At 40.1% G+C, this 576,716-nt stretch overlaps 2 protein-coding genes across 2 annotated transcripts; one reads left to right on the top strand and one right to left on the bottom strand.

Annotated features, from left to right (window-relative positions):
* The first annotated feature begins 4,278 nt into the window (after window positions 1-4,278).
* On the top strand, window positions 4,279-457,223 carry Rab3GAP1 (RAB3 GTPase activating protein subunit 1). The gene is made up of 15 exons (XM_067151789.2): window positions 4,279-4,543; window positions 21,948-22,269; window positions 37,391-37,527; window positions 52,727-52,934; window positions 58,222-58,454; window positions 73,804-73,982; window positions 79,559-79,618; window positions 86,346-86,518; window positions 389,879-390,018; window positions 399,687-399,871; window positions 413,946-414,083; window positions 432,008-432,107; window positions 442,495-442,820; window positions 445,199-445,411; window positions 456,720-457,223. Exons 1-15 carry the CDS (start codon window positions 4,345-4,347, stop codon window positions 456,948-456,950), a joined length of 2,844 nt encoding a protein of 947 aa, XP_067007890.2. The 5' UTR covers window positions 4,279-4,344; the 3' UTR covers window positions 456,951-457,223.
* Window positions 100,102-142,048, bottom strand: haf (leucine-rich repeat and fibronectin type-III domain-containing protein hattifattener). Its single transcript, XM_068228577.1, has 7 exons — window positions 141,905-142,048; window positions 129,166-130,056; window positions 126,682-126,997; window positions 119,866-120,524; window positions 114,260-114,701; window positions 105,884-106,063; window positions 100,102-100,394 (listed from the first exon to the last, which is right to left on the bottom strand). Exons 1-7 carry the CDS (start codon window positions 142,046-142,048, stop codon window positions 100,102-100,104), a joined length of 2,925 nt encoding a protein of 974 aa, XP_068084678.1.
* Window positions 457,224-576,716: the final 119,493 nt, after the last annotated feature.

Raw genomic sequence — 576,716 nt, forward strand, 5'->3', positions numbered from 1 at the left:
AAAATTAAAAACAGAATTGGAAAAGCCACATGACAATAGGCAATTTCAACATTTCAGGAGGATGGGAGAAAATAACATTTTAAAGCTAAGAAATGAATTAATACACATCAATTTTGAAAACATTATACTAAACTCTAATAATGCCTCGGAAGCAACTGAAAATTTTTATACAGTTACAAGGTTATTGTGCGGAAGGGTGCTGCCCTAGAACTACAAATGTAATTAACGGATCAGGTAAACTCAAAGGGAAGCATAAAAGGGAAATGGTCCACTCCTCGCCTTGCAACTATCAGGAACTTAATGAAATGAAATGGCGTATGGCTTTTAGTGTCGGGAGTTTCCGAGGACATGTTCGACTCGCCAAATGCAGGTCTTTTGATTTGACCCCCGTAGGCGACCTGCGCGTCGTGATGAGGATGAAATGATGATGAAGAGGACACATACACACAGCCCCCGTGCCGGCGAAATTAAACAATTCTGGTTAAAATTGCCGACTCTGCCGGGAATCGAAGCCGGGACCGCTGTGGCCAAAGGCCAGCACGCTAACCATTTAGCCATGGAGCCTGACAGGAACTTAATGATGATCTATTACAATAAATCAACACAAGGAAAACAAACAGATAAAGAAAATTATTCCCTCATTGAAAAATTCTACCGTAAGGAAATTCAACTGGCAAAACCACAAGCTTATGATCATTTTATTAATAACTCTAAAAATAAATGTAAGGCGGCCTGGTCCATCATAAATGATGACATTGGGAGGGCAAAGAGGGAGAATTCTGTGCCAATAGAACCGAACGTACTTAATGAATACTTTATAAACAGTGCCAAACATATGAATATAAGTAACACCTCGGGGGACAATGAAACTGTATACAACAATCTACTAAAAATAGTGTGTAACTCCTGAAAATAACAGACCCTCCTTTAGATGGAAAGTTATAAACTCCAAGAAAGTCTGCAAAATAGTCACAGAACTAAATTCTTCAAACTGTGAAGACTGCTATGCCATAAGTAATTTTATTCTAAAACAAATTATTGACATAATAATAATAATTCCTTTAACTCGCCTCATCAACTGGATACTGGCTGAGGGGACTTTCTCAGACTATCTAAAAATTATAGTTACAATTCTTGTGTTTAAGAATGGAGATGTTATGGATCCAGGCAATTATCGGCCCATTTAAATTGTTCCAAACATATCTAAGATAACAGAACATTGTATAGAGGAACAGATATCTGTATATTTTGAAAAGTATAATTTATTAAATGCTGCACAGTTTGGGTTCAGAACAAACAAATCCACCATTAAATCCTTAGAAGCTGTTGTGACTGAAGTAATTCAAGGCTTTGAGTCTCACCACATTGCAAATGCTACGCTGTTAGACCCCAGCAAAGCTTTTGATTCAGTACTGCACAATATATTAGTAAGTAAGCTACTATGGCGCGAAAGATTTAGAGTTATTATTAATTACATCCTACCTCAATGACAGGTATCAAATTGTACTCGTAGAAGATCAACGATCTAGGGCTCTCAAAGTAAAAGCAGGGGTGGTTCAGGGTTCAGTTATAGGAACTTTCCTCTTCCTTGTGTATATAAATGATATTGTTAGTAATTTACTCTGTAGGTCCGTGCCCTATGCAGATGATATTACTATCATAACAAGCAATAGAGACTTAAAATATGTTGAGGAGGAAAGGATAGAAAAAAAGCAAAGCAAAGTCATCTTCGTACAGGCCATGAAGGCCCTGGGATTGGTGGAAGGCTTCCACTATTCGTAACCTCGGCACTTGGTGGGGTAGAGTGCTTAGCTCTACGCCCGGCCGCCTTTGCCCCCAGGAATTAACCTGGCACTCATTTTTGGTGTAGGCTGAGTGAACCTCAGGGCCATATGCACCTCCGGAAGTTTAGAACTCATTTCTTAAATTGACTTCCTGACGGGGATTCGAACCCACGTCCTTCCGGGTGAACCGAGTACGCCTTTACCGCCTCGAACAGACAGCCCCCTAGAAAGGATAGAAATGCTACACAAATCATCCTCTTGGTTGCTGGCAAATAAACTTATCCTAAATAATAACAAGACAGAAGTGATTTACTTCCATTTAATTCAGATCTTGGTAATAATGATCAAAATTCTGTCAAATTATTGGGATTGTATCTGGATTGTAAGTTAACCTGGAACACACACACACACACACACACACACACACACACACACACACACACACACACACACACACACACACACACACACACACACACACACACACACACACACACACACACACACACACACACACGCAAAAGTTAAGTACAAAACTGGCTAGAGTGATATTTTTGCTTCGCAGACTCAAGGGATTAGTTAGTAGTAGTCAGATGATGAATGCAAACTATGCCTTCTTTCACTCACACTTATCATATGGTAGCATGTTATGGGGTAAATTAACAGGGGCTCAAGATGTGTTCAAGTGGCAAAACAAGGCAATAAGATGTACCACGGTATTAAAGGTAAGGCCACAATGGAGTCATGATTGTAGACCTACGTTCCAAGACCTTGCAATTATGACTCTTCCCTCATTATACATTTATCATAGTATACTCAATACTAAAGAAAATCTCATCGACCTAATAACTCGCAGAAATGTACACTTATATGGCACAATATATAGGAACGATTTAGATTTACCACATGTTTTTTTGCTATTTTGCTTTACGTCGCACCGACACAGATAGGTTTTATGGCGACGATGGGATAGAAAAGGCCTAGGAATGGGAAGGAAGCGGCCGTGGCCTTAATTAAGGTACAGCCCCAGCAACCACGGAAAACCATCTTCAGGGCTGCCAACAGTGGGGTTCGAACCCACTATCTCCCGATTACTGGGTACTGGCCGCACTTAAGCGACTGCAGCTATCGAGCTCGGTTTACCACATGTTAGGCTGAGGAAAACACAAGAAAACTATAGGTATAATGGCATGAAATTATTCAACAAACTACCTGCCCATGTAAAATATATGCCCCTATGTAACTTTAAAAGGACCGGAACCCTTAAAAATTGGTTGACGTCCAATAGCTTCTACTCAGTATCCGATTTGGAAGGAAAAATAACACTGTTTCAAGGTGGGTAAGAAAGGCCAACGCCATCCTAACACGCTGGTAAATTAGTAATTATTTCTCTCTCTTTTGGACGAATAGTGTTATGTTTATTTTAACTCTTGTGTATATAGTTGTATTTATTTACTATGCTTAATGAGATACTTATAATATTTTGTAACTATGCACCTATGACTCTGTCAATTGCAATTGCCAGTTGCCTAACGACAATAAAATTCTATTCTATTCATATGGATGAAATGAAATGAAATGGTGATATGGCTTTTAGTGCCGGCAGTGTCCGAGGACATGTTCGACTCGCCAGATGCAGGTCTTTCGATTTGACATCCGTAGGCGACCTGCGCGTCATGATGAGGATGAAATGATGATGAAGACAACACATACGGTACAGCCAGTCCCCGTGCCGGCGAAATTAACCAATGATGGTTAAAATTCCCGACCCTGTCGGGACCCCTGTGACCAAAGGCCAGCACGCTAACAATTTAGCCATGGAGCCGGACGTCATATGGATAACCTTCGATCAGTAGCAAAATTGCGTACAATGTTCTGTAACAATAATCATATTTCAGAGTATCATTTCGTGCAATTTCCTGTTTATGCCAGTTTAAAGTCAATGTTTCAAGATATGACCTAGCGAAGCGAAGAATACAATTTTATCATACTCCTTAAAATAATGTTTATGGAGAAATGTCCGGCTCCATGGCCTTTGGTCACAGGGGTCCCGGGTTCGATTCCCGGTAGTGTCGGGAATTTTAACCATACCTAATTGGTTAATTTCTCTGGTACGGGGACTGTGTGTGTGTGTCATCTTCATCGCGACGCGCAGGTCGCCAACGGGTGTCAAATAAATAGACCTGCACCTGACGAGCCGAACATGTCCTCGGCACTATAGAGAAATAGTTATCAGTTAATTTCACGGATGTGTTTCAAAATGTTCTTTGATATTTGCTATCTGTAGTCAGGAGATAACAGATCACACACCTAAATCTTAATTATATTGCTCAGTATACTTTGCTAGTACAATTTCAATCTTGTTCAGTATCAGGCTATCATTAATTACATTTCCTTTGAAAAAGTCTGGAGTGAAATTATGTGAACATGGATTGGCTAAGCTGGCGTTTGAAAACATTCGAGTAGCGAAATTGAACATATGTTTCTTGTTGACATCTGATGTCAAACCAACAGTAAGCAGCGAGAGCTGGCGTGTGTTAGTGGTGTTGGTGTAGCTGAAATGTCTGAGGAAAATGAAGATGATTCTCGTCATGTTGATTTCACATTGGCATCTAACTGGGAAATATTTATAGAGAATTTAGAGAAAGTAATATTTGAGTGGAAGCTGCCTCAAGTAAAGAGAGGGCCACCTCTCAAGAAAGGTGAACTTTCAAGTGCTGCGTGGGATAAAACAAGAAAGGAAAAAATTCCATTTTCGGGTACGTTCATAATTAACATTTCTGAATAAATCGTCAATCAAACCTGGCGGTGTGTTCAACAAATGTAGAGTAGATCAGTTATTGATTGTGGTTATCCAAATAATGGATTTCATAAATATACAACAGACCTGGTCAATGTTTAGTGGCTTAATCTGTTATAACGCTGTTCTTAGAGGAGAACGAGATGATTTGGCATTTCATATCATCAGCTTTTCTTCAATGTACCAGTAGGGGTGAAGGGGTTATTTTCTTTTTGCTTGCTGCCTCACTTGTTCAGTGATATAACTTAGTGTCATGGTCCCAAGTTCCCTGATTCGATCCCAGCTGAAGTAGTCTGTTTTTGAAGGGCAGTCTAACATTAGTCATTGTTGACATATGAAGATCTCTTGTGGTACACTCATTATCATGCGACAACATTAAATTAAGTCGGCCATCGGGACCGATGAGTACAATTCCACTTTTGTTGCAAGTCAGAACAATCAGAATGTCAAAAATGGTATGCAGCCGCTAAGATAGCAACACTTGAGGTGGTCTGCACCTCTGTAACTGAGATCATACAGTTATTACCTAACATTATTATTATTATTATTATTATTATATGACAGAGTACGGAGGGATTAAGGGTTGATTATTACAGTAAATCAAAGGCATTTATGATGACAATTGGGCTGCAATAAGAATTGATGGTAGAATGAGTTTTTGGTTCAAGGTACTTTCAGGGGTTGGACAAGGCTGTAATCTTTCACCTTTGTCGTTCATAGTTTACATGAATCATCTGCTGAAATGTATAAAGTGGCAGGGAGGGATTCAATTAGGTAAAAGTGTAGTAAGCAGTCTGGCCTATGTTGACAACTTGGTCTTAATGGCAGATTGTGCTGAAAGCCTTGAAAATAGGTGCAATGAGTATAGTATAAAAATTAGCCTTTTGAAGACAATTAATGTCGGTAGGTAAGAAATCCAAGAGAATTTAATGTCAGATTGGGGATACAAAGCTGGAATTTCATGTATTTAGGATGTGTGTTCTCCTGGGATGGTAGTATACAGTAGTATGTGAGAGTGAATCAAGGTGAATAAAGCTAATGCACTGAGCTTGCAATTAATAGTATTCTATAAAAAGAAAGTCGGCTTACGCACAAAACTATCTTTACTTCGGTCTGTTTTCAGACCAACTTTGCTTTACGGGAGTGAAAGCTGGGTGGACTCAGGATATCTTATTGATGTCTTATGGACATGAAAGCTGCAAGAATTATTGCTGGTACAAACAGGTGGCAGGAGGGTACTCGGACTGAGGAAATGAAGGCTAAGTTAGGGATGAACTTGATGGGTGAAGCTGTACGCATAAACAAGCTTCGGTGGTTTGGTCATGTGAGGCGAATGGAGGAGGATAGGTTATGTAGGAGATTAACGACGATGGTTAGACTCGGTTTCTAATGATTTAAAGATGAGAGATATAGAACTATTGAGGCCACAGAACTAGTTTCAAATAGAGGATTGAGGCTTGCAGACTGAATGCTAAAAGGCATTTTAACAGTCTGTAATGAAGATGTACTGTATGTATGTTATTATTATTATTTTTTGTTTTGTTTTTCAAATTGAGCCTATATGGACTGCGTGTTAACAAACAATCTCATTTTCAATGTCTGTTTCTTGTTCATCTGCAGGCTTTGTGATCCTGTCAGTATCTCTTGAGTAGAAACTCCTCTGGTAAAGGGTAAAGAGCCTCTCTGTCTTGTGCGTTCTGTCTCCTTTATAAAACCCTGATAGCTTTTCAGCATCCTTCTGAAACTAACCCTGTCATTGATTTCATCCTGCGTAATGCCCACCTCTCTCAGATCTTTCTCACACTCTTGGAACCATCTCAACTTAGATGACTTTGGTTTTAGAAAATTCCAGATTTTCTTTGTGAGTCGGTCATTATTCATGTTCTTCCGGGATGGTAGTATACAGTCTTCCAACCTCCCTTTGTCAACTCTTGTTCTTTTCTGACCCCAACGGTATTCTTCTCTTTCTGATTACTTTTGTTAACGGTTCCATCTTGCTCTATACTTCTTTATTGGATTTCAGTCGAACAAGCCCGTCAACCCATCTGTTGCCAAAGATCTTCCTTAGTAGCCTGCGTTCTCTTTTAAGTAGTTGATTGACTAGGCCTTTTCAATTCATACACAGGATCTCTGAAGCATATAAGCCTTCTGGTCTAACAACAGTGCTGTATTGTCTTAATTTGACTCCGAAACTCAGCATCTTCTTATTATAGATGTTTTTAGTCAATTGGAACGCTTGCTCTAATTTCTGGATGCGGATATTAGTCTCTTCTTATTCTAGCCCATTCTCTTGGATTACTTCATCAAGGTCTGTTAACATCCTGCCTGGACCATCACTGATGTCCGAGAAAGGTGTAAAACCACCTGCTCTCCTAATAATAAATTCTGGCCTCGCGTTTCTTTCTTCCTCTTGTAATCTCACATTTCGGAAGGTAGGCATTTCCACTGTCAGCAATATCACGTGCTTTGATACCCCATTTGGTGGGTTTCCCTATGAGGTACTGTTTCAAGATAAATCTTCCCTTGAAAACTATCCTAGCTTCATCTACTGCGAGTTCCCGGCCAGGTGCATACAAAATTCCGAATTTTTCATTAAGTTGCAGAGCTGGTCTTGCTTTGTACAGAATATCGTAATGTTCATCTTGTGTTGTTGGCCTGTTTACTTTTTTAGTGTCAATGCCTGCCTTACTAACGGGCACACACACGCAGAAGTCTCCTAGAAAGTAATCATCTATTTCAGGTCAAACAACCAATCCCATATAAATTAGAACTCCTACATATAACCTTATTTCACCAGCATTAGTGTCTTGCCAGGTAGTATCGACAGTGCCAGTTTTTATTTGTAAATATTCAGCATGAATATTCTTTTGCTCTACTACTAGCTCGTAAAATTCTGATCCAACAAACAATTCAAAAAATCTTTTTCTGAACTCCCGGAAGGTAAATCGTGATTTGGACCGGCACTGTTTTCCCATATTTTCAGTTCATCAAAAGTAATATTGTGACTCCAGATATCACTGGTAATATTTCTTTGTAGCCTTGTCCCTCGATCTTCACACAATATTTGTTTACACTCATGATTCTTGGAATCATTATCACTACTACATTCATCAGAATACAATTCTGAACCACAACTAGAAATCTCACTATCTCCACTAACTTCTAACATTCTAACATAACATATTTTGCATTCTTTCATACCTTTCAACACAACTATGCAATTAGACGACATGGTGTGAACTAGAACAAGAATAATCTCTAACTGAAAGATGATGTTTATAAAGTAGGTCTCTTTGGGAAATACACACAGGAAATGCTGTCAACAAGTTCCTTACAGGTTGCTGAGTAAAGGGAATACAGTGTGGTTTCACAAGACCCTTCAATATATCTCTCAACACACTTCTAATGAATGCGAAGTGTGACGAACGCTTTGGAGCATTTAGGACAGCAGGCGGGTGATAATATTTGAGTGCTGTAGAATGTTGGGGATGACAAAGAGTTAAGGTGGACCTCAACTTACAGGGAGGAGCCCCACACACTATGATTTCAGAGCCTTTCACTGTGGCACATGTAGTACGAGACAAGCCCGCCTGGTGGCCATGATTGTTAAGGCGCTGAGGTCTAAACGGTCTGACACAGAGGTTAGCCGGTTCGAGTCCCGTTGGTCGAAAAAATTTTCACCATCAGAATGTTGGCCGGCAGGGGAGGAGAGGTGGTAGTATACAATTTCTAATCATTAGATTGCGTGCCAAAAGCCTAAATTAAATTCCAAACCTCTTCACAGTGCTCATATGGAGTGAGGGCAGATGGTGCTGTTGATGGTGATTCGTCCGTCGGATGGGGACGTTAAGCCTTGAGCAGACCCCTTGGTGCTATTTGACAGGAGTAGGCTATGTGCCGGCACCGGGTTTCACCTTCTCCCTACTATCATATATCACATCATTCATTTCATCTCATTAACTCCTCTGATGAGGTTGACGTCAGGAAGGGCATCTGGTCATAAAAAACCACCACGACAGATTCATCTCACCTCATACCCGACCCCGTAGGGAAACAGGACAAGGGTTGGACAAACAACAACATGTAGTACTAGACAGGCAGTCCTCTGGAGAGAGGGTGTCCCAGTATTTTAAAATTGGCAGGAATTGGGCTACCTGTTGGTCCATGGATCCAATGATCATCCCTATAGGGAAGCCCTTATTTGCCACCCAGGGACGTGCTCTGAAGGGGGCATTTTCCCTTGTTTGCTCATTGGGAGTTAACCACAGCCACATTGGTTGAGGTTATTTGCAGAGTTGTTGGATATAATTCAACAAATAAGCTGGCATTTGAAAGAACATCACTGGTATTAGTAGAAATATAGAAGAAAGAAAGTAGTATTTTTTGAGTCAGCAAGGGAGAGGGAATTAGACAGTGTTAAAATTAGGGTAGACACTGAAGAATTGGTAATCAGACAGTGGTAGAATACATGCAGTAAATAAACTGATCGATGAAAATGTAATGAAAAAGACTGGCCATAGACATAAAGGGCACACAAATAGATTAAAACAACATGAAAAGAGATTATTAAATTGTATTTGTACATGACAGGAAGAATAAGCTAAAGTTAATGCCAATGACTGGTAATTTGAGAGTATGAATAGAATATTAATCTGTAGGTGAGAAATTGCTATTTGAAATGCCATATTTTATGTCATCCTTATTTGTGACTTGTGACTTTGCTCCTGCCTATGTGAGTCCCAGAGCACACTGATCCAGTGTGTAACATCTGGTAAGGGTCCCAGCTTAGGGTTACGAGTGAAGACCTCAACGACTTCTACAGTGGAGAAGGTGGACTTCGGTACGGTGGAGATGGCAAAAGAGGCAGCCCTGTATTCAGGGATTAATATGAGTACAACCTGCTGCCTTGTAGGTTGAGGTGACTGGACACCAAAGGCTAAGGGAGAAAACCATGAAAGAAAATCTCTGTCTGTGTTAGGCTCAGCAGGTCAACAGAGGGATTACTGAAGAAGTTGTTTTCAAGAATAATACGAGCCTCAGATGTAGGAATTCACGACGATGACATCAGTTTGGTGTGAATGACAGTTTACAGCCCAATGTTACACCAAACCAAACAAAGAAAAAGTATCAGAGTGGGAACATTAAATATCCTGACATTGAGAAACAAAACTGAAGAGCTGGTCGACTGCATGGAAAGGAAGAAACTTCTGATCATGGGCCTGAGTGAAACAAAGTGGAAGAAAACTGGGAAAATGAATATCAGATTGGACTATAGTCTCTACTGGTCTGGAAATGAAGTAGAGTCTAAGACTGGAGTAGGATTTTTAATACATAAAGACATAGATGCTTGTAGTAAAGTTTAGTTTGTTAGTGAAAGGATAATTAAGTTATCTGTGAACTTAGGAGGGAAAAAGTACAATGTGATCCAAGTCTATGCTTCACAAGTAGGATGCTCAAAAGAGGAAAAGGCTAACTTCCTTAATAACTTGGAAGAACACACTGAGTGTGACAATCTAATTGTAATGGGTGATTTTAATTCACAAGTTGGCTCACAACGAACAGGATATGAATCCATACTGGGCACTCATGGAATGGGAAACAGAAATGAAGAGGAGGGAGAATATATGCTAGATCTCTGCATGAGAAACAACCTGATAGTGAGTAACACTTGGTTCAAGAAAAGGGACTCCCATAAAATAACAAGATATAGCTGGGATGATAAAATAGATACACTAATATATAATATTCTGATAGATCACAATGTATGAAAAAAATGTCGATGATGTTAAGATCATTCCAAGTGAAGACCTTGGTGGAGACCATAGACTGTTGGTTGCAGTTATTGCAGAGGAAAGATCTCCCAAAGTCTGTAACAAAAGAGTCCCAAAAATAAAAACTTGGTGACTAACCGAGCCAAGTGTAAAGGAAGAATTCAGGGAAGGTGTCTGCAGATTGTTGCCAAGAGAAGAACTGAAATTGGTAGATGAAGAATGGGATACTCTAAAGAAGGTTGGTACAGCAGAAAAAGTATGTGGACGACAGAGTCAAGTAAGAAAACCTAAAGAAACTGCCTGGTGGAATGATGATATTAAAAAGGCTATCAATGACAGAAACCATGCAAGAAGATCCTTATATCAAGCAAGAACGCAGGGAGATCAACATGAAATAGAGGAGAAGCTGTCACTTTACAGAAAGAAAAAATTACAGGTCAAACAGTTGGTTGTAGCTGAAAAGCAGAAATGCAAGGAATATCTGGCTACCAAAATAACGCAGGATGGAAATTAAAAACTGTTATACAGTATTGTTAAGAATAGAAGAACTCAAAATGAATCTATCCAATCTGTAGAACTTCCTAATGGTGAGGTGACTAGGGATAAGACCAAAATATTACAGGAGTTCCAAAGGCACTTTGAAACTTTGCTGAACTGTTATGAAAATGTCACCCCATTAGACGACGAATCTTATGATTTTGGCAGCACAAATACCACTAATCTGACATGGTTGGAAGTAGAGACAGCAATATCTAAGCTGAAAAACAACATATCAACTGGATCAGATGAATTAAGTGTTGAGATGATCAAAGCATTAGGAGAGGTAGGACAACAGTGGATGTACAGGGTACTAAATAGAATCTGGAAAGAGAATGTAATACCCAATGACTGGAAGCTAGGAGTCATCATCCCATTGTTGAAAAAAGGTGATAGAAAGAAATGTACCAACTACAGAGGTATAACTCTGCTGTCACATGGCCCCAAAATCTATGAATCCATCCTTGAGAGCAGGATTAGAAAATATGTTGAACCTACACTTGAGGAGGAAAAACATGGATTTAGACCTCATAGATCAACTCTAGACCTCATTTTTGCCACCAGAATGCTCTATGAGAAGTATTGGGAGAAAGGTAAAACACTTATAACCATTTTTCTGGACATCAAGAAAGCATATGACCATGTACCACGCAGGCATATATGGGAATGTTTGAGACATAAGAAAGTGCCTGATGACATCATAGCACGAGTACAATGATTATATGATGAAACCAAGTGTTGTGTATAGGTCCAGGATGGAAGGTCAGGTTGGTTTGAAACGAAGAGTGGAGCCCAGCAAGGAAGTTGTCTTTCACCACTTCTCTTCATAATCATAATGGATGAAGTTTTAAAAGCGGTTAAGAGAAAGGATCCAACAACTAATGCCCTGGTTTTTGCTGATGATGTAATGGTATGGGGTGAGAGAGAAGTGGAAGTACAAACTAGACTAGATCTCTGGCATGAAGCTTTTACAACCTTAGGTCTCAAAATTAGGAAAACAAAGACAGTTGGCTTGGTGATGAGTAGAAACTCTCCAACTGTTCATCTAAGAAATGGAGATGAGGAGATGGATATTGTAGACAACTTCCAGTATTTAGGTAGTGTTCTGTCATCAGACAATACCATACATCAAGAGATTAGCAACAGAATACAGAAAGCTTCCAAATTCTATCACGCTGTACGTCAAATACTTTGGGATGAAACATTTCCATTAGTTTCCAAGATCAGCTTGTACAAAATATATCTAGTACCTATATTGACGTATGGCCTAGAAGCAGCAACACTTACTGGACCAACAAAGAGTCATCTTCAGGCAACAGAAATGAAGTTTCTCCGTTCTTGTCTACAAAAATGGATAAAATAAGGAATGTGGATATCAGACAACAGCTTGGATTGGAAAGAAGCTTGCTGGAGACTCTAGAAGTGAAGAGATTGCAATGGTATGGTCACGTGAAAAGAATGAACCCTCACAGGACTCCTCGAATATACTTTGACCTTGTGATGTTTGGGAAAAACAGATAATGAAGGACCTTGAAATTAGAGATGTGAACTGGTGTCACATTTATGAGCAGCATCTGTGGATGGATGGATGGATGGATAGAACAACTGGAGGAGGCTCGTACACAACCACACCCGGCTTGCTGGAGCGAAGAAATGCTGATGATGATGATGATATCTCTGTATTTCTTACATTTCTACTAGGTTTGTTAAGAAGGCTAATGTAACATGAAAACTTTTCAGTCTGTCAAACGCACAAAAATTTAAAATAACTTGTAGCACTATAAACATGCATGTAAAAAAATACACACTTGAGTATGGACTGAAGCTCAACCTCAGTAAGTCCAAACTCATGGCGATTGATAGAGTAGCAAAGGTCGTCTGAAAGAGTTGGATGTTGTGCATGACTTCGTGTACCTTGGGTCAAGAATCAGTGATATGGGAAGTTCAGAGAAAGAGATAAGGAGAAGGATTTTGCTAGGACAAGTCTCTATGATGAAATTAACTAAGACCTTTAAGAACTGGGGAATTACGAATAATACAAATATGTATATAGCAATTGAGGCTTTCATAGCCAGCGCTACAAATCATGTCAGTGTTTTCCGGGCTTATAGGCCGTGGTCCAGGAGCAAGTGATGGTCCTGTCGTTTCACCGAAGACTGGGTTGGGAAAATGACCAACAGAATAGGGAGGCTGCTGGAGTCCCATGGAGAAAAAAACATTTATAGGCCAATGAAGAAAATCCAGGAACTACTGAGGTCTATTAAAGACAAGCGCCCTCCTCTCTCCACAGGAGGTGTCTACAAGATCCCGTGCAGTTGCGACCAAGTTTACATAGGCACCACAAAACGCAGCATCGCCACATGACCGAAGGAGCATAACAGACATAGCCAGCTGGGACGAGCAGATAGATCATCAGTCGCTGAACACTCGCTGCTAGCAGGCTATGACATATAGTACAGTGACACCAAAGTATTGTCAACTACTGTGTCTTATCACTTATTATTTATAAGTTTTATTAACACAAGTTACATTGAACGTACAGGCAGAAACTTCACCATCCGCTATAATGAACATATAAATGCAGTAAAACATAACCGTTTCTCATCAATAGGCCAACATGTAGAAGAATCTAAACATAGTTTCACAGACATCAATAACGATATGACGATACTAAACATAAACTCTAAGGGCCTCCTGCTCAACATAACCGAAGATTTCTATATTTCTTTGGACCAATACGCTAATCCCAATCATAACATTAACGATATTACAGAGAAAACCAGCATCATTTTTTATAAAGCCATTCCGGGATTAAAGAATGATTACCTCAAAATAGTAAACACACGCTCTAACAAACCAACGAATCACAAGCCCGACCCTGCCCCTACTTCCCCAATAGTCACTCCTTCTTCCCCTCCACCTACATTCCCCTCCACAGCTAATATGAGCCCCAGATGCACTCGTAGTAGGACACAGCAAACCTTCAGACATATTGGTACAAGACCTCCACAACAACAATAGTAAGTACTCTTTCCATATACTCACCAGGTATTCCTTCATACACACACTATACTTATCTTTACAGACTACAACCACGAACATAGACGAGAGAGGTGTTGCCACCAACAGCTTCTAAATTCAAACTCAAGACCTGCAGTTTATTATATTAAAATTTACTGGAGTACATCACAGTCGAATTATATAACACAAAAATTTTTTCATGACAAAGGTCCATACCAATATGACACATATCAACCTCAGAACATTCTCGAAGATTACCTCACACAACTAAACCAACATGACATAGAAGCAAAGGAACCACATGGAAGATAGAAGAATGGAATCCAAGCAACATGAACTCAAATTTTAACAAGTGTCTAACCTATACATATCAAAAATTTTAATGTGTTAAAACGTTTTAAGTGTTTTATATTGTGGCCCATATGTTTTAGCGTGTTCTGTATACTCATGTTCTAACTTATTGTAACTTTTTACTTTCGACCACAGATATTTTAACTTCATGCTATTGTATTTTGCATTCCATCCCCCATTAGACATCCGGATGTCTAACATAATAACAACTTGTGATTTTGTCTAATGGCTGGAAACTAATCATGTACTAGCTGATGATGGCCGTTAAGGGCCGAAACCGGTACTAGTGTAGTCTGTTTACAATAAATTGTGTATTGATTGGTGGAAAAACACATTTCTTGTCATACATACACATTGTGTCTTATCACGCCTGGCTACAAAGTGAAGCCATTGAAATCCTGAAGCACACCAACAGCTTCAACCGTAAGGAGGAATCTGAATGAGTAAACAAAGCCTGGTTTCCAGTCTGAAGGCTTCAAATCCTGAAAGGCACGACGGCCGCAGCAGAACAGAAAAAGCAACGGGTGATCAGTTGCCTGTCTCCGTCAAGGCAGGTCGATGTACATCGGGCTCCGTAATGTGTCAACCATTGGCCAAAGAATGGCCAATTAGGACCCCCCACCCCCACTCTCTCCAGCACGGCGGATGAGTAGGCGAACAGCGTACCGTAGCCTGCACAATATAATGAGGTTGAATTACACCACTTCATTACACTGAGAGCTTCGCTGCTATTGACGTCGGTCGGAACCCTTGTTAATGCCGAATGCAGTCTTCTGTGAAATGTTGGGACAATCGCTTGCTCCTGGGCCACGGCCTGCAAGCCCAGAAAACACCGACACAATACAAAGATTTGTCTTATTGAAACCCTTGTATTCTTTGTTTTCTCAAATGGCTGTGATACATGGCTTTGGACAGAAAAGGCATCAGTGTCTTTGAAATGTGGTGCTGACGTAGAAAGCTATGTGTGCCTTGGACCGCAAAAATAACCAGCGTATCCATTCCTCAGGAGCTGGAGATTTTAAAACGCCTTTCTTCTCGTATCAATGCATTTCTTTGGACACATTGTGAGACGACCTGGAGAAAATCTAGAGACGTTGATTATGAAAGGGAAGGTTGAGGGCAGTTGACCACGGGGAAGGACTGCAACCAAATGGATGGGGGCAAGTGAAGACTATTACCAGTTTAACTTTCCAATGTTCCTCGAGGAAAACCGAGGATCTTCCAGAATGGCGATGCTACAGCAAAGATGTGACCAGCAAAGACAAAGCCAGTGGGGTCACAACACTCGGAATTTATTAATTTGATTAATGATGATGATGATGATGATTGCACACAGTTCTTAAACCATTTTCTGTTGTTCTGATGACGAACACTTGTTGATGCAGTTGTTACTTATTTAGCGTATGGCATAAAATCTAAATATATTCAATTGAATATATTACAATTACACGAAAACAGTTTCATATTAGGATGTCCAGCCCTTCCATCCACTCTAACACTGTCTCTAATGGAATCAAGAAATTAGCCCAGCTACCCGAATAGGCACGTAGTTTGCAGCTGCCAACGGTACGAGCGATGGTTTGCTTGCGGCACCGCAGTCGCATTCTGTGACATGCAGTTCCACTTGTAGAGTGAGTCCCTGCATCTTCCATGGCTTGTCTGAACTCTGTTAAGAGTGACCCACTGCCTGTATGGTAGATGAAATCCGCTAATCATTTGCGCACCGGAAAACATGTTGTGAAGGGACAAGTCTGTTGAAGATTCCCAGTGATTTTTCCAAATTTTCACAGCGTTAAAGTTGTTGCGGGTCATGTCAGCAGCATCACGCAAAGGTGGATGGTGTGACTTCAACGTTTGAAGATTGAATGCAGTATGCAGTGACTACATGGACAGGAGAGCACCGCAATTTTGGTATGTGTCACCACTGCAGCTCTTTACCTGTCATTGTTTTGGCTCCATCTGTACAAACATCGGTACTCTTTTCCCGGCTGCTTTGATGTTCGGACATATAACTATTAATGGCATTAAAAGTTTCTTCTCATGTAGTACAATGTTGAAGAGATTTTCAGAGTAGCAGATCTTCCTTAATTTTGTTTTTGAAAATGTTCCAGACAAATACAAATAATGCTGTTTAACAGGCCATGTCTGTTGTTTTCAAGTTGATAGGTCCACAATACAATATTTGATGATATTGTTAGACAGCTGTACTGTTTCAAATTTCTTTTTGTGCTGTTCTTCCAATAAACACATTACCATGCCAATTGCACATATAATGAAGGTTTCTGCAATAGTATGAACTTCTCCTGCAAGTGCTGTATGGTAAATCACCCAGTATAGCATTTTTGTTATCAGTTTGTGCTTTTTTCACAACATTTCCTGACACTTTGTTAACCCTTGAAGTTTAGGTTGGAAAAAAAGAATTGTGTTCTGGACCTTACATTTGGTGTGGTTTGTTTCCAAATGTCTATGCAGTTTTGCCAGCAATAAAGAAAAGATATTTAACACTTTATTACATGGCACACAAAGGGAGACCAGAGCAGTTTCATTACTCATTAATAGAACCTGGATTTCCATGCACTAACATATGGCAAAACATGCACATTAAACTGGAAAATATGCACTATCAAAATTCAGTTCCTTTTCAAACATTGTTCAAAAACTAATTTCTCCAAATAGTCTTGATTTTAGCTCCTCCGTTTATCTGTCAGCACATCCTTAAGCACAGAAAAGGACCTTTCTACGTCAATCACAATAAGTGACAGGTGCATACTTTAATAAAGACATTTGGGACAAATTGTCAACTTGTATGTCTTTTACATTTTCACCACAATATGTCTTTTATAAGCTTTATGAATTCAAAATCGGGAATTAAATGGTTCACTTTGTTCAACTTATCTCTAGTTGCTGCAGCTACTCTCCGTGCGATGATTGCAGATGATGATATCTTCAATAACTGCTAAAGATTGAAGCTGCGATAACAAAGACGAGTGACAGTTCCGGGTAGGAAATTCCAGGTTAATGATGGAAAGTTCAGTCCGAAACTAAGGTTTGTAAGCTGCTATCTCAGTAATGTGGCATCACAAAAATGACTTAATGATTCCATATAACCGTAAAATCATAAAACGAATATTTGCAAAGTTTGTGAAGTGTCACCAGCTTATTTAAAAACATGCATTTGCATGCAAATCCGGGCTCTACTTATTAATAAGAGATTTCAGCTAATAGCCATTGATCCAAAATAATTACAGTGAAAATGAAAAGCTTATTCACTACATAAGTCATTAACAGACCCTTGTCTCCTGTTACACCACTCCACCTGATGTCGTTCACATTTCTTTCCTCATAGTTCACAGATGCAGCCTAAGGCTGGCTGTTCGAAGGCTTTGGTTGTAAACACTTGAAAGTGGAAGCCATGCACTCAGAAACAAGTTACTGTATGTTGGAGATCATAGTCGGCAGCTTTCTGGTCTGTTCAGTTCATTATTCATTATTGTCGAATTATTTGTCTTTAAATTAGCAGCACTGGGGTCATGACGAGCTGATATTCAATCAAATCAATCAGTCACTTCTGATCTACATTTAGCGCAGTCGCCCAGTTGGCAGATTCCCTATCTGTTGTTTTCCTAGCCTTTTCTTAAATGATTGCAAAGAAATTGGAACATTTCCCTTGGTAAGTTATTGCAATCCCTAACTCCCCTTCCTATAAACAAATATTTGCCCCAATTTGTCCTCTTGAATTCCAACCTTATCTTCATATTCTGATCTTTCCTACTTTTAAAGACACCACTCAAACTTATTCGTCTACTGATGTCCTCCCACGCCATCTCTCCACTGAGAGCTCGGAACATGCCACTTACAAGTTACAAGTTTATATTGGTTTATATTGGTTAAAAAGGTCCCAAACCTTGACCTAAAGGTTGTATACAGGCTGAAGATGCCCAAAATAATGGGTGAAACATGTACCTGACCTAAATAAGTCTACATAAAATCATGTAGATAATAACCACATTAAACGTGGAAAGTATTGAATAGGTGGTTTTTTATTAAATTATCCTTGATATCTATGCCTAACATGCCACTTAATCGAGCAGCTTGTCTCCTTTCTCCCAAGTCTTCCCAGCCCAAACTTTGCAACATATTTGTAACACTACTCTATTGTCGGAAATCACCCAGAACAAATCGAGCTGCTTTTCTTTGGATTTTTTCCAGTTCTTGAATCAAGTAATCCTGGTGAGGGTCCCGTACACTGGAACCATACTCTAGTTGGGGTCTTACCAGAGACTTATATGCCCTCTCCTATACATCCTTGCTACAACCCCTAAATACCCTCATAACCATGTGCAGAGATCTGTACCCTTTATTAACAATCATATTTATGTGATAACCCCAATTGAAGGTCTTTTCTTATATTAACACCTAGGTACTTACAATGATCCTCAAAAGGAACTTTCACCCCATCAACACAGTAATTAAAACTGAGAGGACTTTTCCTATTTGTGAAACTCACAACCTGACTTTTAACCCCATTTATCATCATACCATTGCCCACCGTCCATCTCACTACACTATCGAGGTCACCCTCTGTTTCTGATGTATAATGATGTTTACATTAAGTTATTCTAGTAAAATGTGATTAATAAAATGAAAGTAAATCTTCATTCTATAATATGTTCTTTCATTTCAATAAGGAGATTCTTTAAAAACAAAATGAATTTTTCAGTTCGGATTAACTGGACTTTCGGATTAACGAGGTTTGGATTAATGGGACTCTAGTGTATTTATTGTTGATTAGAAATCATTATCAGCTGATTTCAAGTCTCTGAACTTATTTATTACTCTGTACAAAATAACATCATCTGCAAACAGCCTTATCTCTGATTCCACTTCTTTACACATATCATTGATATATATAAGAAAATGTAAAGGTCCAATAATACTGCCTTGAGAAATTCCTCTCTTAATTATTACAGGGTCAGATAAAGCTTCGCCTACTCTAATTTTCTGAATTCTATTTTCTAGAAATATATCCACCCATTCAGTCACTCTTTTTTCTAGTCCAATAGCACTCATTTTTGCCAGTAGTCTTCCATGATCTAGTTCCTGAATTTGTAGAATTACACCTTTATTGTTTTATTAGCCACCAATAAAATTAAAATTATTTGTAATATTAAATTAACATTATTACCAGTATTATTATTTTTGGAGCTGAATGTTGTTACTGACACATTTTAAAACTGATACCTGACATAAGTATACCCATGCTAAATTAATTTTAAAAACTGACTTCTGAATCAAAGTAGCAGAAGTAGAATATGTGTACAACAGTGGAGGAATTTAAATTTTAATAAAACACATTGCAAACCTAAGAGAGATATGGTAGACTCTCGTTAATCCGAACCAATTGGGACCGGGGACTGTTCGGATTACGAAATTTTCGGATTAACCGGAAAATATTTTCTAATAATAATGTTATTGTTTTTACATCCTGCTATCTACTTTTACGGTTTCCGGAGACGGCAAGGTGCCGGGATTTTCTCTCACAGGAGTTCGTTTATGTGCCAGTAAATCTACTTACACGAGGCTGGCGTATTTGAGCACCTTCAAATACCACCTGACTGAGCCAGGATGGAACCTGCCAAGTTGGGGTCAGAAGGCCAGTGCCTCAATGGTCTGAGGAAAATAGTTTCTACAATACATACTGTAATTTGAAGTTACATTAATAAAATACTGTTTGAAATTACAGTAGGGTAGTTAAGAACCCACAGAATAGGAAACGACTAAAACTAGGTTAAAACTTGTCTCCTAAAACTGCTAAAATACGGTAACGGGTTACACTTTTGCATTATGCCCAGGATGCGAAGAGCTGCTTGTGATGTTTATTTAATAGTTCTGCTCTTCGAGTAGGTTCCAATCACTATGGCAGAAGAAACTAACTGACTTTGTAAGATAAACGACCAGTGATTGATTGTTTCTGATGTGTAATGATGTTTACATTAAGTTATTCTAGTAAAATGTGATTAATAAAATGAAAGTAAATCTTCATTCTATAATATGTTCTTTCATTTCAATAAGGAGATTCTTTAAAAACAAAATGAATTTTTCAGTTCGGATTAACTGGACTTTCGGATTAACGAGGTTCGGATTAACGAGGTTCGGATTAACGGGACTCTAGTGTATTTATTGTTGATTAGAAATCATTATCAGCTGATTTCAAGTCTCTGAACTTACACTGTTGGTCGTGAGAGAATTTCCTTTACAACATATACAATCAATCAATCAATCAATCAATACTGATCTGCATTTACGGCAGTGGCCAGGTGGCAGATTCGCTATCTGTTGTTTACCTAGCTTTTTTAAAAATGATTTCAAAGAAATTGGTAATTTATTGAACATCTCCCTTGGTAAGTTGTTCTAATCCCTCACTCCCCTTCCTATAAACGAATATTTGCCCCAGTTTGTTCTCTTGAATTCCAGTCTTCATATTGTGATCTTTCCTACTTTTAAAAACACCACTTGTACTTTTTACCACTCATACTTATTCATCTACTTATGTCATTCCACGCTGTCTCATTACTGACAGCTTGGATTATACCACTTAGTTGAGCAGCTCGTCTCCTTTCTCCCCAGCCTTCCCAACCCATACTTTGCAATATTTTCATAACGCTACTCACTTGTCGGAAATCACCCAGAACAGATCGAGCTGCTTTTCTTTGGATTTTTCCCAGTTCTTGAATCAAGTAATCCTGGTGAGGGTCCCATTCACTGGAATCTTACTGTAGTTAGGGTCTTACGAGAGACTTACATGTCCTCTCCTTTACATCCTTACTACAACATACACCAAGCAGCTATACTCAGTCAGGCATCACTGTCATCCCTCACCAGAAAAGAATTTACAATAGAGCTGACTCGTATAACTGTAGAAAAGAAAGTTGTACTTTTCTAAAACAGCTTGAAGGCCAACTCGTGCAAGGGTGCGATCTGCTCATCCACCGTTGATGATATACTAGCTTTCTGCAGTATAGTCACATACGATATTGTACAGTTGCATCACAGAAAACTGAAATAAACTTATATTGAAGGAATATATGGCCAACCCAGGGATCCACAGTTAACTGTTGGCAGATCCTTAGCAATCCACACACTTTGGAAATCACTCTCCTAAGGGATTCTTTCACTTTCCTGCAAGTGTTCTGAAAAGGATTCCTGTATTTTTTTGGATGCATCAGTAGCGTAGCTAGGGAGGGAAGGGTGAGTGTCATAGTTACAAAATGATGAAAGAACACAGTGAATGTGTGTGTGGTGTGCACATGCTTGGCTTGTCATTATAACGACAGTGATACAAGTGAATTATGTTGATATTGAGATTGGAGTACACTACAAGAACAATATAATCAAGGTCAACAGTTTTAAAGTGAATGGTATCTTCAGTTTACCATCTAATGTCCAACTTTTGAGGCTTCGTAGAAAATAGATTAAACAGAACTTTTGGTTCTACAATATTATGCCTCTGAACGTTTAATTTATTATTTATTTTCAGTTTTTTTGTTGTAAATTTCCATGGTGGGTGGTTCTAACCCCCAGTAACCTTCCCTTGGCTACGCCCTTGGGTTACATCATGTATTTTAAAAGAATGTTCTGTGATTCTGTTTCTGTGAGGAATATATATATATATTTTTTTTACAGATGTGGATTTCACTGTGACTCGATATCATTTAAAGCTCACTCCAGTGGCGGATGTGGTTAGTCCTATAGAAGAGGATTCTGCTGATGATGGGCGGATTCAGGTTCTCGATGATATCATGTGCTTTGAAAATGATTTTCCTCCTCAGAAAGTATGGGATCTCCGAGACAATAATTTAATCCCGCACCCTCACCCATTGGCAGCTTGGTATGGACTCCGTGATTTTGTGATTCTCGCACCGTTTCCAGGGATAGAGATTACCTCTGAGACAAGAATTAAACTTCTTCTTAGCTCTATTTATATCGCAGTCAACAATACTAATTGGTGAGTTCTTATCAACACTTGTCACTTTAGTAAAATCTGACTTGGGATCAATGCTGCCATAATATTGAAAGTCTGTATATGATATCTGTGAAGTATGGTTGCACATAACATCACAGCGCCTGTTTCCAGCTAGTCTCAAGGTGGAAGCAGGCTAGTTAACAATTAAGATTACTCAGAGGATCTCACATATCATTACATACCAAAATTGTGGTGTAATGCACCTTTCTTCTTTTAGGCTATCATTATTTTAAAACATTTTCATGCAGTTGTTTATTTTCTGTTTGAAACACAGTTTGTTTTTGCATTTTGACCTCTTCTCTGCTTCAAGACCAACAGACAAATGCGTATCTTCAGTGCCTAATGTTTCCTTTCCCACTCTGTTTCATTTCACTCTGACTACTGATTGGACAGCTGTTCATGATGCAGCCTGCACAGAAGCCTTGTTTTCTCGCTGCCTATGTCTGATGAAACTTCTGTATTAATGTTATTGGTTTTATGTCCTACTATTTACTTCTATCGCTTTTGGAGGGGCTGACATGACAAAAGTTTTCTCCTGCATATTTGAACAGCTTCCAGTACCACTAAACCGAGTTAAGATTGAACGTAGGATCAATCCAGGATTCTAGAAACCCTACTACACCCTTCCCCTAGTCCAAGTAAAGGATTAGTATATGTTCCCATCAGCTCCTCATGGTAAAATATTAACACCGTCCTTAAAACATAATAATATTATCGCAGGTTCCATTGAGTAAGAGCATGTGCATTAAAATATTATTCAACCCCCAAACTCTACTAATGCATTTCATCATTCGTTATATCACATCAATAATTCCTGTCATTAATAGTTATATTACCATATAACCTTACAGCTACATATTATTATCTATATTTCAGAATAAAAACTCAGAAATAATCCTTACTCTAATTTATTAGCATGCTAACTTTGGATAAAAGAAAATAAAATTGAAATATCTCTTATAGAGAAAAGAAAATGGGTATATGACAATTAACCATCTTATATACATTGATTCTTTCTGTCAACATAGTTGAAATTGAGGTCTTCTGTATTCTTACATTCATTATTTGCCATATATTGCTTCACAGAAGTAATTAAATCCATCATTTCACATAAAAATTGTTCATGGGGTTATTTTTTAAAAGGTCACATTCTTTATTTTTGTTGGAATATGGGGGATTCTTCATATTTGGGGCTTCATATTCACCTTACGAGATATGAGATAATTAACAAGTTTCCTCATTGTGGCTTTAAATTGTTACCAAACTCTAAAATACTATTATAATTAGAAATACTAACTAGGCATTGTTATATCATTTCATTCATGACAATGAAAATCATATGTATAATCAATAAGTGCCTCTCACAAAATAATCTATTGATATTAACTGTGAAATTGTGCCACTCATTTATATACGTGCTACTAGTAATGATGAATAATCTCATTTCATCTACCGCTGTGCCAATACTTCGACGTAATTTAATTCCTCAATCTACAGTTTATTTGGGAGTCATTCACGTTCTGTAGGGCGATAATTCTTAATGTCCATACATCTACACCAATAAGTATCTGAAACTCTATAACCATGCATAATCTTTCACATTATACCACCAATCGACATTAAATCAGCTGGTCTGTAACTCTATGTTCACATCAACATGACCTAACCTTATTGCCTTCATTTTATTTATCATACATTGCCGATATCTATCACATGAATCCATAACAACAACTTCCTTCATTTAACCTTACGACGAAACAAACATTACATCTCAATACTCTCATTACTACATATTTCTCATATACCTCTTCTTATTAATCCATCTGAATATATATTTTCTCATTTCGCTTCCTCTAAATATCATCTTTGTTACGGTTTGATACTCCCTCGACGATATATTCTTCTTAATAAACACGTGTTCCCAATATAATCTCTCTCTTCATATAATAAAGTCATTACAGCCATGTCTGTCGATTTGGTTTACTCAATAACTAGATTATACTCTGCAATTCATGTCTACTCTTCTCAATCTCTCCCAGTTTGTAGTTAAATAAACTTTCTGTGTAGATTGGTATGTTAAAATCGATATACACACTTCACGTATGTTGATGATAACCTATAATTTCATTTTGAGTATATCTGCTACTTAAATTGGCACATACTCGCGGTTAAATGCTTACGATCTATCACTGACATTCACAATTTGGCACATATAATTCGTTTATAGGTAATACTCCACTGCTTTTAATTTAATACGACAATTACTATTAAATTTTAATATATATCGGAAACTTATCTCTTATCTCGTGTCATCTGCGTCAGCTGCTGGCTCCTGCTCGTACGCTATGCCATCTCTGTGTACTTAGATTCAACCTCCGGACACGTCACAGCTAGTTACTGGGCATTGCAGTATTTGGTCTTCGTCATGGTGGCCTGGGCAGTCTTCCTCCATCAGTTTAGGCATTTCTCATCATATTGCAGGTGTCCATGCAAGAAGAAAACAATATTATATGGGCAGAATAAATATCTAATTCTTTCATTTTAATCCTTTAAACAGATATGAATAAATGCTAGTGTTTTTTCTTATATCTCGAAATTACGCTCTTATATGAATTCAAATGTGGCTAATTCTCATAAAATATATCTTTTTCTTCATGTTGACTAGTGCTTCTAGTTATTATTTCCATTATTCTTGATTATATTCAGCCACTTATAGTGCTAGAATTCGCCCTTTCTCTTCAATCTTGCACTGGTCCGTACATTCCTTTTCTCCAATATTTTAAATTGAAATATATACGTTTCTCCACATCTTGACTTAATTTTTAGCTGTGAATGATTGAATTCTTCACCAATATTTATATTTCACATTTCTCTTCTTGTTCGTAAATCAACCTCTTCTTGGTTTCAAGTGGATTACTTTTTTTTTTTTAAAGCGATTTTCTTTCTCAAGGTAGTAAGAATTAATTGAATTCAATTATTTTTCAAGACAATAGTTGTTCCAACTTGAAACTCCTTTTCGATGGTCTTTTATAAGTCTGCGCCTTCTAACTGTAATTAACTTGCATCTTGGTGATACTTCATATGTGTTTGTGCTGCATGAAGCCGGCGCGTGCCATTTTGTCCACTACATTTCTGTGCGTACGATCGCCTCAACTGTAATGGTACACTACTGAGTGAGTTGCTATGCAGTATGAGTTGTGTGGGTTCAAACTTCAATATTAGCAGCTATGAAAATATTTCTTTATGGTTTCCCACTATCACAAGAGGCAAATACTGGGGCTGTAACTTAATTAATTAAGCCCATGGTCCTAGCCTTTTCTCATCCCATTGTTGCTGAAAACTTATAAATCTAATTTTTTATCCCATATTGCTTTCAGTAACTAAGGTCAAAGGACTTTTCCCACCTTCCAATACTTATTCTATTTTTATAGTTTTTATGCATGTACAAACATGTGTCAGCTTAAATTCTAGCTAAACATTCCAAGAACATGTTTCATTCCATTTTGGAACATCTTCAGTTTAAACAATGTATATTACCGAGCTCGATAGCTGCAGTCACTTAAGTGCGGCCAGTGTCCAGTATTCGGGAGATAGTAGGTTCGAATCCCACTGTCGGCAGCCCTGAAAATGGTTTTCCATGGTTTCCCATTTTCACACCAGGCAAATGCTGGGGCTGTACCTTAATTAAGGCCACGGCCGCTTCCTTCCCACTCCTAGCCCTTCCCTGTCCCATCGTCGCCATAAGACCTATCTGTGTCGGTGCGACGTAAAGCAACTAGCAAAAAAAACAATGTATATTAAGTACAAATATTGGCAATGCTGTTCCGTAGAGAATTAAAACACTGAACACGTCATTGCTCGTATTGATAATATACTTCATTGTGGCATTAGTCTTTAAAGGGAAGAGGTTCTTGTTGTTGATATTATACCGTACAATGTACATTCCATTAACTTGTAATATGTACTGAGTTTTGAATTTTAAACTACGGTATAACAACCGGAGGAAACTCTTTAAGATCAGTATCTTAGTTGATTAATTATAATTCCTAGTTAAAAACATAGGGATGTTGGCGAGAGTCTATAATGAAAGGAAATAAAAAGTGTTAGAAGGGAGTTAAAAACCTAGTGAAAAACAATCAAATGCTTACCTCCCAGCTGGCTCCCTTTAATTCTCTGTTGAAGAGCATTTTAACTTCCTTATTACTTTTAATGTTCTCATTATTTTATATGTGCCAATATTTGTACTTAATATACTTTTTTTAAAGCTGAAGATGTTCCAAAATGGAGTGAAATATGTACTTGTAATGTTTAGTTAGAATTTAAGCTGACACATGTTTGTATATATACATGCATAAAAACTGTCTACAAAAATAAAATAAAGATTGGAAGGTAGGCAAAGTCCTTTGACCTTAGCATTTAGGGCAGTTGCCCAGGTGGCAGTTACCCTATGAATTGTTTACCTAGTCTTTTCTTAAATGTTTTCAAAGAACTTGGAATGATTACCATGAATTTAGTTTTCTGAATGTTTATTTTAAGGCCAAATTCCTTGCTTGCTTTGTTGATACTGATCAGGAGAAATTGAAGATCTTTTAAATTGTAGGCAAGTATCACAGTGCAATAAGCATAGCGGATGGATGATGTTCATTTGCTTCCTGTTGATCTAGATTCCTTTATCAATTTCATCAAGGCCAATTTGAAAAATGGCTTCAGAATATGTTAAAAAGGCTTGAAAAGAGGATACAACTTGTCTCACACCTTGTTATATTGTGATCTCTTCTGTAATGTAGTCTCCAGTTTTGACGTGTGCCGTTTGATTCTGATACAGCTTCTAGATGATGTTCGCATCTTTACAGTCATTGCAAGTGACTAATCTCATGTTTTAATCCGTATTGAAATCTGTTGATATACAATAATAAAGTTTTATTATGAATCCACCTGTTCAATACATTATAATGTTGTTACATTTGAAATAACTTCATTAGTTAAAAAGTTATATATGGGACATGTTTCGCTCCCTTACAGAGCATCATCAGCCAAATCTGAATCTCAAATAATTGTTATTTACGTAAATAAAGACTTAAGAACTATTAGAACATTTTTGACAAACTTAAAACTTATTCTATTAGAAAAATCATAAAATATAAAATCTTTGAATACATGGCTTAATTACATGTGCTTAATCGGAGGATACATTAAAATTATGGAAGAGAGAGTACTAAAATATAAAATAAATAATATATATATTATGTCCAAAATCCTAGAAAGACGTGAAAATCAATCTTAGGAGCTAAATTTGAGGATTTTCTTGGCAATGAGATCTGGTAAAAAAGTTATTTATCCCTTGTGGATAAGAGTCTATAAAGATTCAAATTTATCGTCAATTTGATGATTGAACTTCATTTATCCTGTTATAAGTTCAATCATCAAATTGACGATAAATTTGAATCTTTATAGACTCTTATCCACAAGGGATAAATAACTTTTTTACCAGATCTCATTGCCAAGAAAATCCTCAAATTTAGCTCCTAAGATTGATTTTCACGTCTTTCTAGGATTTTGGACATAATATATATATTATTTATTTTATATTTTAGTACTCTCTCTTCCATAATTTTAATGTATCTTCCTATTAAGCACATGTAATTAAGGCATGTATACAAAGATTTTATATTTTATGATTTTTCTAATAGAATAAGTTTTAAGTTTGTCAAAAATGTTCTAATAGTTCTTAAGTCTTTATTTACGTAAATAACAATTATTTGAGATTCAGATTTGGCTGATGATGCTCTGTAAGGGAGCGAAACATGTCCCATATATAACTTTTTAACTAATGAAGTTATTTTAAATGTAACAACATTATAATGTATTGAACAGGTGGATTCATAATAAAACTTTATTATTGTATATCTTTACAGTCAAACCGAACCGGTCATGAAAGCCAGGCATTTCAACTGAGGATGTGGCACTCCTATATCTGTAGGCAATCTGGCTGGACAGCAATCATCGTGCGAGTTGGCCACATGATACAGACTGCGTAACTGCAGGTTTGCATTTGGTAGATGTGAGATGGTGGGTTTGAATCCCACCATTAACAGACTGAAGATGACTTTCTGTGGTTTCCCATTTGTGCATCAGGCAACTGCTGAGGCTGTACCTTAATTAAGGCCACAGACTCTTCCTCTTTGCTTTCATCATTCCTCTCCGACCTACATTTATCAACTTGATATCTTGATATTAGGTTTGCAAGGCCTAGGAAGTGTTTTATTTCACACATTTAGTGGCCTTTCCCTTTTTTTTTTGCAGATATCTTAATTCTTCGAAGTGTCTGATCTCTTATTTTTTCCATCTGATTAGTGTTAATGGAGGATGATTGTCTAGTTCTAATTCCTCAAATCAGCACCTTCACCATCCTACTTGTTTCCTAAATCCCTCTTGCCATATACCTCTCTGTGTTCAACATTAAACCACTAGAAAAAAAGAAAGGCAGTTGTCTTGTCAGGCCATATTCCTCAATGCACTGTATGTATTATTTTTTTGTTTTGTTTATATCGTGCTCTCATTTTATGAGGAAACTTCAGATCACTTTACAAATGAAAATATTTATAAAATCCTCCTTATCAATACAAATCAAGTCATCTGTTAGATGAAGCAAAGTCTATACATGTTTCAGCCTAATCTAAAGGCCATCTTCAGTAGCAAAACAGTAATTACATAATACACAAACAAACATACAAACACAAACAAACAAGATTTATAACTTAATGAAACTTCAGATTATTCTGCACCGAGCTCGATAGCTGCAGTTGCTTAAGTGCGGCCAGTATCCAGTAATCGGGAGATAGTGGGTTCGAGCCCCACTGTCGGCAGCCCTGAAGATGGTTTTCCGTGGTTTCCCATTTTCACACCAGGCAAATGCCGGGGCTGTACCTTAATTAAGGCCACGGCCGCTTCCTTCCACTTCCTAGGCCTTTCCTATCCCATCGTCGCCAAAGACCTATCTGTGTCGGTGCGACGTAAAACAATTAGCAAAAAAAAAATTATTCTGTAGCTGATCAACTTCTGGCTCTCAACTACGACGTGAGGTGACAGATGACTGACTAAACAAAGAAACTAGGTTACAACAGAACCCGGCTCACACATTTCCATAGGGAGCTTGTTCTGTTACTTCTGGCAAAGCAAGACATTTAGCATTTACAAAATAAAGTAACCCCATGAATTTAAGTACTATTATTAAAAATACTGTATATGTACACAGGTTTACTTGAAACTTACTTGAAATTTATATCAGATCCTATTGAAAATGACCTGCTGCAGTAAGACATGCCTCAAGTTGTTGAAATAATTTATTGGCTACTTTCTGTAATAATAATAATAATAATAATAATAATAATAATAATAATAATAATAATAATAATAATAATAATAATAATAATAACAGTAATAATTTATTTATTTATTTATTTATTTATCGTATGATGAATCTATGTACACACATGTATATAATGTAGGTAAATGTGCATAGTCACAAGTCCGTACAATACTATAACTCAAGATCTAGCATTTTGACCCAATCAACTGCTTCATCCGATGTGCGGTGAATGTCCATAAGTGTTCCTTTGAAAGCTCGAATTGGGCAGTCAGCAACAATATGGTGGATTGGCTGAGAAGAGACACCACAATCACAATCTGCAGAGCTAGTCCAACCCCATTTGCACAACAGATAACCACATCTTCCTTGTCCAGTTCTTATCCGATTGATGATTCTCCACTGTCGTCTTGGAAGATCAAATCCTTGTACTCGTTTAGAAGGATTCTCAACCAGATGTTTGTTCACTGCTGAAGACTGATCCCACTTGGCTTTCCATGAACTGTTAACATGAAAAGAGGTTCTTTCAAGATCCATTGCTGTACGCCAGGGTGGTTTCCTTGATTTCAGTCGTTGATGTTCAGTGTGGGTAATATCTTGATGGATGGGTAGTTGGGGGTTCTGATGAATGTTCTTCCAAACCTTTAGGAGAGCTTCTGATCATCTTAGGGTTGGAGGTGGAATATTGTTGAGAACAGGAAGCCATAGTGTGTTCGTGCTCCGAATGCAACCCGTGATTATGCGCATTGCCTGATTGAGTTGTACATCGATCTTCTTTGTGTGAACACTATTGATCCAAGAGGGGCAGCAGTATTCAGCAACAGAATATGATAATGCTAATGCTGTTGATCATAGAACATGAGTATTGGCTCCCCATGATGTACCAGCAAGTTTCTGAAGAATATTATTTCTGGTTTTTACTTTAGCAGCTACATTTGAGAGATGTTGCTTGAAAGTCAAAGTTCTATCAAGTGTTATTCCCAAGTATTTTGGTATACTGCAGAACGGCAACACTTCACCTCGGAATCTGACTGTTGGTTTGTAATTAGACTGTCTGTTGCGTAAGTGGAATGTAGATATAACTGTTTTTTGAGGATTTAGGTGAAGGCACCATTTCTTGAAGTATACATCCAAGGCTTCCAGATCAGTGGCTAAAGTAGTTTCAGCATCATAAAAGTTGGAGCACTGAGTCACCAAACAAATGTCATCAGCATAAATGAATTTTCTTGATGATGTGTCTGGGAGGTTGTATATGTACAGACTGAAAAGAAGGGGGGCAAGGACTGATCCTTGAGGTAAACCATCATTTAATTTAAACACTCTACTTCTGTCATTATCAGCGTAGATCTGGAAGTACCTATTACTGAGCGTATTGCTAAGTAAGGCCGTAAATTTACGACATGGGAGCACACTCAAAAACTTTAGAAGGTTGGGATGTCTTTACCTGTTGTTCGATCACATCCTAAACCAAGGTGGAACTTCAAGAAAGCCAATTGGACTGAATTTGCAAAGCAAACAGACTCCAATATAAGATGGATCAAACCAACATACAACAACTACAGCAGATTTGTAGGGGTCATAAAAGGTGCAGCAAGACGATGCATCCCTAGAGGATATTGTAAGGAGTATATCCCTGGCTGGAGTTCAGAGAGTGAGGAATTACTACAAGAATATGAAGAACATCCTAATTCCGACAATGCAGCTGGTCTCCTCCAATCCTTGGATGAGAGTCGAAGAAGGATCTGGCATGAAACAGTGGAATTCTTAGATTACACCCATTCTAGCAGAAAGGCCTGGTCTATAATTAGGAAACTGGATTCTTCAAACCCTGCAACTAAGAGATCAAAAACAGCCATCAATATGAATGATTTTGCTAATCATCTAATATCGGTTTCCAAAAACACAAGAGACAAGTGATCCAAAAAGGATATCAAATTAAAGTTGTTCATCAAGAAAAGAGCAGCACCGCAGTTTTCTGAATTCTCTACTCCATTCAAAGAAGGGGAAACTAAAGCCGCAATAAAAAGTATGAAACTTGGAAAAGCTGCAGGATTTGATGGAATTTATCCTGAATTTTTGGCTCATTGTGGACCAGCCACAATAAAATGGTTAACCAACTTCTTCACGAATATTCTGCAAACTGGAAACATACCACCTCTGATGAAGAAAACAAAGATAATAGCCATACTGAAACTAAATAAAGATCCATCTAAAGTGGAAAGCTACCGTCCAATAGCACTTCTAAGTGTTACATATAAACTCCTTGAGCGACTGATCTACAATAGAATTTATGAAACAATCAACAGCTACATTCCTATAGAGCAAGCAGGATTTAGACCTGAAAGAAGTTGTAATGATCAAATACTGTCTCTCACCACGTATATCGAAAATAATAACAATAATAATAGGTATGGCCTCTGGGGAGGCCTGGTGCAGGTCTTTCAATTTGACGCTGTATAGGCGACCTGCACGCCTATGATGAAGACGGCACACATACCCAGCCCCGAGGCATCGAAATTAACCAATGAAGGTTAAAATCCCCGGCCCGGCCGGGAATGAAACCCGGGACCTTCTGGACCAAAGGCCAGCACTAACCATTTAGCCATGGAGCTGGACACTTTCTGTAATTTCACTTTGGTAATAGACTGTATTGCATGTGTTATTTTGGTCTTCAGTTAATAGTACAGAGATTATTTCAGTAAATTTTGCCCTTTAGTGTTCCCTAAATATAATAATCACAGTAAGTTAGATTGGCTGATCTAGGGGGCTGTAAACTTGTACTAATTATCCACAGTCTGTTTCTAGTCATTTGACCGGGTTAGGAATGGAATGAATGAAGCCCCTATGTAGCGGCGAGGATAGGAATTGTGCAAGCTGCCAAAGCCTGTCGCACTCCTCTGGGGCAATGATTAATGACTGACAGATGAAATGAAATGAAGTGGTACTGGAGAGTGTTGCTGGAATGAAAGATGACAGGGAAAACTAGAGTACCCGGAGAAAAACCTGTCCCACCTCTGCTTTGTCCAGCACAAATCTCATGTGGAATGACTGGGATTTGAACCACAGAACCTAGCAGTGAGATGCCATGGAGGGTTACTGTACGAATTATCCGATCATCAAAACTTGGACGTAAAGTGTCTATAGAATCAAGAGTGGTATGGGTTGTGGCACCATCCTGTTGAAAATATTCATAATTCTTTTCTTTTTGTGTCAGTTCATTAAAAAATGGATGCAAAGTTGTTCTCGCATACACATCTGAATTCACATGGTCATCGAAAAATATAGGCCCAGTTGTCTGTTGCAAGCTTACTGCATGCCGTATCTCCATTTTAATAGGATGCAGTAGCACTTCCCATAAAATATATGGGTTCTCAGTACTTCACAGTTCACATTTTGAGAATTTATATGACCGTGAAGATGGAACCATGCCTCGCCAGACATAAATATTAGCTGTGGATCCAAATTTCCACTGTAAACACTTTGATGAAACCACATACAGAACCTTATTTTTGTGACAGAATCTATCTGGTGAAGTTTCTGCACAAACCTTATTGTATATGGTTGAAATTTCAGCAGTCTGGTCGCTTTGTGGACTGACTCTGTGCATAAGTTGGTTTCCTGTGGCTATTGAGTGATTTTCTAGGACTTGGTTCTAATTGCCCGAATATCGTCAAGTTTATCTTCACTTCAAGCATGTCTTTTTTGTTTCCTCTGTACATTACAAACTGAACCTTTTGAGTGCTACTGTTTCTTCAACCTCAAAATGCAACATTTTGTAGGAATGCTAGAGTCAGGAAATTTACAAGAAAATGTCTGAACACCTCTCCTATAGCTACTTTTTGTGTGTGTGTAACATTCAACCATATAAATTTGCTGTTCATTTACCAATTGATTACTTGATACATGAGCAATATGCACAAAAATACACAAGCAACAGGTGCACACATGTTGCAGTACATTTCTTAGAAGCAACTAACTGCTGGGATGTTTTATCACCTGTGACTGCAGTTGAGAGAGCAGAGAATGATACACAGTTTCCTCGTAAAAGGAGGGCACTGTATCTTGGGGTTCAGGTAAGTGATTTAAGGTGTAAAATTTACTTGTTCACTTGTGTTACTGTGAAATTTGTAGTATTGTGAATATTCATTTGGCTGAAAGATAAGAAATGAACCACAAGAATGTGAATATAATTCCAGTATCAGCTAGGAGTAAGTATCATAACCTGGAGACCGTGCGTGTAGAGGCGCGCAGCTGTGAGCTTGCATCCGGGAGATAGTAGGTTCGAATCCCACTATCGGCAGCCCTGAAAATGGTTTTCCGTGGTTTCCCATTTTCACACCAGGCAAATGCTGGGGCTGTACCTTAATTAAGGCCACGGCCGCTTCCTTCCAGCTCCTAGGCCTTTCCTATCCTATCGTCGCCATAAGACCTATCTGTGTCGGTGCGACGTAAAGCCCCTAGCAAAAAAAAAAAAATAACCTGGAGAGGAATTATACTCAGATTGACCCTTATCAGTATTGAGTTTGAAGCTTCTGTTCTTTGCATAGTATTACTCTCGAATCTGCTTTTCATCTGTCAATCACTTGATCGATTGATCAATTAATCAGTCGATCAATCAGTCAGTCACCACTGATCTGCATTTAGGGCAGTCGCTCAGGTGGCAGATTTCCTAACTGTGTTTTACCTAGTCTTTTCTTAAATAATTGCAAAGAATTTAGAAATTTATAGAATAATCTCCCTTGGTAAATTATTTCAATCCATAACTCCCCTTCCTATAAACAAATATTTGCCCCAATTTGTCATCTTGAATTCGTACTTTATCTTCATATTGTGATCTTTCCTACTTTTAGAAACATCACTCAAATTTATTCGTCTACTAATGTCATTCCACACCATCTCTCCACTGACAGCTTGGAACATATCACTTAGCACTTAGTTGAGCATGTTGTCTCCTTTCTCCCAAGTTCTCGAATCAAGTAATCCTGGTGAGGGTCCCATACACTGGAACCATACTCTAGTTGGGGTCTTACCAGAGACTTATATGCCTTCTCCTTTACATCCTTACTACAACCCCTAAATACCCTCATAACCAGGTGCGGAGATTTGTACCCTTTATTTACAATACCATTTATGTGATTACCTCAGTGAAGATCTTTCCTTATATTAACACCCAGTGATCTCCATAAGGAACTTTCACCCCATCAACACAGTAATTAAGCCTGAGAGGACCTTTACTATTAGTGAAACTCACAACTTGCCATGAGAGCTGCAGCAGAGTCTCAAACAATGTCCTTGTTACTGGTATTTAATTTTAAACTCTATTTCAAAAAAATATATTATAATAATTTGTGGTACTGGTAAGTAGTACCCGTACTAAGCATATACAGAGTGTTTGGGGACAAGTACAAATATTTTTCTGCTCATTATTAGTAGGGTCCTGAATACATATGATGTTAAAATAATGCCCTATTAAAAAAAAAAAGTAGTTAAATATGTGATGTTTGTAGGTCAGGTTTAATGATGGACGACGTAGTAGGGATTTGCTGACATACGTTATAATATTTTCCAGTGTGGAAACGTTTGCTTCTTGTATATAAAACATTTTTCATACAACTTATGCATGCATCTACCTGAAGCTCCAATGCAGTGTTAGAATTGTTTCTTGCACATTACGCATGCATACGCCCTGAAGCCGCAGTGAAGCGGTGTACAGGGTCTCCCTTTAAACCCAGACCGAACGCATGGTATTTGTACTCTGCACTGCGGCAGCTGCCTCAGGCTAACTTATGTCACTCGCAGCCGCCCTGCTTTAAGCGTGAAATGAAATCTTACCTTATAAAAGATGCTGGAAGTGTCGTCCTTCCTGGGTACAGGCTTTGTAACTAGTAACCACGTTCTGGCTGACACGAGTGAGTTCTGCCACTGTAATGTTTCTGAGTCATTCGTATGGTTTTTTTTCAGTTTCTCCAATGTGTGAGGATTTGTTCGATATACTTTTTCTTTCGGTTTACCCCACGAGTAAAAATCACAGTGTCGGATCTGGAGAACGAAGGAAAAAAATAGACCAGCACTGATCACTCTGTCTGCAAACACTTCCATAATTGTTTGAAGGGAATCTTATGCTGTATGAGCAGGGGCTGAATCTTGTTGATTTTTCTTCTTCCGTTAACTGATGGTAGAATGGAATCAAAATGTCTTCTTGGTACCTTTCTGCATTTACTGTCATCTTGATAAAAATATGCCCAATTATTCATCTTGCACTAACAGCACACCAAACACCAATCTTCCTGTCATAATGAGGGACTTCATAAATACAATTAGAATTTTCTGCACACCAATAGCGAGAGTTATGCCTTTTCACACGACCATTAAGATGAAACCAGAACTTTTACATATGAAAATACGTTGTTACAATGATAACTGTCTCACCATGTTAACAGCTGAGATTCAGACGTGCGACTCATGCTTGCCAGGTGGGACATGTGCAGGCTGTTTGCAAGGTCAAGAACTATGCGCACGCCTCCCGTACTGCAAATACCCTGTACTTTGAATTGCTTCTCACACATTATGCATGCATACCGTCTGAAGCATGCTATGGTGCGTGGTATAAGCCAAGAGGTAAATGAAGCTATTATGGACCTCACAAACTTTGCACTATACTTCAAATTCCTCCCTCGGACAAACCATTCGCTAAATTTTAAAAACAATAATATTTTACTAACTACGGACATTGATTTTTGATTTTTACTTATCTCCCAAATACCCTGTGTATTATGCAATGGATCCTACATGTGAAACAAAATATTGATAACTTAAGAAAGAATTGTAGCAATCACAATAACCAAACGCAAACATAAAATACTGTAATATCTGTTATTGAGCACAAAAGTAAAACTATTGCCTTGAGACATATGTACTGTATAGACTTGGTTGGAATAAGATGATATAATAAGCTCCCAATAAAAATTGAAGATATGATCCCATCAGCCCATTCACCACAGTATTAAGGAAACTCCTACTCACTGACTACTTCTACAGAGCTGAAGAATACTTGAGAAATGCTGATAATGTTGCTGTTATTAATTTTTAAATGCTCTTAATAGCTTTAAAATATATGTTGTTGTTTCATTGGCTTTTAACTTATTTTACTACCTCATTTGTTTTAGAGCCTCTGTGGCTCAGGTGGCAGCATACCTGCCTCTCACTGCTGGGTTCTGATGTTCAAATTCCAGCCACTCCATGTGAGATTTGTGCAGGACAAAGCGGAGGTGGGACAGTTTTCTCCGGGCACTTCGGTTTTCCCTGTTATCTTTCATTCCAGCGACACCCTCCAACATAATTTTGTTTCATCTGTCAGTCATTAATCATTGCACCTGAGGAGTGTGACTGGCTTTGGCAGCTGGCACAGTTCCTATACTCACCGCTAGATGGGGGCTTCATTTATTCAATTCCTGACCCAGTCGAATGACTGGAAACAGGCAGAAAATTTTCACCACCTCATTTGTTTCAGATTTTTTATGTTAAATATTTGTTTATTTAGGAAGTGTTTTTTATTGTTCATAGAATGTTGAAATTTAGATCATTGGTCTTAAGAAGTCACTTCACAGTTCCTATACTGCCTGCACATTAGTCCTGATATGTAATTGTACATTTGGTGAAAGCTAAATAAATGAATAAGAAAATAAATAAGTTTTATATTTTAATTTGTTTTTTAAAAATGAGATATTAAATTTGCAGCCCTGTTCCAATATTTGTACAAGTCCACAAGCCATCAGATCATTTTTATCTTGGGGTCTGTGATGGCAAGGAGGTTCGTGTCGAGTTTGAGATGGTACATTTGAAACGCACACCACCATACTGCAGATATCTGAGTGGTAAGATTAATTTTATGATATAAAGAGTAGTTGCTTGAAAGAACAAATAATTTGTATTCATTATTTCTTTACATTAGTATTTTAAAATTTTTTTTTTTTTTAATCTTCAAACTAGTCTTAGGGATAACATAATTCTCTGTTTAAGTACACTGGCAGAAAAAAATATCCAAACACTAGGAAGGGATTGTGCTAGATTAATGAATATTGGTAGGCGTGTTTATACATCTGAGAGGTGACATTATTTCCTGCAAATCACATTAGCGTAGTGCATCAGGTTTGCTTTAAATACGAGCTGTACTGTGTGAGAGCATTAGTTACCTGTGAGATTGGTCGGAGTGACTGTGAGTGGGTCAAAAATGCCTTTACGATGACGAAGAGGCCAATATCAGCAGCTTACTGCGGTTGAACGAGGCTGTATAATAAGGCTACATGAAGGTGGATTTTCCTTCTGCGCTATTGCAGAGTGACTTGGCAGGAAAGTCTCCACTGTGCATGCGTGCTGGTAGCAGTGGTCACGAGAAGGTACGCTTGCAAGAAGCCCGTGCTCCAGACATCCCCGTGGCACCACCGAGAGGGAGGACCTCTGTAATTGGCGTATGGCTGTGGTGCAGTGTACTGTGTCTGTAGCAGCAGTTCGAGCAGCAGGTGCCACCACAGGAACGCTATGAACTGTTCAAAATCGGTTACTTGAAGGATAGCTCTGAGCCAGACGTCGTGTGGCGTGCATTCCACTTACCCCAAACCACCACTGCCTGCGACTTCAGTTGTGTCAAGCGAGTGCTCATTGTAGGATGGAGTGGAGGTCCATTGTGTTTTCCATGAAAGCCAGTTCTGCCTTGGTGCTAGTGATGGCCGCGTTTTGGTTAGAAAGAGGCCAGGTGAGCACCTGCATTGCACCTGTCCGCGGTGTTGACATGCTGGGCCTACACCAAGAGTTCTGGTCTGGGGAGCAATTTCCTATGACAGCGGGAGCACTCTCGTGCTTATCCCACGCACTCTGACTGCAGACGTGTACGTCCGTGTAGTGATTCGACCTGTTGTGCTGCCATTCATGAACAGCATTCCCGGGGGGTGTTTTCCAACAGGATAATGCATGCCCCCATGCCGCTGTTGTAAGCCAATGTGCTCTACAGAATGTTGACATGTTGCCTTGGCCTGATCGATCCCCGATCGTCCCCAATCAAGCATGTATGGTACATCATTGGATGACAAGTCTAGCGTCATCCACAACCGGCATTAACTGTCCCTCCATTGATCGACCAAGTGCAACAGGCATGAAACTCTATCCCACAAGCTGACATCCGGTAGCTGTACGACACAATGCATGCACGTTTGCACGCCTGCATTCAACAGTCAAGCGATTACACCGGTTATTAATGGACCAGCATGGTACATTTGTGATGGCTTTTCTTGCGCGGATATTAACCTGTAGTCTTGTACCTGTAATCAATTAAATATGTTACTTCGACAAATATATTACCAAAATTTCCGTATTCTACATTCCTTATTTCATGATGTTTGGATGTTTTTTTCCACCAGTGTAATTGGGAGGACCATACAAGTGATAGAACAGATAATTTTGTTTTTTGTTGTGTTTGTTTTTTTGTTTGTTCCTTTCCATTACTTATATTGTCCTTTGAGTTCTTTTTTTTTCCTTTTGTGTTTGTCCTGTGTTCCTAGTTTTTTACAGCCTGAATTGCTTATCCTTTTGTCTCGTACGTTTTCGTGTTTTTAATTTAGCTTTCTTCTTATCGTCCACTTCCCACATCAATACTAAAGATGTGTCAAGATGGCCCCTCAATGAGTGTTGATACCTGCCCTCCTGATGAAGCTGAAATGAGGGCTGAGAAGAAGTAATGGATGCGGAAGAATTGGGACTGGCGATGAGAGAGTCATCTATTTGAAGACAGCTGTGTATGAATATTCGGATATTGTCCTTGTTTCCTCTTTCTCTTGCTCCCTCTTCTCCCTATAATCTGTCTGTTATGTTGGTCCTAATGTGTGTTCCTTTTCTTGTTTCTTTCTCTCCCAATATGACACAGTTAAGTCGAAGTATTGGGAAGGAATAAACAGTTGTCAATTCACCTCCTGTAATGCAAACTATTAGGATTATTCGTCTGGATATTAAGACATATTTTATTGAAAACTTGCAGTGCTGGTTTAAGGAAAGAAGCATATAAATATAGTAGGGGAAGAGCTAGTATCAAAAATGAAAATCATATGAGTTGTTAGTGATTTTAAATAATTCTTAATACTGTATATTGTACTAGATATAAACATATTTACCCTGGAGTTAGTTGTCAGAGTAGTTAACTTTTATAACAGGTCGCATCCAACATTTGGTTTCAAAACTGGACAAGTCCAGATTGTTTCCATGTAAATCATCATTTTCCATGTCTGGCTCCATGGCTAAATGGTTAGCACGCTGGTCTTTGGTCCAGAGGGTCCCGGGTTTGATTCCCGGCCGGGTCGGGGATTTTAACCTTAATTGGTTAATTCCAGTGGCTCGGGGACGGGTGTGTGTGATGCAACATTACAAATCATCCTAGGTAGGGCCCTCATCTTCACAGACATGCAGATCGCCTAATCTACGAGAAAAAGACCTGCACCAGGCCTTTCCGGAGGCCATACACCTTTATTATCATTTTCCATATCAAAAGGTTAGATTACAACCCTAAAATAATAATGATAATAAACCCCAATACAGCATTGCGATGTAAATTTTGTATGTTATGTATCCCTAACAGATTGTTTGCAATTTCTTCTAATCTGTTTAGATGGGATGGTTCATGTTTGTGGGTTACTGTAGTCACGTCCTAGTTCGTGAGCCATGGGCAACGGCTGAGTGGCCTAGTAAGTGGTCCTGAGAGTCGGGATACCATTTGCTATGGAATAGGAGTGGGCATCTCGGACATATTCTGAGTCATGGTCCTCCTTGTGCTCAGGCGGCTAGGACTATAAAATTCACCGGTGGTCCATAACCCGTTAGAGGAGAGATCCTCACTTGGATTATGTGCAAGTAGGGTAGCATCCTGCTTCATGAATTTACCGAACTCATAACATTTTAAGCAAGCCTCGGACCTGTGGGAGTAATGGAGTCCCACTCCCATTTGACAGGCGAGGGACTCCTTGGAAACAACTTGGCAAACGAAATGGAATTCGATGGGGAGCTATCAATATTAATGGGGCTTATGGAAGAAAGAAGGTAGAACTGGCTGAGTCAGCAAAGAGGATGCATCTGGATGTGCTAGGAGTAAGTGATATTCAGGTAAGGGGAGATAATGAGGAGGAGATAGGAGATTATAAAGTGTACTTGACAGGTGTTAGAAAGGAAAGGGCAGAGTCTGGGGTAGGGCTCTTTATCAGGAATACCATTGCACGCAACATAGTTTCTGTTAGGCATATAAATGAGCGAATGATGTGGGTAGATTTGTCAGTTGGAGGAATTAGGACAAGAATTGTGTCCGTGTATTCACCATGTGAGGGTGCAGATGAGGATGAAATTGACAAGTTTTATGAAGCATTGAGTGACATCGTAGTCAGAGTCAACAGCAAGGATAGAACAGTGCTAATGGGCAATTTCAATGCTAGAGTTGGGAATAGAACTGAAGGATACGAAAGGGTGATTGGTAAATGTGGGGAAGATATGGAAGCTAATGGGAATGGGAAGCGTTTGCTGGACTTCTGTGCTAGTATGGGTTTAGCTGTTACTAATACATTCTTCAAGCATAAGGCTATTCACCGCTACACATGGGAGGCTAGGGGTACCAGATCCATAATAGACTATATCTTAACAGACTTTGAATTCAGGAAATCTGTTTCCGTCTAGGCTCTCTTTGGTTTTTAAATTTGTTCCTTCATTATGGTTTTTTTTGGCATTTTTTAACTTGTGTACATTATTTCAACCCCCCCCCCCTCATTTTTCACTGAAGATGGCTCAAACGAGCCGAAACATGTTTGAATTTGTTTACTCCGTCTAATGATGGAATACATGATGTATTGAATAGGAGGATACACTCATTTCTTCACGTTTGTAAAGTACTCAGGTGTTAATATAACGAAAGATATTTGTTGGGGTAATCGTGTTAATGGGCTTGTAAATAAAGGTTACAGATCTCTTCACATGGTTATCAGGGTTTTATTTATTTATTTATTTATTTATTTATTTATTTATTTATTTATTTATTTATTTATTTATTTATTTATTTATTTATTTATTTATTTATTTATTTATTTATTTATCTACTAGCTGATGTACCCGTGCTTCGCTACGTAATTCTACATTGTATACAGCATTTAGGTTAGGTAGTGTACACTTTATGAGCAAGCTTGTATTAAATTGCATAGCTCTTAACGTTACCCTAGAAACGCGACAGAGAAGTCACCAAACATATTTTCTCATATGAAGACTGGGTTAGGCCTGTCAATACTAATACTGATACTGATCTGCATTTAGGGCAGTCGCCCAGGTGGCAGATTCCCTATCTGTTGCTTTCCTAGCCTTTTCCGAAATGATTTCAAAGAAATTGGAAATTTATTGAACATCTCCCTTGGTAAGTTATTCCAGTCCCTAACTCCCCTTCCTATAAATGAATATTTGCCCCAGTTTGTCCTCTTGAATTCTAACTTTATCTTCATATTGTGATCTTTCCTACTTTTATAGACTCCATTCAAACCTATTCGCGTACTAATGTCAATCCACGCCATGTCTCCGCTGACAGCTCGGAACATACCACTTAGTCGAGCAGCTCTTCTTCTTTCTCTCAATTCTTCCCAACCCAAACATTGCAACATTTTAGTAACGCTACTCTTTTGTCGGAAATCACCCAGAACAAATCGAGCTGCTTTTCTTTGGATTTTTTCCAGTTCTTGAATCAGGTAATCCTGGTGAGGGTCCCATACACTGGAACCATACTCTAGTTGGGGTCTTACCAGAGACTTATATGCACTCTCCTTTACATCCTTACTACAACCCCTAAACACCCTCATAACCATGTGCAGAGATCGGTACCCTTTATTTACAATCCCATTTATGTGATTACCCCAATGAAGATCTTTCCTTATATTAACACCTAGATACTTACAATGATCCCCAAAAGGAACTTTCACCCCATCAACGCAGTAATTAAAACTGAGAGGACTTTTCCTATTTGTGAAACTCACAACCTGACTTTTAGCCCCGTTTATCAACATACCATTGCCTGCTGTCCATCTCACAATATTTTCGAGGTCACGTTGCAGTTGCTCACAATCTTGTAACTTATTTATCACTCTATAGAGAATAACATCATCCGCAAAAAGCCTTACCTCCGATTCCACTCCTTTACTCAAATCATTTATATATATAAGAAAACATAAAAGTCCGATAACACTGCCGTGAGGAACTCCCCTCTCAACTATTACAGGGTCTGCCTACCATCAGTCACAGTCAGGTTGGGGATTTTTCATTATAATGGCAGACACTCACTCTCCACCTTTTTAGATCCTCAGAAAGACTCTCTTAGTGGTTTTCCCAACTAAAATGAACATACGTCATTACAATGACGTCATTTGGAATGGCACGATTAAAAGCAATGTTTTCATATGAAATACACGATCAAATGAAAAACTACACATTTTCTCACTTTTAGTAAGTGAGTAAGTAAGTAAGTAAGTAAGTAAGTCATTTGTCTTTATTCGTGGCAAAGTTAGGGCTCGAGGCCCTCTTTTACACTTAACCACAACATTTAAAATAATTAACATACATATATTTTTAAATAAAACAAATCATTTAAAAAATAATATTGTACTAGTAGCATATATGGAGAGAGTAATAGAAGAAATAATTATACAATGTACAACATGACAATATAAATGAAACATGATAATTTTAAAACTAACACTAGTAATAATAAAAGAAGGAAAACACAGTAAAGAAAACCTATAACTAGCAAATACATTTCTAATTTTTATGAAAATAAGCTCATTCACGCACTCACATCGAACAAGTCAGCTAGAGGTATTCAGCAAGTGATTTCGGCAATCCATCATAAATCTCCTATGAGAACGTAAATCCCTAATGGTAGCAGGGAGGGTATTCCACAGTCTAGCGGCAGTGACTACAAAGGAGCGGTTGTAAGTCCTGGAGTGACTGAGAGATATTGTTAAACAGGAGCCAGATCGTGTATCGTGGTTACGATAGGAGGAGAGGTAATTAAAGTTTGATGAGAGATAATTCGGTACACCTGAGTTTAGAACTCCATGCAGAAGGGACAACATGTGGAGACTGCGACGCTCATGAACACGAAGCCATGACAACTTCCTATAATAAGGTGAAATGTGAGAACCATATCGCAGCTTAAATATAAATCGAATACAGGTGTTTAAACCCCGTTCGAGCATCTTGTTACTGTCTTGAGTTATGTCTATAAGTACAGTGTCGCAGTAGTCTAGAATTGGCAAGATTAGGGATTTTACCAGTTGTATTTTAAGATGTTTTGGAAATATGGAAGAGTAGCGTTTGAGAGATTTCTGCACTTTACGGCATGTATTTGTCACTTGTTCAGTCCAGTTTAGTGTCTCGGTCATTATAACACCTAAGTTTCTTACTGACGTACAATAGGTCACGACAGTATTATTTAAAATAATTGGGGGTACATGTCTACTTTTTAACAAGTTAAGGTTTCTTTTGGTACCAAATATAATAGTCTGAGTTTTGTTATGATTTATTAACAAGCTGTTATTTTTGGCATAGTCATTCAGTCATCGTAAGTCAAAATTTACCCTGTCAATGGCTACACCTATGTCTTGTGGATATGAGTGATAATAAATCTGGAGATCATCTGCATAGATATGGTACTTGCTGTATTTCAATGCGTCCCCTATGTTGTTCATACTAATAACAAATAAAAGTGGGCCCAAAACCGACCCCTGCGGGACACCTATTGACTTGTTATGCCAACCTGAGTACATTGTTCCCACTGATACTCATTGCCGAAGGTCAGTAAGGTAGGAGCTAAAAAATTTAAGACATGTCTCATTAAAGTTGAGATTACGGAGTTTAGTAGTAGTAACCCAGGGCTAACTGTGTCACTGCTTACGTCTAGTAGTGTAGCTACAGTCACATATCGTTGGTCTATTGCATGTCTGATATCGTCCGTAACCCGCAGTAATGCTGTCGCGGTACTATGTCCTTTTTTAAAGCCAGATTGAAAAGGGTCAAGGAGGGAATTCTGGGTCAGGTATACAGTGATTTGTGCATGAATCAGACGTTCGAGTGCTTTTACGAGGGGTGGTAGGATGGACACAGGGCGGTAATCTGATGGAGAACCTAAGGTAGAGTTTTTCGGGATTGGCCTTATTAGTGTATCTTTCCAAACCTTAGGGAATACTCCATTGGTCAGGCAGTAGTTGAATATGAGAGTCAGTATTGGCAGTACGGCCCCGATGATGTTTTTAATTAATTTTAGCGAGATACCGTCATTACCTGTCACATCGGAAGTGATAGAGGACAACACACGTTTAACATCATTTGCACTAGCTGTGTGGAAAGAGAGCTGGTCGCGCTTGGAACGGCATGTTGAGTTTGTGGGATTAGCCGGTAATGGAACTGGTCCAACTTTAGGCTGAGAAAAGTAATCATTTAATGTATCTAGAGATATGATGGGAATGTGCTCTTCTACGGCTTTGCCTATGCCCAAAGATTGTAGCTTCTTCCATGTTTGGTTTCAATTATTATTTCCCGCTAACTGTTGAAAGTAGTGGCATTTGCTGTTTCTAATTAGTTGTTTAACTTTGTTTCTCAGTTTCCTGTATTGTTCAAAGTCATCTTTGTCACGCGTTTGTCTGAATTTTCTGTACCAATGGTCACAGCTGGCCATAGCAGATCTTATCTCGGTCATCAACCAAGGAGTAGGGGGGCGGGTAAATCTTACTTGCCTCTCCGGAGCATGTTTGTCATACAAGTTCAGCACTAAAGAGTTGAATCTGTTAACTTTTGAGTCAGTGTCATGAAGATTACGTATGTCCGTGCTTAATGACTTTCTGGGGTTGATTTGCAATTATAAGGTCAATTAATGTGTGAGTCGAGTGATCAGGGTAGTAGACATGGTTCGTAGCATTAAGTGGTAGGATTTCCATGTTCACAGCATGGAATATATGACGCAACTTATCCGATTCACTGGTTTGTTTTAACAAGTCAGTATTAAAGTCGCCCATGACTATGACATCTTCGTAGACCGAGATAAGATCTGTTAAAGGTGCTTCGAAGTTCTCCATTTATCTAATATTAGGTGGCTTATATACAATTCCTATTAATATTTTCTTATTGCAGTCGAGTTCAACAAACATATACCCAGGACGCAGGGTGGGTCTGAGGTGCAGCACAAGACGGCAAATCTCCATGTAACCAGCTTTCTGATATGCCAATACAATGCACCTTATTATTTTCGAAAATAATCTGTAGTTCTTCCAGGTGAGCTGCAATGGATAGTGAATTTAGGTGGCAACAGGTTAGAGCTCTTGGGTGATTCATCAGCTGTCGCCTCAGAATGGATCCCGTTGCCTCAGGGTATGGGAGGGGTGAGGGTTGAGTTAAGAGAGGAAACGAGGAATGTGTGTCGTTGACATAAGTGACAGATTCGTCTAATTGTATTGATAGGAGGATTTTATAAATATTTTCTTTTGTAAACATGCTTCTTACCTCTGAATCTCCTCTGATACGGCGCTGACTTTTCATGCACTCAATCACATTCACACTCAATAATAACACACTATAATACAAACTTAAACTAATCCACATTGTCGTTACTTCACTACACTCTTTCACCACCTAGCTGCTTGAATAACATTGTTAAGATCAGCTCGTGTGGTCACTTGTAATTTTTTCCCATCAGAGCTTAGAAAAATGATTCGTCCATCCTTAGTCCATACAGATTTCTGACCGAAGTGGTCACGCGCGGCGTTTAGTATGTCCTTTCTCGTAGCTGTTAGCGATTCTGTTATCAGCATACCCGATCCCTTGAGCAATTTCTTTGCACGCCAAATACGGTCACGTTCGTGATATCGCGTGAACTTTATAATGATGGGCCTTTTCCCTCCCGTCACTACCTCAGCTGTTGTTCTCCTTGGATTCCCAATCCTGTGACAGCGATCTAAATTGTCCAATGTCAAGTCTATCCCTAGGTGGGATTTCACAACACCGAACACCTTGTCATAGACGTCCTCGTTCGGAGCTTCTGCCACCTCGTGGAGTAATAGACAGTTTCTCCTGCTGTACCGCTCTGCTTCGTCGATCAGGTTGTCCTGTTTGGTGATCTGGTTATGCATTTCAGTAAGTTTGGACTTCACCTCCTTGAGTTCCTCGGTGACAGCAGCTCGGAAGGACTGGAACTCAAGGGCAAGTGCGTCTAGAGAAACATTGCCGCTGTTGGCAGCGCGCATTGCTTTCTCGAAGCGAGCTTGGATGTCGTTTAGCTTTTCTTCGAATGAAGAAATCCGCTTGTTCAAAGACTTTAGAGACATAGTGAATGAATGTATCTAATCCCTGAGTATTATTGAGCAATGTAACTTGATCTACTACACACAAATTGTTGTTTAACTTGCTGATTTGCTAGGTGGTTTATGGAGCTTCTCACACGCACTTCCTCACTGCCGCCATAACTAAAGAAACAGTACTACGCTGCCGATCTAACAGTCCAGATTTCCAGAGCTGGAATGATCATGCCGCAGACATCCGTGAACACACTTCGTTTTTTATCGGTGGGGGGGTTTGAATAGTGGAGAGTCCCAGGGCAAAAACTATGCCCGTTTACTTATCTGTTTCCTAGGAGTACCCGATGAGTCAGAAAATCTCAATTCACTACACTGGCGGGGGAAAAAAACGGTCTGACTTGGAGGCAAATTTTTCCTCCAAGCCAGAGTAGAAACCCCATCTTTGCTGCTAATTTGGAATAAAATGAATGTAGATTTAATGAAAGTGAAGAGGAAGAAGCTTTTCTTAAGAAACAGCTCTTTTCAGGGTTGAATTTTGAGTTATTTAGTGAATTGTGATGCTATAACTTATAATATGCCTTAAATTGTAATTCTAGACCAGTTCATACTACTACTAAAAGAGCCTCTGCCTTAAGTGTGCACACTGCTCATTCAAAACAGCGCATCAGAGTAGAAATGGAATAGCTGGGATACTATGATGAAACAATGTGTTATGTACCAGCAGTATCAGAAAAGGTATGAACCAAAGGAATGGCATGCTAAAGAAGAAAGTTATCGAACTCCGCAGCTATTTCCTGCCAGTATTCAATCAGGCTGTTATACTCGGTATGCAGCAGTAATCCCATCTATCGAAGTTGAGTGTCAGCATAAGAGACAAAGAACATCACAACAAACAATGTTCAATGTAATGTTATTGTTGATCAATGTTATGCGCTTTCGATGTTGTAGGCCGTCACATTTAATTTTCTTCCAACCGTGAAATACCACTCTTATCATAGTCGGTGCGGTAAAACTGAATAAAACATAAATGATCGGATATTTTATTCTCTACAACTTTTGTTATGTAGTATTTTTCGATAGGACCAATAACATAGGTACAGTATTCAAAAATTAAATTTTAGCCACCTTCCTCTAAACTACCATTTTATCTAGGGTGATTAAAATTGTTTATAGCCTAAACTGTAGTTTCTTATTCCCTGACCCTATATACCAATTTTCATTAAATTCTGTTTACCCATTTTCACGTGGCTCGTCCTTGATATGGACTTGGCAACAAAAATACAAATCCATTAATATCTGTGTTATTATACCCGGTATGGTAAAAATATATAAGACATAAATGATCGGAAATTTTATTCTATGTAACTTAGTTATGTAGTATTTATCAATATGACCACTAATAATGTTAATATTTGAGAATTAAAATTTAGGTCTTCCCCTAAACTACCATTTCACTCAGCGTGAATAAAATGATTTATAGCCTAGATTGTAGTGGCTCATCCCCTGACTTTACACACCGATTTTCATTAAATTTTCTTCATCTCTTTTCTCGTGATGCTTGTACATACGTAGATACAGACAGATAGACAGACAGACAGACAGACATTACGGAAAAGTAAAAAGTGCATTTCCTTGTTACTGTGGACATGACCGATACATAAATATCATTCTTTTCAAATTCTGAGCAATGTACAGAAAAAGACTCTTATTTTATATATATATATATGTAACATATGGCTTTTTGTGCCAGAAGTGTCTGAGGACATGTTTGGCTTGCCTGCTCATGGGCGATCTACATGTCTGGGTGTAAGACGATGATGATGACGACATTGAGGTAGGGAGAGGGTGAAATGAGGTGTCAGCACATAGCCTACTCCTGCTGAATAACACCAAGGGGTCTACTCGCAGTTCAACATCTCCATCCGACGGACGAATCGCCATCAACAGCATCATATGTCCTCACTCCATACTGCTCCCATTTTTCCCAAGCTAAGCCCAGCCATCGAGCGATAGATCCCAAGGTGGACCGTTCGATCGTTGGCTATCACTTTCTAGAGGCATTTAAGGGTTGTTAGGGATTGATGACCAAGCAGGATAAAAAGAAATGTTAAAACAACACTCTGACATTTATTCACATAAGCAAACAAACAAATAAAATATTCTTGCTGATATTTTTTTCTTTAACAGAGAACTTTCATAATATTGCATTTCTTCCTCGATTTAGAGTGACACGTGTTCTTAATCTCCAGCCTTACTGTGCTGTAATGAAACCAAAGAAAAATTAGGCCTCTTGCCTTTTCAAATCAAAATATTTGACTGAAAGAATTAAATAAATTAACATAGAACTTCATAAAAACATAAACAGCTGTCTTGCTAACGAGGGTTTTACAATAAATGTGTTCGAAGCTTTACCAATTCAAAGTAGTCTCAACACGTGGTTTTAAGATGTATTCAACTGAATTCGTCATTTACAGTATTTAATAATCGTCAATGACACCAACATGAACTTTAGTAGAAAATGAAAATTGATTTCAAAATTCTCAAAATTAATTAATTATTATTCTGATTATGATTATTATTATTAATTTCTCATCATTTAATTAGCCCATGTTTCATTCTCACACGATCGTGTTCTTATTAATTTTCCACTGCATTATTTACCTAATGATCGTCATTAGCATTTCAAAACAATTATTTTGAATTAATTATTAATGACTTATTTTCACCATAACTCCAATTAATTATGCGGCTAACAAATTTCTACCTCTGATCTTTGTATTTCATTTCTATTCAAATTAATCTTAAAATATTTCAAATTTTAGAATTTTGCATTACCAACGTGTGAGCTAGTTAAATAAATTTTATTTACAAATCGAGTGCCTTCATAAAGTAACGAGATGATCTTTCCTTTTAAATCTCGCTAATTAAGAAAATAAATTCTTCCTAGTCTTCCTCGACTTAACTTAATCAAACTTTCCCTTAAGGGCATGAAAATTATTTCTTAAGGCAACACACAATGATGAGTATAATCCGCGTCACAGCGAGTGCGTGACCAGATCAAAATTAACTGAAACCAACATGACACAAGAGAAATATACATATTTACATACACACACACATTCACACTAGGGAAACACATTTTATGTACATTATTTATATCGAATCCTGTTTTGGCAAGTTTATTTATGATTTTTATTGGTGGTTGGGATGCGTAATGTCTAGCAGAAATAATCCGTGTACTGAAATTATCCTTCGTCTATAGTGGCTAGTGATCGAAGTCATGGGTATCACTTGGTAGAAACACATTTCACATATCAATGTAAGTTCATCTAACTCATGAAATTATAATGGAAGATTCTAGTAAAATCCATAAGCACTACCATCATCTGGGCTACAGGTTGAAATTACCGCAAGCGTGAGCCTTGCTCGTATTACTTTTATTTCCTACCTGTGAAATACACTCACAACACGTGCTCCAATAATTATAATCTATCTTGCGCTCCCAATACACAAGAATAAGTCAAATATCATCATTAATTCATCAACTGCACAATTATACAACAAGTATCCCTCAGGATTGGTCATATTCCAGACCCTTCATGAACAGAGCACATTCAATCTCACATATTAGGACTCTACAGTAGTTTTATGGCTCACGAGCGTTTACTTCTGTTTTACCCGATCTTTAGTTAATATTATTTTTATTTAAGTGATTATTACATCTACTGATCCTCATGGAATATCGTAAAATTAGATGACTTCATCATAAATACAACAAGTGATCTTGAAAGACACTAGGTTCGACCCTATTCACTCAAAATGTACACGTAAATTTCCATCCAGTAACTTCAACATTACAAGGAAAGTAGATTTATCGTGTGGTCAGTGATTATTAAATATAAAGCTCCTTAAGCATGGGAAATCATTCAAAGACAACCTACATGTCTACTCTAATAGATTCCAAAATTTCATTCACACGTACCTAGTCTACCACGACACCTTAAGAAGTGGAAAAATGAAATATTTCTAACTACAACAAACTAATAGATCTACGACTTAAGAAGAAAGACCTCTAGTTGTACAAAAGGTAAGACGGATAAATTAAATTAAAAAGGTACTCAAGTTTTTGATGGGGTTCGATTCTCGTCGACAGTCAGTTATTCCAGCATACTCCTCCGGTCAGTCTCCTTCCAATTACCAGATACGCCTCACATTTTACAGCTCCATGGAGGCTCTGCAACAGGTGTCCCTCGATGAAATGATGTTGTCGGTGGTTGCGGAATTATCCATCTTGAGATGTTCAATTCTACGACGACTTCCGTAGAGTGCCGGTCACAAGCTGTAACTGAGATGACAAAATTAAGTATTTAGCACAAGCACACATCGAATATAAATAGCTCGTCTACACTGTCACACTTAACTTGGCTCCTAGGCGTCTTTATTCCATAGAATTCACTAATGGTTTCTCTAAATTCTAGCAGAACGGCGTCGACTTGAACAGAAATTGCTTCTCCACGTGGTCTGAGAACGACGAAGGATATTCAGAGTAAGAGCTTCAGAACTTCGGAGTAAGAGTTTCAAGAACATTAAGAGCATTAAGAGAGCGATTTACTCGAAACAAGGCCTTTTATCTAATTAGCCTGAGGGGTGTGATCTTCAGCGAGGACGGTAATTGGCTGATGGTCTCGTTTAATTGGCGCAGACTATTCCAGAAACAAGCTGGGTTGCGCGCGTGCGAAGGCAGTCACGTGGTCTGCTCTGACCTTGGCACAGTCTTGCCGGTGTGTTACCCCTCTGAACGACGAAAAAAAACTCGTTCTCAGCTTGCCACAACTCCCCAAATGATATACTGCAGTTACAGGCAGACAATAAAATTTTCACTTTCCACTTGTTAAAATATTCGTACTATCGCCAATTTTAACGGGGACAATACGAACACTGTGTGGAGAGATTTGGAATTGATTCCAGGCTTTTGACATGTTATGTAGTGATTAGAGATTGTATACCACCACTTCTCCTATCTTGCTGACCAATATTCTGATGGTGAAAACTTTTTCGACCAGCAGGATCAGTATCAAAGGGTAGGAAGGGTCCACCTATTCAATACCATTAGAATGTATATTTTTTTTATAAAACTGGGACTAGTTTCGACCCCATATATGTTGGGTCATCTTCAGCCACGCTCCAATTGGAAGGCATAAGCACACATATAACCAATAATAATATAAACACTCTGGTATGCCACAATTTACAGTCTTAATTTAAAACATTGATGAGGTCCGAACTGCATATCCAAACTTGAAACTAAATGACACATTAAAACTGCTGTGGTTGATGCCGAACTACTTCGTCGTTCCTACAGCAGCCAATGTTCTTGAGTTGATCTGGGAGTTGGTATCCTTATCTGTGTAGACGAGCAACTTGATTGATAATTTATGTTTGTTCATTAGTAATATGGGTAATGACTTATGTACCTTTAAGGGGAACATTTGTAATTTGAATAGGTATTCCTTTTCATCAGATGTAATGATCTATTGTTTAATTTGTTTTAAAGTGAATGCCCCTATGTTCTTCGTAAGTTGCGTGCACTTGGTATGGATACCAACACCAGACCAGGATCAGGGTACACTTATTCTAATTTAAAATATTTAGTTTGTGTATTTAGTCTACTGCTATACTTTAATGTATGGGTGTAAATGTAATCTATAATTGATCTTGTTTATTGCAGGTCTTCTTGATGTCTTTAAGTCAAAAGTTGCGAGTCGTTTACTTTTAGACCCTGTGATTGTTTCTGTTCAATTCACTTATGTTTTGAGAGATTGGAGGAGTAGTACATGGACACAACAACCACCAGATTTTGATTTCCTTCAGGGTGAAACTTATGGAGTTACAGACATGGGAAAATTACCCTTTGGAGCAACATGTGAACCTGTCAGGTATAGCTTGTATATAAACAAAGTGTTGATTGACTAAATGATGTTAATTTTTAACTTTATTGATATCCTAGTATGCATCAAATTCTTTTCAGGATGTCTTTCAAATTATTATGTATTGTCTGTTGTCACGGTTCGGATTTTTTAACTGGTAACACAGGGAAGGAAAATGCATGTGATCATTCACAAACTTTTTTTTTTGTATAGTAATAGATACATTAAAAAGTTCACTTCCTGTGGAACTGAGCAGACTCTAGTATGGACAAATCAGCGTTTAACTTATTTAGTTTACCTTGTCCCATGTTATGATTTTTTGTAATAAAATACAGTGAGTTTTCCTTCATCGGTTGGCCATTAGGCACGCCCATCTTATCTGCTTCCCATTGACCCATCACTTCCCGTTACACAGCGTGGCGACAGCACGGGAATGCCCGCACTTTGCAGTCAGGTCTGTGCCTGGAATGTGTATTAAGTCTTGATCTGTGTCGCTCCAGCTGTTCTCAAATTGTAAAGTGTTACTTTGCGGTATAATTCTCATAATATTTCCACATGTGTACACAGTAGAGGAAAGGGTATTTATGTATGATAATTATGTGAAAACAGAGTCTTGCAGGGAAGTTGTTAGATGATTTGATTTGTAACACAATTTCCAGGTGTACGCTCTCCACATAGAGAGACCATGCGGAAACTCATAAACAAATTGAGAGGAACTGGTTCTTTACTCGAAAAGAAGTGAAGTGTTAAAAGATGTGTACTTAACAAGAAATAATGAGCGAAATCACAGAAAGATTAGAATATACACCTATGAAACCCCTAAGACAACTTGGATAAAAACCTGGGTTTCGAAAAGCTCAGTGTGGCAGGCTGCGAAAATGTAAAGTGTAAAAATTGAAACTACACACTAAACTTACGTGAGGAAATTTTTGAAGACCATGTTATTAATATGGTCTTATGGCTGTCACAGTCCCCAGATTTAACTGTTTGTGACTTATTTATGGGGGAGCTAAAAAATAAAGTGTATGCAAGAAACCCTCACACATTGAACGAACTGAAAAAATGTATCCTGAGAGAAATAGCCTCAATTACGGAAGGCGAACTTATGCGTCTGAATCGGAGTTTCTTAAGACAATGCCAGAAATGTTAAATGTAGGAAGGGAATATTTTCAACATCTCCTGTTATAAGGTATGAGCATATTTTCTTAATTCTTAATTACTAATTTTCTTAATTTTAATTGTTATCTCATGTCATGCTGTTCTTGTTGCTATGCCATGGAGCGGGGAGTGATGAGTCAGTCGGCCAACTGATGGGAGAAACTCACTGGTTCAGGATGCGCAGCTGTGAGCTTGTGTTCAGGAGGTAGTGGATTTGAATCCCACTGTTGGTAGCCCTGAAGATGGTTTTCCTTGACTTCTCATTTTCATACCAGGGAAATACTGGGGCTGCACCTTAATTAAAGTGACTGTTGCTTCCTTTTGCCTTAAGACCTGTCTGTGTTGATGCAATGTAATAATAATAATAATAATAATAATAATAATAATAATAATAATAATAATAATAATAATTTTTTTTTTTCCGAGGGAGTGTGGAAAATCTTTCATAAGACGCTTGTGAGGGTCCGCACTCAACAAGTGTGTGGAGATTCTTACCCACTAAAAACCACACTCCCTTTTTCCCACGACGTTTATCTCTGCCCCGGAAACCGCTCTCGCATTACTTCAGGGCGGATGTCGTGCTTAATGCATCTTGTGCTTCATCTTCCTTCTTCTGCTTTACTGTCTGTCGTAATCGTCCAGGTCCTTCTTCTTCTGACGCAGAATATTTTCTACGTAGACTGCCACCTGGTCCCAAGATTCTCGACTTCGTAGTATTACTGACACGATCCCTTCTGGCGTCAATTTTCCGTGCATAACTTCTAAGCATCTTCTTTGTGGCAGCCAATGAACACACACAAAGAAAGTATGTGATACGTCATCGATATCACCGCAGTATATGCACACCGGACTAGTTGCTAGCCCTAGCCTATGAAGAAATTTTCGGAAGTATCCATGACCTGTCAAGAACTGTGTGAGATAGTAGTTCACTTCATCATGATTTTGGGCAACCCATACGCCCAGAGAAGGTATCAGTCTTTTCGTCTATTTCCCTCTAGAATCATCTTCCCATCTTGTTTGCCATCGTTGCATTCTGCGACTATGAGCCAAAGCCTTTGCCCTTTTCCTTCCTAGCTCTTCTTGTGTGAGCCAAATTTCTTGTCTTTCGAAGGCCAACAAGTCAATGGGACTATTGCTGCTACTACTAGAATCGCAGGTTCTGATACTGTGCGATATGCGCAAGCAATTCCTAAAGCTGCTCTCCGTTGTACAGCCGCAATTCTTGTCCGATATTTAACAATTTTTAACGATTCAGCCTAAATTTCCGAACCGTATAGCAGTATCGATTGAACAATCAACATGAGAAGCCGCCTTTTACTAGATATCGGTCCCTTGATATTTCCCATGAGTCTGCTCAGTGCAGTCATGGTTTTCGCTGTCTTATCTGTTACCCGTTGGATGTGATCCCAATATGTAAGCTTAGTATCAAGCGTTACACCAAGATATTTTGTGCTCCTAGTTGTTTCGATGGCTATCTGTCTGATCTGCATCGGTACAACAGTATTAATCCTTTTCCTCGTCAGGAGGACAATTTCCTTTTTATGATCTGCGAGTTCTAACTTGTGATTTATCATCCATTCTTTGACACGTCGCATCACCTGAATCAATTTAAATTGAGCCAGCTCTAGGTTACGGGTTACTATCACAGCAGCCACATCATCAGCATAACCCACAAGTTTTACATCTTCTGGCATCTCCAGCCGTAACAAACCATCATACATGATATTCCAAAGGTGTGGTCCGAGAATTGAGCCTTGCGCTGCACCAGCTGTGAGCCGTTTTCTTCTCTGACCGTCTTCCGTGTCGTATAACAATGTACGGTCTTTCAAATAGTCTCGCAGTGTATACATGAGATATTCTGGTAGCTTCAAAGTTTCTTATAGAGCTTCCAAAATATCACTCCATCTTGCCGAGTTGAAAGCATTTTTAACATCTATAGTCACAAGAAGCGTCAGTTTCCTAGAATAATGATTACCCGTTTGAGCTCGTTCTGCTGTCTTCACCACTTCCTTCACAGCATCTAGCGTCCAGTGACCTCTGCGAAATCCATGTTGTTGGTCAGATAGGTCACCAGCTAATTGGACTGCTGCTAGTATTCTTGGTTGTAGGAGCTTCTCTAAACCTTTCCCGGCAGTGTCCAGCATACATAGAGGTCTGTAACCCCCAGTTTTCCCTTTACTGATCAGAACCAATCTAGCTATCTTCCAGCGAAAGCTAAAAATTCCCGCTTTCAAGCAATGATTATACATTCTCAACAGCAGTTGAGGACATAATTCGACTGCCACCTTTAGTACTTCTGCTGGAATACCATCTGGTCCAGGGGCTTTCTTATTTCTAAGGGAATTAATTGCTGTTATCAATTCTTCAGTTGTAAAAGGTGGTAGTTCTTTCTCGGCCTCATCATCAATCCTCTCTGCATGATCAGGGAATAGTATGTGTACTATTTCTTCCATGGTGCGTGGATCCATGATAGGGCTTGGTAGCATCCCGAATTTCTTCATGACAATTTTATACCCTAATCCCCATGGATTTTCATCCACTTCCTTAGACATTTCCCACCACTTGTCGGCTTTACTCTTTTTAATTGTATTTCGTAGTCTTTTCTTCATAGTCTTATACTCTACTGAGAGAGCTTCATCGTTATGTCGTGCTCTTTGTGTCCTTCATCTGAATCGCAGGCATTGTTTCCTCAGCTCAGCAATTTCTTCATTCCACCAATATGCTGGACGCTTGCCTCTCCGTTGTTTGATTCTGGTCATTGATGCGTCGCATGCTTGCTGAAGCAGTCTCATGGTGTGTTCCACGCATTTATTAGCAATTATGCTTCTTTTGCCTCCGTGACATGTATCCCTCATACAATCCATTCCATTCTGTATTACTTCATGAAATTTTTCTCTATCCATAATGGCTATGTTCCATCTTTCTGGCTTGGGCGTGGTAATCCTTAGATTTGGAGTCTCTTGAATTACACGAAAAGTGGTATACTGATGATCGCTTCCAGTATATTCTTCAATTACTCGCCATTCAGTTATCCTAGACGCAATGTCTTCAGAAGCAAAGGTTACATCTGGTATAGTTTCCTGACACCCTGGTCGCCGAAAGGTTGTCACATTACCAACGTTTATAACCATTAATCCCAATCTCGCGACCATCTCCATTGTACGCCGCCCTCTAGAATCTGTTTGAGGCATGTTCCATATCCTGAATAAATCCTTAAAATGAGTGACTTGTGATGTTACTTTATGTAACATAAAATTTAATTTTTAATGCTGTTAACAACGAACATCCTGCAGTTGAATGGTCATTGTAAAGTTGAAAGACTGCAACAGTAATCTTGTTATTAAGACGTCCCGAATTATTGCTGGCCTTGGAGTGGTCTCACTGCCTTTGATATGGCGTCTCGTTAAGTAATGGTGCAAACTTGTCGGGGCCTGCTCGCTTCCAAAGCTATCTTCCCTTTCTTTTCATGCAAATGTTGTTTCCTTGGTGGATGTATTTTGAAGGACAACATCTGGAGACTTTCCAAACATATGAACGCCACTGAGAGATGCAACGACACAAAATGATAGTGGGTCACCTTCCCCTCTTTTTCTTGTAAATATGCGCAATCCACCACTGGAAGTTAAACAAACAAACCCTATCGCCCCCACCCTCTCCTCAGCTCATTATATCATTACCTTAATAAAATATAGTTTTTAAGTTTTTATCCATAATTTTAGACAATCTTAGAAAAGTTATGACTTAGTAATAGGAATATGTTAGGACGTGGTTGGACAGGTGAGAGACTTCTATGAGTCTAAATAAGTGTTTGGATAATTGTGACAACATGATTGGAAACTCAAATATTCATTTACAGTGGAAGTTTTATCAACTAAACGTTATGTGAGTGTATATTGGCCTTTGTATCTTCACTTTCCAGACATAGCTCATATTTGGGGACTTAGAAATTATCAGTAACTTGTTGTGTTGAGATGTGTACATTATAAACCACGTGAAAACATATTTGAGTTTCTTTTTCAATTATGGTAATGTTCCTTTAAAGATAAGTTGACTTGTTTTTCATGTGAATGAAATATAATAAAAATGACTGGAGATTTCCATTAAACTGATTGATTTTTTATAAAATTTCTTCTTCTAGTGAACTGCATCTCTTTGCTACGTGGCCTAAATTAGTGGAGACTGCTGTTGTGGATAGTGAGAGCTATTCTGATTTTGAACCCACCCAGGCTCCTGAGTGGTCAGTAGCAGTTAAGATGGCTGATCAACCAGCTTGTCTCTTGAGCGAGTATCTCAGTGAATTTATTCTTCTCTGTGTCAGCAAAAAGTCTATGCATGAATTGCTGGGCGATATGGTCAACTATAATACAGCAGGTACATTTAATAGATTTATACATAAAACAAATTCTGTTGACTTTAATAATCTATATATTAAACACACTAGGCTGATTATTGTTACATCACTTTTGTGAGAACGGCTGAACTGGTGGATGTCATAAAGCATTCTGACGAAAGCTCTTGGCCTGCAGATTTGCAGGGTGTCTTTAAAAGCATAAACATTTCTTGTCTTATGTTTTTAAATTGTTAAAGAAAATGTGGCATTCTGATTGGTTAATGTGCTCACCTACTGGCGAGTTCAACCCTGCCTGAACCATGAGAGCACTGAACAGCAGGCACGATAGGGGAGTTAGAAGGGGAGTAGGCACGCATGCGCAATCAGTGTCATACTGATCGGCTGGTACTTCTTGGACAGGCAAAACCACTGTTTTGCTGCCCAGCTGTTGAACAGTGCACATTACATTCAACATTCCTCTAAATTTAGATGAGAATTCAGTATGTGGTTAAAAATTGAAAGCAGCTGGTGATATTCGATTAGCACGGCTCAATATGGGATAAAGCCCCTATGGCAAATAGTCATTCATTAATGTGCGTGAATCATCTTCTAAAATGTCGCCTCTGTAGCGTAACAGTTGGTGTTATTAGCTGCCGTCCTCAGGGGCCCGGGTTCGATTCCCGGTGCTGCCAGGAATTTAAAATTGGCAGGAGGGCTGGTATATGGTTGAAATGGTACATGCAGCTCACCTCCAGTGGGGGTGTGCCTGAAAAGAGCTGCACTACCTCAGGATGAGCGCACGAGTTTACTTACTTTTATCTTCTAAAATACAATACATCATAGGTAATGACATTCCATTCATTCTGGTGGGAACATTATTGTTCTTGGGAAGCTGCCTCTGTGGATCAGTGATAGAGTGTCGGCCTCTGGATCCCAAAATAGCGGGTTCAAACCTGGCAGAGATAGTCGGATTTTTGAAGGGCGGAAAAAAAGTCCATTTGTCACTCCAAGTCGTACGATGTCAGCATGTAAAAGATCACTGGGTGGCATATTTGGTATTTACCCAACAATATTCATTAAAACATCTCAGCCATAGATGCCCAAGAGAGTTTCGGTTTACACGGTCTGCCATCTAGTGGGCGAGTAAAACGGAACATGAAAATTGAAGAGCAGACAGCCAGATGGCGTCAAATTGAAATGTCTGCACACGGTAGCTGAGGCAATACAATTATTATTATTATTATTATTATTATTATTATTATTATTATTATTATTATTATTATTATTATTATTATTATTATTATTATTATTATTATTATTATTATTATTATTATTATTATTATTATTATTATTATTATTATTATTATTATTATTATTATTATTATTATTATTATTATTATTTCCCAACGGCTCCAATATTGAACCTGATTAGGCTCTAATTGTAAGAAGATTGTATAAAAATTATTTACATTTGGAAACAATAAGTGAAAATAAAGCTGGACGGCGAACTCTGATCCCTCGAATTGACTTAACAATATCCGTAAAACATTTGCACTTTCTTTCTGGAGCCATCAGTTTCCAGTTTGCTTGCCATTTTGTATCATGATCAATAAATCTGAAGGAATATGAAGGTCTCTGTTTACTTCAGCCAGTTAAATGTTGCAATGTCAGGAGAGTGATATTTTAAAGTTGCAATAATGTCGAAAGGTACAAGGAATGCTATCAGCTTACATTTGGGAAATAGTAGGGTCGAACCCCACTGTCGGCAGCCCGGAAGATGGTTTTCCCTGGCTTCCTATTTTCACACCAGGCAAATGCTGGTGCTAGAGCTAATTAAGGCCGCGGTCACTTCCTTCCTGCTCCTAGCCATGTCCTATCCCATCGTTGCCGTAAGACTTATATGTGTTTGTGTGATGTAAAGAAAACTGGGGTTAGGCTGAGTGGCTCAAACAGTTGAGGTGCTGGCCTTCTGTCCCCAACTTGGCAGGTCAATCCTGGCTCAGTCCGGTGGTATTTGAAGGTGCTCAAATATGTCAGCCTTGTGACGGTAGATTTACTGGCACATAGAAGAACTCCTGTGGGACTAAATTCTGGTACCTTGGCGTCTCCAAAAACCGTCAAAGTAAGTTGGTGGGACATAAAGACAATAATATTATTTGTTATTATTATTGTACAAGGAATGTCGTATGTAAGGAAATACTTCAATAAATACTTACCCCATTGACCATCGTGTCTTGACGTTTTTTAGCTAGTAATTATAATTAAAACAACTTTTATGGTTTTTTGAGATGCCAAGGTGCCAGAATTTTGTCCTGTGGGAGATCATTTATGCGCTGGTAAATCTACTGACATGGGTCTGATGTATATGAGCACTTTCGAATACCACCGGATGAAGCCAGGATTAGACCTGCAACTTGGTCTCAGAAAACCAGTGCCTTAACCATCTGAGCCACTCAGCCCGGCTGTTGACTTTACTCCTCCTCCTTAACCACTCTTCCACTGGGTCTTTTGAGAAATATCTCTTTAATGTCTCCTATCTCCTCTCATTCTTCCAATTTAAGGAAGACTGTTATCTTATCATAACGCATTCGACTTTCACTCCTTCGGCCAGTTAAATAGACTATAGGCAGCTGAACAGCCACTTAAGAGGGCTGTTGTCTTATCAAAACATATCAGCTTTGTTTTTTCTTATCCTCTAACAGGAGTATTCAAGGAGGCACATTTCTGTTTCATTATAAAGACTGAGCTGTTTATTGCTCTATCCCAAACAAGTTTTTCAATACTCCGGAAAGTATAATCGTGTGAACTTTTGACATGCAGCTTGATACTGCAATTTTAGCCAAGGCATTCTAATAATTTATATGTTTGGATAGACACCTACAATGATATCCTCTTTTTATGACTTGTAAGAGCAATCAGGATCCTGATTTTTCACCATACAGGTTTGAGTTTGAGGCTGATGATGCCCTTAATATGGGCAAAACATGTCCCTTAACATTTTATAATAATATTTAATTTCTAAAAAGATCTCTTTGTATTGAATAGAGATATAAAAAAATAATAACACTTGTAACATACTTTGTATTCACAGTAGCCTGTTGAGCACCCAATATAGTTCTGTGGAGGCGACGTGATGTCCTTTCGTTAAACACTGTGGTCTTCCCGTGCAGCAGTTTATGTGGGTGGTAACATCCTCTCTGCAATATTGAAGATCCACCCTCAACTCTGTTGACCTTGAAAACCCGAATTCAGGTATAATCTCTGCAATTCTATGAGCCATGTGCTGTGCACCAATGATTATCCCCCGTTCAAAGTCTGTTAACTCACGACGTGTTGCCATCTTCATGACACTGGCATCTGCGACAGACTGGTCAGCTATGCCGCAGGTGGCCGCAGTACTCAGGGGTCATACACGGCACATTTTCTAATGGGACACCCCTTCCCGTGGCTTTTGGCCACTCAGTGTATAACAGCAACACAACAACAATGGTACTAATAATTAGTACATGGAGTACATGCCAGAGAGATATTAAGTACAAATTTGGTCAAGTGGAGACAGGTGGACACTGAACCCACAACCTTCTGATTTCACATTGGGTCCTCTCGCAATTTAGCTACCTGCAAGCAGAAGAAGAATGATCAAGCCCACCTCAGCTATTTTGTGACTCAGTTTAGATGAAGTGAACTTTTGTGATCCATACAGCTACTCAATTCTTAATTCAATGCACGTGGTGCAAGTTTAAAGTCTCCTTTGATCTGACAATGGACACTTTACGAAATGTAGCTCGTAACTCACTCAGATCATCTTCCTTATCAGAGGCAGATGCTTTTCACACCACCCAAAGGTAAACATTCCATCGTTCTCTTGTGGACAATGTTTTCCATGAACAGCTAGTATTCTGCATGTGAACTAGACGTTGTGTGGTGCTTTCAGCAATATCAGCACCAATGTACCATATTTACGCAAATAATCCCCACTGCCAAATAATCCCTGCACCCTAATTTCAGGAAGTTTTTTTTTTTTTTTTTTTGAAAAATGAAATGAACTAAAATTCGTTCTATCAAAAGAGTAACGTAGGCATAAACAAACATTTCACATCACTCCACGAGATTTAGTAATGCTCCAGGGTGCCGAACCTGCTTTACCCAGTTTGCTACTAGGCTATTACCATCCACCCTTTCGGTTGCAGTTTTACAATAACACCTTTCATGTTTAATTTTGGAATTGTTTTCCATTTCAAATATGACATATAATGGCTGTTTTCTTCCATCTGCAATTACACAAAGCATAACTGTACACCTTTACTTCTCATTTCTGCCAGTTATGACCACGACGTTGGATGCACCCTTTTTGTTTACAGTATAATCAACCGTCATTTTGAAGATAATTGGTATTTGGTTCGCATTGCTTATTTGTGAAAGTATATAAGAGCTTTTCTTGAATAAATTGATCGCATATTTTTGAAAATTCACAATTTTAACTTGATAATCTGTTGGAAGATGCTGCCCGATGATAGTTTTTCTTTCAAAACTACAGCCATAACAAACATAAAATCGTGAAAGCCATCCACGTCAAGCTTTGAATCTCATAATACCTAGTTTTTTGCTATCGATAGTGTTTTAAGTTATCACATTTCACTCGTAATGTCACATCTGAATTGTCTCTTTTCTTCAATACACACATAATCTTGCTTCATTCTCAGGAAACTTTGCCCGGCAATTACTACTAGTTTGCTGAAGCCGTAATTTATTTTTTCGCCAGTCATGAATACAGCTTTCGTCCATGTTGTATTTTATTCCTGCTGCACAGTTTCCAATTTCTTCTGCGTCTTCTATAACATTACATACATACATTATCATTATAGACTGTTATGCCTTTCAGCGTTCAGTCTGCAAGCCTCTGTAAATTTACTAAACGTCGCCACAATCCTCGATTTGCAACTAGTGTTGTGGCCTCATTTAGTTCCATACCTCTTATCTTTAAATCGTTAGAAACCGAGTCTAACCATTGTTGCCTTGGTCTACCTCTACTTCTCTTACCCTCCATAGCAGAGTCCATTATTCTTCTAGGTAACCTATCTTCCTCCATTCACCTCACATGACCCCACCACCGAAGCCGGTTTATGTGTACAGCTTCATCCATCGAGTTTATTCCTAAATTAGCCTTTACCTCCTCATTCCGAGTACCCTCCTGCCATTGTTCCCACCTGTTAGTACCACCAATCATTCTTGCTATTTTCATGTCTGTTACTTCTAACTTATGAACAAGATATCCTGAGTCCACCCAGCTTTCATTCCCGTAAAGCAAAGTTGGTCTGAAAACAGACCGATGTAAAGAGAGTTTCGTCTGGGAGCTCACTTCCTTCTTACAGAATACTGTTGATCGCAACTGCGAGCTCACTGCATTAGCTTTACCACACCTTGATTCAATCTCGCTTACTATATTACCATCCTGGGAGAACACACAACCTAAATACTTGAAATTATCGACCTGTTCTAGCTTTGTATCACCAATCTGACATTCAATTCTGTTGAATTTCTTACCTACTGACATCAATTTAGTCTTTGAGAGGCTAATTTTCATACCATACTCATTGCACCTATTTTCAAGTTCCAAGATATTAGACTGCAGGCTTTCGGCACAATCTGCCATTAAGACCAAATCATCAGCATAGGCCAGACTGAATCTACAGCTTTTCTTCGGCTGTATATCTTTAGTTGCCATCTCAAACACATGATTCAGTTCAACTAATGTGCACAGAACAGTGACACCACGGCCCACACAGAGTTGTCAACTGTGTTTAGCACAGTCCCATTAGATGGATCTTATAAATCCAATCCTGCTAGAATTTCAAACTACTATTCTTCTTCATCTACCACTTTTCCGACATGTGTGGGGTCACGGGTGCGAGCTGTGCGGCACATATGCATCTGGCCCTGTTTTACGGCCGGATGCCCTTCCTGACGCCAACCCTTTATGAAGGGATGTAATCACTAGTGCGTGTTTCTGTGGCAGTTGTTAGTGTAATGTGTTGTCTGAATATGAAGAGGAAAGTGTTGGGGGCAAACACAAACACCTAGTCCCCGGGTCAGAAGAATTAATCAGATGCGATTAAAATCCCCTACCCGGCCGGGAATTGAACCTGGGATCCTCTGAACTGAAGGCCTCAACGTTGACCATTCAGCCAACAATAAAATTAAATAATTGAAAAAGAGGTTCAACCTATTCAATACATAAAAGAAAGAAATGTAGTGATTACATTCTTATTTAATAGTAACTATAAATGGGACCGGTTTCGACCTTAGTCCAGGTCATCGTCAGCCGTAAAAACATGTAAAACAATGCATATGAAAAAGAAAAAGATTAAGTGAACTCTGGATCGGTATAAGATGAAACATACATTAACGATGGGGGTAGAAATTGTGAGTCACTTAAAAGAAAACAGTACGTAATATTAAGAATGGTAGTATGGCACACGCAATGATAGGCGAAGTCTCACAATGTTTATGAATATTGGAGAACGGTCAAATGGGTCAGTTTCCACACTCTGTCAGGCACAAAGTCACAACACTATCAAATAATATATGAAGATCATAAATAACTTGAAGTCGCAGACGAATAGATTTGTAGAAGCAAACCGCCAGCTCCCGGTGATCAGCGCAGCACATTCAAGGTCATGCGTTGCGGTCTCGAACGCCAAAGTAGAATGGAATTCTTGCTTCTACAAATCTATTCGTCTGCGACTTCAAGTTATTTATGATCTTCATATATTATTTGATAGTGTTGTGACTTTGTGCCTGACAGAGTGTGGAAACTGACCCATTTGACCATTCTCCAATATTCATAAACATTGTGAGACTTCGCCTATCATTGCGTGTGCCATACTACCATTCTTAATATTACGTACTGTTTTCTTTTAAGTGACTCACAATTTCTACCCCCATCGTTTATTTATGTTTCATCTTATACCGATCCAGAGTTCACTTAATCTTTTTCTTTTTCATATGCATTGTTTTACATGTTTTTACGGCTGACGATGACCTGGACTAAGGTCGAAACTGGTCCCATTTATAGTTACTATTAAATAAGAATGTAATCACTACATTTCTTTCTTTTATGTATTGAATAGGTTGAACCTCTTTTTCAGTTATTTAATTTTTAACGTTAATACTTTCAATACGGAACAATGAAATTTTTATCTTTAAATTCAGCCAACGAGTCGGACAGAATTTCAAACTACTATATTTATTGGAAAAAGTGCATGGTTGAACATACACGATCACATATTGAATGACGTGATGACCAATATATCGTAGTTTACAATAATTTCCAAATTATACAACATGCAAAATAGGTGCATTCTACCATATCCAGATGCTTTGACATTCTAGATGGCATGACCTGGAGGGTAAGGGCCGGCTGGTGGAATACGTGATGGGAAGTGCTGTCATCATCTGTCGACAGGTCACTAAGGCCGGGACCATGTAGAATGCTTCTGAGTGAGACACAGCATCTCCGATGTCATCTGGAGTATTGTAGAGCTGTAAAAAGCGAGACAGGTGATTACACCAGAAAGACTCCAGTTTCTTAATTTCTTGTTTTCAGCAAAATAAGAACTAAAGTCATGATGCATCATTATGCAGACTTTTTATTTTCATCAGCCTAAAAATATAAAGTCTCGCATGCTAATACATATTTAGGGTTGCCATTATTATACTGATTAATAAGATCAAATTTAATAGCAATGACATTTCCAGCTATATTCCAGCTATTCATTAGTTAGAACCCGCCAGACATCCTGCTGGCTGCTGTAGTTAATTTTCACTGGCTAATTTAACATTAAAAGCTTCCAGATCTAGCGGGAAGACTGCTGAATTGGCAGCACTGGGCCCACGCAAAGCAACCCTGTTGAGATTGGTGAATATTCGTAATAGTTTGTATATTTACCTCCTTTCATTTGCCGGGCATTTGTTATCTCCTTGCTAGCAGCGAACTAATGGCAACATTGAAAACTAGGTGACCCAAGAGCGTGTTTCCAACCTTGATGCAATTAACCCCTCAGCATCGCAGCAATTTAAAGAGCTTCCTACCCCACGGCCGGATGAGATTTCAATTACGCGCGAATGAAATACATTGATTCACTCAGAGGGTTACTACAAGTACAAGGGTAGCCCGATATTCACGAAATTTTTAATTCCTTATGAAAGAACTATGTACATGCAGATAATTACATATTTGTTTCACATTTCCATAGTAATTTAGTTTCGTGTGATAAGAGTTCAAAGCACTCTTCGAGACAGAGACCCAAGTCACACTCCTGGCAGCAGTACACCGACGTCTTGTTTTCGCCGTCTTTTGAACACACGATACAGAGTCTCTGAGGTTTAGATTTCTCACTCTTGGGTGCTAATTTCCTGATAAAATGTCTTTCCTGCAACCTTGGAACTCTATTATCTGATGCGCGCCGGCCTTGAATATTTCGCTCCCCGCCCGCCCAAGCGAGCATATTTTGTAAACAAACCTTCCATCAGCTGAACCCGATAAGATATCTGCTCAGTGTTTGTCCCTGTGACTTGTTTGAATTACTAGAGAATTTAGGAATCCGAATTCACTGTTTAAAACTCCTGTTTGACCTGTATAATTACTGTATCTGTAGTCTCCTACACAAAATTTCCAAGTAATGGTTCCTCCTCATCGTCACTCTCATCATTTACCGTTGCATGCGCCACAGCCACATCATCTATTTCATTAACACTGCTACTCATACTGCCACTACTACTTCCGACTAAACTTTCATCTGAAAAAAGCAGCAGGACGAAACTGAATGAGGGGAATAACAAACCAACTCGATACATATTTCAGATGAAAGGTCAAGACATCGTCTTTCAAATGAGATATATACAATGAACAACTGGTTTTCGTATCGAATGATAGAAAGCAGCACTAACTGACGCCTACACAGAGCGCTCATGGAGAGTTACAAAAATATTACAAGCTGAGAAATAAAAACAAATACAATAAATAAACCGCACTCTTAATGTAAAATTAGAGCAAAGAACATCACGCGAAAATACACACTTCTCAGATCATCATTTCTTTATTTTATTCCGTGGGAAAGAATTAAGCAGACAGACTTTTAATAAAAGCAGAGATTAGTGCTCAGACTTACTTGACAAGTACTTATCCTTGTAAAACCAACTACATTTTAACGATTATCAGTTCTTATTTACAACACTGATAACCCGAAAATGTCTTCTTGAAAACAAAACAATTTGCATATCCATAACTTCAAAACTCTTAGTGCTATAGCCATAAATGTGAAACCATGTATGGGTCTATACCACGTATAGAGGTTGGCGGCTACAGAAGAAAAGAGGGTCTATACCGCGTATAGAGTTCAGCGCTGAGGGGTTAAAACCCGCACCCCAATTTCTTACTCAAAATTTTAAAAAGAAATACGAAGGGATTTTTCACATAAATACTGTATTTTTCCTGACCGCAAAGTAGGATAAGTTCTTCATAAGTCCCTTAATTGAACAATATTTATATAATTCAGCATCTAAGAATGGAAACCTTCCAAGTCAGATATTTTCTGAAATCGAAATATTTGAATGAGAGATTGAGAATCTCATACATCAAGCTGCTCATTGATGAAAATTAGAATACTGAAATTTACTATCCCTCCAGCAACCAGTTACTAAATCGTGTATATCTGAGTAGGCAGAATTTAGTGTAAAATACTTGTTGGCTGTTGATTATGATAAATATTTTAGATTTAGTTTCCTGTAGAGATGCTTATTTGTCCAAATAAAACAATTATAATCAATATAAAATATCAAAGCCATTTCTTATTAACAGTGCTGATGTACTTATTTTATTATTATTATTATTATTATTATTATTATTATTATTATTATTATTATTATTATTATTATTATTAATTTTATACAGTCATATCAGCACACACTTTATTCAAACATAACCGGTTTTCGGATACTAAGGTCCATCATCAGTGTTTAAAATGTAGCCCTGTTGACATCAACTGTAAAAATGAGAGAGAGAAAAAAAAAAAAAAAAAAAAAAAAAAAAAAAAAAAAAAAAAAAAAGTGTAAAAGTATGAAAATAATACATATAAACTTACAATGTTATTGTAAAATGTATGGACATACTATAGGAAGGGCTTGCTTTTCCTCATGCTCAGGCTGTTGGTCGAGTACTGACAAATGTTCAGCTTTAAGTACGGAACCGCGCTGCACGCACATGATGTTACGCCACCTCAAGGTTTCGTTGGAAGCACCTGATATTATGTCAACTCTGTGACTGTTTCATTTAAAATTTTATCTGGATCCCTTGTCTGTGCCAAAAATATCTCACTGTTTTCACGTGTATTTAATTCAAATCCATAATTACCCTTAAAAATTAAATTCATGTCCTTTTTGATCCCGAAAAAGCTGTGGTTATTGTTGTAAATGTGTTCCGCAAAAGCTGAATATCTGTTGTACTTTATTGCCTTAAAATGTTCTTGATATCTTTGATTTAAGGTTCGCCCAGTTCTTCCTATATAAAACATTTTACAGTCGTCATAAGTGAGCCTGTATACTCCTGAATTGGTATATATATTATTTTTATTGACACTATGTGCATTATATATATGTTCTTATATTTTATTTCTGGTTCGAAAAGCTGTTTTAAGTTGAAATTTCTTAAATATATTTGTGATTTTAAAAACTTGACTTCCAAAATATGTAAATGTTACAAATTGATTACGTTCATGGATTTTCTTTCTTTTCTCATGGTTTTTCTTTTTTTCTCCATTTTCCTTCTTACGTATAATATTGTCTATCATTTCTGGGTTGTAGCCATTTGCTTTAGCAGTTTGTTTTATTATTCTAATTTCTTTCAGTTTGTTTTCATTACTCAGGGTAAGTTTTAATAATCTATTAATATAGCTGTTGTAAGCTGCTTGTTTGTGAGTTCCTGGGTGGCTGGAGTTTTTATTGATGGTGGTGATGGCCTGTGTGGGTTTCCTAAAAATATCGAAATCTATCCTATTGTTGGTTTTTGATAAGTCCAAGAAATTCAACTTTTTATCCATTTCTTTTTTTTTTTGCTAGGGGCTTTACGTCGCACCGACACAGATAGGTCTTATGGCGACGATGGGATAGGAAAGGCCTAGGAGTTGGAAGGAAGCGGCCGTGGCCTTAATTAAGGTACAGCGCCAGAATTTGCCTGGTGTGAAAATGGGAAACCACGGAAAACCATCTTCAGGGCTGCCGATAGTGGGATTCGAACCAACTATCTCCCAGATGCAAGCTCACAGCCCCGCGCCTCTACGCGCACGGCCAACTCGCCCGGTATCGATTTCTTTCTCCATAGTGAATTTAATGTTGCTGTCAAGCAAATTCAAACAACCCAGAAATGTTTCGGGAGTAATGAGGTCTCTATTTAAAAATACTACCATGTCGTCAACAAAATGGACCCATAATTTTATTTGTTTCTGATATGTGTTCAAGATTATTTAAATAAATAAATAGATAAATCGATAATCCTCTGGAGTACAGACGCTACAAGTTTGAATCTTTCGCCACTGATGCCGTTGGGGTCTTCACTAGAGATGGGCGGTATTTAACATAACAGTTAAGATAACTGTTCCAGGCTGGTAACATGTTACCAGAATAACATGTTACTCAGTTAACCCTGTTATATTTGTAACAGGTAGCTGTTCTTCCTCAACCCTTCATTATTTCATTAGTCATTCCGTCATTCTACATTACTTGATAATTACTGAAGTTATTTTAGTTCATTACAACTTAGCATGGTTCTTGATTGAATCCCGTGAACTTGGAACACTGTTCCACCGTAACAAGTTTTCTGCTGAGGTAAAAACCGAAGCGCACGTCCTAATATGTTTCGTTGTTATTCTATGGAACATTGTTCCATTGCAATGAGAGTTCTGTTCAGGTAACAGTCTGAGCTCTGTGGAACACTGTTCCATTGCAATGAATGTTCTCTCGAGGTAACAGCCTAAGCTCTATGGAACACTGTTCCATCGCAATGAATGTTCTGTCAAGGCAACAGCCTAAGCTCTGTGGAACACTGTTCCACCACAACCGAGTATTACGTCCAGGTAACAGCCACAGTATTATAATTTCTGAAGCGTATCATTATTCTGTAAAGTCGTAACGTTTCAAAAGAACTCGGCTGAGGTTTATTATGAATAAAAGGTCGAACACTGGTTAGCGTACATAAAGGCATATTTCTCAGTGAGGGGCAATGTCAATATGATATACGTGATCAAGGCTGTTTTAAGTCTGCCGGGCTGAGTGGCTCGGACAATTGAGGCGCTAACTTGGCAGGTTCGATCCTGGCAGTCCGGTGGTATTTGAAGGTGCTCAAATACGTCAGCCTTGTGTCGACAGATTTACTGGCAGGTAACAGAACTCCTGCGGGACTAAATTCCGGCACCTTGGCGTCTCCAAAAACCGTGAAATTAGTTAGTGGGGCATAAAGCTAATAACATTATTGTATTTAAGTCTACAGTCACTTGTTTCAAAATTCCCAATCTAAATCTGGGAGCCCATTCAAACTCAGCCTCTTCAATTTCTACTGGTACTTACAATGTAACGAAGATGACTCTGCATCAGTTAGGGCCTGCTATTCCGTCAGTTTTTAATGGAAATGTTGGAACAGTCATTGGCATTATACCCACAGCATTCACAGGCGAAACCCCCAGTCATCTCAATCACCACCAAAACCTGTCACAGGGAAACAGACATCCGTTATTTTTAAAACATTCATCCTAATAAATTTGTTCCTAAAACGGGTGGTCTTGTTCCAGTGTGTGATATTTTGTATTGCCTTCTTCTTGATTTACTGATCGCCAAATGTGATCTTAACTCTTTCGCTGCGCAAGTCGACTTTTGTCGACTTACATCCCTATAGCATTCACTGCGGTAATCGACTTTTGTCGACTTGGTACTTTCCTGCTATAATTTCCGCGCGCTTCTTCACTAAAGGCCCATTTAATAATACAAATATCTATAGTCATGTATTCACTATGTACTAAGCATTGTTTGAAAACTTTGCCGCCAATACTGGACCTATGTTTATTTGTTATCCTTCACCTGCCCGCCCGCCAACATCCCTGTCATCTGTCTGGCCGATAGCAGGCTTCACTCAGTAGCTATGAGCGCGCGAAACAACATTAGTAATGGAAGTGATGAAATCTTCTATCTTTTAGTTGCCGATTCTGATTCAGACTGTTCGGTAAATTTGGACAATGAAACAAGTGATGATGTGCATAGTGATTGTTCGGAAGAAAGTGCCAACGAGGAAGATCTTCATTTTGTTTCGGACTAGTGGGATATTTGTGATAACATTGAAACTGCACTAATGAAAGAATATTGTACAAATGCTTTAAAAGAGGGCAATTAATGCTCCTGACTTCAGAAATTCCGCCATAATGGGACTTCTACGAGAGTATCAGCGAAGTCCGCCGGCGAAACGAGGAAGAACTTACGATTACATACCTCAAGCGCGCCTGACGGAGAGGCATTTTCTTGGGGAGCAACAGGACAAGAGTCACAAACATAATTGCGTTGCTTGTTCCATATTACCAGAAAAATGTTCAAAGAAAAGAAAGGGACTGTGCAAGAGAAAACAGACAGTATTTTTTGTAAGAAATGCCCAGGACAGCATGCAATGTGTCCAGTTCCATGTTTGGAGATATATCACAGTAATGTGTGTTTCAAGGTCAAATGTCACTGCTAGTTTGCCAAAGTTGAGTTAAAAATGGTGCAATGGTGATGAATGTCATTGACCTTGAAAAAAATAAAGTTTTAGTTCATTTGGAAAATACGAAAAAAATTACATTTTTCTGTAAGTGTTCTGTTGAAAAATAGCGCAGCGAAAGAGTTAAAGTATGATTGTCAATTGAAGAATTTGATTACGCATATTGTGCGGTTTGTTAATTGTTTCAACTTATTTTTGTGTGCTATTTCGAGACCTGATTTTCACAATAAAAGGCATTTATAACCATTTCTAATCTATGCCATATTCACTTTATGTTCACTGATTTTACGTGTGATTATTGCTTTTTTAAACGGGCTTTATGTTGCACCGACGCAGATAAGTATTTTGGCGAAGATCAGAGAGGAAAGGGCTAGGAGTGGGAAGGAATTGGCCGTGGCCTTAAATAAGGTACAGGCCAAGCATTTGCCTGGCGTGAAAATGGGAAACCACGGAAAGCCATATTCAGGGCTGCCGATCGACTATCCAGTATCCACTACCCACTATCTCCCGGATGCAAGCTCAAAGCCACACGCACGCCTAACCGCACGGCCAACTCTCCCGATGGTCTAGTGAAAAGGGCGAGCCAAGTGTACAAATAAAATGCTTCCTAGATTCAGTTTTGTCCTATTTCTGTATCATATATTTTTATCGGCAGCAATCAATTGAAACCGTCATGTCGCGGCTATCAGTGGAGGCGTTTCCAGTCATTTTCACACCCAATTCATACAGCTGTTGGTTTAGTATACTATGCTACACGTGGCTGTGTGGTCAGAGACTGCCCCTTCCACTGACAGCGCTGTATCACTCACCCATCAAGATATCTGGCGCCTACTAGTAACAACTTCGTTAAGTAACATTATGCTTTGCTAGTTTTGGAACATGTTATTTCTATAACTTGTTTCTGGAACATGTTATCTCAGTGAAACTGGAATGTTGGAACATGTTATTGGAAAATAACAGTTTAGCCCACCTCTGTTCTTCACCCATACCCTGGGCTTGGGCCCTCCATATTTGTGAGCCCTGGAGAGAATATTTATTCTTTACCGATCCGTATTGGTAGAATTAATATCTTCTGGGCCACATGTCTCTCAGTAACATCCACAGATGTTCCCCTCAACTCAGTGTCAGAAGTTTGTCAAGTACATCGTTTGTCGTAAGGCTAAACAAGATTAAGAATATAGTTTACAACATTGTGCTATTCAATGCTTTTCTGCCATACTACATTATGAGACGAATGAACTTGGTGTCGTCAAGTCTTTTATCACAGACTCATTTTAATGTGTTCTCTTCATTTTTAGATGTTTGTGTGTATTTTAGTATTGTGCCTATTTTTAAATATGTATAGCTGATGATAGCCCAAGTGGCTGAAATAATATAATAATAATAATAATAATAATAATAATAATAATAATAATAATAATAATAATAATAATAATAATAATAATAATAATAATAATATAACTGACTATTATGAGGAATAGTCACATTAGCATTAGCCTTGTATTGAATAGGTGGATCCATTTCACTCTATATGAATGTAGATTTAACAAAAAAACGATTTTGGTCTAAATCTTAAAATCTGCGTTGATATTTTTCAGGTGGCACTGATCTTGCCCGTCCTCTGGATTTACTCACGGAGACCCGAGTTCCAACATTTTCAAAAGTCTTCAAAAGAACTAAAACACATTCCAGAGCTGTAAATAAAGATGGAGTCATTGCAGATGACACTCTCATGGCAATATTGTACTTCCTGTTCCCAGATGCCGCAGATAATGCAGTGAGTAGAAATTACCCTTGAGAATTCGTTTACTAAACTAGTGATATGTTAAACATCATCATCAGTTTTCCACTCCAGTTGCCCGGGTGTGGTTTATGAGCTCTCTCCACTTCTGTCTGTCCATGTACCACTCTTCTCTCAAGACGACATCCCAGCTGACTTCTCTTGTTCCTATGTCCTCCTTCACTTGGTCCAGCCATCTCTTCCTAGGTCTTCCTACCGGTCGTTTTCCGGCCACGACTGTGTGTAGCCATTGTTTTGCTGTCCTACTATCGTCCATTCGTTTGACATGGCCAAACCATTTCAAACAGGCCTTTGTCACTTTTTCATTCAGGGATGGGTACACACCAGCTTCCTCCCTTATTCTTTCATTCCTTACCCTGTCCCTTTTTATCTTCTGTACCACAGTTCGTAGGAACATTTCTGCGGCTTGTAGTTTGCTATCCACTTGTTGGGTTGTTGTGCAGGTTTCTAGGCCATATGTTATTATGGGGGTGAAGTATGATTGGAATAGAATCTTAAGGGAACTTGTTCGTTCCAGAGGAGGTTCCGAACTTGATGGTAAAACTGAGCTGATTTTTGAATGTGGTTGTTAATCTCATGCTGTATTGTGTTATCACTTGAAATGATGCACCCAAGATATTTATATTGGTCTACTATTTCCAGCTGTGTACCTTCCAGCATTATTTTCCTTTCTTCTTCTGTCTATTGACAGACATAGTAACAGTTTTCAATTTATTTATTGTTAATCCGTGTGCTTTCAAATGTTCATTCCAGGTGTTCAGCCTCTCTTGGACTTCCTTCTCTGTATTTCCCCAAATTACTACATCATATGCAAATGCATTGATGTCCATATTGTTCTTCTGCTTAATTTCTTTCATGACTTCATCCAGGACAGTGATAAAAAGTAAGGGTGTTGCACTGCTTTGGTGGTTTGGAACCAATCAGAATTACCGTTTCCTATCTGTACGCAACTGCAGCAGTCTTCGTAAAGCATTTTAACTTTATGGATAAGCCCTTTGGGTACATTTTTCTTTCTTAAGCATTCCCATATAGTCTTCCTTGGAACACTATCAAATGCTTTTTCAAGATCCAAAAACACTAGTGTTAAGTCTTTGCCCTTCTCCCATTGCTTTTCTAACAGTATTCTAAGTGCAAATATGAGATCGGTAGTTGATCGGTGTTCTCTGAATCCATATTGTTCTTCCTGTAGTTGTGGTTATATTATTTTCCTTAGCCTTTTTTCAAGTATTTTCTCAAATATTTTCAAACCATGAGACAATAAAGTGATCCCTCTATAATTGCTACATTTCTTCTGGCTTCCTTTTTTGAAGAGAGATATTATTATTCCCTTTTTCCAATCATCTGGGACTTTCCTATCCTTCCATATTGCATTAATTACTCTATGAAGCCACTGTATTCCTATTGCACCAGTTGTTTTGATCATATTTGCACTGACTTCATCAAATCCTGTTGATCTTTCTTTGGGCATACTATTAAGGGCCGTCTCTACTTCCTTCCGTGTTGGCGGGCTCTCTTGGTCAGGCTCATCATTGCAGCTTAAACTGACCTGCGTGGTTACATCATTGGAGTCTTTCCCAGTACTGTTGTATAAATTATCAAAATAGGATTTCATGATCTTCCTTATTTCTATCTCTTCCCTAACTATGTTACCATCTTGTTCCTCTATTGCTGTTATGTATTCATTGTCTCTTCTTATATTTCGTATTGTTCGGTAAAGTAGTTTAGAATTAGCTTTGCTGTCTTGCTCTAGTTTGTCTGTGAAATCAGACCAAGCTTTCTGTTTTTCTTCGGCCACAATTTTCTTTACTCGTAGCTTCTGATCTCTGTATTTCTGCTGCAGTTTGTTTACTCTAGATTCATTCCTTTGACTTCCTTTTTTCATTTCTTTGTTTCTGGCTTTCCTGGATTCATTTTTCGCTTTCACAGCAATCTTCACCCGATTGTTCCACCAAGGAGTTTCTTTTGCCTTCATTTTGCTATTAGTTTTACCACAAACAAACTTCTACTGCAGCTCGACAATGCTTTCTTTGAATCTAGTCCACTCGATGTTGCCTTCTTGTAATGCATCTGATGGTAATTTATTGGTCAATTTTTTTGTGTATTCAACTTGTTTCTCTGCCTTCTTTAACTCCCATGTCTTGATTTTTGGTTTCCTGTATTTCTGAGGTCTATAAATTTCATTGTGCTTTATTGTTGTGAGGAGAAGTTTGTGGTCACTGTCCAGGCTTTCACTTGATATTTTCCTTTTTTTTCTATAGCTTCTTCTAAATCAGTTTGGAATTTTTCGTTTTCCTCTTCGTTACAGCCAATCTGTGGGGCATACACCTGGACTGCTGTCAGCACACTCTTGTTAAGAGAGATGCTCAACTTAATAATTCTTTCATTAACATATATTACCTCACTGATGACATCAATGTCCTCTCTTAATATAAAACCTACACCATTGTTGGCTTCTGTTTTATTTCCATTCCAATGTAGTTTGTATCCATTTCTTAGCTTTCTTGTTCTTCTTCCCTTCCACTTTGCCTCACTCAGGCCAAGAATACAGAGGTTCCTCCTTTCCATCATATCTATCAGCTCCTCGCTTCTGCCAGTCAGGGTCAGGATATTTAATGTTCCAATTCTGTGTTTAGGACTCTTTCTTTTGGGCTTCTTCTCAGAACATCGTACTTGGACATCAGCCTTACGGTCATCATACGTTGCAGATGTTTGAGAAGATGTGTCTATCTGGTATTTTTGCGTTCCGAGGCTGGACTGTAATGGGATGTAATTGATGATATTCTAAGGTTTGATAAACATCTCAGGAAGTTGTAGAAAAAGAAGATTAATTTTGTGTCTGTGTTTCTAAGGGCCAGTTTTTAAAATAGTTGTTTCTGGAGACGTAAAGCCACTAGGAAAAAAGATATAGGAATCAGAAAGATGTTTTTGAAGATTTTCATCTGGAGGGTGGCATTGTATGGAAGTGAAACATGGATGATAACTAGCTCAGAAAGAAAGAGAATAGAAGATTTTAGAATGTGGTGTTACAGAAGAATGTTGAAGGTGAGATGGGTATACCGGGCGAGTTGGCCATGCAGTTAGCGGCGTGCAACTGTGACCTTGCATCCGGGAGATAGTGGGTTTGAATCCCACTGTCGACAGCCCTGAAGATGGTTTTCCGTGGTTTCCCATTTTTGCACCAGGCAAATGCTGGGGCTGTACCCTAATTAATGCCATGCCCGCTTCCTTCCAACTCCTAGCCCTTTCCTGTCTCATCATCGCCATAAGACCTATCTGTGTCGGTGCGATGTAAAGCCACTAGCGAAAAAAGAAAGAGATGGGTAGATAGAATCATGAATGAAGAGATACTGAATCAAATTGGTGAGGGATCGGTTTATCTAAATTTGACCAGAAGAAGAGATAGTATGATAGGGCACATCATAAGACACCCAGGACTTGTACAGTTGGTTTTTGAGGGAAGTGTAGGTGGTAAGAACGGAAGGGGTAGACCAATATACGAATATGTCAAGCAGATTAGAGCAGGTGTAGGATGTATTAGTTACATAGAAATGAAAAGGTTAGCACAAGATAGGGTGGTATGGAGAGCTGCATCAAACCAGTCTATGGACTGATGACTCAAACAACAACAAACAGGTCCTTTATATCTGGATCACATTCTATGTACATCAGACATATCTTCAGAAATGTCATGCAGTAGACCCAGCAACTGATGGTTTATGAGATATGTTTACTGTACTGTGACAAGCTGATGAAAGATAGCACACTACCGAGCTCGATAGCTGCAGTCGCTTAAGTGCGGGCAGTATCCAGTATTCGGGAGATAGTAGGTTCGAACCCCACTGTCGGCAGCCCTGAAAATGGTTTTCTGTGGTTTCCCATTTTCACACCAGGCAAATGCTGGGGCTGTACCTTAATTAAGGCCACAGCCGCTTCCTTCCCACTCCTAGCCCTTTCCTGTCCCATCGTCGCCATAAGACCTATCTGTGTCGGTGCGACGTAAAGCAAGTAGCAAAAAAAAAAAAAAAAAAGATAGCACTACTGGAGATGTAGCGGAAATAATGCTCGTACAATTCATAATATATCAGAGTTCCATTTTTTAGTTTTTGAACAGTACCATTGTTGATAGGATTATGAGCAGACGATTATATCTCAACGAGAGATATATGTTAAAATACATTTTATTATGATAATTAATACAGCGGTCAAAATGACCGCTCTGGCGGTAGTAGGTATACCCATTACTAACACTCCATCCATTGATGCAAAATTAATTATATTTAATATGGATTTTCCTGACCACTAATCAGGAAAATTCACTGCAGCTCGATATCCTACAGTAAAAACTGTAGTCAGAATTGAGTTTGGAAGATGTATAGTGGTCATTTTGACCGCTCCAGTGGTTCTAGTGTTAATATTAAGTTCTGCTGGATCCTTCTCTACCTGCTGGATCCACAGCGATCCAGTGGCTTTACCCTTGCTGATTACTTTGAAGATCTTATAGGACAGCCTGTGGGAATCCATTCTATACAGGTGTCCGTAGAAAGCAAGCCATTTTCTTCTGATGGCATCTTTGAGGGTTTCTTGGTGTTGGTAGAGTTCACAGTTTGGTTAGTACCATCACCTTCCATCTGATAGGATCCTTTGTCCTACTATCTTTCTCAGGAACTTTCTTTCTTGTACTTCGAGGGCTCTTTGTGGGGTCTCAGATAGGCGCTCGCTGCGTAGAGGACTGATGGTCTGACTTTGACATTCATTTATAGGTGTTTTGAGGCGTACAGTTTTCTGCAGGCAGGGTATGCCTTGTCTAGTTTGATTCTCCTCTGCTCAAGACCAACCATTTAACTAAGGTCTTCTGAAATCCACTCTCTAAGGTAGTTTACAGTTTTGGCTCTCTAGATGTGCTTGGTGTCACTGACTCCCATTGTTTCAGGGGGGTCTTTTATATTGGTAATGAACTCGGTCTTAACCGATGTTGATCAGGAGACCTGTTTTAGCCACTATTGAATGTAATATTTGGAGTTGCATAGTAGCTTTTTGCACGTTGTTTGCTAGTAAGGTCTGGTCATCAGCAAAGACCAGACATGGGATCCTTAGGTCGTCTGCTTTGACCCCCATTCTTAATCCGGTGTTCACTGGAAGGGTTCTGGTCCATTCCATGATGATGTTTTCCAGGGCGCAGTTAAATAATATGCATGAGATCCCATCTCCTTGCCTCGCCCCTGTTTTGATTGGGAGGCTCTCCAAGAGGACGGCTTGCACTAACCTGTTTATTTTGTCGCTGAAACCTAGTTCCCTTAGGGTTTCGAAGAGAGTTGTTTCATCCATGGAGTCATATGCTTTCTGGAAGTCAACGAAGGTAACTACCCACTGTCTGGCTCGCTTTTTGGTATATTGGAGAATGATCTTGTGATTTTGTATCTGTATTTATTTATTTATTTATTTATTTATTTACTTATTTATTTATTTATTTATTTATTTATTTATTTATTTATTTATTTATTTATTTATTTATTTATTTATTTATTTATTTATTTATTTTTTATTTATTTCAGAAGAAACCATATGCTGATAGCAATGAGAATCAAGCTGCAGGCGAGAACAGACTGGGTGAAGTAAGTACATTTCATGTTGTACTGACGTAGGTTTCCATGGCAGGCATGGAATAGATTATTATTATTTTATGTGCTGCTCTGCCATGGTTGCAATGTTTGGGAGTGGCTATGTGGTGGAACCTGTGACCTAAACACTTGATGAAAAGGTGGAGCCTTGATATAAACACTCTGTGAAAAGTGTATTGATAAGTGTTCTTATTTATATGTTCTTTGAAAATAAATAATTAAAGTAATCACGTAAGAAGAACACGGGGTCTCTGTTGTGCTCTCTCTTTCACGTCTACATGACAGGCTGTGTTTTATCTATGATACACAAGCCAGGACAGTGGTCATGTAAGAAGAGTCAACACAGGTAGACCTTCAGATTATCTTGAGATGATTTACCATGAGACTAGGGTCTGTCTAACAGTCTGAAGTATAATTATTTTCACATTTTATACTTTTTTAAAATTGAAACAGTACTTGAATGATCACTTGATTCTTCTGTGGCTTTGACATATGTCTTTCACTGCTGCACCTCAAGTTGAATTCTTAATGTCTGTGAAGGTTGTACAGAGTTCAGATAAGTTTACTCTGGGATCTCCATTTTTCTCTTCTACCTTTATTCCTACAGTTTAAAAAAAAAAGGAAACTTTCATCAGCTTATCCCAGGTATTCCTGGGGTCACTGGAGCCACCCAGGTTAATTTTGGTTTTGGTTGGGGGTTTAAGACCAGATGTTCTCCCTGACACCACATGTTTCGTCCCAGAATCGAACAGGATTCAAACCTCAGCTTTTTTTTTTTTTTTTTGCAAGCTGCTTTACGTCGCACCGACACAGACAGGTCTTATGGCGACGATGGGATAGGAAATGGCTAGGAGTGGGAAGGAAGCGCCCGTGGCCTTAATTAAGGTACAGCCCCGGCATTTGCCTGGTGTGAAAATGGGAAACCACGGAAAACCATCTTCAGGGCTGCCCGACAGTGGGGTTCGAACCCACTATCTCCCGAATATTGGATACTGGCTGCACTTAAGCGACTGGAGCTATCGAGCTCGGTCCTCAGCCTTCTTGGTAGGAAGCCAGCAGCTAAACCACTGAGCTAACCATGCCCTCTTTTATTCCTGATGATTAGGAAAGTGTGTGTGTCAATGTGGTGAAGGCTAGTTTTGTGTGTGATATGTGAGCTGGAGTAATATTGCGTGCATGCACACATGCACACACGCACACACACGCACACTCTCTCTCTCTCTCTCTCTCTCTCTCACATATATGCTGAAAATACCGTAGTAATTTGATAACAGCCTCTTCCAGTAGGGTATTGGCCTCCAGATCCCCACAGACTGTAACTTGGCAAAGATAGTTGGAACTTTGATGTGAAGCAAAAAGTCCTTTCTGCACTTTGTTGTACGGTTTTAGTATGTGAAAAATCCCTGGTAACATATATAGTGTTTATGTGATGATATTAGTTAAAAATCAGTAATGAAGTCATCCAGTAAGGCGTGGTTGAGGTAGTGAAGGGCTCTTTTACCTGTTTAACTGATGTTTGAACCAAGGTGTTTTCCTAGATGAACGGAAACAGTATTCATCAGGGCAATATTAAAAAATGATGATAAATGATGATAAAACTGACATAAAACAGTTACAATTTCATCTCATTTTCCCAAAATGTTTGGCTCAATATTCTTCATAAAATCACACTTCTCATTAGAAATCTCATCATTGATGAGCAACATGAATTTTTTGGGGGCGATCAACTTCTTGCAGTTTTTTTTTTTTTTTTGTTCTACCAATTTCTCTTGGGTGCAGTGGAGAAACATTATCAGGTTGACTGCATTTATACAGACATCACAAAAGCTTGCAACACTTTTGACTATGATATCTTGCTAAAAGAACTGGCAGGTTATGTAATTAATAGTCCTCTCCTCTCCTGGGTTGCATTGTATCTCAAAAATTGCAAACAGTAATCATTTTTCTGATTCTATGACTGCTATGAGTGGAGTTCCTCAAGGATCTCACCTTGCTCCCTTACTTTTTACTTTACATAAATTACATCAAAATAAACTTAAGAATTCACATTTGCTTTTGTTTTCCAATGATACATAATATTTTCTGAAAGTTAATCGTCCACTTGATTGTTTGAAACTCCAAGAATATTTACAACATCTGGAAAAGTATTGTTCACAAAATGGTTTGAAACTTAATCATGCGCTCATAGTGTCTTCAAAATCAGTATCAGAAAGAAGTTTTCTGATATCTGGAGTTTTGTATGCTGTATACCATCTTTGATTTTGGCATTACTGATGCCTGGAAATCAGTGACACACATACTGGAATCATTCACCTTCATTGTTTATAGCCTTAATGAATTGCTTCATTGCTAGTTTGATATGAAGTGCAGGTAACAGTATGTTGGACTTGTCAACAAGACTTTCTTGTTTAGTTTTTTAAGCCAACAATCCAATGTCTTTGTAGTGCCCATTCATTTTGAATCCAGTGTTGTGACCTTGCTCAACTACCCCACTCACACAGAAAACGGGGATATTTTGTTGAACCTGCTTGTAGACCTGTTAGGGTACCTATCCCCTTATATTCACCACATATTTGCTTTTTGTGTTCCTGATACTTTACTTTTCCCATCATCTCAAGATTTGCGTATGTTTCTCGCATAATGACTGAATGAGCAATGGTAACTGATGCAAGTTCATTTTCAATATGAAGAACAACACACTTCAAACTATGCTTGGATGCATCCGTAAAATATCTCCAGTGAGTGGGGTCATAACGTGGTACTCCTAGTTTCAGCAAACCTTTGAAACATTGCTGAGTAAACCAAAGCTTCCTCTCAGAAAAGAAGGGTAGAAATTCTTTTTTGCGTTATCTGTATCAATAGTATGTTGTTCCTGGTGCCAATATGTTTCTTTCGTGTAGCAGATTTCCTTTTTAAGACCAAAATCTTGAACTAAGTCATTTAATGCACTTTGCTCAAAAAGTTTGGGTTCATTCCCAGCAACTTCTGGTGAGAAATCACAGTTAAAGGTAGTACTGGCCATTTCTGCCTCATCTTCAGAAGAGGAGCCATCATTTAATTGTTCCAGGCACTGCAGTACTGGTACCTCAGCGCCAAGAGGAGCAGGTAGAATTGCGGATGAAATATTGCTTGGACACACACTCTTACTTTGTTTCTGCTGTTAAAACCCTTCACATTCACTGAACAGAAGTAGCAGTGAGAACTGTGATCTGTAGGTTGACGCCACATCACTGTTATTCTGAATGACAGTGTTGTTAGCTCACCGTTCACCCACTGTTGCAACTGCTCTACACAGGTCCTACAAACTCTCTCTCTGTTTGTTTACAATAATACACACAGACTCCAATCACTCGCATACAGACTCACTCATTCACACAGTCCTCTCGTTGCTACTGTCACAGCCCACAATTCAGAGCCCACGCATGACAGACTCACCACTCAGGATAATGTTCGCTGTCCACTCTCCGATAGAACTTGGTTCACAACTCCATGCCGACATTCCAGTATTTTCTTCCAGAGCTGCACCAGAACACGCATGATGCTCTCCTCCATCAGCTGGCCCCAAAAGACAGGACTCACGTTGGCATGCGTCAGGTCCACAGTTCGACAAAAGAACATTCCACAGACTGCCCCACTCAACTCAACTCCAGGCTGTCACGTACTATCGGCTACTAGCTGGCTACTCCACTAACTGACGGTGTTCACACTGAGCTCACCGGTGACTGTAGCACCGTTCATTCTTCTTCGCTCACACTGAGTCCACACACACTGACTGAACTGCCCGTGGTTGTCCGTCGCCTTATATAAGGGGCTGACTGTTCGGGATACATCGGCCTCTGGAAGCTCATGGAAGCCTCCAGATATGCGGCCTAGTTATCTCTTCACAACTTGAGGTCTTAGCAATTAGCGGCCAATGTCGGGACTTTCAGTGGTGTCTGACCAACGGGCGCTGGCCTTCCCCCATTAGTTTGGCTCTGCAGCAGGAGGCACAACCCGGGCACGTTGACATCACACGGGGCGGGGACACAATGCATCACTCCCCCTCCAGCCCTGCTCCGCAAAATAGTGAACGTTCCACAGTATTAGTAAATAAATTCAGAAAACTTAATGAAGACAACACTTCTAGCATAGGTGTCTGTGCATAAAAGAGGAAATGTTGGATTTTTAAAGCAGTGCGATGTGATGCTAGAAAAATAATACTGGATCCTGTTTTAGGACGCAAAAGACATCCTGAAAGCAATACAGGATGACAGCATTGCAACCATTCCAAGGCAGTTTAATGCACTGAATGATCCAATTGAGGGTTTTAGTTGTAACATGTCTTACTACAGAAGTGATAGTAATAGGTCTCCATGGACTATTAGTAAGGTACCTTCTAATTGGACAAAAACAGTAATTGCACCTGTCTTTAAGCAAGGGAACAGGAAGGTTTGCAACAACTGTTGAGGTATTTCATTGATTGGAATTCCAGGCAAGGTGTTCTCTAGCATATTGAAAGGGAGGGTGCAGTCACTAGTTGAGAGTAAGTTGGACGAAAACCAGAGTGGTTTGAGACCACAGGTTCAGATTGAATCGAGGTGCAGTGAAGCTTATCCAGTGAATTCACTGTTGCGATAAGCAGTATTTTTTAACCAGTTGACGCCGACCTCCATACTTTGAATAGACCTGCTTTCCTTCACGCGCTGCCGACCTCTATGCGTGGTATAGACCCCTGTAGGCCTGACTTCATTTTGTTCTAGCTTGTAAAATTTTTAAAGTTGTTGAGATGGAATTGGTATATCTTTGAAGATGAAGATCTCTGCCTTCCTTGTGCAGTATGTATGAATCAGTTCAAATTGGTGCTTCTTTTTTCTTTTCTAAAGTGTTTGAAATAGTTTTACTTATTTCCAGTTGAGAGCATCTACGTTTAAATTTCTGCTGCAATCCAACGGATATATATGTTTCATTACAGGATGTTTCCCTCTGTAGATTGATAATATAAATTGCCATCTCTTCACTGATGTGTTGACATCATCTGGTGAGAATTCCTATAATTCTTTCTATCCCTTGAAACCTCTTATGAATCGTATTTACTTAACTTGCTGTCACTTTGAAATATGATATTCTGTGGTGCAGAAGGATGGCACGGTGCAGTTTGAATGAAAGAGAAGTAATTTAATTTAATAAATCAGATGATAACAGCTCTACACGTGACTGAACCAAGCAAAGCCCGAGTGAAGGCAGAATATAAGGAATGGGAGGGCGTGACCAACTAATGGACAACAAACACACTAAAGTATATGCCCTCATTCTCATGAACTAATCGTCACATTAACCTGGGATTTGTGCTAAATGAATCTTTTAACTATTGTTTCCCTTACTTCTGCTCAAAGTTCCCGACTCAACGATTACCCTAGTTTTCTTTGCGTTGTGAATCAACTCACCCAAATACAAGAACGTCACTTTCATTCTGTACAAAACATGGACAGTCTGTTCTCCACTACTACACTATAAGGTAAATATAAAGTTAATGAATGTAAACTACATTCTTTTGAGTCTCTCCTGTAAACATTTGAAATTAATCTGAGCTAAACTGTTGTAAAAGTGAATTTTTAAAGAGATCGCGTCATTCTTTTAGTGCTCACACCTGAATAACTTCCGTGCGCTGGGTAAAGCGGCCCTCAAATGTTCCTCATCGCTGAGGGGTTAAGAAGGAAGTCAGCTCCTTGTCGAAACTATATTTACACCGGTCTGTTTTCAGACCAACTTTGCTTTACAGGAGTGAAAGTTGAGTGGATTTAGGATATCTTATTCAAAGTTAGAATCAACAGACATGAAAGTAGTGAGAGTGATTGCTGGTACAAACAAGTGGGAACAGTGGCAGGAGGGAACTTGGAATGAACTGTATGGATGAAGCTTTACCCATAAACCGGCTTCGTTGGTGGGGTAATGTGAGGTGAATGGAGGACGATAGGTTACCTAGCATAACAGTGAACTTTTGTTATGGAGGGTAGGATAAGTAGATAGGGATCGACTATGGTTAGACTCAGTTTCTAATGATTTAAAGATAAGAGGTATAGAGCTAAATGAGGCCACACAGCTAGTTACAAAGATAGAGTTGTGGTAGTGTATAATAAATTCACAGAGGCTTGCAGACTGAACAGTGAAAGGCATAAGTCTTTAATGAAGATGTATGTACAGTATGCTGTATAAATCCCCTTTATGAATTCAAATGGTTCTTGATTTTTTCTGCAGTGAAGTCCATAATAGCCTTCATGAGAACTTTATCAGGTCCTGGGCTAGTAGCAATTGCAATTCCCCCCCACCAAATAGACCATACTGTGAGTGATCTCTGTGCAAGTTCCAGGTTCATCTGTCATAGGATTCATATGATTCTCTCATATATAGAATTTCCATTTCAAAAATAGTGCTAAAATAATCTTCTACTTTATCATTACTTACATTTAAAAGTATCTTGTGATTTTTTATAATATTTGCATTGCTCTATGGCATTGGTAGAAATATTCATATTGAGCATGCGGATAGTTGGATCTTTCCTTACATCATATTCATTCATTTTTTGAGGATTCAAATGGATTGTTACATTTTTTATACTTGCAGTTGCTATTCATTAAATTGATTTATACTATTTGCTGAACTTGTGTATAGCATCATGTGTTCAATTAGATGTTTAGTAATTGTTATAGCCTAATATTTCCTGTTGAATTAAATGGTGATCTAGGAACAGCTGGCAGGCATGAAGACTGTTCCAGTAGATAGCTTAGTGTGGCGTCTGGCAGTTGTTATGTCTCATGTGATGTGCAACCTGGGGGGAGTCAAGGAAGCTGCTCATTTGTGGTATGAATTTTGTGAAGAAATGGTGTACCGGTGGGAAAACAGCATCATCATTCCAGGGTAAGTAGTCTTGTTTTATTTATCAGTTCTTTGCTCCACTTTGTCGCTTGTTTTGTTTATATGCTGAATGTACTATCTTCAGCTGATTGAGCATGCATATTGCTTGTTAGTTGTGGATGTCGAACTTTATTATGACATATTTTCTTCTTCACTCTTCATAGTTAGTGCCAAAGAATATGCAGTGTGAGTTGGATATCCCTTTGTATATCGTATACAGTATAAGTCCACTATAACGAGTACGGCATATAAAGGGAACCCAGTTATAACGACAGTTTTTGTCTGTCTGTTCAAAATTCCTATATTAAACTGTGTATTATCCTTCAGTTACAGCGAGAGACCTATCACTGATGCATTCGTTATTACAAGCAATTAAGCGTGCACGATTTTTTTCCATTAACAACATTTATGAACCCAGCGATTACATTGCATGCGATCGATCATCTTCGGTATCATTTCCTCGTTATGTCCACTGGCGAGCTCTCTCGTCAACATTCAAAGGCAATCATAGGTAATAAAATAATTTTGTATTATTCCATATTGAAGAGCAATATAATGTGAATCAAAAGCTAAAAGTTTCCACCTATTCAATACTAATTATTGTAACCTTAAAAAAGTTACATATATTTGATGAAACTAGTTTCGGTCTTGCTAGAGACCATCATCAATCAAAATCAATAAACTTAAGGCAAGACATGAATTATAGATAAAACTTATGAGGCAAGCATGTGTTGTGGAAATTCGGTGCGAGACACGTAAAGATTTGGATGTTAAACACTCATCACTAGAGCCCGTATTTCCATGCACTATCAAATCTCAAAACCTGCATGTAATCATGCCCTATCAAGTGATGGAACATGCACAATAAACTGGAAAATATGGACTATCAAAATTCAGTTCAACATTGTTATATTTTCACTTCCTTTTGAAACATTATACAACTAATTTCTCCAAATTTTCTTCATTTAAGTTCATTCATTTATCTGACAGAACATTCCTGAACACAGAAAATGATCTTTCTACATCACAAGAAGTGACAGGTTCATACTTAAATGAAGAAATTTAGGATGAAGTATACCTGAAGTTATCCCTTTTCGAAAATTAATTTAGAAATTCCTTACCTCAATCCATTTAGACACGAGGTCTCTTCATAGACTTTGTCCGGCTCCGTGGCTAAATGGCTAGCATGTTGGCTTTTGGTCACAGGGGTCCCGGGTTCGATTCCCGGCAGGGTTGGGAATTTTAACCATAACTGGTTAATTCCCCTGGCATGGGGAGTGGGTGTATGTGTCGTCTCCATCATCATTTCATCCTCATCACAACGTGCAGGTCACCTACAGGCTTCAAATCAAAAGACCTGCACCTGGCGAGCCAAAGTCCTCGGACACATCCCGGCACTAAAAGCCATACGCCATTTCATTTCATAGACTTTTGAGAGGTGGCATGACACCAACACTTCACAGCACAGTCCAACACTAAATTACAATCTGAATCATGTAAGCGTGCTGCTTTCCAACTCCCTCCTTTTCTCAATTATTTTGGTCTGAGACGTGTGAACAGTGAAAGTTCGGAGTAGGAAATTCCAGGAAAACAAAACAGGATTCAGTGCATAACCAAAGTTTTTAAGCTGTTATCTCAAAAAAAAAAAAAAAAAAAAAAAGAGAGAGAGAGAGAGAGAAAGAAAGAACATTTAGTAATGCAAAATTTAGCATTAGTTTTTACTAGGACACCTTATTTCTAAGGATTAGAGCAGTCGACACGGGGTCTTCCCGCCTATGTCAATGTTTACTCAAGCAAGAGATAAGAAAGTGCTTGGCTAACTGGATTATAGGACCTCTATGCATCTAACTTGGGTTTTCAAATAGTATCCCAGGAATACACTTCTTTCTCTCTCAATGATAGACATAGACATGGACGTACAGTCCCAAGTTCTGCAAACCCAGGTTCAAAAAAGGCACTATCATGCTAGTTAACATAATATATGCATCAAAGTCAGAAGAAAAGTCATATAATCCAATATAAATGTCCAATTATTTGCTATTAAAACCAAAATTTTCAAAATATGCATTATGCATGAATTTTCTCCCAAAAAGGCCAAAACATGCAAACATGCACGGAAAAAATACGGTTGTTTAGAATTGATTAGTCATAAAATGAATATTTTTAAAGTTTCAGAAGTGTAACTAGCTTATTTAGGAACATGCATTTGCATGGAAATCCAGGCTTTACTCATCACAATCATGTCTTGTGTAAGTTCTCAGTTTCTTCCTTCTTCTTTTCCTACCGCTTTTCTCACACGTGTGGGATTGCGGGTACAAACTGTATTACAAGTTGTCCATTTCGTGACCGTATCGATGTTTAATCAAGAAGTAAGTATAAATAACCACCTAATCGATACTTTATTAATGCCTCAGGCAAAATTGAATAAAATTAAAACTTACAGGACATGTTTCGACCACTTAGTGGTCCTCTTCAGCTGTATAAATAAAGAACTGAAATTTATTCATAGGTTCTTAACTCATAACTACGTATTTTATACCAAATCTTCGATAAAAAAACTCCAAAGAGTTCTGCATTGCTATTAAAGATTTCAAGTTAACTTCATCTCATGTAACAAGTTCCTTCGACATCAAGGACATGTACACGAACATACCTATTAAGAACACCATTGAGATTATAAAGACGAATTTATTAATTCACAAACGTATCAGTATACCTGAAATAGAAAACTTCATTACTATCTTGGAATTCGTTTTGAACCACAATTTCTTCTCTTTTAATAATAAAATATATCAGCAAGATGGACTTCCAATGGGAGCGCCGGCTTCTGGAATTTTAGCTAACATTTACCTCGACTTTTTGGAACACACTCAGATGGTAGGTCACATTAAAGGACTCGATCTCTGGCTTCGATATGTTGATGATACCTATACCATAATTAACAAGGAAATAAATGATAGTCACAATATCCTTAATACTTTGAATAATTTAGACCCAAACATAAAATTTACAGCTGAAGAAGAAGAGAAAGGCATACTCAATTTTCTGGATATCCAAACAATTCGTAAAGACAACCATTTCCAATTTAAAATATACAGGAAACCCACTTTTACCCCGACTACAATCAAAAGTGATTCTTTACATCCCATCTCGCAAAAGAAATCAGCTTATTATAGTTTCGTCAACAGAGCCTTTGAAATTCCGCTAACAGAAACAGACAGAAAAAAGGAACTTTCTTTCATTCGTCAACAGGCTCTACATAATGGTTTCAGTTTGAAATTCATCAATAAAATCATCACTAAATGCAAATACCAACAACAAATTAAACTTAAACAGCATTCAGAAAATTCTGACGACCTCCATTTTTATCAAAGGAGTCTCCAAAGAACTTTTATTTGTGCTTATTGTCAATGTTTTTCTTTTCAGTTCTTTATTTATACAGCTGAAGAGGACCACTAAGTGGTCGAAACATGTCCTGTAAGTTTTAATTTTATTCAATTTTGCCTGAGGCATTAATAAAGTATCGATTAGGTGGTTATTTATACTTACTTCTTGGTACAAACTGTGTCGAACATGTGGATTTGGTCCTGTTTTACGGCCGGATGCCCTTCCTGTCGCCAACCCAATATAGAGGGATGTAATGACTATTGCGTGTTTCTGTGGTGGTTGGTAGTGTAGTGTGTTGTGTGAATATGGAGAGGAGAGTGTTGGGACGGACACAAACACCCAGTCCCCAAGCCAGAAGAATTAATCAGAAGTGATTAAAATTCCTGACCCGGCCGGGAATCGAACCCGGGATCCTCTAAACCAAAGGCCAGTACGCTGACTATTCAGCCAACGAGTCAGACTCTCAATTTTCTTCCAATTTGAAGAATACACTTCACAGAAGACCAGGTGAAACACTTTAAAAACTAGAACTTCAAGAATCTTCTAGACTTCAGTTCAGCTGAAACAAGTGTGAACAGAATGATGTAGATGGGAAAGTGTTGAGATGTTCATTTGCTTCCAATATGGATAATTTAAAAAGTTGAAAGAGCAAAAACAAAGAAATAGAACAGAATGATGTTGATGGGAAAGTGTTGAGATGTTCATTTGCTTCCAGTATGGATAATTGAAAAAGTTGAAAGAGCAAAAGCAAAGAAATAGAATAGAGCTGAGTTGTAGATGGGAGGTATAGTGTAGCCTAAGATGGGGCCAAGGGATGTCACGTGGTATGGTGGCTGATTGCTCGAGAAAAATAAAGGAGAGGGTTTAGAGTACTTCATTTCCTTTTATTGAAAATAGGAATTAATTGATCAAATGAAGGGTTTGGTTTTTCTGATATCTCATTAAGGTTGAAATTGGGATTAAAGGATTGATCCAGGTGGTTGAAACAATTTTCAAAGATATTGAGCAGAGAGCCCTTAAGCCTGCATGGTGGTTGTGATCATTAAGGCGCAGAAGCCTAAAACGGTCTGACACCATGGTTAGCCAGTTTGAGTCCCGTTGGTCGAAATAAATTTCACCATCAGAATGTTGGCTGATAGGGTAGGGGAGGTGGTGGTATACAATTTCTAATCACTAGATTGCGTGCCAAAAGCCTGGATTAAATTCTAAACCTCTCCGCAGTGCTCATATGGAGTGAGGGCATATGACGCTGTTGATTGTGATTCGTTCATCGGATGGGGACGTTAAGCCTTGAGCAGACGCCTTGGTACTATTCGAGAGGAGTAGGCTATGCGCCTATTCACACAACACACTACACTGCCAACCACCACAGAAACACGCAATAGTCATTACATCCCTCTATATAGGGTTGGCGTCAGAAAGGACATCCGGTCGTAAAAGCCCACCACGTCAGATTCATCCCACCTCATATCCGACCCCATAGAGAAATGAGACAAGGGTTGGACAAACGACAAAAACAACATTTATTAACAATTTTTAAGATTTTTAGATCTTGATCAATATTCATGAATTTATGGTTTGAGTCTGTCATATGTTTTCCCATAGCTGAAAATCTATTATATTTACATTAATTTATATGTTCTAAGTACCTCGTTTCAACATTTCTACCTGTTTGACCCATATAGGCGGACGTACAGCTTCTACATTTAAGCATATAAACACCTGATGTATAGAATTTATTATTATTATTATTAATTGAGTTTGTGTTGTGTAGAATTGATGTTTTAAAATATATTTTTATATCAGGTTTTTTGAAAATGTTAGAAATCTGGTGTATCTGTGGATTATTAAAAGTGAAAATGGAAAATAAGGTTTTATTAGTTTTCCTATTTCAGTGAGGTTAGTGGAAAGTTGTTGTCTGACTTTATTTATTACTCCTTCAATGAAATGTTTATTATATCCGTTGGCCTTGGCTATGTTTCTGATGGTGTTTAATTCATGTATAAGATATTTTTTTAACATTGGGATATTGATTTCATGATGAACCATGCTGTAGTATGCAGCACGTTTGTGGACTTGTAGATGTAAAGGGTCTTGATGATTGGTGTTTATGGTTTGTATAGGTTTTCTGTAAATTTTGTAGCTAAGGGAATTATGGTGTCTTGAGATAGCTAAGTCTAAAAAATTGATTTTATGTTCAGTTTCTGATTCTAGAGTGAATTCAATATACAGATCAAGCATGTTAAAGTTTGAAAGGATGGTGGTAGTGTTGACTAAGTTCTCATCCATTATAACTATAGTATCTGGCCCAAAATTGAATGTTATTGAAAATATTACTGTTAAAAATTCTGGTATGTTCTAATTTATCAAGGTAGATTTCATCTAAGATTCCTGAGGCCGGTGACCCCATCGCTAGACCATTTTGTTGGTATATAATGTTGTTAAAACTGAAATAATTGTTATTTAAAACAAATTTTAAAATATAAGTAAATTCAAGAATTTCAGGAATTTCATGTTTATTTAATTTACTGTATTTTGTCAGATTCTGTTGTATAATGGAACAAACTTCAGATATGGGGTATGCTTGGATACATGTTAATGATACTGAATGGATAGAGTGATTTGGTTTAATTTTAAAAAGGTTGATTTTGTCAACTAATTCTTTAGTGTTTCTGATAGATTTGTTGGCTAGAAAATGATAATTTCTTTTTAAGAATTTCTGAATGAATTGCGATATTGTATATAAAGGACTGGGTCTGTAATTTACTATCGGTCTAATGGATTTTTGGAAGTGCTCTGGCTGTGGGTAGGTGAGGATTCATGTTGATGAGAGAATTACATTCATATTCTGTTAATATAAGATGAATTTTTTTAGTATTTGTTTGAGTTGAGATTGGAGTTTGGCAGTGTGATTTTTCTTAATTGGGGAAAATGAACCATTAGAAAAGAATTGTTCTGTTTATCATATATTGATCTTGGTTGATAATGACAGTAGAATTACCTTTATCTGCCTTAGTTATGATGAGGTTATGACCAGTAATTTTCTTTCTGAGATTGTGAATTTGTTTATGTGTGAAATTATTATCTTTATTAATGTGGTTATTATTAGGATTAATGGGAATATCATTATGTAATGATTTAAGGAGGTTTTCTAATTTATTTTCGGCTTTGTCTTTGATACTGATATTGATGGCTATTTCAGTTTCTACCGTAGTGGTTATTATGTTGTCAATTATGTTAGGTTTAGGTCAATTCTGTTTTGGACCTCTGCTCATCATAGAAGTTTCAATATAGTCATTAGTTAAGTTAGTGATCGGAGGATGGAAATTGGTAAGATTGTTAGTGGTAGATTGATGTGCTGTGTTAGAGTAAGAAGCAGGGTTAGAGCTTTTCAGATTGAGTAACTTTTTCTGTAAAACTTGTTTACGGGATAAAGTGAGTTGCAGTTTATATTCAGTGTGTGATTGAAAAAGATCCCATTGGGATTGAGATAGTAACTTGGTAGATAAACTGGCTTTAAAGCTGAGCAAAGTAAAGCACTAGATTTTCCATCCAGAAGGGTGGTGGTTTAATGGAAATGTGATTTATGACTGGTTGCTCTTCGGATGACATGAGTTTATGGGTAATAACTCAAAAAATATGATTAAAATGAAGATTGTGAGTAAATAATGTAGTGTTTGCAATAAATATGTGTCTTAACACTATCTTCTGTTCTTTTTGGGGTTCAATTCATGTCAAAAGTGCCAGACGATGCCTTGAGTGCATAATTAAGTAGCTAGTCATTGATCACAACAACAAATAATAGACAACAAACACCACAGATAAAATACGAAAGTATGGCAGAGCATAGTTCTGGAAAGTTAATTTTCGATAGCTGCTACTAGACAGCACCTGATGTGTTACTGGGGCATGCATCTCAAATTATTAGTGTATTTTAAATTATACAAGGTATTTTACTGTGATCGTGTGGCGAGAAGTCACGTGGATGTGGGGTAAGGGGTGCCAGTCTCAAGGCCTGAGAATAAACATCTGTTCCGTCCGCGGTGACTCTTTCAAATTGTGGTGCTTTTGTGAAATTTGAAAGTGGTAGTGATTGTGCTTTAGTTAGGCACTTACTGTAAGTATTGCATAATGGACAGTTCAGTAATTTCAGAGAGCTCGCACTGTCTATCACGGCTAATGTTTGTAGCTTAGTGTAGTATCAGGTACTCGTGGCTGTACCTACAAGCTGCCGCGACTTCTCGTGAGATGCAGATAGTATATTCTCTCTCTTTAGGCTGCATAAGACACTTTTTTCTTGCGGAAACAATTTGTTCTATGCGAAATGCTTGTTACATACCTCAGTTCTTGCAATGATTTTTCTTGTTTCCTGTTGTTGTTCTAAGCAAGAGAATGAATTTCTTTATTTTTACATACTTTCTGAAGCTGAAAAAAATGCTAGAAATGCATGGGAAAGATATAAAATGTTACGTAGAGGAAAGAAATTGAGTAGACTTCATAAACAAACTATGGGAGGTCTTTCAGAATAATAGAGGATTGTCAGGTCTGGTTGCTGAGATAATTTTTTGTAGTACTGAACAGTCTATAATGTATCAGGGAGTTATTCTTTTGACCTCACTCTTAAAAGCTGTAAAAATTAAATTAAATATTTATTCACTTTTTATTATATGAAATATTGTTTATTAACTTTCATCAACTTTACATATGTTACGATAAAAATCAGTCATGCAGAACTCTCACTCATTCAACTGTACATTCTCAGTCAATCCATGTTGTTAAATAGCTTGGTTTTCTGTATTTCTTTTATTATATTAAGTCACTTCCCAGAATGCCTAGTTAATCTAGTGCAAAATGTATAATCAGTAATTTATTTGCAATACCACATCTTTAGCCTTGCAGTATTAGATTCCTTTTTGCAAAACTGTTGTGTTGTTTAGTATTCGGGGACATCACTTTAATTTGTTCTTAAAGTATACCAGTAATTTGTTTTATTCTTTGTGGGTAACACTCAACATTGAGGTGACACTGAGTTAGTAATTACAATTTTTATTAATATTTCATTAATAAAAATACCACAATAGGATGTAAATGGATCAGACAAGTAAGAGAGGATCTGAAAGAAATAGGCCTTACAACAGAAGACACCACAAATAAGATAAAATTGAATACAAAACTCAAGAATACAAACCTCTGCTTTACCCTTACACAAAACAAACCAACAACATGCATATTTTCAACTGAGGAAAGGGCATGGAGATCGGAGCGTCTGAAGAAGTACTGGGAAGACCGCAAAGCCCGAACAATCCCTTCAAAGAGACCTGAACGATGGACTGACTAAAGTGATCCTATGTGGTCATAGAAGAAGCAGACCGGGCGAGTTGGCCGTTCGCGTAGAGGCGCGCGGCTGTGAGCTTGCATCCGGGAGATAGTAGGTTCGAATCCCACTATCGGCAGCCCTGAAAATGGTTTTCCGTGGTTTCCCATTTTCACACCAGGCAAATGCTGGGGCTGTACCTTAATTAAGGCCACGGCCGCTTCCTTCCAACTCCTAGGCCATTCCTACCCCCATCGTCGCCATAAGACCTATCTGTGTCGACGTAAAGCCCCTAGCAAAAAAAAAAGTAGTAGTAGTAGTAGTAGTAGTAGTAGTAGTAGTAGTAGTAGTAGTAGTAGTAGTAGTAGTAGTAGTAGTAGTAGTAGTAGTAGTAGTAGTAGTAGTAGTAGTAGTAGTAGTAGTAGTAGTAGTAGTAGTAGTAGTAGTAGTAGTAGTAGTAGTAGTAGTAGTAGTAGTAGTAGTAGTAGTAGTAGTAGTAGTAGTAGTAGTAGTAGTAGTAGTAGTAGTAGTAGTAGTAGTAGTAGTAGTAGTAGTAGTAGTAGTAGTAGTAGTAGTAGTAGTAGTAGTAGTAGTAGTAGTAGTAGTAGTAGTAGTAGTAGTAGTAGTAGTAGTAGTAGTAGTAGTAGTAGTAGTAGTAGTAGTAGTAGTAGTAGTAGTAGTAGTAGTAGTAGTAGTAGTAGTAGTAGTAGTAGTAGTAGTAGTAGTAGTAGTAGTAGTAGTAGTAGTAGTAGTAGTAGTAGTAGTAGTATTTTGCTTGTGGGTGTGACATAAGTACTGTTATTAGTAACATGCTTTTGGCCAAGTTGAGAACTGACACTGAGTCAGGCGTCTCTCATATGCAGTTACTTTCAGTGCAAGACTGTTTGTAGGGTCCCGTATATTCCCGCAATATTGGAAAAGTTTATTTTGCCTCCGAGAAGAACGTTCAGTTAAAAATCTGATCAAATAATATTACCTATTTCCGTGGAGAGGAAGATCAATATTTATGTTGAATGTGGCAAAGAAACTAGAAATCCCGATTATTTATTAGCAAAGGGAATGAATCTTTTTCTGGCCCTCTTCCCACTTAGCTGGGGTCTGTACTAATGTGGATTAAGCCTAGTTTTGTAGCTGGATGCCCTTCCTGACAGCCACCTTACTTGGAGTGATGTGTTCACTGTTGCGTGTTACTGTGGTGGTTAGTAGTGTTTTATGTTGTGTGTAAATGAAAATGTGTATTAACATGATCACAAATACTCAGCCCTTGAACTGGTTAAAATCCATGGCCCGACTGGAAATCAAACCCAGGGCTATCTGGTTTGAAGGATACTACACTGACCATTCAGCCAAGGAGCTGGACTAAAGGGAATTGACAATGATGACAGTAATTGTTTCAACCAATACTGTAGGAGTGTGTATGAAAGTCAGCTCCTTTCCCTGAAAAATGAACTTTAAATTTTAAATGGTCTGAAAATATAGACAGTATCAAGAACATCTACAAATAATTCAGTTTTTCCTTTTAGATCTGTTTTCAGTGTATAGCCTATATAGAATTTTTAAAAAAAGTCAGTTGCATTAGTTAAAGGAGAAGAGCCATCTTCATGTATAATTTCTGAAGAGTAGGCCAGCACTTCTCCTGTCTGAGTCACTCTGCCTGGCAAACTACTAATAGGCAGAAGAAATTAAATTCTTTTTGTCCTTTCTTGTCATACTCTAAACATTTCTCTACCATAGAATCTGTGTAAGAGAAGTAGAGTACAAATTCTACAGTTTTGGTCATTCATAGGGGCTGCCTGGCCATTAAGGCATGCCTGATTCACCCAGAATGACGTGCGTTCGATTCACTGTCAAGAAGTCGAAAAATTTAAGAAACAAGGTTTCCACTTCCGGAGGTACACTTGGCCCTGAGATTCACTCAGCCTGCTGCAAAAATGAGTACCAGGTTAATATTTGGGGGCAAAGGTGGCCGGGTGTTGAGCTAACCACTCTACCCCACCAAGTGCCGAGGTTACGGATAGTGGAAGCCTTTACCTTCAACACCTTCCGGGGCCTTCATGGATTGTACAGAGATGACTTGATCATTTGTGTTATACTAGCCGTTACCTGTGCCTTTGTATACTTGTAATATGATTTTATACCCATGCATAGAATTGAGGACTACTAAACACTTATCCGAGTTGGAGAATTCATGTGATAGAACTGGCTGATTGTGATTGATTGTGAACACTGGAAATTATAACAAAATTTGTTCATAATTTTTTATAAACAGTGGAACATGCAGACAAACTCTGCATTTACTGGCCAGAAAGTGTGATCCAAGGGGATATTAATTTCAACCAGTAGTAGCTCATATGAACATCAGTGAAGCTTGCGTACATGAGCCAAGGTTGAAGAGTAGTATATAATTTTCCTAAACACTTATGAATTTATTCTACTGATAAAAAATACTCATTGCTAAAACATTATGGATCATTATTAAATTCTCTCGTTTATGGTGTGGTTCATTTGCATTATGATCTTGATCCGTACACTTTGGTATGTGAATAATGGTAAAAAGCATGAAAGTGCTTATTGAGAGTAATCTATTGAAGATAAGCATATGCTGTCATAGACTCTCTGCAAATGTTACCCATGTAACTTGATGAATCAGTAATAGTTTAGGTAGCACATTCATTCACTTTTAACAGTTCCAGATTGTAATTTTTTCAGCTTGCTTCACTTTTGTTTATGCTGTTTACTTTCTAAATAAATGAGCACAATCATATATAGCCTATAATTTGCAAGAAATAAGCTTTCTCATGGGAAAATAATGAAATCAGGTGAGTGGTTTCTGAAATTGCCCGCCTGGTGGCCATGATCGTTAAGGCGCTGAAGTCTCAACGGTCTGACACCGAGGTTAGCCGGTTCGAGTCCCGTTGATTGAAAAAATTTTCATCATCAGAATGTTGGCCGGCAGGGGAGGAGGGGTGGTGGTATACAATTTCTAATCACTAGATTGCGTGCCAAAAGCCTGGATTAAATTCTAAACCTCTCCGCAGTGCTCATATGGAGTGAGGGCGTATGACGCTGTTGATGGTGATTCGTCCATCGGATGGAGACATTAAGCCTTGAGCAAGACCCCTTGGTGCTATTTGACAGGAGTAGGCTATGTGCCAACACCGGGTTTCACCCTGTCCCTACTATCATATATTACGTCATTCATTTCATCTCATTCCTCTGATGAGGTTGACGTCGGGAAGGGCATCCGGTCATAAAAATCTGTCACGGCAGATTCATCCCGCCTCATACCCGACCCTGTAGGGAAACGGGACAAGGGTTGGACAAACAGTGGTTTCTGAAATTACCCTCTGTATCAAACGTGCATACTATCTCTCGTTATAATCATATTAGTAATTAATATAATCGTCCAAACCGTGACCTGAATCTTATGTTCTTAACAGTGAATGGAGATTTTATTTTTATATCTTTTTGATATATACAGTGGTCTTCACTTCACTGGCATTATGACTGCCTTCTTTTAGTATATTTACTTATTCAATTTGTTAATATTAAAACAATGCATAATATTTAAAAAGAAATATACAGACTAGTGAATGCAACTAATATTTTTCAATAATATATTGATCAACTTTGAGGTCTTAAAAATTGGGATATTTAGTCTTTGCAAACTTTTCTGAGATTCCAGAACAACCAGTTCAAAACTGAAATGTCTGGCTTCCTTAGATTATATTCTCATTTATTTTTCAGTATAAAATGTTACATTACATATTATATTGTTACATGTTTGTTTCTGCTAGGCATGAGGGAACTGTTTATACATCAGACCTTGCTGAAAGGAATACTCATTAGGAGAGGGCCAGAAAGCACAAGTAATTGGCAGGAGTGAAGTTTCTTCCCTTGTTTTGATTGTTGACAGGGGAAAGTTTGCCTCTGTTGTGCTTCCTTGTCCTGTCCTGACCTGTCCTGTTGTTTCATCTTTGTCATGAACTCTTTGGTGACTTATTAATAATGGTTAACTAATATCAAGTGTGTTATATATTTACAGTTACATCTTCTCTGTGTTTTAATATTACAAACCTAAAAATGGCTCACTCACACTTTTTATTCTTACATCTACTTATTTATACAAAGCAAAGTTGATTGAACAAATTCAAGTTTCTAATTCAAATCAATTGAGCATTGTTGTTTCATATTCGAGTATCTTTTTGTTGGTGATTGTTTTTCCTCTAATGTGTCTTAGATGCCCATGGCAGTAAACTGTAATACTGGCTTAATTTACACTTTTCCTTCTTGTTTGAATGTTTACACTGTAGCTCAGGAAACTAAAATTAATATATTTTTAGGGAGGGAATCTTGCAGCTGGAGCCAAAATGAGAAAGAACTAAAATGAGTCATTTGGACACATCACCTCCAGATTAATAAAAAAAGTTAAGGAAATCAACCATCATCCTAGAGTATGCTATACATTCACTTATGTGTGATTTGTAACTCATCACGTGTTATAAGTGGCTTACAATTTAGTTTTGCCTTTATAACATCCATTTTTACCTTATTTATATCAGTATCTTGCATTAGGAGAACAGAAGCTGATGGTTCGGTTCTGTTCCTTCTAGAATTAATGTTGACTATTTTATTGGTGATAGTTTCCTCTGGCAATGAGAGTCCACAAAAGAATTCTTCTTCTGTTTTTGTGATTTGCCAGAATTCTTCATCAATGTAGTAATAAATAACATGTTAGTGTTCTTCTTGCTGTATTTGTTTCCTCTTCTGGAATTCTGGTAATCAAACCTGCTCGTTATTTCTGTAAGCCACGCTTTGTTTCTGGCAGGCTACATTCATATGCACCTTTTCTTGATTAGGTAATTGAACACATTGATTGTTATCACTAAAGAGGGACGAGACCTCCTCTAGTTGTCGGGTTACGAGCCATGTAGATATCCATGTCGTGGTCAGTCCAGTTGTCAGACGTGTCACAGTAGTTGTTCAGAGTATGTGTGGAGCCTGCCGTGCTGTATCGACTACCTGGCCTCGTGTGGTCCCGAGATCGGGATCGTGGTCGTTGGCGTCTCGATGAAGATGTAACAGATGGCTGGTGGAGATGTTGGTGGCTGACGGGATAGCTTACACGAGATAAGTGTTCAGATGCTGCAGCAAGTGACTGCCGTGACTGACGTAGATCTGTGAACAAATTTAAATAGGTAAATAGAAGCAAACATCATAAACACAAATTATATAAATTGTATAAATGCATAGTTAGTTTCAACAGCAATTTTTAGTAATTGGTAGTTTGAAAATTAGAATTTAGGTTTATAACTCAATGTTCATATTAAGTATTGTGTGTATTAAGTTGGCAGTTCTTAATCTAAAAGGCATGGAATTACTCTCTTTCGGTCATGATAGTTCTGTAACACTATTGCTTACTTCTCACCAACATAGCCAGCCGGTCTTGGTACCTCTGGTGGTATTGGGTACTAAAGATGCATTGATAGCTTGGATGTAGCAGCATTTCATGAATTTTGGCAGCGTACATGAGGATTAACTGCTGCCTCCTTATTTGTAAAGATGGAACTCCCACTTCAGCGAGTAGGCTGGGAAGTATCCCTTTGTCAGCCTAACTCCGCTATGGTGAACACTGTCTAAAAGGCTCAGCATAGATCTTGATGCTGAACCATAAGCTGTACTACCATAGTCCATTTGGGGGAGGACTGTTGCCATGTAGAAACGTAGCAGCACCGCACGCTCAGCCCTCCACGAAGTGCCACTGAGAAACTTAAGCATTTTAAGTCTCTCCATGCAGGCAACCTTCAGCTGACTGATTGCGGATGAAGCTGTAAAGGAAGCGGTACTTGTACCTCCAAGGTCTATGAATGTACCTGCTAAAGATATTTGATCTCAGCTACGTCAGACCATTTTGGCATCCTGGGAATCAGAGTGGCTAGAAATCCAAACTCCCAACAAGCTGAGAGCAATTAAGAAGACAACTACCGTGTGGTGGTCTTCTTTCTGGCCTTCGTGGAGAGAGGCCATAGTACTGTGTAGGCTGAGGATAAGTCACGGATGATCTACGCACTCTTATCTACTAAAGAGGAAAGACCCCCGCCAGTGTGTTCTTGTGGTACCGACTTCACCATGGTCCATATCCTGGCCTAAGAAGGAGCGTTGGCCTGCAGGAGACACTCGAACACATAGTAGCCAATGACGCGACTACTGCTGATCTCGTCATCTGCTTTATGTGTGACAGTGAATTAATCAAGGGTATGTAAAGTGCAAGTGTTCTGTTACTCAGGGAACTCGCATTCCCTTTTGATTTGTTAGTGACCTTTTCGGCTAATACAATACTATTTTATTTTGTACTTCATTTCAAAATTCCTTTGTTGAATAAATAATTTTGTTTTATTTTAAATTTCTTTTCCACTTAATTTGTTTAGAGAGGATGATTACCTAATTGTACTTCCTCTTAAAACAAAAATCACCATTAACATAGCTGAGGTGTAAGATTTATGAAATACCGAGCAAGTGGCCAAGTTGTTAGGGTCGCGTAGCTGTGAGCTTGCATTCGGATATAGTGGTTTCAAACCCCACTGTCGGCAACCCTGAAGATGGTTTTCCATGGTTTCCCATTTTCATACCAGGCAATGCTTGAGCTGTACCTTAATTAAGGCCACAATCACTTCCTTCTCACTCCTAGCCCTCTCCTATTCCATCGTCATGATAAGACCTGTGTCGGTGCGATGATAAACACATTGTAAAAAGAAAAAGTTATGAAATGGGAAGTCACATCTTGATGGTGTGGATTTCACATAAAGTAGTAGGTTATATAGATTAAAGTCACAAGATTAAGTCACAAAAATTTATGCTTGTCTAATACCATCCTACTCCTTTCCTGCGGTTTGTGTTCAGAAAGCAAGATATTTTATTATGTCTATAATGAGTGGAGTTTCCTATTTTTCATGTATGAAATGTAATTGTATAGTTATTTGGAACTAAGTCGTAGGAAACAGAAAATGTCCTAGCTACATCATTTTAGATTATTCGTTTAGTGTTCTGTCTGTGAATTTACTGTGCACTTCTAGAATCCTCTGTTTGCATCTGGGTCTCTGGGCTTATTTACTTCTACACTTCTTATCTTTAAATCATTAAAAACTGGGACTAACCATTGTTGTCATGTAATCATTAAAAATTGGGACTAACCATTGTTGTCATGGTCTCCCTCTATTTCTCTTATCCCCCATGATCAAGTCCATTATTCTCCTATGTAGCCTACCCTCCTTCATCCATCTCATATGATCCCTAAGCTGGTTTAGATGCACAATTTAACCCTAGAATACTAATGCAACTTAGGAGTTACGCAAATACTGATCACTCGTAAAATTTACAATAATTAAAAATTTAAACTTTATGATGCTACAAATCAAAAACTCTCATACCTTAAAGTAATGTAAGCAGTCTCAAGAATTACGAAGTTAAAATTGGACAACAGTAGGTCTGATTTGATTGTTCATGTGTCACACAAAACACAGCACATTGCACGATGTTGGGCACATGCAGCGTGGTGCCAGTGTCCACAGAAATTTGTGGGCACACTTTGGGAAGCACTTGGAGTTGGTTTACCACAGTTTTCAAGAAGATTCTATTCTATTTGTGATTCTACATGAAAGTGAAGCAAACTTCATTTCAATCGCAAACAACAAAAAATTGCAGTTATACTAACGTGTCGTAAATAAATACTAATAAATAATAATACTACTAATAATACTGATAAAATACTACTTTCAAAACTACCAGGGTTACAGGTAAACATGTCCAACAATCCAGCTTCCTTCCAGTTGAAGGTAGCTAGACGTTCAGTGCACAGGAACTTCCGGTTCTATATTGGCAAACTGCCGTGCAAGAATAATGACATGTTAGTATTCGAGGGTTAATCCATTGAGTTCATTCCTAACTTAAGCTTAAAACGTCTTTCATAAGATAAATTTGAGGTAAGATAGGAACTGCACCTTGTATAGATTTAAACTTTTATCTTCATAAGATGCAATATTGACACTCTTCTTCTTCTTCTTATTCTTCTTAGCATTTATGTCTGCTGTTGTGCACTTTCTTTTCCACTCGATGAGGTCTTGTGCATCTTTAAGAGAGACTGTCACCACACACATGTCCTCCCACAGTGTTGAGCCAGCGCTTCTTTGGTCGCCCTCGTGTTCTGTGGTCCTCAGAACTTACAGTGTAATGCCCTTCTCGCAACTGAAGAACCGGTTCTGCGTAGCACGTGGCCATACCATCCCAGATGATGTTCTCCCATTTTCTCAGCGATTGGTGCCACACCAAATGCCATGCAAACATCCTCATTTCTGATGTGATCCAGTCTAGTGAGTTCCATTGGCCAGCAAAGTATCTTCATCTCCATAACATGCAGCTGTTGTTCATGTCTCCTTGTAACTGGCCAACACTCAATTCCATGCAATGCCACTGGTCTAATGATGGTTCTATAGATTTTGGATTTCAGATACATTGGCACCCTCTGATCAAAAAGTACTCCTGTGACTTGGCGCCACTTCATCCAGGCAAACTTCATTTCAGTCGCAAACAACAAACATCTGGGAGCATGTCATCATCTGATTAGATAAGTGACCAAAGATATTTAAATTGAGATGTTTTCAGAATCTCAATGCCGTTGATATTAATTGACCATCACTTTGTACCCCACACTCTAGATACTCAGTCTTCCCCATGTCAAGTCGCAGGCTGTATCTGTCCAAGGAGTTTTTCCAACGTTGGACGAGTCATTGCAAATCTTGGCAGGATTTACAGGTGACCATGTCATCAGCATAGAGTAGAGTCCACGAATGTGATGTTAACACTTCTGTGCTGATGGTGTCGAGACATTGATAAATGCATTTAAAAAATCGTTATTTTATATCATTTATCAGTTAGTATTTAACTATTCCGAAGTTGCAGTCTTGCCTGTTAATTCCAATAAATATTCCTTCTAATGAAAAGATTTTAACACTTGAGAGTTGCAAGGCTGGAAGCTTTTTATTAGTTTTTTAAATGACAGGAGAATTGAAAAGTAAAATCCAATAGAAGAAAACTTGCGGGTTCCCTTTCTTATGATTTGATTTGAGTATCTACCTCTTCTCTGACATACCGTAATTATGTTATGGCTTACAGATGATTGTACCATATGCAAGAATGTTTGTAAGTTTTTCCATTATTTGATTACAGTATCTTTAAATACTTTTAATTGTAAGACAGCAGCATATCTGTCGTGAGCCAGATGGTTTGCTTTGTACATTTCTCATGTGGCTTACGATCATCATTATAAGGGTTTCACATTGTTGTGTCAATACCTACACTACTCTCTTGGAGGTCTATAGGCCATTAGGTAATTTTTCCTCTCATCCAAAGGGAATTATAACACTTTATTTTGTTTATATCCTGCTAATGGAGTGTGAGACCAATAACTTTATTGTATTGTGTATGTCCTCTTTTCATAATAAATCCTATAGATACCTGCAGTCACTCTTGACCATTCTCTGCAGATTTGGTGTAGCTATCCTGATCTGGAAGAAATCAGGGCATATGTAGAAAGATAGGAAAATGAATAGGAATAGGGTACCCCCTGTGGGTGGGGATGCAGATGAAGAATACACCCATGTTATACCCTGCCTGTCATAAGAGGCAACTAAAAGGGGCAACCAAGGGATAATTGAATTAGAACCATGAGACTACTTGTGATTAGTACCCTCATGCAAGGAACACGATGGGCCGACTTTACTTGTGAGTAGTACCACTATGTTAGGTACACAATAGGTTTGTAATTAGTAGCACTATATAAGCGACACCGAAGGTCTGCGTTGCCTGTGACTAGTACCCACTATGTGAGGAACACCACGGGATTAGTACGAGTCCCTGTGATTAGTACACCTATGTGAAGAACACCATGGGTTTGCATTATCCATGACTGGTGCCGTAATGTGAGAAACACCATAGGTCTGGGTTACCTGTGAGTAACACCACACTGTGTGGAACACCGTAAGTCTATGTTACTCATCATTAGTACCGCTATATGAGAAATACCATGGTTCTTACTTTCCTAGCATTAAGTGCCATTATGAGAGGCCGTTGACCTGGATTTTGGACCCCTTTTGACAACAAGCATCATCGATTCATGATTGTGCTCTGAAAGCAGCCCCTTGGTCAGTATACAATATTGTTCCAAGATAGTTTCTAGGAAAGGTGGGGCATTGCAGGTCAAATCCACTGATTATTGTTCTTCCTCCCTTTTTCTTGAATTCTAGTCAGTGGATTAATTTTGGATTTAACTTTCAATATTGCAACTTGGATCCGCTTATTATTTTAAATTCATATTTATCCATTCATTCATCATCATCACGTTTTGAATTCTGGCGAGTGGATGAGTTTTGGACTTTTGAATTGTCATTACATTTCCTACCATTAGGGGCAAATGACCTAGATGTTAGGCCCCTTTAAGCACCAAGCATCATCATCACCATCATCATCATCAGGAATAGGGTAAACATGATGACAGGTCAGCAATAGAAAAGGAGACAAGAACAAACATGAAAACAGGAAGAAAGGATGATCTCTACATCTTCCTACACTGCTGTCTTAAAAAAAAAAGTAACTCAGAGAAACTAATTCATTACCTGCACGTGAGCTAACAAGACCATTACTGAAGGCGTTGCCGGCAAGGTAACGGCCTGAATGATTGGAGAAACTGTGCTGTGACTGGCCATCAGCTATGGAACGAGGTTTTGCACCTTTGTTGCTAAAGTGCGAAGCATGTGATCGCATATCATCCACTGTACAGCCAGCATTCATGGAACCTGTGGAAGAAAATTAATTCTTAAGAGTGATTCAAAGAGAGGTGTTATCTAAACAATTACATCAAGGAAAGGCAGAATACTGGCAATAAATTAATTTAGGTAAGAAGGATATAAACATGAAATGCAGTTTTGCTTGACAGCAATGTGGAAGACACTTTAAGTAGTTGTTAGCCATAGTGATGAGCCCTATGTCACACTCAAATGTTCTCGCAATAGATTCTTGGTTTACATTTGGTAATGTTCAAGGGATCACATGTACATTTTGACACTACATTTGGCAGTCCAAGATAAAGTAAAGCATGTGAACAGGCCATGCATGCTAGAGACGGGAGGACATTAGGCGCGAGATACAAGTGATGTCTCCTCAGGTTCTGGTGGCTGCCTTAAGGGACCTGGAGCACCGTATTAATTACACGTGCTGAAATTTATTTTTCAACTCTGAAGTTTTGTGGCTGATGATGGGTCAAGGAGCCAAAACATGTACCACAATTATGTGAAATAATCTAAGAGATTGTTGTATTATACATGGTTGGATCAGGTTGACACTTAGATTTTCTTTTGAGCACCATATTCAGTCATATTTGGTTGTCAAAGGAGGACATTTCTAGCGCCTGTTGTGATCGTCATTCTTTTCTCATGCATACATGAATATCATCTGTTTAATTTCTTCTTGTGCAATTAATTTAGGCAAACAGTTTCTGGGCCAACCTTCTTTTGTGACACCCTGTATAAAAAATTGTATTGTTAGGAGTTGCTACCTTATTTGGGAGACTAGGGAGGGCTTTGGCAATAATCTTGTGTGGTCTGTATGGATAGTACAGGGATTCATCCTCTTCGCTCTTGGATTGTATGGAGCTCTTGTTACTAAACTGATAGATTTTCATTTCATGATCAAGAAATCAAAGACTTTAAAAGTGAACATCTATCTGTAAAATGAATTGCTGTTTTCTCAAAATATTAATAACCAATACTAAAGCTAACTGATACTATTAGATAATGATAAATCATCTCAGGATAGGAGTGACAAGAATGGATAAGATGAGAAATGAGAAGGTTAGAGATATAGTAAAAGAAGAGTCACTACAGAACAGGATAGAGGCATCTAGACTTAGATGGTATGGACACATGAAGAGAATGACAGAGAGATGGATACCTGGGAGGCTGCATGAACTGGAGATAAAAGGAAAATGACCAGGAGGAAGACCAAGAGACAGGTGAATAAAATGAGTGGAAGAGTGTGTGCAGAGAAGAAGAGAGGACTGGGCAAGAGTGAAGAGTGAGAAGTGGTGGGAAGACAAGAGGAGAAGGAGAGGCGTATGTTCCAAGCAGACCCGGTCAACAGCTGGAAACTGCATATGATGATGATGATGATGCTGCTGATGATGATGATAAATGATGATGATGATGATGATAGCGACAACGACGAAGTTGTATAGATAGAAAGGACAAGGTTAATAATATTGCCAGTTTGCTGTTGTTCAGCCTTGTCTTCATCCTCTCCATCCCTCCCAAACATCACTGTTTAGTGGTTCCATCCCAATTTTTACTAGTTGACAGTTCTCAGCAATCAGTGACTTTGTTAATATAACTGTGCTAGCATTAGTTATGGAGAGAACAGACTTTGGATATTTTTCATGGGATCCTTTGATTTTCTCTACAATGAAGTGTAAATTCAGTTAAGTACATTTTCTTGTTTTTGTGGGAAAGATTAATTCAGTGTATTCTGTTTTTTATTATAAAGCAGAACAGTCTGCTTTTGCTAATGGGTGTTAATATTCACCAAAACATTTCTGTAGAATTAATAAAAGAAGTCTCCTCTGAGAAAATTTTGGATAATATTTCTTTTGCAATATATTTCCAATTAGTATATTTCATATTTTGGTATCTTTTAGGGCATAAGTGCATGCATATTTCTGGAATTTTTAGGACATAGAAATTCAAGCTCTAACGCTGATGATTATAAAATATTATTCTGCTCTTTTATTGTCTAGACTATCTGTAAAATAATTTATATTCAACATCAGATATCGCTCATATTTGTCATTGAATATTCTGAATGGACAAATGCTTTATGTCTGCTTTTTTACAGAACTGAAATATATGATTGTCACAATTATGGAAATGGTATTATTGGCTCGTAAAGTTGTACAAGTGCTTTGGTGCAGCTGAATAGAAAGTTGTTTTTGCATGGCATTCTTTTAGTGAATTACTCCCATTACCTTTACACAATTATTTAGTTGATTCCTGTGAAAGCCAGGCTAGTGTGCTCAGAACAGTCAGTAGTATTAGTTAAAAAAACCAAACCTCATGGCGCTACAGCCCTTGAAGGGCCTTGGCCTACCAAGCGACCGCTGTTCAGCCTGAAGGCCTGCAGATTACGAGGTGTCGCGTGAATCCTCTTGGCCGTTATTCTTGCATTTCTAGACCGTAGTATTAGTTAGCATGTTCAGTATTTCCTGAGATGTGTTTTGAAACATATAATCATTACTGGTATACTGGTTTTTTCCCCCCTACAATTTGCTTTGCGTCGATACCGACACAGATAGGTCTTATGGCGACAATGGCATAGGAAAGGGCTAGGAGTGGGAAGGAAGTGGGCATGGCATTAGTTAAGGTATAGCCCCAACATTTGCCTGGTTTGCAAATGGGAAGCCACAGAAAACCATCTTCAGGGCTGCTGATAGTGGGGTTCAAACCCACTATGTCCTGAATGTAAGCTCACAGCTGTGCGATCCTAACCACATGGCCAATTTTCTCTGTGGTATACTGCTTCAGGTATTTCTATTTTATTACATCTTTAAGATAGAGAATATTGTTGATCGAAGATGAGAATGTGTGTTTGAATGACTCAAGGAAAACGAACTTAATTAAATAGCAATGTGTCGGGCTGAGTGGCTCAGATGGTTGAGGTGCTGGCCTTCTGACCCCAACTTGGCAGGCTCGATCCTGGCTCAAATACGTTGGCTTCATGTCGGTAGATTTACTGACACGTAAAAGAATCAATCAATCAATCAATACTGATCTGCATTTAGGGCAGTCGCCCAGGTGGCAGATTCCCTATCTGTTGCTTTCCTAGCCTTTTTCGAAATGATTTCAAAGAAATTGGAAATTTATTGAACATCTCCCTTGGTAAGTTATTCCAATCCCTAACTCCCCTTCCTATAAATGAATATTTGCCCCAGTTTGTCCTCTTGAATTCCAACTTTATCTTCATATTGTGATCTTTCCTACCTTTATAAACGCCATTCAAACTTATTCGTCTACTAATGTCATTCCACACCATCTCTCCGCTGACAGCTCGGAACATACCACTTAGTCGAGCAACTCTTCTTCTTTCTCTCAATTCTTCCCAACCCAAACATTGCAACATTTTTGTAATGCTACTCTTTTGTCGGAAATCACCCAGAACAAATCGAGCTGCTTTTCTTTGGATTTTTTCCAGTTCTTGAATCAGGTAATCCTGGTGAGGGTCCCATACACTAGAACCATACTCTAGTTGGGGTCTTACCAGAGACTTATATGCACTCTCCTTTACATCCTTACTACAACCCTTAAACACCCTCATAACCATGTGCAGAGATCGGTACCCTTTATTTACAATCCCATTTATGTGATTACCCCAGTGAAGATCTTTCCTTATATTAACACCTAGATACTTACAATGATCCCCAAAAGGAACTTTCACCCCATCAACGCAGTAATTAAAACTGAGAGGACGTTTCCTATTTGTGAAACTCACAACCTGACTTTTAACCCCGTTTATCAACATACCATTGCCTGCTGTCCATCTCACAACATTTTCGAGGTCACGTTGCAGTTGCTCACAATCTTGTAACTTATTTATCACTCTATAGAGAATAACATCATCCGCAAAAAGCTTTACCTCCGATTCCACTCCTTTACTCATATCATTTATATATATAAGAAAACATAAAGGTCCGATAACACTTCCCTGAGGAACTCCCCTCTCAACTATTACAGGGTCAGACAAAGCTTCACCTACTCTAACTCTCTGAGATCTATTTTCTAGAAATATAGCAACCCATTCAGTCACTCTTTTGTCTAGTCCAATTGCACTCATTTTTGCCAGTAGTCTCCCATGATCCACCCTATCAAATGCTTTAGACATGTCAATCGCGATACAGTCCATTTGACCTCCAGAATCCAAGATATCTGCTATATCTTGCTGGAATCCTACAAGTTGAGCTTCAGTGGAATAACCTTTCCTAAAACCGAATTGCCTTCTATCGAACCAGTTATTAATTTCACAAACATGTCTAATATAATCAGAAAGAATGCCTTCCCAAAGCTTACATACAATGCATGTCAAACTTACTGGCCTGTAATTTTCAGCTTTATGTCTATCACCTTTTCCTTTATACACAGGGGCTACTATAGCAACTCTCCATTCATCTGGTATAGCTCCTTCGACCAAACAATAATCAAATAAGTACTTCAGATATGGTACTATATCCCAACCCATTGTCTTTAGTATATCCCCAGAAATCTGATCAATTCCAGCCGCTTTTCTAGTTTTCAACTTTTGTATCTTATTGTAAATGTCATTGTTATCATATGTAAATTTTATTACTTCTTTGGCCTTAGTCTCTTCCTCTATCTCGACATTATCCTTGTAACCAACAATCTTTACATACTGCTGACTGAATACTTCTGCCTTTTGAAGATCCTCACATACACCCTCCCCTTGTTCATTAATTATTCCTGGAATGTCCTTCTTGGAACCTGTTTCTGCCTTAAAATACCTATACATACCCTTCCATTTTTCACTGAAATTTGTATGACTGCCAATTATGCTTGCCATCATGTTATCCTTAGCTGCCTTTTTTGCTAGATTCAATTTTCTAGTAAGTTCCTTCAATTCCTCCTTACTTCCACAGCCATTTCTAACTCTATTTCTTTCCAGTCTGCACCTCCTTCTTAGTCTCTTTATTTCTCTATTATAATAAGGTGGGTCTTTACCATTCCTTACCACCCTTAATGGTACAAACCTGTTTTCGCATTCCTCAACAATTTCTTTAAACCCATCCCAGAGTCTGTTTACATTTTTATTTACCGTTTTCCACCGATCATAGTTACTTTTTAGAAACTGCCTCATACCTGCTTTATCAGCCATATGGTACTGCCTAACAGTCCTACTTTTAAGACCTTCCTTTCTATCGCATTTATTTTTAACTACCACAAAAACAGCTTCATGATCACTAATACCATCTATTACTTCAGTTTCCCTATAGAGCTCATCTGGTTTTATCAGCACGACATCCAGGATATTTTTCCCTCTGGTTTGTTCCATCACTTTCTGAATCAGCTGTCCTTCCCATATTAACTTATTTGCCATTTGTTGGTCATGCTTCCTGTCGTTCGCATTTCCTTCCCAATTTACATCTGGCAAATTCAGATCTCCCGCTACAATCACATTTCTTTGCATGTCGTTTCCCACATAGCTGACTATCCTATCAAATAATTCCGAATCCGCATCAGTGCTACCCTTACCCGATCTGTACACTCCAAATATATCAAGTTGCCTATTATCTTTAGAAATGAGCCTTACACCTAGAATTTCATGTGTCTCATCTTTAACTTTTTCGTAGCTTACAAATTCTTCTTTCACCAGAATGAAAACTCCCCCTCCCACCTTTCCTATCCTATCTCTACGATACACACTCCAGTGCCGTGAGAAAATTTCTGCATCCATTATATCATTTCTCAGCCATGATTCAACTCCTATTACAATATCTGGTAAATATATATCTATTAAATTACTTAATTCTATTCCTTTCTTTACAATACTTCTACAGTTCAACACTAACAATTTTATGTCATCCCTACTTGATTTCCAGTTCCCTGTTCCCTTATCACCGCTCCCTAGGCCATCCCGTTTCCCTGAATGTACCTCCCTATTACCCTTCCAAACAAATTTCCTAACTTATACGTACCACTGCGGTTTAAATGAAGGCCATCCGAGCGCAGATCCCTATCTCCTACCCACCCATTAGGATCTAGAAATTTCACTCCCAGTTTCCCACATACCCACTCCATAGTCTCATTTAAATCCCCAATCACCCTCCAGTCAGTATCCCTCCTACACAGTATTCCACTAATAACAATCTCCGCTTTCTTAAACTTCACCCGTGCTGCATTTACCAGATCCCACACATCTCCAACTATGTTGGTACTTATATCAGCTTGCCTTACATTGTTGGTACCAACGTGAAACACTACCACCTTCTCCTTCCCCTCCTCCCTCTCTTCTACTTTCCTCAACATCTGCCTCAACCTAATTCCTGGATAACATTCTACCCTGGTTCCCTTTCCTCCACACACTTTCCGCACGTGTCTAACGATGGAATCCCCCATGACCAGAGCCTCAACCCTACCCACCTCATTTGATCCCCTCCCCTCCTGGTCAGCCCTATCTTTGCTGATAGCTGCAGAAGCTACTTCCTCCTCCCTTTTCTCCATCCCATGACCCTGTTCCACGAGTCTTTTCCTATCCTCTACTCTACATTTCCCTTTCCTACCTTTTCCCTTCCTCCTACTTCCATGCATCTCAGCAACAGTTCCCTGTCCCTCATCTTCCCTCTGTTGTTCTACCTGGAGTGACTCGTACCGATTTCGCACAGACACCTGTCCTGAATTCTGTTCCTGAATAGAGCCCTTTGCCTGCAATCTCCTTCCCCTTAGAACATTAGACCACCTGTCGTCTACAACTCCTCCCTTTCCTTCCCCTCCCTCTTGTACACCTACTGTAACCTGTACATTGTTTGAGGGAGTCCTATCTTCCTTCCTGTCTTCTGTGAGAATCCTAATTATCTCCCTCAAACTTTCCAACTCCTCCCTCATACCCCTCAATGCCTCACCACACCCACAATAAGTACACTCGCGCTCCTTAGCCATTCTTTACGGAGGGAAAATTTTAAATTAAAAAATAAAGTAACTTATTTGCAAAAAAATAAATGAACGGAGGGATATATTGTCTGGGATAGTACACAACAATAAGGTAATTAATATACGACTACACTACAATACTACTTAGTCGTGCTCTATTTTTTTTTTTAATCCTACAACCCTTAACAGGATAAAAACTGCTGTTAATTACTGAATATCGAAAGTAATACACAAGAACTACACTATTCCAAACTGCAATTAAGCCTATCCTAATTACAACAACAGTATTTTAGTAAGAGTTTCTACGGATATCTCTACTACACCAGTACTACACAAATATTTTACAATAATAAAATAAGCACACTAAATTCTAATAGGATATTACTCGTATACTACTGTACAGTACACTACAGTAATTTTTAAACTACTTTCAGACGTATCCTAATTACGATACCGGTACCGTACCGTATGTCACTACTAAGCACAACAGAAATGAAATTTGCAAGAACTACTGTACTCAAAGATTACCAACGAAGCTAAATGCTTAGACAAATTATTATTAGTATTAGGGTCTAATAGATACACACGAAAGATAACACACGAATATAGCAGGCAAGATATTTTTTTTTTTTTTGCTAGGGGCTTTACGTCGCACCGACACAGATAGGTCTTATGGTGACGATGGGATAGGAAAGGCCTAGGAGTTGGAAGGAAGCGGCCGTGGCCTTAATTAAGGTACAACCCCAGCATTTGCCTGGTGTGAAAATGGGAAACCACGGAAAACCATCTTCAGGGCTGCCGATAGTGGGATTCGAACCTACTATCTCCCGGATGCAAGCTCACAGCCGCGCGCCTCTACGCGCACAGCCAACTCGCCCGGTACAGGCAAGATACGGCACTATCTAAATGTACTGTATCTATACTACAATGTATCTCCACTACACTACACTGCGTTTTGGTTAAATGCTTAAGTATCAAAAGGATTGCCGTACACGAAGAAAAACACGAATATAACTGGCAAGATACTATCTAATATATTATACCTTATCTTCACTACAATTCTTCTGAAATGTGGTTATGTGATTATTACAGCTGGTGGATTACTATTATTTTCCCTACTCCACGGGACGGAGAACTCCTGCGGGACTAAATTCCGGCACCTTGGCGTCTCCAAAAACCATAAAAGTAGTTAGTGGGACGTAAAAAATAACATTATGATAAACTGCACTGTGAAGCTGATGTGGTTGTTATTCGGAATAGGCTTACTAATTAATACCAAAATATCCATACCTGTTCTTTCCATGTGGTAGACTCTGGGACGTGGTATGCTCCGATTGCTGTAGACAGAGACTTGATCCCAGTCTTTGTGTGTCGTGAAGCCACTAAGCGTAGCAAGGGACGAGAGTGGACCTCCGGGGCTAGGAGTGGGACCAATGGCTGAACAACAGCTAACAGGCACTGCACTTCCTTTGGTAGTACTCCCTACCATACCTGCAGCAGTATGTTGTTGCAGCGTGTGTAATTTCCGTGATCGTCGCCTGCTGGCTGCCACAAACACTATTACTGCGATCACTACTGTACCACAGATAGCTGCACTTGCTGCAATGGTTATTTTATCCATGTTGCTCGCTGGCGAGGTTACGGTACGCACTTCTCGACACTGTCCATAAGGCACTGTTTCAGGTGTCACGTTAACATCCTCCAGGGAGATGACACACACCACTATGCACTCCTGAAACACAAGTACAATATAAGTGTTAAAAACAAGATTCTTTCTGTTGATTAATGTTTTGCTTTAATATCAGGTTAATTGACCAATATGAAAAGAAAAAGAAAAAAAGAAGCTTGTAGTTTTACATCACTGATGATCATAGCCATGGGACTCCAATTTCAGATGGAAACCAACCCCAGAGGAATATGTGACTTTTAATTACAAACAACCCACAAGCATTGGCTGCGATTCGAGCACAGCCGTCGTGATGGGAAGCCCGTGACAGTGGCACTCTGCTATCATGCCGTACCAAAAGCATCTTAGTATGTTTCCTGACTATTGCAAGGATTACTTGTGAACTGTCTGTTTTAATTGCTGTAAAATGTTGTAATGGTGCCTTTCTCAAGATCACAGTCACTTCTTTCATAATCTTCACCAAAGGTTGCGATATGTCCCAGAAAAAACTAATATAGTCCCACATTCAAGGTCAGAAAAATTGTTCCAGCTGGTTCACTAAAATTCCTGTAAACTGATTATTTTGTATTTACCCATTAGGTTGAATTATGCTACAATATTGAAAGAAATTCAAGCTCCTTTCATCAAGTGTTGCTTTCCTGCCAATCTTTTGAGTCATAACTCTCATGTTGTACAATAGTTGGCAGAAATGCCAATGCCAGATCTGCTTAGAATGCCACTTCCACTTGTGTTTCTCTTTATTTGATGAACACATTAGTGTATGAATTATATATCTGTAACTCCGTCATCTGTTAGTGCCGTTCTTGACATGCGCTGAATTTTATAAACTTAAATTCCTTGACTAAGTACTTGATAATCTCTTGAAAAATATGATTTCTGTGTGATGAGAAACCTTAACTATTATACATACAACTACTGCAGTATGATAAATTGAAGTAATATTTAATATTCTTTTTCTGCTTTTACAGTCTCATTGGACCACTTGAGTCAATTATTTTCTGGCCATCTTCTTCAAATTTTATTTCCAAATTGCCCAGCAGCTTTTCATTTGTTATAATCTTTTCTTTTGTTCCTCATCCGTAAATACCTTTTTCATTGTATGCTGTTTGTCCATTTTTGGTTTAAATCTTATTTTTATGTTTTTCAGTTTCTACATTTATATATATTTATTTTACCATTTATTAGGTTTGCTCTAAATAAAGCTCTTTTATTGATGTGCTAATTTTTGTCACATATACTTCTGTCCAAGTTTTGTGGAAGAGTATTATGGCAATTCCGTCATCACTTCTACTAATAATAGATACACCACTGCAGACATTATATCATACAGAATGTATCCATCCAAATAGATCATAGAACAAATAACTCTGATATCTCTTAAAGTGTTCTAAAGAAAATCAAACAATACTGAAAATTGCATTGTATTTTCATTTCTAGACCTCAGGCAAGTAGTCTAATAGGTTAAGTTTATTAATATTAATAGTTTATTTTACTTAAGAATATGGTCAGTCCATTAAACTTCCATGTCCCTTGAAATCGCAAGCCATCCCGACATGTCCCCTTGTCACCTCCCTGCCTCTTGATGGCCTGCTATTAGGAAAATATGGATTTCCAGCACCTCCTTGTAAACTCAAAGAACAGTGAATGTTTTTGAAGGAATTTGATGTTAATTGCATGTTGTACTCTACAGGCCAAGAAAACCTCATTATGCTAGATTGAAAACTTCACATCTACCATTACATGCAAAATATGCTTATGCACAACAGATAGCTGTGGTAACATTGTCAGTTTGTTATAAGGTACTTCTTAAAGCCTTTTTATGACATGTTGAATTACTGGACTTGGAGGTTGAAAGATCTTGTGTATATTGGCCAATCTAGAGAAAACACGCTATGAAGTAACGTTGATAAAGGGCAGCATGGGAAACTATTGGAAGTCTTGAAGAAAATCAGTCTCAGCAAGGAGACAACAAGCCAGCTTTCACTGGAACCAAAAAATGTGGTTAGAGTTGATGGCACAGTGTTCGAAGAAGTCCATGTCAGAGTTTATTATTTTAACCATAATGGTTTGATTGACTTGAGTCCTTGCTGACTTCAATCAGTCTGTCAGCAATAACTTAAAACTTGTTGCTTTGTAGATTATACAGCCGCTGAAGAAGAAATCATATAAGTTCTTGAAATGTACAGTATTTAGCCAAAAATAAAACATTGTAATAAGCATTGACTAGGTGGACTATAAGTTTTAAGTTATCACTGATAGAAGTCCATATCAAACGTGGAGTTTGTTGAAGTTGCATCCTGTCCCCTCTGCTTTTCGGTGTCTATTCGGAGGTGATATTGAATGAGACAGTAGACACACTTGTGCCAGAAAGGATTTGCATTAATGGAGAGCCAATCAGTAACATTTGCTACAGATGTGATATGGCGCTCTTGGCTGATAACACAGAAGATCTTCAGGTCTTGTTCAAAAGGGTCAACATAGCTGTAATAATTGCAGACTCAGAATGAACACCAAGATCGTGATAGTCAACAAGCAAAAAGACAAGCTCCAACTGGGAAATGTCAACAGTACAAATACCTTAGGTCCTTTTTAATGAAAAGTGGGAATATATCTAAGAGATCAACATCACGATTGAGAAGCATATTTGTAAAATTGTAAAACCTACCCAGTAACTGAAAATTAAACCTGGATCTTAGGATGTAAGTCTGGGGATATGTGTTTTCCACACTTTTGTATGGAAAGGTGAACTGTAATCCAGACCTTGTGCAGGTAACTGCTAGCCTTTGAAATATGTGTTTACTGATGGATGTTGCATATCTCATGGGGAGAGAAAACTAGTAATACTAAAATGATGGATAGGCTATATAAGAAGACAGAATTATTGCTATCTGTTGAAAAACGGAGGCTTGAATATTAATTAGGATATGTGATGAGTAATGAATACAGGAGTCTACAACTGGCTCCAAAAAACAAAAACAAAAAAAACAAAGAAAACATGGAGGGCCATTGGACCTAGCTGATGAAGAACTTTGTCATAAGACCCTGAGGGACTGGTACCAAAAAAACATGGAAGCACTTTTACGTGTGGCAGAGCACACTTAACTATGATGATCACCAACTTTAGTAGAAGATGGTAGTAGTAGTAGTAGTAGTAGTAGTAGTAGTAGTAGTAGTAGTAGAAGACGTATATCATACTTATTTACTGGGTGGTTCATGAGCCCCTTATTTTTTCGGAGACAGGCAACCGAAATAACGTGTATAACCTAAATATCCTTACAGTTTAGTTTTATGAACACCAAACAAATAAAATTTCTCCTTATGGTCAATAAGGCTCTCTCCTACCTGTGTGTCCGTGCTAGATACCGGTACTAAGGACCATTCTGCAAACATGTGATTCATTGCGCCTTGAAATAACACAGGTACCCGCAATAGATCCAGTTAATAGGTTATGCCACGTGCTCTGTAACGTAAGAAAGTTAAATGAACACTGTAAACCTCCATTGAAGACTTTGACACGTATGTTAACTTTCGAGATGGAACGGCCGTACTTAAGTACTAAGCCTCTAGCAAGCATCATGTATGTCGACTTCATGACAAAATCGGTTTAGGTCTGAAGCAGATGATGTATGAGTATTGGCAGCGTAGTGGTTCGAATGCAACATAAGGCAAATATTTTGAGCGACAGAGGTGCTCCATTTGATCGGGTATACAGTAATAACCAATACTTGTTTGCTATTGGTTTTAAGGGGTGTGCTCTGATTCGGCATATTTTCCCTAAGGAAAGGATTGGGAAGGAAATCGGCCTTCGTCTTTTATTAAGATACAGTCCCGGCATTCGCCTGGTGGTGAAAATGGGAAACAGGGGAAAACCGTTTTCAGGACGGCCAACATGGGATTCGAAGCCACAACCTATCGAATCCAACGCACACAAACAATACACCACACCTACCAGGTCACATCACAGCATTTATTCATTTCCTCACGATGTATTCCTATAAGTAGTACGTTGAATTGTTGCTAATTTATGAAGAAAGTGCTGTCGATTTAAGAGTGTATGCCATGTGCTCTGTAATGGTAAAAAGTTAAATGAACACTGTAAAGTGGTCAACGTTTCGAACACTTGTTACTCTGAATATACGTATCCCACTTCCTACCTACAGAGAATCACGTCGTAGTTCAAACTGGTTACATAACATTGGATAAAAACAGTCCTTTTCAGGACTATTTAAAAATTCACTCTTTGGAACAGCATGATATGCGGCCATATTACAGTCACTGTAAACGGCGTTAATCGAATAAAATAAGTGTACCAGCCTGTGATTAGAACCTACTACCACACAGCTTGGCTGATGCAATAACAGTGACGCGCACTTTAGCCACCTTAGCGTCCGCGAGCCGTGGTGGATAGCTAGCACATAGTAGTCCTTACAGACACTTCCTGTACAAACGTAAGATAGTGTTATTCGCAGCTGTGATCGTTTTACACATTCATTATAGTTTAAATAATAGAAATCAAACTGCCGCTAATGATTTCTATCATATTTGTGAGCATTATATAAATGGTATGGTTGTACTGAGGCCATAAAGAAGCAGGTACTAATGTTTTTCGGATGAAATTGATATACGCGTTAGTTGGGTTATCTACCTCCGAAAAAATAAGGGCTGGTGACTCACCCAGTATACTACTGCTGCTTGGTGTACACCTACCAATTGATGCTTCTGAATAGAAAAATGAAAACTTACAACCTGTTTTCCAGTCATTGACCGGGTCAGGGATGTAATGAATGAATAGTACGATGAGGTTGCCACGCCCAAAGTGATTTATTAATGACTGATAGATGCTATGAGATGAGAATGGAGTGTGTTGCTGCAATGAAAGATGACAGGGAAAACCGGAGTTCCCGGAGAAAAACCTGTCCCGCCTTCGCTTTGTCCAGCACAAATCTCACATGGAGTGACCGGGATTTGAACCACGGTATCCAGCGGTGAGAGGCTGACGCGCTGCCGTCTGAGCCATGAAGGCTTTTGTTTCTGAAGAGAATAGTTGTAAAATTTCTTTGATTGTCTTCATACTTGTTTTATAATTTAAGGTTTTCATTGTCCTTTAATGATAAATCAGATACAAGCTGTGAAGGTGATATTGTGTGTTCTATTCTGGAAAGATTTATTACATTGTAAAATTGTTTGTCAAATCGACAAGAAATCTTACCTGTGCTGGTACATTCTTGATGCGAAATTCACGTTCACTTGCCTCGAGTGGGGGGCCTTGTTTAAAAGTCTTATCCCCAAAAAGTCGATACACGACACGGAAACCTAATATATTGGCTGTATGCGAGTCCCACTGAATGACCACGGAATTATCTTGGCGGTAAGCACTGCGCACCAGAACTTCATCATCATGTTGCTGCTTACTGCTACCCCCCGAGGAAGGGAAACCTAGCACAAGAGGTGGTCTCTGCGGTGCTGTTCCACGCCAGTGAGGCGGTGGCACCGTAGTCCGTGACACAATAACACTCCCTCGACGTGTTGTGGTGGTAGGCTGTGTAGTAGTACTTGGTTTTGGCGTGGTTGTTGGTTTTTTAGTTGTTGGTGGGGTTGTAGTGGTGGTCGTGGTGGTAGTGGTGGTTGTTGTGGTTGTCGGTCTTGGTGTTGTACGTCTTGTAGTAGTTTGTGTCGTAGTGGTTGTAGGGGTGGTTGTAGTTGTCGTGGACGGTGTTGTGCTGGCAGTTGTAGGCTTGGTAGAAATCTCCAATACAGGCTTTACAGGCTCAAATTCTTCTTCTTCACTGCCAAGTTTTTGTGGTTTCTTCTTCTCTTCACCTGCTCCGGTCGGGTCTTCCAACTCATTTGTTACACTGCATTGTAATTCTGTAAATGAACATGTATACTGCATTAGTTTGGGGAGACAGTATCGAATATATGGCACTATTTTCATTTTCATGACTCAAAAACAATTGTTTAATATCTTTCTTTTATTCAGAAAAGACTGAATTCCCTGAATATTTAATTTTAAATAAAATAAAAATTGCAAATAAGGATTGCAACAACAAGATTAATATGCAACCCTTTAGAAAAACACCAACTCTCCAAAGTAGTCGTAAGATACCCAGGTTCAACACTCTGCGATTGCACGATGAGGATTGTGATTTTCAGGATACCCTCAGGAAGAATACAGAGAAAGAAGGATGGCCTGCCTTACAAAAGGCGTTGCTGGATGCGGCTCAAGAAACTATCCCTGCCTCATCAACCAAAGGCAAACACCCATGGTGGAGTTCAAAGTGTGATGAGGCTATAGAAGAAAGGCGTAAAGCCTGGACTAGGTGGAACCAACATAAAACTGAAGCCAATTATGAAGCCTTCCTCATGCAAAGAAAAGCTACAGCTAACACCATCCGCAGTGCCAAGAGAAATTACCTCAGGAGCCTAATGCAAGAGGCTGAAAATAATTTTCAGAGAAACAACTCAAGAGACCTGTACAAAGGACTTAAGAAGCAAACGACCCAGTACACAGCTCCTACCCTCATCCTCCACGGGCCAGATGGAAAACTTCAACTAAACAATAAAGACTGCACCAAAACTCTTGCAGATTATTTCCAGAAGCTACTAAACGCAGAGGAACCTAAAGAAAAGCTTATTTTCCATGAGCCTTCACACAGGAACCCTGATTCTCAACCACCTACGAGAGAAGAAATAAAGGACATCATCGCTGGTCTCAAGAACAACAAGGCTTCAGGTGAAGACGGCATAGTTGCCGAGATGTGGAAACATGCAGATGACCAGTCTTTGGAGAGCATCCATCAAATCATAAAGGACATATGGACAACAGAGTCCCTACCCGAAGGATGGACGTCTGCCGTGATTCACCCCCTCCACAAGAAGGGAAGTAAGACAGATCTCAACAATTATAGAGGTATTTCCTTGTTACAAATTACCTACAAGATCCTCTCTGTAGCTCTGCTTAATAGAGTCTCCACACAGCTAGACTCACAGTTAGGTGAATACCAAGCTGGTTTCCGTAAGACTAGATCTTGTCCAGAACAGATACACAATCTTAAGACAGTTCTCAATTACAAAAGCCGAGGTGGACATCCCTGGGTGGTGGTCCTAGTAGATTTTCAGAAAGCTTATGACTCTGTGGACAGAGACACCCTTTTCTCCATACTATGGGAACTTGGTCTGGATGGGAAGACCCTACGATTGATTCAAGCCACTCTGAGGAACACGACGTCCAAGGTCAGGTTCAGAGGTGAACTATCTGAAAGCTTTCCAATCAGAACAGGAGTTAGACAGGGTGATGGTCTCTCCTGCATTCTCTTCAACTGTGTCCTGGAAAAGATCATTAGAGAATGGAGAACTATGCTACCACCGGGAGCTGGACTGAAGCTTGGGTACAAGAGAGACAACCTCATTGTCCCGTGCCTAGCCTTTGCCGATGACCTCATTCTACTGGCAAACAATATAGAGGAGGCTACCTACAACTTACAGAGTCTTTATTGTGTAGCAGTTAAGACTGGTCTGAAAATCAGCATCCAGAAGACTGAATTTATGACCAATATCAAGGAGGCCCCTTCTACAATTCCTCTCACAGACGCTACCATACGAAAAGTACCTGCGGTTAAGTACTTGGGAGAATGGATCTCTGCGAATCAGAGCGAGAACCCAGCCATAGATGCCAGATGTACCAAGTTTGAAAGGGCTTATCACTCGTGTCGTAGTATCTATTCATCTAAGTGCCTCTCCAAGAACCTCAAGCTCAGACACTACAACTCGGTAGTCAAACCATCTGTTCTGTATGCTTCTGAGTGCCTTGTGATGGCTAGGAAGGGCCCACTCAGAAAGCTGAAGTTAAAAGAGAGGAAGATCCTGAGGAGGATATTAGGACCAATCAGAGAGGAAGGAGGCACTTACAGAATCCGCCATAATAATGAACTGTATGAACACCAGGAGGACATCGTTACGTCTATAAGGAAAAGGCGCCTGACTTTTTATGGACACTTGGCCCGCCTGGATTCCGAAAGACTCGCCAAAAGGATATTCACAGTAACAGGAAGAGGCAAGGCTTCTAAGAACAAATGGATCACGTCAGTTAAGTCAGATATGGAACAACTAGATATCCCACCGGGACAAACTCATGACCGACTACTGTTCCGTCAAGCCATCCGACACGGAGTTTTCCCAACGTCCCTTACAAGTAAGAAGACTACAGGAACTAAGTGGACCGAGGAGAGAAAGCTGGCTGATAGTCAGCAAATGAAGGAGTATTGGAAGAAGAAGAAAGCAACAACTTTACCCAAGAGTAGATACGAGCCCCGTGGTCCTCAGTAGGCCTAAACGACAAAGAAGAAGAAGATTGCAACAACTATCGAGGTATCTCATTGATTAGTATACCAGGAAAAGTATTCACTGGCATCTTGGAAGGGAGGGTGCGATCAGTCGTTGAGAGGAAGTTGGATGAATACCAGTGTGGTTTCAGACCACAGAGAGACTGTCAGGATCAGATTTTCAGTATGCGCCAGGTAATTGAAAAAAGCTACGAGAGGAATAGGCAGTTGTGTTTATGTTTCGTAGATCCAGAGAAAGCATATGACAGGGTACCGAGGGAAAAGATGTTCGCTATACTGGGGGACTATGGAATTAAAGGTAGATTATTAAAATCAATCAAAGTCATTTATGTTGACAATTGGGCTTCAGTGAGAATTGATGGTAGAATGAGTTCTTGGTTCAGGGTACTTACAGGGGTTAGACAAGGCTGTAATCTTTCTCCTTTGCTGTTCGTAGTTTACATGGATCATTTGCTGAAAGGTATAAAATGGCAGGGAGGGATTCAGTTAGGTGGAAATGTAGTAAGCAATCTGGCCTATGCTGATGACTTGGTCTTAGTGGCAGACTGTGCCGAAAGCCTGCAGTCTAATATCTTGGAACTTGAAAATAGGTGCAATGAGTATGGTATGAAAATTAGCCTTTCGAAGACTAAATTGATGTTAGTAGATAAGAAATTCAACAGAATTGAATGTCAGATTGGTGATACAAAGCTAGAACAGGTCGATAATTTCAAGTATTTAGGTTGTGTGTTCTCCCAGGATGGTAATATAGTAAGTGAGATTGAATCAAGGTGTAGTAAAGCTAATGCAGTGAGCTCGCAGTTGCGATCAGCAGTATTCTGTAAGAAGGAAGTCAGCTCCCAGACGAAACTATCTTTACATCGGTCTGTTTTCAGACCAACATTGCTTTACGGGAGTGAAAGCTGGGTGGACTCAGGATATCTTATGAATAAGTTAGAAGTAACAGACATGAAAGTAGCAGGAATGATTGCTGATACAAACAGGTGGGAACAATGGCAGGAGGGTACTCGGAATGAGGAGATAAAGGCTAATTTAGGAATGAACTCGATGGATGAAGCTGTACGCATAAACCGGCTTCGGAGGTGGGGTCATGTGAGGCGAATGGAGGAGGATAGGTTACCTAGGAGAATAATGGACTCTGCTCTGGAGTGTAAGAGAAGTAGAGGTAGACCAAGACGACGATGGTTAGACTCGGTTTCTAACGATTTAAAGATAAGAGGTATGGAACTAAATGAGGCCACAACACTAGTTGCAAATCGAGGATTGTGGCGATGTTTAGTAAATTCACAGAGGCCTGCAGACTGAACGCTGAAAGGCATAACAGTCTATAATGATAATGTATGTATGTAAAATAAAAATGTTTTTCTTAAAACTTTGCTCCTGGTACTAGGTACTGAACTTCATCATAATTGAGCTTCACTTTTAGCAAAGGAAGAAATTTCCTACAAACTAGACAGAAATAATTACAAAAAGACAAATCAAATTAAAAAAAATGTAATATTTCTTAATTGTTTAATAGAGAAGAAAGTCGTATTCAACTATATTGCTTAGGTAGTCTTAAATAAAAGTTATAGCCAATCAGTGCTGTTCATTACCTAGTAAGGCTTCTTCAGCGTGTATCAACACCATGTATGTTAAACCCTTGTCCCGTTTCTCTACGGGGTCAGGATTGAATCTTCGTAGTGAGTTTTTATGACCGGATGCCCTTCCTGACATCAACCTCATCAGAGGTGTTAATGAGATGAAATGAATGACGTGATATATTAAAGTAGGAAGGGAGAGGGTGAAACCCGGTGTCGGCACATAGCCTACCCCTTTCGAATAGCATCAAAGATTCTGCTCAAGGTTACATGTCCCTATCCGGCGAATGAATCTCCATCAACGGCGCCATATGCCCTCATTCCATACGAATAGGGCGGAGAGGTTTGGAATTGAATCCTGACTTTTGGCTCGCAATCAGTGATTAGAAATTGTATATCACCACCTCTCCTACCCTCCCAGCCAACATTGACTAATGCATATTTTGATAAAACCACATGAAGTAGTTCTGTGTCATTGTCAGTGTGTACAATATTGCGTGCAATTTTAAGCTGAGAAACTAAAAGACAAGGAAGCAAAATAGTCCTTTAATTTCCTACTTGTAATTTTAAAATTATTTTCAATTTGTATTTCGGTTCAATAAATTCAAACTAGAATTACAATATACTGCCTAATGGACCCCCCGTTTAATTTCAATTTGAATTTGATTTGAATATTTTGAAAATTAGAATGTACCATGTTTCATATAAGATTGAACTACCGATGTTAATGTGTAAATTGTTTTAACATCTAATTATTTATGGTTGCGATCCAATGAATGAATTACTGTATGCACTAAAGAAGCCTTTAAACAAGGCAAAACTCATCTCCTTAAATAATAGGAAATAAAAACTATTAATTGGCTGTAAGTTTTATTTAAGGTCAAATTTGTTGCATTAGAAATATTAAAAGCATTGTTCTCAAACATTAAGTAAACAGAACTAGTGTCTTCAGTCACTGAGATGGAGGAGGGGAGGGAATTCTATTACCCTCTTACTTGAGATCACACACTCTAAAGGCACCTTTTGTTGCCCAAGTGCCCAGAACCAGTCTTGGTGGTGAAAGGGTCATGAGGGGGTGACAGAAGCAGACCTTTAGTTGGATTGGTGGTGAGCATTGGAGATTTTCGAGCTGTCTCATAGACGTATGATACCAGTTGAAGGGATAAATACTTTGTAAACTAAGATTTTTATTGTGGACAGATTAGACAATAAAGAAAAGTGCTGTATGGTATTGGACATCTTTGAATGCTCTGGTTAGGAACCATCCAGAAGAATTAACTTTTGCTATTAGATAGCAGTGATATCTGAACCTCAGAGCTGGTTCAGGGACTGCCTAATGGCCCTTCCTCAGATTGGTTGCAACTCAGCAGCTGAGACCTTAAAGCATACATGATTTGCTGTTCCAGTAATTAAAATTAGTTTTTTTGTATTGCAGTTAGCTGGCTTCCCTCTTACTCAAGGCTCTGGGTGGATTCCTAGCGTGGTCAGGGATTTTTACCTGGACCTTATGATGACCATTTTCAACATATCAGTTATTAGGCTAATACCCTTTTGCAAGAGTAGACTAGTAACAGGAATAGGTTAATTTTATACTTTTTGAAAATCTAACTAACCTAACCCTAACGCTCCACAGCCCTGAAGAGCCTTCGCCTACCAAGCGACTGCTGCTCAGCGCGAAGGCCTGTATATTACGAGGTGGCTTGTGGTCAGCACGACGAATCATGTCGGCTGTTATTCTTGGCTTTCTAGACCAGGACTGCTATCTCGCTGTCAGATAGCTCCTCAATTCTAATCACGCAAGTGGAGTGGACGTCGAACCAGTCCTCAGATCCAGGTAAACATCCCTGGGCCTGCCCGGGAATTGAACCCGGGGCCTCCGGGTAAGAGGCAGGCACGCTATCTCTACACCATGGGGTCGGCTCTTTTTTGAAAATCTGCTCAGGATAAATGTAAGTCTCAGTGGGATTATGTGGATAAGGGTTCAGTACTGGAATAGAGACTGATGATTTTTCATAGTTATATAAATTTGTATGATATTAGGCTGTCTTGATTAAGTATTTTCACATTTTATGGCGAGATAAAAGCACATTGCAATGCACCTACCTTCTGGACGAATGCTATAAAAGCCTCGATCCCTTAGATGAGGAGGAGAACCACAAAACTGTGGGTCACGTTCCCTGCTAGTGACCTGCAGATCACCGTGCCGTATCCATTCTGTGATCCATCGTAGTCGACAGTCACATTGCAGGTGCCGACCTCCCAAGCTTAAACCTCGTAATGTCGTGTTGAGATGTGCCAGTGCTGATTCAGGTACTGTTGATAGATGGTTACCATCCAGAGCAAGGAGAGTCAGTGATGGTGTTCCAAAGAAAGCATCTTCTGGCAGCTCTGTCAGCAAGTTGTAGCCTATATCAAGCACCTGCAATCAAGTTTGCGGATTACGTTCATATATTTCCTGCCAAATTTGTTACAGTTTTGTTGAGGTGTACCAGAAGCTTTGGGTGTTTTGTTTGCAATCATACCTGTGATATGTTGCAATCACTTTGAAGCTGGCTATGATTGCATCACTAAAATTCTTTTGTTTTTATTGAGTTCCAAAGATAGATGAACAAGTTGCATTTTCTATATGTCAGTATTTTCAAAAGGTTTTGACACGCTACTGATCTTCTGCAAGAAATGTCAGCTGCGTTTTTGAGAGTTTCACACCAAATAGTACAAAGACGTCTGTATAACTTACAAGTTATGTGAATAAATAGAATTCATTGGAGGGTAGCTGCCTGAAAACTAATAATTATTGCAACATTTTACAAAATCCAATGAAAATAAATGTATTTTCTTATTGTCCTTAAGGATTAATCAATAGGTTGAACCTTTGTGGTTTCCCTAGTATTAGGACAGCAGTCCTAAGTGGATATTCTCTCTCTGTGTAAATGTAAAGCACCCATACACTCACACATCACTATATCTAAGGAACCACCAAATCATTGACAGTGAATTTCGGCATAACAGCTAAGAATTTTTTTAATTCAACCTTTAAGATTTATAAAAACGGTAGTAATTACTATTTATTATTATTATTATTATTATTATTATTATTATTATTATTATTATTATTATTATTATTATTATTATAGTGTATTCTTGCATTTGGGAGATAATGGGTTCGATTCCCACCGTCGGCAGCCTTGATTATGGTTTTCTGTGGTTTCGTATTTTCACACTAGGCACGGCCGCTACCTTCCCAGTCCATGCCTTTTCGCACCCTTCCGTCGCCGAAAACCTCTAATGAGTTAGAACGAAGTTAAACCTCCAGAGAAACAACATCCAACCATTCTTACATCCAAGCCATTTAGGCCTATATTGAGCCTTCAGCCCTGATGAGGGTTGAATGCTCAACAGATTCACCATAGCCTTCATAGGTAGTTTAAGCGTCACTAAAGAGGCTTATTAGTGAAATGAGGAGTAAAATAGTTTGCCGTTGCTTTTCTCACCGAGCTGGAAGGTGCTGTTACATATCAGTCCGCCAAGCCCACTGAAATGCACGCACCAACCGACCCTATGGGCAACACTTTCGCAGCATCCATCACAGGGACTGGCTGCGTATGGAATAGTGTTACTAGTAAAATTCATACCACCGGGCGAGTTGGCCGTGCGGTTAGAGACGCGCGACTGTGAGCTTGCTTCCGGGAGATAGTGGGTTTGAATCCCACTGTCGGCAGCCCTGAAGATGGTTTTCCGTGGTTTCCCATTTTCACACCAGGCAAATGATAGGACTGTACCTTAATTAAGGCCACGGCCGCTTCCTTCCAACTCCTAGACCTTTCCTATCCCATCGTCGTCATAAGACCTATCTGTGTCGGTGCGACGTAAAGCCACTAGCAAAAAAAAAAAAAAAAAAAAAAAAAATCATACCTCAATCATTTTCATTTCATTAAATCTGAGGATGAGACTGAGATAGATAAATGATAGTATCGAAACTGCTTTTGCCTATACCAGACGACACAGTGAGTCTGAATACTGTATCGCACCAGAGATTGATCTGCACGAAAGATCGTCATCCGGATGGTAATAGGGTCTATTGTAGAATGTTTTAATCTAAGAGTAATTGCATGTTGGATGAGAAGAGTATTATTATTATTATTATTATTATTATTATTATTATTATTATTATTATTATTATTATTATTATTATTATTTATTAATCACAAGAGTCGTATCAGCATACTATATTATTACATAACCGATTTTCGGACTCTAAGGTTCCATCATCAGTGTTAAAACTGTTTACAACATTTTAAGACCACATGAGTGTGTCGTCAAAATGACCCGTCCAACAGCCTTAGCACCACGACCAGGCAGTCTTTACTACTATGACGTCAACAGTACTCCATTTTAACTGATTTTTAATTAATTTTGTAATAATGTAGTGCGCTGATATGTCTGTTGTGATTAATAATAATAATAATAATAATAATAATAATAATAATAATAATAAATACTATCATCAGCCCTGTTGTTAATATGGCTTTGCTATTCGTAATTAATTAATTTGTGAAATTAGACTAGTGAAATGTTGTGTATACTTACTCGGAGCTCTGTAAGGCTGTTTATTGCTGCTTTAGGAAACACGTCCAAAAGATTATTGAGTAAACTCAGGGAACTGAGCGTGTCTGTTACACCTCGAAATGCATCTTCAGCAACCCGATCGATAAGATTCCTCTCCAGATTGAGAGCCGTGAGCGAATCCAACCCCATCATCAGGCGACTTCCACCGGAACCGGGCAACTCTTGGAGTCCATTCTGTGACAGATCGAGGAAAGCAAGCTTTTGTAACCCACGTATTGCTTCAGGCATACGTTTCTGATGCGTTCCCTTCAGATTAAGATTCTTCAGAGAACTCTCTAAACCAAGAAAGGCATCTGGTGCTAATGTTAAATTGTTGTCTGATAGTTTCAGTGTGGCGAGATTTCGAAGAGTTATAAATGCCTCGTCTGGAACTCGTACTATCCTGTTTCGGGACAGGTCCAACAGTGTGAGGTTAGCTAAAGGGCGAAGAGCTTCAACAGGCACTTCTCCCAGCTCATTATCCTGGAGATTGAGGTTCTTCAGTGTGTTCTCCTGGCCACGGAACGTACCTGGCATTACAGCTCTTATCCGACACCCAGATAGCTGTACATTGTGTAGACGAATATTTGTAAATGCACCTTCTTCAAGCTTCGAGATTGTACTGTTGTTAATATAGAGTAAGTCTACTGGAGTTGCTCTAGCATATCGGTCAAGAGCATTGAGCAGTAGAGGAAAGTCCACCATATCGCACTGAACTGATAGTTCTTGGCCGAGGTTGTAGGCACATATACAAGAAGACTGTAGCTCCTTCAGATCTCGCTGCCACGGACATTGTGCATTCACAGAATGCAGGAGTAGCAGCAGTATTTGCGCTACAACAGCTAACAGCGTCGACCCATAAGCCATGGCAGTCTGCAACAAAATAAATAAATAAATAAATAAATAAATAAATAAATAAATAAATAAATAAATAAATAAATAAATAAATAAATAAATAAAAGATGCAGCTGAATGAATATTAATTCACGTGATACTTCTAACACTTTAGTAGACCTGCATTAACGACGTTAGCAAGGAAAGCTCAGATATCTTATTCATAGGTTAGAAGCAACAAGCATGAAAGTAGTGATAATGATTGCTGGTACAAACAGGTAGGGACAATAGCAGGAGGGTACTCAGAACGAGGAGTTAGTTTAAGTTATGAATGCATTTTATGGATGAAGGCTGTAGGCATAAACTGGCTTCGGTGGTGGAGTCATTTGAGTCAAGTGGAGAAGGAAGGATAGGTTACGTAGGAGAACAATGAACTGTATCATGGATGTAAGAGAGTAAGGAAGACAAGTCCGCGATTGTTAGACTCATTTTTTAATGGTTTAATGATGGGGTGTGGAACTATATGAGGCTTCGAGGCAAATTCGAAATAGAGGAGGTGACTAGTTAAGTCACAGGGGCCTGCAGATTGAACGTTGAAAAGTATAACAAATGAACAATCAATCAATCAATCAATCAATCAATCAATCAATCAATCAATCAATCAATCAATCAATCAATCAATCAATCAATCAATCAATCAATCAATCAATCAATCAATCAATCAATCAATCAATCAATCACCACTGATCTGCATTTAGGGCAGTCTCCCAGGTGGTAGATTCTCTATCTATTGTTCACCTAATCTTTCCTTAAATAACTGCAAAGAATTTGGAAATTTATTAGGCCTAAACATCTCTTGCTAAATTATTCCAGTATTCCATGACATTGAGATCTTTCCTGCTTTCAAAGACACCACTCAGACTTATTCGTCTACTAATGTCGTTCCACGCCATCTCTCCACTGACAGCTCTGAACATACCACTTAGTTGAGCAACTCGTCTCCTTTTTTTCGAGTGTTCCCAGAATGATGTATGTATGTATGTATGTATGTATGTATGTATGTATGTATGTAATAAACATTAAGAAAAAATGGTAATCAGCAAGCATAAATTAACCAGTTTTGTTATATCCCCGAATGGAAACATCGTTGAAAGGGGATCATTTCAAGTACTTTAGAGGTTGGCCAAGACAAGTATGGGAATCAGAATCGGAATCTGAAATTAAAAGATTGTGTGCAACCGTGACTACCGATTCGAAATTAGTTCGCGCGTCATGAAGTATTGGTTTCATTGTCGAAGGATGGACTCAAATGGCTGTATGTCAGTGAACCGACTGCAGGATTGTACTGAGAATCCCATGGGTCGTGCCGGGAAATCATGTGAAATCTCAACTCTCGCAAAACGCAGGAAAACAGCATATTTGGGTCACATCTTCCAAAATGACCAACAAAGCCTCATCGACTGATGATAGAAGACAAGGTAGGATGGAATAATGTGGACGTGGGCGGAGAAGATTGTTCGGTCGACACTGGTTCGACATCTGTAACGGGAAGCGCAAAATACGAGTAATTACGCCTGGTTGAATAGCTCAGATGGTAGAATGCTGGCTTTGACAGGTTCGATCCCGGCTCATCCCGGTAGTATTCGATGGTGCTCAAATACAGTTTGCTAGAAAGCTAGGGACACACTATGATTTGAACATAAGCGACCCTGTCCCTATATTGTTAGGTGATACAACAATGCTTTTAACTGTTAATCAACATCGGAAAACGAGTATTTTAACGCAAACTATGCGTTTCCAGGTTGGTTACCCATTCTAGAAACATTTTTTGTAGTTTAGGCAAACAATTTCTTTTTGACTTTTCGGCAATAAAATGCAAAAACTGAGCAACTAACTGTGATTTAATTTTGATTTATTTCTGTATTGTTGCCTACGTATTATATTTTAAATTAGCAAGGTTGAGGCGTGCCTCCGTGGCTCAGGCGGCATCGCATTGGCCTCTCACCGCTGGGTTCCATGGTTCAAATCCCGGTCACTCCATGGACGAAGCGGAGGCGGGACAGGTTTTCTCCGGGCACTCCGGTTTTCCCTGTCATCTTTCATTCCAGCAACACTCTGGACTCTGTCAGTCATTAATCATTGTCTCAGAGGAGTGTGACAGGCTTCGGCAGCTGGCACAGTTTCTATCCTCGCCGCTAGATTGGGGCCTTCATTCCATTTCCGACCCGATGGAATGGCTGGAAACAGGCTGTAGATTTTCGAGGATGAAGTGATCTGTAAAAATGATTTCGTAAATGTCCGAGCATTTTCTGAATTTTGTTTTTTCGTAGACAAGTGTGGGAGAATCATGGAATGAGTTGTTTCATATAATTTCCGAATGGGAGCAGGTATCGCGCCGCTGTTTGCACAGCAGAGTTCCTTAGAACCCGCTCTGTAGGCGGGACAGGTTACGCGCGCGCTAGGGGTGTTATATGAAATAATTTATTCCGTGATTTCTCCCACCCTTATCTAGAAAAAGCAAAACTCAGAAAATGCTTGGGCGTTCGCGAAATAATTTTTCAAGGGATATTTCTTCCTTGCTAATTTAAAATGTAATACGTTTTAAACAATCCACCAATAAATCAAAATTACATCACAGCTAGTTTCTCAGTTATTCTGTTCTGTAACAAAGTCAACATTTTTAGTTAACTTAAAAAATATTTTTCCTGAACGAATAACCATTGTCGTAGAAACGCCTAGTTTGCGCCAAAATACTCGTTTTCCAATGTTAATCAACAGTTAAAAACATTATTTAGACTTTCATGACCCGTGTAACTATTCATGATGTAATATTTTGGGTTTGTGCCGTGTATTAATAAAGTATATAAACACACTGAACGCGCGTTTCGAAAGGTACCTTGCCTTTCTTCATCAGGAGAAAACAGAAAACGGAAACACGATGCATAAGTGGTTGCTAAGAGAAAGCAACAAACAACTTAAAGTGGTGCCCTAAGATGTAATAGGAGCGCTATTTTAGCCCCATGCTAGGAACAACGAATGGCAGCTGTGAATCACTGAGGTTGTAGTCTGTATCGCGGTTGAAATTATCTGGGTGTTTACGTTTTTCAACCGCCTCCCTTTGAGAGCTACGGTTATAGCAAAGCTTACATCTCTACGGTTGTGAAACGGACGCATAATCGGACGTCTGTTGAGAAAAAAGATGCAAGAGGAACTGCTTACCTACTTTGCATACGTAACACGACGAAGCGTATTGCTAAAATATTACGCAGGTACAATATACGAACTCTATTTCGAACTTATTTTAATATTAGGCAACTCGTGCGACCAATTAAGGGCAGTTTGAGTCAGTTGCAACGACCGGGTATCTACAGAGTTGCCTGTATGTGTGGCAAGGTTTATATTAGGTAGAGGAAGATAGGCCTATGCACTCGCATTAACGAACATAATAGGTGTATCAGAATCAACTAACATGATCAGTCAGCTGTTGCTGATCATGTCTTAACACCTGGTCAATATGTCATATTCCAAGGAGTGGGTGTTCTTGCCCGTATAAAACAATATCGTCCTAGAATCATCAGGGAGGCGGTTGAAATACATAAACACCCAGATAATTTCAACTGCGATACAGGCTACAACCTCAGTGAATCATGGAAAACTATTATCAGAACCATCAGAAAGTGATGTTTTACTGGTGCTATTCGTTGTCCGTAGCATGGGGCTAAAACGGCGTTCCTATTACATCTTAGGGCACCATTTTAAGTTCTTTGTTGCTTTCTCTTAGCAACCATTGATGCATCATGTTTCCGTTTTATGTTTTCTCCTGATGAAGACACGCGCGTTTAGTGTGTTTATATACTTTATTACACGGTATAATCCCAAAAATATTACATCATGGATACGTAAAAACGTTGTTATGTCACCTAATAATATAGAGACAGGCAGATTTACCGGTACGTAAACGAACTCTCGCGGGATAACATTCCGGCACGTCGGTGTCTTTGAAATCCGGTAAAGTAGTTCAGGGGTGTAAAACAGATACCGTAACCTTATTATCTATACAAATATAATCGTAACGGCCGTGTGTCTGTACATTGACTCTTTTGGCGAAATTTTCATACAGCTATCCGTTTAAAGGGTAATAGCGACTATCTGCATATTTTTTTGGCTTTAGTTTCCTGATTGTCCTAATTTTTACCGCCCTTCCCCAAAATTAAGAATGCGGAACAATCTGCCAGACGAGCTAGAAAATTGAAATTTGGCATAATTATACGTTTTAGCCTGTAACCGACGCAAAACTTCCAAGATCTTTTAATTTTTCACTTTTCATCTCCGAACAATATCGAAATATGGTGGCAATTTTAATGACGGTGCAGACCTTCGTTTCGAGGTATTTCGTGGCTAATCGGTAAGTCCTATCACAAAGCGGATGGCACAATCACGTTTCAATTTGGAGTGATCTACAACTTTGGTCCTATGACTTTTTGTCGCATCTCTACCTCTTATACGTTGGATTTGTCCCTAATTCGCAATTGTAAGTAAATTTTGCACATTTTACATGCATAATTCATACTTTAAATCACTTATAGGAAATATAGGATCATCAAGGTCTACACAGTAGCCGTATGTGAGCCAAATGCTATGTTTGTAGCTGTCATATAATTATCCGAAAAATAATGCACTGTGAGAAAATCTTACCCAAATTTCACCCTATTCAACGTTTCTAGCTCAATCTGACCCATGAATAGATGAGATACGAGAAAATATCATAGGACCAGCCATTTAGATCGTTCAATACGATGTCGTATGGTACAATCCGTTTTTCGATACAACGTACCGTTTAGCAGCAGTTAATCTGTAAATAAAGACCTGCAATATTTTACATAATTATATACATTTATATACATAAACACACTTTCCCCAAAAGGAGGTTGCCCATACTTTTGTATGTCGACCTATATATAATCATTGATTTCGATTTGTACCGATCAAGAAAGTGTGTGTCTGTTGTTGTAATCAGTACTCCTTGTATGTATGTATGTATGTATGTATGTATGTATGTATGTATGTATGTATGTATGTATGTATGTATGTATGTTTAGTCATCAGCCCGAAGGCTGGTTGGATGCTCAACAGCTCCGCCATCAGCTGTCATAGATGGCCTACGCATCACCGAAGAGGCGCAATAGGGAAATGAGGAGTGAGGTAATTTCCCGTTGCTTTCGTCACTGAGCCATAAGTTGCTATTACATATCAGTCTGCCAAGCCCACTAAAATGTATGCACTAATCGACCTATGAGCAATAGTTTCACACCATTCATAGCAGGGACGGGCTGCATAAGCAATGGCGTTACTAGCATTGCTCATACCTAAGTCACTTTCATATTGTCAAAGCCAAGTATAAGACAGAGACAGATCAATGAAAGTAACAAAATTGCTCAGCCTATACCAGAAGACATAGTGCACTGTAAACACTAGGTCCCGCCAGCAGAGCCACAATCAGTACTCCCCACATCGACTTTCACTGGCAGTAGGAATGGAGTACTCCTCCAACTCCTGTGTAAGTGGCAGTAGTAAGAAGGGCCCATCATCGTAATGAATAATTCCCTTCTCAATTTCACTTGCAGAAGGCAAGGGAGCATACAGTTTTGTTAAAAACTCCCCTACCCGATTGTGTTTGGCTGTAGGCAAGGATGACCGCCTTTATGAACAAATGTAGCCATCTAATATGTGACTGGCATTAGGCATAGTGGCCTGCTATTTTAATGGAAACTCACCAACTCGGTATAACTGGCAGTAAGCTGGCTGATATTAGGAAGAGGGACGTGTCATTATAATGATAACAGCACAACTCAATGACTTGCAGTAGGGAAGTTGCCTGCCGTTATAATAAAAACTCCTCGACTGTAATCTGTCCCGAAGTAGGAAAGGGGGCCTGCGATTTTAACGAATACTTCCCAAATAGATTAGGCAATAGGGCCTGCAGTTATAATGTAAACTTCCCAACTCTATTGTGAATGGCTGTAGGAAAGTGAGCCTGCCGTCATCATCACAACTCCGCAATTCACACTTCACATTCTGTTTCTCGGATAACGCTAAGAGACATGCAATTTAAAAAAAATCTCATTCACTGCATGTACAGTAATTTACTTCGATATCCGTATACAATCTAGAATACCGTACCGAAGCATGGGTATATTTGCTAGTTAATAATAGCGTTATTTGCTTTACGTCAGACTAAGTAATTTTATGGTTTTTAGAGACGCCGAGGTGCCGGAATTTAGTCCCGCAGGAATTTTTAACGTGCCAGTAAATCTACCGACACGAGGCAGACGTATTTGAGCATCTTCAAATACCACCGGACTGAGCCAGGATCGAACCTGCCAAGTTGGGGTCAGAAGGCCAGCGCCTCAACCATCTGAGTCACTCAGCCCAGCAACACTATTATTAGGAATAAAATTACTCCATTATGGTCGCTCATCTCTGAGTATAAGGCACCAGAAGAAGAAGTACCTAGGCCTACTGTGAACGTCTGTGTGTGGCAGGTGTAACAGAACTCTGTCCCAAATGAGAAGACGATCTGCATTGTCGCCGTCATCACTGCGAGGCTGACCCAGGCGCTTGCGGTATTACAGTTAAACGGAACGAGTCTGCCTTGCGGTACGTAAACTCGTTTGTCTACTTCACTGCGATAACAGCCAGTACGGGCTATACATTCTTGCTTAATTGAGAAATCTACTTTCTTGGGTGTTAGACTGTTATTCATACTTATGGATACTTAACACGCTATTCTGAAGATCGCTAATTCATCTCCACTGCCAAGGACCAGATCGATTGCAATGGATTTCGTAGGACAATCACCTAAAACATCATAAACTTATTGGTAATGATCATTTTTCCGTAAAATAATATTTACATACTTTAAAATAATAATTTTTGCTACAGTTTTAAGTGAAACGTGGTGTATCGAAGGCATCGATTGCAATAAAACTTGGTAGAACGATTAATTAAGACATCAGAAAATCGTTACATACCTGCGGTCGTTACGTAGCCCTTCCACAGCGTGACAAAATGATTGATTCTAACGAGAAATCCGGCGGTGCTAATACAAGGGGTTATTCAGCGTTGGGAAGTGAGTGAGTTAAAGTAATCCAATTACTTGTAACGAATATTTTTAGGAATGTTTACTTTTGTCCGCCTCTGTGGTGTAGTGGTCAGTGTGATTGGCTGCCACCTCCGGGGGCCGGCTCTGCCACGAAATTTGAAAAGTGCTACGAAGATTGGAACGGGGACCACTCAGCTTCGGGAGGTCAGCTGAGTAGAGGGGGTTCTATTCCCTCCTCAGCCATCCTTGAAGTGGTTATCCGTGTTTTCCCACTTCTCCTCCAGACAAATGTTGGGATGGTACCTAACTTAAGGCCACGGCCGCTTCCTTCCCTCTTCCTTGTTTATCTCTTCCAATCTTCCCATCCCCCCTGCCCCTGTTCAGCATAGCAGGTGAGGCAGCCTGGACGAGGTACTGGTCCTCCTTCCCAGTTGTATCCTCCGACCCTAAGTCTGACGCTCCAAGACACCGCCCTTAAGGTAGTACAGATGGGATCCCTCGCTGAGTCCGAGGAAGAAAACCTACCCTGGACGGTAAACGGATTAAGAAATAAAGAAAAACATAATAATAATAATACGTGCGCGTAGAGGCGTGCGGCTGTGAGCTTGCATCCGGGAGATAGTAGGTTCGAATCCCACTATCGGCAGCCCTGAAGATGGTTTTCCGTGGTTTCCCATTTTCACACCAGGCAAATGCTGGGGCTGTACCTTAATTAAGGCCACGGCCGCTTCCTTCCAACTCCTAGGCCTTTCCTATCCCATCGTCGCCATAAGACCTATCTGTGTCGGTGCGACGTAAAGCCGCTAGCAAAAATAATAATAATAATAATAATAATAATAATAATAATAATAATGAGCTACAATTACTCTTTGAAGAAATCTGGAAAACTGAAAAAAATCCTGAGGAATGGAAAGTAGCCTTGATACATCCACTCTACAAAAAAGGTAATAAACATGACGTTAATAACTACAGAGGAATATCTTTATTAGCAGTGGCATATAAAATATTTTCGAAGATTTTATTAAACAGAGTAGAAACAACACTAGACAATCATTTAGGTGAATATCAAGGTGGTTTCAGGAAAGGAAGATCATGCTCAGAACAAATATTTAATCTTAAGTCAATAATTCGCCACAGGTTACTTAATTCAAAGGACATTGTAGTCATGTTTGTAGATTTCAAAAAGGCTTTTGATTCTGTTGACAGAGCAACTATATATAAAATAATTCGAGAATTTGGCATAAAGTCTAAACTGGCAAATCTAATCCGTGAAACACTTACAGACACAGTCTCTAAAGTGAAATTTCTGGGAGAGATATCACAGCCTTTCAAAATAAAATCTGGTGTACGACAAGGCGACGGACTATCCCCAATTCTTTTTAATTGTGTCTTAGAGAAAATAGTGAGAATATGGAACGAAAAACTTATTGAACTCAACATTTCACCGATAAGGTTAGGAAGAGGAAACAAAAGGATCGAAATAAATTGTCTTGCATTTGCAGATGACTTTGCAATCCTTTCTGAAAATGTGACATCTGCTATAACCCAAGTAAATGTCTGATCGCCAGTAGAACTGGTTAAGAATTTCTGCAGAAAAAACAAAATTTTTAACAAATATTTGGGATGCACCAAAATTTCTGAAAACAGATATTGGCCAAATAGAGAGGGAAAAAAAAATTCAAATATCTAGGGGAAATAATCCAAGAAAATGGTTTAGAAAAATCTGCAGTAGAGGAGAGGGTACATAAAATGGAGAGAGCTTATGGTGTCACCAAAGATATCTACAATAAAAGATGCCTATCCAAAAATGCAAAAATAAGGCATTACAACACAGTAGTGAAGCCAGAATGCCTATATGCAAGCGAATGTCTGGCATTAAACTATAATTTAGATAAACTAGAAATACTAGAAAGGCGAATAATGAGGAAGATTAGGCCCACAAAACACAGCAGAAGGTTGGAAATTACGAAGTAATGCTGAAATATATCAAAAAATAGAAAATATATCAGATGTAATGAGGAAAAGGAGACTTATGTTTTTTGGACATTTATATCGAATGCAAGATAGTAGATTAACCAGTGAGATTTTCAGATATTTGTGGGGTAAGAAATCAACGACATGCTGGGTCAATGAAGTAAGAAAGGATTTAGAAAAAAACAATATAACAACAGAAGAAATAAATAATAGAGAAGGCTTTCGGGAAAAAGTATTGAAAATAGAAGGATTCCAAGGTAGGAAAGTAAAAAAGACTGGTTCAAAGTGGTCTGAAGACAGAAAGAAGAAACATAGTGAACAGATGAAAGCATACTGGAAGAAAAGGAAAGAACAAAGAAGAAGGAATTGAAATTGGCACGTGGTCCTCTGGTGGCCCATTCGAAAGAATAATAATAATAATAATAATAATAATAATAATAATAATAATAATAATAATAATAATAATGTTGGCTTTTAAGTCCCACTAAATACTTTTCCTAAGGACACCATAATTTAATTTCATTGATTGTAAATGTTAAATGACAAATTATTTGAAATGTTAGAAGACACTAACTAAAATAAAATTTATGAGAATAATCACATAGGGGCCGATGACCTTCGATGTTAGGCCCTTAAAATAACAATCATCATCATCATCATCATCATCATCACGAGAATAATCACTTCGAAAATTCGAAGTCATCATGGTTATTACCATTTTGTGATGATAACCACTTACTGACTCAATGTTAAGAAAAACAAACGAAAGACATTTGGTATAATTCTAGCCCCATAGGAAAAACAAGCCAGTGCTTTCCTTAAGACTGTCGTTCTGTGAAGTAATTGCAGTTGTACTGATTACTTGCCCAAAAAGTAATTTGCAATTGTAATTGAACGCAATACTTCTCAGCTACTGTAATTCAGTCCAGTTACTTTTTTCTTGTACCTTCCCCATCACTGATACTATTAATAGGAAACACGTTTATATACCTAATCGCTGGACTGAGTAGCTCAGATGGCAGAGCGCTGACCGTCGGACTGCAAGTTGGTAGGTGTCATTAGAGACGGTATATATTATTTCTTTTCTGCCTTATATCTAACCAATTAGTAATTTCGATCTTGGGTTAAGATTTTCATCTCAAAAATCACGGTGCGTCAGGAAGTCTGGGTGGTTCCAGCGACCCCAGAAATACCTGAAATAAGCTGAAGAAAGAAAAATATTGTTCTGTATGGGGCATCATATAATTATACGAATTCGAGATTGACAGCTGTATCGCCAAAGTGCAGACCCATGCATCATTACCGGGTTTACAGGAAGGTCTTGTTGCTCACTTAGTCATACATGGGATTTATATCGTTATATATATTGAAAATCAAGTAAAGTAGTAGTTTTACTTGACAGTTAAAATTGTGATTCGAACCACGTAAAATCTACGTAAAAACTGGACCACCAAGACGTGACTTTTCATTACAATAGAAAATTCTGATTATACCACCTTAACTGATTTGAAATATTAGTTACCCTAGATTGCAACGCAGCGGCACTGATTAGTATATCTATCTATCTATCTATCTATCTATCTATCTATCTATCTATCTATCTATCTATCTATCTATCTATCTATCCGTATTCATAGCTGTTGTGTTCATAATTTTCGATGGAATGTGTTTTGGGACGAAATCTAGAGTGAGAAAGTTGCCTTCGTGTGTCTTTCTTCGGAAAGCAAGTGAATCGATCAGAGTCCAGTTTTTCGTACTGAAAGACGTTTGAACGCTTTCTCCGCTGATAACCTGTTTCGAGGATTCTTGGCTCTAATGAGAGTTCTGAACCATAATTTTAACATAATAATCAATGGACAATACGTTTTTTCTGAATATAATTTGTTAATGCAGACATGGATTAAAGTCACGTTCTGTAACATTTTATAGTTTTTATTAGAGCTAAGCTCAGACAGGCCTATAAACTTACCGGTATATAAAGTGTCATGACTTGGGAACTAAGTCACCGTTAAGTATGAAGGAGCAACTACACAAGACTGCAGTTTTACTAAACCAGCAGTTCTGCGTTTAATTCGAACCATCGGTACGCGCCTTCGGTTCAAAAATTCCGCTGTTCAGCACCACGTCCCAGTTCCCTCACTTTCTGATTCAGCTGTCCCTCCCAGATTAACTTATTTGCTATTTGTTAGTCATGCTTCCTGTCTTTCGCATTATCTTCCCAGTTGACATTTGGTAAATTAAAATCACCTGCTACAGTCTCGTTCCTTTACGTGTCGTTTCACACATTGTTGATTATGTTATGAAATAATTCCGAATCAGTGTCTGCGTCACCCTTTCCAGGTCTGTAACACCAAAAGCATCAAGTTGTCTATTATTTTTAGAGATGAGCAGTACACTTGGTATATCATGTTACAAATTCTTCTTTCACCAGAATGAATACTCTCCCTCCTACCGTTCCTATCATGTCTGTACGATAAACACTCCAGCTCCGTGAGAAAATATATGCATCCATAATATCACTTCTCAGCCACGATTCAACATCTATTACAGTATCTGGTGTGTGTATATTAAATTAATTTTGTACCTTTCTTTATAATACTTTTGCAGTTTGACACTAACATTTTTATGTTATCCTTACTTGACTTGCAGATCCCTGTACTCTTAATCACCGTTCCCTAGTCCACCCCGTCTCCCTGAATGTACTTTTCTGAACAAACCTCGTAACTTATGCGTACCATTACTGTTCAACTGAACGTCATAGGAGCACAGATCCCTATATTCTACCCACCCATTAGGATCTAGAAATCTCACTCCCAGTTTCTCAGATACCCACTCCATAGTCTCATTTAAATTCCCTGTCACCTTCCAGTCAGTATCCCTCATAGACAGTAATGCACGGATAACAATCTCCGCTTCCTTGAACTTCTTCTGTGCTCTATTAACCAGATCCCACATCTCCAACAATGTTTTTTTTTTTTTTTTTTGCTATTTGTTTTACGTCGCACCGACACAGGTAGGTGTTATGGCGACGATGGGATAGGAAAGGCCTAGGAATAGAAAGGAAGCGGCCGTGGCCTTAATTAAGGTACAGCCCCAGCATTTGCCTGGTGTGAAAATGGGAAACCACGGTAAACCATCTTCAGGGCTGCCGACTGTGGGGTTTGAACCCACTATCTCCCGATTACTGGACACTGGCCGCACTTAAGCGACTGCAGCTATCGAGCTCGGTTTTCCTACTTTTAAAGACATCATTCGAACTTATTCGTGTTCTAATGTCATTCCACGCTATCTCTCCACTGGCAGCTCGCAACATGCCACTTAGTCGAGCAGCTCTTCTCCTTTCTCCCAAGTTTTCCCAGACCAAACTTTACAACATATTTGTAACGCTACTCTTTTGTTGAAAATCACCCAGAAAAAATCGAGCTGTTTTTTTAGGATTTTTTCCAGTTCTTGAATCAAGCAATCCTGGTGAGGGTTCCATACGCTGGAACCATACTCTAGTTGGGGGTCTTACCAGAGACTTATATGCCCTCTCCTTTACATCCTTAAATTAACCTTTAATACCCTCATAACCATGTGCAGAGGTCTGTACTCTTTATTTACAATCCCCTTTATGTGGTTATCCCAATGAAGATCTTTCCTTGTGTTATCAGCTAGGTACGTACAGTGATTCCCATAAGGAATTTTCACCCTATCCACGCAGTACTTAAAATTGAGAAGACTTTTCCTATTTGTGAAACTCACAACGTGACTTTAAACCCCATTTATGGTCATACCGTGCAAGTCGACTACGGTCAGGGGCGCGCAGCTGTGAGGTTGCATTCTGGAGATAGTGGGTTCGAACCCCTGAAATGGTTTTCCGTGTTTTCCCATTTTCGCATCGGGAAAATCCTGGGGCTGTACCTTAATTAAGGCCATGGCCACTTCCTTCCACTCCTAGCCCTTTCCCATCCCATCGTCGCCGTAAGACCTATCTGTGTCGGTGCCACGTAAAGCACATTGGAAAAAATCATACCATTGTCTACTGTCCATCTCACACTATCGAGGTCATTTTGCAGTTAGTTTCATTGCCAATAAATCGGTATATTTCTCCAGTTCATGACCCTTGTGGATGGGGTGGTAGAATGCCCCCACGGTGCCCCTTGCCTGTGTTAGAATGCGACTAAAATGGGCTCCGGGGGCTCTTAACTTAGGTTGGCGACCACGGAGCTCTTAGTTGATCCTGGTATTGCTTCCATTTACTTGTGTCAGGCTCGTCACTTTTTTCTATCCTACTCGACCTCCCTTAGTCAACTCTTCTTCTTTTTCGACCTCGACGATATTACTCGGCCTAGGGAGTCTTTCATTTTCGCGCCTTTCATGACCCTTGTCTTCCTTTTGCCGATACCTTCATTTTTTCACTCTGGTGTTAATAGAGGATAGTTGTCCAGTTGTACTTCATCTTAAAACAATAATCATCACCACCACTCTACAATTCATGACTGGGCGAGTTAGCTACGCGATTTGGGTCGTTTAGCTATGAGTTTGCATTCAGGAGAGGGTCTTTTCGAATCCCACCATCGAAAGCCGATTTTCACGCCAAATTGTGCCTTAATTTCGGCCACGGTCTCTTCCTTTCCAGTCGTAATTATCGTATTTATCGCCTGTCTGAGTCGGTGGGTCGTAAAACAAAATAGAGTCTACAGTTCATACACAAGGTCATCTAAGTCATCAGTTATCATCAAATGCTCCGAGCCGCCCACCTATTTTCAGCATTTTATTATCCTACTACCGTTGATTTCACGGCAGAATGATTATTACTACTCCATTGAGGATGCGTTAATTGATCACTCACTCAGGTTTCATTGAAATGAGTTTTGTTTAAAGCCAATCAGTTTCCTTGTGAGAGCTTCTCGTCATTGAGTGAAGATGTGGGTATCAGTGGGACAGTGTTACAGACATCCCACCTGCGTGGACTAGCGGTCGTTCAACCTTCACACACTAGTAACGGAACACGATGAGCTGCGCGATCAAGTTCTTCCGATAAAGGTGTAGAGTTGTCTCAATGCTCAGTAACGTATAATGAGAGAATATAAAATCCTCATACAGAATTGAGGGGTTCCTCGAAGAAAAATCTACATTAGTCCAAAATCAAGCTGTGTGGTAAACATGAACACAGAGAGATATAGTGAATAAAATCACCTTTCGATATGCATCAACAAAAGAAAGTGATTGCATGTATGTTAGTTACTATCCGCGGAACTGAAAGAAGAATAATGCCACTTTTGGTTGAAAGTTCCAGATTACAAGTATACATGAGATAATCTCTCGGTTTTAAAATTACCCCCACTTAATGTATCTGAACATCGAGGTAACATGAGGTAGAACTTTTCCCTTTGGTGTCTGTCTAGTTATCTATCTGTTTGTATATTCCTAAAAGTGGAAAACTGCTGTACTTATTTCAACCAAATTACTAATTTGGATTCTACTCGCTCAGAATTGTGTTTTCGGGTGGATATGATGTCATGGTAATCACATAGAGTTGCTATTTATAGTAAGATTTTTCTCAAATATTTTCGTTAACGTTAGGTCTATCAAAAGACTGTATACACCCCAAACTTTTAAGGATATGTCATTTCCGTTCCTTTATGCCATGTACGTATTTATCGTATGACGGATAATAACGCAGATGATTACAAAAAATTGGATTTTTAGTCGAAGTCCCGTGGGACATTTTGTGCGTGTCACTTCAAGGTGGGCAAGGGGAAAAGCTAAAGATCCATTTTACTCTTTTCGATAGGACAGATATTAAGAGAGGTATCATCAATGTCAGAGCGCCACGCCAGTCCAAATTAATTTTAACAAAAAATTGTTGAGGAAAATTTTTGAAATATCAAGGAGATAATCTATATACTAATATTATATGTAAGTGGAAATTTAACGGTTTTTGCTGGCAGGACGTAGTGTTTACACTGCACTATGTCTTCTGGTATGGGCTAGAGCAATTTTGTTACTTTCATTGATCTGTCGCTGTCTTATCCTTGGCTTTGACAATATGAAAGTGACTAAGGTATGAGCGATGCTAGTAATGCCATTCCTTCTGCAGCCAGTCCCAGCTATGAATGGTGTGAAAATGTTGCTCATAGGGCTGGTTGGTGCATGCATTTCAGTAGGATTGGCAGACTGATATGTAATAGCAATTTCTGGCTCGGTGAGGAAAGCAACGGGAAACTACCTCACTCCTCATTTCCCTAGTACGCCTCTTCAGTGATGCCTAGGCCATCTATGACAGCTGATGGCGGAACTGTTGAGGATCCAACCAGCCTTAGGGCTGAGGACTGAACATACACAAATGTTTATAAACTCTAGCTTGTCAATTGACAGAAAGTGCTGTCTTCATATTTGTTTCAGGCTCAATGCCCGCATCACTCAAAACCTTCATCCTGCTAACTGATATGTAGTCAAAGAATATCGCAGTATCTTGACACCAGTGTGTAGTGCGTTCATACCGACAAATTAGGCAGTCACTCTCATGAAAGTTGAATATTGTATGGGTTTTATTACTTTTCCTGTTGAATTTATGAGGGAGCGTTCTTGCCAATATTCATCATCAGAGCCTAAACTCTCGAATATTTACACTTTGAATCAGTCGAAAGGGGACGTTGCGTAATGTCATCTTTTGCAAAATGCTTTGTATTTCCTGTTAAATGCAGCAAACAAAGAATATAGATATTCATATTTAGGGAGAGTAGAGGTACAAAGTTATAATACAAAATCATGATGTTGATAGATTTTCCGATAAATTCGTCCTTTTACCTGATTAAACGAAGCATCCCAAGGTAAAGATTATCGAGGGCAGAGAAATTTCCGATATTAACTTGTATGGTGACAAGATAGGGGCAAATTATAAAAGAGGGCATCGCAAGGAAAGCGAGACTTGCATGACAGCTTGGCTTTAATTAGTGCTCTTTTTCTACTTATTATACATGTTTCACTATCCGCATGATTGAATGTAGCAGTGATGCAGGCTTCCGAGGGTATCAGTTGAAGCATTTTTTTACAAAGAAACAATTTTCGTTTCCCTCATTAACATAAAACATTTAATAATAATAATAATAATAATAATAATAATAATAATAATAATCCTACCCGAAGATTGGAAAATAGCTTTGATCCATCCATTATACAAAAAAGGCAGCATGAAGAACATCAGCAACTACAGAGGAATATCTTTGCTACCCGTGACTTACAAAATTCTATCACTTGCCATCCTGGAGCGTTTGGAAGCACAAGTCGAACATCAAATAGGTGAATACCAAGGAGGGTTCAGAAAAGGTCGCTCAACAGCTGAACAGATCCAAAATCTCAAAACGATCATCAGATAATGTACACTAAAGTCCAAGCAGTATGTGTCTGTCTTTGTGGACTTTAAGAAAGCATACGACTCCATTGACCGGGAAGTCCTGCTAAACATCTTAAATGAATTTGGAGTTGATTTGAAACTGCTGGCATTAATTAGAGCCACCCTGACCGATACAAAATCCAAGGTGAAGTTCCACGCATGTCTCTCGCATTCCTTTGATATCAAAACAGGAGTCCGACAAGGTGATGGGCTATCCCCGATACTCTTCAACTGTGTTCTTGAAAAGATCATCAGAACCTGGCGGGTGAGATTACAGGAAACCAACTACAATCCATTGAGAATAGGAACCAAATCCAAGGGGATCGCAATAGACTGCTTAGCATTTGCCGATGATATTGCTGTTCTCTCAAACGACATAGAAACCGCTAGAGCTCAAGTTGAAATTTTAAAGGAAATTGCAGAACAAACTAGTTTGCAGATATCGTTTGAGAAAACAGAAGTCATGACTAACATCAAAGAGGCTCCACCAAAACTCCATACAAAATACGGGGACATCACCCGAGTAGACAAATTCAAATACCTGGGTGAGATCATCATGAAAAATGGACTGGATAAAGAAGCACTTCAGGAGCAAGTACGCAAACTGGAAATAGCCTACCAAACATCCCGCACAATCTACAACAAAAAATGCCTTTCCCAAAACACCAAGATACGTCACTATGAAACAGTTCTGAAGCCAGTAGTTCTATATGCAGCCGAAACCCTGTCTCTAAATGCCAACAAAGGACTCCCTGAAGAACTGGAGAAAAGAAAACGCAAAATTGTGAGAGGAATCTTGGGATCAAAGTACAGAAATGGAATCCATCAAAAGAGATCTAACAAGGAAGTCTACAGCAAAATAGAGAAAATTACCGACACAATCAGAAAAAGACGGGCACGATTTTACGGTCATCTGAAAAGAATGGACGGAAGAAAGTCAACTAAAGAAATCTTTCACTTTTTTGATTCAAACCCCAAAACCACAATTCCCTGGTTTAGAAATACTAAAGAAGACCTGCAAATGCTACATATCTCAGCTGAAGACGCCCTTAACAGAGATCTCTTCCGCAAGAAAATATTGACGAACGGACTAAACCGAGACGAGCAACCTTGGGCAGAGGAGCGTAAGCAGGCCCACTCACAAAGAATGAGGGAAATTTGGGCTCTAAAGAAGGCCAAGTTCAGTGTCAAATGCAACAAGACTTAACGTGGTCCTTGATGGCCCCAGCGAATTATATAATAATAATAATAATAATAATAATAATAATAATAATAATAATAATAATAATAATAATAATAATAATAATAATGGTTTTACGTTCCACTAACTACTTTTTTCTACGGTTTTCGGACTTGCAGAAGTGCTGGAATTTGTTCTTACTGGAGTTCCTTTCCGTGCCCCTAAATTTTCCGTCACGAGGCTAACGTATTCGACTGATGCGGGATAGAACCCACCAATCTAATCTCAGAAGGCCAGCGGTCCGGTCTACCGTATTAGCTACTTAGAGGACGGCAATGTATAGGAACCGTCTGATGACCTGTGTTATTATGTGCTCTGTGGTAATATACGTAACTAATTAAGGTTCTGAGGCTTAGTGTAGTGCACAAGTAGTTGGAACAGGGAATCATCCCATCATTAACATGGAGTGAATGTAGAATCGTTTGTAGGAAACACATTCTCAGGATAGCCACCGGCATCAGAAGCACTCAGCATGGTTCATTGTCTTCGAATTCAATAGTGCTAAGTACAGTTGTATTAAAAAACAACAACAATGAAACTGAATGTTAGCCCCTACCCTACCCGTATTTTGATACCATATTTTAGTTATTATTAGTTTAACAATCCCATAATATATCGTCCAAACATATAATATAATTTAAGGAACTAATTCTCCAATACATCATTTTAAGTTACACCTCCATGTTTTTAAATGTTACCTGTAGTTGTGTGCAGATGAAGTGAACAAGTTTTTGGGTATGTATTTTTGAAGAACAATTTAAATTAGTGTTTTCAGATGTTGTGATTTAAAAATAGGAGTACTAAATTATTAGAAAAGTAATCAAAATTGGCACCTCAGCAGATTATTTTTAACATTATTTTATTAATTAACATAATACCTTCAATCTTAATAATAATTGTGTAGTTGGCTTACAATAAATTTTCAGTCGGTATTTTCGTTACAGTATTTCGATATCTTCTAAATCCATTTCGTCTTTGAAAACTGAATTGATGCAAAACTCAACTGATGCAAATATGATAAGATATTAAAATTGAAGGTTTGTTCCATATGGGCTCTAATCGAATTTTTGTACATTTGTCCTGGTTCATATAATGAAATCCTACGGAAACACTTTTTTACGGCCTGAAATATTGTGGTCAACAATCTCGTGAGCTTAGTGCGTGCGAAGTTTGATAACCTGTGTGGTCTTGGTATTTGTTTTCAGCTTCAGAAAGAAACGACTGCAGTCATGTGTCTTAGAAGTGAAGGGGCTTCGGAAAACAACTTCTGATATAGTCAAGGGTGTGACTCTAGTCATCATCTCTTTCACAGTCAGTCTTGTCCTTACGAAACTGAATGCAACGTTTCGGCCCTTATGACAGGATTTTCACCCAGTCTGTGTTAGCGCTAAGCGGCCGTCCTATATTCCCCCACTCCCTTTCCTATTGGCGCTACAGTCCTTTTGGACCTTGGCCTACCGGACGGCCGTTGTTCAGCTCGAAAGCCTGCAGATTACGCGTGGTCATTGCGGCGAATCCTCTTCGCCGTTATGCTTGGTTTTCTGGACCAGGGCCGCTGTCTCACAGTCAAAAATCCACAACCTGACCTGGAATTGACCCGGGGCCTGCGAATAACATCGCCATACCGCGGAGCCGATATCTCTATTCCAGACTCTCTAAAAACCATTATGTTGGGCGAGTTGGCCGTGTGGTTAGGAGCGCGCAGCTGTGAGCTCGCATCTGGGAGATAGTGAGTTCGAACCCCATTGTCGGCAGGCCTGAAGCCTGAAGATGGTTTTCCGTGGTTTTCAATTTTCACACCAAGCAAATGCTGGGGCTGTACCTTAATTAAGGCCACGGCCGCTTCCTTCCCATTCCTAGGCCTTTCCTGTTCCATCGTCGCCATAAGACCTATCTGTGTCGGTGCGACGTAAAGCCACTAGCAAAAAAAAAAAAACAAAAAAAAAAAACATTATCAGCTATTGAAATAGCAGTTCGACGGTTAAGGCGCTGGCTTTCTGAGCTCAGATTGGCAGGTTCGATTCTGGCTCAGTCCAGTGCTATTTGAAGGTGCTCAAAATACGTCAGCAGCTCCTTGTCGATAGATTTACTGGCACGTAAAATAACTTCTACGGGACAAAATTCCGGCAACTCGACGTCTCCAAAAACCATACAATGAGTTAGTGCGACGTAAAAGCATTATTTTATTAGCAGCGAATTCTTCCAATATTGGAAGACGTTAAGCAAATAACTCAATCATTTCTTCTGTGGGTTATTCTTGTTTTTCCAATAGGTTTTCATTCTTTCCGAGAAGGCTTCTTTACGTTCTGCCAACCACTTTGGTCTGTTTTTTCTTTTCTTTTGTGGTTGCTCTGATGTAACTTCCGAGTTGTTTACTTTGTGTCTGACGATGTCTCTTTCTAGGATATCTGTTGACCTTATGTTTGCGTTTTTGAGGACCTTTCGAAGTTCGTTAAGCCAGGGTGCTGACTTCTTAAGCGAGGTTACATAATCTGTTAACCTTTCTGTCAATCGATTTTCTGGTTATCTAGTCAGATGGCCGAAGTATTTCATTCGTATTTTCCTAATGTTAATTTCGATGTTTGAGAACTTTTCTGTTATTTTGATTGATTGTAACCTGTATTTATATTATTATTATTATTAAAATAGGAATTCACTTTTGTCTTGCATTGAAACTGTGCATCATCATTTCTCATTAGTTATCGCTGAGGGGATGATTACTTATGAGTGCATCGCCGTCAAACTCTGAATCACAGCCATCATAAAGAGCCGCTGGATAGTCTCTGTCGTGAACATGTTTTCCATCTGTGGGACTTTTCTTTTTAATGTTGAGAACATTTCTTAACAGACGAAGTAGGGGTCACCATTCTACGAAAAACGTAAAATTAAGCAATATCCTCAATTGTGACGAAAGTTGAAGGCCCGTAAACATTTCAAATTGTGAGTCTTGGGCAGCTCTATCAAAATAAAAACACAAATTTCGAAAATCACTTCTGGCCTAAATGCAGTTCCGAAAAAAGCGCCTAATATCGCTTATTTCTTCACTTGTTTTCTTTTTGATGCAAATCCCAGCCAAATTAACTTATTTACATAATTCTTTCTGTAATGTGTTCCTTGGTTCAATACCCTCAGCCTTCTTTTATAATATTTTTAAAAATGTCCACACCGAATGTACTTATAAGGGCTTAAGTGAAACGATGCATTGATTGACATTAACGTTCGTAGTGGTAGAAAAGGCAAACTGCTGATCTGATCGACCGGATAACGATGATTAATAAAAGGTTGTAATTTATAGAAATAAATAAAATTATTCTCCTACTTTATTATATTTTATTTACCTAAAATTCGTAGCTCATATCCCTAGGATGTTTTCAATATTGAGTTGTTTGCCTGAAGGACTAGAAGTGTGGATTTTTTTTTTTTTGTAGGGGAGGGGAAGCTTTGTCACCGTTTGAATTATGATCTTGGAATATTTCCACAATAAAAAGAAGACTATTTTGTTTGCTTACTCTATTCTGGAGTGTCAATACTATGGATTTTTCTTTCAAAAATGGGTACTCTTGACTGAAAAAAGATGGCATTGATATGACCATTAGAAACACAAGCTGTTATTACAACAAGGAGTAGGCCTACCTTGTAAATCGAGAACGGATCTTCCCACGCGTATAACCTTCTGCTGCCTTATTTGACAGATTTATTTTGTAACGCGGAACGTCGCTCTGCTTACATTTAGTGCAACACTGGAAAGTAAATGAAGGTAATATGACTCTTGTAGGGCACCGCCTCACTTCCGTATGGTTCCATGTGGGCTAAAACCAAGGTTCCTCGATATAGAACCACACTGCTATGTTTTATTAATCCTCAGATTAGGCGCAAATTGCGCGAACATGTGACCTGCAATTTACCAACCGAAAAGCGTACGCACCTGCAAAATCATGCACAAGTTCTTTAAGAAAAGTTAAGCGAGAATTTTGAAAATAGCCTATAGTTCTATGTGCACAGTACTTGATGATTATTTATCCTTGTGGTAATATGCCAGATTAGAAGCCTGCAAACTAAGAAAATTTAATTAATTAAAAAGTGTAGCTTTTATGACTGGGCAGAATAAATCGACTCTCGTTATGAGGTGCCCATAAAACTTCAGCCTCTTCTTACGTGTGGTGACTTGTGATCTTCTCTCTCTGTCTGTATAGATCTTCATTTCTCCTATTCCTCCATATATCATCCTTTCTTTTTTTTGTTTTTCGGATCCTAGGGTCTTTCTCAAGATGTTTCTTTCTCTTTTCTCTAGCTCATTCATCTCTCCTTTCTTATTCAGTATCAGACATTTTGAACTGTAAAGTCCCTTTGGTTGTATAACCGTGCTACAGTGTCTGATGTTTGTTCTGTAAGATATCGTTCTTTTATTATCATCATCACCATCTGTTACATATACAATTGTGAGATATCTCGGTGGCATCCTTACTTACAGCAGTATTACCGCGACGTTTAATTTAAAACCTAAATTACATAACAGCAACAAATACAGCAAACAGGTTTTTTTCTTCATTAAATGCTATTTGTTCGGGGCGTCGACCCTTGTGGATCTTCTGCCCCTACTGGCACCATATGATATGAACCTGCGTGTAAAGTGGAATGGCGGAAGTGTAGAGTGTTGTATGAGAGGAAAGGAACATTAAGGACGACACAAACACCCAGTCAGGCCAGGGATATTAATAATTACAATTAAAAAACCCTGACCCTGCCGGAAATCGAACCCGGGGCCTCCTACACCGCGGGGGTGGACACAACAAACAGTTACTTGAAAAGAATGAAATAATGTTATTTGCTTTACGCCCCACTAACTACTTTTACGGTTTTCGGAGACGCCGAGGTGCCGAAATGTAATCCCGCAGGAGTTCTTTTACGTGCCAGTAAATCTACCGACACGAGGCTGTCGTATTTGAGCACCTTCAAATACCACCGGACTGAGCCAGGATCGAACCTGCCAAGTTGGAGTCAGAAGGCTAGCGCCTCAACCGTCTGAGCCACTCAGCCCGGCTACTTGAAAAGAAAATATTACAAGTCAAAGAAGATATCTCATAAAAAAGGAGCTTCCACGATAACGAAATAAGAATAAAAAGTACATTAAAGCAAGAAACAAAGAAAGTCAATTAAAATGACACGAGTGGTGCAACATAATCATTAAAAGCAATGTCCGGCTCTATGGCTAAATGGTTAGCGTGCTGGCCTTTGGTCACATGGGTCCCGGGTTCGATTCCCGGCAGGGTCGGGTATTTTAACCAACATTGTTTAATTTCGCTGGCACGAGGGCTGGGTGTATGTGTCGTCTTCATCTTTATTTCATTCTCATCACGACGTGCAGGTCGCCTACGGGTCTCAAATCAAAGGACCTGTGGTTGGCGAGCCGAACATGTCCTCGGACACTCCCGGCACTAAAGGCTATACTCCATTTCATTAAAAGCAGTTGAAAGAAATTTGTTGAAAATTTTAAATATTCCCTTTCATTAGTTGTAACATAATTTCTAAGCAGTCACATACAAATTCACAGACAACGTAAATATTTGACGTTCCCAATTAAAACTGATTGCCATGGACTTGTTTAGAGTAGATTGCTATGTTCGATGTCACGGTGGTGGTGTTGACAATTGTTTTGAGAGGCCACCATCGTCTATTATCACTAAGCAGAAGGAAAGGTCCGACACTCGGAAACATGAAGATATCGGCGAAGGAGTGGGAAGGCCACGAAGGGTGTGAAAATGATAGACTTCTGAGGCCTCGTGCAGCTAACACCTTCGGGGTCGGAAAGAGCAAGGAGTTAACCAAGGGAGGTCGGATAGGAAATATGAAAGGGAGAAGTCTGACGTAAGTGAAAGCAGTGCTAGGGGAATCGTGGTCGCTAATCTCAAGTTGAGAATCCCTGATCACCCTTTTAGCCATCTCTTACAAAAGGCACAATAGGTGTTATTCTACCGTCCGCACGCACAAGGGGACTATTAAACACGTTCAACTGGGCGAGTTGGCCGTGCGGTTAGGGACGCGCGGCTGTGAGCTTGCATCCAGGAGATAGTGGGTTAGAATCCCACTGTCGGCAGTCCTGAAGATCCTTTTCCGTGGTTTCCCATTTTCACACCAGGCAAATGCCGGGGCTGTAACTTAATTAAGGCCACGGCCGCTTCCTTCCCACTCTTAGGCCTTTCCTATCCCATCGTCGCCATAAGACCTATCTGTGTCCGTGCCGCGTAAAGCCACTAGCAAAAAAAACAACAACAACAACAACACGTTCAACTTTACATCTCCATTGAAACATTCTACAAGCACTCTTGAAATTCAAGAATTGACTTCACCGGGCGAGTTGGCCGTGCGCGTAGAGGCGCGCGGCTGTGAGCTTGCATCCGGGAGATAGTAGGTTCGAATCCCACTATCGGCAGCCCTGAAGATGGTTTTCCGTGGTTTCCCATTTTCACACCAGGCAAATGCTGGGGCTGTACCTTAATTAAGGCCACGGCCGCTTCCTTCCAACTCCTATGCCTTTCCTATCCCATCGTCGCCATAAGACCTATCTGTGTCGGTGCGACGTAAAGCCCCTAGCAAAAAAAAAAAAAAAAAAGAATTGACTTCAGGTGCATCTCATGTTCAAGTACCCCAGGAAGAAGAAATTGGTGGTATAGTGTGTTGTATGAAGATGAAGAGGAAAGTGTTGAGACTATAACAAAAACACCCGGACTCCGAGCCAGAATAATTAATCAGATGCGATTAAAACAGCTGACTCGGCACGGAATCGAACTCGGGACTCTCTGATCCGAAGGCCTCAACGCTGACCGTTCAGCCAAGGAGTCGGACACAACTTGAATAATGTGTTGTAAATGTCTGTGTGGTGTAGTGATTAACGTGATTAGCTGCCACCCCCAGAGGCCCGGGTTCGATTCCCGGCTCTGCTATGCAATTTGAAAAGTGGTACGAGGGCTGGAACGGGGTCCACTCAGCCTCGGGAGGTCATCTGAGTAGAGGTGGGTTCGATTCTCACCTCAGCCATCCTGGAAGTGTTTTTACGAGGTTTCCCACTTCTCCTCCAGGCAAATGCCGGTTTGGTACCTAACTTAAGGCCATGGCCGCTTCCTTCCCTCTTCCCTGTCTATCTCTTCCAATCTTCCCATCCCCCATAAGGCCCCTGTTGAGCATAGCAGGTACTGGTCATCCTCCCCAGTTGTATACCCCGACCCAATGTCTCACGCTCCATGACACTGCCCTTGAGGCGGTATAAGTGGGATCCCTCGCTGAGTCCGAGGAAAAAAACCAACCCTGGAGGGTAAACAGATTAAGAAAGAAAGAGAAATATTTATACTAAATGAAAGATTGAAAGATTTATTTTAGAAATGTCTAATTTTAAGCGATAGTGCCTGTAAACATGCTTTTATGAACTATTGTATACATGTAGGTCATTTCGAAACTAAAATTAATATCCAAAAGTCACTATTAGAATTCGGCTGTCTAAAAGAATATTAACTTTCTCTTTACAACTAAGAGGGCTCTTAGAGGACTCTTATCGTGTAGAAGAGTACAGGGACGTCTTAACGTTCACTGAATTGTAATGCGTTATGTTATGGGGTTGTGGGTAATTGGGTCAGCGAGTCGTGGTTTCCTTAAACTAAATGGAAAGGGACTCTTCTAGCATACTGATTGTTCTTTCAGATGTCATCCTGGTGTATTGTATTCTGTGCTTCTCACGCATTTATGCCTTCTAGATTCCACTTCATTGTTGTTAGTTTCCCTTATCCCCTATTTACTTTTTCCCAACATTCATCTTAGTGAGTGTACTTGACAGAATTGCACATTAACCTACTAGTTGTGAATTGGTTATGGCGGCCTCAGAACAGTGTAATTGTTCCCTCGATTAAAGATGTACGCACGTGTGCTTGATCTCTTTCACTGTCCTCGTAATAATAAATAGGTTATTTTTGTTGTTTGAACAGAACCGAATCAAAGCCCACATGCGGACTATGTGCACCGATTGCAAGGAAACTTCTTGGTAAGAACAATTAAGACATAGACAGCATTCTACTGTAAAATCATATTTACATTCTTAACAAAATAGTAATTTGTTGTTTGCCGGGCTGAGTGGCTCAGACGGTTGAGGCGCTGGCCTTCTGGCCCCATCCTGGCAGGTTCGATCCTGACTCAGTCCGATGGTATTTGAAGGTGCTCAAATATGTCAGCCTCGTGTCGGTAGATTTGCGGGCGCGTAAAAGAACTCCTGCGGGACTGAATTCCAGCATCTCGGCGTCTTCGAAAACCATAAAAGTAGTCAGTGGGACGCAAAGCTAATGACATTATTATTAGTAATTTGTTGTGCAATTTTAAATAGAATGCGCTGTATCCAACGCATCGATTATAGTGACAGTTAGTAAGATGATTAATTAAGACAGAAGATCTCTGCATTCCTGTCCGGCTCCATGGCTAAATGGTTAGCGTGCTGGCCTTTGATCACAGGGGTCGCGGGTTCGATTCCTGGCAGGGTCAGGAATTTTAACCATCATTGGTTAATTTCGCTGGCACGGGGGCTGGGTGTATGTGTCGTCTTCATCATCATTTCGTCCTCATCACGACGCGCAGGTCGCCTACGGGAGTCAAATCGAAAGACCTGCACCTGGCGAGCCGAACATGTCCTCGGACACTCCCGGCATTAAAAGCCATACTCTATTTTTTCTGCATTCCTGGAGCTGTTACTTCGGATGTCCACAACATGATAAAAAGTTAATGTGAACAGGAATCCGACAGTTTCCTTGTTTGTGATAATGTTTATAGCATGCACCTTTTGTACACGGATGGTTCGAATTCCACTGCCGGCAGCCCTGAAGATGGTTTTCCGCGGTTTCCGCATTTTCACACCCGACAAATGCTAAGACTGTTAACTGCACAGTCGCTTTCTTCCCAGTCCTAGCCCTTTCTTGTCCCGTCGCCGCCGCAAGACCTCTCTGTGACATAGATGACTAAGATTCATACTGCATAATATTGTAAAGGATTTTTAATTAATTTTCTTTTGCTAGTAGTTTAACGTCGCTGTAACACATAGTCGTGTTTTGGCGACGTACGGATGGGAAAGGGCTAGGAAAGAAAACGTAGCGGTATCCTCAATTAAGGTGCAGCCCTCAGCATTATCCTGGTGTGAAACTGGGAAACCACGGAAAACCATCTTGAGGGCCTCCGACCGTGGGATTCGAACCCATCATTTCCCGGATGCAAGCTCATAGCCACACTCCTCGAAGCGCGCGAGCGACTCGCTCTGTTGATAAAGAAATATTAAAACCCTAATATTTTGTTATCTTCATATCGTCGTCGTGCACCGAGCTCGATAGCTGCAGTCGCTTAATTGCGGCAAGTATCCATTATTCGGGAGATCTTGGGTTCGAACCCCACTGTTGGCGGCCCTGAAGATAGTTTTCCGTGGTTTCCCGTTTTCACACCAGGGTGTACGTTAATTAAGACCATGGCCACTTCCTTCCCAGTCCTAGCCCCTTCCTGGCCCATCGTCGTCATAAGATCTATCTGCAACTTGTAAAAAAAAAGAGGAAATCGTCGTTGCGCCTTGAAATACCGCTATGTGACAATGTTGAAGGGAGAAATACTAACCCGCGGCACAGGTATCACGTAGAACGAAACTTCGTTGCTATAACCCATGCAATACCGTACTGAACCTTAGACGACAGAACCTTTCTGTTAGAGTTCTAAGCTGAACTGTTATCACATAGAGGTTTTTCTAGATGCAGAGACGATATACTGTACGTGTTAGTAAAATAGAGGTGTAGAATGTGGAATTATATTCGTGTTTACTTCATTTTCGATAATGCTTTACGTACCTTTAAAAACTGAACTATCGGTTTATTCGTACTGTGCTAACGCAGGGTCATTTCTAACTGCTCCGAGACATCTTTCAGCAGTTAACTGTAAGTTAACACTACCGTTGATTTTACGGCATGATTGCTATTGCCATTAATAGTTTAGGATGTGTTAATTATTGATAACTCGCCCATTTCCAAAAAATTATCAGGTCCAACGCAAATACTTTCCTTGTCAGTTAGCTGGCACCGAAGACAATTGAAATGCGAGAGGGGCCCGTGTCGGAAGATGAGTTGTTATTGTTGTTTGGGTTATTTGCTGTCCATAACAGCCTATCTCTTTCATTTTTTCGTAACTGTATTTTCCATCTAGGATACTTGAATCTCTTTATCACATTCATGTTTTGGTCTACCTCTATTGTTAATATCTTTGCAATCGCCTCACCGGAAATCCTGCTCTTTCTGTCAACACATCCTACTTTTCTTATACCAACTACTGAATATCTAACCTGGTCTTTTTGCTTTTTCAGATCCTTTATAACCTTCCCCAGCAATTCAAATTTCTAATGCTCCACGCTTCGACTTCAGAATCAGTATTCATCTTTCTATGATCTGTCAGTCGCGTGCGGTCCCCACCTCGTAATCCGAATGGGCGACTATTTTACCTCCTGAATATTTTAACCGGGAGGACGCCTATTATAGGTACATCATTCAGAAATACAGAGAGAGCGGTATGTCCCTGCAAGTTAGTGTTTGATTTCCCATTGCTTTCAGCCGTAGAACGGTATCGGCATAGCTTACCCGTGTTAAGTATTATTACAAGGCCATTTCAGTCAAAACATCCGAAAGGCTCCTATCCCCTTTCATTGAACCATTCGTTAATCTGGTCTCGGCTACCTGCTTCATCGAGACGCAGAAGCCTCCTGAGGGCATTGCACAAAGGAACACATTACAGAAAGAATTATGTAAATAAGTTAATTAGGCTAGGATTTGAATAAAAAAGAAAACGAGTAAAGGAACAAGCGATTGCGATTTTAGGCTGTTCTTCCGGAACCGCATACAGGCCGGATGTGATTTTCGAATTATTTTATTTTGATAGAGCTATCCAAGACTCACAATGTGAAACCTTTCCGGGCCCTTTACAAAATTAAACTGAACCTGCTTTTGTTTTTAATATACCTAATCTATACTTCTATACTAGTATTATAAAGAGGAAAAATTTGTTTGTTTGTAACGAATAGGCTCAAAAACTACTGAACCGATTTTAAAAATTTCTTCACCTATAGAAAGATACATTGCCAGTGAGTAACATGGGCTGTATTTTATTTTCAAAACAATTCGATGTGGGGGGCACGGGGGAGAAATATAAAAATAATAGGCAAATATAGGCAAAATATCGAATTTGTCGTATAAGGACGAGACAAAGCTCAATTTTATCCTCTTGGCGCAAAGAACAAAACTCGGTAAGCTCTACGGGCCCGGAAACCATGTTTTAAGGCCCTAAAACCAACAGTTACGGAGATATTGGCACCACACTACCCCTGCTCTAGGAATCGGATAAAGTAATGAACGGCCGTAACCATGGCAACGTCAGCTCCAGGATTCTAGAGCAGTGAGATTATGTATGTACGTTTGGGCATAGCTGCCAACCAAAATTGATACACATATGACTTACTATCTGGAAAAAATAAACTGCTGTGTAAGACGCTCATAGCACTCCTTTGGGTGGGGATGGAAAGGGAGTGAAGTATAAAAATAGTAGCCCCAGAGATCTCCGTAGTACAGCGACGAGCGGTTGCCGATGGGCCTCCGTTTTTACGTACTGGCTTAGGTTTCAGCATTTTGCGGAGTCTGTTACCTATAGTTTAAACTATTTTCTATCAAATCGTGGAGTAGTAGGATCACTGATGTTATTAGTGCCGATATTTTTGTCCACTTTTACGATCATCGTAACCATGAAAACAACCTATATACTGTACCTAATTGTCAACATTTATACTCAGATTCATTATATGATGTGCGACATGAGTGACAAGCCCAGAGAGTCACAATTCTCGATAATTATAGTCGTTTCTTTTATGCATCGCGTATTTCCTTGATCATTTGTAATAGTTACGTAATGCCGGGTCAAACAAACACATTCAATAATATTTCTATTTGTGGTACTATCTAGCGGAAGTATACTTACACTAAACCTGCAGCTTTGTGAAGGGAGCAGGTATATCTAGGTGGGATTGAAGGAAGAACATGGTAGCAAAAGATATTAGAGGTCGACGCTAATTAGGAACTAATATTTAGAGGCCTCCATGAAGAAAAGAAGAAGAAGATGCACTATAATTCCAAACATGACAAATAATTTCTACGTACTTAATACATACACCAGTGATATAAATACCTAATGAAGTCAGTCACACCGCTAGTATGAGTAACTAAAGCCAGTTTCTGATAACCCGTACGAAGAACGGGTACTTCTGCTAGTACGAAATAACAACGAAGTGTGGTGCAAATATTTGAAATGTACTGAATTGTAATTTTATTTCTTTAGATAACAACATTCCTTTTTTTTATATCTACAAGAAGTAATACTATTTTCTTTGCCAAGGGACTGTTATTTTATTGTAAGTATGCCAAGAACTAGGCGACACATGGCAGACACACCACTAATGACTGAAGAAACCGTAGACGTAACCGTAGTGCACTAGGTAAGTGATGGTACTTGCGGGATGTGCAGATGTCTGCGGTCCAGTTAGTTGGGAGGGCATGGCAGGTGTACTGAGTCACATTCTAGGATAATGCCTCTGATTACCTCACCGTTCGCCGTATTGTATAGTTACGGAGATTCCTGTTGCCAAGCCGCCCAGCCAGCATTTCGTCAGTTTATTTTGAAAGCGATTTCCACGTTGCTGATGGTGAAACCTGCTCATTGGTACGTGTTACATAGGCTGTACGAGTTTAAAATAATCTTGTAAAGGGTTGTAACGAATTCCGTTCCGCTAAGGGGTGGCGAGGGAGAGAAGCTGTATGAATTCGCCCCCGTGAGGAAGTTGTTTATCTGTTTCAGGATACATGAACTGGCTCCCGCCCGAAATGTTGGCAAATTATCCAGAAAGCTTCGTCCGGACTAAATGTGACTACGAGGCATTTAATGATAAGTTGAATAGATAGTTCTCTTCCTCACCTCACACAAATTCCAATTGACTAAAATTTTAAGGAACGCCCAGTGCGATGTATACGTTCTTGTCAGGTCCACAGGTAAGAAGCAATGCCAGAAAATCTACGAAAGGGAGACAATTCACTTGAAATAAAATGATGGAACATGACGTACTACGATAACAAGACGTGATATCGTTTGAAGCATAGTTTTTAAACTTTTTTCCTAGTGGTTTAACGTCGCACTATCACTAACATGTCGAAGATTACGGACTGGAAAGGGCCGTGGCCTTAATTGAGGTATAGTCCTAGTATTTGCCTGGTGTGATCTCCCGAAATTAAGATAAACGGCTTCTACTACAGAATTTTGAACATATTCCTTAAATCATTCCTATTTTAGATGCTCTTTTTAGTGCCATATTTTATGCATGCCCTTTTGTATAAATTATTTTAACTATACCTTTCAAATTATCCCACTTTACACAGTTCCTTTTGTTAATCCTTGAGACGATCGTCAGAACACTTGGAACGGCATGCTGCAGTATGGGTGGCGACAGTCCTAAGTCTGTTTGAAATGGGAAGTAATATGTTTCTACCTGGACGACAGGGAGCGAATTCATGCATTAAAATGCGAATGTGATGGAAATCCTGAGGGCGAGTCACGTGATCGTTGAGAACGGATTCATGTATAGTACGCGAACCTTTTCTTGATATCTGGTGCTGAATGGGAACTTGGGATCAAGAAAAGGTTCGCGTACTACACTGTAAGGGTGCTTAAGACCGAATACACGAGGCCCCCTTGTAAATTTAATTGATATAAATGTGTGCTGCCACTCCTTAGTCGTATGTGATAAGACAGCACTTTGGTAGCTCTGGGAAGATTAGTGGTGATGGTTATTGTTTTAAGAGGAAGTATAATTAGGCAACCATTTTCTTGCTCTGGGAAGACCACGTTTGGTGGGACAAGGTCGTGTCACGGTGATTTTTGAAGGACTCGTGGACATGGCTTTCTCCATTTCCTTCCGAGTTACGTTTCAGGTAGTCGACACCAGTGGCACGGTCGGCCAGTCCTTGTATTTCCGCTCTCAAGATAGTGAATTCGATCCTCGATGGGGGTGAATGTCATTCGGTGGGGTGTTTAAATGGGACAGCTCTGTGTTGTTGCTTTCTAGCACGTTAAAGAACTCCTGCAGGAGAAGAACTACCTCCGAGCCTCTTGAAACCTACATTGATTGAAGGAGTATTCTTCTTCTTCTTCTTCTTCTTCTTTTTTCTCCTGGCTTTTTCCCAATTTATTGGGGTCGGCATTTCATGTGAATCTGGCCCAATTGTAGGGGCATTTGCTCTTTCTGACATCAACCCTACGTGGTGGGGAGTATTCACTGTCGCGTGTTTTCTGTAGTGGTTCGTAGTGTAACGCTTTGTCAGTACTGGGACGATCATACTCCCAGTCCCCAGGACAGAAGAATGAACCCGGCAGGAATCACACTCGGGACCCTCTGAACCGGAGACCTTGACTTCCATTCAGCTAATGAATCCGACTATAATTGGAAGGATGTTAAACAATTATTATTATTATTATTATTATTATTATTATTATTATTAAGGGCGTGATTAGTGAAGTGACTTAGTTTGTGACTTTCTACCGAGATGATCGAGGTTCAAAACACTATGGATGTGGGAAAAGAATAATTTTGAAAAATCATTTGGCATCAGAAAGGGCGTGTTATGATAAACCCTAAGCCAAAACCCAAAATTAGCCAGCGTGGCTCCAGTGGCCTCAGAAACATCTGGGATAGACTGAAGAAAAAAACGTTTTTGAATAATAATTATATTTTATTATTATTATTATTATTATTATTATTATTATTATTACTATCCCTCTTTTTTGCTATTTGCTTTACGTCGCACCGACACAGATAGGTCTTATGGTGACGATGAGTGAGGAAAGGCCTAGGAATGGGAAGGAAGCGGCCGTGGCCTTAATTAAGTTACAGCCCCAGCATTTGTCTGGTTTGAAAATGGGAAACCACGGAAAACCATCTTCAGGGCTGCCGACAGTGGGGTTAGAACCCACTATCTCCCGGATGCAAGCTCACAGCTGCGCGGCCCTAACCGCACGGCCAATTCGCCCGGTATCATCCCTCTTATCCAGTCTCTGGATACCTTTCCTACCAATAAACAATTAATCATTCTTGTCCTACTGCCGCCGTAAACCTATCTGAGTTAGTCGGACGTTAAACTAGAAAAAGAAATCGTAGATATTAATAAACATGTTTTCCTCGATAAGTTTTCAGAATCCAGAGGTCTGTCGTTTCGATCCTTCCTTTAAATATTCCTGTTAGGATGGAATTCCATTCCCTGTAATCTATGAGTATAGTCCGCGCACCTTTTAGCGATATTTCTTTGTTCGGGGATGAGGAGTAAGGAGGGAGCTCTCCCTGTTCCAGTAATACTGCCAACTGAATGGAAATGAATTCTGAATTGAATCGAGAATATGATCGATCGATATGAATTTTCTAAACTTTTATTATATTAAGCCAACAACTGTGTCATACACACATTATATAACATTTCTCGATGTGAATCTTGTTCCTAGCATGAATTCTATAGTTTGGCTTTGCTGTGTAAACAACAACAGTACTAGTACGTAAAGTGTACGCCAGATGTCGCACAGCGATGCATAAGCGATTCATAGTTTGTGTTACCAATACGAATCTCGAAGATACCCGAGGTCGACCGATTCAGCACTAGGGTGTCCATGTATCGCTGAAAGGTCATCGCGAACAAGCTACGATCCAGAGCGTCGTGACAGTTAACCAGTTGTGACTAAAAAAAAAGTTGAAAATATTTATTGTGATGGTCACCGATCGTTGCGACGGCAGTATTCTAACTATTTAACGACTCCACACTGAATAGCTGTGCTGTTTAAAATTGATCAATATATATGAGTACCGGATGCTATCTTCAACATTCCTGTGGAATGTTTTGGATATTGAATTAGACCACCAGATTAGGAAACTTCATTGTACCCTGGAACAAGTTATAGTTTGTTCCTCAATTCTTAACAAGAACCTAAGATCGCGTGACTCTTTATTTTCTGAGATTACTGGAGTGTAAAATTCTCCCAACAATAAAACGCACATTCGCAATACATTGCCGCGCCCTCGCATCCTCTGGGGAACAGACGAAGCGTTAAGATTGATCAGCTAGGACGGTTTCCTGCAAGGCGTGCCGTTTTTTGTGAGGAAAGAATTCTACAATTGCTAATAGACTTTCGGGAGTATTGACTTACTATTACAAGAGTATCTCTGTAAATAAGATATTTACATGTTAATATCGTACGAAATGGGGTGTCGAATGGACTTTTTTCCGCCCTTCAGAAATCTGACTTCTGCCAGACATTGTTACCTAACAGGCGTACAGGCTATGTCTTATGGCTGGCAGTCGTCTGATATTAGCAGCGGTTGATAGATGGCCATGACCGAGAAACATGTGAGACATATTTATGATCAGTTGATTTTCCCACAGAGGAATTTGACGTTATTTTAAGCTCGCCTGGTGGCCATGATCGTTAGGGCGCTGAATTCTAAACGGTCTGACACTGATGTTAGCCGGTTCGAATCCCGCTGGTCGAAAGTGTTCACCATCAGAATGTTTGCCGGCAGGGTAAGAGAGGTGATGGTATACACTTTCTAATCACTAGATTGCGTGCAAAAAGCCTGGATTAAATTCCAAACCTCTCGCAGTGCTCATATGGAGTGAGGGCATATGACGCTGTTGATGGTGATTCGTCCATCGGATGGGGACTTTAAGCTTTGAGCACACCCCTTGGTGCTATTCGACAGGACTATGCTATGTGCCGACACCAGGTTTCACCCTCTCCCTTCCTACTGTCATATCACGTCATTCGTCATTCATTTCATCTCATTAACTCCTCTGACGAGGTTGTTGTCAGGAAGGGCATCCGGTCATGAAACCTCGTAGAGAAACGGGACAAGGGTTGAACAAACAATCGAACAAAACAAATTTTACACCATTTTTATTTCTTGTAGGTCAGTGACATAGAATGTATGCTGGGACTCTCAGAGCTTCATATTCCTTCCGGTGTCACTGCACAGTGCGAATGGACTTCCTTTTACTTCACTGAATACAAATGTCAGATGCTAAACAGAAAACAGAGCAGTGAATTCATGAAAGCCTACACAACGGCTTCTACAGAAAGGACATTGCTACACAACAATGTGAATACAATCGAGTACCGAGGAATAGCACGACAAGGAAGTACCACTCGCAGGTCGGACACAATGAGAAATTGCAACATCAAATGAAACAGAGCTTTGCATAACCGTTCAAAAGTGTCAGATGTAGCAATTTAAAGGAGTCCACTTCCCTGTGTCCTAGTACGTGAACATGCCTTCCACAATCATTACTAACTTACTATTGTCAGGTTTGAAACTCGCTTCCATTTTCGTAGCCATTTCTCTTGACTTCAGACCAGCTGTACAGGATCGAACTCGGTCACAGTTATTTGACATTTTTAAGTACTTACAGGCGAGAGACTTGTGGGAGTACGTATTAAAAAACCTCCTAGAGCGAAATTCCGGCATACCAACGTTTCTTTGAGATCAGTGATGATTGAAACGACATTGAAGAGAGCTCTTCCACTTCCTTTACTGATAAGTGTTAAGAAGGGATGGATATCTGGTTGTATTTCGCCTTAAGTTCTATGTAATTTTTATGATTGATACGTAAACTAAAAAGGTGGAGGTGAGGCGTGATAGCTTTACGGCTTCGTCACTGGATTCTCATCAAAACGGCCGCTGCTCGAATCTCGGCCTATGCGTATAGGATATTTGAAGTTAAAATTCACTTCCCTGTGGTTCATATCTCTCATGAAACTGGAGGTCCCGTTGATATGATGTCGATATCACAGTCAAACAAAACTACAATAATTTTTGAACGCACCGGGCGAGTTGATCGTGCGGTTAGGTCCGCGCAGCTGTGAGCTTGCATGCGGGAGATAGTGGGTTCGAACCCCACTGTCGATAGCCCTGAAGATGGTTTTCCGTAGTTGCTCATTTTCACACCAGGCAAATGCTGAGGCTATCTTCGCCATAAGACCAATGTATGTCGGTGCGACGTAAAGCAAATTGTTACCTTTTCGTAAATAATTTCAAATCATTTGGAAATTAATTGAATACTTCACTTGATAAATTATTCCAATCTCTAACTCCTCTTCCTACAAAAGGATATTTTCCCCAATTTGTCCTCTTGAATTCTACCTTAATCTTCATAGTGTAACTTTTCCTACTTTTAAAAGCACCACTCAAATGTATTCTTCTACTAATGCCATTGCACGCCATCTTTCCACTGACAGCTCGGAACATATCACTTAGTCGAGCAGCTCGTCTCTTTTCTCTCAAAGTCTTCCCAGTTTTTGAATCAAGTAATCCTGGTGAGTGTTCCATATGCTGAAACCATTCTCTAATTGTGGTATTACCAGAGACTTATACAAGGTCTTTCTTATAAACCAGGACCGTCCAGCGGCGTTTCTACTCTCCGAGACCTAAGCAGGTGTACGGGAGGCGCGCGCATAGTGCCAGTCTTCGACCTAGCATCGGTAGCCAGTCAATCTTAACATGGTGAGACGGTTATCATTGGAACACCGTATTTTCGTCGTACAAGTTATTTTAAGTAAGAGTCGGCTCGACGGGGACGCGATACATATGTTCAGCAATTTCCTGGTGAAGTGCCACCTTCATGAGCACAGATTCACGTAATTGTAAATAAATTTGAAACTACTGGCTCAGTGCTCAATAAAAAACTTGCGCGCTCACGAATAGTTTTAACAGAGGAAATGCTAGAAGTCATTGGTGCGAATCTTACTCATAAAATTTGCACAAGTAGGGGTTTCGGTTTCTTCTGCACACAGAGCTACAAAGCTATTACACTTCAATCCGTACAGGTTTGCACGGGCCCATTGTTTAAAACCTGGTGATCCAGCCACGAGAGTGAAATATTGTGAATGGTATCTTGCATCATTGAATGATCGTTTATTCGACCCACAGCTTGTGTTCTTTTCGGACGAGGCCTGGTTTCATCTTAATGTTCGTGTGAACAATCATAACTCTCGCTAGTGGTGTGTAGAAAATCCTAATGGTGTTCATGATGTCCCTTATTATGAAGGACGACACTTCCAGCATCTTTTATACGGCAAGATATCATATAAGATTGTTTACACGTTTAAAGTAGGCGGCCGCGCGCGGCGTAAGTTGGGCTGAGGCAGGAGCCGTAGAGCAGAGTACAAACACCGCGTACTCGGTCTGGGTTTATAACATATACAGGTAAACCCCGTTATACGCGGATTCGTTATCCGCGATTTCGCATATACGCGATTTTGGTTTTAAGTCTAGTGATGCCATCTGTTAACAGTACGTGAAAGCTGTAACGCCTTAAGACGGGTACAGACATGCGTGCCAAATTCTGTAACGTACATTACGTCACGCGTCAACGTTAAAAGGGGACAAGCGCATCTCTACACGCATCATCTGTCGTGTTGTCGAGACGTGAATCGTCAGTTCCGGTCAGTAGCGCTGTAAAGTTGCATTTGACAGGTTTCGTATTTAAGACGCTGGGTAAAAGGAAATAAATACTGCCTGTCGAAAGAAAGAAGCGTGTACCAAATTTGTATAAGCTAGAAACCAAGTGAGAAGTTTTGGATCGCTATGAGAAAGGTGAGCGTATTGTTGACATTCAACGTGCTTTGGGAGTTAGTGACTCCACTGTTAGAATCATTCGTGAGAATGCGGAATCAATTCTAGAAAAACTGTTAATCTTCCACTAACTTAAGTGTGACTAGAGTGACCAAATCTCGTTCGGAAGCGATGGAAAGAATGAATTGGATTGAGCATCACAACCAACAACCCATGCCTCTCTCTGGAGCTGCTATTCAAGCTAAAGCCAAGAGCCTGTATGCAGAGTTTAGTTTAATATTGTGTGTTTCAGTGTTAAATGTTTAAGTGTATAAAGTTTATATTAAAATGCATTTCAGAAACATGATACTGGTTATTTTTTATAACAATACTAAGAATCTCTGCTATTTTAAACTTAATATGTGAGTAAACGGAAACTTAACCTTGTATTTTATATATAAAATGACTCGATTTACGCGAATTCGTTATGCGCGGCAATTCTGCGGAACGTAACTATCGCGTATAACGAGGTCTACCTGTACCTTGTATACCTTTTCCTTTACATCCTTACTACAGCCCCTAATTATCCTCATAACCATATGAAGAGATCTGTAACCTTTATTTTCAATCCGGTTTATGTGATTACCCTAATGAAGATATTTCCTTATATTAACAGCTAGGTACTTAGTGATCCCGTGAAGAACTTCTCAGCCCATCATCGTAGAAATTAAATTGAGAGGACTTTTCCTCTTTGCGAAATGACTGTTCAAGAAAGAAACATGATGAGAATCGTTGTTTGTTATGTGGAGAAATAATGGAGGAGGCACATGTCACTTAGGGTCAAATACCTGTAGAGTGAAGCAAAAATAGAAAGGGAAAAAGAATTTCATGCAGTTGAGAAAAGAGTGGATCGCATCGGGAAGGACAGCAGATTTATTTTTTGTATTTAAAAAAAGATATGGCGATATATATGTAAATAAGCACTAATTCAACTAATGAAGGGTAGGATACAGGTTTGTCCGAGAATATACAACACTGTTTAACATCTAGAACAGAAAAAGATAATTTGGAAAAGTGGGTATACACAGTTATTAGGTTTGATTACACTGAGTTGCCAAAAGTCACTGGAAGGGGTGTCCCATTAGAAAAAGTGTCGTATATGACCCCTGATCATTGCGGCTAGCTGCGGCGTAGCTGAGCAGTCTGTCACAGACACCAGTGTCGTGGAGATGGTAACACGTTGCGAGATAACCGACTTTGAACGTAGGATGATAATCGGCGCACGGCGCATTGGTCATTGCGGAGATTACACGCGAATTCGGGTTTCTGAAGTCAACAGTGTCGAGGGTGGATCTTGAGTATCGCAGAGAAAATGTTTACCAACCGCGTGAACCGCCGCACGGGAAGACCACAGGTGTTCAACGAACGGACATCAGGTCGCCTCCGCAGAACCATACTGGGCGTTCGACGGGCTACTGTGAGTCAGATCACCGTCCAGTTGAATGTTGGGAGTCAGGAACCCATTTCTACCAGGAGTGCAAGGAGGCAACTGCACCGCATAGGCTTCACCAGCCGACGACCAACTCGTGCCCCTTTGCTGACACCTCAACACGGAGCTCAAGGACGTGCATGGGCCAGCGAACATCGGTAATGGACCATGGAACAGTGGCGGCGTATGGTATAGTCCGATGAATCCCAGTTCCAGTTGCATCGAGCTGATGGGCGCGTGAGAGTGTGGCTTATGCCCTATGAAGCCCTGGATCCTGCGTGTCAACAAGGTTGTGTCCAGGCGGCAGGTGGCTCAGTTCTGGTCTGGGCGGCGTTCTCATGGTCGCAATTAGGCCCCATTGCCCGGCTGCAGAGAGCGATGACAGGTGCACGTTATGTGGACATCATTGCAGACCATCTGCATCCCTTTCTGGCCCTAGAATACCCTGATGGAAATGTCATGTTTCAACAGGACAATCCGCCATGTCACCACTCTGTGGTGGCACGCAGGTGGTTGGAGGAGCACTCCAGCGAAGTTACGACCATGGATAGGTCCTCCAGATCCTCCGATCTTAATCTAATGGAGCATTTATGGGATGCTGTCAATGGTGGTGTACGCTCAATGATCCCCGCACCAACTACACAAGACCAACTGTGGATAACATTGCAAAGTGTGTGGGTCCAGATCACTCCAGAACGATTCCAACACCTTGTAGAGTCTATACCTCGCCTTATTGCTGCCGGTTTGAAGGCTCGCGCAGGAACAACTCTTTTTTTAACATCACATTCAGAGTCTTCCCATGACTTTTGGCCACTCGTGTTTAATGTAGTAACTAATTGTAATGAGGAAAATCAAATGCATGTATCAAAAACAATTTGGATTGCAATAGCAGGTGAATGCATAAGTATTTTGCGGTTTTTATGGTAAAGAAAACACGCAATTTTCAAGGGAAATTCATTTTTTGTTTGTTCAAAATGTTGGCCATCGGCTTCTACACACTTCGCCCATCTTTCAGGTAAGTTATGAATACCACGCCAGAAAAACTGCTTGTTTTTTGCGGCACCATTCGTCGAGCCAGTTTCAAATATCCTCGAAATTGCTGAAGTGCTGCTCTGCGAGCGCGTGCCCCATTGATGGGAAGGGGCGATAGTCAGATGGCGCCAGATCGGGGCAGTAGGCGGGTGCGGATAGATGTCCCATCCAGACGATTTCAAGGTGTCTTTCACTGGTTTTGCTGTGTGGTACGGCGCATTGTCTTGTAACAAAATCACTTTGCCATGTCTTCTGGCCCATGCCGATCGTCTTTCGATCAATGCGTGATTTAAATTAACCATTTGTTGGCGACAGCGTTGTGCATTAACGTTTTCTCCGGGCTTCAAAAGTTCATAATACACAATACCGCTCTGGTCGCACCAGACACAAAGCATGGTCTTCTTGCCGAAGCGATTTGGCCTTGGTGTTATAGGACCGGCTTCGCCAGGCAACAGGCACGGTTCGGGTTTTCAAAATAAATATATTTTTCGTCACCCGTCACAATTCGGCACAGAAATGATTTTATTTCGTGGCGTTAAAGCAGCATTTCACAAGTGACTGTGCGATTTTCCATTCACCGTTCACTCAAATCGTGTGGGGCCCATTTACCGAGTTTACGGATCTTCCCCTTTGCTCGTAAACGTCTGATGATTGTTTCTTGTGACACTTTTAATGCTTGTACCAATTGCCGTTAAGTTTGAGTTGCGTCGTCTTCCAGTAACGCCTGCAGTTGCTCGTTTTCGCACTTTTATGGTCTACCTGAGCGCGCACTGTCTTTCACATTGAAAGCATCACGTTTAAAGTGTTGAAACTATGTCTCACATGTTCTAATCGATGCAGCGTGTTCGCTGTATGTTTCTAATAGCAAACGGTCACTTTCCACAGCCTTTTTATTTTGATTAAATAAGAAAATCAATGCGTGCCGCAAATGTTCTTTCTCAGGCTCAAACGTCGACAGGATCACTGAACGATAAAACACAGACGCTGGAGTTTGGTGGATTCAACTTGTGTGTGCTGGTAGGTTAATGTCAGACGAACAAACTGACGTATGTGTCAAACTCATACGCTGCGTACTGTTCGCTAGCGCCATCTCTTAGAGAAACCGGAAAATACTTATGTATACTCCTCTCTCATCTCAGATTCAGGTGATCCGGAACTAGTGTATTCTATTCTATTCTATTCTATTCTATTCTATTCTAGCCTGGATAGCTGGTGTAAAAATGAGAAACCGTGGAAATCCATAATCAAGGCTGCCGATGTTGGTGTTCAAACCATCCCTCTCCCAGATGCAAGAACGCAGCTACTTTCCCATTACACACAGCCAGTTTGCTCGGTCCGAATCACCTGATGCTCTGCTCGACATTTCACATCCTTATCGTCTGCCACTTTGAAAAAGAAAAAAAGAAAATTCACAGCCTGTCTCCAGTCATTCGACTGGCTCAGGAATGGAATGAATGAAGCCCCATTTAGCGGCGAGGGTAGGAATTGTGCAGACTGCCGAAGCCTGTCGCACTCGTCTGGGGCAATGATTAATGACTGACAGATGAAATGAAATGATATTTGGGAGTGTTGTTGGAATAAAAGAGGACGGGGAAAACCGGAGTACCCGGAGAAAAACCTGTCTCGCCTCCGCTTTGCCCTGCACAAATCTCAAGGGAGTGACCGGGATTTGAACCATGGAACCCTGCGGTGAGAGGCCGGCGTGCTGCCGTATGAGCCACGGAGGCTTCTGTCACGTTGCATTTTTCGGAATTAGGAATCGAGTTATATGTTTTCAAAATTAATACACGGACAAGTGGCAGTTCGAACAATGGGGAGTTCACTGTGAGTTATTTTAATTATGATCTTTCTTTCTGTGATGATGCTCCTTCTCTTCCTGCATTAGCTTTTACATGCGTTTCGCAATTGGTCTGTTAAGCACTCCTTTGTATAGCATTGCAGATTATAACACTAGCCATTGAATGCCAGCAGATCTTCACATCTGATTACCTATGCAGTAATGCTTGCTTTGTTGTTACAATAGAGTATTATGTGGGCCTGTTCGCACGATGCTAGATAAGGGTTGTAAGGGGGTAACACTTCAAGTTAGTTCTCTCAATAAGATAACACTAATTATTATGACATCAAATCGGCCAGAATAGGCAGGAGTACCTTCTTGAAAAGTAACTTCCTAAGTTGTTAGCTCTTGTCGATCTCGGGGGCGTTGAACCGAAGACCAGTAAGCTAAGGAGCCGGCCGGGTGTAGAACATATTGTATTTTTTTTCAGTCTGCTTTACGTCGCATCGGCACAGATATGTCTTACTGGGACGATGGATAGGAAATGGCTAGAAGTAGGAAGGAAGCGGCCATGGGCTGAATTAAAGTACAGCCCTTGCATTTAGCTCGTGGTAAAATGGGAAATCACGGAAAACCCTCTTCAGGGCTGCTGACCGTGGGGTTCGAACCCACTATCTCCCGGATGCAATACCATGTTCTAGTGATTAAAATTTATTATCCACATAATATGTGTCCTATATTTCTGATAATTAAGTCCAGTAGACCCTCAAACCGTTACAGTAGTCACAGCCTCCCGCCAATCCCCCCCCCCCTCATTAGTGTTTAGAGAGGACGGTTTTCCAATAGTACTTCTTCGTGAAACAACAAATACTACCTCCACTTGTTCATGTGAGGACCATTTACCGACACCACTAACATCTCCAGTCTGTCCAGTTTGCACCATGTTGTACTGAGCTATTCTCGTGAACGATTTGATAAATTTTCGTTACTCCGGTAATTGAATGCGTTAAGATCCAAACTTTATGATAGGTGAGTTGGTGTTGCGGAACTTGAGGGGTCACGGCTGCCATAGCGTGCGTGAGTTACTCAAGCGGTAGTCATATCGCTGTTTACATGGCGAATGGCGAGAGGTCAAGGTGTGGCTTAGTTGTGTCCTGTCTGACCCACTTCGTGTTGACCGACCCCCCCCCCCTCTTTTTTTTCGATTGCGGTTGACGATCAACAAGTATTGAAGTAACGAGTTCCTTTGGTCCTGCAACCAGACACACAAACTGATTCAGTACTAAGAAATTATTCAGCACATCTTTTCAATTTCTTAATTAAGTTTGATCTTTATGTTTCATATAAACATGTAATTTATTCTGATATTTTGCGGTGGTTAATTTAATATTTATTTACTTACTGCGCACAATACAGGATTTATAATCCCAATTACAGTGGCATTTGTTTACATGTGTATATTTTTCAATGTTTCAAATCAGTCTAATAATCTAATATCTAAAATATTCTACGAGTAATATTACATTTACAATGAGAAATGGACTAAATTTCGTATCTAATCCTTACAAGAAACACGTAGATAAAAACATAATTTCCTGTATAAACTAGTCTAATAACCTAATTTGTGAACTGTTCTAATATTATATTTACAATGACAAATAAACACTATTTCACATGTAATTTAAATTAATCTCACCGAGCTCGATAGCTGCAGTCGCTTAAAGTGCGGCCAGTATCCAGTATTCGGGAGATAGTAGGTTCGAGCCCCACTGTCGGCAGCCCTGAAAATGGTTTTCCGTGGTTTCCCATTTTCACACCAGGCAAATGCTGGGGCTGTACCTTAATTAAGGCCACGGTCGCTTCCTTCCCACTCCTAGCCTTTCCCTGTCCCATCGTCGTCATAAGACCTATGTGTGTCGGTGCGACGTAAAGCAAAAAAAAAAAAATCTTCACAAGGAAGAGTAAAATAAAAAGAACATAATTTCATTCGTAAACTATCATTTTCTTCTAGTTCCAAGACTTATGATTATATGTATGGGATAGGGTTTAATGTAGAAGGTTTGAAGTACATTTTATGGTTCAAATCAGCATTACAAGTTTTTTAGAGAGTTTTCACGGAGATGATGAATTATTGTACAAATATGCTCGACGACAATTTTTCAAAAATGCACTATTGTAGGCATTTCATAGCCTGTAGGGTGGGGGAATTTTCATGAGCGATTGTTCTGACTTTTTTCATTCTGAAAAGTTACATTTGTCCTTGCATTAAAGCGGGACACGTGAAAGCTGAAGGGACATAAAATATACGGGTCGAAAGTGATTTTATAAGTAAGTTATCAACAGACTTGGCTGTTTCTAATTTTTGACGATCTGTCGCTGAGCTTTTCATTAATTTTGTAGAGTAAACACCAAATGTACGACATGGTGTTCCGAATGTATTTTTCTTCGCCGATCCGAAATCCGACTGCCTCTGCTGGCGTTTGACTCAGGGTTATTGACCCAAAGAAGTAGCCTTTTTAATACTGGTCTCTAGGGCCCGGATTTTTCTGCAGTATCAAAGTACGAAATATGTACATAACAATGTAGTAAATGTTTGTGAATTATGTAGTTAAATGTGTAATATTCATGTGTTAATTCATTAATTTTACAACAATATTCGTGCATTCCTTTTGTTTGACCAATGGGACTCGAACCGGCTAACCACAGTGTCAGATCGTGTAGACTTAACGGTTATGGCCACCAGGCGGGCTGTACTATAAATTGCGGAGTATTTTACACAGTGTGTTGTTGTAGCTACAGTAATTTCTTGTTGCCCTCACCCCCTGAAAATGAAATAAATAAACGTTATGAAATAAAGTTAATATTGTTTATACGTACAAAAATGTTACCTTCTTCACATGATGTGTAAAATATGTAATATTACTGAGAATATGTTTAAAAAAAATGCAACTATAACCATACCAGAACCACAATTCGTCGATATTTTGGTCGGATGTTAGGCTCCTTTAAACAACAAGCATCATAATTTTCAGTGGTCTACAAGTAAAGTGATTAAATAGTTAAATACATAAGAATGTGGCCCCTAATGATAACCCTTGTCCATCAATCACCGTCTTCGTAAGTAACGTTAAAGTTGTGAAATTATTTCTGTAATAGGATTGCTTTTCATTCATGAAATGAGACAAATATGTACTAGCATTGCGGTGATTACTGAAAAGCCTTGACTAAAACTGTAACCTAGCGACTGCAGCTTCTTCTTAGTGTTATTTATTCTATTATTTCGCAAACCAGTTAGCAAATTTTACATCGAACATTGCTTTAAACTAGCAGATTACTCAATATAATTGTCTTTCTTTCTTTTTTTTTATTGTTGCTGATTTTCTATCCTTGTGTTTACGGAACTGAATCTTAGCGAAGTCGATTAGCATTTAAGAACTTTCGATGGTGCTGTTTGAGGATCCAGGCTAATATCTGTGGAAGTACTTGCACGTTTTTAGATTTCTCATTCAAGGTGAAGTTCCGACGTCTCTTAAAATCTATAGCAGTTTAAGACATGTTTACTAGTATAGGATTTTATAATTATCTTTTAATAATAGTCATAAATAACGAAATATTCATATTTATTCGCTTATACAGGGTGTCGGAGACAACGTGAGCAGAGCATATGAGTGTTAGAGGGTTGGTCACACTGATAAATAATATGAAAACAATACGTCGATATCTCGCGCTGTTGACATTTTATCAGCTGCTGAAATTAGCCAGTCACATCCCTTGGCGGGCGATTTCAGACGGGGTTTGGGGAGGCGGTGTTGCTAAATCGTCGCGTGACTTATGACCGGTTTGAGAGCGCCATTCGAAGAAATAAACTTCTCCAGGGGAGGGACTAACACAAGGACCTCCCTGCTGATAGCAAGCCCCATACGGTGGCAATGGCTGAAACCCACGGTGTGTTAGTGTTTGATGCTCATTTCTCGGCATGGCTCTCAAGAACTACCAAGCCACGTGCATAACACCGCCTTGTAAAGCCCATTTGAATTCACACGCCAAGTAATCTGATTGGCTAACTTCATCAGCTGATAAGATGACAATGGCGTGAGATATCCACGTATTTTTTTTTTTTTTCAAAGTACTGATCAGTATGACCAACCCTCTAACGCTCATATGCTCTGTTCACGTTGTTTCCGACCACCCTACATATTAGTACCGAGTATTCCATATGGAATCACTTGACGTTTTAGGTTATCTTAGAATATACAATTTCTTTCATTGATTAGTATACCTGCCAACCCTTTCGATTTACCCGGAAACTTTCCGTTTTTAACTCTTCCTCCGATTTTTTATGTATTTTTACTTGTTCCTATTTTTGAGCAATATAACCTCCAGTACGATCAATACTCTTCCCCTAGGATAAGTTATTCTTTACTTGTGCAATTTACTCAACCTAATTTTCTTGCGTACTTATTTGATGCTTCATTTGGGGAGTGTATCGTCCGTCGCCTTCGAGTATCGTGTTTCCCAGTCACTACAGCATCGTGTGTGGTTTACAGCTGAGAATTCGGGACGGCAATCGTCCTACAAGCGAGAGAGGCTAGCGCGCGCTAGCGACTCCGTTAATCAGGACTAAATATTGAGTTTCTTATTGTGTGCTTCGAGAATCGTTCCTGTGCGTAGTTTCGTTATAGTTGTAGGCCACGTGTGGTTTTCTTTTGTGGTTCTGTGCTTCTCCCCCTGTCGAAGTCGCGTGTTCATAATGTATGAGGCATATTAATCTATTTTGTATGTGGTAGTTTTGCGTATTTCAGTGTATTTGTATTCATTCTTAGTTCATAATTTTAATGAGTTGAATGTATTTCAGAGAGTTGTGTCGGCGACAGTTTCCGGTATTTTCAAAATACGGCCACAAAATATAACACGCGTTATCTCCGTGTGTTCAGAGATACCTATAAAATTGAATTTTGGATTTTCATGTTACAAATAAAGGAAACTATTATGTATTTTGTTCCGTGTTTCTTACATTTTCTTGTAACCGTTTGTATGTTTTCTCAGTGTAAAATTTTGAGTTTAATGGTCAATTCGCCTTATGACTGTAGATGTGGATGCCTTTTATGTTGTCCTTTTTTTCGAGATCGTGGCGCAATATATGCGATGAAACCCAGGAATTAAAAATCTTCATATTTTTTATTTCTAAAGGTTGGCAGGTATGGATTAGAATTCACTACTGGACTACTATTTAAGATGATAGCACGAACAAATAAATAAAAATTAGCAGTTATTCTTCCCATCAATTCTGTTCACTGAGTTGAGAAATTTTGTTAAAAAAAGCGATGAAGCAGTTACGTGTAACATTGTTGTTAGCTGTAGAATTTGCTGTGTATTGGTTCTTTATGAGAGAAAATAATGTGTGTCAGATCTGGTTCAGATAATTGCTGCTTAGGGGATTATTTCTATCATCTCTTCTGCGAGCACTCAGCTTGTCCTTAAACCAGTGAAAGCGTAGAACTTGTTCGCGTGTGTCCCTGTTTGCACTCTGATTCTCCTCTACTCCGTGTTCACCGGCTAATTAAGACCATTTAACCACACGCTGCACTTCCGATGCACCTTAAGAGTTATTATATTTTTCCGCATTTCTCTTCCGATGCTCCCAATGCAAGAATTCTTGCCTTAAGGAGGACATGCGCCTTCCAGGATGGTATAAGGGTCAGTTTTCCATTTGTACCATATTAAACTGAAACTATCTTTCATGTTCATATCGTTCAAATAGTGTTTCTAGTCGTGTATAAAATTGACTGCGTTATGAATTAAAAAATACTCCTATGTGATCAGAGTTGGTGCTTTTTCAAAACTGTGTTATAAACATTTACATTATAACTTCTACAGTTTTGAAAGGTGCAAATGTTGCATAACTATCCTTCCTACTGCTGTCTTTACTCCGAATTTCCATATTTAGTCCGTATTTAACAACACGTTTGTTATGGGATATTTTCTGATAAAATGTGTCATCGTTTCAAAGTTTGAAAATAACTTTTTATTGTTCTTTGAAAATACCATTGAATCAGATGATTAATCGTGCTGTTGATTTAGATGAAAACGAAATCTCTTCAAAATTTAAAAATCTTTGAAGTTATTTTGTAAATGATCGTTTAGTGGATTTTCGCAATTTTTAAAAATCTAACTGTCAGAAACTTTAACAGGTTAGACAAAGTTTATGTGGATTGAAGAACAAGTTTAAGATATAATGTACACTAAATTTCATTGTTTTAGCCCTTCTTCTCATTATTTATAACAATAATAATAATAATAATAATAATAATAATAATAGTAATAATAATAATTTTTTTCCCAGATTGTGAGACTTGTTTGATGTTATGGGACCCCAGCTGAGTCTGACATAGCTTGTACTTGCGTGTGCTACACTCTGACCTTCCTCAGTCAATTGTTCTTTGCCGACCCTAACTGTATTATCCGGTTACTGAGACTTGGACGTATCATGCACCCCCCTACCCCCATCCCCCCGCCTTTATCGTCCTTTAGTTCGCCGAATCACTTATTCTTCAAGTGGATCAGGAGACTTACTCCTTCAGTTAGTGTTTCCAGGAATTGTGAACCTCGTTGTTTTGCCTCTTAATCACCACATCACCACAGGGTTGATGTGACTGCGATACCGGTTTTCAGATATCTTGTTCGGTGATTATTCATGCTCTAGATCCGTTGCTGGTGTCAGCTTGGTCGGTTTGTACACAAGAAAATAATTATAATGGTGGTTGTTGTTATTTTGTTCATTTCAGAAAGAAGTGTAATTAGATTAAAAGATTGTGGGATATAAATTTGGTATATAGTAGAGTGTATTGTTGATGTTCATACCAATCCTCTATCATTCCGTCTAGGAAAATAGGTGCATTCAATACTTTCCGATATTATGTGTTTATTTTTAATAAAAGTACTAATAATAATAAATAATAATAATAACTCAGCATTTTGATCTGAAGAAATTTAGGCTGCCTTTTAATATAGACATTCCATTTCACTCTAGCAGATAGCTGGAAAAATGAAGCTCTTGTAAGTGACCTTTTGCTGAGTCTTGATTAATTTTGTCGGGTAAACACCGAATGTGTCACCAGAAATCTTTTAACATGCCGATGTCATGCGACATAGTGTGTCGACTGGACTTCCTTTTAACTTTCAATAAATCAACTACCTCTGCCAGGCTTGAACGCGATATTTTGGGATCTGGAGGTCGACAATGTGTCACTGATCCGCAGGGGCAAACTGACGTGGAATTTAGTGATATGATCTGGAAAGGAATTCGAGTTTTAGCTTTGAGAAAGAGTTTACATCCTGTTAACTCAAGTTCCTCCTGTGCGCTACTAGGAGGAGGAATGCTTGGAACCATTTTCGGAGGAGTACGTTCTATAGAATTTATAAACTAGTAGCAATTAAAGACTTGAAGGTTCCATGATATTTATAAAGAAAATATTTTTTAATGTGAACTCGCTATATTTGGGATCTGGAGGCCGACACTCTACAACTGACCCCCAGGGGCGATGCGCAAAGAATGTGTTATAAGGTGGTGTTTATCCAGTCTACTGCAGCAAGCCGATGCTACCAGGGCTAGCGATTTTATAACTGTTTCCACCTACCGCTTCCCAGTATATCCTCCCAAATATTTTTGTGAAGAACAAGCCTAAATTCTCAGAAATCGACAAGATTTCCGATCAGAAGCGCCACTACACAAATAATTCGTAGCGTTTAATCGTACTAATTTTCATTACTAAAATATACACAACCAGGTTATTTGAACTAAAAGTTTGGACATGAATATGATAATAGATTTTAGGAAATTTAGTGTTCTATAATATGTTGAAAAATATGTTTATTTTGTCAAAGACTACAAGTGAATTTAGTGTTTATGATAATAAACGGAAGCTTGTCTCTGCTATCTAGAATTTAAAAATATCTTTCAGCATTCTGTTATTTTGAAGATACTTAACAACATTTCAGTGCAAACAGCTTTTTGTGGGTTTACAAGCAGAACAAGGTAAGTCAAGAATCTTACTTATGAGAAAAACAGATTTGAAGGTTTCCACAGTCATTCATTGCAACATCTGCTTTTGTTTGATTGTATTGTGTATTCTATTATTATTTAAAAATTGTACTTCAAACTGCATCGAGATTAATTCATAGCCACATGTCCCCTGTACATATTACTGCAGGCCACCTTTCCTACTTCTGTGATGTGGAGTTGCATACCGTAACCCCTGTTTGTCAGTTATAAAATAACTGTTCCCCACTCCACACACATACCGGTACGCTGTGATCAGATCATTAACATTATTCTATTGAGCCCGTTCTACTGAACTTGTTAGTCTGATATATTGTAATTACCGTTGTTTCATTTTGTTGAGTATAATGTATGGTATGAGAATAATAGTCGGTTCACTAGCTCGGAAAAGCACCCTTTGAAACATTAATGCCTGATTTCTCCACCTGCTATGTTGCCGAAGGGAGAGTGAATGTCGCATGCACGCATGCTATATGCCGCTAAAAGCTCTGCTGCCGTCGCTGTGGAGCGCGTCTCTCCACTGGCAAGAAACATTTTTCATATTTTCGTAGTTTATAACCAGAGCTAGGATTTTGATGACGTGTCATCTTGTAATTGGTTCACAACAGACATTGCTAACTTTTACAAAAATCACGTTTATAGTTCACACATTGTAGAAAGGCTCATATATTAGATCTCTTTTTTGTCATTTTGTATTACACGTCACATTTTAGTCATTTTATGGAATTTATTAGACTATTTTATACTTTTTGGGTCATTATCTTACACGTTTGAGGATTTTGAAGAATTTACGCGTTTGATATTGGATATTATCGTACCATTAAGTGAGGATGAAGTCCGGCCGCGTGGTGTAGGGGGCAGCGCGTCCATTTTTCACCCGGTGGCCCCGGGTTCGATTCCCGTCTGGGTGAGGGTTTTTAAAATGTAAATGATTTAATATTCCTGGGCTGGGGAATGGGTGTTTGTGTCGTCCTTAACGTTCCTTTCTTGACATTCAACACTCTACACTTCCTCCATTCCAATTACACTCAGGTTCATATCACATGGTGCAAGTAGAGGCAAAAGATCTCTATAGGTCGAGGCCCCCAACAAATAGAATTTAAAACAAAGTGAGGCTAAATACGGAGACTTGAGAATCTTCACAACGTTTTGTCAATCTGTGGACTAAAGAAATTTTGTTCACCACTTACTTCTTGGAAATGTCCACATTCCAGGAGAAGTCTTCCTCGTCAAAAGTTGAGATTTTCTTCTGAAGACGCGGAGTGAAGTTCTTTGCGAAACGTAAAGTTTCACGTTGTTTTCTGACACGGCAAAAGCCCAAGAGTTTATTATGATGTCTATAACATAAATATAGTCTGTACCAACTCGATTAGAAAATTGATTGTAAAATTTGTCATTTTCTAAAGTTTTCGGATCATTTTATAGATTACGTTTTAAACATATTTAGGTCATCAAAATCCTGGCCCTTTTTGTAACTGTAAGACATAATATTTCAGCAGAAAGCCATAGGTCTGTGATCTTAGAGTTAGTAGTAGTAGTGCGCGCTTTTATCCGCAGTTTATAGGAAACATAAAGTGGGAGCATGATGACTTAGTGACATCGTTGATGGCTTCTCACTAAGGTTGCTGCAGGTCAGAATAGAAAACGAAATTTCCTGTGGAGCACACTCCTCGTTAGATTAGAGGTCCCGTAGTTTATGACCACAATGTTTCATGATATGTTAAACTATATTAAGATTTTTTCTCGCTTGTTTTATTTTTGTTTTCGTAAGTGTCTAATTCCGAAACCACGGTTTCTTAACACATAATTTTCTGTGATTAAATAAATGCTAACGTTTTTTGAAGTTTCTTCTCTCGGGGTAGACGTAAATAACTTAAGTCTTATCTTCTGTTGTAGGCAAACTGCAGAGATTACCAAATTAGTTTCACTCATACAAGACTTATAAAGATAGTCTCTTACCAATAAAATCTATTAAATTAAGACCGCTCAGCGTCAACTGGCACCTCTGAACAAGTCTGTTTTTTTTTGGAGTGGCTCACGTTGGTAGTTAGAGCAGATTAGCTTTAAAATTTATCAGAATATACTACAGTTCCATGATATGGAAATGTGATGGAATGTAATCTGCCATAAAAGTCGTTCTCAATCCTAGTCCCCAATAATTAACTATTTAGTTACTACCGCCAACTGTTGGCAGCCCTGAAGATGGTTTTCCGTGCTTTCCCATTTTCACACCAGGCAAATGCTAGGGGTGTACCTTAATTAAGGCCACGGCCACTTCCTTCACACTCCTACCCCTTTCCCATCCCATCGTCGTCAAAAGACCTATCTCTGTCGGTGCGACATAAAGCAAATGCAAAAAAAAAAGAAGAAGAAAAACTTACTACCGCATAATAAAAACAATGCCCACGATGTCATGCAACATGCACACGTAAGAACATATTCCTAGACCAGGACTGCTTAGCTGCTGTCCGCTAACATTAGGGGATAATAATCTTGTTGTCTTGCCCTGGCGGTAACAGCAGCTCAAGTGGATGGTGGCTTCCTTAATACATTTTCGCCATCAATTTCTAGCTTTGGTTGTTGTTTCTCCATTTTTTCTGCATTCTCCTCCATTCCGTTATCCCATCTCAACTTAGGTCGTCCTCGTCTTCGCTTTCCATGCAGTCATATAATAAGAACTCTACTTGACCAGCCAAGAGTAAACTACTAATTTCAGGATATGTATTCAATTGATGAAGCTCAGAATTAGTCCTTATACACCAACTGTCATTCTTCGACGTTTGGCCATATCTCCTTAAGAAATCTCAGCGTACATTCATTATTCCTCAACAGAGTCCCGAGTCTCAGAGTCCTAAGTAGGGTATTCTATAGCAACAACTTTCTTCTTCATTTTACCTGTTTCACCAGTGAATAGTCAGCTGAGTCGTTATGTCTTTGTTATTCGCTGGACTGATTAGTAACACATTATGCCGGGTGTAACAAAATCCAGTACTCCAGCTGTTGCGGATAATAGGTCAAAATATATGTTTTAAAAATAAGCACGAGTCGGACATTGATTATTGAGGTGCTTTTTGACGTGCTTGAGAATAAAACTATCATATTTCAAATTCATTTGCCGGGCTGAGTGGCTCAGACGGTTGAGGCGCTGGCTTTCTGACTCCAACTTGGGAGGTTCGATCCTGGCTTAATCCGGTGGTATTTGAAGGGGACTAAATTTCGGCACTTAGACGTCTCCTAAATTCGTAAAAGTAGGTAGTGGGCCGTACAAATTATTATTATTATTATTATTATTATTATTATTATTATTATTATTATTATTATTATTATTATTATTTGCAATCCTTTACAAATCGTTCAAAAGTGCACCTTCCTGCACGACACTGGGTCTTGGAAATTAATTAATTAATTAATTAATTGACCGTTTTGCCTATGATACTGCAATTTTATAGGTGTTAAAAGTAATTCAGGCTGAATACCTGCACTCCATGTCATATTCTATTTTCTTTGATACTCAAGTAGAACGGGAGAAGTTCGTAATTGCAGCACACTTTTACTTCTAGGGAAACTGAATAATACATAATCATGAGAATGAGCGAAGTTTGTCGCACAGCAGTCACATCGTCCGTGTGATCTACATCTTGTACAGTGTACATTTCTTTCATGACGAACCTTTTACTTTTCATTGTGTGCGGATCACGGCACTACACAATTGTATGTGTGGTAATTGTATATTCCTCAGTATACTGCTCTCGTTTCTTGCAAACGACTGAGCATTGCATATTTAGAACTGTAAGACACAGATTACATTCAACACTGGACTCTGAAGACATTTTCAAACTCACCGCTGGTACATCTTCGAAATTGTCTTTATTGATTTTTTTATAGACACTTCCTACTAATTAATCGTCTGCGCAGTGTCTGCCAGTAGCCTAACCCTGATGTTGCCAACCAGCATGAGAATGCACTCCTGTACCCCACGAGTTACGCCTAGAACGTTTGTTTCATGTTTCTAATGCCATTCCAGCGTAGGGTGCTATGTTATCAAGTTGTTCAGTAGCCGACCCTTGGGTATCTTTTGTTTTAGGTCGTTATGCTTCTTCTTGTGTGTATAAAATTACTCTTAGACTCGTCGTGCCTTTGCTCTGTTTATAATATCATCGTTGCTCTTGGAAAAATCAATGCGAAAGTTTTCAGCTTTGAACTTTGGCCGGTAAGGTTCAGTCTTGTGCGACTTACAGAGGTGTGGAAATTCTTAGACTCAACACTGTTGCTGCATTACTTATTACTCCCTGCCCTTAACAATGACCCCTTTGTGCTGCAGTGGAGTTGTTTCACGTATTACTTGTTTTCTGTTTAAAGTAAATTATAGAATACAAGTTACATTTTCTTTAAAATAAATCTGTAATGATGACTTAGTCAATTTATATTTCTGTATCAATACTAGAATCTAATGCTGGGGATTTTTAATTCATCTTGTGAGATAATTAGTTAAAATGGAATCACTTGAAGGGGTGCTGTGATATTTTGTTATCCTTGAGCGCTGATATAATGAAGTGAGCCTTATTCTATTTACTATCCCAACTCTTAAAACTGATGTACGATTGTCAAAAGACCAATCATAATATAATCTCAACGTAATATTTGAAAAATCGAATAATAATATGCCCGCCTCTGTGGTGTAGTGGTTAGTGTGATTATGTGCCACCCCAAAGGCCCGGGTTCGATTCCCGGCTCTGCCAGGGAATTTGAAAAGTGATACGATGGCTGGAACGGGGTCCACTCAGCCTCGAGAGATCAAATGAGTAGAGGGGGTTCGATTTCCTCCTCAACCATCCTCGAGGTAGTTTTCCGTGGTTTCCCATTTCTCGTCCAGGCAAATGGTGCCTAACTTAAGTCCACGGCCGCTTTCTTCTCTCTTACTTGTCTATCCCTTCCGATCTTCCCGTCCCCCACAAGGCCCCTGTTCATTATAGCAGGTGAGGCCGCCTGGGCGAGGTATTGGTCCTTCTCCCCAGTTGTATCCACTGATTCAAAGTCTCACGCTCCAGGACACTGTCCTTGAGGCGATAGAAGTGGGATCCCTCGCTGAGTCTGAGGAAGAAACCAACCCTGGAGGGTAAACAGATTAAGAAAGGAAGGAAGAAAGAATAATATTGTACTTCACAAATTGTAGTCAGATTAATATTTGAGTGAAGGACGTGAGTTTCATGGTACAAATTAAAAGGGTAAACGACGGCGAAGACTAAAGCAATTTCATTTTTTGTCTTATCCTATGAGTCTAATAATTTTCACACCTCTGTATGTACATATGCGGCTGCTTGGCTGAATAGGTAGCGTACTAGTCTTCGGTTCAGGGGTCTCGGTTTCTATTCTCGGGTAGCTCGGGAATTTTAGCTGCGTCTGGTCAGCTCAGGGTCTGAGTGTTTCCGCTGTACACATAATACACCACACTACTAACCACCATAGAAACACATCCCTCCACATAGGGTTGGCATCAGGGAAGACATCCGATCATAAAACTGGGCTTAATCGATACAGAGTGCCGAATCGAGTAATTTTAAAGGGCCAGGAAGAAGAATATTGTTCGACTTATGTGAAAAAATTCTACTTCTTGAGGGGAGTATCAACGGCTTGTCTTGATAAAGTTAGATTTAACAGATTTACATTCCATTTTCTAGAAGCCTCCGTGCCTCAGGCAGCAGCGCGTCGGCCTGTCACCGCTGGGTTCCGTGGTTCAAATGCTGGTCATTATCTGTTAGATTTGTGCTGCACAAAGCGGAGGCGGGACAGGTTTTTCTCCGGGTACTCCGGTTTTCCCTGTTATATTCATTCCAGGAACACTCTCCATTATCATTTCGTTTCACCTGTCCGTCACTAATCATTGCCCCAGTGGAGTGCGACAGGCTTCCGCAGCCGGCACAATTCCTATCCTCGCCGCTAGATGGGGGCTTCATTAATTCCATTCCTGACCCGGTCGAATGACCGGAGATAGCCTGTGGATTTTTCATTTTTCACACGCCATTTTCTCTGGAACCATCCAAGGCAATAAAACGAAATTTTGATAGGATATAGATTCATATCTAATACATTTATTGATCTGATTTCTTGGTTCTACTTTTATTAGAAATCAAGATATAGATTTTTAAAATCAAGTTCTTGAACGTTCGAATTTATTTATTTCAAAAAAATTATAATCAAGTTATGTGCAGTATTTCTCGTATTGTAGATCGATATAAAACAGTAATGATGTTAATGAGAGGTAAACGTTTCCGAGCTGTACCTTCCGTAATTTCTGAGAAAGTTGAAAATATTCGCAAAAAATGTAGTTTCTCAGAAATCACACTTGAAAGTGTAATGCCGCTTATAAGACGTTGATACAGGCATGTTTCGTACAATATCCTAGCAAACAGTGTAGTCAACTTATGCAGTGGAACGCTTGCTTTAAATCAACATAAATTACTGCCTTCTAAAGCAAATATTTCCCGAAATATCTTGTCTTAACTGAACGAGTGTTCACGAAATCTGGAGAAATGGCTTGTGCAGTAAAACTTCATTAAAATGTATAAATACTTGCTGTCATCCAACATCAATGAAACATCCAATTAAAGAGGTTCCAAAATTTATTTTCTATTCAAAACTAAAAACCGACTTAAAAAGCAACAACCGGGCGAGTTGGCCGTGCGCGTAGAGGCGCGCGGCTGTGTGCTTGCATCCGGGAGATAGTAGGTTCGAATCCCACTATCGGCAGCCCTGAAGATGGTTTTCCGTGGTTTCCCATTTTCACACCAGGCAAATGCTGGGGCTGTACCTTAATTAAGGCCACGGCCGCTTCCTTCCAACTCCTAGGCCTTTCCTATCCCATCGTCGCCATAAGACCTATCTGTGTCGGTGCGACGTAAAGCCCCTAGCCAAAAAAAAAAAAAGCAACAATATCTCCTTCCGTATTGCCCTTAATAAGACGTGCTGCGGGTCATTATTTATCCGACAACATCGACACATAGCGGTGTTTTGAGACGCAGAGACGAAGTAGCGATGGAATTATTGCAGTAGTAGTCACTTACCAAGAAGTCGAGCAAGTTGTCTGCGCGGTTCGGGTCACGTAGCTGTGAGCTTGAATTCGGGAGGTATTGGGTTCGAACCCTACTGTCGTCAGCCCTGTAGATGGTTTTCCGTATTTCCTCATTATCACACCAGGCAAATGCTGGGGCTGTACCTTAATTAAGGCCACGGATGCTTCCTTTCCAGTCCTACCTCTTTCTTATCCCATCTTCGCCATAATATCTATCTGTGTGGATGTGACGTAAAGCAGATTATAAAATTTACCAAGAACGACTTCGAGAGGAACTTCTGAATAATAGCCATCGTATCTTGAAATCTTGTCATATGCATAGGACGAGACGTAGCAATGTGTACGTTAACTTATAAGAACATTGAAATTACGCTCTGTTTATAAACTGTCCAATTTTACTTCCGAATAGTTTGTGATATACAATGTTTTCTTGTAATTGTAGAAGTTCATTTGAAGGTAAGTTGTGTACGAACCAAATTGTACGTAAGCGAATGCTCGGTATAGGAGTGCAACGCGAGAGTTCCGTTACGGGTCGTCGACCCGGCCGCTAGCCGTACAACCTGTCCTTCCTTCGTGCCAGATCTTGTGTCACATAGGTGGGTGCGAGTGTGACTGATAACATCTCGCCTGTCCAGGGAGAAATTTCTTCCATTTATTTGATGGTACCTGCAGGCTCCCTCTCTAGATCAGTGGTGGAGTGTCGGCTCCTAGATCTCAAGATCACGGGTTCAAACCCGGTAGACGTAGTTCGATTTTTGAAGGACGAGGAAAGTCTATTCGGCACTCATGTTGTACGATGCCGGCATATAAAAATTATCAACAAAATTTCTCAGCCACAGATTGAAGAACAAAGATCCAGTTCTCTGCCAACTGGTAAAGTAATTGAGATTGACACGCAGGTAGTCTAGGCAGTATCAAATCAAAATGCCTGGGTAGAAAGCTGAGGCCATAGATTATTATTATTATTATTATTATTATTATTATTATTATTATTATTATTATTATTTTATTGATTTTGGCCATCTGGTAAAATAAGTCAATGCATTCATTTCGGTTTCCTGCTTCTTTTCTTGCTTTCCAATAATTCTTTATTATTTCTCTGTGTTTTTCCTCCGTTCCTTCCTTTCTGTCTCCTGGAAACTCTTAAAATTTTGTATCAATCCGCTAAGAGTTGTTCTGTCTTGTATTGTATCTGCTCTTATTCCCTTCTGTGCCATATCTCTCCTCCGCTTGGCGCTCTTACTCTTGTACACATGATTAAACATTTATTTTGTTTATCTGGCATTATCCGTCCTCATTCTGTGACCAAAGAACGTACCTCTCCTCTTCCTGATAGTATCAGATATTCTTTCAGTTTCGATTATTAATAATTTTTTTTCTCCGTTAGGGACTTCCAGTGACCACGGGACAATTTCACTGCTTCATCCTTTGTTGTTCCTTCTTCCTCCTCCAACACTCCTTCATTTGCTCACTATGTCTCCTTTTCTTCTCCTCAGACCATTTTAAGCATGTTTTTTTTTTCCACTTGCGACGTTGGAATCCTTCCATTTTTAACACCTATTTTCTGCAAATCTCTCTCACTCTCTTCCTTCTTCTTCCCTAATATTCTTTCTTTCCAAATCTTTCTTGACTTCATGAGTCCAGATTGTTGACTCCTTGTTCCAAATATATTTGAAGATCTGTTTGGTTGATCTGTTGTCATCCATTCTGTATAAATGTCAAAAAAATATCAATCGTCTCTTCCGCATTGTATCTGTTCTGTTTTCTACGTTCCGGTATAATTCATCATTACTTCTGAATTTCCAGAGTTCTTAGCGGACCGAGTATTTCCCGTATAATTTTTCTTTCCAGTACTTCTATTATTGTCCAGTATTCGGGAGATAGTGGGTTCGAGCCCATTGTCGGCAGTCATGAAGATGGTTTTCCGTGGTTTTCCATTCGCATACCAGGCAAATGCTCGGGCTGTACCTTAATTAAGGCCACGGCCGCTTCCTTACCACTCCTAGCCCCTCCCTGTCCCATCGTCGCCATAAGACCTATCTGTGTCGGTGCGACGTAAAGCAACTAGTAAAACAACTTTATCATCATCATCATCATCATCATCATCATCTGTCATCTGTGGGTTACTGATATATCTATGTCAGGGTTGTTCGCCATTGTTGGACATAGCAATAACAATGCAACACTGTGCATTGGTTTCAAACATATTCAAATTAAACTTGAGTGAACGATCAGTTAAAATATATTGTAAATTTAATGATGATCAATTAACATATTGTAATTTAACGATAATACTCATTTTGTCATAAAATAAAACTGTAGCGTTATAATTCATTGCTGAAAAATAGGTGGGTGGCCGGGGCAGTTAGCTAATGAGGATTATAACTTACAATGACCTTGCATACGGACTGAGAAATATGCTGATAGTTCTGTTTTTAATCTAAATAGAACACTTACTACAGAAAATGAGATTTGGACAACTCGAACAGAACTTCAACCCTTACCAACCTATTTTACTAATGTTTGTTTGTTTGTTTGTTTGTTTGTTTGTTTGGATGTTTGTTGTTTGGTTATCAGCCCGAAGGCTGGTTGGATCCTCAAATAATACCTCCACGAGTTGTGCGGTTATAGGGAAGCAAACAAATCGACGGTGGCACCAAAGTGGGGCATACTAGGCTAGAGGTAGTTTGCCATTGGTTTCCTCACTGCGCCACAATGTGCTGTTGCAGCACAACCAACCCTATGAGTAGCACCTTGCACACTTACACACATTACTTGTTCTCCGAATGTCATTACTCAGGACCAGCCATACCTCTCTGGTTTTGCTCTGGCCTGTGCTGAATGAACACTATACGAACATATCAAAAAACATTAGTGTTTAAATACTTCGATATCGTTTATAATGAAAACTAAAAGTCTTGGTCGTCTATTTATGAGCATGCAGAGCAAACGAGAAAACTGTTCAGAATTAGCCATTTTATTGATTGAGGTAGCCAGAATGAACTCTCAAATTAATCAAACAAATCTTTGACTCTTCCATTACCGTATTGTAAAAATATACTTCTTGTAAATTGATTACGTATTGTCTGTAAAAGTTTATGATGCAAGAGCAAAAAAGTACAAAATCTGAGCTAAATGTAATATTTTGTTGAAAATAGCGATTGGTTTTGTGTGTTACATTTTCGTGTTGTTTTTATTTATTTCTTGTGCATGATAACAAATATAGTTTAATTTCATGTTTTGTGTTGAAGCTCGTGAAGTGGTGACTTCACATGGTGGACAATAAACCGTCATTCCGATTGAATGTTTTTATCAGTCAACCAAGAATGCGTATTAAGTACATGAAAGAAATGCCCATCTCCCTTGTTCATTATCTTACCACTTAGTTTATCGTCGTTCGGGAACTACTTTCATGTTGCACACCTTATGTCTTCTCATCGTGGATAAGAATTTGTTGTGTTAAAAGCAGACTGTGATGTTGCGGATCTATTTTCTATTTTGTAATGTCGGGAGAGATTTTAGTACATAGTTCTCCATATACGTAAATTCCACTTTCTCTTCCTGTGTCATTGACAAGGCCGCGCTACGGTCGCAGGTGACTGAGTCATATGACATGTTTTTATAAACATGTATAGTGACGCCGAAACCTTATTTTTCTATATCACGTCGAATGCTACCTGCTGCTAAGAGAGAGTTAATGCATTACTGTTTTTAGGATGTATCAATCAATCAATCAATCAATCAATCAATCAATCAATCAATCAATCAATCAATCAATCAATCAATCAATCAATCAATCAATCAATCAATCAATCAATCAATCAATCAATCAATCAATCAATCAATCAATCAATCAATCAATCAATCAATCAATCAATCAATCAATCAATCAATCAATCAATCAATCAATTGCCCAGATGGCAGATTCCCTATATGTTGTGTTTTCTTAGCCTTTTCTTAAATGAATTCAAAGAAACTGGAAATGTATTGAATATCTCCCTTGGTTAGTTATTTCGATCCCTAACTCCCCTTCCTATAAATAAATATTTGCCCCAATTTGTCCTCTTGAATTCCAGCTTTATCTTCATATTGTGATTATTCCTATACTTTTAAAGACACCACTCAAACGTATTCGTCTACTAATGTCATTCCACTGACAGCTCGGAACATACTCCTTATTCGAGCAGCTCGTTTTCTCCCAAGTCTTCCCAGTCCAAACTTTGCAACATTTTTTTTAAACGCTACTCTTTTGTCGGAAATCACCCAGAACAAATCGAGCTGCTTTTCTCTGGATATTTTTTTCTGTTCTTGAATCTAGTAATCCTGGTGAGGATCCCATACACTGGAACCATACTCTAGTTGGGGTCTTACCAGAGAGTTATATACCCTCTCCTTTACAGCCTTACTACAACCCCTAAATACCTTCATAACCATGCGCAGAGATCTGTACTCTTTATTTACAATCCCATTTATGTGATTACCCCAATGAAGATCTTTTCTGATATTAACACGTAGATACTTAGAGTAATCCCCATAAGGAACTCTCACCCCATCAACGCAGTAATTAAAACTGAGAGGACTTTTCCTATTTGTGAAACTCACAATCTGGCTTTTAACCCCGTTTATCATCATACCATTGCCTGCTTCCATCTCACAACGTTATCGAGGCCATTTTGCAGTTGCTCACAATCTTGTAACTTATTTATTACTCTATACAGAATAACATCATCTGCAAAAAGCCTTATCAATGCAGACAGGGGCCCCAGTATTTGTCTGGTGTGAAAATGGGAAACCGCGGAAAATCATGTTCAGGGATGCCGACAGTGCAGTTCGAATCCATTATCTCCCGAATGGAAGCTGACAGATACGTGACTTAAATCGCACAGCCACTCGCTGGTTTCTGGTCTGACTGATATCCTCTCGAGTGCATGCACGCATAGTTATCCCTACTTTTACGCTTCGGCGGTTAAGGTCAAAATGTTGTGGTTGTTATGATGATGATGATGATGATGATGATGATGATGATGAGAGGAGAATCCACTAAGGTTGTTCAGCCTACTGAGTGGTATTTCTTCTTCTTCCACCGCCTCTCTTGCACTCTGGTGGTGTCGATAACTGTATCCCACATGTGCACTTGACTCTGTTTGACAGCCGAGTGCCCTTCCTAACGTCAGCTGTAATTGGAGGGATATAGCCTATTCACTATTGCGTGTTTCTGTGGAGGTTGGTAGTGTGATATGGTGTGTGTTACTGGAGAGAAGCCTGCAGTGCGTTATGTCTTCTGGTACAGGCTAGAGAAATTTTGTTACTTTCACTGATCTGTCTCTGTTTTATCCTTGGCTTTGACAATATGAAAGTGACTGAGGTATGAGCGGTGCTAGTAATACCATTCCTTATGCAGCCAGTTCCTGCTGTGAATGGTGTGAAAATGTTGCTCATAGGGTCGGATGATGCATGCATTTCAGTGGGCTTGGCAGACTGATATATAATAGCAACTTCTGGCTCGACGAGGAAAGCAGCGGGAAACTACCTCACTCCTCATTTCCCTAGTACGCCTCTTCAGTGATGCCTAGGCCTTCTATGACAGCTGATAGCGGAGCTGTTGAGGATCCAACCAGCCTTAGGGCTGAGGACTCAATATACATACATACTGGAGAGATGCGTGTTGAGACAAACACACAAACACCCAATCACCGATCCAGAGGAATTAACCAGATGCCATTAAAATCCCCGACCGGTCGGCACTCGAACCCGGCGTCCTATCAACTAAAGACCGTGACGCTGACCGTTCAGCAAAGTAGCCGGATTTCATTGAGTACGGGCTGTGGAAGGAGTAGTTCGTTTTCACGCCTTTGATGGCCTTTCTCTTTCTATATCTGGTGCTTTTCACTCTTCGAAGATTCAGAACTGTCTGTTTATTTTCTAGATTAATCTTGTTGCATTACCCCTTAAAATAAAAATGCGGCAATAATAATAATAATAATAATAATAATAATAATAATAATAATAATAATAATAATAATAATAATCGAGGACCTGTTCTGCTCCACAGCATTTCTTATAAATAGGTCAGATAACTCGTCTTGATATGGCTGTCGTAGTCATATTGTTTTGCCTGCCCTTTTTTTTTTCGGAAAAAAAGTCCATTCGACACTCCATGTCGTACGATTTCGACACGTAAAAGATCTCTGGTGACACATTCGGTGTTTACCCGACAAAGTTCATTAAATCTCAGCCACAGACGCCCAAGAGAGTTTCGGTTTACTCGGTGTGCCATCTAGTGGGCCTAGAGTAAAACGGAACGTCGAAACGAGCAGACAGCCAGATGGCGTCAAATTGAAATGTCTGCACACGGCAACTGAGGGCTGCCCTTTTCAGTGGTTTTGTGAACGTTTAATAAGACGCGCGTTATGGTATGCCGCAGTTCGTAGTCAGAGTTAATCCATTATGACGTCATCATGTCGTCTGTTTGGTAAAATATATATATCCATATAATCTCGCTTTTATCCTGCAGTTCTTGATGTAAAACTTGCTATTATGCCATACAAGGCAATGGTATTTTTAATCGCAGTTCTTCTATATACAACGGTTGTCTTGTGAGCTCATAGTTAGTCTCGAAGATTTTTTTTTTTTTTGTCATGCAGAGAACTTTTTAAAATTATATGGTAGCTAGGTTATTGTTCGATAGGTGTTCCCAGATAATGCCTAAGTCGTATGTCATAGTGGGGTCTGTTTGTACGTAGACTTTTTTCTGTTAGCAGGATGTAAGTTATTAGGAACGCTCTGTCAAACAGACGGCATGATGACGTTTTAGAATCGATTAATTCTGACTATGAACTGTAGCATACTATAACGCGCTTCTTATTAAATGTTCATAAAACCTATGAAAAGAGCAGGCAAAACAATATGACGACAGGCATATCAAGCATCTGGTCCTCTTATTATTATCATTATTATTATTATTATTATTATTATTATTATTATTATTATACAAATTAAATGTTCGTTTTACTTAAGAATATATATATATTTTTTGCTAGTTGCTTGAGAACTTCCCTATCTGTCTGACTAACTTTACAAACATATTAAACTGGATTAAGTTGAAAAATCTGAATATCTGCATTTAAAATGGAAAATCTGAAAATTAACATTCATTAAATAAAATACACACTCGTCGAACTCTGTACTCACACTTACTTGTTACCTGCTTACTTACACATACGTTATTTGAAGGGCGCCAGCTGTCACTCAGTACAGCAATAATAGAATGAGACTCTTGACTATCTCTAGGGTGTGGGGTAATAAGCTTACTTTTGACAACATACCATATAAGTTCTGGGAAAAGGAGATTGGCGTTCGGTTTCCCCATTAATTTTGAGGTTAAGATATTTTACTGTCAATGAAATGAAACTCTGAATTCGTTTGATAGAACAATATATATTCTTTAAATAATATATCAAAAAATAGTGAGTCTTGTTGCGATAAAACAGATGAGAATATGAAATTATGACATTGCAACTGAAAGAAACTAGGCATGAATTTGAATTCTTCTTGACCGGACATTTAACAATTTATACGAAATATTTCCCTCACTGATTCACTTGACTGTACCTTCAACACTTTGAGTGTAATTACGACGTAATCCATTGCTCTGGTGTTTACTGTAGATGTGTCACGCCTAACGTGGTGATACATCCTTGCGACTGCTTCTTCTCCATATCATCTGACTTCTTTGTAAGTCAATATGGTATGACCTCTTGGCAGGTCCAGGGTTGCCCTCTCTGACTCCTTGGCAAGCCTTGCGTCCGCGTCTTCCACTAAGTGACGGACCAACCATTTGGTCTCACTCTCTCAATGACCAATATTGGCTCACTGAGTCTTCTCCATCTCTCGTTCACACTGGTTGACTGGCCAACAAAGGCCTCTTGATCTAGTAGACTACTTCACTGTACTGCATCCGTATAAGTAATGACTGACGCTACAATGTGCACCCACCTTATATAGACTTTGGTTGACACAGCTACGTAATCTCCAAAAATAACAATGACATACTCCCACCTACGCGACAGATATTACATACAGTGGTGAAATAGCCCCGCGGCGACGAGTCCGTGCGCGCATATTCTAAATAAATACAATGCCTTAGCCATGGCGTGGCGATGACTTGGCAGAATCGCCAACAATATTGCACAATGCACCAACGTCACTTCCAATCTCTGATGTATACAACAATTCTCACTGTACAGGTATTGAGTGTTATACTACACATACGTATATATGTACACATCTAAGTGCAATCTTGCAAGCAACAGGCAATTGCAAAATTGAATAAAACGGATAATTACAATAATAGTACAATATCACAGATAGCATAATAATAATACTGACATAATAATAATAATAATAATAATAATAATAATAATAATAATAATAATAATAATAATAATAATAATAATAATATACAGATAAAATCATACAATAATAAAAATACAGATATCATCTTGTAACGGGATTTGAACCGTTACAATTCGCCTCCCTCATAAATAAATCGAAGAACAAAGAATCGATTGATTTATGAACAAAATTATATATATAACACTGACACAGATAAACACTTTAAATGAGTATACAACAATAATTTTCTTTTTCAACATCCATACATTTTATAAAATATCACAAATATGAGAATTCTTCTCGCACATTGCCATCGTAGATAACTGTCCAGTGTCCCATTCTCTCTCTTTCTCTCATACAAATCACAAGAGTATAGCACTTGATTTAACACACACAAATAATTTTCAATCAATATACAACATTCTTCTCCTTTTTTTTTAACATATCAAAATATTTTGTGAAATATCACTTATATGAGAACTTTTCTCGCATATGGTTATCGCAGATAACTGTCCAATGTCCTGTTCTCAGTTTTGTCACACAGAACATGACAATGTAGCACTTATTCTTCCAATGCACCAATACGACACTTGGTTCACACGCTAATTCATGTATGTTAATTTTATTTTGCCAGTTTCTTACAAAAATTAATCATCTTACTCTTATTTCAACAAATCTCACGTGAAATACTCCTTTACATATATAATACTACAAATACCGACAATATCCCCTTCCTGATCTTTTAAGGAATATGCACACTTCCCGATACGGTTCACAATAGTGAAAAACCCCTGATAAAAATAATAACTTCAACATATTTCCCGCCTCTGCAGATGATGAAAATGGAACTCTTGAGTAGCACTCTGTCACTCAAACTGAATCAATTTTGCCCTCATTAACTTACATATCTCAACAGATCACATCCTACTTGGCAACAATAATTAAAGAATCAATACTATGGCTACAAGATGGTTCAATGATTCCGTAATCCAGCATAATGTTCATTTGTTCTTAGACGTCACTAGCATTTTTAAGTTGAGTTGGGGTACTTACCTCCCACAAACGATCAATGGTCATTTACTACAAATTTATGTTCATATACGTGTTCTTCCTCACTTACCACTAAATACATCTCGATGCTTACCTAACATCGACCACAATTACTCCTCCTGTAATTCACTCAAATTACCTCACGTCACTGCCTCATACCGACGATCCCTCAGATCCTGGTCGTATAGACACGTGACACACTTCAACACATTTCCTCTCACTAGGAACAACTTCACTTACCTCTCATATATTTCAAAAGAACACACGTCACCAACACACTTACCTCAGACCATCATAATTAACACGTACTTCTTTGCCAGTTTCCTCATAGAACAAACACACACCACCTAAATTAAAGTCTACTCTACTTCCATGATTTGCAACCAAGTCAGCTCCTAAAATAACTGAATACACAAGTCTTAGTACAAAAAGGCATGGCTGAAACTTACATTCATTTTCAATCGTAATTGGTACCGCTATCATTTTATTTACTCACTTTGACTCACCCAACGGCTGTTATAAGATCTGATAGTACCTTCACTTACCTTCTTCATATCACAATTTCCATCATTGGAGTTACTACCTCACTACTTACGTCATATTCTCGGCATTACAAGTACTTACATCACTTAACAGAACACTTCTTACGTCTAACTTACTGCTACCATCAATTACTTCATTATCTACGACTACGTCATTACTTAAATATCTCACTTAACATTACTTAGGTCACAATCACACTACTCTTAACTCTACTTTCACTACATAACTACTTATACTAAATACCAGTTCATTTTCTACCTTTGGACTGTTCACTTAATTTACCCGATTCCCTGTGAATCTGAAATACTCTGGCTCGATAACGACACCTTGATAACCTTCATATTCGGCTTATCATAATCCCTCTGATAACTCAAATCCGTACGCCTCCCATCTTCCGATTCTCTCTGATTACTCTTCTGACCTTTTCTCTCATAACTCAAATACATACGCCTCCCATCTTCCGATTCTCTCTGATTACTCCTCTGACCTTCTCTCTCATAACACAAATCCGTACGCCTCCCATCTTCCGATTCTTTCTGATTACTCATCTGATCCCCTCTCTCATAACTCAAATACATACGCTTCCCATCTTCCGATTCTCTCTGATTACTCTTCTGACTTTCTCTCTCATAACTCAAATACATACGCCTCCCATCTTCCGATTCTCTCTGATTACTCTTCCGACCACTATCACCTTCAACACAACTATTAATCCTCTGCGGATCATAATCAATCCCTCTCCTCTGATACACTGCTAACATTTTCCCCCTTCTCTCTACAATATTACTTTCCCTAGACATCATACGCTCTCTCTCGCGCGCGCGCCCTTGCACACATTCTTTCCAAAGCCTATCAATGAACACTTTAAACTCTCCTAAATTAGACATATTATTCCAGTATACTCGAAACCATATTCTACTTTCACCGACAAAAACATTAGACAAAATCTCCAACACATATTCCCATTCAATAATATTATCCCTCAACTTACTTGCAAATCTTTTCTCAACTACTTTTACAAATTCTATCGAATGAAACTGTTTTCCAGAAAACCTGGTTAAATCACGATCCCTACTGAACAAACCACTCACCACTATCATTTCTCCCGTCATCTCACCTGCAAATTCAAATTCCTGCCGAATCAATCCCTGGCAGTTCACAACTTCTTCTTCTTCTTCTTCTTCTTCTTCCGCTGCTCTCTCAGAATTCTCTTCCACTATTCTCACGTCTTCCTGCAATTCTTCCTCTCTCTCTCTCACCTGCTGTGATAGCATTTCCTGTTCGTTCCGTAGTTCACTGACTTCCACAAGTTTGCTTTCAATTTGTTCAATTCTACTAATCTGTTCCCTCGTATCTTCCCTAACTGCATTGTAAATTTTGTCCAATCTTTTCTCGACTACCTCATGAATTTCTTCCCGATTACTCGCAATCTTATTACTTAACTCTAAGATGTTCTCTGTACAAGTTCCTTTGACATGCTCAATTTGAGTATGAAGCTCGCTCCGACTCGACTCCATTTCTTCCCTAAGGTCAACACACTCTTTGTTTAACTTATTTTCTAACTTGCATATTTGACTAGTTACCTCGATTATCTTAGTATCTATTTTAGAATTTAGTGACTCCCTTAACCCATCTATTTTATCATTAATCCCATTAAAATTCTCTTTATTACTACCAATTAATTCTTCCATTTTACTACTTAGAGAGTTAATCTGTTTATTACAATTTTCATTATTAATACTAATTAATTCTTTCATCTCTTTCTTATTATTTTCACTACTACTACTAAAGAATTCTTTCATCTCTTTCATCTCTTCCTTACTATTTTCAATCAGTTTCTTACAATTTTCATTATTAGTATTAATTAATTCTTTCATCTCTTCCTTACTTTCACTACTCTTACTACTAAAAAATTCTTTCATCTCTTTCATCTCTTTCTTATTATTTTCATTATTAGTATCAATCTTTTCCTCCATTCTTTTCTGACTTTCATTACTACTAATTATTGTGGCCATCAGTAAGGAAAATTGATCTTGGTTCATCCCCCCTGGGACTTCCTTTTGAGTTTCAGTGTGCTTCTCAATTTCTGCACTTTCCTGAATTATCTCAGAACCTTCCATCGTGCTCACCTGCTCCCTATTTTCAATCTCACCTTGGATGTCCGCAGAAGCAATGACCTCGTCCTCACATGACTTGTTATTGTCTTCCTTGTCCATCTTTGGTTCACTAGTGATAGTACGCGATCTCAAATTAATTTCCCTCTTCAAATCCCTTGACATATCCCCAAAATACAAATATATATCACAAAATTATAGTCCTGAAATTTACCGGTAATAATTCCGTTGGCTTAAATTTGCATACTCCTCCCAAAATAAACCTATGATATGCTGTCATTCAGAACAAATTCTGAATTTCTTCGTGCACCACGTTGCGGGGCCAAAATGAGAATTTCCTATCTGTCTGACTAACTTTACAAACATATTAAACTGGATTAAGTTGAAAAATCTGAATATCTGCATTTAAAATGGAAAATCTGAAAATTAACATTCATTAAATAAAATACACACTCGTCGAACTCTGTACTCACACTTACTTGTTACCTGCTTACTTACACATACGTTATTTGAAGGGCGCCAGCTGTCACTCAGTACAGCAATAATAGAATGAGACTCTTGACTATCTCTAGGGTGTGGGGTAATAAGCTTACTTTTGACAACATACCATATAAGTTCTGGGAAAAGGAGATTGGCGTTCGGTTTCCCCATTAATTTTGAGGTTAAGATATTTTACTGTCAATGAAATGAAACTCTGAATTCGTTTGATAGAACAATATATATTCTTTAAATAATATATCAAAAAATAGTGAGTCTTGTTGCGATAAAACAGATGAGAATATGAAATTATGACATTGCAACTGAAAGAAACTAGGCATGAATTTGAATTCTTCTTGACCGGACATTTAACAATTTATACGAAATATTTCCCTCACTGATTCACTTGACTGTACCTTCAACACTTTGAGTGTAATTACGACGTAATCCATTGCTCTGGTGTTTACTGTAGATGTGTCACGCCTAACGTGGTGATACATCCTTGCGACTGCTTCTTCTCCATATCATCTGACTTCTTTGTAAGTCAATATGGTATGACCTCTTGGCAGGTCCAGGGTTGCCCTCTCTGACTCCTTGGTAAGCCTTGCGTCCGCGTCTTCCACTAAGTGACGGACCAACCATTTGGTCTCACTCTCTCAATGACCAATATTGGCTCACTGAGTCTTCTCCATCTCTCGTTCACACTGGTTGACTGGCCAACAAAGGCCTCTTGATCTAGTAGACTACTTCACTGTACTGCATCCGTATAAGTAATGACTGACGCTACAATGTGCACCCACCTTATATAGACTTTGGTTGACACAGCTACGTAATCTCCAAAAATAACAATGACATACTCCCACCTACGCGACAGATATTACATACAGTGGTGAAATAGCCCCGCGGCGACGAGTCCGTGCGCGCATATTCTAAATAAATACAATGCCGTAGCCATGGCGTGGCGATGACTTGGCAGAATCGCCAACAATATTGCACAATGCACCAACGTCACTTCCAATCTCTGATGTATACAACAATTCTCACTGTACAGGTATTGAGTGTTATACTACACATACGTATATATGTACACATCTAAGTGCAATCTTGCAAGCAACAGGCAATTGCAAAATTGAATAAAACGGATAATTACAATAATAGTACAATATCACAGATAGCATAATAATAATACTGACATAATAATAATAATAATAATAATAATAATAATAATAATAATAATAATAATAATAATAATAATAATAATAATATACAGATAAAATCATACAATAATAAAAATACAGATATCATCTTGTAACGGGATTTGAACCGTTACATGCTTTACGTCGCACCGACACAGATAGGTCTTATGGCGACGGTGGGACAGGAAAGGGCTAGGAGTGGGAAGGAAGCGGCCGTGGCCTTAATGAAGGTACAGCCCCAGATTTGCCTGGTGTGAAAATGGGAAACCACGGAAAACCATCTTCAGGGCTGCCGACATTGGGTTTCGAACCTACTATCTCCCGAATACTTAAGAATAATTACCGTAAGGAATCGTGAAACTGTAAACGAAAGTAATCTATCACTCTCTTATTACAGTGAAGTATTTATTTTCCTTTGATACAGATTGCAGTATTACAGTACACTATACATAGGCTACTGGTTTCTTGTGAGCCTATTCTGGCTCTGCCCGTTGGCCCCGTGTCGTGCGTGGAGGTATGTAACTTGTGCGAGGTGGGTTTGCTAATAAGGCGTTATTCCCAAACCGGCAGGAATAACAGGAGTGTCAGCCTTAAATTATGTCACGCGAGAACCAGGAAGGAAGAAACTTCTGTCATGTCCTTGATGATATGCTTGATTCATTAGTTCTCGCACTCAGCTCCGTAGGTACATGTGTTTGTGCCTCTGTTGCTTCGCAATGTGTGTGATCTGAAACACTGCATCTCGTGGGATCTTAAGTAATGTCCTGCGATGTACAAATAGAGTGAGTTAAGAATGCTACACTCGTTGAGGACTGGTTGCTAGTCAGGTGCGCTAACTTCCCCAGACAGAGCAACACGCAGGTTCCCTGTAATGTCTGCTACTTCCTTTAAACAAATTAATCCAAGATTCCTTTCATGGAATGAAGGTTGTGGCCGTAATTAATGTAAAACTTAGAATTTCTCTACTGTGATGATGATCGTATCCAAGTATCTTCAAATGTTGAAAGCTGTCCACAACAGGTTTGTCACTGATTGTAATGAAGTCTCCAAGTTGGGTTTCTACAGGGCAGTCTGGAAAACAGTAACTCTAAAACTACAAAGTAGTTCGCAAACTGTCAATCAATGTCCTAAAAAAGAAATCTGCAAAAAATGAATTGACACATAATTGGCAGGTAATATACATAATAAAAGTAGACACTCAAGAAATTATCTGGGCAACCCACGGATAGAGACCTGCACGGCTGCGGATATCCGCGAAGTTAGTGTCTTGGCGGATACAAACTGTATGACAGATAATTTTGCTTATAATTTCTAAATAATGAAATTAATTGATTTACACTCAGGTATCCTCTTATTTCGCCTGTGATCAGGTGACCCTTGACATTGATATGGGAGGATGGTGATATATAAAGAGCCTTGAGACCATAAAGCCGTAAATCTAACCTTAGCTTAACTGGCTCCTGTCCGCAATTAGTTGAAGGAAGGAACAATGTTACCGAAAGAGAACGGTTCAGTATGTCGCTCTCATTGTAGCCGGTCTGGTGCCAGCTATCAGGCCTGTTATGTTAACAAATCAGTCCGTTTCAGTACCTTCGGTGTAATATAGTTGGTACTTTACATGGATCATCTGCTGAAAGGTATAAAGTGGCAGGGAGGGATTCAGTTAGGTGGAAATGTAGTAAGCAGTCTGGCCTATGCTGACGACTTGGTCTTAATGACAGATTGTGCCGAAAGCCTGCAGTCCAGTATCTTGGAACTTGCAAATAGGTGCAATGAATATGGTACGAAAATTAGCCTCTCGAAGACTAAATTGATGTCAGTAGGTAAGAAATTCAACAGAATTGAATGTCAGATTGGTGATACAAAACTGGGAAAAGGTAGATAATTTCAAGTACTTAGGATGTGCGTTCTCCCAGGACGGTAAGATAGTGAGATTGAATCAAGATGCAGTAAAGCTAATGCAGTGAGTGTGCAGTTGCGATCAATAGTATTCTGTAAGAAGGAAGTCAGCTCCCGGACGAAACTATCTTTACATCAGTCTGTTTTCAGACCAACTTTGCTTAACGGGAATGAAAGCAGGGTGGACTCAGGATATCTTAATCATATTCATAAGTTAGAAGTAACAGACATAAAGTAGCGAGAATGATAGCTGGTACAAACCGGTGGGAACAATGGCAGGAGGGTACTCGGAATGAGGAGATAAAGGCTAATTTAGGAATGAACCTGATGGATGAAGCTGTACGCATAAACCGGCTTCAGTGGTGGGGTCATGTGAGGCGAATGGAGCAGGATAAGTTACCTAGGAGAATAATGGACTCTGTTATTATGGAGGGTAAGAGAAGTAGAGGTAGACCAAGACGACGATGGTTAGACTCAGTTTCTAACGATTTAAAGATAAGAGGTATAGAACTAACTGAGGCCACAGCACTAGTTGTAAATAGAGGATTGTGGCGACGTTTAGTAAATTCACAGAGGCGTGCAGACTGAACGCTGAAAGGCTTAACGGTCTATAATGATAACGTATGCGTGCATGATAAACCATCGAAAGGCATCCTCAACGCTGACGACGGCGGGGTTCGAACCCACCATCTCCCAAATATGGGCTGTAGCTGCCCGGCCTGTACTTGTAGCCATCATGCTGGAAATACTCAATTGGAATTCGTCTCAAATATCCTTATCCAACACTAGGTAAGAATGATCTCTTGTTCTTCTTATAGTTTATCTGGGTATTGCCAAAGTATAGATTGAGGCAAATCCACATAATACACACCGAGCTCAACAGCTCAGACTATAGAGCATTAGTATTCACAGCTCATGATTGTGGGTTCGATCCCGGCTCAGCCCGGTGGTATTTGAAGGTGCTAAAATACGTCAGCCTTGTGTCGGTAACGGCTTGTAAAAGAACTCTTGAGGGACATCATTGTGGCTCTTCGGCGTCCCTGAAAAACCGTGGAAGTATTTATTGAGCGCAAACCCATTATTATTATTATTATTATTATTATTATTATTATTATTATTATTATTATTATTATTATTATTATATTATTCTTGCGTTCCGGCCTTCTAAGGACCACGTTCCAATTTCAATTGTTCCTCCTTAGTTGTTCTTCCCTTTTCTTCCAGTATTCTTTCATTGTTTCACTGTGTTTCTTTTTCCTGTCTTCAGTCCACTTTGTGCCGGTTTTCTTTTCCTTCCTCCCTTGGAATCCTTCCATTTGTAAGACTTTCTTCCTAAAAATCTTTCTTTCCAATAATTCTTCTTCTCGTATGTTGTTCCTTTCCAGGTCTTTCTTGACTTCTTGAATCCAGGTGGTAGTTGATTTCTTTTCCCAAAGGTACTTGAAGATTCGTTTAGTTAGTCTATTGTCATCCATTCTGTAAATGTGTCCAAGAAATAGCAATCTCCTTTTTCTTATTGTTTCTGATATGTTTTCTACGTTCTGGTAAATTTCATTGTTACTTCTTAATTTCCAAAACTCTGCAATTCTTGGAGGACCTAATATTTTCCTTATAATTCTTCTTTCTAATTTATCAAGCTTGTAGTTCAGTGCTAGATATTCGCTGGCATAAAGGCATTCTGGTTTCACTACTGTGTTGTAGTGCTTTATTTTAAGTTTCCTTGATAAGCACTTTTTGTTATTATTATTATTATTATTATTATTATTATTATTATTATTATTCAGCGTTAGGGCCACTAAGGACCGCGACATCTCAACTGTTTGTCTTCCTGCGGTCCCACCTGGTTTTTATCATTTCGGAGTGCGCTTTCTTCCATGCATCAGAATGGTCATGCTTCAGTCGAGTTGGGACTTCTTGATGACCCTGTCTACGTTTATGTTTGAGTGGTGCTTGGAGTTGAATGTCTGTTTCTGTGATTCCGTACTTTAAAAGATCCTTATCGATGTCTATCAACCAACGAGGAATCCTTTTGAGACTTCTGAATTAGGATAATAAACGTTTACAGATTCTTTCAGCTGGTGATCTGAAGAGGTGAGCGTAAAAAGTTATCCTTTTTTTTTTTCGAATTACGCTTGATATCTTCTCGGTGTGGGTGTAAACTTCTAAGTTGCTCCGAAGTCTGTTAACACAATCCTTGAGACAGGGACCAAGAATTTTTCGGATAATCCTCCTCTCCTTAATTGACAGTTTTTCAAGCGGGCTATGAGTTCGAAGTGTTAAACATTCTGCTGCATATAATGTCGAATTTTTACATTTCGAGAGATGGACTTCTTCTTCTTCTTATCCTCCTTAGCTTTAGATGACTATTATTATTATTATGTTGCGGAGCATGTCTGCCTCGTGTCGTATAAATCATCTCGTGCTAGAACTTTGTGCTCCGGTCTGAATGAGGCATGCCGGTTGATTATCGAACTACTGTGGATACGGTTTGTCTTGCTGGAATTGCACATTCTAGAGTTCGTTGTGAAGTTGAAACCGATGCCGAACGACTTAAGGCTGAGAACATCCTGTGGGTTGGCGACCACGGGGCCCTCAGCTGAGTCCTGGCATTGCTTACACTTACTTGTGCCAGGCTCTTCACGTTCATCTATCCTATCCGACCTCCCTTGGTCAACTCTTGTTCTTTTCAGACCCCGATGGTATTACGTATGGATGCCTAGGGAGTCTTTCCTTTTCATGCCCTTCGTGACCCTTGTCTTCCTTTGGTCGATACCTTCATTTTTCGAAGTGTCGGTTCGCTTCCATTTTTTCTCTGTGATTAGTGTTATATAGAGGATGGTTGCCTAGTTGTACTTCCTCTTAAAGCAATAATCACCACCACCTGAGAACATCCAAGCTCACCGTCTGTATGACTATCAATTGCCTTAGTACAGACAAGAATATCGGAAGAGTTTCTTTCAAACATCAAAGCCCTTCTCCAGGTGAAGTTAGACTTTCTTTGCGGACGTCTAAACATCAAGACTGGATGGAGGCGAGCGAACTTCGGCTGTCCACAACGAGGTTTGGGATGTGCGGAGTTCACTCAACTGCCTACTAAGTGGAGTCGACAGGTCGCTTATTCAATGGGATTTCACTGAGGATAGCAGGTGTGAAGAGCACACAGCTAATCATGTGTGTCATTGTACTCCTGTTCCGAGCAGGGTCTGATGCTTACGAGTATGAACGTCGTAGAAGTGGCTCGCTGTTGGACTAAGAACGTCTGATTGCCAATTTGGTCGAATGGATATTTTCTTCGGACATATAAGTTCACATGCATTTTGGTCTATTGCAGTGGTAGATTCCTGACGCGAATAATAATAATAATAATAATAATAATAATAATAATAATAATAATAATAATAATAATAATAATAATAATAATAATAATAATATGTTAAAAGAGTAAAACGAATAAATTATCCAGAGCCCAAAAAGTAACCAGAAATGTTTGTCAATAAATACAAAATTGAAACATTATAAAACTGTAGTCCAACCTGAAATAACTCATGGAAGTGAAACATTATTTAAACTAAGGCAAAATAATAACATAGATAAAATTTTTAAAATAGAAAAAAGAATAGTATGAACATGCATTAATAAGAATGGCGTATCATCCCAAATGCAGCATATCAACAAATAGAACCTGAAACGGATTTCATAAGAAAGAAGAGAATATCATTCTTTGGCCATCTGTTGAGAACACCTCAAGACAGGTTAACACGCAGAATTTTGGAGATGCTTTGGAAACAAAAACAACAACCTGTCTGGATAAAAGAAATAAAAGAAGACATGAAAGAATTAGACATAACACTGGAGGATTTAAATAATAAATCAAACCAAGTAAATAAATTGAAGAATAGTAAAAATAGTAAAACATAGAATCGTATTTTCTGATCAAATTACAGTCGCGTTAGAGGACACTGCAGTACAATGAGAGCAGGCATGGCTTGTAAAATGAGTTGGTTATAAACAAAAACGAACTCACAGAACACATTCGTACTGCACGTGTTTACGTATCTGCATCACAGGTGGTGCTACTAGTTCCTCGGAATCGATTCCGGAATCGGGTACCCGATTCCCCAGGCCAAGACCGACTCCAATCCTCAGACATTAATGCTACTCTCGATCGTTCAGAGATGGCGAATCGAGTAGCCGGAATTGTTGGAAATGTAGATTTGTTTTGGTTTGTTGTTATCGAATGTAGTCGGTGTAATTTTATGAAAGTTGGCGATACATGTTAGTTTCTTTGTAGAATATAAGTGTGCGAGTGTATTTATATAAGTCAGTGGATACTAATTATACACAGTAATGTGAGAATGTGCTTGTTTTGATCGTGTATTTTACCCATTAAAGAACATGAGTGCACTAGGTCGACCAGTTTTTAGTCTAACTCTGGCAATGCCTCTCATACAACTATTCTTAAGTTTCCTACAGAATAGAACATTAGAAGAGAAATCGATTAGGAATATACATCGTGATTATTTTGAAGTCCATGGCAAAACCGTAGCGTGCATACATCATTTTGAGACTAAGTCTGAAGTTAGGGAAGCCAGTTCTCTACTTCCAAACTATTCGTGTTCCTCAAAAAATATTAACTTAGAATGTAATTGATATTGTGTAATTCCGTCAGTGTTTTTGTGCTTCAAAGTGTCTAGTGATTTAGATGCAAGTGTATTTTACAATAATCTGTGCTTTGCCTGCGGAAATGTTTGGCTGGATCTTGGAGTATAACCAAACTTATAAGTGTGACAGATGGAGCAATCTGTATACTGTTACACAAAAGAAATAGTGACTTAGAGGGATTAGCTGGGTTTGTAACGAAGGGTTTTACACTACCAACACCTTCCGATTCATACTGTGGTTATCTGTTATCAAGCAGAGTGCGCCGAACTGAAGCTCATCCATGTGGTTAAATATCAACGTTTAGTCAATAGAGTTTTTGCACTCACGTTCTTTAATGGGTAAAAACCTATTATATCTTTAGTGTCTGAACGTTTTATTACCAAGGTTGCTATCATTGTGTGAAGTGCTGTTATAATAATAATAATAATAATAATAATAATAATAATAATAATGCTATTTGTTTTACGTCCCACTAACTACTTTTTTAAGGTCTTCGGAGACGGCGAGGTGCCAGAATTTAGTCCCGCGGGAGTTCTTTTACGTGCCAGTAAATCTACCGACACGGGGCTGCCGTATTTGAGCACCTTCAAATACCACCGGACTGAGCCAGGATCGAACCTGCCAAGTTGGGGTTAGAAGGCCAGCGCCTTAACCGTCTGAGCCACTCAGCCCGGCAAGCGCTGTTATACCATATGTCAACATTATATTAACATTACCAGGGCCGTTCATTGGGTTAACGTAATCATTTCGGGTGTACTTGATCTGAGTGACTCAGACGGTTAAGGCGCTGGCCTTCTGACTCCAAGTTGGTAGATTCGATCCTGGCTCAGTCCGGTGGTATTTGAAGTTGCTCAAATACGTCAGCCTCGTGTCGGTAGATATACTGGCACGTAAAGGAACTACTGCAGGACTAAATTTCGGCATTTCGACTTTTCCGAAACCCGTAAAAAATGTAGTTGGTGGGACGTAAAGCCAATAACAGTGTTATTTCGGGTGCACTTTCCCATTCATTGGGTGGAGAATTTAAGAAATTTTCCACCACTTTAAAACTAAGGCAACAAGTTATGTTTCACAGTTCTCATGAGAGCGAATAAATCGAGGAATTTCGCACCTTAATTTATTTTGAAACATTCAAAATGATGTTAGAAATATCATTTAAACAGTTTTATCATGTATTTTCATCTATCCAGCAATGTGAAATCTAAGAGAAAAGTTATTTGATGAATTGAAATGTCTAAATAATCAGCTTGTTGGTCTCTTTTCTAGTAGAATATATGTGATTCTAATTGACTATATGAGGTGCGTACTTACTAGCGAAGCGTTTTCATACGTGTAAAAGTGATTTCCCTACGATGTTACATTTATCATATTAAATTACCGCCGTTTGCATAATATGTACGTGATATTTTCGTGTTAGCCAATACCAGCAATCCGGCTACTTCGGCCGCCATATTTTTTTATATTACGATTTGAGGGTTGGAGTCGGTCTTGCCCAGGTATGTGGAATCGACTCTTCGCGATTTCAGTCGCAACCTATCACTACATCTAAGTAACACTCTCACACAGTACAGCCCGTATTTAAAGCATACCTGATGTACAACGTCATGGGGCCGCTTCTATGGCCTCGTTAATGTGCTTTTCGGGAAATTTGAATCAACGTCATCTTTCAGATGTACAAACACGCCTACCAACGTTCGTTAGTCTATCACAACCCCTTCTTGATGTTTGGATAGTCTTTTCCGCCATATAAAAGTGCTGCAGAGCAGCACGGATCCTCTAGTATTATATTATTATTATTGTTATTAATTTTTCTCCTCTTGTATTTATGATAGATATTTTGACATTTTCTGGAATAAATACAGCCGATAAAATACGGGGAATAGGATACGAAAGGTCAGGCGAGTTAACTGCACACGCAGCTGTGGAGATGGGAAGCTGCCCGAGGGATGTAATAAAACAGAGCACGCGTTTATGAGGAGCATTTTAACTTCAGCTAACTGCACCTCACAGCTGCCTGCATTCATACCGCTCGCGTTAGAACTTACCTCATCCTGAGTGTGTTAAAAAAACATGTACAGTTTCGAATACCTTATAAACCTGTGTTGTATAATGATTATCTTGTGCAAATTCCTGTTCGAAAATAGTCTTATATAGAGCGTAACAATAATAATATTTGCTTTTATATTCTCGTTTCCGCCGTCTATGGACCACGTTTGACAATCTTTGCAGTATTTTTATCCTTCTCTGCCTTCACTCTCTGCTGGTATCTTTTCATCCTTTCTCCTACTTCCTTCTTTTGCTCTTCCGTATAGGTCCTCCGTTTCCCCAGTCTCCTGAAGACAACGGAATTGTTTGACGAGTTGTCTAAATTGATTTCTGTTCATGATATAATCTTCCCGAAGCCCAATCTTCATCAAGTCCAATTTCACTTCTCGAAACCATTTCAGCTCATGTCTTCCTCTTCCTGAAGAATTAAAAGATTCTCTTCGTCAGTCTGTTACTGTCCATCTTCAACAAGTGTCCATCACTTTCTCATCACTTCAACAACTCCTTCAGTTCTCTGATACAAATCTTTGTTAGATTGGAGTCTCCTCACCCCATTTTTTATATTTGGGCCCAGAATTTTTCTTAGCATCTTTCTTCCTCTCTTACAGATATCTTCAAGCCCACCTTTCCCAATCATATTCAATATTTCCGCTGCTTACAGGCACTACTACTACTATTACTACTACTACTTCTTTCGAAGGTGCTTAAATACGTCACTCTCGTATAGTAGATTCACTGGCACGTAAAGCAACCTGCAAGGCAACATTACGGCACCATACATACATCTTCATCATAGACCGTTATGCCTTTCAGCGTTCAGTCTGCAAGTCTCTGTGAATATACTAAACAGCTCCGCAATCCTATATTTGTAACTAGTTCTGTGACCTCGTTTAGTTCTCTCTCTCTCTCTCTCTCTCTCTCTCTCTCTCTCTTATCTTTAAATAATTAGAAACTGAGTCTAACCATCGTCGCCTTGTTCTCCCTCTACTTCTTATACCCTCCATAACAATTATTCTCCTAGGTAACCTATCCTCCTCTAATTCGCCTTACATGACCTCACAACCGAAACCAGTTTAGGCGTACCGCTTCATCCCTTTAGTTTATTCCTAACTTAGCCTTTATGCCCTCATTCCGAGTACCTCCAGTCATTGTTTCCACCTGTTTGTACCAGCGATAATTCACGCTACTTTCATGTTTGCTGCTTCTAGGTCATGAATAAGATATTCTCGGGACCCCCAGGTTTCACCCCCGCATAGCAAAATTAGTCTGAGAACAGACTGACTTTTCTCCTACAGAATATTGTTGATAGCAGCTTTTAACTCACTGCATTACCTCTGCTGTACCTTGACTCAATCGCACTTCCATTCTGTAGGCATATTTATTACATATTAATAATTTCTTTTAAGGGCTCTTGAATTACTATAGATTTTAGGAGATGTGTAATATTCTGTTATGTAACGTGTGAGAAAGCAACGAGGAGGAGCTGTCTCACTGTCTCGAGTGCCACTGACCTCAGGGATTCCGACCCGTTATCTTAGGAACAGGAGGACAACGAAGGAATTGCGTAAAACACTCTAAATGTTTATTGGAAGCTGACGACTTAAGATCTATGGGGCCATTTCTGCAGTTCACGAGTGCTACCTCATCGGAAAGGATGTGGATAATAACAGGGAATGGAGTTACAAAAATGACTTCAAAATCAAAATGTAACACAATGTCGTTCACCAGAAACAAAACAAAAATAGTGTGTGTTTCCCTTACAATATAGGATTAGACGAGTAACGGCGCGTCGAGCAGGTGAACTACCTTGTAGTTGTATTCAGCAACAGACACACTTACCCCCTCCTCCACGAGCCTGCTCATTTTCCATAAAATCTTGTTTTGATTTACTGTTTTTGTCTACCACTACAGAGAGTCCCCTTTCAAAACTACTCATTCTAAAATATGTGTTTGTTTGTATCTCCCATTGACTTGGTATGAAAGAATGCTTGCTTATGCTGCAGTGCTCTTGTTTTAAATTTTTGTTTGGACTTCCTCTCATTCACTTCATTTTTTTCATTAGCAGCTTGTATAGTACAATGGTGGTGACTGTGATGATGATGACGATGATGATGATGCTTGTTGTTTAAAGGAGCCTACCATCTAGGTCATCGGCCCTTAGTACAGTAGTAACTGTTGCATTTATAACACTTGTGTATATCGTTGCTAGGCAATGAGAACCTTGTAATTCTACTCACGAGAAGACCACGTTTCTCCATGTGTCTTGTGAAGACTTGCCACATTGACTGAGAAGGGAGCAGAAGACTCCAATGGTCGAATAACTGGGCTGTCGTTAAGCAATGAAAATGCCAGGAGCGGGCCTCCGGCCATCGCTGACCGCTCAGTTTTAGGCTGCTTCTACGATTTACTACGAAGGAGTTACGAGGATTTCTTTGCCTAGCGTCGATTACATACAATACATTATTGTTGTTGGGGAACGGGTGATGCAGCGGTTTAGCTGTGTTTATGTCATTCCGGCGATCGGTGTTTGATTCCTCATGTTGCTAGCGCGAGATTTTCACTCGAAAATGCCATGGTTCTGGAAGATCATGCGACCTTAAGTCTCCGGCTACAGCTCTTTCATGCCTTAGTGTGTCCAGGGACCCTGAGCTGTGGAAGATAACGATTATGTCCGCCTCTGTGGTGTAGTGGTTAGTGTGATTAGCAGCCACCCCGGCAGGCTCGAGTTCGATTCTCGGCTCTGCCACGAAATTTGAAAAGTGGTACGAGGGCTTGAACGGGGTCCACTTAGCCTTGGGAGGTCAACTGAGTAGAGGTGGGTTCGATTCCCACCTCAGCCACCTTGGAAGTGGTTTTCCATGGTTTCTCATTCTCCTCCAGGCAAATGCCGGGATGGTACCTAACTTAAGGCCACGGCCGCTTCTTTCCCACTTCCTTTTGTATCACTTCCGATCTTCCCATCCTCCTACAAGGCCCCTGTTCAGCATACCAGGTGGGGCCACCTGGGCGAGGTACTGGTCCTCCTACCCATTTTCATCCCCGACCTGATGTCTGACTCTCCGGGACACTGCCCTTGAGGCGGTAGAGGTGGGATCCCTCGCTGAGTCCGAGGGAAAAACCAACCCTGGAGGGTAAGCAGATTAAGAAAGATAATGATTCTAGTTAATATTATTTGGCATCCAGCACCAATCATTAGTTATTTCTGGTGCAGTCGCAATATACTCGTGCTTCGGAGTTACGAAGGTAAAACTATTGCTCTACAGGAAAGAAAAGAGCATTGCAGCTTCGTCTTGCCAAAGATGGATTTGGCGTGGCAAGCTGTATACATTTATTAAATTCATACTTTTGTTCCTGTAGATATCGGAACCAAAATAAGCATGCAGGGGTTACGAAGTCCGTATCTTGAAGCTCCCACCCTGTGTGGTCAGTGGAACTTATCTGCTGTTATTTGGAGGCCCCCGAGTAGAATTCGCGGCTCGTCGAAATATTTTAATCCTGGAACAGAGTTCACACAACCTGATATGAGAGGCAGCGGAAAGCTAAAATACGTCTAATGGTGTCGTCAACTAACTGGACACTAGTCGGCTTGGCAGGCCAGGAACTTCAATGGGCTGTTGTTTGCATCGTGAAAATATATGAATGCTCGTTCAATGGCAATACTTCTCCTCCCAACTGTGAGACAGGGAGTTAGACTTCGGGTTTTCATCACTGCTTCCTTAACTGAAAAACAATTGATTGGTGGGTGAGATTAAAAAGGAAATTAAATAAATTGGGATAGCCATTTCAATTCTGAAGGCGCGTCCAATGATGTAAAGGATGTCAAAATTCTGATACTGCTAAAGCATTTACAGGCTGTAGGAAGTTTTGACTGAATTTAACAAAGAAAATATTTCAACAAGGCATTTGGGGTAAAGTCTGTACAAAATCAGGAAGTAATCAACTTTAACGAGTGGTGGTCTGCATTATTTAAATGAACAACGAAAGATTTGGAAAGCAAACAACATTTCCAAAAATGTTAAATTTCCATGAAGGATTTATATATCCGGTCATGAGTTTACTGTTGGTTTAACCCGTGATATGGTTAAGCTGTGCAACGGTAATAAAGTTACCCTTCCTACTGTCAGAGGGTACAAAGGGGAGCTTCTCATAAAGAAGCTAGAAGATGTTGCTAAAATCATTCATTAAGGCACGTGTCGACTACAAAGTGCTCTGTCAACCGATCTTGCTGCGGTCAACTTCTAATGGGACAAAGACAGTAATTAATGTTTCCAGCATTTTTGTATGATTGGCTTTTGGTAAATAGACATGTTATTTTTATATTTTAATCAAATGCAACCTTGCAGTCTAACCAGAGGACAAGAAAAATAGTTCTTACGTTCACTTTAACCCACTGAATACTTCTGTACAATATTGATTTATCATTACTTTGGTATTTTTTTCAGTTCACTTAAAGAGAAGAAAGATTCCAATATCTGTTGCTCCCTTTGATGCAGAATATAAGGAAGATATTTAAAAAAACATCCTGTTAGCGTAGTTGCTAAGGTTCTTTGGATTAACTTCACATTTGAACCCTAGTTTTTCAGTTTTCTAAATAATTCTACAGGGAATCTATTCCTTTTTAATCTGACCCATTCTATTAATTTCGAGACAAGCCTGGTGTATTCCAAGTATGCATAGAGAGTTATTCCATAATATCAACTGCTTATTTCGTATTTTCATTAATAACGACATCTTCGTTACCTCTACCCACAGCAGGACACATCTGTCCGTTGCTAATGTAGCTGGAAATAGGTTTGACTGTCCCGTTGATCGCAAGAATCTAGTCATTGTATAAATAGTCAGTCTCTTCCTGACAGTGATATTGCAATCTTCAAAACGACCTTGTCATTGTAGGCAGCGTGTACCTAATTTGTTTACGGATACATAGTTCCACACGCCTCGCTTTATGTGGCTGGTTTGGACATAACGGTACCACAAGACCAGAACGTGACCAGTGCAACCTCTTTGAAACACCTTACCTCTTCCTTCGTCTGCTCTACAACTTGGAGATGATAGAGGAATGTTCATTAACAGAGATACAATAGCCCTGTTATTTAGCCCATTGAATGCCAACCTGAATGTCTATGGTTCGAATCCCGGTGACTTCGGGTGGGATTATCAGTAGGAGAGAACGTAATGGCAGGAAGGACATCCAGCCTTACAACCTCCAACTAAGTCCTAAAGTGATCGCCCTGAGGGTAGCGTCTTAGAATACTGTAATTGGCGGGTTTGACTCGGGCTCAGTTCGGTGGTACTTGAAGGTGCTCGAGTACGCCAGCCTCCTGTCGGTAAATTTATTGGAACGTAAAAGAAGTTCAGCGGTTTATGCCGAGCTCAATAGCTGCAGTCGCCTATGTGCGACCAGTATCCACTATTCGGGAGATGGTGGGTTCGAATCCTACTGTCGGCAGCCCTGAAGATAGTTTTCTGTGGTTCCCCATTTATCACACCAGGAAAATGCTGGGGCTGTACCTTGGTTAAGACTACGGTCGCTTCCTTCCCATTCCTAGCCCTTTCCTGTCCCATCATCGCCATAAGACGTATCTGTGACGGTGCGACGTAAAGCAATAAAAAAAATTAAAACATAAAGAAACAACAAATGCTGTTGTGGTTGTGAGAATTGTTAACCAGCTCAATTTTAGTACCATAAATGAACTGTTTACAGGAAACACTGGGCATAACATTAATGATATTCATATGTTTTTATTTATTGTTGTTTTTAACCACTTTTATGTTAGGACATAACACTTCTAAATAAGGTCTTTATGTAATTTTAATCTGTTAGCTGAAGGAGAGAACATTAGTGAATTCTCGAAACATTTACTTATATATATTTATGTATTTGATGTATTAGTAAATAGGCCTATTCTAGATGTTGAATTCTGTTGACAAGGCAGACCTTTAAATAATTAATAGCATTAATTTAAGTCAATACGGACCACTGGTGGTCATTATGGTCAAGCTTACAGATACAGTGCATGAACATGAAGACTCATCCTTCAGCTCTCATGATCATTTGTATCAGTGACAATAAATTATTGGATCCATCCTTCCTGAGCTGCACATGTCGCGCAAGGAATAACTATAACAGGTCGATGACCCCTGTTCGCAGTGAAATGAAAATCGTTAATTTCTCTCTCCGATTTCGCCTTCAAATTCGAACTGGCTGGTTTGGGCGAGTTGGCACGTTGTTCGTAGCCCGTGGCACCAGAGAGAGCGACGCAGCGAGTGTGTGTTCTAGTTTTCTGTTTCTGGATAATTACCTCTGCTGATCAGCGATGCACATGTTAACGGTTTGGATTGGAATACAGTACAGCAGTGGCGACGGGGCCAAATGGGACTTGGAAAAAGGGGATGACAAGATTTACATCACGGTATGACAACTTAGTGGCGTTTATGGACACGCTACGTCAAGAGTTAATTTTACCATACACATCACAATAACGAAGTGTTTGTCAATGTATTTTTTATATTTCAGTACTGAATTCATTATATTTCAATACTTTGACACCAGTATACGATGACATCGAGAAGCCTACCTGCCTGAAGTTTCAGGTAGAGCACTGGTCGTAAAATGTGGTCTTGCGAGACTTGCGCCTGAACGCAAGACAAACGAAAGTAAGACGGCACAGCATACTACTCCTTGCTCAAGCGCTTCACTTAGCTTGGAAGAAATAGATCAGCAGCAAACTCATTCTGCTGTTTAGATATTAGCACTATCTTCTAAAAATGTCGTTTTCAAATCCTAACAAGTATATCTAGGATGGAATGGAAGGACAATACTTTTCTCAGTTCATATTTTAAATGCTTTTAGATACAAGTTGCTTTACGTCGCACCGACACAGATAGGTTTTATGGCGACGATGGGATAGGAAAGGGCTAGGAGTGGGAAGGAAGCGGCCGTCGCCTTAATTAATATACAGCCTAGTGTAAAAATAGGAAAAACACGAATAACCATCTTCATGGTTCCCGACAGTGGGGTTCAAACTCACTATCTCCCGAATGCAAGCTCACAGCTGCACGAACCCCACGGTGGTGTGTTGTTACTTGTGTCAGTCTCCTAACTAACCATTCCTATTCGACCTGTCTTAGTCAACTATTCTTCTCCTGGCCCCGACGGTTTGGTTTTTTGAGGCCTAGGCCCTTGTCTTCCTTTGGCCGATACCTTCATTTTTCGAAGTGTCGGACTCCTTCATTTGTTTCCTTCTGATTATGTTAATGGAGGATGGTTGCCTGGTTGTACTTCTTCTTAAAACAATAATCACCAGCACCACTTCCCATTGCTTTCCTCACTGAGCCAGAAGTTGATATTACATATCAATCTCCAAGCCCACTGAAATACACGCACCAACCGACTCGATGAGCAGCATTTTGACACCATTCATAGCAGGGACTGGCTCCACAAGGAATAGCATTACTAGCATCGCTCATACCTCGGTCACTTTCATATTATCATAGCCAAGGATAAGATAGAGTCAGATCATTGAAAGTAACAAAGAGTGATTGGCTGAAAACTACCTAGTCCCCGAGTACAAAAATGACCGAAGGTATTCTGTATGTTTTGTTTATAATAAACTGGCTGCTGGTCATTTAGCTAAAAGTCAATTCACAGAAAAAAAAATTGATGAACTCTCAACATGTAACCAGTCCTTAAAATTGATCCGTTTCATAGCTGTGTCAGGGTTTTCGATTGGGTTAGTTAGCAAACAAGTTATTCATCGTGGGTTTTAAATTTATATGTTTTGTGCATCATTTACACTCACAGCTGTGCACTGTTAAACTTCTGCGTAATGAATGGACGGCTGTCAAGAGGACGCGAGTGCTGCTTTAGACAGATGATCGGAGGGAAAATAGTTATTTTAATTAAACGTTCGTAAGGTAATTGCACTTGACTGGTGAAACAGAACATGTTTATAAATATAATAACTGGGTTTGTTACTGCTGATTCTGTATCGGGGACTAGAGGAGTATTTTCTCATCATCCTCGAATATCGCCTCGACTTTAAATCGAATGTGTAACTGCAATTTACTGAGCCTTAACTAGATACACTTCCTAATTCAAAGAGTAATTGGCTGAACAGTACATAGTCCCCGAGCACACGGATGTATGAAGGAAATAAGTGCATTAACACCGATATTTCGTGGCCAATTGGATCGAGGTGTGCGGTTTCTGTAGCCTTGCCCGAGTTTATGAACGATGGGCAACGGCTGAGTGGCCTGATGAGTGCTCCTGAGATTCGGGATACCAGTTACTGTGGGACAGGAATGGGCATCTGGGACATACTCTGAGTCGTGGCACTTCTTATGCTCCAACAGCTAGAACTATACAATCCAGCGGTGGTCCCTAAACCGTTAAAGGATAAATTCTCACTGGAATAATGTTTAAGTAGAAAGCCAGCACCCTTCTACACAGAAATACACTGACTGACAGAGCAAATGCAACACCAAGAAAGAGTGGTCAGAACTTTATGCCAATTGCAGGGTAGACTGACGTCACTGAGGTATGCTCATGATGTGAAATGCGCCGCTGTGCTGCGCACGTAGCGAACGATAAATGGGACACGGCGTTGGCGAATGGCCCACTTCGTACCGTGATTTCTCAGCCGACAGTCATTGTAGAACGTGTTGTCGTGTGCCACAGGACACGTGTATAGCTAAGAATGCCAGTCCGCCGTCAACGGAGGCATTTCCAGCAGACAGACGACTTTACGAGGGGTATGGTGATCGGGCTGAGAAGGGCAGGTTGGTCGCTTCGTCAAATCGCAGCCGATACCCATAGGGATGTGTCCACGGTGCAGCGCCTGTGGCGAAGATGGTTGGCGCAGGGACATGTGGCACGTGCGAGGGGTCCAGGCGCAGCCCGAGTGACGTCAGCACGCGAGGATCGGCGCATCCGCCGCCAAGCGGTGGCAGCCCCGCACGCCACGTCAACCGCCATTCTTCAGCATGTGCAAGACACCCTGACTGTTCCAATATCGACCAGAACAATTTCCCGTCGATTGGTTGAAGGAGGCCTGCACTCCCGGCGTCCGCTCAGAAGACTACCATTGACTCCACAGCATAGACGTGCACGCCTGGCATGGTGCCGTGCTAGAGCGACTTGGATGAGGGAATGGCGGAACGTCGTGTTCTCCGATGAGTCACGCTTCTGTTCTGTCAGTGATAGTCACCGCAGACGAGTGTGGCGTCGGCGTGCAGAAAGGTCAAATCCGTCAGTAACTGTGGAGCGCCCTACCGCTAGACAACGCGGCATCATGGTTTGGGGCGCTATTGCGTATGATTCCACGTCACCTCTAGTGCGTATTCAAGGCACGTTAAATGCCCACCGCTACGTGCAGCATGTGCTGCGGCCGGTGGCACTCCCGTACCTTCAGGGGCTGCCCAATGCTCTGTTTCAGCAGGATAATGCCCGCCCACACACTGCTCGCATCTCCCAACAGGCTCTACGAGGTGTACAGATGCTTCCGTGGCCAGCGTACTCTCCGGATCTCTCACCAATCGAACACGTGTGGTATCTCATTGGACGCCGTTTGCAAACTCTGCCCCAGCCTCGTACGGACGACCAACTGTGGCAAATGGTTGACAGAGAATGGAGAACCATCCCTCAGGACACCATCCGCACTCTTATTGACTCTGTACCTCGACGTGTTTCTGCATGCATCGCCGCTCGCGGTGGTCCTACATCCTACTGAGTCGCTGCCGTGCGCATTGTGTAACCTGCATATCGGTTTGAAATAAACATCAATTATTCGTCCGTGCCGTCTCTGTTTTTTTCCCAACTTTCATCCCTTTCGAACCACTCCTTCTTGGTGTTGCATTTGCTCTGTCAGTCAGTGTATATCGAGGACGTTCAGAACGTTTTTAGCAAACCTCAGACTTATGCGTGAGACGGAATCGCACTTCTAATTGATAAGCCAAGGAATCCTTCGAAGCAACTCGGCGAACGAAATAGAATTTGATAGGGTGCTGTCAGTATTAATAGTGCTTGCTGAGTCAGCAAAGAGGATCCGTCTGAATATGTTAGGAGTTAATGATATCTTACTACAACACAGGCTTGAAAATTAATGTCTTTTTTTTTTTTTACAATCTGCTTTACGTCGCACCGACATAGATAGCTCTTACGGCGACGACGGGATATCAAAGGGCTGAGAGTGGGGAGGAAGCGGCCGTGGCCTTAATTAAGGCACAACCCCAGCATTTACCTGGCGTGAAAGTTAAAAACCGCGGAAAACTATCTTCAGGACTGCCGGCAGATGGGTTCAAACTCTATATCTCCCGAATACTAGATACTGGCCGCACCTAAGCGGCTGGAGCTACCGAGCTCGGTGCGGGTTCTTTAACTTGCTAGTAAAATCTACTGACATGGGTTCGAACTGAACCTTAGATCTCCGAATGTTGTGGGACGACAATCCCGATATGCTATTTAACAGGCAGGCCATTTCCTGTGGCATCCTTGAATCAGATGCTAATTGGGAGATTTAAGTCATCGACTTTAAGGGGATTCAATGAGACATGTCTGTAAATTGAAAGAAGAAGCTTTTTTCTTATTAGGAGCAGATTCACGAGGAAAATTCGACGAATCCATCAGGACACTTTGGAGTGCGTGCGTTGAAGTGTGTGGGAGCAAGTGTTGGCATTGGAGCCTTTCATCTCACCTTGGAATTCACGAGATCGTGAGCATTCTCTTTTAAACTGCCATTGTATTTTCATTCCTTCCCACTAAAAAATGAAGGAATTATACGGCGAAGCATGGCGTTTGGTTAGCCTCTAGCATCTGAAGTTTTAATTTCCATGTTACAGGATATTGTATTGCAGAAGATTAAGTTCTAATATCGCATAACTCTCTTTGTGACGCAATATTTCATAGGTCTCCTTAGTACGTATTCCATAAAAACTTGTCAGTTCAGAGTTTCATTTTTTACGTTAACGATCCCTAAAAATACAATTACAGTATTCCACAATCAGGCTGATGAAGGTCATGAACTGCTGTTAACCCTATATGGCTTTAGCGATCCCTTTTTCGCAGATCTTCGACTAATCGAATATGAATGTCTGCCTGCGACAGACGTGTTAATGTATTAACTTGTGACCGCCGTGATCGCTCCGGAACATCTCTACCAACCGCCTGCAGGTTACCTTTCAAAATTCACGAGTCTCAAAACGCACGAGCTAAAATTCGCAGAAAACTCACGACTGTGAATTGGAATCTAAATAAATACACTTGTAGACAATACTGGACACTTCCGTATTCTCCCGTGCTGAACTGAGAGAGATGTTGATAGTGGCACACCTGGCGGCCAGACCTTAAACATCAGGCGGCAAGATTGAAACTACAAAAGTTGCATCTTAAAATTGATAGAAACAGTGAAACTAAATAATGATTTTCGCTTTGTTCTACTACGAAAGTTTAATGTTAATACTGATAGAAATAATGAAAGTAAATAATGATTTTCGCTTTGTTCTACTACGAAAGTTTAATGTTAATACTGATAGAAATAATGAAACTCAATCATGATTTCGTTTTGTTCGAGTACTTGCCTGAATAGTCAGCGTTGAGGCCTTCACTTCAGAAGGTTCCGGATTCGATTCCAGGCTGGATCGGGAATTTTAATCGCTTGTAATTAATTCTTCAGGCTCGGGACTGGGTGTTCATGTTTGTTCCAACACGTTTCTCTTCATATTCAGACAACGACTTGGAACCTGATACTTTCGGCATAATTCAGTGTGTATATTGTTCTACTACACTCAGTTTCAAGGCCGTCCCGCTAGGTGCGCTGGCAATCAATGTCTTGCGATATCTCGCAAAGTATCACGTATTCTCTATACTATATTTGAGCTGAATCACTATTTTAATGAATCTCAGAATGCACAGAACGAGTACCCCGATGACTGCGGGAGGGATCAAATCCGCGGTGACTGCCCTTCAACCCCGTTTTGTCCACCCACTTTAAGAATGAGATTTCCCATGGAATTTTAAAGTGGAATTATCATCCTACCTCAGACCAAATTCTTCAAGTATAGTACTGTTCTTTGCTCAGTTATTCTGCTTGGTGCCATCCAGCAGTGAACAACATGGAATTCATTACTTCCCAAAAGGGTAAGTTAAATTTGATGCACAACTTTTGTAGGTTTTATAAGAAGCGAGAAAACAAGTCGGGTGAAACAGTATGGTTTTGTTATAAAGGACTGTCATCAGCGTCTGCCGATAAAGTTACAATTTCAGTGACAATGGCGTTTCTCAACTTGGGAGTGTGGATTGGCGACCACGGGACCCTTAGCTGAGTCCTGGTATTGTTTCCACTTACTTGTGCCAGGCTCCTCACTTTCGTCTATCCTCCGACCTCCCTTGGTCAACTCTTGTTTTTTCCGACCCGGACGGTATTAGAGCATTCGAGGTCTAGGGAGTCTTTCATTTTCACGTCATCGTGACCCTTGCCTTTCTTCGTCCGTTACTTCATTTGTCGAAGTGACGGATCCCTTCTTTTTCTTCTTTTTTCTCTCTCTCTCTACCCCCTGTGCGTGGGGGACGCAGACGAAAAATACACCCACGGTATATCCTGCCTGTCATGAGAGGCGACTAAAAGGGGCAACCAAGGAATGTTTGTCTTAGAACCATGAAACTACTTTTGATTAGTACCATCACGCGGGGAACACCATGGGTCGCCTTTACTTGCGAGTAGTGCCACTACATTAGGTACACAATAGGTTTGTGATTCGTAGCAGCAGTGCGTGTGGACTGTGGGTTTCCAGTACCAGTGAGTCGTACCCATGTGAGCAACACCTGTGAGTTGTACCACTATATGAGCGACACCGTGGGTCTGTGTTGCCTGTGATTGGTACCCACTATGTGAGGAACACCACGGGAATACCGCCGCCCGTGATTAATACACCTAGGTGAGGAACCTCATCGGTTTGCTTCGGCTGTGAGTGGCGCCATTGTGTGGGAAACACCATAGGTCTGCGTTACCTGTACGAGGTACAATACTTGTGAGTAGTACCATCATGTTTGGAACACCGTGAGTTTACGCTACCACCGGGCGAGTTGGCCGTGCGTGTAGAGGCGCGCGGCTGTGAGCTTGCATCCGGGAGATAGTGGGTTCGAATCCCACTATCGGCAGCCCTGAAAATGGTTTTCCGTGGTTTCCCATTTTCACACCAGGCAAATGCTGGAGCTGTACCTTAATTAAGGCCACGGCCGCTTCCTTCCAACTTCTAGGCCTTTCCTATCCCATCGTCGCCATAAGACCTATGTGTGTCGGTGCGACGTAAAGCTCCTAGAAAAAAAAAGTTTACGCTACCTTTCATTAGTACCGCAACTTGAGAAATACCATGGTTCTCCTTTACTAGCGATAAGTGCCATTATGCGGGATCGTTGACATAGATATTGGCCCATTTAGACAAGCATTATCGATTCAGGATTGGGCTTTTGAAGCAGTCCCTTGGTCAGTAATATTGTTTCTGGGAATGTGAGGCATTGCACGTCTTATCTACTGATTGTTTTAAATTCATATTCATCAGTTCATTCCTCATCATCACGTTTTGAATTCTGGTCAGTGGATGATTTTTTTAATTATTTTTAAATTGTAATCGCATTTCGTCTCATTTTGTACCATAGGAGCCGATGACTTAGATGTTAGGCCCCTCTAAACAACAAGCATCATCATCATCAATCGACAGTGGCGTTTTAAGTAAAGCAACCCACCAGTGTGTACCTCGATGTGCGGGTTCATGGCGTCAACCCTCTGTCGCGTATATACTTTTTTTTTTGCTAGTTGTTTTACGTCGCACCGACACAGATAGGTCTTATGGCGACGACAGGACAGGAAAGGGCTAGGAGTGAAAAGGAAGCGGCCTTGTCCTTAATTAAGGTACAGCCCCAGCATTTGCCTGTGTGAAAATGGGAAACCACGGAAAACCAGTTTCAGGGCTGCCGACAGTGGGGTTCGAACCTACTATCTCCCGAATACTGGATACTGGCCGCACTTAAGCGACTGCAGCTATCGAGCTCGGTCGTATATACTCTGTGCAAGGCTACACGAGAGGCCCACCGTGCAAATTACTACAGGGCACGCAGTTCCGGCTGGCGCCTTTCGCACAATTCCGATTAGATTTTCGTTATGTGAGTACGGTGGACATTTATCCATTCAAAGGAGAACTGGCCCGGCTCGTGAGTTTTGAGACTCGAATTCGTGAATGTTGATACTCGTCAGTTCCAAGACTCGTGAATTCTGAGAGACGATTCCCAGTTTCACTCATGAAATTTCCAGTTGTTTCCAACTTACGCACCAACATCAATATTGTGTTTTTGTCTGGATGATCACGAACACCAAGTTAGGCCTGATATGCACTAGGCCCTCGCTGTAGTGTGTACTACATCTTCAAAATGATTAAGGTTGTAATGGTGCACATTCTAGAACAAATCTGAACAGCCGCCACCTACCTGCTATCTTGCAGCACGTGGATGAATCCTCAAGACCTCCTGTGCGATTTCCAAGGAACTGCCATCTCGCAACGCATGGATGAACCTAAGATCTTCGGAGCAATTTAAAAGGGAAATGAAAAATACGTATATTAATAGAAAATTGAAGCAGTATTGCCGATTGTCACATGTAAGTCTACACAGTTTTACGAACTGAATATTCAGCAGAACATTTTGAATATCCGACTTCTTGGGTAAATAGTCAGCGTAGCAGTCTTGGGTTCAGAGATTCCCGGGTTCGATTCCCGCCCGGGCTGGGAATGTTACCCGCGTTTGGTTAATTCTTCTGCCGTTGGGGCTGGGTGCGTGCCTGTCTCAATATACACACAACGCAGCACACTGCCAACCACCACAGGAACATGCTCTACTGGACACATCCCTGAGGCGTCAGTAAGAGCAACCGGCTGTTAAACAGGGCCAAGCCCAAGTGTACGACATAACTCGCTTCCGCTACTCCACTAGGGTGTGGAAACAGTAGCAGAAGAAGTATTTCATGTTAAATGTGTAGTATAATATTTTGTTAAGCAGTATGAACAAACATTCAGTATCTATCTGAAAATAAGTAAAACTAAGTAAATAAATATTTAAAATATCAGTCGGTTAGTCAGTTAATCAGAATTGTTTTTTCATTTTAATAATACAATATTTCGTGCGCTTATTGCATTTAATATCTTTCACGTGTCACTTAGCACATAACTTACATCGTAACGAATATCACGTTGCAGCTTTTGAGCCTAAATTTAGTGAATATTTCTTGCCGCACATGGTAGTTCTTTACTTGTAAAATAGTCTGCGTGCTTAACGTCGCGCAGATTTTCGGCGACTGATGGGAAAATGTTACATCTGAGAAGAAGGTTTTAATTAAGGTTCATTTGTCTGATCTGAAAATGGGAAACCACGGAAAACCGTCCTGAGGGCTGCCAATAAGGGAATTTTACCATTATTGATAAAGTGTGCACTTTGTGAATACTTCGCTCTTACAAAACACTGTGTGATGGATCGAATACGGAAGAGTCTTCCTAGTGTTCCAATTAGTATTCAGAGGTTCAATGGCTATTGGGAATTCTTGTTCAATCCTAACTGGCTGTGTTGTCCGCCTTGCTCAGGGCCAACATTAATGGCGATGACGTAGACTTGACTCAACCGACTGGCCTACAGCTCGCCGTGGAGGTGAAGGCCACACGCCTGGGTCGTGGCTCTGCGTAACGGTACAGAGATCGAGACGAGGATTCAGGTAGAAGCTATTGGGCAATACTAGGTCGATCATAACAAAAAAATCGTGCTTTTGTTGTTGTTGTTGTTGCTCGTAGCAGGTAGATTATTTGGGTGCATGTTCAGTTTCGTAACGGACTTTATTTTATACCTGGAGAAGATAAAATCCTTTCAAAGAATGTAGACAAGAGAAGATTGGAGGAAAGCACTGAAAAGGAGTTGCACCTGCTAGTGTCTCTGTTCCGAGCTGTCAGTGGAGAGATGGCGTGGAATGACATTCTTTGACGAATACGTTTGTCTTTAAAGGTTGGATATATCACAATATGAAGACAAGGTTGGAATTCAAGAGGACAAATTGGGGCAAATATTTGTTTATAGGAAGGGGAGTTAGGGATTGGAATAATTTACCAAGGGAAATGTTCAATCAGTTTCCAAATTCTTTCCAGTTATTTAAGAAAAGACTAGGTAAAAAATCAGATAGGGAATCTGCCACTTGGGCGATTGATTGATTGATTGATTGATTGATTGATTGATTGACTGACTGATTGGTCGATTTATTGATTGACGGAATGATTGATAATCCTTTCCCCCTTTACATGTCCGTTAGGTTGTGACGGGCGCGATTAGCTTAGTGGCTTAGCCGCTGGCTTCCTACACGGAAGGCTGAGATTGGAATCCCGGTCGATTCTGGGTTGAGATTTTCATCCCAGAATCACGTGGCGTCAGCAAGGTTATCCGGCCTTAAACTCCCGGCCAAAATGCGCCTGTGTGGCGTCAACGACCCCAGAAATTACTAGGATAAGCTGAAGAAATTTTGACACGTCTGTTAGGTTGTCAGTCCGGAGGCTGGTTGGATCCTCAAGTATATACTGTAGTTATACGAAAACCGCATAAACCGTTGTTGGCGCCATTATGAGGCGTAGTAGGAATCAATCAATCAATCAATCAATCAATCAATCAATCAATCAATCAATCAATCAATCAATCAATCAATCAATCAGCCAATCAATCAATCAATCACCACTGATCTTCATTTAGGACAGTCGCCCAGGTGGCAGATTCCCTATATGTTTTTTACCTAGTCTCTTCTTAAAGAATTCCAAAGAATTTTGAAATTTATTGAACATCTCCCTTGGTAAGTTATTATTCCAGTCCCTAGCTCCTCTTCCTATAAACGAATACTTCTCCCAATTTGTTCTCTTGAATTCCAACTTTATTTTCATATTGTGATCTTTCCTACTTTTGAAAGCACCACTCAAAATTATTCGTCTAATAATGTCATTCCACTGACAGTTCGGAACATATCACTTATTATCTGCGTCTCGCGAGAAGTCGCGGCAGCTTGTAGGTACGGCACGAGTAACTGTAGTCGTGCTAAACAGTGCGAGCGCTCTGAAAGGGATGCGTGTTCATTATGTTGTACTTAATATGTAACTAAAGCGTAAATGAACTACCAATTTGAAACTTCACAGCAGCACTTTAGTTCACGAGAATCACCGCGGACGGAACCGATGTTTATTGTCAGGCCTTGAGACTTGAGATTGGCGCATGCGCACCCCTTACCCAGCATGCACGCGACTTCTCGCCAGACAACCACAGTAGTCGTGCAGCACGTCGTCTTCCTCCTAAGTCTTCCCAGCTCAAACTTTGCAACATTTTCGTAACTCTTTTGTCGGAAATCACCCAAAACATATCGAGCTGCTTTCCTTTTGGATTTTTTCCAGTTCTCGAATCGAGTAAACCATAGAAGCGTCCCATACATAGGAATCATACTCTAGTTGGGGTCTTACCAGAGACTTATATGCCCTCTCCTTTACATCCTTACTACAACCCCTGAAGACCCTCATAGCCATGTGCAGAGATCTGTACCCTTTATTTACAATCATATTTATGTGATTACCCCAGTGAAAATCTCTCCTTATATTAACACCTAGATACTTACAATGATCCCCAAAAGGAACTTTCACCACATCAACGCAGTAATTAGAACTGAGAGGAGTTTTCCTATTTGTGAAACTCACAACTTAACTTTTAACCCCGTTTATCATCGTACCATTGCCTACTGTTTATTTAAGTAAATTATAAGTAACTTGTAACTTATTTATTACTCTGCACTGAATAACATCATCTGGAAAATGGTAAGTTGAGGATTGAGGTAGTTTGCCACTGTTTTCCCCACTGGTCCAGAAAAGCACGACTGACCGTATGAGTAGTACCTTCTGTACGTCACAGCCGTAAATGGGACTGGAACTTCAGTGGAAACTACATTTTGCTCTGCTCTTTGCAAAAAGTCACATGTATTGCATCCATCAACAAACAGCAATAGGCGAATATCTTTGCATAAGACGAATGAATGATAAGCGCTGCTGCTTTCGGTTCAGGGGGTTGTGGGTTCGAATCCAGACTAACTGCCTCTGGGTAATTGGTCTGGCGCAGGGAATGGATGTTGTATGCAGTGGAGGCACTCTCATCTAGTTTATTTCACAGAAAAACGATTAGAAATCCCTATTTTAAAGCCAACTTAAACCATTGATAAATATTTTATATGAAACTAGTGGACCCGTGCGCTGTTCCACAGCATTCCTTATAAATAGGTCAGATAACTCATCTGGATATGCCTGTCGTAGTCATATTGTGTTTCCTGCCCATTTCCATAATGTTATGAACATTTAATACCGGTAATATAGTTTATGGATTTTCCAAAAATAAAAAAAATGTATTTATTTTTAAAGAAGATTCCAATACCAACTTCAGTTGTACGATCCCGCCCGTATGTGTGTCTTAGCCTACACTTTTCTTTCCCTAACAGTAAGTCATAATTTGGTTACCATATCGATTGGGAACGAACTTTGACTTAAACGGCATTCAGAGTGTCATAGTTCATCTCAGCTACCCCAAAGACTATGAATTCGTCACAAATATCGTCATTTTCGGATTTTTAATTTTCACCCCCTTCCTTTCGGGGTGCTAGGGGTTTTATGCTCCTACAGTAATTTTTCCAGATAAAAGCAGGCAACCCGCTGATCGGACTTGTCTTGCGGTTTGCTTATCTTCCCCTATTTTATTTTTCACCACTTAGTGCCGAACTACAATCAGATTTCGTTCAAACCACTTCATAATCCCTCTCAGATGTAATAAGAACAAACTGATAAATTTCAGCGAAATCGGTCCAGTAGTTTTTGAGTCTATTAGCATTAAACATACTAACATCCAATTTTATATATATAGATGAAATGCGCCAATTATTTCAGTATAGTCTGAAAATTTAACGAGCTCACACAAGAATTTTTAAGTAATTATCTAGATGTGTAAAAAAAGTCACGTTCTTCACATATTGTGTAATATTACTTAGAATATGTAAAAATATGTCAAATGGAACACAGGTTAACCGTATGAGAACCACGATTCGCCGACGTTTTTGATTTTCAGTTCTCTACAAGTAAAGGAATAGAATACGTAAATTAGATAAGAATCCCGGCCCTAGTAGCCACGATCACGTCGTACGAACATAGAAGAGTTACGGTGAAACTCCTGATCGCTTTCCCCAGTCCCAAATGAAAGAAGATAATGTCTACGGCTTGACATGTAATACTTTCATTCTGACCTCTGTTTTATAAACTTTGGATGAATTAAACGCATTTCTAGCTTTTTCAAACACGACAACATGGTTTTTATTGGGCATATAAATTCATGGATTACTATATTGTTACTATTAAGTCATAATTTGACCAAAATGAACATAACCGCGATAACATTAAAAACCTGTTTTTCTTTATGTTATAATTGTCTTGACAACTCTCAAAATATTATTCACATGTGTTATGTCAATGACGGTCAGTGATTTTATTTTCGTTCGGTTATTTTGGGATGTCCGTTCCTTAGAAATATGTTATGGTTAAATACAGTTTCAGGCTAACGGGTTTCACGAGGAGTAGGGCTAATTTGAATAAATGGCAAGGAGAAGAGCATGTTAGGAACGTTGTCGGCTCTCTGAATAAAAAAGTCTTCTAAGACATTTTTAGACAAAAATTCATTTAATTTGCATCATATTTTCAGGTTTTGGTATTTTAGACCATAATTGCATGTATATTTCCGATGTTATTAGCCCTTCTAATGGCTCACCTTGGAACCGTCAAGTTGGTAATAACTTCACACATGCTTCCTGCCTGACGTCCTCTGTTCTTGTACGAATTATATATTTACATGCTTGTATATCCATGATGCAAATGTCTATGTTTAGCAAAACCCTGAATTGAAGGGAATAGAATAGAATACATATTTCTTTTTAATTTCAGATGAAAGCGGTTGTTGATGCAAGTTTGTTTTGTGATAGACCTTGTAGATAAGAACATAGTTAATTCTTTATTATGACAGTACGTCACTGATTACAATCTTCTGCGTCCTTACTAAGTTGATGGACACGCTGATAGATTCCATCTAATGGCGGAGGAGGTAAATTACCTTATGTCTACAGCGTTTTGTTTGGTAGTTGAGGTCTTTTCGATCCAGTCTATATCATAGTTCATCTTGTCTATGAGGCTATCATCTGAGTATTTAACACTCCAGCAAAGCAAATAATGATCTCATAACTCTTATGGCGGTAACAGTTAACCTTTAATGCCTTTATCATTAGTTTCATTTTCATTAAGAAATGGTTTTGAATATTCTTATTTTGGTGATAGAATAACAAGGTAATGTGTATTCAAAAGGAATGATAATTTATGAATTTAATCGTGTGCTGTTATCCCAATCCAAATGCTTTATTAAAACCTGGAAGTTGGCCACCTAATAAGTATCCTTCCAAGAAATACGTTTTATTATTAAGCCGGTATTGTTGACCTTAATAGCGTTATGATTCTGTTTGGAAAATATCCACCTCTTTAGTACAATTCTCTTTTATTCCTTTTCAGACTTCTTCCATCCTAACATCTTGTAAAACGAGCTTGGTATCTGGTCTATGTATTTTTTGAAAAGAGAAGTTCCTCCTACATGTATCATAATTTTAATATAATCAACCTTGAGTAAAAAAAATAACTTGAACTTTCCCTCAAGACTAAACACATCAAGATTTTCACGAATATTGAGTTGCAGCTTTGTACAGTCAAACAATACCAGGATACTTATATGCCTGAAGTTTTTACAAATGACGGATGTATACCAAATGCTATTTTGTTACCAATTCTACATACAGTATATTAAATTTAAAATGCTCGCATAGCAAGTGTGACAATATTTAATGTGTTTTATTCAGCATGTGAACAGAATAAGTAATTAGGATCATCCATACCGGGCTCGATAGCTGCAGTCGCTTAAATGCGGCCAGTATCCAGTAATCGGGAGATAGTGGGTTCGAGCCCCACTGTCGGCAGCCCTGAAGATAGTTTTCCGTGGTTTCCCATTTTCACACCAGGCAAATGGGGCTGTACCTTAGTTAAGGCCACGGCCGCTTCCTTCCACTTCCTGGGCCTTTCCACTCCCATCGTCGCCATAAGACATATCTGTGTCGGTGCGACGTAAAACAAAATAGCAAAAAAAAAGAGGATCATCCATTGTCTTTTAACGTGTGTTAATGTATCCTTGGTCCATATTTGCCTTTTAACTATGGCTGAAGATGTTCCTATGAGGATGAAACTTGCATCATTCCAAGAAGATAATGTTATTCTGAAAAGGAATAAAAGAGAATTGTATTGCAAAGGTTGGTTAGTATCCTCCAACTAGGTCAGAGGCCTCTGATCAGACATACAGAGCTGAAATTTGCTTTGCAGTAGGATGACCAGTTCCTTTCCGATCTTCCTGTAGCCAATAGCACGTGAACTACCCATCCAAGTGGTGACCACGTTCAGTGTTCAGAGATTTCACAGGATGCGGTGTTTCGAGATGGCGATTCCCTATGTCCACATCGAAACTACCTCACTGCGTCAGAGGTGAGAAGGTTGTCGGCTCCTCCGCACCACACCCGTTCATCCCCACCTGTGACGAATGTAATTACAGAAGTCGTACTCAGTTTTGAGTCTAGTGCGGTGACATCACAAGCCACTTGGGTTTCGTTGTAGGAACTAATGCATGCGCACTAAGTGAGGTGGCTACACGGTTCGGGTCGCTTAGCTGTGAGCTTGCATTCCGGAGATGATGGGTTCGAATCACACCGTCGGCAGCCTGAAGATAGCTTTTGGTCCAAGTACTAATATTGCATCAGATATCTCACTAATTTCTCAAACAGTTCACGCACGCACAGCAGTAGTATTTAATATTTATTTCCAAAGATGTTCTAAGCCTGTAATATTTGAAAAGTTGATGTCCTACTATTTTGTTTGCAATATTGTGGTCATAGATTTCGGGGGTCAACCTCTGTAGTATAGTGGTTAGTGTAATTACCTGCCACCCCCGGAATTTGAAAATTGGTACGAAGGCTGGAACGGGGTCCACTCAGCGCCGGGAGGTCAGCTGAGTGGATGAGGTTCCATTCCCACCTCAGCCATCCTCGAAGTGGTTTTAGTGGTTCCCCACTTCTTGCCTTGGCAAATGCCGGGATGGTACCTAACTTCAGGTCACTGCAGCTCCCTTCCCTTTTCCTTGTCTGTCCCTTCAAATCTTCCCATCACTCCACAAGGCCCCTGTTCAGCATTGCAGGTGAGACCTCCTGGGCGAGATACTGGTCCTCCTCCCCAGCTATATCCCGGACCAAATGTCTTAGGTTACAGCACACTACCCTTGAGGCGGTAGAGGTGGGATCTCTCGCTGAGCGCGAGGGAATAACCAACCCTGGACGACAAACACAGTAAGAAAGAAAGAAAAACCAAAGAAAGAAAAGAAGGAAGAAAGAAAGAAAGAATATTTCTGGGGGTATGATTAGCTCATTGGCCGAGTTGCTGGCTTCCATTGGAATAATTTACCAAAGGAGATGTTCAACAAATTTCCAGTTTCTTTGCAGTTATTTAAAGGAAAGACAAGGTAGGCCTAAACAATAGATAGGGAATTTGCCACCTGGGCGACTGTCCTAAATGCAGATCAGTGGTGATTGACCGAGCGAGTAGGCCGTGCGGTTAGGGTCGCGCAGCTGTGAGCTTGCATCCGGAGGATTGTAATTATTTGTAAATAACTATTAATAAAATAACAATTAATAACCATTGCAATATGATTAAAATAATCAAATATGAATGCAGTACTTAATCGCCTCACGCTGGGGCGTAAATTGTAATCAAATTCAAAGTCTATGAATAAATAACTGAATAAATTACTAACATAATTAAAATAACATAAATTATAAAAATAATTAATCGAAATGTCCGTAGTATGAGCGCCAGAGTTGACCAGAATGGATCCCTCGAATTTTGATAGAGCATGATAATTCTTTCTCTCCCAGGGCGTGTACATAAAGCTGCGTACTGGTACATCTGCTTTAGGCCTCACATAACCTTCTGAAAACGACTAAATAGGTAGGAACTGCACCTAGGTTCCTCAATAACTGCACTGATTCGAAAATAACTAACTATATTCTGAATAATATCCGTGCATGAGCACCTCATCAACGTAACAAACTATACATAAAATATACTCACAAAATACCGCTAGAAGACTTGATATTTACAACAACAACAACAACAACATCAACAACTAAAGCAGTGGGGAAACCAAAAGCGAGGACCAAGTTACCATTTGCAGCCAGCCCGATAAAAGTTCATTACAAAGCATACATATGTGGATGAATACCCTTCACTGTATCTGTGTATCACCACAACTTGCATATTGTCATTATTGGCACTTGTTATATCACAGAAATACTGTACCTTATAGTACTGTGTTCACTGATTCTAACACTTGGTTTAAACATACATTCCGACTGTCGGCAGCCCTGAAGATGGTTTACCGTGGTTTTCCATTTTCACACCAGGCAAATGCTGGGGCTGTACCTTAATTAAGGCCACGGCCACTTCCTCCCGACTCCTAGGCCTTTCCTATCTCATCGTAGCCATAAGACCTATCTTTGTCGGTGCGACGTAAAGCCACTAGCAAAAAACAAAACAACAATAAACATACATTCACTCGAGCAACACACGCTTGCTGTTCCAGAACATGAAATTACGGAAAGTCTGAAGCACAGGACCCCATAACTTTCACCAACGTATAATACCAAGCCGCCACAAGTGATACAATACCCAGTGCCTACACACTCCATAGTTGCAGGTTAGTACCACACTTCACATGCCACAAACATAATAAGACGACGCTCCACCAATGTTACATCTCCACTCTTCCGCTGTTTTTAGTCTCCACCAATGTTTGAAATCCAGTCCAGTCCAGTCCTTTTCGTCGTTCTATCACATGGATATATAGATCTCAGCTTCCCCCTTCCTCTCAAATGATGCATCTAGATTGATCCTGGCCATCCAATTACGAGTAGAAGATCCTTTGGTCATTCCGGGACCACGCCCAGGACCATTTCCGCGTCCCATGACAATAACAAGGCCACCTCATCAGACTCTGGGATGTCCGCATGACTCACAGAATTTTCCGAGTTGTAGTTAGCACTGTATACCCATCCGTTTGTATAAAACGAATTACTCACATCACATATACAGACCTTCCAGCTTACAATATTATGAATAAATATACAAAATTAAAATATACAAACGCAATAATAATTAGGCTATAATGATGATAATAATAATAATAATAATAATAATAATAATAAAAATCGAATACTGACAATAATATCTCTTATTTCTGAATACAGTGCGTGGGTGTGATATATGCACTATCACAAGATTGTGGGTTCGAACCCCACTGTAGACAGCCCTGAAAAGGGTTTTCCATGATTTCCCATTTTTACACCAGCCATATGCTGAGGTTGTACCTTAATAAAGGCCATGGACGCTTCATTCCCACTCCTAGCCCTTTCCTATCCCATCGTCGCCGTAAGACCTATCTGTGTCGGTGCGACGGAAAGCAAATTGTAAAAAAAAAAAAAAAAAAAAAAGTGGTTGATTGATTGTGATTGATTAACCTGGAAGGCTGAGGTTCGAATCCCGGTCGATTCTGGGTCGATATTTTTATATCAGGAATCTTATGGCGTCGGGAAGGGCATCCGGTTTTAAACCCCCTGCCAAAACCAAAATAAGTCTGAGTGGGTGCAGTGACCGCAGAAATAACCGTGACAAGCTGAAAAATTGTGATGATAGATTTCACTCTTAAGAGGAAAGCAACCATGAAGTACCTTGGATAGGTCACGTGTTGCTCCATCCGGGAATTCTCCTCGAGGTTGAAGCTCCATGAGATGTGGAAGAAGATCTTAAGGCAATTTACTCTTTAGCAGTCGTATTGTCTGTATTCATTCGTTTGCGAGGGCATTGAATTCGTAATTGGCTGCGCTCGCCATTATTTCTGCTAGCCCCGTCCATGGGAGTTTAACCTATCAATCACCGAGAAGCTTCCTCTGTACTATGCTTAACTTAACTCGCTTGTAACTCATTTCAAGATATCAACTCTTCAGTTATACTTCCGAACTTGATTTTTAGTACACCCCCTGTGGGCGGGGAACGCAGATGACAAAATACACTCACGGTATCCTCTGCCTGTCGTACGAGGCGACTAAAAGGGGCGACCAAGGGATAATGAAATTATAACCGTGAGACTACTTGTGGTTAGTAGCATTATGTGAGGAACACCATGGGTCTGTGTTGCCTGTGGGTGGTACCATAATGTGTTGCACGTCGTGGATTTGCATTGTCTATGATTAGTACCACTAGGTGAGCGGCACCAAGGGTGTATGTGGCCTGTGATTACTCCCACTAAGTGAGGACACCACGGGGATACTGGCGCCAGTGATTAGTCCCAGTATGTGAGGAACACCATGGGTCTGCGTTGCTTGCAAGTGGTGCTCTTATGTGAGGAATACCATTGGTCTTTGTTGCCTGCGAATGGCGCTTTTATGTGTGACTTACCATAGGTCTGCATTACCTGTGATTAGTAACACTATACGAGGAACACCATGGTTCTGATTAGTACCATTATGAGGGGCCGGTGACGTGGATTTTGGACCCCTTTTTATAACAAGCATCATTTCAGAAAAGAAAGCATTGTGAATTGGATCCAATGATTGTTTGGGTTTCATGGTCATTTTTTAAAACCATCATTCGTTTTATATCTTAGTCAGTGGATTCATTCTGAAGTTTTAAATATCGTTTCAAGTCATTGCACCTCGTTCCATTAGGGACCGATGACCTAGCTGTTAGGCCCCTTTAAACAACAATCATCATCATCATCATCATCATCATCATTATCGATGGTTAGTACTGTGGAACGTGGAGTGACATCTATATATATAATCTCTACGTCCGCCTGTCTTTTCACAGTGATATTGAGAACGTTTCAACAACCAGATATAGGGTGTTAACTGTCTGACTCGTTGGCTGAATGGTCAGCGTACTGGCCTTCGGTTCAGTGGGTCCCTGGTTGGATTCCCGGCCGGGTCGGGGATTTTAATCGCTTCTGATTAATTCTTCTGGCTCGGAGACTGAGTGTTTGTATCCGTCCCAATACTCTCCTCTTCATATTCAGACAACTTATCACACTACCAACCACCACAGAAACACGCAATAGTGATTACATCTCTCCATATAGGTTTGGCGTCAGGAAGGGCATCCGGCCGTAAAACAGGGCTAAATCCACATGTGCGACGCAATTCGCACCTGCGACCCCACAAGTGTGGGAAAAAGCGTTAGGAAGAGAAGCAGAAGAAAAAGAAGCTAGGGTTTTAACTCTCTTTTACATAATAATAATAATAATAATAATAATAATAATAATAATAATAATAAAACAATGAGCCTCTCGCGACTACACTTTCTAAGGAAAAATATTAAATATTCATTAAGTCTCGTCATATTCGCCAATCCATCTTTCGGCATGTGTTAGAAATATGTCCACCGAGTTTTGTCGCCTTCCTCAGTAATACTCGGAAACATTCGGGGGATGTGGAATTCCGTTTGCTGGATTCTTTCTCAATAAAATGCGCCTCAATCTGCGAGATAAGATTGTCATTTTGGTGCAAGTAGCACCGTTAACATTCCCCATTATTATTATGGCGTATGGCCTCCGGAGAGGCCTGGTGCAGGTCGTTTTCTAGTAGACGGCCTGTTAGGCGACCTGCATGTCTGTAAAGATGAGGGCCCTACCTAGGATGATTTCTAATGTTGAATACGCCACATACACCCAGCCTCCGAGCCATTGGAATTAACTAATTAAGGTTGAAATCCCCGACCCGGCCGGGAATCGAACCCGGGACCCTCTGAACCGAAGGCCAGTACGCTCACCGTTCAGCCAACGAGTCGGACAGCATCCCCAATGCCATATGAATATGGCAGCTACTGTACGTCCTAGTGTTTGGTATGAAGTTTCTGCGTATAGAGAGCGATATCTACGACAGTGCGACCGTTTATTTTTCTTTTTTGGGGGGTTGCATGGCAGACATCTGTATTTATTCGTACAACAATAACAGATTCTACAGCTAGCTCTGCCTTACTACAGACGTCGGGGAAGTTACTTTCCTCTTTACAGAGCTGTTAAGGGGTTGCATGGCAGACATCTATATTTATTCGTACAACAATAACAGATTCTACAGCTAGCTGTGCCTTACTACAGACGTCGGATAAGTTACTTTCCTCTTTACAGAGCTGTTAAGCGTGGTGTAAATGAACAGGTTATTACATTTAGTGGTAATTCATCAGGTGATGGATCAGATTGGACTGGATTAAAAGATGCTGAAGAATCTTCCTAGTTTACCTCGAACGCATTATCATTCAGTTAATTGAGTTATTTATTAAGTAAATCAGCCAGCCAGACAAACAGGTATGCGTCCATGAAAAACAGCTGTTACAAGCGGTAAGCCAGGACGTTATCAGATAGCTCAAACCTGGAGGGGTGTACATTAAACTACGAGTACGGTACGATGCATGTATATATTCTTTTAAAGCCCATTAATCGAAAGTTAGCAGCTATGTGGATCAGGGTCTTGAAGCCACTGATTCCCTTCACTCTATCGTGGTTTCGTACCTAAGGCTATTTTCCTGTAATAATACAGGGTGATCCAGTATTATATCGCTATTTTTATTTCACTATTATTCCGTCATTAACAATGTTACATGGTTGCTTTCAATTCTATTACGTACTAGGGTCCTTGCCATTTCATGTTTCAACGTAGGCAGCAGCACACCGTTGCAATCGGGGCCCAACGTTCCTGACAACGTGAAATATAAACAGTGGATGATCCTGTAGAACAGAGACAGTACTGCACAGTATTTTAACCAGAATGCCTCTACGCTGCTGGGAAATTGTCCAGAATTGAATATCCATGGATTGAGGATAAGGAAAGGAAGTTGCTCTGGAAGATCGTAGAAAGTGTCAGAAAGATTTACCTTCCACTTGAGATCCTTGCGAGGATTAAAGAGATCATTGAAAAGACCGTCACCACAATGATGTAGAAGAGATTGACATTTTACGGACACCTGCAGAGGGTGAATCTAGAGAGGTATGCACATAAAATACTGATTAAATACTGATTCTTAAGGAAAATGCAAATAGAAAACCATTCCCCGCTGGCTGACAGAGATGCACAAGAGGTTACAAGCGAGTATATTAAAAAATGGTGTAAGCATGAGGACAAAATGTGTCATGTACCGCACGTATTCTTAGCCCACAGTTGCCTCTTAATAATAATAATAATAATAATAATAATAATAATAATAATAATAATAATAAAGAGAAAGAGGCGCTATCTAGTAAGGAATGAGGCAGAGTTGCAGCGGTGCCTGATTTTTGGAAGTAATTGAATAGAACAAGTATTAAAGGAAATCGGGGATGCACTTGGTAAAGGAATCACAATTCAAGGAGGATACATTGAAACTGTTGAGATTTGCTGATGATCTTGTCATCATGACTAATGAGAAGATCTTAAGTGTATGCTCTAGACGCAGTTCTGGAAAAGTACCAGATGGAAATAAATGTCCAACAAGAATAGTGGAATGGAGTTCCGTAATGCGGGTAATATGAAATAGGGAATGGAATATTAAACGAAGTAGATAAGAGAGAGAATCCTCTATGGATATCTGGCCCAAGGAATACTGTATTATAACATCCTGATAAATATTTGTTTATATGTATTATGTTTTTACAAAACTTTTTCAATTATCAGTTGGAATTCCTATTTTGCTGGCTCCCATACTGAGCAGTTCTCTTCGATGAAGGATATTTCTGTACAGATTCTGTACATGTGGTGATTTGCAATCGACATTGACTTTCTTGTATGGACATTTCTTATGGTTGTTACTTTCAAAAGTTCCAGCAGCCAGTTTTCACAGCTGTATACGATGATGCTGATCTCAGAGGTACTAGTGAGGAGACAAATATAACACCTGTTGTATTTGCCTTACTCCCCAAAATGACAGGAGACACTATATCAAATTGTTCAATACAGGAAAAAATCTAATTGAATAAACGACTGATAGGGAATCTGCCATCTGTCGACTGCCTTAAATGTAGATCAGTGGAGATTGTCAGTTACATAAACTTTGAGGCAGCCGCTATCAAAGCAGTAAAAGAAGTATTTCCATCAGTCGAAGTACCACAATGTTCCGTTTTTCATTTAGCACAAATTTTCTGGCGAAAAGTTCAGAAAGTTGACCTCACTGAAAATTCAAGAATGAGCCGAAACAAAAGCGGGGGGGGGGGGGGGGTGTTTCGGATAATCAGAACTTCGGATGACAATTTAATCTCATTTTCAGAGGTTAAGTATCGTTGTTCGAAGGCTGAGATGAAAGTAAATAAAGACGCTAGGCTACATATGTAGTACATTGTGACAAGGTATTTAATATTGGAAACGCGAGCTACTCACCTGTATTTATAAAGCAAAACGATGTTCGATAGTGCATGTACTGTAAATATATAGTAGGCTCTACTGTTTTTTTGAAAAGTTCTCTATTTTTCTTTTTTATTTCCCATAGTTTTCTAGCCGCTATGTCATGCCACCGTTTCATTAGCATAACTTCAGAACAACATAACAACTTATGTTTCTTTAATTCGTTTTTATAATTAAACCATGCTTTCCTCGATCGTATACTATTTCGGCTTAAAGTGTTTCGGATAACGGAGGTTCTACTGTATCGCTAGAGGGAGGTTAGTCCCAGCGGAGCCCTCATAGATATCAGTTCGAGAGTATTTCATAACAGATTCCTGGAATTCGTGTGTTTTGAGACGCCACGCTATGAGTTATTTATTCGGCGAGAGCCTGGTCATAGCGTTTGTGAGAGTTGATGATCTTCACGGGCACTTTCCTCGCCCACATCTTGACCACACCTCACGTTCCGAACAAGCTCCGGGCGAGAAGTGTTCAGCTTCCAGAGTCATTAATTCTCTGTGGAGATAAATACTTGAATTATGCTGCCAAGACAGGTTGCCGTTTGTAGGACTCTCGTTAAAGCTTTCTCAGAAGAGGGTGTGAGGGTTTGGTTTTCGCCGCGCTGCTGGTCTGGTGTTCAACACTGGTCATGGTCACTGCCTTTCACCATCACTTGAAGGAATTATTCGTGTATTATTAGTGTAACTCATGTGATTACTTCATGCAATAACACACAGGCTCTGAGGTTACAATTAACATGCATAAACATGTGGCTAGTGCATTGTCGGCCATGATTAAGTGAAAGTTATTCTAGCGCCAGTGTGTTTGTGACTAGCCAAGGAGCTAAACTTTTCTGTTGGTAGTTAAGTCTTTCCCGTCCCGCGTATTTTGAGAAGCCATGTCTCACCCGACAGCATGCTAGTGCGTAGAAATACCATCAAGGAAGATACTTCCTGAAGACTTTAGTAACACTGTCAATCTAAAACATCTAGTGGCGACAAGGCCGGATATTTGTGGTCTCGTCGGCCGTTAGCAACTGTAGGAAACTTTAGAGTATGCATTATTTGTCATTCCGGCACCTCGGCTTCTCCGGAAACCGTAAAGGTAGTTAGTGGGACGTAAAACAAATAACATCTATATATTAAAAGAGTTTACTAAAAACAGTTTTGGCAAATCCGGCCGTCCGTTCTACTGGACCGATTTGCTTCATTTCTGTCTTATTCTCTCCGGAATTACCTGTCGGTGAATCGTGAGACATTGATATCTCTCTAAGTTCAGCCAACTTTGTGTAATCATAAAATGATCACTCCAATAATTGCAGGCGAAGGCTTACCCTAACCCGCAATACATTCTGTATTTAGCAGGTTGCTAAGCGACTTAACACTTTCATTAATATTCTGATGTGATTTTCATCCTAAGTCGTGTCATTGAATGCAGCCATGTTTGATTACTACCTGTCAAGCCAGAAAGTATACACTTCCTCTGATCACAGAAGAATGCTATTTCATGCTAGACACTCTCTGATTCTCTAACCTTTCCCAGGTTCTAAATATATTCAACAGATGGCAGAGCGTTCCTAATAACTTACATGCTGCTAAGAGAAAAAGTCTACGTGCAAACAGACCCCATCGTGGCATACATCTTAGATATTTTCTAGGAACACTTATTGAAGGATAACCTAGCTACACTAGAAAGTGTGAAGGCCATGAATCTTAAAAAGTTCCCTGCCTGGTAAAGACGCTCCTTCGAGACTAACCTATGAGCTCACAAGACAACCGTTCTACATAGAAGAACTACGTTAAGAATTACCATAGTTTTCTACGACACAATGGCAAGTTTTACATCAAGAACTGCAGGATGAAAGAAGCGAATATATGGATAGATTTTTACCAGACAGGAGGCATGATGACGTCATAATGGATGAATCCTGACAACGAACCATAACGTGCTTCTTATTAAATGTTCATACAGCTATTGAAAATGCTGGCGAAACAATACGACTACGACACGCATATCAAGACGAGTTATCTGACGCATTTTTGACGAATGCTGCTCTAGTTAATTATTAAAATATTTTATCGTGATGTTTTTACCGAACTCGTGGGGCGCTTGTAGCCAAAAGCGATGTCTGCAGAGAAACCCCGCGCTATGCACGACCTTGACACAGAGCAGCATGTAGGCTAGCTTTGCGCCTTGTAATCAGATTGTACCATTCACTTTTTCCAGGACGCTGGCTGCAGCTCACCGTGAAGTTTATACTACCTCACGCATGTGATGTTTCCTCCTACACAATTCATTATTAATGGAGGGGACACCGCGTTCATAACTCAAACAATTGAAGACGAGATCGCGAAATTACCCGAACATAGAAATGTATATATAACCGAGCGATTGGCTACGTGGTTTGGGTCACGTAGCTGTCAGCTTGCATTCGGGAGGTAGTAGATTCGAATCCCTGAATATGGTTTTCCGTGGTTTCTCATTTTCACACCAGGTTGTTCATTACTTCACGGCCGGTTCCTTCCCACTCTTAGCCCTTTCCTATCCTATCGTCGCCATAAGACCTGTCTGTGTCGGTGCGACATAAAGCAAATTGTTCAAAAGAAACTCGCCACAGTGCACTACACTTCGCACCAACCCTAGCACCACACTTGCAGATTAAGCTTCCATTTGCTTACCCTAGCACCTAGCACTTCATTCTGTTAAGATCTTTGCGGCAGCCTTCTTCAGGTGTTGAATAATGTTATACATTATTAGTTTGTCTAGAACATAATCGGATATAGTAGCCTAATTGCCATTCTCGTGCAACAAAGAAGAAAAAACTATCTGAATGTTGTCTTAAATCATTATAAATATGATGAGGTTCTCTACATTTCTGTCGTTTTTGTTCAATGAATGATCACCAAGTCTAATTTTTTTACGAGCAGAATACAACGTACTTCAATTGAAATTAAGTAATATAAAATCTTCCTGTCGGCAGGTACGTGTCTGATTCATGGAATTTAAATGCTGCATGTGGTAGGAGAATCGAGGCTATCGAGATGAAGTACTTCATATAATGCTACGAATATCATGGGTAGCAAGAAGAACGAATGAACTCATTCTAAAGGAGTTAAGGATTGTTCCTATTCTTCTTTAAGTGCCGTGCTCTGTCTCCTAAACGCTCTGGGAGCTTTTTGTCTTCAGCCATCCTGAACAGATCTCTCGCCTTTAATGTTTCCCATCCATGAGATCCGTTTTCGTCCCATATAGCGTTCCCCTGCTGTTTTTTTCCCCCTTCAGGATTAGTTGGAATAGGTGGTACTTTTCTCCACGTAACAGCCTCTGTGGCTATATTTCACAGAAAACTAGTTTCCGTCTTTCTCCGGCCCTTGTGATAAATTCATTTGTCAGTAGGTCACGCCAAGGAATGTGCAGACATTTTATGCACGGCTGCTTCCAAACATTGAAAGTCAAATATTGTGATTTTTCGGTCGTGTTGACTGGCGAGACCGCATCAAGGAACATCTTACCTAGACAAAGTTGACGGAAAGCGGCAGTGAGTATATTCCCCGAATCGGTGCATTGATCAGATATACAGTTTGACTAATATGACACTTGAAATAATAATGCACAGAAGTCACCCGTAATTAACATCACGGCAAAAGTGAACAACACTAGGGAAAGCTAAATCAACATGTGCGGTGTAATGTATGGCTAGGAATAGGCCGGTAGCAATTTGAATTATTACGCATAGGCCAAGAAGGGATCAGAAGTTATATCAGGCGGAAATGTTAGAAGGAGCGGGGATGTCTACTAAAGATATAGAATTTTTGCTGTTAAGGTCCTTGGAAGTTGTTTGTGATTTTTACAATAACGATTAAAGTGAGAAATAAGTAATTTACAAGTATTATAATATTAAGTGATTGCGAGTATCTTACCCTTTATTACAAATTGCTAACAACGCCTTAGCAGACCTCCCCGCTCCTTCTATCATTTCCACTTGATGGAACTTTGGATCCCTTCTTGGCCTATGTGTAATAATTCACATTGCTACCGACCTGTTCCTAGCCATACATTACACCGCAAATGCACTGTGTGCGGAATTCCATGAAAGGTCAGGACGTTCAGAATCTTACCGCAACCAAAAAGAAGAAGAAGAAGAAGAAGAAGAAGTGCTGGCCGCAAGAACTCGATTAGGAGGGCTTAGTTCAATGTTTCATCAGGTGCCGACTCCTCACAGACTATAGTGGAGTAATTTTTCATACCGATATTTTGCTGTTTTCATGTTAGTTGCTGTGCCGTGGATATCGAGTCACTGGCCCCAAGGGCTCTGTACTTTGGAGGGTAGGGTGGCGACTGCGGGGCCCTTAGCTGAGCCCTGGCATTGTTTCCATTTACTTGTGCCACGCTTCTCACTTTCATCTATCATATCCGACCTCCCTTGGTCAACTCTTGTTCTTTTCCGATCCCGACGATATTACACATGGAGGCCTAGGGAGTCTTTCATTTTTACGCCCTTCATAGCCCTTGTCTTCCTTTGGCCGATATTTTCATTTTCTCGAAGTGTCGGATGCTTTCAATTTTTTCCCTCTGATAAGTGTTATATAGAGGATGGTTGCCTAGTTGTACTCCCTCTTAAAACAATAATCACCACCACTAGCACCTGTCGAGCCACTGTCGGAGGTTACGTCCCCAGAATAATCTTCTCCCCCCACAGCTACGTTTCCCTTCTATCTTGTCTCCTTTGATGGGTTATATCAGAGTGTATTTGTCCTTTCGGAGTATGTGACCGAAATATGCTGCTTTCCTGTATTTTGGGAGGGTTAGAACTTCCCGATACGACAGATCGTGAATTTTCTGAGATACATCTACATTTAAAAAGCCTGCCCATTCTTCGACTCAGTAAAGCAGCACATAACACTTCAAGACACGCCAACGAGTTTTGAATTAAAGGTGCTGGGCAGAGTGGTTGGCCTTCTGATCCCAACTTGGCAGGTTCGATCCTGGCTCAGTTCGGTGGGATTTGAAGATGCTCAGATACGTCAGCCTCATGTTGGTGGATTTACTGGCACGTAAAATAACTCCTTAGGAACAAAACTCCGGCACATCGGCGTCTCCGTAAACCGTCAAAGGTAGTTAGTGGGACGTACAAACAATATTAATGAATTAGAGGTCACAGTTGCACTCTAGCTGTTTTAATTTCAGAAACACACTTCTTGCAATGTGGTTTAGATTTCTACATCCCGATCCCACTCTTGTGTTAGCCAACATGCGACACCCTTTCAGTGGTTTTTCTGCCGGCCCCGCGGTGTAGGGGTAGCGTGCCGGAGGGAATCTGACACTGAGTTAGCGGTCCTGGTCTAGAAAGGCAAGAGTAACTGCCGAGGGGATTCGTCGTGCCGACCACGCAACACCTCCTAATCCGTAGGCTTTCGGGCTGAGCAGCAGTGTCTTCGTAGGCCATGGCCCTTCGGAGCTGTTGTGCCTTGGGGTTTGGTTTTGGTTTGGTTTCAGTGGTTTTTCTAGACCGCCTGGTGGCCGTGTTCGTCTGACACTGTGGTGACCAGGTTCGAGTCCCGTTGGTCGAAAAAAAATCAGCATATGAATGTTGGCCGGCAGGGTAGGAGAGATGGTGGTACAGGATTTCGAACCACTAAATTGCGTGCCAAAAGCCTGGGGCCAATTGAAAACCTCTTTGCAGTGCTCGTATGGGATGAGACAATATGATGCTGTTGATGGTGATTCGTTCGTCGGACAGAGACGTTAAGCCTTGAGCAAACTTCTTGATTTTATTGGACAAGTGTATGCTACATGCCGACATCGGGTTTCACCCTCTCCCTATCTCCTCCTCCTCCTCCTCCTCCTCATCATCATCATCATCTAACACCCAGACTCGCAGGTCACCCAAGGATGTATCGAGCTGTATCTTGCAAGTGGGCGCGCGGTTTGATTCACGTAGCCATCAGCTTGCATTCTGGAGATAGTGGGTTCGAACCCCACTGTCGGCAGCCCTGAAGTTGTTTTTCCGTGGTTTCCCAGCTTGGGCTGTACCTTAATTAAGGCCACGGTCGCTTCCTTCCCACTCGTAGCCCTTTCTTATCCCATTGTCGGTGCGACGTAAAGCAAAACAAAAAAAAACACCTGCACACTCACGGCAGTAAAAACCATAGGCTAAATAAATAAATAAATAAATAAATAAATAAATAAATAAATAAATAAATAAATAAATAAATAAATAAATAAATAAATAAATAAAAATATTTTCTTAAATTATAACAGTTTTTTGAATTCACATTTAATGCACAGAAATTGAATATGAAAGAGCCAACATGTCGATTATTCTTAAGAAAAATTGAAAGCTAGTCTTAAATGGGTTCAGCAGTTCTTTGGCTCACTGGAGATCTCTTAATCGTGCCTGAGTCTTCAGTCACCATCTTAAACTTTCGCCCTAGTGAAGCTAATTTTAGCATTTGTGTATGTAGGTTACTATACGTCAGTCGTATGAAATGTTAGGAAATGAAGTTTCATTTGAAATGAAGCACAATGGGGAGTCTGTGTATGGTTAATCGTATTCCTGTTTCCACACGGCTAGAGTTAAATGCTGCTTAGCACTGAAATATGACAAAATGTCACACAGTGACAGAATTCGCGATTCTCAGAAACAGTTTCTATCACGAGAAAGCAAACGCATCATCTCGTAGGACGGGTTCCGCGGGGAGACGACAAGTAACTGGATTCCTGTATAATTTCCCTTACATAGCAAGTTTATTCCAGTGGATTGAAATGGGTTTTGTACCAATTAATGGCATGAAATAAGCGTTCAGCTAAAGTGTAGTGTGCGTTAGCTTCTTACATCTTGGTGGACTGAGTGACCCACACTGTGCAGTCCAAGTTAACTGGTTGGATGCCGGCTCAGTCCGGCGCTATCTGACGATGCTCAAATGCGTCAAATTCATTTTTCAGTAGATTTACTGACACTTAAAAAAATCGTGTAGGACAAACTCTCGACACCCCGATGTCCCTAACAACCGCAAAAAGTAATTAGTGGGAGATGAATTCAAATATATTAAAGAAATTATTAACTACAGTACTATGTTTTCCATTGACTTCCTGAAGGACGAGTATCAACACCCGCTGATGGGTCATCTTGACAGATCTTTGATCTTGATGGTGGAAGGAAGCCGGACACGCGCAGGCAAAGGGAAATAAATTAAAATAGCCTACATTCGTGTATATATGCTTTTTATATTTATTTTTATTTTTGTTAATATATAGCTGGAATTCGAGCGCTAGAAAGGCAGAATTCTTCTACCTCTCTGTACAATTAGAAAACATATGCGAGGGGAAAAAAACGTATTAGAATACATTTAGTTATCTACAGTGTGTCCTTGAAAAAGGTTCCAATATTTACAGAGGATGCAGTAGGCAACGAACGAAGAAAAATGTGTCCTATAAACATCGGTCGCAAACCCAATATCTTCGAAGTTATGGTCCGCTATCGATACTATCAATGATCGCCATGACTTTGACGTACTCTTCACAACATGTGCTCGATGCGAACACCATCCATTACAACGCACCCTTCCACCCTACGTCGCATGGAATCGCCCATTAGTTGGAACACCTCTGGCTGTTGCCAGATTGCATCACAGGCATTGAACACGAGTTCTTGTAGTGCATCCAAATCGTTCATAGGGACCTCACACACCTTGGTCATTACATGTCCTCAAGGCCAAAAATCTAAAAGGTTAAGGTTAGGCGAACGGACAGGCCAAGGTGTTGGCCCTCCCCGACCAGTCCATCGCGCATGGGAGATCCGTGTTATATGTCAATGAAAATGGGTCGGTGCCCTATCATGCATGTACCATATTTGCAGTACTTTACGACCAATGCTTACGTACGGGCTATTTCCGTCTTTTGTTGCATACCACCCTACGTAAATTATTGGAACATGGTGATCATCGATAGTAGTAGTAGCGCACCATAACTCCGAAGATTGGCTTACGACCAATGTTCATTGGACCTTTTCCCTTCGTTTTTTGCCTGCTGCCTCCCATGTAAATATTGGAACCTTTTTCAAGGACATTCTGTATATGGGAGAACGCGATTCTTCATACGTTTTGGATATGATGACCAACAAAGTATGAATAACAATCTGCATAAGGAAATGAGCCCACTTGAATTGTTTCTTAATTTGAGAATACCAGAAGTTATAACTTACTGTTATGTTCGACCACCACCACCACCACCACCACCACCACCACCACCAGTAGCACACTTCATGGCGTTACGATCCTGGTCATACAGACAAATCAACTAACATAAACTTGAGCAGTTGTATTGTTACGGAACTTACCTTCGAGGTTGCCTTCGGTTGATTCAAAACACTATCAAAATTAGTGTCGGGGAAGCTGAATTTCGTCCATTGGAGAACTTCTTGCGTAAGGAATAAGCTGTCCAAGCCCTGTTCAAAATAAAACTCGAATAAACATTTCATCTGGCTGAATGTGTGGCAAACTAGAAATTGTCAGCGATGATACATTTTGTGGTTATATAAGGAGTTGAAAAATAAGCTCGTGTATAGAAACTTCCACTGTGAATATAGCACAACATACGCTCTGTCAAAACGACAGCGGACAAGTGAAATAAGTCCATGGTTTAATTTTCATAACTTAATTTTATCGAAGAGTTTTTGTGTGGTGTAGGTAAAAGGGCATTTCTGTGTATTTATATATAAAGTAGTGACCCGTCCCGCCTTTGCATGGGAACAATTTTGGATTTATGGTGATAAGTTTTACAAGATTTCCTTGAAGGCGACATTAGTTGTTTTTTGTTCTGATGTATGCGGACGTTTTTCGAAGGCACTTTCAGCCGACTGTCTGTGAGCTATTTTCTTGCTGCAACCTGTAATATAAAAAGACTTATAGTGGTCTAACTTTTACAGGTACAGGTAACTATATACCTCGTGAAACATACCTCGTGGAGCTTTTTATGCTCAACAATTCTTGCACACAAACTTGGGGTCTCCCGTTGACGGTGTAGGCAGTGTAAGCTATGGAAGCCTCCTGATGGCTGTTTCCTGTTTGAGTTCCTTCACTAAAATCGTCTCTGCTCGGCTACCTTTTGTTGTTGGTTATTGTTTCATACATGTAAATCTTCCTCGATAAATACTCTACATGATGGCGAGAACCACGTCAGAATCCGTTCGGTAGTTCTCGATATTCGAACTCGCAATTCGGCTTACTCTGCCATCTAGTAGGCTGAGAGTAAAACATAACGTCGAAATTGACGAGCAGACAGCCAGATGGCGTAAAATTAAAATGTCTGCACACTGCAGTTGAGGCCATGTGATCATTGTTGTTATTATAACTCGCAGGCACCTAACGGAACAATTATTTTATAATATTTTATAATTAGTGCTCGGAGTTGAGGAAAACTCGTTTTTTATTTTCCTCGAATGTCCAGAGACGGGGCCCCAACATATTATATGTTCAATCCGTGTCATTATAGGCTAGAAAATAGTGGTTTTTATTTGTCCTTCCTTTGCCTTTTTCAGCGCTCTTAGGCTTATTGGTCCTTTTTTTTAGCCTTCGTGTTCTTTCGACTACATCTTTACTGCCCATTCTCATTTCGCATCATGATTAGTTCATCCATCACCTCTCAAGCGTATTTTCTATAGTAAATACATATATATGAACCATTTCTGATAAGAGAAAAAATAAAACGAAATTAAATGAAAAACATTGTTTTCTCTCTTTCTGCAAGCTGCTTCACGTCGCACCGACACAGTAGGTCTTAAGGCGACGATGGGGCATGAATAGCCTAGGAGTGGGAAGAAAGACGCCGTGTCCTTAATTGAGGTACAGCCGCAGTATTTGCTTGGTGTGAAATTGGGAAACTACGAAAAACCATTTTCAGGGTTGCCGTCAGTGGGGTTCGAATCCACTATCTCCCGAATACTCGATACTGGCGGCACTTAAGCGACTGCAGCTATCGAACTCGGTAAAAAAAAACTAGTGCTTGAAAAGAAGCCAGGGGTATCAGATTATGTGCAAGATAAGTGAAATGAAGTGGCGTATGGCTTTTAGTGCCGGGCGTGTCCGAGGACAAGTTCGGCTCGCCAGATGCAGATCTTTTGAGTTGACTCCCGTAGGCGACCTGCGTGTCGTGATGAGGATGAAATTATTACGAAGACGACACACACACCCAGTCCCCGTGCCAGCGAAATTAACCAACGATGATTAACATTCCCGACCCTGCCAGGAATCGAACCCGGAACCCCTGTGACCAAAGGCCAGCATGCTAACCATTTAGCCATGGAGCCATGGACTGCAAACGAGACAATTTGATGTGTTTTTTAGAGGAAGATCTCACTTGCTTCAAACATAGTTACTCCATGTATAGAGATGACTATTGTGATATAGGCTACTACAAAGCCAACTGAGGTAAAGTTCCGAATTTCAGTTTCCGTAACCCTAGTATGGTTAACCCAAATATGATTGCAGTTATACTAATTTCAATTTCTTTCTCCAGGATGTCCATTGCGGGTTAGCTGAATTCATTCTAGGTGGAAGAAAATATTTCATTCTAAATTCTTCAAGTAGGCCTGCTTTTTTTTTTACAAATACGGAATTCTTTTTTCAATTACGTTAATCTAAAAATATATAATGTCTAGGTAAGGTAAGGGTTATTCTGCCCGAAGGCAGGTCCGAACCTCCGGAGAGGTGTTCCTGAGCCGGAGTTTACGTGCGGTAGGGTGGCCAGTTCCTTTCCGCTCCTCCATTCCCTTACCCACCACCAACAGCGCGTGGCAACCCATCCAACTCCTGACCACGCCCAATGTTGCTTAACTTCGGAGATCTCACGGGATCCGGTGTTTCAACACGGCTACGGCCGTCGGCTATAATGTCTAAAAGAAGAAGTATTTCATTCATATAGTTTTGCTCTGTATGTGGCATACCACTTGCATTTTTAAACTGTATTCCTTCATTAAACATGTAAATAAAACTAAAATTATGAATGAATTTGGATCGCATTTTAAGGTCCTTTTTGGATATTTTTGGTATTTTACAGGTCATTTTTAGGCAATTTATTGGTCTTCAACTTCCGATCCCTAATAATAGGTGTAGATGTACAATAAACCGCACACAAATCAGCCGGCAGATAAATATTTAATTTTACACATAAAAGGATCTTCGTAAACTGTGGAAAGCCGATGGCCGAGGAGTTGATATTTAGAATCTTATTACCTGCACTATACGTTCATCCCATTTCAACCGAGAGGATTTTGAAATAACGTCATCTTCTGCGAAGTTCTATTTTTTGTGCCAACTGAGTGTACAGTTCGCGCAAAGAAAGAGTGAGCGCAAGGTAGTGTATACGTTCTTCGCAGGTACACTTTTCTAAGAAACGATTGGAAATACAGGTATAGTGTTTGTTTTGGATATCCACAGTGTTCGTATCTACATGGGAGGTGAATTATATTTTGATTATTTACCATGATAAAATATTAAAACATTAAACGCGGAGAAAATACAATACCAGGGCTCATTCTTTCTTTAGCGACTCTGCAACGGATAAAAAATTGTGATTTTATTTTATTTTTTCCTCAAGCACTGAGTTGCTGTGGACTTGCATCACTACCGGGCGAGTTGGCCGTACGGTTAAGGGCGCAACTGTGAGCTTGCATCCGGAAGATAGTGAGTTCGAATCTCACTGTCGGCTGCCTTCAAGACGGTCTTCCGTGGTTTCCCGTTTTCACACCAGGCAAATGCTGCGGCTGAATCTTAATTAAGGCCACTGCCGCTTCCTTCCCACTCCTAGGCGTCTCGTATCCCATCGTCGCCATAAGACCTATCTGTGTCGGTGCGGCGTAAAGAATGGTTAAAAAACTTGTATCACTTGTATTCTGTATTATTATTATTATTATTATTATTATTATTATTATTATTATTATTATTATTATTATTATTATTATTATTATTATTATTATTATTATTATTATTATATCAATTTATCATCCAGGGTTAGTTTTTCCCTCGGACTCACCGAGGGATCCCACCTCTACTTGGAGCGTAAGATATTTTGTCGGTGACACAAGTGGAGAGGAGGACCAGTACCTCGGACAGGCGGCCTTACCTGCTATGCTGAACAGGGGCCTTGTGGGGGATGGGAAGAATAGAAAGGAGATGTAAAGAAGAGGGAATAAAGCTGCCGTGGCCTTAAGCTGGTGAAGAAGTGGGAAACCACGGAAAACCGCTTCGAAGATGGCTGAGGTGGGAATTGAACCCCCTCTACTCAGTTGACCTCCCGAGGCTGAGTGGACCCCGTTCTAGTCCTCGTACCATGTTTCGAATTTCGTGGTAGAGCCGGGAATCAAACCCCGGGGTGCCAGCTAATCACACAAATCACTACATCACATAGGCGGACGGTTGTATTCTTAGTGTCTGTTGTGTACTAGTACATTTGCTTTACGTCACACACCGACACAGATAGATCTTATGGTGACGATGGGATAGGAAATAGCTATGAGTGGTAAGGAAGCGTCCGTAGTCTTAATTAATGTACAGCCCCAGCATTTGCGTGGTGTGAAAATGGTAAAACCACAGAAAACCATCCTCTGGACTGCCGACAGTGGGGTTCGAACCCACTATCTCCCGATTGCAAGCTCACAGCTGCGCCACCCTAACCGCACGGCCAGATGCTCGGGATATCTTTTATGTTACTACTTTCATCATCTTCAGAAGTTTGCGTGACAAATGTGCTTTTTTAAACTTCTCCACACATCACTGATGCAGTTCCGATCAACAAATTAGATTGCATACCTTGTTAACTGTGATATGTGTTTCCTACCATGAATTACATCACTCACTACAACGTGTTCGCAATCGCAGTTGTAGGCGGGCGACCTTCAGCTGTTAATAGGTGAACTGTATATTCATTAGAAAGTCCGAAATGTTTACTGTGTCATGTCAGATTGCGTTTGAACAAAAGTGTTGAGCAAGTGAACTCCAGGTGCGGATATTGCGCTGCCTTTTCCGGCGACCACCGTCGGGCCGCGCCGCGCCGTCATGCCCGCGGGAGCATGTGGTGCTGTGTCGCGTTCTAACGGGACATTAACAAGAAAGTTGACTAACGGGAAATGAAAATTGAAGACTAATTCTCTCGGTAGACGTGCTGTTAGTTACCAAATGAGCTGTATTTTTTTTTACTTATGATTGTAATTTAGAACACGAGATGATAATTGCTATGGTTAGTGATGTGAAATACTGTTGTTAACTTTTCTTGTCGCTTCTGATGTAATCCTCTGTTGAACTCTCAAGTGAACTGTTTGTGGTGAGCTGACGAATTTCAGTGAAAAAAATGGATGATTGATCAATTTCAGTATCCTACACGTAATATTAAATGTCACTTTGTCTTAAAATAAATGATACTGTTATAATTAATTTCTGAAGAATTAATTAGATTGCATACCTTGTTAACTGTGATATGTGTTTCCTACCACGAATTACATTTAGCTGATGATGTGGAATAATCCTGTGTATGCATTGTAGAATTATACCATAGCTCAATTTTAAAATTGCATATAACACTTCATATTGAACATACGATTTTGATAGCTTTCTTTAATAATAATAATAATAATAATAATAATAATAATAATAATAATAATAATAATAATAATAATAATAATAATAATAATAATAATAATGTTATTGTTTTAATGTCCCACAAAACACTTTTTTACGGTTTTCGGAGACGCCAAGGTACAGGAATTTAGTCCTTCAGGAGTTCTTTTACGCGCCAGTAAATCTACCGACATGAGGCTGACGTATTTGAGCACTTTCAAATACCACTGGACTGAGTCAGGATCGAACCTGCCAAGTTGGGGTCAGAAGGTCTTGACCGTCTGAGCCACTCAGCCCGGCCTTTTTTTCTTAATCCGTTTATCATCCAGGGTTGCCTTATCCCTCGGACTCAGCGAAGGATCCCACCTGTACCGCCTCAATGGCAGTGTCCTGGAGCGCGATACTTTGGGTCGGGGATACAACAGAGGATGAGGACCAGTGCCTTCCCCAGGCGCCCTCACCCGCTATGCTGAACAGTGGCCTTATGGGGGGGGGGGGAGATTGGAAGGGATAGACAAGGGAGAGTGAATGAAGTGGCTGGAAAAGTGGGATACCACGGAAGACCACTTCGAGGATGGGTGAGGTGGGAATCGAACATCCTCTACTCAGTTGACCTCCCGAGACTGATTGGACCCCGTACCACGTTTCAAATTTTGTGGCAGAGCCGAGAATCGAATCTGGGCATCTGGCGGTGGTGCCTAATGACACTAACCACTACACCACCGGGGCGGACACGATTTCGATAGCTCGAATCGATTCGCGCCCTACAAACCTATTTTACTAACACGTATACTATGTGAGTATATAGAAATATAACGAGGTGGTTGGCCGTGCGGTTACAGTCACGCGGCTGTGAGCTTGCATTCGGAAGATGGTGGATTCGAATCCGAACTTCGGCAGCCCTGAAGGTGGTTTTCTGTTGTTTCCCATTTTCACACCAGGCAAATGCTGAGGATGTACCTTAATTAGTGCATGGTCGCTTCCTTCCCATTTCATCCTTGTGTCGCCGGAAAACTTGGATGTGTTAGTGAAACTTTAAACCACTAGGGAACAAAATGAGGGTTTTAATATTTCTGCATCGTGTATAATGGAAGTTAAAATATTCTTTAGTATCCAGAGGCAGGATACAGTAGAATATTTTATTGGCACAAACGTGGAAATGTCGGATTGCTGTTCAAAATCACTCATTATTCCTTGTTCTGAACTCTCTCCCCTGTTGGTGGCTATCCGCGACTCAGAGAGAGTACTCGGAATACGATCCATTCATCCACGCACTCAGTCAGCCATCCATTCGCTCATTCATTTAGGCAGTTCGTAATTCATTTATTCTTAATGGAATGTTCAATTCAGTCCGTGAACTAATTCATTCACTCAGTCACTCATTCACCAATGAATCCCTCTCCCCAGTTAGTGGCTAACCATGACTGCGGGAGAAGAGTGTTATTCATTCATTCATTCATTCATTCATTCATTCATTCATTCATTATATTCAGTCACAATATATATTGTAATTGTAGGATAACTCTACAAGACTTGTGACACGAAAGTAAGCCCTATATAAGATACATGTTGTCCTAGACAATATAGCATTCTTAACGTATAGGACAAAATTAATAATATTCAATGTACTAATAATCAGATTATTGTAAGACGGAGGACGTAATGCATGTATCGAATGTAATGAATTGCAAGAAACGAATGCTCTCTCCTCAGTTTCAGGCGATCCGGAACTAGGGGATCGGAGTATTGTATTCCATTCGAATCTATTCTAATCTAATCTAATCCAATCTAATCTATTGTATTGGAATCGAATCTATTCTAATCTAATCTATTGCAGTCCAATCTAATCTAATCGAATTGAATCTAATGGAATCGAATCGAATCTGTTCTAATCTAATCTATTGTATTCGAATCTAATCTATTCTAATCTAATCTATTGTATTCGAATCTAATCGAATCGAATCGAATCTAATCTATTGTATTCTATTCGCCTCTAATGGAATGGAATGGAATGGAATGGAATGGAATCGAATCGAATCTATTTCATCCTGTGTATAACTTGTGTAACATTGGAAGGCAAGCAGTAATGTCCTGATGCCTTAATTGATCATCTTGCCAAGTTTCACTGCAAATGATGCTTTCGATACATCACATCTTATTTAAAACTCTACCAACAAAGTGCAATTTTTGTAATTACGTAAATATTATTGTGCGGCAGAATGACTGTTATCATTAAGTTTTTTGATATATTAATTGAACATCCTTTAGTCTAGTCCAACCCAAACAGGTCCCTTGTTAGTGGTAAATTTTGAATTAAACATGTGTCTTAATAGCGTGCTGCACGGACAGAACTGTTAATAATTCTGAATTAGGCACCTCGACAGATGGTAGGTTAGCAAGTCCAGAGCTGTTAATTACCTTCTGCACTAAGTTAGATGTCTCAACCTTCTTAACAATAAGAATAATAATATAATAATAATAATAATAATAATAATAATAATAATAATAATAATAATAATAATAATAATAATAATAATAATAATAATAAATTTTCATTCCACCTCATCTCGGCCCATGATACATCGGAACTAAGCGTTAGACATACAGTACATATACTGTAGGCTTACGTACATCCATACATACACATCCACACACACACAAGCACTAATTAAGTAATTGTAATGAAGTAATTAGGGTCTTGCGCTTTAAGTTTTAATTGCAAGTTACTCTAGTGATTCGATACAATTGTTAGTCAGTTATCACCGGCTGCCTACCATCGGTAACCAGGCCGCAATTAGGAGGCGGACGGAGGAGCAACACTTACTAAAGCGATAGGTGTAGCATTATCTGAATTGTCCCCTTTTAGCGGAGTAAGCAAGTTCTCTCTTCGTATTGTTTTTAGGCCACGGGAAGTTAGCGGGGAGTGGCTCGGTCAAACCGTCTCAGTTATGCCCTGATTGGCTGACTTGAGTTTGTTTTCTCTGAGGAAGTGAATTTCAACTTTTCCTTTCCTTATTCAGTTTCATCGTCATCGATACTGTCGTCTTTACGCGTTAGAAGTCCCATTAACCTAGAACATCCGTGGAATCTATTTACCGGCGTATGCTGTGTCAGTAATAATGTTATTTGCTTTACGTCCCACTAACTATTTTTACGGTTTCAGGAGACGCCGAGGTGCCGGAATTTAGTCCCGCAGTAGTTCGATTACGTGCCAGTAAATCTATCGACACGAGGCTGACGTATTTGAGCACCTTCAAATACCAATGGACTGAGCCAGAATCGAACCTGCCAAGTCGGGGCAGAAGGCCAGCGACTCAACCGTCTGAGCTACTCAGCCCGGCGTATGCAGTGTCATGTGAACTTTAACTGGAGATAAGAAATGCGCCATCACCGATTTACTATAAAACACACTTCATTTTCATAAATAATCATCGGGGGCTATAAAAGACAGACATGATTAATACAATACCATAATAGGATTGCTTACTCTTATAACTGCATCGATATTTAGTACTTCCGTCTTCCTACTTCTTAGTAGGCCTATATGACAAGTTTTTCTTCAAAATCCTGTAGTTAAAGGATTGTTGAAATAGTTCTGTACTGACTGTTGATTATATCTTTTGATTTTTTCGTGGGGCCGATGACCTCGATGTTAGGCCCCTTTAAACAACAAGCATCATCATCATCATCATCATCATCATCATGATTTTTTTCGTTTGACATTCCCTTAGATTCTTTTAAAGAATTGCATCCGTTCAGTATTATTTAAGCTTGTTTGAAAGACAGATACGCAAACATTATAATTAATATGCTTCAGACTCCTGCATTTTCCCAAACCGTATCCATTGTTGCATTCTAGAGATTTAGACACAGTGATCATCAACGCCATAGGCAATACTTAATTCGTGTGTGAGTTTTAGCTGTGAAACCTGCAATGTTGTGGTGTACATTATTGGAATTATTTCGAGAAGGAAATGTAGTAGTCCTGTAAGTGCTCTGTCTCAACACTTGCTGTAAGAGGAAATTGTAAATCACACGGATTGGGATCGTATTTGTATACCCGTGATCTCAATCTTATGTCTGGGAGACGGCACACTCAACTCCGCTTGCAGCGTGCCGGGTATGTAAAAATTACCCTAGTAAAATGAATTTACGAAATCCAAAAGAATGTTGCAGTGAGCTCGTTATCTAGTTTCTGGTAATAAAACCGCATTCAAAATACTTGCAAGTCCAGTTGTGTGCTTTGTTCCCATGAACAACGTATTTCTATGAGCCAAGGCCAGGACGTTCAACTTCCGACTGTGTAAGGACACACTATTGACAATGCAGGTTGAAGACCCGTCTACCGTGTCATTCGCTGTAAGACGAGTTAATTATGTCTTTCCGGATTCCAGAGATGACTTCTGATCCTTGCTGATTACTAGAACTCAATCTCTTTACACATGTATACACACATTTTGTGAGAACATACAGACATTAATGTTCTAGAGTTGAAGTATGAACTCTAGTGACCTTTGGCAGTCGACGTATATATACAAAGTTTGTCTAAAATGTACGGTGAAATAGACCGATATCACAATGGTAATTTGGGGTGACACTCCGCGCATGCGCATGTGAATAGAGGGACATCTCGAGAAGCGCGACGTAGCGTTCAACACACGGAGCTGAAGCAAGTTAGTCTGCTGCGGCCAGTCGAAAACTCGAGTTACAGTGCAATGGAGCAACACATGCTAGGGACAACGAATGGCAAATGTAAAACAACATTTTCTGATGATTCTGTGAATAGGTAGACATGATTCACTGAGGTTGCAGCCTGTATCGCGGTTGAAATTATCTGGGTGTGTACGTATTTCAACCGCCTCACTGATGATTCTAGGGTGATGTTGTTTTATATGGGCAAGTACATCCACTCCATGGAACATAACATCATGACCAGGTGTTAAGGCATGATCAGGAACAGCTGATTTATCAGGTTGATTGAGCCTGATACACCTGTTATGTTCTTTAATGCCAGTATATATCGTTTTCGAACTCTGCCCAATATAAACGTTGCCACAAGTACAAGGAACTCTGTAGATACTAGGTTGTTGCAATTTAGTCAAACTATCCTTAGTTGGTTGCAGGAGTTGCCTAATCTTAATTGGGTTATGGGGTTAAAATGGCGTCCCTATTACATCTTAGGGCACCATTCTTAGTTCTTTGTTGCTTTCTCTTAGCAACCTTTGATGCGTCATGTATCATATTTCTGTTTTCTCCTGTCGAAGGAAGGCAACGTTCCTTTTGAAACGCGTTGAGAGTGTTTATATAGTTCATTACACGGCATAAACCCAAAATTTAAATCACGGATAGTTACACGGGCCGCGAAAATCTAAATGATAACATCAAGATTTGGCTACGGAGACACATGCGATGTTAGTGAAACTGTACGGAACAGAAGCCATTAGCAGAAAATGTGTTTACGACTGGTTCAGTCACTCTCGGGATGGATAGGAAACTCTTGATGATGCGCCGCCGTACTTTCCGGATCTGGCACCTGCAGACTTCTTTTTGTTCCCACGCCTCAAGAGAATCCTGATAGGCACTCATTGTGCTGATATGCCGGACATCCAAAGACGTGTGTAGTCAGTGCTTCTATCGGTTCCAAAATACACTTTCGCTGCCAGTTTTCAGTAGCTGTATTCACTTTGCAAAAGTGCTTTTTTGAGCAATGGAGAGTACTTTGAAGGCGACTAAAGATATTTTGTTTGTAACTTTTCCTACCCAACGAGTTGTTCGTGCAGCTGTGAGCTTGCATTCGGGAGGTAATGGGTTCGATGCCCAACGTCGGAAGCCCTGAAGATGGTTTTTCGTGGTTCCCCATTTTCACACCAGGAATTGCTGGGGCTGTACTTTAATTAAGGTCACGGCCGCTTCCTTCCCACTCCTAGCCCTTTACTGTCCCATCTTCGCCATTAGACCTATCTGTGTAGGTGCGACGTAGTCTAAAGCTTTATAACTTCTGTTTTCTTTGCTTTATGGTATAATTCACCGAGCTTTTTAGATACACCTTGTATTTCTGAGAGTATCATCGTCATCGTGATGTATTCAGTCTTGCGACTTGATTGCCTCTGTGATAAGTCTTCTCCATTTGGTTCCGTCTTGAGCGGCACGTTTCGCCTCTTTATACCTTCAGAGGCTGGCATTTTCAACGAAAGTCTTCATGTAGAACTTTTCCTTCTTGGGGGCGGTCGCTTGGTATTTTACCCTCCATCACTTCTGTTGTCAAACCGCCACGTCGAAGCCTATCCACGCGAACTGTCACTTTCTTAAATGATTCAACAGTTGCTTCTTCTCTTGCACATTGTCCAACACCTGAACGCTGGTTACCCTCCTTGTCCAAGTTACTTTCCGCAATCGGGGCCAACACCACATCTCAAAGCTTTCAGCTTCTTGATGTATTTCTTATTGAGCGTCCAGGTTTCGACAGAGTACAGCGAAACAGACCAAACACATGCCTTTATTATCCATTTACGTAGGCTGAGGAAGATTATATTTTGTCACAACAGGGATTGCTTATCATAGATTGAATGCTTTGCCGTAACTATTCGTGCTCTTTTTTTCCAATTACGGGACATATTTTCCTATCATAGCTCTGTCTTTCTGATGTGTCTCTATTTCTAATCTCATAGAAACCATGTCTCTGTCCTTGCACTGTAGCTCCCCGCTGGATTGCCTCGGGTTCAGTTCCAGACTGAAGTTGTCACGCATTTAAAGTTGGTTCGAGGGACTGGAATCGTGTACTACCCAGTCTCGTCGAACTCATTGTTAAATATTGCTGCCATCCCTCCTAAGTTGAGTTTCTATGACATCCTTTCCGACTAAGAGACACAGTCAGTTAGTCGTTGGTGTACTGTTCCAGATCGGTGATATGAAGTTTTCTAAATACAACACTCCGTGTAGTTGGCTTCCAACCGTTAAACAGCTCCTAAATTTATGCCATCTTTGCAGCACAAAAATTTCCATCATGCACGGAATAAGTTCAGACATTTTATTTTTCTCAATCACGCGTCACAACTTGTTCATTGTAACATAAATATGTGATATCGAGTTAATATTTGTTGTTTTGAGTTCTTAAATCAGTTTAAATGGACAAAAATAGGTAGTTACGGATACCACCATAGAAATGTTGAAAAGCTGACGCTGACTACCTTGTATGAACGGTTTTTAAGGTGGTCACGATTGCTAACCATCGTAATGCGAAGAGTAAGGCCGTTAGTACATTGTGTCCTACTCCCAGGGGGTCCGGAAGACAACATGCATGTTCCGAGCGGTACATTCATAACCTCCCGCTTATTCTGTTGCCGATATTATTACATTTGTTGCTTATTTATGCACCCAGTAGTCTTTATCATGAGTAATAACCTTTTTCTTCAGGCGGTGTTGAAAGTTGCGTCCTTCAGCATTAAAACATTCCTGGCATCTTCTAATCAACTTGCTATTCACACGTGTAAGTTCCTGTTGGGCGTAATTGTCCAAATTACTGTTGTTATATTGTTTTTAAGTTCATGTATGGTGTGAGGATTATTTCTGTAAACTTTAATTTTTAGGGTTCCTCACATATAAAAGTCGCATGCAGTAAGATCGGGGGAACGAGGGAGAGAAACTGACCGCCATGTGACTATGCAGGGGTTATGAATACACCGCTCGGAGCGTGCATGTTGTCTCCCGGCCCCGCTGGGAGTGGGTCACACTGTATTTCGAATTGACATTCAACTAATAAAAGTATCATTATCGCCAGGCTAACTCTGGGTACGGCTGCTTCCTTCTCGAATTGTTATTGACAGCAGAGGATAACGATCTAGCTATATTGAAACACAGGAGTTCGTTTAATCTCCGAAGTTATGCAACATTCGGCGTTGTCAGGTCTTGCGCTCAGTAATGTTCAAGCGGAAAGGCCACCCTAGCGCACGTAAACATCTGCCGATCTGTGATCCTCTGGCTTTGCTGGAGGCATTGACAGCGTCGCTCGCTAAAGTCCAGGTTTGAATAAAGCACTACAAGGGGTTGGACGTCTGACTCAGGTTGGTTTTCGGTGATCATGGGGGTAAGAAAGGACTAGGAATGGGAAGGGATAGGCCGTCGTCTTAATTCAAGTCCAGCTCTATTAATCTCTTGGGGGTGAAAATAGGAAACTACGGAAAATCTTCTTCAAGGCTGCCGATGGTGATATTGAACTCGCCATCTCCCGAAAATTGCTTACTGTTAAGAGAACAGTAACTGATACCAGTGTACTGAAAACACGTGGCCGTTGACTGCGATGTATTGTGATGAGATGATAATAATAATAATAATAATAATAATAATAATAATAATAATAATAATAATAATAATAATAATAATAATAATCATACACGATAAATATAAAATAATGTTCTGTGCAGGATATATTTTTGCCCGTGTTAACAATGTCCTTCCCCTTGATACGTAATTTTGTTGTAATAACTTCTTAATTTATGGTTTACTGTGTTAAGTGAATAGCGGATGAGTTGGGGTGTGGGTGTTGAGGTACCTTCAAGGAATTCCTCTGAGTCTTTGGAGGCTCACGTTAAGGTAACTTAGCTACATCATGCGTCATAGCTGGAGATGAGAAGCTTGGAGGTAGGTTGCAAGGCCTTGGTGGAAAGCCTCCATATTGGGCTTGAACACTCGAGTATTGTCCGTATTATAGGACAGAGGCGTCCTTACGCCATGCGGTATCTTCAGTTAAGGCTTAATACTCACAAGAGAACTGTTCAGGTTGTTGTAACCTCAGGACCCTGACATGATATGAGTAAAGAACTGAAATCACAGATAATGTTATACTGTATAGAGTGAGCGACTGCAAGGGTACGAGATGGGCAGCGGATAATGGCAAACAGTCAAGTTGTAAGTTTCACCAAGAGGAAAGTCCTTTCAGTTTTAATTATTGTGTTGATGGGGTGCTAGAACCTCATGGGGAACACTGTAAGTACCTAGCTGTTAATATAAGGAATGGTCTTCTTTGGGGGTAATCATATTAAGAAGTTTGTTAAGAAAGGTTACAGATTTCTTCACATGGTTATGAGTTATGAGAGTATTTAGACCGGGCGAGTTGGCCGTGCGGTTAGGAGCGCGTAGCTGTGAGCTCACATCCGGGAGATAATCGGTTCGAATCCCACTGTCGGCGGCCCTGAGGATGGTTTTCTGTGGTTTCTCAATTTTCACACCAGGAAAATGCTGGGACTGTACCTTAATTAAGGCCATGGCCGCTTCCTTCCCATTCCTAGGCCTTTCCCGCCACCATCGTCGCCATAAGACGAAAGCAAAATAGCATAGAGAGTATTTAGGAGTTGTAGTAAGGATGTAAAGGAAAGTGCATATACGTCTCTGATAAAACCCCAATTAATGTAACCTATGGTTCCAGTGTCTAGGACGCTGACCAGGACTACCTGATACGAGAACTGATAAAAAAATTCAAAGGAAAGTGCGATTTGTTCTGGATGATTTCCGAGCAAGAGGCGGTGTTACGAAAATGTTGCAAAGTTTTGGCTGGGAAGACTTGGGAGTAAAGAGACGAGATGCTCGACTAAGTGGTATGTTGCGGGCTGTCAGTGGAGAAATCGCGTAGAATGATATTACTAGGCGAATAAGTTTGAGTGGTGTCTTTAAAAGTAGAAAATATCATAATATGAAGATAATGTTGGGGTTCGAGAGGAAAGATTGGGCAAATATTCATTTATAGGACCAGGAGTAAGAGCTTGGAATAAATCATGAAGGGAAACGTTCGATACATTTCCAAGTTCTTTGAAAACGTTGAAGGGAATCGGGCACCTCGGCGACAGCCCTAAATGCAAATCATTGATGACTGACATGTACAACCATTCAACTCCAGGTGAATGCCAGTACAATACTGAGGAGGCAACAACAACAGCAATTATTATTATTATTATTATTATTATTATTATTATTATTATTATTATTATTATTATTATTATTATTCAAGGCCTTTCGCATTCGATGATGACTCTTGAGAACATCTCGCACCACCTGTTAAATATCTTCCGACTTCTTCAGCCGTTTTCGTTGTAATTAGTTGATGCAAATCAACACATTGAAAGGAGAGAATGATAACTCATCCAAGGTGTGAAAATCTATTAACAAGACAAATATCATTACTCCAAGGGAGTTTACAGAACCCTGCGAAGACATTTCTATCTCCGCCCTTGGTACTGTTCGCGGTGTTGAGTGTGACTAGCCCACCTGTTGCAGCTGTAGTCGGTCCCGTTACACATTCCTGGCCCGGGCTCACGTTCCGCTACTCAATGCGGTCTCGGCCGCTATAACACACATACCGACTGTGTGATGCACGTTCCTTCTCGCAGTCCGGAATAACACTATGGAGAGTTCCTTCCTCCATTCATTTCAGTTTTCTTTTTGTTTCAAATGTTCATCACCCAACTAGCTTCCGCTATAGATCAGTGCTAGAGTGTTGGGCTCTGGATCGCGGGCAGAATAAGTTCTGTTTTTGAAGGTCCAGTTCGTATGATATCAGCATGTAAAATATCTCTGATGATTCACGTGATGTTTACTCGACAACATTAATTCTCAGCTATACACTACACAACAGAGATCCGTTTTACTATGCCATCTGGTAGAGTAAAAAGTAACGTCGAAATTGCCAGGCATGCGGTCTAGATGGTGTCAAATCAAAATGCCTGCTCATGGAAGCTGAGGCGGCAAAAGCTTATACTCGGTTCATCCGGAAGGACATGGGTTCGACTCCCCGTCACGAATTCGAGAAATTTAAGAAACGAGATTTCCACTTCCGGAGGTGCACATGACCCTGAGGTTCACACAGCCTACACAAAAAGTCAGTACCAGGTTAATTCCTGGGGGCAAAGGTGACCCACTAAATGCCTTTACCTTCCACCCTTCCAAGGGCCTTCGTGGCCTGTATGGACATGACTTTGCTTGTGTTATTATTATTATTTCTTTCTTAATCCGTTTACCCTCCAGAGTTGGTTTTTCCCACGGACTCAGCGAGGGATCCCACCTCTACCGCCTCAAGGTCAGCGTCCTGGAGTGTGAGACTTTGGGTCGGGAGATTGAAACTGGGAAGAAGGGCCAGTACCTCGCCCAGGCAGCCTTTCCTGCTATGTTAAACAAGATTCTTGTGGCGCGATGGGAAGTTTGGGAGGGATAGACAAGGGAGAGAGAAGGAACCGGTCGTGGCCTTAAGTTAGGTAGACTACCATCCCGGTATTTGCTTGGAGGAGAAGTGGGAAACCACGGAAAACCACTTCGAGGATGGGTGAGGGGGGAATCGAACCCCCCTCTACTCAGTTGACCTCCCGAGGCTGAATGGACCCTGTTCCAGCCCTCGCACCACTTTTAAAATTTCGTGACAGAGCCGGGAATAGAACGGGTCCTCCGGGGGTGCCAGCCAATCACACTAACCACTACACCACAGATGCGGACATTATTATTATTATTATTATTATTATTATTATTATTATTATTATTATTATTACTATTATTATTATTATTACCGTTCACCTCCATAAACATACCGTTCTTACCGCTTACAGTTTCCTCAAAGACTGACTGAAGAAGTCTTGGTTCTCTTCTTCCGGTCAAATTTCTCCAAATCGTTCTCTCACGAATTCAGTTCAGCATCTCTTTGTTCGCGATTCGCTCTACCCATCTCATCTTCAGTAGTCTTCTGGAACGACAGCTTTCAAAACATTCCATTCTCTTTCTTTCTGAATTAGTTACTGACCATATTTTACGTTCATACAATGCCGCCTTCGAGTCGAAAATCTTCAAAAACATCCTTCTAATTTCTACATCGAAGTGAGCGAATTTATTTTCTTAGGAATGTCCTTCCTTGCTTGTGCTTGTCTGCATTTTATGTCTTCCATCATTCTTTACTCTACTGCCCAAGTAACAATATTCCTTTAAGACTTCATTTCCTGAACCATTTGCCTTCGTTCGACTGCGCTCTTGTACTCGTCCTCCAAAACTGTGTCCAAACCATTCTGCACTTTCTCCGCATCTTCTGCAAACACAGATAAAATAAGAATATCATCGGCAAATCTCAAGAGTTTTGATTTCCTCCTCTTCTTGGATTATGATTCCCTTTCCAAATTCCTGGTTCATTTTACCGCTTGTTCTACATAAACATTGGAACAAGCTGCAGCCTTGCCTCACTCCTTTCTGAATTGCTGCTGCTTTCTTATAGTCCTCGACTCTTATCACTATAGACTGATTTCTGTACAGATTGTAGATAATCCTTGTAATAAAATATTATTTGCTTTACGTCCCGCTAACTAGTTTTACGGTTTTCGGAGACGCCGAGGTGCCGGAATTCAGTCCCCAGTAAATCTACCGGCACGAGGCCGACGTATTTGAACACCTTGAAATACCATCGAACTGAACCAGGATTACCCTTGTTTCTCGATATCTGATCCCGGTCAGCTCCAGAATCTGAAATAGCTTGGTCCAGTCAACATTATCAAATGCCTTTTTTAAAAATATAGATCTTTGAATGACATGAACGTGGGCTTATCCTTCTTAATTCGATCCTCTAAGATCAGACGTAAGGTTACGATTGCTTCACGTGTTCATTTCGTCTAAAGTCAAGCTGATCTTCTCCCAACACAGTTCAACAACAACAACAACAACAACAACAACAACAACAACAACAACAACAACAACAACAACAACAACAACAACATCAACATCAACAACAACAACAACAACAATGGCGAAAATAGAAAAGAAAGAGAGGATGGTTTCTAAGGAAGATTCTGGGAATCTTCATTCATAACTCACACTCCGCCTATTGCTATTTTAGGTGCATGCAATAATTTTCTCGTGTAGAAGAAATTACATTTTATTCCATTTTCGTCGCCTGAAATTGGGAATTATTAAAAACCAATTTGCACAAACTAATTATTTGCTTTAATTTCTTTACTTATTAAGAAAAATACTTTGCGGAAATAAGCACAAAATGTCGTTTTTACCGGGCGAGTTGGCCGTGTGCGTAGAGGCGCGCGGCTGTGAGCTTGCATCCGGGAGATAGTAGGTTCGAATCCCACTATCGGCAGCCCTGAAAATGGTTTTCCGTGGTTTCCCATTTTCACACCAGGCAAATGCTGGGGCTGTACCTTAATTAAGGCCACGGCAGCTTCCTTCCAACTCCTAAGCCTTTCCTATCCCATCGTCGCCATAAGACCTATGTGTGTCGGTGCGACGTAAAGCCACTAGCAAAAAAAAAAAAATGTCGTTTGTCGCGGCTAACCGAATTGTACAGCGCCACAGCAAGTAGCGGAGACCCGCGGAGCAATATGTAGCATGTGCTGCAACGAAGGGTAGCAGGGGTAGATTTTCGCCAAGGACACCCGTTTGTCGCGCGCATTCGTCAATCTGTCAGTCTCACTCAGGGATGGGTCCAGCTAGTTCGTTTGCATGAACTAGTTCATTCGATACCGTTCTTCGCCTTGAGTCGTTCAAATCAACTAGTTCAAATGAACGAGGTAGTTCATGACGTGATGTAATAGAAACAGCTCTCGCGGCACTTCGTTCAATCACGGCCGACTGGATCCCTCGCTGCGAGCTAGAGCGACGCATCAAGTCGGCCGTGCTTCAATGAACGAAGTCGTTCAAATGAACGAGGTAGTTTATTATGAGCTATCTTAGCAAACAGCACTAGTGGCACCAGCTAGTAGGCACATTTTACAATAGATGGTGCCATGGGCGTCCATGGGATAGTTTGTAGGGGGGAGGGGGTTAGACCTGGGGGTATGTAGTATTTTTACTATTTTGGAAGATGAATGGCGACTTTTATTCCACGGTAGAATACCACACACGGTATCCCCTACCACTTCTACGTAATACTGATTTTAAAATCATTTTCTTGAAAGAAAAACACCTGACTATATTATATTTTTTCCTTTCCCTGAGAGCTAGGGGGGGGGGGGGGAGTCCCCATCTTGCCCCCGGGCATGGGCGCCCATGGATGGTGCTTGCTTAGGTCTTCGTCCTCTAACATGCTGTATGCTCGCGTGAACGATCCATTCAAAAATATTTGAACGAACTCGTACCAGTTCAAATAAACGAGTCATTCAAATGAACTGGTTAGTTCATGAACGATCCAACTCTACACTCAGTCAATGTGTCTGTTCGGTCCTGTCTATCGTGCGTTACCTTGTTAGTGTGTAGTCAAATAGTACAGTAAATGATATTTTAATTGTGTAGCCACGCCGTACTTCTATTTAATTGTAATACATGCGTAATTATTGTTAATTTGGTGAAAGTTTTATTGTATATTACTATTATTACCGCACTTAAGTAAAAACTTACCATTTTCTTTCAATTTTGGTGTCTACACCCTCCCTCCCTCGTGATATCCCTTTGACCCGGGGAATTTTCGTTGTCTATAAATGTTTGTGCCCCCCCCCCCTCCAACTTCTAATTCCCAATTGTCGCTAATGCACCCCCATAGGAACACGTAATTAGTGAATACATCTCTCACATAGGATTAGAGTCAGTTAGAGTATCCAGCTATGCGATCCCACTGCAGTGCAAGAAAATAAGGTCTGTGCGTGTTTGCTGAAGTCTCTTTCATTCTCTTCAAATTGACGTCATAATTACAAACTTCGTTGTATATCAGCTGAAGTACGGTATATAAGTTGTTCTTGCTCGTTATGATGTGCTCATATACCATTTCACAGTTGCAAATTCTGTTGCTTAATCATTGTTATGAACCAGTTCCAGTTTCCTGTGTCCCGCTGTCGTGGCTTACCGAAGTGGTTAGCCATGTCAGGCTCGTACTCCCACACATGTCCTGTCCTGGTTAAGACCTCGCCCAGAGAGATAATGACCTTCTAATGATAGACGCTTATGTAATCTCTATTTCCTTCCGGGACTTTTTCTTAAGTCTACATCACTCCTTCTCAGACTTTTTTCCTACCGGGCGAGTTGGCCGTGCGGTTAGGCGCTCACAGCTGTGAGCTTGCATTCGGGAGATAGTGGGTTCGAACCCCACTGTCGGCAGCCCTGAAGATGGTTTTCCGTGGTTTACCATTTTCACACCAGGCAAATACTGGGGCTGTACCTTGCTCAAGGCCACGGCCGCTTCCTTCCCTTTCCTAGGTCTTCCCTATCCCATCGTCGCCATAAGACCTATCTGTGTCGGTGCGACGTAAAGCAAATAGCAACAAAAAAGACTCTTTCCTTTAGTACCACTAAGCAGTTGGGCTGAAGTCATAAGTAACAACTATCTGAGAAAATAAAACAGGTATTGCAATTGTTTTGGTTTATCCTTAACTGATCTATAACGAATACGTAAAGATAAAAAATTAAAGTGACGTTTTAAACATTATTGTTGTTTGGGTAATGAACTTGTTTGACGCAACTCTCCATAACACCCTATCATGTGCTAACCTTTTCATTTCTACATAACTAGACCTACTACATCCTACATCTGCTCTATTCACTTTGTGTATTCATATCTCGGTCTAACCTTACCGTCCTTACGGCCTACACTTCGCTCAAAAACTAACTGAACAAGTCCTGGGTGTCTTAAAATGTATTCTGTCATTCTACCTCTTCTTCTCGCCAAATTTCGTCTAATCGAACTTTTGTCACCAATTCGATTCAGTATCTCGTCATTCGTGCTTCGATCTACCACCTCACTTTTAGCATTCTTCTTTAATGCCACATTTCAAAAGCTTCTATTTTAATTATTTTTTGTGCCATTTACTCCCCATGTTTCACTGTCCTATAATGCCATACACTAGACGAAAATGTTTACAGTTGACGTGTACGTAGGCTTGTCCTTCTACCGGGCGAGTTGGCCGTGCGGTTAGGGGCGCGCAGCTGCGAACTTGCATCCAGGAGATAGTGGGGGTCGAACCCAACTGTTGGCAGCCCTGAAGCTGGTTTTCCGTGGTTTCCCATTTTCACACCAGGATTTACCTTAATTAAGGCCACGCCGCTTCCTTCCCATTCCTAGGCCTTCCCTATCCCATCGTCGCCATAAGACCTATTTGTGTCGGTGTGACGTAAAACAAATAGCAAAAGTATAGCTTGTCCTTCTTACTTCGAATCTCTAAGATCAGACGTAAGGTCAGGATTGCTTCGCGTGTTTCTACATTCCTTTTTCTTCTGAAGCCAAACTGATCTCTCAGTTCCTGTATCAGTGTTCGAAATGAGGGAATTACTTTTCTTAACAAAAGACCTTCCTTGCTTGTGCCAGTGTTCTTTGCACGTTCTCCTTGCTTCTGTCATAGTTGGTCATTCTACTACCCACGTGAAAGTATTCATTTACTTCCTTTAAGACTTAATTTTCTAATTTAATATTTGCTGCACCACCTGACTTCGTTCGACTGCTCTCCGTTACTTTTGTTTTGGACTTACTTATTTTCATCTTGTACTCCTTCTGCAACACTGTGACCAAACCACTCAGCAATTTCTCTAGATCTTCTGCAGACTCGGATAAAATAACAGTATTGTTGACAAATCTCAGACTTTTGATTTCCTTTACCTCCTGTTCTGTACAATACAGAAGGAAATCAAAGATAAATTTGGAAAGGGAATCTCAGCTGAAGGAGATGTAATCAAAATTGTGAGATTTGTTGATGATATTTTTATTTGTACAACCTGTGACAATAAAGTTCGGTGAATGGTCCTGTGCTATCAACATAGATGAACAATGCACGACAGTGACCATACTATTCTTCGAAATAGTCCCCTCCCATAACTATGCTTTGCTGAGATCGGCGATACATGTCCTGGAAACTTTACAAGAAGGCTTCTTTTGGGATGGTGTTCAAAAGCTTCGTCACGTTTCGGTGGAGATCAGGAATATCGTCATATCTCTTTCCTTTCAAAGCGAGTTTGATGCGTGGGGATCCCGGAGAACGCCATTCCATGCTTTGTCGTTTCGTTTCAGGGTCGTACCTGAGACACCAGGTTTCATCCTCATTGACAATACCGTTCAAGAAATTTGGTGTCGCATCCGCCGTTTCTACAAAATCCTGTGAAGCCCCTGAACGTGCCTGCTTCTGATCGTCAGTCAAGTGATGTGACACAAGACGACAACACGTTTTCCTCTTCTCTAACTTCTGGGTAACGATTAGTCGCATGGATTCACTGTTAATCTGCAGTTCATCCGTTATCATGCGCACAGTTAATCGCCGATCGTTCGTGATTACTGTCCTCACCTTCTCAATGTTTTTGTCACTGACGGCAGTCGCCGGTTTTCCGCTACGTGGGTGTCAGAAACACTTTTCCGGCCTCCTCGAAAACGGGCGAACCACTCGTACACACACTTCAAGGACATTGCTTGATCTTAATAAACACGTACCAGCATCGCATGAGTTTCTTTTGATGTCTTGCCAAGCTTAAAACAAAACTGTCCACTGATCTTTTGGTCGTTCATGTTCCTGTTTGCAGTTCAGAACCAAGGCACTAAACACGCACTGTGTCAAACAGGCTTTACACGGCACACACACGATGCTCAACTAAACAACGTTGGGAGCAGGCGGTCAAAACCTGCTGCTACGCAGGTGCAGCGTTGTGTGTCGCCAGTGTTGCCGGATCGACCATTCTGACTTAATTCACCGAACTTTGTCACAGGTTGTATACTAATGTGCAGAAGATCTGATGAAATTGCTCAGTAGTATCGGCACAGGCTTAGGACAGGTGTACAAGAGAAAAGTAAATAAATTCAATACAAATGTAATGGAATGCATCCGGTAAAGTCAGAGAATAATGTCTTTTTTTTGCTAGGGGCTTTACGTCGCACCGACACAGATAGGTCTTATGGCGACGAAGGGATAGGCAAGGCCTAGGAGTTGTAAGGAAGCGGCCGTGGCCTTAATGAAGGTACAGCCCCAGCATTTGCCTGGTGTGAAAATGGGAAACCACGGAAAACCATCTTCAGGGCTGCTGATAGTGGGATTCGAACCTACTAGCTCCTGGATGCAAGCTCACAGCCGCGCGCCTCTACGCGCACGGCCAACTCGCCCGGTGAATAATGTCTTAAAAGAAGTAGATGGATAACGGTATTTGGGTAGGTGAATGAAAATGGCCGAAGTAAGGAGAACATAAAATGCAGACTAGCACAATTTTCTTATGAAAATTTGCTCACACGAGACATACGCTGACACGTCAAAATTTGTGATAGCAGTAATTAAAGGTAATGATCGGTGACGTCACCGTATCATGACGTCTTGGAAATGTTCAGATCTGTACCAGGTGTGATCTGACACCTAGAGAGGGATTGTAAGCATCTCTGAGCTGGTTGTGACAAGGGGACGTGAATTATCGTGTTTGTAATGGAGCATATTTTTTTTTTGGGGGGGGAGGGGTTAAATTGATGGAACATTCCAGTGTCGAAGTTGTGCGGGCATTTAACATTCCTCGATCGACGGTTCTAAAGAGTTTCAAGGACTGCAGTAGCCAACTCGTTCACCTGATATGAACCCTGGCGAGCATTTCGGGACGTGGTGGTGAAGTTCATTCACACTCATGACCCTGCAGCTACATATAGCAGGAACCTGTGGGTAGTTATCCAAACTGCGTTGGTCAAAGTCTCTCCACAGGTGTTTCTTCTACTTGTAGAATCGATACTACGACGAGTTGGTGCACATGGTAGAGCTGGAGGAGGCCCTACACGATACTAGATAACTATTCCATGACTTTTGTGTTGTCATTAAAACGTGTAACACAGTATTGTGAGAAAACCGCAGTACTAACTAACGCCTATGTGTTATACATCAAAAGAAAGGTCTCCATCTCAGGATTACTAGAAAAATATGATGTATTTAAGTCCTTTATATGCGTAAAATAGCCATTTATTCGTATAATACGATGCTTAGGTCATTGCAGTTAACTGTATTCGCCGGTAGATGGCTCTATGAAAGTGTCCATGTAGATCTTTCAGTGGTTCTGTGGAATCAAGTCAGATTTTTTTTTAGAAGCTCCAGGAGGCTGCGGGAAAACATTTGTTTATTCAAGTTTAAGCAGAGGTGAGATAGCAATAGCTGCTGCATGAAGAGGAATTAGAACTTTGTAATTACCAGATGGTAAGATAATTCACAAAACGTTTGGTTTGTCTGTTTCAGTAACAGAAAATCCACTTTCGGGTATTAAAAGGAACAGCCCAGAAGCTTGTACAATTTGTTATACGTCGCGCCGACACACAATACTGTAGGTCTTATAGCGACGATGGAATAGGAAAGGGCTAGGAGTGGGAAGGAAGCGGCCGAGGCCTTAATGAAGGTACAGCCCCAGCATTTGCCTGTGTGAAAATAGGAAACCACGCAGCTCAGAAGCAGACGTTTTGGGAAAATCAGCCGTTATTATTATTATTGGTGAAGCTTCGATGATTCCTGCATTAGCAGTTAATTGCATTGATCGCCTACAAAACGACATTATGAGATGTGGAAAAAGGAAATGGGTGATAAGATGGTCGTATTTGGGGAAATTTTCGCTGTCAATACGACCAACAGCTTTAAATTAAGTACTGTGGAACATTTTAGAAATTGCATTTTGAAAGAATATTTTGGCAATATGACGTGTGTGAAACAAATATTTGGATTGAGTATTTGCTAGATTCTCAGAACGAGACTTGGCTTTTGTGAAGGGGTAGTTACTGAGAACCTTTGTTCCTAAGTCTCGTTCGGGCGTGAATCAGGTCAGTGTCTGTGTGATCTCCACAGCTGATTTGCCCTTATTACACTTCCGCTAGGGGAGTCGAGTTACTCATACCAGGTGAACTTGTGATATACCTAGGTACATGCCGTGTTAATTGCAGTTTTAATGATGCTGTTATTAACGAACAGAAGCCAACATTCGAGCTCCTCCTGCATGGAGGAATAATGAAGCGCTACAGGTTTATCACGTCTTAATGGAAGCGCTCCAAACTAGTTTCATTAATTTTTGAAATACTCTTCAAGTATCTACAATACATAGACAAATCCATACACTGGTGATTCATTCATTCCTCTCTTCTACTCATCACACCGAGGGAGTGGCTGGGTGGTAAGGATCACGTAGCTGTCAGCTTGCGTTCGGGAGATAGTGGGTTCGAACCCCACTATCTGCAGCTCTGAGGATGATTTTCCATGGTTTCCCATTTTCACACCAGGAAAATGCTGGGGCTGTACCTTAGTTAAGGCCACAGTGGGTTCCTTCCCGCTCCTAGCCCTTTCGATTCAGTCGGTTGCACGGAAACTCGCTTTTCCGTTTGTTATTGAATCGCTTGCTGAAGAGAGGAACTAGGTCACTTTTCTGCAGGGGAAGGAAGAGCTATTTTTTTCCGCGAAAGTGGATCCCTTGTGCCTTTACTAAATTTTTGCGTTCTTTGGTTATTTTCATTGACATCAACCTTAAACATGTTAATGTAATTTCTTCTTGTAACTGTATTTGAAAGTTATCCATAATTAATCTAGTTAGGTATGTACTTGCACAATGCGTGTCCTTGATAAGAATCGTCGCCGCAACAATGTCACATAAAATGTAAGGAGATCCATTAAGTGCCCACACCACGCGTGCCACGCCACTCCACAGCAAATCACGGAACTGAGGCTGCGTTCGATCTCCGCCAAGGATACACGCGAGTTCTTCACGCGGCCAGTCTAGAAATGTATGGAAGAATTCTGCCGCGGTCTTCAGTACTTAGTTCTCCTTGATGTCGGAAGCAAATAAATAAATAAATAAATAAATAAATAAATAAATAAATAAATAAATAAATAAATAAATAAATAAATAAATAAATAAATAAATAAATAAATAAATAAATAAATAGATAGATAGATAGATAGATAGATAGATAGATAGATAATAAATAAATAAATGTGCCTTACATGGCAAAGCATAGAATCATGTATAAGTTTTAGGACCTAGAAGACGAGTGAGCGAGTACATCTAATGCATCCTTTCATTCCATCCACAGGACAGATAGAGTTCCGATCACCATATCTTTGTCCAAAATTATGGCAGCAGATCCAGCACACAACATTCCCATTCCATGTCACAAGATAGCGTCACCTATCAAGATCTACGTCCAGCAATATGTCTGCTGATCCAGCCACGGCCGACTGGATCCCTCGCTACGCGTAGCTAGAGCGACGCATCAAGTCGGCCGTGAGCCAGCACACATTTCCATGCCACGTCCCAAGATAGCACCACCTATTAAGATCTACGTCCAACAAAATGGTCGCTGATGTAGCACACACTTGTATGTCCAAAAATATTCGCAAGATACGTATTAACGGAAACTTTATGCTGCGTTCGGTGACGTTGCCGTGTGCAAGGGGCTTTGCTGTGACGTAGACGAAACGTCAGTCAAAGACAGTGGAAACTCGTTTAAAACACGGCGCGATTTGTACCTACTTTATATAGAAGGCAGTGTAATAACGTGAGGAAGATGATGACGACGACATAGTACAGGCGAACACTGTTTACCACGGTGTCAAGTTTTCTATCCATGCAACATTTTTGCGCTAAATTGGTGATGCTAATTCCAGACAGACCCCCAGTCCAAGACACTTCTTGCATGTTTTTGTCTGATGAATGAAATGTTATTCATCCCAAATTGTGGTTGTTTCTTCTTAATATCCTCAGCCAGTTTCCAGTCATTTGACCGGGTCAGGAATGAAGCGAATGAAGCCCCATCTAGCGGCGAGGATAGGAATTGTACGGGTTGCCGAAGCCTGTTGCACTCCTCTTTGGGCAATGATCTGTCTCTAGCAGATGAAATGAAATTATAATGGACAGTGTTGCTGGAAAAACCGGAGTGCCCGAAAAAAAACAACCCTGTCTTGCCTCCGCTTTGACCAGCACAAACCTCACTTGGAGTGACCGGGATTTGAACCACTGAACCCAGCGGTGAGAGGCCGGCGCGGTGCCGTCTGAGCCACGGAGCCTATTGTTAGGGACCACGAGACAATTTCAATGCTTCATCCTTTGTTGTTCCTTCTTCTTCTTCTTCTTCTTCTTCTTCCAATATTCTCTTCATTTGCTCACTGTGTCTCCTTTTCCTCTCCTCTGACCATTTTGAGCCTGTTTTCTTTCGCTCCCGACCTTGGAATCCTTCCATTTTAAACACTTTCTTTCTAAAAATCAATATCTCTTTGTTGCTGCTTCTTCTCTTATGTTGTTTCTTTCCAAATCTTTCTTGACTTCATGAATATGTTGTTGTTGTTGTTGACTTCTTGTTCCAAAAGTATTTGAAGATCTGCTTAAGTTAACTGGTTGTCATCCATTCTGTATAAATGTCCAAAAAATATCAATCGCCTCTTGCGCGTTGTTTCTCTTATGTTTTCTGTGTTCCGGTATATTTCATCATTACTTCTTGATTTCCAGAGTTCTCTAGTTCTTAGTGGACCGAGTATTTTCCGTATAATTTTTCTTTCCAGTACTTCTAATTTATTCAGCTTATTATTCAGTACTAGCCATTCACTTGCGTATAGGCATTTCAGTGTGACTATTGTGTTGTATTGTTGTATTTTGAGTTCTTTTTTATAAACACTTTTCAGTGTAGATATTCCTAGTTATACCGTATGCTCTTTCCATCTTGTGTATCCTTTCTTCTACAGCGGACTATTCCAAACCATTTTCTTGAATTGTTTCTTCTAAATATATCAATTTATTTACCTTCCTTATTCGACTAATTTCTCTTATTAGAAGTTCTGGAGCATTTTTTTATATTTGTCATAAATTTGTTATTTGTTTTTTTTCTTAAACATTCTTAAACCTGTTCTGTGGCTATTTCTTCCAAGATATTGACTTGTAATGCTGCAGTTTTCAGGTTTTCTGAAAGCATGGCAATGTCATCTGCAAATACTTGACAGTTTATTTCAACACATCTGTTCTTTCTACGCAGCATTATTGGCGATAGCTTGTGTTCTTTCAGTTTCTCATTCCAAATTTTATTTTAGCCAGGGCGCAGTTTATTTATTTATTTATTTATTTATTTATTTATTTATTTATTTATTTATTTATTTATTTATTTATTTAGTTTGTTTCGACGCGCAAAGGATCACATAAAGCAGTATTTTTTTTTTCTTCCAGAATTCTTTCATCATGTTGCTATGTTTAGCTCGACGTTCGTTTGTCCATTTTCTCCAAGATCTGCTGGACTTATCTTCTGAAGCAAGTTCCCAAATGTAGATCTTATATTTGAAAGTTTTGTGGTCTTCGATATCTGTAGGTGTGATGTTGGCGTTATTGAGATCAGTTTGGATTGTTTGATCCAAACCGTAGTCGTATTTAATGTTTGCGATTACACCAATTTTTTATTTGTTAGTCGATTGTCATCTAGCCTCATAATGTGTCGATAAAATGTCAATAATAATAATAATAATAATAATAATAATAATAATAATAATAATAATAATAATAATAATAATAATAATAAATTATTATTATTATTAATTAAATATTAAATAATTAATAAATAATTAAATAAATTATTATTATTATTATTATTATTATTATTATTATTATTATTATTATTATTATTATTATTACGGGTAATATGAATGAGAGCTCGTTTGTCTCTAGTCGTCGGCCATTAGTTTTATAGTCTGCTGCTGGATGTGAAATGTTGATCTGGGGTTCCCACACCTTCTCTTTAATGCTCCCTGAGGTAAGCGTTGCACAATAAATCTTTCACATTTCTTCGTGAGGTGGATGGGGATGAGAGCGCGGCATTGTGTAATAGCACGGTTGCTGTATAATGAATCCTTGATCAAGTGCGGCGGGTCCAGTAGCACTTTCCCTTGTCGAAAGCAGGTCGCTTCAACACTACCCGTCCGAGATGAGATCTGTGGCCAATTATCGTCTTTGTCCCAGATTCCGCTGCTTTTAATGGTTTAAGATCAGACTCTTTAGCTGATAAGTGCATTTCTTTGTGGTATGTTCGTTTTTTTGTGTAAATAACAAGCTGTCAGAAATTACACCTGCGGAGGATGCATGCTGGTAAGAGGTTGACAGAACTTCTAGATTGTGTCAATTAGAAAGTATGTTAATTTAGCTAACTTTTCTCGTGTCACAAGGGGAATTTATAAATAATCCGCAGAAATGTGTTTGAGTGTAGGCGAGGAACGCCCTAACCTCAACTCTTAATGTAGAACATAGAGAAAGGAGGCAACTCATTTAGCCTACGGATAAACGTTCTTACAGCGACCTCACAAGACAAGCAAGGGCATTCTTATGGGGTGGGGCTGCAGGCTCCTCGTTAACCAGTCATCATCTTCTGACGAAGATCACAGTTTCGAGCTTGGTCAAGGTCAGTAGACTTGTGAAGACGACATTATCTTGACACCTCTTTCGTTTTGCAATGAAATAGAGAATTCTGAATACCCAAGCTAAGAGGATGAAATTTAAAGAAATTAGAGTTTCATACATAAATATATGTCAACATTAATTATATTTGACGTATTTATCGGACACATTTTAAAAGTTATCTCAAAAACAACTATAGCCCGCCTGGTTGAAGTCTAAACTGTCTGACATCGTGGTTGGCCGGTTCGAGTCCCGTTGATCGAAAAAAATGTCATCAGAATGTTGGCCGGCAGGGGAAGGGAGTGGTGGTATACAATTTATAATCACTCGATAGCGTGCCAAAAGCCTGGATTAAATTCCAAACCTCTCCGCAGTGCTCATATGGAGTGAGGGCATATGACGCTGTTGATTGTGATTCGTCCGTCCGATTGGGACGTTAAGCCATGAGCCCTTGGTGCTATTCGACAGGAGTAGGCTATGTGCCGGCTTCGGGTTTCATCCTCTCCCTTCCTACGATCATATATAACGTCATTCCTTTAATCTCATTAACTCCTCTGGTGGGGTTGACGCCAGGAAGGGCATCCGGTCAAAAAATCCGCCACGGCAGATTCATCTCACCTCATACCCGACCCCGTAGATAAACGGGCCAATTGTTGGACAAACAAACAAACAAACAAACAAACAAACAAACAAACAAACAAACAAACAAAACAAACAAACAAACAAGCAAACAAACAAACGAACGAACAAACGACAATTATGTTAAACAAATTAACATTAAGTTGATGGATGTTTTATTAAAAGTGCTGTATTTACTACACGTCTAATTCCTCTTGATTTATAACCGCATTAATTTCATTTTTAATGCTTTGTCTGCTCATTTTCCTTAGATTACTCTCCACTTCTACATTTTCAGATTTCTCTCTGGTCTATTCCGTTCTCTGCTGTATAACGTTGCTATGATCGTTCTAAATTTTCCATCCTGCTGCTACCTTCCTCGAACTTCCTTTCCTGTAACTTATCTGTGCCAGTATTTTATCATCCATCATTTTGCGATATGAAATTAATTTTCTGTCTTTTTATTCTTTTATTACGTTTTATTTTTAGTATATCTGCTTCCTCATACATTTTCTGTTTCAGTTAAACTTCTTCTTCCTCTTCTTCTTAACCCATTTACCCTCCAGGATTGGTTTTTCCCTCGGATTCAGCGAGGGATCCCACCTCTATCGCCTCAAGGGCAGTGTCCTGGACCATGATACTTTTGGGTCGGGGGATTAAACTGGGCAGGAGGACCAATACCTCGCCCAGTCGGCCTCACCTGCTATGCTGAACAGGGTCCTTGTGGGAGGGGGGATGGGACGATTGGGAGGGATAGACAAGGAAGAGAGAAGGACGTGGCGTGGTCTTAAGTTATGTACCATCCCGGCATTTCTCTGAAAGAGAAGTGGGAAACTACGGTGAATCACTTCGAGGATGGTTGAGGTGGGAATCGAAACCCCTCTACTCAGTTGACCTCCCGAGGCTCAGTGGATCCCGTTCCAGCCCTCGAACCACTTTTGAAATCTCGTGGCAGAGCCGGGAATCGAACCCGAGTCTCCGGGGGTGGCGGCTAATCACACTAACCACTACACAACTGAGGCGGACTTCAGTTAAATTTTCCGTCTTTATTTTAAACATTTTTCTTTTGACACCAACTTACTATGTTGATGTGGAATCGGTGGATAATGCAGGCTCAGTTTAGGACTTGATCGGGGGTTTGAGATTGTATGTAGGCCTATTTTCCGGGCGTTTGATCCTGGCTCAGTCTTGTAGTATTTGAATGTGGTCAAACATGTCAGCCTTGTGTCGGTATATCTACCGGCACGTAAAACAACTCCCACGGGACAAAATTCCTGTACAGAGGCGTCTCTGGAAACCGTAGAACAGTAGTCACTGGGACGTAAAACAAATAACTTTATTATTTCCTTGTTGCCGTCATGTACTGGTCCTAGTGAAATCCGACAATGCTCATTTGACAGAAAATAGGTCCCAATATTGCAGGAACTGTTAAGGATAAAAGTTTTACCACCTTCCCCTAGGTACTGAAGTAGAATGAAGTGAATTGAGTGAACAGCTGTATATTTTTTTTAATGTTCCATATTTTAGCAAAGAAATCATTAAAATTGCTCTAAATTAGAAACTAATCAAGCGAAATACTTTTTTCTATTCCACGGAAAGCCATCTTCAGGGTTGCCGACAGTAGAACGAGGAAAGTGCTTGGGTTTAATCAGACAGAAAATGAAATTTTCACAACGCGAACAGAATTTTAGAGTCAGCCTCGCGGTTTAGGGGTAGCGTACCTGTCCCTTACCTGGAGGCCCCGAGTTCGATTCCCGGCCAGATCAGGGATTTTTACCTGGACCTGAGGTCTGGTTCGAGGTCCACTCAGTCTGCATGATTACATTTGAGGAGCTGTCTGACGGTGAGATGGCGGCCCCGGTCTAGAAAATCAAGAATAACGGCCGAGAGGATTCGTCGTGATGACTACATGACACCTCGTAATCAGCAGGCCTTTGGGGTGAGCAGTGGTCGCTTGATAGGCCAAGGCCCTTTGGGGCTGTTGCGCCTTGGGGTTTGGTTTGGTTTGAACAGAATTTTACGCACTAAATACTTCTAACACGTACATTATATGAATGTATGAAAATGTTAATCTTTTAATACTTCTGTATCGTTTATCATAGAGTATCCGGCTTCTTGTCTGAATGGTCAGCGTTAAGGTTCAGACAGTCCCGGGTTCGATTCCCGACGGGGTCGGGAATTTTAATTGCATATGATTAGCCTAATTCCTCTGTGTTTGTGTTCGTTCTAATACTCTCTTCTTCATACATTCGCAACACATGGCACTAAGAACCACCACAGAAAACACGCAGTAGTGAACACATCCCTCCCACGTAGCGTTTCCGTCAGGAAGGGCATCCGGCCGTAAAACAGGGCCAACTCCATATGTGTATCACATTTCGCAACCGCGATCCCACCAAGGTGTGGGAAAAGTGGTAGAAGAAGGAAAAGAAGAAGAAGATCGTTTATCATGCAATATAAAATATTACGTAGTAGTATGAAATCTTGGCCATCTGCATGTGCATATACACGTGCGTTCGAAAAATATAACCTTTTGTTAGCACAATTGAGAGAACTATCCGATTTCTGTTTCCAATCACTTATTTTGTCAATCCCGGACTGCCTTCATAACAAAGGTTGACATGCTGCGATGTTCTGATGTCTAAATTGATCATCTTACAAGTTCCATATCAATCGATCTACGTTTAGGGACAGTAGAACCCCGGTTAAACGCGGTTCGATTCACCACGGATTCGGTTTGAACGAGGTACAAATTATGTCTCCGAAAAAGAATCATCGATACAACTTTTTTTAACACTGTTAGTCGCGTGTTATCTGAGAGAAACACCGTGGAGATTATTTGCTGTAACTTGAGCATAACTTACTTGAGGCTAGAAGCTTATCCCCCCTCCTAGCTTCCTGTCCCGGAAGTAGTGGCGTCCAGTAGTTTTGTGATCTTCATGCGATATAAATGTCACGAACTGCTGCCAGCTTTATCTCACAGGTACGACGCGAGTAAATTTATAAGTATTCATGCCTATCTCTAAAATGCGTTTGATTTGCTGTGAATTAGCTCATTATTGTTTGTACTAGAACTTGCATCTCGAGATCTTTTGAAATTGAAAATGAAGATGATTTGTAAAACTGTATTGTGTTCAGTGAGTTGTTTGACTAATCAGCAACATTACGATCTCAGGATCCTGAAGACTGTGAAAGGAACAGTCAGATAATTAGTTTAATTGTTTCAAATATGCCAGTGTCCGTTCTCAGTATTTTAATGGATATGTTGGAAATAAACCTTATGTTGATTTCTATCTTCCACAAATTATGTAGAGGTTGTGTAGGTGGACTGAATGATGTATCTCTCAGATACACTGAAGCTACTTTAGGACGCACCTGATGCAGTGTTAATATAGTGACGAACAGCATAGAAGAATTCTTCAATACAATCTATAACTGTTACCGGCTCCGCGCTAAGCATAAAATCAAGGGATGACTGGATGGGGTTGTAGAAACTGCATGCCGGTCTATTCACATAAATAACGGGTCGTGGACAGTTGGTCAAACGTTTGTGTACACACAGAAAAAAGTTAAGATGACCTGTCCCCATCACCCTCGACAACTTAAACTTGCTTGCCTCCAACCGCGATTACAAAACAAGTGACCGTGTTGGTTTATAGCTTTTGTCAGACTATCTCCTAGTGTAGTCTTGCGTTCGGTGCAGCTGCTGTGATGCCATAATAAAGGAAAACGTACTCTGTGAACGATAAACTGAAGATAATAGATCTATGAAGAACGGAATATCGAATGTGTGTATTTTAGTTACAATATATTTTATAAAATTGTGTTCTCTTGTAGCCTACTGTTTTTTTTTTTGCAATCTTTCGTCGCCCTATAGGTCCTTTTCCATTTACCGCGGTTAAGCTGCATTGCGGGGTAAAGCATGTGCCTCGACAACCACGTTAAATCGAGCATTTACTTTACGTAAATACTATTTTAGACAGAAATGAAAATCCACAACCTGTTTTCCGTCATTCGACCCGGATGAAGAATGGAATGAATGAAGCTCTAGCTAGCGGCGAGGATAGGAACTGTGCCGGCTGCCGAAGCCTGTCGCACTTCTCTGGGGCTATGATTAATGACTGGCAGATGAAATGAATGATATTGGAGAGTGTTGCTGGAATGAAGATGACAGGGAAAACCGGAGTACCCGGAGAAAAACCTATACCACCTCTGCTTTGTCCAGCGCAAATCTTACATGGAGTGACCGGGAACCCATCCTATCAAGTTTCTTGCAAATGGTGGTGTCCCACCGAAACAGTTCCCTCCTAGCAATTTAGGATTGCTTCTCATTGAACCATATTTCAGCTGTGCAATTCTGAGAGTCATAAGAGCCACTTCATTCCGTAGCGTGAGTCTGTTTATTGTCGGCTCGAGATAATGGACTACTTGTTTAAGGAGCTTGTCTGTTTTAATATAATTACAGTTTCTCTCCTAACCGAGCTTTTGCCGCTTGTAACCAAATAGGTCTTGTAGTGTGTGTTATGTGGGTTAAGGTACGCGCAGATTACCACGGTGGTCAGGCTGAGATGAGCAATGCCACAAACCGGAACTGCCTGCTCTTCTTACTGCGGATGGGAATTGGTCGTCGAGTTCCTGGTGAAAACTATTGTTTACCAGACCGCGAGACTCTTCATAATTAAGTTCAAGTATGATATTTTAATTCCACGTTTTGTCTTATTCTTCTTCCTCCGATTTTCCCATACCTGTGGGGTCGCGGGTACGATCTGCATTGCACATGTGGATTTGATCCTGTTTTACAGCCGGAAGTCCTTCCTGACGCCAACCCTACTTAAAGGGATGTAGTCTCTATTGCGTGTTTCCGTGGTGTTTGATACTGTCGTGGATATGAAGAGGGGAGTGTTGGGACATACGTAAACACCCAGTCCCCGAGCCAGAAGAATCAATCAGCCGCGATTAAAATCTCCGACTCGGCCGTGAATCGAACTCGGGACCCTATGAACCGAAGAACAGTACGCTGACCATTCAGCCAGTGTGTCGGACTAATTCCATATTTTGTCGCTGTGGGTAATTATTTTAGGAGATTAACTGCGCGTTATTTTCTTTGCTTTCACCTGATGTATGCGGTGGTAATTGCCGCTGTGAAACATTCGAGCACTAGTGAATAGTAACACAGTCTATATACCAGGCGACTCGCGTGGGCCATACTTTCTACTTATAAATGTCCCGCTTGCACAAATGATAAATGGGATGTCTACTAACTGATTTTTCACAGGGGAAGTACTGCCAACAGTCAGGTTACGTCAGAATATGAAGAAATAACGACCGGACGGTCGCTCCCAGGATGTTCCTCAGCGCTACCCGTCTAATGCAACCCCGTGGATTAGTAAACCTCTTTTACGAACGCATAGTACTACGCTTGTGTATGTACTAGTGTACATCAGCACCACACTTGCTGTCTGCATATCGGCAATGGCTAGTGTGTTCAGCGACGACGAATACACAGACATCATTTTAATTTGTGGAGAATCTGGTGAGAATGCAGCCGAATCTCCAAACAGGCGAGTACCTTCTACACATGTACAGACATGGACAAAAGTACTCATACCCCAACCCATCCAAAACAAAATGCTTTGTTACTGGACCAATACGGAGTACAGGTTATTATTATTTATCGTATGATGAATCTATGTACACACTTGCATATAGTTCGGGATAAATGTGCGTAGTCACAAGTCCGTACAATACTATAACTCTAGGTCTAGTATTTTGACCCAATCAACTGCTTCATCCGATGTGCGGTGAATGTCCATTAGCGTTCCTTTGAAAGCTCGAATTGGGCAGTCAGCAACAATGTGGTGGATTGACTGAGAAGAGACACCACAATCACAATCTGCAGAGCTAGTCCAACCCCATTTGCACAACAGATAACCACATCTGCCTTGTTCAGTTCTTATTCGATTGATGATTCTCCACTGTCGTCTTGGAAGATCGGAGTACAGGTCAAAATTACAAACCCAAACGTATACCTTTTACAGTAGTGTACATTAAAAAGCACAATAAACTGGAAGTAAATAACAGTACATACCAAAGCAACAAAATAATACTCCATGATACTACTTGTCTGGACATAAGTATTCATACCGTATCCCAGAAGAGTTCACAACTCAATGAAGAAACAGATATTACCAACTCGATCAGTAGCGCGTTTGTTTGCCTTTCATGTTGTGTATTATTTCTTTTAACCTGCTGGGCATTGAGAACACCAGTTTCGGTGTTAGTTCAGATGAAATGTTCCTCCATTCTTGTTGTAGTGACTGTTTCAAGTGTGCTTTACTTGTTAAGTGGTGTTTTCTTAGTCTGGACTCCAATTCACTCCATAGATGTTCGATGGGGTTGGTACCCGGCGATTGGGGAGGTGTTTTTAATGTGTGCGTCGTGTTGTAGAGTACTCACAAACGAACACTTTCCGCCGTATGTTTGGGGTCATTGTCGTGTTGGAAGTAAAACTCATTAGCAATCCCAAGCTTTTCGGCGCTTTTGCGAGCGTTTTCTTTCAGGATGTTCAAATATTGAAATCTGTCCATAGTCCCCTCTAAAAATACCAACTCTCCGACACCTGAAGCAGCCATTGAGCCCCACACCATAACTCCACCCCCACCGTGCTTCACAGAGGTAACGAGGTTCTGCTCATCGAGCTCTGTGTTAGGGCGTCTCCACACTAAAATGCGTCCATCACTTCGGAAAATATTAAATTTACTCTCATCTGCAAACACCACTGTCGACGAAAACGCGTTATCTATCGCCACATATATTTTTACAAATTGTAGTCTCTTCCGTCGATTCACTTTCGTTATGTGCGGTTTCTTTCTTGGGACCCTAGATCGATACCCAGGGAGTGAAGGACCCTCCTTACTGTTTTGTGTGACACTGCATGATGGAAATATTCTGCCAGCTGCGATGCTGTTGCGGAAAATGTAGTTTGTGGTTGTTTTTTAATTGTGGTTACTATGAACCTTTCTTTTCGTGTGATCAGTTTCTTCGGACGTCCACTTCTTTTCTTGCTTATAAGAACATACTGTCTTTTTTAACCTTTGTATGATGCTTCGCACAGTTGGTTTACTTCTTCCAATGATTTTTACGATCTCGTAATACGATTTTCCTTGGTGGTGAAGGCGTGCAATAAGTCGTCTCTCTTCAGCAGACGTTTCCCTAGTTTTCTTCACCATTGGACTAGTACCGTCTCTGACCAGCTGATCAGTCCATCTCTGTCTGCATCTACTACACAACTAATGCCACGGAAATACACAGGTTTCTGTTTATTCGTTCAAACCCCATTTTTACACGTAACGTATGAATACTTATGTCCAGACAAGTAGTGTCATGGAGTACGCATTTGTTGCTTTGTTATGTACCGTTATTTACTTCCAGTTTATTTTGTGCATTGTAATGACCACTTCTGTACAAGGCATACGTTTGGGTTTGTAATTTTGACCTGTACTCCGTATTGGTCCAGCAATAAAGCATTTTGTGTTGGATGGGTAGGGGTATGAATACTTTTGTCCATGTCTGTATTTCGCCGAACAGTATTAGTTTTTCTTTCATACAAACAACTTTGTTATAGAATGTAATGTCTACACGTGTATAAATTAATAAGTTATTACATTTTCTTTTCTGTACCTTCGGCGTATTTACAAATGCACCCTGTTATGGAACGTGTGCAGTAAAATTACTGCTATTTGTTTCACAACATCCAAAGCACAGCACGTAGCATCCCATGCATCACTAGTGCTTGCGGGACACTTGTAAGCAGAAAGTACGGCGCTCGCGAGCCGCCTGGTATGTCTACAAATATATTCTTGCATCATACTTCGTATTTATCTCCGTTTATGTATACAAAACTCGTTGGCTCCTTGGCTGAATAGTCATCGTAGTTGCCTTCGCTGCAGAGAGCCTCGGGTTCGATTCCCGGCCGGACCGAAGATTTTAGCTGCGTTTGGTTAATTCCTCTAGCCCAGAGGCTGGCTGTGTGTGATCATCTCCATACACATCTGTATTTACCCACAACACAGGACACTACCAACCACCACAGAAACACGCAGTAGTGAATAGATCCCTTACCGGGCGAGTTGACCGTGCGGTTAGGGGCGCGCAGCTGTGAGCTTGCATACGGGAGATAGTGGGTTCGAACTCCACTGTCGGAAGCCCTGAAGATGGTTTTCCGTGGTTTCCCATTTTCAAACCAGGCAAATGCTGGGGCTGTGCCTTAATTAAGGCCACGGCCGCTTCCGTCCCACTCCTAGCTCCTTCCAGTCCCAACGTCGCCATAAGACCTATCTGTGTGGGTGCGACGTAAAAGCAAATTGTAAAAAAAACTACTTTTTACTGTTTTCGGAGACGCCGTGGTGCCTAAATTTTGTCCCGCAGGAGTTATTTTACGTGCCAGTAAGTCTACCAACTCGAGGCTGACGTGTTTGAGTACCTCCAAATACCACCGGACTTAAGCCAGGGTCGAACATACCAAGTTGGGGTCGGGTGGCCAGCGCCGCTACCGTTTGATCCACACACATACTTCCTGATTGCCTTAAGGATGTAACAGACAAGCTTTGAGTTTATGGTTTTCTTCAGTACTGTTTTGGAAGATGTTCAGCACATGCATTCTATGCTGTGTGGCATGTTTTCCATCTGTGTTTCTCACCAGATGTACGGTACGCAATGTGATCATTAATCTCTTATTCGTTTAGAAATCCGCGGTAGTTATATTTTCTGCTGCAAGAACTGAGTTTTAACTGGCCGTAAAGTGGGTTTTGTTATGATGATGAGCGAGCGAAATGGTCTTGCGGGAATGCGGAGTGGTTCTTACTTGTTAAGTACAGTTGTAGCCGTAGATAATGATACGGGACGAGGACGATGGACGTGCCTACCGTTAAGACGCTTCTTCCCAGGAAAATGAAATCAATCATGGATGTGGTAAAACAGTAGCGACGTGTGACCAAAATATTTACCACAGAAGATCAGTGTCAGTCAGTAGGCTTTATTATTCAGTCGTTCGTGCAGAGGCTCTGTATGCAGCAGAACAGGAAGGGTCTAATTGGAAAGTTAGAAGCCAAAGAAAGAAAAATCCTGAGAAAGATCCTAGGACCAATCAGAGAAAATGGTGAGTACAGGAGATGGCATAACAATAAAACTTTATCCACATGTGGAAAGGATAATGGATACCTTTTGGAAACGGATAATTCATTTTTATGGCCACATAACACGTACGAGCTCGCAAAGATTGATCAAGTGGATCTTTTCCTACTTTGTATACAAGAAAACCACGGGACCCTGGTTCACCGAAGTTGAAAAAGACCTTCAAGAAATGGGGATCACACTTAAAGACATCCCGTAACGTGCTCCTCTCCAGAAGAATGTTCGAGCATGCCAGCGATTCCAAGAAAAGCAGAAGTTGAGAGCAGGCAAGAAGTGGACGGAAGAAAAAAGAAAGGAGGCTCACAGAAAGCGAATGTGAGAATTGTGGGGAAGAATCAGAGCTCAAGGATGTAAACGGTTGGAATAACGTTGTCCAAAGCCGGCAGAAACGAAGGATAATAATAATAATAATAATAATAATAATAATAATAATAATAATAATAATAATAATAATAATAATTGTACCGTGGGCACACCTTCCCCGGCTATTTAAACTGCGCCTTCTCTACGGTCATCTATACCAACGGACATGAACTGTTATTCGTCTTCTTCAGTTAGGTGGACTAAAAACACACCTAGAGCTTAGGAAATTTCATTTTTGTTATTGGTAAACCATTTTCTGAAGATTTTTTTTAATGTACCGAAGTTGTCAACACTTCAGCTGGTTCCTCCTCTATTGTAATCTACCTATCAGATGCTTGTAAATATGTTCTCTAGCCAATCAAAATCGGGGGTGTGTACAGGAATCCACCCTATCAGCAAATTGTAGTTCAATTTAATCTGGAACTGTATAAGGTGGGCATTCTAGGGCCGTTTTGTCTCAGTTGCTCCAGTGCTTGGGAGTGCGACTTGACGGAGGCCTAGGAGTGCTGATGAGATCATTGTTAACCTGTTCTCTTGTTTTGTTATTCATTCAGATTTTGTATCTCTGAATTTTAAGAAAGGAAAGAAATGTCATTTCCAAATTTGTTATGTTATGACTTGCCTTGCTTGAAGAACATCCAGCGATACAACGTAATGGCAGAATTTACTTAAACATGTGATAGCACTTGCGGATAATTTGAGGGGAAGGTTTCAGCCGTTTTTTAAGGTGATTTTGTAAACTGGTGGTTTAAATGTAGGATTTTCAGCGGATTCTGAGGAGGACTCTATTTCTATTCCCTACTAGGAAATGTGTAATGTAAGAGAACGAAGAGTGGTGATCCTCTTCCGTCTCCCATTCAAACTTGCAATTGGGTGACTAAAGTTTTCTAACTCCGTATCATTCGGCCGTAAGCCTATTTAGGTGCGCTGCTGTTTCGCCTCCTTGCCTTTTGTTAATGGCCGGTTGTGTGCAACCTTTCCTTTTAACTCGTAAGGCCATGCAGTATGGGTAATTGTGCCCCTGTTTATTCATAGGTAACTGTTTTTCATTTTAGTTCGCTTTGGGAACAGTGGCTGCCATTATTGTTGAGTAACGGTGAAAGCTTTGAAGTGGGGTCACCCGATGGGTTGCCTAGTGCAATGTCAAGTGCGTCATGCGAAACTGATTGCCTCCTCGAGGCTGGACTCTTGTATTTTGGAGCTCAGACTCCTGTGGAATGTACCTGCTCGGAACAACAATGCTCTTCTCTATGTAACTTAATGACTTGGTAATTATCTCAAGTTTTTGTATCTGATTTCAGGACTTCTCTAAGTCCCAGTCATTGTTAGTGCTGATGAGATCATTGTTAACCTGTTCTCTTGTTTTGTTATTCATTCAGATTTTGTATCTCTGAATTTTAAGAAAGGAAAGAAATGTCATTTCCAAATTTGTTATGTTAAATGCTGCTCTGTTATCCCCTGTCCAGCCATTCAACTAAGGCGCTTCCTATCCCTCTGTGAACCACGGAAACTCCGGAATAATAGTAGCAATTAATTTCTAATAATAATAATAATAATAATAATAATAATAATAATAATAATAATAATAATAATATTAATAATAATAATAATCGTCATCATCATAGAACAGTAATAATTATTTAGCATTACAAGTGTACCGAGCTCGATAGCTGCAGTTGCGTAAGTGCGGCCTGTATCCAGTATTCGGGATATAGTGGGTTCGAACACCACTGTCGGCAGCCTTTAAGATGGTTTTCCGTGGTTTCCCATTTTCACACCAGGCAGATGCTGGGGCTGTACCTTAATTAAGGCCACGGCCGCTTCCTTCCCACTCCTAGCTCTTTCCTGTCCCATCGTCGCTCTAAGACCTATCTGTGTCGGTGCGACGTAAAGCAATTTAGAAGAAGAAGAAGAGCATTACAGGTGTACTAACTGTGACATGTTTGGACTCCTAAATCTAGATACTGCCAAAAACATTATGTAGAAAAGTTGTATGGAGATGTGTGAACATATGGAAACACTTTTGGTGATTTACTGTGGCGATTTTTATTTTTTATTTTTACTTTTCTCATTGACGGTTAAAAAATGTTGCACAGACAACTTATTACAGGACTTAGAGTACGACGGGATTACAGTAGCGACATCCTCGGCTGTATTACTTTACCATCTTGACAGAGTCCGCTACCTTTTACAACAAGCAGCTCCTCTGCTCGTCTTATAGGGCTGAATGAACCCGGATACAGCCCATAACTACAAATCGTTGGACGAATTGGGAATGTAACTGGAAGTCTCTTGCAGGAGGCAGACACGCTGAGAGATTCTAGTTTCTTCATTTATTTCTACTAGGCCGTTCTGTAGCTCCGTGGCTGAATGATCAGTGTCACGATCTTCGGTTCAGAAGGTGCCGGGTTCGATTCCCGACCGGATAGGGAATATTTTGCCTCATTTGGTTAATTACTGTGACTCGAGAAATGGGTGTTTGTGTTTTCTCAATACTCACCTCTTCGTATACACCCAACACACCACAATACCAACGACCATAGAAACACGTAATGGTGAATACTTATCTCCCCTTAGTGTTGGCTTCTTAATGGGCATACGGCTATAAAACAGACCCAAATGCTATGAGGAACATCCATCACCCCAACAAGCAGTGGGGGAAACTGGCGAAGGAGAAATTATTTTTTCGTAAGCCGATCGTATCGGTAAGACAGAATGAAGGTATTATCATGACGAATATAAGACTAAGTGTGAGGACTCAGCCATTATAGTATGGTAGTTTGTGGTCCCGCCACTGCAAGCACTGCAAGCGATTATATCCAACACGTGCTCCAGTTGTCCCGGCAACCCGGGTATAGAAAAGTGCGGGAGACGTTACTGTGCGAGATATTTCAGTGAATAAGTTGAAGGTTCTTTGCTTTCAGTTCCTAAACTCTGTTCATTGTGTGTTGTGAACTTCAAGCATGTTGCTTGATTGATTTAATAGTTCAGCATGTCGTACTGTTTTGTGCCTGGCTCTAAGTCAGGCTAAGGTAGACTAGTTGATGATATGCGAATTTTTTCACCGCCGAAGGATAGAAATCAATTTGAAAAATGGGCCAAAGCTATTCCACGGAATGATACTGAGTTAACGCGTAACAGCAGTACTTTTCATGTTCTTTTCTCTGATGATTTGATAGTAAAATCAGATAAATTTATAGTGAATGCTGAAAAAGTGGATATCTCTCATGTGACATGGAATTTACGTCCAGGTGCAGTGACTCACATTTTCCCTAATTTGGTGCCAAATCTTCACGCAAGCTTTCGAAAGTTCAGTAACCGACTAATTGAGTTCATGGGTGTTTGTTTTAATATGATGTATGATTGTTTCCATTGTACCCTGCCGTGGTATTCTAATTGTAATCTCTCATTATTTTTAAAAGACAGTGTATATACTTAAATTACGGAGTAATAAATTTCCTCTGGCATCATTCCTAAGACCAGCTGATCGGTACTGTGGAGCTTGCCCACTCGAGCGCTGCCCGGTGGGGCGCGCTTGAACTCGAGGAGTCCTCACACTTGTTCTTATATTCGTCATGGTATTATGATAATAAAGCCAACATTAGAAGAAATTCGTTAATTCATGCGCCTGTCACATAGTTCAAAGTGCTACGTAATATTCTGTATACTCTAGTGTTGTTCTACCCAATCTCGCATATACTTGTCTCTGCATGCAACATAATTTAAGTTTTATTGATAAATTGTCTGTCAGGTAACACTTTCATATACAGAGCAAGGGGCCGTGCGGTATGGGTCACGTGGCTGCCAGCTCGTGGGTTCGAGCCCCTCTGTCGTCAGCCCATTTTCACACCAGGCAGGCTGTACCATAATCAAGGCTACGGCCTTTCCTTCCCATCGTCGCAGTAAGACCTACAGTATTTGTGTCGGTGCGACGTAAAGGCATTTTAAAAAAAATACGTTCATATGCTTGGAATTTCTTCTGTGGAAATTTGCTAGCGATATCCCTCACTGTTATTATGAAAACTCATACTCTTTATTGCTAGAACTTATTGGGCCTTGGTCTACCAAGCAACCTCTGCTCAGCCCGAAGACCTGTGTCGTGAAATTAGCGACCTCTCGGACTTAATTTCTTGGTTCTCTAGATCGGATCTCACCGCCACGTAGCTCTTCAATTGTTCTCACGTAGGCTCAGTAGACCTCGAAGCAACCCTCATATTGAGGTAAGAAAAGCTAACCTGGCTGGAAATCGAACCCGGACTTCTGGTAAGAGTCAGACTCGCTACACCTAGATCGCAAACGACGTGAAATCGGGAGATTGTGGATTCGGATCCCATTGGTGTCCGGTTGGCCATTTTTGTTCTGTACTTAACATCTCTTCAACACGTCTTACGGCTCCATGGCTAAATGGTTAGTGTGCTGGCCTTTGGTCATAGGGGTCCCGGGTTCGATTCCTGGCAGGGTCGGCAATTTTAACCTTAATTGGTTAATTTCGCTGGCATGGAGGCTGGGTGTATGTGTTGTCTTCATCAGCATTTAATCCTCATCACGATACGCAGGTAGCCTACGGGCGTCAGATGAAAAGACCTGCATCTGGCGAGCCGAACTTGTCCTCGGACACTCCGGGCACTAAAAACCATACGCCATTTCATTTCAACACGTCCTACATGTACGTAACACGACTTAATAGGTTGAGAGTCGATTTCGATTAAAATACGCAAGATTGATACCTGTCTTATTCACGTTATCGTCACAAAGTAGCCTACTATCGTCATTCCATGTCTCTCTTAGGTTTCTTAACGCTTCATAAAATCTGGAAAGTTGGCCACATTTAATGTGTGCTATTTGTATCCGCAACGATACTGTATGTCTTCAAACTTACCGAGGCTTGTGTAAGCCCTTATTACGTTGATCCAAATGGATTTGGCACGCTTTAATTGATGAAACAAGTGGGACGGCACACCGTGTGCAATGTTTAATAAAGCTTCTTTGCACTCCGTACGATCACTTTAATTTCACTCTCGTTCTCTGCAAGTACTAGTATGCCACATCCTTTGAGAGTACCATCAGAACTGGAAAGATTAAAAGGGCCGGGCTGAGTGGCTCAGACGCTTGAGGCGCTGGCCTTTTCACCCTAACAGGGCAGGTTCGATCCCTGCTCAGTCCGGTGGTATTTGAATGTGCTCCAATACGTCAGCCTCGTGTCGGTAGATTTACTGGTACGTACAGGAACCGTAAATGTAGTTAGTGGGACGTAAAGTCAATAATAATAATAATAATAATAATAATAATAATAATAATAACAATAATAATAATAATAGTACCGGAGGTACACCTTCTTTGTCCATTTGAACTGCGCGCCTTCTAGAAGGTCATCTGTACTGTGAACCTTGAACTGTGTATCTGACTTAAGTGCCCCCTCTGGCGGGATGACGGACTGTTAATTTTTGAAGGGAAAATTTTTTCTGTATGTTTGTAGACCTGAAGTGTTAGTAGATTGTTTTTTTATGTGATAAGTTTACCAACACTTCTACGACTTCCTTCTTCCTTAAGTTATTAACCAATCAGAAATTTTTGTATATACTTTTTGTAGCCAATTAAAATTGTGGGTATGTACACGCCTAGCTCAAGAGAGTTCGGGAACCTTCCCCCCGAGTTGGTATAAAAGCTGAGCGCTTTGGGGCCGTTTTGTCATCTTCATCGCTCCGGTCCAAGTATGTGTACGGCGTAGTCGAGGGCTCGGAAGGCCCAACAGCTCAAGGTAATGGCAGACATCTTTTAAATACATGATAGCTCCAGAAAGCTAACTTGAGGGGAAGGTTTCAAAATTATTTCTTAATGTAAAATTCTCAAGTTTAATATCACGTTTAAAATGCAAATTTTCAGGTAAGTCTAAGGACACTATCCAAATTCCTGCTGGGAAATATGTAACTTGGTGAATAAAGAGCTTTCACCCACTATTAATTCCCATTCACCTTGGTATGGAGGTGACTATGATTTTCTAAAACTTCAAATTCTTCAAACCATTTTGGAATTTAATATTTCTCATCTAGTCATCCCTCTGTAGTATAGGCTTAGCCTCTCTAGCTTCGAGCCATAAACCCTTGTAGGATTTTAAGTGTATCTCAAAAGGAGTGCAAATGTTTCACCTCCTAGCATTTTGTTCATGGCCGACCTCTTAAATCTTTTCTTTTGTACTCTAAGGCCATTTAGAATGGGCACTTATTGCCTCTGTTTAAAGTGTCATTAGTTATTGACGAGTATGTAATAGAGCCGAAATGACAGGAAACACTGTTTTGAAGTTTATCAGAAAACTTGTGCCTCTGAGAGGCTGGACTGTAGTGAAGTGAGTGGAGCAAATGTGTTCTTTGAAATAATGAAACTTTAGAGCTACAAAGCTATTTTTCTTGTAAATTATTGTACCGGTAATTTCCACTATTGTGCCTGATTTTCGGACTTAGAGTCCAACCTTGTTTTACGAGCTGACGAGTATAAAGTCAGAAACAAGAAAGGAAAGAAAAAATTCAAAATTTAGTGTTTTAAATTATGCTCTCATCTTCTCTATGTCCAGCTTTTCACACCAGCACCTTCTTACACCTTTGTAAACCACGAAATTTCTGTATCCATAATAACAAGACGAAGGAGAAGAAGAAATCAGATCAATACAAATATTGCGTAAGAACTAAACTTAAGGAAAGTGCTCAAAAATGACAACACAAAGTGCTGTAGCATAAAATAAAACACACTAGAAAAGGTGAACGTCCGCCTGGTGGCCATTATCGTTAAGGCAAGTCCATATGGTCTAACGCCTTGGTTAGCCGGTTCGAGTCCCGTTGGTGGAAACAATTTTTACTTTCAGAATTTTGGTCGGCAGTGTAGGAGAGGCGGTTGTGTACAATTTATAATCGGTAGATTCCGTGCCAAAACCTGTATTCACTTCAAATAATAATGATAGTAATAATAATTGCTTTACGCCCTACTAACTACTTTTACGGTTTTCGGAGATGCTGAGGTGCCGGGATTTAGTCCCGTAAGAGTTATTTTACGTGCCAGTAAATCTATCGATACGAGGCTGACGTATTTGAGCATCTTCAAATACTACCGGACTGAGCCAGGAATAAGCTGCCAAGTTGGGGTCAGAAGATGAGCGCCTCAACCGTTTGAGCCACTCAGCCCGACAAGGTTTCAATTCCAAACCTCTCGGCAGTGTTCGTATGGAGTCAGAGCATATAACGCTATTGATGGTGATTTTTCGGTCGGATGGAGACGGCAAGCCTTGATTAGACCCCTTGGTGCTATTCGGCAGGATCAGGCTATTACAGGCACCAATATCGCCCTATCCCTTCCTGCCGCCATACATCACGTCATTCATTTCATCTCATTTACTCCTCCGACGAGGTTGACGTCAGGAGGCCATCCGGTCGTAACATTTCGCTGCGAAGATTCACCTGGTTTCTTACCGCACTCCATACAGCAACGGGACAAGGGTTGGATACACATACACAGTACACTAGAAACGAGTGAAAATCGAATTTTTTCCTACATGATACATGTGCTGCGGGTCAGTATTTCTCCCCTCACATGGCGGTATTTCGAGGCTCCACGGCGATATGTTTTAACATGTGTTGGGAGTATGGTGTAATTACAAGAGTGACAAAGCTCTGGATTTCAGCTTACTCATTTGTAACTGGCCGAGCGGACACGGAAGTGCTGGTCTGCTAATTGTGGGAAACAAGAGCACGGTCTTGTGTTGCAATCAGGAACATTCATAACTCTCATAATCAACCCTCTGGAGTTCAAAGATTTCCACTTTTTTTTTCCACGTAATAATTAGAACATGAAATGTGGCCTGTGGAAGAAGACAAGGACCCTGTTATCGTCCACGACACATGTTGACACCTCTGTCATGATCAAATTAATAATGAATGACTCCCGATTTTTAGCTTACTATACCACATGTACGTCAAATTAGCTTACGTCGCCGACCGAAATTTATGTTTATACTTGTGTGATTCCATCAAAATCAATATTATTTCTTTACTCTCAGCTAATAATAATAATAATAATAATAATAATAATAATAATAATAATAATAATAATAATTCTGATATTTTCATAATTACGTGGGGGTCAGCACTACGTCTGAATTAGCCTCGGTTTTATGACCGAACTCCCTTCCTGAAGCCAAACCTATGTAGAGCTATGGCTTCACTATCGCTTATTTCTCTATTTTTTTTCTTTTGTGCCTGTTTGAGGAGATGTGTGTAGTCACAGAATCTATAGTTTTACTCATAATTCAAACCAATGGCACTTGACCTTTCATTTCCAGAGTCCGCGATCATTGACTGGAATTCGACACTCGCCCGTCTTGGCGGGAAGGCAAGAAACATTACCGCTCGGCTGTCACACCTCTTTAGGATTTTTATGAAGTACTTGTATTATTATTATTATTATTATTATTATTATTATTATTATTATTCATTCTTCCGTCCATTTAACGCCTGATTTTTCTTGGTTTTCTCTGCAAATTTACCACCAAATATTGCTCTCTTAAATTATTATTCTTATTTTTATTACTTCTTGTAGCTATTGCAGGTGGATGCAACCCTTTTAAGGTAGGTCCTTCGATGACAGTGGGCGGCGTCTGCCTTGTATGGGAAGTTGAGTGTTGCTGTGGTAGAGGGTAGTGTTGTTTGTAGTGTGTAGGTTGCAAGAATGTTGAGGACACAGCACAATCACCAGACTCCAAGGGAAGGGAATTAACCGTTTACAATTAAAATCCTACGATCTAGCTGGGCGGGCCAGAGGTCCGAATAGCAAGACTCTGACCACTCAGTCATACCTGTACAACGGTACTGTAGTCCGACTCGTTAGCTGAATGGTCAGCGTACTGCCCTTCGGTTCCGAGGGTTCCGGGTTCGATTCCCGGCCGGGTAGGGGATTTTAACCTTAATTGGTTAATTCCAATGGCCCGGGGGCTGGGTGTTTGTGCTGTCCCCAACATCCCTGCAACTCACACACCACACATAACACTATCCTCCACCACAATAACACGCAGTTACCTACAAATGGCAGATGCCGCCCACCCTCATCGGAGGGTCTGCCTTACAAGGGCAGCACTCGGCTAGAAATAGCCACACGAAATTAATTAACGGTACTGTACACTTATTAGTTATTAACATACGGACTGCTCTGAATTTCCGTTCAGTGTGATTTCATATAATCGTATTGTGCTGCAATCCCAAACCTATGATTCAGAAAAGTGCTGGTGATTGTTATTAGTTAAATTCTACATTAACCTTTTTTTTACCGACCGAGTGGCTGCTAGGCTTGGGTCACGTAGCTGTCAGCGTGCATTCGGGAGATAGTGGGTTCGAACCCCACTGTCGGCAGCCCTGAATATGGTTTCCCGTGTTTTCCCATATTAACACGAGGCAAATGTACTTTAATTAAGGCCACGGTCGCTTCCTTCCCACTCCTAGCTCTTTCCTATCTCATCGTCACCAAAACACCTATCTGTGTCAGTGCGACGTAAAGCAAATCATAAAAAGAAAAAGAAAATGTTGTTGTTGTTGTTATTGTTGTTGCTGTTGATAATGACGACAAGCGTATCAATTTTTGATCCCTTTAGCCCCGTTATTCCTTTGCTATCCCTTTGCTGGTGAGGTGTAGTGTTTTCAGTGCATTTTGTCCTCTGGTATAGGCTAGAACAATTTTGTTACTTTCATTGATCTGTGTCTGTCTTATCCTTTGATTTGACAATATGAAAGTAACTGAGGTATGAGCGATGTTAGTAATGCCATTTCTTATCAGCTAGTTCCTGTTATGAATAGTGTTAAAATGTTGCTCATAGGGTCGGTTGCTGCATGAAAATCAGTGGGCTTGGCAGACTGATATGTAATAGCAACTTCTGGCTTAGTAAGGAAAGCAACGGGAAACTACCTCACTTCTCATTTCCCTAGTACAGTTCTTGAGTGATCCCTAAGCCATCTATGACAGCTAATGGTGGAACTGTTGAGGATCCAACCAGCCTTCGGGCTGAGGACTGAACATACATACATTCCTTTCCCGTTTGGCACACAAGGACTTGTTTTGCGGGCTAGTATCGTCGTAAGGGGCTAATTGCCATTCCCTACCTTTATCGTATTTATTAAAGAGCATAGTTACAAGCTACCGGTACATTAATAATTCAGCTCCATCAGCGGATCAGTGGTAGAGTGCTGTCCTCTGTATTCCTAGATCGTAGGTTGAAACACGGCCGAGCATGTTGGATTTCTCAAGGGCGGAAAAATGTCCACTCAGCACTCCATATCGTTTGATTTCGCGTGAAAAAGATCTCTCTAGGTACATTAGGTGTTTACCCGACAAAATTAATGAAAATAATAATTCGAAATATTTTCTATTAATTGCGTGGAGAAAACAATCGCATATAGGTCTACTTCATGCTTTAGTCATGATTATTGGTAGTACGACCACTTGATCGGAATACCATCTTATACCCTTGATAACCGATAAGTTAATGCACGTGTTACTTCGGCACCGATGTACTCTAGTATGACTACATTCTGTATTTAACTCGTCTTGATGTGGATTTACTAACTACAGCGGACTGCTTCTGACGTGGCTAATGGTATTACTGGATGCTTGATTGAATCTCGAGCCATCTTCGGAGCTAAAGACGTTCGCTATTTGGCGAGACGGGAAATAGACTCGAACATTACGCCATAGTCTTTATTCCTCCTTCCTCGTTACACCATGTGTGTGCTCACTTGGTTGGGGGGCCAATCCGAAGTTGTAATGATGATTCCTTTTCGCGGAGGTTCTGCGTCCACTTTACTTCAGAAATATAATACTTCGCCTTGTTGAATACATAGCAGATAAAATTTTCCGAGCTTGTGGGTCGTGATTTAGTTGGGTTGCTAAATCTCAACGTTTCGCTGAAGACTGCGCTGGGCATTTTCAAGGATCTGTGCACTCCGAAGGTCAGTAATACCAGCCCGGACAATTTCTTGTACCAGGTTTAACAGAGCTCAGCGGTACTCAATTCTACGGTACTCTCATTTCTAGGGATGTTAGAAGAGACCAAATTAAATACAAATCTGTTTCATTGAATAACAACTGGTCGAAAATTGATAATTTGAGGGTTTTTGACGTGATTGAGAATAAAATATTACATTTCATTTTAATTGTACCGAGCAAGTGGCTATGTGGTTTGGGTCACGTAGTTTACAGCTTGAATTCGGGAGGTAGTGGGTTCGAATCCCTCTGTTGGCAGCCCTGAAAATGGCTTTCCGTGGTTTTGCCATTTTCACACCAGGAAAACGCTGGGGCTGAACCTTAGTTAAGGCGACGGTCGCGTCCTTCTTACTCCTAGCCCTTTCCTGTCTCTTCTTCGCCATAAGACCTATCTGTGTTGTTGCGACGTAAATCCACTTGTAAAAAGTAATAAAAAATATTAATTGTAATCCTTTACAAAAACTGTTCAGCAGTGTGGCCCCCTGCTGCAATTCAAACTGTGCATCGACGTAATTCTAAGAAAACCATTTATATTGTTAATTTTTGGAGTGTCACTCTTTCAGGTGTCGGATAATTTCATCATCAATCAAGTCAAAAAGCACCTCAATTATCAATTTCCGACCAGTGGATTCCTAATAAAAGAGGCCCTGTTTGTTTTGGTCTCTTCAATCTTCCATAAATGTTCGAATATTAAATTTTGTTGCACCCGTGGTGCAGTTGATCGTGACGCCCGCCGTGGAACCCTATGCTGTTTATGCTCCGCCTTTTGATCAGGAATAAGACAATAAAGTGAAATATTCTGTATATTGGTGCTCTGTAGCTGAGGCGGTAAGGGCTTGCTCGGTTCGCCTGGAAGGACGTGGGTTCGATTTCCTATCAGGATATCGAAACATTTAGAAAGGAGATATTAACTTCCGAGATACATGTTCGCGAGGTTTTTCAGCCTGCTCCAGAAATGAGTATCAAGTTAATTGCTTGGGGCAAAGATGGCCGAGCACAGAGCTAACTACTCCATTCCACTTAGTGCCGAGGTTACGGATAGTGGAAGCCCTTAGCTTCTATTCCTCAAAAGGGCTTCATGGTGTACACAGAGTTGATTTTTACTTCTTATAACGTGTGAAACGGAGGCGATGAAACGCTACAATTTGATTCACAAAATCGCTGGGCATTGTTCTTCGTTAAGTAATAATGGCGTATGGCCTCCGGAGAGGACTGATGCAGGTCTTTCGTGTTGGCGCCCATTAGGCGGCCTGCGTGTTTGTGAATGGGGCCCTACGTACGATGAATTCTAGTGTTAAACACGAACCCTCGGAATTTAACAATGAAGGTTTAAAATCCCCGACCCGACTGGGAATCGAACCAGAGACCTCTCGAACCAAAGGCTAGCGCGCTAACCATTTAGCCATGGAGCCGGACTCTCATTTATACATCTCAACAAGAGTTTGTAATATTGGCGTAAATGTGGTGCGAGTTAACACAAATAATCGAACTCCTATTTGTACTCTCAGACGTAAGATCAAGCCCTCTCTATACAGGGTGTCCCAAAAGAAACACCGACATCGCTTAGTATGTTGTGCGGGAAGGCTGACAGGTCAAGAAGGAACTCATATCCAGAAACGCACGGCTTGGACGCTGTAGCGCATCGAAGTGTGAGATGGGTGTGCGTTGCGCATTTCATCAACAAGCCCAACATGAGTAGTACATCGGGCTCACTGCAAACAGGGTTCGAACTGTGTATCTCCTACATCATTGCAGAGCGTACATCGGCGGTGCTGAGCGTCATGCACATGACCCAGTACGTGCGGTTGTCTTTGAAACATTTCAATCGCTCTGTGGATTAGGTCCTCCGCTGACGTTACAGGAGTGTTATACACTATATTCTTCGTACTACCTACGTGGAACTGTCCGCCTTCTCTTAATCGTCTCTCGATGACCGCGGACGTGCAATGATGTGGGGCACGTCTGTTTGGAGAACGTTTTGCATACAATCTTGCAGCAGCTCTTCCATTGCAATCCTTTTTGACGTATGCAGTCACCATGTCGGTTATTTCCGCAGCTGTGAACTGGTACTTGTTGCACTGCCTTTAACAACGTTACTGCACTGGCAGTACACAAGTAACGCAGTAGGATGCGCATCAAGGACTGTGTGGAAGAATGTAGCGCATGTGCAGGAATGTTATTAGGCTGAAGAAGGCTAAAGGGTTGCATACCTTCCGTATTAAGACAGCAAATCCGAACGAATTGTCACAACCGTTCTCAGACTTCGACACTCTGCAGCACCCAAACCGTGCATTTCTGGACATGGGCTCCTTATTGAAAACCGATCAGTCCGCCATCCCTCACAACATACTACGCCTTGTCGGTGTTAAATTAATTATTCTGTATAGAAACAAAATTTGGTTTGATACGATGTATGCTTTTCTTTAACTGGTATTCCAAACTTCAGTTCGAGAGTGTAGATAAATGATGATGATATCAGTTTTACGTCCTTTGGTTCCGTTATTCCATTCCCAATAACGGCAAATATTTCAACTCGGTTACCCAGCTGCTCCTGGTGTACTCAAAGAGAGTAAAAGACGATTGAGAGGGAAGAAGAAAGGAATGCCCTTTGGAATAAAGGCCGGTCGGGTCACTGGCTTCATCATCTGCCGGAGGTGTTTATTGACATTAGCTTCTCAAATAAGACAGCTGTGGATTGACCAGGTGAGGTCGGCCGATGCAGAGTGGGTTTCGGCCCACAAGTGGCCACGGTTGGTCCGTGGTCCGACAGCTCTGCACTCCGACCGGCCAACCGAGCAGAGGAGGAGTGGCCACGACTCTACTGTGGCTCTACGCCTCTGTATTCGCGAGGCGGAGAGGGTCTGGTCCCCACTGTCGGCTGTCCTGAGAATGGTTTGCACCGGGCGAGTTGGCCGTGCGCGTAGAGGCACGCGGCTATGAGCTTGCATCCGGGAGATCGTGGGTTCGAACCCCACTGTCGGCAGCCCTGAAGATGGTTTTCCGTGGTTTCCCATTTTCACACCAGGCAAATGCTGGGGCTGTACCTTAATTAAGGCTACGGCCGCTTCCTACCAATTCCTAGGCCTTTCCTATCCCATCGTCGCCATAAGACCTATCTGTGTCGGTGCGACGTAAAGCAACTAGCAAAAAAAAAAAAGAATGGTTTGCTGTGGTTTTGCATTCTCCTGCATTAAGGCGAACGCCGGGACAGTTCCTAGCAGAAGCCACGGCCGCCAATCCCCTCCCCACCTTCTCCGAGCATCTCCTTCTCCGATACAAATCTCCTGGCCTGAAAGACGGCGTCACCGTCTAGGAGGCCCGCCTCCCCCCTCAAGCGAGGAATGAAAACAGTAGTAGTAGTAGTAGTAGTAGTAGTAGTAGTAGTAGTAGTAGTAGACCAGGGGAAAATATGCGATGAACTTCGAAATGAAGTCAAGACCTGGTTATTCACTTATCGCTCAATGCTGTGAGCTCAGTATTTAAAGTCTCGATAAACGAAAAGATTACGCTGTTTTATCTCCTGCACACACAGGTGAAAATATATATAAAGCCATGTGGATCACTAGTAGACTGATGGTCTCCGGAGTGCATGCGACTAGCTCCCCGTGTGAATCACTAGTAGACTGATGGTCTCTGGATTCGAAGGCTGCAGGTTGAAACTCGGCAAAGGTAACGGGATATTTGAAGGGCGGGCAAAATTTTCCATGTCGTTCGATGTCGGCATGTAAAAGATTTCTGATGACACATTCGGTGTTCAACAGATAAAATTAATTAAAATTCAGCTAAAGTAACAGAGTTCTGGTTTTCTCTGCCATTTGGTAGAGAAAAATGGAACGTCGAAATTGACATTCATTCAACCTTAATGGGGTCAAATCAAATTGCCTGAACATGGTAACTGAGGCCATACGGCTATTGCTTTATCAGCTGGGCTGAGTGGCTCAGACGGTTTAGGCGCTGGCCTTTTGACCCTAACTTGGCGGGTTCGATCCTGGATCAGTCCGGTGGTGTTTGAAGTTGCTCAAATACGTCAGCCTGGTGTCGGTAGATTTACTGACACCTAAAAGAACTCCTGCGGGACAAAATTCCGGCACCTCGGCGTATCCGAAAACCGAAAAAGTAGTTAGTGGGAGGTAAAGCCAAATTATTATTAGAAAGAATACATCATTTTCTGGTAGCTATAAATTATTACTAATACTTTATTTCGATGTATATCGTAATATCAATCATTCGCATACTTTTATATTTTCTTAATTGTGTAGAGTCGATTTCCTTCTAAATTTTGTTGATACAATTGGTATCTCACTTTAAAGGCCGTTATAATATTATTTTATTACAATTTCTTTTACGTCTCACCGGCCCAGATATGCCTTATGGCGACGATAGGATAGGGGATAGGTAGGAGTGGGAAGGAAGCGACCGCGTCGTTGATTAAGGTACAGCCCCAGCCTTTGCCTGGTGTGAAAATGGGAAACCACGGAAAACCGACAGTGGTGTTCGAATCCACTGTCTCCCGAATGCAAGCTGACAGCTACGTGACCCTCTCGCTCAGTGCCATATTCTCTGATATGCTAAGGAATTAGCGAATTCCCGCATTTTCTGTCACACTTTCACCTTAGATTAATTACTTGTAATATGGTTGGTTTATTCGTTTCCTATAATCTATATGAAACGTGTGAATTTGGCTTATTCCACCCTCCCGCATCCCACATCACAGCAGGCCTCATGAGCCTATGGGCGTACCGATCGATATTCACTTTGCTTGACGTATGCCTGGATGATATGTGGTCTGAAAGCCGGTGTGAATTCCGTGGCAAAACGGGTGATCGAACTAACTACTGCATTTGCAACGCTAACCATTACATTAAGGGGCTTTTCTCAACCCCGACCGAGCGAGCTGACCGTGCGGTTAGGGGCGCACAGCTGTGAGCTTGCATTCGGGAGAGGGTGGGTTTGAAGATGGTTTTTCCGTGGTTTCCCATTTTCACACAAGGCAAATGCTGGGGCTGTACCGAAATTAAGGACAAGACCGCTTCCTTCCCACTCATATCCCATCGTCGCCATAAGACCAATTTGTGTCGATGCGACGTAAAGCAAGTAGTAAAGATCAGTCCTTATATCAACTCCTAGGTACTTACAGTGATCGCCCTACACAGTAGTTAAAAGTGAAATGACTTCTCGTCTTGGTGAAACTTGCAACTTGACTTTTCACTCTCATGCTATTGCCTGCTGTTCATCTCTCAGCGTTGTCAAGGTCTTTTTGCAGACGCTTACACTCCTGTAAATTATTTATTATTTAGTTCTGTAGAACACCATTCTCAAAAATCCTTATCTGTGATTCCAGTTCTTTACTCATATAATTTTTATATATAACTAGTTGATGTACCCGTGCTTCGCTACGGGATTCTCAGAGAGACTGACTTTGTGGTTTTCTTAACTGAAATCAACACAGGTCATTACAAAAGCGTAAGTATGAATGTAGCGATTAAAAGCTGATGATGATGATGATGCTTGTTGTTTTAAGGGGCCTAACATCGAGGTCATCGGCCGTTGAGCGATTAAAAGCAATGTTATAAAATACTCGATCAAATGGAAAGCCGTATGTTTTATCACTTTTAACGAACAGTGCTGCGGTTAGATTGCGGTGCCAATCTAATAGTCCAAAGTTCCAGAGCTGGGATGACCAGGCCGCAGATTGCCATGAACACTCATCTGCCATTATTCCGCTAAATATGCACACTGTTCATTCCAATCAGTGCCTCAGAGTAGGGATTGAATAGCCCGATTGCTATGATGATCGAGTGTGTGCCGTACCAGTAGTATCAGAAAATTTATAAACCAGGGGAATGGCATGCTAAAGAAGAAAGTTATCTAACTCCCCAGCTACTTCCCATCAATATTCAGGCAGGCTGTTACACTCTGTACGACTGGGTGAGTTGACCGTGTGGTTAGCGGTGCGCAGCTGTGAGCTTGCATCCGAGAGATAGTGGATTTGAACCCCATTGTAGGCAGCGCTGAAGATGGTATTCCGTGGTTTCCCACTTTCACACCAGTCAAATTCTGGGCCTGTACCTTAATTAAGGCCTAAGGCACTCCTAGCCCTTTCCTATCCCATTATCGCCATAAAACCTATCTATGTCGGTGCGACGTAAATCAAATAAAAATACTCTGTATGCAGCAGTAATCCTATCTACCAGAGATGAGGGACAACAGAAGACACAAAGCACATCACGACAAACAACGGTCAATGTAATGTTATTGTTGATCAATGTTATGAGCTTTCTATATTGTAGGCCTACACATTTAGTTTTCTTTCGACTCTGTGATTTGTAAAATATTTTATACCTTAAACTGTAGTTTCTTATTCTCCGATTTTACATACCGATTTTCATTAAATACTGTTTACCCATTTTCTCGTTACTCGGCACTGATATGGACTTAGTAACAAAAATTCAAATTCATGAATATCTTTGTGATCATAGCCAGTACGGTAACAATGTATAAGACATGAATAATAGGAAATTAAATACTATATAAACTTAGTTATGTAGCATTTATCGATTACACCTCTAATAAGAAATATTTGAGAATTACATTTTAGGCCTTCCCCTAAACTACCATTTTACTCACCGTGAATAAAATAATTTACAGCCTAGACTATAGCGACTTATTTCCTGACTTTGCATACCGATTTTCATCAAGATAGGACTACTAATAACAACAATATTTGAACTTTAAATTTTAGGCCTTCCCCTAAACTACCATTTTTCTCAGCCTGAATACAATTATTGACAGCCTAGATTGTAGCAATTTATTCCCCAACTTTGCATACCCATTTTCTTTAAAATACGACCACTAATAACAAATAGTTGAGAATTCAATTTTAGGCCTTCCCCTAAACTACCATTTCACTCAGCGTGAGTAAAATGATTTATAGCCTAGCTTGTAGAGGCTCATCCCCCGACTTCACACACCAATTTTCATTAAATTCTCTTCAACCGTTTTCTCGTGATGCGTGTACAGACAGACAGACAGACAGACAGACAGACAGACAGACAGACAGACAGACAGACAGACAGACAGACAGACAGACAGACAGACAGACAGACAGACAGACAGACAGACAGACAGACAGACAGACAGACAGACAGACAGACAGACAGACAGACAGACAGACAGAAATTACGGAAAAGTAAAAGGTGCATTTTCTTGTTTCTATGGACATGACCGATACAGAAATACCATTATTTTCAAATTCGGAGCAATGTACAGACAAAACTCTTATTTTATATATATATATATATATATAAATCACAGAGTTCCTGTGGGCCATCCCTCTTCATCTGTTTCTCTGTTTCTCTGAGTTGTAAATGAAATGGCGTATGGCTTTTAGTGCCGGGAGTGTCGGAGGACGAGTTCGGCTCGCCAGATGCTCGTCTTTCGCTTTGACTCCCGTAGGCGACCTGCGAGTCGTGATGAGGATGAAATTATGATGAAGGCGTCAAAAATACCCAGCCCCCATGCGAGCGAATTTAACCAATTAAGGTTAAAATTCCAGACCCTGCCGGGAATCGAACCCGGGACCCCTGTGACCAAAGGCCAGCGCGCTAACCATTTAGCCATGGAGCCGGACTCTCTGAATTGTATTTTCTAGACATTTGGCTGGGTTGTTATTGTTTTACTATATAAGCCTAACTATTTACAATGTGTTTATAATTATTACTATGTTAAATAGACAATTATCATTTGCCCTAACAGTATTAAAAAATGGACAAATAGATAAACGAAACATGTAAATAGACTTCCCCTCCCCCCCTCACATTCAAATTATGCTTAAGAATGGTTTATGGTTACCGTGACTACGGTAGAGTACACGCATGCGCTGTACCGTTGTTGATAACGGCTGTGAGGCGCTTTGGAACAAGTAGGTCCTTCGGACAAACATATTCTACGTTAAAACCTGGAGAAAACCTGCTCAACGTTCGCTCGGCAGTCCTCTGATCGAACGTGCCTTGACGCCCTTGTCTATTAGTCACTAAACACCAGCTATGAACCGCGATAGCCTGTTAAATAACTGCCACATAAACATAATAATAATAATAATAATAATAATAATAATAATAATAATAATAATAATAATAATAATAATAATAATAATAATAATAATAATAATAATTGAGCTGAGTGGCTTAGACGGTAGAACAATTAACGGTTTCAATCCCGGCTCAGCCTCGTGTCGGTAGATTTACCGACATGTAAAGTAATTCATTCGGGATAAAATTCGTGCACCTGAATACCGTAAAAAGTAGTTAGACATAAAGCTAGTATTATTTATTTATTTTCATTTATTTCATTTGATAATAATAGCAGTCTTGGCTGAATGGTCAGCTTAGAAAGCCCCGGGTTCCATTCCCAGCAGGGCCGGATATTTTAACTGCCTCAGGAAAATTCCTCTGGTACTGGGACTGGTTTTTTTATTGTCTTACTACACTTTTCTTAATTTACGTACGACACACTGTATTATCCGCCACCAGCGAGACAGGTAATAGTGAGTACATCCATCCACGGATGGTTGGTGTCAGGAAGGGCAGCCGTACGTAAAACCTGATCTAATAATAATAATAATAATAATAATAATGGGGCTACAGTCCTAATAGGCCTTGGTCTAACAATACATGGTTGCTTAGCCCGAAGGCCTGCAGATTACCAGGTGTCGCGTGGTCAGCGCGTTGGACCCTTTCGGTCGTTATTCCTGGCTTTCTGAACAGCGACTGCTGTAATCATATAGATTGAATTGATCTCGAACCTACCCTCAGTTGCAAGCACATAATTTCTGTCCTGGCCGAGAATCGAATCCGGAGGCTCCTGCCTCTCGTCTATGGGGCCTGCAGATCTATTCCTAGTCTACATTAAATGCCGTCTTAATAATAATAATTTGTATTATATTTATGTTAATTCGTTTGTCAGATATTGACTGTCGTAGTTCACGAGAGACTCTGTTGAGTTTCGTCTATTTTTTTCCATCGAAATAATTGTATTTTGTTTCGGTACTCACCGGTTTTCAGCCTCTTCTTCTTGTAAAATGTTAAGGGTTGTAGTCACTTAATCTCACTCAACATGATTTAGAGCACTGATATACACACTGTCACTGTTCCTACCTCACACTATACCGCTCCATAATGTTCTTGTGTGAAGAAGTCTCGGTATTTCCTGTATAGATTCCCGTTAGAGAGGAGTCGATTATATTTAGTCCACTCACGCTGTTCGGAACACACGATTGGTGTCAATAGCTCACTGATAGTACGTCCTGGTATTCATTGTTACTGATCTTCGAACTCATTCGCCATAAAGGACGGTGTACACCTTCCGGCACCACCTGTTGCTTGCTCGTGTAGGTCCTGGCGGTACGGCACTGTGCTCGCGGGACGACAGCGGCCACACGACTGCTTGCTCGCCGATCTTCTACCGCTGAAGGGTCATCGCTCCACGCAGCGCCAAGCCTCCGCAGCGTAATGTGGTCTTCAGGTGAGGACCTACTATCCTGCTACGGGCAGTTCTCATCTCTAATCCGGCAAGAAGCAAAGAACTGAGGCTTCAGTTTCAAGGACTTGTGTAGTGACCAACTGGCCTTCGGTTCAGAGGGTCCAGGTTTCGATTCCCAACTGGAACGTGGTCTTGCTTGTGTATAATTCATTCCTTTGACTCGGGAACTGGGTGTTTGTATTCGTCTTCTCTTCAGCTACCGGAACATGCAGCACATCACACTATCAACCACCACAGAAACAACGCCCCGAGGGTTGGGGCGGTAGGATAACACCCACGGTATTCCCTGCCTATCGTAAGAGGTAACTGAAGGGAGCCCAAAGGGCTGTCAACTTGGGAACGTGTGTTGGCGTCCACGGAGCCCTTAGCTGAGATCTGGCATTGCTTCCACTTATTTGTGCCAGGGTCCTTACTTTCATCTATCCTGCCCGACCTCCCTTGGTCAAGTCTTGTTCTTTTTCGACCCCGACGCTATTAAAGCATTCGAGGGCTAGGTCTTCTTTCATTTTCACCCCTTTCTTGTCCCTTGTATTTCTTTGGTCCATATCTTCATTTTTCTTTCTTACAACTTCCTTTACGTCTCACCGACAAAGAGAGGTCTTACGGCGACGATGGAATAGGAAAGGGCTAGTAGTGGGAAAGAATCGGCCGTGGCCTTAAGTAAGGTACAGCCCCAGCATTTGCCTGATGTGAAAGTGGGAAACCACGGAAAACCATCTTCAGGGCTGCCGGCATTGGGGCTAAAACCCACTATCTCCCGGACGCAAGCTCACAGTTGCGCGCCCCTTACCGCACAGCCAACTCGTCCGGTCTTCACTTTTCGAAGTGTCGGATCCCTTCCATTTTTTCTCTTTGATTGGTGTTATATAGAGGACGGCTGCCTAGTTGTTCTTCCTCTTAAAACAATAAGCATCACCACTACCATCACAGAAACACGCAACAGTGAATACATCTCTCCACATAGGGGCGGTGCCAAGAAGGGCATCTGGCCATAAAACAGGGCCAAGTGCGCATGTGACACAGTTCGTACCCGCGACCCCATTGGGGTGTGGAAAACTGGGAGAAGCAGGACAAGATGAAGAATTGATAATATCGCTCTTGCCATCTTTATTGAGCGATTTTCTCTTTTCGAGTGCTTAACAGTGGTCACGCAGTTGGTGGTTTTCTTAATGTAGATTCCATGAAGAGAAACCAGGTAGAGGTAATTCCACGGCGGTCGGTGGCGATGGGAAACACTGCCCCTGTCTCCAGTAACACTGACGAAACGTAGCAAGGCTTGGAGGCTATAGCTGTGGAGTTTTGTGGCCCTCCTTTCTAAGACGCATTCTGGCAATTACCGTTTGGCCCTTTTCTTCGTTATAAATATTTGTTCCAAAACGTATGACAATGTTGGTAAAAAAAGTCCATATTTTTACGACTTTAGGTCCAGTACTTTTATACTCCGAGGTTGTCAACCCTGTGACCTAGTATCTTGCTGTATACATCTCTAATCCGACAAGAAATAGAGAACTGAGGATTGAATTTGAACGACTTATCTAGCGAATAAGCTGATTTTATCAAATATGATATTGCTTTTTATTATGTGCCGCCTGAAAGTGCAGGGACACTTCACGTTTCGAGAGACTTTTGCTCCGCTCACTCAGAAGTGAACTACGACTGACTTTGACTGTTCTGATTATGATGAGCTAGGATGAACAGATTAGTTTTAATGACAGTACTTTTAGTCAGTCAACAAGTGGTCAGCTCTGAAATTAGTTGAATGAATGGTTATTTTAAATAAACTGTAGAAGTATACATTACGTAGGAACAGCCCTGAAGTGCCTTGGCCTACCAAGCGACTGCTGCTCAGACCGAAGTTCTGCTGGTTACGGGGTCAGCCGTTTGTCGTGGATTTCTAGACCGGGGTCACTATCTCACCGTCATTGTTATTGTTGTCACTTCGAACCATCCCTCAGATCTGGGTAAAAAATATCGTGAACTGGCCGGGAATAGAACCTGTGGCTTCCGGGTAAGAGTCAGACTTGCTACCTCTAGACCATGGGGCCGCTCACATTTCTTAGGAGGAAAAAACAAAACAAAATCTTATAAATTAATTGTTCAAACTGGAATGAAAGTCCGGTCTCGAGAGTCAAGATAAACGTCCGTGAGGATTCGTCGTGCTGACCACGCGTCACCTGGTAATCTGCAGGCCTTCAGGGTATGCAGTGGACGGTTGGTAGGGCCAGGCCCTTCAAGAGCTGTTGCGCCATGGGGGTTGGTTTGATTTGGAATGAAAGTATTAGTTGTCAGGATTATTATTATTATTATTATTATTATTATTATTATTATTAGTAGTAGTAGTAGTAGTAGTAGTAGTAGTAGTAGTAGTAGTAGTAGTAGTAGTAGTAGTAGTAGTAGTAGTAGTAGTAGTAGTAGTAGTAGTAGTAGTAGTAGTAGTAGTAGTAGTAGTAGTAGTAGTAGTAGTAGTAGTAGTAGTAGTAGTAGTAGTAGTAGTAGTAGTAGTAGTAGTAGTAGTAGTAGTAGTAGTAGTAGTAGTAGTAGTAGTAGTAGTAGTAGTAGTAGTAGTAGTAGTAGTAGTAGTAGTAGTAGTAGTAGTAGTAGTAGTAGTAGTAGTAGTAGTAGTAGTAGTAGTAGTAGTAGTAGTAGTAGTAGTAGTAGTAGTAGTAGTAGTAGTAGTAGTAGTAGTAGTAGTAGTAGTAGTCAAATTAATTAAATAATTATTTCATTTGATCTGAACATTTTTCAGTGTTTTTAGAAGAGTCAAGTTGAAAATCATTTTTGTAAAACTGCTTCTGACATACAGATATTCCCAGGTTTTTGTCCGTTATTCGACTTCTAATTCCATTGCCGAGTTCACCACAATTTGAGGTGCAACGAAGACACCTCTTGCGCTCATCTGAATTTGTGAGCTACTATGAAAGGTTTATCGCAGAAGGCTTGTCTTCGCCTCTCTAAGTTATTTCCGTTTCGTGTATCATATTGGTTGAAAACAACAAGAGGCCGTAGAGGCCGTATTCTAAAGAAATATGGACGAAGGAAACACAATGGTCTGACCGCGCACAAGAAAAACCAAAAGAAGTGGAAGATAAACAAAGGGAAGTAAAGGAGAAAGACGGAACAATATGATGACAGTAAATACGCAGCGACTATGTAGAAAGATTCGTGGAGGACGACACAATATAGAGCAAAGAAATAAGACAAGAGCTTATGACTTCCTTGGTTTCTGCAATCCAGGCAGTTGACCGACCAGACTAGCTTCATAGACTCGGAAGATTATGTGTAAGAATTTCATTGTTGTTTCAAATGTTTCCTTGGAATTCAGGAAGTTTCGAATTGTATTCGTTGAAATGACTTTCTGAGGTTTGTCTTCTTTCTTTCTTCTCCGTTAATTACCTTTTCTACCTCTACTGTTTGGAAACGTGTTGCCCATGTTATGATTAATTTTTTATACAACAGGTTGTATAATGATTGTTATCTACAGTCCCAGTCGTCAGGTTCGACCCTACCTGAGGCGTGATCACTTTACCCGAAATAACGTGTATTTGGTTCTCCAAAAGAAGTCGAAATATGTAGAAACGAGACTTCTACTGCTGGAAATGAGTACCACGTTACTTCCCGGGGCTAAGAGTCCTATCTCATTTGGTGCCGAAGTTAGGGACAGTGGAAGCCTTTACCTCCCCCTTCTCCGTCACCATCAGAAAGTTGGCCGGCAGGGCAGGTGGTGGTATCGTAATTTCTAATCACTAGATTGCGTGTCGAAAGCCTGGGTGCAGTTCCAAGCCTCTCTTCAGTGTTCATATGGTGCTATTGATGGTCATTCGTCCGTCGGATGGAGACGTTAAGCCTTAAGTAGTGTCCTCTGCCTTACCGAGAAGGAGTCATCTGTATGCCGACACCGACCGACCGACCGACCGACCAACCAACCTCGAGTGGAAGGCTGCGCAGAGTACGCACATTGTCGGCGGAAAGTCACTGTCGTCCCTAACTTATTCCTCGAGTAAACAATATCTCATTCAGCTCTTGATGTAAAGGTTTCCGAATATTAAAACTGTTATTCAGCGGATAGTTCGGAATCAAGGTTTTTCGGTCACTTTTTCGTATAGGCCCTACAGGTTTAGGAAAATTAATTATATTTATGATTCTGATGGTTATATGACATCGAGGTAGAGATCGAAGGGGCGGGAATCAATTGGATACCACTTAATCCGCAAGGGACGAAACTCGGAAACACTAGTATACGGTAGGGTAATGACCTCTCGTTTGGGACATGAATTCGAAGGGAAGAACACCACCACGTCATGTGTTCCTCAAGGGCAACATTTTGAGGACCTCAAATGTTTAAAAAAATATCTATAAAATGACGGAAAAATTCAAGTAAAACGATCCTAAAACTTTTAAAAATAACGTATCTTTTTTATTTACAATTATTGGCTTTACGTCGCACCGAGAGGAACGGGATAGAAGTGGGAAGGAAGTGGCCGTGCCCTTAATTAAAGTACATCCCAGCATTTGCCTGATGTGGAAATGGGAAACCATGGAAAACCGAATGCAAGCTGCGCGGGCCCTAACCACACGGCCAACTCGCTCGGTGTACCAATTTAAATGCAATTTTACAATCACTTTACTAATCGCGTTGGTATAGCTTATATTGATATTCTTGACATCATTTTAACACACAATCAAATGCAAACAGACTGCGTCATTCTATACTAACATAAATTTAGTGGAAACCTTATCTCTTTTTTGTTTTTGCTATTGGCTTTACGTCGTATCGACACAGATAGGTCTTATGGCGACAATGGGACAGGAAAGGGCTAGGAGTGGGAAGGAAGCGGCCGTGGCCTTAATTAAGGTACAGCCCCTGCATTTTCCTGGAGTGAAAATGGGAAACCACGGAAAACCATCTTCAGGGCTGCCGACAGTGGGATTCGAACCCACTATCTCCCGAATACTGGATACTGGCCGCACTTAAGCGACTGCAGCTATCGAGATCGGTGAAACCTAATCTAATTTCATACTTTGATGAAGATGCACATAAGTACTGGTTAACATTTCAGCCCATTGTTCAATACTTAGCATCAGCAGTCTAGATAAGTACAGAGGTTGTTCATTATTTTAATACTTGTGAATCATTATTTGTTAATACTTGTTCATACTATCACTATATTCTCGACAAGTTTATGCAACGTAAACAATACTGTACATATATAAGCGTGTTTAAGTGATTTGATAGAATCTGAGGATGTTCTTCTAGAACGAAACATGGCATTCTTTGTATAATACTGTGTATTTTTTACGGGTATGTTTATAGTGTTATAATTTCTATTGAAATGGTTGTGTGTTCGACAGACTGGAAAGTTTTTATGATACATTTTACTAAGTCGACATTGTAAAGTATGGCTTCCTTCTTAACTCAACAAAAATATACTTTAGGCGACACTCCTGAGACAAAAAACGATATTTTGGTCATTTTGTTGAAATTGTTATGGCTGAAATTGAAAGGATTAAGTTTTCTTTTTCTTGTCACGAAGTTATTCCGCTGAATTCAAACAATTTATCACTGTAATAATGCAATTGTAATTTTACATGTAAATCCCATTTTCTCCCATAAATGTAACAACATGTGTATGGTATATGTATAACAGCTATATTAAGAAACCGGAGTATGGCATTTTTGATTGCAGGATTTTTTCAAGTAGTAGGGATTTTTAAGCCCAAAATTTTAGAACGTAAAAATTACACAAACTTTAGTACGATAAATCTCCTTATATAAATTACGTACAGAAAAATAGAAAATCTTCGAAGTGCTTTTGCGTGGTTTCTCACTTTTAAAGGAAGTATTATCGACCTAATTACGAATTTACATTAACATTTTAATTAAATTTCATTTTAAAAAATGGAATTAAAAATTTCAAAAATTAATTGTACATGAAATAAATGTTCGTGACATCTCTACTTTTATGTAGGTGACTTTCCCATAAAGTTTCGTAAAAATCCATGCATTAGGTAAAAAAATATATTTTTATCTCCGGAGTGTCGCCTTAAATTTGCGATAATATCCAATACCAAATGCGTAAATGCTTCAAAATCCTCAAAAATGTAAGATGACTCAAAAAGTATAAAATCTGTACTTAATATTATAAAGAGGAAAAATGTGTATATTTGTTTGTGACGGATAGACTCAAAAACTACTGAACCGATTTTAAAAATTACTTCACGTATAGAAAGCTACATTGCCAGTGACTAACATGGGCTGTATTTTATTTTCAAAACAATTCGAGGGTGGGGGCGACGGGGGGGATATATATAAAAATATACTAATAATAGGCTAATATAAGCGAAATCGTACAAGGACGAGACAAAGCTCACTTTAAGCCCCTTGACACAAAGAACCAAATTCGGTAAGCTCTACGGGCCCGAAAACCATGTTTTAAGGCCCTAAAACCAACCGTTATGAAGATATTGGCACCACACTACCCCTGCTCTAGGAATCGGATAGAGAAATGAACTGCCATAACAACCATGGCTACGTCAGCTCCAGCATTCTACAGCAGCGAGATTATCTACAATATATCACAAAAACCTTACATGTTACAGACAGGAAATTTGGTATGTGGAACCTCCTTTAAAATAAAAGAACACAAATTTTTGTTTTCAGAAAGAAGTGAGGAAGGAGTTGAAATCTTTATATGAGGATACATATATCTCAGAAACTGGAGATTTTACGTATGTTAAAATTGGTAGTCCCTACTTGGAATCTCTTTTAAAAATAAATGAACACTATTTTTTTGGAAAATCCACTTAAAGGGGTGAAAAGAATAGAGAAGGCGGGTGAATTTTTAAAATGAGTATCTTCTTCTTCTTCTACTACCGGTTTTCCTACACCTGTGGGATTGCGGGTGCGAACTGTGTCGCGCATGTGGATTTGACGTTGTTTTGCGGATGGATGCCCATCCTGACGCCAACCTATGTGTAGGGATGCAATTACTGTTGCGTATTCCTGTTGTGGTTGGTAATGTGGTGTGTTGAGTGAATATGAAGAGGAGAGTGTTGGGAAAAACACAAACAACCTGTCCTCGAGCCAGAAGAATTAATCACACACGATTAAAATCCCCGACCCAGCCCAGAATCGAAACCGGAACTCTGTAAACCGAAGGCCTCAACGCTGAACACTCAACCAAGGAGTGACGCAGTTTTTAAAATGAGTATATCTACAGTATATCTCATATACTTAGCATGTCACAGGCGTGAAAATTAGTATTTGTAATCTTCTTTAAAATAAAGAAACACGTACTTTTTGTTTTCGGTAAATCAACTTAAGCTGGAGATCGAAAATAAGTGAAGGAGGAGTTTAATTCTCTTTATGAGGATACTTATATCTCAAAACTAAGATGTTACAGACGTGAAAATTGGTATTTGGAATCTCCTTTAGAAATAAAGAAACCCCCCTTTTTTTTCGACTTAAAGAAGGACTGTTTCTCACATGTAGAGTTCCATGTCGCATGTTCCAGATTTAGCTCTGCCAGTAGCCTGGTCATCTTAGCCGCAAAAGGCAATGCCACAAACGTGGTTTACAAAAAGGTTCTGGGGTTAATGAAATACAATTTTGCGGTGAGTTTTTCAGAAAATGTCCTAGTTCAGTATAGAGGAACAATTAATTTTTATTAAATTACGAAATCGTCGCGAGCGAAGCCGTGGGTAACAGCTGGTAGTCTAATAAATTGCATAGAATGACCAAATAATGGCGTATAATTTTAGAAAATTGCCTAAAAATACAAAATAGCAAAAAATGACAAAAAAGACATAATAAATTAGCATGTCTACAATGTGGGACTATGACCAGGATTTCTGTACAAGTTAGCACTGTCTGTTGTGAACCAATTAAAAGATGACATCAAAATCCTAGTCCTGGCTATAATTCAAGTAGAGTAGATTTGGGTTTGTTGAAATCTTCAGCGCAAGGCTACTTTTGAGTAACCAATGAGTTAGCGCACCAGTAACACGCTCATAATAACAAGTTGGGTAATGATATCTTCTTTCCGAGTACACGACGCAACTCGGACACGTTTAATAAAAACACCTTGTTATGTGACGACGTCGTGGACGGTCCAAACTTTCCCTCCTTAAAATTTAATTTTGTTATCGTTCGTTTTAAACATGATAATTAAGCGTGGCTCACAGGTATACTTTCAGTTTTCACGCGCTTCTCGTCAGTATGAGGACACTCGTTGCTGGAAGGCGATGCCAGGTCTTTGTAAACCGTTGGTCATGATTAGCCTCGATCCACAGTTTGTAATGAAATACATAACTTTGATCGTTTCGTGCTGAGAAAATTTACCAGGATAACAATTTTGATCGTGTATTCGTGAATTGTCGTCATGATGGTATGAAATAATATCCCTTATTAGTACGTTTTCTGTCCGCCTCTGTGGTGTAGTGGTTAGTGTGATTAGCTGCCACCCCCAGATTCGATTCCCGGCTGTGCCACAAAATTTTAAAAGTGGTACGAGGACTGGAAAAGGGTCCACTTAGCCCAGGGAGGTCAACTGAGTAGAGGGGGTTCGATTCCCACCTCATCTATTTTCGAAGTGGTTTTCCGTAGTTTCCAACTTCTCCTCCAAGCAAGTGCCTGGATGGTAACTAACTTAAATCCACGGCTGTTTCATCCCTCTTCCTTGTCGAACCCTTCCAATCTTCTCCCCCCCCCCCCCCACAACGTCCCTGTTCTGCATTGCAGATGAGGCTGCTTGGCGAGGTGCTGGTCCTCCTGCGCGTTGTATCCCCCGATCCAAAGTCTCTCGCTCCAGGACACTGCTCCTGAGGCGGAAGAGATAAGATCCCTCGCTAAGTCTGAGGGGAAAACCAACCCTGGATGGTAAACAGATTAAAAAAGAAAGAAATAAAGAAAGAAAGAAAGAAAGAAAGAAAGAAAGCACGTTTTCAAATTATCTGACTACTTGGCTGAATGGTCAGCGTTGTGGCCTTCGGTTCAGAGGGCCTCCGGTTCGATTCTCGGCCGGGTAGGGGATTTTAATTCTTCTGGCTCGGGGACTGGATGTTTGTGTTTGTCCCAACAAAATCATCTGCATGTACAGACAACACAGCACTACCAACCACGAGATAAACACGCAATAGTGATTACATCCCTTCGTAGAGAGTTGGCGTCAGGAAAGGCATCCAGCCGTAAAACAGGGCCAAATCCACATTTAGGACACAGTTCGCACCAGCAAACTGACAGGTGTGGCAAAAGCTTAATAATAATAATAATAATAATAATAATAATAATAATAATAATAATAATAATAATAATGTTTTCACATTTACTCTTTTCAGCGCGAGATGTGAATGATTTCTGTTAGAATGAAAACTTCGCTTCATGATGAATCATCATTGGTACTGGTGTGATGATGATGTCCTTGAAGAATTACTGATGTTTTGGGTTCAAACCTTGTGCTCTTAATAGAGTACCGAAACGTTCCTGAATCGAAAATTATTTAATATTTATTATTAATTAATTATTTTTTACATGGTGGGTCTCAGGCTGTGAAGCGTGATGTTCCGTCCGACCATGCATTCACTTGTGATGCGAGTAACTTATTTTACTTACAATATTGATGTTAACATGATGCAACTTGAAAATAAGATAACTTCAAGATAAAATATGTTTGTTTTCCTGCAGGAAAACTGACATTCCATTTCCGATAGTGCAAGTTCACATTTTTTCAGGAACCGTAAGAGATAGAACAATCAAACTCACCACACTTCTTTAATTGCCTAATGGCTACAAGAAATACTTGTAGGACATTTATTTCCCCATGAAATGTTAGTATGACGTTAATCACCTCCAGAGTTCTGAGGGGGAAATCTATTTTCTTTTTGAGAGTTTATTTTAATAGAGGAAAATACTGTTTGATACACTGTATTTATTGTAGGTACTAGTATTGTTAACTTGCACAAAATAATTGTGATCATATCTTCCCTGAAAGTTGTATCGAAAGTTGTGACAGGAAATCTGATTTTTAAATGTGATTTCATGCCTTTTGCATCCCTGTTGATGAACTAAGAGAGAGAAAGAGAGAGAGAGAGAGATATGATATTATTGATGTTAAAAGATGAACGGAATTTGATGGTTTTGAAACAAATTGTTTGTTAGGATAAAGCTACAAAATTAAAACATGGCAATTTCTCGTCCAGATCCTCTTACTGTGAGAAAGCTATCCAGTGTTGTGATTCCTCAGTAGTTTTTCGTTTAAAAGTAATAACACCGAGCAAGTGGCTACGCGGTTTGCGTCACGTTGCTATCGGTTTGCACTCTGGAGATAGTGGGTTCGAACCCCACTGTCGGCAGTTCTGAAGATGCTGGCAAATGCTGGGGCTCTACCTTTCTTAAGGCCACGGCCGCTTCCTTCCCATCCCTAGGCCTTTCCTGTTCCATCGTTGTCATAAGACCTGCCTGTGTTAGTGCGACGTAAAACAAGTAGTAAAAATTAAATAATGTATATGCAGGTACTGAGCACACTTCACAAATCCCTCTCTTGTTTCGATATATATGGACGTACTGGTTAGAACATTTCCCTTCACTCTGGAAGGCTTTCTTAGCCATAGATATTCGTTTCATCTTTTCGTGGATACTTGTGTCGTCAGTGGGTTAAAAGGCATTCAAGATTGCAAAACTGGCTTATCTGCTTAGTACAAATATAAGAATATTAAAAACTGAATCTGCTATTTTCATAGTTTTGTAGTTAATGCTTCATTCTCTGACTCGATGGAAAGTTTAGGGAGATAACTTCTCTTTGTAGACAGTCTGGACTATAATAAACAATTCATGAGGTCAAATTCCTCCGTACAGTATTTGGCGCACAATAGCACGTTTTACGTCGTGTATCTCTCCCATCTAGCGCCTCCTGGCTCTGTTCCTGACGTACGGTACTTACACCGAATATAGTGCGTGCGTCAGGACATCCATAGCCGTCAGTAACCGTTGTATCTTTTAAATTCCTCCAGAGCTGGGTCCTAATGTCGGACGTGCTCAACAAAGTATGCTCGTCTGAGCGGGAAGTAGATCGAATTCGGGCAATTCATTATTACATTTTCTACCGTGAGTTCGGGCTTGCAAGTAAACTTTCTTAATCCGTTTACCTTCCAGGCTTGGTTTTCCCTCGGATGCGGCGAGGATCCCAACTCTACTGCCTCAAGGGCAGTGCCCTGGAACGTGATACCTTGGGTTGGGGATACACTGGGGAGGAGGACCAGGTGGTCTCACCTGCTATGCTGAACAGGGGCCTTACGGGGGATGGTACGATTGAAAGGCATAGGCAAGGAAGAGAGAAGGAAGTGGCTGTGGCCTTAAGTTAGGTACCATCTCGGCATTTGCCTGAAGGAGAAGTGGGAAACCAGGTAAAAAAAAACCACTTCGAGGATGGCTGAGGTGGGAATCGAGCCCCTCTCTACTCAATTGACCTTCCGAGGCTAAGTGGACCCCTTTTCAGCCCTCGTACCACTTTTCAAATTTCTTGGCAGAGGTGGAAATCGAACCCGGGCCTCCGGGGGTGGCAGCTAATCACACTAACCACTACACCACTGTATGTAAACAGCTATTCCTTATGAGTGTTACTTCTAGTTAAGAGACATTCGGGGTAGGCCTAGAAGTTTTATGCAGATAACTTTGTGTTTGATGTTTTGATCGAAGACCTTTATAATGTTCTTTTTCTATCGGCAGCCCTGAAAATGGTTTTCCGTGGTTTCCCATTTTCACACCAGGCAAATGTTGGGGCTGTACCTTAATTAAGGCCACGGCCGCTTCCTTCCAACTCCTAGGCCTCTCCTATCCCATCGTCGCCATAAGACCTATCTGTGTCGGTGCGACGTAAAGCCCATAGCAAAAAAAAAATGTTCTTTTTATTGCTATCTTTGTGTGTACGTCTGAGTCCTGTATCTGAGTGCTGTGTTAGGATGAAAGGAAAGTTGTTGAGACATTCGTGTTGCTTAGTAATCATTTCTTTCTGTTAGGCCCATTTTTCTTGTTATTTTGAAATCTTATTTTAAAAATTTTTACGAAGCCACAGATATAGTTACAATTCGCGGATTTTGCAGGCGTTTAATAAATGCACAGAGGCTTGTACATTGAACGCCGAAGGGCATAACACTCTACATTAAAGATGTATGTAATGTATGTTTGTATGTATGTACCAACATTCTATTAATTTTGTAGGATGGTAATTATTGATTTGCCTCCGTGGCTCAGGCGGCAGCGCGTCCGCCTCTCACCGCTGGGTTCCGTGGTTCAAATCCGGGTGACTCCTTGTGAGATTTATGATGGACAAAGCGGAGGCGGGACAGGTTTTTTTTCCGGGTTCTCCTGTTTTACGTGTTGTCTTTCATTCCAGCAACAATCACCATTAATATTTCACCTGTCAGTCATTTATAATTGCCCCAGAGGGGGTGTAATGGTATAAATAACAAGTTTTGGAAGGAAATTAGTAAAAATGAGATAATGATAGAGGGCATGGTTAAACTATTCAATAGGATATTTGAGGGAGGAAATTACCCTAAGGAATGGGAAACAGGAATTATATGCCCTATATACAAGGGGAAGGGTAGTAGGAACAATGTGAACAGTTATAGAGGTATATCTCTGTTGGATTCTTTGAGTAAAATGTATACTGGGGTGCTAGCGAACAGAATAAGCGGGTGGGCGGAAGAAAATGAAATTTTGACAGATTACCAAGGGGGATTTAGGAAAAAGAAAAGAACAGTGGATAATATAATGATAGTAAAGACTATTTTAGAAAAGTATAAGAATATGGCTAGAAGTACGGTTTATGTAGCAGCAATAGATTTTGAGAAAGCTTTTGACAAGGTGAATAGAGAGGCCCTACTAGAGAAATTAGGTAGGTTAGGGATTTCGGAGAAGATGTTGAGGGCAGTGGAAGGAATATATAGGGACGTCAGGTTTTGTGTAAAATTGGGAGAAGGGAGAATGAGTGGACCATTAGAGTCCAAGGTGGGTTTAAAACAAGGATGCAAGTTCTCGCCAATACTGTTTATTTTATTTATCAACGATATTTTAGAGGGGTTTGGGGCAGAAAATTGGGCTGTACCAGTAATTAATGGTTTGGAAGTACCAGGACTGATATTTGCGGATGATGTGTTATTGATGACGCTAACTTCAGGGGCGATGAATAGGGCCTTAGAGTCAGTGATGCTATTTGCGAGGAAATGGGGATTGAAAATTAATGGAAATAAGTCTAAAATATTGGTAGTACAGGTGGACAAAAGAAGAAAGATAGAAGGGAATTGGGTAATTCAGGGAGAAAGATTGGAACAGGTAAGGAAGTTGGAATATCTAGGAGTTATTTTTAATGATAAAGGAACTTGGAGTGACCAGATCAAAAGAGTGAAATATAGAGGATTGGCAGCCTTAGCCTCAGTCAGAAATTTGCTACTCAAGTACCCGGGGATCAGTTATAAAACACTGAGACTCGTGTTCAGGTCGGTAATCGTTGGGAGGGTGGGGCTGGATGAGAAAAGAGAGGAACTAAGAAGGATTGTTAGTAGTTTTGCTAAGTTAGTGATGGGCTTACCGAGGTGTACAGCAAATGTTGGGGCGGAATTAATGTGTGGGGAGGATTTGGAATCAGAGGGTGTGAAAAGAATAGTTAGATACTGGATGAATTTAAAAAGACAGGAAGGTGGGAGAGTATTACAGGCAGCATATGTACAGCAATTTAAGAGCATGTATAAGGGTGGATGGTTAGAAAAAATAAAGGGATATTTGGAGAGGATAGGATTAGGACACCTGTGGGGGGAGGTTTGGTCAAAGACAGAAGTGAGAGGGATGAATATACTGGAAAGGAGAATTAGAGATATCCATAGGCAGAAATTATTGGGGGAAAGCAGACTAAGAAATTCGCTGACTGTTTTGACGAAAATAGAGGAGATAGCAGGGTTGAATATTAGATACGTCGATAGGTCAAAACGATATGGGATGATGTGGTGGCTTTTAGGTTTGCCAAGGAATACAGGCTGGTTACAGGGGAGGGATAAGACAAGGTGTGTACTTTGTGGAGATGTGAATGATGAGTTTCACTTGCTAAGAGACTTTGAGGTAACGAGGGGGTTAAGACATGGATTATTGAGTGCCGAGCATCGGGAAATATTGGGGAGAGGGGATGAGAACGCAATACTGAGATGGATTATTAAACAATGGGAAAAAGGGGGTGAATTGAACAGGTATTTTTGTGCGACAAAAAAGGCCTGCGAGAGTAAAATGAAGGAGAGTGAGTTAGAGGGTGGGCAGGGGAATAGGGGGGTGGAATAGTTATCTGTATAAGGGAAGGGGATAGTATGTTAAAATTCTAATGGATTAGGGAATATAGGGACTGAGTACTTAGTTAGGTGGAGTTGGGTAAGAGGACAGGATTGCATGGTCTGTTTGTTTTAAAGTTAGCTGGAATGCAAGTGCTGAAATGCTGAGTGTTGTTGTTTGATTATTGATCAGGTGTAGGTCAGTAACAAGAATGTGACGCAAGTACAGAGCATAATAAGGACACTGGATGAACACTGAGTGAGTGAACTGCTTCAGCTAATGACTGCTAATTATTCTTATTATTATTATCCTTATTATTATTATTATTAGTATGATTATTATCTATTTTATTATTATTATTATTTATTATTCATTTTATCGTTATTATTATTATCATTATTACTATTATTATTATTATTATTATTATTATTATTATTATTATTATTATTATTATTATTGCATGTGAACATGTATAGGGGCGAAGTCGCCTGTTATGTTCAATAAATGTATGTATTATTATTATTATAATTGCCCCAGAGGAGTGCGACAGGTTTCGGCAGCCGGCTCAGTTTCTGTCTTCGCCGCAAGATGGGGGCTTCATTCATTCCATCCCTGACCCAGTCAAAGACTGGAAAACAGGTTTTATGTAATTATTGAGTTGGTTTTGGTAGTTTGTTTTCAATTGATTGTTCAATATTATACAATATGCTTAGGTCAATTTTAAGCCTAATTATTGCATATTGAGCGGTTACCGCCATGACCCTTAGACGCGAGAAATGCCGGTCAAAACAGAATTCTTATTTATAAATTGTCCGTCTCCATGGCTAAATGGTTAGCATGCTGGCCTTTAGTATAAGGGCTTCCGGGTTCTATTCCCTGTTGGGTCGAGAACTTTAATTTTCGTTGGCTAATTTCTCTGGCTCGAGGGCTGGGTGTTCGTGTCGTTTTCAACATTTGAATTCTTCCTAGGTAGAGCCCTATCTTGACAAACGCCTGTACTGAGGCCACACGCCATTGAAATTATTTATGAAAGAAACGTCTTGAGAGAGAGAAAATCCACTAAGGATAGCTGCCCTAATACTAGGGAAACCTTGCCCGGATCCTTGGCTGAATTGGCAGCGTAGTCGCCTCCGGTTCAGAGGGCCCCGGGTTCGATTTTAACCTTAGATTATTATTTATCCTGGCTTGGAGACTCCCCTATATCCCTGCAACTCACACACAACTCTATCCTCTACTAGAAAAGCACGCAGTTTCTATACACGGCAGATGCCGCCCACCCTCGTTGGAGGGTGTTCCTTACAAGGGCTGCACATGGCTAGGAATATTCACACGAAATTATTATTATTATTATTATTATTATTATTATTATTATTATTATTATTATTATTATTATTATTATTATTATTATTATTAGGGAAACCTTACAAAGGTTCAGCCTACCGATTAATCAATAAGAACAATCAGAAATTAATTCAGTTAATTTAATTAATTTTAAATGAAATGTAATTAATTTTCATTGGAATTTTAAATGTTGTAATAGGGTTTACTCATTATTCTTGGGCAGATTTCCGCTGATGGATTCTATTTATTTAAATTACTTATAGGGGAAGGTGGAATATCCAAGTGATATTACTGCTAGTTTCATTTCGGCTGCAGGCTCCGAGGTGTAGGGGAAGCGTGCCTGCCTCGTACCTGGAGGCCCCGTATTCGATTCCCGGACAGGACAGGGATTTTTACCTGGACCTGAGGGCTGGTTTGAGGTCCACTTAGCCTACGTGATTTGAATTGAGGAGCTATCGACGGTGAGATAGCGGCCCCGGTCTGGAAAGCCAAGAATAACGGCCGAGATGATCTGCAGGCCTTCGGGCTGAACAGCGGTTGCTTGGTAGGCCAATGGTCCTTCAAGGTCTGTAGTGCCATGGGGTTTGGGTTCATTTCGGCTATTCCTCCAGTTCCCCTAATTATTATGAAGGTTTGTAGTCCTCTATGCTTAGCAAAATAAAATGATTTGATTGAAGTGTGTTATTTCAGTAGGGAAAAATAATATCTTTGAGAAAACATTCCAACCACACACACCATTCTCTGGAAAGTTGTTTACAATCACTTCTGCTACTCTGGCACACTGTCAGAAAGCTAGCGAATAATCCTATAGAGTTCGAATGAATAAATGTCTTTGTTTGGAGTAGTATGCACTTGTTGTTTCATGTAGATCTGTGTAACAGGCAAATTATACCCATACTGCATGTTGTTACTAATTATGGCTTCACCGGGCGAGTTGGCCGTGCGCGTAGAGGCGCGCGGCTGTGAGCTTGCATCCGGGTGATAGTAGGTTCGAATCCCACTATCGGCAGCCCTGAAGATGGTTTTCCGTGGTTTCCCATTTTCACTCCAGGCAAATGCTGGGGCTGTACTTTAATTAAGGCCACGGCCGTTCCTTCCAACTCCTAGGCCTTTCCTATCCCATCTTCGCCATAAGACCTATCTGTGTCGGTGCGACGTAAAGCCCCTAGCAAAAAAAATTATGGCTTCCCTTCCTATGTTGGCCTTCTTGAAATATTCTCTGCGAACGGGGATACTCGTCGTTTGACTCCTGTTTTGATCATTGCAAATTTTGTATGTTTACTTTGCATGCAGTCTTATACTATTCTTATTTCACTTCTAATCTTGATTGAATATTGAATGTTTTATGAACAGGTAGATCACTTACAGATTTTTCTTATAAACATTGCTAATGTTGATATTTTTCTTGTTTCAGGTAAGTAGACGCTGCATTACTGGCAAATGGTCGAGGATGGTTGCTGTTTGTGAGTTATACTATCTTATATATATAGCTCTATTTTGTGGTTGTTGTTGTGTAAGCATTGTAATCTGCAGGGATACTCTATATAGAGATATGTTGTGATGCTCTATTCTTTTACGTGCGCATTTGATTTTGCTGTCATTTTGCTATGTCAATGATTAAAAAGTATGGTTTATGAACCGTTCTTGTTAGCGTGTGTGTTCTTGAAAGCGGATTTATTACGTTCTAATAGATACGATTCACCTGTCAGGCTCCTCAACAGCTCTTTAAGAGGATTTGCTTTAATTTTAGCGACTTTTCGAAACCTGTGCCCTAGGCGCTTAAACAACCCTTAAAGTTGTTAAAAAGTTAAAATCAGACGTATTACTACATACAAATCCATCTCCAAGATATAACACTCAGACACAGAATATAATTTGTAGATCTATATTTCATACCAGCTCTGTAACTTAAAATACGTCTTATCCGAGGGCCTAGCGGTCAGAAGTTACACAAGGGCAGCGAAATTGATCCTAATAATTGGGCATATCCACACAAAAATATCGGCCATGAGCTAATCCGATTCTGCAGAAATGGCCAACTACAAAATTTACTCAAAAGACGGAAAATAGTAAGAAGCAAGGCATTCAAAATTATAGAATCGCATAAACATGTAAAATGCACAACATCGTGCACGATTTCCGAGTTAAACGGAGCCTAACTTGCGATCGGAGGGAAGGAAAGCTTAAATTCCAAAGATTAACGCAAGTTTAAATAATTTAAAAAAGCTAGCCGTAGGAAATGAGAAGTGAAGAGAATACTGAGAGTAACACACTCCAGCATCCTAGTCACACTTAAGGAAATACAAGTAAGGTCTAATGCTTGAGTTATCCCCGCATGGCGAAGCTAAGAGACGGTCGAAAATATTTTACCTTCGTCATTTAACAATAGAAATAAAAGCCATGTGGCTAGAATATATTTTACAATAACATATCTCCATCTACTGGAGGAGAGTTTCGAATATATATTTTTCTTACGTTTTAGTTCAGCCTATCTTAATCGCTCGTCAGCACCGAGCTCGATAGTTGCAGTCGCTTAAGTATCCAGTATTCAGGAGATAGTAGGTTCGAACCCCACTGTCGGCAGCCCTGAAAATGGTTTTCCGTGTTTTCCTATTTTCACACCAGGCAAATGCTGGGGCTGTACCTTAATTAAGGCCACGGCCGCTTCCTCCCCACTCCTAGCCCTTCCCTGTCCCGTCGTCGCCATAAGACCTATCTGTGTCGGTGCGACGTAAAGCAACTAGCAAAAATCGCCCGTCAGCCACACGCCACTATCTTCGCGAAAGTCACACGTCAAGTTCACCCGTCCATTCGCATCACAGAGGAAAAATATGACGCATTTATAGCTAGCTGGCAAGGTCTTATGACGAATTACACAGACGGACACAAGTTTTCACACAGAGACCCATTCACCCATTAGTCAATATAAAATAGACACGGTAGCAAACTGGGTACATTTATTTATTTATTTATTTATTTATTTATTTATTTATTTATTTATTTATTTATTTATTTATTGCACACTACAGGATTTAGTGTCCCAATTACAGTGGCAATTACGTCAGATAAGCTACAATTAACGTGGTGATTCTTATATCTAAACTATATTCTACAATTTTATCTAATCTTCAATAATATTGATATAAAATATTAAACTATTTTTCTAAAAACTAAATAAACTTATGTTAATATGATGGAACAACACACGACAAAGTAAAATGACAAAATAAATGAAGCAATGCACGTACAAACATAATATTATAGGACTTCACCTTACAATTTCCCCTATTTTTAGGACTTCATACAATTGCGCGATGAAGTTCAGTTACAAACTCACTCAATGGCAGACGGAAGTCAAGGCCATTATTTTTCTGAATGACACTGTTGAAGATACTACAGATCCTGTTTACCGGCGAGTTACCATGGGCACACGTCCTGGTTTTTTCATTTTAAAATGTTATGTTATTTCTGGAATTGAAGCGAGGTACATGGAAATTTAGGAGAGACAGTAATTCAGGATTATCAATAGCATAGTTTACAACTTTAAAAATAAATTTTACTGCATCCTTCCGTCTGCGAATTTCTAAGCTCTCCACTCTGAAATTTAAAAGGATATCACTATAGGGTATCGTACGGGGATAGCAGCCAGTTTTTTATATTGTAAGTATTTTAAAAATCTTTTTTTGTAATTTTTCAATCTGATAGACATATGATTGACACTTAGGGCTCCAAACGATGCTGGCATATTCTACTTTTGGTCTTACTGTGGTATTGAACAGAAGAATGCAAGTTTGTGTGTTTTTGAAGGGTTTTATATTCCTGATAATGAATGCCAGGGTCTTGTACGATTCAGCTACCACTTTCAGTATATGCGAATTGAATGTAAGCTCGCGGTCGAATAAAACCCCGAGGTCTTTCATCTCGCAAACCGATCGCAAATCACTGTCACCTAGCTTGTAAGTGTAGTGGACGGGAATTTTCCTTCTGGTGAACGACATCGATACACATTTTTCTGCATTTAAGTACAGTTTATTTTCAGTCGCCCACTCCAATACACTTTTCACGTCGGGCTGAAGCTGTTTACAGTCGTTTATGTTTTCAGTGGTTTTGAACACTTTGAAATCGTCGGCGTATAGCAGACAGCTGGAATATTTCACTTGTTCAGGCAAGTCATTGATGAATGCGAGAAAAACTAAAGGGCCTAAATTTGACCCCTGAATTATTCCTGAATTTACAGGTTATTCCCGAGAAGAATGTCTTTGGAAAGAAACGAACTGCTTCCTATCACCCAGATAGGAACTGAAAAAATGCAACAGTTGTTTCGAGAAACCGAACAGGTGATTAAACCAAGTTTGTGACTGTGGAACGTCGTGAAAGAAAACCATGTTGTTTGTCTGAGATAAGAGGTCTTAAATATGTTGTTAGTCGATTACATAACATAAATTCGAAAAATTTGCTATCGCGGATAAAATAGAAATAGGCCGGTAGTTGTTCATTAGTGTGGAATCTCCTGATTTAAGTATGTGGCACACTCGCTCGGTCCATCATGAATTGAAACGATACGTTATGCATACATACGCTAAAATACGTACAGTAAAATCCTGATCGTACATGAAGCTACTTTTATTGACAGTAGAGACATGTGGAGATTAAATGTCCAAACTTCTTCCAATACACAGTTCAGGGTTTACATCACTGTTGGCCTTCTAAAAGGCGCTCAGTTCGAATGCACGGAGGTGTACCTCCGGGACAATTATTATTATTATTATTATTATTATTATTATTATTATTATTATTATTATTATTATTATTATTATTATTATTATTATTATTATTATTTAATGTGCTGTTGTCTTGTTCGTAGGTGAGTGGTAGAGATAAGGAAAATAAGGCCGGGCAGTGGTGGTATGCCTGGACAGAAGTCTACACACACAGATGAAAGCTATCAACAAAACAGAGTAGTACGCATCAGTTCTGACTTGAACATTGAGGAGTGAGCACAGTTACGAGCTTCGTTTACATTAGAAGTGGATACTGGTGATTGAACGTGGAATGGGAAAAATTAGGAAATAAAATACAATAATTGAAGAAAGAAAAATAACAATAACTTCGCGTGTAGAAGGCAAAGCACACGCCGAAATTGTCCAAATCATTAACGTCTGCACACACCAACGCGGGAAGCGGGAGCGGGAGCGAAACCTACAATCCCGCGGTCGCTACGAAGTTCGTCCAATGTCTTTCATGGCTATCTGTCTGAGGAAGTTCGTGATGGTTTCCACACGTTCATTTGCTTCCAGGAGTGATTGTAGCAGGCGGTGCCGATACTTTCTTTTTAGACATTCCCAAACGACCTGATCCGTAGGTTGTATCAAACTTGTTACGTTAGGGGGCAAAAATAAAGCACGGATTCCATCACATACTAGTTCATGTTCATCTGCATGTGGCCCTGCGTTGCCCAGCAATAAAATGCGTTAATAGGCAGACTTGGTCTTAGTAGAGAGGCCCACAGTACGATGACATGGCGGAAATCCGCAGGGAATGAAATGCTGTAGAAAAAATCATTTTAAATTTACGAACATAAAAATGGTTTTCATACATTGCTTTTTTATACTTCCCCTTTCGTTATCATGAGATTCCTGGTTTTGTTATAATTTCTTCCAATATCTTGCTTTCATATAATTGCTTGTCGTTAGGTAATTTATGTTTTCATTTAACGTCGTTCCCATAGTATTGTGAGAATATATATCCACCGGGATATCCCACAATTGAAATTTATTTGATAATAATAATAATAATAATAATAATAATAATAATAATAATAATAATAATAATAAGAGTGACATCCTATGGCGTGCTCTGTAATTAGACTACCCTTCTTACACCTATGGTGCACACCATTTAGCCATAATAATACATAACAACATTGTACAGATAGTTTTAGTGATCATCTTACAAGTATTTGGAAATTTACGAACGGAGAAATGTGTGCAAAAGGAAGTCACAAACAAACAGTGATAATTAAAGAATTAATACTTACTAGGTTTACGCAGTTCTTTTCCTATTTCATCCCATGACATATATTTCTTCCTTACATTCTTGTAATCTTCATTACTCATGTCGTAAAGCATTGGATGTTTCTTAACACACTCTGTCAACAGTTGTCACCATTGCTACTGTCACAATGAATGCGGGACGCGGGAGTACGCTGCATGCTGTGAACTGAAAATGGTTCGCAGCAATCCCGCCATGTAGGCGGGAGAGTGACGCACCGGTGTGAATGGATCCATGTCCCGTTGTACTCAGTTCGCGACGGGATCGTTGCCTCTCCCGCTCCCGTGTCCTGCGTTGGTGTGCGCAGACCTTTAAACGAAGCAGATACACTGTGTGCACTATTATTAAGAACTACAACATTTCAAGAACATTGATAAAAAAGGTGAGAAGTGGACGTACTCGTAAGCTCACTCTGAGAGAAGAGGACGGTAATTAGGACAGTACAAAAGACTCCGAAAATATAATATTTGCATTCTTCTTTCCTCTGTTCATCCCCTATTTATTTTCTGTTCGTCATGGGAGCCTCTGAAGCTGTTGATGACTGATCTATACTTTGTTCGGTTTAGGATGCTTTCCCGATTTAACCCAGAGTGCTCAAGGTCCTTTCTTACCTCCCTGAACCATTTGTTGGAAACTTTGGGACTACTGTCAAGTGTTTTAAAAATCTGTCTTGTCAGCCTCTTCTCCTCCATTTTAATCAGATGTCCATTAAATTTGAGTATTCTTTTCTTCGTTGACACGATCAATGTTTCATTTTCTTGGTATATTTCTCCCCTACTTCGTAACCTATACTGGCCATCCGCGATTTTTGAACCCATTATCTTGCAGAGGATCTTCCTCTCATATTTCTCGGCTTATGTTAGTCCCGACATTCCTGTCATTCGAAGGCATTCACTAGGATACACACACTCTGCTTTGTAGCTTCTTAGTTTAGCTCGCTACCGAGCTCGATAGCTGCAGTCGCTTAAGTGCGGCCAGTATCCAGTATTCGGGGAGATAGTGGGTTCGAACCCCACTGTCGGCAGCCCTGAAGATGGTTTTCCGTGGTTTCCCATTTTCACACCAGGCAAATGCCGGGGCTATACTTTAATAAAGGCCACGGCCGCTTCCTTTTCACTCCTAGCCCTTTCCTGTCCTGTCGTCGCCATAAGACTTATCTGTGTCGGTGCGACGTAAAGCAAATAGCAAAAACAGTTTAGCTCGCCTTGAGAAGACTTTCCTCTTGTATAGAGCATGTGCTCTACGAAAGGCAATAATGTAAGCAATAAGATATTCTGACAGAAATAGCCGAGAAAGTAATAATGCAGATTTCCTTTGAGAAGACAAAATGCATGAAGAACATCAGTGATGGAGCACACGATGATCACTAAGCATGGGAAGATCAGACGAGGCAGAAAGTTCAGATATCTGGATGACATGATCCAGCAGAATGGGTTAGAAAGGGAAGCTATTAACATATGGATACGGAAGTTAGAACCGACATGCTATCTCACGAAGAACACGTACAACAAGAGGACAACGTGGATAGGAGCCAAGTTCATGCACTACAAGACAGTTGTTAAACTGAAGGGATTATATGCATCATAAACCTTGGCCATGAGTAGACAGGTACAACTCAATCAAATGGAACATAGGGATCGCAGGTTATTATTATTACTACAGGCAAACCCGGTTATAACGACACCGAAGGGACTGCCAAATAACGGTCGTTATAGGCGATAGTCACACAAGCCGGTTATAACGATACCGAAGGGACTGCCAAGTAACGGTCGTTATAGGCGATAGTCATACAAGCCGGTTATAACGATACCGAAGGGACTGTCAAATAACGGTCGTTATAGGCGATAGTCACACAAGCAGATTATAACGATACCGAAGGGACTGCCAAATAACGGTCGTTATAGGCGATAGCCATACAAGCCGGTCATGACGATACCGAAGGGACTGCCAATTAATGGTCGTTATAGGCGATAGTCGCACAAGCCGGTTATAACGATACCGAAGGGACCGCCAATTAACGGTCGTAATAGGCGATAATCGCACAAACCGTTTGTAACGATATCGAAGGGACCGCCAGTTAACGGTCGCTATAGGTGATAATCAAACAAATCACACAAGCCGGTTATAGCGTTACCAAAGGGGCTGACAAATAACGGTCGTTATAGGCGATAGTCGCACAAGCCGGTTATAACGATACCGAAGGGACTGCCAATTAACGGTCGCTATAGGCGATAGTCGCACAATTTTTTTTTTTTTTTTTGCTAAAAATCATGTCTGCATGTTTTAGACTGCACACTCACGCGGTTAATTAACAAAATAAAGTTAAAACTTCAAAAACATAAGTGAAATAAATAGTGTATTTGCAATATAGTATTAGTGGAGTTGTATTGAGAGTGATTTTTCTTCTAATGTTCACAAAGTACGTACTACAGTAATATGTCAGCAAAATATAAAATAATAAGAGTGGAAAGAAGTAGCAACAATGTCGCACATGGTATTGGCTAATATGTGAAAAGTTCCTTTCCAAATTGTACAAATCGTTGAGTGTGAGCATCCCGCTGACATTTGTTTCCCCATTTTCTAATTGCCTTGTTATGTGAGAATTTTCTTCAATGTTAAACGCTTTCCCTTTCTTTCGCGACACCCCCTGTGGGTGGGGGACTTAGACGAACAATACACCCACGGTATCCCCTGCCTGTCGTAAGAGGCGACTAAATGATCGAATTAGAACCATGAGACCACTTGTAATTAGTACCACCACGCGGGGGCACCGTGGGTCCCTTCTGCTTGCTCGTAGTACCACTATATGAGCGACGCCATGAGTCTGGCTTACCTATGATTAGTACCCACTATGTGAGGAACACCACGGGATAGTACGAGTCCGTGTGATCAGTACCCACTATGTGAGGAACACCATAGGGTTGCGTTGCCTGTGTGCCGCAATGTGAGAAACACCATAGCTCTGTGTTACATGTGCGCATTACATTACCTATGAGTAGCACCATAATGTGTGGAATACCGCGAGTCTACGCTACATTCGATTATTACCACAACGTGACAAATACCGTGGTTCTACTTTCCTAGCGATAAATAACATTATGAGGGGCCGTTCACCTGGATTTTGAACCCCTTTAGACTACAAACATCGTCAGCTTTAGAGTCCGGCTCCATGGCTAAATGGTGGCCACGGTGGTCCCGGGGTCGATTCCCGGCAGGGTCGGGAATTTTAACCATAGTTGGTTAATTTCGCTGACACGAGGGCTGGGTGTATGTGTCGTCTTCATCATCATTTCATCCTCATCACGACGCGCAGGTTGCCTACGGGAGTCAAATAAAAAAAGACCTACATCTGGCGAGCCGAACTTGTCCTCGGATACTCCCGGCACTAAAAGCCATACGCCATTTTTTTGTGTGCTTTTTTGGTGAGTAATATTATTGTTGAACGCTAGTTTCTGGGAATGTGGTGCATTGCGGGTCGAATCCACTGATTGTTTTAAATTATCCATCCATTCATTCTTCGTCCTCACGTTTTGAATTCTGGTCGGTGGGTGATTTTGGACTTTTAAATTGTCATTACATTTCGTCTCATTTCGTACCATTCGGGGCCGATGACCTAGACGTTAGGCCATTTAAACAACAACCATCATCATCACTATCATATTTCGCGACATCTCCACAGCGATGTTTGTCTTTACTATTTAAGAGACAGACTGATTTGAAAACGCCGTTTTATACCATATGTCGTAATAAGCGATGTCGTACTAAGTAGGTTTTTAAATATAGTGTTTATAAGGATTTAGTCGGGACTGTTAGATTTCGCCGTTATAGCCAACACATCGTTAAAACTGTTGTTACAAAAGACGGTTTCGACTCTATTATTATTATTATTATTATTATTATTATTATTATTATTATTATTATTATTATTATTATTATTCGTCTGGCTTCTCATCAGGGCGGCTGCGGTTCAAAACCATGTCAATACGTGTGGGATTTTAGAAAATAATGCCACGCCCTTCTGGTTCAAATTGCACGTAAATTGGATGTTCCGCGGATGATAACAATATCAGCAGTCATTTAAAGCTATTAGCACTCTACTTCTCCGTCATTCCGCACAAGGAATACTTCCCAGATGTTACTTCTGTTCATTGTATCCGATACCTGTGGTTCCATCTCTACTGAAGCTGTAATGGGTGGGACCCATTACGTTAATAAACTATATAGTTTCATACGTGAGGGGAAGAGAAATATTCAAGTCAGAAAGCTTTATAACGGAAAATGCCATCTACAATATGACTATGGTGCTTCCAACTAACGGTACCAATCTTCTATCTCAGACACATCAATGCAGATGGTTTGTGCCATCTGTACATTCTCACCACGTCTCTAATTGAGTCAGTGTGCACTCGACTGGTGTAAAAAAAGAAGAGGTATGAATAGCTCATAATTATACAATCATACATACACGAAACTCTCTGCAGTCGAGATATTTCAAGTATATAATGGCAGCTATCGGTCCGACTCTTTGCCTGAATGGTCAGCATCCCAAGTTCGGCTGGGTCGGGGATTTTAATCGCGTCTGATAAATTGTTCTGGATCGAGGACTCGGTGTTTATGTTTGTCCCAACACTTTCTTTATATTCAGGCATCACACTACAGTACCAATCACCGCTTGTTGTAGTTTAAAGGGGCCTAACATCTAAGGTCATCGGCCAATCAATCACCAGAGAAACACGCAATAGCGATTACATCCCTCCACATATAGTGGGCGTCAGGAAGGGCATCCGGACGAAACACAGGGCCAAATCCTCATGTGCGACGCAGTTCGTACCGGCAACCCCACACGTGTGGGGAAAAAAGCAGTAGAGGAGAGAAAATAATAGCAAAACATTAACGAACTGTAGCCTTGCAACGACATTAAATTAAAACTTGCATCACATGGAACAACAACAAAATAAGTCCATGAATATTACAAGAAACGATATCAAAACAAAACGATACATGACAACGAAAGAAGAGGACTAAAAAAGAACGTTTTGTTTTTTACAATTTGCTTTACGTCGCACCGACACCGATAGGTCTTATGGCGACGATCGGACAGGAAAGAGCTAGCAAAGGGAAAGGAAGCACTTTAGGGCTGTCGACGCTGTCTCCCGAACACAAGCTCACAGCTATACGCCCCTAAACGCACGGCCAACTCGTTCGGTAAAAAGGAGAACTATTATGAAAAACCTCGTCAAAATTTAAAAATTCACACAAAATACAACAAAATATTTCATTCGAATTAATGTGTTAGAGTAGAATACCGGAAACTCGTCTTTCAGTAATTTCACAGTCTGTACAACTCAAAATCTGCAGAAGTTTCTTTTTTCTTTTTACCATATCAGAAAAGTTATGAAATTAGACTGTAGAGAATTTACCCATTGGCCGTAGTAAGATCGATTTCGGAATCTTGAGATGAGATTGAGCCTGTAAATCTTCTTCGTTCCTGGAGGAAATTGTTTCGCCATGGTGGGAATGTAGAGAAGAAGCACAAAATTGTTTGTTAGTGGACTTATTAAAATAAGATTCCAACCTGTAAAGAATCTGGTTGTGATAATGTTGAGGAATGGATGGAACCAGTTAAAAATTATGAATTAATAAGCAACGGTGAAGTGGTTACAGCGGTGACAGAAGTGGAAGACATAGATTAAGAGAAATCAGACGACGAGGAGGTGAAAGACAACGGAAAGATGGCCCACTGTAAAGGGTTAAAGGCTGCAGCAGCAAAGTGCATCTGCCATGGAAATTTTTTCTCCGACGTTTGCATGATGAAGCTGCCAGCACGAGACACATGTACAGAGCATCTCATATAAACTAAGACCGAATGTACGGCCGCCCTGCATTAAGCGTGTATGTGGTAACCACATTCTGCTGACGCGAGTGAGTTCTTCCATTGTAATGTTTCTGATTTCATTCGTAATGTTTTCTTTCAGTTTACCGGGCGAGTTGGCCGTGCGCGTAGAGGCGCGCGGCTGTGAGCTTGCATCCGGGAGATAGTAGGTTCGAATCCCACTATAGGCAGCCCTGAAGATGGTTTTCCGTGGTTTCCCATTTTCACACCAGGCAAATGCTGGGGCTGTACCTTATTTAAGGCCACGGCCGCTTCCTTCCAACTCCTAGGCCTTTCCTATCCCATCGTCGCCATAAGACCTATCTGTGTCGGTGCGACGTAAAACCCCTAGCAAAAAAAAAAATTCTTTCAGTTTACCCCACAAGTAAAAACCACACACTGTTAGATCTGGAGAACGAGGGGGAAATAGACCAGCACTGCAAACACTTCCGAGATTACATGTAACTAATCTCATGATTAGACCCGTATTGAATTTGCTATAATATGGTTACAATATTGTGATTTTTTTATTCCACTTTTTAAAATCACAATATTGTAAGCATACTTCCGAGATTGTATGTATGTATGTTCAGTCCGTTAGCGATTCCGCTGGTGGGATCCTCAACAGGTCTGCCATCAGCTGTCATAGATGGCCTAGGCATCACCGAAGAGGCATACTAGGGAAATGAGGATTGAGGTAGTTTCCCCGTTGCTTTCCTCACCGAACCAGAGTTGCTATTACATATCAGTCTGCCAAGCCCACTGAAATGCATACACCAACCGACCCTATGAGCAACATTTTCACACCATTCATAGCAGGGACTGGCTGCATAGGGATTGGCATTACTAGCATCGCTCATACCTCAGTCACTTTCATATTGTCAAAGCCAAGGATAAGACAGCGACAGATCTATGAAAGTAACACAATTGCTCTAGCCTATACCAGAAGACGTAGTGCACTGTAAACACTAGGTCTTGCCAGCAAAGGCGGATCCGATATTGTAAGGAGGGAATATTCTGCTGTGAGCAGGGGCTGAATCTTGTTGAATCCACCCACGCTATTTTTCTTCTTCCGTTAAACTGATGGAAGAACGGCTTAAAAATATCATCTTGGTATCTCTGCATTTACTGTCGTCTCTAAAAAAATAGGCCCAATTATTCGTCTTGCACTAACAACACACCAAACACTAATCTTCCTATCATAATGAGGGACTTCATAAACACCATTAGGATTGTCTGCACACCAATAGCGAGAGTTATGACTGTTCACACGACCATTAAGATGAAACCAAAACTTTTACATACGAAAATACGGTGTTGCAATGATAACTGTCTCACCATATTAACAGTTGAGATTCAGACTGGCGACTGATGCTTGCCAGGTCGAACATCTGCAGACTACTTGAAAGGTCAAGAACTAAGCGCGTCTCCCATACTGCAGCTGCCGTAGCGCAGAGTTAAAACGCCGTTTATAACAGAGACCCTGTAGATCAAATCTAAAAATTCCTTGTACATGTTGTAAGATGTTTTATTAGTTTTCTAAAATAAGTTGTAGATAAGGTTTTATGTTGAAAGCTCTCAGTGTTTTTATATCACCCTTCCACGATTCCGTAAAACTCGACATCTTCATTACACCCTCTCAGTCCACATTAGGTCGTGTCTGCTGTAGTTGCAACGTAGTTACACGGTAATTCACCCAAGTTTTACAAAATATAATTCAAATGTTTCATTACAAATAGTGTAGCATAATAATTCGATACAGTTGAATGGAAATGACACATAACTTAAATATTTCCAATACCTGAATACTGCGATTTACTGCATATTGAGCAGTACTTAGAAATACAAACAAAATTATCAGCATATTGGTCTTTTTTTTTTTTTTTAGAAACATGGAGCATATTTCGGAAAATGCTCCGAGATTGCTGCTGGTAATGCATTCCAGTTAGCAATTTGCTTATTTATACATGAATATTCACCACGTCTTCCTGTGGTCTTCCTTTTACTGTACAAATGTGGTTAATTTGGTGCGGTGTTAAATGTTATTTAGTGCCTTGTAGATGTGTTACGATCTGCTTCACCTGGGCTATTGTAGTTAGCCACCCACTCGTTTGTGTCATGCGGGCATTGCGACCTCGCAGGTCGTGGGGAATGCAGAGCCTTACGCCCCTGTGCAATGTTATTCGGCCACCTGCTCTACACGCTCATTTGGCTTGTCGATCAGGAGGAGTATATTTTATACATTCCTGCTTTTCTCGATCAGTCTGGATGTTCCGGTTTCAGGAGAGAATACGTCTAGCTTGGACCTTATGGTCCACGTTCAAGTGCCTAATTTATTTTCACACTCGACTTTTCCTGTGTGTATTCACGCTGCAATTGGCTGTATATTGGGCATTAAATGTACGCGGTTAAAATTATTAGCCCGGCTGGAAATCGATCCTGGAGCCTTCTGAACCGAAAGCTAGTATGCTGAGCATTTAATCAAGGAGCTGTACTTCATGTGTTAATAGAGGTCTTAAAATACTTTGGTTAGTAGAAATTCCTAATTCAAACTGAGGTTTAAAGTGACGTTATATACGAGGTAGATGCACATAGGTTTTTCGTATTAAACAAGTCTGAAAAAACACTTTCATTACGAGGAATATGTTGGTACCACAGATTCCGCCGTCGCTATAACAAAGTTCTACTGTATTTTCCAATAATAATAATAATAATAATAATAATAATAATAATAATAATAATAATAATAATAATAATAGTAATAATAATAATAATAATAATAATAAAAATGGCGTATGGCTTTCAGTGCCGGGTGGTGGTGGTGATTATTGTTTTAAGAGGAAGTACAACTAGGCAACCATCCTCTATATAACACTAATCAGAGAGAAAAATGGAAGGGGTCCGACACTTCGAAAAATGAAGGTATCGGCCAAAGGAAGACAAGGGCCACGAAGGGCGTGAAAATGAAAGACTCCCTAGCCCTCGCAAACCTAATAGCGTCGGGGTCGGAAAAGAACAAGAGTTGACCAAGAGAGGTCGGATAGGATAGTTGAAAGTGAGGAGCCTGGCACAAATAAGTGGAAGCAATGCCAGGACTCACCCAAGGGTCCCGTGGTCGCCAACCCGCGCTCCAAAGTTCAGAGCCCCTGGGGCACCTTTTAGTCGCCTTTTACGACAGGCAGGGGTTACCGTGGGCGTTATTCTACCACCCCCACCCACAGGGGGATTTCAGTGCCGGGAGATCCCAGGACGGGTTCGGCTCGCCAGGTGCAGGTCTTTTGATTTGACTCCCGTAGGCGACCTGCGTGTCGTCATGAGGATGAAATGATGATGAAGACAATACATACACCCAGCCCTCGTGCCAGGGAAATTAACCAATGATGGTAAAAATTCCGGACCTTGCCGGGAATCGAACCCGGGACCTCTGTGACCAACGGCCAGCGCGCTAACCATTTAGCCATGGACCCGGACATAATAATAATAACCTCGAACTAATGGCGCTAACACTGTTCATGTGATATACCGACCTCTTGCAAGAAAGGTAGCGATCGATCGATCAAATAACCAAGGCCCAGCATGGTTGCAGTGCTACTGTGCACAATGTGCTATAATTATGGATTTCACGTCGGTTTGACATGTACTGTATGTTGAATAGTTTACCCGAAGGATGGCTTGATAGCCAGTACCTTCGCCTCAGCTGTCATAGATAGCCTAGGCATGCTAGGGAAATGAGAAGCGGGATAGTTTCCCGTTGCCTTCCTCATCGACCTAAACTTTACTATTACATGTCAGTCTGCTAAGCGCGTGAACTAACCGACTCTACGGGTGACATTTTCAAACCGTTCATAATAAGGATCAGCTGCATATGGAATGGCGCTACTAGTTTCACTCATACCTCAGTCACTTTCATATCGTCAAAGCCAAGGATAAGGCTGAGACAGCTCAATGAAAGTAAGACATTGGATCTAGCCCATACCAGAAGACACAGTGCACTGTAAAAACTAGGTCTCGCCAGAAAAGGCACGAGAGCCAGTGAAAGAACAACATACCTCGAACCGAGTATGGACATAGGACAATATTATCCTTATTTCGCGGTCTATACTTCTTTGGATGTAGTACAATGGTATTATAACAGATGTACTGTACTGAGGACACTTTGATTCCTATACACAGTACACCTGATGGTGGTGATTGTTGTTTTAAGAGGCCACGAAGCTACCGTAGCAGGGAGAGAGGTGATACTTCCATGTGGCACGTCTGAGCTAGCGGTTGGGGGGCGGGGGTTCCTAATCGGCTTCCCGGCGGACTTGGACGAAATAAAATAGCTGTCGCGGACCAAACATACAACCTCCTGTGGGCGGGGGATGCAGGCGAAGAATACACCCACGGTATCCCTTGCATGTCGTAAGAGGCGACTAAAACGGGCGCCCAAGTGATGATGATGTTAGAACCATGTGATTACTTGTGATTAGTAACATTGTGTGTGGAATACCATGGGTCGAAGTTACTTGCGACTAGTACCACCTTGCGAGGAAAATCGTGGGTATATGTTACATAGAAGCAGTAACTTACCATTATGCGGGAAACACTACGAATCTGGGCGTTGTTTGTCATCGTGTACATTCCACTGTATTCAGAATGGGTCTGCGTTGCCTATGAGCAGCACCACTTTATAAGGAACACCATGAGTCTACGTTGCCGGTGGTTGGCACCACTTGTGAGAAAAACCACGTGTTTGACTGGCGCCTGCGATGAATACCACTGTGAGGAACACCATGGGTTTGTGTTGCCTGTGGGCGTTACCGTAATGTGTGATACACAGTGGGTTTACATTGCCTATGAATAGTAGCACTATGTGATTAGTTTCACTAAGTCAGGAACACCACGGGAATACCGGCGCCCGTTTTTAGTCCGACTATGGGAGGAACACCATGGTTCTGGTTCCTTGTGAGTAGTACCCTCATGTGCAAAACACCATAGGTTTGTGTTAACTTTGAGTGGTAGATAGATAAAGCCTTTATTTTCTGTGGCGAAGTTAGGGATCTTGGCCCTTTCTTACACTTAACCACACACATATTGTTATTATTCCATATAATGACATTGATTAATTTAAAATACCAAGAACTACAAATAACACTAATTTTTAAGACAAAAATATGAACATATACGCGCAAAGAAGAAAGAAAGAAAAAGTAACTGCCTACATAATACATTGTGTGTGAGATATCATGGGTCTACATTACCTCTGATTAGTACCACTATAGGAGGAACACCGTAGTTCTGCTTTACCAGTGATTAGTACCATAATGAGGGGCCGGTGACCTGGATTTTGGACCCCTTTAGATAAGCATCATCGCAGTATTTACGGCATTGTGAATAGCATCCATTGATTGTTTTTATTGTTTCATCGTCATTCGTTCTAGATTCTATTCAGTGAATACATTTAGAAGTTTTAATTTTCATTTCGTCCACCTAGTTGTTAGGCCCTTTAAACAACAAACATCATCAGCATCATGTTTTAAGAGGAAGTTCAACTAGGTAACCATCCTCTATATAACATTAATCAGAGAAGGAGAGAGTGGAAGGGATACAACACTTCGAAAAATGAAGGTATCGGCCAAAGGAAGACAAAGCCCACGAAGGGCGTGAAGATGAAAGACTTCCTCGGCCTCGCAACCTAATACTGTCACGGTCGGTAAAGAACAAGAGTTGACCAAGTGAGGTCGGAAAGCATAGATAAAAGTGAGAAGTCTGGGACAAGAAAGTGGAAGCAATGCCAGGACTCAGCTCAGGGCCCCGTGTTCGGTAACCCACGCTCACAAGTTGAGAGGCCCTGGGGCCCCTTTTAGTCGCCTCTTACGACAGGTAGGGGATACCGTGGGTGTTATTCTACCGCCACCACGTACAGGGGAATAAATACACCTATTTATATACAATTTGTTTCGTCTTTGAAGCAGTTTCGAATAAACGATAAATAGGAATTATTTGTTGTTTACAAATACAAATGAATGTAACACATATAGGACCGTGCAGCTGACATTCGGGGGATGAGTTGTTCGAACCGCACCGTCGGGAGCCCTGAAGATGGTTTCCCGTAGTTTCGCAGTTTTACTCAGTCAGATACCGGTGTTGTGCTAAAATAAAGGCGACGACCTCTACCATTCCAGTCCTAGCCCTTTCCTATCCCGTTGTCACCTGTCAGTGTTAGTGTGACGTTAGCGACATAACAAAAAATAAATATTTCTAGCAAACATAAAAGTAATAAACATTGCGAAGTATTGTCTGAGCAGTTCGAGTTACGGATGTTTGAGTGCATTAGAACGTGTACGTTGTTTTTATTTGCTGTGCTCTCATCAGTGCTTGAAAGGTCGTCTGCGTTGGTATTCACCGCAGCACCTTTCACACGACACACCATAATGTGTTTAGTGACTGTTTCTGCGGGTCATGTGAGTGCAGTGTAAACGTAGCTGGAGTTGATTCTACCTCTTGGGCTCAAAGTTCGTCGTTATATGTCACATATCGCTTAATGCATACGAATAAAATACCCTCAGATTGCTTTTGGGGCGTTTCCTCCTTCCGTACCTTTGGGAGTGGTCACTTTTGTCGAAACTCCGTACTGCGGGGTCCTGTTGACACTGTGCACGGCGAGCCGACATACAGTAAGTACTTGTCGTTCCTCTTCCGTCACGAATCAACAGTCTGTCACTAACCGCAATCTCAGTGTCACGAACTAGTAATCTAACTGCCACGGGCCAGTGGGAATACATTAATATACACGTTCTGTATTGAGGTGAGGTGCATTTTCTAGTAGATTTTATGACGTGCTTCACTCAGCATGTGTCGTGAGTCATCAGCGAACATCACAGCTCCAAAATACTGTACGTCGAAATGTCGTCCAGTATTTCGTATTTTCAAAAGGGTAGGTATCTGTTTAGTGGGTAGGTATGTCCTAAGCATTGAAGCGAGACATTTCTTCCTGTCAATTCCTCATATTCCACAGTGGTCTCATGAATCAAATTTTCATGTGACCCCACAGTTAGTAGTCTAGTGGTGCCAAGTCGGGTGAACGTGCAGGCCAAGTAATCGGGCCACCACGACCTATCCACTATTGCGCAGATCTTTGGTGCAGTGCTGTACAACAGGTACAACACGTCTCCATGCGGATCATACATTCATCTGAATGACATGGAATGTCAAGAAACCTGTAGGGGTATGAGACATCACGTACGTACTCCAGTCAGTGGCGCCGACAATGCGGGAGATTTGAACGTGTGCTCTGGTGGTTTCTTACGCGTAGCGGGAAGACGGTACGTTTCCGGGCATAAGTTCCTATGCTAAACTTAACCGTCTTGGTCCAACCACTGCAAGCCCTTAAATTCTGTAATGAGAATATAGAAACACCCTGTATATTAAGGTGTCGGCGGACAGCACTTGAACGCACTAGGCTATTTAAACTGGTATTTCAACCCTATCCCATTTGGCCTAATTGTTCATTGTTATCTTCTACCTAAATTTTATCTCGATCATTCCATTTAATGATTTCGCATGATTTTGGCCGTCCAAATGCGACTCTTTAAAGCTGATGTTGTTAGTTTAAATGTTCCGTCTTGCTAACAAGACTCACGGCTGTAGTATTCCATAGCCAGTACTGCTAGTAGCGATTTAAGAGGGTTTTTTTTTTTTCTGTTGGCGGACCGGAATGCCCGGATGATGTTGCCTGCCTCCATAAAAACATCAGGAACATTTTTTTTTCGATGCATATAAAACAGGTACTGAGATACTTCCCAGATTGCTACACTCCGTCTTGTTGGTGAGTCAGTACATCTATCGACTGATTCCTGAGTTATATCACCGAGCGAGTTGGCCGTGCGGTTAGAGACGCGCAGCTGTGAACTTGCATACGGGAGATAGTGTGAACCCCACTGTTGGCAGCCCTGAAGATGGTTTTCCCTCGTTTCCCATTTTCAGACCAGGCAAATGCTCGGACTGTATCTTTGTTAAGGCCACGGCCACTTCCTTCCTACTCCTACCCCTTTCCTATCCCATCGTCGCCATAAGACCTTATATGTGTCGGTGCGACGTAAAAAAAATTGTATAACTTATACAAGGTGTATCCGTGATGGTGTTACAAACTTTCAGGGATGATGGAGGACGGCAAATTAATCAATTTGAGATAAGGAACCATATTCTGGAAACGATCGAGTTACTCTACTCATTTAAGTCCGTTTACCTGCTCAAGTTTCACAAGCTGCTCCACTTACAACAAATGTTCGAACTGGCGTCCCCCTGCGTCAGTGCAGGCATGGCATCATCGCACAAAGTTTTGTCGTACCCGTTCAAGTATCCCGGGTGCCGTTTGAACAGCGTCGCAAGCAGCGAGAATTTTTGCCAAGAAATCCGCTTCAGTCTGGACACAAGGCTTTTCACATGGCCCCACAAGAAGAAATCAAGTGCGGTGAGATCAGGTGAACGAAATTCCGACACCCCGGCGTCTGTTAAGAACGGACAGGCGTTAAACAACTTGGTTCTTAATAACTTTTGAGCCGAACGTTTCCGGACTGTGGTTCCTTATTGATCCAGTTGCCATCCTCCATAATTTCTGAAAGTTTTTAACATCATTACGGGTACACCCTGTATATCGATTCTTTCATGGCCGGCGTCGACCGTTTGAATAGTGGGCCATGAACTGAGCATAATATGTTCAGCTGAATATTATTTTAACAAAGCAATCAACATAGCATTCAATAAAATATTGTACGTTGTATGGCGTTTCCCTTTCGTGCATGCTTATTTCGCATTTCATTTTTAAAATTACCGGTATTGTATTATATTTAACCGTTGAGATTGCCTCTAACGGTGTGAAGTAATCTGATGGTCGACACCTTTTTGTTCAATCTGTCTCTTTTTAAATTATGCCTTCGGAAGGCGATTTTTTCGTACATAAGAACAACGACAGAAATTTAAGCTGTTGCTAAGCATTCCTCCGAAAACAAAGGCACGGAATTTCGTTTGATAGAACTAAGAGTTTAGCAGCTAAGCCCTGGAATCATGAAGGAAAAATCCGAGAGGTTTTAAAAATAAACAAACATCCGAACAACATGAATTTAGGAGAAGGTTATATGTCAATAATTCGTGTATGCTTATTATACACAAATTACCAGTATGCAGGCCAGACCATGAAAACATGGGACCCCTACGTTTTATAGATCTAACGGAAACCGCCCATCTTTATCGCCAAGTTCTGTGTGTCCGTAAGATGTTCTTGGGGCTCGTGGAAGCCTGGGGCTGAGGCAATGTAAGACGAGCCACAGTGACCACTAAGGTTTGGAAATTTAGGACCTAAATGAAGTATGAAATATGCAAGCAAAATATGCCCTAGAACTAGCCAAATATGATCTAAAACAGTAAAATATGAGTTAAGCATTAAGAGATGGGTACCAAGTATTAGATTACCACTAACTTTACACGTGCCGAAAATTCATTGGCGATAATAAGGTAGGGGGGCCAAATTCGGCCCCCGCGCCTAATTTCGTCACAAATGCTTCTGGAGTCGCCGCTATGTGAATGTGGCGAAGTGCAGAATCCTCCCACCTGCTCCAATGTAGTCAGTGTCCAACATCATATAGCCTACTCTGGAAGACCTGGTTTGTGCTACACCAAATGCAATCGATGTTGCTAACTTTTGGGCGGCAAAAGTGTAAACGAACTGTCAATTCAATGTTATATTGTTCATGTATCATGTACATATTATGCATTATTACCCTATTAACTTCAGTCATCGCAAATGCTTCTGACACGAATAAATAACGTAATTTCGTCCCCCCTAGGGATTTCCAGTTTGCATGGTTGGTACATAATGTTTAGCCGTGCGAACACGCGTAGCCTCATCCCGTTGTCTTGTTGTGAGAGTTGGTTGTGAGCGCCACGTTTAGTTTCTGTGTACAAGGAGGATACATTTTCCATGCTGAGCTGAGTCAGTGCAGCATTCAAATCAAGAGCCTGTTATTCCTAGAGTGAGCACTGATCGATAGATCATACTATTGATTCAATTCAGATTTCATTTCCATTCAGTTGGCAGTATTACTGGAACCGGGACTCCTCACCCCCGTAACACCAGGTATCACTAAAAGTTGCGCGTACAATACATCAGTCGCCTTGTTAACAAATACTGCAGTGTATTCGAAGCCTCGGCAACTTGTAGGGCCTACAAGAGGTGCGTGAAACAACAATACGGTCCAACCAGGAAAAATAAATCATTTTTAATATTGCCTGCCTTGCTTTACATGATATTTGGCTTTCCATGAGTGTGTCGATGCAACACCGACCACTGAACCTGTATACAAAAATATCGCATAGATTGGATGGGATTTGAACCACGATCACCTTAGTAACCATGTCAGCGAGCTGTCACGGTTTAGGGACAAGAAAAGTGGTAGAGTATTCTAGTCAGGCAGATACGAGCAGTGATAGAGTTTAATCAAATGGCTTCTTCCTTATCTTGGCTGTGCGAAAGAGAGGATTTAGTGTAAAAGATTGATAAGAGCTATCGGAAATTCATTATTCTCACTGGATGCGTGCAATCTGGCTCCATGGCTCTGAACACATGAATTACCTCATTTACCGCATCCAGCTCATTCGCTTCTTGATTGCTGCCAGTACTTGCATAGGTTTCATGTAATATAACAACAATCAGTGCTTCACATACTATTCTAATGTAGCCTTTACACAGACACACTGGAACTAGCATAAACGCAAAAGATTATCAGGATGATATCATATTAGTAAGGAAACAAAGTTAAGAAATGTGAACCTCTCTCTGCTGAACTTACGTTGCAGGGGAGAAACGTTTAGTTTAGGTCTCCTTTAGCTTATATAAAATTCTTTGTTGAACAGGTGATGAGTTATATGATTTCCCATGCTCCTTATTTCGATATTGTTCCAGAGTAAGGCGATTAAGCTCCGGTTCGTGTCAAGATAAGGTCGCAATTGTTACTGTAATTGTTGTCATTACGTGGTGGCGTTGAAAATCATCAGCTATGCGTACATGTGTGTGAAATCTATCCGCTCACTTCTGTCACTGATGTCTGGAACAATGTGCGAAAATGTAATAATTAGGAGCTGTGATTAGTATTGATGTCCTTATACGTGAAAAGTTGCACTATTTTAGTGAAAGTGGTGAAAGACGGGTGGGAGCAAGCTCAAGAAAATGGCGAAAATCGCCCTTACTTGCGTTCGGATAGCTTGACTCTCCACTATTCTCAGTAAGCGTTTCGAAGCTCACTTGGTTTTGTGGATATGAGTGTAAGAATATGTGGAAGACTGCGGGGAAAGGGTGTTTCTGTTCCAGATAACTTTTCTGACACCTAGCAACCTGCTGGGATGACACAGCCCGGTTTCCAAGGAAATTACAATTTGCTTTACGTCGCACCGTCTTATGGCGACGATGGGATAGGGAAGGCCTAGGAGTGGGAAGGAAGCAGCCGTGGCCTTAATTAAGGTACAGCCCCTGCATTTGCCTGGTGTGAAAATGGTAAACCACGGAAAGCCATCTTCAGGGCTGCCGACAGTGGGGTTCGAACTCACTATCGCCCGGATGCAAGCTCACAGCCTGCGCGCCCTAGCCGCACGGCCAACTCGCCCGGTCCCAAGGAAATCGCCAGATATTTGGTCACCTGTTCTGAAAATAATAGTAGGTAGTAGATTGACGCTCCACAAGCTGTATTCCTTTTACGGTTTTCGGAGAAGCTAAGGTGCGGAAAGTTCGTCCCGTCGGAGTTCTTACACATTCTGGTAAATGTACTGACATGAGGCCTTCAAATACCACGGGACTGCGTCTGAATCGAACGCACGAAGTTGTGCTCAGAAGGTCAGCGCTCTACCGCCTGAGCCAAGCTCCCCTATTTTAATAGAATAGTTTCGTATAGTCCTCAAACACGTTTCTTCATATCTAGTTTGTGTTTGGATGGTTTTGATATAAGTCAAGAACCAAGGTCAAATGGTGGAAAATTTAACAAACTAGCACGTATGAGACTGCCACCGCCATCAATATTAGTGGTTTCACTATAAAAGCACCGAGCTCGATAGCTGCAGTCGCTTAAGTGCGGCCAGTATCCAGTATTCGGGAGATAGCAGGTTCGAACCCCACTGTCGGCAGCCCTGAAAATGGTTTTCCGTGGTTTCCCATTCTCACACCAGGCAAATGCTGGGGCTGTACCTTAATTAAGGCCACGGCCGATTTCTTCCCACTCCTAGCCCTTCCCTGTCCCATCGTCGCCATAAGACCTATCTGTGTCGGTGCGACGTAAAGCAACTAACCACTATAAAAGCATAATATTCGACGAGCAGTTTGGGAATCCGACCAGCTTCGGGACTTATAACTTGGTAGACAGATACGGATAGATAGATAGAAAGATAGATTAGATAGATAGATAGATAGATAGACGGACAAGTAGGTAGGTAGACATTTCAACAATTACCGACAGAGGAATTGGCACTTTTTTTTTTTTGAAAAATACTATTTGTTCGGGGCGTCGACATAGAAAGATCTTTAGCCCCTACTTCCACCATATACCGAGCTCGTTAGCTGCAGTTGCTTAAGTGCGGCCAGTATCCATTATTCGAGAGATAGTGGGTTCGAACCCAATTGTCGGCAGCCCTGAAGATGGTTTTTCTGATTTCCCCATTTTCACACCAAGCAAATGCTGGGGCTGTACCGTAATTAAGGCCACGGACGCTTCCTTCCCACTCCTAGCTCTTTCTTGTCGCATCGTCGCCGTAAGACATATCTGTGTCAGTGCGACGTAGAAAAAAAAAAATCTTCCGCCATATATATGTGAGGAACCTGCGTGTGTTTAGTAAATGACGGAAGTGTAAAGGGTTGAATGTGAGGAAAGGAACATTAAGGACGACAAAAACACCCAGTCCGCAGGACTTGGATATTAATCATCATCATATTAATCATATTAATCATTTACAATTAAAACCCCTGACCCGGCCGGGAATCGAACCCGGGCCGTCGGGTGACAGGCGGACGTGTTGCCCCCTACACCGCTGGGCCGGACAATTAGCACACTTACGTATTGGTGTTAGTCTCAGAAGCAGGTTATGAACGAACGAACGAACGAACGAACGAACGAACGAACGAACGAACGAACGAACGAACGAACGAACTATGAGATATGATTTATCTGACATGTTATCATTACTTTTCTGTTAATAGACTGTTGTTTTCTTTGTAAATAATTTCATTTTCAACACTCGCCTTTCACATTTATGTAAGGTCGGCGAACACATCGGTTCCGTTTTGGTCTCAGTTGTATGGCGTTCTTGGAATTATGTCCTTCCGACGTCGCCGGAATTCAAACCCAAAACACTCGGGTTGGGAGTGGAGTGGTTAGCGCCCGTCCCCTTGGCTAGTAATAATAATCCCAGACATAATAAGTGGGTTAGTGTGTTCTTGTAAATGCGAGTCGGTTATTTTCTTCGGCATCATTGCGTGACGATCTCGGAAATATTTATACCGTGGACGTGCGTGTTTAATTCTCTAGTGGTTCTTCAAGTTCTCTACAGCTAAAGTAGTCTCCTGTAATTCTTCGGTGTAATTCATCAGTCTGTATTTTTGCTGGACTTACGGAGAGACTCATTGTACGGACATTTGATGATTTCATCAATTGCAACATAATTCCTCGATTTCTGAGATTTTATCAAAATCTTTCAAATGACCTGCGATCATCTCTCATGTATTTGTTATTGTATTGTTTATAAAATAGCATTATGAGCGGTCAACTGCGTCATGTTCTTAGTTTATGTCAGGGCCTCTCAGGGTGCATGCGCTTGGTGCATGAACTGTGCACGGTGCAAAAGACGACTTCGCTTTGTTGACTAGAGTGCAGACCCCCCCACTCCTCGATTTGGAGCAATAGCGCTTACTCTCTCTTTCCTCACGCCTGTCTTGCTCGCTCCCCCTATCTCCCTCTTCAACACTTGCCCGTAGCGCTCCAAATCCCGATGCACAGTGCACGGAGCTCTTGCGCCGCGATTTGCACGCGTGAGATTTTGGGCGTTTGAGAGGCCCTGGTTTATGTGAAAGTGGAATAACTTCCAGGATAACTCCTATGTTCGAACTCCACTGTCGGCAGTCTTGAAGATGGTTTTCCGTGGTATCCCATTCTTACACCAGGCAAATTCTGAGTTTGTACCTTAAGTAAGGCCATGGTCACTTCCTTCCCATTCCTACCCCTTTTTTAATCCAATCGTTGCCATAAGACCTATCTATGTCGGTAAAGCAAATTGAAAAAAAAAAAGTTCTACCTGTACAAGTATAATTGTTCCCTCACACTCCGTATTTATTCACTCAGTCACTACTGATCTGCATTTAGGTGGTAGATTCCCTATCTGCTATTTTCCTAGCTTTTTCTTGCAAAGAAATTGGAAATTGATTGAACATCTCCCTTGGTAAATTATTCCAATCCTTAACTCCCCTTCCTAAAAACGAATATTTGCTCCAATTTGTCCTCTTGTATTCCAGCTTTATCTTCATATTGTGATCTTTCCTATTTTTAAAGACACCAATCAGACTTATTCGTCAACTGATATCCTCCCACGCCATCGCTCCACTAACAGCTCGGAACATACCGCTTAGTCGAGCTGCTCGTCTTCTTTCTCCCAAGTCTTCCAAGTCCAAACTTTGCAACTTTTTTTTAACCCTACTCTTTTGTCGGAAATCGTCCGGCTCCATGGCTAAATGGTTAGCGTGCTGGCCTTTGGTCACAGGGGTCCCGAGTTCGATTCCCGGCAGGGTCGGGAATTTTAACCTTAATTGGTTAATTTCACTGGCACTGGGGCTGGGTGTATGTGTCGTCTTCATCCTCATCATTAGGGCTCGGATCGATATGCTCGATAAAATCTCCAGATATGCTCGAAAACCATGTGTTATTTGCTCGATAGATATGCTCGGAAAAACATTATATGCTCCATAGATATGCTCGAAAAAACCATTATATGCAGGTAAATATGCAGAATATGCTCGAAAAACACCGTTAAAAACTATAGAAAGGAAAGTGAAACGAAAAAAATTAATAACATCTTTATATGCGAGCTTTATTTTGTAATTGTATGTATGATACACTGCGATATACTCGCTTTCAAGTTTCAAGTATATATGTATATGGGAAGTTTTCTTGTGAAAGTTACAGTTTAAAAGTACATTTATAAAATGTTCAGAATTACACGAGTCAATGAAGTAGATCTGCATTAGTCTCTACAGCAAGAATTTTTTCTATGTTTTAAGTTTTGAATGATTTTCTTAAATCAGTCAATAAAAGTTTCAATGATGAGAACGATCTTTCGACGTCAACTGACACGAGAGATAAATACGTGAATGATGCTGCTTCTTGTGCAGAGTAGTTCGGAAAATCGTCTGTCGGTACAGACTCGCCACGCAGCATCCTCTCCAAGTCCAGTTGCACTCATTTTTGCCAGTAGTGCCCCATGATCCACCCTATCAAATGCCTTAGACAGGTACTTGCTGTTGAACCTGTAGTTTACGGGTTATTTTGTATACAATTGCACTGGAGATGAGTGGCGGCCGAAGAGAGAGACAGAGCTAGCAAATCTCATTATATTAACAGCAATCAGTGTGCCGGGCTGAGTGGCTCTGACGGTTAAGGCCCTGGCCATCTGACCGGAACTTGCAGGTTCGATCCTGGTTCAGTCCAGTGGTATTTGAATGTGCTCAAATACATCAGTCTCGTGTGGGTAGATTTTCCGGCACGTAAAAGAACTCTCGCGGGACAAAACAGGCAAAAAGGAAGTTAGTGAAACGTAAAAACAGTAAAATTAATATTAACAATCAGTGTAATGTTATTTCATGGGATTAGGCCACCATACTTAGTTTTCTCCCGGGTCGGCGATATTAGGACATCCAAGGTCAAGAGAATTTTTAATACCCACTTAAATCCTTCCGCGACTCCCTTTTCTCCTATTATTTTTCTCCGTGTTTTTCTTCCCTTTTCGATGTTTATAATCTTCCTTATCAGTATGGAAATAATGAGAATCGCGAGAGCTGATAGACGAAAAGCGAAGAGAAGGTCTGGAAGATCGAAGCAAATATGGAATGATATTCTGTAAATTGTTGAGGATAAACGGGGAGACCGAGTGAGTTGGTTACGCGGTTGTGGTCTCGTAGTTGCATTCAGGAGATGGTTGTTTTGAACCCCACGGTTACGAGCTCTGAAGATGGTTTGCCGTGATTTCCCTTTTTCGCACTTGGGGAATGCTGCCATGGCGTTACCTTTAACATTCTTTAATGCGACGATAAACCACTGGCAATAAATAAATAAATAAATAAATAAATAAATAAATAAATAAATAAATAAATAAATAAATAAATAAATCACCGGAACCGTCCTCGATTGGGGCTGCGGGTTCCATTCCCGGCTTGGTCGTGGGATTTCAGTCCCAAACGGTAAATTCCTTTGTCTCGAGGGCTGCGTGTTTGTGCTGTCCCCAACATTCTTGAAACTCACACACCACATACAAAACACTGCTCCACCACAGTAACACGCACCTTCTCACGCACGGTAGACGCCATTCACCCTCATCGGAGAGCTCGCCACACAGCGGCTGCAACCATACGAAATTATAATAAATTTGTTTTCATGACGACGAGAGTCCATCAGCCACGTAGGTTGGGACTTCTGCTATACTGTAGTTGCAAGATAAACTCAAAGGTGATGAACCAGATCACATAATTCACATAATTGGGATTGTAAACAAATGGTACAGATCTTTGCACATGGTTATGAGGGTGTTTCGGGGTTGTAGTAAGGGTGTAAAGGAAAGGGAATACAAGTTTCTAGTAAGACCCCAAATAGGGTATGGTTCCAGTATATGGGACCCTCACCAGGATTACTTGATTCAAGAACAGGAAAAAATCCAAAAGAAAAGCAGCTCGATTTGTTCTGGGTGATTTCCGAAAAAAGAGTAGTGCTACAAAATTGTTGCAAAATTTGGGCTGGGAAGACTCGGGAGAAAGAAGACGAGCTGCTCGACTAAGTGGTATGTTACGAGCTGTCAGTGGAGTGATGGCGTGGAATGACATTCGTAGACGGATAAGTTTGAGTGGTGTCTTTAATAATAATAATACTAATAATAATAATGTAATTTGTTTTACGTCCCACTAACTACTTTTACGGTCTTCGGAGACGCCGAGGTGCCGGAATTTAGTCCCGCAGGAGTTCTTTTACGTGCCAGTAAATCTACCGACACGAGGCTGTCGTATTTGAGCACCTTCAAATACCACCGGACTGAGGCAGGATCGAACCTGCCAAGTTGGGGTTAGAAGGCCAGCGCCTTAACCGTCTGAGCCACTCAGCCTGGCGAGTGGTGTCTTTAAAAGTAGGAAAGATCACAACATGAAGATAAAGTTGGAATTCAAGATGACAAATTGGGGCAAATATTCGTTTATAGGAAGGGGAGTTAGGGATTGGAATAACTTACCAAGGGAGATATTCAATAAATTTTCAATTTCTTTGAAATTATTCAAGAAAAGGTTAGGAAAACAACAGATAGGGAATCTGCCACTTGGGCGACTGCCCTAAATGCAGATCAGTAGTGATTGATTGATTGATTGATTGATTGATTGATTGATTGATTGATTGATTGATTGATTGATTGATTGATTGATTGTCCGACTCGTTGGCTGAGAGGTCAGCGTACTGGCTTTCGGTTCAGAGGGTCCCGGGTTCGATTCCCGGCCGGGTCGGGGATTTTAACCTTAATTGGTTAATTCCAATGGCCCGGGGGCTGGGTGTTTGTGCTGTCCCCAACATCCCTGCAACTCACACACCACACATAACACTATCCTCCACCACAATAACACGCAGTTACCTACACATGGCAGATGCCGCCCACCCTCATTGGAGGGTCTGCCTTACAAGGGCTGCACTCGGCTAGAAATAGCCACACGAAATTATTATTGATTGATTGATTGATTGATTGATTGATTGATTGATTGATTGATTGATTGATTGATTGATTGATTGATATAAAGAACAGTGTCGTTTATGTCTTAAAATAACATATGTGCGGACTGCTGTTCAGATGTGTCCAGCGCACATTAGTTCAACATCTCTCCATGGATCCGACGTGAGGTTGTATTTTAGGATGTTTCTTTTCAATGCTTGTTTTCGTATTCTTGACAGCGCAATTTCTCGGACAGCTTCCAAAATATTTCCGTGTAGATTTTCGTGGCAATAATTACCAGAATAAAATTTCATCTGGAGGAATTGCACATAGCACTGTTCTGTACCAGTCTGCGAGATGGACAATTAGATATCAGCTTGGAAGAAGTGGCGTCGAAGTATGTAACACTCGGCGATGTATCCTCAGTGGTGGGAATGGTGGTGTGGATTTCAATGTAGAAAGCCCGATTGTGTTTCATAAGTCAAATGATACGTTTTAAGGTGAATGCGATCATATGCTGAACTGCTTCCTTATGAAACCCGTTTCCACGATAAAGTTCAGGTTCATTGGTGTCCCTTAAGACCGACGGTAGGAGTGATGGTAAACTCAAAGCAGTGTAAATACGCGCTTACTTTCAGTGTTGATGATTGAGGGCCCGATTGTGGCACATGCCTGTAGATTTACTGCTTCGTTAGTCCTTCAAGAAAAAACTTCGACATCTCAGCCTCCTGTGCGCGGGGAAGTGCATGACAGGGTGTGCGTAAAACAAAGAGGTGAGATCCACAGTGGTGACTCAACTAATTGCTGACACAAGAACTACTCCCGAAAGGCAGCTACCGTAAAATTTAGAGCACGCATTTCACTGCGTATCTTCGGCATTCATCTTTCTGATTGAAGGAATAGAGAGATACGTTTGTAAGATGTTATTTCTTGCAAGGGCAGAATCTGAGCGTTGAAAAGAATGCAAAAAAAAAAAAAACTGTTGCGAATTAAAGTGACCAATAAAGAAATGAAGCTAAAAAGTGTTGTTAAGAGAAAGGTGTAACCTAATATTTCGCGGTCATCGACCGGTGAGGTTTGAAGATGGAACTGTTCCTGTGAAAGAGGGACTGGGGTTTGGTACAGACTAAGTAACGTATAATATGATCCGAAGTTTGCGTATTTCATGCTGCAAAAAGTATGTAAATCTATGTGTCTTACAACAAATATTACACTGTTCTACGAAAAAGTCATATTTCTGGAGGAAAAATCTGTCATCCTTATAGACATTTTAACGCTGAATTCAAATCTGCTTTTAGTTTTCATAGATCGGGGATAGTTTAAGAGTACTTCGTGTTTTAATTTAATATTTTCATATAATTTTATATATATATATATATATATATAATTTATAGTCATAGACATAGCTGCCTCTGTGCATCAGCGGTAGAGTGTCGGCCTCGGGATCCCATGATAGCGGGTTCAAACCCGGCAGAGGTAATCGGATTTTTGAAGGGCGGAGAAAAGTCCATTCGACACTCCATGTCGTACGATGTCGGCATGTAAAAGAACTCTGGTGATACATTTGGTGTTTACCCGACAAAATTCATTAAATCTCAGCCATAGACGCCCAAGAGAGTTTCGGTTTACTCGGTCTGCCACCTAGTGGGGGCCTAGAGTACAACGGAACGTCGAAATTGACGAGCAGACAGCCAGATGGCGTCAAATTGAAATGTCTGCACACGGTAGCCGAGGCCATACGATTAAAAAAAAAAAAAAAAAAAGAAATCATAGACATGCTGACAGAAATTCAGTTAAGGGGGCTATAAACAGTAGGATACTAACCGAAGGTGATAGTTGAAGTGCTCACTTAATGCTCGCAGTTTTTAACCGTCATTCACTGGAATGGTTATAAATGTTTGTAAAAAATGGAAAATGTGGATAGAAATTTGCCACCACAAATTTTCATGTCTTATTTCTTCCTTTTGTGTTGAGTATCCTTGTCCCGTCCGGCTCCATGGCTAAATGGTTAGCGTGCTGCTCTTTGGTCACAGGGGTCCCGAGCTCGATTTCCGACAGGGTCTGGGTGTATGTGTCGTCTTTATCATCATTTCATCCTCATCACGACACACAGTTCCCCTAGGGGCGTCAAATCGAAAGACCTGCATCTGACGAGCAGAACTTTTCCTTGGACACTCCCAGGACTAAAAAGCCATACGCAATTTCATCCTTGTCCCGAATCATATTCCAGCAATAATGGGCTAACACTGTGGGCATTTCCCTTCATACCATTTCTCCATGATAGCTATGTCTTTATAAAAACTTTTTCCATCCTCATCTGATACATGACTACAATCCTCTGGAAAGGTCTAGATGCGAGTCTGTGAAACGTGCTTTCAAGGACACATGGCATCCTAACTATTTATAAGCTTTGGTAATTTCTTTCAAAAACTCTTTATATTTAGGATCTCTTCTACTTCCAAGGAAGTTTTGTTTTACTTTCTTGAAGCATACCTATGCTCGCTTTTCTTTGTCGGACATGCAGATATATCGAATAGAAATACGAAAGAAGAGAATATTCACAGAAATGCTCACTTGGTATATATCAAGGAGCCAAATAAATACATTTTAAATTGGCAGAAATCGTTGCATTCTCACTGTGGTTTTGTGGTTAACATGCCGCACTATCTGAACAATAACATCAATGTCTGAAAAATAATCAGAAATATTAAAGTTATTGTTGCCAACTATTTAATTTTTAAAATAAAAGTACCATATTTACCGCAGACATTGATACCATACATGATATATATGTTCAGATTAACGGAAAACTATCCCTGTTAGCGCAATTCTGATTTCAGATTTGAATTCAGCAATGTAAATTCCTTTAGAATTACATATTATCATCTCAGAAATAGAAGCTTCGTAGAGCAGTGTTATCTGCGTTGCCTCTCAGCATAAACGTAGAAAATAACAATCATTATAGCATCAAGTTACTATTTTTATAGAAAATACTGAAAAGTCTCTTAAAAGCTCTTCTCATTCTACAGGCTGCTTCAGTAAAAGCGTGCAAAAGTTAACAGAAAATAGGGAATGTTTTGCTGAACATTTTGAGATAGGGAACCTATGGTCTGTGAATCTGGCTGATGGAGATATAGGTGTAAACATATGTGACGCCACGTACTTCTTTCCGGATTATTTACAGCTGATTTTTATGTGTATTTATTTACATTTAATGTTTACATAGTTTACAGTTATTACTGTGGGTACGAGACTAAGGGGTAGGCATACATAGGCTTACACTAATTCTATCCACTGCCGAAAAAACAAACACGCAACATCCTCAAGGACTGTATTCAGTGGAACCGGAGTAGAATATGTGCATACTGAGGGGTTGTTGTGTTAGCGATTCATTTGTCACGGACATTGGACATCAGATGGCGCTCAGGAGGCCTGTCCGTGCGCACGCAGTAACTGTGCTGATGTTAGAGGCGAACAGTGTTTGCAGCATTCATTCTAGGGTACAACCATGCCCCCCCCCACCCCCCGAAGAGTACGTGCTCCTGTTGAACAACTGCATCCATTTGAACGTGGTAGCATTGTGGGCCTGCGGGAAGCCAGATGGACGTATCGAAGGATTGTTGCACACGTTGGACACAGTGTATCGGTGGTGTGTCGCTGCTTTCATCAATGGTCTGTGGAACATTCTCACACTCGTAGTCCAGGCTCGTGACGTCCGCACGTCAAGATCGACTCATTGTGCGAACAGTGGTGGCCGACTGAACAAAATCCAGGAACGAAATCCGGTCACATGTTGCACCTGCTGTGTCACCAAGGACCTCTGCTTGCAGCAGGATTACGATTACATGTGCCTCTGGTCAGGCTACCACTGGCACCACGACACAGGCCAAGCAGGGCTCTCTGTTATCTTCAGTGACGAGAGCAGGTGCTGTCTATATGCAAGTGGTGGACGTTCATGTGTACGGCGCATACCTGGTGAGCGGCCTATTCCAGAGTTCATTCGCTGACGACACCCAGATCCCACCCCAGGCTTCATGGTGTGGTGAGCCCTACACGGTGCTGATATCCGCGAAGTTTGTGTCTTGGTGAATACAAACTGTATGACAGGGGGGATAATTTTATTAACAATTTGTAAATAATGAAGTTTATTGATTTCCGCTTAAGTATCCTCTCTTTTTAGCCTGTGGTTAGGCGACCTTTCACATTGATATGGGAGAATGGTGATATATAAAGAGCCTTGAGACCATAAAGCCGTAAATATGACCTAATCCTAACTGGCTCCTGCCCGCATTTAGTGGAAGGAACAAAGGTTCCGAAAGAGAACCACTCATTATGTCGGTAGTCGCAGAGGAAATTTCTAGGTAAACCTGTCACTGTAGGGTTCTGCTGTTAGGTACCAGGCCTCTTGTATTATGTTAATGGATCTATCCGTTTCGGTACCTTCGTTGTAGTTCAATATTTACAATAACTGCGGATGCGAATAATATTTTGTATATCCGCGCAGGGCTCTAGTTGTAACTCGCGATTGCAGTTGGTGTTTCTGCAGGGTGACGTAATCTGGCCAGCAAGATCACAGGATCTCTCCCCAATTGAACACGTATGGGATATGATGAAGCCTGCAAGAACCATTGCGGAATTCCATCAAAAGTTGCAAGATGCTTGGGACAATCCATCGCAGGATATCATTCATGCGTGAATAGACGCCTGCCTTTCCGCCAGAGGAGGTACATTGTGTATTGGTTTGGGCACTCTTTACTGCGGCGTGTGTTTCATTTGGTCTGAATTTGTGATCCTATACTCCTGCAATGATGAACTACCTGTCAAATCGCTTATGAATAAAATGGCATTGTCCTTGAGGACGTTACATGTTGTTTTTCCAGCAGTGCACATACATACATAATACATAAATACATTAATTACTGTTTTCCTGGCATGTGTGGTTTTTGGATTTTTTAAAACCAAAAGAATCTGGTGAATCGAATGGAATATTAAAGAAGGATATTTAAATCTACCTGCCCCTTTAGGTAGACCGCCTCAATCATGAAGATTAAAAAGCAAAGATCCATTAAATCTTTCAGAGGAGTCATATTTAACAGAAATGTCCTCAAAACTTCTAAAAAAAATCCTGTGGGTGGGGGACGCAGACGAAGAATACACCCACGGTATCCCCTGCCTGTCGTAAGAGGCGACTAAAAGGGGCGGCCAAGGGATGATTGTATTAGAACCATGAAACTACTTGTGATTAGTACAATCACTCGGGGAACACCATGGGTCGCCTTTTCTTGCGAGTAGTACCACTATGTTAGGTACACAATAGGTTTGTGATTAGCAGCAGAGAGTGGTTCACTGTGGGTTTCCAGTATCCGTGATTATTATCATTGTGAGAAACACCACGGGTCTGGGCGTTCCCTGTGATTAGTACACCTACCGCGCTCGATAGCTGCAGTCGCTTAAGTGCGGCCAGTATCTAGTAATCGGGATATAGTGGGTTCGAACCCCACTGTCGGCAGCCCTGAAGATGGTTTTCCGTGGTTTCCCATTTTCACACCAGGCAAATGCCGGGGCTGTACCTTAATTACGGCCACAGCCGCTTCCTAGGACTTTCCTATCCCATCGTCGCCATAAGACATATCTGTGCCGGTGCGACCTAAAGAAAAAAAAAAAAAGTACACCTAGGTGAGGAACACCATGGTTTGCGTTGTCTATGAGTGGAGCCATTATGTGAGAAACACCATAGGTCCTCGTTACTTGTGCGACATACAATACTTGTGAGTAGTATCATAATGTGTGGAACATCGTGAGTCTGCGCTACCTTTGACTAGTACCGCAACATGATAAATACCATGGTTCTCCTTTACTAGCGATAAGTACCATTATGAGGGGCGGTTACCTGAATTTTGGAGCCCTTTAGGCAACAAGCATCCTCTATTCAGGATTCTGCTTTAGAAGCAATCCCTTGGATAGTTTTTGGGTCGGATCCACTGATTGGTTTAAATTCATATCCATCCATTCATGCTTTATCACATTTTTTATTCTGGTCAGTGGATGATTTTGAACTTTTCATTTGTCATTACATATCGTAGCATTAGGCGCCGATGACCTAGATGTTAGCCCTTTTAAGAAAAGCATCATCATCATCAACTTCTAAAAAGAAAACTAAAAAAAGAAACAAGACCTGATACAGAATTTCACACTTCCAGTGAGTACTGAAACTAAACCCGTGAGCCTGCCTCTTACCGAGATGTGCTGCTTTCGATTTCTGGCTAGGTCGAGGATTTTTACCTGAATCTGAAGGCTGGTTCGAGGTCCAGCAGGCTGCTTGAGAACAATTGAGGGGCTGTTTGATAGTGAGGTAGCGGCCCCGGTCTAGAGATCGAAGAATAACGACCGCGTCACCTCGCGATTTGTACGCCTTCGGATTGAGCAGTAGTTGATTAATAGGCCAAGGCATATCAGGGATGTTGCGCCATGGGACAGTGAGTACTGACGGAAGACAGGTCGAGGGACATTACTATTTTTAAGAGGAAACCCTACACAGATATTTTGGATCAAACATGGCAAAGAAAAACAAAGGAACATGAGATTTTGGTGTTGGTAGACACTCAAAATTTTGGGGCCCGTGGTGGGCCTTTTTTTGTTTTTAAAAATCCTGCTGAGATATTTGAACCACATATCCGCATCCCTTTAACTGGGACGTCCCTTCGAGCTTTGCTTTTTATCAAGAATAGTTTTTTCTACAATGAAAATGTTGCAGATAAACCAGTTTTAACCTGATTAGCTTCGAACTTAGCATAACTGTATGGTTCATAATTTGTAATACCGGTAACCATTTTTGAAATGGTTAAAAACATTGAGAAATACTCTGAACCAACGCATGAAAAAGTAAACTATTATTAAGATGCAATACCACTTATTAACAATATAAGATTTTAATTAACAACAAATTTAATAGTGCACATTATTCCTTTAACCTTTGTAGCTTCTTTGTAAGTTTCATACCAGAAATTAAAAAAGAAAGAAAGTGTTGCTCCTGGAGAATGTTGAGGAAAGGCAACTTTCTTCGAAGAAAAAAAGAGGCTGAGTTCCGAGACCAAATTTCGATATTTCTTAATTAAGACTGTTTTAACTTTCTTGCCAAATTTGGTGTAAATCAGGCCAAAATTAACAACGAGAGAAAATTTTCTAGGGTCACATTTAAAAGGTTCAGTGTTTTCGTGTTCTGTGTAACTCTTGTTATGTGTTCGATTTCAGCATGTAAAAGCCTCTCTGTGGTGCATGTGTTATTTACCAGACTAAATTAAGTAAGACTCGGCCATATATCACCCAATCATCTCATAGAGTAAAACAGAACGTCTAAATTAAACCCGGGCATCCTAAATGACATGAAAGCGAAATGCCTCTACTTAGTAGCTGATAATAATAATAATAATAATAATAATAATAATAATAATAATAATAATAATAATAATAATAATAATATGTCCGGCTCCATGGCTAAATGGTTAGCGTGCTGGCCTTTGGCCACAAGAGTCCCGGGTTCGATTCTTGGCGGAGTCGATAATTTTAACCATAGTTGGTTAATTCCGCTGTCACGGGGTCTGGTTGTATGCGTCGTCTTCATCATTTCATTTTCATCACGACGCGCTGGTCGCCTACGGGCATCGAATCAAAAAGACCTGCACCTGGTGAGCTAAACTTGTCCTCGCACACTTCCGGCACTAAAAGCCATACGCTATTTCATTTCATTGTTATTATTTCTTTCTTTCGTTACGGTCATCTTTGGACCATATTTACGCAGTCCACCTGATCATCTATCTATCAAACTTATTCCCTTTTCTTTACACTGATTCCAGTTGTTCTTACGTCCTTGACTTCTCCTTTGTCGCTCTTCAACCGAGATGTTGCGTGACTTGACCAGTTCTCCGGTGCATCCCTCATCTCATTCCCGCAATTTTCTTCCTAAAGGTTGTTCTTTCCTGTCTATCTCCCTCATGGATCCCCACTTCTTCCAAGTCATTGTAAACCTCCCTAAGCCATAAAGGTTTCTTGTAGGCTAAGTATCCTGTGTGCCAGTCTCTTTGGATTCATCTTGTTTATATGGCCGTAAAATGATAGTTATTGTTATTCTTTCGGTTTGGCTGACAACGAACCACGTTCATTCGAATCCAGCTTCATCTGTTTCTGGGATTTAATCCTCGTCCAGTTTTCCTCCATTCTTTCACTCTGCAATCTCCTTTCTTCTGTCCATGGCGCTTGGGTACGGGATCTAACTTTTTCTCGAAACCTCTCCGTGGCCTTGATCCTCGACTTGTAAGCATCGCTGTTGGTGATTTCTGTTCCTTGTATTCCCATTTCTCCCGGGTCTTCATCCCCTGGTACCAGCGCACTGTAGTTTTCCTGATCTCAAAAAACCTTATTATTTGATTGGTCAGTCTTCCCGGGTTCATTCTGTAATTATGTCCGAAGAACATGGCTCTCCTTTTCTGGATGGTATCTGAGATCTTTTCCATCTTGAGTTATCATTCTTGGTTTCCTTTCTTTCTGTATGATCCATCCTCTGTTCTTTGGGGCCCCAGTATCCTCCTCAGAATCTTTCTCTCCAGTAGTTCCAACATCTTGACCAATCTTGTTTTTATCAGCTGCATGTAAAGCCTCCGGGCGGATCAGTGTCTGGTAGTGTCTGAGTTTTGCAATGATGGAGATATTCTTGTTGTTGTAAACGTCCGTAGTTAGTTTATATGCCAAGTTCATCTTGTTGATTCTCGATAACAGTGCCTCTCATTCTGACAAGTTAATATCTATCCACTCCCCCAGATATTTGAATTTCTCCACTTTCTGAATCCTTTCTCTCTGAAGTGTCATCCATCTGGGTGCTGCTTTGATGTTGGTCATGTATTGTGTCTTCTGGAAGGAGATTTGTACGTCTGCCGTGCTTGCTTCTTGCTGGAGTTGGGCAGTTTGGTTCCGTGCCTCCTCTATTGATTCTGACAAAACCACAATGTCATCCGCAAAGGCTAAACAGTCAACTCCAATTCCTTTCTTCTTGCATCCCATTCGTATACCGCCTATTCTTTGCATTTTTCGGCGCCACTCTCTAATCACTTTGTCAAGAACACAATTGAATAGAAGGAGAGATAGTCCATTTTCCTGTCTGACTCCTCTTTGAATCCCAAAAGATTCTGATAGGATCCCTCTGAACTTGATCTTGGATGTTGTGCCAGTCACTATCTGTTTAATGAGTTCTATTATTATTATTATTATTATTATTATTATTATTATTATTATTATTGCAAGTTTGTTATATTGTTTCCTTTTCAATTATTGGTATAAATTATGACGATGATTTTATTAAACACAAGACTGCTTCTTTCTCAATTCAAACTATAATTCATTGCAAACATATCAGTGCAAATCATACAATAATATTATCTTGCATGTATTTGATACATATAGTTGGTACCTACGATTTACTATGTTCCGAAATGAAACAACAAGAATAATTTAGTTTACTTATGGACGTTGCTCTTAATACCTGTCTTAATACTAGGAAGTTGTTGGAATCGGTTTCCTTTTCTGTTTCCTAACGCTAAATTGGCACATTCATTTTCCGGATTGCATTCCACAAACTGCATTTAAAAAAATGCAAATTGTCGCCTATGTTGACAGTGATAAATGAGTGTTCAGGGAAGTAAAATGCCATTGAAACGACGTGATGGTGCTACTAAACCGGTGGTTGTGGCTAATGAGGAGAAAACCAGGGAAGCGCAGGTTGGCGGAACATTGGGGGTAATTTTCTCGCGGCGATGAACACGCTGCAGAGCCATGACATAGTACCGCGACGGTCGGCTGGGACACGGAAAACGAAAGTTTTGTCTTATCTCCCGCTATGAAGGACGCTTCCTTGCTGCATCACGTCCTTTCCCGAGTGATCTCATTTCCAGTTGTCTTCTTCAACTAACGAGTGATGAGATGCGTGTTCTGAAGGTCCTTCATTAGTTATCAGTAACAGACGTTCAAGTCATGAAATAGAGCTGTGCGTAGCCTACTTCGTATAATTTACTGAATAATTATATTGTTGAAAAACTGACACTTAGGGGACACGAAATACCAACATTTGTGAAACATATCGCCTTTTTAAATTCTGAATTTTCAATCCATGATTGTTTCCCTATCAATTGTTTGTCCTGGAACAGTAAAATTCGTCATTTCTTAACAGTAATCAAACCTGAAGCTCTTTATGCTTCAGGAACGCTCAATTTTAAAGGAACAATTAGAGACTAGAGAAAGGAAAATCGTGAGAAAAATCTTAGAGCCCAGTATTAAAAATGGAATACATTGCCCTAAATCGAATTCGGAAATATATATTGTATTGTATATTTAAAAATATCTAAACTTGTTGATACAATGAAAATGCGACGAATTCAGTTTTGGAAAGAATGAATAACAACAGATTTACTTATCAAATACGCAAATTTTTGCAAATCAAACGTACGAGATCAAAATGGTACAAGCAAGTAGAGAAAGACCTCACTGAATTAGGATCACCAAATCTGCAGAATAGAAATGTAATCAGGTAAATTGCTAGCACAAGAGGATTTGACGAAGACGAGAAGAAACCAATACGACGTACGTGGTCGGAGGAACAGAAATGACAACAATCGATGAACATGAAAAACTATTGGGCGAGGAGGAAAGGTCAACAAATGTTGATTCCGCTAGGTGCTAAGTGACCCATTCGCGCAGATCTCAACCGGGAACTCTCTTTGATTACGTTTTTGTACAGGAATCTATTTTTTCAGAGTGCTAAACCTGTGACCAACGGCCATTTTCTGTGAGGTAATTTTTTAATACTTACTGTAAGGAACATTTCTCCGCTTTTTTACAACTTCAGAGAATTAAAACTTCGTCATTCCTTTTGTATTGTTATTATTCATATGGTGAAATGATTTTGGTTATGGGTGAGATATTAGCAGGACCCGGATTTTAGGTGGTATAAACCTCCATTTTAGGTTTTCTGTATATTTAATATATATATTTAGATTTTTGCTTCGTGGATGCGGCCATTGATGTATTCTAGACGGGTTAGTTAGCACGTTTGATGGGACGTTTGCGCCCCAACACTTGACATAGGCGAAAGTTAGTTACATTGAGGATTGCCGGCAGTGGAAGAAATGAACATTTGCTTACTGTAGCTGCTGAACTTATTTCTCCTAACTACACAGTGAGCGCAGCTGTTCCAGGCGGGATCTCTGCTTACATTTAACCTAAAATACAAAAAGTAAAAAAAATCATACGTGTACTTCAGTAAGCGTGGTAGGGTATAGCATTGCAGTTTTTAGGTTGGTTACTCGGAACTAACTTACTTGCTTGGCTCTCCGTAGTAGAGTTTCCGTCTGTAGCAATGCATGTTTCAATTCAGGCATTGTTTCGCTATACAACAATTAAAGCTAGAAAAAGTATTTCCGCAACAATTCACCACGCTTTTTGCCTGCTGTGCTCTCTGTGGAGGACTGGAGTAGTGGTGGAATAATTTTAATAAGTTTCAATGGGAAAATAACATTATTCATTGAAGAAGTCAGGTTATTTCAGGTGTCAACTCCTCACTTAGGTACTTTTAGGTAGAATGAAATGAACATTCAGTCGAAACTGATTATAACGACTCCGAAGGGACCGTTAATTAACGGCGGTCGTTAGTCGCACAAACAGGTTTTTTGTTGTTGTTGTTGTTGGTGGTGTAATTTAATTCCGTGTGGCTATTTCTGTCCGGGTGCAGCCCTTGTAAGAGAGCCCCTGCGATGAGAGTGGGCGGCATCTGCCATGTGTAGGTAACTGCGTGTTATTTTGGTGGAGCGTAGTGCTATGTTTCGTGTGTGAGTTGCAGGGGTTTTGGGGCAGCACAAACACCCAGTCCCCGAGCCAAGGAAATTAACCATTCAATGTTGAAATCTCCGATCCGGCTGGGAATCGAACCCGGGACCCTCTGGAACAAAGGCCATCATGCTAACCATTTAGCCAGGGTTGTTGTCATATTTGTAAGTTTTAAGCTGCACGCTCACGTGACTAATTAACAGAATAAAGTTAAAAATCCTAAAACACAAGTGAAATAAGTACTGTATTTTTCTTTCTTAATCTGTTTACCGTCCAGGGTTGGTTTTTCCCTCGGACTCAGCGAGGGATCCCACATCTACCACCTTAAGGGCGGTGTCCTGGAGCGTCGGTCATCGGCTCGGGTGATACAACTGGATAAGAGCACCAGTACCTCGCCCAGGCAACCTCACCTGCTATGCTGAACAGGGGCCTTGTAGGGGATGGGAAGATTGGAAGGGATAGACAAGGAAGAGGGAAGGAAGCGGTCGTGGCCTTAAGTTAGGTACCATCCCGGCATTTGCCTGGAGGAGAAGTGGAAAACGACGGAAAACCACTTGGAGGATGGCTGAGTTGGGAATAGAACCCACCTCTACTCATTTGACCTCCAGAGGCTGAGTAGACCCCGTACCAGCCTTCGCACCACTTTTTAAATTTCGTGGCATAGCCGGGAATCGAACCCGGGCCTCGGGGGGTGGGGGGTGGCAGCTAACCACTACACCATAGAGGTGGACAATAGAGTATTTCTGGAGTTATGTTTCTTGAGAACGTATCATTGCATGTTGTACTTGTCTAGTCTCACCTCCGAGTGGATGCAATCGTATTTTTCGAGATCACCAATTCGCGAAAACGTATTATTACATTATTGACACTTGTACAGTTTTGCCCCAGGGAGGGTTGAGATTCCTTCTTGGTGAAAGCGAGCCCTTGCACATTTCGTTCTTGCATAAAAGTTGTCCTCAGAATGTTGTAGACGTGTCTTTTAAGTACTTGAGCGTATCCCCTGTTGGGAATTCTCGGTCCCATACTTTTGCATGCGCATGTCCTCTTTTCACTATGTGTTCCGTAATGACGTATTAGATTACTACTTCATGTGAACCTCTTAATGTCTATTTGACAACAGTCTTCCTACTTCGCCGAGTGGTCAGAAGATGACCATCACGATTCCCTCTTCGTGGAGGCGTACTATTGTATGCTGTATATTTTACCCCTGTCCTGAGAACTTACTTGATCGGGAGGTTGTGGGTTCGGATCCCACTGGTGTCTGGTTGGCCATTTTTGTTCTGTACTTAACATCTCTTCAACACGTACTAAATATACGTAACACGACCTAATAGGTTGAAAGTCTGTTTCGATTACTTGATCATACTTTACACTTGCGCGGCTTCTCTCCGGAATGTACGCGATGATGATATTTATGTTCACTACTTTATAAAAACTTCCTGTTGTATTCTTGGTACTTTTACTGTTTCATCCTGGAGTGATCAGGAAGGTGACTTTTAGGTTTCCTACTTTGTGGAAATTCAATGTTGTGTATTTTACCCTTGCACAATTTCTATCATATGTATTTTAATCGACCTAGCTTATCGCAGGACCTGCTCACCTGATGACCTGCACTGCGGAAGGCCATAGCCCTTAGGGAATTCACAAAGCTGTTTATTTCTGTAGTGGGAGTGAAAGGAATTTTTGTTCTAATGTTTTCACAGTACATGCAGCATTAACATGTTAGCAAAATATAAAATAATAAGTCAAGAAAGAAGTAGCAAGAGTGTAAATTGATCAGTAAAGTTGCTCACGGTCTCGGCTAATTAATGAATGTTCTCTTTGGCTTTCCAAATTGTAGGAATATTGTTCCATATTGAACACTTCCCCCTTCATCTGTGACATCTCACTGTTTAACAGACTGATTTGAAATCTACAATCTACTGAAAATAGGAGTTTGAAAATAAGTTTTACATTGTTGTCAGCAATCCCCAAACGTGTTAAAAACAAATCAACATTCGACGTTATAGTCGATACATTTTTCCGAAAATGTGATTTTAAAAATGCGCCGTTTTATACGATACTAGCCTTATTACTCGGCGCTGCCCGGGCAGTTTATTGATTGTTTACTTTTAGGTATTTTATTTCCTGTTAATGTCCGGTTCCATGGCTAAATGGTTAGCGTGTTGGCGTTTGGTCACAGGGGTCCCGGGTTCGATTCCCGGCAGGGTCGGGAATTTTAACCATCATTGGTTAATTTCCCTAGGACGGGGGCTGGGTATGTGTGTTGTCTTCATCATTTCATCCTCATCATGACGCGCAGGTCGCCTACGGGAGTCAAATCAGAAAACCTGCACCTGGTGAGCCGAACTCGTTCTGGGATCTCCCGGCACTAAAAGCCATACGCCATTTCATGTCATTACCTGTTAATTATGTGTGAAGCGATTTTCTTTTTGTGGATTTCGTTTTTGTGACGTTAACTGATACTTCTCCCCCTTTCCACCCCCGTCCAGAGGGGTGCACACACACAAATCCATAATCTGGGCCATTTTGAACTTTTTCACCCCTTCTCACACCCCATGCTGGTAGGTGATGAATTTGGGCTTAAAAACGACATGCAGAGTATCACTGTTCATGTCAGCCAACCCTCCCCACCTCCACCCATAGGGTTGGCTTACCCCCACAGTGCTTTTTTTTATGTGTAGCAGAATATCTCCTTGGTCTAGCCTACATTTTTCCACGTGCCCGCTTCGAACCATCGGCCTGTATTCTACTGTATAATCCTTGAGCTGACGTTGCCATGGTTACGGCTGGTCATTTCTTCATCCGATTCCTAGAGCGGGTAGTGTGGTGGCAATATCTCCATAACGGTTGGCTTTAGGCCCTTAAAACATGATTTGCGGGGACCGTAGGGCTTTACCGAGTTTTGTTCTTCGCGTCGTGAGGCTTAAAGTGAGCTTTGTCTCGTTCTTGTGCGATAAATTCGATATTTCGTCTGTATTGGCCTATAATGCCTTTTATAGGCAAATTTTTGATACCTTGGGTTACATTATTTCAATTTTCGTAGGGATATTTAATTGTTTTGAAAGTAAAACACTCACTGGTAATGTAGCTTTCTGTATGTGAACGAATTTTTAAGATCGGTTCAGTCGTTTTTCAATTTATCCATTACAAACAAATATACACAAATACAAATATTTTTCTCTTTTTTATTATTGCACTTACACGGGTGCATTGGACCACTGTAGTCAATCTCTGTCCGGTCTTCTATCACGTTTTATGTTTTTTTCCTTTCTGTTCTTCCAGTATTTCTTCATTCTATCTGATCTTCGTTTTCGTTCTTCTTCTGAAAATACCCCTTTAGTTGTTTCTCTTTTATCAATGTTTGGTAGGAATCTAATTTTACTCTTCTTCAATTTATTTACTTTGTTTGATTTATTCTTTAAATCCTCCAGTGTTATGTCTAATTCCTTCATGTCTTCCTTTATCCAGATAGATTGTTGTTTTTGTTTCCAAAGCTTCTCCAAAATTCTGCGTGTTTACCTGTCTTGTGGTGTTCTCAACAGATGGCCAAAGAATGATATTCTCTTCTTTCTTATGAAAGGTTCTATTTCCTGATATACGACACTGCTGCGTTTGGGATGATACGCCCTTCTTCTTTTTGGTACTTCTTATTAATGCATGTTCTTACTATTCTTCTTTCTATTTTAAACATTTTGTCTGTTATTCTTTTGCCTTCAGTTTAAATAACGTTTCATTTCCTTAAGTTTTCTCAGGTTCGACTGTCTTACAATGTTTAAATGTTGAACTTATCGACAAATACTTATTGTTGTGTGTATTTCTGGTTAGTTTTGGGCTCTGGATAATGCACTCGTTTTCTCTGTCCAACAAGTTTTTTCATTTAAATTGTATGATATGCTTTCTCCGAGGTATTTAAATTGTTTTACAATTTATATTTCATTCCCACATATCAGAACACTGCTTATTAAAAGGGGATCTATTGCCATTATTTTACTTTTTTCAAATGAAATTTTTAATCCTATTTTTTCAGCAATAGTTTGGAGACTTGTGATTTGATTCCGAGCTTCATTAAGGTTATTAGCTAGTAGTGCCAGATCATCTGCAAATCCTAAGAAATTTAGGCTAATTTCATCTTTAATGCATCCAATTTTTATGTTTTTCTTATTCTCTTTATACCATTCTCTCATCAAGTACTCCAGAGCACAATTAAACAAAAGTGGTGATAGTACATCACCTTGTCTCAGCCGTGTTCTGATTGTGAATGCTTCGCATAATTCTCCTCTAAACGTCGCCTTTGATTTAGTATTTGTTAACGTTAAGTTTATCATTTTAACTAATTTAGGATGTAATACAAAATTTCGTCATATTTTTAATACTGAAGGTCGGTGAATGCCATCATAAGCTTTCCGAAAGTCTACGAAAGTGATAATTATTTGTTACTGTCGTTTTTAGTAGATGTCCATTAATAATGTTAGTGTTATAATTTGATCTGGACAACTACGCCATGGCCGAAATCCTCCCTGATACTCCCCTAATTTATTCTCCGGTTGACATTTGCACCGATTGTAAATTATTCTCGAGAATATTTTCTAAGTACAATCCAAGAGTGATATTCCTCCATAGTTATCAGGATTTGTTCTATCTCCTTTTTTGTGCAAAGTGTGGATTATAATATAATATATTAGTATAGGTGTCATAATTAGCGATTTTTTTAAAATACAGTACTTATATAGGATTTAGACCGGGCCGTTAGATTTCGCCGTTATATGCAATGCGCCATTAAAAGTCACGTTGGAATAAACCGTTTTGGCTGTAATCTTCAAATTTCTTAGTTAAATAGCGGTAAAAAATAGGTTAAAACCTAAGAAACCGGGCCCTAGATATTAAAGGTGTTATCAGACGAGAGTATGAGAAAAATCATATTGAATAATTACGTGTTCAGAACATGATTACAAATAAAAAAGTAATCTCTTTGTTTTGAATTCAGTAATTTCGTTTCAAGAGGGTAAATGCTGGTATTGGCGGGTTCGATCCCGGCTCAGTCCACTGTTGTGTGAACGTGCATAAATTCGCCAGCCTCGTGTCGTTAAATTTACCGCCACGTAACAGTACACCTGCCGTCTCCGAAAATCGTAAAATTAATTAGTCGGGCGTAAAACCAGGAACACTGTAGTCGCCGTCTCGCAGATGGTCAAAGACAATCAAGTGAGGTTGCCAGCCTCCTACATAATCGATGGAAGGAAAGGGAAGATTTCTGATTCTCCGATAAATGAGGATCTCCAATAAAGGAATGAAAGCGCCATTACATTCAGGGAATAAAATAGTATCTAGACTTCGCTTAATATATCTTCGAGATCAGAAGATGGATAGGCGGTGGTTATTATTTTAAGAGGAAGTACAACTAGGCAACCATCCTCTATATATAAGACCATTCAAAGAGAAAAAATGGAAGGAATCTGACTCTTCAAAAATGAAGGTATCGGTCGAAGAAAGACTAGGGCCACGAAGGGCGTGAAAATGAAAGACTCCCTAGGGCTCCATATGTTATACCGTCGGATTCGGAAAAGAAGAGACCAAGTGAGGTCGGATAGGGTAAATGAAAGTGAGGACCCTGCCAGAAGTAAGTGGAAGTAATGCCAGGACCGTGCTGAGGGTCCCATGGTCGCCAGCCCACGCTCCCAAGTTAAGAGCCCCTTTCAGTCGCCACTTACGACAGGCAGGAGGTACTGTGGGTGTTACTCTACCGCCTCCACCCATAGGGGGAAGTTGGATGGGAGGATGAAAAACGGGAGCGTGGAACAAGTAAGAGGGAACATTGACTAATAATAATAATAATAATAATAATAATAATAATAATAATAATAATAATAATAATAATATGGCCTCAGTTACCATGTGTCCGGGTCGGAGAATTTAACCTTAAATTGCATTATTTCCCCCGCTCCGGGACTGGGTGTTTGTACTGTCCCCAATATCCCTGTAACCCACACACAACACTATCCTCCACTGCAATAGCACGCAGTATCCTATACGGTCGAATCCCACTGTCGGCAGCCCTGAAGATGGTTTTCCGTGGTTTCCCATTTTCACGCCACGCAAATGCTGGGACTGTACCTTTAGTAAGGCCACGGCCGCTTCCTTCCCATTTCTAGGCCTTTTCTGTCCCATCGTCGCCATAAGACCTATCTGTGTCGATGCGACGTAAAGCAACTAGAAAAAAAAATCCCATACAGAGCAGATGCAACCACCCTCGTTGAAGGGTCTGCCTTACAAGGTCACTTAGCCACCATGTGGCCCTATTAACTGCCTATATGTTAATTTTGACGTTCAGAGGCAGAGTAAAGTGGAACTCTCTTGGGCGATCTATGGCTTAGATTTTAATTAATTGTCCAGTAAACACCAAATGTGTCACCAAATATCTTTTACATGACTGCATCGTACGACATGTAATTTTATAATTACCACACACGTCTCCCTATATGTCTGCCCCTGATTGAGAGGGAAAGAAAATCGAGTTCTGAGTATGGAACCAGCGGTCAAAGCTCGACATTTAACCATTTAAACAGCAAATGACCACGCCAGATTATTTTATTTTTTCTTGATATTGAGCAAATCGAGATGAAGCGAGGTTACGGCTCCTTGGCTGAATGGTCACTGCCATGGCTTTCAGAGGTCCTGGCTTCGATTCCCGGCCGATGATTTTAGCTGTGTCTGGTTAATTCCTTTGGTTCGGGAAATGAGTGCTTGTGGTCGTCTCAGCACACATTATTCCAATGTACCCACCACGCTACAGTGAATACATCCCTCCACCCAGGGTCGGCGTCAATACGGGCTGCGACACGACCGGGGTGTGAGGATAACGCTAATAATAATAATAATAATAATAATAATAATAATAATAATAATAATAATAATAATAATAATAATAATAATAATCTGACCTAGTTGGCCGTGCGGTTAGAGGCGAGCAGCTGTGAGCTTACATTCGGGAAATAGTGGGTTCGAACCCCACTATCGGCAGGTCTGAAGATGTTTATCCGTGGTTTACCACTTTCACACCAGGCAAATAGCTGCCTCTGTGGAGCAGTGGTAGAGTGTCGGCCTCCGGATCCCAAGATAGCGGGTTCAAACCCGGCAGAGGTAGTCGGATTCTTGAAGGGCGGGAAAAAGTCCATTCGACACTCCATGTCGTACGATGTCGGCATGTAAAAGATCTCTGGTTATACATTGGGTGTTTACCCGACAAAATTCATTAAATCTTAGCCACAGACGCCCAAGAGAGTTTCGGTTTTCTCGGTCTGCCATTTAGTCGGCCTAGAGTAAAACGGAACGTCGAAATTGACAAGCAGACAGCCAGATGGCGTCAAATTGAAATGTCTGCGCACGGTAGCTGAGGCCATACGATTATTATTATTATTATTATTATTATTATTATTATTATTATTATTATTATTATTATTATTACACCAGGCAAATGCTGGGGCTGTACCTTAATTATGGCCAAGGCCGCTTCCGTCCCACTCCTAGCCCTTTCTTATCCCATTGCCACCATAAGCCCTGTATGTGTCGGTGCGACGTAAAGCAAATTTTAAAAAAAGACGAAAAATTGAGATGAAGAGATGGTTTGTTTGCTGTTATTATCTCTAAAATATAAACTCGAGCTTCCTTTCCTACTTCCACTCTCTTCACAGTTGCTTGCAGGAGTTAATGAACTGCAACGGACAATGAGACAACTTTTCAATCCACTGGAACCAAATACCAGTATTTTAGTCAATTGTGTCGCTAGGAGTCGTATTCTCCTCCTTTCTTGGCCGTCTCAGTGTTTACAACTCATTTAACAGAAAATATTTCAAACCAATACTATAGCTCGAAAACGTCCATTCGGTCATTTGATTTGTGTGCGGAATAAATAAATCCGGTTTAGAAAGCCAAGAATAACGGCTGAGAGTATTCGTCGTGCTGACCACACGACACCTCATAATCTGCAGGCCTTGGGCTGAGCAGCGGTCGCTTGGTAGGCCATGGTCCTTCGGGGCTGTTGCGCCATGGGGTTTGGTTTGGTTTGGTTTGTGGAATTAATAAATGGTAGTATTATTATATAAAAAAGAAATATCCAAAGCTTTTATGTGCACGAATAAAAGTAATATACACTGAATGAGCAAATGTCATGGGATAGCGGAGCACTGATGCACAGGTGTGTTGTCTGCGCACCACACGCCTCCTGTGCCAGCGGCAGTTGTATAGGAGACCTTATGACCAGTGGCTGTGCATGTGCCAGGTGTAACATGGAACGTCGTCGTGAACTGACACCGTTCGAACGGGGTGTGGTGGTCGGTGCCCGACGGATGGGAAGTGCGATTTCGGAAGTGGTGCGGGAATTCGGTTTCACACGATCAACCGTGTCCAGGGTGTATCGTGAGTGGTTGAATGCGGGTGTCACCGTCCACAACAGACGAACGACTGGCCGTCCAACCACCCTAGATGACCGTGACCGGCGACATCGGAGACGGATTGTCAATAGTGACAGACGAGCAACCGTGCAACAAATCACGGCTCAATTCAACACAGGCCGTGCTAGACACGTCTCCCAGTGGACAATCCGTAGGAACATTGGTTCTATGGGGCATGGGAACCGACGCCGCACACGGGTGCTACTGTTAACCCAACGTCATCGGGCACAACGACGCGCATTTGTCGCCAGTGAGCAGGGATGGGCACTGGAACAATGGCGTAACGTGATGTGATCGGACGAATCACGACTTCATCTGCAACCAGGCCGATGCGAGGCACCGCGTATGGCGCAGACCACATGCAGCGATGGATCCCGCCTGCCTCGAAGGTGTGGTCCAGGGCTCTGGTGTCTCTGTTATGATCTGGGGTGCATTTTCTTGGTATGGAATGGGCCCCCTAGTTGTTCTGGAAGAGACTTTAAATGATACGCGGAATGTTGCGCTGCTTGGAGATCATCTCCACCCATTTTTGGCCTTCCAGCGCCCAGACGGTTCTGCGATGTTTCAAGACGATAACGCGCCGCCACATCGCTCCCACGTCGCCCGTGAATGGTTCCAGGAACATGCAGCGGAGGTCCAACGACTGCCATGGCCACCCAGGAGCCCCGATATGAACCCTATCGAGCATATCTGGGATGTCCTGGAACGCAGGCTCCGTGCCATGGATCCTGCACCCACGAACAGACCAGCATTGGTGGCCGCTCTGCAAACGATTTGGTAGTAGCTTGGTCCAGAGGACTACCAGGGACTTGTTAACTCGCTTCCACGGCGTCTCACTGCAGTTCGCAGGACCAGAGAGGCCCCACACGCTATTAGGTGACTATCCCATGACATTTTGCTACGTCGGTGTATATAAAGGAACTAATGGTTTTATTTAGTTCGCATGTATGCAAGTTTCGAGCCGGTGGCAGAGAAACGAATGTCAGGCGGAGTTTTAATTCATTTTGTCAGGTAAATAGTAAATGTATCACTAGAAGATATTTTACATACTGACGTCATACGACTTTCGTCGGCCCTTCAAAAATCAGACTACCTCTATCGCTTTGAATCCACTATCTTGGTATCTTGAGGCGGACACTCTACGACTGGCACGCAGAGGGATCTTAACGAAATGTTTGTGCACACTATTTCACACTTCCATACCAGTGGCCTGTCAATTCCTGGGAATCATTCACTCGAACTTATTTGCTTAATAGAGTTTCCGGGGCTTACTTCACCTACTCTACCCATGTGTTGTCTTCGAACCTCCTAAGTTTTTTTATTTTTTATTTTATTTATTATTATTTTTTTTTTTTTTTTGCTAGTGGTGGAACAGGTCGAAGGGTTTTTGGTAGGATTGGGATGGAAGCGGCCGTTTCCTTAATTAATGTACAGCTCTGGCATTTTCCTGGTGTGAAATTAGTGGTTGCCGACATTGGGATCTGAATCCACCCTGTCTCGAATGCATGCTCACAGCTACGTGGCACAAACCGCGCAGCCAACTCGCTCGGGCCTGTGAAGACTATTAAGCTAAATGTCGCTGGCAAGTGGCTGTTGTAATCATGTCTTGATAATTGTTTTAATTTAATTTAATATTTTCTCAAAACATATTGTAAATTTGCCAAATAGTTTAGGAGAACAATTTCGATAGTTACGCTTAAGTTTGTGTTTATACTGGTTCCTGGATTCAATCCAGGTCTTCACTGATTACATTAGAATGTTAACGGTACAGCCTGTGATCTCCTCAGCGTGTGCAGTATTTGTGTTATGGAGTTTCTCGTTATTTCAGGAACTGTGGTGCTCTCTTGAGCTCATAAGTTTCAGTTGCTTCTCTGTACCACTTTCTTCGTGTACCTGTCAAGCTTTGAACTCGTGTGTACATGAAGCTACGCCCGTTGCTTTGATTTCCAGTTAGTTCTGGTTGTATTTACCATCCATGCATTTAATGCTATTTGACCGTGAGAAATTCCTTTCCTTATCAGTTTATTAAAAGTAAATAAACATTAAAAATACCGAAATCTGTACCTAATATAATTTACAAGCATTCTTATCATTTCTGCTGCTTAATTCTTTCTTTTTTAATCCGTTTTCCCTCGGGCTCACGGCTTTACTGCCTCAAGGGCAGTGTCCTAAAGCGTGAGACTTTGGGTCGCTGGAAAAAATTGGGAAGGAGGACCAGTACCTCGTCCAGGCGGCCTCACCTGCTATGCTGAACAGGGGCCTTATGGGGGGAAGGTGGAGGATCGGAAGGGATAGATAGGAAGAGAGAAGGAAGCGCCCGTGGCCTTGAGTTAGGTACCATCCCAGCATTTGCCTGGGGAAGTGGGAAACCACGGAAAACCACTTTGAGGATGGCTGAGGTGGGAATCGAACCCCACTCTACTCAACTGACCACCCGAGGCTGAGGGGACCCCGTTTCAGCCCACGTACCAATTTTCAAATCTCGTGGCAGAGCGAGGAATCGAACCCGGGCCTGTGGGGTTGGCAGCTAATCACACTAACCACTACACCACAGAGGCGGACTGTTGCTTAATTAAGCATTAAATAGTTCTGTTTAATTCAAGAACAAATTAGATTTTTAAAGCAACACATGTACTTTCCTTGCTATCGGATAAAGCTTGTATTCGTTTTTCTTGACTTTCTGTGCATAGTATCTACGTTGTATGAATTGTGAAGGACGAACGAGTATCCAGTCGAGGCGCCTTTCTTGATATTAATGTCTAGCCACGTTAAACGCAGCATTTCATGTACTAACACTGACAGACTGTCCGACTCATTGGCTGAATGGTCAGCGTACTGGCCTTATGTTCAGAGAGTTCCGGGTTCGATTCCCGGCCGGATCGGGGATTTTAACCTTAATTGGATGATTCGAGTGACTCGGTGGCTGGGTGTATCTGACGTATTCGGCATTAGAAATCATCCTAGGTAGGGCCCTCATCTTCACAGACATGCAGGTCGCCTAATAGGCCGTCTACGAGAAAAAGACTCGCACCAGGCATCTCCGGAGGCCATACGCCATTATTATTGACAGACTTACTTTTCAGTGTTTGGTCCAAGTCCATCTGCAGTTCGAACATTATTACAGAGATATCCCAAGAAGAAGAATCTGGACCTTACAAGTTAAAATATTGAAACTGGAATGGAACGAAAGCTGTAAAACGAGTATTAGGGAATCATGCGTTTTATCAGCATGTCTTTTTCGTATGGCTTTTAGTGCCGGGATATCCCAGGACGGGTTCGGCTCGCCAGGTGCAGGTCTTTCTATTTGACTATTTCTATTTGACTCCCGTGATGAGGATGAAGACAACACATACTCCCAGCCCCCGTGCCATTAGAATTAACCAATTAAGGTTAAAATCCCCGACCCAGCCGGGAATCGAACCCTCTGAACCGAAGGCCAGTACGCTGACCGTTCAGCCAACGAGTCGGACATCCTTTGAATTAATTTAGTGTTAAAAAAAAAAGGAAATTATCTTCCAGTCAGTTAACCGAATTAAATGTAAAGGATATATATCGTATGGCTTTACAAGTACACAAAAAATCTAATATCAAATGGAAATGTCCAAATTTGACAACCAGTCCAGAGCACTCGGAGTCACTTGGAGTAGAAGCCTCAGATCACCGTTAAATGCTCGAAGTGGGCACTCCTTAACGATGTGTTCCATTGTCTGCTCCTCCGCTCCACAGTCGCAGTCAGCAGACGAACGGAAACCCCATTTCTTCAACATGTAGCCACACCTCCCTTGATCCGTCCTAATTCGGTTCAGCTTCGACCAGGTTTGACGCGGCAGTTGGAATCCTTCAACCTTCTTTGTTGGATCTTGAACCAAGTGAGCGTTGTTGGGTGAATGTTCATGCCAACGCTGTCGCCACTCAGAGGTCATGTCGAAAGAATTGATACTTTTAAAATCAGTCCAGGGTGGTTTGCGTGATTTCAGACGAGTTGTTGGTGGGTGTTGTAGGGCATCGTACAAGGGAGAGTTCTTATGAGAAGAGATCTTCTTGAGCAAGTTTACCTTAGCTGCTTTCCTCCTTAGATCTGGCGGGGCAATATTAGCTAAGACAGGTAACCACTGAATGGGAGTAGATCTGACAGTACCAGTGATAACTCTCATGGCTTCGTTAAGCTGGACATCAATCTTTGTTGTGTGAATGCTGTTTCGTCATACAGGAGCACAGTATTCACCAGCAGAATACTCAAGAGAATGTAAAGGATAATAGGATCATACAGAAAGCTATTGAGAATTCACGTTCCAAGAATTCTCTGAGTGACTTCGCTACGGCGCTTGAACTCAAGAGGGGACACGATCACGTTCTGTTGTTATGGTGGAACTGTATCGTCTACAAGAGCACTTTACTGCCCCATTTCATTTCACTTTATGTCCCAGTAACCTGATATTACATAACTACTGGACTGTATTCTGTAGTAGACGGATTGATAATTGTGATATTCTGGGGACTTCATAGGTGAGTGACATAATAACAAGATTCTCGCCAGTATAACCTAGGTTAGAATTCCGGCCAGTGCATGTAAAAAACGTTTAGAAAACGAAAAATCACGTCTTTGACTCATATTCTGCATAAAACTATGTGTTTTATTTTATATGTTTTACGATTTCTTTGCGTGGTTCCGACACAGACAGGTGTTATTACGATGACAGGATGGGGAAGGGCTAAGAGTGGGAAGGAAGCGGCCGTGGCCTTAATTAAGGTACAGCCCAAACATTTGCCTGGTAATAAATAATAATTTCGTGTGGCTATTTCTAGCCGGGTGCAGCCCTTGTAAGGCAGACCCTCCGATGAGGGTGGGCGGCATCTGCCATGTGTAGGTAACTGCGTGTTATTGTGGTGGAGTATAGTGTTATGTGTGGTGTGTGAGTTGCAGGGATGTTGGGGACAGTACAAACACCCAGCCCCCGAGCCATTGGAATTAACCATTGAAGGTTAAAATCCCCGACCCGGCATGGAATCGAACCCGGTGTAACGGTTCAAATCCCGTTACAAGATGATATCTGTATTATTATTATTATTATTATTATTATTATTATTATTATTATTATTATGTCAGTATTATTATTATTTTATCTGTGATATTGTTACTATTATTGTAATTATCCGTTTTATTCAATTTTGCAATTGCCTGTTGCTTGCAAGATTGCACTTAGATGTATGCATATATACGTATGTGTAGATTATCATTAAACACCTGTACAGTGAGAATTGTTGTATATATCAGAGATTGGAAGTGACGTTGTTATATTGCTAGACCAGTGGAGATTCTGCCAAGTCATCGCCAAGCCATGGCTACGTCATCGTATTTATTTAGCAATGCGCGCACGGAGTTAGTCGCCGCGGGGCTATTTCACCACTGGATGTAATATCTGTCGCGTAGGTGGGAGTATGTCATTGTTATTTCTGGAGATTACGTAGTTGTGTCAACCAACGTCTATATAAGGTAGCTCCATATTGTAGCGTCAGTCATTACTTATACGGATGCAGTACAGTGAAGTAGTCTACTAGATCAAGAGGCCTTAGGTGGTCAGCCAACGAGTGTGAACGAGAGATGGAGAAGACTCAGTGAGCCATTAATTATTGGTCATTGAGAGAGTGAGACCAAATGGTTGGTCCGTCACTTAGTGGAAGACGCGGACGCAAGGCTTACCAAGGAGTCAGAGAGGGCAACCCTGGACCTGCCAAGAGGTCATACCATATTGACTTACAAAGAAGTCAGATGATATGGAGAAGAAGCAGTCGCAAGGATGTATCACCACGTTAGGCGTGACACATCTACAGTAAACACCAGAGCAATGGATTACGTCGTAATTACACTCAAAGTGTTGAAGGTACAGTCAAGTGAATCAGTGAGGGAAATATTTCGTATAAATTGTTAAATGTCCGGTCAAGAAGAATTCAAATTCATGCCTAGTTTCTTTCAGTTGCAATGTCATAATTTTACATTCTCATCTGTTTTATCGCAACAAGACTCACTATTTTTTGATATATTATTTAAAGAATATATATATTGTTCTATCAAACGAATTCATAGTTTCATTTCATTGACAGTAAAATATCTTAACCTCAAAATTAATGGGGAAACCGAACGCCAATCTCCTTTTCCCAGAACTTATATGCTATGTTGTCAAAAGTAAGCTTATTACCCCACACCCTAGAGATAGTCAAGAGTCTCATTCTATTATTGCTGTACTGAGTGACAGCTGGCGCCCTTCAAATAACGTATGTGTAAGTAAGCAGGTAACTAGTAAGTGTGAGTACAAGGTTCGACGAGTGTGTATTTTACTTAATGAATGTTAATTTTTATAATTTTCATGTTAAACGCAGATATTCAGATTTTCCAAGTTAAATGCATATTAATATGTTTCAAAAGTTAGTCAGCGACTCAGGAACATGTTCACAAAGTGGCGCCCAACGTGGGGCTCGAAGAAATTCAGAATTTGTTCTGAGTGACAGCATATCATAGGTTCATTTGGGAAGAGTATGCACATTTAAGCCAACGGAAATTATTACCGGTAAATTTCAGGACTATAATTCTGTGATATATATTTGTATTTTGGGGATATGTCAAGGGATTTAAAGAGGGAAATTAATTTGAGATCGCGTACTATCACTAGTGAACCAATGATGGACAAGGAAGACAATAACAAGTCATGTGACGACGAGGTCATTGCTTCTGCGGACATCCAAGGTGAAATTCAGAGTAGGGAACAGGTGAATACGATGGAAGCTTCTGAGATAATTCAGGAAAGTGCAGAAATTGAGAAGCATACTGAAACTCAAAAGGAAATCGCGGGGGGAATGAACCAAGATTCTATAAATTTGATGATGGCCAGATTTACCGAGATCATTAGTGAAAATAATAAGAAAGAGATGAAAGAATTATTTTGTAATAGTAGTGAAAATAATAAGAAAGAGATGAAAGAGATGAAAGAATTAATTAGTAATAGTAATGAAAATAGTAATAAACGAATGGAAAAGATGAGTGAAAATAATAAGAAAGAGATGAAAGAATTAATTGATAGTAGTAATGAAAATTGTAATAAACAGATTAACTCTCTAAGTAGTAAAATGGAACAAGTAATTAGTAGTAACGAAAACAGTAAGGAAGAGATGAAAGAATTAATTTGTACTAATAATGAAAATTGTAATAAACAGATTGACTCCATAAGTAGTAAAATGGAGGAAATGATTGGTAGTTGTAACGAAAATCTTAATGTGATCAATGATAAAATAGATGGGTTAAGTGAATCACTAAATTCTAAAATAGATACTAAGATAATAGAGGTAACTAATCAAATATCTACGTTAGAAAATAAGTTAAATAAAGAGTGTGTTAACCTTAGAGAAGAAATGGAGTCGAGTCGGAGCGATCTTCATACTCAAATTGAACATGTCAAAGGAACATGTACAGAGAATATCAGAGAGTTAAGTAATAACATTTCGAGTAATCGGGAAGAAATTCATGAGGTAGTCGAGAAAAGATTGGACAAAATTTACAATGCAGTTGGGGAAGATACGAGGGAACAGATTAGTAGAATTGAACAAATTGAAAGCAAACTTTTGGAAGTCAGTGAACTACGGAACGAACAGGAAACGCTATCACAGCAGGTGAGAGAGAGAGAGGAAGAATTGCAGGAAGACGTGAGAATAGTGGAAGAGAATGCTGAAAGAGCAGCGGAAGAAGAAGAAGAAGAAGTAAACTACCAGGGAGTGGTACAGCAGAAAGGTAGAGGTAAGTCGGCGGGTGAGGTGATAGTAGTGAGTGGTTTGTTCAGTAGGGATCGTGATTTAACTGGGTTTTCTGGAAAACAGTTCAGTACTACAGAATTTGTAAAAGTAGTTGAGAAAAGATTTACAAGTAAGTCGAGGAATAATATTAATGAATGGGAATATGTGTTGGAGATTTTGTCTAATGTTTTTATCGGTGGAAGTAAAATATGGTTTCGAGTGTACTGGGATAATATGTCTAATTTAGGAGAAATTAAAGGCAAGTTCATTGATAGGTTTTGGAAGGAATGTGTGCAAGGGCGCGCGCGCGAGAGAGAGCGCATGATGTATAGGGAAAGTAATATTGTAGAGAGAAGGGGGAAAATGTTAGCCGTGTATCAGAGGAGAGGGGGTGATCATGATCCGCAGAGGATTAATAGTTGTGTTGATGGTGATAGTGGTCAGAAGAGTAACGAGAGAGAATCAGAAAATGGGAGGCGTATGGATTTGAGTTGTGAGAGAGAGGATCAGAAGAGTAATCAGAGAGAATCGGAAGATGGGAGGCGTATGTATTTGAATTATGAGAGGGAAGGTCAGAAGAGTAATCAGAGAGAATCGGAAGATGGGAGGCGTATGGATTTAAGTTATCAGAGAGACTATGATAGTCTTAATATGAATGTTATCCAGGTGTCGTTATCGAGTCAGAGTATTTCAGATTCACAGGGAATCGGGTAAGTTACCGGTAAGTGAACAGTCCGAAGGTAGAAGATGAACTGGTATTTATTATAAGTAGTCATGTAGTGAAAGTAGATTTAAGAATAGTGTGATTGTGACCTAAGTAATGTTAAGTGAGATATTTAAGTAATGACGTAGTCGTAGATAATGAAGTAATTGATGGTAGCAGTAAGTTAGACGTAAGAAGTGTTCTGTTAAGTGATGTAAGTACTTGTAATGCCGAGAATATGACGTGAGTAGTGAGGTAGTAACTCCAATGATGGAAATTGTGATATGAAGAAGGTAAGTGAAGGTACTATCAGATCTTATAACAGCCGTTGGGTGAGTCAAAGTGAGTAAATAAAATGATAGCGGTACCAATCATAATTGAAGATAATTGTAACTTTCAGCCATGCCTTGTTGTACCAAAACTTGTGTATTCGGTTATTTTAGGAGCTGACTTGGTTGCAAATTATGGAAGTAGAGTAGACTTTAATTTAGGTAGTGTGTGTTTGTTCTATGAGGAAACTAGCAAAGAAGTACGTGTTAATTATGATGGTCTGAGGTAAGTGTGTTGGTAACGTGTGGTCTTTGAAATATATGAGAGGTAAGTGAAGTTGTTCCTAGTGAGAGGAAATGTTTTGTTGGGTGTGTTACGTGTCTGTACGACCAGGATCTGAGGGATCGTCGGTATGAGGCAGTGACATGAGGTAATTTGAGTGAATTACAGGAGGAGTAATTTTGTTCGATGTTAGGTAAGCATCGAGAGGTATTTAGTGGTAGGTGAGGAAGAACACGTATATGAACATGAATTTGTAGTAAATGACCATTGATCGTTTGTGGGAGGTAAGTACCCCAGTCAACTTAAATGTGCTAGTGAAGTCTAAGAACAAATAAACATTATGCTGGATTACGGAAGAATTGAACCATCTTGTAGCTATGGTATTGAACCTTTAATTATTGTTGACAAGGAGGATGTGATTTATTGAGAGATGTAAGTTAATAAGGGCAAAATTGATTCAGTTTGAGTGACAGAGTGCTACTCAGAGTTCCATTTTCATCATCTGCAGAGGCGGGAAATATGTTGAAGTTATATTTTTTTATCAGGGGTATTTCACTATTGTGAACCGTATCGGGGAGTGTGCATATTCTTATAAAGATCAGGAAGGGGATATTGTCGGTATTTGTAGTATTATATATGTAAAGAAGTGCTTCACGTGAGATTTGTTGAGATAAGATTAAGATGATTAAATTTTGTGAGAAACTGGCAAAATAAAACTAACATCTGCGATATGCGTGTGAACCAAGTGTCGTATTGGTGCATTGGAAGAATAAGTGCTACATTGTCATGTACTGTGTGACAAAAAAAAACGGAGAACAGGACATTGGACAGTTATCTGCGATAACAATATGCGAGAACAGTTCTCATATAAGTGATATTTCACAAAAAGTTTTGATATGTTATAAAAATAAAAGAAGAATGTAGTGTAATCATTTAAAATTATTTGTATGTGTTAAATTGAGTGCTGTACTCTTGTGATTTGTATGAGAGAAAAAGAGAATGGGACACTGAACAGTTATCTACGATGGCAATGTGCGAGAAAAATTCTCATGTATGATATTTTATAAAATGTATGGATGTTGAAAAAGAAAATTATTGTTGTATACTCATTTAAAGTGTTTATCTGTGTCAGTGTTATATATATATATATAATTTTGTTCATAAATCAATCGACTCTTTGTTCTTCGATTTATTTATGAGGGAGGCGAATTGTAACGGTTCAAATCCCGTTACAAGATGATATCCGTATTATTATTATTATTATTATTATTATTATTATTATTATATCTGTGATGTTGTTACTATTATTGTAATTATCCGTTTTATTCAATTTTGCAATTGCCTGTTGCTTGCAAGATTGCACTTAGATGTATGCATATATACGTATGTGTAGATTATCATTAAACACCTGTACAGTGAGAATTGTTGTATATATCAGAGATTGGAAGTGACGTTGTTATATTGCTAGACCAGTGGAGATTCTGCCAAGTCATCGCCAAGCCATGGCTACGTCATCGTATTTATTTAGCAATGCGCGCACGGAGTTAGTCGCCGCGGGGCTATTTCACCACTGGATGTAATATCTGTCGCGTAGGTGGGAGTATGTCATTGTTATTTCTGGAGATTACGTAGTTGTGTCAACCAACGTCTATATAAGGTAGCTCCATATTGTAGCGTCAGTCATTACTTATACGGATGCAGTACAGTGAAGTAGTCTACTAGATCAAGAGGCCTTAGGTGGTCAGCCAACGAGTGTGAACGAGAGATGGAGAAGACTCAGTGAGCCATTAATTATTGGTCATTGAGAGAGTGAGACCAAATGGTTGGTCCGTCACTTAGTGGAAGACGCGGACGCAAGGCTTACCAAGGAGTCAGAGAGGGCAACCCTGGACCTGCCAAGAGGTCATACCATATTGACTTACAAAGAAGTCAGATGATATGGAGAAGAAGCAGTCGCAAGGATGTATCACCACGTTAGGCGTGACACATCTACAGTAAACACCAGAGCAATGGATTACGTCGTAATTACACTCAAAGTGTTGAAGGCACAGTCAAGTGAATCAGTGAGGGAAATATTTCGTATAAATTGTTAAATGTCCGGTCAAGAAGAATTCAAATTCATGCCTAGTTTCTTTCAGTTGCAATGTCATAATTTTACATTCTCATCTGTTTTATCGCAACAAGACTCACTATTTTTTGATATATTATTTAAAGAATATATATATTGTTCTATCAAACGAATTCATAGTTTCATTTCATTGACAGTAAAATATCTTAACCTCAAAATTAATGGGGAAACCGAACGCCAATCTCCTTTTCCCAGAACTTATATGCTATGTTGTCAAAAGTAAGCTTATTACCCCACACCCTAGAGATAGTCAAGAGTCTCATTCTATTATTGCTGTACTGAGTGACAGCTGGCGCCCTTCAAATAACGTATGTGTAAGTAAGCAGGTAACTAGTAAGTGTGAGTACAAGGTTCGACGAGTGTGTATTTTACTTAATGAATGTTAATTTTTATAATTTTCATGTTAAACGCAGATATTCAGATTTTCCAAGTTAAATGCAGATTAATATGTTTCAAAAGTTAGTCAGCGACTCAGAAACATGTTCACACCGGGACCCTCTAAACCGAAGGCCAGCACGCTGACCATTCAGCCAACGAGTCGGACAATTTGCCTGGTGTAAAAATGGGAAACCATGGAAAACCATCTTCAGGGCTGCCGACAGTGGGGTTCGAACCCACTATCTCATGAATGCAAGCTGAGAGCTACGTGACCCAAACTGCAATAAAAGCTCCCGTAAAACTCAAACATTCTTCCTTTTCTCATTCCCTCTTCGCATAAAGCAACAGTGACCTTCATTATCTCCGCATTCCCAAATACCGGGTGGGCAAAATGAAATTTGTCCGGGAAATATTTATAATAGGACTGATGCGGGATTGACCCTTGTTAATGAACATCACAGACGATGCTGGAAATGGCCTCATCTGAAGAAATGAAAAACTGAGTATCCAGAAGTTCTGACTCCGGCAGAACTCAACACGCGAAGGTTCGTCTGTACGCTTTAACGCATGCGCAGCAGTAAATTTGTAAGTATACAGATGCAGATCCTTTTTAATAATGTTTCTTCACGACGTTGGCTTAATTCCCACTTCCGCAGATAAACGGCGTTGAGATTTCGTCGGAATTCGTTCCAGCCTTTCCTTCACTCCAGTAATGTTTTCTGGTGTTCGAACACTTTTTCGGATAGTTACGGGTTTTATTTTTTATTTGCTACAGAGCCCGTTTCGCGTCATTTTGCCACTTACTTTTGCATTGCAGACTTTGCTGGAGGTTTTGCCAAAATACTTCCAGTCTTAAACTCTTGGGCAAACAGTTCCGCACACGTTTTCCACTAATCGTGCTTTGCATAACACTCGACAATCAACACGCGCTGTTTTATCGTGAGCACCATTTTGTGTTGCATTCAACTGGCCACTAAACACGTCTGTTCCTCTCATTCACTCACACGTAATGACAGGGCGACGTACTCGGGAGGAGCGCACGCGCAGACATGAGGCAGCAACCGTTTGGTGCATCGAAATCACGGTTTCCAGCATTCCGCGTCAGTCTTACAGATATTTTTCCGAGCCACTTTTATTTTTCTCACCTGTATACACGGACAGTCATGAAATTAATTAATTAATTAATTAATTAATTAATTAATTTATTTATTTATTTATTTATTTATTTATTTATTTATTTATTTATTTATTTATTTATTTATTTATTTATTTATTTATTTATTTAAACGACTATCGAGGTATTTCATTGATCAGTATACCAAACAAGGTGTTCACTGGCATTTTGGAAGGAAGGTTTCGATCAATGGTGGAGATAAAGTTGGATGAAAGCCAGTGTGGTTTCAGATCACCGAGGGATGAGATTTTCAGTATGCACCAGGTAATGAAAAATGCTAGAAGATGAATAGACAGTGATATCGTTGTGTTTCGTAGACCTACAGAAGGCATACGACGGAAGGAAAGGATGTTAGCTGTAGGATTAAAGAACAATTATTTAAAAAACAACGAAATACATTTATGTTGACAATTGGGCTGCAGTGAAAATTGATCGTAGAATGAGTTCATGTATCAAGTTACTTACATGAGTTAGGCAGAGATATAATCTTTGTAGGTCGTAGGTAACGGTACTTACAGGAGTTAGACAAGGCTGTAATCTTTCACCTTTGTAGGTCAGTTTACGTAGATCGTGTACTGAAACGTATGAAGTGGCAAGGAGGGATTTGTTTACTGGAACTGTAGTAAGCAGTTTTTGCCGTGCGGTTAGGCGGGGCGCAGCTGTGAGCTTGCATTCGGGAGATAGTGGGTTCGAACCCCACTGTCGGGTTTTCCGTGGTTTCGCATTTTCACACCAGACAAATGCTGGGTCTGTACCTTAATTAAGGCCACGACCACTTCCTTCACACTCCTAGCCCTTCCCTATCCCATTGTAGCCATAACATCTAATTGTGTCGGTGTGACGTAAAGCAAATCGTAAAAAAGTATGCTGTTTGGCCTGTGCGGACGGCTTAGTCTTAGTGACAGGCTGTGCTGAAATCCTCCATTATACTATCTTGTAACGTGGAAGTAGGTACAGTTAAGTATGATATGAAAATTAACATTTCGACACCTTACACTCGTTCGCCGGATAATATGCAGTTGTGTAAAAATATCGTCGTGAAGGATGAGGTAGGAGTGCTCTCAGAAACTTGGCTGGACATCTTGGCAGTTGTCACATCGTTGAATTCATCCGTGACCAACGTTCGGTGGTGTGCATAAGAAGCACGGCTCATTGTATTCATTTATTTTATTTTGTTGTCGTGGAATCACAAAGGACTATGAAAAATTCGAAGTCGTAGTTGTGCTTTATAACCTAGCATAGAATTATTTGGTATATGTTCTTTGTCGACAAACCATTTAATATTACTAATTCAAAAGATCTCCTGTTGTTGGTCTGGCTCCAGCGTGTAGTATTTGAAAATAACAGAATATTATTCTTTGTTGTTATTATTATCATCATTATATAGCGGGTTTTCACGGTCCTTAAGTCCGACTCGTTGGCTAAATGGTCAGCGTGCTGGCTTTCGGTTCAGAGGGTCCCAGGTTCGATTCCCGGCCGGGTCGGGGATTTTAACCTTCATTGGTTAATTCCAATGGCCCGGGGACTGGGTGTTTGTGCTGTCCCCAACATCCCTGCAACTCACACACCACACATAACACTATCCTCCACCACAATAACACGTAGTTATCTACACATGGCAGATGCCGCCCACCCTCGTCGGAGGGTCTGCCCTTACAAGGGCTGCACTCGGCTAGAAATAGCCACACGAATTTATATACGGTCCTTAAAACCTAAAAGGTAGCGTATTTTACTATCCATTAAGTTTATTGAAATACTATTTGCACATAATCACAAGTTAAGTTGCGTTTAAGTTTTCCATTGGACACAAATATATTTTTTTTTTTCTCGCTTTCACTCGGGTGATCATATTGCACACCAGTGCATTGAATTTCTGTTTCCTCACGGCTCCTCAAAGAGCAGTGACTTTCCAGTTCACAACTAGCCAGCCTTGTTGACCTCCGCGTAGCCGTCTGACGGACTCATTTTTGACGAATGATTCGTTACCGATTCGCGACCGTCTCTTACCGTTTGCTCTCACTCACTTGAGACTTTCCAGACTGCGCCACTTGAGCTCTTTATTGAAGCGAGCAGCAGATCGTAATCCTTCTACCTCCATTTCATTCCTGGCACTTGGTCCATTGTTAATCGGCTTCCTGCTTCTTCTAGGAGCTTCCTTAGTGCCTCAAAAATTAGCCAGTGCTGTTGTTTTTCTTGCTGCTGGCCCGCCCACACTGACGCTGCTCTGCCAGCCCCGCACACTCTCGGCCTTCATTATCACATTAATTTTATACAGTTAAATATTTCAATCTTTTTTTTTTTTTTTTTTTGCTAGGGGCTTTACGTCGCACCGACACAGATGGGTCTTATGGCGACGATGGGATAGGAAAAGCCTAGGAGTTGGAAGGAAGCGGCCGTGGCCTTAATTAAGGTACAGCCCCAGCATTTGCCTGGTGTGAAAATGGGAAACCACGGAAAACCATTTTCAGGGCTGCCGATAGTGGGATTCGAACCTACTATCTCCCGGATGCAAGCTCACAGCCGCGCGCATTTCAATCATTAATATAAAAATACGTTCAACAATAGAATTTTAAAAAGCGCCATATCGAGTTTTATTACTAACCTGTGGGTTTCACTTCAAATGCAATGGGGGGAGGGGGCACCACATTGCTGTCCGCCTCTGTGGTGTAGTGGTTAGCGTGATTACCTGCCACCCCCGGAGGCCCGGGTTCGATTCCCGGCTCTGCCACGAAATTTGAAAAGTGGTACGAGGGCTAGAACGGGGTCCACTCAGCCTCGGGAGGTCAACTGAGTAGAGGTAGGTTCGATTCCCACCTCAGCCATCCTGGAAGTGGTTTTCCGAGGTTTCCGACTTCTCCAGGCGAATGCCGGGATGGTACCTAACTTAAGGCCACGGCCGCTTCCTTCCCTCTTCCTTGCCTATCCCTTCCAATCTTCCCATCCCTCCACAAGGCCCCTGTTCAGCATAGCAGATGAGGCCGCCTGGGCGAGGTACTGGTCATACTCCCCAGTTGTATCCCCCGACCAAGAGTCTGAAGCTCCAGGACACTGCCCTTGAGGCGGTAGAGGTGTGATCCCTCGCTAAGTCTGAGGGAAAAACCGAACCTGGAGGGTAAACAGATAATGATGATGATGATGATGATGCCCATGGTGCTTAGCATATTAACTCCGGGCATGGAAAATTACCCATTACTTCAGACGCACTTCTCCCTATTAAATTTAGAAATGTTATGACTTGCAATGGGCGTCCAATTTCCTAAACCGTATATCATTATCGGATACTGTAATGCAAAAATATTGGTGTCTTACTCCTCTGTTTAATTGGTTGCAGACTCTACACAGTACCCTATGGAAATTCAAAACAGTCATTAAATACACACAAGTATACCTGATTCATATGTATAATAATATGGAACAATACATGTTCAGGATAATACTGAAACAGTATGCATTTGGAAGAGTGTAGAAACTACTACGAAGTAACTATTTAAAGGTATTAAAAATTATAACTTTAAAACATGTGAACACTTTTATAATGTGGCAGCGATAGTTATTATCTATTAATTTATTTATATAATGTTGTAACTATTTCATTTCAATTGAAAAGTGAATAAGTTAACATTAAGATATTGTTCATAGAATAGCAATAAAGAAATATTACATTTTGATGAACTTTGTGTCCCCGATCTACAATTTAGAGGTATAGGCCCGTTTATAACTCCAGCACTGGTGGTTACTTTCTATGCAGTCGTACTGTAGGCCTACTGCTCATAAATCTGAGTGATCACTACGTTACTATATATTAAGCGACTGAATGATTCATGTTTATAAGTACAGCAATTTAAATGTTGCAGGGTGAAACGGGACTTCCCAGATCATAGAACCTGTTTGTTGAACCAGAAGCTGCAGATGCTAAACTGCTGTATAGAACGGAGATTGAACCGAGAGAAGATGGCGTCCTCTTCTGCTCCTGATGCTGAAGAATCTGAGTCAGGTAAGTAAATGTCCACAATATTAATTTTGTGTATGTTATATGTCTAGACTTCACTATACTGTCTGCGTCTGAGAAGAAGTCGCGGCAGCTTGCAGGTACGGCACGAGTGACAGATACTACACTCTTAGCTACAAACAAACAATGCGAGCTCTCTGAATCAATGGATATTCTTTATCAAAGTGTTCATTGTGCACTACAGACAGTAACTAAGACACAATTGCTCTACTACTTTGAAACTTCACGGCAGCACCTCCAGTCGCAAGAGTTATCGCGGAAGGAACAGATGTTTATTGTCAGGTCTTGAGACCTGAGATTGGCACATGCGCGCCAGCATTGTTTACCTTTCGCACCTTTTACCCAGAAACCACGCGACTTCTTGTCAGACGACCATAGTAAACAGGTGACACCTGCCAATGAATTTTAGTGGCAAAGGAGCTCAACTGCCATTTCCGCCCATTTTTAGTCTTCTAAAACGTGTTGTCTACAGAGGCCTCATTATTTTCTTCCCATTTGTGCTGTTTTTACCACGCCACTATTTTTAGATTCTCTGCAGAATCCTCGACGAAATAAGAGCCTAATATTCCATAACCGGACATGTAACACCTATTGGAGAAGTCGTCCATGGTTCTCGTTTGTAGTGACGGTTCTCGGGCGCTCTGTTGTCTCACTTTCGTTGACATACTGTGGAACTGATCGCATAATATGGAACTTGTCAACGATAGCTAACATTGTTCTGTTTTTTGTGCCTCCTTGTTAAATCGCTGATCTTTAACATGAAGCAAACTGGGCCCATTCTGACTTCTCACTCCCTATGACTGGAAATAATGTTCTTGTCCTCTGTTGTGAGAACCATAATATTGCAGACATCAACCAGTAGCGTAGTGGGGAGGGGGGTGGGCTTGTAGTTACCAAATGATGATAGAACACAATGAAGGTGCTTGCATGACTTGTCATTATAAGGACACTGATACAAGTGAATCACAGATCTGTTGGATCTACAATTACATCTCTGAATGTTTATTTACTTTATGGGGGTGGTTCTAACCCCAAGTAACACCCATATCCCCAGGCCCCGATTTACAAATGGGCGGACAGGGCATTTGCCCAAGGCGCCAGTTTTTGAGGGGCGGCGGCCGGCGGATCGAGTAATTATGGCCTGCGTGAATTACGTCTTCAATTCATTACATTCAAATTACTTTCACTGTCCGACTCGTTGGCTGAGCGGTCAGCGTACTGGCCTTCGGTTCAGAGGGTCCCGGGTTCGATTCCCGGCCGGGTCGGGGATTTTAACCTTAATTGGTTAATTCCAATGGCACGGGGGCTGGGTGCATGTGTTGTCTTTATCATCATTTCATCCTCATCAAGACGCGCAGGTCGCCTACGGGAGTCAAATAGAAAGACCTGCACCTGGCGAGCCGAACCCGTCCTGGGATCTCCCGGCACTAAAAGCCATACGACATTTCATTTTTTACTTTCACTTTCCACAAATTATTTCAATTCATTTATTAGCCTATACAAATCAATTTAAACTATTCTAACTTCAAAACCGGAATTTAATCTATATATTAAAATTTTATGAAGAAAAATTAATAACTGCAAGCAATAAGAAAGGTATTATTTAACTCGTGCGAGTGCTGAGTGGGCAGTTGTAATTCGTAGCTTCGCAACCCTGTTAGTCTAGACAGCCCTGTCTGTTATTGGCTCGTGACGGATCGTGTGCGTATCATTGTTTACATCCGCTCACCATCAACCTGATAACCTCACCTAGCCAACTCATTGTCTCGTGTAATTCTTACATGTTTTTCAGTATTTATCCAAGAGTAAAAAGTTAAGTGGTGCTGAATAAAAAATAACGCGTTGCTAAAAATCAGAGTGGCGAACTTGAACTACTTAAAGTGCCTGATTCATCTTCTATCGATGATCTTGCTACTTGGAACGTCAAGTTAAATTAATTAGTTGAGAATATTATTAAACATCGTCCAAAACAAAAACGTAATGGTGGACTTTTCGAAATCTCTGCGAACTTACAATGATGGTAAAAGAACAGTGTCTCAAAACATGTATAAGAGTACTCTTGCTAATGGAGACGTTGTTTTAAGAGATTCGTTATTGTATTCACAGTCAACTGGGAAAGTATTCTGTATGGAAAAATATTTTTTTCAAAAGCATTTTATGTAAATTAACTGAGTAATGTTTACAGCTAAAAACAATGTATTTTAAATCAGTGTGCGAAGTTTCATGATTCTAACTCGAGTAGTGTTAGTTACATAGCGTTTCCTTTGATATTGTTGTAAAACTCATAATCTTGAAAACAGTAATCTTTAATTTATAAACAATTATTTTTTCATAGGGACAGAAAAACGAGCAGATTGGTGGGGTGGGGGGTGGGGCGTCTATAGATTGTTTGCCCAGGGTGCTAACTACTTGAAATCAGGGCCTGCATATCCCCCGGCTATACCCATGATATTAACACAACACTGAATCCACAGTTTGTCTATTAGTGTTGTGTAATACCATTACATGCAGGAACATATTTAAGGAAGTCTTACAATTGGTTTGCACTGAATTTAATGTTAGAAACACTTCTTTATACAGCTCACATCACTTTACAAAAACATAGCGGCCATTACTCGCTTCCACTGTTTTTTTTTTTTTGTCCAGCATGTGGCACTACCAGCAAAATGGCTGACAGTATTGACAGCAAAGCCTGATGCAACATACTCCCACCTTGAGTAGCAGAAGGCTACTCAACAATACCAACAAATACAAACCTGCTGCTTACAAATCAAGTCTGTCAGGAACTCTCACCGCTCGACCACTTCGAGTAACAACTGGATCACCACTGTTGTCATCCTTTGGTACACCTGAAGAATCACAGTTTCTAGAGAGCACAATAGGGTCATCAGCAGACACTTCCAAGGGATAAATCCTTTGTATTGGACGTAATAACTCGCCTTGACCAGTTCTGAGCTTCACTGTTCGGATGACGCCATCCTTACCTGGTATAACTTCAACTATGTATCCCAATGGCCAGTCTATCCGCTTGAGATTGTCACACCCAATCAACACAACGTCCCCCACTGCTACAGTACGGGTGCCCTCTTTTTCACGATGTAACACTAACTGCCCCAAATATTCACTTCTGAATCTTTTCCTCAAATCCCTTTTCAAAGTTTGTCGGTACCTATACCTCCTTTTGAGGCTCTGAGTGTCTATCGTATCGAGATCAGGAACACCAATCTCCCTTATATCTTGCAGGAATAAAGAAGGGGAGAGAGGCACTAGCTCAGAACCTTCTTCCATGATATAAGTCAAAGGTCGAGAATTCATCAAACTCTCACAATCACATAATGTAGTCATCATCTCCTCGTAAGTAAGACATGACCTACCCAATATCCTCTTCAATAAATCTTTGAGGAGACGTATCAAGCGCTCCCACCATCCACCCCACCAAGGTGCACTGGGGGGGATTAAAACGCCATTCAATACACCTAGCAGTGCTGTACTTAGATATATCCTCCCAGTTCAGAGTTCGAAGCAAATTAGAAGCCCCAGTGAAGTTCGTCCCATTGTCACTGTAGATAACAGAACATCTTCCTCTGCGAGCCACAAATCGACGGAGTGCTTGCAAGAATGCTTCTGTCGAGACTGATGATATCAATTCCAGATGGACAGCTCTAAACACTGCGCAAGTAAAGAGGCACACCCACATTTTAATCCCACCTTGTAGATATAAGGGTCCGGTTAAATCCAGTCCAACAATCTCGAACACGGCAGCATCCCGTACTCGACTGGATGGAAGTGGAGGTGAAATAACTTCAAGATGTCTTTCACTGTGTCTCTTGCATATGACGCACTTGGACAAAACCGACCTGATAGCTTTCCGACCGTTTAAAATCCAATAGCGTTCCCTGAGGTTATTTAGCAGCATTTGCAATCCTACATGTCCTTGTATCTTGTGTTCTGTCATGATTAACCTCTTCACTACCACGTGTTGTGATGGAAGTACTGCAGGCTGACAAAAGTCTTCATGGTCATCTCGGTAGGTGATCTTTGTTTTCAGCCTAATTATTCCTTCATGGTCTTGAAATACTCTGAGCGTTCGCAGTCTGTCGTCCCTTAACCCCGAAAAGGAGTCCTCTTGAATAAACCGAACAACTCTTCTTTCTGCAGTGGCATACTCTTCCACAGTTAATTCACTTCTCTGACGCAGATCTGTAGGTAAGCGGCTATTGCGTATAAACCTTAGCAACCACCCCAACATGCGGACAATTCTTGTAAAATTAGAGAAGTATTTGAAATACCAGTCCTTTTGGTCCTCTTAAACCAAACAGTTAACATTCACAACAGCTGGGGATCTAACCTTTTCCATGTTGATCTCATCTTCTTTGGGATCATCATTGCAAGCAAACCACTTTCCTGGTGATTCCTTCAACCATGCAGGTCCCTCCCACCATCTAGAAGCAACTAATTGTTTAGCTTTGCAGCCCCTGGAAGGTAAATCTGCAGGGTTAAGTTCCCCTGGGACATACTTCCAAGATTCAGAGCAAGTGATTTTCCTTATTTCGTCAACTCGATTTCTGACAAAGACTGTCCATTTGTCTCCCCTGGTAATCCATGCAATTACTGTAGTAGAATCACTACAAAACAAAGTCTTCACATTTTTCCATCCCAATCCGTCCAGAACAGACTTCGCAAGCCTTGCTCCTGTAGTTGCAGCCATAAGCTCCAAACGAGGCATAGAAATCTTCTTTATAGGAGAGACTCGTGTCTTGGCCGCCAACAGATGAAGCTGAACGTTGTCGCTTGTCTCTACCCTGAGGAAAACTACTGCAGCATATGCCTTTTGACTGGCATCACAAAAGGTGTGTAACGTGCATTCCTTTATATTCACAGGTTTCTGTACCCATCGGGGGATGCCAGTTTCTTCTAACTGAGGGAGTTCTTCATACCATGACAGAAATTCTTTCTTGATAGCATCGTCAACTTCTGTATCCCAATCAAATTCCATCTTCCACATTTTCTGCAGGAGCAATTTAGGACACAACATAACAGGGCAACTAAAACCTATAGGGTCAAACACTTTGTGAGAGATCGACAGGATTGTTCTCTTGGTAATGGTGTCAAAAAGAAAATCTCTAATCCAACTCATGTTAACTTTGAGTTCATCACTTTCTCGATTCCACAACAAACCCGGTACTGCAGAATAAGAGTTATCATGAGCACTCTGACACTTGTCACCTGTCCATTCCCAACCCCTAAGCTCGAATTTGGCCTTTGCCATGACTTTGACCGATTCTGACATAAATGCATTGAGCTCAGCTTCAGTGTCCACACTAGAAACAACATTATCAACATAAAAACTGTGCAGTAACTTTTCTTTAAGAGAATGATTTGAATCCTCTTCTCTCAATAAGTGGTGTTCGATTACAGATCCTAAGAGGAAAGGACTACACTTTACACCAAAAACGACTCTTGCGTGCCAGAATACCCTAACCTCCAGTTTTTCATAACAGTTCCACCATAAAAAACATAGAAAGTTCCTATCTTCAGGGTGGATACCAATCTGTAAAAATGCACGTTTAATATCAGCAACCACTCCTATCTTCTTTTCTCTAAATCTTAACAGAACATTTGGGATGAGTTCAATCAGATTCGGACCAGTTTCAAGACATTGATTTAAAGATGGAGAACTGCCTAGTTTTGCTGAAGCATCAAAAACAGGTCTGATTCTGGTAGTTGCACTATTTTCCTTTACAACTGGTCTATGCGGTAAGTAGTGATAACAATGAACACGTTCAGATTCAGGCACTTCTTCTATAATTCCCTCAGCCAACCAATCTTCGAACACTTCATTGTAATCTCGAAAAAGGTCTTCAGATAATTTCTTCCTCATCGAACCCAGTCTTCTTTCAGCAAGATTCAGGTTTGATGGCAAGGCGGGATGCCCCTCAGTCCAAGGTAGCCGAACTTGGTATCGACCTTCTTCTGTGCGATGAACACTTTGGAGGAAATGATCTTTCACTGCAATTTCTCGTTCCTTCTTCGTAACTTTCTCGACAGGGTCCGAAATGCCTATTACATCCAACCTCCACAAATCAGTAATACTTGCCTCTTTAATAAACATGGAAGTTACAAGCAAGCCTTCATTTTCTTCACTTCTCTTGGTATTAGGAATCTTCCCCATCAAAGTCCAGCCTAACAATGTCTCTACTGCCACTAAACCACACGACAGCACTTCTCTTCTTCCTGTTAAAAGTTTGCCAGCCACGTCCGCCCCAATAAGTATTTCTATAGGCCCCAAACTTTCCTCATTATCGGTGATATCTATCTTCAATTTCTTTAGCTCGTTTATCCATTCCCCTTCCGTAACATGCGAAATGTCTCCACAGATCACTTCTTGGTCTAAAGCCTCAAAATTACACCGAAATTCATCGTTCAGGTCCCCTACACGCACCTTGTAAACTTCATGCTCATTCCGTTGCGTTGTTACACCACCAAAAAGAGAATGTGAGATGATCTCCTTTCGTAGTGAAGTGTAACCCATCTTTAAAGCCGTCTTTCGCAAAATGTATGACTTCTGGGAGCCTGTATCCATCAAAGCACGAACACATTCAGTCTTTTTATCAGATCTTACATTTACGCGAAGAGTTTGTAACAACACCTTGGGCGAAGCGGAAACATTTGCCAATGTGATTTCCTGAGTTGCATATTCTTCACTGTTGCTAACTGGTTTGGGGACATGTTTTTCTAACAACTGTCTGCACATTAAAACAACATGCTTCCCACCACAAATTATACATTTCATGTTTTTTGCCTTGCAATTCTTTACCATATGCCCTGACTTCAGACACATATAACAACACCCCTTTTCCCTTAACATTTTCTGTTTACTTTCCATTGACATTTTTCTAGCGGAAAAGCAATCTGCACTGGTATGATGACCCTCACAAAACACACATTTGTCATCCTTACGTTGATTTGATGTTAATAACCCCATAGCTGTAGGAATGTTGTCGTCTGAATCCTTCCCCTTGTGCTTCAGTTTTTCTTTTGCCCCTTCACACTTTAAGTCAAACCCAGATGTAGCAAGGTTTATTCTCTGTTCACCCTCCACCTCCGACTTCAGGAATTTCATTAACCCCTCCAGACGGTCTTTCGCATTTGTAGCGGAGGTGAATGGAATACTGCGTTGCCAAATTCTTAATAAGTCTTCGGGTAGGCACGATTCAACAAGGGGAAATAGCATAGAGGCACACTTGTCCGTTGTGACACCAAGCGATTCTAGTGACCTCAACTGTGTTTCCAACTGATCATAAAGTTGAGACAGTGCAATTCTGGATTTGGATTGCGAGGCCTTGTGTAAAACTAACCTCAACAGTTCACGTACATAAACCTCCACAAGAAGATCTTCTTGGCCAAAACGAGATTTTAGGCTTTCAATTGCTTTGCTGTAATTTATTCGTATTGGGGGGAAGCTCTCAACCACCTGCCTAGCACATGATCCTTTTACTGTTGCCTGTATTAAATATTGAAATTTATCCTCCACAGCTATTTCGGGATCTTCATCTATTTTTGAGAACTGACTCCAGAATGGTAACCACTCCTTTAAATCCCCTCCAAAAGTGCGGAATTCTAACTTCGGCAACTTGAATTTCTTGGTTTGTTGGTTACTAGACCTACTAGCAACACTGCCTGCTTCATATTCAGTTTGTTGAACATGTATTCCCGAAATACGCAATTTAAGGTCCAGATACTTTTTCTGATACTCATCAGCCCCTTCCATTTCCTTGTCAATATCAGCCTCGTCATCGTCTAATAACAAATCGAGCACTTTCGAATCTAGTTCGTTCAAAATCGCTATCTTACTTTCTAACAAGGTGGATAATGATTGAAGTTCCGTAATATTAAGATTTTCCTCTTCAGTCAAATCACTAACCTGTTTAGCAATTTTCGTACACGAAGTCCTTGTCGCTCTCCTATGCTTCAGTAATTTATCGAGGCTTCCGTGCTCCATGTTCCTTGTGGGTACGATGATTCTTCCTTCTTCAAATCGTAAATATCCTGTCACGGTCGCCACTAAATGTTGTGTAATACCATTACACGCAGGAACATATTTAAGGAAGTCTTACAATTGGTTTGCACTGAATTTAATGTTAGAAACACTTCTTTATACAGCTCACATCACTTTACAAAAACATAGCGGCCATTACTCGCTTCCACTGTTTTTTTTTGTCCAGCATGTGGCACTGCCAGCAAATGGCTGACAGTATTCACAGCAAAGCCTGATGCAACAATTAGGGCCTGTCTATAAAATTAAAAGTGAGCTGAGTGTGTTTTTTTTTTTTTTTGTTTGTTTGTTTGTTTGTGTGTGTGTGTGTTTGTTTGTTTGTTCGGTCGGTCAGTCGTCTGTATTTCTTATTGTAGTGCAAGGGCTCCCAAAGATTAAGTTTATAAATGTGATTTTCATCATCATTTCCCCTTGACTAGTTCATTCCAGTGGGGCTAATATGGTTCCTTTCCACTTTTCTTGGTCATTCCTCCACTCCTCATTCAGTGCTTGTGGTCAAGTTCATGTTGCATTCTTCATTTAGCCTTCAATTTGTTCTTGGTCTTCTTTGACCCCTCTCTTCCCTCCATCTGCAGTTGCTAACTTTTCATTTTGTCAACCTCTTTGCTTATCCTTTGGTGTGTCCAAACTACTATCTCAACCATTTTCTCTCTAACTTATCATTCAACTTCTCCACTCCCCTGTCTTCTGAAACCTGCTCCTCAGAACTTCATTCCAGCTGCCTGATATGGATTTCCCCAGTTTTTGTCACAGGCCAAGTCTCTGTACCATACATTATTATGTGAATTCTAATTCTCCTGTGTATATTTTGTTGCCTCTTTTATTCCATTTCATATCCTGCTACTCTCAGATTCCCTTTTGCCAGAGGCATCATTTATGTCACCTCTTTTCAGCCACCTATGATGTAAATGCTATCTTCATTGATAAGTTATTTTTCATACTAGTTCTTGCTCATGAAAGTAAAGTCAGCTTGAAATCAGGAGCGGATCCAGGGAGGGGCTTCGTGGGGCTTGGTCCTACGTACCACAATGGGAGAGAACCAGATTAATGGCCTTGCATTAGCAAACATCCATAAAGAAAGGGAAATAAATATTGAACATCTCTTTATATTTATAACAGGTCAAATGTTGATTCATGCGAACTGCTAATATGCAACTGTACGTTGTAAATTTGATTCACCAGTAGTACTTTAAACATCATTTAATGGAATTTCCTGGAGAAATAAATATCAAATTACCTTACTATACTATAGGGGCCCATGACCTAGATGTTAGGCTCCTTTAATCAACAAGCATCGTCTACACTATACCATAACAATTTCTTTAAAATAAACATGGGAAATTTCATCACTACGGAAGTAAAACGTTCAAATTACTCGTTCTTGCTTTGTGGTATGTTTTCTTTTTTAAGTTAGCCCTTCCTTTTAGGGAATCCTGGATCCACCTTTGCTTGAAATTAATATGAAATTAATGAGTGAGGCTACCATAAATGTACAGGTGTTACGTGGTAATATGGTATATTCTTCATACATATCCTAGTTAACACTGGCATCCAATCTAATAATGCTTTGCTTTTATGACTTTCTCTGCTTCTGCAGAATCAGATGAAGAGGAATTTTTTGACTGTTCAACTGAAGCCCCCACGGAAGGTGGTGATGATACAACACGCAAGAGAAGTCGCCAGAAACGCTCTCTCTGGAATCGACCAGAAGGCCGGCATACCAGACATGATCATTTGCGCTTACTGAAGACCGGTGATCATCTTTATATTCCACTCTTACAGGTAATTGTTGGTTAAAATGAACCTTTCACTATTCAAAGGCAGAATTCTTTGCATAAATAAATAAATAAATGAATAAACATTGGATGTAAATAAGAAGAGTGCAAAAAGTGGATAACTTAGAAATAGATGAACTCTATAGGATCATTGATTTAATTGAATGCATGTGATATTCTTAGAAATTGCTTTCTGAAGATGACAGTAATTTTTGTGACCTGTAGACATTGTTGCACTAACAGTATGCATGGGATATGTAATACTTCTTAAAATTATTTTTAATACATTACTTGCATTTATTTGAATAACCCATTTTACTTTAAAGTTTATTATAAGATTTTGGAATCCTTTCTGTGAGTCATTTGTAAAAAGAACTTATGTGGTACAGTTCTATTTTCATATTTAAAAAAATCTAGTATTGTTTAGTCATGAGGATCAATTTGTTATTTTTGTGTAATTAGTTATAGTTTGTGTATTTTCCTGTGTACTGACAGTACAGTTGACCCTGTCATGACTGACTATCACTGAGGTCACCAAAGATTAGCTTATGATGATCATAATATTACCACTGTTCTCCAGGCTGATATTAATGAAGAGGATATCAATGATGAAGATACAGAACGAACTCTGTAGCCAGGGATGCATTCCAGGTTGTGCTTAAATATGAGATCAAACAGCATGTAATGGTAGCATCTGTGGATGTTAACATTGATGATTTCACAGCCCGTTCTTGTAAGCGTTTAGGCTTATGCCGTGTGAAGAAAACAAGGTGAATTCTTTACGCTTTGCAGAGAACTTAGTTCCAAGTCTTCAGAAGAAAATCTTGACTGTTTACAAGGAAGACTTCTATAAAGAAGGTTTGAATTTAAGAATGCTTTACCATTGGTCATAGTAAGTGTGGTACACTCATTCATCACCAGATGGCTCGCTGTATGTTGGCACAGCACTAGTATTCCAAGCGGGAGGTGATGACACTATCTAAGCTCCAATTATTATGTTCCTAGTTACACCATGTGTGCGTGCGAAGTAACAGAATGGTCATCAGATGAATCAGGGACAAATGTGGTAGAAGTAATAAATAGAAATAAAAATAATAAAATAAAATAAAATAAAATACAATGAACGACACCCAGGATGGAAGAATAGAGTAGAAGAGAGCTGAAGAATGGAAAGAAAGTGTGTAGAAAAACAGAGGGTAATGTGTGTGAGAGGGGTGGGCAGAACCAGTGTACACACGTTATGAAAGTATGACATTAAATACACAGCCTGGAATGAACCATCCGGTGATGACGAACGTACACCGAAACAAAATAACAGTAATGAAAGTACGTATATCCTTAATGTCTGGCAACCATGTATTACCTAATTGATAGCTAGTGTCTTTGTTAAAATTGTTAGGATTTTTATGTATTTCCATAGCTTCCCATATAATCCTAAACCTGTAGTGTTTAGTGTGGGTAAGAGCTCAAACATCTTGGAACACTATACTTCATGATGCGACGATAGGGCTCAGCTAATGCTAACTTGTCTGGCTGGTTGAGACGGATATTTTGTTGGTTGTTCCTTGATACGAGTACCAGTGGACCGGCATGTTTAGCCAATGTATACCTTGCTGCAAGTACAGGAAATTTTGTACCTGCCAGGTTTAATAGTGGAGACAATTTGTCCTTGCTTTTACCTAAACTGTAAGCAAAATTTTCTTGACATGGTATAAGCCCAAAAGCCTGTATCATGTCTACATCTATGGATGTGTTGTGACTAAAGAAATGGAGGAATATATTTGCATAATCAAGAATTTCTTAATTTGAAACAAAAGAACATTACGAACTTTGCAAGTTAATTCATTTCCATAAAGTAATTTTTGTACATTTTAATATTTTATCAGGCATAGTTTACAGAACTGTATTCAACTGCAGTCAGTTCACTAAACACATGAAAGAATAATATTTTAAAGTCGGTACACTTGATGATACCTTAAAGTGCTTGTGGAGGCTGAAAATTCTTCAAGTCGTCGGAAATTTATGGTATAGGAAATACTACTTTGTCTCAAATAAAAAAATAAAATCAGCTGTACCCCTTCCATTTAGAAGGAAAATGTGACTTATGCATAGCATTAGAAATCTTGTCTTTATTTTTAAGATGTTTGACAACGTATTATCTGGCATGCCAAATTCCACTGCAGTGTTTTTTTTTCCACTTCTTTAATTACTTCTGTTTTTCACTTCCACTTAAAGTTTTCAGCAAATGTTTCTTCTTCATGGCACTGACAAAAGAATGTTATGGACATTGGAAGTTAATTTATGTCCATAAAGTAATTCTTTTACTGTACTGTGTAGAGCTTGAGTAACCCAGCTGGTCAAGAATTTCCAAATTAGACGTCACCCTGTACTGTAAACACCTTGCCGAGGCCAAAAAATATTGCTTCTGATTGAGACAGCTAAATAAAATTCAGGAAACTCAATTGTCAGAAATTACCAGTGTTCCTCCCCAGTGAGGCATGGGTTCATTAGTTGGATACAGCACCTTCCCAAGACACTGCTGGCTAGCATGCCAGTAGCGACACTACTGCAAGCTATCCTGTGATAAGCACAGTACTAGTTTGCTGACAGTTGCGAAGTAGCGTAAAGTAGGGTTTTAAGCTCAGTAGTGCAGCTACTCAAGGTTACAAAGTGCAGTAACATTAAGATGGTATGGCATGTGGCTAGTTGAACAATATACTCTGACTAAAGTGTAGAGAATGATTATTCTTGTGTAAAGAGATGTTGTAAGTTTAGTTTTCTATTGCAGAAACCAGCTTTATATGAGGGTAATCAAATATGGTTAAGCATAATATTCTGCATAACTCAGAGTTAAGGAAAAATAACTAATAGATAGATAGGTAGATAGATAGATAGATAGATAGATAGATAGATAGATAGATAGACAGATAGATAGATATTGCCTTTATTTGTGGCAAAGGTAGGGCTCAAGGTCCTCTCTTACACTAAAATACTGGAAGAATATACAGGGAGTATAGTTTAAGACTTTGTAGGAGAGTACTGAAGTGAAGAAGCACAGAGGTGCAGTGCCCGCAAATGGTGAGCGGACATAGTCATTTCAACGAAGCGGCATGATTACATCTGTTGAAACTAAATGTAACTGAACTCGCCAGCTATATACTGCACATGCTCAGGTCAAACAAACAAATCAGTGAGTGAGTGAGAGCATCACGTGCTGACAAATGTGAAATAAAAACCAGTTTCCTGAGCTACTCGCTGAAGTGACTTACGTGGACTGACTTGAGGTTTTGCCTGTATATCTTCCAACCTCTCCTTTGTGAGAGCTGTTCTCCTTTGCTGTTTTATATTATTAGTTACGGAACCAGTACTCTGCCACTTGTGAACAAGTTGTTGCATGTAATGTTTTGATGGTACTGAAGAACTGGGAAACTGTGAACGGAAGTTTCAAAGCCACCTTTTAACTGGTTTCTTCTTCTTGTGCAAATAACACTCGACCAAAAGTATCCTCTGTGCTGTATTGTACTTAACCATTGTGATGATAACCTCACAACACACCTTAAAAGTCCAGTAGTTACTGGGGAACTGCTGCATCAGCAGTAAAGACTTCTTATCACACCAAGCTTGACATAAGCCATATGGCACTCACTTGTGGATTCCCGCGGTCTGTGAGCGGAAGAGTAAAGTCGTAGATTATATTTCCTATACATCTGCATAACTTATAATTACAAATACAAATAACACAACTAATATTAATAATAATAATAATAATAATAATAATAATAATAATAATAATAATAATAATAATAATAATAATAATAATAAACATAACAGAATCCTTAATTTGAATTTTAAATGAACAAAAATACACTTAAATGAGGTAACTATGCTAATCATTCATTCCTTCCACAATAAATCCAGCAACTCGGCAGGATCTACTCAGCAAGTGCTCATGGCAAGCCAGTTTAAACTTGTGATCAGAGAGAATGCCCATAATGTTTGCAGGCAGAGAATTCCATGACCTGAATGCAGAGATTATGATGGAGTGGTTACAAACAGCCATGTGGAGTATGGTTATGTCAAGACAGGAGCTAGATCTTGTATTATGGTTATGACAGGACGAAAGAATAAAAAAGTGAAGAAAGATACTCGTAATTGGGAGTATTAGTAGAATGTATTTTGTGTGCAAGTGACAGCATGTGAAGTTCATGGCCACGACAGCTCCTTATAATAAGGTGATATGTGAGCATTATATCGTAGATTAAAATGAAAGATATATCTTATGCAGTTATTCAGGCCCCAGTCCAGTTTCTTGTTACCGTTGTAGGTTATTTCAGTCAACACAGTGTCTCAGTAGTCAAATATAGGTAGTATTGGAGATTGAATTAGTTATTCTTTCAGTCAAACAGAAAATACATTACAGAACTGTTTCAGTGGGTATAAGCGTTTATGAACTTTAATATATATGCTTATCACCTGTTAAGTCAAGTTTAGAGTCTCAGTCATAATAATTCCTATGTTAGTCACAGAAGTAGAGTAGGGTATGATGGATGTCTCATTGTTTGAGGGATTATAGATGTCTAGATATAGGATTTAAATTTCCTCTCTCACTGAAAGAAGGTTTTGGGTATAAATTTCCTAAACAAGTTTGATAATTTCATTGTAGGATTTGTCACTAGGTTTGCCTGGGAAACACATATTTTTTTTAGCAAAGTGTAAGTCTTAACCCCCACTATGTTAATAAACTGGGAACTTCAGTAGCGTCCTTTATCTGATTGCATGGTATGAATAGCTCTAGTCTTGATACATGAAATCCACTTTTCTGCGGATCTGTTGAATGGTCCGATATTGCAGAGCATTCCTACCATGTTGTTCTGGTGCATAGTAGAAGAAAATAACTAGTTCTGAGTTCCAATAAATGAGTGCACCTTACTATACTGATTATTCTTGATTCAACATATCAACACTTTACTGTACTCGTTCACCAAGAAGCACTTGTTCAATTAAGAAGAAATTGTGTGTACCTTATTGCTGAAGAGGATGGTTACCTAGTTGTACAGGGAGTATAATTTAAGGCTTCATAGCAGAGTACTGAGGCATAGGTGCACAGAGAAGCAGTGACTTCGAGTACAGTGCCCGCAATGGTGAGCTGTCATAATTGTCTCAATGAAGTGGCTTGATCACGCCTATAGAAAAAAAATGAAACTGAATCCACCAGCTATACACATGCTCAGAACAACTGAATGAATAAATGAATGAATGAATGAATGAATAAATGAATGAATAAATGAATAAACAAACAAACAAACAAACAAACAGAAACAAACAAACAGAAACAAACAAACAAAAAGGACATGCAGCTCTCTCTGTATGAATGATGTACTGATGATGGCTTCCTCCCAGGTAAAATAGTCCCCCATTCGGATCTCCGGGTGGGGACTACACGAGGGGGGGCGATCATCAGGAAGATGTATACTGACATTCTGCAAGTCGGAATGTGGAATGTTAGAAGTTTGAATCATTGTGGTAGATTATAGAATCTGAAAAGGGAGATGGATGGACTAAAGTTAGATGTAGTTAGTATAAGTGAAGTACGTTGCCAGGAAAAACAGTATTTTTGGTCAGGCGACTACCGTATTATCAACACAAAATCAAACAGGGGAAATGCAGGAGTTGGTTTAATAATGAATCAGAAAATAGGGCAGCGGGTAAGCTACTATGACCAGCATAGTGAAAGAATTATTGTCGTCAAGATAGACACCAAACCAATGCCCACCACAATAATGCAGGTCTATATGCCTACAAGCTCAGCGGATGATGAGGAAGTCGAAAGAATATATGAAGAGATAGAAGATTTAATACAATATGTAAAAGGTGACGAGAATCTAATTGTGATGGGAGACTGGAATGCAGTGGTAGGCCAGGGAAGAGAAGGTCATACAGTAGGAGAATTCGGATTGGGACAAAGGAACGAAAGAGGAAGTCGGCTGGTTGAATTCTGCACTGATCATAATTTAGTCCTTGCCAATACTTGGTTCAAGAACCACAAACAACGGCTGTATACGTGGACGAGACCTGGAGACACTGGAAGGTATCAAATAGACTTCATTATGATTAGGCAGAGATTCAGAAACCAGGTGTTGGATTGCAAAACTTTTCCAGGAGCAGATGTGGACTCTGACCACAACTTGTTGGTCATGAAATGCCATCTGAAGCTGAAGAAATTGAAGAAAGGAGAGAATGCAAAAAGATGGGATCTAGACAAGTTGAAAGAAAAGAGTGTGAGGGATTGTTTCAAGGAACATGTTGCACAAGGACTAAATGAAAAGGCTGAAGGAAACACAATAGAGGAAGAGTGGATAATCATGAAAAATGAAGTCAGTAGGGCTGCTGAAGAAATGTTAGGAAGGAAGAAAAGATTAACTAAGAATCAGTGGATAACTCAGGAGATACTAGACCTGATTGATGAACGACGAAAATACAAGAATGCTAGAAATGAAGAGGGCAGAAAAGAATACAGGTGATTAAAGAATGAAGTGTATAGAAAGTGCATGGTAGCTAAGGAAGAATGGTTGAAGGAGAAGTGCAAGGATGTTAAAGGTTGTATGGTTCTAGGAAAGGTAGATGCAGCATACAGGAAAATCAAGGAAGCCTTTGGAGAAAGGAAATCTAGGTGTATGAATATTAAGAGCTTAGATGGAAAGCCACTTCTAAGGAAAGAAGACAAAGCAGAAAGATGGCATGAACATATCCAACAGTTGTATCAAGGTAAAGATGTAGATAATTTGGTTCTGGAATAAGAAGAGGCTGTTGATGCTAATGAAATGAGAGACCCAATTTTGAGATCAGAGTTTGACAGAGCTGTGAGCGACCTAAATAGGAACAAGGCACCTGGAATTGATGACATTCCCTCTGAATTACTGACTGCCTTAGGAGAAACCAGCATGGCAAGGTTATTCCATTTAGTGTGTAAGATGTATGAGACAGGAGAAGTCCCATCCGATTTTTGTCAGAATGTTGTTATTCCTATTCCCAAGAAAGCCGGTGCTGACAGGTGTGCAAACTACCGCACCATTAGTTTAGTATCTCATGCTTGCAAAATTTTAACACGTATTATTTACAGAAGAATGGAAAAACAAGTTGAAGCTGAGTTGGGAAAAGATCAATTTGGCTTCAGAAGAAATGTAGGAACACGTGAAGCAATCCTGACTTTACGTCTGATATTAGAGGATCGAATCAAGAAGGACAAGCCCACGTACATGGCATTTGTAGATCTAGAAAAGGCATTCGATAATGTTGATTGGACCAAGCTATTTAAGATTCTGAAGATGATTGGGATCAGATACCGAGAACGAAGAATTATCTACAATCTGTATAAAAGTCAATCTGCAGTAATAAGAATCGAGGGCTTTCAAAAAGAAGCAGCAATCCTGATAGGAGTAAGGCAAGGCTGCAGTTTGTCTCCCCCCCCATCCTCCTTTTCAATGTTTGCATAGAACAGGCAGTAAAGGAAATCAAAGAGGAATTTGGAAAGGGCATCACAATCCAAGGAGAGGAAGTCAAAACCTTGAGATTTGCTGATGATATTATTATTTTATCTGAGACTGCAGAAGATCTTGAGAAGCTGCTGAATGGTATGGACAAAGTCTTGGGTAAGGAGTACAAGATGAACATCAATAAGTCCAAAACAAAAGTAATGGAGTGCAGTCGAACGAAGGCAGGTGGTGCAGGAAATATTAAATCAGGAAATGAAGTCTTAAAGGAAGTAAATGAATATTGTTACTTTGGTAGTAAAATAACTAATGATGGCAGAATTAAGGAGGACATTAAATGCAGATGAGCACAAGCAAGGAACAGCTTCCTTAAGAAAAGAAATTTGCTCGCTTTAAACATTGATATAGGAATTAGAAAGATGTTTTTGAAGACTTTCGTGTGGTGTGTGGCATTGTATGGAAGTGAAACATGGATGATAACTAGCTCAGAAAGAAAGAGAATAGAAGCTTTTGAAATGTGGTGTTAGAGAAGAATGCTGAAGGTGAGATGGATAGATCGGATCACGAATGAAGAGATACAGTATCAAATTGGCGAGAGGGGATCGATTTGGCTAAATTTGATGAGAAGAAGAGATAGAATGATAGGACACATCTTAAGACACCCAGGACTTGTTCGGTTGGTTTTTGAAGGAAGTGTAGGTGGTAAGAACGGTAGGGGTAGACCAAGGTATGAATATGACAGGCAGATTAGAGCAGATGTAGGATGCAATAGTTACGTAGAAATGAAAAGTTTAGCACAGGATGGGGTGGCATGGAAAGCTGCATTAAACCAGTCTATGGACTGATGACTCAAACAACAACAACAACAACAACAATAACAACAATAAATAAATAAGTAAATAAATAAATAAATAAATAAATTAAAAACTGAACTCGCCACTAAATGAGTCCGGTAAGATTATAAATGTAATAATTTTCTTGCATTTCATGCTGACCAATATGAAATACCAGGTTCCCGAGCTACACTCCATAGCCACTCATGTGGACTGACTTGGAGTCTTGCCTGTATATCTTCTAACCTCTCTTGTGTGAGAGCTGCTCATTCGGTGCATTCTTATTAGTTACGGAACCAGTACTATACCCCTTGTGAACGAATTGATGCACGTTACATTTTGATGGTGCTGTAGAACCGGGAAACTGTCTACGAAATTTTTAAAGGTACCTTTCAACTATTGATTTCTTCTTCTTTTGCAAAAATTCTCTGTGCTGTACTGTACTTAGCCATTCCAATAATAACCATACAACACACTTTAGAAGTCCAACAGTTACTAGCGAACTGCTGCATCAGCTGTCAAGACTTCTCATCACGCCAAGCTTAACACAAACCATATAGCGCTTGTTTGGTGACTCACGCAGCCTATGAGCAGAAGAGCGAAATGTTAAATTATACTCCCTGCAGTTCCTCTTAAAGCAAAAATCGCCACCACCACCTTATTACAGAAACATACTTGAAACTTCATCACAAAGATAAAATTCACTTCCGTTTTCCTCATTCTAGTCACTGGAATAACGTATTGTACTTTGAAAATATAACACATCCAGATAACGCTGAAACATAACTGTCTTTATGATCAACGATGCCAAAATATAAATATTATATGCCAGAAAACAAAATCTTAAAGAGGCTCATTATAGTTTAAGTCTCATTATGATACAGGTTCTCCACCAATCAGAGTTCAGATTTTCATTATGATACAACTGTTTGACCACTTAGGTAAGGATAGCATCGCACTTGGGCTCAACGCACTAGCTTCGCACTTGTTTCCAAAATCAAACACTTCGGACACACATATTAACATCAATGCACCTTCTACTTCCGATATTCCATAACCACAGGGCACATTCCCGCAAATTAACTTCACCAACTGTACAATAAACAAATCATACTTGAAATAAAGTTAGGTTCTGATAACCTTCTATCAAATCTCTGCAAACATATGACATTGTCTCTGATCCATTCGCAGAAAATCAATAACCCAGCGCATGTGCTCAGCGCTCAGTTCAGTAAACTCAACTGTCAAGAGACATCTCGACAGAAATTTATGAATATTTAAAAAATAGAGTTATAATTATCATCGAGCATAAACAGTCGTATGCAACTCGCCTATAATGGTAATTAAGACACTCATTTGGAAATTATAAAACTCGCTTTGCTCATTTTATAAACGTACTTGTGTCTTAATTATTGCCATTATAGGCTTGTTGCATAATGTACTAATGAATTAGCTCTGTCAGATCTACATAGAACAATCTGGATTAGTCTCTAAGTTCACAATGGAAATAAAAACACTAACCTAGACAAACCAACTGTCACACTTCAAGTAGGATTGCCAGCTGTATAATTCCAGATATCTTACAGTTTGAGACCTCAGATTTTCAGTATGTGTCAAGTAATTGAAAAATGCCATGAGAGGAACGGACAGTGATATTTTTCGTTGATCTAGAGAAGGCATATGACAGAGTACCGTGGGAAAGGATGTCACCTATCTAAAGGATGATCAAGGGTAGATTATTAAAAGCAATCAAAGGCATTTATGTTGAATGAATGAATGAATACTGATCTGCATTTAGGGCAGTCGCCCAGGTGGCAGATTCCCTATCTGTTGCTTTCCTAGCCTTTTTCTAAATGATTTCAAAGAAATTGGAAATTTATTGAACGTCTCCCTTGGTAAGTAATTCCAATCCCTAACTCCCCTTCCTATAAATGAATATTTGCCCCAGTTTGTCCTCTTGAATTCCAACTTTATCTTCATATTGTGATCTTTCCTACTTTTATAAACGCCACTCAAACTTATTCGTCTACTAATGTCATTCCACGCCATCTCTCCGCTGACATCTCGGAACATACCACTTATACAATACAATATATTGTATTGAGTAGGTGGTTGTTAATAAAAGAATTTTATAATTTTAATATATTATCCCCAATACGGTTCCATTATGAGATTAATTACATGTAACATACCCCTTAGTCGAGCAGCTCTTCTTCTTTCTCTCAAATCTTCCCAACCCAAACTTTGCAACATTTTTGTAACGCTACTCTTTTGTCGGAAATCACCCAGAACAAATCAAGCTGCTTTTCTTTGGATTTTTTCCAGTTCTTGAATGAGGTAATCCTAGTGAGGGTCCCATATACTGGAGCCATACTCCAGTTGGGTTCTTACCAGAGACTTATATGCCGTCTCTTGTACATCCTTACTACAACCCCTAAACACCCTCATAACCATGTGCAGAGATCTGTACCCTTTATTTACAATCCCATTTATGTGATTACCCCAATGAAGATCTTTCATATATTAACACCCAGATACCTACAATGATCCCAAAAAGGAACTGTTAATTGGGCTTCAGTAAGAATTGATGGTATAATGAGTTCTTGGTTCAAAGTATTTGTAGGGGTTAAACAATATTGTAATCCTTTTCCTTTGTTGTTCATAGTTTATAGTTTTTACTGAAAGATATATAGTGGTGGGAAGGGATTCAGTTGATTGGAAATGTGGCTTGGTCGTAATGGCAGACAGTGTTGAAAGCCTGCAATCTGTATCTTGGAACTTGAAAGTAGGTGCAGTAACTGTGATATGACAATTAACATTTCAATGAATAAAGTGATGCCAGTAGGGAAGAAACCTTAGAGGACTGAATGTCAGGTCATAAATACAAAATTGAAATAGTAGATCAGGGATGGCGAACCTTTTCCAACTAGTGTGCCTTTTTAACTTTGGTTTATTATTCTCAACTGTCTAGTGTGACACTTGTTATCTGTAATGGCTACAACCCCCACACCACCCCCAACTCCAAATTATGTTTCATAACATGTTATTACATATATATTGTAAAATAATATATTTTATTGCATGTTCCGTGGTTGCATTTTGCCAATACCACAAAAATACATTTTGAAAAATGTAAGTTTTAAGAATACCTAATATTATTTTTAAGCGCCCATGGTAACACACTTTGTCATTAAGTATTATTAGATATAGAAATAAAAAATACTGATATTACTAAAGGACTTTGAGTAAAATCTTGATTCTCAACTTTATTGTGAAACTTGTTGCTGAATCTTAGTTGCCATGTCATTTATTTTAGGTTCATAACTTGTTGTCTTCAATAACACATAAGAAGCATTTAGGTCTGAACCAAGATGGTTTCCAACTGTTGACTTCACAATGTTCTTTGTAGAAAATAACTGCTCAAAGACGTATCGGTAAGTAGCGCTGTAGCAAGTTTTTTCATGGCCGAAAACTTTTGTGGGAGGCTGTTCCACTGGTTAAGTACCTATGAAGTTCTCCAGCTTCTGGAGAGAGTATTCACCATCAACAGCACACTTGATTTTCACCAATACTTGACCAGGTTGTACGAATTTGTTCACGAAATTCAGTCAACACCATTTCTGAACTGTCAGTATCCAACCACTCAAAAAAGTTAAAAAAAAAAAAGGACTGTAATATAGTTCATTTTTGCAATATGAGGTTTTGAAATAAAGTGCAATAATTTATCCAAATCTCGAAATTGGGATATTTTTTTTGTAGTTGTTTTACGTTGCACCGACACAGGGATAGGTATTACGGCGACGATGGGACAGGAAAGGGCTAGGAGTGGGAAGGAAGCGGCCATGGCCTTAATTAAGGTACACGGAAAACCATTTTCAGGGCTGCCAACAGTGGGGTTCGAACCCATTATCTCCCGAATACTGGATACTGGCCGCACTTAAGCGACTGCAGCTATCGAGCTCGGTGAAATTGGGATAATCTCTGGACAAATATTTGTCTTAAAAAATTGAAAACAGTAAACAGTTACACACTGAGAAAAATGACATGCTGCTGACAAGCACACACCAGCCGTGGGTGAGAGGATGGCTTGCCGGCCACATCTGACATTTATCTCACTTGACTTCCGGACCTATCAGTGTTTGCACTTCCGAATGGAACCAGAACTTTGATTTTCAGTATTTATTTCTTAAACTTGAAACACTGTGACTGTAGATGCACAAGATATGAATAGTCTATAGTACAAAACGTACATAAAAAACTTTTGCCATTCCTGCAGTACATCATCTCAAGTGTTTAGGATGTGTATTTTTGTAGGATGGTAGTATAGTAAGAGAAGTTGAATCAAAGTGTAGCAAAACTAATGCAGTGAGCTTACAATTGTGTTCAACAGTATTCTGTAAGAAAGAAGTCAGCTCCTGGATGAAACTATCTTTACAAGGTCTGTTTTCAGACTGTACATATGTACATACATACATATCCCATATCGTTCCATCTTAAGCGATGCGTCGGCGAACGAGGCTTCCCCACCAGTTGCGGTCTCTGAACTTCTCTCCTTCTTCGATGCTATATGGGAGTAAAATGGAGTGGGATAGGCTACCTAGGAGAATAATGGACTCAATCATGGAGGTTAAGAGAAGTAGAGGGAGACAAAGATGATTTCAAGATAAGAGGTATTGGACTGAACTAGGCCACAGAGCTAGTTACAAATGGAGGACCGGGCGAGTTGGCCGTGCGCGTAGAGGTACGCGGCTTTGAGCTTGCATCCAGGAGATAGTAGGTTCGAATCCCACTATCGGCAGCCCTGAAAATGGTTTTCCGTGGTTTCCCATTTTCACACCAGGCAAATACTGGGGCTGTACCTTAATTAAGGCCACGACCGCTTCCTTCCAACTCCTAGGCCTTTCCTATCCCATCGTCGCCATAAGACCTATCTGTGGCGGTGCGACGTAAAGCCCATAGCAAAAAACAAAAACAAAAAACAAATGGAGGATTGTGGAGGTATTTAGTAAATTCACAGATGCTTGCAGACTGAATGTTGAAAGGCATAATGGTCAATAATGTAGATGTATGTATGTATGTATGTATGTATGTATGTATGTATGTATGTATGTATGTATGTATGTATGTACAGTATGTATGTATGTTGTTACTGAGCAAGATCGCCGAGCGAGTTGGCCATGCGGTTAGAGGCACACAGCTGTGAACTTGCATCTGGAAGATGGTGGGTTTGAACCCCACTGTCGGCAGTCCTGAAGAAGGTTTTGCGTGGTTTCCCATTTTCACACCAGGCAAATGCTGGGGCTGTACATTAATTATGGACATGCCCACTTCCTTCACACTCCTAGCCCTTTTCTATCCCATCATCGCCATAAGACCTATCTATGTTGGAGCGACATAAAGCAATTTGTAAAAAAGAAAAAACTGAGTAAGATGAAAGTGAAGAGCCTAACACTAGCAAGTGGAAGCACTGGAGCCCATGTGGAGCTTTGTGAAATCCACGCTCCCAACTTGAGAACGGTGGAGACTCATGCCTTTGAGTCACCTCTTGTAAGAGGCAATCTTCAGTGTAACTGAAATTATATTTTGTGAGGAAATAATTTATTCATTGTATACCATGTAAATTGTGGTTGATTAAAAGGAAATCTTAAACATCTTTGTAAGTATTCTAATAATAATGTTTAAGAGGTATTGCATTTATAAAATTATTATCCTGTATTTATAATATTGTTTAACCATATCTACTTATTTTTAATATTAGCAACCTATACCCAAGACAGAGGATCAAGTAAAGGAGGATGTTGATGTAATGGTTCATCTTGGTACTGATGCACAAGCGGCTGAACTCCGAGCTCGAATTATGAGTGCTTCTCTTCTCTCAGATATGGAGTCCTTCAAGGTGAGCTATAGTTATATCATTCAGTCCAAAATTTTCAGCCCCTATCTGTATACAGATGGGTGTCTAAAGCTTGTTGTTATGGATTTGAAATTTACAGTTGTAATGGATTTAGAATTATTCCTCGCTATGGTACGATCTGTTCAACATTTTATTCATGCGTCCCTTACTATCAGCCTCACGGTGAATTCAAATCTCAAGATTCCTTGAACTTTTTCTGATTTGGTAATGGTGAGCCATCTGGCGGTCGAGTTGGAACTAGTCGTACGAGGTGACCAAGCGGTGCTGCTATCTGGCCGGGAGTAGTTAACACTGCTAGGCCGGTGATCGTGCCTTGCCAATAATGAAATCGATAGCAGTTTTTTTAATAGAATTCTTGTTGCTGAATTGGAGGAGGACGCCTCGAGGGCTGCGCTTCTGGTCCTGGTTTGAGGATGGAGTGTCCGTGAAGAGAGGGAAAATGATTGTGGGATTTGATCCCGGATGAGGATTTCTCCATCAGGGCGTAAGGGCCTGAAGAACTGATTTGTTTTGTTTAAAGAGATTTCATTTCTTCTTGCGTCTGATCTTGTAAGTAGCTTCAAGCATATCTATAATGGTTAACCTACCCCATCGAAGGCTGCTAATTATTGTGTTAAGAGACATGTACACTACTAAACGCTACGATATGTGAGATTTTCTACAGCTGATCTTTTGGACTTTTCGAGCTTAAAATTTTTAAGAATTAAAAAAAAAATCTGGACTTCATCATATCTATGTAATACTTTTATGTAATACTCATACTTTTGGGATTTCAATTCGAGTGTATGAAAGATATTGATGTTTGCTTTAAAGCTGTTATTAAGGTTCCATGTTAATAAAGATATATTTACGTTGCGGAGCTCCCAACTAACTACTATATACGAAGTGTCTGCTTAAGCTTATGATGGTTAACTTCATTTCCTTCTTTAAATCGTAATAATTATGTTATTATTTAAATATATTCAAGCTCTTCCGAGCAAGTAAGAAGAAAAGAATAAGTTTTAGGATGAAAGCTTTTCTGATGAATTACTCGGTACTTGAGTTGGGATTTGATCATGGTGGTTGTCACTCTGTTACACCAACCGTGTAACAGAATACAAACGTAAGGGGGGTGTTGCTCCTTTGTGTCTGACACATGAGTGTCGGCTAATTATTATGTCTTGACTGTCATCTGATTTTTGGGAAGGATTGTTTGCCCGTGTTGCTTACCTTTCTTCAGTCTTGTGTGACTGATTTTATTGAAGTGACTGTTCATTGTGGGATATTTAATTATGGTGGTACTTGTGGATTTATTGCATGTCATTGCATTATTTCTGGCTCATTTCTGAAGTAACGTGGGTTGTGGGTTATGACTGTTTCTTATACCATTTGGGGTAACCGAGATAACCCATTGGAGAAGTTTTCAGCCTGCATATTGAAATATTTGATTCAAGTTTTCTTATTTTGAGTTGGCCTCCCATTACTTAGGGATCAGTATTTGAATTACAGATTGGAAGGTGGTACTTACCTTAAATGATTTGGGTTGATTTAGCATTTTAATTTTGAACTGAACTACATTGATTTATTGTTCTGGAAGATTTTCAGCGCTCATTCTTAAAACTTGATTTTTATATTATAATTCTGAATTGATTTTTCTTTCTTTAATTGCTCGGAAATTTAAATTATTATTATAGAGGTCAGATGTTCGTAAATGATTTTGCCTTATTAAAGTTTTTCTTTAAATTGATCAAGGAATTATTATTTCAGCCAATTAGTTAAGCTTATTTTAAGTTGATTCGCTTGGCCTCTTGTGTCCAGTGCTTCCTCAATCAGCGACGGCCTTTTGTTGGGATAACTTGTAAGTATTTCCTTTAAATTTGCTTATTTATCCCTGGTCGTGCTAACACTCTTGACATTTACCTTATGTTGTGAGAGTGTGGTTGGTAGCAGAGCGTGGTTTTCTGTACAGCTACGTTCCGATATCTTATGAATGCATATTTTTCTTTCTTGTTTCTTGTGAATGTTGGCTATTTCGTCAGACCATCAATATCACCTTGGCTGAAATAATAAGTCAATTGAGACTAGGAAATTAAACTTGTGAAGGGAAAGACAGGCTTGTGTTGAGTGCTAACCTTGGCGTTTTCTGTTTCATATCAAAATGAGTGCACGTGCCGTGTTGTTGCCAAGAATGCTGAGGAAGGGTGAGCTGTTGTACGAGCTCGATATTCGGGGTTTGGTGTCCACTGGTTCTATGGAAGGCGATGTTACCTTGCTTCTGGCAGCAGAGCGTGGTTACGATCCATAACGTAGTGCTGAAAAAAAAAAATCAATCTCATGTGTCTGGCATCTGACGAGAATTTCTCTTGTGTGGATATCTTCTTGCAGTGATAATTATTAAGAAACGTGTGTATCTTGGGAACTGTGGACCTGAATGAATTGTCCGTGGGAAATCTTGGTTGTAAGCGTTGAAATAGGGACAAACTTGGGTTTGATCCGTGTGGAATTAATTGTTATGAATTTCTATCGCCCGGAGCTGGGGATGAGTTTCTGTTTGCCGTGTGCATGAACCTTGTGTTCTTACTGTATCTTAATTCTTGGTTCCTAGGGATAGATTTTTCATTTTGATGATCTTCATGTTTTACTCGTAAGGGTCGTTTGATTCTTAGTTTCATCTTGGGTTCTCTTCCTGACCTTCCGGTTGCTGTACCTCTTTAGGGTTAGCTGAATTGATTTGTAGCCTGGTTTGCTGTTAAATCCTGAAAAATTGTTTCTGTTCCCAAGCTAGTTGAGTTACCAGGTGCTTTTCGGGTCGAAGGGTGATCTTGTGTTCTGACTATGCATCGCTGTTATCATTATTCTCTAAGGTGTTTTGGGCGAAATTGCGACTTGTTTTACTATATATTCTTTAATTGAGTTGTAGATTCATGTAATGTACTTCGAGTGTTCCTTCTTCCGTCCGTTATGGTAAAGTAGTGTTGAGATGATGAAGGATTCATGACCTAAGGAGTGTACATCCTTTTGACCTGTAGGGTATGGTTTCTGATCCTTGTTTTGGATGTGAGTTTTGGTATTATGGGTTTGATTTTGGGAATTATGTTGGGGTGGCATTATGGTTTCGTTGAGAGGTAACTGTGTTCCTCTGAAGTCATAATGGTGGTTATTGCGGTTGTTGTAATGATATTGGGTGGGCACTCTGTGATTTGTGGGATGCTGTCGAGGATTTGTATGTCCTTTACCTTCGAGGCTGACACATCTGCACTGGTGATCATTTGAGTGGTATTGAATTGTTGTTATTGGAGTTACTTGTATGCGGGTTGTTGTAGTATGGACACCTTGAGGAGGTTGTACATTGCCTTTTAATTTTTCTTTTGGTGTCAAAGGTGGATTTGGTGAAAACTCATTTTATGTATCTGCAACTCATTCTGGGAAAAGTTCTTAACTATGTATTTATTTTGGGGGTCTGTCACCTGACTTGTGGTTCAACTTCTTATATTCTCTGCCATAACTTGTTCATCTGAGGTCATCTTACTTAAGCTTGTGGATTTAAAAGTTCTTTTCAATTAACCTGCCTGTCTAGTGCATTTTATTATGGAACTTCATTTGAAAGGTGTCATTGGTATAGTAACTTATCGTTCTGTGATGTAGAAGAATAAGTATGGGATTATTTTGCTCATTCTGACGGTATTGCAGTCACCGATCCTCTACCTGGATATGGGGCCTTGTAGAAGGATTATGTGGTTTCTGGATGGGTTTGTCTCCCGTGTTTCTCCTGGTCATTTTCTGTCCCGGTGTAGGTGTTGATATTGTGTGTTGATTGCCTGGTAATTGCTGATTGTTCGGTTGTTGATGACCCACCTTACGCGTACCCTACATCTGAATTGTACATATGTCTCCAACTGTAATTAACCTTTTACCATTGCTCTAAACATTCATATCTTCTACTCTTGCTTAGCTTCCTGTTCTAAACGTGTTATTCAGTATCCTTCTAGTTATTATTGTTTCCTGTTTTTCACCTTCTGCTTGGAATGAGTATATGTGTAGTAGGGCTATGGAAGTTGAAGCTGTGTGAATGGAATATTAATTTAAGCCAAGAAATGATTTGAAATTTTTAAAAAGGTATATCATCTATTGATTGGGGGGTTTTGATTTCACAGTTATGTCTGTTAAAATTTTAACTTAATTGATATATTGATTTATTCGCTACACTTCAACTTGATCTGATAATTATCGTGAGTGATCTGATATTCAGGTTACGGCTCTTGCTGTGGTATTCTGATCAGATTGGAGGAAACTGATGATAAAGCGATTGGTGTGATGAGTCACTTACAGAATTATCTAATGTTTGTTGCACTGACTTATTTCTCGAAGAGGCTTATGTTTCTCTATTTATTTTTGTCTTTTCTTTCTTCTTCTTCTTGTGTTTACCTTTTGGGGTATTTATGTGGTAATATGGTTATCACTCATGAAGTCTTGTCATTCCCTATAATTGTAGCCCTGAATTATGTTCAAATGAGAATTATGCTATGTTGAATACATTGTAAGACCTGTTTTCTTGTGTAGGTTGTGCCTCTGAAAATTTATTGTGATTAAGCGAACTCCGATTACCTTAGTAACCTTGGTATTATCTGAACATTTCAAGGAAAATTGGCGTGCTGATGATATTGCGCGTGAAAACATGGACTTAATTGAACACTAAACAACTGCGAGTGGTCTGTATCACTGTGTTATACATCACCCAGGTATACCTCTGCTCACTTCGAGACGTGTTTATGTTAAATTATTGAAGATGGAACTTTTCTTACATATATTCTTGAGACAACCGATGGTTTTCATCTAGGCCTGCTTGTTATACCCAACCCCATGTTGATGCTTTTGAGGGGGAGGCTGTAATGGATTTAGAATTATTCCTCGCTATGGTACGATCTGTTCAGCATTTGATTCATGCGTCCCTTACTATCAGCCTCACGGTGAATTCAAATCTCAAGATTCCTTGAACTTTCTCTGATTTGGTAATGGTGAGCCATCTGGCGGTCGAGTTGGAACTAGTCGTACGAGGTGACCAAGCGGTGCTGCTATCTGGCCGGGAGTAGTTAACACTGCTAGGCCGGTGATCGTGGCTTGCCAATAATGAAATCGATAGCAGTTTTTTTAATAGAATTCTTGTTGCTGAATTGGAGGAGGACGCCTCGAGGGCTGCGCTTCTGGTCCTGGTTTGAGGATGGAGTGTCCGTGAAGAGAGGGAAAATGATTGTGGGATTTGATCCCGGATGAGGATTTCTCCATCAGGGCGTAAGGGCCTGAAGAACTGATTTGTTTTGTTTAAAGAGATTTCATTTCTTCTTGCGTCTGACCTTGTAAGTAGCTTCAAGCATATCTATAATGGTTAACCTACCCCATCGAAGGCTGCTAATTATTGTGTTAAGAGACATGTACACTACTAAACGCTACGATATGTGAGATTTTCTACAGCTGATCGTTTGGACTTTTCGAACTTAAAATTTTTAACAATTAAAAAAAAAATCTGGACTTCATCATATCTATGTAATACTTTTATGTAATACTCATACTTTTGGGATTTCAATTCGAGTGTATGAAAGATATTGATGTTTGCTTTAAAGCTGTTATTAAGGTTCCATGTTAATAAAGGTATATTTACATTGCGGAGCTCCCAACTAACTACTATATACGAAGTGTCTGCTTAAGCTTATGGTGGTTAACTTCATTTCCTCCTTTAAATCGTAATAATTATGTTATTATTTAAATATATTCAAGCTCTTCCGAGCAAGTAAGAGGAAAAGAATAAGTTTTAGGATGAAAGCTTTTCTGATGAATTACTCGGTACTTGAGTTGGGATTTGATCATGGTGGTTGTCACTCTGTTACACCAACCGTGTAACAGAAGGGGGGCGTTGCTCCTTTGTGTCTGACACATGAGTGTCGGCTAATTATTATGTCTTGACTGTCATCTGATTTTTGGGAAGGATTGTTTGCCCTTGTTGCTTACCTTTCTCCAGTCTTGTGTGACTGATTTTATTGAAGTGACTGTTCATTGTGGGATATTTAATTATGGTGGTACTTGTGGATTTATTGCATGTCATTGCATTATTTCTGGCTCATTTCTGAAGTAATGTGGGTTGTGGGTTATGACTGTTTCTTATACCATTTGGGGTAACCGAGATAACCCATTGGAGAAGTTTTCAGCCTACATATTGAAATATTTGATTCAAGTTTTCTTATTTTGAGTTGGCCTCCCATTACTTAGGGATCAGTATTTGAATTACAGATTGGAAGGTGGTACTTACCTTAAATGATTTGGGTTGATTTAGCATTTTAATTTTGAACTGAACTACATTGATTTATTGTTCTGGAAGATTTTCAGCGCTCATTCTTAAAACTTGATTTTTATATTATAATTCTGAATTGATTTTTCTTTCTTTAATTGCTCGGAAATTTAAATTATTATTATAGAGGTCAGATGTTCGTAAATGATTTTGCCTTATTAAAGTTTTTCTTTAAATTGATCAAGGAATTATTATTTCAGCCAATTAGTTAAGCTTATTTTAAGTTGATTCGCTTGGCCTCTTGTGTCCAGTGCTTCCTCAATCAGCGACGGCCTTTTGTTGGGATAACTTGTAAGTATTTCCTTTAAATTTGCTTATTTATCCCTGGTCGTGCTAACACTCTTGACATTTACCTTATGTTGTGAGACAGTGGTCAGAGGTATATCTGGCAGAACATTTAACTTACCTCCCCACCTTTTTCTACCAACATTTCTACTTCCTTCTTAAATACATTTTGGACTCTGAAGAAGGACAAGAAACAGCCTGATTAATTATTTGGCAATCCACGGCATGAAAGGAAAGTTGTAATCGAGTGCTGGAAAATGTCCACTGAAGAAGAAAGAGAATCTTTATATGTATATAAAAATTAAATGGTATCTAATTAATGAATGTAGATTTTCATGGCTCATTGTATTAAAATAAATATGATAACTGGATTAAAGCCACTTATATTTTACGAGACTAAACAAAGCTGAGCTTTCTGCCAAATTACATATTACATTGGCCTTCTTCAGGGCATGTGAAAGTCTACTTCTGACAGTGGCAATAGAAATTATTCAAAGAACGTAGAAGTCATGGCCATATTATCCACCGCCTCCCCACTAATTGGACTTGGTGATTGTTGTGCTGTGCTGTGGTGGTTGGTAGGGAAGTTACCGATTCACCGCCCTTTGCCGACAGTTTCTTGAGTGCATTGCACTGTGCCATGGTGGTGTTATGCATGTATTTCTAGAGTACAGGTCTCCATATATTTGATAACTTAAAGCCGTCTTCCCTGTTGAAGTTAATTGGGCATAGATCTATCTCTATGGCTTCCCTCACAAGTCATGATTTCAGTCAGTCAGTCAGTCAGTCAGTCAGTCAGTCAGTCAGTCAGTCAGTCAGTCAGTCAGTCAGTCAGTCAGTCAGTCAGTCAGTCAGTCAGTCAGTCAGTCAGTCAGTCAGTCAGTCAGTCAGTCAGTCAGTCAGTCAGTCAGTCAGTCAGTCAGTCAGTCAGTCAGTCAGTCAGTCAGTCAGTCAGTCAGTCAGTCAGTCAGTCAGTCAGTCAGTCAGTCAGTCAGTCAGTCAGTCAGTCAGTCAGTCAGTCAGTCAGTCAGTCAGTCAGTCAGTCAGTCAGTCAGTCAGTCAGTCAGTCAGTCAGTCAGTCAGTCAGTCAGTCAGTCAGTCAGTCAGTCAGTCAGTCAGTCAGTCAGTCAGTCAGTCAGTCAGTCAGTCAGTCAGTCAGTCAGTCAGTCAGTCAGTCAGTCAGTCAGTCAGTCAGTCAGTCAGTCAGTCAGTCAGTCAGTCAGTCAGTCAGTCAGTCAGTCAGTCAGTCAGTCAGTCAGTCAGTCAGTCAGTCAGTCAGTCAGTCAGTCAGTCAGTCAGTCAGTCAGTCAGTCAGTCAGTCAGTCAGTCAGTCAGTCAGTCAGTCAGTCAGTCAGTCAGTCAGTCAGTCAGTCAGTCAGTCAGTCAGTCAGTCAGTCAGTCAGTCAGTCAGTCAGTCAGTCAGTCAGTCAGTCAGTCAGTCAGTCAGTCAGTCAGTCAGTCAGTCAGTCAGTCAGTCAGTCAGTCAGTCAGTCAGTCAGTCAGTCAGTCAGTCAGTCAGTCAGTCAGTCAGTCAGTCAGTCAGTCAGTCAGTCAGTCAGTCAGTCAGTCAGTCAGTCAGTCAGTCAGTCAGTCAGTCAGTCAGTCAGTCAGTCAGTCAGTCAGTCAGTCAGTCAGTCAGTCAGTCAGTCAGTCAGTCAGTCAGTCAGTCAGTCAGTCAGTCAGTCAGTCAGTCAGTCAGTCAGTCAGTCAGTCAGTCAGTCAGTCAGTCAGTCAGTCAGTCAGTCAGTCAGTCAGTCAGTCAGTCAGTCAGTCAGTCAGTCTGTCTGTCTGTCTGTCTTCATTGATCTGCATTTAGGGCAGGTAACAGATTTCCTATCTGGCCTTTTTCTTACCACTAGAACTGCTGGAGCAGTCAAAATGACCACTACACGTTTTCAAAGCTTTATTTTGACGACATTTTCTGTCGCATTGCAAAGAGCTTCAGTGAATTTTCCTGATTACCGGTCAGAATCATCCATTTTAAATTTAATTAATTTTGTGTCATTAATTAGAATGTAGGTAACGAGTATACCTAGAACTGCCGGAGCGGTCATTTTGACTGCTGTATTTATTATCATAATAAAATGTGTTAGAACATGTGCTTATTCCTCTGATTGAGATAACATTTGCTTGTGATTATTCTCCCTGCAATAATGTAAGCACAACTATGAAACTCTGATAGTCTATCTACGGCCATTGTCCATTCTCTTCTTTATTCATTTTTCTAAAGGCGGCTGCTGGAGCTAATGGATCACACTCTTCTGAGAGTAGCGAACATTCTACCGCTGTGACAATTCCCTAATGATATACGTTATTTTGATCTCAACATTTCAACTTTGGTACTGAAATTTCAGCATTTAGATTGCAATTATGGCTGGTATAGGCCAAGAACAATGTTTTCAATTGTTCTATTACAATAGTAGAAAATGTAATAAGAAAAGCTGGAAATAAGAGGGGACGCAGCAACACAAGCCTCCCAGGTCCAGGTAATATGATACTAGGTACAGATGGCATTATGGAGTAGACTGTAGGAGAGTTTGTGAAAACTACACCCGGCAGAATGGCTTGTCACAACATCCTCAAAGAAAATCCAGGACATACTCCATATTCAAAGCGGTACGTTTCTGACAAGAGTGCAGCGTGTGCATGGCGTCTTTTTATTGATGAATCTATATTGAAACACATCAAACACTGTACGGAAACCAAAGCAAAATGTGTTCTAGGAGATAAATTCTGGAGTGTAAGTTTAGAAAAACTGGAGGCATTCGTTGTCTTAGTGTATGCTCATGGTGCACTTGGAGCCAGTAGCACTAAACTTGATGAACTCTGGTCTAAAAAGTGGGGGGCCATCATTCTTCAGTGAAACAATGGGGAGCAACTGTTTTTGATAAATCCAAAAATTTTTGCTTTTTAACGTCAAAACTACAAGATTAGAACGTTTGAAGACTGATAAATTTGTGTTAGTATCGAAAGTATGGAACAAATTCATTGAAAATTGTCAATTGACTTATATTCGAGGTGAAAATCTGTCTGCTGATGAGCAGAACAAGCAAAACAAGGAGTCCATTCTTACAGTACATGCCCAACAAACCAGATAAATCTGGAATTAAATTTTGGTTTCTTGTGGACGTTGACTCGTTTCCATGCAATGGGTTTCCTTACCTATGAAGAGACGACCTCAGACCACGTGAAGAGACTCTTCCCGAAAGTGTAGTAATTAAGATGATGGAAATGTTTCAAAACAAGGGGCGAAAAGTGACTACAGACAACTTTCTTTATAACAGTGAAACTTGGTAAGAATATTGTTGGAACCATTAGACAATCAAAGAGAGAAATTCCTAAAGCTGTGAAGGCTATGAAAGCTAGTCTTTATGACTCAACTCTCCTCTCCTGAAACATTTCACTGATACACTTAGAGGGGCCGATGACCTTCGATGTTAGGCCCCTTGAAACAACAAGCATCATCATAATCATACACTTACAGTTTACCAAGGTAAATGAAACATGAACGTCCTTCTATACGGTACTTTGCACTCAGAAGGTGAACTTCAAGCTAATCCCAAAATGATTCCCGAACCAGAAGACTTCTACAACAATACAAAATATGGTGTGGACGTGGTGGATTAAATGGGAACAAAATATTCTGTTCGATCCGCTACATCAAGATGGCGTGTTCATATATATTTCATAATATTCTTGACTTGGCAGCTATCAACTCCTGGATCATTTTAAAAAAGTGACAGGGAAGAAGATCAGTCACCAAAATTACATCCTGAAGCTAGCAGAGGAGCTTTGTATGGGGTACATGGGATCTAAACCTAAGTCTGTAGGTGCAGAACCTGAATTTAGGGAGCCTGTGGAAGGAAATGTACAGAGGAGGCAATGCCAAATGAAGAAATGCAGGAATAAGACAAGTTTTACCTGCACAAAGTGCAAACAGCGAGTGTGTGGTTCTTGCTCAAAGGACATAACTAAGGTCATGGTATGTAGTTCCTGCTTCTAAAGATGCAGAATTGCATCAGTGTGTGCAAATACACTGACCGAAAAGAAAGAGACAAATAGGTTCTGGTACATGGATTTGGCAAACATGTTTCAGGTCACAAATTGCACTAAATGAAATGTTATAGTAATTTTCCTTTCTGATAATGAGTAATAACTATTTTACCATTTAGACTAAAATAATTTGAAGTAAAAACAATGTTAGTTTATTAGATAAGTGTGTTTCATAGAAACGTTTTTGTGTTTGTAATAAATGAGGAAAATATTACATTTAAAATACTATTAAATAATTTGTATCTTTTCCATGTTAGATCCCATAAATAATGCTTTATAAACTTAGTAATACATATTTGAAATGATGATAATGAGTTACCATATGTATTGAGAATAAAAATATTAATTCCAATACAGTGGTGTCTTTAAAAGTAGGAAAGATGACAATATGAAGATAAAGTTGGAATTCAAAAGAACAAATTGGAGCAAATATTCGTTTGTAAGTATGTTCCGGCGGTCCTAGTGTTGAATTATTGCAAAGAATTTGGTAATTTGGTAATTTATTGAACATCTCCAGAGCCTCTGTGACTCGGGCAGCAGCACGCTGGCCTCTCACCGCTGGGTTCCGTGGTTCAAATCCTGGTCACTCCATGTGAGATATGTGCTGGACAAAGCGGAGGCGGGACACGTTTTTCTCCGGGTTCTCCAGTTTTCCCTGTCATATTTCATTCCAGCAACACTCTTTCAATATCATTTCATTTCATCTGTCATTCATTAATCATTGCCCCAGAGGAGTGCGACAGGCTTCGGCAGCCGGCACAATTCCTATCCTCGCTGCTAGATGGGGCTTCATTCATTCCATTCCTGACCTGGTCGAATGACTGGAAACAGGCTGTGGATTTTTATTTTTCATTGAACATCTCCCTTAGTAAGTTATCCCAATCCCTAACTCCCCTACTTATAAACGAATATTTGCTCCAATTTGTTCTTTTGAATTCAAACTTTATCTTCATATTGTCATCTTTCCTACTTTTAAAGACACTACTCAAACTTATTCGTCCACTAATGTCATTTTGCGTCATCTCTCCACTGACAGCTTGGAACTTACCACTTACTAGTAGGATGCTAATTAATTTATTATTTACCGCCTATTCAGTGGTAACAATTATCAATTCCTAATTGTATAAAAATTTTAATGTATTGAATAGGTGGTAAATAATAAATGAATTAGCATCCTACAAGTATAGTATCTTCAGTACGGAACCATAATGATATTTATCACTTGCAACATACCACTTAATACCAATATAAATGGTCCGTTATTGGACATTATAAATTTTCAGCTAACTCATTCTTGGTTGCCAGCGTTTCGCCCTCGTGTGCTAGGGTGGGCTCATCAGTTGGTACCTAACACACCTACCAATACGCTGGCTAGTGCATACCGTGGAGGCCACTGCGTAGGCTAACTGGAGCCACCGGCAGTGCCAATGCACTAAGAGACTGTCTCATTACCAAAAATTGATGCCTGCTTGGCCAACAGATGATATGGATGTTGATTCCCATAGGGAATCTGAAATATTTGTCCTGAATGAGTAAATTTATAATACCAATATAAATGGTCCGTTATTGGACATTATAAATTTTCAGCTAACTCATTCTTGGTTGCCAGCGTTTCGCCCTCGTGTGCTAGGGTGGGCCCAACAGTTGGTACCTAACACACCTACCAATACGCTGGCTAGTGCATACCGTGGAGGCCACTGCGTAGGCTAACTGGAGCCACCGGCAGTGCCAATGCACTAAGAGACTGTCTCATTACCAAAAATTGATGCCTGCTTGGCCATCAGATGATATAGATGTTGATTCCCATAGGGAATCTGAAATATTTGTCCTGAATGAGTAAATTTATAATACCAATATAAATGGTCCGTTATTGGACATTATAAATTTTCAGCTAACTCATTCTTGGTTGCCAGCGTTTCGCCCTCGTGTGCTAGGGTGGGCTCAACAGTTGGTACCTAACACACCTACCAATACGCTGGCTAGTGTATACCGTGGAGGCCACTGCGTAGGCTAACTGGAGCCACCGGCAGTGCCAATGCACTAAGAGACTGTCTCATTACCAAAAATTGATGCCTGCTTGGCCATCAGATGATATAGATGTTGATTCCCATAGGGAATCTGAAATATTTGTCCTGAATGAGTAAATTTATAATACCAATATAAATGGTCCGTTATTGGACATTATAAATTTTCAGCTAACTCATTCTTGTTGCCAGCGTTTCGCCCTCGTGTGCTAGGGTGGGCTCATCAGTTGGTACCTAACACACCTACCAATACGCTGGCTAGTGCATACCGTGGAGGCCATTGCGTAGGCTAACTGGAGCCACCGGCAGTGCCAATGCACTAAGAGACTGTCTCATTACCAAAAATTGATGCCTGCTTGGCCATCAGATGATATAGATGTTGATTCCCATAGGGAATCTGAAATATTTGTCCTGAATGAGTAAATTTATAATACCAATATAAATGGTCTGTTATTGGACATTATAAATTTTCAGCTAACTCATTCTTGGTTGCCAGCGTTTTGCCCTCGTGTGCTAGGGTATTTATATTGGTATTATAAATTTACTCATTCAGGACAAATATTTCAGATTCCCTATGGGAATCAACATCTATATCATCTGATGGCCAAGCAGGCATCAATTTTTGGTAATGAGACAGTCTCTTAGTGCATTGGCGTCCGACTCGTTGGCTGAACGGTCAGCATACTGGCCTTCGGTTCAGAGGGTCCCGGGTTCGATTCCCGGCCGGGTCGGGGATTTTAACCTTAATTGGTTAATTCCAATGACACGGGGGCTGGGCGTATGTGTTGTTTTCATCATCATTTCATCTTCATCACGACGCGCAGGTCACCTATGGGAGTCAATTAGAAAGGCCTGCACCTGGCGAGCCGAACCCGTCCTGGGATATCCCGGCACTAAAAGCCATACGACATTTCATTTTCAAGTGCATTGGCACTGCTGGTAGCTCCAGTTAGCCTACGCAGTGGCCTCCACGGTATGCACTAGCCAGCGTATTGGTAGGTGTGTTAGGTACCAACTGATGAGCCCACCCTAGCACACGAGGGCGAAACGCTGGCAACCAAGAATGAGTTAGCTGAAAATTTATAATGTCCAATAACGGACCATTTATATTGGTATTATAAATTTACTCATTCAGGACAAATATTTCAGATTCCCTATGGGAATCAACATCTATATCAACATACCACTTAGTCGAGCAACTCACCTTCTTTGCCCCAAGTCTTCCCAGCCTAAACTTTGCAACATTTTTGTAACGCTACTCTTTTGTGGAAATCACCCAGAACAAATTGACAAATAAGTTTGAATGGTGTCTTTAAAAGTAGGAAAGATCACAATATGAAGATAGAGTTGGAATTCAAGGGGACAAATTGAGTCAAATATTTGTTAATAGGAAGGGGAGTTAGGGATTGGAATAACTTACCAAGGGAGATGTTCAATAAATTTCCAGTTTCTTTGCAATCATTCAAGGAAATGCTAGGGAAACAACAGATAGGGAATCTACCACATGGGCAACTGCCCTAAATACAGATCAGTAGTAATTGATTAATTGAGTGATTGATTCTACCTGGAATGCATCTTCCAAGGAATTGCAGTGGAACCTTGAGACCTCGAAACACCTCGGGAGCTAAATTTTATCTCGAGTTATTGAAATTTTGAGATATAGAGAATACCGGTTTTGAGCATGTATAGCACATGTCTGTATCTATGGGCTTGTAGAGAATACATTATTTTTAACAGTATATATAAACAAATTCTATTTTACATCATCACTTTAATTATAAACCTTATTATAGTAACTTTTTAGAAGACAAGATACAGTACATACAGTAGTGAAACAAGAAGCATACCGCGGTTAACACCTTTGGAAAAAGTCCATAAGTCTCTTCTGTTTGTTATTGTTAACCTTTCCTCCCTTTATGTTGAGACATCTCGTCAGTACCACACAGTTGAGAATCGTAAATGGAGCTTGTCGTCCATGACTTCGGGGATTGCTCTCGTACATGACCGGTAATTAATTCACACCCAAGAAACAGCGAGGCTTCGTCAATTTTCCAACCATTAGGAATTTTAGTTTTTCGGTTCCCGTCATATTAGTTTCCAGCATCACTTTAAACCTTTATTTACTTGTTAACTGTTTCTCACTCACCACAAATGCTGTATTTTCAGTTAATGTTGCACAAAATTCAAGTTAGAGAGTATTTTTTGCTTTAAGGGAGGAAATGTTTGTTTCGAGAAATTAAGAAATTCATGTATCCAAATTTCGAGTACTAGAGAAATAAATACACGTGAAGAATAGGACCTACAACAACACCCATATATATCCCATAACGAACATCTTCAAGAAATGAGGCCTAAAAATAGCCTATAAAACTACACACAGTAATATCAGCATCCTACACAATTCCAAATCTATTAACAATAAAAATCAATACAGCCACTCAGGAGTCTATCGCATGAAGTGCAATGACTGTGAAGCCAGTTACATTGGACATACTGGGAGGAACTTCCAGATACGATACAATGAGCATATCAATGCAATAAAACATAGTCATTTTTCAGCCATAGGACAACATATCGAAGATTACAAACACAAATTTACAAATATTGAAAATGACATGCAAATTCTAAGTACTTATCCCAAGAGCTCAATATAATGGAAGAATTTTATATAAACCTAGATCAATATGTCAACCCAAATTTTAATTTGAACGAAATCACAGAAAAAAACAACATTCTTTTTGATGCAGTCATCCCCCTCTTAAAAATAAATACCTAAAAAGATACACATAAAAGAACTGCCAAGAGATACCCCCCACTCCAGTCTCACTCTCCCAGCAGCTGCTCCTTCTACCCCTTCAAACTTCCCCTCCGCAGCCACAAGCAGCAGCTCTCGACAAACACACAACAGTACTCGACGTGCTGCCATGTAATGCACAACAGTGTCAACATCTATTGTAAGTACAACGCACACTCTTTTACCTCTAACTTAAAACCTAGTAGATGCAACTTCTCACACACTTCGTTTCTACTTACAGATAAATACAGCCTACAACATAAAAGGAAGAAGCCTTCTCGCTATCTTTCAAAATTCAAGACTTCAAGTATTGGAAAACAAATTGACACTTGACAAAATTATACAACATCAAATTAAGAAGCACGTCACTAAAAACAAAATTTTTATTCTTAAAAACGCATTTTACTATCAACTCAGCGTTAGTATATATTATGAATCTTGTACATATATATTGACAATGCCTCACACTAGACAACTACCCAATTCCTCAAAAAGAGTGTCCAAGTGATTCCAAGACGCTCATACTACCAGCAGAGAAACACGGTGAAATAAACAATATAGTTATCGCAAGAATAAACATCCAAAATGTTTTAATCAATTAGCCATAAGTTTTAACTCAAAAATAGTGGACACTTCAAGAATACTACTATCAGTGCATACATAACATTGCAAGTTCCAATTTTCACGCTGATCAAAATAACAAAAACATTTGCAAATGACATGTCTTTTTATACTACGTAATACTTTTATAATCCAAGAAAAGAGGACTTATTTTATTATTTTAATTGTATCATTTGTTTTAGATGGTCTGTTGAATTGGACAATTGTCATGACTGTACAATATTTCCCATTGTCATGCTTTTTTAAGAACTATATTTGTAATTGTCAGCTGAGGATGACCCTTGAAGGGTCGAAACCGGTACTGTGAATGATAGTATGTAAACAAATGTATTGATAAGGTGGAGGCTTCAGAATAAATCTTATGTTGTAGGACAAATGGCTGGGAAATTTAAGTTACTTCGAGATACTGAAAATTTGAATAATGGAGGTTCGAGATTTGAGGTTTGACTGTATTTCTTTATTTATATCAATAGTATTATATATAAAAATTAAAAGGACTGAGAAAACACAGTTAAACTTACTTAATTTGTGTCAGCCCAGAATTTGGTGACATTCATAGAGAAGGTCCTTGCTAGTGCCAGACTGAGAGATGCTCTGGTGTGGGGACAAGGAATGTCTGGTGCCAACATAAGCATATTAGAACTGGCGTTGAACTGTGTAAGTGGGAAATTTCTGTTTCTCCAGGGTGTGGCTGTTAAGCTGCTGAATAAATTATCAACCATTTCTTTATTACATGGACTCCCATATGAGTTTCACTGTAGAGGGGGAAGAAGTATTGTATACCACCCCTGCCTTATTATTCAAAATATTTTCTTCCATTGTATACAAACAAGGTACAATATTAGATTTCTTAGTTCCCTTGCTGCTAGCTTGTCTGTAATGTTCTCATTGTTCGCTCTTTCCACCTTCCAGAGGGAAAGATAACACAGTGCTTTTTAAAGAAAAGCAGCTCGATTTGTTCTGAGTGATTTCTGACAAAAGAGTAGCGTTACAAAAATATTGCACGGTTTTGGCCGGGAAGACTAGGGAGAAAGGAGACGAGGTGCTCCGTTATTCGACATTATAAATCAGGTTCCCTATGGGAATTAACATCCATATCATAAGTGGTATGTTCCAAGATGTCAGTGGAGAGATGTCATGGAATGACATTAGTAGATTAATAAGTATGAGTGGTGTTTTCAAAAGTAGATAAGGTTGGAGTTCAGGAAGACAAATTGGGGAAAATACTCATTTATAAGAAGAGGAGTTAGGGATTGGAATAATTTACCAAGGGAGATGTTCAATGAATTTCCAAATGCTTTGTAATTATTTAAGAAAAGACTAGGTAAAGAACAGATAGGGAATCTTCCATCTTGGCGACTACCCTAAATGCAAATTACTGATGATTGAATTGAAACTTAATTATAAAATAATCTGTTTTACCTTTCTGTATGATCAAAGGATAGGGTATTAGTTAACATTATTTTTATCACAATATGCAGGTTGCAGAAATTGCCTACCACTCCAGTGCAAATAGAAGGTAACATATTGTAATGAAAATTTCTTTCATTAAGTCAATGTTGGAGCTATTGGTTGTGAGTTTACAGAAGTTTCTGGTGTATATAATCTTTTCTTCACCTGTATTAACCTGCTCTTCTATCTGTTGCCTTCTCCTTCTGGATGCTACATCCTTGAGCATTGGAGCAGGATTTTTGTAGCTTTTGACTAGGAGTTAAACTTATGTGCAGTCTAATTTGCTACCGTTCTAACTCTAAAATTTAAGAAAATCTCATCTTGCAATTATTTCACTCTCATTCATTTTCGTTCACAGGCAGCCAACCCTGATGCAATTCTTGATGACTTCATTCGTTGGTATTCTCCGAGGGATTGGATTGAAGAAGATGGAGTAGATGAGTTTGGGCAAAAGAAAGGTATTTTATAATTATGGTTTACTGGTTTAATTATCATGTATCCCTTAGTCCACTTTCATGCTTTGAAAAATTTTATTTCAAAGAGAATGTCTGCCTTTTCTTAAACGCTTGTCATTTAAAATATGCAGATTTGGGCACTCAAGCATTATTGAAACTGGACAGTTCACTTCAGTAATGCTTATATATCAGCCCATGTTGGAACACAACAACTAAACCAAAAGTATACAGGTACCAGTTGAACCACACCAAAGGACAATGAAAAACATCAGAAAGACTTCCAGCAAAACACTGTTTTAACGATCAACATTTCACAGTTTTTTAAACTTTCATCACGCTTTTTTTTACTTTTTAAATAAAATTTCCATTTGTGTGTTTTCCTATCTGTTTAATGCATCATACATGTCTTACTGAGGATGACCCAATGCCAGATCGAAACATGTCTATTTATGTGTGAACTTTCATCTTAATTGGACGTAAAAAATACAGTATATAGTATTGACTAGGAGGATTAAAATAGTTTTGTTCAATTTTGTAAGAAGTTTAACTGTCAATACGGATTCAGCAATGAGTTTCATAGTCTGTAATGAGAGTGCTCGGAGCGAAGACTGTTGGCTAGGTCTAAAGGTTGATGATGTGGCAGGAGGTTTGACAGGTATTGGGGAAGAAATCTGAACCACCAACTTTCTTCCCCTTACAGTGTTACGAAGCAATGAATGTACATTGTGTTGAAGCCCAAGTGTGGAACAGGTACCTGCAGACTGCCACATTCAATGTTGTGGCTCTCAAGTAAGCGTAGCACTCACCTGCAACTAACCACGTTACATTGCTAGCAAGTTCTACTCTTGGTCAGAACTGAATTATTAGTTGGTTTATTAGTCAATCCCGGAGACCCCGGGTTCGATTCCTGGCCAGCTCATGGATTTTTACCTGGACCTGAGGGCTGGTTCGAGGTCCACTCAGCCTACGTGATTACAATTGAGGAGCTATCTGACGGTGAGATAGTGGCCCCCCGTCTCGAAAGCTAAGAATAACAGCCGAGAGGATTAGTCATGCTGACCACAAGGCACCTTGCAATCTGCAGGCCTTCGGGCTGAGCAGCGGTCGATTGGTAGGCCGAGGCCCTTCAAGGGCTGTAGTGCCATGGGGTTTTTATTTGTCAATATTGTGAATGTTCAAGAAAGTGATATATGCAAGTGACTTCAGGATTCAGATGATGTCACCTTTCCAGATACTGAAGATAAATTACCTCATGTAAATATGGGTAAAAATGAAATGAAATGGCGTATGGTTTTTAGTGCCAGGAGTGTCAGAGGACAAGTTCAGCTCGCCAGATGCAGGTCTTTTGATTTGATTCCCGTAGGCGACCTGCGCGTTGTGATGAGAATGAAATGATGATGAACACGACACATGCACCCAACCCCCATGCCAACGAAATTAACCAATTAAGGTTAAAATTCTCGACCCTGCCGGGAATCGAACCCGGGACCCCTGTGACCAAAGGCTAGCACGCTAACCATTTAGCCATGGAGCCGGACATATAGATATGAGTCAAAGATGGATTACTCCAATCATGAAGCTCTACAAGAAAGCAATCACGATAGTGCGAGTGAAGTTTTGGCGGTTGAAGATGACTTTGATTTTAACTAAGTCCTGGGCCACAGTATATAGGACGTGACAACAAGATAACTTGGAAAATTCATGTTCCCCAAGATACAGGCAGTGAAAAAAAAAAAAAAAAAAAAAAAAAAAACCAGAACATTGTTCTCCATTTACCAGAGGTAAAAAGTGCAGGGAAGGGTGCCAGTACCATTATGGACTGCTGGAAGTTGTTTTCTCCCTGATAAAATGCTAGAGTGTATTGTAAAATTCATAAATATGCAGCTACAAAAAATAAGGATGGTTTACAGTCACCCAAGGGACATATTAGAGATGAATGTAGAAGAAGTGAGGACTCTCCTTAGCCTATTGTACGTAATGGCTGTCATGAATTCTCTCATTAGAATCTTCAAAATCTCTGGGCCATGGAGGGAACAGCTCCTTAACATTTTTGCCTTGTGATGAGGTGTAACCCTTTTTATTTGTTACTGCGTGCACTTCAGTTCAATGATAAAGCAACTAGGGCTGAGAGGAAGAGACTAGATAAGCTAGCGGCTATCAGGAACATTTTTCAGGAGATCTTAAAGCATTGCCAGGACATGTTCAGCTTTACAGGATATATAGGCTAACTGTGGACAAAATTTTGGTGAGTTTCTGCGGGCGCTGTAGTTTCAGGCAGTTCATGCTGAGAAAGCCAGCAAAATATGGCCTAAAAGTAATGTCAGTGGCTAATGCTCACATGTATCATGCTGTAAATATGGAGATCTACGCAGGCAAACAGCCCAAGGGTCCATTTTGTAAAGAGAACGAACCTGGTAGTATCGTCAAACACAATCAGAGCAAGTTACGGGAACTAGTAGGAGTATAACTGTGGACAAATGGTTTACCTCTGTCAACTTGGTGAACGAACTGCTGAGTAAGAAGAATATCACTCAGTTGACTGGGGAAAAATTTAATCGGCTTTAATTCATTCCTCAATTCTTATAACTGCAGGGTTTTTTTATTGACTAGCAAATGTACCAGTGCTTTGCTACAGTATTGTACACTGTTTACGGATTTCTCTGTAAATTACTGTAAAGGCAGTGAGTAAGATTAGGCCTATATCAAATTGCATGTTTCTTAGCGCCATCCGACAAACAAAACAGCGAGGACATCATACATTGTTTCCGATGTAAGGTAGGCATTAGGGAATTTTTGTTGATAATGGCTGGCCACATTTCCTACTGTCAATCACAATTGATTTCCAGAGTTTCTACTATAACGGCAGGCTCACTGGGCATCTGCCATTCACAGTAGAGATGAAGAGTTTTCATTATAAACAGAAGCCACTTTTCCTAATGCCAGTCACAATCGAGCGGAGAGATTTGATTATAATCAAGAAATGCAGCGCTATCTAATATATAAAAAATCGAGATATGGCAATAAATCATAGGACCAAAGTTGTAGATCTCCTAAAATTTAACGGCGGTTGCATAATGAGTGTTGTGATACAACTTACCGTTTAGCCACTAACTACCCCAAAACGAAGGTCTGTACCGTCATTAAAATGCATCCACATTTAGATATTTTCAGGGGCCAAAAGTTATACATTTGAAGAGCTTGGCATTTTTCCTCAAAGAAAGGACTGTCCAGGTTTCAGGATTACCACTCCCATAAATACGGAGTAATTAAGGAAGAAAGTAATACACTTAAGGAAGTTGAAATGAATAGAAAACTAGAGGACTGGTGTTGCTCTACAGCATTATGTTATAAATAGGTCAGATAACTCGTCTTGACCGGGCGAGTTGGCCGTGCGCGTAGAGGCGCGCGGCTGTGAGCTTGCATCCGGGAGATAGTAGGTTCGAATCCCACTGTCGGCAGCCCTGAAAATGGTTTTCCGTGGTTTCCCATTTTCACACCAGGCAAATGCTGGGGCTGTACCTGAATTAAGGCCACAGCCGCTTCCTTCCAACTCCTAGGCCTTTCCCATCCCATCGTCGCCATAAGACCTATCTGTGTCGATGCGACGTAAAGCCCCTAGAAAAAAAAAAAAGAAAAAAAAACTCGTCTTGATTTGCTTGTCGTTGTCATATTGTTTTGCCTGCCCTTTTCAGTGGCTTCATGAACATTTAATAAGAAGCGCATCATAGTATGCCACAGTTCGTAGTCAGAATTCATCCATTCCAATGTCATCATGCCGTTTGATAAATAAAAATCTAGCCATAGCTTTTTTTATCGTGCTGTTCTTGATGTAAAGCTTGGTATTGTGCCATAGAAGGCAATAGTATTTTTAATGGCAGTTCTTGTGTACAGAACAGTTGTCTTGTGAGCTCATAGGGTAGTCTTGAAAGAGCTCTTACTTTTTTCTTTTTTTGCCAGGCAGGGAACTTTTTAAAGATACTGCCTTCACTCTTTCTTGTGTAGTTAGGTTATCCTTCAATAGGTGTTCCCAGATAATGGGTGGTGTGAATAAAAATGAGCACGCACTCTTTACTCACAAATTTAGAGCAGGCACTCGCAATGAGGTGAATAAAAAACGCCTGTCGGAAGCAGTCAGTCACAGCAGACCTGTGACCATGAGCACACACTCCAGTCGCTCGAGTAGCAGAGTGGGCGCTCCAGCTTTCTGGTGAATAAAGATAAAGCAGGCACTCTTTCTGGTAAGCGCCTGCTCATGTTTCCTTGAGCTAACTCAGTAGGTGACTCCAAATGACAGTGTCAAGTTCAATAGCATGGCAGAGGTAATGGTGGTGGTTAATCGGAAAAGAAAATTATATAAACTTTGCAGAGAATCATCTCAACTTAGTGTTATAAAGGTCCAGTAAGGAGCATGCTGAAGACTCTCCGTGGCTTAGACAGCAGTGTGCCGGCCTTTCACCTTTGGGTTCCGTGGTTCAAATCTCGGCCACTCCATGTGGGATTTGTGCTGGACAAAGCGGAGGCAGGACAGTTTTTTCTCCTGGTACTCCTGTTTTTTCTGTCATCTTTCATTCTAGCAGCACTCTCCAATATCATTTGATTTCATCTATCAGTCTTTAATCATTGCCCCAGAGGAGTGGACAGGCCTCAGCAGCCGGCACAATTCCTATCCTCGCCGAAAGATGGGGCTTCATTCATTCCATCCCTGACCCAGTCAGATGACTGGAAACAGGCTGTGGGTTTTCAAGGAGCATGCTGAATGTTTAGCGGAGCATTTCCTTGGGCACTCCAAAGAAACAAGAGGTGGTGCACTAACAAATGAAGAAAAAATGTAAATCTTCTTGTGTTATGTTGGTGACCCTGGGTTTCAGAGTGCAGGTTTTGACATGAACAGAAATGAAAGCAGATTATTAGATAAAATTTCAACAAATGTTGCTTAGATGCAGGAAACAGGGCTAAGTGGCAAGAACGTTTGAGCTTCCCTTATGCTGTCGGAGCTGTAGACTGTATTCATGTACAAATTCAGAAGCCACATGTTCATGGGAATGACTACATTTACAGAAAAGGCGTCCCTAGCATTAATGTACAGGCCACTTGCAATGGAAAGGAAGAATTCAACCAGTGTAGATGTATCATGGCAAACTCCGATTTTGCAGAGTTATTACGCCTCTGTAGGAAGCCGAAGGGATGACAACTTTTGCAATCTTACAACTTGCTTACATCACGCTGACACAGATAGGTCTTACGGCGACGATGGAATATTATTGGTGTAGGAGTTGGAAGGGAACGGCCGTGGCCTTAATTAAGGTACAACCACAGCATTTGCCTAATGTGAAAATGGGAAACCACGGAAAAAAATCTTCAAGGCTGCTGACAGTGGGGATCGAACCCACTGTGTCCCGGATGCAAGCTCACAGCTGCGTGCCCTTAACCGTACAGCCAACTCATCTGGTCCTGCAGATCTGGCACCTTAAAAATTTCATTCAGTTGTCAGTATATTATTTTCATCATTATTAATGTTTGTTATTTACGTTATATGCCTACAATTTTCCTCAATTTATTAACCTCGTAAAATTCAGCCTATGACTTCCTACCTTTCAGACGGCCGATGGTAGGGTTATTCTCGTCCTGCATCAGATTCATCAGCCGCTTCTCCCATTATTTTAACGATATGCATTTGTTTCCCGTACGCTTTAATTCGACTTTATATTTCAGTCTAGTTTTCATGTTTTGTAATTTTTTACCAACAGTTGTTGGACGGAAATTCTTCTTCTCCTTCTACCGCTTTTCCCACCTCTGTGGGGTCCTGGGTGCGAATTGTGTTGCACATGTGGATTTGGCCCTGTTTTACGGCCGGGTGCTCTCCCTGACGCCAACCCTAGATGGAGGGATGTAATCAGCTAATCACTATTGCGTGTTTTTGTGATGGTTGGTAGCGTAGTGTGTTGTGCGAATATGAAGAGGAAAGTGTTAGGACAAACACAAACACCCAGTCTCCGGGCCAGAAGAATTAATCAGAGCTGATTAAAATCCCCGACCCAGCCGGGACCCTCTGAACCGAAGGCCTCAATGCTGACCATTCAGCCAATCAGACAGTTGTTGGACGAAAATGTTTAAGTTAAATTTAGCGAGTAGTTCACATTGAACTGCATTTATTGCACCTGTTTTCTTGTTCTTCTTATCCGGTAACTGTGACTTTGAAAACATAATTGTATGTTCCTTTAAAATGGAGATAAAAGCGGACTGGAATTCCACACTGTCGTCTGCCATGTTAAGCATTGAACTACCTGGAAGTCATCCAAGTGTTATCACAGTCTATGGTGTTATACACATGGCACGCGCACGACCTTGATCAGTGACACTGAGTGGCTGGTCCAGACACTCGAGCATACGCTATGCTTCTGCTCTATATTTTTATTCACCGCAAATGCGGAGTGGAAGCTCATTGGCAGGAAGACACTCAGGCACTCGGTGAGCACACGCTCACTCGCTTAGACTCATTTTTATTCACACCAGCCAATGTCTAAGTTTTATGTCATAATGATGGGGTCTGTTTGTACATAGACTTTTGTTTTCTCTTACCAGCATCTCTGTCATCTGCTGAATATATTTGGAAGCTGGGAAAGGTTAGAGAATCAAAGAGTATCTAGCAGGGAATAGCATTCTTCCGTGATCAGAGGAAGTGTATACAGGTATTAATCAAACATGACTGCATGCCGTGACATTACTAAGAGTGAAAATCACATATCAGAATATTAATGAAAGTGTTAGTCACTTACCAACCTGCTAAGTACAGAATGTGCTGCAGGTTAGGGTAAGCCTTCGCCTGCAGTAATTGGAGTGATCATTTAATGATTTGATTTTATGATTACTCAAAGTAGACTGAACTTAGAGACCTATCAATGTCTCATGATTCACGGGCAGGTAATTCTGGAGAGAATAAAACGAAATGAAGTAAAACGGTCCAGTAGAACGGACGACAGATTTGCCAAAGCTGTTTCTAGTAAACTCTTGTAATATATAGATAGGAGAGCTGGATAGGACAAATATGTAACTACCAAGTGGATGTATTGCAAAATGCTGTTCTTAGTAAACTCTTTTAATATAAAATAGATTTTATCTGGGAAAACAAGTATTGATTTCATATAATAATTTCATGTTGCTATTACTAGCCAAGTGCAGTCCTCAGATGAGAAAGGGCAGCATTTGCTGTATGTAGGTAAGTGTGGTGGAGGGTGGTGGTGTGTGTGGTATATGAGTTGCAGGGATGTTGGTGCAGCATAAACCCAGTTCTTGAGCCAAGGGAATTGACTTTTTATGATTAAAAACCCTCAACATGGCCAGGTATCGAACTTGGGACCACGACAATTGAAGGCCAAGATGCTGGTCACTCAGCTATGGAGCTGGACGTTGATATCAGTGTAAACTATGTAGCTTTCCTGTGAAAAAAAAAAAAAAAAAAAAAAAAAAAAAAAAATCTAAATGTTGAGTCTTTTTAACTGAACAATAATTTTAGTATTCATACTGACTGTCAGAGCTGTGGTTGACTTTACTTACCATCGTCGTCATCATCATCATCATCATCACGAACCAGCTCCAGTTTCCTGGGTGCAGTGAATGAGCGCTCTCCATTTACTTCTGTCACTGTAAATGTCTTTTTCCAAAACCTCATCCAGCTCATTTTCTAATCTGATCGATCCATCTCTTCCTTGGTCGACCTCTTGATCTTTTGCCTTAGATTTCCTTCTCAAACTAAACTCTAGCTATTCTTTGTGGGTCCATTCTTTTAAGATGACCAAACCATTTCAGCCTGGCTTCGACACAGATCTCACTAAGGGTTTTCTTGCTTGGACAAGATTGCGCATCTCATCGTTTCTTATTTTGTCCTTCCTTGTTTTCTGAATAATAGTTCTTAAGAACTTCATTTCCAATGCTTGTAGTTTGCTGATATTTCTGTTGGTTTACATGCAGGTTTCTAGACTGTATATGGTAACTTCTTCTGTTGAGGATTAATTTTGATCTTAATGGAACTTGCTTATCCCAAAGACGTTTTCTTGCAATATGATAAAACTGTGCTCCATTCTGTACTCTACTCTGCAGGTGGCCGGCTATCTGTTGTTCCTTTACTACTATTTTCCTATACTAATATTGTATGTATGTTCAGTCTTCAGCCCTAAGGCTGGTTGGATCCTCAACAGCTCTGCCATCAGCTGTCATACATGGCCTAGGCATCGCTGAAGAGGCGTACTAGGGAAATGAGGAGTGAGGTAGTTTCCCGTTGCTTTCCTCACCGAGCCAGAAGTTGCTATTACATATCAGTCTGCCAAGCCCACTGAAATGCATGCACCAACCGACCCTATGAGCAACATATTCACACCATTCATAGCAGGGACTGGCTGCACATGGAATGGCATTACTAGCATTGCTCATACCTCAGTCACTTTCATATTGTCAAAGTCAAGGATAAGACGGAGACAGATCAATGAAAGTAACAAAATTGCTCTAGCCTATACCAGAAGACATGGTGCACTGTAAACACTAGGTCCTGCCAGCAAAGGCATACTAATATTATAAAGAGGAAAAATTTGTTTGTTTGTAACGAATAGACTCAAAAACTGCTGAACCGATTTTAAAAATTACTTCACCTATAGAAAGCTACATTGCCAGTGAGTAACATGGGCTGTATTTTATTTTCAAAACAATTCGAGGTGGGGGGCACGGGTGGGAGAAATAAAAATAATAGGCTAATATGGGCAAAATATCGAATTTGTCGTATGAGGACAAGACAAAGCTCAATTTAATCCTCTTGACGCAAAGAACAAAACTCGGTAAGCCTTACGGGCCCAAAAACCATGTTTTAATGCCCTAAAACTAACCGTTACGGAGATATTGGCATCACACTACCCCTGCTCTAGGAATCGGATAAAAGAAATGAACTGCCGTAACCATGGCAACATCAGCTCCAGGATTCTAGAGCAGCGAGATTATGCATGTACGTTTGGGTATAGCTGTCAACCAAAATTGGTACACATTAGACTTACTATTTGTAAAAAATATACTATTGTGTAAGGCACTCATAGGACTCCTTTGGGCGGGGATGGAAAGGGGGTGAGGTATAAAAATCTTACTATATATAAAAATGGATGTGTGTATGTAAGTGACACATCTCCTCCTAAACCACTGGAGCAATTTCAACCAAACTTGGTACATGTATTACCTACTATCGGGAGATGAGCACTGTGGGGGTAAGCCATCCCTAGCGCCCTTAAGAGAGGGGTGTCAAGGGGGTTGGTTATAAAAATAATCGAGAATAGTGTCGAATTCATAGTTTTCGGGGTCGCTGAGTTGAAAAGTAATACTCCACAAATTTTTAAAGTCCAAGTTCAGCCCCCTTTTAGGTGGGGAGCGAAGGGGGAGAGATATAGACATAATTAAAAACAGTTTCAAATCCATAGATTTCAGGGTCTTTGGATGAATAGTAATACTCCAGATTTTTTACAAGTCTAAGTGTGGGGTGGAGGGGGTGAGATATAAAAATAATCAAAAAAATATATACAGAAATATTATCTTCTTCTTATTACTATATATAAAAATGGATGTATGTGTGTGCGTGTGTGTGTGTGGGTGTCTAAATGACACATCTTCTAAACCACTGGAGCAATTTCACCAAACTTGGTACACGTATCAATTAGTATCAGGAGACAAACTGCGTGGGGGTAAGACACCCGTAGCCCCGTTATGAGCGGGGGCAAAGGGGGTGGTATAAAAATAATCTAGAATAATATCGAATCCATAATTTTCGTGGTCACTGAAATGAATAGTGACACTCCGAATTTTTTAAAGTTCATGTTCAGCCCCCTTTGGGGTGAGAGTGAGGAGGGCAGTGAGATATAAAAATAATCAAAAACAGTGTCGAATCTAGAGTTTTTGGAGTCACTGAGATGAATGGTGACAATCCAGATTTTTTATCTCTTAGGCTTGGGGGGCTAGAGGGGTACAGTCTCATTGGCAGTTGAAATCCTGTACAACGTATCTATAGTACGATGGCTGAATATATATTTAGTTATCACTTATTAATTTTTGACAGGATCAAATACTTCCCAGTCGATTTGAGCTTCCATAAGGACGAAATTTTACTCAAAAATTAAATAGTCTAAAACTTGAAATCAAACACATCTAAATAATTCTAAAACTAGATAATAGATCATAACATATCAATCTGCAAGTCAAAAAGGAATTCTATAAAATTTTACTTCTCACATAACTAACTGGTAATGCAAATCTTAAAGGTAAATATTCAGTAACTATCCGGGCAACGCCGGGTACTACAGCTAGTATATTATACAGGAATAGAATTTATTTGTCCTTGAGTATTGCCTGTTTTTCCTTCCAGGTTGTTTGAGTCCACGTATGCAGATCCGAGGTAATGTCTGGGCAGATGTTTGGGAGGCAGCAAAACCTGTACCCGCTCGGCGTCAGAAACGCCTGTTTGATGATACACGTGAGGCAGAGAAGGTGTTACATTTCCTGAAAGCACAGAGTCCTTCCCAAATGGCCAGGTTACTACTGCCCGTACTCGTACATGCAGCGATACTGCGCTTGTTGGAGGAACGAAGAGATGACCTTCCATTGCTGGCTAATACTCTCAGGCATGCCACCAAACGAGCTCAAGTACTTACACAGAATGCTGATCCAGACCAGGATGTGCGACTATATGAGGTATGCTCACACACTGTAGTAAATACCTTTTAGTTGTAATTCTTTGGTATTAATTTTTAAAAAAATTTAATGGTGCACACAATGCTAAAGGACTAAATTTTCTGCCATTTAAGTGGGTTTGTCCTTGGTAATATCTGAAGCCATTTCCTTTCAGTTTCGACTCAGTTAATTTTTAACTGTTAGGTTCGTCAGTCTGCCGCTCCTCTTCTTTCTCCCTCCAGCTAAAGCCTTTCTGTTGTATACTGGGAAAACAACTGACAGAATAGGGAAGCTATTGGAGTCCAATGAGGTGAAAGCCAAATATAGGCCAAGGAAAATCCAGGAACCACTTAGGTCTGCCAAAGACAAGTGCCATCCTCTCTCCACAGCAGGTGTACATATCATCATCATCATCATCATCATCATCATCATCATCATCATCAGTTAACAGTCCCCAGTTTCCCAGGTGCGGTGTATGAGCGCTCGCCACTTCAGTCGATTCAGGTACCATCCTTTTTCCTGTACTTGGTTCCAATCCACTCCTCTATGTTCTAGATCTTGTTTGACGTGTTCGATCCATCTCCTTCGAGGTCTACCTCTGGGTCTTTTGCCGTCTAAGGTTTTCTTCAACCATTCCTTAGCTACTGTGCAAGAATTCATTTTCATTACATGGCCATACCATTTCAATCTTGATATGATTATGGTATCACATAATGATTCTCTTGTTTGTATCTCTTGGCAAATTCTCTCATTGCAGACCTTATCTCTCCTGGTTTTTTGTAGCATTGTCCAGATGAATTTCATTTCTGCAGCATGGACTCTACTTTTATCTCTGCCAGTGGTGATACAAGTCTCAAGGCCATAGGTTGTTATGGGAAAGAAGTAACCTTGATAAAGTGTTCGTTTGGCTAGTATTGAAAACTGGCTGTCCCAGACAAGGCTTCTAACTACATAGTAAAGGACAGCTCCTCTTTGAACTCTGTTTGTGATTTCAGCATTTGATCGGTTATCTTCAGTCAGGACACTACAGAGGTATTGGAAGTGGTTAACTTCTTGCAATTTCTGTCTGTCTACTGTGATATTTGCTCCTGACTTTTGTTTGTTGACTGTCATATCAACTGTTGTCTTAAGGCTGATTTTAAGTCCAAATTCCTTAAAATAACAATTCCAAACATTAATCTTTCCTTGAAATTCTTCCTCATTATCTCCACAAATCACCACATCATCTGCAAATGCAAACGCCTTGAATGCACTGTTCTTGCTGTGCTGTTTCACTCTTTTCATTATCTCTTCGATCACTGTGATAAATAGTAGAGGTGACAAAGTGCTGCCTTGTTACACTCCTTTACTTGTTACAAACCGGTTGGAATAGCCATTTCCTATCCTTACACAGCTCTGGCAATGTTTGTTTGTACAGGTGCACAGAGGCACTACAAAATGCAGCATCGCCGCATGATTGAAGGAGCACAACAGACATAGCCGGCTGGGACAAGCAGATAGATCATCAGTCGCCGAACACTCGCTGCTAGCAGACACAATAAGAGGCACAGACACAACCCACTCTGATGAGTCTAGTGTCAGACCTAAGACGAAACAATGGTTAATAGAGCAAACGCCTGAAAAGCCTTACATCTGATATGTTTTTGACATTGTTGACATGCTCTATTGGTGAAAAATATCTAATTCCCTCCATGGGAATTTAGAATTTTTCATAAGTTGTATGTTCCGAGCTGTCAGTGGAGAGATGGCGTGGGAGGACATCAGTAGACGAATAAGTTTGGATGATGTCTTTAAAAGTAGGAAAGATCACAATATGAAAATAAAGTTCAAATCCAAGAGGACAAATTGGGGAAAATATTCATTTATAGGAAGGGGAGTTAGGGATTGGAATAACTTACCAAGGGAGATGTTCAGTAAATTTCCAATTTCTTTGCAATCATTTAAGAAAAGGCTAGGAAAACAACAGATAGGGAATCTGCCACCTGGGCGACTGCCCTAAATGCAGGTCAGTAGTGATTGAAGGGCATGAGTATGAAACGAGGTTAAGTGCATACACAGAAGATGAATACATTAAGCCAATATGAGGAGAGAAAACTAAACAAAATGAGAGATAACTATGGTAACAAACTGTACTTCTTTACTCAGTATTATCTCCATGGATGTCCTTTCTCCTCAGTCAATCCCAGTTTTTCTAGCTCTATTCCTTCTCACCAACCATCATGCTTATTTCTGTAAGGAAGACTCATATTCTCTCCATTTCTTTCTTTTCCTGACTTGATTAAAAGCCTCCATTCTGCTGTTTATTTTAAATAAGCAATTGCTCCCATGGTTTTCTCACATGTGCCTCTACTACTGTAGTACTTCTCATACATAACCCTGTTCTCTGTTTACTCTTGCAGGACCTTTCCAGAGAGTTGTTGTGTGCAGAAGAGGTGATAGCACAGGCTAGTTCTCTAGAACATAAGTTTGTGCTGAGTGAGGAGACCAGGCAGTCTCAAGAACTACGCTCATTTCTCAGCAGTCTGATGCAGGCTCCACAAGTAGAAGTTCCAAGAGGTCCACAGGGTCCTATTGGTGGCAAAATTCGGGCAATGTTTGCAGAGGCTCAGAAGGTAAGTGTCTATTCACCCTTCTTTAGTTAAAAATAAAATAAAACTGCACAAATTATTCTCCTGTAGTTTCATTTCACTGTCTGAAATATATTATCTATAAATATTGTGTAATATTTCCAACCATATTCTGTTCTAAACACTTGACACGTGTGAGAAAGATGTAACCATACAAGCCTAAATTTGATAACAATAATAATTTGAGTCTTTTCTTAGCCTTGGCTTTATCATAGCTTGTGGTAGATAATTTTAAATATAATATTGAGGCAATGGGTGCAGTAACAACTTAAGTCTGAAAACACTGTTTTGAGAAAATCACATCCAAAGTTTTGATACACTGTAAATATCCAAGTTTTTCATACATATAATTTAACGTCAGTCCTTAACAATATTTCCATTTCACTGTGAGTTTAAATTTGACTAGTACTTAAATATTTTGTTTTTAAATGTGAGTTTACGTAAGTCGTTATTGCAGAGACTGACAATCAACACCTTAAATGTCATTTAAGGGCAGTACATTTGATCAAAATAATTCAATACGGGAAAAGACCTACTCTGTACTGATTAGTAAGTATATTTTTATAATAACATTATCATATATATACAGTAAATATATAATTTACAAAAAAAATTAAACTATTTTCTTGCTAATGCACTTTTGAAAGGCATTTCAATCAGAGAATAATTAAATGACTTCTTATACACTGGCATAGCCTTGATAAGGTAGACTAATTTAAGTAAAATGTATTCATATTATAATAATGATGATGACGATGATGATGATGATGATGATGATGATGATAATAATAATAATAATAATAATAATAATAATAATAATAATAATAATAATAATAATAATAATAATAATAATAATAATAATAATAATAATTTTTTTTTTTTTTTTACGAGGGATTGTGGAAAATATTCAAAAGACACTTGTGAAGGGTCCGCACTCCACAAGTGTGTGGGATTCTTACCCACTAAAAACCACACACCCTTTTCCCACGATGTGTATCATCACCCCGGAACCGCTCTCGCATTACTTCAGGGTGATATCGTGCTTTGTCTTTCAGACGTCTTCTTTCTTCATTTCTCCTTTACGAACGTTCGTATGCTTCCAAATCCTTGTTCTTCTGATGAAGGACATTCTCCACGTACTCTGCCACGCTATCCCAGGATTCCTGGTTTCGCAGCATCACCGAAATAATATTATCTGTTGTCAATTCTCCTAGTTCAGTTTCCACACATCTTCTCTGAATCGTCCAATGGCCGCATACAAAAAAGGTGTGAAATACGTCGTCAGTGTCATCACAGTATATGCATGCTGCATCACTCGCTCTGCCCACTCTATGCAGGAATTTCCGGAAATATCCATGCCCTGTTAGAAGCTGTGTGAGGTAGTAATTTACTTCACCATGGGCCCTTTCAACCCAGATATCCAAGCGTGGTATCAGTCGCTTGGTCCATTTGCCTCGAGGGTCACTTTCCCATCTGAGTTGCCATCGCCTCATCCGTTGACTGAAGGCACGCTTCTTTGCACATTTCTTTCCCAGCTCTCCTTGGGTACACCAGATTTCATGTCGCTCCAATGCAAGTTGGTCTATTGGGGCTATTGCTGCCACCGTGAGGATTGCAGGTTTGGAAACCGTGCGGTATGCACATGCAATATGTAAATCCACTCTCCGTTGTATGGCAGCTATCCTTTTCCGATACCAAGCAAATCTCAAGGATTCAGCCCAGATTTCAGAGCCATATAGGAGCACTGACTGAACCGTCGACATGAGAAGACGTCGTTTACTTGATTTCGGACCTTTAATATTTCCCATTAGTCTGCTAAGTGCAGTCATGTATTTTACTGCCTTATCTGTCGCTCTGTGAATATGATTCCAGAATGTGAGCTTGGAGTCAAGTGTCACTCCTAGATATTTTGTGCTCGCAGATGTTTCAATCACTAACTCTCCAACAGTCATTGGTACAAGAGTTTCGATCCTTTTCCTCGTCAGAACTATCTCCGTTTTGTGTTTGGCTAATGTTAGACTGTGGCTCATCATCCATTCTTTTATGCGCCGCATCACCTGGTTCAGTTTGATTTGAGCCGTTTCAACATTACGAGCTACTATCAAGGCGGCTACATCATCAGCGTAGCCCACAAGCTTTGTGTCCTCTGGCATCTCCAAACGTAACAAGCCATCATACATTATGTTCCAAAGATCTGGACCAAGGATCGATCCCTGCGCTGCACCAGCCGTCAGGCGTTTTGTCTTTTCTCCATCTTCTGTATCATACAACAGAGTGATCTTTGAAGTAATCTCTCATTATGCACATAAGATATTGTGGTAGCTTGAAAGTTTCCTCAAGAGCTACCAACATGTCGCTCCATCTTGCCGAATTGAAGGCATTCTTCACATCCAGGGTCACAAGAAGTGTCAATTTACGGGAATGATGGTTGCCCATTTGTGCCCTTTCTGCTGTATTCACCACCTCCCACACTGCATCTAGCGTCAATTGTCCTCTCCGAAATCCATGTTGGTGAACAGATAGATCCCCTCCTAGTTGAACTGCTGAGAGGATTCTGGGCTGCAGAAGTTTCTCCAGGCCTTTTCCAGCTGTGTCCAGCATACATAAAGGTCTATAACCGCCAAGTTTTCCTTTGCTGATCAGAACCAATTGAGCCATTTTCCATCGGGGACTAAAAACACCCATTTGCAGGCAATGATTGTACATATTCAGCAACAGTTCTGGACATAGTTCTGCTATTATCTTTAGCACTTCTGTAGGTATACCATCTGGTCCTGGAGTTTTCTTGTTTCTAAGAGAGCTAATAGCTCTATTCAGCTCTTCTACAGTGAAGAGGGGTATATCATCCAGTTCTTTTTCGTCGTCACACTCAATCCTCTCTGGATGGTCTGGGAATAGTGTATCCACAATTTGTTTAATTGTTTGCGGATCCGCACTCGGGGTTGAAAATGTCCCGAGTTTCTTCATTACAATCTTATAACCTTGTCCCCATGGATCATCTTCTACTTCTTTAGCCAGTGCCCACCATTTATCGGCTTTACTTTTTCTGATTGCATTACGGAGTTCCTTCTTCGCTGACTTGTACTCCGCTGTGACTGAGGTATTCTCTTGACTGCCTCTCAAGAAATTGCCAAGGAAAGCAATAACATGGATTTCTCCAAATCCAATACTAGGTGTATTTCAACTGGATCATGTAGCTGTATCCATAAGAAACATGAAAGAAATTATGAATGTCAATGTCGTAAGAAGCAGAGAATTTGATTCCGATCACTACTTGTCTAAAATCAAACTAAAATTCATACCCAACAGAAATCACAGAAGAGGGGAAAGAGTAAACAAATATAACACAAACAGACTTCAAATTACACAAGACACATTGGAAACATTTCAGGAAGAAACAAAAGTATCTCATCATGGGAAGTGGCAAGATTTATCTAAAGAAATAACCAATGCAGCCCTGAAAACATTTGGGCTAGTGAAACCTAAAAAGAAACCTTGGTGGAATCAAATATGTGAAGATGCATTACAAGAGAGAACAAAACAATGGAAAAAGTTTAAATTCTCTGGAAAGACTGAGCACTATGACCAGTTCAAACAGCAAAGGAAGGGCACTGCTAGAATGATAAGAGGAGTTAAAAGAACTTTCGAAAAATTGCAACTTATTGACCTGCAAGACAGTTTTGTTAAAAATAACTCTCGAAACTTCTACCAGCCTTTTAAGAATCAGTTAAAGGGGTATCAAGCACCTAGCTTATGCTTCAAAGATGAAAATGGTAGACTTGGCCTAAGCAATGCTGAGAACTGTGAAATACTTGCAAAGCACTTTGATCAACTTTTAAACTGCTCTGAACCTGACCATAAGTTGGAATTCTCTCAAACAACTGAAAATCTGGAGGAAGATATACCACCCACTGCTGAAGAAATTAAAGTAATTAACAATCTGAAAAATAATAAAGCTAGTGGAGAAGACTCTATAACAGCTGAACTTTTGAAATAGTCTCAGTCAAAAATCATTGAAGAGTTGCAGTTAATCTTTGAAGATATTTGGAGAACAGGGAGGATTCCAGAAGAATGGAAAGTGGCTCTAATACACCCATTGCATAAAAAAAGGGGACAAACAAAAGGTTGATAACTACATAGGCATCTCTCTTCTGCAAATTGCATACAAGGTATTCTCAAAAATATTTGTGACAAGCAACTGGGTGAGTATCAAGCTGGATTTCGAAAAGGTAGATCTTGTTCAGAACAAATATTTAACTTAAAATCCATAATTCACCATAGGATATTGAATTCAAAAGACATTGTTGTGACTTTTGTAGATTTTAAAAAGGCCTTTGACTCGGTTGATAGAGAAACCATAGATAAAACAATTCATGAATTTGGAGTGAAAACTAAATTGGCAAACCTAATACGTGAAACCCTTACTGACACAATTTTAAAGGTGAAATTTATGGGTGAGATATCCAAACCTATTAAGATAAGTACAGGGGTACGGCAAGGTGACGGTCTGTCACCCCTTCTATTCAACTGTGTTCTAGAGAAAATTGTAAGAATTTGGAGCATAAAGCTTAAAGAGCATAACATTTTGCCAGTAACTTTGGGGAGAGAAAAAAAACAAAGGCATTGAAAGAAATTGCCTAGCATTTGCCACTCTCTTCAAATGGGGATGGAAGACATCACTGCAATGTGACTGCGGACAAGGGGAGCAGACAGTGGATCGCATTGCATTTGAGTGTCCTTTGCATGGTTACAGAGGCTCTATAGAGGACTTAAACTGTGTCTCAAGCGAAGCTCTTCTCTGGCTATTAAATTTTGACATGGAACTTTAGTTATGAACTTGAGATGGTAGTTGTATATATTGTGTATAATATTGCATTCATCATACGCTAAATAAATAAATAAACTTCTCATCTGCCTCCTGATCACACATCTTTACAGAATAAAACTACCAAAACCACATGCAACAGTCACAAAACAACATTCACTGATTCATATGTGTGTGTGTGTGAGCGAGTGAGAAAGAGAGAGAGAGATATACACACACACCACCACGTCGAAGCACCAAAGTTGGCCCAGCTGTTTACCGGAAGAACGACTTGCTACATAGCTGTATGTAATGCAAGTTCCTGGCATCTAACGTCTACATAACAAAATAATATTTGGAGGATAGATGAAGAACATATTGAGAATTATAAAAATGCATTCGTCGGAAAACGACTTAAGTCAGCTTAAGTGGTTATTGCACCCATTGCCTCAATTACTATACTACTCACTGATCGAAACTTAATTAGGCTACTTCATTCTTTGATCCTGCTGGGGGTGGGCACCCTATTCCCTTCCAACACCTTTTCTGATTTTTTTTGGGCATCCAGAAGTTATATATTTTAATTCTCCCAGAATGTGGTATGGTTTCACATAATATTATTATTATTATTATTATTATTATTATTATTATTATTATTATTATTATTGAGAGGTGAAAGAAGGTGCTATCTACAATATCAAAATTAATTTAAAACTTGTACTGAAGGTTGTATTTCTTCGAAAACAACAAACTTAACAAATTATCACTTAGTGAAATAACAATGACAAATTTGGGGATTAAAAATAGAGAACCCCAGAATAGGGAATTTAACAGCTTTGGGCTACAAGCCCCAGATTTACAAGTTCTGAGCTACCAGCTCAAGTTCACACAATTTACAATTTTATAAATGAGGTATAATTTAGGCAAGGGCAGAAATCCCCCATTTCAAGAGCACTTGCTCCCAAAGTTACAATCTCTAGCCTTCCAGAGGCACCCCTCAAAATTACAGACAACTTAGAAAAGAGCTTACATGCTCTCCAACATTAATAAATTTCTAACAGTCCGGTTAAGGTAACATTACATCAAAAATACAATTCCTGGCATCTCTAGGCACGATTTACAATAGAAGTTACTTTTACACAGGGGTATCTATTATCCAACCTACTGGGCCTTCAGGGACAAAGAACAGGTTAGATTACTGGCCCAAACACAAAATGAATGGAGGCGTATACTTGCACTCCTAGATAATGAAGAATAAAATTCTAACGGGGCTCTCGGCCCAGATATACAGGGGCTAATCCCAAGCTACTGAGGTGACTCGAATGAAGGTTACTTTAAGGCATTACAGGAAGGAAGAAAAACATTTACAAAGTCGTAGTCACCTCGAACCAAGTTGAAGGGGAACTCGAGAGGGTAATGCACTCTCTATCCCCGATTTACAGTTATAGACTTTATGAAATTTTTACATTAGCCGAACGGAACTTTACATTTTAGAAAATGTTGGTTACATAGTTAGAAATTTGGACCTCCCCCTCGGATAAGTATGCGGAGACAGCAAGAAAGATAGAATTTATGTGGCCATTACCTGGCTGATGTACTGCCTGCCGAAGAATGAGCGCCCCGCCTCCTGCTTTAACACGCACACTCAGAAAGACGACGATCAATGAGACAAGGAAACTTGAAAAGCCGCAACTTATATACCCTTAGGGAAGGTTCGAGAGAATTCTGGACTAATCCAGACACACCCTCTCAATTTTAATTGGCTAATTCAAAGTGAACAAGAAATGTGGGATTGGTTGAAAATTAATTACAAAAATTGATGATTGGCCAGATTCAAAACTGGTGGAATGTAAAGGAAGTGTTGCCAATCCAAATTAAATGAATATTGATTCAGTTATGAAAACCTAGAAACACAAGACTTCTTTAAATTACAAGTTCTTCCACCTTGCACCAGAGTGCATGACCTCCGTTTTTGTAATGGCATCTATGGAGAAATGTCCAAACTTCTTGATGTACAGCCAAACAAAACAAAACAAAAACAATCAGTTTAGGAAATTCAGAAATGATAAACTTCTCAATTATTCACTAGTGACATCTTCAGATTAATGTAACAAATTCCTGTACTAGCAATTTCACGTTTTGGTCAAAAGAGGAGTTCATAAAGGCGCTTCTTTTTAATGTGCGGAGTTGAGGCTTACCTCCCGGTACAGACCATCCCCCCCAAAAGTCGTTCCTAAGGGAGACATAGGAGAAATTTGAGAGAGAGAAGAAAAAAAAGTTTTTCATAGTAAACATTTTTGATAAGTCTTTTTGGAAAGTTGACTATAGAAAAATTTGGAAGTCCATATTTAACATCTTCTTGTGATCGTAGAATATAAATACAGGACGATGAAGTTTGACGCAAGACCTGCTGCCGCTGCCTATACCCAGGTGAGGTCGCCCGGACCCCTCAAGTACCCTCAGATACACCTCTCCTGCTACTATGAGAGGGGTAGTCGTGGTGAAGGTCGCCGCAGATCAAATGTAGATGTGCAGTCCCCAGATGATTTGGCGGTAGGGTTACCGCACCTCAGCCTTTGCCGGAGGGATGGAGCTTCGGCGCGCCGTCCACAAGGAGTCTTCACTAGAGTGGAGTGGGCCTTTACCTCACTCCGGTATATCTCACCAGATGTTGAAAGACGGCTGCTGATGGCAGAGGGGGTACTGAAACAATAACAACTGGGCGACAGAGATGTGTTGCACGGGTTTTGAGAGTACGATATTTATTGGTGTGAGGCAGACGTGCAGGCGGCGTTGATGGTGAGTGTGTGTCCATAATGTGAGGATGCAGGAGACGGGGGCTTGGTAATGGCCACTAGGGAATTGATGACAGGAGTAATCAGAGGGGAATATTATACATATCAGATAATATACAAAATTCTGTTTTTAAAAACGGGGCAGAAGGCCTCGAATTAACACGATTCAAAGAAACATAACCTTCGACTCCTGCCAAATTTTAATGGCCAACGTAAGCAACAATGAAATTACACCGGTTTCACCTGATAGAGGTGAACCCTAAGGATCCTCTCTGTGGCTGGATTACAGACCAATAAGGTAACTGGTGTGAGAAAGTCTAGAATGATGCATGGCCCATAGAATCTGGGCGCAAGCTTGCCCGCAGGAACAAAATTTCTTACCATGACTTGATCTCCGATTTTTAAATTGGTGGGCCTCCGGCCATGATCATATCTGTCTCTAACCTTTTCATGTGAAACCTTTAGGTTGCTTTTAGGCTTCTTCCATAGATCCCTAAGATTATCGGGATCTATTGTCTCTGGTAAGATATCATTAAGTGACCAAGGATTAGAGAGCGACAAATTTCAACATGAGAGAAGCTGGATTGAACTTATGGGACTCATGAACCTCCGAATTGAAAGCAAAGGCCAACCAATGCAGGGACGTATCCCACCTGGAATGATCCTCATGATGAAATGCAATTAGAGCAGATCTAAGATTACGATTGACCCGCTCATTATATTTATTATTGCATCTGTTCTGTGTTAAGTTATTCATTTCATGTATTAAATATAGAAGCTGAAAAGCTGTCCACAGTAGATATTATTTGTGTATATATGTACAATATTTAGGAAAATCAGAGCTATCAGTAACATGCAAAGTTGCATGAGGCTTTGAGGAGAACACAAGTGCATGCCGATTCTTGCTCATGGCTAGTCCGTGGATGCTGTCCCTGTGTCAGGCTATCTTTAAAGCATGGAAGATCTCTCTCTCTCTCTGGATTGAACAGCCTTTACCCACACTGTATTTATCATGACAAGTTGGAGGGAGGAGGTGGATGCCTGTATAAGCACGTGTTGAATGCAGTCCGGTGTCTATTATCATGTGTTCTTTGTCCAGTATTCATTATCTGATCCCGTGTACAGTACCTATTATCTGTTATGAATTGTCCATTGACTAGGGACGGCAAACCTTCATACACTAGCATGTCAGTTGAGGTTTTGTTTATTCCTTTTTCCTGTCTGGTGTGCCATCAGTTAATTTGCTTTAAAATCATCATGAAACCCCTTATTTGCCTTCATTTAGATATTAGATTGCTTTTAATTAAATCCATTCAACTGATTTTATGATTTTCTTTTGCAAACAGCACTGAAAATTACAGCAACATGTAAATTTTAATAATAAGGTATATTTTTGCTATAACCTAATAAAATTCGATATAGATGTTGAAATATTTCAGATTCCCTATGGGAATCAACATCTATATCATCTGATTGCCAGGCAGGCATCAATTTTTTGAAAATGAGTCAAAGTCTGTCATAGTGCATTGCACTGCCAGTAGCTCCAAGTAGCCTTCGCAGTGGCCTCCACGGTATGCACTAGCCATGCTTCTTGCTAGGTGTGCTATTTACCAACTGATGAGCCCAACTTAGCACAGTGGGGCAAAACTCTGGCAACCAACAATGAGTTAGCTGGAAAATTTATAATTTCAAATCATGGACCAACTACTGTATATTGGTATTAATAAAATTTGTAAAAAAAAATATGGCCATAGAATTGTTTGAGACATACTTCATTATTGAAATATAATGTTAAAATATGCTATGTTGCTCGATTTTAGACCTTTTTATTACATGTTAAAAACATTAAAATATGTTAGTATGTTGTCTGACGTGCTGCAAAGTCATGTTCATGCGTCACCTAGTGGGATATGTGTCATAGGTTCACCATCCCTGGTCTAGGAATTATTATTAGTTGCCTGTTGTACAGTGTTCGTGCGCTTCTGTGGTCCACTATCTATAGACTACTTGTCTGTTGGCTGATTTCTTGAACTGCGACAGTCTGTGGCCTGGTTTCAAGGTGTATATGAGTCTTGTGAAAGAGACATGTTTTTTCTCGAAAGAGAACGGTATGATTATATTAGTGTTAAAATCAGTGAGCGGCTAAAATGTTACAGTATAACGAAGGTTATCCGAATCAGGATACCACATCTTGGTGGAACAAACCCTGAAAACTGTGTATGTTGCACAAATTAGTAGATCATAGTATTCTTTTCAGCTGTAGATTTGTGTTTATGTTAATGTGTTAGGGGAAACCTTTCCAGTCTTCTGTTAGTTTATTTTGAATGGATATTTATACACTGCCAAAAACAACCTTGCAACATCCTCAAAGTCTGTGTTCAGCAGCACCAGGGTATAATATGTGCATACTGAGGGAATGTAGTGTTAATGATTCATTTACCACGGACATTGGCTGTCAGATGGCACTCAGAAGGCATGTCCGTGTGCACTCTGTTTTGGCTCCAGAGGCAGTTACTGTGCTGAGGTTAGAGGTGAACAGTGTTTGCAATATTCCTTTTAGGGTACAACCATGCCTCACCGACGAGTACGTGCTCCTGTTGAACAACTGCAGCCTTTTGAACGTGGTTGCATTGTGGGCCTGCGGGAAGCTGGACGGACATATTGACGCATTGCTGCATATTTTGGGCATGATGTATCGGTGGTGTGTTGCTGCTTTCAGCATTGGTCTGTGGAACATTCCGCTTAGTAGAGACACACATCAAGATTGACGCATTGTGCGAGCAGCGGTGGCTGACTGAACATCATCCAGGAACAAAATCTGGTCATATGTCGCACCTGCTGTATCACCAAGAACCATTGGAAACCGTCTGCTTGCAGCAGGATTATGATCATGTGTGCCTCTGGCCAGGCTGCCATGACACCACAAGCACGGCTAGTCTGTCGTGAATGAGTCGATTGGAGAGGGAATGGTGCTCTGTTGTTTTCAGTGACGAGAGCAGGTTCTGTGTGTATGCAAGTGATGGACGTGGCCTATACCAGAGTGCATTCGCCCATGTCACACCCCAGGCTTCATGGTGTGGGGGTCATGAGTTACAACTCGTGGTTACAGTTGGTGTTCCTGCAGGGTAACGCAATCAGTGCCAGCTACATTGCACAGGTTGTTGTCCCCATGCTACTGCTGTTTCTTTGACAGGGAGGAGCAGGACAGTGCATGTCTACATACAGCTGCTGCAATGCAACGTGCTCTACATGGTGTACAACAACTGCCCTGGCCAGCAAGATAACCGGATTTCTCGCCAATTGAACACGTATGGGACATGTTGAAATGGAATTTACGCGTTCTCCAGAGCCTGCAAGAACCATTGCCGAATTGCATCAAGAGGTGCAAGATGCTTGGGACTATCTCTTGCACGATGCCATTTGGCACCTTTATGATCGTTCGCATGCACGATTACGCACCTGCAATGCTGCCGGAGGAGGGTACACTGTGTATTAATGTGACTGGGCACCCTTTACTGTGACGTGTGTTTCATTTGGTCTGAATTTGTAAATCATATTCTCCAGCAATGATGGACTACCTGTCACATTGCTTGTGAATAAAATGACTTTGTCCTTGAGGATGTTGTATGTTTTTTGTCTGTCAGTGTATGTTCCTAAACTAGAAATTACTAGCATTTACTCTACTCTTTTGCAGGCGGCACAGATGCTCCCCGACTTCGACATTGCAGAAAATGAAGAGGAGACGTGGAATCCCAAGTTGTCTTCCAACTTCCCTCAGCCGAGTAAGAGACAGTTTGTGATGCGAGTATCTGCTCCTCGCCCTGCCCCGTACTCTACCGTCTGTCCTCAGAAACTCTGTGCTGTGCTACAGAAAGATGATTTCCGTATGGCAGGCTGTTTCACTCAAGATATTACTTTTCAGTAGGCACGATTCTTCATACAGGTACTAAGAAGGGTTTGGTATCAGGTGATAAACTTGCAGCTGTGTGCAGATTATTATGTAATGTAAGATTTTTATTTTCTAGGTTGTATATGTTCTAATTTTATGGTGAACCTCAGCATAAAGGTAAAGACAGTTGTGACCAAAAGTAAGAATTCTGAAATGTTTGTTATTTTCTTCCCTGTTGCTCTTACATTAAGAATTACTGTAATGGTCCACATGGTTTTTGTGCAGGAAAAATGATTATCAGTTTCTGGGAAGCAGACAGAGTTTGGTTTCTTTTATTTGCCATCACTGAAGTGATGTTCCTTTTCTATATCTTATTTGCTGCATTTTTTAATTTCAGCCGCAGGAAGATGTTGGATGGTACCTTTCTCGTAGATCACATCAGCTCTTAGCTCGAATTACCACTAACGTACTCACCAGAACAACAATTTATTCTGCAGACTTGTTTGATCAGAATTACCCAAGATATGAACAAAGTCATGTTAGGAAGGAGGTTACCTTAAATTTTATCAAGGGCGAGGGAGGATAGGTTAAAGAACAATACATGTTTCTGAATCATTCCATTTTATCCATTTAAGCACGGAATTTGTTCAGACTCTTACTGCAGCAAAGGATCAACTACCGGTATTCAATACACATGGTATAGAAACTGATGTTCTGCTCAGTGAGTCATTATGACATTTCCGTTTGCACTCATTCCATTGCAGAAAATAAACAGATATGGTATATATCAGTTTTTCAAACACACACAAATATGAAGGCTCATGTGCTCATATGATTGGTAGAGAGCATGTTGCCAATAACAGATATATCCTTAGCCCCACAGCGACGGGAACATTCGAGTGCCACTTTACCCATTGGACGGAGGTGATTCAGGTGCGAGCACTATGCAGATGCAGTGTTCTATTTAAAAATTCACTGTTACAACAGTCTGGCTCAGATTATTTTCAAATGTTCAAAGTAGAGGCTCAAAAGAATGTATTTTATGTTCATTGACTTTAAGTGTACCTTATAGTCTACTAATGATGAAGAGACATTGCAAATTTTATCCTGAATGAAAGTGATATTCTTGTATTTGCATGGGTTTTTTCACACTCCAATGAAAACTAGGGTAATTGTTGCCTCAGGAACTTTGAGTGAAGAAACTGGGAACAATAATTCAAACATTAATTTAGCATAAATCCCAGGTTAATGGAATGATTAGTTCATGAGAAAGAGGGCACGTACTTAGGTGTATTTCATCGTCCAGTACTTGGTCTTGAGCACCATGCACTCTCACTTTGCTCGGTTCAGTGTGGTGTAGTGCCATAAGCATCTGATTTATTAAAACTTCATTTCTTCTTTTTCATTCAAACTTCACCGTGCCATGCTTCTGCACCTCGCAATATCGTATTTCAAAGTGACAGCTAATGAAGTAATTGCGAGTCATAAGACGTTCCAAGGTGTTGAAAGTATTACAGGAATCCTCACCAGATGATGTCGATGTGCCTATCAGTGGAAAGATAAATATTTATACTATCAATCTACATAAGGAAACATTGTGTAGTGATACATTCATCCCCTAGAATACAACAGAAATTTTAATCCGTACGCTCTCAAGTGAAAAGGTCAGACTATTTCAAACTCTTTAGAAAGAAAAGAAAAGAAACACTGATTTGAGCTGATTGATACATACAAGGATATACCATTTCCATCTCAACAAGTTTAAAACTTTACAACCTACAACAAAATGAAGTTAGGCCTACAGGGGTCTATACCACGCATGGAGGTCGACAGCATGTGAAAGAAAGGAGGTCTATATGACGTATGGAAGTCGGCATCAAAGGGTTATGTGCACTTGATATTTTAAAAGAAACTTTAGACTGTGTTTGATAGTTCCATTCAGCATCAGTAGGAGTGAGTCCTTGTATTATTGTACTCACAATAAGCAAACTGTGTCCTGTATCAAATCGCTTTTTGAAGATGCTAAAATAATTCTTTGTTGGTACCTGTAGCCAGTTGTACTTTTCCCTTGATCAGTCGTCCACTTGCATCCGGGAGACAGAGGGTTCGAACTCCACTGTCATCAGCGCCTGAAGATGGTTTTCCATGGTATCTCATTTTCACACCAGGCAAATGCTGGGGCTGTACCTTAGTGAAGGCCAGCCATTTCCTTCCCATTCCTAGGCCTTTCCTCTCCCATCATCGCCATAAGACCTATCTGTGTCTGAAGATGTACAATATTATAGGGAAGGATCCACCTTTCAATACTCCGTTGTAAAAAGTAGTTACAACCTGTTTATTGGGACCGGTTTCAACACATTTCAAGTGTCATCATCAGCCAATTAGCGAAGATTTTAAAACAACTAATTAACATTAACATTAACTGAATTGCTATGATATGATACAATGTTAATATTTTGCCTGTGTTCAATATATTAGTTGTTTTAAGATCTTCGCTAATTGGCTGATGATGACACTTGAAATGTGTTGAAACCGGTCCCAATAAACAGGTTGTAACTACTTTTTACTACGGAGTATTGAAAGGTGGATCCTTCCCTATAATATTGTACATCTTCTTATATCTCTATTCAATACGGAACAATCATGAAGTTTTTAACTTTATCTGTGTCTGTGCGACGTAAAGTAAATAGCAATCAGTCATCCAGTAAATTTCAGAGACTATCATTGTCCCTATTTTGGACCAATTTGATGTTTCACCGCTAGGACCAATACGTGTCCAGCTCATAACTTATTGCTTCATTGAGTGTAAAAGCTCCGGTACCATTGCTGCAACTTGCAGAACATGAAATCATGTTCACTGTGGTTCAGAGGTCTCACTGGACATAGAAACAAGTAAACGAATATTTTGTCACTGCAGCTGTGATGGACTGTGGCCTACCAAGCAACTGCTGCTCAGCGCAAAGGCCTGCAGGTTGACTGTGTATACCACAGAGTGACTGGAAACAGCATGAACCTGGTATGTGAGCGTTAGAGGATTGGTCATATACTGACGTAATTTTATCAGCTGCCGAATTTCGACTATCAGATCGCTTTGTGGGCAAATTCAAATGGGTTTTGTGAAGCGGTGTTGAATGTGGCTTAAGACTGTCTTGAGAGGAGGGGAGGGATTTAAACACGGAGCTCCGAGCAAGTGCGATACTGACGGCGGCTGAAAACCACGGTGTGCTTGTGTTTGATGCTGATTTCTTGGCACACCTCTCAAGTCAAGTACAGATTTAGCAACGTTGCCTCGCAAAGCCCATTTGAATTTGTCCGCACAAAGAAATCTGATTGGCTAACTTCACAAGCTAATAAAATAAGGACGGTGAGAGATATCAAATTAGATCTTTCAAATTATTTATCAGTACGACCAAGCCTGTAATGCACATGTACCTAGTTCACGTTGTATCCGACCATCGTGTGTATATGATATACCGGTAAGTACAGTTTATAGCACATCTGACTTGCCAGCTGGGGAGAAGACACCATGTTAACCCTAGAACCGGCAAGCGTCAATGAATCAACAGTTTGCCCATTTCTGTAGCGGCAGAGTCGATTCTTCAACGCATTTTTGTTTCTTCATTTAGTAGCACTGTTCCACTAACAGATGGTGTGACATGTCTTGTCTTGTGATCCTAGAAATTTACAGATGCTTCTCACTCATTTTCACCATAGAAACAATATCCTTGTGTATTTTTCCTTGGAAACAAATGAGCGACTCGCTGCTATATGAACCCAAACATTGTGTAATGGCGCTGTACTCGTTATCGCTACTGCTCTTATTTTGAGGCTGTAATTATATATATATATATTTAGGCGATTTAAAAGTGCACCTTTGTTGTCGTTATTTTTCTGTCTGCAACATTTTCATTTTAGTTCGCTTGTACTGTAGGTAGCATAGCCGGTGTAATAACATAACAAGTTCGTGCACCCGCGTAGGTTATAGGCCGGCCAGCATATATGGGAAAATATAGTTTTTCTTACCAATCAAATAAATGTTATTGCATAGACTTGAAACTTTCACATGTATTATGTGAATATATATGCATCATTTTGTATATCTTGGATTTTGTGTTTTCATGTTTCATCTCATATTTTACATTGTTAGAATTTTGATATTGCTCATGAAATAATAATTCCACCATTTTCAAGTCTCAATTTGTTTTTCTTATCAAGTCTCACAGAAAAGTTAACATTACCATCTGAATCTGTGATTTATTAGCTTTCCAACAATATACAACAGTGCAATGGAACATCATTAACAATAGGATAAAAATAAGAACCCAGTTGGTGGGTAAATATCACACCAAATGGCTGCCGGTACGGAATTTAACATTGCCGGTTCTAGGGTTAACCGGCCTGCACTAGACCGGGCTCTTGGTCCAATAACTAACTGGCTAGTTAGACCAACACTATTAACGTTTTCACAGGCGTGTGGTTTTTCATAACAGGAGTGGGGACGCGGCTTACTTCGTACATATGTAAGGAAAAAGTGTTTCTATGTTATATCACTCTATTGCCGCTTCTGAGGCTGACCTATGTGCAAAACTTGAGAATATTAGCTGTTTCCATAAGCTGAAACTTCATATGGAATAATGCTAAGCCTTTCAAGAAAATTCTCTTTTTCTGGATTTGCCTAATTTGCAGGGGAAGATGATTTCTGCTACATTCTGCTACAGCATTCAATACAATGAATTACCATCTTCTTATCACACGTAAGACAGAGTACGCACCTTGTAGCTGCATCTACTCCTCTTTTTCTTGCATTGTAAACCAGGGTTATCTCCAGTTTATGTATATTTTTGTCACATGTTCCTGAATTGTACATAGTTGAAAGTAGCAAAAATGGCCTTTTCAGACGTGGTAGCTCCCCCTATTTTTGGTCATTCCTCCCTCTTTCCTGATTACAGAGAATTATCTCCCGATTTTGAGAGCAGATATAGTGTTCTGGTATTTTTTGAAAATCTCAGGTTTTTCCTCATTCTTTAAGTAGCTGGAGAGAACTGATGTCCAACGGGCAAGACTGATGCAGTCAGTGGTGGTGTTCTTCGATATGGCAGAATCTCTAACGTAATGCTTCTTATTTTATCACAAGCTGATGTACCTGTGCTTCGCTACGGGACTCTCAGAAAGACTGACTTTGTGGTTTTCCTAACTGAGGTCAGTATAGGTCATTACAAAAACGTCAGTAGAAATGTAGCGATCAAAAGCAATGTTATCATGTAAAATACTCGATCAAATGAAAAACTGCACATTTTCTCACTTTTAACGAACAGTACTACGGTACACGTTATAATTCTCATGTTAGGTCCGTGGCTAAGGAGTAGCTGGTGTATGAGTTGTCTGTCGTATCTGGATTATTCACTGTAACATGCCTTCCTTTGCCATCATTGGAAGAATTGGAAACGTAGATGGTCCTGCAGTATACACTTCAATATTGCTTGTGAAATATGTTTTTACATCTGCTGAAACAAAAACTTTAGCCTGTACTTTTCCAGTTTCTTTGGGATATAGTGAACAATAAGTGATGATCCTGAAAAGCTTGTAACTTTTCTTCCACGGTTACAAATTCACTCATACTGCAAATGTTCATGTAGCTCACCACTAAGTCAGCTAGTATTTTCCTTATTGTGGTTCACTTATCACTTACTCTTCTTTCTCATCTTGTGCTCTTATCGTCTTGTCGTGCAATGTAAAAGGAACTGAAATCTTTTGTGTCTTATCACAGATCTCATGATTTCCATGCTTATGTCACGTGCTGTTCATCTTTTAATGGCGTTAATCTAGTTTGATTTCTTGGTCCCAATGAGATTTAACAGTCCTAGCAATTTAGTTATTTCACGCCTCATATTTTATTTTGAATATTGTATGTTTCTTTCTTAGACTGAGTATATAAGTGTAGCTATTTTCTCAATCATTTCCAGGACTAGTGTTTCCACTCAATCAGTCACTACTGATCTGCATTTAGGGCAGTCATCCAGGTGGCAGATTCCCTATCTGTTGTTTTCCTAGCCTTTTCTTAAATGATTTCAAAGAAATTGGAAATTTATAGAACATCTCCCTTGGTAAGTTATTCCAATCCCTAACTCGCCTTCCTATAAACGGGTCTTTGCCCCAATTTGTCTCTTGAATAACAACTTTATCTTCATATTGTGATATTTCCTACTTTTAAAGATACCACTCAAATTTATTTGTCAACTAATGTCATTCCACGCCATCTTTCCAATGACAGCTCAGAACATACCGCTTAGTTGAGCAGCTCGTCTCTTTTCTCCCAAGTCCTCCCAGCCCAAACTTTGCAACATTTTTGTAATGCTACTCTTTTGTTGGTTAACTTGTGACACATATGCCAACGCATTTAGGTCCAGTAAATATTTTTTACTAAATTATTTTATGTTCATGTTCACACCAGCAAATAATTTACTCCACTTGTTTCATCCTTCCCAATAAAATAATCACAGGTTGAGGTTGACTGTTTATGGTCAGTATCTGAGTCATATTCTTTTTCAATCATATATCTGTGATACTAAGGCAGAACCCGATATGTTAAAAAATTGAATTTTCGGTTTTAATGCCAGTATGGTAGATTTTTTGATGAAGGAATGATAGCAAGGCCTGGTATGATTCCAATCTCCATAGAATACGCTGTTGCCAAAATAAAGATTCCGATGAAATGAAATGGCATATGGCTTTTAGTGCCGGGAGTGTCCGAGGACAAGATTCCGATATGTTAAGTACATCTGAGTGATTTGTTTCCTGAACTTGCTGAATAAATAAGAATGAAACTTGTCTCTTCTTTTTATTACATTCACAAATGTAAGCCATTTCAGTTTAGAGATCACTGAAATACAATATGAATTTCAGCGAGCTCACCAACTTTTAAAAGCACCTCTTGAAAAATCATGATCTCTGACGTATCAGGTTCTGCCGTTGTACCACAGATATAATATCTGCATTTACCAAAAAGAAAAGTGAAAATTATAATCCACTTGATGATTTGATGGGTGCAGTCCATGACGTGATAGTTAAGGGCACACAGTTTTTACCAGGAAAGTCAGACAATAATTAAAAAAGTGTTTAACATACAGGGTCATTGAGAGGAACTACATATTTGATTGCCCACTAAGCGCAACTCAACACAGTCTTTATGTTCAGCCTATAGCAGCACCGTCCCTGTTCTTCCTTTCTTTCTGCAAGAACATCTATCAGCTTGCTAAATGGACTTGGAAAAGAACATAATTAGGTCATGTATAATATACTTAACAGACTGTTTATTATTAATATTTAAAAAAGAAAATTCCAAGATGATTCCTCAGGACTGAATAAGTTAGGCAGAAATTCTCTCTTTAAACCATTGATTAGACTACTGCTGTTCAATGTGTGTCAGAACCAGTTACCATGATCCAAGAGTGCAGGGAGAGAAGCTGCATGCACTGTCTTGTCTTTTCTAATTGCCTTTACTGTACACTTTGTTTTGTGCTCTGAATTACATTGTAATTATTTGTTTACTATATTAATGCTTATCTTTGTAGATACATATTAGGTTTATGTAATTTAATTTGAAATAAATAATGATTTTTGGACTTATACAATTTTCATGACAATGACCCTATTTCCAATTAATTTCCTTTAATTGCCTGTCATATCTATACAAAAAGATAAGCAAAATGTGCAATGTTTTATGTAATTTTTTGTAATGCTTTAAATTGGGCTGATTTTAAATCTTACAGGTATGTGTATGTAGGATGATCAATCGTCCTGAATTTTGTGGGACGTCCCACATTTTAAGGTCTTTAGTAAATGTCCCGCCATTGTTTTGTTTCCTGTCTGAACAAATTTTCGTGTTATTGTCGTTGGTACGAATTTTCACAATTAGTGCCCTATCTCAAATTACCTGGGAGATAAGAGTAACAAGTCCGGTCACGTGCACGTTGCAGTACTAGTCACATAAAAACATCAGTCAAGAAACTGTGTGGTCAATAACTAGTTCAAATAATCTGTAACTAACATGTTGTAAGAAGAATACAACATTTATACAATCACCAGAATGAATCAAGATGATATTCAATACAATTCTGAAAGTTAAAGTGCTCAACAATGTCGCCTGTAGAAGAAAGATAGGTTACTCCATATCGTCAGCATCGTGATCACTGTCAGAGCCGTTCACATTTATCACTATCCGTTCAATGGCATTGTCTACTAACTAGTCCAGATCCCACATTTGTTTTTCTTCTGTCTTGATGGTGTGTTTTACACACATTTCCCAACGTTGAGGTGTCACTAGTTCAATCCCTTCCAGCAGCAGTTTTCTTACTTCTGCAAGGGTGAACATTTTGTTATTCCGAGCCACATGGCTCTTAACTTGGCTCCACACACTTTCAATTGGATTTAAAGAACAATGGCACAGAAGTAACCTTAAAACTTGCCTTCCCGATTGCAATGCGATATCATCTACCTGATACCGTACGTACCACACAAGTGTGGATAACATTAAGAAGTTCCAACTTGACACTGTTTGGTTCGTAAGGGATTCCCTTCCCGTCCAGAAACTTAATTATATCTCCCTTCCTCCACGATTGATTGGGAAGTTTCTCAATTCTAACCGAATGGTAAGGCGAATTGTCAATAAAAATCACCGCATTAGCTTCAAGATGAGTAAGAACATTTACAAACCATTGTTCGAATAAATCTCCATTCATTTGCTCATGATAGTCTTTCGTGGAGTTAGATTCAAAACACAGGAACCCTCCTTCCACGAAACCTTTCTCGTTGATATTTATATTGGGATCTTTCTCGTTGCCGATATGTGTAATTGTCAAGTGTTTCCTCTTCCCTGAAGGATTCTATAAGCCCCTTGATAATCCCTTCAAGAATGCATCCTTACTGGATTTGATAGTTTTATCACTCTATACTTTCACACAGGTATGTCCTGAATTTACCCACATCTCATCGAAGTAATAAATTGGTCTTCCCTCCTGCCGAAACTTTCTTATCTGGTACAAATAGCATCTTTGCCTCAAAACCATTTCCTCCCTTTCAACAAGCAGTGGTTTGCGATTACGTGACATAAACTTGTAATTTAAAGTTTTTAAAAGCTTATGAAGCATTGTACATGAATACGAAGGGAGGGGTTCATCTCTCTTCATAGGCTCTAAGATCTTGTTCATAGTTGGTATTTCACTTCTAAAGAAAAACTCGTGAACTTTTCGCCGAATTGCATCCTTAGTGAAACTATCATATTTGTCCACTAACTTAATTTTTTTCTGACTTTTATTGGTGATACGACTGTTCCTACAGTTTTAAGTTCCTTTCTAGCATGATAAATACTGGTCCTAGAAATGCCAGTAGTAGCGGCTATTAACTTCATCACATTTTCAAGAGTGCTACCAGGATTTGCGTCACTGAGCTTCATAGCTGCAGTCGCTTAAGTGCGGCTAGTATCCAGTATTCGGGAGATAGTGGGTTTGAACCCCACTGTTGGCAGCCCTGAAGATGGTTTTCCGTGGTTTACCATTTTCACAGCAGGCAAATGCTGGGGCTGTACATTAATTAAGGCCATGGACGCTTCCTTCCCACTCCTAGCCCTTTCCTGTCCCATTGTCACCATAAAACCTATCTGTGTCAGTGCGACGTAAAGCAACTTGCAGGATTTGCATCTCTAAAATTCTTTAAAACTTTGAGAACACACTGTTTTCCTCCACTTCTCAATGCTTTCTCCCTTCTCATGTTTACATGAGAAGGGCCAGGTTCACCATCTTCACTCTACATGAATAACAAAGGTTAATTAAAACAGCTAACTAAATCCTAAACACCAAGACAAAGATTGATTACCAATTTAATTAATAATGATATATTACTAAATATTTGCATGAAAGAAATTCGTAATAATATGCAAAGTCACTAGCGCGCTAATAACATCCGGAACACAACAGTAAACAGAAAGTACGTGGGTTGTATGTTAGCTAAATGAGCCGCTGCTGAATATTGCAACGGTTCTGCTGTTGACACGTCGCCCCTGTCGAAAGGCATTTCATCAAAATCAAATCAAATCAAATCAAAATCTCTTTATTTGCAAATGAGGTGTCTACCTCGGTGGCAAATGGTACACTAAAATACATTATTGTCAAGCACTAAATTTTAAATTAACAGGAGACGAAGAAAATTTTCCTAGAATACAATATTATACAATTTACGCTAATAATTTTTTCTATTAAACACACACATCATCCTTAATAAATTTATATTGTTTACAAAATTCTACTTAACTTATAATATCTTACAAACATAGTCAACTCATATACAGTACGGTATGTGAAATTACTTCTAATAATATTATACAACTGGCATAAGATTAAAATTAACACTGAATTTATTTACATATTTATATTTTACCCATTTTGGAACCTAAGTAGCATAACGACCTGCTGCGTATTAACCAAAGCCCCTTTTGCCACCACTTTTCAGAGTTCCTGAAGGGCCTTCACAGCTACCGTAGCGGTCCCAGGGCCCTCGAAGTCCCCACTGTACTTCACCCCTACAGGCAGTCCCCTACTTGGGCTGTCCAAACTCCTTAGACCAGGGGATGGAATTAATTTAATCACACACATTTATTATTTACAATATCCTACACTGGTCGAATGCCCTCTAACATTTAATTTATTATCTCTGTTGTTGTTTATTCTCTTCTTGAATATCTGTACAGATTTTGGAAAAGGATCAAACACTACCCCTGGTAAACTGTTCCACTCCTTCACGCCCTTCCCAGTGAAAGAAAATTTACCCCAATCGCTTCTGCTAAAATTCCTTCTAATTTTGTACTTGTGGTCAGTTCTACCAATATAATTATTTTCCAACCGAAGCCTCTCACGGATATCTCCCCATGCTTCTTCTCCTCCTGTATAGGCTCTATATAATCCTATGTCTAGTTTTCTCCCTTCTCTTACTTAAAATTTCCCACCCAAGTTCCTTTAACATTTCTGATACACTACTCTTTCTCCTGAAATCCCCTGTTACAAACCTTGCTGCTTTCCTCTGCACACCATCTAGTTCTTTTATTAGGTATTCTTGGTGAGGATTCCAAACACTGTTTGCATATTCCAATAATGGACGAACCATACTTAAGTAACTTTTTTCTTTTAATTCTTTGTTGCATCCTTTAAGTAGTCTCATTATGACATGTAACGATCAGTATGCTTTCCCAACAATGTCATCAACATGACCCTTCCAGTGCAAATTACTTTCAAATCTCACACCTAAGTATTTGCACTTGCCATCTTTTGGGATAACTACCTCATCCAAAGTATATTCAAATTCAGTTTTAAAGCTCCTGTTTGTAAATGTTGTAACAGTTGATTTGCCTCCATTAATCTTCATATTATTTTCTTCAACCCATTCTTGGATACTGTCAAGGTCCCTTTGTAATTCTGAACAATCCTCAATGTTATTTATTTCCCTATAAACAATTATGTCATCTGCATACAATCTTATTTTCGATGTTATATTGTTCCCTAAATCATTTGCGTATATTAAGAAAAGTAACGGACCGATTATACTACCCTGTGCAATTCCCTTCCAGACTTTCTCTTCTTGTGATATATTATTTCCTACTTTGACTTTCTGAACCCTTGAATTTAGAAGTGTTCTTATCCAACGTATAACCCTTACATCCAATCCTATTCCCTCCAATTTCTTTAATAATATTCCATGTTCCACTCTATCAAAGGCTTTGGAAAGATCTATGGCTATGCAATCTAACTGGCCTCCTGAATCTAACTGATCTGATATGTCCTGCTGAAATCCCACCAGTTGTGCCTCGCAAGAAAATTTCTTTCTAAATCCATACTGGCTCCTCATGAACCAATTTTTATCATCACATATCCCTCTGATGTACTTTGCTATTAAACTCTCCAGTATTTTACAAACTATACTGGTCAGGCTGATTGGTCTGTAGTTCTCTGGTTTCCTTTTATCACCCTTTCCTTTATAAATTGGTATTATTATAGATTCCTTCCGTTCCTTTGGTATCACACTATTATTTATGACATAGTCAAAGAGAAATTTTAAATAAGGCACTATATACCACCCCATTGTCTTTAATACCTCCCCAGTAATTTGATCACTTCCTGCTGCTTTTCTCTGAAAATATCTTCATTTGTGAATGAGAAGCTTCTTGTTTCCCTCTGTGTCTCTCCCTCTCTATCTTCTGTTACGGTTTCCAAGTCCTGACAATTTTCTACTGAATCTCGGAATTCCCTGCTAAAGAGGTTTGCTTTCTCAGTATCTGTTAAATAGTGTTCACCCCCTTCTCCCACCATTGTAGGAATTTGGATTCCTTTTCCTTTTTGATTCCTAATATAAGAATACAGCTTTTTCCATTTCCCTTTGTGGTCATTACCCTCTTGAAGAATGCCATTCTTATAATTCTCTTTTGCTTCCTTTTTCACTCTATTCAGTTCCCTCATTAGCTGTTTTCTACTTTCTCTACTCTCCCTACCTTCTTTGATTTTCCTGTTTACTATTCTACATTTTCTTTTTAATTTTCTTATTTCCCTTGTGTAATAAACAGGGTCTGAGGTCATTTTACCTTTCTTAACAGGTACAAATCTCTTCTCTCCTTCCCAAATGATTCCTTTAAATTTAGCCCAAAGTGTATCCACATTATTCCCTTCACTTATCCAACAACTGAATTGTGATTTAAGGTAAGTCCCAAATTCATCAACTTTAGTTTTTCTGTATAATTTCTTGTCCTTTGTGACCCTCTTATTAAGCATTTTTGGTACAAGTCCTACATCCATTATTACAGCCTTATGGTATGAGTATCAGTTATAAATTGAAACTAAACAGCTTTTTAAAAGAAAAAAGTGAAGATTAACAGATTTAGATGATGTACATAACTTTTATGTGAAAATAACATTACTTAATACACGTTAAGTATTTCTAATGCCTTACCAAAAGATAGACAGTACCACTCCATTTACCACATGTTGTTTTATAGCTTCATTTAAACGTAGCATAACCATTGCCAACAGCATTATCTTTGAAAGTGCAAAAATGTGGATTATAGCGTCTTTGGAGAAGCGTTCCAGGTGTACCTTCCAACTTCCAAGTTACCGTTAGTCCATGGCCATTCTGTAGCATGAACTACATCAACATAGATGTGTTGTTTTAACTGGTGTTTTTCTTTAAGTTTTTGTGATTTTTTAAATGGATTCAGTGATGACTGTACTTGTACCTCGTCACAAGAAAGAAAGCAATCATTCAAACCCGAGATGTCAAAAGGGACAAAATAATGCATATGTGCAAAGTGGGAAACCAACGCGACATACTTATCTGCTGATCAAAGTAATGTCCACAAGGCAATTTTGTAATCTTTGCTAGAAGACATTTAGTTTTTCTCATGGATGAAGGGTCTTCAACCCATAGATTGGGAAAGAAATTGTACAATAAACTGTTACTACTTCAGTAATAGTACTCTAGGTCAAAAGAGAGAGGGGTAGTGACAACACAATGCTTTTGAAAATGTTACAATTTTTGCCGTTTTAAAATTACTGGTAAAAATGTAGCTGTCCCCACAAATTGTGGCATGTCCCTCTTTTATTTTTTTGACTGTCTTGACTCTCATTATTTTCTTCAACAGTTAGTCACACTGTGTATATGGTATAGTTATTTCACAAATTTACCCAAGTTTGATTTAATATTGTTTGAATTCCAAATTTCTATTACATTAAACTCTCGATTTAATGGGCTGTTAAGGGCTAAAGTTTCTTGGCAAAACTGGAAGTCTGTTAACTCTCAAATCTTAGGAGTATCATTGACAATACAAGACTTTTGTTAGTACCGGTACTAATGTACTTTCAAGGGAGCTGTTTTAAATTCATACCATTTTACAGTGGATTCAGCTTGGAAAAAGAAAAAGTAAATGCATGAAGTTTCTTGAAAATTATTGATTGAAATTTTTGAAAATATTCACAGCCACTTCTGATTCTAATGAGGTGCCTATAAATGAGATAATGTCATCCATGTGTTCTCTAATTGCAGTTAATTTCAGACCAACTGGAACCACTTCTACTTCTGCATTGTCATCGTCATCATCTCTCCTATTTCTTCTTCTTCTTTGTCTTCTTCTCTTCTTATTCTTCTTGTTATTCTATTATTACGTCTACTTCTTCGTCAGCTTTCTATTGCCCCATAGTCTTCAACAATCTCCTCCTGCATTATAATAGGTAGCCTCATGGGCGCCCACAAGGGGCGCTTGCTCCCCCCTGGAATTCTAAAAATGTTGATGTTCAATTGTTTAATATCATACCAGATTATTTCATAAACTGAACTTACTGACAGTCATCTAGCATCTGTTATAACCGAAAATTTCTGTAAACAATTTAATTAATGTTGCTGACGTTTTATTGGTTTTTATATTCAAGAAAATTGTTAATGTGCCCGCCCCCCCGCCCCCACCTGGAAAAGATCCTGCGAGCGCCCATGGGTAGCCTGGGTCATCGTCAATGTTTAGCCATAGTTCAGTTCCAATCTCACAGAAATTATCACCAGCCTGCTTCAAATTGGGGCGGAAGTCAGAGGTTTCATCAAATCCTATGAAGTCATTTTCTGATTCATTTTTGCTCAATAACTTTGTCCAGCTATTAGCTAATTTTGTTGTCTTTGTTTTCTTCCACTTGGTTAGAAAATAAAAGATGGGGCACATGAACAGTTATTAATGCGCACAAAATATCATGGATAATTGTGAATTAACAATATACCCGAAGTTGCAGAAACTTCAAACATCTTCAGGGCTGCCGATTTTGAAGTACAAACACACCATCTTCTCCCGAACAAAACGCTATGGGCCGAACCATGCTGTAAACTGGCTTGGTTCTTGTTCTTGGATTTCCATATTCAGATTCAAAAGGAGGTAGAAATCGATCAGTGCTAGATTAGTGGAAAATAAATGGAGAAAAAGGAAAAAGGTCCTCTTACACTGTTGGATTGGTTCTGAGCCATGTCTCTGAGCACATGTCTCTCCATTTGACCCCTGATGCCGTGCACGTATTGTAATTGCATTGGGCGGACTTGAACTCGGCAACTCTAAGTAGTAAAAAGTAAGGTTGAGGAAAAGAGTCAGCTAAAACTCTCTCCCCAGGTAGCAGAAACAAGGAACCGGAGTCATCTACGGTCATTTCTCTGAGCTGACCTTGAGTCATAGCATCATCGTAATGCAGGCAGGAGACAGTAGAATAGAATACTCCCATCTCCCAGTTCAGGATCACCTGAAGCTGGGGAGAGAGCATTCGTTTATTACAATTCATTAAATTTGATACATGACTTATATTTCCCTGTCACAATTATTGACTATTACTAAACTGAATATAATTTGTTTTGTCCTAGACGTTAACAATATTATACAGTCTAGGACAACACCTACCTTAGCTTACTAAATTAAACAATTTTTATATTACTACATTAAAATGAGAAGTTAAAATCAGAATGGCAAATTTTAAATGAATTTACGGTATTACGGCACACTGGCACCTTGGTGCAAGGTCATCCATGTGGAGGAGAGTATCCTCCTTTATCTCACCTGACTGATGCAGCAAGTCATAACATTCCACGTCCACCTCTCCTGACACGATCCACTACCATTTGTTGTACAGTCATCATATTACATCACTGCTGAGCTTGTTCTACTTAGTGCATTATTCTGTTTTCATGTTACCTCTCATTACTCATTATACTATGTATAATTCAAATTTACTTGTCTGTCATCACACCCATCAAAATCACATTTACTAACAATGGCATTACTTTTAGTTAGTGCTAATCTCTTCTTATTTCTATCTGCCACATGTTTCTTAAAATACAAAAAAACTTAGCTACTCCTCCTGGGGTGATCCATTCTTTATTTAATAATTTAGCTATTGTATAAAATTCCTTCTCTCTTTCTACTTTTAATTTATATTTGTCACCAAGATATTTAGTTCTCAGTGCATTTGTTCCCTTACATGTTCTCAATAAATGAGCTTCTTCCATTATATTGCCTCAGAATAAACAATGATTTTCATTTTGGTTCTCTCTCAGTCCCTTGTTTTTATATAACCCTATAAGCCACCACACCATAACTCTTAGTTCCCTATTTGGGATTCTTTTCTTATTGACATGTTTTGGATAATTCCGCATAATTCTGCTAGCGTTCTTTTGGTTTCACATTCTGCCCTAAACATCTGTTTCTCTATGTCCCTCACTCTAATCGTTAATTTTTTAATGAATCTGTTCTCTTGACTGTTCTTCTCTTTGTCCCAATATTCTCCCATTCCTATTTTATCTAGCATACTTTTCACTTTTGATAGCCAATAATCATCATCTAAGTGTCTCATCTGATGTTGGTATGCTAGGTTCAATATGTCCCTCCCCTCTCCCCTTCTTAGTCATATTTTACTACTTTCCTGCTTATATCTGCTTGGATGCTGATATCTTCACATATACTTCTAGCTCCACTATTACCGAGCTCGATAGCTGCAGTCGCTTAAGTGCGGCCAGTATCCAGTATTCGGGAGATAGTAGGTTCGAACCCCACTGTCGGCAGCCCTGAAAATGGTTTTCCGTGGTTTCCCCATTTTCACACCAGGCAAATGCTGGGGCTGTACCTTAATTAAGGCCACGGCCGCTTCCTTCCCACTCCTAGCCCTTTCCTGTCCTATCGTCGCCGTAAGACCTATCTGTGTCGGTGTGACGTAAAACAACTAGCAAAAAAAAAAAAGCTCCACTATTTGCAATGCATTCTGGTAGACCCATTATTATTTTACAGAATGTATTACTTATTACATCTAGTTCTTTTTTGTCTACTTCAATGCCCCATATTTCTACACCATACAGTGATCTTGATACCGCAAGAGCATTGAAAACATTTTTGTGTAGCTTGTATTCCATATTTGGCATCTTCTTTTCTAAAGACCTTATACTTGCTAGGGTGGCCAATCCTTTTATTTTGGCATGACATATCTGTTCCTTCCACATCCCATTCGATGTTATTATGATTCCTAGATATTCTAATTTATTTACAACTTCTAATTCAACACCATCTAACCACCAGTGCTTTTCGTTTCTCTTTCATTTATTTCCTCTTTTACAAACCATTACTTTCCTTTTCTTGATATTTATTTTCAAATTCCATGTACTACAGTATTCTGCTGTTTTTTAAGATTATTTTACATACTGACTGTCGTTAGTGAGAGCAGCGGGATGTCGTCTGCGAAGACTAGGCGAGGAATCTCTTTGTTGTTTAAGCAAGGGCTTGTCCTATCCTTCTTTCCTTGGCATTCCATTACATCATTAATAAAAAGCAAAAACAGAATTGGTGATAGTTTTCATCCCTGCTTAAGTCCAATGTTTGAGTGTATCTGGCCTACCATTAGATCTTCCTTAACTTTAATTGAGCATATCACTTCTGCGTATAATTCTTCTATGGCTTTAATCATTTTATTTGACATCCCTATTCCAGGCAGCTTCGCAACGACCGCCCGTCTGCTAACCGAATCAAAAGCTTTTTGTAGGTCTATTGCTGCAATATATAATCTACCACCTTTCCTCCTTATGTACTTGTCTGTTAATGTTTTAATTATAAATATATTGTCTGTAGTTCTCATTCTTCTCCTGAATCCCGATTGGTACACTGAGAGTATGGAGTAATCTTCTGCCCATTTCATAATTCTTTTACCTAAAATACCGGTTTAGATCTTACTGAGTGAATCCAACAAGGTAATACCCCTATAGTTGTTAGTGTTCGATCTTTCCCCTTTCTTTTATATATCGGGCAAATAACTCCTTCCTGCCAACATCTGGGAATTTTTCTGCCATCAAAGACTTTGTTAAATATTTTAGTTATTATTTCTAGCATCTGGCTGTTATTTCCTATCTCTTTCCAAAATTCATACGTAATTCCATTAGCAGCACCTGGTTTTCTGCCCTTCCGTTTTTTCAATGTATCTAGTACCTCATCTGTGGTTATTATATCGTCCAGTACAGGCAGAGTAAACCCCACATGTCACAGTATACCAATTTCATTTTTGTCAATCAATCAATCAATCAATCAATCAATCAATCAATCAATCAATCAATCCTGATCTACATTTGGGGCAGTCGCCCAGGTGGCAGATTCCCTATCTGTTGTTTTCCTGGCCTTTTTTTAAATGGTTGCAAAGAAATTGGAAATTTATTGAACATCTCCCTTGGTAAGTTATTCCATTCCCTAACTCCCCTTCCCATTTGTCTTAACCCCCTAATAACCCCTTAAAATACGTTAACCACTCCTCATTGGATATGCTTACTTGATCACAGCTTTTATAATCTTTACATATTGTGCTAATTCTTTTCCATACTTTCTTAGTTTCATTTTCTTTACAGTACTTAAGTAATAATTTTGCCTCTTTGTCCTGCCAGTTCCTTTTTCTATCCCTTGTTAAATCTTTGTATTCCTTCCTCTTTTTACAAAAATCTGCTCGTAAATCCTGAGATCCCTCATTTCTGTACATTTTCAAGGCCTTGATCACTTGATTTTTCTTTTCTTTACACTCCTCAGTATACCATACATTTCGTTTATATTGCCTTCTCTTACTCACAACAATTTTTTTACCAGCTACTTCTATTGATCTTTCAAGCATTCTTATTGTGTCATCTGTGTTATTATCCTCTATCATATACTCCATACCTATCTTCAAAATTTCAAAGGTTTTATCCCTATAGTAGTCCCTAAATTCTTATCTCTTTTCCTCGTTCCACCTGTATCTTACTAATTTTCTCTGTTCGTAGTTGAAATATTGTTTACCTTCTTGTTTATCTTCATCTCTCAGTAATCGAATAGTAACTGGGAAATGATGAGACGCTGTCCAATTTTTTTACCTGAATTTCCTTAATAAAAGTTAAAGCTTCTCTAGATGCCAACACCAAGTCTATACCACTCCTCCAGACTCAACTATGTATGTTAGGTTACCTGATTCGTCTCCCGGCCAGCCCCATTCAAGATGTACAATTCCTCTATCGCACATATTTCCAGTAATTTCTCTCCATTTTTGTTACACTATTTGTCTTTGCTTCTCCTTCTTTCTATTAATATTTAATCAGTTTCTTTGTCGTGTAATGGATTATTTAAGCCAACCCTTGCGTTAAAATCACCCATTATAATTATTCCCGCTTCTTCATTTGCTAATTTGATCTGATTTACTGCATCAACAAGCTCTTCAAAGAAGTATTTTTTCTCAAACGGGGACCCCGAGGGGTAATTGTAACCAAATACATACATACATACATACATACATACATACATTATCATTATAGACTGTTATGCCTTTCAGTGTTCAGTCTGCAAGCCTCTGAGAATTTACTAAACGTCGCCACAATCCTCGATTTGCAACTAGTGTTGTGGCCTCATTTAGTTCTATACTTCTTATCTTTAAATCGTTAGAAACAGAGTCTAACCATCGTCGTCTTGGTCTCCCTCTACTTCTCTTACCCTCCATAACAGAGTCCATTATTCTCCTAGGTAACCTATCCTCCTCCATTTGCCTCACATGACCCCACCACCGAAGCCGGTTTATGCGTACAGCTTCATCCATCGAGTTCATTCCTAAATTAGCCTTTATCTCCTCATTCCGAGTTCCCTCCTTCCATTGTTCCCACCTGTTTGTACCAGCAATCATTCTTGCTACTTTCATGTCTGTTACTTCTAACTTATGAATAAGATATCCTGAGTCCACCCAGCTTTCGCTCCCATAAAGCAAAGTTGGTCTGAAAACAGACCGATGTAAAGATAGTTTCGTCTGGGAGCTGACTTTCTTCTTACAGAATACTGCTGATCGCAACTGCGAGCTCACTGCATTAGCTTTACTACACCTTGATTCAATCTCACTTACTATATTACCATCCTGGGAAAACACACAACCTAAATACTTGAAATTATCGACCTGTTCTAGCTTTGTATCACCAATCTGACATTCAATTCTGTTGGATTTCTTACCTACTGACATCAATTTAGTCTTCGAGAGGCTAATTTTCATACCATACTCATTGCACCTATTTTCAAGTTCCAAGATGTTAGACTGCAGGCTTTCGGCACAGTCTGCCATTAAGACCAAGTCGTCAGCATAGGCCAGGCTGCTTACTACATTTCCACCTAACTGAATCCCTCCCTGCCATTTTATACCATTCAGCATATGATCCATGTAAACTACGAACAGCAAAGGTGAAAGATTACAGCCTTGTCTAACTCCTGTAAGTACCCTGCACCAAGAACTCATTCTACCATCAATTCTCACTGAAGCCCAATTGTCAACACAAATGCCTTTGATTGATTTTAATAATCTACCTTTAATTCCATAGTCCCCCAGTATAGCGAACATCTTTTCCCTCGGTACCCTGTCATATGCTTTCTCTAGATCTACGAAACATAAACACAACTGCCTATTCCTCTCGTAGCATTTTTCAATTACCTGGCGCATACTGAAAATCTGATCCTGACAGCCTCTCTGTGGTCTGAAGCCACACTGGTTTTCATCCAACTTCCTCTCAACGACTGATCGCACCCTCCCTTCCAAGATGCCTGTGAATACTTTGCCTGGTATACTAATCAATGAAATACCTCGATAGTTGTTGCAATCCTTCATGTTCCCTTGCTTATAGATAGGTGCAATTACTGCTTTTATCCAATCTGAAGGTACCTTACCAACACTCCACGCTAATTTTACTACTCTATGAAGCCATTTCATCCCTGCCTTCCCACTATACTTCACCATTTCAGGTCTAATTTCATCTATTCCTGCTGCCTTATGACAATGGAGTTTATTTACTATCCTTTCCACTTCCTCAAGCATAATTTCACCAACATCATTTTCCTCCTCCCCATGACCTTGACTGTTTGCAACACCACCATGATGATTTCCTTTTACATTGAGAAGATGTTCAAAATATTCCCTCCACCTCTCCAGTGATTCCCTGGGATCTGTTATGAGTTCACCTGAATTACTCAAAACACTGTTCATTTCCTTTTTCCCCTCCCTTCCTAAGATTCTTTATTACTGTCCAGAAAGGTTTCCCTGCTGCTTGACCTAGCCTTTCCAGCTTATTACCAAAATCTTCCCATGACTTCTTTTTGGATTCAACAACTATTTGTTTCGCTCTGTTTCTTTCATCTACGTACAAATCCCTGTCTGCCTCGGCCCTTGTTTGGAGCCATTTCTGATAAGCCTTCTTTTTACGTTTACAGGCTGCTCTCGCTTCATCATTCCACCAAGATGTTCGCCTTTTCCCATCTTTACACACAGTTGTTCCTAGGCTTTCCCTTGCTGTTTCTACTACAGCATCCCTGTATGCCACTCATTCACTTTCTATATCCTGAACCTGCTTACTGTCTACTGTTCGAAACTTCTCACTAATCATATCCATGTACTTCTGTCTAATTTCCTCATCCTGGAGATTTTCTACCCTTATTCGTTTGCAGACAGATTTTACTTTCTCTACCCTAGGCCTAGAGATACTTAGTTCACTACAGATCAGATAATGGTCTGTATCATCGAAAAATCCCCAAAAAACTCGTACATTCCTAAAAGATTTCCTGAATTCAAAGTCTGTTAAGATATAGTCTATTATGGATCTGGTACCCCTAGCCTCCCATGTGTAGCGGTGAATAGCCTTATGCTTGAAGAATGTATTTGTAACAGCTAAACCCATACTAGCACAGAAGTCCAGCAAACGCTTCCCATTCCCATTAGCTTCCATATCTTCCCCACATTTACCAATCACCCTTTCGTATTCTTCAGTTCTATTCCCAACTCTCGCATTGAAATCGCCCATTAGCACTATTCTATCCTTGCTGTTGACCCTGACCACGATGTCACTCAATGCTTCATAAAACTTGTCAACTTCATCCTCATCTGCACCCTCACATGGTGAATATACGGACACAATTCTTGTCCTAATTCCTCCCACTGACAAATCTACCCACATCATTCGCTCACTTACGTGCCTAACAGAAACTATGTTGCGTGCAATGGTATTCCTGATAAAGAGCCCTACCCCAGACTCTGCCCTTCCCTTTCTAACACCCGTCAAGTACACTTTATAATCTCCTATCTCTTCCTCCTTATCTCCCCTTACCCGAATATCACTTACTCCTAGCACATCCAGATGCATCCTCTTTGCTGACTCAGCAAGTTCTACCTTCTTTCTTCCATAAGCCCCATTAATATTGATAGCTCCCCATCGAATTCCATTTCGTTCGCCAAGTTGTTTCCAAGGAGTCCCTCGCCTGTCAAATGGGAGTGGGACTCCATTACTCCCATAGGTCCAAGGCTTGCTTAAAGTGTTCTGAGCTCGGTAAATTCATGAAGCAGGATGCTGCCCTACTTGCACATAGTCCAAGTGAGGATCTCTCCTCTAACGGGTTATGGACCACCGGTGAATTGTGTAGTCCTGGCCGCCTGAGCACAAGGAGGGCCACGACTCAGAATATGTCCGAGATGCCCACTCCCATTCCATAGCAACTGGTATCCCGACTCTCAGGACCACTTACTAGGCCACTCAGCCGTTGCCCATGGTTCACGAACTAGGACGTGACTACAGTAACCCACAAACATGAACCATATTGTAACCAAAACCAATACAAATTTCTCTCCCACTCTGGTTTCCTTTTTTAACTTTCACAAACATCATTTCCTCACATCCCGATTCCCATATCTCTACCTGCTAGCATATTCCGTCTTTTACGACCACTGTTATCCCTCCCGGATAACGCCCTTTCAGACTCCTTTTATATTTCATTTTACTCCAGACCTTAAATCCTGGTATTTTCACATTTTTGTTAGGCGACAACCAAGTCTCTACTATTCCAATAATCTCACTATCTCTCATTAGATCTATAAATTAATCATTTCCCATTTTGCTTAATATACCCTCGATATTCATTAATCCCACTACCCAGTCTAGTTATTTGTTCGTGGGTATATCTGATGTCGCCAAGGCCTTACTTCTCGTCATTCGTGGTTTTTCTAACTGTATAATGGATCCGCTTGGGGAGCTATTTCCTCCTCTGACCCCCTAGCTTCCTCAGACCATGTCAACCCTTTTTTTTGCCCACATGTCGTTCAAATTTAACGCTGGCTTACGTTTCTTTTCTTTTCTCCCTGCGATGTCTTGCCTCCTATGGACCACCTCTTCTTCTTGAGTTGATCTCCTGAGTTGGTGATGACTGTTTTCGGCGCTGCGTCATCCAGTTCATTGTCCCTGCTTTGTTGGTTGCCACACACACCTGTTGATACAGCTTCATTGCTGTCACTCACTAGACTGCTGGTCTTCCGCATAGCCACTGCCTTCGTAATGTCCAGGCCGTACTGTACCTCTGATGACGTCACGCTTTGGGGGGAACTTGAAGGCGATACGCATACGCTCCGCTTGAATAACACACTCTTTTAAATTACTTAAAGAACTGTTAACACCTTATAAAACCAAAACCTATCGTCAAATATTTGTTAATTCTGACATACAATGCATATTCTTCTCCGTAACGTTCTATTTCTCGCGTATATACGTTCGTTTGCGTGAGTACAGCCTAACATTTTGAGACATATTCTTGCGATTTTATCCATTTTCTGGTCAACTGGAACATTCACATCATACACACTGACAGAAAACATGCAGCCAATTACCATACTATTTATTACAAATATAAATTATTTCTGTACCTCACTGTTTCCACTTCATGAACACTGCAGCTTTCCTGAACCTCTTACAGGAAGTTACACCAGTAAGGAGTAGGTCTGCTCTCTTTGAAGCACTTTGTTGAATACACAAGTCGGTGTGAATTTTGGAAAAATTATTTAAAAACATATTCACCCAAATATATATACACTGTCCGGCCAGGTCTTCCAATTTCTTCCCGCAGTCACAAATGACTAGGGAATCTGCCAACTGCATTGACTCCAAAGCCAAGGATATTGTGACACACTTAGGATTGTCTGAATTTAGAAATACCATCTTATATGTATCTGACACTAACACACAAAATACTTTGTACACCTCAATTCTAAGTTCTATTGACATGTCTGATGGATACTTTAAGCCCCCTCGATTTAGGAAATTCAGATACCTTACTTCTGGAGATAATTCATATATAAGATCTGAATCTGTCAGAAGATAACATTTACATAAATCACACTGCTGTTTGATACTCTTTTTTTGTTGTTGCTATTTGCTTCTCGTCGCGCCGACACAGATAGGTCTTACGGCGACGATAGGACAGGAAAGGTCTAGGAATGGGAAGGAAGTGGCCGTGGCCTTAATTAAGGTACAGCCTCAGCATTCGCCTGGCGTGAAGATGGAGAACCACGGAAAACCATCTTCAGGGCTGCCGACAGTGGGGTTCGAACCCACTGTCTCCCGAATACTGGATACTGGCCGCACTTAAGCGACTGCAGCTATCGAGCTCCGTGATACTCATAAATAAGACTTGCATTTTCAAATACACCGAATTCAGATAAGCCATAGGTCTGATTACATAAAAATACAGGACCTACCTAATGGGACCCATGTTTATGACATAATAAAAAAATTTACCTCACCATCTGGACGTGACACTCTTATTTCTCTCCGGATGTGATTTTCAGGAAAGTGCTTGATACACACAACTGTGTTTTGATTAACTATTAAATTCTCCCTGGGAATAGCCTTCTTCCATAACTAAACTAGTTCTTCATCAAAAGGAAACACAAATACCGGAGTGTACTCTCCTTGTTTATAATTGGCTTTGCAGCCAGGCACACAGCAACTCTAAGGCATGGTGATTTCCCTCACTGATTATCTTAATTCAAGTATATACAATTCGTGGTTAATAATAAAACACAGAATGCAGAAACTCAATTAATTTTACACTATAAATATAACTTTACACAAATAAACTACAAAATTAAAACACCGAAGAACGATCTTCTTAACCTATAGCTTCACATAAATACACGCTCACACTAAGTTTTCTTCACTAATTAACGACTTTCCACTTAATAATGCAGTCGATGACGACTCATTCTCACATATATCTGAGTGAACATGCAGCCATCGTTAAAAGTTTCAATAAAACTGCGAAAAATTGTGTTTAACTCTACTAACTCATGTGCTAAACTTCCCCCCTAACGATCAGCTGATTGCTTTCCCGCGCTAGTTACAATACGGCCTGGACATCACGAAGGCAGTGGCATAGCTGACGCATCAGGGCAATGTCCCAGCTCCCGGAGCTGACCAACAGTCCATATCCTCTTCCACGAATCGGCCTCTATTATAAGTCTTTTTCCACGGATAAATGCTTTTAGGCCAAAGTGCCGTGCTTTTCCCTGATGAAAACGTAGTGTTCGCACATTTTCCATTTCTTCTTGGTCCAAATCTTTCTTGATCCATATTTCCGTGCCTTTCAAGTTTTTCGTGTTTTCCAAAATTTTTCGAGCCTTCAAACTAGATACCATACATACTTTTACTGGTCTTTTCCCCAAATTCCTTCCTAATCTAAAGGCACTATCGATATCACTCTCGTTGCACTCGACCTTCAAACTCTCCCTGATTAGGGAATGTATTCTAACATATCATTAAAGTTCTCTCTTTCTGTTTCTGCCAACCCGTAGATTATTATGTTTCTCTTCCTATCTTCCTTCGATCGTGTCTTATCCTTTTCTTCGAGGTTCTTTTACCTTTCTTCTAGCTCCAGTACTTTCGTCCTCATTCCATCTATTTCGTTTTCATTCCGTAATACGCTCTCTTTAATATCCTTGAGTTCTGATTGTATGAATGACTTCAAATCCTCGAATTCACTTTTTTTGTTCCGTTAACATTTCCTTGGTCTTCTCTGCTTGGCATTCTTGCATGGCCTCCTTAAGCTTCTCAATATCTTCCCATGACAGTCCAGGACCAGGATTTATCTCCACTCCTCCAATCACTAATAGCACCATCACCACCACTAATGAAACTACTGTTTGTGTAATGTTGAGACCGTTTTTCACCATTTGTGATGGTTTCACCTTCCATCTGCCCTGCCATCTGCCTATAGCACACCTGTATTGGTCGATTGAAACTCCTATGTTAGCACACTCCTATACTTTCCACACGTTCAGCAATACGTCCGTTCACCTCGCGAGCTGAATTGCAACTGCAGGAGACAGTACCTTTCCAGGGGATACTAGAGACCTCTGGACTGCTTCGCGGCTCTAACCTTTGCTTGCTCCTGTCCTAATGGTCTTGTCACTAACCGCAGCCTTGTGAAATGTGCCATGACGTTGCTACATGTTGGATTATTAAGTTGCCGAGTTCATGCATTTGCCCAGGGACGGTTTTATTTATTTTTATTTATTAATGTCTTTCTGTACATGGCGGGGCTCAGGCTATGAAGCCTGCTATTATGCCAAACCATATAATTGTACACCTGTGTAAACAGAACATTATAACTACGTAAAATTAAAAATAAATTTAATATAATTTAAAATTAACATGAAATGTAATTTAACTGAAAATGTAAAGTATCATAATTTGTTTTTAACACTTTAAAATGAATTTGTAGTATTTACTATTATTAAAACTATACCTCGAAAATTGTCAATGTTATTAATCTTACATTTACATTTTATTCATTTGACTTAATCTAACATTTGAGGGCACTTCTTGGAGTAAATTATTCTGATTGTAGATAAAAGTTCCAGGACATTTTTTGAATACCTTTAGGTTGCTTATGTCTCTAATTTCAGCCGGGAGGGAATTCCAGGAACGTATGGTCCTCGGTACAAATGAGTTGTTATACATCCTACTGTGGTGAATGGGGATGGACAACAGGGATCGTATTGATGACCTTGCGGGTGTTCTGCCTGAGGGAGAGAGGTAGCTAAAATCTATTCTCAGGTAGTCTGGTTTACCTGTTCGCAGTATTTTGTGCAGAAGAGAAACAGCATGGTGCTTGCGTCTATCGCATAATCTTAACCAGGACAGCTGATGGAGGAATGGGCTGATGTGGGAATGGAGCGGAACATTTAGAATGAATCGAATGCAGGCATTATGCGCCCGTTGAAGTTTGGAACCAAGTGAATAACTTATGTTATTATAGACTACGTCACCATAATCAAATATTGGTAGAATTAGTCCTTGAACGAGCAGTTTCCTGGTTTTGACAGGAAGAAAGTCCCTCAGTTTGTGCAGTGAGTGTAATGAGCCGAATACACATGGACAAATTTTTGTTATGTGCTCTGACCAACTTAGGACAGTTACCGACTTTGTGCATTTGATTTTACCAGAGCAGGTAAAAGTAGCTGAGCTCGTTGCAGTTGGGCTGAAACATGTAGCCACAAACTGCACTCTAGTGTACCCGAGTACTCAGCTGGTGACAATTGTCGATATCCTGGAAGGTACGTTTCCGAAGTGAAAACTTTATATCACTGCAGCTTTCAGACTACATGTCAACAAAGCTTCTTTCTTTCTTTTTTTAAAATGTTGCATCAAGACAGATAGGGCCTAGGTCTTATAGCTACAATGGGATAGGAAAAAAAATGAAATGGCGTATGATTTTTAGTGTCGGGAGTGTTCGCGGACAAGTTCGGCTCGCCAGGTGCAGGTCTTTTGAATTGACATCTATAGGCGACCTGCGCGTCGTGATGAGGATGAAATGAAGATGAAGACACATACACCCAGCCCCCGTGCCAGCGGAATTAACCAATTATGGTTAAAATTCCCGACCCTGCCGGGAATCGAACCCGGGACCCCTGTAACCAAAGGCCAGCACGCTAACCATTTAGCCATGGAGCCGGACAATGGGATAGGAAATGGATAGGAGCGGAATGGAAGTGACCATGGCCTTAATTAAGGTACCTGGTGTAAAAATGGGAACAACTGGAAACCATCTTCAGGGTTGTCGTGGGGGCCGAACCGACTATCTCCTGAATGCAAGCTAACAGCTAGGTGACCCAAACTGCGCAGCCACTCGCTCGATCAACACAGCGTTACTGGACTTCACATCATCATCATCATCATCATCAATGTCCCACTCCAGTCACCCGGGTGTGGTTAACAAGCCTCATCCACTCCTTTCTGTCCTTCAACTTTTCCTGCTCCATTACTTCCGCCACATCGAATCTAGCTTCTCTAATGTCCTTCCATATTTGATCCATACACCTTCTTGTCGGTCTTCCAACTGGTCTCTTACCCTTAGCTTCTCTTTCCAGTTCCCTTCTTACTATCAGGTTAATTACTCCCACCACTCACGCTTATATTAGTCAATTGGTGAGGCATTTCGACGTATGAACGTAAGGTTGGGGACGAAAGCAACGATGTTCTTCATCAAGCTGAACCTTCGATGTTGGACTCCCGTAGGCGACCTGCGCGTCGTGATGAGGATGAAATGGTGATGAAGACAACACATACACCCAGCCCCCGTGCCATTGGAATTAACCAATTAAGGTTAAAATCCCCGACCCGGCCGGGAATCGAACCCGGGACCCTCTGAACCGAAGGCCAGTACGCTGACCGTTCAGCCAACGAGTCGGACACTGGAGAGTTAAAACTCACTGATAGAATGGCAAAATTAAAAGGAAAAGAAGTCAAAGTTGAAGGTACGCGCAAGAAATCAGAAGGCATACTCCAATGAGTGGAGTTAAGGGGAGTCAGAAAGCCCTATCTTGATAGTGTTAATTTGACAGAAAAGATGCCCCGTTATCTCAGGAAGTATTAAGTTCCTTTGATATTTTTACTACATGTATTTACACCCTTTCCATAAGTACTGAACCAGGATGGAACGGTTGGAGCAAACGATTGTAAAGTTATGAATTTGTTTAATAAGTTCCAAATTTTTAACAAAAAATGTCATTAAAATGCATGTAAATGAGAAACTATATATGTCAAGTACTTTTATGTGGTTCAGTAGCTGTATCATGGCACAAGGTGACTCTCCGAAAACAATGAACTGCCTATCCATTGTCGTTTCTGAAATAATGGGTCAAACGTGTGAAAAAAGTCATTTTTCAGAATATGATTTCAAAGCAAAACAGAATGTTCACTCACACATTTACCCACAACAGTGCCTAAAATCAAACTCTGTTATGACAGTGCCGGAAACCTCTGCGCATAACATTCAGGAATAGAACAGTGAAAACCACAGCCTTCTAGATTAAAGGGTTCCACATATTGATATTTTCAAAAAGAAAAATGTCTAAGTTGCCCAATTTGACACTTGTGCATTGATTTTTAAAATATTTCTTTAAAATGCTTCTATGTGTCGTATTAAAATAAATTATACACCATTTTAACCAGCAGAGTCCAAATAATTGAATGAGGCAACATTTGGAAGAAAGTCATTTTTTAATTCTTTTTGGGCCGGGCTGAGTGGCTCAGACGGTTAAGGCGCTGGCCTTCTAACTCCAACTTGGCAGGTTCGATCCTGGCTCAGTCCGGTGGTATTTGAAGGTGCTCAAATACGACAGCCCCGTGTCGGTAGATTTACTGGCACGTAAAAGAACTCCTGCGGGACTAAATTCCGGCACCTCGGCGTCTCCGAAGACCTTAAAAAGTAGTTAGTGGGACGTAAAGCAAATAACATTATTATTAATTCTTTTTGGTTTCCGACTCCCCTTAAGCAGAGGGCATATGGCGTAGGCTTATACTCGACTACTGTCTACCAGGGCTTCCTCCATGAGTGGAAACGGTATTGGGAGCGTTGTATTTGTAAAGGAGTACTTCTAAGGGGAAAAAGCTAACTAGGATGCAGACAACCGTGCTGTGGAGTTATATTCAAAATTCAGCGTTTTAAATGTGCCCTTTGGAAAAATTAAATGATCTTAAAAATGTCTTTCAGTAAACAAAACTCAAACTGATAACGATTCATTCATTTGCATTCAACAGTTAATGTGTATGGAATTTGGAGTTGACAAGTCTAGGATTCAGCGCATCGAAAGCGAGAAAATGGCTCAGGGCCTATCAAACTACCAGGAATGAAATAATCAGCCGAATGAATTCATGTCGCACCGACACACATAGGTCTTACGGCGACGATGGGACAGCAGTGGGCTAGGAGTGGGAGGGAAGTAAGGTACAGCCCGAGCATTTTCCTGGTGTGAAAATGGGGAAACCGCGGAAAACCATTTTCAGTGCTGCCGACAGTGGGCTTCGAACACATTTGTCTCCCGAATGCAAGCTCACAGCTGCGTGCCCCTAACCGCACGGCCAACTCGCTCGGTAAAACAATCAGTTCATTAGAATATGATGAGATGAGGTCTCATATGTCTCTCAGTCACGGCCATCCTTCAGTACTTCACATCACAGCCTGCACGGTTACTACGTAAATTCGCGTCGCACATTCCGTATCGCTAATTTCGTGACACACATTTGCAGATGGCCCTCAGCCACAAGACAACATGCAATGCATAGGGTTTTCTCACAAATTTTTGTATGCAATAGAAAATTAAGAATCTTTATTAAAACTACGAGGGCTGATCAACAAGGACTGAGACTGATTTTTTCCTGTAGCTTCCGTGATAGTTTCCTATCTGTAACATAAATATTTGAAAAAGAGCGGGTTTTTATGTATAATGTCCGTAGGTGGCAGTTCTCTCGTATCAAAAATAAAAACCCGTGGCACTACAGCCCTTGAAGGGCCTTGGCCTACCAAGTGACCGCTGCTCAGCCCGAAGGCCTGCAAATTACGAGGTGTCGTGTGGTCGGCACGACGAATCCTCTCGGCCGTTATTCTTGGCTTTCTAGACCGGGGCCGCTATCTCACCGTCAGATAGCTCCTCAATTCTAATCACGTAGGCTGAGTGGACCTCGAACCAGCCCTCAGGTCCAGGTAAAAATCCCTGACCTGGCCGGGAATCGAACCCGGGCCTCCGGGCAAAAGGCACGCACGCTACCCCTACACCACGGGGCCGGCATCTCGTATCAATAGGTTGGTTGTAATGCTCTATTGTGTAGACGCTACGTGCATTTCGCATACCAGACAATGGAGGTGACGCGAGAGGAGCAGTACAGCACAATCAAATTCTGTCTTCGTTGAAACCATACAGCCACTGAAACTTACGAAAAGCATCATTACGACCCTGAAGGAAAACAAGCCAGTACAGTGTGGAAATCGCCAAAAAAGGCAAAATTTGTTCCATTGCAGGGAAAATAATGGTGATCACATATTTTGACTGTAATGGAATGATTTACCAGCAGGCAGTCCGCCTCACACTACTGTTACTACACGTCAGTATTGGCTACACTGAGGAGCACATTGCAAAGAAACGACCAGAGCTTTCTCGGACTGGGTGGTGACTTCATCACGACAATGCACGGCCTCACGTCGCAAATCAAGTCATGCAGCATCTGGGTCAATTCAACATTATCTGTGTACCGCATCAACCTTATAGGCCTGATATGCACCCTGTGATTTTTTTTAATTCCCATCACTAAAGGCAAAGCTTAGGGGCATTCGATTTGAGAATTCTGAAGCAGTGCTCAAGAAAAGTGAGGCGATTCTCAAGGACAAAGAATGGTCTGCAGCATGTGTTCAAGGACTGGCAGAGACGCTATACAAAGTGCATTGAAGTAAGAGGGGACTGCTTGGAAAAAGATCATGAAAACATTGAAATGGACTAATAAACATCTGGGGAAAAAAATCAGCCTTCGTATAATGATTACCGTACTTAATTCTGATCCGGAAGCCAGGTCCAGATATCATTACAAAGTTCTTTCTACAGAGGTTTTAAAGATACAGGAATATCCAATTGGGATTTTTATCATCGGTAAGACAGGATATTTAACTCCCTTCTGTGGAGAAATAAATGCAATGAATTATGGATCATATTTCAAAGTGCAACAGCTTGAGAAATCTGCAAGCATCAGCTTGTGTGTTTTAACACAGGGAGAGGACTTGTATGGCGTGCATGAGGCGTCAACCAGGAAGCCACTTTGTAAACAGCCTCCCACGGGAGGTGTTGGGTTGCTTTCGGCTCTCATTTCCCCCGGCGAGTACATCCGATAATCTGCAAACATCTTAGTGTCGTCACGCCGGCGTTATCGCCTCAGAGGCGGCAGGTACGGCACATAATACCTCCAACACGTTATTAAAAGGAGCCGGTGCTTTCAACTCGTGTGTTTCATGAATGTCTCCAGATATGTACATAACAGCTTTCTGTGTTTGCAAAGAAACACATGTTACTGACCTCAGGTAATATGTGATTCGTACAAAAACGGTAGTTAAGAAAAGAAACTGCACTGCTCACAAATCAATCAATCAATCAATCAATCAATCAATCAATCAATCAATCAATCAATCAATCAATCAATCAATAAATCAATAAATCAATCAATCAATCAATCAATCAATCAATCAATCGTTGCTCCATCATACATATACAGGCATACAGAGTTTTTCATAAGTAATGCGTAATACCAAAGGAATTAAAATTAATTCATTTAACAATTTGTGCTTATACATGTCAAGTTTAATATTTTGAAAAGGGTATTTTACGAAAAATAAACACAATTTTCAGCTATTATTCTACAGGGTGTGACTTCATCGACAACATTTTTAAATTATAAATTATTCATGTTCATTATTTCTGAAAGGTAGGTGCTCATCTTTAATAGCATAAACTGTTTGTTTTGTTTCGTACAGAAAGTTTGGTTGCTATGGGACAGTTTAATTCTTAACTTGTGTATCACAATTTGTGTACAGAAAACGGTTTTATTCGTGATAACATACATACATACATACATGCATCGTCAATATTTTCAACAACATGGCTGAGTAGTGGGTGTGTGACGGTAGTGCTCCTCAATATCTTGTAATTTTGGTTGTACGTAGTTTGAATAACAAAGTGAAACCGTGTGCCTCTGGATTATTAAGGTTTGAAGAATTGATGTACGTATTGCATTTTTATTAGATCTTAATTAGTGATGTATTACGAGCCAAGTTTATGTTATTTGAGGAAGAATCTGTTAATGTAAACATTGAGGTGAAGTGCTACCAACTTGAACTTATTTCCAAAGAGTAGTGAAGAGCAGTTACCGTCAACTTACACAATCGATTCTTATATCGATCGTGATACCATTCTTCGCCACCATGAGCTCTTGTGTAGCATGTCAGAAGGCTGTTTCTAGGCAGGATATAAATTCTAAGATTCAGTGCAGTAACTGTCAAGGCTGGTTCCATTGCAAATGTGTTAATATAGGAGACGTTGAATTAAATTTCTTAAAATCTGAAAATCAAGTTTGGAGGTGTGCTTGTTGTGAAAAGGAAAGACGAAATAGTGTACATGGCTTGGAACTAGCAACAGCACCATCTATTGGCGACGTCTATCAGCTCTTACTTGAGTTGAAGAAAGAAATTGCAGAGGTTAAGAAATCAAGTATAGAGGCGGAGCGAGAGTTAGGCAAAAGTTTGGAGTTAGCTCACGTAAAATTGGATGAGAATGCAACATTCATTAAAAAGCAATCGGAAGTAATAAATCAGTGCATGGAGAAAATGGAAAAATTGAGAGAAGAAAATTTAAATCTCAAGAAGCAACTAAAAGACGCACAAATACAGTTAGATGAACTTGATCAGTATGGTCGTCGTAACACGGTTGAAATTTTAGGCGTACCTGAACGAGTTAATGAGGATGTTTATGAAATTGTTAAGCATGTTGGTCGAGTATTAAATGTGGAGATCAAGAATGAATCGATTGATGCATGTCATAGGTTGAAGAGGCAATTGCATCAAGCTTCAGGTGCCATTGTAGTGAAGTTTGTACACCGTAGTGTCAAGAATGAACTCATTCAAAAACGCAAGGTTAAAAGGGATTTAAATGCGTCTCATCTCGGATTTTCTGAGTATGAGACGGTGTATATAAACCACAGTTTGACGTCCCTACGAAGAAAGGTTCTTGGCCAAGCTCGAAAAATTAAGAAGGAGAGAAATTATGCTTTTCTATGGGTAGATCATGGAGGTAACATTAAACTCCGAAAAAGAGAGGGTGATCGGCAGGTGTTTAATCTAAAAACCCTGGACGATGTGTATGGATTAAATGAGACTGTGTAACTTTTTTGTTTTGAGAAAAATGATTTTTAATGCAATTAATATTTACTACCAGAATGTAAGAGGGTTAAACACTAAAATTTCGGAGTTTTATGTTAACAATAGTGAATCAGAATACGATATTCTGTTGATTACGGAAACATGGTTACAATCTCATGTTGCTAACAGCGAACTGTTTAGTAGGGATTTTAATGTGTATAGAAAAGATCGTGGAGGTACAAGAAAAGGAGGAGGCGCATTGATAGCTGTTAAAGGTTCTATAGTATCAAGACAAATAACGTTAGATTTTGGTGATACTGAAGCAGTTTGTGTAAAAATTATAGTTAATGGTCACAGTTATGTAATAATGACAGTGTATTTTCCACCTGCAACCAAATTGGAAGCATATTTGGACTTCTATAGATTGTTTGAAGTTAATAAGGACTTTTCCAATTTAGATCTTATTATAGCTGGTGACTTTAATTTGCCATTAATTACTGGTGAGCAAAGTAATATTGTAAATTTTGGACCTGCATATAGAACCTTAGCTGAGTTTATGTCACTCTATCATTTGCACTTGGTCAATAATATTCTTAATGCAAATGGAAATACACTTGATCTTATTATTACGAATGTTAACACATTAACAGTATATAGAGATGAGTGCCCCTTAATTAAGGAGGATAGTTATCATCCTGCAATTGCAGTCACGCTACTATTAAACAGAGAGCGTAGCCATGTTTCACAACATCCTGAACAACCTAAGCAGTTATTTGACTTTAGAAGGGCTAATTTCTTTCAAATGTATAAAAGGTTCGAGCGAATGGATTGGTCTAGGATTGTAGAATTTACAGACGCTGACCAGGCTGTTGAGTATTTTTATGCTCAGGTACACTCTGTATTTTGTGAAACGGTACCTATGAAGAATTTTCACACAAAGAAAAAGTATCCTCCATGGTTTACTAAAGACATAATAAATAACTTGAAACTGAAGGAAATCCACAGAAAGCGAAGGAAACATTCAGAGTATAGTAGGGTAATATTTAACCAGTTAAGGAGAGAAACGAAACATATGATCAGTAAAGCGTATAAGAATTATATTTCTAAACTTGAAGAGAATATCAAAAGTGATGTTAATCAGTTCTGGAGCTATATAAAATGCAAAAGAAATACCAAGGAGGGTCTGCAACAGGGCATGAAATTTAACAATATCTTACTTAATAATAATAAAAGTATAGCTGATGGCTTTGCAACCTTTTTTGGATCGGTATATTCGAAACCTCCACCAACCTATGATATTCCTGATTCATCTGATGTATATGTTAATTATCCGTTATCTTTAGAATTAGTGGACGAAAAGGAATATAAGTTAGCTATTAAAAAATTAAAACCTAAAAGGTCATGTGGTGTTGATGGAATACCGCCGTACGTACTGAAAGCATGTTCAAATTTGTTGGATTTTCCCTTACGAGCCTTATATAATATTGTGGTAAAAACGCAAACCTTTCCAAAAGTATGGAAGATAGCGAAAGTGTGTCCAGTTTTTAAATGTGGGGACAGTAAAAATATTGAAAACTATCGCCCTGTTTGTATTTTGTGTGCACCGGCTAAAGTATTTGAGCAAATAATGTACACGCGTATATTTAATCATGTGAGGGTCGGTATACATATCAATCAGCATGGTTTTATGCCAGGTAGATCAACTACGACTAATTTATTAAAATTTATACAATATGCGTATACCGTTTTGAATAATCAAGGACAGGTCGACGTAATATACACAGATTTTTCCAAAGCCTTCGACAAATTAGATCACGGCATTTTAATGAAAAAATTGTCATGCTTTGGTCTGACCCCTCCTTGGTTAAAACTGCTTGCATCTTATCTTAGTGCACGGAAACAATATGTTTACTATCATCAACATGAGTCTTTCACATACAATGTTACTTCTGGTGTACCACAAGGGTCTAACCTTGGCCCTTTATTCTTTATTTTATATATTAATGATTTGCCCACTAGAATTAGGTTTTCTCACTGTTTATTATATGCTGATGATGTCAAACTTTATAAAGAGATAAAAAATGTTGATGATATGTTGAAATTGCAATATGATTTGGATTACTTATACGCATGGAGTATTGAAAACTGTTTGCAACTTAATATAAATAAATGCTGTTTCCTTCAGATTTCAAATAAGAAAAATACATTGAATTATAAATATAAAATTAATAATGAAGAACTTAAAGTTGTCCACTCTGTTAATGACTTAGGGGTAATTGTTACAAGAAATTTATCTTTCAAAGAGCATATTAATACAATGGTTAATGATTCCTATAAGAAATTGGGTTTTATAATTAGAAATTCAAGAGATTTTTCTAACACGTATGCACTCACCTTATTATTCAATAGTATTGTCCGATCAAAACTTGAGTATTCATGTATAATTTGGTCTCCATGTTATAAATCTTACCAAAATCAAATTGAAAGGGTGCAGAAACGCTTTTTAAGATATATTTATTATAAAAAATATAAGATATTCCCCTTTAGAAATTATATTTCATATGAATTTTTGTTGAATGAATTTAAATATGTATCGCTAGCCAGTAGGCGTGTAATAGCCCAACAAATTTATCTCTATAAGATGGTTAATGCATTAATTGACGATAATAGTTCGCTTCACGAGTTATGTTTTAATGTTAGAAAAGGAAATTTAAGATTTCGGCAATTGTTTATTACTCCAGTCTCCAAAACTGTATTTTTTAAGAACTCTCCGTTTATCAATATGTGTGAAACATACAATAACTTAGTTAATAAGTATCATATAGATCTTGACTTTGCTTATGAATATGACACATATGTAAATATATTAAAAGAATTTTTCTCGTCGAAGTGAATTGTTTATATGTATAATATTTACATGATTTTGTTACAATTTTTTGTTTGATTTATTAACAGGCTTCTGTATACGATATATTGTCTCATCCATTTCATACAGAGCATTATCATCTCATTTACATAGCGTTTTCACATTTTCTTCTTTTTGGTATTTCTATGTTATTTGTTCAAATAATTTGTAAAAGCCACCTATAATTGGAGCGTGTCTCTGTTGGTGGCACATGTATTAAATAAATATTTTAATATTTTAAATAAATATGCACTGTTCCGCCTTTCAGTATTCTGTTTACAAGCCTCTGTGAATTAAAAAAAAACCGCCTCTACTTGTAACAAGCTCTGTAGTCTCATTAGGTCCATACCGCTTATCTTTAATTCCTAAGAAACTGTACATAACCATCGTCGTATTGGTCTCCCTCTATTTCTCTTACCCTCCATCACCGAGTTCATTATTCTCCTAGGTAACCTATCCTCCTCCACTGCCTCACATGGCCCCACCACCGAAGTCAGTTTTTGTGTTCAGCTTCATCCAACCAGTTCATACCTAACTTAGCCTTTATCGGCTCATTCCGAGTGTCATTCTGCCATTGTTCCCATCTATTTGTACTAGCAATCATTCTCGAAACTTTCATGCCTGGTGCTTTTAACTTATGATTAAGATAACCTGAGTCCACTCAGCTTACACTATCGAACAACAAAGACCGGTAAAAGGATAGATTCTTCTTTCTTGGAAAATACCACTGATCGTAACTGCGTTAGCTTTGCTGCACTACCATTCAATTGTATTTGCTATTCTACCATGCAGACTTCAAGATAAACAACAGGCACTGCATATTGCCCTCCTTGATCTGTAAAAGGCTTTCGACCGTGTTCCACATCGTGTGATCTGGTATGCACTTCGCGACCATAGTGTATCAGAAATTCTCATCGATTGAATCAAGATGCTATACACGAACACCACAACTCGTGTACGTTGCACTGTCGGGATCTCGGAGAACTTCCCAGTGAAATTCGATGTATACCAAGGCTCTGCATTATCCCCATTGCTCTTTGCCCTTGTCATGGACACAATCACACGGGACCTACAGAGTAGTGTAGGCTACTGAATGCATGATTCGAAGCAGTGTATCGATTCATTCAAGTGTCCGAGTGAATCGATTCACAGGAACGGCGAGCCAAGACCAACTACAATATCTCAGACCTTAACCGACCTATCGAAACTGTCCATAATGGCGGCAGCTGGAATGCTAGCATGCGTTTGTTTTGATTTGTGTAAGCCGTGTTGTTACCAAATATTTATGGAAATTTGAATATTGTTATTCGTACATGATATTTCTTTATGGTCTTAAGAACATTATAGATCCTCTTTCAGTGCCGTAAGAAGCTGTTTGTTCTCAAAGAGCTTATTTATTCCAACAATGTCGGTGGTGATTAGGTTAATTTTGATTCTCGTGTTCTTCTCCGAAAGTACTTTCTTTATTTTTAGTTACTTATGCAATATGTTTATAGTTCAATGTTCTGTGTGTCTGGATGTAAGTAAGAGCTCAGTGTTCCCGTTTCCAATAGACCTAGTATTAAGGCAAAATTGGGTGAAGAGCATTCGTAAGGAAAACTTCGAAACGAATCATAGGACTAATAATGTTGTGTGCATTAATGATTTTATCATTTTTGAAATCAAATGTATTCTGAGGGAAGACATATACCTATAGAAAGTGGTGATCTAATTCCAGCGCCGCGCAAACTTTCGAAGTTAAAACTAATGATGCCTATCCTAGCATTTACCCTATCAGCCAACGTACCTTACTACAAAGAAAATTAAATCAGTCGCAGACAGATCCGGAAAATCATGACCAAGATTTATGATTTAGAGACTAAATTAATCATAAACGGTGGTGCAAGAATGATGTAACTTAATTAATTTTCAACGTTTTACAGTGAACATGCGTAAACTAAACCTAACCCCATTTCCCGTGAGTTAACGTGAGGATTATGTTCTTTTTTATATAAAATACAATTATGCCATAAATTCTGATGAGTTTGAAGGTGACGTGTGCTTTAGACGGTCAATTTTATCATACAAATATCGCTTGTACCTACTCAACAATACAGGTGGATTTTGGAGGGTTGAAATTTTGTTGGGAAAATTTGTTTGCGTGTTTTACATCATGGGCTGTGGTTAATGGTGGTGTTACATAGTATTTCATGTAAGGTTTATAATGTACTTTTTTGACATCTATATATCGTATTTGCTGACCGGAGATCCATATGTGAAATATTTTTATACTCTGTGTTTCAACCTGACGTTGATACAATAATTCTCCCTTCATTTCCCCCCCTCTGAAATTTCATTTAGACTTACAATACGCGATAACGCTACTTATGGTGTTTAATTATTCATATTTTGAGTTAGTGAGTTGCATTTCATGAGGTTCGACTTGTGATATTTTCTTTAGGTGACTCGTAATAAACATGCATAACCTTTCCCTCAACCTCTCATATCGCACGCCGATGTCCGCCATGTTTTTTCTCCATTAGGGTCTGATATAATTGTAGTTGGTCTTGGGCGAGCTCACGGTATAAGATTCAGCTCACTCCCAGCAGATAGTGCTGAGTGGCGCACTCACTGGACATTGACGGGGAGCCGAGCTTCCGCTGCAGCGAGACAGTGAATCATGGCACATCGAAAGAATCGTGAACGAGCGCGGCTCAGTGAGACACAAGATACACACGGCTCCTTATCGGCTCACTGGAGACGCGGAGAGCCGAGCTTCCGCTGCTGCGAGACATACAGAGCCATGGTACACTGAAAGAATCGTACGCTACATGAGTTATGTATCCCGACAACTAGTGTCGAGTCCAGGACTTTCACAGTCCAGAACTTGGGATTTTAAATATATATTATATTATAAACTAAGACCATACTTGGTCGTTTCACAAGGAAGTAAAATTATATTGCTTCATACTATTTCACTTAGGAAGCACTCTCCAAGAAACATGGGTTTCTTGAGAATAACAAACTTTGACAATAACAAGGTTACCCTCCTTTTCTGAGAAAATATGTGTTGTTCAGATTTGGTGGCACTCACGACTTACTGCAATATTTCACAAGTGGGTTGCAATATTGCTCAACTATACGTCACCAACCCATCTTGTCAAAAACATGTAAGGTTGTTTTCCAGTGGACTGACACGTGATTGTAACCTGTAAGCTAAGCGTATAAAACCAACAGTCTCATAAGACTCATTACTCATTCGTCAACCAGTCAGCTACAGACTAGTAAGTTCTCAGGCTTCGCACGTCTCGGATCACGGGTTCGATCTCTGATCATAGTAGAGATGTAATTAATCAACAGTTGTACATAGGAATAATCAGCTAAGTTAATAAACAAGTAACATCAAATTGTCTTCTCATTTCGACTGAATAGATAAGGCTCAGCGCGATATTGAACTATCGGAACCTGATAGCTCAGTACCTGTAAAAATATAAATGTTGTTGAGCTACAAACTTAACTCATGGACTCCCGAGCTCAGCACATTTGAAAATAATACCCACCTGCATTCACTGTCCTATTCTTACAGGGAGGTTTAAATAATAGATGGATTTATTTGTAGTGTTAAAAAGGTAGTCACAACATAATTCTGAAGTAGCTAGTAAGTAGGTAGGCTATTAGGTTATACTATTTATTAATTTAATGAATCTTAAAATTATAACTTAGTTGACATATTAAACTCGATTCTAGCCTGCCCTATGACTATGATTCATGCTCATGACCACTCAAAAGTACCTGTTTTATATTGGGAAGAACGGCTCAGTATTCTCTCAGTTCATATGTCACATCGTTGCACAAGACTTCAATCATATGTGGACAGACGCAATAACAGTATGTTGAATCAAAAAACCAGCGGGCTACTGTACATCTCGGATAGCCTATACAAAATATGACGATTTAAAAAATCCTCTGCTGATAGAAAAAGTACAGTACATATTTTCAAAAATGACTTAGCGAGTTGGACGTGTGATTAGTATCGCGTAGCTATGCGCTTGCATTCGGGGGATGGTGGGTTCGAATCCCACCGTCGGCAACCGTTAAGATGGTTTTCCGTAGTTTCCCCATTTTTACACCAGGAAATTCTGGGACTGTACCTTAATTAGGGCCATGGCTGCTACCTTCCTAATCCAGGACCTTTCCCATCCTGCGTCGCCAGAAACCTTCGATGTATTGGAGTGACTAGCATTTTTTTTCTAAGAAACGAGTTCATAATATGAAGACCAGATGGCAGCAGCGAACAATGAATGCTGTTGCTGCTGTCTTAACATTACATACTACACAGATGCAGTAGCAGCGGTGACTAATATGCCGTGAATCGGATCACTGTATCGATTCAGTAACGTGAACGGAATCAAATGAATCGATTCAGTAAAATGAATCGAATGTCCCATCACTACTGCAGAGGAGTGTCCCTTGGACTCCCTTATATGCAGATGGTGTCGCACTTGCTGATAGCACAGGACTGCAGCGTCAAGATAAAGAATGGAACAGCCGTCTCTCTCAATACGGTCTTAGACTGAACGAAAAGAAGACCTGATACCTGGAAACCATCATAAGCAACGGCTCCATCCAAGTTGATGCGCAGACCTTAACGGAGATATCTAGGATCTCGCCTACAGACTGATGGTGGGATAGGTGATGAAGTGTGAAGTAGGATAAAGCCAGCATGGATGAGAATTAGGAAAGCCACAGGCGTACTCTGCGACAGAAGCATGTCACTACAAGTGAAGTCCAAAATATACCGCATGTTGCTTTATACGGCATTGAATGTCGACCAGGTGACAAAGCTACAGAGCACCAATTAGGCCTACACACCATGGAAATGTGCACGCTCCGTTGGTCGATGGGTATCACACTCCTACACCGAGTCAAAACGACACCATTCGCCAGCTAATGGTCGTTGCGCCTATCACTGAGAAGGCACGGGGAAATTGTCACGTCCTGCATGCTGCATGCCAGTTTCATCACTCCTTTGAAATTAATGAGCAACGTCTTCGTGGACTTCCAAACTAGCGCTGGCATGACACAGTGAATGCTGATGTGAAGACTCTGAACTTAAGAACAGATGATGCCCAAGATCGTGTAAAATGGCGAGCTCAGATTAAAACAGTGGACCTTTTACCAGTGGGGAAAAGCTAAGAATAAGAATAAGAATACCATCTCGGGAGAATACACATTGTAAATTCTTGACGATATACTTCGTCTCCGGAAACCGTAAATGGGACGTAAAGCAAATAACATTATCATTATATTGATGATATACTTGTTCCTGCTTCGTATTCCTGACCTGACATTCGTTTTTGTGAGGTTTCTCTCTACCGACATCACTGTAGTCTTGGAAATAGTAATGTTCACATCATACTCACTGTACCTGTTTTTAAGTTCCAATATATTACATTTCAGGCTTTCTGAAATGTTTGATGTTAACCCTAGAATTGCCGAGTGTTTTTCCCTAAATGCAGGTCATTTACTTACGCACTGCACATTTATATTTTAAACAAATTTAAGCTCGCTTAGATAGAGAAAAGTAAGACTTGCAGCACACCATATTATTCAGAAAACTATATTTAACATGTTCGTAGATCTCCAGAAGTGCTGCACCGCAGAATTACACTTCAAAAGAAACAGTCAATAATCGGTCGAAAGATAACGAAAGGAATTCACAGAAACTAACAGCGAGCGAGCGCGAAGTTGCATAGGAAATGAGAGCACAGGGGGGTGAGGAAAGGGCATCTGCCTTTATATCTACCCTGACCTTGACTGAGTAATTTGCGGCTAGTGAGGAATGTATGATGAAATACTTGCAGCTTTGTTTTCAATGTCTTACTTGTTATAATAGCATAAGTGAAAGATAAATGATGTTATAGCTGATCGAGCGAATGCGACGCTGGCATTCTAGGGTTAAGACCAAGACGTCGGCATTGGCCAAACTACTTACTACATTTCCACATATTTGCATCCCTCCCTACCACTTTATACCTTTCAGGAGATGATCCATGTAAACTACGAACAACAAAGGTGAACGATTACAGCCTTGCCTAACCCCTGTAGGTACTGTATCCTTCTGTGTCTGGATCCTCTTGGTTCTTGTACGAGATGTTCTTTTCCACGGAAACTAGGTACAAAGCATATTCTTGAATGGTGAGCGAATATTATGCACCTACAGTTTTACTAATAAACGACGTAAACTTTTATACAAGGTTTATACACCGTTTATGTGCAATTTTTTGCTAATAAACCGTGTGTAAGCCTCCTATGTATGCATCTGTTATAGTTATTCATCGGTCTTACTAATAAACTTTTATACAAGGTTTATACACCGTTTATGTGCAATTTGTTGCTAATAAACCGTGTAGAAGCCTCCTGTGCATACATCTGTTACAGTTATTCACTGAATTACTTATGCAGACCAGAACCCTTGTATAAGCGTTGTATAAAGCCAGTGACGAAAAAGAAACGAGTGATCGGTTTATTTTAGTGACATTTACTGTCTGCAGTGGTGACATATCCGACTTATCCGTTGAGCACACACTGAAAGAACGGAAAATAACGATGATCTCCACAATTTTTAACACACAGTAGGAGAAAGAACATTTTGAGGTATGAAGGCTGGAAACACACTTCAAGCGGCGGAGTGACCCATTCCTTTTAGATGACGGAAGTTTTAACATTAAATATCGATTTACGAAGGAGTGTGCTCGAACACAGTCACAAATGACTTACCGGTAATGAAAGTTCCTAGGGGTGGCTTTATATCTTGCGAACTTCAAGTTATCACAGCACTATGGACATGATCGCGGAAAGAGGTTAGTAATTATTACCAGTGACAATTATTACTATTATAACTTTTCTTCTTAATTTGAGGATCCATTTGTTTCTTGAACTAAGAACCCCCACGCGCAAGCACGCACTCGCAAACTACACGGACTTCACAAACACAATCCACTTGTCCTCAAGAATTGTACATTTATCATTGATTTTTATTTGATCCATATTATACTACTGATAAAATGAACACTCGAATTGTCATTGTCATGACTGTCTGGAGATTTAAATGAGCACTGTTTGGGAGATCCCTACAGGGAAATCAGCCAACCAGCAGTGTCTCGCGTGAAACCTAAACAAACGAAACGTTCTTCCTGTCATAAATTAAGATCTAAGCGAGATAAAGACTTGAGGTTTGTTTTAAAAATAATGCCGTATCCGAAGACCATTTGCCTCGCTTTGATCCCCCGTGTAAAGTTAATAGTAAAGACGTTCGCCAGTGACTGACTTTTCGTGCTTGCGCATACCAGTTTTTGAACGTGACTGTAAGGAAAGACACATACTATTTTTTATCATTCAAATTTAAAATCAAACCACGTTGAGCCGAAATGTTTCTTTACCAGCAGTGAAAAATTACAAAAATAATGAAGATGATATGGGAGTTATGACACGATAGGTTCCATGCGATGAAGACATTTTTATTTGACATAACTTTCCATTATATTAATATTTTCACACTCGATTAATTATTAACATTATTTTTGTTAACGGCTTTAGATGCGGCTTGAAATTCTCTACATAACTGGATATTCACCTATTTCAACCGATAACATTCAGATTTACAGATAGGCCTAACCAGCAAAAGCGACCATGAACGTGAAGAAATACGTCAGTGAACAGCAGGAAGAGATTCCTACGGCTTCGAACGAGTGTATATGTCCAGTATAGCAATACAATGCATATACCACATTTATTAGTAAGGAAAATATGCAACTTTTATACAGGGTTTATTCAATGTATAACTATACAAGTATTAAGCAACTGTATAAGGATTTTTTATTAGTAAGACTGTTGAAGTTATTGCTTTACGACGTAAAAAACCGTGCTTCTAACCAAGTTAGAGGAAATAATTATGTTGGCAACATAAATTACTTTGATTGTTTATTTTAATCTACCCTTAATCCTCTAATCCTTCAGTACGGCTAACATATTTCCCTACGGCACTCCGTCACGTGTTTCTCTAGATCTACGAAACACGAGCATAACTGTTTATTCCTCTCATACAATTTTTCAATTGCTTGTCTCATACTGAAATTCTGATCCTGAAAGTTATTCTATGGTCTGAAACCAACTGGTTTTCATCCAACTTAATTTCAACTATTGATCGTACCCTCCCTTCCAAACTTCCAGTGCACACCTTTCCTGGTATATTGATCAATGAAATATGTTGTTGTGTTGTTGTTTGAGTCATCAGTCCATAGACTGGTTTGATGCAGCCTTCCATGCCACCCTATCCTGTGCCAACCTTTTCATTTCTACATAACTATTGCATCCTACATCTGTTCTAATCTGCTTGTCATATTCATACCTTGGTCTACCCCTACCGTTCTTACCACCTACACTTCCTTCAAAGACCAACTGAACAAGTCCTGGGTGTCTTAAGATGTGTCCTATCATTCTATCTCTTCTTCTCGTCAAATTGAGCCAAATCGATCTCCTCTCACCAATTCGATTCAGTATCTCTTCATTCGTGATTCGATCTATCCATCTCACCTTCAGCATTCTTCTGTAACACCACATTTCAAAAGCTTCTATTCTCTTTCTTTCTGAGGTAGTTATCGTCCATGTTTCACTTCCATGAAATATATCTATCGTTATTGCAATCCTTCCTGTTTCCTTGCTTATAGATAGGTGCAATTACTGCTTTTGTCCAATCAAAGGGTACCTATCTAACTCATATTCCATGCAAATTTTATCACTCTATTAAGGCCTTTCAACCCCGCCTTCCCACTATATTTCACCATTTCAGGTCTAATTTTATCTATACCTGCTGTTTTTGAAAATGGGGTTTATTTACCATCCTTTCCACTTCCTCAAACGTGATTTATCCAACATCATTGTCCTAATTCCCAAGAGCTCGGTTGTTCGCGATGTCGCCAAGGAGATTTTCTTTTACGTTGAGAAGATTTTCAACATATTCCTTCAATCTGTCCAGTAATTCCATGGAATCTACTATGACTTCACCTGATTTATACAAAATCCTCCCTTTCTAAGATTCTTTGTTACTGTCCAGAAAGGTTTCTCTATCGCTTGACCTACCTTTTCCAGGTTATTATCGAAATCTTCCCACAATTTTATTTTTTGATTTTACAATAATTTGCTTCGCTCTGTTACTTTGTTCTAGGTGCAATCAGCTATTCATCAGATCCTGTTTGGGGCCTTGCTACACCTTCCTTTTACGATTACAAGCTGCTCTGAATTCATCATTCCATTAAGATTCTAGCTTTTTCCTATCTTTACACATAGTTATTACTGGGAATTCCCTTGTTGGTTCAAATACTCATACCGCATCCCTCCATATCGCCCATTCTCTTTCTCTTCACTGTCTATTCTTTGTAACTTTCACTATTCACATCCTAGTACCTTCGTTTAATTTCCTCGTACCGGAGATTCTCTACATTATTCGTCTGTATATATCAGCCTGAACTGTTTTTGACAGAAACTGAAAGAATGGGAACCCTGATGATGACACGAGTTGGTGACAGAAGACGTACACAACAAGAAGTAGGCATGACTTTCAATGAAACTGATCCAAATAGGTAACTCATTTCACATGCAACCGTGCCTGAAATAGAAAAAAAAAACATTTAAAGAACATGGACATGTCAGCGATTAAAAGAGGTCCAGAAGATCGTAATTCTAATCCAATAAATGTAAAGAAGAAAATGGAAGGTCTCATCGAAATTAGATTACAGTTGAAGCAGTCCTGATATTTCGTGTTTCTTAGTTTCAATCTAATAAATGTTTCAGCGAGGAAGTTCGCTGCTTGGCTGTAGATCATTTTATATTCGGGCCAATTCTGGCGAGGGGATCGAAATGTTTCAGGATACGTTATTCATAACCTGGAGCTAAGGATGAAGAGTGTGCTGGCGGCGGTGTTAACAAATATGGAAGTGCTGGAGGGAGGCAAACAGTTGGGTGGAGTTGCAATGAACACTTCTGATTAACTTGTGCGTATGGGTGAGTACAGATTGTGGGGCATATGGTGTGAACGGAAGACGAGAGATTATCTTTCAGATTCACTTGTAGGGGTTGAGCTACTCAGATCATTGATGATATGGAACTTAAGGGCACCTGGATTTAAGAGCCTTCAAAAATTCACAGTTTTTTTAATCTTTCGAATGGAGTAAGCTTTCCTGAATCCAACATTATGTAATATGTGTCTTAAGTGAGTATCTAAATTCGGTGGCACCATTGCCTTTCCTCCTTTAAGCCCACTTTCCTAAGGAACTATGCTATCTAGAGAAATCAAACCCAATGCACTTGTTTAATTGTCTAAAAGCTATAAGGATTGTTTGAAAAATCAGCTTGAATTCGGGTGATAGTGGGCTCGAACTCCCCTGTCGGCAGCCCTGAAGATGGCTTTCCTTGGTGGTTTCTCATTTTCACACCAGGCAAATACCTCCACATTTTTAAAGGAAAAATATTTTCTTTTAGAGGACCTATTTAATAGGGTGAAATACTTTTTGGATTATCTTGTAAGTCTTTATTGAAGGTGCTTGTGTTATGAAGGGGCTGACTGACCAAGGCGGTAAAGGCGTAGGATCAGTCTAAGAGGTTCACATAACATATGACACTGACAGGTGTATGGTATTGGCACAAGCCTGGAATAAAACATCTGGCGATGACGAACGTACGAATTTGGAAAACACCGAGATGAAATAACAATAGTGAAGGGACAGGGAAGGGAACTACCTACGTAAATTCTTCATGGCTGGCAACTCAGAACACTGGGACTCTTATCAAACACGTCATCTGTTGCTGGCGGTGAGGAAACAGGTGTACTCGAATCCCCCTTTGCCATCCTCGGAATAGTTTACGTGGTTTCCTATTTCCAACTTCAGGAATGTGCCAGGATGGTACATTTATCACGGCCATGACCGCTCCTTTTTCATCTACACACACATACCTGTAACTTGCGACACTGTGATCCTCTCCTCAAGATCTATTACTTGTGTTACTTTGGTGCTTCAGTTACCTTCAAACCTGCATAACGAATCGGTAAAATATATCTTGCCATCTATTCCCTCCTTAATAATAATAGCTTCGACCGTCCATTGCTGTGTTTCCGTTCTTCATTCGTTAGTCTTGTTTCTTTCTAGTTGTTTTAACATTTTTAGAATATTTTTTATTTATACCTTTTCATTTAATTTTTTAACTGTTGGCTTCTTTAGTCAGTCGAAACTAACTTTGAATAAACAAATTTATAAACTACCTGAAAAGGTAAACATATAGTAACAACATTTTTCCTAAAAAAGGAAACAACTTAATTAAAACAAAATTACATGCTTCATTCTTGAAGGAATGTCATCAGATTCTATCAAATCACACTGAAACATATATTTATAAATGTATAAATATTTATTCTTAATTCTATTTAAATCCTTAAAAATTTAAATTTGAATTTCACCTTGTATTATATATACACGGCACAAGCCCAAAATCCTGTGTCATATCTGCAAGGAACACTTTTATTTCTCTACCTTGCTCTCGTTTGAGTCATTAGTCGATAGACTGGTTTGATGCAGCGTTATGGAGTCTTCAATGCTCACCATTCTAGGGTAGAATGCAAGCTGTTGCAATACCGTTACGTTGTCATTGGCGTGATTCCAGCTGGCTAGTCAGTCCATTGACCTTCCGCCAGACCACTCCCACAACCTGGCTAGGTCAATGACACGCTGTAATTTGGTTTTAGAGGTTTAATTTTTAGTGTTCCCATTAATAATAATAATAATAATAATAATAATAATAATAATAATAATAATAATAATAATAATAATAATAATATACTATGCTGGGTTCTTAATGAACATTTAATCCGCTGCTTATTATACCGGTAATTTTCGGTATGCCATTTCCCCCTTACGTCAACCCTTTTGGAAGTGTACTTGCAGTTTTATTGTTATTGTCGTAAATTAAGTTGTTTTAAAAATTTGGTGTGGAAATTTAGTTCTTCCTGGTCTAAATTTATATAGCGTCGCAGTTTCATGCTTGACATTTCAGTTCATTCCAATTACGGTACCATTTTTTTATTATTGTTATATTATTATCGTAATTTACATTGTTTTAGAAAACTATTTTGGGGTTGCCTAATGAGCTTTTAATGAGATGACTAGATGAAAAATTCCATTATGTCATTTTAATATCCGTGAACGCCTTTCGTCGAACTATATTATTATTATTATTATTATTATTATTATTATTATTATTATTATTATTATTATTATTATTATTATTATTATTATTATTATATTTGGGATTTCATTCATGCTAATAATTTGACTGAGCAAAGTATGAATAGAATTGAAGTGTACCTTCCTTTATCGATAAATGATAATCAACTAAAAACGTCTGGAGTGGTCAAGACGCTGCCTAAATTCAGAGAATTTAATACAGGTAAGAATATCCTGTCCCATATTCCAGACCTTAAAACCAGAGTAACCTTCTTTGGGATTCATAAAACGCTAGTACAAGAAGTGTCGTTGTTCACGATTTAATTAATGCGAATATGGGTGAATATTTTAAATATGTGTGGTCATTTGAGGTTAGCTTGGTTAGTTTTATACGATGTAAATCTGGGCACCTTCTTTAATATTCAATGAATTGCTTTTATTTTTGACGTGTAAAATTTTTAAATCTGTGTTTGTCTGTAAAGTGGTGTGAGTTTTCATATATGTATTCACCGAATGCTGAGTGTCTGTTGTATCTAATTGCGTTTTTGTATTCTTTGTATCTAGGGTAGAAATTACGTTTCGTCTGACCGATGTACGCGCGCCATTACAGTTTGGTTCTTGGCATTTGAGTTTATAGATTCCTGATTAAGAATGTCTTTTTTATTTAGATTACATTCACCAATTTCTGTTTGTAATGTTTTGTTTGTTCTGAATGCTATTTTAATTTCTTCATTTTCGAACACGTTAGCTATTTTGTATGCGTTTTTATTCACCAAATTAAGAACCAGATATTTATTGTTTTAGTATAGGGTTTCGTTAATTTTTTTTCGTTGTGTTTCAGCAGCCAGTCTACAGTGTTGGAGAGATGCTTGTTTTCTACCACGATTTTGTTTTATTATTTCTATTTCGTTTTTAAAATCGGATTGGCTCTTTGATATATTTATAGTTCTGTGTGTGTCATTGGTAATTTGTGCGAGATCGAATGATTGGAATAGTTCTTTCTTGTGTGTGATGTTTGATTAGGTTTCCTGTATATCTTGTAAGACAGTTTTTCTTTACTTCTGTAGATCGTGATATCCAAAATGTTGATCCTGTGATTTGTTTATGGTTCCATTGTGAACTTGATTGCATTGTGTAAAGAGATTAGTGTGTCTAGAAAGTGTTCTGTATTTGCGACGCATACACGCATATTGCGTTATTCACGTATCTGCTCCAGTGCATTATTCCTTTGACGCGTTGATCGGTTAAGAGCATGTTCTTAATGTCATTTAAGAATATGATCGCCAGGGCTTTTTTCCTGGCGGAACGCACCGAAACGGCGTTCCGAAACCTCTTCGTGGATACAGATCTCAAAATATTTAGACTTCAAGTATGATTTTTTCAGGTTAAGGAATTTTAAAAATATTATTTTTACTGTTCTCACGTTAAATGACCTTAATTGAAAAGGAAATATCGTACATCGCCTTGTTATTTCGAAATCGAAATCAATCGAAATCGAAAACATTCTTTCGGTTTGCGGGCAGTATGGATATACGGTATTCGTTCTTGTTCTTTCTTTGCTCACTTTGTAGCTGTTTTGTATATTGGTCCCAGTACTAGTTACGTTTCATCTGGATTGCCCTCAATATAGAGTACTGTTGTTGGTTGATGTAGATAATTGTCTGTGTTTGTTGCATTCTCAGCCGTAGTGTGTACTACTTCTTACGGAGCAATAGACATAACCTAAATCTGTCAACCACGAGGCGAGAATGAAAATAATTTCAGAATATTTTTGTGTGCCTACCACCAAACGCAAAAATTGCCCTAGCAGTTCGTCAGTCCATCAAGCTGCAGTATCATCAAACTCAAGTGTGAAACCTGAAGCAACAAATGTGTCGACGAGTTCCATAACGGTCTGTAAAGTTCAAAGTGAATTTCAAAGTCTGTGGCCTAGTTGTTGGACTGTAGCACTAAAGCACGATTTTGTAAAGAAAAACGATTGGTCGTGTTTTCATGACGGCAAGTTAGGTTGCTCAGTGTGCAAAAAATGTTGAAAGTTTAGGTGTACAGAAGAATGTGGGTATGTGACTATCAAAAGAATGGATAAACTGTGAAATTGTGTCTTATGGAGAAAATCGTAAACAGATGCTAACATCTGTCAGGAAAAATAATTTTGACCACAAAGAAAGTGTTGGATATAAAAGTGCTAATAAAATAACTGAAAAAGGGAAAGAAAGAAAACTTGAGACAGTATGTCCAAGGTCATTACAGAGAGAAAAGGGAATTACTTGTAAAGTATTTCGTACTGCTTCTAAGGTGGCAAAAAAGAACCAGTTTTTCTACAATTTATAAACTGGAATTGATTTACAAGAATTGAACGGGGTTGATATGGGGAGAATTTTGCATTCAAGTAATGCCTGTATAAATATAGTCAACCACATAGGCAGTGAAATGAGAACAAGGTTGATAAAAAATGTACTTGATTCAAGCATTCCCTCTTATTCTTGATGAATCAACTACTCTAAGTCAAAAGTCTGTTCTGATAGTATATGTTCGCACCTAGATTGAAGAAATAAAAATGGCAGAACCGGTCAACCTTTTCATTGATTTAATTGAGTTACATGACGTAACAGCAAATGGAATTTACAAAAGCTTGATGTCTTCTATAGGAGCACTAGGGTTCACAGAAGATTTTGTAAAGGAAAATTTAGTTTCACTGACGTGTGATGGTGCCGCAGTAATGTTCGGAGTACGTGGAGGAGTTTCAAAACTTTTCAGACAGATTTCCTGCCATTGATTTGTGGCATTGTGTTAGCCATAGGCTGGAATTATCAGTACACGATGTTGTGAAAGAGGTTTCTGGCATCAAAAGATTTAAGAGTTTTATGGACAAATTATATGTTATGTATCATGCCTCTCCAAAGAATGCAAGGCAGCTGCAGTCATGTGCAGCTACACTGGAGATGCAGATTTTAAAAATTGGAAGAATTCTGTCCACAAGGTAGGTTGCATCCAGCTATAGAACTGTCTTGACTGTTTGGCAGGATTTTGAAGCACTGGTACTTAATTTTGAAAGAGGTAAATCAGAAGATGGTTGTGACAGATAGAAAAAATGCACTTATGAAGGTCTTCACAGGAAAATAACATCTGTGGAATTTATTTTGGATCTGGGATTGATTTGCGATGCTTTGCAAGAACTGTCTGAACTAAGTTTAGATCTGCAGGGGAGAAATGCTGACCTTTACAAAGTCCACAGCAAGATTGAGTGTCTTGTTTATATTTGGGAGAAGAGGAGGTCTATCCCAGGGCCTTATTATCAGAAAGCTCTTGAAGCAGCTGCAAATCTATAGTTTAAGAGTGTTCTATTGCATAAGTAAAACATATTTTTTATCCACCAATCTCCCCATATGCTTTCTATGAACAATTTAAAAATTCTCTACAGAAAAGATTACTATCCGCAGAAGACGCTGAACTGTCAAGATGTGCAAGAGTTCTGGATTCTAAGAATTGGCCAGTAAACTCAAGAGAAAATATTCTGTATGGAGAAGCAGAAATAGGCACACTGGCAAGAAGATTCCTACTGTATGAAAGAGAAACTAGTCGACCCTTCAGAGATCATCTGAAATTCAGAGAAGAAGTGCCCAGGGAACTTTCTCGGGTTCGGAGGACTCTCAATACAATAGCTATATGTTCAAGTGAGTGTGAAAGGGGATTTTCTCAGATGAACTTGATTGTGATTCCAGAAAGATCATCTTTGTCAGTGAAAACCATTACCTCATTACTATTTATGAGAATTGTTGGACCTCCTTTGACGGTATTTGATCCAACGAAGTATGTCAAAACTTGGTTGTTACAAGGTCGTCAATCAGCCATGGATACAAAAAGCAAGACCAGAAAACGAACTGAGGAGGGTGATGACATGTCAAAAATTTGGAAATTGTTTTGAATTCAGTGTAAGTAGGTTTCGATGAAAATTACATGCTTTCTTAAATGTTCGGTGAATCCAATGTCTTCTTCCTTAATTTCCCTCCTGCGAGTTCCGGCACCTCTTTTTCCAGAATAAAGGCCTGATGATCGCTATTATTCCCGATAATTGTTCTTTATTGAATGTATTTTGTTGTTAAACATGAACGAGTTTTGGTTTTAGGTCTTTATAACAGATTGATTATTTTTCTGTTTCCCGTGTTGAATTGGTTGCTATTAGATGCTTTTCTATCATTCTGTCAAGTTTTCCTCGTGAACTGTCGACATTTTTTTCCGAAGACGCGGAGCAGAATTCTCTGCAAAATGTGAATTATTTCACCTTGTATTCTCGACAGTGCATAAGCCCAAAATCGTATATCATGTCTTGCAAGGGACACTTTTATTTCTCTGCCTTGCTCTTGTATGGGTCGTTGGTTGATAGATTGGTTTCATGCAGCTTCCCATGCCACCCTATCCTGTCCTGAACGTTTCATTTTTACGTAACTACTGCATCCATACATCTACTCTAATCTGTTTCTCTACTTTATAGCGTGGAAACAAAACACTTCTGCCATTTAATAAATGAAAGAAGAGACCGAGGATATATTAAATAATACGTAATGATATACCAGTGTAAAATAAAACTAATAAAAATAGTTAGTATAAATTTGCATTTCATGACTAGTTATTTGAACATGCCATATTTAATGGTTTCTTGTTCAATAAAACAATTTTTGTGTGGCGTTATTCGGAATTCTCGTCATAGTTGAAGTGTGCAAACAATTAATTTTATTTACTAAATAGGTACAACCATTGTGTCTTTTCTTCCTCCATTTTATTCCCATTTATTACCCTGTCGGCCGGTCACGTTACAGTATGTATGTATGTATGTATGTATGTATGTATGTATGTATGTATGTATGTATGTATGTATGTATGTATGTATGTATGTATGTATGTATGTATATATGTATGTATTGCACCCGTCATGCCGGGCTCAGCTCGGCCGGTGAGCGAGGATCTCCTGGGGTAGATCGTTCGCTTATCGGCTGTGCGGAAAAATTTTTTTTGTGCAGGGATAGATGATGAACTAGTGGCAAATGAAAGAAAGCTAAATAGGTTTCACACATTTATTTTAACTAGTGCTCTCCTCAAATTCTACAAATAATTTACAAAATCTAGGAACTCTTCGTATGATTCATCTTCTTTTATGTCGTTACTAACATGGACACTCCATCGGTAAATGGAACAGCAAATGCCTGAGTCTGTAAATATAATATTTAGATTTTAGTGAAAAATTAATTGAATGACTAATAATAATCAATTTGAGATTATCTCTTCCATTAATAATTAAATGATTTGAAAATAAAATTTCCTTCCTCAATGGACTTCATTTAAATCGAGTTTGAAAACGATCATTTTCACTCCTTTCAAAAATCAAATAAAGAATTTTCTCCCATGAAATTATGGTTGAATCGTCTTCCTTAGCCTTTAAACTAGTTAATAAATTCCCTTTCATAATTATTCAGTAGTTGATCTTCACACAATAACTTTGAATTTGACATCATGTCAACCTACGTTTACTCATTGATTGATAAGAATTGGTTATGTCACGCTTACAAATTCTATTTTTGTGAATTCAATCCACTGACATGGCCTATACTTATTTATATGTATTCGCTAGTTAAGACCCTATTCTTCCTTAAAAACAATAAAATTCAGTAAAGATGTATATTCTGTTAAATAGTGAACCACTGAATTTGGCATAAAAATGGCCAAAAAATCCACGAACACAGCGAAGAGAATCGTCACAAATATGGACCGTAAAATTACAATGAGCAAAACATAGACAAATCACACACACTACATTCACACAAAGGTACACGGAAATATTATATACATATTTACACGAATGATAGCCCTTGATTATTATTTTCATGTTTTTCAAAGTCAGGGTAAATATTCTCATGATGACAATATCGTGGGAACTTCCTCTCATCAACTTGAGATGTGATAAAGCAATGATTATCACTTTATTGAAGAATTCAGTCATACGACGATGTTCAGGGAAAATTTACGAGCAGAAATCATCCAAATATTATCGACAAAATTGCCTAAACACAGGTCAGAATTAACATTACGCGCACGCGGTTCATGAGCTGCGATATTTATTTTTATCCTTCCACCATAATTGCGGCTCTCAATTAATCTGCGCCCACAACGAAGAAATCATGTCAGGTAACACATTTTCTTCTTAAATTGACTTAATAATGGATGCACAGTTTATCCGCTAAATTCCATAATATCCATCTACCAGTCAAATAATTATAATAGCACAGCGAAAATATATAAATGTATCGGTCAGATACTGCCATTTCCCAGGCCTAAATTAATACAAAATGAGCACACACCAATCTTATTCAATAATAATAATAATTATTATGCTCATGACCTTAGGTGTTCCTTTACGCGATAATTAGGTTAATTTATTATTATTATTATTATTATTACTATTATTATTATTATTATTATTATTATTATTATTATTCCTGGCTGCGCAAGATCACACATGCGAAAGCTACTGCACGACAATATCTCAGATGACTCTATCGCGCTCGAAATCCAACCATACGTCGTATAATCGAGGAATGAACTCTGATATAATGGAATTCACGAAATTACTGTCCCATCTGATCTCAATTCAAGTATAAAAATTATTCAAATAATCCTAGTTTAACGTTGAGGTCGTGTTACTTTTATTTCTCCTGCCACACTGAACTCGGGACAGTTGAAACATTTCTTGATGACATTCACTCAAAAACAAGCTAATAGGTTCAAAATACACACACTCATCATCTCAAACTACCTTCACCAAGAAAGAAGAGACGGAAAAAATTCTAACTAATAGAAATTCTTCTAAGCAAATAAGTAGAGGCTATATCATTACACTTTACATTTTACAAATAGAAAGAAAGAATAACAATGTTTAAATATTACTTGGTGGTGACTGTCGATCGTAGAACTCGGGCTGATGACCTAGTGCATTACCACGTTACGCACCATCGATCCTGGTCTCGCCCGTCTGAGCTGCTTCACATTCTACTCGTTCATTGAGGACACGTTGGCGCGCTGGAAACCACACCATTCATATTGTAGGAAGACAGGCATCTTGACCTGCGCTCGAACCAATAATCTCATCTGTAGAAGTTCTTGCGGAAGCTGAAACTGAAATTTAAGTTTGAGACAAGTCCAACACACACACACACCGATGTTTGACGAGATGGAAAAGCAACTTATCTTTTGATATCTTTAGTTAATTGTAAATAGAATCTGTGAATGTCTGAACTGTTATCTGTAACATTTTGGAAGCTCTAAATAAGGCGAAGTTCTCCAGTGAGCAAAGTGCGTCTTTTCACGTCTGTAGTTGGAGTCAGAATAAAACCCCACGCGTCGCGTTCAGAGGTAGAAAATCCAGGGTAAAGTTCCCTTAGGAAAATCCATAATTCACCGTCTTAAGACAGGGGTGCGTCTTCTCATTATACACGATTGGTCACTTCATTAACTTCACACGAAATTTATCACCTGATTGGCTGCCATAGTCATACGTCATATAACCTCGCCAGTATTGATCGAGTGTTAGACACATATTTCGTCTGATCACGTGGTGTTCACGGCTGATTTGAAGGTCAACTGGCTAGTGGTATCTGCTTGTTTCCTCTCGCTCGCTCTCAGCAGGGATTTCCATGCACCTGATAACTGGTTCTAGTCGACTCAACGTGCTAAAACTCCCTTCCTGGTTCAAAAAATAATGTTCCAATTCACAGTAGAAATAAAATATTCTCCCTTAAATGATTTTTACCACTTTTGAAGGGGACAGTATGTATGTATGTATCTATGTATTGAACCCTACAGGTGGGTTGCTATTGATTTGAAAGGATAAGCTAAATATCAAGGAAATAGAGATTGAATTTGGATTTGCCTGTGTGGTGCAATAAGGAAGCCAGCGTGTTGGAGCCTGTAATACTGCAGCTACCCTTGCCGTGAGATGGATGTAGTTACGACATCGTTTGTACTGGGAAGTTCCGCTCTGCAGGCAAAGAAGTGCATGAACGGTAAGGGACAGAGAATTTGAATGTGTGGCTTGATATTTGAATAGACGAATTACAGTTCAGCGTGGACGTCAGCGAGAGGAATTCAGTCGTACCACCATGAATTTGCAATAATAAGAAATAAACTATTTTTATTTTATTTATTGACTTGTTTTACATGGCGCAGCTCAGGCTATGAAGCCTGCTGTTATGCCAAACCATCTTATATCCAATACATCGTTCAAACTACAGAGTATTAAGATTTATAATTGCATATAATTAATTATAAAATTAAACTTAAATCATAGTTATAAACAAAAGGTAAATTTCTGAGTTACTATTAAAAAACATTAAATACTGATTTCTTAAGTCTATGTACCATTTATAACATATTTTTTAAATACATTTCTACTATGTATGTCTCTAATTACAGCCGGAAGGGAATTCCAAGAGCGTATGGTTGCAGGTATGAATGAGTTGCCGTAACCGGCCGTGTGGTATATTGGGAAGCTCCGAGCTTTATTTGTGAATAAGAAAGAATCAATGCATTATAAAAGTCAATGTGAATCTTATTACGTTCTAATTTATGTGGCGTAGAAATTATGATGTCATACGCGAGGGGATTCCCCATGCTAAGCTACCGCAGCAGAAAGAAGCCACGCGGCAGAGAAGATAACGGCGAAACCGGTAGTGTACGGACGCGTTGTGACTTTGCTTCAGTACAACAGCCTAACTTCAGGTTGTGGTGGATGTTGAATGTGTTAATGAAAAGCTGGAATGGTTTAAACGTGCAATGGGTGTTTTATTAGATTGTTGAGCATTTCTGTAATGAGTTACTAGCATCATAATCTAGATGGAAGTATTAACCCACATAGGTGAAGTAGAGGAGTTAATCACCAGGTAGAAAAAGCATTTTTGGTGCTTATCCTACGAGTTTGTTGGAAGGCATGAAGTGCTTTAGAGTGTAACGGTAGCAGATGCTTTGTTAGTATCCGTGAACTGAGAGATAGTGAGATGGCTGCAAAACTGTTGGAGCAAGAACGATATCAATCAAAAGGAACTCGAATGCTCAGATTGTATTCTGACTGAGAGTGGGATGGTGTTGATGGTAAGATTGTACTGAATATGATGATATTGTGCCTTGCTTTGTAAGTACTAGCTGTTTATTTGTTCACTGAAGTAGGGACTTCGACGTGCGCGACGGGGCGCGAAATGGAAGTGTATCGTATCGTAATCGTGTATCTCGTGGACTCCATCGTGAAAGAAGACCTGGAGTAGAATGTCATGGATGAAATCTGCACTCGTGTGATGGACCTGTGGGAGATGGAGTAAACGTAGATCACGCATGCCCGAGGTGATGCGGAGACAACAGACCAAACAAACGGAGAGCCATGAACTCCATGATTAACAGGATAAGATAGTTTGTCTAGCATTTTGTAAATAGTAGTTTAAGTCATGAGATAATTTTTATGTTTGAGTAATTACATGTAGCAGGGATCGGTTAAGACTAGGTTAAGTGTTTATTTGCTGCGTTAATGCCAGGGGAATTTATGTTTGTAAATGGTGTCGATCTGTTGATCACGAGTGTTTATGGTTTGCATTTGTATTTTTCCCGTAGTATTTCATAGTTGATTCTTTGGTAATATTTGAATACAATGTTCGAATTCATGAAGTATGGGGTTAAGAAAGATGGTGGTGGCGATTATTGTTTTATGAGGAAGAACCATCCTCTATATAGGCCTAACATTAACCAGAGGGAAAAAATCGAAGGGATACTTCGAAAAATGAAGGTATCGGCCAAGGAAAGACAAGGACCATGAAGGGCATGAAAATGGACTCCCTAGGCCTCTAATGCTGTAATACTGCCAGGGTCAGAAAAGAACAAGAGTTGATGAAGCAAGTCAGATAGGATAGATGAAAGTGAGGAGTCTGGCATAAGTAAGAGGAAGCAATGCCAGGACTCAGCTAAGGATCCCGTGGTTGCCAACCCACGATCCAAATCTAAGAGCCCCTGGAGCCTCTTTTATTCACGTCCTACGACAGGCAGGGGATACCGTGCGTATTATTTTACCGCCCCTACCCGCAGGGGTGTTTAAGTGAAGGAAGGTTTCATAGCTGTACGTCATCTTAAAACGAATAATCACCATGACCATCAAGATGGTGGTAAAATGAAATGGCGTATGGCTTTCAGTGCCAGGAGTGTCCGAGGACATGTTCGGCTCGCCAGGTGCAGATCTTTTGTTTTGATACCCGTAGGCGACCTGTGCGTCGTGATTAGGATGGAATGATGTTGAAGACGACACATACACCCAGCCCCCGTGCCATCGAAATTAACCAACGATGGTTAAAATTCCTGACCCTGCCAGGAATAGAACCTGGGACACTTGTAACCAAAGACCAGCACGCTAACCACTTAGCCATGGAGCCGGACAAGATGATGGTAATGTACACTTAAAGAATTGTATTTTTTAAGGGGACATTCCGGAGATAAAAATATATTTTTACCTAGTGCATGAATTTTCACGAAATTTTGTGGGAATGTCAGCTACATAAAAGTAAAGATATCACGAACATTTCTTTTATATACAATTGATAGATTTTCCAAAATATTTTCTTTTTACATTTTAAATTCATATTTTAATGAAATAGAATTAATATTTTAATGTAAATTCGTAATTAGGTAGATTATACTTCTTTTAAAAGGGCTACGTATCGATATTTTTGTACATAATTTATGTAAGGTGATATTTCGTACTAAAGTTTGTGTAATTTTTACGTTCTAAAATTTTGGACATAAAAATCCTTACTAATTGAAAATATTCATTCATTCATCATCTGCTTACCCTCCAGGGTAGGTTTTTCCCTCGGACTCAGCGAGGGATCCCACCTCTACCGCCTCAAGGGCAGTGTCCTGGAGCTTCAGACTCTTGGTCGGGGATACAACTGGGGAGAATGACCAGTACCTCGCCCAGGTGGTCTCACCTGCTATGCTGAACAGGGGCCTTGTGGAGGGATGGGAAGATTGGAAGGGATAGGCAAGGAAGAGGGAAGGAAGCGGCCGTGGCCTTAAGGTAGGTACCATCCCGGCATTTGTCTGGAGGAGAAGTGCGAAACCACGGAAAACCACTTCCAGGATGGCTGAGGTGGGAATCGAACCCACCTCTACTCAGTTGACCTCCCGAGGCTGAGTGGACCCCGTTCCAGCCCTCGTACCACTTTTCATATTTCGTGGCAGAGCCGGGAATCGAACCCGGACCTCCGGGGGTGGCAGCTAATCACATTAACCACTACACCACAGAGGCGGACTATTGAAAATATTCTGCAATAAAAAAATCCCATACGCAGGTTTCTTAATACAGCTGTGATACACATACCATACAAATTTTGTTACATTTGGCAGAATATTATGGGAGAAAAATGTGATTTAAATATAAAATTACAGTTGGCAAATAAAGCGTTATTACTGTAATGAATTGTTTGAATTCAACGGAATAACTCCGTGACAATTCTTTCAATTTCAGTCATAAGCACATTTCACCAAGATGACCATAATATCGATTTTTATCTCTGGAGTGTCGCCTTAAATTCCCTTCATTATGTTTTTAAAACAATTTTAATTGTTTTGAGTATTACTAGCCTGGATCTGTGGCTAAAGGGTCAGCGTAGTGGAGTTCTGTTAGAAGGTCCTGGATTTAGTTCCCGTTCGGGCCGGTTAAACCCTCTGTATCGGAGATTGATTGTCCGTATTTGTTTAACGCACACACCTCTTCCTTTACACACCAGGTGTGAGAAAAGTAGCGGATTAAAAGAAAACGACTTTAAGAAAATTTTAAGTTACGATACACTTGATCATATTCTGTCTAGCTAGGCATATATTATATATGGAATATCATTATATTTTTAAATTAAAAAATTAACACATTCCTTTTTTATTAAAACATGTTCCAGTATTCCAGAGTATTCTAATTTTTCTGTGATCACGAACTTTTTATAACAATGCCTACAAATTTAACTTACGAACATTTTTCATGTTACAAATTCATCATCTGAAAACATTAAAGATATTTTATGAAAATATCCGAAATTAATTCTACCATTTGTATAATGTTTACTGGAATCACATTGCTACTGAGGCAGAATCTCTTCATTAAGGACCTCGCACCATTTCAAGGCTGCTTCTTATGCGGATAAGGTGCTTTACGAGGTGATGTGGTTAATGGTATCACGTACAGGCGAGAACTAATTCTCGAGTTCCTAAATGATTCTGGAATGGACTGTTGGCAGTAATGGAGTGAGGGTGGCGAACGAGAAACTTGATAGGGATGCCCAAAGATACTACAAGCTTTTGTTGTGAAGCTTAGCTAATTTATCCTTGTTTCGTACTTAGAGGCCTGTACTTTGTTCGACTAAGAGATTTAATCGTGATATAAGAGCTTGAACGCGTTTCTACTTAGCCTTGTAAAGCCAACTGAAGAACTGCTAGATATCAGAGGCAGTGAATCCGATTAAGAAAACCAACTGGGAAATTCGCCTGCCAAAAACGCCACACTTCTTGAAACTCCACCCGGCCATCCAGTCTGACAGCAGCTACGAGCAGTATTTCATGCCTAACGCATACAGTATCAGCCACAATTACCCGAAGTAAAAATAATATTATTAATAATCTTCTTCTTGATCTGTTTACCCTCCAGGGTCGTTTTTTCCCTCGGACTCAGCGAGGGATTCCACCCCTACGGCATCAAGGGCAATTTCCTGGAGTTTCAGACTCTGGGCCCGGGGATACAACTGTGGAGGATGACCAGTACCTCGCCCAGACGGCCACACCTTCTATGCTGAACAGGGGCCTTGCGGGGGGATGGGGTAGATTGGAAGGGATAGACAAGAAAGAGGGAAGGAAGCGGCCGTGGCATTAATTTAGAAACAATCCCGGCATTTGCTTGGAGGAGAAGTGGGAAACTACGGAAGACCACTTCCAGGATGCCTGAGATGGAAATCGAACCCACCTTCCGAGACTGAGTGGACCTCGTTCCAGCCCCGTACCACTTTTCAAATTTCGTGGCAGAGCCGGGAATCGAACCCGGGTCTCCGGGGGTGGCAGCTAATCACATTAACCACTACACCACGAAGGGCGACGTTATTAATAATAGTAATAGTAATATATTTGTTTACGGCTATTCGAGAGCACGTTAAGCAACAATCACACATTACTGGAAGCCTTTTATGTAGCCCGAAATCTTTCCATTCGCTCTTTGGTATCAAGTCTTCTTTCCTCTCTCCAGCCCCTATTCATTTTCTGTTCGTCATGTAATAATAATAATAATAATAATAATAATAATAATAATAATAATAATAATAATAATAATAATAATAATAATAATAATAATAATAATAATAATAATAATAATAAGAGAAGACACGGTGCCCCTTGGACAGAGGAGCGTAAGCAGGCCCACTCACAAAGAATGAGGGAAATTTGGGCTCTAAAGAAGGCCAAATTCAGTGTCAAATGCAACAAGACTTAACGTGGTCCTTGATGGCCCCATCGAATTATATAAATAATAATAATAATAATAATAATAATAATAATAATAATAATAATAATAATAATAATAATAATAACAACAATAATAATAATACCGAGCTCGATAGCTGCAGTCGCTTATATGCGGCCAGTATCCAGTATTCGGGAGATAGTGGGTTCGAACCCCACTGTCGGCAGCCTTGAAGATGGTTTTCCGTAGTTTCCCATTTTCCCACCAGACAAATGCTGGGGCTGTACCTTAATTAAGGCCACGACCGCTTCCTTCCCACTCCTAGCCCTTTCCTGTCCCATCGTCGCCAGAAGACCAGTGTCGGTGCAACGTAAAGCAACTAGCAAAAAATAATAATAACAACACAAGGAGCCTCCGTGGCTCAGACGGCAGCGCGTCGGCCTCTCACCGCTGGATACTGTTCTCCAAATCCCGGTCACTCCATTTGAGATTTGTGCTGGACAAAGCGGAGGCGGGACAGGTTTTTCTCCGGGTACTCCGGTTTTCCCTGTCATCTTTCATTCCAGTAACACACTCCATTTTCCTTTCATAGCATCCATCAGTCATTAATAAATCACTTTGGGAGTGGCGGCCTGATCGTACTAATAGCCTATATATGATTCATTCATTACATCCCTGACCCGGGCAATGACTGGAAAACAGGTTGTAGGTTTTCATTTTCAATAATAACATACTACTGGACAGAGAAAGAAATACCCTGTATGAGAGGCACGAGCATACTTGGTAGAAAGGGACCTTCACAACAGGATCATAGGGGTTCTCGCACGGTCCTGTAGGTGTAGTGACCTCCTTTGACTTCCAAATAGGTGATCACTCGATGGGATATCGCCGCTCCTATGCCAAAACTACAAATCTGACAATGCTCTTCCTATCCAGTATTTCTCCCTTAAGACTGGTCACGTATCCCAGACATATATCGAAATACAGTCCATCAGAAATTTTTGTCGAGTTAATTTTCCTATGCTCGTGTGTAAAAGAAAATGTACTTTAAATATATTATCCTCTAGGAGTGGGTAAATATGTCATGTAAACATATATTCCTACGGTACGGTACAGTAAGGTTTATTTTTCTTTACACATTAGCATAGGAAAATGAACTCAACGAAATTTGTTCTGATGGACTCTATATCAATATATGTCTGGGAGACGTGACCAGTCTTAAGGGAAATAATGGATAGGAAGGTCATTAGGACATTCGCTGTTTTGGCACAGGAGCGAAGATACGGTATCATGCAAGTGCTGTTTATCGCCCATAGGTAGATTTCTTCAAATTATATCAAAGTGGAATAGTCACGGATTTTCCGCTAAGGACGCCGTGACATTAATTCTGGCCAATGAACGATGAAATTTTGAAATGAAATGTCACCTCATTGTGGTTTGTATTCGATGTAAAATTGTAGGTGTCGATTCTATGCTCGCGATTACGGCAGCCACTAAAACTAATAATTTGTTTGTTTACTCACTCACCAGGTTCATTCTGAACTTCGCGAGCGTGGATGGTTGCTTCTCTTTTCCCCCGTCGATGTATTGTGTAGGTGACATGACTGCCAAGTTGTACGACGTGTTGCCATCCCCTCAGGCGGACCGTAGCGTTCCAGCGAGTGGTCCTTAGCCCTTTCGCACTCAGCGCGCCGATCTATCGGCGCGAGAGGATATGACGAAAACACTCACGGCGCCGATATATCGGCTCTGTCCTATTTAGGCATTTTCGTCATTTCCGTGGCTGTTAAATCGTAGACTAACAGTTGATCGTGACGGTACCTTAAAACGTTGAATTTGCGTTTTACTCTACAGATATATCCACCAGCCCTACAAAATATTTTTATTTTCGACAAATGAAATCTGTTGACCGTAAATGTTTATGTTGTGGTTATTGAAGTTGTTATTGCGTGGATCTGTTTTGGCTGGCTTATGAATACAACAATTTGATCTTGATATGAGTTTAGTTAAGAGTATAATTCGTTTCCTTGGTATATCGTGTGTTCGCTGTACTTCGCAAACTATAATTTTACTCCATTTCATAACTCCGTTGTTGCACGTGCTTGCCTCATCTTTTTATCGTAATGGCTAGGCCATATTCAAGGCCGAATGAGGCCGATATCCTTGAATTTTCAGATGATTTAGACAGTGATAATGACCTTCTTTTGCGCCGAAAGTGATTCGCATTATGTGGGAAATGACACAGTCACAGCTGCTCACCGTGCATCGGACGGCGAGGACCTGACATCGATGACCGTTACATGTACAGTGAATAACTATGTGCCATGCTTCATGAATGAATTGCAGCACACACATCATATTGATATCAAATTAATCAGAAATAAATGTTCTTTCTTTCACGTCTAAGAGTAAAGAAGGAATACGCAATAATGTCTGATTTTTCAGCCATTGAAAATCAAAAATTATTTTTTAAAATTTATTTTCAAAATTTAATAATTTTTTTCTGGGTTTACAAATAACAATACGTTTTAGGTATGTTCATTTCTGAAATGCTCATAGTTTCCTGTATTAGTGTGATTTATTTTACACTGACTGACAGAGCAAATGCAACACCAAGAAGGAGTGGTTCGAAAGGGATGAAAGTTGGGGAAAAAACAGAGACGGCACGGACGAATAATTGATGTTTATTTCAAACCGATATGCAGGTTACACAATGCGCACGGCATCGACTCAGTAGGATGTAGGACCACCGCGAGCGGCGATGCACGCAGAAACACGTCGAGGTACAGAGTCAATAAGAGTGCGGATGGTGTCCTGAGGGATGGTTCTCCATTCTCTGTCAACCATTTGCCACAGTTGGTCGTCCGTACGAGGCTGGAGCAGAGTTTGCAAACGGCGTCCAATGAGTTCCCACACGTGTTCGATTGGTGAGAGATCCGGAGAGTACGCTGGCCACGGAAGCATCTGTACACCTCGTAGAGCCTGTTGGGAGATGCGAGCAGTGTGTGGGCGGGCATTATCCTGCTGAAACAGAGCATTGGGCAGCCCCTGAAGGTACGGGAGTGCCACCGGCCGCAGCACATGCTGCACGTAGCGGTGGGCATTTAACGTGCCTTGAATACGCACTAGAGGTGACGTGGAATCATACGCAATAGCGCCCCAAACCATGATGCCGCGTTGTCTAGCGGTAGGGCGCTCCACAGTTACTGCCGGATTTGACCTTTCTCCACGCCGACGCCACACTCGTCTGCGGTGACTATCACTGACAGAACAGAAGCGTGACTCATCGGAGAACACGACGTTCCGCCATTCCCTCATCCAAGTCGCTCTAGCCCGGCACCATGCCAGGCGTGCACGTCTATGCTGTGGAGTCAATGGTAGTCTTCTGAGCGGACGCCGAGAGTGCAGGCCTCCTTCAACCAATCGACGGGAAATTGTTCTGGTCGATATTGGAACAGCCAGGGTGTCTTGCACATGCTGAAGAATGGCGGTTGACGTGGCGTGCGGGCCTGCCACCGCTTGGCGGCGGATGCGCCGATCCTCGCGTGCTGACGTCACTCGGGCTGCGCCTGGACCCCTCGCACGTGCCACATGTCCCTGCGCCAACCATCTTCGCCACAGGCGCTGCACCGTGGACACATCCCTATGGGTATCGGCTGCGATTTGACGAAGCGACCAACCTGCCCTTCTCAGCCCGATCACCATTACCCTCGTAAAGTCGTCTGTCTGCTGGAAATGCCTCCGTTGACGGCGGCCTGGCATTCTTAGCTATACACGTGTCCTGTGGCACACGACAACACGTTCTACAATGACTGTCGGCTGAGAAATCACGGTACGAATTGGGCCATTCGCCAACGCCGTGTCCCATTTATCGTTCGCTACGTGCGCAGCACAGCGGCGCATTTCACATCATGAGCATACCTCAGTGACGTCAGTCTACCCTGCAATTGGCATAAAGTTCTGACCACTCCTTCTTGGTGTTGCATTTGCTCTGTCAGTCAGTGTATTTTAATGTGTGTTAAACTCTTTACGTGTTGATTTTTTGTCAGTCGGTTTGGAAAATGACAGAAATTAGTCTGAGTGTCTTCGAGCAAACTCCTGTATATAGGCTGAGTGCCAAAGGGTTAAGGAACATTATGTCAACCTATAACTGACAAACACACTGCAGCATACTCTCTTAGTTACGTTCCAATTACGGCGTAGTAGTAGTAGCTTAGCGACTTCATCGCTAGAACTTTTAAAAAGAAAAAATTGATACGAATATTGGTCAATGATTCCGATTTGTATCCCTCGTAAAGCGGCTTATGATGTCACTCGCCTATCACACCTCCGTAGTGATTGTCATTATTATTAGAGAAAAATCAGCTATACATGGAGCCAATCACTCAATCTTATTTAGTGACAACCGAACGAGTTGGCTACACGGTTCTACGTGTGCAGCTGTTAGCTTGCATTTGGGAGGTTCGAGACCCATTGTCAGTTTTCCGTTTTTACGGCAGGCAAATGCTGGAGCTGTATCTCAATGAAGGTGATGATCGTCTCCTTCCCAACCTTGTCTATTTCCTATCCTGTCTCTACCATAGAATCTCCCTGAGTCGGTACGATGTGTCTCCCTGTGGACGAAGGCGCTGGAATTAGACCTCCGTCTGTCGTTAGAGGTGACTAAAAGGGGATTCAGGGGATCGTAACATGGGAGTGGGGCTGGTGACCATGGAGCACTTAGCTGATTCCCAGCATTGCTTCTACTTACTTGTACCACTTTCATCTATGCTAAATGACCTCTCTTGGTGAACTCTTGTTTTTTTCGACGCCGACGTTATCAGAGCATTCGAGCGCTAGGGAGACTTTCATTTTCACGCCCTTTGTGGTACTTGTGTTTCTTTGGCCAATATCTTCATTTTTAGAAGTGTCGGATCCCTTCCATTTTTTCACTCCGATTAGTGTTATCCCGTACGGAGAATGGTTGCCTAGTAGTGCTTCCTCTTAAAACAATAATCACCACCACCACCACTAGGTAGGACGTAAAACAAGTAGCAAGATAATAGCTTTTGACGAGACTACGGCTAGGAGAGTTCACTGCCTGTTACTATTGCATTATCGGTCAGATATTCTACAAGGTGGCCTTGCTTTATTATGACTTGATATACACACACAATTATTTGAGAGATGCACCTGAAAATAATAAAGGTATCTGCCTAAATTCTCGTCAAACACTACTGACGTTAAAGGGGCCGGTATTGAAATTATACACTGAAAATAGTGTATTTAAACGTCACCATCATCTACTAAAGGCAAGCCACATCTGACGATCTTCTGCTAGTCTCTTCATCTTGCTATATGAACCACATGCCAGTTCCTCGACCCAGTATTTGACCTTCAACGATTGTTTGTAGAAGAGAGTCATGTCTCATTCCGTGTCCAAGGAACTTTGTTTTCCTCTTCTTTATCGTATTCAATAAGCATCGATCCACTATTACATTCTTTATAACAAGGTCATTTTTTATCCATCCAACTTCTTTTTGTAATTCTTCTCCAAAACCACATTTCTGCAGACTCAAGTTTTGTTCCTTCCTGTTTTCCTAATCTCCAGGTTTCGCATCCACACAGCAACAGACTCCAAACAAAGGTCTTGAGTTTGAGAAAGATTTCTATTAGCTCATGAATTACAGTGTGTTTGGTAAGACTATGGAAAATGTTGACAAACGCGTTGATGTAAAATTAATTACAAACTGGGAAAATATTAAGCAAAGGTATTGTGCTAACCATTTAATTAAACCGAATTTCCATAGCTGTACTATCATACATTAAAATTTAGTTATTATACAGATGAATCGTGTTAAAGTTAAGTACGACAAACCTACCTACGATGGCTTTGATGTATTTGAATTAGCTAAAACACTGATGTATGAATTCCATTATGATTATATGAAGAAGTACGCTCATAATGCGCAATTGCTCTATACAGATACCGATTTGTTTATTTAGCAAATCAAAACTGATGACTATTACAATGATATAAAGTCAGACTTACGTAGCTTTGATACTAGTAACTATCCTGAAAATAATGATTATAATCTGCCACTAGTAAACAAAAAAGTTCTAGGTAAAATGAAAGACGAATGTGGTGGAAATATTATCGATTCATTTGTAGGTACTAAATCCAAATCATATTGCATAATGCTCTTAAATCACCTACAAGTAAAGAGATTGAAAAGAATTAAAAAGAATGTAGTTCAGAATCAGCTAAGTTTAGAAAATTATAAAAATTGTATTAATAGTAATCCACCTATTTTACATAAGCAAATGGCTGTTATTAGAAGCAAGAAGCATCAGTTGTACACTCATTTAATTAGTAAGGTAGCCCTTAATAATGATGATTGCAAACAGTTTGTCGTTCCAAATTTTACCAACACTCTAGCCTGGGGGCATAGTAGTATTGATATGTACTACTTCACATAAAGTAGGTGTGTGTGTGTATAAATATTATGCTAGGGCTGTGTACTTTGTAATATATATGCTAAGCTGTCTTACTTGACAATTTACTGTACATATTGTATAAAGTTAGTAAGAAGGGTGAGGTACACTAAGAGCGTAGTACAGCAAATTATTCAAGTTTAAACTAGTACATATAAAAATTAGCAGGCTTGCATTATTAATTGTAAGATAAAACATGTACATACAAGTGTTGCGTCGAGAAGGGAGAAGTACGCAAATATCACTACGGTAAAATTATTCAAGGTAAAAATTGTACATACAAGATGTGAATAAATAATGTAGAATTGGCATATTCTTTTATTTTAGATTAGGTATTACCTTCTCCTCCTCCCGCTCCCTCCTCTTAAATACTCGAAGAAGAAGAGTAAGTATGTCAAGAAAAATATTGTTCAGGATATTCGTAAGTATGTTATCGTCTTAGGAGAGCAGCTCAGTAAGTATGTTATCGTCTTAGATGAGCAGCTCAGTAAGTATGTTATTGTCTTAGAAGAGCAGCTCAGTAAGTATGTTTTCGTCTTAGAAGAGCAGCTCAGTAAGTATGTTATTGTCTTAGAAGAGCAGTTCAGTAAGTATGTTATCGTCTTAGAAGAGCAGTTCAGTAAGTATGTTATCGTCTTAGAAGAGCAGCTCAGTAAGTATGTTATCGTCTTAGAAGAGCAGCTCAGTAAGTATGTTATCGTCTTAGAAGAGCAGCTCAGTAAGTATATTATCGTCTTAGAAGAGCAGCTCAGTAAGTATGTTATCGTCTTAGAAGAGCAGCTCAGTAAGTATGTTATCGTCTTAGAAGAGCAGTTCAGTAAGTATGTTATCGTCTTAGAAGAGCAGTTCAGTAAGTATGTTATCGTCTTAGAAGAGCAGCTCAGTAAGTATGTTATCGTCTTAGAAGAGCAGCTCAGTAAGTATGTTATCGTCTTAGAAGAGCAGCTCAGTAAGTATGTTATCGTCTTAGAAGAGCAGCTCAGTAAGTATGTTATCGTCTTAGAGCAGCTCAGTAAGTATGTTATCGTCTTAGGAGAGCAGCTCAGTAAGTATGTTATTGTCTTAGAAGAGCAGCTCAGTAAGTATGTTATCGTCTTAGAAGAGCAGTTCAGTAAGTATGTTATCGTCTTAGAAGAGCAGCTCAGTAAGTATGTTATCGTCTTAGAAGAGCAGCTCAGTAAGTATGTTATCGTCTTAGAAGAGCAGCTCAGTAAGTATGTTATCGTCTTAGAAGAGCAGTTCAGTAAGTGTGTTATCGTCTCAGAAGAGCAGCTCAGTAAGTATGTTATCGTCTTAGAAGAGCAGCTCAGTAAGTATGTTATCGTTTTAGAAGAGCAGCTCAGTAAGTATGTTATCGTCTTAGAAGAGCAGTTCAGTAAGTATGTTATCGTCTCAGAAGAGCAGTTCAGTAAGTATGTTATCGTCTTAGAAGAGCAGTTCAGTAAGTATGTTATCGTCTTAGAAGAGCAGCTCAGTAAGTATGTTATCGTCTTAGAAGAGCAGCTCAGTAAGTATGTTATCGTCTTAGAAGAGCAGCTCAGTAAGTATGTTATCGTCTTAGAAGAGCAGCTCAGTAAGTATGTTATCGTCTTAGGAGAGCAGCTCAGTAAGTATGTTATCGTCTTAGAAGAGCAGCTCAGTAAGTATGTTATCGTCTTAGGAGAGCAGCTCAGTAAGTATGTTGAGAAGAGAAATTTTTTCTGAACAGTGTTTGATTCTAGTCTTGCAATGCAGTGTTCTACAACATCGAACCATAGTATGTGATTCTAGTTATAATATGTTTTTGAACGGTAGTATGTGTTCAAGTCTAAACATGCACAATGATGTTATTACTGAAGCACGTGCACACTCTTGCTTTTGCAATGCATGTTCGATAGAGTTGTGCCTTGACAGAGGAGGAGAAAGAGCGGCTCAGTAAGTATGTTGAGAAGGATTTCTTTTCCTAAACAGTGTTTGATTCTAGTCTTGCAATGCTGTGTTCTACAACATCAAACTATATTATACGATTCTAGTTGTAATATGTTTTGAACAGCAATATGTGTTCAAGTCTAAACATGCATCGCTGCAGCTACGCGATATGCGCACTGCCGTATGCATAAGATCGCGTTGTATGTTCGACAGAGCAGCTGTCAGCTGTTCAGAATTCTAGTCTTATTATTTTTTTCTCTTAGAACAATGGTATCCCTAGACATGTTTTATCGTGTATCGTGTTCTATTCTAGTCTTGATTACTTATTTAGTGTTCTGAACACATAAATCAATGTTCTGATCACATTTTAAAGTTAACGACATCGAGTACAGTGTTCGATTCTGGTCTTGTTATGTTTCAATCATTTCTTCTATATATATAAAAGCAAGTCGGTCTGGAGCGATGTATATATAAATATTTAAAAATGAATAAAGACGTGAATTAATGAGACACTTCGAGAAATCTCAGAAATTTCAAACTTGGTACGGGGGAAGCTGATGATCCCAGGATCCCTAGAAAAATCGAAAATTCTCAAATTTCCCTCAAGGGGGCACGCTGGGGGGGCTCACATTTTGGGCTCAGCATAAGAACGCAGTCGTATAATTTATCCAAAACGACAACCTATAAGTTTCGTTGGCTTAAATTTTTCGGGTATTTCCTATTTTTAACCCCCCAACCCCCCAAATCAAGATGGCGGCACAACCTGCCAGACGAGGTAGAAAATTGAAAGCTGGTGAAATTATAGCTTTTGGTCCCTAACCGACGGAAAAATTCGAAAATGTTCAAATTTTTCACTTTTTACCCCCAGGGATATCGAAATATGAAGGCAATGTTAATGACTGAGCAGACATTCCTTTTGAGCTATTTGTTGGCTAAACGGTAAGTCGTATCACAAAACGGATGGCACAATTTGTCTTCAATTCGGAGTGATCTACAACTTTGGTCCTACGACATTTTGTCGTATCTCTCTCCCTTATACGTTAGATTTGGCCGTATTTCTGGATTGTTCGTAAATTTGGTGATTTTACAGGTATATTTCATGGTTTGACACACTTATATGAATGATAGGATCATCAAGTTGGGTTCGCTCATTGGCACGATCAAGGGCCATATGTCGACGAAATTTCATGATTCTAGCTTATAGATAAATAGGCAAAAAGTAATGTAAAACAAGCGTTCCCGCAGTTATAAACAGATGTACCCATCTAAAATGTGACTGGCATTAGGCAAACTTGCCTGCTATTTTGATGGAAACACACCAACTTGGTGTGACTGGCGGTAAGCTGGCTGGCAGTTGGAAAAGGGGCCTGTCATTATAATGACAACCGCACAATTCAATTTTGACTGTTTGTAGGGTAGTTTCATGCCATTATAATAAAACCTCCTCAATTTGTAATATGTCTGGAAGTAGGAAAGGGGGGCTGTCATTATAACGGAAACTCCCCAAATCGATTGTGACCACGCAGTAGGCAATGGAGCCTGCAATTATAATGTAAACTTCCCAACTCGATTGTGAATGGCAGTAGGCAACTGAGCGTGCCGTTATCATCACAAATCCGTAAGAAGCACTTTACTTTGGAAACAACGTATGGGGACCTCTCCATGCTGTTTCCCGGATAAAGTTAAGGAGACATGCTATTTTAAAACAATCTTATTTACTGCATGTACAGTATTTACTTCAATATTCGTATACAATGCAGAATACCGTAGCGAAGCACGGGTACATTTGCTAGTTTGTAATCTAATCTTCGAAAACAAATAGCAAAAATAGCTTTTCCTTCTTACTTCGAATCTCTAAGATCAGACGTAATGTCAGGATTGATTCACGTGTTCCTATATTTCTTCTTTCTTCTGAAGCCAAACTGATCTCTCAAGCTACCACATTTCAAAGGTAGTACCTAAAGATGGCAGCACTGAGGTTTGCAATGCAAGATGGCGGATGACAGCTGTCAAAAAAGCACGTGGAATTTTTCAAATTACCCGCCACCACGATGAGGTTTTAGTGCCGTTCAGATGGCAGCGCTGAAGTTAGCGATGCCTTGTTGTTGAGGTTTTGTGCCTTTTAGATGGCAGCACTGAGGTTAGCGATGCAAGATGGCGGATGGTATCTGTCAAAAAGCACGTGGCTGTCAAGAAGCACGTGGCTTTGTTTACAAATTCAAATCTCGCGCTAAGATTCAAATTTACCGCCCGTGAGGTTTAGCGCCGTAAAGATGGCAGCACTGAGGTTTAGCCCCGTGTAGATGGCAGCAATAAGGTTAGCGATGCGTTGTTGTTTAAAGATGGCGGATGACAGCTGTCAAAAAGCAAGTGGCTTTGTTTACAAATTCAAATCTCGCGCCAAAATTCAAATTTCTCGCGGGAGGAGGAGGCCTCTGAGGAGGGCCCGAGGAGGAGGAGGTTGCAGAACCTCCCACTTATACTACTAGTTCAATGCCGACTCAGTCCGGTGGGGTTTGAAAGTGCTGTCGGTAGGTCTGCCGGCACGTTTGATATCACCTGCTGGACAAAATTCCGGGACCAAGGCGTTCTCGATAACCTTAAGAGTAGTTAGTGGAACGTAAAATAAATAACATTATTTCATTGCATTTCTGATGAAATAAATGTGGAGAGTAGAAGCAGCTCTTCCCGTCCCACATCTGATGCAATTAAGGTTGCGGTCAATAATAATTATTATTGTACCGGGGGAACTCCTTCGCCGGATACGTAACCTGCTTGCCTTCTGTATGGCTGTCTATGTCAGAGAAAACGAACTTTTAAGAACTTTCAACAGCTTTCTTCTTCGAGTGTTAGATGGCTCTGCCACCTATTTTCTAGCGACATCTAATAGCTAAATACCAACTAATTGCTGAAGATATTTTGTTTTTGTAGTTGTAAACCTTTTTTCCCTGAGGATTATTTTTCTTAATGTATCGGTACCGAAGTTGTCAACACTTCACCTGGTTCCTCCTCTACTGTAATCTGCCAATCATATGCTTGTAACTATGTTCTCTAGGCAATCAAACCCGGGGGTGTGTATGGAAATTCAGTCTAACAGCGTATTTTATTTTAATTTAGTCTGGAACTTTCCTCCATGGAACTTTTTAAGGAGAGCACTTTAGGGTCGTCTTGTCTGAATTGCTCCAGTTCTTGAGAGTGCGACTTGACGGAGGCCAGAGAGTGCTAGGAGGCAGGGCGCGGCCGGCTTGAAGAAGATACAGCGCTACAAGGTAATGGCAGAGTTTATCTAAACATGTGATCGTGCCTGTGGGTAAGTCGATAGGAAGGTTTAAGCAGTAATCTTTTCTTCTTGGGTTGAAATGCTGGACCTTCTACGCAGTCTTCGGACTCTATTTCTATTTTCTACTGGGAAAATATGTAAGGTAATGGAGCACGAGTGGTGACCCTCGGTTGTCTCACCTTCAACTTTTGAGCTAGGTGACTAAAGATTTCAGTCTCTAAATTTTGGAAACCTTGTCTCGGATTTTAAATTCTCCCCCTTTAGTCACCCTTCCTAGACTCAGTGTCATTGGGATTTAAGCCCACTTAGGATCTCGTCTGTTCCAGAGTGTTCTTTAAGGAGTGCTGGTATTTCGCCTCCTAGCCTTTAGTTTTGGCCTGTTGCGTGTAACCTTTCCTTTTTATTCATAAGGCCTTGCAGTATGAGCAATTATGCCCCTGTTTATTCTTTATTTTTCTCAGGGTAACCGTGTCTACGTTTTGGTTCCCTTTGGGAACAGTACTTAACCTTATTGTGAGCCTTTGTAATAGATAAGCGCACCGTGGGGCACCCAGTGTTTGAACACTATGAAGTGGAATCACCCCTGGGGTTGCCGAGTATAACTAAGATTGTGAAAAGCTAGCCTCTTGCATCTTCGAGCTGAGATCCCTGTAAATTTTACCTGTCAGGGGCAATTATGCTCTTTCGTATGTAATTAAACGACTGGGAGTTTCTGCCAATTTATTTTGTACCTGATATAGGACTTCTAAGTCCAATGCATTGTTGGATCTGACAAGCTCGTTGTTTCAACTGTTCTTTGTCTAACCATTACATTTCTCTCTCTGAATTTTAAGAAAGGAAATAAATAAAATTTCCAAATTTGTTAAAGTAAAAGTTGCTCTAATAATCCCCTGTCCATGAATTCAACCCAGACGCTTCCTATTACTCTGTGAGCCACGGGAAAAGCCATAATAATAATAATAATAATAATAATAATAATAATAATAATAATAATAATAATAATAATATTAATAATAATAATAATAATAATAATAATAATAATAATTCCGAATGAGGGGCCACGTGGTTTTGGGATGTACATAGCTGTCAGCTTGCATTCGGCAGATAGTGGGTTCAAGTACCACTGTCAGCAGCCCTGAAGATGGATTTCCGTGGTTTCCCATTTTCACACCAGGCATATTCTGGGACTGTACCTTAATTAATGCCACGGCCGCTTCCTTACCGCTCCTAGCCCTTTCCTATCCCGTCGTCAACATAATCCTAGGTGTGCCAGTGCTATGTAAAACACATTCTAAAATAATAATACTACTACTAATAATAATAATTCTAGAACTATGGCACGAAGGGAAATGTGTCTCAGTGTTGTTAAATTCGGTAAAAGAAATTTTTCTCACATTCAAGGACTATTCTGCTTTGACGGTTGAGAGAGATCAGTCATAGTGCACGCGCCAGCAGTTTGCAATCCTCCACTGCCGTAATACCATTGTACTGAGCTCAGCACCTCACCACACTTAGTTGAAGACGTCTGCTCTACTCCGTGGATGGGCTGTACGTGTCGTTAGGTCAGTACCGCCATTAAGATCAGCTTACTAGACCGGGAATCCCTACCTCCTCTGGTCAGACAGCTCATCAATTTCCCTGACGAGACTGGGAGAAGGCTGTGCCACACCCTCAGACCAATCGTTGATCGAACTAGAGTTCTATAACACATCAATTTGCACTTCTAACTCCTTGAACGAGAAGGTGGTCGCATAACGATATAAAGGCTGTGAAATATTTTAGAAGAAATGTCAAGTACAATAGAAGCGAGCACAGTTTTTTATCTGCCATGTTGTACTATATAATCACTTGCCTCCCTTTCCTTTCTAAGCTCTCGTAACATGGCTACATTAATCATCTATGGCGAGACAGCCAGCTACGAGAAAAAGCTAGGGGCGATATCCTCAATCAAAATCTGGTAGCGATAAAAAGCCAGAAGATTATATCGTTCCGTTCTCGTACTAAGAAAGTGATGGCTGCCATAAATACGGAATGTACAGATAAAGGAGTTTGGATGCTCAAATTTATCACATTGTTATTGTATACAAGCGAGATCCTTCTGTGTGCTAATGATCGCACGATTGCGGGTTCAGACCTGGCAGAGGTAGTGGGATTTTTGAAGGGCGGAAGAAAGTGAGTTTAACACTCCATGTTAAACTATGCGATTTGTAAAAGATCTCTGCTAACACATCTGGTGTTTGTCCGGTAAAATGAACTAAAACTGAGCTATGGATCACATAACGGATATCCGGTTTACTCTGTATTTCTGATAGAGTAAAACGGAACGAGCAAGTAGCCTAGATGGAGAAAATTAAAATGGCCAATAGTAACAATAATAAATTATTATTATTTTTAATATTGATGCTTTCACGGCCCGTACTTGTAGACATGATGCAGACTTTTGTCCTTATGCTGTGTCAAGAAAATAAGGTGAAACTCTTCACGTTTTGCAGAGGACTTTGCTCTGCGTCTTCAGAAGAAGATCTCGAATGTTCACAAGGAAAACTTCTCCAATAATGAGGGTTTGAATTTAAGAATACCGTTGAAGCTGTAGTGGTACACTCGTTCGTCACCAGATGGCTCCAAGCGAGAGCTGACGGCAACATTAAACTCCAATTAAGATATTCATCACACCGTGAGGAGTAACAGAGAAGACATCAGACAAATCAGGGACGAATGTGGTAGAAGGAGTAAATAGAAACTAAAAAAAAAATATATCGAAAGACACCAGGATAGAACAGAGCTGAAGAATGAAGAGAAAGTATGTGGAGAAAACCAGAGGATGATATAAGACGGTGTATATAACCGATGTACACACGTTATGAAAGTATGACAGTAACACATGGCTTGGAATGAACCAACTGGTGATGCCGAACGTACGAATTGGGAAAACACCGAAACGCAATAACAATATAGAAAGGACAGGGAAGAGAGCTAAATCCTTAATGGCTGACAACCACGTATTACTTAATTGACAGCCAGTGTCCCTGTTGAAATTGTGAGGATTTTCACGTATTTGTTATTATTGTAATATGAAGAGGGCCTCTCCCTAGTGTTAGGCAGCACTTTTAAAATCTACCTATTGTGAAATCTTGCGGTGATGCGCTGAACTGTACGTTAATACGAAGTTTTGAAGTCTACCTATAGATAACACTTTCCAGCTTAATGTTGCCTGCTAGGACCCTATGTTGAAACTTTCATTTGTGTTCATTTAATAGGAAATGTAATTGTTAGGGTTTGGCAACGCTTTTTCTCTGGTCACTTCTCAGGGTTGATACTACTGAATTTTATTCGACCAATCATAGCCCAGTCTGTCACTATAAAAGGAAGGGCCAGTGGCCTGATAAAGATTATCTTCACTGTGGGATCATTGGGTAAGTTTCCACCTCACCTACGCTAGCTGGCGTACTGGGGCAACAAGTTTATTTATAGAATCTGTTTTACGTCGCACCGACCCAGATAGGTCTTATGGTGACGATGGGATAGGAAAGGGCTAGGAGCGGGAAGGAATCGGCCGTGGCCTTAAATAAGATACCGTCCCAGCATTTCCGTGGTGTGGAAACTATCTTCAGGCTGCCAACAGTGGGGTTCGAACCCACTATATCCTGGATGCAAGCTCACAGCTGTGCGCCCCTAACCGCACGGCCAACTCGCCCGGTAGGGGAAACAAGTAAGGTAGGCTTCCTTATCATAGACCATGTGACTCTACAAAACATCAAGTGGCTAACGGAGATACATTTCTCGAACATTCTAGAATATAATTTTTTTTTTTGCGATTCTAAACTTCACTTTTAATGTAGGGATTTTTTAACTTAGCTTAATTTTCTATCATTTAACCTTTTCCTAAGATTTTTAAGTAGCGAAGGTAATTGCCGTAAGAGGAATGATGTCCACGAGTGAGGAAACTCCTTTCACTTTTCTCTATTTTGTTTCTTGGGACTATGATTTTATAAATGTAATTGCACCTTTTATTTTTCGGTCGTAAACTTTCCTTCCCTCTAGTCACAAGGTAGTATGGGGTTATTCTCTGTTTGTCCTGCCTCGTGCCCCATTAGGTGTTATTCATAGGCTGTACTATGAGATCGCTTGGTACTTTCCAACATCCCTTCTTTCTTTTGTGTGCTGGCCAATTTTCCGAACATTTCTGATGTTGTGGAATTTGTTCTTGGTATATATTTGTAGCATGAGTTTGGATCGTGATTAGTTGCGGATTTTTTCCGTTCACGTTTACCTTTTCTATGGTTTTTCTTGCAAATAAAAGGACAATGAGGGCTCAGTAGAGTTTGTTGGGGTATATGAAGGCTCGTGGGCCTTGGAATTGGCCAGCTCAATTCTCACTTGTTATTGAACAAGCTCTGAGAGCTGTCACCTTATTATAAAATTATTTAAATTTTTACCGGTTGTTGTTACGTGTGATTAATCGCAGTTGTTATCTATTTGTATTAGTCGCCTCTTAAAGAGAAAGGATCTTTTGTTTGTCCATACCTATGGCCGTGCCGTTTATTTCCATACAGCCTGTGAACCCGCAGTAATAATAATAACAACCAATTTCCAAATTTAGTGGCAGAGCCGGGAATCGACCCCGGACCTTCGGTGGTGGCAGGGAATCACACTAACCACTACACCACAGAGGCGGACCATCAGTACTTATTACTTTCTCTGATTCTTAGCTTTCTCCTTTTGTTTTTAATAGTAAGAAAGAAAATCCAGAGCATGTTTCCAGTCATTTGACCGGGTCAGAAGTGGAATGACTGAAGCCCCATCTAGCGACGAGGATAGGAATTGTGTCGGCTGCCGAAACCTGTCGCACTCCTCTCGGGCAATCATTAATGACTGACAGATGAAATAAAATGGTATTGGAGAGTGTTGGTGGAATGAAAGATGACAGGGAAAACCGGAGTAGCCGGAGAAAAACCTGCCCACCTCCACTTTGTCCAGCACAATTCTCACATAGAGTGACGGGGATTTGAACCACGGAACCCAGCGGTGAGGGGCCGGCTCGCTGCCACCTCAGTCACGGGGACCCTGTGTTATTGTAAATATTTCTCACTGAAGACTGAAAATCCTACCATTGATGCAATATAACACTGGTTATAATTGAAGACATGGATGGAAGAAGAGCTTAAGTCAGGTTGTGGCGTTATTCCGTAAATTGCATATATACGTTCCTTGGAGGTTGTTGTAGATTCTAGCTAAATGGCTTATCGGCGTGTCAAAAGATTGCGTGTGATGTGTTATATTGAGTTGCGCCGTTGTTACAAATATTGGTCAAATACACTCCAACGCTGACTTACGGCGAGCCAACAATCATCACTCATCAGGAGCGAAACGGCTGACGCAGGAGGAGAGACATCTGATATTTCAGCAGATGACAGTGAATATACACCAAGTGAAACCTCAGATGATTCGGATACTAAATCCTTACTATCAGAATGTTCTGCCGTTCTCAGCCCAGTGTCATTTGCAAGAGCACAAACAAAAGAACTTAAGTTTTCAATTCAAAAGTATGTCATATTTTGTTACTCTCCTGAAGGAACTGTATCAGGAGGCCAGACTTACAATATTACGTTTCATGACAAGTTTCAGTTAATGAAGGGTATAAGGTCTGTAGATACTTTGGGTAGCTTTCCAGTCCCTCATGTAGGTATTGATCCCAGGAAATTAAAAGATGTTAAATATTTAGTACGCTTTCTATGCACAGATGGACGTACATGGTTTGAAAATATTTTCCTGGGAGCTGAATGTGTGGGAGTAGGAAATTCTCGATATAGTGACTCCCCTAATAATGTGTCGTGACCTGTCAAATGTTCTAACCTGTAAAACTTGTCTACATGCTTCCAGCAATGTAAATAACATTAATTTTCCATGAAAATGTTTCTTGAAAATGGAATAAGGGCGTAACTCCAAAATACAAAATTGACAACAAACCACAAAATGTATAAATATTTTTGATGTAAATATTATCAAATAATCAAGAATGTAGTTAAGTATAATATACCAAAATTCTGTATTTCTGAGAAAAGTGTTTGATGTTGTAATTCTTTAAACTCATTTATCTCAAGAGTGTTTTTTGAGATACGCCCTTCATCCATCCATGTCTTCAATTGTAATTATTTAATATCAGGAATTGAGGAGGACAATTACAATACACACTTGTTTGGTCCAAAATTGGGCTTGAGTGAACCTAATGAACTCCTGTGGGACAACATTAAGAGTCTGACAAACATGCGTCTCTTAACAAGTCTCTTAACGTTAAACACATGTCATGTCACAGGCTGTGAACTCTCAGAGAGGCGGATGTTCTGCTAAATGAGTCACACAGGTGAATAACTGTATCCTTGTGTTGTTGTAGAAGGAGACGCAAACAAACATTGTCAGTCTCAGTGCGTTGCGCACAGAGCAGTCTCCTGTATGTTAGGTTCACGTCGTCCTTCTTGTCACGCAAACTGCAGGAACACTCGCAACAAAGTAGAAATCAGAGTTGTTACGACGTACGACAAACACATGACGCTGAGTTTTAAAATTACTACGGAGCATCCATCAGTTCTTTGTGACTTCAAGGGCTTTCCTACACTAGCAAACTTAGTTTTGCTCTGTGGCCAATGCTCAGCGTCGAGGCCTTCGGTTCAGAGTGTCCCAGGTTTGATTCCCGTTCGGATCGAGGATTTTAACCGCGCTTGGGTGATTCCCGTGACTTCGGGAGTAGTTCACTCATCACAGGAAATAACAAGATAAGTATATTTCTGAGGGAAAGCACTTTTCAATGTTGAAACCATTTCTTAACAGACAAAATAGGAGTCCAGTTACTTCAAAAAAGTAAAATTAAGCAATTTCCTCAATCGTGCCGGAAGATGAAGGGCTAAAGAGCGCGGAAAAGGTTCAAATTGTGAGTCTTGGATAGCTCTATCTGACTTTCTTTCTTTCTTTCTTAATCTATTTACCATCCGGGATTGGTTTTCCCCTCGGACTCAGCGAGGGACCGTACCTCTACCGCCTCAAGGGCAGTGTCCTGGAGCGTGAGACTTTGGGTCGGGGGATACAACCGGGGAGAATGACCAGCACCTCGCCCAGGCGGCCTCACCTGCTATGCTGAACAGGGACCTTGTCGGAGATGTGAAGACTGAAAGGGATAGACAAGGAAGAGGGAAGGAAGCGGCCGTGGGTTTCAGTTAGGCACCATCTTAGTATTCGCCTGGAGGAGAAGTAGGAAACCACGGAAAACGACTTCCAGGACGGCTGAGGAGGGAATCGAACCCCCTCTACTCAGTTGACATCCTGAGGCTAAGTGGACCCCGCTCCAGCCCTCGTACACTTTTCAAATTTGGTGGCAGAGCCGGGACACTAACCACTACACCACAGAGGCGGACGCTCTATCGAATTTAAAAATCTTTACTCGTTTTCTTTTTGATCAAAATCCTAGCCAAATTAACCTATTTACATAATTATTTCTGTAATGTATTCCTTGGTTCAACACCCTCAATCGCTTTTTCATGTCCACTTCGAATGTAGTTATAAGGGCTTAAGTGAAACTCTGCATTGACTCAAATTAGCGCTCGTAGTGGTAGAAAAATGCAAACTTCTAATCTAATCGACCGGATAACGATGATTAAGGAAAGGATTGTAATTTGTTGGAATAAATAACGAATATATTCTCATACTTCAATATATATTTACCTAAAATTCGTAGCTCATATCCGTAGGATGTTTTCAACATTGAGCTGCTTGCCTGAAGTGGATGTAGGAGGAAGGGAAAAGGGAGAAAAGGGAAATGTGGAGTAGAGGATGGGAAAAGACAGGTGAACGGGGTCATGGGAGGAAGAGAAAGGAGGAAGAAGTAGTTTCTGCAGCTGTCAGGAAAGATAGGGCTGACCAGAAGGGGAGGGGTTCATTTTTTTTTGCTACTGGCTTTACGTCGCAACGACACAGATAGGTCTTATAGCGACAATGGGACAGGAAAGGGCTAGGACTGGGAAGGAAGCGGCCTTAATTAAGGTAAGCCCCAGCATTTGCCTGGTGTGAAAATGGGAAACCACGGAAAACCATCTTCAGGGCTGCCGACAGTGGAGTTTGAACCTACTATCTCCCGAATATTGGATACTGGCCGCACTTAAGCGACTGCAGCTATCGAGCTCGGTGAGAGGGGTTCAAATGGCGTGGGTAGTGGTGGTGGTCGTGATTATTGTTTTAATAGGAAGTACAACTGGGCAACCATACTCTATATAACACTACGCAGAGAGAAAACAGAAGGGATCTGACACTTCGAAAAAGGAAGGTATCGGTCAAAGAAAGACACGGGTCAGGAAGGGCGCGAAAATGAAAGACTCCCTAAGCCTCGAATGCTCTAATACAGTCGGGGCTGGAAAAACAGCAATGTCATCCACGTCACTGAGGATCAACATCTGAATCTAGGAAATATTCGACAGAATCGCTCAACTCCAAAATATCCTCTATTGACACGTTCGATAGGCCATACTTGCCTATAGAAGCTACCACAAGTAAGTGGAAGCAATGTCAGGACTCATCTCAGGGCCCGTGGTCACCAACCCAAGCTCCCAAGTTGAAAGCCCCTGGGGCCTCTTTTAGTCGCCTCTTATGACAGCCAGGTGATACCGTGGATGTTATTCTACCGCCGCCACCCACAGCGGGATAAGGTGGGTAGGGTTGAGGCTCTTGTCACGGGGGATTCCATTCTTAGACATGTGGGGAAAGTGTGTGTGTGGAGAAAAGGAACCAGGGTAGAATGTGATCCAGGAATTAGGTTGAGGCAGATGTTGAGGAAAGTAGAAGAGCGGGAGGAGGTGGTAGTGTTTCACGTTGGTGAAAACAATGTAAGGCCAGCAGGTATAAGTACCAGTGTAGTTGGGGTTGTGTTGGATCTGGTAAATGCAGCACGGGTGAAGTTTTAGGAAGCGAAGATTGTTACCAGTGGAATACCGTATAGAAGGGATACTGACTGGACGATGATTGGTGATTTAAATGACACTATGGGGTGGGTATATGGGAAACTGGGAGTGAATTTTCTAGATCCTAACAGGTGGGTAGGCGATAGGGATCTGTGCTCAGATGGCCTTCACTTAAACCGTAGTGGTACGCATAAGTTAGACAATTTGTTTAGAAGGGCTGTAGGGAGGTACGTTCATGGAAACGGGGTGGTCTAGGGAGTGGTGATAAGGGTACAGGGATCTGGAAGTGAAGTAGGGATGACATACAAATGTTAGTGTTGAATTGTGGAAGTATTGTAGAGAAAGAAATAGAATTAAGTAATTTGATAGATATATACTTACTAGATATTGTAGGCCTAATAGGAGCTGAATCATGGCTAAGAAATGATATCATGGATGCAGACATTTTCTTCCGGAACTAGAGTGTGTATCATAAAGATAGGATAGGAATGGTGGGAAGGAGAGTATTCATTCTAGTGAAAGAAGAATTTGGAAGGTATGAAAAGTTTTAAGATGACACACATGAAATTTTAAGTGTAAGGCTCATTTCTAAAGATAATAGGCAACTTGATGTCTTTGGAGTGTACAGACCGGGAAAGTGTAGCACTGACGCTGATTCAGAATTATTTGATAAGATAATCACCTAGGTGGGAAACGATATGGAAAGGAACGTGATTGTAGCGGGAGATCTGAATTTGCCAAATGTCAATTGGTAAGGTAATGCGAACGACAGGAAGCATGACCAACAAATGGGAAATAAGTTAATATGGGAAGGGCATCTGATTCAGAAAGTGATGGCACCAACTAGAGGGAAGAATTTTCTGGATGTGGTGCTGGTAAAACCAGATGAGCTTCATAGAGAAACCGAAGTAATTGATGGTATTAGTGATAACGAAGGTGCTTTTGTTGTAGTTAAAAATAAATTTGATAGAAAGGAAGATCTTGAAAGTTGGACTATTAAGCAGTACCATATGGCTGGTAAAAGAGGCATTTTGGAGTTTAAAAAAGTAACTATGATCGGTGGAAAACGGTAAATAAAAATGTAAACAGATTCTTTTGTTTTGCTATTTGCTTTACGTCGCACCGACACAGATATGTCTTATGGTGACGATGGGATAGGAAAGGCCTAGGAAGTGGAAGGAAGCGGCCGTGGCCTTAATTAAGGTACAGCCCCGGCATTTGCCTGGTGTGAAAATGAGAAACCACGGAAAACCATCTTCAGGGCTGCCGACAGTGGGGCTCGAACCCACTATCTCCCGATTACTGGATACTGGCCGCACTTAAGCGACTGCAGCTATCGAGCTCGGTTAAACAGACTCTGGGATGAGTTTAAAGCAATTGTTGACGAATGTGAAAACAGGTATGTACCTTTATGGCTGTGGAAGTAAGGAGAAATTGAAGGAACTTACTAGGAAATTGAATCTAGCAAAGAAGTCGGCTCAGGATAAAATGATGGCAAGCATAATTGGCAGTCATACAAATTTTAGTGAAAAATGGAAGAGAATGTGTAGGTACTTTAAGGCAGAGACATGCCTAAGAAGGGCTTTCCAGGAATCATTAATGAACAAGGGGAGTGTGTATGTAAGTATCTTCATAAGGCAGAAGTATTCAGTGAAAAGTATGTAAAGATTGTTGGTTACAGGCATAATGTCCAGTTAGAGGAGGTGACTTATAATAAAGAAGTATTGAAATTTACCTACGATAGCAAAGAAATTTACAGTAAGATAAACTAGAAAAGCGGCTGGAATTGATAAGATTACTGGGGATATACTAAAGAAAGGATATGAGCTGCTCGCTCGACCAAGCGGTATGTTCCGAGCTGTCAGTGGAGAATTGGCGTGGAACGATATTAGTAGATGAATAAGTGTGAGTGGTGTCTTTAAAACTAGGAAAGATCAAATTATGAAGATAAAATTGGAATTCAAGAGGACAAATTGGGTCAAATATTCGTTTATAGGAAGGGGAGTTAGGGACTGGAATAACTTACAAACGGGGATGTTCAATACATTTCCAGTTTCTTTGAAGTCATTTAAGAAAAGCTGGGAAAAGAACATATAGGGAATCAGCCACCTGGGTGACTGCCCTAAATGCAGATCAGTATTGATTGGTTGATTAATGGATAGATTGAAAAAAGTCTAGAACTGTGGATTTTGAGAAAAGAATACGAAATCACTGAATCAGCAGATGTTGTCAAACAATTCTGCGTTATAGGAAACAGCTTTTAAAGTAATAGTTTCTTGTTTGATTTTGTGTAGTAAAACATGTTAATTTATTATCCTCTTTGGGTCGTGACTTGTCCCATATTGACCAGGTATTATTTTCTGATGTGTACTAGTAAAAACTTAGGTGGCGTAAGTAACATTTGTGTATTGTTAACTGGTACGATTTAACAGTTCTCTTTACCAAAGGCATCTATGTAAATTTTCTACCATTAATTCATTCACAAAATTAATAATGTCCACGTGAACAATAACAACTGAAAATACACTACTCTCAAGACAAACTGACTTATCTGGCTGAAGTCACTTTTACTAACAATATTCAGAATATTACGAGAAAACTCAACTTTTCTGTTTCTTACCAGTGACTCTTTTGTATTCTTCAATAATATGGAAGTAACATTAGGTAGGCTATTTCTTCAGTGTTATAATGAAGTTATAATTTGTTAGTGTCAAAGGATACTGCAGGTTACTGCAAATGTAGAAACTGAAAAATGCCTTACCTAATTTTTCCCCGGGATGAATGAGTTGTTAGTGCTTGTCCTAGTGTATCTCTCTCTCTCACACCCCATAGTGTCATTTAAATCCCCAATCATCGTCCAGTCAGTGTGTGTGTGTGTGTGTGCGTGCGTGTGTGTGTGTGTGTGTGTGGGTGTGTGTGTGTACTAGGACAAGCACTAACAACTCATTCATCCAGGGGAAAAATCAGGCAAGGCATTTTTCAGTTTCAACATTTGCAGTAACCTGCAGTATCCTTTGACACTAACAAATTATAACGCACGCACACACACACACACACACACACAGAGCCTACGCAATAGTGAATGCATCCCACCACAGATGGTTGGCGTTAAGAAGATCATTCAGCTCGGCACGGCACTGGCGATTTTCGACATAAAAAATCTAACCCTATTCTTCTGAATGCATTTTTAGTCATTTTTGAAGCCTTTTACCTACCGTTATGTTGACGACATTTCGTGAAACAAATATTTTCCATTTCTTTCCCCCACCATTTCTCAAATTGATTCTCTTTTACGGTATTCTTGTAGAGCACACTGAGACGAATGAAACGACACCTCACACGACGTGATACCACACCGAACTTCATCCAGGTCGTTTTAGTACCACAAGATGGCGGTAAAATAGATCAACCTATGATGTAAAATGGAACTTGACGGAGCGAGTTGGCTGTGCGCTTCGAGTCGCGTACCTGTGAGCTTGCATTCGGGAGATAGTGGGTTCGAACTCCTGCTGTCGACAGCCCTGAAGATAGTTTTCCGTGGTTTCGTATTTTGCTTTCGTAACATGCAGCTCCTCATTTGGTCTCACGGGACTGGATGAACCCTGTGACAGCCCTAAGTCCAGAATTAGAGTTCTTAGACTGGCTGGAAATCGAACTTGGGGCATCAGGGTGGAGAACTCTGCACGTACACATACACTGAAAACAAATATCGCCACCCTATTGTCCTTTTTAATGACTCATCACTGCTGTCAACTTGACTAGTTACATATTGAAATCACGAGACATAACCGTCAACAAACTAACCTCAATGTAAGTATCAATAATGGAGGTTCACTTACACAAGTAAATAATCAATCAAGTTTTTTATAATTAGGTAGGTTTTCTAGCTCAATGAGGAACTAAGGAAATATTTTACATGTAAAATGTGCCGTAAATCAATAAGAATACACAAAGGCTAAGTCTGTAAACCGTACCAAAGTCATTACAAGACAAGGTTAGGTTAGGTTAGGTTAGGTTAGGTTGATAACGAAATTTCCTTCCATTTGAACTGAATTGATCTTTATTGATGAGGTAACGTTGCTTTCCTTTTCGAAGGAGTTGTTGCAGACTTTTCTTACTTCTTATACACCCTTACTGAATTCTATATATACGAATTGGACGAAATAATACCGTATTAATAAAATGCTGCGTTTGTCGTTCAACACCAGCTATGTTATTTAATGCATTATTCGATCATGGCACAATTCTATGTACGCAAACAGATTTACAATCATACAGATAAAGAAAATATGCTTTACTTATACCCGCAAGGGTGACACTAGTATTAACCGGGGAGAAAGAGTAAATTTTTATATACCAGGTGTATGCATGTCTTTTCCGGTTTCGCTAAGAGATGGCGCCAGCGAGCAGCGTATGAATTTGACATTAACCTACCAACACACACACGTTGAGTCCGCCAAACACCGTGTTGTATCGTTCAGTCATCATGTCGGCGCGTGTGCCTGAAAAAGAAAATTTGCGGCACGTATTGCTTTACTTATTTAATCAAAAGGAAAAGTCTGTGTAAAGTCATCGTTTGCTGGTAGAAACATTTGGTGATCACGCTCCAACGATTAGAACATGTGAGACAGTTTAAACGTGGCGATTTCAATGTGAACGACAGTGCGCGTTCTGGTAGACCACAAGAGCGGTAAGACGACCGAAGTGGGCCAGAAGACATGCAAAGTGATTTTGTTACACGACAATGCGCCGTCTCACACAGCAAAACCAGTGAAAGACACCTTGAAATCGCTTGTATGGGACATCCTTCCACAGCCGCCGTACTGCCTCGACCTGGCGCCATCTATAACCTCTTCGCATCAATGGGGCAAGCGCTCGCAGTACTTCAGCAATTTCGAAGAAGTTGGAAAATGGCTCGACGAATGGTTTGCCGCAAAAGACAATCAATTTTTCTGGCATGGTATTCTTAACTTACCTGCAAGATGGGTGAAGTATGTAGAAGCCGATGACCGAAACAAAAAAGGAATTTTTCTTGAAAATTACGGCAAAAACTTATGCATACAGCTGGTACCGTTAGTGTGTAAGCTTACATGGCAGGGGCTATAAGAGGTAGACACGCTACCACTACTTCAAAGGGATGGCAGAAAGACGGATAGTTACAAGAAGGAGTGTATCCGTGTTTGAATTTCATTGAGCTCTAATTCAGATTATTCTCATAGTATAACATTTATTCTTACCATTTCGAAATGAGTCAGTCAGTTTCTCCGTACAGGAATGTAGAAGTTTACCGGCCTGTGATGTTTAATAACGATTTCCTCAAGAGTCCGTCAGCTCTCGACGAACAAGTTGATAGGTTTGAGTGGAGGCTGGGTTGTCTCCCAGCAATTATGGAAGTTGAGATGTGAGCAATGTGACATTGTTAGCAGTGGGTCTGTTTGCCACTTAGGACTCAACTCTGCTCTACTTACAAATACAAGACGAGATACCAGCTGGTGAAGTACAGTACTGCCAACTGGGAAAAGACTCGAATGGTGATAAGCTCGTGTCAATGTACACAATAAACCTTTCCCAAACAATGAAATATTTTTGACGTAATAATAATGGATGTGGCCTCTGAAAAGGCTTGGTGGGAGTCTTTCCACTTGATACCTTATAGGCGACTTGCGCCTATGACCGAAGACATCCCCGGAACAAGGATGTAATCAACAAAGTTTTGAAAATTGAGATTTCAAGGGAAATAGGGTGGATCATCACGGTCCGAATGGTCAGCGTTGAGGCTTTCGGTTCAGAGGCTCTCGGGTTCGATTCCCGGCTGGGTCTGGGTTTTAATCGCCTCTGATTAATTCTTCTGGCCCGGGGACTGGGTGTTTGTGTTTGTCCCAACAGTTTCCTCTTCATATTCAGACAACACACTACACTACCAACCACCACAGAAACACGCAATAGTGATTACATCCCTCCATACAGGGTTGGTGCCAGGGAGGGCATCCGTGCGTAAAACAGGACCAAATCCACATGTGCGACACAGTTCGCATCCACGACCCCACAGATGTGAGAAAAGCGGTAGAAAAAGAACACGAAGAAGAAAAAGAAGAATAAGAGGGTGGATCATCACGCCTCTATGCTGTGGTGTCATCTTATGTCTTACATTAGAACTTCAAGCTGGTTTACAGCCAGCAGAACTTTGTCCTCCGTGAGGTAAGCGTGGAAAATCAGTCGAAATGGTTAATATAATAATGTTATTTCTTTATGTCCCACTAACTACTTTTACGGCTTTCGGAGACGTCGAGGTGCCGGAATTTTGTCCCGCAGGAGTTCTTTTACGTGCCAGTAAATCTAACGACACGAGGCTGACCTATTTGAGCGCCTTCAAATAACACCGGACTGGGCCAGGATCGAACCTGCCAAGCTGGGGTCAGAAGGTCAGCGCCTCAACCGTCTGAGCCACTCAGGCCGACAGTCAAGATGGTGAACAGTGCTTGCGTCGGTTCATCAACGGGTGTAATGGATCATTTAAATAAAGATCATAGACGAAATCACATCTATATTTTCTTTCTTTCTTTCTTAATCTGTCTACCCTCCAGGGTTAGTTTTTCCCTCGGACTCAGCGAGGAATCCCACCTCTACCGTCTCAAGGGTACTGCCCTGCAGCGTCAGACAACGGGTTGGAGATACAACTGGGGAGGAGGACCAGTACCTTGCCGAGGCTGCCTCACCTGCTATGCTGATCAGGGGCCTTGTGGGGGATGGGAAGATTGGAAGGGACCGGCAAAGAAAAGGGAAGGAAGCGGCCGTGGCCTTAAGTTAGGTACCATCCAGGCATTTGCCTGGAAGAGAAGTAGTAAGCCATGGAAAACCACTTCGAGGATGGCTGAGGTGAGAATTGAACCCCAGTCTACTCAGTTAATCTGCCGAGACTCCGTGAACCTCGTTCTAGCCCTCGTACTATGTACTTTTCAAATTTCGTGGCAGAGCCAGGGACCGAACCCGGGCCTCCTGGGGTGGGGGGTGGTTGGCGGCAGCCAATCAAACTAACCATTACACCACAGAAGCGGACTAAGATATACTTGCAGATTATTTTCCATTGTATCAATTCCACTTCATACATTATTTTTAAAACCTGAACTTCTCACAATAAAATATTGTTTATAATAGATGAACTCATTTGTACACTTGCAGATGCAACTGTTTCAAGTAGTGTATACCATATCCTAAAAAAATATTGACTTGTTGCTTACATCCTTGATCCGGGAACGTCTTTGATTAATTCTATTGATGAAGACGGCACACACACCCAGCCCTCGAGCTATCCAAATTAACCAGTGAAGGTTAAAATCCCAGACCCTACCAGGAATCGAACCCAAGGCCCTCTAACCACTTAGCCATGGAGCCGGACAAACTCGCGCCCTCATACCGAGGTGGTGCAGCTCTTTTCAGGGACACCCGCAAAGAAGGTGACCTGCATGTGCCCTTTTAACCACATACCAGCCCCACTTTCATTCTTAAATTTCTGGCAGTTTCAGGAATCGAACAGGGGGCCTCCGAGGACGGTAGCTAATAACGCTAACCGTTACGGTACGCAGGCAGACATTTTTTGACGTCAAACTTCTATCTTTTCGATCCGGCGCTGAGCTTGTCCTAGCGCTGAAATGCCTGTCGCGAAACGTGACGCTATTTTGCAATTCTGATATCTCCGCCCCTATTGATGATATCACCACTGTAACTATATCGTTCTAAAGAAGAACCCTTAAATCTACAGAAATTGTGACACTTTCACGGAGAGACACTTGCACGGAGATGGAATGTGTCGACATTTGCACGGAACACCTAACATTCCAGGAAATTACTGAGCTTGGGTATGACAAACAGTGGCACTTGCACGGAGGCCCAAGGAGGACTGGAATGCAGAAGCAGACGAAGGGAAGGCCCACCCGGTAAAAAGGTAGATAGATATATTGATAGATAGATAGATAAAGGCCTATAGAGTTCATTGTTACAGTTGATGTGACCGTGGTCGATACCTTGTGACAACTAGTGTTCCGTGTTAAACTGCTCATAGCCTAATTGCTTTTTTGTTTGCTAGGGGCTTAACGTCGCACCGACACAGATAGGTCTTATGGCGACGATGGGATAGGCAAGGTCTAGGAGTTGGAAGGAAGCGGCCGTGGCCTTAATTAAGGTACAGCCCCAGCATTTGCCTGGTGTGAAAATGGGAAACCACGGAAAACCATCTTCAGGGCTGCCGATAGTGGGATTCGAACCTACTATCTCCCGGATGCAAGCTCACAGCCACGCGCCTCTACGCGCACGGCCAACTCGCCCGGTAGCCTAATTGCTCTACAGCAATGAAGTTCACCAAGATCAGCAAGGGAAAGCCTTTGTATATTCACAATGGACATCAGTACATTGTGGACTATACCAATAAAGATCAACTGACTTACTACCGCATAATTTCAAGAAAAGTAAATGTAAAGGAATATTACCGTTATTGGTTTACGTCCCACTAACTACTTTCACGGTTTTTGGGGACGCCGAGGTGCTGACATTTTGTCCGGCAGTTCTTTTACGTGCCGGTAAACCTACCGACACGGTGTTGACGTATTTGCTTATCAAATAGCCTACCAGCGGACTGAACCAGGATCGAACCAAATTGGGGTCAGAAAGCCAGCGCCTCAACCGTGTGAACCATTCAGCCCGACTGTAACGGAAGAATGACAAGAAAAGTAATAGTTTTAGGAGAGGCAAGTCATGTTTGCAATCCGGATGAAGCGGCAAATGAAGTAATAAAAATCTAGCAAAAAAAAAAGAACGAGGGAAACAGAGAGTATGATTTCAACATTTTACACTAAGGAGGCAGAGCAGCTCTTCAATCGAGGCAAAAACGAGGCTGCGTGCAAATGTTCCAACCCCAGTTCTACAATTTGATACCAAAAAGAAGGTCTGTGACGTCAGCCGTCAAAACAAGATGGCCACCTAAAAAGACCCTCTTTTGGCGGTACCGAGCTCGAGGGTAATCGTTATAATTTCGGAACCGTCAGTCGGATTTCGAAAAACAAAGTGTCTTTGGAACTTTATATAATAAATACCATACAGAATGAATTAACAATCATTTGGGTTGGTGAAGCCGTTATCCACAGGTATCTCTTTAAAAATATAATAATAATAATAATAATAATAATAATAATAATAATAATAATAATAATAATAATAATAATAATAATAATAATAATGTCCTCCTCTGTCGTGTAGTGGTTAGCGTGATTAGCTGCCATCCCCGTAGGAGCGGGTTCGATTCCCGACTCTACCGCGGAATTTGAAAAGTAGTACTAGGGTTGTAACGGGAACCACAAAGCCTCGGGAGGTCAACTGAGTAGTTGAGGGCTCGATTCCCACCTCAGCCATTCTCGAAGTGGATGCTTTCCCACTTCTCCTCCAGGCAAATGGTACACAACTTAAGGCCACGGCTGCTTCTTTCCCTCTTCGTTGTCTATACCTTCCAATCTTCCCGTTCCACATAAGGCCCCTGTTCAGCATAGCATGTGAGGCAGCCTGGATGAGGTACAGGTCCTCCTACCGAGTTGTATCCCCCAACCCAATGTCTCACGCTCTAGGGCACTGGATTTGAGGCATTAGAGGTGGGATTTCTCGCTGAGTCCGAGGAAAAAATCAACCCTGGAGGGTAAACGGATTAAGAAATAATAATAATAATAATAATAATAATAATAATAATAATAATAATAATAATAACAACAATGTTTTTGGTTTTACGTCCCACAATTCGCGTTTACGGTTTTTGGAGACGCCGAGGTTCCGGAATTTAGTACTACAGGGGTTCTTTTACCTGCTGCTAAGCCTACTGACATGGGGCCGACGTATCTGAGCACATTCAAATACCACCGGACTGAGGCAGGAGAGAATCTGCCAACATGAGCTCAGAAAGTCGGCGTCTTAACCGTCTGAGCCACTCAGCCCGGCTCTTCGAAAATAACATACATTGTGAAATTTTCGACGTCCGATTACGCCACCGCTTAACTCTGCTCTACAGGTCCAAATTCGAGTGCGAATATTTGCGGCTTCTTAAAATTTGAATTGAAGAGGAAAAATCGTGACATATATTCGTTTGTAGGAAGAGAACTTGGGAAAGATATGTCAAAAGAAATGTTTGATAAATTTCTTTATTTCTTTCTTTCTTAATCCGTTTACCGTCCAGGGTTGTTGTTTTCCGCGGACTCAGCGAGGTATCCCACCTCTGCCGCCTCAAGTGCACTGTGAGGTAGGGTGAGGCTTTAGGTCGGAGGAGAAATAGTACCTCGCCCAGGCGGGCTCACCTGCTATGCTAAAGAGGGGCCTTGTGGGGGATGGGAAGAGCGGAAGGGCTAGACAAGTAAGAGGAAAGAAGCGGCCGTGGTCTTAAGTTAGGTACCGTCTTGGCATTTGCGTGGGGGAGAAGCGGGAAACCATTTCGAGGATGGCTGTGGCGAGAAAGGAAACTCCTCTACTCAGGTGACTTCCCGAGGCTGAGTGGACCTCGTTCCAGTCCTCGTACCACGTTTCAAATTTCGTGACAGAGCCGGATATCGAACCCGGGCCTCCGGGAGTGGCAGCTAATCACACTAACCTCTACACCACAGAGGTGGACTTCATTTAAGAAAATTTACAAGATGCTTTACATCGCACCGACACAGATAGGTCCTATGGCGACGATGGAAAGGGCTAGGAGAGGGAAGGAAGTGCCCGTAGCCTTAATTAAAATACAGCCCCAGCATTTGCTTGGTGAGTAAACGGAAAACCAGAAAAAACCATCTTCAGGGTTGCTGACAGTGGGGTTCGAACCTACTGTTTCCCGAACGCAAGCTCAAAGCTGCGCGATCCTATCCGCACGGCCAACTCACCCGGTTACTACTTCCTTTCAGACTTCATTTCCTAATCTAATATTTCCTGCACTCCATTACGTTTGCTTTAGATGTAACTTATTTGATTTTCATCTTGTACTTCTTCTCTACTATTTAGCAATTTCTCCAGTTATTCTCCAGAGTCAGATAAAATGACAATATCATCGGCAAAACCCTGAGTTTTGAGTTTGATATTATTCACGTTCTTATTTTTCCCTAGTTGATGTCAAAATAGCAGCCTCCGCGGCTCAGGTGGCAGCGCACCGGCCTTTCACCGCTGGCTTCCGTGGTTCAAATCCCGGTCACTCCATGTGAGATTTGTACTGGACAAAGCGGAGGCGGGACAGGTTTTTCTCCGGGTACTCCGGTTTTCGCTGTCATATTTCATTCCAGCAACACTCACCATTATCATTTCATTTCATCTGTCATTCATTAATAATTGCCCCAGAGGAGTGCGACAGGCTTCGGCAGCCGGCACAATTCCAATCCTCGCCGCTAGATAGGGGGTTCATTCATTCCATTCATGACCCGGTCGGATGACTGGAAACAGGCTGTGGACTTTCGATGTCAAAATGTGAGCGAAGTTTGCTAGTACTGCATTTGAACTAAGAGTTTCTTAGATATGAACATACCAAAGCATACAGGTTTCACTTCCAATAATAATAATAATAATAATAATAATAATAGTACCGGGAAGTACACCTCAACTCCGCACATTTAAAAGAAGCGCCTTAAGGAACGCTATCTCCCATACAAATCTTGAAACAGCTAGTGCATGAAGTTGGGACATTAATCGGAAGATGTCACTCATAAATAACAGAGTGTTGTGTTATTTTAATGTTTCCTAAACTGTCTGGATATATTTGTTTTGTTTCGGTGTACAGCAAGTAGTCTGAACTTTTCTCCATAGATGTCCTTACACAAACTGTGCTCATGCACTCTGGTGCACGGTGGAAGAACTAGTGATTTAAAAATGTTTTGTGCTCTTATGTTTTCTCAACTAAATTAACTTTAATTTATTTTGATATTTTAAGGTTTGCAACACTTACTTCTCGTCCCGCCAGCTTTGACTCTGGCCAATGGGAAATTTTCTGTAAATATTTTCCAACCAATAATAGGTTTCTTGTAACTTTTAAACTATCCAATAAAAATGAGAGGGTGTGTCCGGATTTAGTTCAGAGCCTTCTCGAACCATCCCTTCGGGTATATAATCTGCGGCTTTTTCAAGCTACCTTGTCTTACTGATCGTCGAATTACTGAGTGTGTGTGTTAAGTCAGGAGGCGGGGTGCCTCACCCTTCGGCAGGCAGAACTTCAGCCCAGATAATGACCACCAGTTTTCTATCTTTGTAACTGTCTCCACAAACTTATCTGAGGGGAAGGTTCTAAACCTTAACTATGTAACCGTTTGAATTCTAAAATGTAAACTCATTCCATTTCATGTAAAATTTCATAAAGTCTTAAACTGTAAATCGGGGATAAAGAGTGCGTTACTTTCTCGAATTCCCCTTCAATTTATCTTAAGGTGACTACGATTTTGTAACTTTCTTTTCCTGTAAAGCATTAAATTAACCTTTCATTCTAGTCACCTGAGTAGCTTGGGATTAGCCTCTGCATCATCGGGCCGCGAGCCCAATTAGTGTTTTATACTTGGTTTTCTAGGATCGCAAGTGTACGTCTCCATATATTTTGTGTTTGGGCCAGTTATTTAACCGCCTTTTCTGGCAGGACCTAGTGTTTACAGTGCACTATGTCTTCTGGTATAGGCTAGAGCAATTGTGTTACTTTCATAGATCTGTCTCTGTCTGATCCTTGGCTTTGACAATATGAAATGACTGAGGTATGAGCGATGCTAGTAATACCAATCCTTATGCAGCCAGTCCCTGCTATGAATGATGTGAAAATATTGCTCGTAGGGTCGGTTGGTGTATGCATTTCAGTGGGCTTGGCAGACTGATATGTAATAGCAACTCTGGCTCGGTGAGGAAAGCAACGGGAAACTACCTCACTTCTCATTTCCCTAGTACGCCTCTTCAGTGATGCCTAGGTCATCTATGACAGCTGATGGCAGAGCTGTTGAGGATCCCACCAGCGGCATCGCTGACGGACTGAACATACACACAGTTATTTAAACTGTTCTTCTTTCCACGAAGGCCCAGTAGTTTGGGTAATAGATACCCCTGTGTACAAAAATTGTAAATTGTAGGTTGGGCCTAGAGAGACCAGAAATTGTAAGATTTTTGGTGTAATGTTGCCTTGAGCAGGCTGTAAGAAATTGGGAGCACAGCTTCCTTGGTTGAAGTTGGAGAGCATGCAAGCTCTTTTCTGAGATTGCTAATGGGTGGTCCATTTGGAAGGCCGTAAATTTGTAACGGTTGGAGCAAAGTGCTCTGGAAATTTTTTTCTAATTAAACGCTACATCAGCGTCATTGTAAACTTGTAAGTTTGAAGCTTGAAGCCTAAAACTCTTAAATCCCCTATTCTGGGGTTTTCTACTTTTAAACCAAAATTGTCATTGTACCTGATACACTTTGTTAAGTTTGATTTTCTGCAAACAAAAATAACCTTTATTTCAAAGTTTTAAAAGAATCTTTGATATTGTAGATTGACCCATTCAAGCCCCAACCTTCTTTCACCTCTCTGTGATCCACGAAACCCCGGTAATAATAATAATATCGGCTTTACGTACCACTAACTACTTCAACATTTTTAGGAAACCCCGAGGTGCTGCAATTTAGTCCCGCAGGTGTTCTTTTACCTGCCAGTGAATCTACCGACATGAGGCTGATGTATTTGAGCACCTTCAAATACCACCGGACTGAGCCAGGATCGAACCTGCCATGTTGGGATCAGAAGACCAGTGCCTCAACCGCCTGAGCCACTACCGCTGCGGAGTTATTTTCATTCCGTATGAAAATCAGAAGAATCTTTTCGTTTTATGATACACTAAATGAAGTGTTCTTGTTTCTACTTTGGGATGCCTGAGCACTCTCTTCATGCAATGTATATTTTTCTCAGCACCGAATAGCTGCAGGAAGCTGCAGAGTGGTGCAGATGGTCTGTGTTCGTGTTAAAAGCCACGTGAGTTTTATAGTGTGAGTGTTTTATTGTTTATGTTTTATATTACTATAAACATAGTCTAGAAGAAGGGGGATATTAAGTTAAAAGTTGGAGGTCGTAAGATCTGCTTATTTCTTTATTGCAAGAAATGCAAAGACACTTAAGAAAGGATAAAATAAAACAAGAGCTCGTACAGATAAACATTATTTTACAGTAGTATTCAAGTACTTGCTCCAGTGGTATACCAAGGCGTCGGCGCCGTCATGGAAGAAATCTCCACCCAGTCCCTGAAGCCTCGTCATGACGGCAGGCTGAACGGCTGTTTCGTCGCTGAATCGCTTAACACCCAGGTGTTCGAAGGAACGAAGATCACAGGGTATGAGGTCGGTTGTGTGCGGAGGATCTAGTCAGCTCGACGAACGAATATCTCCTCGAAGTATCAAATGTAGAGTGTATTTCATATATCGTTCCTTACCCACGAACGAGTATGTGATACAGGACCTAGCATTTGCATTTTGAACGAATTGTGCAGCGTAATTCTCTACTGACTAAGTTGTCAACATACGGCATTCACGAAAACTTGCTTCAATTGTTTAATTGCTATCTTTACGACAGGAGGTATTCAGTAAAATACGAGGATCTTATTTATCGTCGTTATCAGCTGTAGTTCCACAAGGTTCACTGCTGGGACCTTCCTGCTTCCTCCTATTTGTTAATGATCTGCCATCACAAATCCATTCGAGGAACTACCTGCTCTATGCTGATGACCCTGACGTATACAGGGTAACTGAAAACATGAGTGACTGTGCATTCTCACAATCTGATAAAAATAATATTAGTGTTTGGTGCAAAAAGTGGTATTTCCCAAAACATTTCAAAGTCCAGTGCAATATCCTTCACGAGAAAATCTCAAGTTAATGCATTCAAGTATTATTTAAAGGGTCAAGAAGTGAAGCGTTTTACCAAAACTAACGATCTTGGTGTTCATTTTAGTAATCAGAACGGTTTGTCTTTTAATGAGCATGTGCTAAATATCCTCAACAGGACATTTAAAAAGTTAGCCTTACTGAAAAGAAATTGCAAGAATTTTATATGTGTTGTCAATTGAAAATTCAGTATTTCTCACTTATACGGTCTAATCTATAGTACTGATCTGAAGTGTGGATCCCTTCATAGCAATAATTAATTAATGTCTTAATAATAATAATTTCGTGTGGCTATTTCTAGCCGGTTGCAGCCCTTGTAAGGCAGAACCTCCGATGAGAGTGAGCGACATCTGTCATGTGTAGGTAACTGCGTGTTATTGTGGTGGAGGATAGTGTTATGTGTGGCGGTGAGTTGCAGGGATGTAGGGGACAGCACAAACATCCAGTCCCCAAGTCAAGGGAATTGACCTGTTGAGGTTAAATATCCGAGTCGGCCGGGAATCGAACCCGGGACCCTCTAGACCAAAGGCCAGCACGCTAACCATTTAGCCATGGAGCCGGATATTAATGTCTTAGAGAGAGTACAGAGCAGATTCTCAAAATGGTTCAGTAAAAAAAACGTTTTCGTGTCAAGCTGTCATCGATAGATCATAATCTGTTTTGTACAAAGATGCATATTCTGTCACTTAAAACGAGGTACAGGTATGTTATTGCACGTTTCGTACAAAAATGTACCGACAATTTCCTTGATTGCCCTCTAGTTGCTACCAAGTCATGTTTCTTCCCGTAACATTGGAGAAATTGTCACCTTTCACTGAATCACACAGGAACTCTTCGTTTATGCAGGCCCTAAAATGTCTGAATGAAATTAGCGGAATGGTGGATGTATTCCACTCGTCAGCTAGTGAAGTTCGTAGACATCTTATTGATCCCTATAGACAGAGAATTCCTTGTGTCCTGTTCTGCGTATCTGGTAACTGAAATTTATGTTTCCTTCTTTTATCTGTCGGTCATTTCAAATGTATAAACACTTTTCTGTTTTTAATTTCTCTTCCGCATGTGTTTTATAAATATGCATATATTGTATATCTTTTCCTTGCAAGTTGCTTTACGTCGCACCAACATAGATATGTCTTATGGCAACGATGGTACAAGAAAGGACTAGGAGTGGGAAGGAAGCGGCCGTAGTCTTAATTAAAGTACAGCCTCAGCATTTTCCTGGTGTGAAAATAGGAAACCATGGAATACCATCTTCAGGGCTGCTGACAGTGGAGTTTGAACCCACTATCTCCCGGATACTGGGTACCCGCACTTAAGCGATTGCAGCTATCGAGCTCGGTGTATGTATGTTGCATACCTGTTATTCTTCTTCTTCTTCTTCTTCTTCTTCTTCTTCTTCTTCTTCTTCTTCTTCTTATTGTACCTGGAGGTACACCTCTACGCCGCACATTTAAATCTTGCGCCTAACAGAACTCCTCTACAGGAGAAACACTGAACTTGAAACTAGACCTATTTAAACCTTTTCTCTGAAGATGGCACCACTAAAATTTGTTATGCTGAAATGTGTGAATTTCTACTTGTTTTTGTTTTCCATTCATCAAGAAGTTTGAACATTCTCTCATAGATGTCACCGCTAAAAAACTATGATCAGGCACCTGGTGCGAAGTAAAGGAACCTTTTGAAGAGACCTTGTATTCATAAGTTTGATCTTTACTAAATTTCGTTAATTCATTTTTAGGTTGGCAATATTGATCTTTCTTTCCGCCTGTTTTGAATTCAGCTAATCTCTAATTTCTGTAATTAATTTTCAGCCTATCACAGGCTTCTTCTTCGATTTGGTGTGTAACTTAAACTTAACGAATAAAATTCTGTGGGTGTGTCTTGATTATTCATGAAACGTCCCGAACCTTCCCACTTCCTTAAGCACTTATTTTCAAACCCAAAATCAAAAATTTTTAACTACGAGGGTCATCCAATAAGTAACAAATACCTTTCTAAAAATACCCATTTCTTAAAAACAGGCATTTGCCTGTACACAAAAACACACGTGCATAGTTTTCAACCCTTTGTACACTGTAATAGCAAAAAAATCTGAAAAACACGAATTATATACCTAACTTTACTAAAGACAACAGCGGCCTTCGCACTCTAGTATTACTGTAACTTAAATTTATCGAATAAAATTCTGTGGGTGTGTCTTGATTATTCATGAAAGGTCCCGAACCTTCTCCGAGGGCTTATAAACTGCGGGTTTTCACGGTTCTTAGCCATTTGTTCAATATCTAACGAAGTGTGTGTGTCACACGGGAGCTGGAGGCGCTTCTTTCTTCACGCAGCAGTTCTTCAGCAAGGTAATGGCCGTTTAACATCTTTATTTCTTGCTATCCCTGCAGTTTAACCCGAGGGAAAGGTTCGAAACCTTAGCTACGTAACAAACCTTCTAAAATGTAAATCTCATTTCGGCTCATGTAAAATTTTATAAATCTTTAACTGTAATCGGGGATAAAGAGTGAATTACATTCTCGAGCTCCCCTTCATCTTGCTTTGAGGTTCTGCATTTGTTTCTACCACGTATTAAAGTTATCTCCATCCGAGCAACCTCAGTAGTTTGGGATTAGTCCCTGTTTCGTTGGCCAAGTGCCCTATAGGTTTTTAAAGTTTTTTGGTGGAGCTAAATCTTTGACTCCATTCCAGTTTGCTCGGGCCGTTTATTGAACCTGTTCTTTTTTCACTAAAGCCCCGTAGGTTGGGTACTAAATACCTCTGTGTAATAAGATGGCTTTTGTAAATAGTGCCTTGTAAGGCCAGTGATTATTGGATTTTCATACTGTGTTGCCTGGAATAGGCTTGAGAACTGAGAGAGCGTCAGCTCTTTTCGTGTATTGTAAGAATGCCTCTGAGAGGCTTGATGTTGAAAATTGGGAGCAAGTGCTCCATGTATTAGGGGATTTCTGCCCTTTGTGTAAAATTGTAATCTTTTATAAAGGTGAGCTAGGCGCTCAAAATTGTAAAACTAGGGCTTATAGCCCCAGTGTGTTAAAATTATTATTATAATAATAAAAAAAAATTATTATTATTATTATTATTATTATTACCGTGTTTTGGTGGATCAGCAGAGGTGAAAGAAGGTGCGGGCTGGAATGGGTCTAACTACAAGTCCGAAAGATGAATTTAAAATTTAAATAAAGGTTATATTTTCAACAGATAACAAGATTTAACAAATTTTCACTAGGTGAAATAACAATGAATATTCAGGTACAATAATAATTTTACAAGCGAAAACACAAGTTAAGGTGTCTTTACAAATCCTGGGCTTCGCGCCCCAATTTGACCATCCTTGAGCTCTCAGCTCACAACCACAAATTACCAAAGGGCAGAAAACCCCTAATTACATGGAGCACTTGCTCCCACCTCGTAATGTCAATCCTCCTAGAGGCACCTTTCAAAATACCAGAAAGAGCTGACCCGCTCTCAATCGTCCAAGCCTATTAAAGGCAATAACAGACTATTACACTTAACTGCCATCAAGGCACAACTTATAATGGAACAGGGGTATCTCGTACCCAATCTACTGGGCCTTCGCTGGAAGGAAAACAAAAACGGGTTAAGTTAATGGCCCAAAATACAAAGCGGAATGGAGGCGAGTACTTGCACTCCTACATGAAAGCTTGTTAAAACCTAAGTGGCGCTAGGCCGATTCCACAGGGGCTATTCCCACACTAGGGAGGTGGCTCGTATAGGAAAATTTTAATACATAAGGAAGGAGAAGAAAATCGGTTATGAAAACGTAGTCACCTTAAATCAAAATGAAGGGGAGCTCGAGAGGGTAAAGCACTCTCTATCCCCGATTTACATTTAAAGATATATGTTTTACAAAGATAAAAAATTACATGTTTTAAGTTATAGGTTACATATTAAAGGTTTCGGACCTGCCCCGCGGGTTAAACTGCTGAGCTAGCAAGGAAAAAGAAAGATGTTAAACGGCCATTACCTTGTTGAAGAGCTGCTGGCGGATGAAACAGGCGCTTTCCGCCTCCTGCTATACACTAAGCTAGATGTTGTACGAGTGGCCGAGAGACCAGAAAATCAGCAGCTTTTATACCCTCGTGGAAGATTCGAGACCTTTCATGAATAATTAAGACACACCCGCATGCGTTTATTGGTCGGCTAAAAGTTACAAGTCAAAAATAAAGAAGAAACCTGTGATTGGAGGGAAATTAATTACCGAAATTACTGATTGGGTAAATTCAAAACAGGCGGAAAGAAAGGATTAATATTGCCAAGCCACCAACGAAAGAACGAAATTTAGTAAAGACAACAATTTATGAATACAAAATATCTTCAGGAAAAGTTTCTGCACTTCGCACCAGGGTGCATGATCATAGTTTTTGGTAGAGACATCTGTGAGAAAATGTCCACACTTCTTGAAAATTAGTAAACAAAAACAATTCGAAATTAACACAGTGACATCTTCAGGTTGAATTAATTCAGTTCCAAAGTTCAGAGTTTCAACTGTAGAGGAGAACTTAAGACGGAAAATTCAAATGTGCGGCGTATAGGTGTACCAACCGGTACAATTATTATTATTATCAGGGAAGTAACTTAACGCCATTTTCGTCATTATTCCTGCAAACTTGTTGTTTGGTGGGTAGAAGGCGAGAGAGGCGTCAATCGGCCATTCTGCGGTATATTTACGGAATACCGTTGGAGGTCACAATCGTCTTCGAATGGCACAAAGGGTCGTTGTTAACATTTCACACCGTAAGTTGTTTTCTGGAATATGCTATCATTTTTTACTCTATTCCTGTTCTACTTCTGTTTTATGCTTTAATTTCTTGCCTCTGCCTTGCCTCTATAGGCTTGAGTAATATCAGCATAAGTCATCTTATCTGTTTACATAAGAATTCCTGCGCTTAAATTTGTCTGTTACCGCTTTCTTAACTCCGTAATTCATATCCTAACAATTTAGTGAGGGACATTTCATTCTTCCAATACATCCACTTGGTATTCATATATACAGTATTTGTCCACCGGGCGAGTTTTCCATGCTGTTAGGGGCGCGCAAGTGTGAGCTTGCGTCCAGGAGATAGTGGGTTCGAACCTCACTGCTGGCAGTCCTGAAGATGGTTTTCCTTGGTTTCCCATTTTCAGCTGGCAAATGCTACGGATGTGCCTTAATTAAGACCACGACCACTTCGTTCACACTCCTAGGTCTTTCTCATCCTATCGCCACGATAAGACCTATCTGTGTTGGTGTGACGTAGAAACAAATGGTATCATATTTGTCCTTATCCGGCTGTCCTCAGTTATCCTATTTTCAATGAATTTCTACTTTCATAGCCTATTATTTTCTTGCCTAATTTCTTCGTATGTATGCGAGTGCTAATCCCAAAACCTGGGCACACTTTCCTTTGAGGAAAACTTCCAAGCTGTTCAAATGAGTAACTTTTTCGCCCCCAAAATTATCGAAATATGAAGGCAAATTTAATGACGGTTCGATCTTCGTTTCGGGGTAATTGGTGGCTGAATGGTAAATCGTATCACAAAATATATAACACAATCGTTGCTCAATTTGGAGAGATCTACAACTTTTGTCCTGTGACTTTTGTCGTAACTCGATCCCTTTTACGTTAGACAGAGCTGCATTTCTCGATTATAATTAAATCTCTCCAACTCGACTGTGCATGGAATTAGGAAAAGGGTCCTGTCTTTATAATGAAAACTCGCGATCTCTATTGTTATAGTAGAAACTCCCAAAGTCGGTTGTGAATGGCAATAGGAGGCGTGGCCTGCCCTTATCAAGTCCCCAACGCGCACCATACGTCGGAAACAACGTCTTTGGTCCTCACCATGGTGTTTCTAGGATAAAGAGACATGCAGTTTACTATAATCTTACTCGCTACGTGTACAGTTATTTAAGTAGAAATCCGTGTGCAAGGTAGAATACTGTACTGTACATTTGCTAGTACAGTAATATTTCTAATTGTTTCGAGATTGACAAGGAGGATCTTGACCTTCTTTCTGGAAAAGGAAACCAAAAGGGCCTGCTCCGCTCAGATGGAAAGAAACTTATAAGAAGTGGAGATTACACGTGACGATATTCGGGAGCGTGAACCTTTCAAGATGATACTCAAAGCACACTGGAGTGGCCAAGAAAAGCCTCAGCTTAAATCAGCCAAGACGTGGACCGAAGAAAGAAATAACATCGAGAACGAATGTAGCAGTACGGTGCAAAAGTTAAAGCTCGAGGAAGAAAACAGGTGGAATAATGTGGTCCACAACTGGTTGAAACGATAACGATAATAATAATAATAATAATAATAATAATAATAATAATAATAATAATAATAATAATAATAATAATAATAATAATAATAATAATAATAATAATAATAATACTTCTTTCTTAATCCCTTTACTCTCCAGGGTTAGTTTTCCCCTTAAAAGCAGCAAGGAATCCTACCTCTGTCACCTCAAGGGCAGTGTCTTGGAGCGTGAAACTTTGGCTTGGGAGATACAACCGGTTAGGAGGACCATTACCCCACCCAGGGGGCCTCACATGCTGTGTTGAACAGAGGCCTTGTGAGGGGATGGCACAATTGGAAGGGATAGAAAAGAAAGAGGGAAGGAAGCGGTCGTTAGGTACAATCCCAGCATTTGCCTGGAGGAGAAGTGGGAAACCACGGAAAACCATTTCGAGGATGACTGAGTAGGGAATCAAACCTACCTCTAATCAGTTAACCTCCCGAGGCTGAGTGGACCCCGTTTCAGCCCTCATGCCACTCGTCAAAATTTGTGGCAGTGCCAAGAATGGAACCCGGGCCTCCGAGGGTGGCAGCTAACCACTACACCACAGAGGCAGCTTCTACATTTATGTTATCATAATATTTTACATGTGATTATTTCTTCCTGTGGTGTGGGGTTTTTCACGTTGAATTCCTAACATGTATAATTCAATTAAGATATATTTATTTATGATGCTGTATATTTATGGACAAGTATTTAAATTTAAATTTTGTTTTCATGATGCACAGTTGCACCTGTTTTTAACTGTTATTTTACCGAGCAGGTGGCCGCGTGGTTTGGATTACGTAGTTATCAATTTGCATTCGGGAGATAGTGGGTTCGAACCCCACTGTTGACAGCTCTGAAGATGGTATTCCGTGGTTTCCCCATTTTCATGCCAGACAAATGCTAGTGCTGTACAGTATTCATCACCACGGTCGTTTCTTTCCCAATCCTACCCTTTCCCTCTCCCGTGGTCCCCACAAGTCCTATTTGTGTCGGCGCGACTTAAAGCAAGTTGTAAAAAAATAGTTATTTTGTTCTTAAGTGTATCATTTCTGAGGGAAATTTGTCCAAATATTTAGGAACTTCAGCTTACAACGTTATATTTATTATTATTATTATTATTATTATTATTATTATTATTATTATTATTATTATTATTATTATTTATTACAAGTTACAGTACATATTTAAGGATACAGATTCAGGTTTAATAATGTTTCGCGTAGAGGCGTGCGGCTGTGAGCTTGCATCCGGGAGATAGTAGGTTCGAATCCCACTATCGGCAGCCCTGAAGATGGTTTTCCGTGGTTTCCTATTTTCACACCAGGCAAATTCTGGGGCTGTACCTTAATTAAGGCCACGGCCGATTCCTTCCAACTCCTAGGCCTTTCCTATCCCATCGTCGCCATAAGACTTATCTGTGTCGGTGCGACGTAAAGCCTCTAGCAAAAAAAAAAAAAAAAAAAAAAAATATGTTTCGACACGACAATCTCTTAATTCCTACTTACACAGATAAACGGCGTTGAGATTGCCGTGTTTTCTGGTGTTCGAACTCTGTTCATATAGTTACGGTTTTTATTCGCTACAGAGTTCGTTTCACGCTATGTTGCTACTAAGTTTTTTTGCTGGAGGTTTTACCAAACCTTGTGCAAACAGTTCCGCACAGATTTTCCACGAATCGTGCTTCAAATAACACTCGACAATGAACACGCCCTGTTTTACCGTGAGCACTCGTATTCAACTGGTCACTAAACACGTCTGTTCCTCTCGCTCACTCACACTCGGGAGGAGCGCATGCGCAAACACGTGACAGCAATCGATTGATGCATCGAAATCACGGTTTCTAGCATTTCCTGTGATAGGCAGTTCTTCTGTTCGTTAACAACGGTCAATTCCGCGTCGACCTTATAATTATTTTTCGGGCCAAATATACGTTTCCCACCCTGTATCAAGAAAACCAGTGGATCTTGTAAATAATTAATAGGATACCAAAACATTATACATGGTCTTCAACGTAATTTTCTAAGCTCAGTCCTCGAAATAATTTGTAGATATTTACTTAAGATTTTCTTATAATATGAGTTATTATAAACTCGGTCGCTGTTGGATATGATCGCACTGTCAGACAATCGAACTATCAGCTGTAATCTAAAGAAGATGCAAACATATAGCGACATACCGTAACTGTAAGTCTTACATTGTTTATACTCTCTCTGTGTCTTGTCAGCGGCGCCTCTGTTCTTAATGGACCTATAAAAACCGAACGCCGGAAGTTACACCTATAAGTCGTACACTGACTCATGCATGAGTTGATCGGTGACGTTACTCTGTGCATGTGATGAAGGCGCCAGGTGAGGCAAGCCTCACCCATAGCTCAGGACATCTGGCGTTCAGTCTTATGCTCCACAATCGTGGAAGAGTTTCACTTTCAGTTAAATTCTGCCGCAAGGGCAGCAGTGAAGTCGGAACTCAACAGAATCCCAGAGAATCAGAACGCGATGTTGTTTTTAACGTAGAATACTTGCATAGCTTCGGAACCGTACTAACGTTGCTAAATCTTGGAAGTTTTCAAATTGAGATATGTTCTAGACCACAGGTACTGGGCGAGGTAGCCGTGCGCGTAGAGGCGCGCGGCTGTGAGCTTGCATCCGGGAGATCGTGGGTTCGAGCCCCACTGTCGCCAGCCCTGAAGATGGTTTTCCGTGGTTTCCCATTTTCACACCAGGCAAATGTTGGGGCTGTACCTTAATTAAGGCCACGGCCGCTTCCTTCCAACTCGTAGGCCTTTCATATCCCATCGTCGCCATAAGACCTATCTCTGTCGGTGCGACGTAAAGCAACTAGTAAAAAAAAAAAAAAAAAAAAAAATAAGAGAGACCAGAGGTATTCAAAATTTGGTACGTAAATTTATCGTAGCTTCCGTTTTCAGTGAACACTTCAGAAATGAGTTGATCCTGATTATTTTCAGCAAGATATTGCTTTGATTTAGTGTTTTTGTCTAACCAATACACAGAGTCCCCTTCAGTTTGTATACTCGACATCTTTAGTATCTCGTAGCCAGAAATATTTTTTTCAGGCAAGAAATCAGTACAACCCTCAGAACCACGCAGTACCTGCTTACACACACACTCTCTCTCATTGGTCACATCCATCAGACGCGTTAACACATGCACACATCTGAAGAGTGAGGGGAGGTGGAGAAAAGGGAAGTACAAGGATATCTAGCATGAACGAAACACACGGGGAGGGAAGGTACTTGCTTCCCTGCCTGCCCACACGTCCCACTGGCTTGACAATGAAGGGAGAGGGGAATGAAGGGAGGAACCACACGCCTCTTTAAAGGCAACAGACGTAATGTGTATATCAAAGTTTCTTTGTAATTCTTGTGTGCGAGGTCTGGCTGAAATGTTAGCGGTCTCGACTATGACTCCATTATCAAACAGCATCACGCTCAACTACTGTAAGAAAGATTCACCCTTATTTTCGCCAATATAGGCCTTGTTAAATACTGCTCCAACTACTACTACTACTACTACTACTACTACTACTACTACTACTACTACTACTACTACTACTACTACTACTACTAGTACTACCCGTAATAATAATAATAATAATAATAATAATAATAATAATAATAATAATAATTGTTATCCTCAAATACCAAAGTAAAAATAGCCTGGCATTAAATAACTATGACTATCAGAGACGTAAGGGCGTTTGGAAAACCGTTCCTATGAAGTTATTGTCAGCGCTGATAAAACAATTAAATGCCATATATTGGGGTGGGATTACATCGTGCACACTTCATCGCAATTAAATTACAGTTAATTAATTGTTTTCCTTGATTAGGAAAAGCTAGTATAGCCAGAATATTTAACCATATAAACATCTTAGTCAGTTTTCGAAAAAACGGAGTTGTGAGTGACCTCTGAGTGCGCAACGTCGCAAGCCACACCTGGAAAACGAACATATGTGACGTTGCCTTCGTTACTTCTCCTTCAACCTCAGATTTGGCCAAAATCCTCGCCCAAACATTACCTGTTTCCTTTTCCACCCGGAATTCTTGTGATCGCGATTGTACATCCCATTGACATTGTTTACTCATGCTGCATTCCTCTATTTTTAATTTTTTGTTTCGAAATCCACTTATTCATTTCAATTTTTTCAATAGCATTGTATATAGTACAGTAGTAATTGTTGCATTAACAATAATACTGTTTTCCTGATAGCGGATAGCTGTACAACGCGGGAATCTCAAAATTCAAAAATATGTTTTTTTTGCTATTTGCTTTACATCGCACCGACACAGATATGTCTTATGGCGACGATGGGATAGGAAAAGCCTAGGAAGTGGAAGGAAGCGGCCGTGGCCTTAATTAAGGTACATCCCCCGCATTTGCCTGGTGTGAAAATAGGAAACCAGACCTATCTGTGTCGCTGTGACGTAAAGCAACTTGAAAAGAAATTCCAAATTCGCCGCTAGATGGGTTTTTTATTCATTCCATTCCTGACCCGGTCGAATGACTGGAAACTGGCTGTGGATTTTTTATTAGCTAGCCCTGTGGTGTAGAGGTAGCGTGCCTGTCTCTTATTCCATGGTCCTAGGTTTGTTTTCCAGCAGTTCAATTATTTCAATTCTGGACTGAGGAGTGGAACGGAGTTCACTTGATGCGAGATTTCCTCAAGCTCTTGGTTACAGGAAGAAAGCGCACAGTGAGAAGATGACGGTACTGACCTGGTGTACATAGACGAACACTGGTTACCATGGTTACAATACTGTCCGGGCATTGACGACGCTACTTCCAGGTAGACCCTATCCCATTCCAACGAACATACACATTTTAAGGCGACACTCCGGATATAAAAAAATCGATATTTTGGCCATTTTGGTGACATTTTTTAATGACTGAAATTCAATCAATCAATCAATCAATCAATCAATCAATCAATCAATCAATCAATCAATCAATCAATCAATCAATCAATCAATCAATCAATCAATCAATCAATCAATCAATCAATCAATCAATCAATCAATCAATCAATCAATCAATCAATCAATCAATCAATACATACTGATCTGCATTTAGGGAGTCGCCCAGGTGGCAGATTCCCTATCTGCTGTTTTCCTAGCCTTTTCTTAAATCATTTCAAAGAAATTGAAAATTTATTGAACATCTCCCTTGGTAAGTTATTCCAATCCCTAACTCCCCTTCTTATAAAGGAATATTTGCCCCAGTTTGTCCTCTTGAATTCCAACTTTATCTCCATATTGTGATCTTTCCTATTTTTAAAGACACCATTCAAACTTATTCGTCTACTGATGTCCTCCCACGCCATTTCTCCATTGACAGCTCGGAACATACCACGTAGTCGAGAAGCTGGTCTTCTTTCTCCCAAGTCTTCCCAGCCCAAACTTTGCAACATTTTTGTAACGCAACTCTTTTGTCGGAAATCGCCCAGAACAAATCGAGCTGCTTTTCTTTGGATTTTTTTTCCAGTTCCTGAATCAAGTAATCCTGGTAAGGGTCCCATACACTGGTTATTCATTCCATTCCTGACCCGGTAGAATGACTGGAAACTGGCTGAAGGGATTGAGTTTTGTTCTTGTCCCGAAGTTATTCCGCTGAATTCAAACAATTTGTCACTGTAGTAATGCTTTGTCTGCCAATTGTAATTTTACATTAAAATCCCATTTTCTCCCATAATATTCTCCCAAATCTAACACAATTTGTATGGCATATGTATCACAGTTATATTAAGAAACATGCGTATGGAATTTTTGATTGCAGAATTTTTCAAGTAGTAGGGACTTTTAAGCCCAAAATTTTACAACGTAAAAGTTACACACTATTTAGTACGATATATCTCCTTATATAAATTATGTGCAAATAAATAGATACGTAGTGCTTTTAAAAATGTATTATATACCTAGTTACGAATTTACATTAACATGTTAATTAAATTTCATGAAAAAATGGAATTAAACATTTTAAAAATTATCTTGGGATAAGCTATTCATTGTATATCGAAGAAATGTTCGTGATATCTCTACTTTTATATAGGTGATATTCCCACAGAGTTTCGTGAAAATCCATGCATGAGGTAAAGATATCTTGTTATCTTCGGAGTGTCACCTTAAAATGCATTCTTTTCCAATAACGTCCCGACATATGGACAACAAATGGCTACAAAATGATGGAGAACGAATTCAAGAAGATATAGCTGCTTGTCAGAATCCAAAAATATCCAAAACCCCCAACGCCAAGCGCCATAAAGTTGACCGGGTGTGTCTTAATTTATTATTATTATTATTATTATTATTATTATTATTATTATTATTATTATTATTATTATTATTATTATTATTATTATTATTATTATTTTTGCTAGGGGCTTTACGTCGCACCGACACAGATAGGTCTTATGGCGACGATGGGATAGGAAAGGCCTAGGAGTTGGAAGGAAGCGGCCGTGGCCTTAATTAAGGTACAGCCCCAGCATTTGCCTGGTGTGAAAATGGGAAACCACGGAAAACCATCTTCAGGGCTGCCGATAGTGGGATTCGAACCTACTATCTCCCGGATGCAAGCTCACAGCCGCGCGCCTCTACGCGCACGGCCAACTCGCCCGGTATTATTATTATTATTATTATTATTATTATTATTATTATTATTATTATTTTACAATTGGTTTTACGTCACACCGACACAGATATGTCTTATAGTGGCGATGGGGATAGGAAAGGGAAGGAAGCGTCCGTGGCCTTAATTACGGTACAGCTTCGTAAAATGGGAAACCACGGAATATCATCTTCAGTACTGTCGACGTCTCAAAGTTAAGGCGGCCGAGCGTCTTTAAGTGAGTTCTGTGCTACTTGCGCTCCGGTCGAGTATATCTACTGCCCCTGTGTTGGAAAGTGATTTGGGACTCAGATATGTGAATTCTGATCACCCTAGTGATGATGAAGAGGCTCCGGTGCATTCATCGAAGCTCCCAAGATACTGCATGTTACAAATATAGATTTAATTTTCGCCTAAATTATTGACGTCGATATGCCACGTCTCATATTACAAGACCCAATGTACATCGCCATTTTATAAACTAGTATCTGAGATTCCCGCTTGGCGTTCTTAAAACCCCTTCTTACTGAGCCACTTATTTTCTGGAATATATTCAATTTCATCTATAGGTGAGGTTCCTCTCACAACCCGGGTAATTTAGCTCGGCTCGTTCCAAGATTGTGGCTTCGATCACAATATTTTACTGGACTATCTATTTTCCTTTACAATCCATATATTATTTCTATGCCTTTGCTGGCAGGACCTAGTGTTTACAGTGCACTATGTCTTCTGGTATGTGCTAGAGCAATATTGTTACTTTCATTGATCTGTCTCAGCTTTATCCTTGGCTTTGACAAAATTAAAGTGACTGAGGTATGAGTGATGCTAGTAATGCCAGTCCTTATGCAGCCAGTCCCTGCTAGGAATGGTGTGAAAATATTTCTCATAGGGTCGGTTGGTGCATGCATTTCATGGGCTTGGCAGACTGATATGTAATAACAACTTCTAGCTCGGTGTGGAAAGCAACGGGAAACTACCTCACTCCTCATTTCCCTAGTACGCCTCTTCAGTGATGCATAGGCCATCTATGATTGCTGATGACGGAGCTGTTGAGGATCCAACCAGCCTTCGGGCTGAGGACTAAACATACATATAACATACATATTATTTCTGGTGGAAATTTTAAATCATAATCTTTATATAACTTGTGGAGACCTCCGTGGCTCAGGCGGCAGCGCGCCGGCCTGCCACTGCTGGGTTCCGTGGTTCAAATACCGCTTACTCCATATGAGATTTGTGCTGGACAAAGCGGAGGCGGGACAGGTTTTTCTTCATGTACTCCAGTTTTCCCTGTCATTTTTCATTCCAGCAATACTCTCAAGTATCATTTCATTTCATCTGTGAGTCATAAGTCATTGCCCCAGAGGAGTGTGACAGGCTTCGGCAGCCGGCACAATTCCTATCCTCGCCGCTAGATGGATGCTTCATCCATTTCATTCCTGACCCTGTAAAATGACTGGAAACAGGCTGCGGATTTTCATGTATTTCGTTTCAGTGATAGAAGTTGCTAAGATGAGGCTGGAGGAACCCTTTCTAGTCTCTTAAGCAAAAAAAAAAAAAAAAAAAAAAAAAAAAAAAAAAAAAAAAAAAACGAGATAGGACGGAGAATCAAATTCTGATCCACCAGTTCAACAGTTAGTGTCTTGAAATAATTGGCTGTAAAATAATATGCCTAATAAAACATCTGATATATGTATATAACGTAAAGATGTTAAGGATTACTGTATACAGTTCACACTTCCTATAGGATGCAGTGCTTCTGTGAACAAAATGTGGGCAGGGTGTTTATCCTGGTATTAAGGCGGTTCTGGTTAGTGCTGACAGAAGGGATTTCAGAAATCGCGTACGCCGGGCTTGCCTTCTGTCAGGAGTAAATAATTAATCAGTGCTCTGTAATTACTCAGTAGCCTTTGACAGGGAATCAATACGCTGCTGAAACTGAACAGAGTTCGTGTGGAAAAGTGAGAAGAGTTGCCCGCCACTGAGGCCGAAGAGATAAGCAGAGATTTAGTGGTATCATGCTCTGTGGCCTGACGAATTTGTCGGGCCTGGTTTAACACAAGTACTATCGACCGGCACGCAGTGTATTAAGTGGAGCAAACTAAACATCGATTTTCGACGTCAAAATGCAAAGACCAGCAAATGTGTTCCACATTCTTTTATTTGGTATGTAGCTTGGATTGTTCATTTTGTGTGTTTATTTTAGTGGTAATAGAACCATTCTAGATCAGAACAGGACTACGCCAGGATGATGGACTATCACCACTACTGTTCAACTGCACTATAGAAATGGCAATAAACGAATGGCTTAAGAAATGCCCCCTAAAATAAATATAGGTAGGAAACTGAAAACAAACTGCCTTAGTATCGCCAATTACCGAGCTCGATAGCTGCAGTCACTTAAGTGCGGCCAGTATCCAGTAATCGGGAGATAGTGGGTTCGAGCCCCACTGTCGGCAGCCCTGAAGATGGTTTTCCATGGTTTCCCATTTTCACACCAGGCGAATGCCGGGGCTGTACCTTAATTAAGGCCACGGCCGCTTCCTTCCAATTCCTAGGACTTCCCTATCCCATCGTCGCCATAAGACCTATCTGTGTCAGTGCGACGTAAAGCAAATAGCAAAAAAAAAGTATCCCAACGACTTGTCATTTATAGCAACGGACTTAGACGAATCTAAAAATCAGATATCAGAACTTCAAAACGTACAACTAAAACTGGCCTCAAAATATCATTCTAAAAGACAGAAGTCATACCCCAAAGACCAACATCATTAAAAGAAATAAGCATACGTGCTAATAAAGTAGAAATTGTTAGCCAATTCAAATACTTCGGAGAAGTAATAACAAACAACCTAAACGAAAATTCTCGATTCAAATGAGAACGAAAAAGCTAGTTAAAGCACAAGAATTAACATGCGACGTCTACAAAAAATGCCTATCCTTAAACGAAAAACTAGAACACCACAATACAGTTATAAACGCGGAAGCCATCTGTGCAGCAGAAACACTAGACCGACATACTTCAGAAGATCGAAATGTGTAATGTGTATATCAAAATAAATGTAGAAATATAAAACATTAACTGGAGCGAGGATGAGAGAGAGTGTTTATCTCCTTAATTTCTTATTGAGCTTGAAAACCGACTTGATTATGAATATCTTGATAAATCATTTACTTTGGTAAGGGAACCTCCATTATCGATACTTATATTGAAGTTACTTTGTTATTATTATTATTATTATTATTATTATTATTATTATTATTATTATTATTATTATTATTATTATTATTAACAAATACATCGCATTTGGGAAATGTCCCCCTGGCAATGATCACTTACAGTAGTGTGATAATAAAGTATAGTTAAAAGATAATAACCTAACAACAACAACAACAACAACAACAAGAAAATACCAACTAAAACAAAAGTTCAACAAGCAATTCCATGGAAATACTATATTACAATGAATACTAGTAGTTTAACAGGGGATGCCTGACCGAGGTAATAAAGGCGTGCTCGGTTCGCCCGGAAGGATGTGGGATTGAATCCCCGTCAGGAAGTCGTAAAATTTAAAAAACGAGATTTCCACTTCCGGAGGTGCATATGGCCCTGACGTTCACTCAGCCTACAGAGTACCAGGTTAATTCCTGGGGGCAAGAGCGGCCGGGCGTAGAGCTAACCACTCTACCCCATGAAGTGCCGAGGTTACGGATAGTGGAAACCTTTACCTTCCACCCCTCCAAGGGCCTTCATGGCCTATACGGAGAAGACTTTCATTTGCTTTTACTACTAGTTTAACATTCCAAATCCATCATCATCATATATAAATTCACATACAACTTAAATATGTCCAGCGCTTAACACTACGGCTTATAGGTTCAGCTTACTACTAGCTTAACATTACGACACTGTCATATACAAATTCACACGAACGTTAAGTATTTCAACATTTTACGCTGTGACTTTCGTGATTTCAATATGTAACTAGTCATGTTGGCAGCAATAATGAGCGGTTAAAAAACGAGAATAGGGCGGTGATATTTGCCTTTTAGTGGATAGCCTTACGTTCCGAGAAGTATACCCCGCAACGTATATGGCCGGCATAAGAAAGCCGACACGGACGAGCGCCCCAGTCACAACCGAGTATGTCTACTGCACTTGATCCTAGCAATCACATCTCTCTGTCTGTCTTAATCTGTTTACTCTCCAGGGTTGTTTCTTCCCTCGGACTCAGCGAGAGATCCCACCTCTACCGCCTCAAGGGCAGTGTCCTGGAGCTTCAGACTCTGGTTCTGTGGATACAACTGGGGAGGATGACCAGTACCTCGCCCAGGCGGCCTCACCTGCTATGCTGAACAGGGGCCTTGGTGGGGGATGGGAAGATTGGAAGGGATAGACAAGGAAGAGGGAAGGAAGCGGCCGTGGCCTTAAGTTAGGTACCATCCCGGCATTTACCTGGAGGGGAAGTGGAAAACCACGGTAAACCACTTCCAGGATGGTTGAGGTGGGAATCGCACCCACCTCTACTCAGTTGGCCTCCCGACGCTGAGTGGACCCCGTTCCAGCCCTCGTACCACTTTTCAAATTTCGTGGCAGAGCCGGGAATCGAACTCGGGCCTCCGGGGGTGGCAGCTAATCACACTAACCACTACACCACAGAGGCGGGCATCAATCACATACTGTACTTGTAATACAGTGTTTGAAGAAGACTGCTTATTACATTGTTTCAATCCCTTTGAATTGAACAAGAACAACTATGAAAGGTGAGGATCAGTATTTAAGTACAATGTAATCAGTTTCATGTGTACATCATTCGAATCGTGCGCATTTTCAATAATCCTCTGGGTATGCTTTGCTAATGATGTTGCACTGACCTTGTGCTTAATTAATTGTCATTCTGCATGCGCGCTCAATTCGCATCTGTGCTTTATTAATGGTCAGGAGGGAGAGAATGCAGCAAGCGTTCGATATTCCTCAAGGGACGAACGGGCATGAAATTCAGTGCGAACGACGCGCTGCTTATATTCTGCGTGCAATTACAGAATGTCATTCTCCATTACAAGAGCAGGGATTGATCCGTTCTGTGCACGGATAGATTTAATGAGGGGAGAGGTGAAGCAGGAACCGCCACCCATACAAACGGCACTTGTCAAATAAAGGTTTATAATTAACGACTTTCACGTTCTCAAGAGACGTACGTTCTACCTGATCTCAAGAATTTTATTATTTTGCGATCATTAATTTTCTCTTGGCTATTAGGGACTAAAGATTTTACATTTTTTTTTTGCTAGGGGCTTTACGTCGCACCGACACAGATAGGTCTTATAGCGACGATGGGATAGGAAAGGCCTAAGAGTTGGAAGGAAGCGGCCGTGGCCTTAATTAAGGTACAGCCCCAGCATTTGCCTGGTGTGAAAATGGGAAACCACGGAAAACCATCTTCAGGGCTGCCGATAGTGGGATTCGAACCTACTATCTCCCGGATGCAAGCTCACAGCCGCGCGCCTCTACGCGCACGGCCAACTCGCCCGGTGATTTTACATTTAATACGAAATTGATTAATTAAATTAATTTAATACAAAACTGATGAAATACATATTTAAACGTGAATTAAAATATGGTAATTTAAGAATATTTGTAGAGTAAAAGGAAATAAAAACGCAGACTAATTAACATGTACAGTAAATAGGAAGGGAAACTAGAACTAAAAACAAGAACGGCCAAATTTTCCTCATACCTATAAAGTCCACAGGCGGCCATTCTGACCGCTGCCGCTTACTGATATGTACAGTATATCTAGCATCCAGCGTCTGGAAAACATGTGAATTTTCGATATTTATTTGAAAATAACATAGTTATCCATTCAATGACTTCAATCACCACTGTTCTGCATTTAGGGCAGTCGTCCAGTCTTTTCTTAAGTAATTACAAAGAATTTGGAAATTTATTGAACATCTCCCTTGGTAAGTTATTCCAATCCGTAACTCTTCTTCCTATAGACCAATATTTGCCCGTCTTGAATTCCAGCTTTATCTTCATATTGTGATCTTTCCTATTTTTAAAACACCACTCGAACTTATTCGTCTGCTAATGTCATTCAACGTCATCTCTCAGCTGACAGCTCGGAACGTACCACTTAGTCAAGCAGCTTGTCTTCTTTCTCCCAAGTCTTCCGAACACAAACTTTGCAATATTTTGGTAACGCTGCTCTTTTGTCGGAAATCACCCAGAACAAATCGAGCTGCTTTTCTCTCCATTTTTTACAGTTCTCGAATCAAGTAATCCTGGTGAAGATCCCATACACTGGAACCATACTCTAGTTGGGGTCTTACCAGAGTATTATATGCCCTCTCCTTTACATCTTTATTACAACCCCTAAATATCCTTATAACCATCTGCAGAGATCTGTACCCTTTATTTACAATACCATTTATGTGATTACCCTAATGAAGATCTTCCCTTATATTAACAGCTGGGTACTTACAGTGATTCCCGTGAGTAACTTTTACCCCATCAGCACAGTAATTAAACATGATAGGACTTTTCCTATTTGTGAAAATCACAACCTGACTTTTAACCCCATTTATCATCATACCATTGTCTACTGTACATCTCAAAACATTGTCCAGTTTTTTCTTTGCAGTCGCTCACAATCCTGCAACTTATGTGTTATTCTATACAGTATAACATCATCTGAAAAAAAAGTGGTACCTCTGATTCCAGTTCTATAGTCATATCATACTGTATATAAGAAAACATCAAGGTTCAACAATACTGACTTGAAAAATTCCCCTCTTAATGGTTACCTACTGTAATTATCTGAGTTCTATTATCTAGAAATATAGCCACCCATTCAATCACTGTTTTATCTAGTCCTGTTGCACTCTTTTTTGCCAGTAGTCTTCCTCGATCTACCCTGTCAAATGCCTTGGATAGGTCAATCACGATACAGCCCATTTGACCTCCCGAATGAATCTTGCTGGAATACATTGGAATGTAACACACATTTCCATATGTCCCTCAGCCATAAGACATATTTATCTCAAAAACATGACGAAGGAAATGTCCCAATTTCTTTAGTTTTGAAACTGCTCACCCTGCTATTAGGCTATGTATTAATCGTAAATGCGAAATCATTTTTCATTCACTTCCTATGGTCTTGTGTCCGAGGAGGTTAAACAAAGCCTTTATATGGTACACTGCTCGATTCTCATTGGCTGCTTTAAGGAGAAGCCTTGTCTGTCAAACGTCACGAGCTCAGCTCCATGAATCGTCAGTGATGATTGAATTTTCTGCTTTTCGTATTAGACATTGCCTCAGTCGATCTCAGAGGCCGAGAAAGCACTATTCCACCTACCAAGTAGCTATAAGCTTACACCCGAGAGAGTATGGATTAGAAGCCATCTTTCAGCAACCCAGAATATAGCTCCCCATTTTTACATCAGTTAATTAAGGCCACGACCAATTGTATCCTTGTCCTATCCCGCCGTCATCAAAAATCAAAATGTTTTAGTGTGAGAGAAAGGAAACTCTACTCCAGTCCTCAAAACAAAATTGTATTTCTAGGACGAACTAGGATGCGAACCAGAGGATCCTAGGTAAGATATATACGTATTTTTCTATCACGAAGCAGCGTACTGAAATGAAATGGCGTATGGCGTTTAGTGCCGGGAGTGTCCGAGGACATGTTCGGCTCGCCAAGTGCAGGTCTTTTGATTTGATACCCGCAGGCGACCTGCGCGTCGCGATGAGGATGAAATGATGATGAGGACAACATATACACCCAGCCCCAGTGCCAGTGAAATTAACCAATGATGGTTAAAATTCCCGACTCTGCCGGGAATCGAAACCGGGACCCTTGTGACCAAAGGCCAGCGCGCTAACCATTTAGCCATGGAGCCGGGCAGCAACATACTAAGTTAATTTAAGGCACGTTTACGGAAGAGATTATATTGTTAAAAGTAATGAAAGCAGGGACAAAGTCCACTCATGGTCATGTAGTGGCTACAGAAGGTCGTTCGCGCTCTCTGTGGACGATGTTTGAAGGGTAATTAACTTATCAAAGCCATGTCTCCACCAACGATCATGCTCGATTGGAAAGCCAGTTTTTCTATCTATAGCGCGACAACGTAATTTCCATTGCAGCAAACCTTTTCGCAGAGCTAACTTGTCTAACTTATCCTACTCCTCCCGACAAGCTTTCAAGAGGCCATTGATAATGTGTGGGCGTCTATTTTCTAAGGCACTGTTTAGAAATCAACATGCACAGAAGTCCATGGGTGACCCATCGGGTGCCTTCACCAGAATGCAAGTAAAATAAAATGCACGGATTACAGTTCCCATCTCCATTCTCTGTAAGGACGGACGAGTCGAATGAGAGGTGTGACTGGATGCTTTATCTTGATGTACCCATACAGTGCTGGGATATCTGTGTTGCAAAAGGGTGTTAACACCTCTTGCTGATAGAACGTAGAGATCACCTTCACATTATTAGCGACTCGGCGAATGGTTACCTCGCCATTGTAGTCGTATCCAACGATGATCATGAAACGCCTTAGAAAACTTTTCTGGCATTCTTCATACAATGTTTGATTTTTGTCTCTAGGGTGGTAGTAAATCGAGCGGTCACTAAGGTACACACATGCCATCACAT

Source organism: Anabrus simplex, chromosome 7 (assembly GCF_040414725.1).
Source record: "Anabrus simplex isolate iqAnaSimp1 chromosome 7, ASM4041472v1, whole genome shotgun sequence".
Classification (NCBI taxonomy): Eukaryota; Metazoa; Arthropoda; class Insecta; order Orthoptera; family Tettigoniidae; genus Anabrus; species Anabrus simplex.

Excerpts from the sequence above, each read along its gene's own strand:
- Rab3GAP1 (XM_067151789.2), top strand. The coding sequence starts at position 4,345 with ATGTCTGAGGAAAATGAAGATGATTCTCGTCATGTTGATTTCACATTG. Across the intron at positions 37,528-52,726 it reads ATACTGCAGATATCTGAGTG|GTCTTCTTGATGTCTTTAAG; the intron begins GTAAGATTAATT and ends TGTTTATTGCAG. Across the intron at positions 58,455-73,803 it reads GGTCAACTATAATACAGCAG|GTGGCACTGATCTTGCCCGT; the intron begins GTACATTTAATA and ends GATATTTTTCAG.
- haf (XM_068228577.1), bottom strand. The coding sequence starts at position 142,048 with ATGTGGGATCTGGTTAATAGAGCACAGAAGAAGTTCAAGGAAGCGGAG. Across the intron at positions 130,057-141,904 it reads GGGTATCTGAGAAACTGGGA|ACTGCCATGGCTTATGGGTC; the intron begins GTGAGATTTCTA and ends ATTTTGTTGCAG. Across the intron at positions 100,395-105,883 it reads TCTTGTTAGCTCACGTGCAG|ATCTACGTCAGTCACGGCAG; the intron begins GTAATGAATTAG and ends ATTTGTTCACAG.